The following is a 535,684-nucleotide window of genomic DNA, read 5'->3' on the forward strand; positions in this document are numbered from 1 at the left end:
TGTGGTTTGATGGGAAGCATGGCATGCTTTGTGTGGCGTCAGGCTGGCTCCCAGGGTGAAAAAGGACCAGCTGCAGAGCTCATTGCTTTGTGGGAAGGGAAAAGCAGTCTTGAATTTGTACATCCTCTGAAGGTATTTAACTTGCTGCAGAAGTGAAAGTGGTCAAGGGAAAAACAGCAGCACAGATATTTGGACCTGAAATTTGTGAACACTGAAGAAATACGTGAAGAATAAAGTGTGTTAACTCTGCACACACTGTGAGAATACCTGGAAGGTACTGGAAAGTATTATTTAACAGGAAGATATTGCACAGAACTGTTTACTGAAATACAGCTGAAGGGCTCACGTGACTGAAATGCTGACATGACTGGATAATGTGCCAAGGAGAAAGTGGCATTTGATTTTCAAGCAAAGGGAGCAGGGTTTACCACAATTGTGAAGTGATGTTTAAGCCAACGAGGAATGAACAGACAGACAGAGAGCGCCTGCAGTTGACCACCGAATAAGAACAGAAAGGATTTTTGCGTAGCAGGTAAAGGATGAGTGCAATGTTAGAGGATGTCATCCAACTGTCATTCAACTGCACTGATTTTATGGTAATGAGACATTCTGGGGATTTCTAGGGAAAGGAAAACTAAAAAGGAGATAGCTTGGCAGGAGGCTGTCTCTGACATAACTTTTATTAATAGGTCTGGTGCAATTCTCTGTTAGGCCTCTCATTTCAAAGGGAGGTTCTACCCGTGTCTGTTAGGCGCAAAGGAGAAATTCCTGAGCGCTGCTGGCAGGAAAGAAGAGGATTTGCAGAAGATAATTATGTATGTATCTTATTGAAACCTTATATGCGGACCATACAAAAAGCTTTGATAGGATCTCAGATGAAGTCTTCAAAAGGATTGGAAAAGATGTTCTTTATTAAACAGCCTCAGTGCACCTACATTACAGCGTTGTCTATAGTTACTTGATCATAAACTATTTCTTGCATTAGGTTTCCTTTTTTATTTTTTATTTTTTCCTTTTTACAAAAGATTTTGCAACTATCTTTTCCATGCCTTGCTGAGTACAGAGGAAGGATTTAGAGAGGCTTATTTAGCTTAATCCTCATTGTTCAATATATGGCTTTATTTATTTCCCCACATTAAGTCCCCAGCCTGAAAAATAAAGGTTATTTTCATAGCTTTTCTTAACATGGAACTTGAATGCTTCAGTGTCTCAGTGTTTCCCAAGCCTTTATTACTCCAACTTCACACCACGAAGCAAAAGCATCTCTGCTTTCGTGACAGAGAAGACTGCAACAAAGGTATTAAAATCCAAATTGCAATATTATTCAACAGACTAAATCTGAAGCACAGGTTTGGTTAGCTTAAATGGCAGCCAGCAATGCTCCAGACCTTTACAGTTTGAGCATAAGAACTGGAACTCACTTCTCATAGCATTATTTGAGTTGGAAGGCACCCCTTGAGGCCCTCTAGTCCAGCTCCCCTGCAGTGTTCAGGGTCACCTACAGCAGATGAGGGTGCTCAGAACCCCATCCTACCTGACCTTGAGTGTCTCCAGGGATAGGGCATCCACCAACTCTGAAGGAGTGATTCTACATGAAACAGCATTTGACAGACAGTCTTGGCACCTATTGCAGATCTAGTTAAGAACAGTGACATTCATTTTAGGATTGAAATGGTGATTAAAAATAATGTTATATAAAATCAGTGTGCCCTCTGCTCCTGTTGGGATCCTAGGAAGATCTGTTCTTAGTGTAACGATCATCAGTTTTCTGGAAGAAAATAACGTGCCATAAGTTTGCAGGTGACAAACTACAGGGCAGGCCACTTGCATGAACGGAGAGCACGCATTGTGATTTATTGCAAGGCAAGATCAGGCACACGGGAGAAAAAAGTGGCTCGCGTACTCAGGGAGAAAGCTTTGAAGACATAATGTGGATCGTTCCACAGGGAGGCAGCCTCTTGGGACAGCCTGGCTGCTTTGCCTCCAGGGGTTTGCTATTGCAGTGTGCACACATTAGCGTATGTGTGTGAGGGAATATCAGTAATGCCAGGAGTCCTTAATTTGATGTAGGCATGACAAGAATCACAGAATTACGGATCTACTTGGGTTGGAAAGAATCTCAAAGAGGTTCCAACCCCCTGCTGTGAACAGGGCTGTCCCCCACCAGCTCAGCTGCCCAGGGCCCCATCCAACCTGGCCTTCATCAACTCCGGGGATGGGGCACCACAATTTCTCTGGGCATCCTCACCAAAGGCTGGCAACCTGCAATGAGACAAATTTGTACTGAATCTGATTCACATCTTAGCAAACTCACTAATGACTGAATTAATTTATTGAGAAAGGTGATGACCCCTTCTAAACTGATGTCTTTAGGTCAGCTCTGTTGGATGTCATTCCACAGGAAGGGCTGCAAAGAAAGAAGAGTTACGGGGTGACAGGTTAAGGGCTTTTGGCCCAAGGTCACCTTATTATGATCTTAGAATTTATTAAACTATAAAGATTCTTCCTGATTTATGGCATAGACGCCACCGTTGTATATGGGATATATTAGGTTGGCCTTCATAGAATCATAAAGGTTGAAAAAGACCACTAAGATCATCCAGTCCAACCACCAACCCATGCCCGCTGACCACGTCCTTCAGTGCTACATCCACAGGGTTCCTGTATACCTCCAGGGACAGTAACTCCACCACTTCCCTGGGGTGTAGAAGAGAGAAGAAATTTTTTCCCTAATATTCAACCTGAATTGACCCCTGGTACAATCTGAGGCTGTTCCCTCTCATCCTATTGCTGTTACCTGCGAGAAGAGGCCTCCTTTCAGGCCGTTGTAGAGAGCAGTGAGGTGTCCCCTGAGCCTGCTGTTCTCCTACTAAACAATCCCAGTTTCTTCATCCGCTCCTCATCCCGGTTTTGTATCTATAGAATGGGAGATGCCCCGGGTCGGGTTTGGCAGGGCTGCCAGCGGGACGCACACCGGGTCTCTCCCGGCTCTACGGGGCTCCTCGCTGCGCAGGGGGGTCGTACTGTGATCGGGGCACGGCGCTGCCACTATGCGCTGCCGGGCTGCGGGAATCCTGCGGGGAGAGCAAAGGATAACCCAGAAATAATCTGGTTTTGCAGAACGCCGCGCTCCTGTGAGCGCGCTGCGGAGTTGCCATGGCCCAGGCTCCGTGTGTGTGTGTGTGTGTGTGTGTGTGTGTGTGTGTGTGTGCATTTGTGCGTGTGCGTGTGCGGTGGCGGAGGTGCCGAGCCGGCGTGGGCGCGTGTCTGCGTGCTGAGCTGGAGCGGGGGCGGGGGGGTACGCGCTCGCCGCGTGCCTTGCACCGTCCCCCGGCCCTTCCCGCATCGGAGCCGAAGGGCGGCACCTCCCTTCTCGCGGGGTTGCCCCGGCTATGAGAATGCGGCATTAGGGCTCTGCACCCCCGGCCCGCACCGTTCCCCCCCCACACACCAACCCCCCTCCTTCTTTCTTTTTTTTTTTCATTCTACCGGAGCATCCTATATATATATGTGTGTTTTCCTTTTGGAGGAAGAAGGAGGTGTTCAGTGAGGGCTTCTTCTCGCTCCCCCCTTCTCTCCCTCCCGCCCCCCCGTCCCCGCCCGAGAGGTGCCGTTCTTCCCCGAGCGGAGCGCAGCGGGGAGGCAGAGGCAGGTCCCGCTCCCTGCTCCGCCGCCGGGAGAGGAGGGGAGGAGAAGAGGAGGAAGAGGAGGAGGGTGCAGGGAAAGCGGAGGGGAGGGGGGGGGTGGGGGGGTTATTTATTTATTTATCGCTTCTGGTGGCTGCAGCTGGCAGACCTGGGAAGGAGTAGGCGCCATTGCCAGAAGGATTATTGCCAGGGGAGAGGAGAGAAAAGGGAGGGGGGGCGGAGGGGGGAGAGAGAGGAGACCCCGAGGCTCCCTTGGAAGCGGGAGGCGTTGCTTTCCCTCCCGCCGCCGGGGGATGTGCCCGGGCTGAGCGGGGCTCGGCTCCCTCCCGCCGCTCCGTCCGCCCCCCCTCCCCAGCTCTCCTCCTCCTCCTCCTCCTCCTCCTCCCCCCATCCAGCAGCATGCATCCCTCTGTGCGGAGCCCGGCCGCCGCCACCTCCAGCCCTGCCATGCTGCTGCTGCTCCTGTGCCTAGGCTGGGTGCCGCCGGGCTGGGGCTGGTCGCGGGGCAGCACCCGGGGGGCGGCCGGGATGCCCCCCAACGCCACCACGCCGATCTCCATCATGGGTTTGATGCCGCTCAGCCAGTCCGAGGAGGACCAGAAGAGCAGGATCGGTCGGGGGGTGCTGCCCGCCGTGCAGCTGGCCATGGATCAGATCCGCAACGAGTCCCTGCTCAACCCCTATTTCCTGGACCTGCGCCTCTACGACACGGAGGTAGGGGCCGCCGGGGACTCGCCGCCGCCCAGTCCCGGGGCGCTGCGGGACCGGGGCGCAAGGGCAGCGCGGACGCGGGGGCTGCGGCGCCGCCGGTAGATGCGCGGGGAGAAGCGGCTGAGGACGCGGAGCCGTTCCGGAGATGTTCTGCCCGCGGGGCCCCGACCAGAACCGGCCGCTCTCCGCTTCTAGCAACAGATGCGCGCCGGCCGCTCCGTCTCCATCCGGATGCCTCCCCTTCCTCGTGCAGGACGCGGGCTCCGGAGGGCGGCTCGCAGCGAGCCGGTGGAGACCTGCGGAAAGAGTTAAATCTGCGGTGCCTCTGCCCGCGGGATGCTTGAGGGCCGCCCTGTCCCGGTGCGGCCCGGTGCGGTTCGGGGTGCGGAAGGAATGCGGGCGGGAGGCGGAGGCGTGGGGAAGTTGGTACCCGGCTCTCCAACGCGCTCCGTTTGGGTCGCAACTTCGCCGAACGGAGGGAGATGCCGGCTCGATGCGGAGCCTGCCCTCAAGGTGGCAGCCGCCCCGCGTGAATCGAGCCGCGTTCCTTTCCACGACAGCCCCCGGTGCGGCGCGGGGATGGATGCTGAGAGCCCCCGTTGTGCTGCGGGAGCCCCTCTCCGGTTGCAGAGCGGCGATACCGGGCTGTGCTGGCTCTCCGTCCATAGGGTCGCCCCAGAAATCTCTCTCTGTGGGGCAGCTGCCCTTCACCGACACGCATTTGTCGTGGCGTTGTTTCGGACGGCTTGGGGTGGTAGCGCTGAGTGTGTCGTTTGAGTGCTGTTGGGTGCACAAGGCCGGAATGCTGCGCCAGGAGCGGCCCCGAGCTGCCGTTCGTCTCCTTAAAAAACGAACCTCTGCAATCAGAATGAAAAGAATTATGGGGGATTTTCGGAATGGCATTACTTGTTTCATAAAACGTGGTATTGGGGAGAAACAAGATCACGGTTCTCCCAGTCCTGTGTTCATTACATTATTCTGTTTAAATCCACCCCTCGGATGGGATCGTTGCGAAATAATGAGTACACAGGAAGTGGAGAAGCAGGAACCTTCCTTCTATGCACACATCCCAATCAATGAGGGGCTGCACCTGATTGCAATCAAAATATTTTGCAGTTGTTCATAGAGATTTTGGGTTCTGAGGAGGGTAGTCAGCGTTAAGATGAACAGAGCAACCAGAAGAATTGTCTGATTGGCTGTGGAATGTGCACCGGTTCCTTAAAAATTGCATTTTTACTGTTTGGTACTTCAGGGGGGTTTGAAGCATCAGGATCCTGCTGCCCGTGTGCTGTGTGCATCCGGAGGCTTTTAAGCAATTAATAAATGGATGGTTATGGAATGCTAAATCAGGCAAATGTATGTATTTGGAGAGCGGTCGGGTCATTATTGCACGCTTAATAGTGACAAGTAAATAAACGAGTGTTTGTGAGGAGTGTTAGATTGACTGCACCGTAATGGAACAGCCTAATGGTTGGAACAGCCTATAAATACGTAATGGCAGCACAAACTTTTTCGTTGTGCTCAGCCATTACCTTATGTCTTACGGTAAGCAGAAGGGCTGCTCCCTCCTGCTGCCCGCTCGGTGCTCAGCCTGTTCCCAGACTGCTGATAGATGGATGCACCCAGAGGGCCTGGATCCTTGTCCTTACGTAACCACAGACCTGCTTCCCCTCAGGACCTCGCGGGTGCTTTGACATTGGCTCCTCTTGGAGAGAGAATGTGGGTCCCTGAGCACCAGGGGTTTTTGAACAGAGGGAGAGGTGTTTGTTGTGTAGATATAGAGCCTGGTGAAATGCATGGCAGTGATTTAGGAAATGCATGGCAGTGATTTAGGCAATGTATGGCAGTGATTCAGAAACTCCCTCGTGGAGTTCCATAATCACCCTCTGCTACGAACCGATGTTTGTGTTGCAGCTTTACGTAACACTTCAATAAAAAGCTCACAAAAAATAATCATGAAAGTATTATGAAGACAAACAAATCGGATCTCTTTTCATTACCGAGGCAGCTTCCTGGTAAAGTTGAACTGCATATTGTTTGCTTGATGTTTCTGTACAGTGGAGCACGGGGATGCCCGTATTTCTGACCACCATCAGAACTGCAGTGGGCTTCCCAACTTAGGCTGCTCTCTGTCTCTAACCCTGGAGCACTGGAGTGGCATTCCTTGTGCTTATCAACACAGTTAAGCTGAAGGAAGCTCAGAGTTCACTACAGTCCTTAATCCGTTATCTCAAGCAGCTATGATTCTGTGAATGATATCTTCAGTGCAAAATAAGACCACAGGTTACAGCAAGTATATGCCAACATGGAGGCTTCTGACTTGAGTACTGTTGATGGTTGAATGTGTCTGGAGCACGACCTTGATGCAGTTCAGTGAACCCTGCTTTACTGGCCTGTGGGCACAGCTTTATTTACTTGGACATTCTTGTCTGGGTTTGGCGAATGAAACACAGCTCGGGTACAGATGTCTGCAGAACTCTGGTATAAGTTGTAGCGAATTCAGGTAGTCCTGCTCATCTCAGGCAGAGCAGGAGCAAAGCCGAGATGAGACTCTTCGACAAAGTGTCGTAATTAGGTTATTTTAGAAACAAGAGTGATTATTTGTAAGGAGTCTTATCCAAGCCTATTGAAATTAATGGCAGTAATTCAGTGATTCCAGCGGCCCTTGGACCAGGTCCTGGAAGTTAAGAGAGCTTGGTAGTTTATGGCTTTGGATCAATACTGTGATACAATATTTCTTCTTTTTCCAATTCCTGTGATTGTAACAATAGTTTGCTGAAAATGCAAAGGAATTTCTTGTAGAATAGTGAGCTCGGGTCTCTACGTGCTGCATGCAGTTCTTGACTTCATTTAAATCAGGAAGGGTGGTATCTACATAAGCATCCTGGCACTCATCTGTTGGAGGAGAAAAAAAAAAGCGGAATAATCCTAAAATAAGGAGCTGAGCATTCTAATAGAGAATGTTATGCATTTCAATAGTATTTAATTTGCATCATGCAAAAACTGACCTCGCTGAAACTAGAGGAAGAGGCACAGTGGGAGAAGACAAGGGCCTTAATGGAAGTTGGATATCTGCCCTTCTGCATCTGGACGTCTTCCCTCAAATATGGAATATATTTTCCGATTTCTTGTAGGATCAGTGCTGCAGGTGTTGCACGTTGAGACTGACATTTATAGCCAGGAAAATCATGTCTGCAGGTTAGGATTCTGTCACTTGTTTTTGGAGGGCAAAGGGAGTCTAGACCATGTGATAAAAAGAAAACCTTTCAGGACTAAGGGAGATATATTATCACAAAAACAGAAGAAAATTCATACTATGGCAGTGAGATTATTTAATTTCCTCTAATAACTACAAATAAATTGTAGTAATCCTGATGTAATCACATCTTTATGTAACAACATACTCTAATACCTTTAAAGAGCATAGAAGGGTGAGCTATGACGCATACACAAAACCTTTTAAGGAAAGTGGAAACTCCTTGATGTTTAATACATATTTGCCTTATGTTCTATTATTAAGGAGAAAATGCCTTACCTAATTTTTCTGACAAGAAGTTACAATACAGATAAGTTATAAAAAGGCCTTCTCTTTATTTTCCTTCTACTATGAAAATCTCTGTGTTTTACAACAAGACTTTCCTTCCAGGTTTAAAAAAGTCGTATAGGCTGTGCATGGGTCTGGCTCACTCCTACCAGCTACTCTATGCTGAAAGAGACCTTCACCCTCCAAGTAAAGGTGTCTTTTGCAGAAAAGCCCACTAAGGGCTGCTATCAACAAAGTTGACTCATGTCTTGCTCCAGTATGCCAGACTAAGAGTCACACACTTATTAAGGACAGGCAACATAGTCTAGGAACAGGAGAGGCATTTTCTGTCAGTGGTGCAAAATAAGGGATCCGTGAGGAGTGTGAAGCACAGAGTTCAATGTCTGGTCCTCAGAGGACTGTCAGCTTCTGGTTGCCACCTGAGCAGCTCTTCCCTGACAGAGTAGAGCGAAAGCATCCCCCTGAGAGACATGCACACGGTGTGCTGGTTAGGCTGGTTGTCTCAGGAGGCACAGGCTGGAGTCACTCTGACAGCTGCTGGATTTGTGTGGGGACGTGTGGTGAATCAGGATCTGGAGTGAGTCTAACACTCTCTGTACATGGATGGTGCACCCCAAGGTGAAACTTGAACTCCACCAGCACATGTTGGTAGGCCTGCCCTCCAATCTCCAGCTCCTCTGGGGTCAGCCCATCCTTCTGTCTGCAGCCATGGCAAGCATGGCATGAATGGGGCCCCAGATCCGAGTTGTGCAGTGGTGCTTCATCTCCCCCCATGACTTGGGCCTGCACACAGGGTGTATCAGCAGAAGGTCTGTGCTTCTTTGAGATAACAACATAAACACAGTCTTGCTTTCCCACGTCATTAGTGAGTGTTCTGAGTGCTGTATTTCCTGGAGCTTTATTTTCATTTTTAAGGCAGAACTCAAAATAGGACAGGTGAGGTGTTGTCCTAGTCATCTGTTCTAAGAGGAGCAGCCAGCTGAATACAAAGGAGATTAGGGCTAAAAGTCAGACTGAACTGACAGACTCTGGTATTATCATAAGCTTGTGTCTGGCATGTGTTGAGTCGTTGGGTAATTTCTTACTTTTAGTATCACCGAGTGCTTAATGCTTTCTGATATATGCAGATAGTTTAGACTGACAATATACATGTGTTGTCATGTTGTACAGGTGATGATCACAGGCTGCCCTGCTGGCAGCATTCTGCCTAGAATGAATGTATTTGTTAAAGCTGTCAATGTTCCCTTTGACTTTCATGCAATATGGCTCCACTTAAGGCATATAACCTCTTTTTGCATTTGAGTTTTGTAAACTTGCTGGGAGTCATCTAAAAGTTAAGCATTTATGTTAATTCCATGCTGGTTTTTCCACTGATGCTAAGATGTAGGTGTGGAGAGGAGAGAAATCATGTATTCACAGCACCCACTCTTCTGGGTGTGGATCTCAGACCTGCAGAATGTATATCCTCTAAATATCTTTGCAGAGAGATTAAAGCCAATGTATCATTTTTCTGGCATATGTCTTGCAATTTCATGTAGAACTTATCCAATGCATACTGCAAAACATACTGTTATGGATTCTTTTAATTCAAATGCCAAACACATTCTGTCAGCGCAGAATAAGTAATTTTTTGAGTAAATCCAGGAAGGAGTTTCCATTTACATTTGCAGAAATAGGGAAAGGCCCTGTCCTCTGAAACGGTTACCAACAACCGTAAATTACTCAGGTTTGTGGAAAAGATGGAGTGTAATATTTCTAGCGATAACTGTGAAGAAAATATTTTGTGATAGGGAAAGGGAGAGGAAGGAGCTAGAAGAGAGATTGGTGGCATTCACACAAAAAGTTTTCTGTGCAATATTTGTACTGTTTTAATTGAACACGTGCAGCTGTTTGAGATGGTGATGAACAGCACCACATCTCAAAGCTACAGATCAGCATCTCACGCAAATGACGTAATGAAGTAATGATGCATTTGTGGCTCAAGCTTTGTTCTCCACTTGGAATTTCATTGCTTTATGGGAATTTTCTTGGCATATCATGGAATAGCAATGCATGTGAGGAAGCTGCGGGAAGTGTGAACCAAACAGTTCCTTCACAAAACTCAGATGGAGGCCATTGCCACCACTGGACAGCAGATACTTCTTCTTAGCAAGGTTTGAACCTTGGAATAAAGAGTTCTGGCTCAGATGGTTGGGTGGTAGAAGTTAAGAAAGGAAATCCACCACAATCCATTTTGGTTCAGCTAAATTTGGAGCAGCTGGGGCAAGCAGACAAGCACACTGAGGTCAGTCAGTCAGCACTGGTGTGACATAGTCTTGTGGAGATGAGTGCGGGTACATTGGAGCCCCTTGCTGGAGCTCTATTTCAAACCGCAAGATTCCAAATTGAGAGGCCACAGATACATCACTTTTTTCTTTTCTTTTTTTTCTTTTTTCTTTTTTTTTTTTTTTTTCCTAGCTTATTTTTGTGCTAGGAGTCCTGAAACTAAAACAGTAACAGAGCCTTAAGCCTGTTACTAGGAGAGACTCTCTCTGTTGTCTTATTTGTGGGTCTAGCTGAGCTAGAAATAATATTTTCAGTTCTTTCTTTGTCCCCTAGCTCTGACATTCATATACCAGTTGCTGACTCCTGGAACAAACTGGTTCACCCACAGCATCACTCTGACTTGAATAAAGTGCCCCTGAGAATAGCTGAAATGTATCTTCAGTCATATGGTGTTTCCCCTTGCCGTGCTGCTTGTGCTCGAGGGATGACAGAGCCTTCTTTGCCAGCCACGGCTGCCTCTCTTTGCAGAGGATTTTGCTGTGGGTAACAGCTGCTGGATTTAGGGCTGGTTTGTGCTGCCTGCTGAGTGGAAACAGCAAACACTGACCGCCAAACACTGTTCTTTCAGATATTTTTTTCTTGTGTTGGAATAACCATGTAATTTCATTGCCAAGTCAGTGATTGATGTCCAATTTCCATGTCATTAGCTTTTCATTATCATAAGACTTTAGTACTGACAATTTCATCCATAGTATTTTCCAAATAAGTATTTCCAAATGTGAAAATTAAAGCTGAGAGATTAAAGGTAAATACCCACCTCCCCTCTGAAAGTGATAGTCACCGAAATCTTAGAATGTAAGGGATAATTTGGCAGGGCTGTTCAAACTATCTCACTGAGGCTCCTGAAAGATGAAGGCCCAGATAATGGACTAATTGCCTGAAAGCAAACAGCATGAGTTTGAGGGATAGGATTAGAAAACTTATGTTCCCTGCTAAGGCCATGGTACTTCTTTTAAATAATTAACATGTTCTAAGATCGGAGGACCATTAGGATTATTCAGCATCTACAGTATTGACCATATATTTCACTTGGGGTTTCTTGCCTGATCTACTAGGAACTATAGTAAGTGCTTGAGCAAGGCCTCCACTCTTGTCTTCAGAATCCCCCAAATCCTGAAATCCTCTGGAAAACTTTTCTCCGTCATTTGCATGGAAATGCTTTGAAGGTGTATTGTTATTTCCACTTTATGCCCTGTTGATGCTGTAACAGCTTTTCCTTTCTGTGGATGCTAAAAGCATTTTGCCACAGCTTCCATTGGAGGTTCTCAACCTGTTATCTTGGTCATTTTGAGAATTCTTGTTTGTTTTTTTTTTTAATTAAAGAATCACTATCACTTGTCTTTAAAAGAAGGTATTTCTTCAGTCTTCTGTTTCCTTCAAGTAGCTATGCATTTTGATTTTGATACTTCTTGCCCAAGGCAGGCCTCAGTTTCTTTGCTGGTCTCCAGAGTTACCTGAAGATATATATATATATATATATATATATATATATATGTAACAGGTGTATAAGAAAACATTTTACATCCAGTTCCTCCTGGGAAAAGTAGGAAGAGTCCCCTTTTGGGTTATTAATTAACTCTCTTTCCACTGTTTACTCCTCCTACTCTCACGGGGAATGTAATGTTTTTCTAGCAAAGAGCACATACCTTTCTTTACAATTTTTACTCTATGTAAAATGACAGCTTTTGACAGATTAACACTCTAGTACGGTACATGTTATTTTTCAATCGTATAATATTTTTCAAGCATTGTTACTTTCAGAAATTCATTCCTTTATTACTTAGCACCATCATATAGAGATATTTCAGTGTATGTGGCAGTATAAAAACGTTAAATTCTGCCTTTTACTTGGAAATTCTGTTAAGGACTTTGAGTTTTGCCTTCCCCCTGCCTATGTGAATTCTGAGACCTCTTAGTTTCAGTAATTTACAGGAGATTGATTGAGAGAGTGAGTGCCCCTTTCTTCTTTTGTCATTTTGTCATCCATTTCTAAAAATTGGAAGCAGGACTGGATTCCTTGTTGGTGGTGAGAATTTAGTCTGGAGGTACGCGCTAATGGCAGGAAGACTTCATGTAATGTAGTAAAACAAATTATATATTATTAGCTACTACTACACAGAGAAAGCAGTATAGAGGCGTTTTACATTTCAGATCTTCAAACTTAGTCAGGCTTCCTGCCTCTCATCATCTCTTGCTCTAAAGAATGCTAATGGTACCAGCCACAAATTGTTTTTTTTTTTTTCCTCTCTTTAAAGTTTCAGCTTAGGTTCCTGAATTGAGCTGAGGTTTTGCTTTCCAAAAGCGCTGAGTGATTTGCGGTGTTGTCAGCATCAGTGGGATGTTCAGCGCTTCAGCAAGCCAACTGACCTAAGAAAATGCCATGTGCTTCTTTGAGAAAGATTGATAGAACTGACACTTGAACGAAGACATTCATAGTTACTTGCTTTAAACTTTCAGAGAGCATGGTAGAATAAAATGTTTGTAGGTCTGTAGGGCTGGCATTATTCTGTCCCTCTTGGCACAGGGAGGAGTTGCTCCAGTGCCAGCCAAAGCCCTTGGTCTGGTCACAGCAACACTCGAAGAAATAATAGTGTGGCCAGCAAGAGCAGAGAGGTAATCACACCCCTGTACTCAACACTGGTGAGGCTGCACCTCAAGTGTTTTGTTCAGTTTGGGGCCCTCACTACAAGAAAGACACTGAGGCTCTGGAAAATGTCCAGAGAAGGGGTGAGGGGTCTGGAGCACAAGTCTTATGAGGAGCAGCTCAGGGAGCTGGGATTGTTTAGTCTGGAGAAGGGAAGGCACAAGGGAGACCTCATCACACTCTACAACTTCCTGAAGAGAGGTTGTGATGAGGAGGGGTTTGGCCTCTTCTCCCAGGCAACAATCAGGACCTGAGGAAATGGCCACAAGCTGTACCAGAGCAGGTTTAGATTAGACATAAGGAAAAACTTTTACTCACAGAGGGTGGTCAGGCTCTGGAATGGCTGCCCAGGGACGTGGCGCAGTCACTGTCCCTGGCAGTGTTCAAGAGGTGTCTGGATGACAAGCTATGAGAGAAGGTTTAGTAGCTTATGGTAGCAATGTTAATGGTAGGGTGGTTGGACTAGGTGATCTTGTAGGTCCTTTCCAAATTTGTGATTCTATGATTCTATAATAGCAGTGCCTCAGTACCTGTTGTTCTCTTCTGATGTAGCAGCTAGGAGCCCTAAACACCTATCAGGCCTTGAATGTAAGCTCTGCTGGTGATTTCTTCAATAAAGGTTATTTTATTTAAAGTTAACTGAAGAGTAGAAAACATACTTTCCCTGTCTAGTGAGTTCAAAAGTTTGGTATTACTACAAATCATTTTTTCATTCTAGATTGTTACAGAGCAAGTGACAGATTAAGGCACCTAAATAAGGCATTGAACTAGACAGAGTGAGCTGCTTCATTTTTTACTTTCGTGGCTTTCTTCTGGATCTTTTAGTTTGTCATCCTCATCCTCAAAGTGCTACCACTAGAACTTGATGAATTACTGCAGGAATAATCTCAATGATGCCATATATATATACTAGTAATATTATCTATCTACTTTTTTTGCAAGTCCGCTGTTCAGCACAAAGAAAACAAGTTTGATCTGTGTGCTGCAGTGCTGAGGAGGGGTGAAAGGAGCTGAGCTTAGATTTTCAGGCTACACAAGAGGAGCAAAACACTATGATTTGCGGCACCATTTTCATTTGTCTTCTTTAGGTGAATCTGGTTAGCTAAAAGCAAATCTGTTCAGGCCAGTGGAAGTAGGTAACCTGGTTGTTTGGGTAATGCTGTGGGAAGTGAATTGTTTTAGCTGAAAAGCTGGCTACCTGAAAAGCTGAGATATGTTAGGGCAGGTAATAGTTCTCAATATTGGAGCTACTCTTGGCACGGATGGAAGTTTGGTCTTGATATAAGAACAGGAACTGCCGTCCAAATAAATCGTAATGGATTCCAGTGCATTACTGAGGTTTCTGAGGATATGTGAGCACTCTGTACTCTAATTACATTGAGCGATTAAGCAGCAAGATCAGAGACACCCGGGACAAGAGGGGTGAATGATAACCTACTTTGAAAAAACTAACATTTGAGGTTGGGATTAGAATATCTTATAAATGTTAATGGGTATTTCTCAAGGGGGACAATGTTCTGTGTGGGAGGAATGAGGTGACATACAGCTTGAATATATAGCCACCCTTTAGCACAGTTAGCACAGACTATAGTCAACCTTTTACATGAACTAATAACTCTTGAAGTGAGTTATGGTTCAGAAAAATGCTAGAAAGACAGGTTAGTGCAATAAAGAAAATAACACAGAAAGGTTTCTCCTTTTGCCTTTGGAATATATTGGCTATAGGCGAGACATTTATACTAGGGGTTTTTTTGTTCCTTCTTAAGATCTTGGAGACTTTTTTTTTTTTTCGTCCCCTCTTAAGTTTTTGGGGACTGTGCTCCTACAAGGGAGCATGGTTTCCTCCTACAGTTTCCTACTCTGACAATTACTCAGCTTGTCTGTGTAGATCTCGAAATGGAGATGCCAACAATGAGTCATCTAGTCTTCTGGTCACCAGTTGTGTCCTAAGGCTTTAAGCTTGCAAAAATCTTGCAAAAAGTACAGTGATTTTTACTTTGCTGAAGAGCAAGGATCTACCTTGAGTAAAATCCCCCAAAGCAATGGAGAAAGCAGGATTTCAGATGAAATGGCTTCATTTTCTGAAATTGAAATCAAATTTCAAAATGATTGCTGTTTCAAATAATTGTGGAAATTCAGCTTCAGGTTTGAGCCCTGTATGCAAGATGCAGTTAATTGATCCAGTGGCTCAGCATTTCATAACTGTGATGTTTGGTAGCGAGTTCTGGGAGTTTCTCAGCTGAGTTTTCCTGAATGCGTGATAAGAACATAAAGGGTATTTTTTAGGAATTAAACCTCAATAAATGTCATTCTAACACTGAAAATGGTACCTGTACAATCAACTATACATATGGAGATATGGTTTGTTATTTCATCAAAATGAAATGTACAGACATGTTTTGTCATGCATTAAAGGATTAATTAGAAATACAAATAATGTAGGAGAAACAATCACATGGTTAGAGAGATTCTCAGGAAGCAAATTTTAAGGAAGCAAATGACATGAGGCTGCATTTATCCATTATCTTTTTGGTTCCTTTGCCAGCTATTGGTTAACTGTGACATTGCTGAGGAGACCCAGAGTAGCACAAGGAGAAAAAACACTCATTTAGACTGAAGCCACTTACATATCTATAGTGAGGTGATGCTTCTTAAAATGCTTGCCCTTAAAATTTATGTCCATCTATAGAGTGCTGAAATTGATTTCATAGCCTCCAGTACACCATTCTCTCATGAATTTAAACCCATTGGCTGGCACAAGAGGGGTTGAACAAGGTGAGACATGATATTCACATTTTGAGCACCTACGAGGATATTCAGACCATACTTTTTGTTGCCTAAATATGAGCCAAAGCTATGACTCATGCAGCCCTGTATTCCCTGCTGAGTTGGTGAAAAGCTTCAGACATGAGAGGAGAGCAGGTCAGAGCTCTTTAGCTGCCGAGGTTGGGCAGTGTGAGTGCCTCCTGCTTCCTTCCCCTCTTTTCCCCTAGTGTAGTCAATATTGAAATAACACTCAAAAGGAAGGCTGGTCCAAGGACTGTTCACCAGCAAAATCCTATTTAAGCCTCTAAGAGAGGCATTAAATGGGATTTAAATAGGATCTTGGCCTGCTTTGGCCCTCTGCTCGGGGAAAAATTTTATCTTGAGTGCAAAAAATGTTTAAAAGATATACTTTCAATAATCACATTATAGAATCATAAGAATAAGGAATAGAAAATGCCTATTAAGTATAATGTTAAATTGTTGCTGTGTAGGGCTGTGCTAATGGACTGTGCTTCATACTTAGTGTTGTGCCCATGTAGTGTCCTAAATTTCTCAGTTTGAGGGAATTGTCCCAGTGATTTCTGACCTTACTGCATTTGGTTTGGACATTGCCTTGTACAGGAATTAAAACAGGATTTCCTTTCCCACATGAAAGCCTTAGACAGTCTTGTAGCTACAGGCAATGTTGATGAAGGCAGGTGAGGGATGTATGTTGAGTATTCCTATTTCACCTTGTGTTTGTGCCTGAGAATGCATGGTGAGCAGTAATAATAACTGGCTGGGCTCTTCCCTACCCAGTTGCATGAGTGAACTGGCAGAAGAATCATTGTGGACAGTTAGCAATAAATTGAGCGTATCTTCTGCTTGGGGATAGTCCCTGGGCCCAAGGCAGAAGTTATTTGCTTCTCTAATCAGTATTATTTTGCCCTCTTTACTTTTACTTATCTGTTTATTTCCATGCCCTTATGTCACATAGTTTATAGATGGTAATTATAAATTAGAATGCTTATAATTAGGCTTCATTGGGAGGTTTTCTCCTGAAGCTTTTTAGTTGTGTGTCAGTTTCAATAGAATTTATTGACCTGAAAATGTTTTGTGAGACTGTGTTTTGAAAGTTTTAAATTTAAGAAAACCTTACTTTGAGCATCAAACTAATATTTTGTTTTGAAATGTCAACAATGCAGAAAATAAATTGCCAGGCTCCGAACATTATTTCAAATTTGACTTGTTTCAAATCAAACTTCTGCATGTGAGCCCCTCCATTTGTTTTTCTTTCAGATTATTGAATCACGAAAACCTTTTGAGATTTTGGGTTTCCATGCCAGCTTGGCAAAGGGCGTTTCTTTTGAAATCTTGCATTTCCACACGATAGCAAAACAATTTGCTATTCAGCTGTGTGCATAATGAGACCTCCCAGAAAGTTAGATCTTTCTGCTCCTTGGATTAATAAGTACCTCCCAGGCCAGATGTTCCTCCCTTCTCTCATCTGTGGGCCTGGTGCTTGCATTCCTCCCCTTGCCTATGCCAGCACCCCAATAGGTGTTGGGGCTGTCAGTGCCCAGGTGGGATGGGGAGAGGTGGTTGCTGTCTGAGAGTGCTGGAAAGCCGAGGTGCAGGTTGTTCTGTGGTACCGTGGTCCTTGATCTGTTTCCTTCTCCATGGGTAAGATTAGGTTTTCCTTCCACAAAGATTTTCTTTGGCAACACTATTTCCTTTGTGTTTCTGTGTGCACAGCACACTCTCCATTCCATGGAACAGAATTGCCTGGAAAGCTGCAAATTATATGATGAAAGTACTGAGGTAGCAAAGGCAATGTGTGAGATGCCTGTTCCAAAGTAGGTGACTATACACAGGAGTGACAGACTGAATTCTGTGCATGCTCAAAACTTGTGCTGATTCTAATAGAAGAAAGAGGGTTCTGAGGGAAGCAGAATAAGGCACGGGATATATAACTTTGAGCTAACACGGCTTTTGCACTGGAGATACATACAGCATCAACAATACACAGCACAGTGTATTCTGTTCAGGCTATATGAAACTGATTGAAAATGTGATTTGTGCAAGATGACACAAACCGAAGCAATCTTCCCAGTTGGTTGCATGTGGAATGCTGAAAGCGGTTCAGTGTACAACCACACCGATCAGTACCTCAAATATCCATTCTCAAAGGGATCGTACCAGTTTGTTTATGGATTTGTCACCTATGGATGAGTATTTCTGCTACAGAAATGTTTAAAATGACACATGTTTAAAATTAGATCTGGCAGAGCAATTTGCCTAGAGATTATTCTTGTGAAGTATTGATTCACAGCAGTGCTGTGAGCTGGATTACTGTCCAAATTGGAAAAGCCAGCCGTGGAGAGGTCTTTATCCTTTAATAACAATTAGCTCCCTTTCTTAGAGGGCCACAGCTGAGTGAAGCAGAGGAAAGCTGCAGAATGTCAGTTGACTGGAGGGCCTGAGGCCTGCTCCTCCGGGATGCAGAAGGGAAGGAAGGGACTGCAAGGGAAAAGGAAGAAAAAGGGAAAAGCACAGCATGATGGTCCTCTGGAACCAAAAGCTGGACGTCCTGGTGCTGCTTGTGTTAATGGCAGCCAGGGACTCCGAAGAGCTGAAACGCACTCGCCTCTCCCTGCTGGGGCTCCTTCCCAGCAGCTGCCTGATTGATGGCAGGAACGTGACAGAGGGCGTCCTGCCTGCCGTGCGCTTGGCCCTGCAGCACTTACGTAGGCATTCCTGGATTCTGAAGAACTACGAGCTCCAGGTTTCCTTTCACGACACACAGGTAAATGGGTACAGGTGTGTAGCTGAGTTCCCACCTGGTCAGCCTCTTACTGCTGGAACACAGTGTGTGAAGTGGTCAGAAAAAGTCCAGGCAGAGAGATGGGCACCACAGCAGGGAACTTGCGGTACCCTGTCGCTTTGCTGGCACTGGGAGTGTGAGTAAAGAGGAAGGAACCACATATTGATGTGACCTGGGGCTTCCAGCCTGTTCTTAAGGACAGCACTGATTTTGGCTTTTGTCTTCCACTCCTGAGGTGTGTGGAGCAGTGCCCTCAGACACAGGCACACTTGTATGCAGTTGTGCATCTGTGCTCCCTCTACAGTAGAAAATTGCTTGATAAGTTATGAAGCAGTGCATCAAAAATATTTGCCTATCTATATCCTTTAAACATGGACAATACTGCTACCATTAAGTTATTAAAATTGGACATAATTGCACTAATAACGGTTACGCTGCCTTATATAGAGGGGAGAGGGTATTGTATGTCTTCTTTGGAAGCTCTAGAAAATTGTTCAAGGGAGAAATTCTAATGTAATTTTAATTGTGCATTTGGTTCATAAGCACTTACGTATAATTTTTGAAGTGCTTCAACATATACCAAACACAGTCCCATATGCTATAAAGTTACTCAAAGATAGCTTCCATGTTTAATAATGTAATGCGAATGTATCAACTGTATATGCTCATTAAGAAAATTTCTGTATTGTAAATTGCATTTAATAGAACTGGTGGTTTTATTTATTTGTTTATAAGACCTTATGGGAAATGTAATTATAGTCCTGAAAAATATGTATGTCTTCATTTCTCTTGAAAAAATATGAAGTTATGCAGCAACATTTCAGCTTAAATACCTGGAAACTGTGGATATGAGAGTAGATGGGCAGCAATTAAAACCCACTGGTATTTGCTCATATACAGTGCTTCTGTTTCAGTGGGACTAGAGGGACATAGGAGGATGTTTGTTTATTGTATTGGCTTAGGTTTTAATTCTAGGAGTAACTGAACATGTTTTTTTTTCCCACATAAGCGTTCAATTGAATTGCAGAACTTCAGTTCTGTTGCACCAGTTTCTACAATTTGAATTGAAGATTGTTTGAATTGAATTGTTGCACTGGTTTCTACAATTTGAAATCTGTTATTTTATATTTTATATATTTTATATTTTATATTTAATCAACCCTTGGAAAAAGAAAGATGCATCATGATTGCTTGTGAGAGTTTAACAAAATGTGGGACATTAAGATTTCTGATTTTTCTTCCTGGATCTGAAAGCAGAGCATGGGGTTGGGAGTTTTAAGTACTGATTAGCGACAAGCTGCAGAGGTCCTTGGATTTAATCAACTTTCAGGGCCAGTATGGCTGCGAGACAGCTGATTCTGTTTATTAATGCTGTGAGCTCAGATCTGCTGTAAGAGCCCTTATACAACCTTTTCATTAACTTTCTTTTAAGTAGAAAACACAGGTACTTGGCTCTTTGGATGAATAATTGACTCTTTTTTTTTTTTTTTTTTTCTATCACACTTAACTAGGAATAGAAAAAAGTGAATTAAAAAATATTCACGTTATGTTGAAAAATAAAAGAGATATGTAGTGTTGCATAGGGCTTGAAAAGCACTGTCACTTCTTTCCTGAGTACAGAGGAGCAGGTTTACACTCCATAATGTGCTTCAGAGGCCTTCAATCCACCTTTTCTGCTTCCCATGAAAGAGCACTGTCCTGCTGCATAGAAGGGTGTCTAGAGGAGAGTTCTCAGTCTTTTGTTTAGCTACTGTTTTAATTTCAGCTAATTAGGCCTTTCACTGCTCCCACATGTGAATGGTAACTATGAGGCAATAGAAGGAATCTTGCAAGAACTGTCTGAATTCTCTGTATGAAGTGAAGCTATTTCAACAGGAGCCTCTGCAAAAACTTCTTCAGCAGAACACTTCATAGCTTGGTGGCTGAAAACTGAATGCATCCACTGACTGATTTCTTTTAGCTCCTGTAATTTAACATACAGTTCCAATTACAGTTTTGTCAATACCTTGTAAGTGGGAATCCCTTGAACACTCATGGTGAAGCTCTTCTATGTTAAACAAAAACAAAACCAAAAACTAAGAAACCTAACAAGCATAAAGAACTCACTGGGCTGCATTTCCACCTCTAACAGAAGTAGGGTTGAACCTGAATTTCACTGAGCCCAAGTCTTCATGCTGTTGGGTATGGGTGTGGGAAGACAGAAAAGCTGCATCTGCGGATTTATGAATTCAGCTTTTTCATGTCATAAGGGAAACTATTCCCTTGAGATTTTTAACTGTAGAGGTGGGCGGCCAGGTATAATTGAGCTGTCTGTGTATCACTTTATTTCTGTCTTTCACTCTGTGACTGACATCTGAAGGTTCTCCTTTTACATCTTCAGGGTGACCAACTTGGCAGATTCTTACAGGCTGAGACACTTCTAAAAATAATTTGACTGGTGTATAAAGAGCAACGTTTTGGTCTTTCAGAGTTGTTTTTCTATTCTTAACTGGATTTCTGAGAGTTCGTAGTCTGTATAAGGGCTGTGAAGTCAATGCATTGATTAGCAGTGGTGTTGATGGGAAACATTCACATTCTGTGGCAAGGATATGGCTTGAACATGCAACTAGGCTTGACTCTACCATTGGGATTTTCAGAAGAGTGATGATTTGTGCTCAGATTATTTTTTGGCATTTGGCTGAATCTGTCCTAATGTGTATTGTCTCTGACATAGATGATACAACAACATAGCCTAGTCTGACTTAAAAGTTGGTTATCTTTTCTTTGGTAATAAACTGATTCCTCTGTATTGTAATGACACAATAACATGATAGTTGTCTGTCTGCTTATCTGAGGTGTACCTTTATGTGCTTTTACAAACAAACAAACAAACAAAACAACAAAAACCCAATGACAACAACAACAAACACACCACAACAGCAATGGAACTGTCATAAAAGTGATACTGATAAGCAAATTGTTTCTACAGTGAAAATAGCAATGTGTGCTTGTTTTCACATCCAACCTAAATAAGGAAAAAAAAAATAATTCAGGCTTAAGATGCAGTAAACTGATCATCTGTACTAAGCCTGTACCTAGGAATCCTGGAAATATTTAAGAACTGCATGGATGTGGCACTTAGGACCATGGTCTAGTGATGGGTCTCAGTAGGTCTGGTTAATGGTGGGGCTTGATTATCTTATAGGTTTTTCCAATGTAGATGATTCCATGATTGCACATATACAGGTATTGTGGCTTAAAAGCAAGTAAAAGAAAAATAAAAAAGATATTTGGCAATGACATAATTATATAATTATCACTTATTAGAGCATTATTTCATAAACACGAAAAAGATAGCTAAAAAATTTCTTGTGTGCAGCTCATTGCATATGACCTGTAACTATATTGTACACACGTACGTCAACTGCAATGCTCTATGAAATCATCTTCCAGAACAAGAACAATAAAATACATGTCTTTGTTATTCAAAAAAATCTGTTTGGTGATACATTTCAGGTAGTAGGGTTATTATTTTTTTTTTTTATGGTGACAAAAAAAAAAAAGAAAAAAAGAAAAAAAAAAGAAAGAAAAGAAAAGAAAAGAAAAGAAAAGAAAAGAAAAGAAAAGAAAAGAAAAGAAAAGAAAAGAAAAGAAAAGAAAAGAAAAGAAAAAGAAAGAAAAAAGAAAAAAGAAAAAGTAAAAAAGATTGACATGACATTCTTGAAGCTTTTGTAAATAGATGTCCAGTGAGTGTTACTAAAGGACGGTGTATTTGCTAAGTCAGTTCTTGTCATCTAATATTCCCATGAGCGAGGTATTGTATTTTGCATTTAGAGATGACCATTTCATAATACCTTATCATAAGCATGAAAACTGTGAACCGTAAAATGCTTATCAAATGCTAATTTTAGCTTTCCTAAAGTGCTGTATCATTACCTCTATTATTAGAATGGCCTCGCTGAAAATAAGTAAAGGTGTTCTGTTATCTTTTTTTCTTTTTTTTTTTTTTTTTTCAAATGGGTATTATGATTCTTGATAATAGCTCTTTGTTTTCTTAATCATATATTTAAGACAAGGAATAAGTGAGTCTGGCTAAATTCCTTAATAGCTATTCTTGTGAACTGGAAGGTACCTAGTTTCATAGTATCATAGTCTCGTACGGGTTGGAAGGGACCTTAGAGATCATTGAGTCCAACCCCCGGGATTCGAGCCTCTGTGTAGCAGAGCGGCACTTCTACCACTTGCGCCACAGGGGGGATTCGAACCCTGGGCCCCAGTGTTGCAAGGCGGCATTCCTACCACTATTTTCTTTCTAATATTTTACTTTTCAGTGAAGCAGAAGTTCATAGATGTACAAAGGCTACACAACTGTTGGGTTAGGTTCACTCTTTTTAAAGGAGATCTTATACAGAGAAAGGATATATGCACGTTACTGAGTTTTGACCTTAAATGACTCAGTGTGTTTAGTCATTGATGTAATCCTATCTTTTTACTCTTATCACTGCAACTTCTTAGTGTCACCTTTCATTTATTTCAAGCCTTTGAAACTGACCTCTAAAATGAACCTGAATACATCAGTGGTATATATGTAGGCATCTGTTAAAAGGTAAACTATTAGGGATAAACATTTGTTGTACTCCCCTCAATACTTCCAAGTTGTAAGAAACTGGAGCAGAGATGGATGGATCCGGCAAGGGCTGACAGCCCAGTAGAGGGCTGGAGGTTTTTCTGGGCATAGAGAAGCAGAAGAGCTCTGCCAGGACTGGGGTTCATGTGACGTGGCATTTGAAGTCTGTGTTGTGGGTATCTCTCTTCAGCTAGCAAGGCAGAGTGCCCTGTGCTGTCAAGGAGTTGGCACTTTTATGTGGAAAAATTCATCTGACCTATTTTAGGTGACTATTTTAAGATAAAAAGAATTGTGTCCCAGAGAAAGCTTATCTCTCTCTGTAAAGTACAAAGGGAGCCTCAGATGGCTAGTATAGATGTAGATGTCTCCTATGTAGAGATCCGTGTTGCGTCAGCTACAGCCTACCCGGGATATCTGAGGAAATTTTTATGTAAAAAGCTGTAGTAACAATATGTTTCCATCACCTCCAGGTTTCAGTGGGATTTCAGCAGACGGTCCTGAGAACTCCATTCCCACCACTCCCACTGCATCTTTATTGGTTTCAAAAATTCCTTCTTTGGTCTCTCATGTCTAGCCAGCAAACCTGGAAACCAGACCATCAAAGCTGTTTGGTACGCTGATGATTCAGCAGTGAGTCCGGAGAGCTGCTCCATGCCACCTCTGTGGGTATATGGGCCAACCCTCACCTGAGCTGCCAAAGGCTTAACCACTACCTCATAGCTCAGGGACAGCCTCCCCACTCAGGGCAATTTTGGAAGTGGTATTTTGCGATCCTGAGGAAACATATCCTGCTTTCTGAAGTTGTTTTTAACTCTTGCATAAAAGGAGAGAATTGTGAGGAGAACCATTTGTATGCATATCACAATTTCCTTCAAAATCACGTGGATTGGGAAATCATACTGCTCAGACAGTTTTTATATCATTTTTGAAACTAGATGTGCTTATGTCAGTGAATCAAAGAATGGTTTGGATTGGAAGGGCCCTCAAACCTCACCCAGTCCCACCCTGTGCCATGGGCAGGGCTGCCCCCCACCAGCTCAGCTGCCCAGGGCCCCATCCATCCTGGCCTTGAGTACCTCCAGAGATGGGGCATCACAGCTTCTCTGGGCAGCTGTGCCAGCACCTCACTGCCCTCTGAGGAAAGAATTTCCTCCCAACATCTAACCTAAGTTTCCCCCCTTATAGTTTTAAAATATTACCCCTTGTTCTATCACTATCACACTGTAAGAAGTCAGTCCCCCTCCTGCTTGCAAGCTCTTTTCAAGTACTGGAAGGCTGCAGTGAGGTCTCCCTGTAGTCTTCTCTTCTCCAAGCTGAACAAGCCCAGCTCCCCCAGCCTTTCTTCATAGGAGAGGTGCTCCAGCCCTTTAATAATCTTTGTGGCCCTCTGGACCTGCTCCAACAGCTCCACATCCTTCTTACAAAAGGTTGAACTTTCAAAATGGATTTTGCTTTCAAAATGAATTTCAGCTGACATGGTAGGAAGTTTAAAACTGTATTAAAGATTGAAATTCAAAATTAGTAGTTAAAATAAAAATGTCTAACTTCACGAAGATTAAACATTTCTGTCAACAACACAAAATGTACTTTTCCCCCAGAATTCTTGTTCATGGAGAAATTCAGTGTTTGGGATTTTCTGTTCCTACTAACATGAAAACCCCTCCCAAGATTCTTCACAGTCTGCTTTCTACTGTTCTGCACCTCTCCATTCATGTCTCCTCACAGGAGTTTTGATCATATGATATTCTACATAGATGTATATTTTATAATTGTTATTGTAAAGTTTCTTAAAATTCTTCTTTTCTTATTCTAAAATGAAAATGGAGATTGGCAGAATAAATAGATTCTGGAAAGACTGCTGCATTTACCATACTTCATTTGGAGCAGTTTTAGTGGATGTTTTTATGCTGGTGTGTTCTGTTTGAATGAATCCAACTCTCTGGTGAATACCGCTTCTCTTGGAGCAATTTACATGCTTTTGATTTGTGACTTACTTCAGAATTGTCAGCCTCTTCAAGAAATATGACCAGTGATGTCTTCATTCTGCTGTCATTCTCAGGCACATCTTGCAATTTTCTTAGCTTTCACTGTAAAGCAGTGATAAACAATGCATGGATTTGTTTTGCTTCTAAAAGCAAGTTCCTTTAAAACAACAGTTCATTAAGTTCTGAATCATTTGCAGCTAGACTGAAGTGTGACATCCTAACAAACTGCTCTGAAAACAGTCCACTGCTAGCTAAGTATTCAACAGAAGGAAACCAGGACTTCTTTCAAAATAGATTGAGGCTGTCAAACTGCTTCACTGAAAGTGAAAAAAAAAAAAAAAAAAAAAAAGAATAGTTTAATGTAATAATTAAAGGTTATTCCGATTTCTTTGGCATAAATGTTCTTTTAAAATAGAAGTGCCTTCCAAGTTCAGATACTCTCTATCCATTTCTAGCTGATACTGTCTCACTAGAAGCATTTTCTTGTTTGACACAGAGTGGCAGTAAATATTTTAAAGATACAAAAGGGCTTCCAATATAAAAAAGGGAAGGAAGCACCATTCTGTGAGGTTCTTCATACTCAATTCTGCTTATTTTCCAAATATGCTATGTGAATTATAGGAAAGTACTCAGTCCCGTTGTCCATTCCTCAGCTTGCATCACTTATCTTTGATTCCCTCTGCGGGAGTTTTCTTGCTCATGGTTAGCATGTACATTATCTTGGTTCACATCATTACAGTTCCAGAGCTCATGACCCCTGACTCTGAGTGCCCTGTGATTTCTCATCTGCCCACAGTCAGCAGGAGAAGCAGGGATCCAACAGAGAGGAGTCATCAACAGCAGGCTGATGAAATGTCGCGAAGAAGTAGGTGTTTCACAGCGCTCTCTTTTTAAGAGAAGTAACAGGAGAAAGTACTTCCCTAACAGCTTATGTGTTATACCCAAGCACAGAACTCCTTTAGAAGCGCGTGGCTTTCTACCATCTAAAATACAAGTAATTCACAGACTCAAATGTTGTTAATAGAGTTCTGTGTTAAGTCTGAAGCTAGAGATGCTAACTCCAGAGACATTTAGCAACAGAACAGAGAATGGAGAAATGCATTTTTATTCCTGTTTTGAACTGGAGTGGGCTTGTTGCTAAGTGGATCCAGTGGAAAAAGATCTGAAAATGATGTCAAATACATTAAGGAAATTCATTAGGTTATTGTGATTTTTCTTAGTTTTGGTGTCCAATTAAATATGTGTTCATTTTTAGTATGAGGGAAGGTATGATGTATTGTATTCACCATATAGTCCCATGATGTTGCAGTTCCAAACCAGCACTAATAGAAATAAGAATTCCTCAGTACATTGTAAAATATATATAAAGATTTGACAGGTAGCTGGAATTGCATTATAATATTTATGTGATATCGGTTAAATTATTAAAACATTATTGATAAAAGCAATCATGTAGGTTCTTGTATTACCATAGGAAAAATGTTCTTGATCTGATTCTCATTTACACTAAGGACTCTCTTATTGATTTCTGATGAGGTAAATGTACCTTAAAAAGATCTGATCTGTAGGTCTGCATAACCAGAAACCACTACCACAGCCAGAATAATGAACCTCAGTGTAATTTTTTATATATATATTTTAACTTAACTCAAAACACAGTGTTAATAAAATACAACATATAACCTGTGGATTGGCCAGAAATGCAATGGTAAGATACATAAGTCAGGTGGTCATTCATCCTAGGTTTGTTCTTGGAGCTGCAGCCTAGTGGTGTTGTAACACAGGTGTACTTATGACACAGTGATGCCTTGGGTCTAAGACATTTTATGGAGGACTGCAGGAACACCTTCTTTATGGGAAAATACATGAGGAACTGACAGGAATATTGGAAAGTCTCTCTTTTGTGGTGTACCTGCATGCCAATCTGCAAGGAAAACTGGGTGAATGAATGAAAAACAAAAGAAAATATGTAGGACTTAAAAAGAAAGCCAGCATATAAATATTGGTATGTCAGTAGTTGTTTTAATATAATAGTCTTGGCAATAATAGGCGTGGTGGTTGAAGAGTTAGTAGGCTGAACGTGGTGTGCTTATAACAGGAATCACTAATTCTTTGCTTCCAGTTTTTGATGTTACTGTTGTCTGTCCTAAACTGGCCAAAATCTACCAGTAGATTAATTTGAAAAATGGGTATGTTTTGACTTGCTTAGCTCAAACCTGTGCACAACATTCACTTTGTCCATCCAGTGAGTTCTATGCCAGATTACACCAGCCTCCCTCAGAAGAGCAATATCTTCTCTCAAAAGACATTCAGTTTTTATTCAGGATCTTCCAAGGGTGAAGAATTTACTGCAAAGTTGTACCATTTGTGTCCTTTCTTATATTGTTTCTGGCTAAATGTCACTGATGCTGTTTTTCATTTGTTGTAATACATAATGCCATATCTTTGAGATTTAAGATCATACTGTCATCTCTGTACAGCTGATTGTGGATCTTGTTCAACTCACCCCTTTCTGTCAATTGTGATAACCAAATGAAGCCTGCTTATTTTGCTGCTGCAAGGCAGAATTTCCAGGAGTTACATCAATTACTGAATTACTTTCTGGAAAGAGCAGAAGAGTTTCACCATTCTCTGCTCACCTGCTTGACTCCTACTTCACCCTCATGCTGAAGAAGCATGGTTCCCATAGCAATTGCCTCTCTTATTCCTACTGGCATGCTGAGATCCAAAGAAGAGCAGGGATAGAAATTTGATATAGGAAGAGAGTCCTATTTGTTTTTAGGTAGTATGTGAAGGTAAAAATGCATCTAGAAACTTTGGCATGTCCTTGATTTGTCAGTATTATAGAGAGTACTTACTTTTCTGTCTTGGAATGATGCTGAGAGGCAGGTGATATTCATGAACTTCAAGGGGTTTAAACTGTTATTGTTTCAGCTTCGATTTCTTGGTAGATAGAACTGCAGTATGACCTTTCCTGCTTGAGAGAAATTTTAAACTCATCTCCCTGGTGACATAAAACTCATTAGCATGAGACACTGATGATATTTTAAGATTTGAGTGTTTCATGTGTCAGTGAAAGACTGTTAATCTTTATCTACTGAATACTGCATATATAAATATGCAGGGTTTTGTTTTTTTTTTTTTTCCAGTGGAAATGATACAACAGATGCAGTGCATACTTTGACTTTAAATTTACCTGAATAGTCTGTATATGTAAATGTGTATTCCTATGCAGTACTGTAGGAAAATTTGTGGGATTATGGCTAATTTTGAATCCAAAACCAAGCCTTCTGCTTTTGGTTTCTTCTCGTCTGTGTGAGACCTCTTATGCTTTAGAGTCATTTATTCAAACTTCTGGTAGATAATTACTTCTCATATTTATTAATTATTATTATTTTAATTGAAATGATGGCTTTTCTAAAGCATCCATTACTTTCTGTTTAAACAACCAGTTTCTAATACGCTTTACTTATCGGGTATCCTGCCTTGATAGTCATCCAGAATTATTCCATTCTCACTTTTACACCAGTACTGATAGTTCAGACTGATAAAATTCCTAAATGAAAAAAAAAAAAGAAAAGAAAAGAAAAGAAAAGAAAAGAAAAGAAAAGAAAAGAAAAGAAAAGAAAAGAAAAGAAAAGAAAAGAAAAGAAAAGAAAAGAAAAGAAAAGAAAAGAAAAGAAAAAGAAAAAAAGAAAAAGAAAAAAAGGTCATCTTCCTTTTTAAGACATGATCTATAACTTGGACCTAAATTTATAGGTAGGACCCAGCAAAACTGAATCAAACTATATGATGATGGATACAAAGGTGATATGCTGTCTGATTAATCACATCTATTTTTAGATATGTCTGTCTGAGCTAGTCAGTTTTTATAGTCAAGTTGGATACACATATGGATGTCTGCTTTAGGATGAGATAAATTCTATCCTAGAATAGGCTACTTCTTTCCACTGTCTATAGAAATGAAGTAGAATATTTAGCTTAACCATCTAACTCTGGTCAAATGAATCCACGTGGCATATTCGGTCAAACTGATGGAGATTTGTTATTTGTACAATTCAGATGCACAAAGACCATTAACCTTTTGACCAGTTGCTTTGCCAAGTTGTGCATTCATACTTTCCTTTCTTGTTCCCATTCATGAACTGTTCTTCCTTAATCCAAGGAATACCTTCATGTCTGTGTGTGGCAATGGAGTGCCTGGATACCATCTGTGCGTTGACATGAGACCAATTATTTAATGTCTGAGAATTAAACTCATTAGTGGATGTATATCTTTGCACATGAAGGACTGTTACCTCCATTTTGTGGGGTGCTAGGATAATTAATGATTTTGAAGCATTCAAAATTTAATCTCTTTTGCTATTTTCTAAATATTTCTAGTCTAAGTTCCTTGCTGTTAATTGTTGTTATTGCTGTTATTTTCTTGTCTTTGTTGGTATTCTCACTAGTACCCAGTTTAATAACATCAGCAAATTCCCATCAAATTAACTGGTTGTTTATTCCTTCCGTATAAAAATTAAAATGTTAAACAGGACTCTTCTGACACTGATACTTTGACAGCCTAATTATAATCACCTTTGCCAAATGTAGCAATTAGCTGTTTATCATCACTGTAGTACTTCAGCCACAGTTCAGACTGTCCTCTCACACATATGTAATCATATGTAATTAATTTGGTAAGAGAGTATAAAATGATATGCTAAATTTCACATATTCTAAGAGAGCTCAAGTTTAGTTTTCAATTAAAATTCCTTTTCCCTAAGCAGACATATCAGGAAAGCAAATACATTAAAATCAAAGTGAAATGCATAACAAATGAAATGGAAAATAGCGGGTACAGTATTATAAATTGACATTAGATAAAACAGTGATACATATCTTCATAAGAGCTGGGTTCTATTCCATCATAAATATGAATGCAGGAGTAATAGAAAGTACTCAGAGATGAGTGACAAGGCTGATTGGAGGCTTGTGGACATTTCTGTTGGAAGAAAGTCTAACACAACTGGGAAAGATGGGCACTCAGTTATCCTAAGCACTGTTTCCAGCCGTCTGATCAAATCCCTGTGATGCATGATTGGAAAAAAAAAAGGTAAATCCCAGGTATCAAGACAATCCAGGAGACTTACTCACTTAGATCCTCTAAAAAAAAACCCAAAACAATCCAAACCAATAGAAGAATGCAAATCCAACCCCTAAACTGTCTCTTTTTGATGGCCCAAACATCAGAAGTGGGACTCTATGACTATGGTTTCTGGCTGCACTTGATTAATACACATTTTTTATCAGAATCACCTGACTTGTTTGACTGCTAGTTCATCCACTTTTTGTGTTATCCACTACATAATGCAAAACAGTTACTTTAATTTGTTTGAGCATTTATATGTATCTGTTTCTTCCTCTGTCATCTTATGTAAAGGTTGCCCCAGTCAAACTTTCCTTCTTTGGACTTGAGACTGCCCCAGAAGGGCTTTTTGGGAGCATAAGGAAATATGGTAAAAGTTTAAGTCTTATAAGTGAAGTTATCTCACTTGGAGACTTTCTATCACATTTAAGAGAAAACAAAAACAACAACAACAACAATAAAACAAGAAGGAGAGATCTCTGAATTGAATGCTGGAAGCAGTGAGGAAGGTGGTGTGATGAATTATCAGTCAGGAAGCCTCTAATGCTTTCATTTAAAAATAGAAGTCTCTTGTGTGGTTGCAGGCTGAAACTTGAAAAGGTAATAGGATGCATTCAGAAATCAAAAGGCAAATAAAATAGGCAATAAAAATTTATCATGATTAGAAACAGTTTCTTGATATTTTGGAGCCTGACTCACGGGCTTTGAACACCTGGGATGGATGATACTAGAAAAATATGAAAGAGCCTTGTAATGTGTAGCCATCAAATAAGAAGCCAAGTGCCTGCAAGCCCTTTCACAGTGTCTTTTTAACCTGTGCAAAGTAGACATTTTCTTTGTATTACTCTATTTGAATATGAAGAAATATACCTTGCAAAAGCTTTCAGACTTATTGAATATAGTTTATTTATCTGAAACTTTTATTATTATTATTATTTATTCTTTGCAGTGGTGAGAGATTGAGAATATATTCCCTGAGAAGCATTTGCATTTACTTATGGCAACTAAGCAATTCATATGGATTTGACTGTATTTAAGCAAAAACAGGCACTGAAATATCATGTACAATAGAGTAATGTCACGGGTTACTTAGATTTACCTATGCCCGTGACAGGGGAAGCCACCCCACGCCCCCCCCCCGGGGCCCGGAAAGGAGGGGGAAAAGGGGAGTGGGATAAAACAGCGACAATCTAAGGAGGAAAAACTTATTTTACTAAATATGATATCGAAATACAAGATAACACAATATAATATAATTAAGGCTAACAAAATTGAACGAAACAGAGAGAGAGAGTCTCCGAAAACCGAGAGGCCTACTGTGAACTCTAGGCGACACGGCTGGAACGCTTCCCACTCTCCGAGAAGTTCGAGAGAAGAAGGAGGGCACTCCAGCCTGGGAACGAGATTATATAGAGTCCTGGTCCCGTGACTTATTGTTACTCCTGTTGTTCTCTGGGATATGTAGTCTTCTTCTGTGGACTGCACATTCAACAGAAGTATCCATACTTGACATGATGTTATGATGTGGAATACTGATAGCAAAATTACAAAATTACAAAACCATGACATTCCACCCCTTATTCTACATTATTACATCATGGTTAATATATACATATATATACATATATATACACGTATGTAAAATTGTGATAGCTAAATAGTAGAATTGCATGTAACATAACTAAATGTACAACTATAATAACTAAAATACACTACACATGCAAACATATATATATAAATACATAAAATTATTGACTGCACTCCCCCAGCATCAAATTCCCTTGTGGCACACATTGAACATCCCCATCCTTCTGCATTACCCACCAAGTGCACCCAGGTCCCTGGGCAAAGACAGTTCCACGGATAGGTTTGCCCTTTCCAGAAGCTGGAAGGACCCAAACAGCTTTTCCCAACATGTTCTTTACATGTATAACAGGGACCTTATCTCCTTCTACAGTGTGTAGGGGGCTAGATTGACTAGGACCATCACGATTGACAGATCCTCTAGTATTGACCAACCAAGTGGCTTCTGCCAGATTCTTCTCCCAGTGCTTAAATGTTCCACCACCCATTGCTTTCAACATAGTTTTCAACAACCCATTATATCGTTCAATTTTACCAGAAGCTGGTGCATGGTAGGGAATATGATAAATCCACTCAATGCCATGATCTTTGGCCCAAGTATTTATAAGAGAATTTTTGAAATGTGTCCCATTATCAGATTCAATTCTTTCTGGGGTGCCATGTCGCCACAGGACTTGTTTCTCAAGACCTAATATGGTGTTTTGAGCAGTAGCATGGGGTACTGCGTATGTTTCAAGCCACCCAGTGGTTGCCTCTACCATAGTGAGTACATAACACTTACCACTGCGAGATCGTGGCAAGGTGATATAATCAACCTGCCACGCCTCCCCATATTTATACTTTTGCCATCGCCCTTCCTCCCAGAGAGGTTTCATCCTTCTGGCTTGTTTAATTATGGCACATGTTTCACAATCATGAATAATCTGCGCAATAGCGTCCATGGTTAAGTCCACCCCTCGGTCTCTGGCCCACTTATATGTCGCGTCTCTTCCTTGATGACCTGAGGTCTCATGAGCCCATCGAGCTAGAAATAATTCACCCTTATTCTGCCAGTCCAAGTCAATTTGAGCCACCTCAATTTTGGCAGCTTTATCTACCTGATGGTTGTTTTGTTGTTCTTCAGTAGCCCGACTTTTGGGCACATGTGCATCCACATGACGCACCTTTACAACCATATTCTTTGTTCGGGAAGCAATGTCCTTCCATAGTTCAGCGGCCCAAACAGATTTTCCCCTCCGTTGCCAGTTATTTTGTTCCCACCGCTGTAACCACCCCCATAAGGCATTTGCCACCATCCATGAGTCAGTATAAAGATACAGCATTGGCCACCTCTCCCGTTCAGCAACATCTAAGGCCAGCTGGACAGCTTTTACCTCTGCAAACTGACTTGATTCTCCCTTACCTTCAGTGGCCTCTGCAACCTGTCATGTGGGGCTCCACACAGCAGCTTTCCATTTGCGATGCTTCCCTACAATGCGACATGATCCGTCTGTGAATAGGGCATATTTCTTTTCATTTTCTGGTAATTCGTTGTATGGTGGGGCCTCTTTAGCACGTGATACCTCTTCTGCTGGTGATGTTCCAAACTTTTTATCTTCAGGCCAGTCCATGATTACCTCTAGGATTCCTGGACGATTGAGGTTTCCCATTCGCGCTCGCTGTGTAATCAGCGTAATCCACTTGCTCCAGGTGACATCGGTAGCATGATGGGTGGAGGGAACCTGTCCTTTGAACATCCAGTTCAGCACTGGCAGTCGAGGTGCCAAAAGGAGCTGTGTTTCAGTCCCGACTACTTCGGAAGCAGCCCGAACCCCCTCATACGCGGCTAAGATCTCCTTCTCAGTTGGAGTGTAGCACTCTTCAGACCCCTTATATGATCGACTCCAGAATCCCAGGGGTCGGCCTCGGGTCTCTCCTGAGGCTCTTTGCCACAAACTCCAAGTGGGGCCTTTCTCTCCAGCAGCAGTATAGAGGATGTTCTTTACATCCTGTCCAGTCCGTACTGGCCCCAGGGCTACAGCACGGGCTATCTCTTGTTTAATCTGTTCAAAAGCCTGCTGCTGCTCAGGGCCCCATGCAAAATCATTCTTCTTCCGCGTTACCTGATAAAGGGGGCTTACAATGAGGCTGTAGTTTGGAATGTGCATCCTCCAAAAGCCCACTGCACCCAGGAAAGATTGTGTCTCTTTCTTGCTAGTTGGTGGAGACATGGCAGTGATTTTGTCGATCACATCTGCTGGGATGTGACGACGTCCATCCTGCCACTTTATACCTAAGAACTGAATTTCCTGGGCAGGTCCTTTTACTTTGCTTCGCTTAATAGCAAAGCCAGCTTGTAGAAGAATCCGGATTATCTGCTCTCCTTTTGTAAAAACTTCTTCTGCTGTATCGCCCCACACAACAATGTCATCAATGTACTGCAGGTGTTCAGGAGCACCACCCTGTTCCAGTACAGTTTGGACCAACCCATGGCAAATGGTTGGGCTGTGTTTCCACCCCTGGGGCAAACGGTTCCAAGTATACTGAATGCCCCTCCAGGTGAAGGCAAACTGTGGCTTGCATTCTGCGGCCAAAGGAATAGAGAAGAAGGCATTGGCAATGTCAATGGTGGCATACCATTTGGCTGCTTTTGACTCCAGCTCGTACTGGAGTTCCAACATGTCCGGCACAGCAGCGCTCAATGGGGGTGTGACCTCATTCAGGCCACGGTAGTCTACTGTCAGCCTCCATTCTCCACTGGCTTTACGCACTGGCCATATGGGACTGTTAAAAGGTGAGTGAGTTTTACTGATCACTCCCTGATTCTCCAACTGGCGAATCAAATCATGAATGGGGAGCAAGGAATCCCTGTTGGTGCGATACTGCCGTCTGTGCACTGTCTTTGTAGCAATCGGTACCTGCTGCTCTTTTACTCGTAGCAGCCCCACAACAGACGGGTCCTCTGACAGGCCAGGCAAAACAGACAGCTGCTTAATGTTGTCCATGTCTACAGCAGCTATCCCAAAGGCCCATCGATACCCCTTAGGATCCTTGAAATGCCCCCTTCTGAGGTAATCAATACCCAGTATACATGGAGCCCCTGGGCCAGTCACAATAGGATGTTTTTGCCAGTCTTTGCCAGTGAGGCTTATTTCAGCCTCCAGCACAGTCAATTCTTGAGAGCCCCCAGTCACTCCAGAAATATGGATTGATTCTGTCCCTTCATGACTGGAGGGCATTAGGGTGCACTGTGCACCGGTATCCACCAGTGCCTTATATTTCTGTGGTTCTGATGTGCCAGGCCATCGAATCCACACAGTCCAATAAACTCTATTATCCCTTTCCCTCCCCTGACTGAGGGCAGGGCCCCTCTATTGGTTACCTGTGATGACTGGAGCAACTCCACTGGTGGTTGGTATGTCTAGTAGTTCTTTCACCCGTGCTCGTAGTGCAGACGTGGGCTGATCATGCCACTTCCTCATGTCTTCTCCACGGTCACGTAGGTAGCGCCACATGGAAACACGCGGTGCAATCGTACTGTTGTTCTTTGCTCGAGCTGGGAAGCGTGTGCGTTTAACAGCTGAGACTTTTGATGATGCAGGTGGGGAGTAGGACTGGACTAGTTTGATCAGATCCTTCATTAGACCTGGTGGCCCGTACGAGGATTGACCTTCATCAGTTGTTTCTGATACTGTTACGGGATCATTACAATTAGTTGATGGAAACAATTTCTTGCACATTTCATCTACTCGGTTTTCTAGCCGTGAGATGGCAGAAACTGCGGCATGCAGTTGGGGGAGCTGCTGATCGGTGGTTTGAAGCATTATAATCAGCTCAACAACTCGGGGCCATCTGTCCACGAATCCTTTAGATCCTGATACCAATGACTGTGCAATTCTCTCTGGTGCTGTACTTGTGATTTTCTGCCACATGTCAGGATCGGCCCTCACTCTCTCTGGGTCAAGTTCGCTTGGATCAGGGCTGTATAACATTTTCGCCATGGCCAATTCCCTCAGGCGCTGAATACCTTTTTGGACGGTATTCCAACTATCAAATTTAGGCTTCAAAGCATCCTTATAGGGGTACCTTTCTCTCACGGCTTCTAACAGCCGCAACCAGAGAGTAGCAGCTCCATCCGAACATCTGCTAATCCCTCTGTCGATACCTGCATCTTGGGCAATGCTTCCTAGTTGGCGAGCTTCATTACCATCTAGAGACAAGCTGTTGGCCCCGTTGTCCCAGCAGCGAAGCAACCAAGCAAGGATACCTTCATCTTGACGCCGTGTGAACTCCTTTCTTGAGCCTTGGATTTCAGTCAGCTTCAGAGGTCGACAATAGGTGATTTCCTCCTCATCATCAGTCTCTTCTTCATGCCTCTTGGTTTTTGCCTTTGCTTTTTTCGGTACTGCTCCATGCCCGGCACCTGGGTCTTCTGCAGCCCCCCCCTGTGCTTCTCCTTCTTTTCGTTCTAGACGCGTGGACACCCGTTTCCATTTCTTGCCTTCCACAGGGGCAACTGATATTGCTACTGATGCCTCCTGTGACTGATCAGAATTAACTTGGGCTTGAATCTCAGATCGGAAACTCTCTCTCTCCAGAATAGTATGATACAAAGCACGGTATGCATAAGCCAAACCCCACATAAGGTTTACCTCCTTAGATCTCTGACCCAAATACTCACTTAATTTCTTAGGGTCCCTTAGGTGTTCAAGAGTGAAATCCCATGGTACTGCGGGTCCCCATGCTTCTAAGACTTTTCCTAAACCTTTCCATATTCCCTGCCAGTCATCATTCTCTGGTTCTGGAGGAGACTTCCGCATAGAACGAATGCATAGGAACATATATGCATGCATTGATAGTGATAACATGAATGCAAGTATGAACCCTATCTCAGTTATTGAAAAGCGTGTGGAAATCTGAGAGTACAACCTAAATAAAAAGGGTTTTTTTAGCCTGTACAATGAATTAAACATGGTGGTGTTTGTAAAATTGCCTGTTCCATCTGGGATGCAAGTATTTGTAAAATTGCCTGTTCCATCTGGGATGCAAGTGTTTGTAAGATTCACAATTCCATCTAGGGTGTAGATGCCAAAATTCTGACCATACCACATCTCGTAAAAGTACCAGGCAGGTGTCTCCATCAGTATCCACCTTATTAGGCTATATATCTGCACAATTCCACAACACCAAATTATGGTGTTAATAGTTGACCAATACTTTAAGAAGATCATAATTGCTTTCAATCCCTTAAACAGAGCAACTGGGATGAAGAGTGGATTCATAGCTGGCAGGCTCTGTAAAAGTCAGAGCTAGCTAGCTTTGCTCTAAGGGAGAAAGAAATCCCTTTGTTTTCTACACAAAAGTTAGATAGCAGTGCTGAGAATGTGCAGCAGCCCTTAATGTTGACAATTTGTCTGGTATTTCAAGGTCACGTTCTCTGTGAGCAGCTACGGAAAGATAACACTCCCAACACTCCCGTAACGAAGCTCTTTAAGAGCAAAGAGAGAGTTGTTCTAAAAGCTAAAAAGCTCTATGCCCGCATTCTCCACCAAAAAATCTGTCACGGGTTACTTAGATTTACCTATGCCCGTGACAGGGGAAGCCACCCCATGCCCCCCCCCCCCGGGCCCGGAAAGGAGGGGGAAAAGGGGAGTGGGATAAAACAGCGACAATCTAAGGAGGAAAAACTTATTTTACTAAATATGATATCGAAATACAAGATAACACAATATAATATAATTAAGGCTAACAAAATTGAACGAAACAGAGAGAGAGAGTCTCCGAAAACCGAGAGGCCTACTGTGAACTCTAGGCGACACGGCTGGAACGCTTCCCACTCTCCGAGAAGTTCGAGAGAAGAAGGAGGGCACTCCAGCCTGGGAACGAGATTATATAGAGTCCTGGTCCCGTGACTTATTGTTACTCCTGTTGTTCTCTGGGATATGTAGTCTTCTTCTGTGGACTGCACATTCAACAGAAGTATCCATACTTGACATGATGTTATGATGTGGAATACTGATAGCAAAATTACAAAATTACAAAACCATGACAAGTAAGTAATTCATAAGCAAAGAAAATGAACTTGATAAGAGTCTTTAAAATTTCTGAAAACAGAAATGTAGAATAATGATATTTTACATTGAATGGACTGAGAAGACAAGACAGTTGGAAGTGGTGTCCTTCAGAGGTCATCCAGCAGTGGAGCTGATTTTATTTAATGTCTGCATTATTGACCTGGAGGATGGGATGGAGTGTGCCCTTAGCAAGTTTATAGCTGACACCAGACTGGAGGAGTGATTGATGACTGGGGGCAGGGCTCTGTACAGAAGGAACACAAAATGATGTTAACAGGAACCAATTTTGGGTTCTTGCGTAAAAGACATTGACATACTGGTATGAGTCCAGCAGAAGGTTACCAAGGTAGTTAAGAGGTTTGGAAGACATGATGTGCAGAATTTAGATCAAATTTCAGTTTTAAAACACTGTTTGTAAGGGAAGGTGAAACAATGATATTTGATGAATCATTAGTAGGAAGGTAAAGTGGAACTACTGTGATGAGCTATCATCTCTTCTTCTCAAGGGTTACTTATGTTAGTCTCAAGTCTTTTGGATGGACAACAAAGGAGAGCACAAGCAGTGCAGGAAGATTCTGGAGAGCACTGATAATTTTCCAACAATGCAAAAGACGAAGGAGCTCATGAAATGATGAAGTATTGGCTACATAAGGCGACATCAAGGTAGACTGAAAGTTTTCTGAACTCAGATATCAACAGTGGGGTCAGTATCGCTCAATAATGATCTGGATGATGAGGACAGACAGTAGCGTTGGGAAGTTTACAGATGACTACAAAAATGGAGAAGAGACTGAAATACCAGATGGGTGTGCTAGTATTCAAAGGGACCTTGACAAGCTGCAGAAATGGGCAGACAGGAACCTTACAAAGTTCAGCAAAAGGAAATGGAAAGTCCTGCCTCTAAGGAGAAATATCATCAGGCATCAGTGCCCACTGAGTCTGACCAGGTGGGAAGCAGCTTTTACAGAAAAGATCATGGGGGTCCTGGTCCATTTTTATTATTTATTTTTTAGAATGAAGATGGATGAGTACTGGAATAGGTTGCTTAGAGAAGTTGTGCAGTCTCCATCCTTTGCTGTACTTGAAACCCAGCTGGACACAATCCTCATCAATTTTGTTTTGTTGACCCTGCTTTGAGCATAGGCATTAAACTAGATGATCCCCATAGGACATTTTCAATCTCATCCGTTCTCTGACTTGCCAGTTCTCTAGCATGATCAGCAACACTGAGCCTGTGTGGGACATACTGAAAGAATTTCAGGAATATCTGGACATTTGAAGTGTTGACAGACTAATAGTTTTCTGCCTTGTCCGAAGTGGAAACCGTTGTGCAGGAACAATGTATGAGAAGACCTAGGCTTACTGTATAATGCGAATCCTGAAAGATAACTTTGAATTTGTCACAACTGAATGTTTCATTTAACCATTTACTTTAAGTGGTCAGTTATACATGCTACCCAATTCCTTTTGTAGCAGATTTGCATAGTCTTAGTAACATCAAATAGTACAGCTTAAAAAAAGATCCTAGATAACTGACAAAGTGAAAGTACATAGTGAAATGGAAGCAGGAAGGGACATTACATTCTTATAGTCCATATATATCTTTAATTCTGAAGGAACAGCAGAAATGAAAATGTATTGATGTTGATTAATGTTAATTGATGCCTGACAAAACTGTATTTGGCCATAAGTGCTTTGGAAAAGCATAGCGAAGTAAATGAGTAGATTATTCACTACTCTTGCACTCTGCATTTCAACAGTCATCTGGCAGATAGACAAGTACTCCTAATAATGAACAGGCAGATGAAAAGATCTCCCCAACTAAGCAAACAGACTGAGAAAAAAAGTTCTGTGTTTCAGAGTGCTTCTAATTCCTCAGCCTGGAGGAGAAGTAATTATATTTTTGCAGCTCTTACAAGTCACTGAATGTCTTCAGATAGCTGGAGCCCACACCCATGGTTGCTTCTCCACAACTAAGAATTGGAGGAAACAGCAGATCCTTGGTTTGTTTATTGAAAACTCCATAAGTAATAGGTCTGATAAAACAGAATGATAATTTTTAATACAGTTTAAATTGATGACCTTAGGATTAGGATCCAGTTCATCCAGACGACTTGCAGTTATGTTCTGTAGCTTCAAGTTGCATTTGTGATATGACCTCCATTGCTACTGAAGGGAACTGGGTAGTTTTGGGCAATATATTTGAAAATCATTTGAAAGTTGGAAGCCACAAAATTCAGGGCCATAACCTGCAAACATTTCTTCTGGAATCTAAAAATAAAAATGTAACATGTTCTTCCTTGCTGACATCTGCACAGAATGTCAGGACACGATCTGCAGTTTTCTGCTGGCATTTTCTTTTTCCCCAGTGGTAGCTGGGGAATAGGGTTAAAATTTAATGTGATCTTGAACTGTAGAAAGAGACAGGGGGGAGTCCGGAGGCGGGGGGAAAGGATACAGTTCAAAATGGACAAGTACAGAGTTCCAGCCTTAGCAATAGACAAAGATACTAAATACCTTCCTTATCTGTTTTCAGATCTTTGATGCACATGTCTTAATTTGGCAGTTTCCCTTGTTTTAAATAAAAAGTTCTATCTTTGATCAATGCTGACAAGGGGTCATACCTTTTGACACACGATTCGAGGGGGTATTCACTTATAATTTAAAGTATGTTTGAGAAGTGATCCCATGATCCCATGAAGAAGGATCTACTTTATTTTCAAAAAGAAAAAAAAAAAAAAAAAAAAGAAAAAAAAATCTTTCAAAATTAATTTCTGAAGCTTTTTCTCAGTTTTCTATGCTATGCATCTCCTTCACATAAGATCTGCATTTCTTCCTGTCTTACTAAGCATGAATTCAGATGTGAACATCTGGCAAATTCTACCAGATGTTACTGAAATTGCTTCTTATATGCAGTGCTGGAGACATGGTCTCTGTCTCAGAGGCTCGGGAGGTTTGTGATGACAACGGTGGTCTGTCCTGCTGTTTCTGTATTCTCTAGATGTGGGGTGTTCTGAGGGGAGTTGCTGGTGGAAGGGAATATAAATGCACTCGCTGCATTATGCAGCACAGGCAACTCCCATTCCCTCACCTCTTTCATTGAGGATCAGTATAGACTACAGAACAGACACGTCAACTTGTGGAATGTAAATTATTGAATACGCTGTTTCTTTACTGTGCCAGGGGTAGTGGAACATGGAAAACCTCTCAGTTATTTCTCAGTCACTATTAATGAAGTATCTGCATTAGGCAGCTAGTCTTTTACGGTTCAGAGGGTGATCACCTTTTCTGCAGTCCCCTCCCTTTTCTTTCACAACCCTCAGCAATCACCCAGCATTCTTCCCTCTGTTCATGACCAGGTGTTCTTACTTCTCACTCTGAGTAATTGTTCTGTCACCTAGCTCTCACTTTCCCTCTTTACACTTTTTCCTTCACACACAGAACTATTTCTGCTTAATTTCTTAATTAGCCAAATGATTATCTATAATGTTTTGTATACTGTAGATAAATACAGTATCAGGAAATTAACTTGCTGCTTAAATGGCCCACTGCCCTGTAACAGCCCACTGAATCCATTACTTCAGATGTTACTGGAAGCATCGATTGCTCAACTATTCCTAAATGAAATACAAATTTACATGCTTTATTTTCTCAAGACAATGGCAGGCTTATATTGTACCTTTGAGCACACTTTATTTTACTGTAGTTTATTTTGGGTAAATGGCTTTCACACATAAATCATATGATTGTTCCTCCAGCCAGCCTAGCTGGGAGGCATAAACTAGATACTGTAAGGTGGAGCTGTAAATATTAGAAGACACGGTGTCACTGATTTTAGAGATGAAAGAAAACTGTTATGCTGCACAGCTATTGATCTCTGAGTTAAGGATATTCTAAAAACACATTTCTGTGGTTACCACTCAGGGATATGGTTATTCAGATCCTTACAGTTAATCACCTGATAAAATTTACAGGTACTATTTCACTTGGAACAGACTGCAGAATGTTAACTCTGCTGCTGAGAGAGTATCCAGAGATAACATTTGGCATAAAAATGCCAAAGGAAGTAGCTGATCTTCCAGTTAGGGGATGCAGATAGTTTTTGGCAGCAGGAGGGTGATTCTGCATGATCATGTATTAAATTATACCAGAGACTTGAAAATTAGAAGTGGGCCAAATAAGCAAATAAATAGAGAAGACAACATTATGAAATCATCTTCAGACACTTGACATAGATTTAATAAAATATAAGGTGGGGGAAAAAAGCAAGTTTATTGCGAAGGTTTACACATGGCTTTTTTTAAAGAAGAAAACTGAGAAGAAGCAGTGTGATACTAACAGAATATAAGAGTTAACACATTGTTTTAACCCTAGGAGTTACTGTGCACATTTTATTCATCATCGGTTCTGCAGGGATTTAAAGAAGGAAAAGTGGCATCATTGCTTTTATGTTAAGTTGAAGTAGCTTAATTCTTTAGAAAGTTACATGATCTTTGACTGGTACTACAGTAAAAAATGGTAGTCCAGCTTCTGTGCAGATCTGATAAAAGAAAAAGGTAAAGAGAATGGATACTCTGATGTATGAAATATGCTGTCAGAAAAGATATATGTAGATAACCCTAGACTTCATAACCTCTATGGCAGTCTTCTTGGGAGATTTGGAAGTCAGACAACATAAACCCTTATTATTTTGCTTATATCTCCCTGGTTTGTGTATATTTAATAGCACACTGTTATTATCAACAGGTTATCAAACCTAAATGTTGTAGTGTTTTTATTTTTTATTTTTTTATTTTTTATTTTTTCCCTTTCATTTGGACTCATAATTTGGGGATGGATGAAGGGAAAAGTAAGTGCATTGGTCTTTTCTGGTCTTTTCCACAATCTAAAAGCAAGTTGCTTGGAACTCTGCTAGTCAAAAATGTTTCACCACAAGACAGAATCTGAACTCTGTGGTTTATTGAGCAGAAAGATCCATCAAACAGTTCTTCTTTATTCAGTGGGACAGATGTTAAATATTTCGGATTTAAGTCTGTACTCTAAATATATATGCTAGCTCTGATATGCCTAGATTAGGTGTTTTCCATGTATAGATATATATATATTAGGTGTTTCCATGTGCTATATGCACAAAGCAGGCAACATAGCTTGTCAGTCACACTGATATGCATGTTAATCACTACTTTCCTAGATTCCTTGTCTTCCACAAGAACTGTCTTGATGGCATTGGGACCTGTGGCATCAACACCAGTACAACATCTACCTCAACATGCTGTCCAAAACCCTTCTCATCTTCCTGCAGCTCTTGCTTCAAACACTCCTTTCCCTTCCCCACACACAACAAGACCCTGATATGAGATCACAGGACAAGACCAGGCCTCGCACATCAGGTCAAGAGGAGATATAGGCAAGGCACCAGGTACGAACAATCCTTCTGCATCTTCCCTTTCTATAACTGACATTTTAATGTTCCACACTTGTCGTGAACAGATTAGCTGTTGTGACTGAACAGGATGTATCTGAGCTATGCCTGAGAGCTGGCTGGATCTACCAGGGAAGGGACTGCAACAGCACAGCTTGTACTCCACTACTCCCAGCAGAAACCAGACACAGTACTTACCATGATGGGACAGAGGTTGCCCTCCAATGCCAGCTGCACTGAGACAAATCACACAGAATCATAGAATCATAAGGGTTGGAAGGGACTTCCAGATATCATCGAGCCCAACCAAAGTGGAGACCACACTGCTGCCAGAGACTGATGTACTACAGTGGGCACAAAGTGAGGCTGCCTACTGCTCTTCCTCACTGTTGCTTTAAATGCTCTGGTAATCATCCCCTCCAGGATTCTTTCTCTTTACATGTAGATCACTACATTTTCTTGCCTTCTTTCTTTCTCCAGAATAAGCCTTCAAGTTAATCTTTAGGCTGGTGATAAGGGTATCACTTTTATCAGGGAAAAAAAAAAAGTCTAGAAAGTGTCACTTGAAAATTTTTCCTTATTTAATCAGATACAGTAATGTAACAGCTTTAACTGAGTGAAGCATAATTTAATAATAACTTGCATTCTGTGGTGGGTTTGATCCAGCTGTCTGAAAACACTTTAAAGCATTAATACATTCAATTTAACATTGTCCCTCTTGTGAAGTAGGTAGGCATTATAGCCTTAATTTTACAGATGAGAAAACACAGTCATGGAGAATTTAAATGCCTTGCCCAAGGTCAAATGAGAGATTTTTGCTAGCACTGAGAAACTGGAAAGAGGTACTACCAGCATGCTGTTAGCATCATTAGTGCTGCAGTAATCCACCCAGTGATTAGCATTTTAGGGAACAAAACCTGTGTACATCAGTGTAATCTATTAACTAGTACATTTTTTTATCTTTATTGATAAAACAAGACACTACTGTAAATGACATGAAGTCATGAAATCAACATGAAATCAAGAACATACTTTTAAATTAAGACAGTGCATCAGAGTGAGTGGTAGACCAAAGATGACATTTTGAACAGCAAGGTATTCACAACTTTTTGTTCCAGCATTGTATCCTAGTCATCTGTGTATTTTTTTTTTATTTTTTTTTTTTGTTTGTTTCTTCATATAGTCATAGTTTTTGAGAAATAGATGTACTAAATTAATGTGCAACTTTTGCAGTGGCTGACTCAGGTTAATTCCAATTTGGACTGAATCCTCTGGAGGTGAGCACAGATGACTAAGAGCAAGCAATAGGAAAGCACAAACTTGAAACAGAAATTTGATTGCAGTTTTCATGGCTTTGGCAGTTTCCCCTGAGAAAGAAGTCTGGAGTGTGATTAGGGGCTGCATTGCAAGGACAGGGATTTCTGAGACATGCCCGGGTAGATCTAGAAGTGCTAGCCATGATAAAGGATATCTAAAATAATATTTTTTCTTCAGAACTTTCCAGGAAGTTTCTGATTAAGCATGGTAATCAAGGAAGAGCCATATCATTAGTCTTATGACTTTAAGAGAGTCTAAAGAAGATTCCAACATAGTATTTAGAAGTAGTATTGATGGGTCTGTGTAGAGATATCTAAATTTTAGCAATAGTTTGACAGGAGCAATGTCAGAGTGTGTGGGCTGAGACATGACTTGCCTGAATGGCCAAATCACAGCACAGGCAGATTGCCACAAAAGAAGGCAGGACATGAACAAAAAAAATGAGTACGTCAGTCTCAATATAGTAGGTAATAAATCATCCTGGTCTCTTTGTTACCTGTTTCTAATCTTACAGCATCTCCCAGCTGTTCCTCTTGCAGCATGTTGGGATGGTACTTTTCTGTCTGTGGCTACAGATAGAAAAAGTTTCAAGCCACCTTGCTTTGTAAGCCTAAGCAATTAACTTCAGAAGAGTAGGCAAAGTCTTCATGCAAAGTAGGTCTCAAGATTTATTTAGCAGTTGTGAGGACTGAAAAACAAAAAAGTTCTGATTTTGGTGTATCTTAGTCTTATGTGTGAGAAATTGGCAGTTAAAAATAAAATAAAATAAAATAAAATAAAATAAAATAAAATAAAATAAAATAAAATAAAATAAAATAAAATAAAATAAAATAAAATAAAATAAAATAAAACAAAACCGAGGCTTATGTAGTCCAGAGCCAAAGTTAGTTTCTCTAGTGCTGTATTCTCCCCATTTCACAGGATAATCCATGCACGTGTCATCTAACTTCTGTTCTCCCTCAGGCCAAACAAGTGATGCTTTCCTAAGCAGTTTTTCTTTGTGGCTCTGGAAAATCACTTTCTTCACTTAGGCAGTTCTATCTTGTTACATGGATGCATATACCCTAGAAGCACTTGCAAATCTCTGACATTCCTCCCCTCCTTTTCCTGTAATCAGTTGCTGTCAGCCACTTCCATAAGCGTATATTGGCTTGCTGTCAATTTTCCCAGTTCAATCTATGTAAATACATATAAATGCTTTTATTTCTACTCTCTTTCCCTTCCCACTTAATTTCTTCTGGGATTCTCTGCATCTACCCTGATTTATGGTCCATGCAGCTCTGTTCCCGAGTTCTGTGTAGATACATGCATTTTTCCTGTACATATTTACTGCTACCTGATATCTACAAATACAGTGTCTTTCAAGAAGTCCCTGTTGGGCTCGTTTGTCCCTTTGTAGAGTTGTTAGATATTTTAAGAACTGGGGCAAAACCCTCTGTGATCATTTGTTTTCTGAGGAGAGTAGAACCAAAACATCATATTCACAAAGAAGTCTGTTCTGATTGTATAGTGACAATCACAGTTCTTGCTTTCCAACTATGATTAGTGAATTCCCAGCTCCTCAAGCCAAAAGGAAAAGGATTAGTTTCTGTCCAGAAAAGACCAAACCAAGGCCTTGAGAGTTAGCAGGGGTTGGAAAGGTAGAGAGGAGCAATGAATTCAAATTAGGACCCAGGATAAGCTTCTAGTGTTTACTCTTGCTTTTGTATGTGTGTCTCTGTTCCCATTTGTTAGTCTATCATATGATGCTCCACAAATGTTATTTGTCCATCATCTGTCTCATGTTGTCTCATCATCTTGGGCAGATTGTTATTTGTGCCCAAGTTTAGGCACCCAGGCCTAGAATGTCCTTTAAGAGTGAGAAACAGGCTGGTTATATTTGCATATGTTTTCATAGTGTCCTTGTGGAAAGTGGACTTTGGATGACTTAATCACAGTGAGATACAAGGATACATGGACAATATAGACACACCTGGGTCCAGAGCCTCCTTTCCCAAATTCCTCTGCCCAAAATTTGTAGCGGGATAAGAGAAATGGGAGACCTTATTTCTCTGTCCATTTAACTCATGAAGATTCTGACACAAAAAAACCCAAAAGGTTATTCAAAGGGTTACTTTGTGTCAATACTCCTGAACAGTACTTAATAGTGTGTTGGACACAGAGTAGCGTGCGTCCTTTCTTGGTGTCACTGGGAAATGGATAATGAAAAACATGGCTTAGAATAAAGAAAACAAAAAATCAGCTGAAACAAAAAAGAAATCACCTGTGCCTTGCCCCTTGCATCATTGAAAGATATGTGGTGGTCAAGTATTTCCCAGCAGAGACAAATGAAAATAGACCTGATGAAGGTGCTTAGGAAAGCATTTGCACAGCACTATGCAAGTGATGGACATGAGAGAGTGAGCTTTCGTTCCCTCTCCTAACTGGAAAACACAAGTGTTGCTACTGACTGCAGTGTTTGGTAATGCATTTCTATAGCAGGGTGTTCTCACTCTTACTGAGGTATGAGACTGATACTAAAAACAACTTTGAGTGTCTTCTCTCACCTAAAGAAGGTAGCTGGAGGTTTTCCTGCTCAAAGACTTGGCTACATTGATTCAGTTTTGATGCAAGTACACGTGGATAAATAAACCATGTTGAACTGGTGCATCCTATGAATATATGGTAAACTGATAAAAAGAGCTTTGAAAAGCCAGAATTATGGAAGTGTGTGTACGAAGGGGAATGATATATGCTAGTAGGCAAGGAGGTGGAACAAGACGCTCTATGTACCTGAGGAAAGAGAAGACAATTTGATGCCTGCTGAAATCTTACATTCTGTGTAGTCTGATACATGACATGAATGTGATGTGTGTGCTGTGTTAGTAGACAAAGAAGGAACCGAGGCCTAAGAATAATGCGCTGAGATTTTTTTTCTGTGAAATAGCTATGAAAATTGTTTTTTATTATCTGACCTGTGTTGGTTAGCCTAATCTGTGGGGTTTTTATACACAGATCTATAAAAGACACTACACTTCCTCAGGGACGGACTTAGCATGATGTTTTAGAAATCCTCCCTAGAAATGGATTTTATAATGGAGAGTGTTATGCAAATGAAAAATACAGAGGCTTTCCAAACAGCTGCACAGGAGGTCTCAGTGCCACTTCACCCATGAGAGTAAAGTGATGGGTAGAGGGGTGATAAGAGGCAGCCAGAGGTTTATAGAGAGGCATTGCTTTCATTAGTTAATAAATATTTTTCCCATCATTTATAATGCATTGATGATGCATTATCTTCTCACTAATATATTGATACTGTTAGTGAATATCGTAATGGTATGGTGTAACTATTTATAGTGTGCTATACTATAGTATCTACTACAAAAGAAAATAATAGTGTCAGAGATGCCTTCAGACCTTCAGGCATTTTTAAAGAACTTGTTTAGTATATCTTGTTCTGAGTGCGCACTTGAGCTGACACAAAAAGATGGCTCAGTTCATTACAATTTTATTTTTGATCAGAATTCGGTTTCCCTTTGTACACTTTTGTAATGCTGTATTTTGAAGCAGGTAGTGGCCCCAGAATGCTGTAATTTTAAAGACAGGTAGTGGGAAGGCAATATAGGAGTTCGTTGACCACCAGGGGAAACTTCTAACTAATTTCTCAGTTGCTTGGAGATGATCTGATTATTTTTAATTGATGCTTTAATGATAATTTCATTATACGTAACTAGATTCAAGCATAATTTTATGTTATCACAATCTGTTAAAGTCCATATATGCTTGTGCTATCAAGGTGGATGATTCAAAGTAAAACATTTAGTGTGTTTGTTCAGGCAATAAGAAATGCAAACTGACATGTAACGTTGGTCAAATAAGAGAATACTGTCACAAAATAATAGTCATTTCAAATTCCATCTGAAATGTGATGATCCAAAACATTCCCTTCTTCTTGCTGATCCTGGATAGGAAATCATGTAAAATAATTTTTGTATGAGGGAATTTGTTCCACATAACCACATTTTACTTTTCCCCTGACAAATTCTTTGAAGACGAATATTTTAATGGGTGTTGAGAATCTATTGAAGATCTGGAAGATAATCAGCATTACCCAACTAGTCTCCTTGGTACTTTTGTAGGATTGTCAAATGCTGTCTTCATTTTCCACAGGCATTGTGTGTTTATTAGAGGTGACATTTCTCCATTTTTCTTCAAGCAGATGGCTCAAATGTGCAAAGAAAACTGAGTTAGAAAAATAAGGCTGTATATAATGCCTTACTACTACTCAGTTGCAATATTTTGCAATTTTATTAAAGTGAAGACTTGAAGCAGAGTATTCCAAGTTCTACCTGTTTAGGCAAAACTTCTTAATTAAAGTATTTAAAGCCCCAAAGTACCTGCATATTTTGTTGGACAACTAATTTTTTTTTTTTTTGGTAGACCCCATCTCTGTGTGTATATGTGTTGGTGCATATCACAGAATCACAGAATTATCAAGGTTGGAAAAGACCTAGAAGTTCATCCAGTCCAACCATTACCAATACTTCCCAGCTAAATCATATCCCACAAAACAACATCCAAATGTTTCTTGAATACCCCCACGGTCGGCGACTCCACCATCTCTCTGGGCATATATATATATATATGTATATATATATATGATTACAAAGCTCACACATTTTTGACAATATATTTTCGCCAAAAGCCATGTTTGAATTAAGTATAGAAAAGGTTACATTTACCTTATAGTCCAATTCAGTCTTTAAATAATAAGACCAGTTGTAATGTATATTACACTTGATCATTTTATCCTGGACATGTGCTGTAAAAATTTAATTTAAATAGCCTTTTTGAGCTATACAATGTAAAGTCGTAGTACAAGAGGAATTAATGAGATTAGTGTCTGTGAGCACTCTGCAGGGGATTCAACATAGAACAATAATTTGGGCAGCAATTACTCACACAGTCAACAGTAGTAAGATCTTTTAGCATAACTTTAATCTTATGCATCATTCTAGAAGGCAAAAAACTTTTTGCACTTCTGACCCAGTGAGTATTGCCTGAAGATCACAAATATTTGGTTAACAGCTCCTACTGGAAAAATTCATCTGTCTAGGAAGAGCTTGCCAAATGTGCATATAGCTAGATGAGCCTCTTACATGGATGGCTAAGTGTAAACAAGGGACTAATGCTAGTGTGTAGACCACACATTGGAGCTAAGATGCTCAAATAAAGGATCTTGATTCATTTGCATCTTTCCTAATCTCACATTGTATTCACATCAGGTACATTCTGAGGAACATTAGAGATACTGATAGCAAAACTGATCAGAAATTTTAATTTATTTGTGAAACAGTGAGTAGCACATCAGTGCTTCGCAGAATCAAGAAATTCAGTTTTCATACATTCATTTCAAATGTTTTATTTGCTTTGAAAGGATTAATCTTAATAGCTTTAAAAATGAAAACCTAAAACTAGCAGGAAATGTTGGCTAAGGACCTACAACAGGGAATTAGTGGCTTCCCACTCACCACTAATGACTGGATTTTTTCAGCACTGGTTATTTATGAGCAATGTTGAATACAAACTCTTTTTAAACAAGTTATTTTAGGGAACTTACTTTGCTTGACTTTAAAAAATATTGAACAAATGTATTAACAAAATGCCCCTTGCCCGAATAGCAGCATAACTTAATCTTACAGTAGAAAATGCAACGCACTTAAAGAAGAAATGATCTAGATTATCAGTAACCATAAACTGCTGAAAATCTACCACCAAATTTACTCTTTTCTTGGCATCATATACATTTTGGGCAACCTATGATATATAAAAATAATAATTTTATTGTTTTATGTTGTTTTCTTTCCTTTTTGGAATTGAGCAGTAATATTTACTTTAAGATTTTCTTCCAGATTTCCTCACTTGAATACACAAAGTTTAAAAGAAAACTGTTCAACCAACCTTAAAAGATTTATTTTCTTTCTTCAGTGACCTCAGATTTTGTTTTAATATTTTACTTTTCATCACAGTTGCAAAATGAAATTTTCTTTCTCCTGCAGTGTTCTCAGCATTTCTGCTTCATGCTTTTCCATCATCTTGCTTTTCCGCTTTTATATTTGGAATTATAATGTTCCTTTCCACTCTTTGCATTCTTGTGCTGTACCGCTGGCCCAAGCTATTTCTGATATGCAGTTGTTCCTAAGGAAAAGCTCGCCCATATCTTCTTTCTTTATGTATCTAACAATTCTAAAAAACAAATTACTTTGCACTGAGAAGCAGAATTGCACAGCCCTGGCCATCTGCTACTGCTTAGCAGGGGAGTGATCTTAGTCCTGCAATAGCATACCAAAACGGTCAACAAGTTGCAGCTGTTATTCCATTGACAGGTTGACCTGTAATTGTCTTCTCCTGCTCTAACAAATTAAAACTCAGTTATGGCAGGTAATGGTTTGCTCTGTTATCTGTAAGATAGAAGTGGGATAATTTACTACATTCCTGTTCTGTGCTAGAATAGCCCAGCAGATTAATTTGGGGAAAAAAATTGCAGTGTGACAAAAATGCAGTGTTAAATGGATTGTACTCCAGCTCCTGCGTCACTCAAGTGGATATCTGATTTTGCATTTCTGAATGGATAATATTCAATAAAAATGCATTTACATTGCTGTTTTTACTAACACAGGCATACATATCTTGCTACCAGAAAACACCAAAAGGTGTTAGCACCTGAGAAGAAAGAGAATGTCAAGTTTGTCATTGAAATAACTTGGGTAAAAATTGCAAGAGTTGAAAATCAGGTATAGAAAAATGTATATAAAAGTAGTCATTTACAAGCATCATGCAATTGTGTGTCTGTGAATATAGCACTGATTTTTTTTCCCATGTTTGTCCCTTGGCAATTTCCAGCTGAACTGCTGTGCATCAGACTCCATCATTATGTTTGTCAGCTGCAGTGCAACATGGTTTTAGAACTTTCTGTGATTTCATCATTGCAGCATAGCAAGCTCTTTGCTGGCCAAAAAAAAAAAAAAAAAAAAAAAAAAAAAGGAAAAAAACTTGAATTGAGATATTTTCTGTATCTATGATGCCCTGCAAAGCAGGAAGCCTCCATTATGTCATCATTAATGACAGCTCACAGCAACCCACCCATTTCTAAGTTTCCTGTTGCAGGCAGGATCAGCTCTTTCTCCTAACACCACACTTTTCACCGTTCTTTTTTCTACCCTTGCTTCTTCCTCACCAGCTGCCTCCTTTTTTTCTGAATCTTAAATGTCAGGGTGTTGGAAAGCAAAAAAAGCCCATTCCATCAAATGTAGTTTTGGTATTCTTCAGATCCCACCAAATGGTGTGTAGCACAAGATGAACAGATTCCTCCTTCACCTCAAAAAAGTACTTTCATTTGTATTACCAATTAACCTTCAGAGGTACTGTGGCATGAAAATCCATGGATAACCCAGACTTTCATTTCACTCATTTGGAGGTTAGGAGATCTTGAAGAAGTAGGCTTAGGAGGAGTAGAGAGGTGATGATAGGTGTTAACCGGAGAAAGATCTGAAATATGCTTTCTTCAGCATTTGGTCCTGCTGGAATGATGCTTTCATTGTGCACTTATGCTTTGTTTTCTTCTAAGGGGTAACAATGTGGTTATTGATGTGAAAATGATGGACCTATTCCCATGTCTCTAGGGACAGTGTAGATGCTTCTTGTATTTTCTAGTCTATTTTACCAATAACGTGTATTCTGTTTGGTTTTTAGTGGGTTTATATTATTATTTTTTTTTAAATCTCAACTGCATATAGATGGAGAAGTCAGTCTGTGAATTGAAATGAATGTCATTCCTATCTCCCCCATATACACACCTGTAAGAAGAAGAATGAAAGTTAAATCCATTGAGGGTAGAAAACACAAATGAGAACAGGCTTCAAGTGTGTGAGTGGACCCACTTCTGTGAATCTCTGAATAAGTCTTCACAGAAAGTACTACTATTGAAAGCTATCAATGTGTTTTTATTCTTTTTGAATGAAGATCTACATGAAGGGGTGTATAACTCCAGCTCTAGTTCAGAACAATTTTATTCTGTTTTAATTTGAGGCAGTTATTAAAGTTGGATAGTGCTCATATTTCAAAGTACGTCTTTAGGGATGGTGTAACCACCATTCAACCTCTTTAGCACCGTTTATGGATTTAAATATTGTTCTTCCCTGTCCCTCCTTACTCGTGTCATCACATGGAAATTTCAAACAAGAGCTGAAATGACCATAGTAGAAATGTTAAGTGGACAAAATATATGTACAAAAAATACTAAAATATCTTTAAAGAAAAAATAGGCCAGAAAACAGTTTTAGAAGTTTTCTTAATGGATTCACAGTGCATGTGGACACCTATATATATAGGTGTTTGCAGCACATATAACTTTTAGATAAGAGTCTGTTTTCAAATATGACACTTATGGAATCTGCTTAGATTTGTGTGTAACTCATCAGAACCACTGAGGCATTGATTTGAGGGAATGCTAGTCTATTTTTCTCTCCTAGCAGCACTCTTGTCAACACGACAACAGGGCAGCCATGGCTCTGGTCAGACAAATCTCAAAAGCATCCAGGATGGAGACTCAGAAGCTTCCCCAGGCAACCAGACCACTATATTTAAGTACTGTTATGTAAACCACTGTGTGGTTCCTTCCCAGCATAAGCAAGAAGTCTTCCCAGCATAAGCCCTGTTACATAGACCTGACAAATCACTGTGTAAGTCTTCTTTACCATTGTGAAAAAAAAAAATGACATCAGGATGCATTGCATATCTATCTCAAACTGAAGCTGAAATTCATGCTCAGTTTAGTTGCAGAGGCTAACTGGAAGGTGATTTTGGTCTAGATTAATTTTTTCTTTCTGGTTTTGGATTCAGTCTTGACTATCAGCAACACATGCATCTCTTACTCACATTGCTGGTGACAGGATGACAGCAGAGGAGAGACTGGGTGTGCAAATTGCCTTTCAAGCAAGGAGACTTTGCTGGTCTCCACAAGATGTTGAAGACAATGTGTGGGATTTGCTTCTTTACTACTTTTAAAATCTGATTTTAGTTGCATAATTAAATGGTAATGTTGTTACGATATATCTTTTTAAGGCAGAGATCACTAATTACTCCAAAAATAGTAACTGCAGAACCCATTCTCATTCCATAAAGTACACACTTTTTTAAAGGATATTAAGAAAATAGTAAATACCACCAAACTCCTTTCTGTAAGTCATGTGTAAGCTTCTATGTAATTGAGCAGAATGTCACTGGCAGAGAATCATAGAATATCTCAGGTTGGAAAAGACTTCAAAAATCATTGAATCCAACCTCACCCAACCATACCACGCTAACTAACAACCCTCTGCTAAATCATATCCCTGAGCACCACACCCAAATGCTTTTAAACTCATCCAGGGATGGTGACTCAACCATCTCCCTGGGAAGCCTATTCTGCAACCCTTTCTGTAAAGAAGTTTTTCCTGATATCCAACCTAAACTCACCCTGGTGCAGCTTAAGGCCATTTCCCCTTGTCCTGTCACCTGAAACCAGTGAGAAGAGACCAGTCCCACTCTTGCAATAAGCACCTTTCAGATACTGGAAGAAGGCAATAAGTCTCCCCTCAGCCTCCTTTTCCGCAGACTAAACAGCCCCAGTTCCTTCAGTCTCTCCTCATAGGGTATATTCTCCAAGCCCTTGTTGCCCTTCTTTGGACCTGTTCCACCACCTCAATGTCCTTTCTGTACTGAGGTGCCTAAAACTGAACGTAGTACATGAGGTGGAGCCTCACCAGTGCTGAGTACAGAGGCAAGATGACTTCCCTAGTCCTGCTCACCACACCATTCCTGGTACAAGCCAGGATCCACTGGCCTTCTTGGCTGCCTGGTCACACTGATGGGTCAAATTCAGCTGACTGCCAATCAGTACACCAGGGTCCCTTTCCATCAAACAGCTTTCCAGCCACTCTTCCCCAAGCCTGTAGGGTTGCCTAGCGTTGTTGTGACCAAACTGCAGGACCCGGCACTTGGCCCTATTGAAACTCATATAGTTTATCTTGTCCCATCAATCTAGTATATCCAAGTCTTTCTGCAGTGCCTTTTTCTCCTCAGGCAGATCAACACTCCCTCCCAACTCGATGTTGTCTGCAGTCTTACAGAGGACACACTCAATCTCCTCATCAAGATCATTAATAAAGATGTTAAATAGAAGCAGCCCCAGTACTGAACCCTGAGGAACACTGCTCGTGACCGGCCTCCAACTGGATTTAACTCCATTGACCTCAACTCTTTGGGCCTCGCCATCCAGCCAGTGCTTCACCAAGCAGAGCATATGCCTATCCAAACCATGGGCAGACAGCTTCTCCATAAGAATGTTATGGGAGACTGTGTCAGAGGCCTTTACTGAAGTCCAGGTAGACCACATCAACAGCCTTATCCTCATCCACTAAGCAGGTCACCTTGTCATAGAAAGAAATTAGATTTGTCAGACAGTATCTACCATTCATAAACCCATGCTGACTGGGCCTGATCCCCTGGTTGACATTTAACAACTTCTCCTGTAACTGCTTTCTTTCTTTCAAGTGTCCAGTTTGACAATTAAGAAGCTTGGAATCTTGTTTCATGATATGTATCTTGAGTAACAACAATGTGTTTTTTTTTGACATAGTATAAAATATGCAGCTAACATGCAGTACTAAAAACAATTAGTACAAAAATAAAGAAAAGCTAAATAGATTGGCAGGAGCATAAGGATTTGTATGCATTCTTTTGGGGCAGACATAAAGGAAGTATTTGATGAATGTATTTTTGCGCACTGATCTTTTTTTGTAACATAATGCATAGAAGTATGAAGAGATGATGAACTAATGAGCATAATAAGCTGCTGCTGATGGGGAGGAGGTAAGAGTTGATGGATTAACTGTATATGAAATTAAAAAGTAACTACAAAAAACTATGTGGAAAAGCCCTGTATTTTAAGTAGTAAGTTAACATATGTAGCAGTTATAACAGGAGCCATAATAATAAAGAAAGAACTATGAAAAAAGATTCTTGGTGAAAAAAGACTAAAATTAGAAATTGCACCTCAGAATTTTTCTTCCTCTTGATTCAGAGCAAAAGGAAAAGCTGCCACTTTTACAGAGAAAAATCTCTCACTTCCTCCAATATACACAGAAAGCAAGAGGGGTACAAAGCAATAAGGGTTGTGGGGAGAAGCAGGGACCAGAATATGAATGACAGAAGTACATGGAAAAAAATATTCCTAGAGGTAGAGAGGACTGGACACAGTCTGTTGCAACTCAAAATCATTGAGCTGGCCAAGACCAAGCTGTGAAGCGCAGACCTGCCTGCATTTTCCATTGTGAGAACAAAAGTTGAAAACTGAAAAAGACCCAGAAGCCATTTCTCTGAAATATCCTGATGATGTCCAGTGGTTCTGAGCATCTGTACTAAGCCACTGTTTCTTTCCAGAATATAATTCTACAGCCAACATGTTGTATTAACACTTTTAATGCTCGTTATGAAAATAAAATCACTGTCATATGTAATCAAAAAATTGCATCTATATTGACTTTATCTGCTGCATGAAGTAAGCATGCTAAGTTTTTGAAAGCCTGATGTGGATTCTACCTGAAATGTAACAGTCCCCACATCTTTTCCCTTTCTGAGGCTCCAGAAGTCAGATTTAATTCAGCCCAGTATGATTAACTTTATTGAACTAGCCAAGTAATTTCTATGTTAAAAAAAAAAAAAAGCTTCAGATTCAAAATACTAATCAAAATACTCACACTAATAATTACATCAAAATACTAATGCTTCTGATGCAATAATAACTACTGATATTCAGAAATGCTTTCTTCTGAATTTTTAACTTGTTTTCTCAGTTTCATTGAGAAATAGCCACTGAAACTGCTGATTTCTAACTCCAGCTTCTGGAGAAAACAAGTTATTGGGGGAAAAAAGAAAGACAAAACCAATTTATATATATATAAACTTATATTCTTATTTATTGAAAGAAACAAAATCTTCATAGGAAGCTTGAGATGAGAAATGCTTTTGAATTAATAGTCACAACACTGATTTTGAGGCTCCTTTCAAGATAAGACACGATACCAACACTTCCTCCACCTCCTCAAATGTTTCTGTAGAATTTGTAATGCAGTAAGTGAGGGTAACACAGATTTTCAATTAGGAGACTACTCACATCTTTCAGCAAACACTGCTGATACAGTACCACACTCTCAGGCTGAGTTTGCTGCATGCTGTGAAGTACTGGCAATACTGTGATATGTGTGTAAAACCTGGAAAAGCATGCAGAGCACTCAGCTCTCTTTCCACGCAAAACAAGAGGACAAGAGGACCAAGGTGACAGCACACCTTGGACTTCATCCTACCACATGATGACTTGGATTGGATAGCAATGGAAGCATCTTCTAACTTTGGCTACTTAAAATTCTCCATTAACAAAGTTGAGAGTGGAAGGGAGGAAAGATTATACTTAAAAAGTTTTAAGTTCAGTCTAGTAAATCTGGGTTTTGGGACTCTCAGTATATTTTCTTCTCCTAGTTGGAAGCATACCAAAGTAAACATTAAGGTACATTCTCTTTGCAAAGTGACCTCTTTGTCCACTGCCTACCAGAGGCTACTGAGTCTTGGAGCTGACCCAGTTCTTATTGAACTGCTGGTCTGAGGGACATGGAGACATTCCTTTGTTGTTGTTGTTGTCTCCAAATAAAACCAGGTGTTTTTATAAATGTTTATCTTCTAGAGTGCAAAACACTATTAAACTGCACATTGTTTTCCTCCTTATTCTTGCTGTATCTTGTTGAAAGTGCATGAATGTTTGTAGCATATAGGGTTTTTAAAAAATGCATAATAGTCTTTGCATTACTGCAGATGCAAAATTTAAGATCAATTTAAAACCATTTAAAATAGCTTCATCAGCATCCCTCTTGAGCTTGTAAAAAAATAACTCATTTCTGGAAGGAATGACACTCACACAAACTGTTCTATTGTAAATAACCTGTTTTCAAAATATTAAATGCCTTTTGATACTTAGTGAGCTCTTTGCTTTCTGCACTGGGGTTAATTTGTGCAAATGCCAAATGAAAACTGCATGCTGGCAATCCTACCATTCATAAAACTAGCCACTGCATGACGTTTTTGTAACTGCTGATGCAGTGTCTGAATTAAACATTGATTTCCTTACAAGCAGAAGCAAATATGAAATGTATGTTACATGAGAAATAAATTCAACTAAGCTGAGCTTCTTACTTCTTGGAGTGGAGCTATAAGACAAAGAAGAAAAATTAATTGAACTAAAGAAGAGTTGGACATGTATTTCAAAATTAAGACATTAAAATCTGCCAAAATGTGTGGAGAGAAAGGAATTAATTGGATAATATTTTGGTATCAGTACTAGAGACATACCAAGTCTATGACTCAACAATGACAAATGTCTACAGTACATAGAAATGCAAAGAACCTCATGTTGTAATGCAAGTTGTCCTTTGAAAAAGACCAGCATTCATTAGGCAAAGGATTGAAGTGATTCTCTTGAAAATGTGGAGTACTGCGTCCTGGTCTGGAGCACCCAGTATAAGAAAGATGGGGAGCTCTTAGAATGAGTTCAGAGAAGAACCACTAAGATGATAAGAGGGCTGGAGCACCTCTCCTTGAAACAGAGGTTGAGGGAACTGGGCTTCTTTAGCTTGGAAAAGAGAAGGCTCTGGGGAGACCTCATCGTGGCTTTCCAGTACTTGAAGGGAGCATATAAACAGGAGGGGGATCACCTATTTACGAGGATGGATAGTGATAGGACAAGGGGGAATGGTTTTAAACTAAGACAGAAGAGATTTAGATTAGATATTAAAAGGACATTTTTCACACAGAGAGTGGTGAAGCACTGGAAAAGGTTGCCCAAGGAGGTTGTGGATGCCCCATCCCTGGAGGCATTCAAGGCCAGGCTGGAGGTGGCTCTGGGCAGCCTGGTCTGGTGGCTGGTGAATCTGAACACAGAAGGGGGATTGAGAGTAGATGATCATTATGTTTTTTTTCAACCCAGGCCATTCTATGATTCTATGAAAATATCATTAGAATACCAGTGTTACAGAAATATTACAACAGTGTCTTTGCAGGAAGAAATGAAACCAAATTGGTAGCTTGATGAAAATGGAAGCATTAAAATACAAACGTATGATCATCAGATGGAATCAACAGCATAGTAACTCTTGCAGAAACACAGATAAATTCACAGATAGTAACTCACTGATTTTTCACTCCTTATTAAATTATGCATAACTGAAAATTGTTAACAAGCTAGTATCTTGAACATCATGAATATAAGGGACTCGGTTTTTGGTGGTTCCATTATGAACACTTTCAAGCAACTGTTTGCAAAGAATTATTTTTGGCTGATCCACCTAGCTATGAAGGACATTCTGCACTTTTTCCCTTGTGCCACAGCAGTGCTGATGACATTAGTTTAGTTGAATAAGGCCCCAGGGGGTTAGATGCAAACACAGCTGACACTATAACATTTGGCTGAGGAAATTCTTGATTGTAACCTGATAGTATAATGAACAACAGAACACGTCAAGCATTATTATATTTAATGGGCCTCAGTTTTCTTGTCAGGAGCTTGAACATAGCTAATCCTCTTTGCAACTGAGCTTCCACGGTGACAAGGCAGAAGTACTGTCAGGACTGCCAAAACCTTGGGTTCTGGCATTTTTTTCCCTCTCCAGATGGAGCGAGATAGGTAAGTGGGAGCAGATCAGAATAACAAAGCCTGCAGAAAGAATCAGAACACTAGAGAAAAACACCAGCAGAAGGCAAAGGCAGCATTCCAGTACAGATCATGTCACAGCACACACGGACTATCTTGTTTACAGCAAAAAAACCTTTGAAGCCAGCAGTAGCTGAAAATGTGATTGTAAGCACCAAGCCACTGGTAGCAAATCAAGTAGTACTCAGAAAAGGTGGCCAGTTTCCAGAAACATTCAATATTCCAGCTGACCAAAAAAACAGCAGCATCTGAGAACACAGGTGAGAAATGAAGGGCAGAAGATAATGTCTGTGCAAACCTGTTTTTTAAGCAATGGAGAACAAGAAATAGATTCAAATGTATGGATGACTGGTTCAGTAGCTACCTAGCAATATGGGCTGAGACAAGATGACTAAGGGATAGCAGCATAAAAGCAATCCAGAAAGCTTACAAAAAAAGCCACCACCACCAAAAAAAAAACAAAAACAACCCAAAACAAACCAACCAAACAAAAAAATATCCCACAACAACAAAAACCCAAGAAATAATAATAATAAAAAAATGAGACCCTACAAAGTGCTCAGTAAGCCAACTGTAAACCTTCTAACTGAAGAAAATTGGTTGCATTCCATTAAAAGTATTGTAGGAAATAATAAGTCCTTCATGAAAGCAACTACTATGAGGGAAAGTAGTCCAGTACCAACAAATAATGCTTTGCTGTTCATTAATCTGAGCGTATTATGCATCTTATTTGTGGAATTCTGTAGTAACTAAATATGAATAAATAGACAATGATTAAAGTGATTGGCAATAGAATGGATAAACAGCATCATTTACTTTTATAAGCTCCATGAAGCTACTTTAAATGAAAAGAATTTCTCTGAAAATGTTACTTTCAGCACATTGCCAGAAGACCAATTCTGCTACTGTAATTCCTTGCTGTGGGTGGCCAGAGGCATTAACCATCACTTAATGACAGAGACAAGAGATTTATAGCAGAGACATAAATTCACAGAGTAGCAGCAAGGTTATATATGGTTGAAGTGCAAGGCATGTTCCTCTCCAACTATAATTTTGAAAGGATAAACACTAAGCTGTAGTCCTTGGGGTGCATTATGAATTATTTCTACAGATTGGTCATGAGGACAGCTTACCAGAAGACTAGAGCCTTGGCAAAAGCAATGCAAGAGAAATGAAAGCATGTGAGTGTCTTGAGGGCAAATATGGAAATGAAGAACATCAGCCAGAATAAAATCATGGGTTAATTATCCAATTGATATTCCTTGGAGGGATAGAGCCAGTACTGGACTGATTGTGAAGAGCTTACTGGGAATGACTAGCTCATCATTGTTGCATCTTAAGTGCAATTCCTGAAGCACTTGCATTCTTGAAGCTTGCAACTGTGATGTTGTCCAAGTATAGTTTTGGTGCCAAAGCAAAGACAGCCACCTGTGAGCTGGCACAAATCCCGCTGGGGGTGGTGTATCCCAGCTACAGTAGGCAAAGCTGGGATATCCAAGCTCCTGATCTTAGGCCCCTCCATGCTCAGAAGATGGCCTACACCAGCTGTGACCTGTGCTACCTTGCAAAGAGATAAAAATATATTTATAGACAAGGAAACACAAATTACTTCCATGGCTTTGAATTAAATCTTTGTACTATTTCCTCCTCAAAGAGAAGGACAGGCAGCAGGTAGGCCTTCGCCACAGAGCCAGCTAAAGCCTGGAACATGGGTCAGCACAAGGGCAGCAGGAACACTGCCCTGAGTATTCCACTCTGGGTTCGGGCTGCTTAAGGAAGTCTGCCTGAGCCTTCCCGCATACCAAGCTCTGTATTAACAGAACTCAGCCTCGGTTTGTAAATAGTTTACTATTTTCTTTAGGAATCAAAAGAAAACCTCTGCTAAACAAACAGCAATCTTGCCTTGCCTTAGTCATGGCTAAACAGCTGTGAAAAATCATTTCTGCTAATGCAGCACCAGCCACAGCACAGAAAGACAGCTTCTCACAGGTGGTGCTCATTTTCTGGCTTGATGACTTGAGACCCAAGTATTTGATTTGCAGAAGCACTGAGTACTTGCAGCTGCAACTAATGGGAGTTGGGCTTTGTGGGTAAGAGGAGACACACCTAGCAAGTGCCCTGGAAAAGGCTGTTTTCAGCACTTTCAGACTGAACACCTAGAAAGAGTAGTAAGTATACAATTTTTTTAATGCCTAAATTTATCTTTGATTTAATGTTGATAGTACTGCTTTAGCTTCAGAATTTTGATGGTGGTTGACAAGTAAGTGTGTGAAGTTGTTATCCCCAGTTTTTGTGGTGACAGATGTTTTTGCTTCATTAGCAAGAGGGTGTAAGAAAAGCTTAAAAGGATCAAAAATAGTGATGTGGCAGTATAATGAGGTCATCTCCTGTGATGTAAGGAGAAACCACCTGTGTATCTGCACTGCTGGGTTTTTGTTACTTGTTAAAGTGTTAGAGGGAAAATGTTTGATTCTCCATTGCCAGGTAACCTTACGGTTTAGCACTTCATGTTGCTTGCTGTGTCTGATATAAGAAGTGCTGTACCTGAGTCTGATTAGTGTCCCCGAATCTAATTGAATGATTTTTGGTGCCTAAGATTTTATTGTGGTTTTGTGTTGGAATTAGTTTAGGACTTTGAAGGTGTGTTTCAAGTGATCACAAGGAGATCCATTAAGGTTTTCCCTGGCTGTGGGACATTACCATCTTCATTACAGTCAGAAGAATGAGGCAAGTGGTTCCTTCCCACTTCTTAACCAACATTAAACTGAAAAGCTGATGAGAGTGGGTTTCTGGTAAGAAGCCAGGCTGTGAATTGGAGTTGTTACAGTGTCAGTTCATGTAGAACTGTAGTGTGCTTAGAGTTGGATGGGACCTCTGAAGGCCATCTAGTCCAATTCCCCTGTAATGAACAGGGACACCACAGCTATGTCAGGCTGCCTAGGGCCTGATCCAGTCTTGCCTTGAAAGTCTCTAGGTACATGGCATCAACCACATCTCTGGGCAAACCTATTCCAGTATCTCACTGCGCTCGGTGTGTGTAATTTTTTCTTTAAATCTAATCTAAATCTATCCTCCTTAAGCTTGAAATTGTTTCCCCTTGTTCTATCACCACAGGCTCTGCCAAAGATTCTGTCCCCTTATTTCCTGTAGGTCCCCTTTAGATACTGAAAGGCCACTATCAGGTCACTTCACAGCCTACCCTTCTCCAAGCTGAACAGACCCAGCTCTCTCAGTCAGTCCTGGGCAGAGGTGCTCCATTCTGTGGGTCATGTTGGAGCATGTCCAGAGGAGGTCCGCACCTCCCCTCCATTAAGAGCTTCACATCAGGAGGCAGTAATCCCAGGTGAGATCTCACCAGCACTCAGTAGAGGAGTAGGATCACCTCCCTTCACCTGCTGGCTGTACTTCTTTTGATGTGGCCCAGGATACAGTAGGTTTTCTGGATTATGAGGGTACAGTGCTGGCTCATGTCCAGCTTGCCATCCACCAGTAACCCCCCGGGTTTATTTTGTTTTGTTCTCTCTATTTTTGCTAAGGCTCAGCTGTGGCAGAGCAAATGTGTTTAGTGTTCATACTTATGACCAAGCTCCAATGATTCTTTAAGCTCTCACTTGTCCTTTTGCCCTTTCCCGTGGACAGTTTTCTTATTGCCCTTATACTAGGCCACAGTGTTAATGCAGTGATTATTTATATTAAGCTCAATCCGTTGCCAATACAATGTTTCATTACAAGTTCAGTGCTTGTTCTGAAATAAGCATATATGCTTGATAAGATATTATGTATAGATAAAGTTTTCTCATGATGAGTAATTATTCATACTACTGACCAAACAATTCAGTTGTTTAAAAGTAAAATAAACTTATAATCTACAAAGTCAAACATTATCTTTTATGTATGCGTACCTGTCAACCAGTGGGGAGGAAAAAAAAATCCCATGTTGGCATTATGTCACTGAAAATATAGTCAGATTTTTTTAATTAACAGATTTGAAGTGCTATGGAACAATATGAAACAGAGCATTCTTCAGTAGATATCTGCAGAAGTTCCTGTTATCCTGGATAACTATTCTGAGTTTCTCCCCCTGTATCTTTTTCCCCCCCTCAAAACCAAGTTTTTCTTTCCTTAAGTTTCAGCTTTGAAATGATTCCCCATTGCCCCATGCAGTGAGATAACAATACCTGGGAACTGGGACAGTGTAGTCACAAGAAAGATGGTGTGCCTTCAGTGAAGTGCAAGTGAGGGAGACATTCCAACTCCTAATAATGATACAACCTCAGATGGGAGATTAAAGTTTTGCCATCGTTTGTTAATGGTTTGCTACACTGTATTCTTTGCAATGAGTCACCATCAGTTCATCTGGTTTGACCTGATTCAAATGAAGATTGAGTTTTATTTGCCCTGATCTGATCAGAAGCTGCAGAGCTGAATGGTAGCCTTAATGGCTGTTGTTGTGAAGCTACATGTGATGAATAACAAAAATATTGTGTCACGCTTACAGCATTGCTTGGAAATACCCATAGCATCATGTCAGCATAGGTTCTTTTCACGTGGTTTTGTTTCGTTTTTTTCCCACGTAAAGAATCTTTGCACCTTCTCGATATAACATTTCCTTTAATTCTGCCTGCTTTTATTTCTTCTACTTTCTGTTGATGCTCCTCTCTGAGAGGCCTTCAAACTAGCAAAATTTGTCAAGTTTTGCAGGTCATTTCCTGATGAACTCAGCCTTTACATTCTCATTGATTTTCTCCACTTGTGGGCTGTACTTGAGGAGCCATTGCGGATGCCATAGTTTTGTATTAATGCTTCTGTACTTCTGTCTCTCAGTGTCATTGGCAAGCAGCTGGAGTTTGTGGGGGAGAAAAAACAGAGGCTTTTCATCACTTCTTTGCAGACATTAAACATTCTCCTTTGCATCTCAAATTTCTCACCATTTTTGATTTTCTTTTCTATAAGATAGATGAATACTAGGCATTAGCTCCCATTTACTAAAGGTCCCATTTATTTTCATTGAGCAAAGACATCATCAAAGAAAAAAAATGCAAGGAACCTTGAAATTTTTTGTCTATGACTTTTGTTAGTGTTACTGGTGATGATTTTGATATGTTATGTGAGGTTCTCAGATTTTTCTCATATTCATTGAAAACAAGTCTGGTGTTTCCAGTCAACTAATTTACCTTTTATGTAGAGAAACAATCATGCTCTGCATTTATGTTTATCTTTACAGCAATAACATTTTTTTATTCTCTTAACAAATAGTTGATGGCTCTATGTTAGCTCTTGGAGTGGGTCCAGAGGAGGGCCACTAAGATGATGTGAGGACTGGAACATCTCTCCTATGAAGATAGGTTGAGGGATCTGGGCTTCTTTAGCTTGGAAAAGAGAAGGCTCTGGGGAGACCTCAGTGTGGCCTTCCAGTACTTGAGTGGAGCTTATAAACAGGAGGGGGATTGCCTATTTATGAGGATGGATAGGACAAGGGGGAATGGTTTTAAACTGAGACAGAAGAGATTTAGATTAGATATTAAAAGGACATTTTTCACATACAGGGTGGTGACACAATGGAAAAGGTTGCCCAAGGTGGTTGTGGATGCCTTATTTCTGGAGTCATTCAAGGCCAGGCTGGAGGTGGCTCTGGGCAGCCTGGCCTGGTGGCTGATGACCCTGCACACAGCGGGGGATTGAAACCAGATAATTGTGGTCCTTTTTAAGCCAGGCCATTCTATGATTCTATGTCGTGGTGCTGACCTTTGAATAGTGTCTGAATAGGGCTCTGGGCAGCCTGATTTAGTGGGTGGCAACCCTACCTACAGCAGGGGGTTGGAACTAGGTGATCTTTAATGTCCCTTCCAACTCAAGCCATTTTATGTAATAAATTGCTTTACCAATGCTACTTTTGTCAATATCTCTGAGTACCATCTCCTTCCTTCCAGATTTCCACACCTTCTAGTATAATATTTACTATTAACTAATCAAGTTGAAGATAAATGAAGCAGGCTTTTTCTTATCAACTATGTACTTGACTTATCTGGGATGTAAGAAGCTACCTGAAACTGTGAACCAAACTGAGGAAAATAAAACAAAATATATGAAGCACTTAGCTGAAAACTGGGGAACATGGCCACTCTTTCAAACTTTCCTTGCCCAAGTTGGCTTGGTCAATCTAATGTGAAAACCCTAGGTGAATATTTGCACGTTCTGCAAGCTTTTTAGGTACATGCATATAGTGTTCTTTTCTAAATATGTTATACCCTTAATTAGAAAACCAACCTTGATAACAGGACTTAAAGTGGGAAAGTAGATGTACTGTCAGCTGAGAGACTTGTGTAAAATAATCCAGTAACTCAGGAGTAGAGCCAGGGTTTAAAATCTTGGTCTCTTGAGAATGACAATTCAGCTGTTAAATTATGCTGTGATGCAACGACATACTTAGAAAACAAACTAGCACTGATTCTGAAACAATAGTAGCTAATGTGATGGAAAAACGTTTGCAGAGATGCAGAGTGTTGCTCAGAATAAACTATATTTAGAAAGCTGGAAAGAAAAAAAATAAATGTTTGGGGTCACCTTGCAGATAGTAATTTATGGAAGACCAAATTAAGCCTATGCAATAAGGTTATGGGTAGAATGGAGCTGTATGGATCTTCCAGAGAAGTACAGTAATGCATGACTCTCATTTCTAGTGGTGACTTCTCTGTTTCAGAGACAAGTCTGCCCTTTCAGTCCTTTATTCATGGCTGCTTAACAATTGCATTAAGCCACCAAGAGGGACCTGCACTCTTTCACCATCACAGTTGTGTGCTCCACTCACTCGCCTCCAATCCTTTGCCCTGCCTGGAGCCCAGGCTATTGATGAAATCTCGCTCCTAGGTTGTGTAAATAAATGGTTCAGCATCACTCTGTGAATTCCAGCAACTGACCTTGTGCCTGTAAACACTGGAGATGCTTTTTCCTCACAAGATGTGAAGTAGCCTTTGAAATGAAATACGGAAGATGTCAGCAATAATGCATGTGCTTTTATATATCAAGAAATAAAAAAGGGAATTCTTACCTTAGATCTAATGTGATATGTGCTTGCAGTAATGCTTATAGATAGAAATGTGGCATAAATGGAAAGTTAGGAAACAAAAGATGCTGAACAGTCTTTTTTTTCTTTCCTTCCATCCTAATCCCTGACTAACCTTTTAATTTCCAATTTGCTTTATAATTGGATTAAGCAGAGTAAAGAAAATTTTGCTTAATGGGAATGAGTGGAAGCAATGAAGTGAAACATTAAAGCTTTTTGTACAAGCTATTTTTAAAAGTACACTGTGGAACATGGAGGCGGGGGTGGGGGTGGGGGAGGAGGGTTGTTAGTTTTGCCTTTCATTACAGACATAGCCTCACCTTGTGTTCCTTCAGGTACATATAGAATAAGGCTTATTGGATTTCTCTGTCAAATTTCTGTATTCGTGTAAATAGGTATCAAATTATGAATATACAGTGACTGGGGATTTAGCAGATAAGGGCATCTTATGAGGTCCTTTAGTTCTGTAATTCTAAAATAGATGAGGAATTCTAGAGTGCTATTTCTGTGTGTTTAAATAAATATATTTAGAACTTTAACATTTCAGTTGACTACAAAATGAATTTTAATATTTAAGTATTCTATAGTGAAGTGGAATTTGTGAATTTGGAGATTTGGAGATGCTTGGGTAGGATTGTTTTTTTGGGTTCACAGTGGTGGTAGTAAACGCAATGGTGATTTACTAATGAACTTGCATCTCTTGCAAGAAACTAACTGTAAGGCAAGCACCTGTGAAAACCACATGTTCCAAACTGTATTCAGCGACTGCGGGTGACAGTAATGGCTCTGCCTTTCAGTAACTTGCTTGGACCTCTGCTCAATTCCCAGCGGTTACGATAAGAGTATTACAAAGTGCTTTTTTAATTCTGTTTGTCAGAACAGTGAGAATGAAGGGAGTTGCATAGAAAAAACTCATGGATTGTAAACCTGACTGAGGCTCCAGTGTTTCAACAAGGCCATGGATTTTATATTTATATACTTATATAAAATACTGCTTGCCTCCAACAAGTTTTCAAATGCTTCTCTTTTCTTAATAATTTGTTAATTTTATTTCATATCCAGCAGTGAGCTGACTTGGATTTTACCATATTTTCCAAATATATGAACATGCACACAGCAAACCTTTTGTTTCTGAACAAGTTGTGTTTCCATCACATGCGTGAGATCTTGCTATAGAAATATACATGCTGGCACTTTGGGAAAAATAGTGTAACTCCTTTCTACAACCCAGACTGCAATTTTTATTTTGTGGTTGTGTTGTCTTCTATGTTTTTAAGAATCACTTCTGTGCATTCTCCCTTATTTCACTTTTACATAATTAATGCACACGTTTAGAGGTTAAAATCCTTTGAAATAAGTTGTTAAGCAAACTTTAGAGCCTAATTTCTCAACTTTTGAAAGAGAATTAGACAGAAATGGTTGACGTTTTTGAAAATGTTGCTTTGCTCCTTTTTCCTCTTGTAACTTTTATGGCTTCAATGTTTTAAATCACAAGTCTGCATTATCACTGGCAGAAACTGCACTGTATTTCCATAAGCATAGAGATATCTATCCCTAGAAGAATTCTCAAGGAATGCTTGTAAGATTGGTTGATGTAAAGATTCTCCTGAGGATCACGATGTCTGCAGAGGCATGGACAGCTCTGGGATTTCTAGCTTGGGGATCTGCACTGTAATTGAAATGCAATTTGTTTATTTATTTGTTAACAGATTGTTGCAACTGTTTCAGTAGATGCTGCTCCTGGGTAAAGTAGTAGAAACCTCTCTCTGGGAAGAAGTAGAGGGAGAATATAAAATAATGGAACTATAGAACATCCCGAGTTGAAAAGGACTTGCAGGGTTCACTGAGCCTGGCTCCATGCAGCTTCACTCCTCATTCGTTCCCTATGTCTGAGACTGGTGTCCAAACACTCCTTGAACTCAGGCCCTTGGTGCCATGCCGACCACCCTCTGGCGCAGACCATGTTCCTAGCCCCATCCTGACCTTCCCCTGAAGCAGCTCCATGCCGTTCCCTCAGGTCTTATCTTCCTTCGGGCCCATACATTTGGGGATGACTTGGTTTGTTGGTACCGATTAAAAACATGCCAGAGAAGTTTGTCAGCAAAAAAAAAACAGCAAACCAAAAACATTTGTTTATTCTCACCTGGTAGGAAATAAATGTGTATTTGAAGTGTGTGTGGGGGGGAAAGCATTCAAATGTAACTTAATACAGAGCTGCTTAGCCTGTTCATAGAGCCTTAATGTACATAGGTACAAAAGTAGTTTTAATATTAAAATCTCTCTCTGGTCAATTCCTAATCATACACCAAACTATTCTTTCTCATCCCTGCCTATTGCTTTCTCAGTATTAGTTGTGGTGTTGATTCATCATCTCCTGTGTCCGAAAATGAATTTAGTTATATGATGAGGCAGGAATTTATTAAAGAAGAGCATTCCTCCAGTGACTGCATTGGTAACAGTGTCTTCAAGCATGCTGCTGCTAAGTCTTCCTGTGTAGCATCTCAAATTCTGTTAATGCTTATTTACCTGAACTTGCTTGCAGACAGGGCCTTTAACTTTAATAGCTGTCAGGCTGAACTGCCATTTCTTCAAGATAGTTCCATAGACATCCCCGCTGGCTTGTTGTCTCATTTCTCTTTTTTCCTGTGCCAGTCCCATACTGATCTGTTCAATGCTGCTCTGCTCCTTACCAGTATCCCCAAATGCAGCATCATTTGTCCCACACACAGCTTCTTCACGGTGCTCTCTCCAGGTACAGTTTTGATTTACGGTAAAAGCTAATTTTGAGATGAAGTATTTAGCTACATTGATTTAATCCATATCCTGAAGATCTTTTTGTGAAACAAATAATTCCTCTCTGCAGTGATAGAAAAGTTTCACTGGAGAGTGAGTTTTTCTTATTTCAAATTGCAGGTAGAATTTCCAATCATAAACAATCCCATTGTGAATGATTTGGTTTCAGATCTTCATGTCAGCCCTACTGCAGTGAGGGAGTCGTAAGCTGTGTGTTGTCTGCTATGATTCTGTACAGTACATAAGGGAGCCCAGAAAAGCTCTGCGTTATTTCCAACCCACACAGAGCAGTGAGCCAAACTGATGAAGAGGAAGTGAATGTAGCTCAGCATACTGCAGTATAATAGACAACAGTTAACATATTCATACGTGTAAGCAACTTTACTGAAATTAATCAATTTTACAATACCTGATTGGTAGACATGACAGCAATTGATAAAGCAGTCAGGGATTTCTCCAGAATCTACATTTTGTGTGGAATGTTTCTGGCATTGTATACGGGGCCATTTTAGAACAGTGAGTGAGGTGCTGTTAGGCTAAAAAGAACATATAATTTGAGGCTGGAACAACACCCAGCAGTCAGTCATCTATCCCCATAAATTCTGGTAAAGGTAGGCTATATTTCTTCTGAAATCAACTATAAATGATGTTCGAACATATCTCTAAATCATTTGTATGGGTACTAATTTTGCTTTAAGACTTTTTTCCCTATCTTTTACTTCTATGTATAATGTGCAGCTATTAGACTTCATTAAACGGTGGCTGGTAGATAAACATTTAAAAACAGTCTCTTCTTTACTACAAATAGTTAAGCAGCATTTTGCCGTAATGTCTGACTTCATATTTGATAAAATAAACACACGGAACTTTAAACTTATAAAGCATAACCAACCTGCATAGGCTGTTTATAGGCTGAGTTAGTGAGGATGGACATAATTGTAGTATCCCATCCACAAAAACATGGCAATAAATAGCACTATCAACAAGTACACAGTGTGGGGGATGTGAGTGAGGGAAGTGGGATAAATAACACCATGGGAGGGCTGATCTTCCTATGAACAGTTTCCATCTGAAGGGCAGGATCTAAGCTCAGTGAGGGGACGTGCAGATCAATGATCTCTACTTCTGGTTCCTTAAACTGTGGTGCTCTCAAATGAATTGTTTTTGGAGGAAAAACATAACCTCTTATTGGGACTCACTTGGTTTCTTTCTGGTCTTAGTGTGTTCAAGAAAGACTTTTGTTTGTTTTGGAAGCCTATAGAGACTCAAATCACGCACAGACCCAACTCTGCTCATGTTTTATCTCTGTTCTCCCAAGACTACCTGTTTTGAGCATTTCATTCTTCTGAGGCTGGTAAAGAAGCACAGAACATCCATTGTGCTTGTTTATGTGAACAAAAGTGCTGCTCTGTGATACTAGAGCTCTCACTTATATTTCTGACCACTTATTTAAACAAAAGGATACAAAGCTAGCAACATCTTGGCAGAAAGATTTCAAACGTGCTTTTAATCCTTTTATTTTTCCCTTTCACTTCTCAGCTCTTCGCAGTTTGCATTGGCTTGTCTTCAGGGTAGATAGTTCTGGCGGTCAACTGATTTCTGGCTGTCTCACTGATATGAAAATCTAATAAATTTCAACTTTAATAAAATCAATTATGTTTTTGAAGTTGGAATCTAAAATCAACAAAGAGAATTTACTTAAATTCTTGATTAACAGTGTTCAGGAACCACAGCTAATTGTACTTATGCTGTGTATACAATATCAGGGTACCTTCCACTATATGAACTATTGTCTTGAGGCATGTTCTAAACAAAGGTATTCACCATGTTATTCATTGTTGTAGGTCTTCCAGCTTGTTAGTGGTGTGCATTTAAGGTAATACTTGTGGTGGATTTACTCTTTCTGAAAATATTTGTTACTGTATTGTGGGATGATTCTTATGACTGAATTATTTATACTGTTCCTTTGAGCGTCTTACTAAAGATTCATAAATCAACTATGTCTGTGTATCTCTCCAAGGTCCTGAGACAGAGAAACCCATCTTGGTCTGATTTGTGGCTTGAAATGAATGCAAGAGAACTGCATAATCATGATATTTTCAGTTTACATTTTCCAATCTGGAAAAAAACAAACAAAAAAAAACTTGCCGTCACTAATATATATCTCTTTTCCATGGTAGTCACTGTCTTAGTTTCATCTGATGGAACTGTTTTTCTTCAAGTGTCTTTTGGTTTTGGGAAATCATCTACATGTAGTTATACCCACTCTCATTTCTTCTCTGCTTTTTTTTTTTCTTTTTTTTTTTTTTCTCCTCTTGTAGATAAAACTATTTGCTAAAAGAAGAGCAAAATAGTTGTGACTATATATATGTGTGTGTACATATATATTAGTTTTGTAATGTGATCTGATAGTGTTAGGACTAGGGGAAATGGTCTTAAAATGAAAGGGGATAGATTTAAGATTAGATTTCAGGAGGAAACTTTTAACTCAAAGGGTAGTGAGGTGCTGGCACAGCTGCCCAGAGAAGCTGTGGTGCCTCATCCCTGGAGGTACTCAAGATGAGGTTGAATGGGGCCCTGGGCAGCTGAGCTGCTGGGGGGTAGCCCTTCCCATGGCATGGGGTTGGGCTGGGTGGGCTTTGTGGGCCCTTCCAACACAAACCATTCTGTGATTCTATTATATAAGCACTTTTCAATTCAAAAAATGATGTAAAAAATATCTGAGCGGTATGATTTCCCTATTTCCCTATTCAAAACATTCAGTGTTTATATGATTAAAAGGGGGGTGGTGGGGGGTGTGGGGGGGAGGAGGAAGGAGAAGCTGACAAAGTGGAAGGAATGAAATGATAAAGCAGAGGCTTATAAATATATGCATGAGTTCTAGGAAGGAAACTTGGCAGGTAAGATTAAGGGGGTAAAGCAAGATAGAGCAATAATGAAGAGATTTTGTAACATTAGTAAGAAAGTAAACAATGATTTAGGTCATCATACATTTTAAATGCAAGTAGTCCATCCAGATACAGACAGGCAGAATATTTTTTGAGGAGAAGCAACCTGATCTTATATTCTGTTTATACTGAGTAGGCTGTTTTCTGTTTTTTTGTTGTTTTTTTTTTTGTTGTTGTTTGTTTGTTTTTGTGTGTGTTTGTTTGTTGTTTGTTTTTTCCCTGAAAGAGAAATTGCAAAAAGCTGTAAGATTATCTCATCTCCAAGCTTTTTGTGCCTATTTGTATAGTTCAACTCCATTCATGTCTGTTTCATCCTAAGAGATAATGGGGGAGTTCTTTTTGGAGCGGAACTTGCTCCATAATTGGAAAACTCATGATGAGATACTTTTTACAAATACAAGCATGTGAGCTTGACATTAATTCCAGCCAGAACTGCAGAAAGTATGATATCAGACTGATCAGTAAAGAGCTGAAGATTGTTAAAAATGAACAAAATCTTGGTGTGAAGTAAGGAAAAGCTGTCTTGTCAAATGTGGCAAGAGTGCAGTTTGTGCTGACAAAGTTATGTGTCAACAAGTCTTTTGTCCTGACAGTACCTTGTACCCTAAGTTATTAAAACAGTTTCACAATCAAAGCAACAGACCTCAAAATGATAGGAGCTATGTCTCAGTATACCTAGCAGTTCCTGCCTAATGTCTATTTAATAATATGCAGGAGTTTGGTGTGGTGGTTGTTTTTGTTTTTCTTTTGAATATGAGTTATTTTCTCCAGGTCTGGGAATACATTCATGAGTAAAAGTTGTCACTGGTGAGAAGAAAGCCAAGTTGTTACTGGTAAAACTTTCAAATGAGCTGAGTCTTGTATGTGTGAGTAACGGATGCCAGGCCTGTGATAGAGCATGAAATCAATTGTATGATCCTGGGTTCGTTTATATTTAAAAATACAGAAATGTAAGGTCAAATATCAATGAGCTGAGGGTCTTGGCTGTACACATTTAATCAAGAGAGTTATAAACAAAAGTTGTAAGATATCTGGAGAAAAATAAAGTATTTTTAATTTATTGAAGGGATGATTAAGAAGTGTTCTAATGGTAGCCTGTGATGGGACTGTGATGGAGGTTGTCGTGCGTGTAGAGGTATCTGTGTGCAGGCAGATAAGGAACTGCTCTCCAAAACACCAGCTGCCCTCTCCTTGGGCTGTCCTTAATTTGCAGCAGGCTCTGGATTGGTAGGAAACTCCTAGCTATTACAAAATGTAAGAAAATCGTTTCAGTGTAGTGTTTTGTTGGGAATCAGAGCAATTTATAAGTTACAGGCAGCATAAGCTCATAATATGCATGTAACATTAAACAGTACATTTTCACCCACTGAGAGATAAAAACAGAGTTGCAAGCAATTCCTGAAATTAGGAGGCATCCTCTGAGATGTCTGTCTTCATAACTGAAGTGCTGTTGTGAAGACATTAGCTTCTTACAATTATGTAATCTGTTGAATACATGAAATGGGTACATTCATGTAGTGGTACCAAAAGTTGGGTTTTAGGATGTGTCTGTTTTCCTAATCTGCTTCTGGTAATGAGCAAAAAAACCCAAGACCTTAAAAAAAACCCTGTAAGGATAGCAACCCAAAGCAGACGTTATGTGTAATAGAGCATCTAGTTGGTATTGTCTGGAAAATCTGCAGAAACTTAATCTGTTGTTTAATTAATAGTTCGTTCTGCTTGTAATCTATCATCTCAACTTATTGCAGAGGAGGGAAGGAAAAAAAAATAGAAATGCTTTCTAGTCAGAGAGAAACAGTACAGCTTTGTGAACACATACTGAATTTTCACTTTATGTGTCAGGAAGTAAATTGTAAGTTCATGATCACCTATACCTGAATAAACATGGGTATGACTTCAACACTGACAAACATCCACAGGCAAGACCTTTCATGGCGATTGTTTGTTTCCAATTTAAGAAAAAAAAAAATCAAAAATCTTATACTGCAGTGAGTTTTCAAGGTTGAGTCCCAGAAAATCCGTTGTCTGTTAGTAAAAACTGAGCATGTACATCAGAGCTTAGATTCTATTAGGGTAGGTGGTCAGAATTCCCTTATTATACAGGCAGTGTTTTCTTTATCTGTTACTAAAATTTTCTGGTTGAAGATGAGGTGTTTTAGTAAGATCTGTCCGTGACTGATAGAAAACATTTGGGATGGGAAAGGATGCTTGTCACAGATCTCAAAAACAAAGGTTGGAAGCTTGGAGAGATAGTAGGTGGCTACACCCTGCAGGAATGTGAAGGAACAGGTATGCATCAGTTTGGGAGGTGGTTTTTTTTGTTTGTTTGTTGTTGGGTTTTTTGTTTGTTTGTTTGTTTTACTTTGTTGTTGTTTTAGTTCTCCTGTGGTTTTTTGTTTGTTTGTTTTTGTTTTTTTGTTTTTTTTGTTTTATTTTTTTGTTCTGTTTTTCTTGAGGGCATGTGAAGGTGGAGTAGGCTTGCCCTGTTCTACACCAGCAGCTGCAGGGTGTAGTGTCCTGGTGGCTGTGAGCCCACGCTGGTTGTGCGAGGGCCAGAAGTAGAAAAATCATGCAGATGGCTTTTATCTTCAGCAGTGAAAAACATCTGAAGTTTGTCCACTGTTTCCATGGTGACCATGCCAGCATATAGTCTCCATGGGTAACAGGCAGGAGGAGGAGAATGCTTAGTCTTGAAGTACACAAGCCTGCATATTCTTTTAAGAAATTACTTTGCTTTAATAGCAAATAGATAAGCATATTTTGGAGAACAGCATCTGTGCTTAGAATCATAGAATCATTTAGGTTGGAAATGACCATTAAGATCACCTAGTTCAAACTCCAATCCATCCCCACCATGCCCACTAACCACGGCCCTCGGTGCCACATCCACACAATTCTTGAACACCTCCAGAGATGGTGACTCCACCATCTCCCAGAGCAGACTGTGCTAATACCTCTCCTTCTACAATACCTTGTACAGTCCAACAATGGTACAGCCCTATTGATTGGACTGTCAACTATTCAGCCAACCATATATGAGAAGTGACCACCTTGCATCAGGTGAAGTTATTCAAAGCCTTGTGGTACCTAGATAAGACTTTCTGCACATTGCATCCTTTCCGGTTTTGGGTGTAGTCTATGCACATTCTGAAACTAGGTGATAATTAACTACCTGCATTTGGATTGTCTTTGTCTATAATAAAGTGTACTTAGAAAATACTTATACCTTTCTCTTGCCAATAAAAAATTCTGCAATTATATTTGATTTCAGTTTGTTTGTTAGAGGAATTCCTCCTACTAAAGGCAGTCTGCCTGCATCACTGCTTAAAGGGAACAGGTGCAGTTGGATTTAAAGCTGGGGTGCCTGGGGAGGAACAGAAATGTTCAGTAAACAAGGAGCTTTGCCCACAGGGGTAGACCAGCATAGGCCAATCTGAGGTTTTCACCTTGGGATCCCAAATGTGTGCTGTAGTTAAATCATCATGTGCCTCTTATCCCTCAGCTATTCATCAGAGTCACATCTGTTTGCTCCTCTCTTGTAGTTAGTTGCAGGACCTGGGAACAGGGGGTTTGCTGGAAGATTCTGGATGATCCTACGTTCTTATATTGTGTTTTCAGATTATTTTTTTTTCTTTTAACTTCAGCTTTGCCTCTGCCCTTAGCCTCCCCTTGCAGGTACCAGCTGTGGTGATCTGACTCAGTATAAGACGTGTCTGCTCAGCTGAGGGTTGGAAGGGTGCCCCATGAACATGTGAGAAGCTGATTTTCACAGAATTCTGGGATTTGGAAGGGGCATGTGGAGGTCATTTATCCAACCCCACCTGCTGGAGCCTTGCCTCATAGAATTGACTCATGCCCTTTAGATGTTTTTAAGCACTGATAAGATCTCCATTCAGCCTCCTCTCCACCAGGCTGAACAGTCCCTGATCTCTCAGCCTTTCCTCATAAGTGAGGTGCTCCAGGCCCTTGATGATCTTTGTGGCCTTCCACTGGACTCTGTTCCCAGTCGTTCTTCAACTGGAGCATTCAGTTTCCTTGTTTGTAATTTATATTATGTGTTCATAAACATACAATCTATAATTATCATTTGTATCAGCAAAATGCATGCTGTATGTAACAGATTCTGTACAAAAATTTTGGTAAAATTCTGTCTCATGGGAAGTTCTCCATTTGTATTTCCTACAAACCAATGGCATACAAAGATGGCCATGAGAATCCAGGAGCACAGCAGCTCAAATTGGAGTAGTATGTGCTGTACAAGTAAGTTGTTCTTTAAGTTATTACATGCATATCTTCATTTCTGCCCCTTTCCTGGCTTATAGTTTGCCTGTCCACTGCTCCTCTGGATCACAGGCTGGATCCTAAGGTTAGTGGTTTTATGCTGGTGTTGGCCATAAGACACAGGGTAATAAAGCAAGTTGTTGGCATCACAGCCCGTAGCTGGGAGGAATGTGTTCATCTTGATAGATTCATCTTCTTTGCTGCAGAATCCATTTTGGGTCATTTTTATGTTTGCTAATACTCGTTTCTACCTTTGTTCTGTAGTTGCAGGTTATGTTCTGTGTGTGATAGTATTTGCATGTTAGATACTGGGCTATCTTTTTAATTAATTTTATTTTTGCCTTTTGTTACCCCTAACACCAGTTTAGGTTACACTTAACACCTCCTCACACCTGCTTTTTGATTTTATTATTTTTTGAATGACCTGCCTATGACCACCACAGGGTGGGGTGTGATGCTACATGGTTGTACATCTTATGCTAAATCTTATGCTCTACATTTGGATGCAGTGCACTACTTGGTAAGTGAATGAAACTTATTTTTGTGTAGGATCCCAATATCTAATGCCATGTAATTGCAAATGAAATCACTGAAATAACCAAAAGGTGCACATGCTAATTCTTCTTCAGATCCCTACCTGCCAAAAAAATAATAATATTAAAAAGCAATAATTCTCCTGCCTCTCTGTAAATGTGATGTGTGTGTCTGGTTGGTTTGTAGGTGGATAGGCTGAGAGCATGGAGGAACTCCTTGCCATAAGCACCACTTAGTAGTGAGGAAATCAAGGTCTCTGAACTGTTACTGAGAGTGAAGCGATGTTCTACAAACCAGTAAAAACTGAAATCTTCACCAAGAAAAATAAAGGATATTTCCAAGGTGTTCTTGTAGTATGAGAATGGATAAATTCACAGACTTAACTTGAGTCACCAAAAAGTCTTGCTGAAAACCATTCCAAGAGGGTCGCAGCCACTAATCCTACAGGGATCTGGTGATTTTTGGAACTTTTTTATAGCTCTCTTTACTTTCTTCTGTGTCAGAGTCCTTTGTTAAAGTTGTGTATTTATAAAAATTAGCTTCAAGACAGAATGAATATAGAAAGTCTAAAACAATGATGCACTGCTTTTTATTATTTTTTGTTTTTCCTCCTGGAAGGGATTTTTGTGCTGCGGATTCTTCTTTTGCTCTGATTTGTGGAAACCTTTCTACTTCCCACCATGATTAATTTCATGTATGTATTTCTATTCCCATAGAACCAGTTAAGAGAAGTTGATCACACATTCCTGATTTGAAGTAAAATATATTTGCTTCAAAGTGGAAAAAAAAAAAACAAAAACAACAAAAACAACAACACCTGTGATTCTACTAATTTATTTTACAAAGCCAGATAAGGCCACCACAGCATTTTGATGCTAATAAGGTAGTTGTAGTACAAATAATGGAAAAAGCTCAATGACTACTCAGGTATCTTCTGTATCATTGGATTACCCTATTCTACCCCTTAGGAATCAATAATTATGGAGAAAAAGAGTAACTAAAGTGTAATTTTCACTAAATGTTCAGAATCTGCTTAGAAAGAGCAGTTTTGTGATAAATCCTGATAAATCCAAGAGCTATAACCTGGATCTGGTACTTGGTCATTTGCTTTCATCAAACTTAGAGTGCATCTTTGGCACTTTGGAAGGCGGAAGGGTTTGAATGGGGTGATGGACAGGGAGAGAGAATGAGTTTCTATAGGTGGGCTAAAAACAGCTGGTACATTTATGAATGCACACAAGAAATAGAAAAAAAGAGGTAAGAGAAAGGTATAGGGTTTCTTGCAGCTTTAGAATTCAATGCCTAGGGATTAAAAATAATTTTTTCCTCATTTTTCATTTTTGCTATTGGTAAGACAGAACCTCCCCATGTAAGATTTATTTGGTCTTGATGGCAATCTGCTAACACCTCTGCTAGGGTCTGCTCCTTAGGGCAATGTTCTGACCTTGTTGTTTCTGAGGTCACTTTGATCAATTCTGAATTTTACTTGTTTCAGTCACTGCAAAACTCGAATTTGTAAACAGTAACATAACTGAGGTGAAGGTGGGTGAACTGCTGGTAAAAGAGAAGTCGACTGTATTGAAATGGTGGGAAACTTTAAGTTCATTGTTTAGTAAAGTGAGAGGAATCATCACAGCCAGCAGCTCAGGGCAGTTCTTGAAAAGGAAAACCACCAAAAGCAGCAAATAGAGTAGAACACAGGAAAAACCATGGAACAATGCGTTTGTACTGTTTGGATCCCAAACAGTTAACAGCAGTGGTATAGATGCAGTTCTAAAAATACACATTTATTAAGAACGTCAGTGGAACTGCATGAGTTTTCACCAGGGCTGACTTCCTTTCATATTTATAAATCTTGCCTGCCTGCATGGTCTCTAAAGCAATTTGAAATTCCTTATTTGCATATTTATTTCTTAACCTTAATGTAGCAACAGAACGTAGAAGTGTCTCCATTTTATTATGTATCTCATGCTGGATTTTAAATTAAAGAAAACAAGAAGAAAAGAACCTATTCATTAAAACGTAAGCTATGACAACTGCTGGTATTTTTTTAATGATTTTTCCAGTGAGTGGAATTGTTTCTGTGACTTCAGTTGCAGCTATATTTTGACACTATCACAAAACATTGTAAGATATTCTTTTCTGTATGCGTAAGAAGCTGATATCAGGTTTATACCAGGTGATTCTGCATTGCAAATGGAATGTGCGTTTGCTTCTGCAACAACTGCCGTGTCAGTAATTCATTAATAAATGCTTCTGTGAAGCTGCTTTGTGATAGAAAGCTCATGTATATCATTCCCTAGGACAAAGGGTTAGGGAAAGGCTTCCTATATTTACAAATCCTCTGAAATCATTCATAAATATTAGCTCACTTTGTAGGAGTGATGTTTACTACATAACTACAGCATGTCTGTTCAGCCAACCAGTCCTCTGTGATTATAACTGATGTTATAAATGGAACGTTTCTAGAAGTAGACTATTAACCAGCACATGATAAGAGAAAGTCCCTACTTCAAGGCAATTGTACAGTGTCCCTAAGAACACATCTCAAGGAAACATTTGTATAGCAGCTGTAATTAGTGCATAATTAAATACATACTAATACTATGCCTTTGTAATTGATCTATATGACTTTTAAATGGAAAACACCCACTGAAATTCTCAGTAATACTGACACTTGAAAGGAAAGTGTGTGCCCCGGTGGCGCAATGGTAGGAATGCCGCTTTGCAACACTGAGGCCTGGGTTCGAATTCCCTGTGGTGCAAGTGGTAGAAGTGCCGCTCTGCTACACAGGAGGCTCGAATCCCGGGGGTTGGACTCGATGATCTCTAAGGTCCCTTCCAACCCGCACGAGACTATGATACTATGATACTATGATGAAAGCTGAGAGTATTGGGTAGGCTTGGTGTTTGCAGTATGCTTTGCTTCTCTTCTTTGAGAGGAAAGGCCACTGTGTTTAAATATTTATGCATTTGAATTGCACACATCATTTAAGTATGCAAATTGCTTTTTCAGGTAATGGATGCAGCTTTGTAATATCTGATGCTGTGAAGCCAGATTAATTAGTTAAAAATTTCTCCTTTATAGGCTGTGTTAGTGCTTTAAATCTAAAATTAGATTCCACTGTTATCTTCTCTGTCTCCAAATCTTCCATTTCATGCTATCTTCCTGTGCCATGAACATGGCTCTACCTGAATGTCTTTGACTTCAGGTTTCAACTTGCTAAAATTCAGAATTTTAGTCACCATGTCTGAAAGCTTTAAAAAAATGAAAAAAAAAAAAAAAAAAAAAAAAAAGAAACAGCAGCAGTGAGCTAAGGGGGGAAATTAACTCACTAAATAGTGGAATGCAAGATAAGGCAATATAATACAATAAAATTGGAGCTGAAGCTTATAGATAAAATGAGAGAGTGTCCAAAGCTGAAGGCATCCCTAGTATAATGTTGAAGGTGAACAGAAGTGGAATAGAAATGGAACACAGAAGTCTCCAGGGATTCGTAGTGCTTCTCCTCTGAGAAAGATATCCTGGAACCATCAGCAGTCCACAGAACTGGAGTGTTAACTCTTTAACTCCCAGTGCACTACATGATGTGATGATGTGGAATACTAACTATGTCATGGCTTAATAATTTTGTAATTTTGCTATCAGTATTCCACATCATAACATCATATAAAACATGAATAATTTTACTGAATCTGCAACTTACAGAAGAAGACTACATCTCCCAGAGAACAACACAGTCAGAGAGATGGGTCACGGGACCTGGACACTATATTAACTCTGTCGCAGGCTAGACTGACGTCTTTCGAGTTCTGGCATTCAGGGGAGTGTGTGGGAGCCTTCACCGTTTTGCCTAGATTCACAGGAGGCCTCTCAGTTTCGGGACTCATTCTCTCTCCTATTTTGCTTGATTCGTTAGCTCAATTACAATTATTTTGTAGTATATTGTGTTATTCTGTATTTCGATATAGTATTTTTAGTAAATAAGTGTGCCTCCTTAGATCGTTGCCGCTGTTTTCTTTTCCTAATTAACTTTTTTTTCCTTTCGGCCTAGGGCCTCTGCAGGGCCCACGGCCCCCTGTCACAGACGCAGGTGGATTTTTGTTTAAACCGTGACAAACAAAAACTGTAAAACTATGACACATCTTCCTAATTCAAAAAGAGTAAAAATTTAAAAATATAAAAATAACGTGGGAGGGGAACTTAACCTTAAATATTCAGAGTAACTGTACCAATAAATTCATAGAATTTCTACAGTAACACTGAAATTCTTAATTCAAGTTTTGAAATTGCCCCAAGCTATTTAATCACAGCACAGTTAGATCCAACCTGACAGATACTGTCACTGATGTAGCAGCCAGCCCGTGGCACTCCCTGTAGCTAAGTACTGTGGCCAGTTTTGTTTAATATTTTTATCAATGATCTGGGCGAGGGGAGTGAGCGTATCCTCATAATGTTTGCAAATGATACCAAGAGACTCCCTGGTCTGATTCACCCCTTTGATTATTATCCCTTACTGATAGTTCAAGCTGGCAACAATGAAGTCACAGAGAGAAGCCTGAGGGCTACCAAAAGGTATTGAGGTGGTTAGTGGATGGTGCAGGAGTACAGATGTTTTCTTCTCTCCCTTCAGTGGCAGGGTGGGACACAGAGGGGACCAGGAAAACTCATTTGATAACTACATGGCTGAGAGGCTGGTGCCACTACAGGAATTTTGGCTTTTTCTCCCTCCCTCCCTCCCTCCCTCCCTCCCTTCCTTTTCTTTTCTTTCTAACAATGAACAGAATCATACAGAATTACAGAATTGTAGTGGCTGGAAGGGACCTCTAGAGATCATCTAGTCCAACCCCCTTGCCAAAGCAGGCTTTCCAGACCAGGTTACACAGGTTGGTAGCTGCATGGTGTGGTCAACACACTGAAGAAATGGGGTGTCATGCAGAGAGACCTAGATAGACTTGATCAGTAGGCCCAGGGGAACCTCATGAGGTTCGAGAAATCCAAGTGCAAGGTCTTTGCACCTGGGTCATGGAAAAGCCTGCCATCAGTACAAACTGAGTAAGGAAGATGTAAGGACGGTACAACAGCCCTATGGAAAAGGACTTAGGGGTACCAGTGGATTGCAAGCTGGACGTGAGACAGGAATGTGATCTAGCAGCCCAGAAAATCAATTGCACTCAGGGCTGCATCTAAAGTGTGGTCAGCAGGTTGAGGGAGGTGTTTCTGCTCGTCTATGGTGAGTCCTTGCTTGTAGTACTGTGTCCAGATGTGGGGTCCTCAGTACAGGAGAGGTGTGGACCTGTTGGAGCATATCGAGAGGAGTGCCACAAAAATGATCCAAGGGACGGCACACCTCTCCTGTAAGGACAGGCTGAGGGAGCTGGGGCTGTTCAGCCTGGAGAATAGAAGGCTCCAGGGAGACCTGATAGCAGCCTTTTAGTATCTAATGGGATGCTATAAGAAAGAAGGAGACAGACTCTTAAGCAGGGTCTGTTGTGATACGATAGGGGGAAATATTTTCATGGTGAAATAGGGAAAATTTAGATTAAATATAATTTTATAGTAAGGGTAGTAAGGCCCTGGAACAAGTTGCCCAGTGTGGAGGTGGATGTTGCATCCCTGGAGACACTTGAGGTCAGGCAGGATAAGGCTCTGAGCAATCTATATGCAGGTATTCCTGTTCATTGCAGGGGAGTTGGACTAGGTGGCCTTTAAGTGTCCCTTCCAATCAAATAATTCCATGATTCTGTAAAGTTAGGTGGGATTTTTTATCTTCCTGAAGCCAGGAAGGCCCTTCAGAAGGATGCAGGTTGGCTATATCTACAACCAAGTCTTGTATGACTTGTTCAGTAACAAGGCTAAATGCCAGATCCTGCACTTGAGTCATAAACAACCCCAATCAGTGGTGTAGGCCTCAGGGAGAGTGGCTGTAAAGTTGCTTGACAGAAATAGACCTGGTGGTTTTTATTGCACATGCTCGTTTCTTATATTTTATAAGTATTCTGAGATTGTGCAATATATTTTCATAACATGTGGAAACTGCTGAAGGGAAGGGTCCTCTCATGTATCCCTAAGCAGAGATGTAAAGGTAACAAAAAATCTATAATACCTTCTGAAGATTTGAAATTGAGACTTAAACAAAAATCAGAATGAAAAGAGATTACAAAGGGTTTTTCCTGTTGTGAATGAGTAGTCTTACATATAACAGTGTAAGTAACTGACCCGGGTCTTTTTATATCTGCTCTGTTATAAACATCTAGTTGTTATAAATGACACTTGTGAGGAAGGCTGCATCAGATCTCAAACATACTGCTGTAACAGAATGACTCTTAATAATGTTCCAGCACGAGGAGGAGGGTTGTAATTAATAGACCAAAATGTGAACTAATAGGTGTTAATTATCTTGTCCCTTTGTACATTTGTCAGTTTTTAACTGGACGCCAGTTTTAATGTAGAAAAGATTTTTATCCTTTTTCCATTTTGTTAGCATTGGCATAGCTGTGTTCTTTTGCTACAGAGTAACCTCAGAATTGTTTTTTGTGAGCAAACTAAAGATCATTTTTTCAGCTTTGTAAATCAAGAAGTCTTAATCCAAATGAGTAATTAGATGATCTTAATCTTATCAGGAAGATGGAGGAGGATAAAATAAAATTACATCATCAACCATAATAAAGCTGTTTAATTGTGTTATCTTCTGTAATAACACAGAAAAAGATTAAAAACAATTAATAAAGTGACCTTTTTAAAAGAATCTAGTAATTATTATTATAAGTGAAAAGTATTTTTTATTTTTATTTTTTGCGGCAAACCACAAAAATGGGAGAAAACTTCCTCTCTTACTGAAGAAACTGTGATTCATCTTCAAGAAGCTTATTTCTGTTAGCTAGATATCGCTTAGTCTGTTGTTTCATTACCTAGTCTATTCTTTCTTTCATGATAGAAATAATAGTCTGGATTTATGTGACAGATGCTTGATGCTGTTATATGCTGCCATAAGCATATGTTCAAATCTTTTGGAGTGTAAACTTCATGGTAAAACTGAAAGTAATCTTCTGCCCCAGTATTTCCAAAACTGAAGTATCTATAATTCTATACATAAAAGGAAAATTAATAATCTGGTAAATAGAGGGTTTTCTGTGTGGAAAAATTGATAATTGAAATATTGATATGAATTACTAAGCTCATGATCACTTTTGTTGTACTGAAAGTACAGTAATGTAGCAGTGTGAACTGGGAAGAAATAAAAATCAGAAGTAGAAGGCATGACTCAGAGATGACAATGTTTTTCAGCTAAACAGTTCTGTGTTAACTCTAGATTGAGGGTAGCCTCTAGCAATGTGTTGGTTTCATGTGGCAAATGTTTGACATCCAGCTTATTTGCCATTCAGGTTTCCCGTCTGACCTCTAATGAAAGTATACCAAGGTCAGTTTTGAGCCTACTATGACATAAAACACTGAACTATGAACTTACATTCTTAAATATAATTTGAGCTTAAACTATAAGCTATAAGCTTTGACAGAGAAACATGGTGTCTGTTAAAGCACAGTTTCATGAGAATGCTGAAAAATGAATCATGGCAAAAGTTGTTAATCTTCTCTTCTTTGTTGTTTACTGTTCACACTACTAGCAGACATAACCATTGCTATAAACTCAAGGAGATGAGACACAGTTACGGCAAATTTTTAAATCAAGCAAGACAAACAAAAGAGATTTCGTTCATATCTTACCCCATTTTCCTTATCTTTAAAGTGGGCTAGCTCTACTTGTCTTTGAGGTGCTGAGTTTCATGCTGCTATTTATAAACAAAAATAATTAGTTTAGATAAATGCAGATAATGGCAATGCAGTTAAGATTCACATGAAGATATCAATTTCAGTGCCAGTGTAGCTTTTATTAGAGAAAAGGCTATCACTTGTTTGAAGAGCCTAGAACTTTCATTCAGGGATGTATTCAAGTGTTTGCCAGCAGGTCAGCTGAATAGGCATGCAGAGGTCAGCACATCAATTTGCTGCTTAAGTATTTCTCAGCAGTACTCTGAGAACTGACTCTGTGCTGTTAGCAGTGAGGCGTGCACACAATCTTAGTCATAGCATTGTTTCATTTCTTAATTTTAAGCATGATGGAGCTGATGTGTAGGCCTGTTCAAAAGATCAATGTATAATTACTGTGTGCCATATTTATCTGTATATTTTTCAAAGTGCTGACCATCAACTTCAGCATATTGTAGTATTGCATCCTTATTTTGAACAGAATCTACCATAAGCTAAAGGACTTAATGCATTGGATTTGTAAGATTAAATGACAAATACTGTGGTAAATAAATATATTATTAACTAATATAATTAATTAATTATTAATTATATTATTAGTATTATATATTAATAATCAATACAACAAATATAATTAATTAATTTTATAATTAATATAAGTAATATGATAATATTAATGAATATAAATATATACACATATTTAGATACTTTGATGGCAGTAAAGGGCTACATTTTCTTTGAAGAAATGTCTCATATGGAAAGTGAACAGTTCAGGCGGTCATCATCTTAAAAACACAAGGCGTGAATATTGGCTAAAAAAGCCAATTTATTTATTTATTTATTTATTTATTTTTGTGAAAGGTTTGGGAAGAGCAATTATTTTCTTCTCTGTTTTATTAGCAACAGTCAGTGTGGTGCGCTGTCCTACTTTAAGTAGATATTTTTCTAACTTGATCAAGAGAAGTAAGCAACATAAAATTCATATATAACTATAATATCTGAGTTATGCAGTTATGGTCTAGCTATAGAATGGACTGAGAAATATTAACATCAAGGAAGATATCTTCACAGTATTAGTGCCATTTATGAAGCATGATCTTTAAATGAATTAAAGAATGTTAGAATGACTGAAAGGGCAGACCAAGGTACAGGTGTGAGATTACTTTGTTGGGATGTAAGGGAGCTGATATTTGTTGAAGTTCAGTCCCTATAAGCTTGATTCCAGCAAATTATTTTTGTATTGATGCTTTGCTTATGTTTTGTGTAAGCAACAGCACCTGTGTTATGGAATATATGCTACACCTGGGCTTTGTATGAAACAGTGCTGCAGCATTTCTTTAGCTGATGAAAACTAAGCAGCATAGAAATATGTAAGAAAAGCAAAAAGAATGCCCCTACTGAAATGTCTAATCCTAACAAAATACTCTGCTAAAGCACAAATAGGCCTTTCTGTGGTGCCCCCATGGGTGCTATGTGATAGCAGATGAGAAACCAAATGATTGCTTGCTCCTCTGTGGGAGAAAAATTGACTTATATAGTGACTGAAGTGAGAGACTGAGTGCACTTGAAGAAATTATTCATTAAGATGTCATCCATGTTTAGTATTAAGCTAAAAAGTATAAAAACAAATGTAATTTGTTGTTGGAAAAGGATCAGCAGAAAACATGCTTTCACTATAGTCTGAGTAAGTTTGAAATCATCAGTTTGGAGCTACTCACAGAGATAATGATTTTTTTTTCTTACTGAGATTTTGTTATTTGATATATTTGGAAATCATAGTGAAGTCTCTGGGGACATTTAAATGTTGTACAGAAGGAAAAGTAATTAGACTATGTAAGAAATGTTGAATATCAAAATATGTGAGTAAATATAAGCTCACCAGTTGTAGAGTTTGCAGTTACTTGTCTATTTACATTTTCAATTAATATTATATATTATGGCCGCTGATAGAGTGTACATGCTATAAAATCATCCAAAGTGAAATACTGCTAATCATACACTGCACTGAGGAAGAGATCTACTTCTTAATAAATACGAATATTCTTAGTACACAAGGCTGGAATACACTAAATGTGCATATCAGTTGCATACAATTCAAAAAACATTTTATTGTGTTTTAATGTACAGTTCAGATGTGTTCTCCTCCAAATAAGGCATGTCAATGGCAATGGAAACATTAAGAGTAGCAAGTATGGACACAGCGTCTATCAGCTGCTTTCTTTCAAATAACTTGGTTTATATTGTAAGGGTTTACTCTAGGCAGTCATAAGATGTACCTCAGAATTTGCTGAGAAAATGATTTGGAACTTTGAATGGCCCAATTTATTCCAACGCCATTCAGAAAGCAGTGCTGATAAATGACCCCTTAAATTTTCTTATTGCTCAGTTGTGTTTTATTTTTCTGGATGCTGCAGTTGGCAGCGTAGTAAAGGGTTGTGAACATCAGAGAATCAGAAGAATATTTAGGGTTGTACAGAATTAATTTTTTTATGTATTCTACAAGCTGAACCTGGAGAGGATGATTACTCCAGCGGCTAAAGCTCTTTAGTTTGCAAGCACAATGTCTAAATAAGCACAAATCTTCTACTAAGGTTTTTAAAGCCACACATGTTTCATTTTGTTAGTCAGTATTGCAGTTTCTAATTCAGCTCATTATGTGTGCACCCATGTGAGAATCTCAGTGGTTGGTCTGACTCCATTTCAGCATGCTTACAGGATGTTTTGTACCTTTCTCTACACTGCAGCTGCTTCTTGTTGCTAGCAAAACACTGTCAGTCTGTCCAATATCCAAGCTCCATAGCAGTTTTGCAACATGACTTTCTCCTTCGTCTCATGCTACCATGCTCTCTCTTCCAAAGCAAAATATTATAGGACTGTCTACTGCCTGGACCACCTTGAGTCTAGAAATAAGTTTTTCCCTGGATCATTTCTCAGCTTATTCAGGTGTTGCAAAGGTTCTTCTAAATATGGTACCAGGTTCTCTATGATTAAAATAGTAAATTATAACATTAAGCTATCATGCTACCTAAGTTCGTATTTCTAGTTCCTCTTATTTTTTATGGAATAAACCTGGTGCTTTTCAGGACTTCAGTCTTGTACAGTTCTCAGTTTCAGACATAGTGTGGAGATAAATTCCAGATTCAGGGAGAGGAACAATTCATGGCATATTGGCTTAATTCCTTTTTTGTGTGTGTGTGACAGATGTGTGAATCAGAATAGAAACTGGACTGTTAGGCTAAGTAGTGTGGAAGTATATTTGTGGACTGAGCAGACGAGATGCGGTCAGAGAACCTTGTTAAAAACCTTTTATTTTATGGCACACTAAAGAATTTCATGGATGTTACTGTTGCATGTTTTGAAATCTGTTTATGCTTCTGATACACATTCTTGGGATGTGGTGGGGTAGTGCAACAAACTTAGTTAGGATCAATAGTTTGTAGACACAGCATTAAAAAAATATTTCATGTGGTCAGGATTTTGGTTTTGTATGAAATTCTTCTCTGAGTGGCTGGCTCAGTTTTTTAACTTACAACTTCCTTTTACCGCTGTCTGAGCAAGGCAAACATGATAAATTTTGTTAGGAGACTTCAACAGCTTCTGATGCACTCTAGCTGAACAATTTTCATCAGAACAAACAGTGCCCTGGTGTCAAAGGGCTGCTCCTCTGGCAAGGGAAAACATCTATTAATAGAAAACAGAGCTATTAGGGCTCTTTGCAAATAAAAAATAAAAATAAAATAAAAAATACAAAAAACCAAAACATCGGAAAGCTTCAGACATTGTTGTTTTGCCAGTGATGTGCCAGTAAAAAGACTTTAAAAATGGAGGATGGTAGCACGGCATAGCTGTTTGCTACAGAACTCTGTAAGCAAATGGAGCTTCATGTGCTCACGAGACCTTTTAGAAATGACTGAATCACTGTGGATGCCAAGGCCAGGAACCCAATAGTGGGTTTAATTCTTCTGCTTGATTTTACAACTGAGTGATATTATATATGATCTATCAGGCACAGAGATACTTTTTAAGTGTATCAGCAGTGTTTAACACCTTCACTTGTTTGAAAGTCTTTTCAGGATATGCTATTGTTTCCAAGGGAATCTACGGTTTTATTGACACAAAAATCATAGCTATTGAGGGCTAATTTTAACTCTGGCACATGGAAGTGCATTTGCCAGCAATTACAGTGGGCTTGTATCTGCTTTTTTCAGATTGGAAGTTACCACATTACCCTTGTTCCCTGTAATGTTCATCTTGTTTCGTTCCTTCTGTGTTGTAATGAAACAGATTGCTTTCTTTAAATCATTAATTCAGGATGAAACTTCAACTGAACTCTAAAGTCTTGGGAAATTTAGGCAGATGAATTAATGTATGAAAGCTCTAAAGGCAGAACTGCTTGACTGCCAAATCATTTCATTGAGATTAAAAGATGCTGTCATTTAATTGAAATAAATTATTGCTTAAAACCGCCAACCAAAGACCCAATAAAATGACTTTCTAGGATTTGCAATCTTTTGAAGATGACAATACACCCCAGAATAAAATCCATATTTATTTTATATGTCAAATTAAATGAAACTATTGAAGAGTTTATGCACTTTGCCCACACTTCATTCTGCTTCCATGGCCCACTTTTGAACTTACTAAAATTAACGTAGATAGAACCAAGTGCTGTGAAGATAGGGGAATTATTGTAGCAAACAACTGCTGTAAGGAAGAAGATCAGGCGAGTATGTGCAATATCAAAAGAATTCTTCATGAAACTGCCTTTGAAAAGAACTATTGAAAACCATAACATAAAAATCAGTCCACAAGGCAGTTTTTAGAAATTCTACCAGAAAGAAAAACTCCTATTACAGTTGGTCATGTTAATGGCTACCATTGGCTGCACACTTGATCTGTATGCAGTCATGGGTCTGGCTGAAACAACATGTTTAATCAATGGTCAGGCTAAATGGAAGGACAGTCAAATGCCCTTCTTCAGTACTACCTACAAGTGACAGGATGCTGGATGCTATCTGAATGCCTCATAAAGCCAGAGGATTGTGTTTTGAAAGGGAACATTTATTTTTAAACTGATTGCAGTTATAATATTGTAAGTAGAAGGCATAAATTGAAAGGCTGTACACGTGTGTAAGCACTGAAACAAAACAAAAAAAAATCAGCAAGTGCACAAGAGAAGAGGTGTGAGTAGGTGCAAAGGCATGCCCTTTGTTATAAAGCTCACTGGGGAGGCTTTGTACCTTTGAAATTATATCATCAAAAGCATGCTCATGGCATGGCCAGCCTGAGCTCCCAGTTTGCTGCTGCAGAATAGGAAATTCTTCTGCCTCCACTTTTTCCCTCCCTGTGGTGCATCAGTGGCATGAACCTCTCCTCACAGTTTTCCTTCGTTATATCAGGGTAAACTGACTTATCCTTCTGATCAGTGGGGGAAGCCTCTTCTCTGCTGTCATATAGTTGTAGCTGTGTCAGAACCAGATGTACAGGAAGGGTGGCAGGAGCAGAGAGCCAGGCCCTCTTGATCCCATCAGCAGCAAGCTGTTAGCTCAGCTGCAGCCATTTTGATAAGTTGTGCCCTCAGCTGCATCAAGGGCATGGGTGGAGGGAGAACAGGAGGGTTCTTGTAACACCTTAGCTTTTACACTTGTTCTGCTTGCTGTAATGATGTATTTTTCAGTATGTGCCAAGCCTTTTAAGTAATGGCTCAAAAAAGCATCAAAGCATCTATGGGATGACTTTCACCCTAAAAAAGCATGTTTCTCCTCGCTGCTGAGGATGAGAGTTTAGATTGCCCTCAGAGGAAATCTCAGTGACCTGACAAACTGCTTTTACTTTGCCCTTTTGAGGATAGGCTCACAGTGGCTTTGTAAAAGGTCTTGTGCTTGTGAGGGGAATATAACTAGACATAAGATACTGAAGTGACAGAAGAAGACATAGGAGAGCAGGAGCTCCACATGCCATTTCCAAGTGCTGGGGATTTAACCAAAAGCAGCAAAAGTGGCAGTATCACATTTCCAGTGGTGATGCTATCTGATTCTTGCCTAGCCTGGTCAGGCTCTTGCAGCTTTCATATGTGCAGAGATGGCAGTGGAATGGCTCTGAATGTGAAATTCAATCCTTTGAGTCTCTCAGGTTCCTCGGACTGCTCAGTCTGCCCCCATACTTATCTTTCTTAAAGATAACTAAATTGAATGAGGGCTGGTAGTAGTTCACCACACTCATGACTGTGTTCATCACTTAGACTTCAGATATCGTTTTTTGTGTCATTTCCCCTTGCATTCTCCCTTTTGTCTTACCTGAAAAGGTTTTGGAATAGTTTTTGAATAGAAGCAGTAGATTTATTGGCTTGGATGCATCTGACCTCCCTCGTGCTTGTTGACTGTTCATAAACAATGTTCTAAAATGGATTTTTCTTACCTTGAACAACTCAGAGTGCAGGCTCCTGGTGTTAGAGAGCATCATCTTTAGAAAAGAGAAACTTAACATTCACAGTAAAAATCTATATCTCCCAAATGCAAAGGATAGCAGGTAGAAATAAGCTATTTCCTTGTGGATGTGAACAGGGATTAACTTTGTCAGTGATTAACCACTACTTTTAACTAAAAATGCTAGGAACTTCAGAAATTCATCTTTTACTCTGGGATCAGAGAATATTTGTTCTAATATTTGCTGATGGCAATATTATGTGTAGAAACAAAACAAGATCCTATACATAACTTTATGAGACTTGAATACACTGTATTAGAAACCAAAGGTTGGATTTTAGCCAGCTTGCAGTCTATTAATTTGCTTAAAATTTTCTCACAGATTATTTTTTCTTGGTGGAATACATTGCTGCAGGGACTGCATAGAGCTGCTGAATAATCTTTTACTAATCATGCTTGTTTTAACCAGCAACCTGCAATCTGAGCACAGCTGAGGAAGCAGAGGCTGGATGAAAAGTTGCAGACCAGCAAGAATCTGGGAAAGATGAAGTGGAATCAAGGCATCTCTTGTGTGGTGCTGTGGCTGTGGCCAAAAAACACTGCTTCTATAGAATGGATTTGCCACTGCAGGAAGGAATCATTTGCAATAGAGGAAAAATGAAATGTATGACCTAATGTGAAACTACCGGTCAATAAAACAGTCAGGGATGCAATAATATCTCCTCCTCATGACCTTAAAGGTCTTTTCCAACCTGAGCAATTCTATGGCTCTATGAAAGAAATTGATACATTGCTGGCTGTAGGCTGGGTTATAATGTTAGGGTTGCAGAACTCATCTGCTGCCCAGCTTGTAGCTTGGCTGTACTCCTGGCTTGTATTTTAAATTAATTAGTTAATTTAAATTCTCATAGATCTTTAGTTTTTAACTTGCCCTGCGTGCATGAGACTGGTGATAGGTACCTGGCTATTCCTGACATACCAGAAAGTACCAGTTATTTTCTCTCTCTCTGGTCCTTTAGTTTGATCATTATGGGATATTGTATGGAGGCTGTTATGGCTGCTGCAGCAGTTTTTTTCTGTTGAAGAAACAGTCTGGTGACAGATGGAGAGACATTCTTTGCCTTAGTCTATTGAGGCAAGGGTTTATATCTCTCTTTTCATGGATAATGAAAATATGAGGAATAAGCAAGGGGAGTCATCTAGTATGAGATACTTTTTCAACTGAACTTCCTGAATTATCTACCATGGGTAACATCAGTCAAATCAGTATAGGTATGTTACATGCTTAAGAAAGCATGTTAATACCATGAATATTTGGGACTAACATCTTCATTCAAGTTACTGGAAAACAGGGAAAAGAAGAGTTCACACTGATAATAGGATATAAAGCATAGGGACAGCATATGTGGCTTTTCATCTCCTTATACTAGGAAAATTTCAAATGCAAATTTCCTTAAATACATTTTCTACGCTGTGTGTTGGATTGTTGGATCATTTCCTTCCTATTTGAATGCCAGCATTTGAGAATGCTAGTTCTGAAAATGGCTTGCATAAAATACACTGAATAACAGAGTATACAATAATGGGGTAACATACATGGTGTTCTCCCAAGTGAAAATGATACTATGTCTGGTAGACATCCAAATTAGAAATATGGCGAGGCTATTTTATAAAATAAGTATTTAATTGGTTCTCAATGTCCAGTACAGAAGTGGCTTCTCAGAGGATAATTGCTGTATGTACATCTGCTGCAGTAATATGCCCAGCCTCTGGTATGTTAAAAATCTTATTTGGGCTAAATGCAGTCCTCTTACTTAAACTCAAGTTGCCATATATCCTTTTTTAATTATATGTGCCCTTTGCTCCTCCATTCCTCATCTCATTATGGGGACATCTCAGGTTGCACCCCATGAAAAGGATTGCCAGTAGTCAGCGGGAATGCATGAGAGAAGTACTGATAAGGTGGGAGTTGGGTTTGACATAGGTCTGAGCTTAGGATTACTGGAGCTGAGAGATATGACTAAGGCACAGACTTATTTCTGTAACCCTCAAGAAGAAAGGATTATGATTACATTTATTTTTAATTGGGTTCCGTTAAGTAAGCCTGGCCCTGGGGTAAGAGAATGCAGAAGGCATGAATGGGGAAAGACTTTTTCAACAGAGTGTGACGGAAGATTGGAGTAAAAATAATTAGGAAGTCTCAGGACAGATGTGGTGCAAGGGCTATGAAGTACTCGGGGAAGAGATGGGAACTTTGCGTAATGGTACATCCGTGAGCACAGAACTGTCTTCTGCTATTTGCCTGCCTCTCTTAATCAGATGGTATAAAAGCAAAATCATTTTTCATTTGATTACTTAAAGGAAGTCATTCAAATGAGAGCTGTCCTTGAAGGACAAAGGGTCACAGTCACTATTTAGAGGAAGGATATTCTAGTGCAGGCTTGTTAGGTGTCATTCTTGTTGGCTGGCACAATTTCAGGTCTTCTTACCTTTTCTAACTTCACCATCTCTCTGTTCCCACCATTCTTTCTAAATAAACATCTTCCAAATAGGATAATCATAGAATGGCCTGGATTGAAAAGGACTATGATGATCATGTAGTTTCAATCCCCTGCTACATGCAGGGTTGCCAACCACCAGACCAGACTGCCAGTGGCACATCCAACCTGGCTCTGAATGCCTTCAGGGATGGGGCATCCATGACCACCCTGGGCAGCCTGTTCCAGTGTGTCACCACCCTCTGTGTGAAAAACTCCCTCCTAATATCTAACATAAACCTCCCCTCTCTCTGATTAAAACTACCTCCCCTTGTCCTATCACTATCCATACTCGTCAACAGCCATTTCTTTTCCTATTTCTCCGCCTCTTGAATCTGAATTTCCATGTTCTCACTGGAATGACAAGATCCTAATGCCAAAATACATTGATTGCCTCACTGTTCTCTCATAGCTGCAGGTTTCTGTGCATCATCTGACCAGTAGCAGCTCTGCTGTGCACCTACAATTGAGAATTGAATTGATGAGGAACAGGGGTTAGATTCCCAGCATGCAGCATATGTTGTCTGCTTCTGGGACTGCTCCCGGTTCAAGGAATGGTTCCTAGAAAAGCAATGAATGGATATTAAGAATGTTTAATCTCAATCAGATCCCACTTTTCTGATGTTTACCAAGATTAGCAGATGCCTTCTTTCCAGGAATACAGCCTAGACAATCTGGTGTTTTCTAGGGGAAGTGGTAATTACATTAAGTTATAAATACCTTACAAGATTATAGTATTCAAGTTTTTCATTTAAATGATTATAAGGAAAATTACTATCATTACTTTCTACTCAGCTTTTGCAAACCCTGACTCGAAAGAAATTATCCTGAGACTTCATCAAAAGGTTATGCTTCCAATATTTTTTGATCTAAATATTTTCACGTTGTATTTTTCCTTGCCTCTTAGGAACTGCTGTATGAGCTTAACTAAGTGCCTAGAAATGAAGAAACATGGACATAACTTGCTTAACTAAATGGTGTTTAAAGTAAAGAAAAGGTTTTCAGTGAGACAGTTTGAAACTTTTCTAGTTAATCGTCCATCTATCCATAGCAATTTATAAATAATGTTTTTTATGGTAGCCGAGAGCAAATCTTAATAGACATGCAGTTTAAAAAATCAAAACAAAAGAAGATTTCAAACAAAATCTCATAACAGCCAGAAATCATACTGTTATGTGAAAGTTACCAACGCCATTGTTTCTCAAGCATTTCATATATGTTTTTATTGTTGTCAAGTGATGCTAGCCAAAGCCGTCTACAGCTTTCCCAATTAAGACTGATTCTTCTTGGCAGTGGAGAAATGTGATAGTCTAGGATAACCTGCAGCCATGAACAGCGAAGCATCATCACAGAAACTGGGTGAAAACACTTTTTTCTGAGCTTGTAGGTACTATGTAAAATTGGGCAGGTCTTGTTACATCTATGCGGAGTTAATGCTGGACTAGCTAGAATGAGTACTGCACTGAAGGCTGCTGTAACAGCACATGGTGTTAGGAGGCTGATTTTGCCTTGTTTTCTTTGCTTCAGCTCTTGCGGCTAATTGCTACTGAAGTATAAAATAACTGTGATTGAATAGGACCTCTGGGGGTTATTTGGTCCAACAATCCTGCTTGAAGGTGTGGCCAATTCTGAAGATACATCAGATTAGCCCTGTTAAGTGTGAAAAATTTTAAAGGATGTAGATTTTCCAGGCTCTCTGAGTAAACTGTTCTAGTGCTTGATATTAGTTGTACACTTTTTCTTCTTAAATCTAAGCAGAACTTGTCTTGCTGCAACTTGGCGCTCCTCCTGTTTTTTTCACTGGTCACCTATGAGAAAAGCCTTGCTTCATCTGTATCCTCCCTTGCTTAGGGATTGTAAGATTGTTCCCCAAGGCCCCATTAGCCTTTTCTTCCTTCGTGAAGCTGCAGGAGTCCAGCTGTTCTTCATGCATCATGTGCTCCATGACCTTCTCTATGGCACTTCTTGGATTCTTCCCTAATTATCAGTTTTTGTTCTGTACCGGAAGGTTTAAAATTGTAAGTATGACTTGAAATGCAGCTTTAGTAATGACAACTAGAAGGTAACAATGGCTTCCCTCAAATCACTGGCTGTGCTATTGATAACAAATTTGAGCCTGCAGTTCCCACTCACTGCTGTATAGGCATACTGCTGACTCATTTCAAAGTTCTTGATCACCAGATTCTCACTTTCTTTTTCCTTATGAGTGCTACTTAGCCAGCTGCTTCTCACCTTGTACTGTTGCATGGAGTTATTTCTTCCTGCATGGAAGACTTTGGATTTGCCGTAATGAAGTTCATGAGGATCCTGTCAAGAAGCCTTCAGATTCTTGAGGCAAGCTGAATGGCAGCCCAGCTTCCAATATGTCAACATTACAGTTTGACTTGGCTGAGCTTAGGTAAATGAGTTATAAGCAGTGCACTTCAGTTTGCTGTTCCAACAACTTCCCTGAAGGAAAAAGTCTTTCGGAGATCTGGCAAGGTGCATTTTTGGCCTCTGCGCTTTTTCACTTGGCTCCACATTTTGCTGTTCACTTTTGCTCATTCAGTTTTTGCCTTTTTGAGTTTACTGAGTTCTTGAATCAAAACCACAACTTACTGAATTCCAACCTAATATTCTGTGCTTTGCTAGATTCTGAGGTAAAATCCTGTTCTGGTGTAATGGATTTATACCGCTTGTACATCACCAAACTCTTTTCAAGAATCAATTGCTTCAAAGAGTTACTGCATTTAGATTTGAGTCTGAAAAGGGTTATTCTGACAAGCATTGACTGGCAGAGGCTAGTCGAAGTATAAATGGAGTGTTAGCTGACTTTGACCTTTGTGTTTACAATGTTAGCAGATATTTAGAGCCTGATGTTTGGGTCTCTTCTCAGCCTGAAGTAATTCAGTCTTGTTTCTTGCAAGAATATTCTAACCTCCAGAGCCAAGGTGTGCTTGGACAAGGCATCCTTCTGCTTTTCTGTTGAAGGTGCCCTGAATTTCTTTCAGTTAGAAGGAACATTACTCTGTCTCAACATGCATGTTGAAGAATGATATCTTCTTCTCAGGACGTTGATATCTGATTTTAATATTTTAAATGAAAAAGAAACAACATAATCCTGCCTAGAAAATAAGTATTTTTCTTCACACAGAAAAAAAAAATCATTTTGAAGACATTATTCAATCTTAGATATTTTCTTGAAGTTTGAAGTAAATGACTGAGGAATGTTAATAGGAATGCTTACAGAAATCCTGTGACATTGTAAAATGGGGCTTGTTTGCAAATGACAGGCAATTAAATTGTTTATAATAGATTGAAGCTGTGCCAGTATCACTTCTGGTCTATTATTTCTAAATACAAGTAAGTGCCAACTGCATTCTGTTGCACAATCCAGTATTATCTGTGGGTTACATTTAACACAGTTACATTATAAAATGAGATTTCTTAAAAAAGGACTATTCCTATCCTAAACTAAAACTTCACATCAGATTAATGTACTTTGGTCTTTGATAAGATTGTCTTGGCTTTATGTATGTTTTTGTTGAAAGAACCTTAAGAATTACAGCATCCTTTTCACTGGACCCTAAAAACTAGCAATCAGTGTCTTACTAAACATTTGCTTAAAATGAGACAGCATAGGAACTAATGCTGCTAAATAGTTTTTGGGAAAAACTAAACTAGACTGCTAAATGATATTTCAAGGTGTGAGCAAATTCACTGTAAGTGACAGAGAATCACATTAGAATGCAAATTACTTCTACTCAGTAAGGAATATGGTGGTGACTATTATAAAGTTGCTTATAATACACCTGATGGATGCGATGCACAAGGAATTAAAGCAAACAATCAAAAGAGCTCTAAAGAGTCTCCTTTAAATAGTCAGGAGATACTCAAAAGAAGAACTAATACTTTGTTAGCTTTAAGCTTTTCACTGTTTTTAGTCTCTGTAATTCTCTATTCCACTTCACTCAACTGTTAATTATAAGTAGTCTGTATACCAAACCTTAAGTATTAAGAAGCTTTTTGTAAGTTTATTGAATATAAAAACAAAAACAACAACAAAAATCTTTTGAAATAATTTCTCAGAGGAGTAATACTGAAAATAACTCTTGTAGTCTAATTTTACTGAATCTTTTTTTTTTTTCCTATAGTGATCTCATTACTTTATTAATTTCTTCTTATTTGTTTCTAATGTTCATCATGAACACACACTGTGCATAATTTATGAATTAAAGTAAATTCACAGAAGCGATCACAGCACCATGAAAAATGCAGTGGACAAATTTTCACTTTTCCCTTACCTTAACAGAGTTTTGTTATCACAGTGAATTTAAAGCATGAGAAGTTCTGGAATCTGGAGGTGTAGTTGTTTTGTCATATCTGCTTCTAACTGATATCTGTTGAAAAAATTCTGGTAATCTCAGCTTAAAAAAGTGAATAAGCCTGTGTGGTTGAGGTGACATACAACACCTTTTTTTTTTTCCCCTGCTCAGGCACATGTTTGCGTGCCAGCACACCATATGCCACCCAAATCCACGTTAATATTGTGCATTTTATGATTAATAAAATCTTTGCCTGTCTCCTTTCTTCTTCAGTGTGGGTGTGAGTCTCCAATCTTATAACTCATGTAATAGCTGAAAGTAAATCTTGAGCACACTGGAAGGAAGCCCGTGTTCTGCTCAGTCTCCCTCTGGTTTACATCTAGCAGTGTAAGTAGAAGGCACTGGGGGAACCTCTCCCTCAGTTTTACTGGCTTTTTTGCTACTAGGGAATGCAGTCTCCACTTGGGCTGAGAAAGGAGCTGTCCCTATTCTCATAAACCAGTACATGAGATACTATTCATCAGCACTTACGCAACAGCTCAGCAAGTGAATTTTCTTCCAGCTCTGTTTCTTTGCAGATACTAGTGGATTTTTTTGGTTTCTTCTGGGTTTCTTAAAAACTGGATATAGAAAGTTTGATGGTAAATTATCATCTTCCTAAAGGCAAGACAAGAGGGAAATTGGAAAAAGCGTCTCCTTTTAACTGCTGTACTGTTGTTCACCCTTAATGCATAGCAATCAAATTAGCACTGCAGGAAGATCTATGTCAGCCATTAAAGCTGCTGTCCTTCTCCTACCCCTGCCCATGTGTGTACGTGCCATCACACACATGTATGTATATATGATTTGCCAAAATAGAAAGGATAATGTGAAATTTTCTCATCTGCCTCACTGCGGAGTTAGCAGACTTATATTTCAATTATCGATATCCTCTGTAATTAGTCAAACACACTTTGCCACTCACATAAGCTCTCCTCACATGGTTGCGGATGAGTAGCATTCAGGTCATATTTTCTAACCACGCTCTTTATAAAAACCTTTTCCTTGTAGCTATGGTGCCACGTCTGTTGCAGAACTATGGTGCATCTGCTGTCATACTTCCTCAAAACTTGCTTTCTGAAACCATCATACAAGCTTGCTTGTACAAGTGTACATTTTGCTACTGGTTTGGGAGTAGATGTTATCTGTCCCTCCTGCGCCACCACCATTTTCCACAGCAGTGATTCTTTATGGAAGTTCATATAGCCAATAGTAAACCTATTTAGGTCTCTTTTATTGCATGGTCTTTTTGTACCAGAAGAGTTAATGACAGTGACCTCTTATCTCCCCTTGGGGCATTTGGAGTGTCATATTTTAAGCAAAGCACTTGAAATCTATTAAGGTATTCAGAGCATAGTTTATTTTAAGGAATGTTTCCTTGGGCAGGGTCATTGTTGATTTAATATTTCACCTTCAGTTTGTCACCTAAAAAAAACCACCACAAAAAATTTGAGTCATTCACACTTTTCCCCCCTTATGATACCACAGCAAGAAATAAAATAGGTCTAAAGCTTTACAAAGTACTTCTTTCAGAACTTGACAGTGTAGTGTCAGCTGTGCTTGACAAAATGATTAAAATCGTCCTATTATCATTTGATACCATTTCAACCTGTTAGGATTCTGGGTGACAGTCGGTACATACTTGGAAAACGGATGTCAAGAATCTGCTCAGTTCCCCGTGCAATCTTAAAGCAATTTAGATCTGTTGGAGTACACAGTGTAACAGAAAGCAGGCTGTCCTCAAGTAGCTTGATATTTTTATGATTCCTTCTTCGTCTGGGTTAGTTAAGACTGAGTGTGTCTGGCAAAATCATTTTAAAGGCAGGGAGGTCTTATTAGTAGATAGAAAAAAACTGATCTGTTTGTCCATGCAGGTAATAAATTAGTCTGAGAATCTTTCACTATGATAATTTGGTAATGTTTCTCAATTTAGAGTTTAGTAGAGTTTAGTTAAGTCAAAAAGGCCAACTTACATAGCCACAAATTCTATTCAAGCACTTGCCTAGTGCTTGCAGTGTCTAGCAGAGAATTATGTGCCAAATGAATAGCAACAATCAGCGAGGTGCCAAATGTAGCCATATCCTGAAAGTAATTAAACAAGTGACAGAGGATTTACTGGTTAGGAAGTTCTTCCTGGTGCGTTTCAATGAGATTTGCTGTAGAAGTGAGTTATTAAAAAACAAACAAAAACCAGCAGGATTTACTAATACATATCTGAGGGAGATGATTTTGGGACTTGATAACAAATGATAGCACACTTAGACGTTAGACAAACTAGCAGGTCTTATTGTGGGTTGTTTGCAGTTTCCAGACTGGCACTGAACATATTTGCTTTGAGACAGCTGGTTGATTTGGGGGTGAATGCAGATTTGATCAATGTACTCTGGGTATTTCACCTGCACACTGCTCAGCTCTCTTTGACTTATCCATATCTTATTTTTTTCTGGAGCACACAGGGGAAAACCCCAAGAGCTGATGCATTAAAGTGAGTAATGCTGTGCGTTTAGCAAGCTTAATTAAAGTTCCCCATAGATACTCCAAAGGGGAAGAGCATTGGTCATTCTGCTTACAGAAATCACATATCACGCTGTTAAATGCAAATGCTCAGGATTTATTCGGCAATCTGCACACTTGTCTTGATCCTAGATAGGAACAGCTCTTTGCAGCAATTTGCAGCACCAAGACGATATCTTGTTTGCGTAGCTTTGATGTTAAAGGAATGCATCCATTTACGCTCCTGTTGCATTCACAATTAAGACAGACTTGATCATTCCTTGTTTTTGAGGTGATTCCTAATCTCAATTAATTTCCTGGCATATTAAGCCAAAGTAGAATCACAGAATATGCTGAACTGGGAGGGACCCATAACGATCACTGAGCCCGACTCCTGGCTCCACACAGCACCACCCAAAAATCAGAGCTCAGGGCCATGCCCACTGCCCTCTGGTGCAGACCCTTTCCCTCACCCCCAGCTGCCCCTCCCCTGGCACAGCTCCATGCCGTTCCCTCGGGTCCTGTTGCTGTCACACAGACCAGAGCTCCTTGTGAGGAGCTGCAGCTGCCATCAGGCCTCCCCTCAGCTCGTCTGCTCTGCACTGAGCCAACACAGGGACCTCAGCTGCCTTTCATACCTCTTGCACTTTAGACCCTTTACAGTAGATCAAGTTGAGCATTTAAAAGGGTAGCGCTCAAACCAATTTGGCAAGTTATTGAATTGAAGGCTTGATGACATACTTGTGATAACCCTGGCCATTGTGTGAAGTTTGAGTCGTTTTGAATTTTATTTCCATTCCAATATCTCCATGCCCTTCCAGGCCTACTCATTTGCTGGAGCTGAGTCCACAACACCTCAAGTTTGTGTTAATTTATTTGATCCCTTTGGGATGTCTCTGTTGCTCTCTGCCTTCATTCTGAACTCTGAAAAGGCTTATACAGGAAACAGATAATACACCATTATGGCACAACTTGGTCGCAATAATTTTAAACCAATAGCACGTTTTAGTCTCTCAGGTACTGGAGAACTTTTTGCTGCAGGATGTCTCTGCCTGACCGTGGATATGAGTACCATTTCTTACCCATTGATTTAAAGGTCCCAATTTTCCAAAACATTCCCAATAATCTTAAGTTCTCCTGTGAGTAATATAATTTGTAAAAATTTCCACTGCATAAAGATCCTCAGGTCACTAAGTTCTAGAGTACTGCAGCCACCACAGGAATTTTCCACCTACTAGAGATATTCAGTATGTTAAGCTAAATTAAGACAATCTTAAGCCACTATTCAGTGTTATTTATTTATCTCTTTTTCACCCAGGTAGAGAAAAAAGGTCACTGGGGAAAGGGAGCATGAACCTAGGAAATACCTATGTGCTCTGTCCATGTGCAGTTTAAGACTTCTATGAAATTGTAAGTTGGCATATTCTGATGCTGTAATTCAAATGAAAGCATATTATGAATTTCATTTGACCTTTATAAGCTAACTTAAGTGGTATCTTATCCAACTGAACACACGTTATTCCTCCTTAAATAAAATAGCTCAGCAGCATTTACTGCACTGTAGACAAAGTTCAGCTGTTTTACAGCATAAAATTATTTTAATTAAAACACAGAGATACAGTGAAGAATATCATATATGAATTTCTTAACCTTTGGGTCAAGAAATTTATTTTTACCATTCTTAATTCATTAACCCCTTTTAAAGTGTTTTCAAAATTCTTACTGTGGGAAAAAAGAAAAGAATTTCAAACAATGTGGCTTCAGAAATATCCATTCTGGGTGCTAATCTAATTTGTGCCACTTAACATCTTCATGAACAAGATTTTCCTCTAAAGGAAGGGAGTTCAGTCTTATTTATCAAAAATACCACATGCATTCAGAACTTCTTTAGAATTCAAATATATTCCCAAGGAAGTTGCAGATATTGTTGTGGTAGCTGAAGAGATCTCACATTTTCTAAGTAACCAACTGCTGTCAGAGCAGTTCTGAAGGCTCCCAGATTCATCTGTTCCTCTTGTCCTCCTCAGTGATTGTTTATTTAGAAACTTGTGTAATTGTGCACACTGAGACAGGCCCTTTTTCTGTATGATGAAGGCACATTTTATTTCAGCATAACACTTATAACCAGAAAGTAATTCAAGAGATCTTTTTCCACATCTTTACACAGCAATAATGTTTAATTTCATGTCATAAAATTATCTAGAATAAAGATTTATTTATTTTAACCCTTATAAAATCAGTCTTTTCCAGGAGTGAGTTGGTTATGAAAAAGACTTTGTTTATCAGACTTCCCTCACAACTGGTTCTTACTGATTGCTGAGGGTCAAGTGATTCTTCAGAACATCATTGTACTTCCATCTCAGTTTCAGTGCAGCTTATTACTCAAGAGTGGGAAGTCAGACATACTATAATGCATGTTGTTGTTACTTCAGATGGTTTATTCTAGTATGGTTCCATTTTTTTTCCATCTGCAAGAGCTTCCTGATTGTTATTCATAAATTTGGACTTCTATATTCTTTTCTCTTCTGTGTCCTCTTACGTACTGCAGAGAGCATAGCTGCATTTAAAAGTTGTGTCACTTTCAGTATATCAAACTCTGTAAAGTACAGTGTCTTTGTGAAATCATCAAAGCATGATTAAGGACAAGCATTTAACCTGTAGTCGATATCTTATTGAATTTAGTTTCATTCAGGTAGTATGTTGTTCAAGGCACTATACAGAAATGAACAAATTTTATCTTGTCAATTATAGGCATGAAAATGAGAACTTTGGGAAAAGCAAATTGTTTTGATTTTTTGGATTGTTTATATTGAAATCTTTATCTTTTACAGTGTTTATGCACCAGATATGGGAGGAAAAAGCACACATTCACATGTGCTGGTGCATCTTTTTACTTCTATTGCCTTTTTTTTTTCCCCCTAAATTCTAAAACGGCATCTTTCATGGAACAAAGGAAAAGTAACTGATATATTTTAGCTGATTGTGACTAAATCTGGAATGGTCTGTGAAAATAGAGTTTATTTTTAAAAGTGAGAAAATAAAGTGTACTGAATTAGGGGAAGAAGAAGAAACATGAAGGCACCAAATGAGGCAAATACCAAATTGTACAGTTGACATTAGTGACTCTGTGTTGAGCCTGACAAAACTATTTCCCTTAGCATTTCGCTTTGTACTTGAGCTGCAACTGGCAAATGCCCTGTAAATCTACTACTGCACATGTCTTTTTCTCAAAAATGTGAGGTAGCAAAATAGTAAGTAGTTTGCATCAATAAATTTAAGTGATAATGATCTTGGGGCTCAAGTGTTTGAAACAATTAGCACCTTCTGCGGTTGCTTAAATGCCAAAATACAACTGATTTCTTAAGGGAGTTTTAAAAAGCCTCTTGCTGCAAGTAAAGAACAGAGATATTTTTGTCTTGATGAATAATTAAAATTAATTCCCTACTTTATTAGAAATCACTGTGATATTGAACTTTGGTAAAAATTAGAAAAGCTGAAGAAAATTGAGCCACCTTATTCTCAAGAACAGGATGTGTTATTTGTTGTTGTTATTGTTGCTTTTAAAACATCTTTCATTATTTTCATTTCCTACACAATACCTCCAAACTTTTGTGCTTTTTTATAATTCCACTTATTTCCATAAAACGTAACAACAGAAGCTTAGATTATACAGGATGGAAAAAGGAGAAATGAGAAAAATATTCATTTCCCTGTTGATATTTGGCCACTTCTCCCAGGTAACTAAGGATAGAACAAGGGGTAATGGCTTTAACTTGTGCTGGGGAGGGTCAGGTTGGATATTAGGAAAATATTCTTCTCTGGAAGATTGGTGAGGCAGTGGCTTGGGATGCCCAGGGAGGTGGTGGGGTCACTATCCCTGGGGATGTTAAGAAAAACATGATGTGTCACTAAGGGATGGTGGTGATGGGCTAGGGGTTGGACTAAATGATCTTAGCTGTCTTTTTCAATTTGAATGATTCCATGGACAAAAATATCTGGTAATCATCTGAGCACTGGAATGTCGGGAAAAAGCTGGACAGTACTAATGCTTAGGTTTGCTTTTTTTGTATTTTTGTTATAAATATGTGAGTACAGGTGCCCATACACAGCTTGGAAGATACTGGGAAAAAAATTCTGAGCACTATGTATGTGTACACTTACCCTTTAAATCAATGCTGATATTTAGAAAACATCTACAAAAAATATTTTCTGTAGTATTATTGGATCAGTGCAGAAGGGAATGAGTTAAATAGAATGGACTAAATATTACAGGTGATCAGACATAGTGCAGATGCTATAAAAACCCTCTGGCCCAGGAATATTTCAATCAACACCAATTTCATTCTAGTTAGATGATGGGCCCAGCTGCAGAATAATCTAGGAGAACTCAATAAGTTATAGTGAGGGATCTGGCTAATTGAGCATGCTGAACAATAGGATCTCTCTAAGGCTTTGGCCCAAGTGTTAGATTTCCATTAGCAATTCAAAATGAGATGTTAATGAGACATTTAGAATGAGAAATCTTGGTCAGTGTTACCTGAATTTCAAAATTCATTTTGGCACAGACCTACTACTGCATTTGATTATTGTTACAGCTAGAGAAAGGAATGCAACGGGCCCTTTAGAATTACTCATAAGGGCTTATCCGTGCAGAGGAGAAGCATACTGGCATTTGAAAGTGGGGTCCTTGGGTTCAGTGAATTATCTGTGTTTATGAATGCATCTTGAGCCACCGAAGAAGGAGCCATCATCCTAAAAACAAAAGGCATTATTACAGTCAGTTGAAATTAAGCTGAAAATCCTGTTAGAGAGAAGTATAAAAGAAAGAAATTAAAATCCCCATTATTTGGAGGGAGGGTAAATCCTAGAAGGAAGTTGCTTCTCATTGTTGCTGTTGACGACATTGCCTTAAGACCATGAAGTGGTCCTGCAAGATATAGAGGTTGTGGGGTAATTATATATATACTGAAATCTCTTGACTTAGATGGTTTCTAGCTACCCAACATTTTATTTATTTATTTATTTACTTATTCTGTTCTTTTACATGTTCACAACTCAGCTCTGATCAGCATCGTTTCCTTTTTGGAGCCGGTTCTGATCTGACATAGGGCAGCAGTTAGGCTCTGCTCACAGAGTCCATTCCCACCTTAGAAAATCTTTTCATGCAAACACAATACAGTCACGTAATTGAAACAATATCTCTTCATATCATGCAAAATGTTTCTTGAAGGCCTTCTGAACATTTGTCTGTGTAACAGTTATAGATAAAAAAAGACTTCAACTTTCTTTGAGGAGAGGCTTCAACTTCCAAGCTGAACCAAAGTGCAAAAGGAGGAATTCAGATTCATCTCTAGTCTTACTGCCTGTTTAATCTTGGTGGAAACTTAGGCAGGGTTGGTTTTTATTGTGTAGGATTTATCTGTTTGTTTGTTTTTTACTCTTCTATTATATTTTGTGTTGGAGTACTTAAAGTGGAGTCATCCTGTGTAAATATTTTATTCTAGAGAAACTACTAAAAAGGCAGAAAATATAAGCTATATAAATGAAAACAGGTAACTTAAAAAGAGAGATGGAGAAAATATGAAGGCTCCTTCAAAAGCAGTGCCTCCCATTTTATGATGTTAGCCCACAACATTAGAGGCAGGTGTTGGTGGTATGGCAGTAGAGGTTGGACCTTTCCACCAGTATCCCATTACTTTTTGCTTCTGTGCGACAGATGGCAGCTAAGGGGCAGTCTGGCACCATGGTGTCTGACATGGAAGCGCATATGAAGTAAAGGTGTGACATTGAATTCCTCCATGTGGTAAAACTGGCACCCATTCACATTCAATGATGCATGCTGAACACTGGTGGAGACCAAACAGTGGATGTCAGAGCCTTGAGACAGTAGGTGGTGTGTTTCAGCAGTGGTGACAGCAACAGAATCTCACTTCCACTGGTGAAGAGTTTTATGAGTGCAGCATGCAGGCTCTTGCTCATCCCTGGTGAAGTGCATAGCTACCGTTGGAGACTGTTGAAAAATGGTGTTTTGTAGATGAGAATTTGCTTTATCAAACAGTGTCATTGTGCTTTTTGTATCTGTTCTAGTTACCATGGAAATAAATAGGAGATGTTACTTTCAGAGTGACCTACATACATATACTCCTTGTATAGGGAGAGGCAAGAAATTTTTATCTATTTTGCTGAATGGATTCAGGTCCCAGTAGTAGTGAACTAAGAAAAAGTAAATGACATTGGGCAAGAAGGTAAATCTTCAAAAGTTGTTCAGACTGTCTTTTAGAGAAAGTGCTGACAAAATAGTTACTTGTCAACACTGCAATGGAACCAGTGATTTATGAAGAGACAGGTGGTACCAGAGGCAAAATAGATGTTATTAAATGGGATGTTAAACAGCAGTCCCTTTCTGGTAGCACTGTGAACTGTTCCCTGTACAGCTAACAAGGTAATGGGGTATATAGAGAAAATTCCAAAGTATGACAAATAGAAAGATGTCAACTTGAGAGGATTGTTTTACTGGGAAATATTTCACTGAGTAAATTAAGTCCTTCTCTGCCAAATTCCTCTATCAGAATGAAGTCTGATTGCTAGTAATTAAAATGATAGAGAAATCGTGTAGAAGAGCCTGCAGTTTGGGATAAATTCAGTTTTGAGGTAAAGTCCGATATAACTGTGGGAAATGTTTCAAATAGGGAACACAGGAATAGTGGATCTGGTAGAGAGTACTGAAATCCACTGCATGTAAGGACAGGGCAAGCATTTAACCCTGTGTTCCCAGAACACTATTCTAGCCACCAGTGACTTGTGCTTCCTGTGAACATCACTGACTATATTTGGAAATTTGTGGGGCTATTTGGGTTTTGTTTGCTTTAATTATCTCTGAATGAATCCAATTTATTTTCATATACTTGTGAATTTTAAAAAATCTGATGACAAGATGTTTCACTGGTACTGTAGCATAGTGTGAAGAGTTTTAGAACAAATGTGAGGAAGCTATTTTTCCTTCAGTCAGTAATTACATTGTCATGGGATGCTGTGGATGTCAAAGTGGTGGTTTCAAGAGCCATTGAACAAACTTATGGAAGGAAAATCCAGCCAGAGCAATTAAAATAACAAATGGAATTTTGGGCTCTGAATGTTGCCTCAGAGAAGCATGTCCTGTCTGTAAGCCCAGACACAGGATGTTAATCTGGTTGACCTTTGGTATAGCTCAGAACAGTTTCCATGTATTCCTCACTGAATTGTTATTGTTGCTTGATGACTTTAATACTGAATGAAAACCAAATGAAAATCATTTTGGTGTTCTTCATCTCTTAGCTCCTTTCTCTTAGCTTAATGTGGAGTTAGTTCCTGAGCAAGATTTTGTGAAGGGTGGGAATAATGCTTTGTAACTGTTCAAAGAGGTCTCATCAGACATTTATGAACATTTGCTTCCCTTTGATGGTATTCAGTGCAGAATGTTGCTGAAAGCTCTCATATCATTTGAAATAGTCTGATATTTCAATATGCAGATGACAGCTGTGGGTTATTCTTTCTAACCATGAGGGATCTATAACCTAAGTATTCAGAAGCTTAATAAATACCAAAACAATTCTTCAGGTTTTGTTTTACTCTGACAAGTAGAGTTGTGCTAGAATATGGCTAACTGAGAAACACCTGGACATTCAGTAACTAGAAATCTGAATATAATCATGCATCAGTTCACGAGCATTTTCATGGCTATTTGTAAATCTAACTAAATCAAGTTGCAGGTACCAGTTCTCCTACTAATCCTTTAACTGTTCAGACCTGTCAATGCAGTAGGAGTCAGCAAACATGAAACATCAGACCCATGCAAATCCCTACTCTCCACACTGAGGATTAGCAGTGCGTCACTCTTGTGGTTCTGAGGCTTTGAAAGTATACCCTGATATCATTCTGTCTGCCAGGCAGCCCTCTTAGGAGACAGAGGACAATTCAGCTTCTTGTGGCTTCAGGGCTATGCACTTTTCTATGGTTCTGTGCAGCCATTACCCTTTGGACACATCCAAGAAGGTCTTTCACCCTTTGGACACATCCAAGAAGGTCTTTCTTTTGATCTCAGCTGCCATGCTGTACTCCCCAGAGAGGTTTCTTGTTCTTGTGCACCTATAACCCTTCAGGCAGGATGTTCTTCCTGTTTATTCTGATTCCTTTCTTGGTAGAAGATGATGGTCCTTATTTGCCAGATTCCTTCAAAGAAGGTTCAGGAAGGTTAACACTTCAGTCCCCAAACTCATTTAACTCTTCTCCTATGTAGCAGTTGATCTGTCTGTTTTTCTAATTGAAATATGTGATTCTGTTTCCTTGGAAATGGAAATTTTGTGAGGTGCCATCTGTGATAAGTCTTTGTCTTGGTGAGATGTAGAATTCCTCATATATCTTGCTTGTTGGTGTGCTTATGTTTCTCAGTGAGAACTGCCCATACAATCTGTACCACATCAGTGTGTTAAGGGATACATTTAATATAATTACTCATTAATATGTTTGTTTTCTATTTGTACACATCTTATTTCCAGCTCTTGACTGAAGCTAAGCAAAACAGTTAACATGTTTGGGACGAGTGGCTTCAAACCCGTTCTTCCAAAGAAAACTCTCTCATGCACTAAATCACGTGTACTTGAAGGTACAATTATAGTCATAAATGTCTCCAGCCAAATGCATTGCAACCATGCTGTTTTAATGTGCAGTCAAGTTCAACCATGCAGCACGTCTGTCTCTTATTATACATGAGTCAAAAGCGAGCTGGCTGCAGTTCAGCTCAGTAAAATAGAGACATTATTGTCAATTTAGGTGGAAGAGCAAAAACAGCACCATCTCCTTTGGGTGATATTTTTAATTGTTTCAATTTTTGACTTTTTATTAGGGATTCTTTCATCTTCATTGCTGTTAGTCACACTCAAATTAATAACACAGTCAGCTTCATGTCATATGCATGTGGCCAGGACTCTGTAGTCTCCATTTGCTATGAGTTTTGGTTCTTATGCATGCTTTTGTTGAATTGTAATTAGATTTCTACAAAGCGTTGCTCTTGAACCTAGTTGTAGTCACTTGATGAGAGCAATTCAGATTGGTTATAGGGTGGGCATCTCTGTGGTCTGATCTTGTTGCCTTTCAACAACATTGCCTACCTTTAGGCATATGTTAGAGCTTGGCAATAGATGATGGTGAGCAGTGACAGGGTTTGGGATCTCTGAAAAAGTTGTATTATAAAAGGTATGGGGATACATTCTTCAGACTAGAGACAGCGGGAAGCCTTTGTAACAGCTTGTCTCTCTGGCTCCTTAAAGCTATTAACTTTATCTGAATGTTTACTTTTTAATGCTTGTGACAGACTGTTCAGTTGCTTGCAAGGAAGAATGTTATATATGGTATGTGTTGTGAAATGTGACATTAAACAAATGTGAAAGTCTGTTTTCTCCCAACGTTACCTTTTTTTTTTTCTTTTTTTTTTTTCTTTTTTTTTTTCTTCTTTTTTTTTTTCTTTTTTTTTTTTTTTCCGTCCTCTTGCTTCCATCCAGTTGTGGCCAATTACAGTACTCGGTTCCTTTTCTTCATCTCTGAGGCATGTATTGAACTATTTTGGTAATTTTGATCAAGGAATAGACTAACTCCTGTAATTAATTGTGGTAGCCTAAGAGGCAGAGAGCGAAGACTAGCCAGGATGAATGTGCAAAGGTGACAGCACGGTAGGCTTGTGTAGTGGAAATGCTGAGTTATGAAGCAGTGATTGAGTACCTGGTGGAAAGGCAGGGCTAACCCAGGGGAGCTCAGGTGCAGGCAATGCTGCTGAGTGACCAGAAGGGGTGGAGCCAAGATCCTCCCCTCCCCAGACCTCATTTAAGAGTTGGCAGGGGAGGCAAGGGTATCTTTCTGGAGGTCTCAGGGCTTCCAACTGAGGGTAAGCAACTTCTTTTGTTTGTTCTGTGACTACAGCTGCTGCCTTTTTGCTTGTCTTCACTTGTAGCCAAAGATTTTGCTGCCCCACAATTATTGCTGTACTTTCCATCATGTTATAGCATTACAGCTTGTAACTGAATCTTAGGCAGCAGAACCTTGTGTGTTGTACATATTTTGGAGTGATTGGTAACATATCTCTGCTGTGTGACTCTTAACAGTTCGATAGAGGAAAAAAGAGTTTTTAAATGTCTTCCAGACAGAAATGCTTTGTGTCTGGGAAAGTGCTGTTTTCATGTAAGCATCTTTATAAATGTACAGAGAGGAAATAAATAAGAATGGAAAAAGTCTACATGACACAATTCCGAACCTTCCAGAAAATCGACCCACTGGCAGCCTTACAACTACATAAGATGGCTTTACTGCAGTGAGAAATATTTTGTAGACAAATAGAAGTTACAGAATGTCTCGATGTTCTGTAATGTAAAGGCAAATTTTAGTGTGAATTTTACTTCAGGTTGCAGATTGTAAGTCTTTGCCACTTAGAACGCGGAATTTTACATCTTTGTAACTTCTTACATGTAGCTTTTTTGTGGGCTACGGCTTCCAACTGTTATTTTGCTATCAACATTCTCCTTATTTCATATATGTATTTCTTAAAGTGATTATTGACAATGCAAACATGAATTATGTTGTCTGGTTTTAAGTTGATGCAAAACCAGTAATCTCACTGCAGTTTGAAATGGGTGGATGAGGGGAAAGGCTTCAGACAAGTTTATATTCTTGAAGCTCTAATGTCCTTGATTGCTTATAAAAGTAAAATAGCAGTACAGCAGTCTAGCTGCAGTTGGAATAAACTGATTTTTAAGTAGGAGATGGGGGAGTAAGGATGGAGGGCAGTGCCTGATCATAGCCTTGATTCTTTCATATTCTGGGCTTGCTAACAATCCATCAGACTGTCAAGGGAGCCTCTGCCATACCAAGTGTTGTTTGTTTTTCTGTAATAAGAAAAAAAAATTGCACTATATTATGCAATTTTGAAGCCTGTGCAGTAGTTATCTGTATCCTTCTGAATAGTAAGAGCAGTAATTCTATTCTTGCAAGTAACTCGCAAAGAGAATAATTTTTCTTTTAGTGTATCAATTCAGTAAGAAGATTAATATAAGCTTGCAAGAGTCTTATGCAAAATCTTTATTCTTTTAGCTGAATAGAAAACAATGAGTACTTGGATGTTGATAGCAAATGAGCTGTTTTATTGAATTGGTACAATGAAATATTGGAGGTTGGTGTACAATAATTTATGTAAAGATTCTGCAGGAGCGAAGAGAGGGCAGAGGATATTGTTTAAAATAAATAAATAAAACTACAGAAAAACAAACAACAGTGAAGGAGTGTGGCTACTGCTGGAACAAGGGCAGCTAACATTAAAACCTTTTTGGTAGACTGACTTCCAGAACAGTTTGGAATCAAATTCTGAACTTCCGTTACATGTTTTATTAATACGTTTCTGCAAGTTCATGAATGAAACTGAGTCTGTGTAAGTTATTATGAGTCCAGTCAAGGACTGAAATGCATATCTTTTTCAGATAGGTTAATTCCTGGCACTTTAGAAGTTTACTATTTTGACATTTTTGTTAAGGATTTTTTGTTGTCTTTCTGAATGACAGGCTGTCTAGTATACATGTATATATCACTGCAGAGTTGTACATATTTTGGACTGAATGGTAATATTATACATATAAAGTGTTGACTGGGGGCCATGAGGGGAGTGATTACTTAGATGGACTTTACAAGCTTTATAAGCAGTTACAGGAGGTGATGTCAAACTTTCCTTCATCTTCAGTAGTGTTCTACTGAAATCTACTGCTATATTCCAGGGTTGTTTTTTTGTTTTTTTGTTTTGTTTTGTTTTTTTTCGGGTTTTTTTTAAGTTTCAATAATATTTTCTTTGTTTTCTTGTTTAAATTATTTGTCAAAAGGTGATATCACAGTTCAGATATCCTGGCTTTGGTATAGAAAGAAAACATCGACATTTTGAGTGACATAAGGAGAGATTTTCTATTTTTTTTTCTTTTTGTTTGTTTTGTTTTTGTGTTGTTCTTTTTTTTTTAAGTGTTTGTGTGTGTGTGTATTTGTTTGTTTCAGGCTGCTAGCATTCCAGAGTGCTCAAGCTTTTCTTGTTTGGGCCAAAAGATTTTATAAATTATACAATTGAATTGCTACTCCTCAAATTTTTCCTTGCCCATTAGTTTATTTCTTACTAAATAATGTTATTTGTGGTAGTAAATATTGCCTCTCTTGTTTTGTTTTCCAGTGTGACAATGCAAAAGGACTCAAAGCCTTCTATGATGCAATAAAATATGGACCTAATCACCTGATGGTTTTTGGTGGTGTGTGTGCAACTGTTACCTCTATCATTGCCGAATCTCTAAAAGGATGGAATTTGGTTCAGGTAAGACATGGAATTGATTATATTGAAGTGCTGACTATTTTGTACCTCTGTCTTTTTTAAAAAAGAATCTTAGTACTTAATGTTTTTTAAACTTAACATCTTATGTGATTTACTCTACAACAGTTTTGAAGGTCAGTGTGTGAAGAGCAGCCACTTCTATGCAGCTTTAGATTTTTAAGGAATGACATTGAGCTCAAAAAATATGAGAATATGGGGTGAAAGTTGTGCATCTCAGCAGATTGGGTAAAATTAATTAGATCTATCTCAAAAAGTAAACTTATTTTAAGTTTTGTCATGCTAGGTGAGCAAATCTAGGCTTTAACTGAAGCTAGAGGAAACAACTCATCAGTCCTTAAAATATGATACACTAGGGTTTACACGGTTTCTACTCAATCATAATGCAATAATTCCTATTGACTTTGAAAGTGTTAGCAGTGCATAAATTGTAAGTAGTAACTGCATAAGTATCTCAGTACTTGACTTACAGAGCACATTTATTCCCAGCTGTTCTTTCTGACTTTCTCAAAGGTCAAGTTTGTGGAAAGGTTCTTCTGCTGAGGAGCCAGAATTTATTAATACTAATCTTTAAAATGCAGATGATAGCAGTGTGATTTTCTCCGTTTCTTCAGTCATCTGCCCAGTGATGATCTTTAGGTTGATATCTGTTCAGGCCGCAAGTTTTGCTTTTCAGCTGTGGCACAGCCCTGACTTCTTACTCCATATTACCCAAAGATAAAAATACATATATATTGTTAATTTTCTACACAGTAATAATTATCTGAGGTGTCTCTTGCAAACAGACACCTCTTTTCCACCTGGAATACTCACTGAGATGAGTGTAGAATGAACAAATGAAGCATAATTAAATTTGTGAAGATGATGATCTGAGTACAAATGGGAAAATCTTAGGAGGATAATTAAAGTAACTTGTTAACTGTGTTTGCAGTGCTTGTCACATCAGATTATTATTATTATTATTTTTCTTCTTTATGCTTCAGGATTTTATTTTTTTTCTGATGTGAAAAGCATAGCAGTTCTACTGTGGAAATAAAATAATAGCAGATCTCAGGGGAAAGCAGGGAAAGGAAAAGAAAGCCTGAAACTATCATTTGCCATTCTCTCTTAGAAGTGGCCTAGTCCATGGGCTATAATGAAAGCTTGAGCTCTGTTATTTGAAAATTTGTCACATAGAACCTCCAGATGATGTAGGATGTTTTAAGAAATGGGATTTCATTTTGTTAAATCCTTTTTCATTTTTACTCAAGTTCTGCCTGCTAGCGTCTGAAAATCAATTGTTTAATGCAGTTGTTCAGTCAATAAATAAAGGCAATTAGAAAGCTTCTAGTTGCTTTTAAATGGCTGAATTTGTCAATATATGTATTATGATATAAAGTATTGCTAGCAGACAGCATCTATTTCTCTGTATTTAACAGCTACAGCTGTGACTAGGTTCTAAACATTATTAATGGTATCAGTATATCAAGGCGTTCTCCTCCTTGAGCTTAGTGTCCTACAGGCACTGGATCAATCCTCACATGGCATAGTTCCACTTTATGGCAGGTTTTTGTATATTGATTGACTGAATGACAAAAGAATGCAGATGAGAGCATGGCAGGCTAGTGTGGTGAGGCTCAGTGGATGGTGCAGCTGCAATGGAATGATACTAGATGCGGTTTGTGGAAGTGATGTGTCATACAGAAACAGCAATACTTGTATATGCAAATCAGCAGAAATAGCATTTATAAGGTAGTGCATAGAAAGAGTTCAAATCCTTTCATTCCTTTGGATTTTCCAACATGAACACCTTTGATTAAAGATATAACTTGCACAGACAGACTAAGTAGAAATTTGTTGAAACCAGAGAAATAATACTCTCTGGTAAATCTTACCTCTTGGTAAGACGCAAGACTGTTCTCTCATCATTAAACTTGAATCATTACCTCAAGGAATCACAGCAAAATCACTTTAGTGAAATTGTTACCATGTTGATATCATGCTGCAGTCTAGGAGAAGTGTGTATATAGATTAAGGTCACATAGCATTTTGGATTAGAGAATTTGTATTTGGATTTCCCACTCCATAGTTCTGTTGCGCATGTGGTCACAAAAACTGAACTCTTAACCCTATCAGGAACATTTGAATTTATTTATGTAGTTGTCCTCTGATTGAGTAAAGTGGATCTTTCTTGTAAGAGAAATGCAGGATGATACTGAGAGTACTGGGACGAATGAGGAAGAAAAGAATAGCAGCATAACACCTGAAAAATTACTTTTGTTAGCAATTATGATACCAAACTGTACCTGGAAAACTTTTCTTTTAGACACAAATTCAAAAGTTTTTTGTATTTCTGCTTTTCCTCCTTGTGTTTTTTCTTTTTCTTTTTCTTTTTTTTTCCATATCTACTTTTTCCCCACTCAAGTAAAAAAGTCCTCAAAAACAAGCAACAAGAGGCAAAAGCACAAAAGTGCTGAAAGTGAAGGTGCATTTGCAACTCAAAGAATATTATAATAGTGACAAGAGAAAGGAAATGGAGATAAATTCTTGCAAGATAGCTTTGGTCTCTCCTTTCTGAACTCTCTTGATAAAGACTACATTTTTCTGACTTTTACTTCACCAATGATATTGAATTCACTGCAACAATGTGAAATAGATGAGACCATCAGAGCTTTGGTAGTCTCAGTCTGAAGGTGCCTTTTTGTCTTCTTTCCATGTTGCATTTAAACAGAAAGTAGTTTTCCTTGACAAATTTTGATTTACTTATGATCAGCAACAGAACAGGAGATTTTGTTCTCAATTGGCTGCCTTCAACTGCTGGCTGATTCAATTATCTTACTGTAACATAAGTAATGATTTTTTAATGAAGCTCTTTGTATCTGTGGAAAGTGCAAGTTGTTTTAGACAGCAGACACTTATCCTTAATGACTTTCACTGAGGTATGCAAGGTGATGCAACCTGCAAACTGTTGCTGTACACACCTTCTTAGAAGGAGAGGCACAGCCACACATTTCCTTAGCTTCTCAAATCTGGAAAATTGAAAGCCTCTTCACAAGCTGTACCTGTGTTCCTGTAAACAGTGCTCTGCTGAGCAATGGTCTGGATGCAGGCTGGAGACTGCTTGTACAGCTCTAGTCTGCAGCATGCAATTGATTTGAGCATTTGGTATTTTGATTTTAAAGTGTTAATAGTATTCTGTTCATCTGGCAGTGAATCATAAAGGCGTGGCAGTGTAAATGGAGCATTTGCTTTGTTGAAGGGTGAATACTTCAATATCAAAATTCTTCAGAACTCATCCCCATTCCCTTTCTGTGTGTACTTGAAGCCATTAAGCAGTGAGAAGAGGGATCATTAACTGGATCTGCAGCAAAATGAAAATGAGCAGTTATATATTTTTATTTTATATGCTGAAGCATGCACTCCTGATAGTGTCCAGGTTGTATGAAATGAAGAAGATTGTTCATAATTCAAGCTCTCTCCCCTTTCAACCTGTCTGCTGTTTATATTTCCATGTAAATTTCTTATTCTGTCAAAAGAGTCTGATTTGTATAGATTGTTTCACTTGTTTTTCCATTGCCTTCTGTCACTTTTCATTTCCCAATTGCCATCTTAGCATAAGCATTTAACTGGGATGAGGATTTTGACCAAATGGGTCATCTCTCAATTTATGGAACCCCTCAATTTTGGGGACTTTTCTTTTTCTTCTGTTGTGATAAATACTTTCCCTTACAGTTTACTATTTTTCTTATTTCTGTCAAGTCAGGAAATACACACTGTTTCTGGAAGAGACTTAACTGTTACTGCTTCCTGTAGATATCCTACAGGCTCAGTGGTTCGATCATAAGGACATTCACAAGACAAACCATGTTTTGGATTCAGCATTTCACACTGGAATGTTTTTAAAGAAAGCTGTAGGTATTCTAATCACAATGTATAGCTTGCTTTGTGCGCTAGACTTCTGGCGAATAAAAGTCTCCCATATTAATATGGCAGGTTTATATATTAGAAGAGGAAATTCCTTTAATTCTCTAACTGAATGTTGTGGTGTATTATAGAGCCTACCCTGAGATTTGTTTCATTATCCTGTAGATCTGTAAGCATTCGTGATCCTATGTCTGAATTACCAGAAAGACTACTGGCATTAAAGAAAATCTCTGATGCTTCTAATCCTTGGTTTCCTCCTGAAATAAGGCTTCTGTAATTTCGTTGTCATCTTAATTTCTGACTGCTGCCCAATTTCAACCAGGTTTTAATAAAAAATATCTGGAAGATTATTAGCCTCTCTATATTTCTGCCTAACCGAGCTGTTAGGGAGAGAGATCCAATTGAATGAAGGAGAGTCTATGACATGAGCATGGAAATAACTTGTAGCCAGCTATGACCTGCATTGTTTCTTGTCCAGCTGCTGTTATAGGGATGTGACTGATTACACTGAGAAGGCAGTTTAAAAAGCAGTGGAAAGACAATGCAGAGAAGTAAAGCACAGTAGGTTATGAAGCAGGATTTGGGCTGTGCTTGTGTGCATGTTGAAGTATAGGATGCATGTATCTATACAAAACTGCACTTTACTAGCTGTCTCTTTTCCTCATCAAAATACATGTTAATATGGGCTATAACCAGTATTTTTAACACCTTCATAACACAAGTCAGCCTAGAAGTGTCTTTACTGACCACTGGGTCAGATTTCATCTCGTTAATGTCTGGATTTTCTATCCTCATGCTAGTTGCTTGGAACTCTGGTATGGCCTCTAACTTTTGAAAAACAAACAAACCAAAAAAAACCCTGTTTTTTTGTTGTTGTTTTTTTTCTTCACGTTCCTTGGCACATTTGTTCCAGTGCAGTGAGTTTTTGCTACTTTTGCCTTCACTGCACAATTTCCATGTATTATTAGCCTGAGCAATGAAAAGGGCATTTAAAGTAGTCTTTGGCTAAGAAGATTAGCTCCTTCTATCTATGAGACACAGGCAGTACCATTTGAACAGGCCCGTCTCCCATTGGAATATGACCCAATGCACCACAACACTGGAGCTTTTGGCTTCACAGCTCACAATTTATTTGTGTTTTTTATTCTCTCCTTCCTTTGCTTTCTTATCCAATCTCCTGGGATTTAGGGATTTTTGTAGATTTTCTTTGCTGCTGTTGTACTTCTACCAAGCAAAGCATGCTAGGGAGAATACCTCCTGAGGTCTTATTATGTAAGGTGCTAACCTGATGACATTCTAGTCCCGCTTTTGGGATTTAGCTGTGTACACAGAAGTTTTGCTTTCTTCATCATAGATATGCCTGGGAGCTCCTGAACAAGTTGAAAACACAGCAGGACTGACCTTCAGGTAGTTTCATATGAAGTTTCTCCTCATTTGAGAAGGAATCTGCTGCGTTTGGAAGTAGAGAGACCTTTTAGTTCCGCAAATCCTCCCCTTGATACAAGCTGCAAGCAGGAACTTTGCTGTTATTGATGTGCCCCCCCCTGAAGCTGTGCTGTTGCTGCTGGGGTAGAAAACACATGGGGAGTTAAAACAGATCAGAGGTACTGTGCCTCCTAATTAGACTGTATCTCTGTGGGTATCACATATACAAGGTAGAACAGATTTAGCCTTAGAAAGTTAGTCGTGAATCAGAATTGCTTAGGTTGGAGGAATCTTTACAGATCATCTTGTTCCAACCCCTGCCATGGGCGGGGTTACTGCCCACTAGATCAGGTTTCCTAAGATCCCATCCAGCCTGGCCTTGAATCCCTTCAGGGATGAGGTATACATAGCTTCTCTGGGCAATGTGTTCCAGCACCTTGCTACACTCTGAGTAAGAAAATTTCCTCTCAATACCTAATCTAAATCTCCCCTCTTTATTTTAAAGCAGTCCCTAATTTTTCTTGTGATCTGCCCATGTAAAAAGTCAGTGTCCATACTCAATGTAGGCTTTCTTCAAGCATGGGAAGGCCACAATGAGATCTTTCTGGACCCTTCTCTCCCCTAGGCTGATCAAGCCCAGATGCCTCAGCCTTTCTTCATAGGAGAGGTGTTCCAGCTCTCTGATCACCTAAACGGCCCTCCTCTGGACCTTCTCCAACAGCTTTGCCTCATTCCTGTACTGAGGGCCCCAGGACACAGTATTCCACATGGGTCCTCATGAGGGCTGAGGGAAGACAGTAAGCACCCTCATCCTGCTGGCCATCTTTCTTTTGAGGCTAAAGTTGGCTTTCTGAGTTGCATGCGCACACTACACACACTGCAGCTTATGTCCTTTATTTTTATTTTTATTTTTATTTATTTATTTATTTATTTTTTTTAATTTTTTTTTTCTTTTGTGCACGTGGGCCCCCAAATCCTTCTCTGCGAGAAGGATTCTCATGTACAATTGTTGGCACTTGGCCCTGTTAAACCTCATGATGCTCATATGAGCCCACTTCTCAAGTCTGTCTAGGTCCCTGTGGATGGTATCCCTTCCTTCTATTGTATCAACTGTGCCACTCAGCTTGTTTTTTTCTGTGTACTTGCTGAGGGTGTGCTTGATCCCACTCGGTATCTGTCGTTTAACTTAGAGAAATGTTTCAGTGCAGCCCTGGAGCTGAGTGAAGAGCAGTAGAATTAACTTCGTGGTGAAAGTTCTGCCTTTGTGGTAAAATCACTGACCCTTATTCTTAGTGCTTCAGTTGTACTCCGGTGGAGATATCAGCATTAGATCTTTGGTAATTACAGAAATTTGATCCACACACTTTAAATTGAAAGTTCTGGAAATTTTCCAGGCTGAAGAATGGTAAAAAAAAAAAAAAAAAAAAAAAAAAAAAAAGCGTCCTCTATAGCACATGCGCCACCAGATCTGTCAGGACTTTCCTTCATCTACTTTTTGCCTTCTGCCTAAATGTATGAAAGTCATTCACAGCAAGATGAAGTGGCTTAAGCTGGCTTTCTTTGTTTGAGGTTGGCTTCCATCCAGTATTCGTTTAATTTAAATATGGTTAGCTGTTCTTTTTCATCTTGTTTGTCTTGTATTTCTGCTGTTGAATAAAGCAGCAAGTGGCAGTATATGCTCTGGATTTTGCCTTTGATCTGAAGTCAGCAAGATCAGTTTATTATATAAAATGTAAAATAAACTATTTCATGAAAGTTCTAGAGTTAGGTCAGAGCTATCAAGCAGTGAATCTGCATGTTTTGTCTATCTCTGATCTGCATGTTCTGAAGGGGAAAATATCTTTTCGATTATTTTTGTTCTTCTTAGATGTTTTTCCATATCAGTTCATTCCCTTTTGTTTAGCGTTGGATCAGTTATGTGAACTGAATGTGTGATGACCTAAAGAATAAAGTTTAAAAACTGCAAAGAATTCAATTATGGAGCATTAATATGTATTTTTAAAATCCGTTTCACTGAAATAATGTTAGAAGATAGTTATGTAAGATTTAAATTTGATGCTTGACAAATATTGCATTTTCATGCAGTCTAGAAGACTAGCATATTTTCCTGTACCAAAGTCTGGATAAAAAATGTTAGCTACTTATTTTTGCTGAGAAATCTGTTTCTGGAAAAACAAAATCAGTTAACTTACTTTTTGCTTTCTTTTAAGGTGATTTTTGGTTTAAGGCATTCACATTTAGCTTATTTCGTGAAGCCTGAACCAAGCACTATTTCTAAATAACATAGAATACATGCATCTTATATTACTATTTCATTTTGTTCACTTTATTTCTTTGTCACATTTTCACTTTTGAATTGGGCAGAAAAAACACAGAAGAAATCATGAGGAAAAGCATGGGCTGTCTTAAATGTCAATTCAATAAAAAATTTGGAACAGTTTTGTTATTCACATACTGCACAGCAGATACTTTAATAAAATAATTGAAGTACAGTAAAGTTGAAGTTTTTAGGGATATATAAATGAGAGATTATTTGCTTTCTTCAATGATTTCCCTGTTAAGATCAATAGATCCTGAAGTCTTTGACAGAGACAGCAGCTGAAATGCCTAACCCTTTGACAACCTGTGCCTAGAACTGCAGCAGCAAAACATTTCTAATGTGTTTCTCCCCAGATCTGGAAATGCTTCATCTTTGTTGCCAGTTTACCACAAAATCCTTACTGCCAGATGCTAGCAGCTGGGGAATAGTTACCCCTTTCCTTGAATCTATTCAGCCTCTTGAAGAAGAGGAAAAAAGCAACAAACACATACTCCCAACTTAACAAACAAACACTGATGTTTTTACGAACATTAAATCTTATGTTTTAGTGGTGTTCAATTAAACAATGAGGTAATATATTATAAACATTCAATGTAATCATATATTATTATAGAATATAATGTGTATATTTTTGTTTTTTTAATCCACTTAATTTTTATCAAAGTCTTGCCTCATCACTGGTCTTCTGTTTAGTTTTCTTTGTTTCCAGTTACAGTTGAAATCTTTTCTCCTTCAACTTCCACAGCCCTTCATCTAGTGTGGACTCACCGGGTAGTATCTTGCTCAATTACAGAAATATTTCAGTATTGTCCTTCACAGCTACTGCAGCAATTTCTTTCAGTTTCAACAAAAAGGTTTTCTTTCATGTCTCCTCAATCTTGGCTTATTACTGTGTGCTGCTTTTTTTTCTGGCGGTGGTTCTGACTAGATATTTGGTTTGGTTACATCTCTACTTCTTCCTGCCCTGATTCAATGGACAGACCTAATGTTTGCTTTTTGGGGAAATGGGTTTATATTTTGCCATCTTTACTGTAGTGATATATGCTGATTTATTGTTCAGATCTATTTTATTTTTATGGTGCTTTTTTAATTTATTGTCTAATTTCTGTTTCCTGTATCGTCCAACACGCTGGACAGTATTTCTGTTACATTTCCTTCTTGTTCATCACAATTCTCTTGCCGACTTCCTCTGGGAAATAATGTATGATTTGTGGGCACATGCCTGCGTGACAGTAGCATCCTATTAATGATAATCTTTAACTCTGTTTTCAGTTCGGTCAACCCTGTCACCTTTTGATTCTTTAATCCTATTTCCTTTATTACATTATGACCCACAAACCTGGCTTAGTCTCTCACTGTTGAGTGAGAGAATTATCATGGTTTTGTGGCAATGGCAACTTTTGAATTTTGAGCTCACCTTTGCATTTTTCTGTGTCTGGCTTTACATTAATCTTGTTTGTATATTTCTTATCTGAAAGCTAGTTTAGGAAGGTCAGATCGTAACTGTTGGTTGTTTATCTGTATGTGATTCTTCTGCTTTTCAGTGTATAATGATAATTTATCTATAAACTATCTCACTTAACTGAATATATAATAACTTTGACACTTCAGTTGTTTCTTGACCATCTATATTAATTTAATCCAAGAATTGTGTTATTCTCTAATTACTGCAACATTTCAAATATTCCAGAAACTTAGTTTCTAGCTTCTGTCACTGCTGATCACCTACTAAATATGGCCCTTCTGATAATTTTCACCAAACCTAGGTTTTTTGTAAAGCATGAGTTGATAACTTTGGTTATCAACCAAATGGCGCCAACTAGGCGCCATGCCTAGTGACTGCTTTGTTTCTGGAACGTAGCTTTGGGTGAGTTTTACAAGACTAGCTTGTTGATTTGCTTCTTAGTAGCCACCTGGGAAAGCCCATGGATTGCTTTCTATGCTTTTGCTATATCAAGTCAAAACTGGTGTGATAAAATTTGTTGCTTCATACTGACCCCCACTATGTTAAATACGTATCTCCATTTCATTCTCTTCATTTCTTTTTTTTTTCTTGTTACTATTCTATTTGAAGACAGGGAAAACTTTGTCATGTGGTAAATTAACCTACTTTCTCCTGAATGCTATTGCATGGCAGCAGTTACTTATTTATTTATTTTGAGGGATAGCATAATTCATAAAAACTCAGCAGCAGCAATTCCTGGGTATGGACTGAAGAACAAAGTCATAAACCAAGAAGTTCCACTAAAGAGTGGCTTCACATAATTTTGAAATTGAAATGAAATCTTTATTGGCCCTTAAAAACAGGAAAAGCTTAATTACGTTCCATTGAAGAAGTAATAAATTGCTTATATGTTTATAGAAAAGTAACATCTAAAGTACAAATCCTCTTACAATAGAAACTTTGAAAGGCTTGAATTCTCAAGTGCAGTGTAATGCTCCTAATGTATAATTCATCTGCATTACAACGAGTATGGCATCTGTTTTAATTCTTGGTATCCTCAGCGTTCCATACCTTTAGAGCACTTCCTGAGACATTTTACATCTTGCTGTCTGCTTTTGCCTGGCATCTGCTGCATTTTAACCCAACAAGCAGTAAATGAGGCCTATGAAGAAAAAGGGATAAAAAAAGTTTTAACTGAAACTATTGTGATTTGGAAATGCATTTATTTTCTTTAGCCTTAATTATCACAGAAACCAAAAATGGAATCATGTAATCAGGAAAAATAGATATGATCCTGGCATCTTAAAAGCCCCCCCCCAATCTCAGCATATGAAATTGCTACTTAAGTAACCCATAGTTGGAATATGAAGGTTTGGTCCCAGGATTACACTAGTAACAGGAATACATTACACAGCTCTTCAGCATGGACTTTTAATAAGGCATTTTCTTTTACCTTGTTATCAAATTCAGAACTCTCAACTGTAGATATTTTAAGTAACTGTTTGCAAGCATTTTGGTTTTTTCTCCCCTGAAGACTATATCTTTGTTAGCTATCTTTGAGTAGCTCCTCCTGACTATCTGTGTTGTAGTTCCTAACTGGAGTTCCAAATCCAGAGTTACTTGGATTTCTTGTCTTGCCTAAGTGTTATTCATTTTTATGAAATGAGTAGCCTGAGATTTCAGAGCCCTTTAAACTGTTCTGTTCTTAATTCTCAAAGACAAAGAAAAGCATTTATTCAGTGACTTGTCGTTCTCATCTTTCTGTATTTTGCTCAGGTTCATTAGACAATATGTTATCCAATGTACAGCATATCACAGGCTGATTAATAAGCTACAGAAGAATTGGCCTTATAACCACTAAGAGCTTTGTTTACTTTATGGTACAACCCTAAGCTAGAGCATTTCTCTGGCTACTTATAATTAAGCTGTTTTGAGGGCACAATGTGTATCAAGGCGTGGATTCATTATGTCAGCTTGCTTCCCAAAAGTAAGAAGATTAATGGCACAGTTTCTGAATTTGTTCTAATCCTTCAAAATTCAGATGATGAAACAAGAAAATATATGACTAGGGAGTGAAAGATCTCCAATTGGGTGGTCTAAATTATTGCATGAAGAAGTGCTTGAGAGCTGTATTTCTTATTAAACTTTGCCATGTTGACATAAAGAAAGATTTCATTTGTTCTTTAAAAGTTAGCAAGAAAGTTATTAGTCGTAACCATTTGGAAAAGAAGAGCTTGTAAAAGAGCTGTGACAGACTCAATTTAAAGCTGTTAACTATTAGAAACCAAATCTGGATGCTGGGCTTTTGCATTTGTAAACAAACTCCCAGAATGGATCCACTATTCTCTTTAAGAGTATCTGTAGTTATCAAGGAAAAGGTTAGTTCTCACAGTAGGATAGATTTGCATCATTCATAATATCTTCTTATCTATATTTGCTATACAGGTATAATCATGCTAAGTAAATTATTTTCCTAAATGCCTATTGTTTAATTTAAACAATCAATCCCAAGACTTGTTTAGGTAAGCAGTTTTTTATTGATTCTGATTTGAAGGCTCTAAATCCAACTGTGCAAATCAGAGTGACTGAGCAAGCAGTAGTGATTATCAGTATTATATTTAGCTCTTGTTAACAAAATGAAAAGCAAATAAAGAAAGGTAAGAAGACTAAGATTGGTGCTGATTCTCACAGCTGTGTGTATATATGTACACACATGTATTTAGAATTATCTAAAACTGTCTTCATTTCTTCTGATGGCTCAGCTTATTGCTGATTGGGCAGTTATGTTATGTTTCAGATAAATGTGGTTGCTTTTCTTGCACTGTATCAAAATTAACTCAGAAATGTGACTGAATTGCCTTTCTGGGTGCTTCATTTGCGGCTGCTTTGGATTTTTTTTTTCCCTGTGATTTTTGCTTTCCAGTTATTTTCATTCTTCACCTTCCCCTGTGTTATTCTACTTGCTTATGAGGAGAAAACAGAATCTGATTTGTAAATCAGAAAGAGAAGGACGGATCCAGTAGCTTGCTTTTATGTAATAAGCCTGTATGTTTATTTGTGGATATTGATGCTAGAGATCAGAATTCTTTGGAATCAAATTGCTTTGTAAGAAATTTGTCTATAAGCAAACTTAAAGAGATGAATTTTTTAACCAGTGACTTTCATGCATTCTTTTCAAATAGCTGCATCTTAGCTACTAAAATTCAGTAACGCTGCAGTTGTCAATCTGATAATGATTAACAATGATAACATTAACATCAGTGAAGAGTTATTTGGATTGACAATGTAAAAACTCTTCTGACCAATGTGATTTTGTCCCTGCTTTTGGACGTCTTCCTGACAATGTGATAAACTCCTGTCTTTGTTGTTTGTAGCTTGGGGAGAAAAGAGAAAATGCAGATGTTTTGTTTTTTTTCCCCTATTTTTAGAGGAAAGGACAGAAAGGTGCAACCATGAGACCCTGACTTTCCCTTTCTGACACATCCACCTTTACTGATCAAGACCTCAAGCTACTCTTCTTTTTACAACTGCAATTATCACAGAGTCATTCTTTTCAGAGATCGTACTCAAGGTTGCATGAGACATGCCTCCAATTATAGCATAAGTCTTCCATTACAACAAATGTGCTTTTGCTACTTTGACATGTCTCCTATTCACTTCCCTGGTGGTTAGACCGTAAGTGATTTATAGTTCTGCTACTTACATTTTTCTTAAAGGAAGGTTGTTTGGTTTTTGGTGTTTTTTGTTTGAATAATTAGAATGTAAGACAAACTCCCTAACAATCTTTACACAAATATTCAGCCGTTTGTTCTTGCTTTTAGCCTTATTCTTTTTAGTTTCCCCTTGCTACAGGCACTGCTAGGAGGACTTATAAAGCAAAGAGTTGCCAATTAGTCATGGCTTGCAGTCTGTTGCTTTGAACAGTAAGCATTTGCTTTTATTTCTAAAAGTTCATGTTTGTTCCTGCAGATGAACCGTCAGGGCATAATTTCATAGTTAGTTCAATGGCTCAACTGGTTATGTGAACCAGAAAAGGAAACTTTAAATGTTGTTGCTCAAACATATACCACTCTGCAGATGGTATTATAATATACATTTTGCCTTGCAAAGACACCTTGCATTTCCAACCTACAAATGAGTTCACATGTATTAGTATGTCCTTAATGTAGCTATAAGGGGGAAAAAGTACTATGTGGTAAATCTGGTGGTTCATGTTGACTGAGGATATTTGGACTGACAATGTTATTCTGGAAGTCTTAGCTGTATGTCCAAGGGACTGTGTAAATCCTGTCCAAATTTGTTGCTTAAAAGTCCAAGTTCCTGAGACATGTTCCCAGAAGGAAAACTTCACCCTCAAGTATAACATTATTGCCTCAGCTCCGTAGGTGAAAAATGAAATGTGGATCACAGAAATTCCACAGAGCATCAGACATGCCACATAGAACATTAGTTTTGCTGACTGCCAATATATATACACATCTTGAGGCACAGTTCAAGCATTCATCTCATAAACTTGTTGTCAGAGTTCACACATTTCTGAAGAGTGGAAGTGACCTACATGGCTTACTTGGCCCTGTCAGAAGGAATGCGATCCCAGCTAATACTGCTCAAGCCAGTATTTCAGGCCATAATTTCTACAGTCATTATTCAAATATTTCAAGTGAGATCCAAACAGATGTCACTTCTCTGAATTGTCATAATGATTATTGTTTTTTCACTTCCTTTGCTGTTGGACTTTGAGGGAGAAACTTTTGCCTTTTCAAAAATATCTGAAGTATGGAGTATTATCCTTAAATGTCCTACCTTAGCTCTTAGCTTGGTGGAAATAATGTCTGGTGATTGAAAATGGCACTTTGTTGGCTTCTTATTTGGTTTATTATTATTATATATTATTTGGTTTAGTTTATTGACAAAACTATGCTATGTGTGACTGTCAGTGTCAATGAAGAGAAGGGATGAATTTCCACTTCTCTTTGGGTGCTTTAACCAACATTAGAATGGAAAAACAAGTATAGCCACATTCCATGTTTACTCGAGAAGAGTGAAGTGCAGGCATTTTCAGAACACACTTGGGACCCTGAGAGAATGAAACTACAAAGTCTGTTGCCTGAGCCCTGAGGGTGGATTTCAGATGTATTCCTCTTGGAATGACTCATTGCTCTGGCCCTAAACACCTAACCCCAGCATGCCAGCTGTGTTTGAGGCCCATCCTAATGCACTTAACTCTCCCTGTATGTTGTACAATGAGCTGAAGTGCCTCACTATGTATTCCATAATTCTGAAGAAAAAAAAAAAAAAAGTGGTGCTCTCTGAGTATGAGTATTTGCCAGGTATTTTTGAAACCATGTCTTTCTTTCATCGTGCTGCAACTGCTTGTTCTGCTTAATCGCCATACATAAAATTCCAGTTCTAATTTTATAATCACAATTGGCTTCTGAAGAAGTGGCTGTAATGAACAAAATGAAAAGTTATTAGCCAAATCTTTATTTATTACTTTATTTATTTATTTATTTATTTCCTGCTCTGCAATCTAATAGCCATCTGGAGAAATTTCTTCAAAGATGTTTTGTCAGCTTTATAGGCTTAGTACAGTGTAAGATGTGTGCTTCTACAGAGGGTTTAAGCCAGGATTGCACATGGAAGACCAGAACACTGATTGTAAAAAAAAAAAGAAATCCCCTTCATGGAGTTTTTGCCTGCTTTTACAAATGCCTAAATACACAAGTCAGCTCCATTTTGTCTCAATTGGCTCCATTTGCTGGATATGTATAAATCTGCTTTTGTGAATGCTACTGAGACCAACTCTAGCCAATGCAGATTGCTATTACTTAATAAGGTCTTTTTCTGCTATTAGAAGGCATGGTATTTCTTTAAGGAATTTCCAGCAGATTAAATGGTAAGGAGATGCTGGTACTTTTGACTATTGGATTAATGCAGTCAGAGCACAGAAAATTGACATTTTACAGTTACTCCTATAAAATCTCACTTGAGTTGACTGCAGTCACTGTACTTTACAGACTCAGTTTTTCTGGTCACACAAAGCTTTTAGAAGTGTTGCTTGGCAGTGAGGTACGGATATGCACAGTTTAGCATATGGGTAAACACATACAAGAGCTGCTCTGAAAGCAGTGCCTCCTATTTTATTGTGTTGGCCTTACAACATCATGGGCAGATGGTGGTATAGCGGCAGAAGTTGAACCTTCCCACCAATATCCTGTTTCATTTTGTCACCATGTGACTGATAGCAGCAGAGGGGCAATCTGACAGAATGGCATCTGACGTGGAAATGTGGATAGAGCAAAGGTGTGACATTGAATTCCTCCACGTGGAAAAAATTGCACCTACTGACATGCATCAACATTTGTTGAATGCTCCTGGAGACCAAACAATGGTGTGAATGCACGGAATTGGTGGCAGAGGTTACAGCAATGTGAAAGTCAAGCTGTGTTCTGGATGACCATGCAGAGTTGTTACACCACTAAATACACCACTAAATATAGAGGCCTAGTTTGTTGCTGGTGAATATGCATAGTAAATGGTTAAGACTATGTTGAAAAATAGTGTTTTGTAGCTGAGAATTTGATTTATCAAATGGTGTTACTGTCCTCTTTGTTACAGTTTCCAAGGAAATAAGTAGGAGGTATTATTTCAGAGTGGCCTACATAGAACTCATTATTTTATGTGCTTTCCACCACCTCCTTTCCAGTTGATGATATAAGGAGTCTAAGGGCACGCTTCTGGGGCCTAGCTTCCACAAGTTGCATTTTGCTATATTTAATTTTTAGATATTGTGAAACATCATTTCATTTAGCATTGTCTCTTTACTCACCGTACTCCTTCAAATTAACTTGTACAATATAAACATGCAGTAAGGACAGAACAAAAAATACCTGCTTTCTTGATTATAGCTTAGGGCATATTTTTAGAGATTTTAGACAATATATGTAGGGATTAAGTATATCTACTGGAGATATGTATGTGACTGATCTTGTCAGCTTTAAGTTTTATTCAGTGTAAGATGAAAGATTTTATGTGCCTGAGCTTACGTCCATGTAGAAGATTGTGTATTCTTTTGAGTTGATTCAGGAGAAAGCAGTCAAATTATCTGCCTGAATGGAACAAGTGACTGGAGAATGTTTTCATTTAGCAAGGGAAACCTTCTTTTAAAAAGTGTTCAAAGCAGGAGGCTATTATGAAATTTAGGGATTAATTACAGACACTCTTCAGAACTTCAGAAAAATCTTTTACAAAATCAATAGAGTGATCCTTCACTACCTTAATTTTGTGATCACACTGTTCACTATTTTATTAAAACATGCAGCAGAAAGAGTCATGACGTCATAAGGGAGTACTCTACATGTACTAAAAATCTTCTAGCTATTATAGTTATGTACAGTCTAGAAATGCAAGCTCTGATATTTCATACAATAAAAATAATTGTAATGTTATCTAAGCTTTCTTTAAGCAAGTTTAGAGAAGGTATTTGGAAGACACCTTGGTGTGCCAATTTCTAGATCCTGTACTCTGAGTCTATATAACCAAACACTTAAAAAAAAACCAACAGATTTTGTTGTTGTTGTTGTTTGTTTGTTTGTTTGTTTTTGTTTTTTTAATGGCAGTATCTCTATTTACTTTGATGGTAACACATATAAAGTTTGACACTATAAAAGTGTGACACAACATGCAGATATTGAGGTGTTTATAAAATAGTTTTAAGTGGATGAAATTGAGCAAAATTAAAATACTGATGTTTGGCAATATTTATTAATTTCTGGGGTTATCTGTTAGTTTATATATTCATTCTCTTGAATAAGGATGTAGATTCTTAACAATTTATGGCATAAAAGTTTGAAAACATATTTCCTTCAGGGACAAATGCCTTAAGATTCTGGTTGGAGGTTACAAACTGTATACACCAATACCTTACATGTATCTAATGTTTTAGATAGAAATATACTTCAAATATCTAGAGCCATAAAAAATGGAACTATATTCACAGTGCACAAATGAGGTCCCTCTTCTCAGCCCCTGTGAAAGTCATTCCAGAGTGGTGTGTCCAGTTCTAGACTGCCTGGTAGAAGAAAGACAAAGGGCATATTGGTGTGAGTCTTGTGGAAGGCCAGACAGACAATGGAGGAAATAGAGCATCCCTCATATAAGGAGAAGCTAAGAAAACAAGGATTTTTTAGCCTGGAGAAGACTCAAGGGGATCACATCAATGTTACGAATACCTGCTGAGGGCAAGAAAAGAAGAGAATGGTGCCAGTGGCAGAATTGGAAGCTGTGGGAACTAACTGGAATGCAAAAAAATTGCATTTCACTGTAATTGTGTAATTTGGTCACACTGTACTTCTGACCAAACTAAGGAAACTGTAACTCCATTCTTCAAAATATGCGCAAATGCTACTGGATGGGACCCTAAGCGACCTGTTCATATTGATTCAGCTTTAATCAGTGAGGTTGGGCTTGACAGTCTGTGAAGTGTCATGCTATCTCAGATATACTATGACTCTCTGAATGTAACCCACAGTTGTAATTTTGGTTTTCCCTCAGTATGCTAAGAGAGTTGGAGTAGTAACAGTGAAATTGCACTGATGTGCTGAAGTAACTACAGATTTGCTCATCAACTAAAAATGATGAGCAGATTTTATTTTAATCCTGTATAATTCAGTACGCATTTATTATTACCATTTGCTTTCCAAATCCTTCTTCAGGCTTTAAGATCAATAACAATGAAACAGTGAGCTATAACCTCTGAGCTGAATTGAATGTGACTCCATGAGCAAATAAGTATTTCTGAACAACAAAGAATTTAATAATACAAATAACATTGATTTGACCCTCCTTTGAGCAGGAGGATGTACATAATATATGATCTCCTGAGCTTCCTGTTCTGTAATCTTGTGATTCTGGAACTGCTGAGCTATGGCAGTTCTTGTTACATTTAAAGCAGTAGAGATGGTTTTATTTTTCACACTTTAGAATTCTGAAGGCACTGCCATTATTGGCAAGTGAAACTTTTAATTTTAGATTCAAGTTATTTCTAAATGATAGAGTCTTTCCAAGGTGTTCTGTTTCATTTTTCTTCACTAACAAATAACTGATTTATTTCATCACAGTGCTGCAATTCGTATATGTATATTTCTTTTTTCCTGTGGAGAAGGTAGTGACTTTTATAACTACTGGAGAGAAAAGAGTGATCTCTAAACTAGGGGTAATGCAGTCTTTATATACAGGTTTAATGTAGCAGCTAATCTAATTTTATCTAATGCTAGTGCTGCTCCAAAAGAAACATCTCCTGTTTTATTATGTTGTCCCACAGTATGAGGGGCAGATGTTGGTGCTATGGCTTTAGAGGCTGAAACTTCCCACCAGTATTCCATTACACTTCCTTTTTATGCAACACAGGTGGCAGCAGAAGGGCAGTCTGATACAATGGTGTATAACATGGAAGTGCAGATGAAGCAAAGGTGTGCCACTAAAGTCCTCAGTGTGGAGAAAATGGCACCCATTGACATTCATCAACACTTACTGAACACTTATGGAGACCAGACAGTGAACATGAGCACGGTGAGGCAGTGAATGGTGCACTTCAGTAGTGGTGACAGTGGGTCACCTCCACTGGTGCAGGTGCTTATGGCGCAGCTTTAAGGCTCTTGTTCATCTCTGGTGCAAATGTGTAACTAATGGTGATGACTATGTTGAAAAGTAGTGTTTCATAGTGGAGAATTTGCTTTATCAATTTAGTGTAACTGTGCTGTGTCCATGGAAATCAATAGGAGGCATTATTTTTGGAACGACCAACATAGCTTATGTATCACTTTTGCATTGAGCTGCCAACCTCTTGTCTGTTGCCAATTTGTAGGCAAATTCTAAAGTAGGTCCAGCAGAAAAGTCCTGCGAAGTTGGTGACTTTCAAGAAAGGTAAGTCTTAATAATGAAGCCACTCCCAGTACTTTTCTTGAACTGTGGAAATGAGATTGCCTTAATTCTTAATTATTCATGTTGGGGTACGAAGTTGTCTTTGTGCATACAGTAGTTCTGAGTAGATAGAGTGTTCTAGAATAGCTAAGTTATGGCCTGTAGGTTAAGGAGTTAGTGGGCGGGGTTAGTGTTCTAGAATAGCTAAGATGCGGTCTGTAGGTTAAGGAGTTAGAGGGTGGGGGTTTATCTATTTCTAGGTCATATGGAAATAGCCGTTTGCCTCAGTTCTGCGTGATCGTTCTTGGATCAAAATGTGTCCTTCTGAGGCTGGTTATAGAGAGTATAACTTCTTGCTGAGCTTACTGACAAGAGAACTGAAAAGTTGTCAAAGTAAATGGATTTCAGAAAACTTGTGACAGGTAGACATTAATATTAAAAGGTGTGCAGCATGTGATATATGCTTATGTACCCTTAAAATTATTCTCAAAGAAGGAAAAATTGCTTTCCCTAGTCTGTGTATAGTACTGAAAACATATTGCTTCGAAGCTGATAATAAGCACTTTTCCAGAAAGTACAATGGCATTTATATTCAGGTAACTGGAACTTTCAGCATCTCTTGGCATGAGGGAATCTGGTGGTTACTGAAGTATTAAAGCTATTGTTCTAAAGCAGAATTCTCAGACCTATGCTTTTTCTCTGCTAATTATCAAACTCTTGTAACAATTAAATATAAATAAATGTGTTAGGCAGTAACATTTAATAGGTCTTTTAAAAAATCTTATCAAGTCTAAAAGCTAAATAAGAGAAAGTAGAAATGTGCAAAAATATTGAAACTGTCTACTATCTATTTGGAACACATTGACAGAAACTCTGGGACAGTTTGAGTACAATGGTGAAAAGATGAATGCTCTGTTATTATGAAGGAACATAAGGAATAGAGAATGTGTACCTGTTTGATGGAAGATCATGTTATTTTTGCACACTTGGTTAAGATGATTTTTCTCTTGGTTATACTGGAGTTCTACATAAGATGAAACATAACTGCTCATCTATAATTGTAAATTCAACCTTGTTATTGAATCTTCTTGGGAAGAATGGCATGACTGGAGTCTTGAATTCTACAGTTGCAGCCACTTTAAGAAAGATCAAGTGGGCAAAAGTCAAGAAGTCAAAAAGTCAAGAGTACTCAAAAATAGCATTTCTGTTGTTTCTGTTGGCGACCTCCTGAAAGAAAATGAATATTTAAGGAATTACTGTCAGATTAGAGAAATATAAAGCAAGTATTCAGTATGAAGTTATTTCCTGATGTTTGTAGATCATCAAATCACAATAGAAAAGAAGATGATGAGCTCAAGTTGTAGCAATGATATATACAGAAGAAAATGAGGATGTGCAATAGAGGACTTCAGTCTGGATGAAATGTGCTAAAGTCCTCCTGTAAGTACAAAAAGATTCTTAGCCTCTAAGTTCTATAAATTTTAGCTTCTTAAATGGCAGCAACAAAAACGGGGCCATTTGAACATGCATGTCAGTGTTTAAATTTACAAAATTTGGAATTTGGGATTATTTTTTGACAAGAATATGTAACCAGAACTCTAATCTTCCGTGATTAAAAAAGAAAACAAAAACATAACTGGTTTACTGTCTGCCATTTAATGAAACCAAGAAAACAAAAAGGTGAAAGTGATAACACCTGAAAGAAATCAGAAGGTAGGAAGAGTTGGAATGTAATGAGATCCTGGGCAATCTGATGTGATTCAGGCTGCTCTTAGCAGGAATTTGGTCCAAGCAAATTCTGGAGGTCCCTTCTCATCTGAATTTTTCTGTTATTCTGTGATCATAAGACAAAGGACGAGGATAGTAAAAAAGACTTGAGAATGAAAGGAAACCTAGCAATGATGATATTTCATTGTTAGGAATAAACTATTGTCAGTAACTATATAAACTGTAGAACTGTGGATTTAGTAATCAAGTACTTTCTGTCTGTGTTGAATGCACAAAGGACAAAGCAAATGCTGAAGGTTTTTCTGTGGTAAAGCTTTTCTGCATCTCAGGACCTGTTAACCTATGAGGCTGATAGATGGTTAGGTATTTTGGAACAAGTTATTCTAAATAAATTTGTACTTAAGTCTCCTGAGAAAATGGTCAAAGGTCCTTGTTACTGAGATAGTCCAAGACGTTAAATTCTACTGGAGAACTTCAGAAGACTATAAAGAATAGTCTGAGGTGGTATAGGCTGAAGTAAATCCTAAAGAACGGAATATATGGTGTATAGAATCATGCAATGACTCATAGAATGGTTTGAGTTGGAAGGGACCTTTAAGGTCATCTAGTTCCAAACTCTCTGCTATAGGCAGGGACACCTTCATCCAAACCAGGTTGCTCAGAGCCCCATCCAGCCTGACCTTCAATGCTTCCAGGGAGAGGTCATCCATAACCTTTCTGGACGACCTGTTTCAGTTTCTGACCACCCTCTCAGTTCTTTTCCCCAGGCTGAACAGACCCAGATTACCCAGTCTCCTTATCCCTCCCCAGCTTTCCCATAGACCCCCTTCAGGTACTGGAAGGTCACTATAAGGCTCCCTGTAGCTTTCTTCTGCTGCTCCTGTCTAGCAATGAGTTGACAGGGGAAAAGCAACCCATACAGATTAACAAAAATTATCTCCTGTCAAACTGGTAAAATGGAGGAAAACAAAACAAAACTGGTAAAACTATAAAATTATAATTTCTGTTCAAGAAAAAAATAATAATTTTTTAGTTAGTTTCTAAGTAATCACTCATAAGGCACTTGTCTTGCAGAAGTTAGAAAATTAAAAACAAGTCATTAGCACAGAGTGATCCTGAATAGTGAGAGAACAGCATGTCTTAATGGATATTGTACTCATCTCTCCTGGATAATACTTTTCTGGATAGCAGCATCTCCGAAGTGTCTGTAATCTTGGTAGGTAATTAGCCTGTCATCTCAGTAGAATGCTGCAATTCCCCCCACCTGCCCCCTTACCCCTTACCCCCACCCCCACCCCCAAAAAAACAAACAAACAAACAAACAAACAAACAAAAAACCTAACTCCACTCCAAAAAAAACAAAATTCCTGGATGAGTAGGTGAATTTTGAAGTCATTCTGTATCCAGCACCATTGCCCATAATTTCAGAAGAGAAGATCTATGCAAATAGCTAAAATGCAGCAAAACAGCTTCTTTATAAGGAAAGATTCCAATTGTTATGTCACAGAATCACAGGAATTGGAAGTGACCTCATGAGATCTTTGGAGTTCAACCCCCTGCTAAAGCAGGTACCCTTCAACTGGTTACACAGGTATGCATCCAGCCAATTCTTGAATATCTGGGTAGAAGGAAACTCCACAACCACTCTGAACAACATGTTCCAGTGCTCCATCACCCTTACCATAAAGAAGTTATTCTGCATGTTAGTACATAACTTTCTATGGCCAAGTTTTAGAACATTAGTCCTTATCCTATTGCTACACATCATTGACAAGAACCTTGCCTCATCTATTTGTCCCACTCCTCCCCCTTAGATATTTATAAGAATTTGTCAGATGCCCCTCTCAGTCTTTTCCCCAGGCTGAACAGACCCAGATTACTCAGTCTCCTCGTACAAAAAAGATGCTCTAGGCACTTTATCATTCTCATGGCACTCCACTGGACTTCTTCTAGGAGATCCCTATCTTCTTTGAATGGGGGAGACCTGAACTGGACACAGTAGTCTAAATGTGGTCTCACCAGGGCAAAGTAGAGGTAAAGGATCACCTCTCTCGACCTGCTGGCCATGCTCTTATTAATGCACCCATTGACATAAGACCTCAGGCAATGTTGAGATCCTCAGGCAGATGATGGTGACTTTTTGTCTCCTGAATCTTATAAAACATTTGATAACAGCTTCAGACTTCAGAGAGAAAAAAATAAAGACTGAATTATTCAAAGTGGAAACAAGATAAGGTTATAAGTGGGATACACTTTTCAGTAGCAGAGATATTCAGTAATTAGAACAACTAAATGTAGCTTTCTTTCAAGTCTACTTTCGGTTTTCTGAAGAAGATGCAATTAAGGGCAGTTATATGGCTCATACATATGGTGTTACAATAGATCCTTAAAATATTTGGTACAACCTTACCTGCTAGTCAACTGAATACAGCTATTTCCTGTAGAAAAATAGGAGTTTTATCAACTGCGTGAAAAGCATGGAAAATGCTAAAATGCTTTTGTGTGTGTGTGTTTTTTTAAAAAAAAAAAAAATCAGAAAACCTTCCTAGATAACAGAGAAAGCTACTTATTGTCTTAAATTGAGAAAAAAAAGTATTAGAAGGAAATTATTCATCTGGAAATTGTACAAAATGAAGTTCTAGCGGATATTAACAGTAGAGTGGATAAAGTAATTGCAAAAAAGAATAAAAGGAATAAGCATGATCAACTAAGTTCTTGGTTCAGATCTTTTAGTAATTCGATGGACTTGGCCTTGGACAGAAATCTACAATAAAAAATGAATCATTCTATCCTTATTTTGGAGGGTAGTCTAGGGACAGGCAAATTTCTTCCAGTAAAGATGATATTTGGCATTTTGAGGTAATGGCATATATTTAATTTTCAACTAGAAAACTTATTCTTGTGGGTTTGTCTTCTGGGGAAAGGCAGGGAGGAAACAGTGTTCCAAATCACGTTAGTTTAAGAGAGAGGAAGGAATTAATATCCTTTTGCACTTTTTTTTAGCTTTTAAATTAAAACTGAAGTCATCTTTTGAAATGTTCGAACATTTTCTCAAATGATGTGTTAAAGATAAAGACTCTTCTTATAGTAACTGGGTAGCTTTTGTATAAAAAAAATGTTTGCCTCTGTCCTCCATGACATCACAGAAACATAACAGACACTATTGCAAGGATGGAGACATGGAGAAAAAGGAAAATATGAGAAAAATTGTTCTTGTGCCTAACTACATCTGGGCCCAGCAGGCTAGGATTAGAAAGCAATTTCTATATGATCTTTCAGTTCAGGTATGAAGTGTGGTTTTGAAATATGTCTTGCTATTGTCCCCACTTTCTGTGATTAGAACAAAAGCATAATGAGGTATTGGGGTGTATGACCTCGATGTCTCACAGAAGAGTTGGGATGAATGTGTTTTGCAGGAACACAGCTCTTGTTAAACCAGAAATTATCGTTCACCCACAGGACCAGTTTAAGGTTAATTTATATGATGTGGTGAACACTGTGTCCTCAGTACCAACTGTTTTACTAAGGAACTCACTGCTCACTGATTTTCACACAGCCTGATAGAGCTGCAGGCACACTGCAGATCCTTGTTCCCTTCCACAGAAAGAGCAGTTAACTAATGAGAAGGAGGAAAGGTCTTCTTCTGTCATCTGTGCCTGGCAAATAGTACTACAGAGAAGCCATTGGTCTTCTCTGATTTTTTTTTCGTCAGGAGCTATAGAAGCCTGGAGAGTCATGCAGCTAGAGCCCCCAGTGTTTGTAGTGGTGGGAAATGAGATAATGTGAGCGTAGTTATCACACAGGACTTATCCCAACTGAGGTTTTTTACAATCTTATTCTGCTGTTTTGTAGAAGCTGAAAATAATTTATTTGCACAGTCTAAAATCTTCAGGCCAGAAAAAAGCAACTCTGACATTTAATTTGACATCCAATTAAAACACAGGTCAAATTTTTGTATCTAGTGTACATCTTTCTACAGCCTGGTAATTTATGGCTATGCTAGACCATATTGTTGTAAAAGACATTCAATTTTCATTTAAAATGTTCTGCAGAGAATCCAGCATACCCTTAAGTGAGGTGTTCCCGTGATTAATTGCACTCACTCTTAAAGTATTTTCAGTCAGGCTTTGCTTAGCTTCAGTCTCCAGTCATTCATCTTTGCACTTTAGTCTGTCTAGGAGTTGCTTGCTGCTGAAAAATCTTTTAATGCATAGGTACTTAGAAACTGAGACTTCATTGCTCATGGGGAAAACTATTTGATAAAAGTTACATGGGTTTTCAGAATCTTTTTTTTTTTTTTTTTAAATAAAAGGAAAGAAAAGAAAAGCAAAACATGAAAAGAAACAAAAAAACCCTCCACATTCTTTTCTATACTTCTCAAGAGTGGGATAGAATGGAAAGGAGTGATACCTTTTTCATTCTTTTTATGTTTTAGTGTAATTATACTGGTCAGGAGATCAAATGAAAAGAACGTGGAACAGTACCTGGTAGAAACTGTAGCAGAAGTCGAGGTAGGTTGAGATGCAGTGGATAGAGGCAGTTTCAACATGGGAAAGTTTATCTTATTTTTATTTTTATTTTATTTTACCTGTGTTAAATAAATAAATAAGTATCAGAATAATCAAACACTGGAACAGCTTTTCTGGAGCTTGTGTTCACAATGATGTTCAAAAATTGTATGTTGTACTGAACTGCTGAACTGGAAGGCCCTGCTTAGAGTGGGTAGTTGAACTGTAGAGCTCCCTTCTACCCTGAATTTGTCTTTAATTCTGTGAAGTAATACTGTAAGTGGTATTATGTAAGTGACTAATACTTTCATTGAGGGCTCCCTCCTCTGCCTGAGTATTTATGCTGGAATTTATTGGAAACTCTTGTCTTTGAGATTTGGAGAACACCACTATAAACAAATGGCCTGGACAGCTAAGCTTCATTTCTTTAGGCAAGTACTTCCAAAACAGATACTAGGTCACAATTTAACCATATTAGCAAGCACATGCTGCTCACAAAACAGTGCCCTGTTGTGCTCTGTTGGTGGCATCGTTGACATGCAACTAAATAGGAATTATAATTCAGGCTAGGATTTGAACCATCCACATGCTGTATTGCTGGTTACTAAGTTTCAATTTCACAACACCCACATTCTGATGTATAGTGATGTGTAAATCTTATTACAGTGTTGGGTTTTTTTGTTTTCTTAGTGAATAAATCAAGGTACAGTGTTTGCACTTATTGAAAATTATACAGAAAGAGGAGAATGATCAGGTAATACAACTCATTTCAATTCCATTGCGATTTCTCTCCCATTTCTCTAGCCATTACAAAATATTGCCTCTATCAGATAAGCCAGTGTACAAGCAGTGCAAATGAAAAACGAATCTCTTATTCTAGCCCAGTGTGTTGTGTCACAGAATTCTTAAAGGTATTATTCTATCCCTAATTCATTCCTTTTAATCAAATAAAGCATACGTCTATCTTTGTAATTTTTCCATTAATAAACCATGACATCTGGAAATTTTTAAGTCAGGGAAGCCAGGCTCTCTGTGAAGTCACGTGTTTAGCTTTCAAATTCAAGAATATCTCTACTATTATCCTCTTGTTATACATCTGATAAAAATAAACTTGTTACATAATATGTTGATTCAGCAGAAATTTAACTACATGCTTATCTTTTAGGCATGTATGTTTCCAGTAGTATTCACTAAGTACATGCATGTTTTAATAAATAAATGTTGTATGTGGAAAGTCATCATTAGGAACATTACTGCATTTTGGCTCTACTGATACTGTGTTTGGTGGATTGGTTGGTTTCATTGCTTCTTTTAGTGTGGTCAAATATTTCACTTGTAATGGGTCAATGGTAAACTCATTTCCAGCAAAATTTTAATTTCTTAGGTAGCAACAGTGATCAGATATGGAATGTATTTGTTCAAATATGATTCCCAAAAGCACCATACAATCATTTTTACTCTTTGTTCGCATTCAGTTCTGAATCATGTTTCAGGTTCAGAGAATCTGATTCAGAGAGAAGAAACCATATTCAGTTCAACTACTGCTGAACTCAGATCTGTTCTGTCTTCCTTCCATGATCTTCTCTAGATCACCAATAGTAGAACTAAGCTAATATTTTCGCCTAAATTCTCATCTTTGTCTCTTGCGTTATTAGTGCCATCATTAAAATATTATAGCCAGTAGTTGCTTATTTATATGTGGAACAAAGCAGAATTATATATATATATATATATATATATTAAGTACCTTTTCAGATTTTGGGTGCTTATAGTTCCAGCTAAAGATGATCTCCAGAATTGTAGTGCTTAGAGGTTTTTTGTCTCTTCTCTACATACTCTCAGGGAGCAGTTCTCCTTGTGGTGTGATTTTTTTGTATTAATGCACCTGATATATCACAAAAAGAAAAGTTGGAGACTGCATGCTTATTGTACACAGTTCATTCTGTGTGAGGGGAGTGTATTTTATTTTGTTTTTACATTAAACAATAATCCGTCTCTTAAACTATGTGATAACTTGTAGGAAGGTTGTTTTTTTCATAAGTAAGCTGCTGAGAACGTGGTAGTGCACATGTGGTTTGGATGTCTTGCAAGCAGATCAGCAGTTGAAGTTTTTAATACAAATAGTTTGAAATATAACTGAATTCCTTTGTGTTCTGCTGCACGGTAACATCAAATTCTCTGACAGCGATGTCTATGCTTCGCAGTAACAGACATAACATTCCATCGAAACATCAATTCATCTTATTTCTAAGTAATGCACTTCTTTTTCCTCAATTCTACCCATTGCAAAGACACAAACTATGACTCATAGCTGAAAATAATCAACAAATTTTACATTGGATTAATGTTTTCAACTTGTATGTTACTTTTATGAACTCTCCAGGCAGTGTGGCAAATTGTCTTTGGTTTTGATCTGTATGATCACAGAGAGGTTACCTTTCTGGACCCACTTTTTCCAGAGTGCTGGATAACATTAGAAACACATTAGCACAGCTTTTCATCTTCATTTCCACAAGACTGTGCTGCTGCTTTAGCTGTTAAGTTGCTCCAAGTCTGGATCCCAGCGCAGGAGGTTCTGATCAGTCTATGTTCTGGCCTAACAGTGAAATCAGAATTTACTAAGTCAGTAAAATAAGAAGTACAAAGAGGCAGAAAAAGATACCATTCAGAGCTGTCATTTTGGTAAACATGTGCGGAGTGTCCACATCAATTCACGTGACAACTGTTATTTAGCTTTCTTATTGCATGTTGTTTATAGTGTGTGATTACAAGGAGAGGAATGAAGACCCTGCTGAGCTGCAGTCCAGCACTCCGTAATGTAATTTTCAATAAAAGAAGAAATTCTGATGTATCATTCTGTAAAGATGAATACTGAAAGGAAATACTTCTAATTTTTTTATTCTTTTTCCTTTTATTTTTAATTTTTTTTTTTTTTTTTTTTTCCATTTTAGATGCAGTGTATTCTTACTGAAGGCCATGATACAGTGATACCAAGTTACAGTGGTTATTTTCTGCATTACTTTCCAATGGTTATATCAAAGAAGATATCTATATAGACTGTTGAATAGTGTATAAAGAAGGACTTCGCTTGTGGCGACTTATTTACTCCATAGGTGGAAGATTTTAAGAGCTTTCTGTCAGTTTTCATCATCTGCTGTTAAAACAACCATACATTAACTACAATAGGAGAGTTAGTGAGGTATTGTAGTTGTTTTTACAATGGAGATGCTAGCAAAAATAATGAATTAATTTCAAAGGCTTTCAAGTGCATTTTACTAAGTTGAATTATGACATATAACACTACTGCAAATAAAATCAAATCTGAAAAGTAATACTGTGCTTCCTCCTGGGTACCCAAGCAGATCAATAATATTTGTCATCTTCTTGCACTTTTAAAGCAGTCAACTTTATCCTTTTTATGTCGATTTTGCTTTTTCATGTTAGATTTTTTTCTTTTTTGAGGCAGATTGTTTAAATAAGGTGTTTAAGTTGTGTTTTTCACTGATTATTTTATTTTTATTTTTTCTCCAGAATAGATTAAAGAAAATGTGTCTGTTGTTCTGACTTGAGAAACACTTTGAATGCTATAAAAGTTGAACCTCCTCTGTGAAAGAGTCAGGAAAGATTACACATGACTTTTCCTCATTTTGCTATTTCAGTATTGGTTTATAGAAATCCAATTTAATATCAGTTATTTTACCAAAAATACTCTTACTGTTTCTGATTAGAGATTTAGCCAGATTAAATCTTGAAATTAAAGAGTCTGTTTAGGGTAAGATCTCAGTGAAGAAGGACATATTTACTGTTGTGTATATTTGAGAGTTTTGGAGTATTTATAGTTTCCCTTGTTTTGATTAGAAAAAGAAAAGCCCAATACATATACTGTGATTCTCAACAATGTTAAGGGTGTTTCAGATATGTCCTTAGAAATATTAGGTCTCTCTATGCATCTACAGCTTAATCTTCAATCATTTATTTTTTTAAATACACACATATACATATACATATACGTATACATATACGTATACATATACGTATACATATATAAATATATATACACACACACATATATATTAAAATTGAATTGATATTACCATAGAGGTCCTTCATAATCAGCTATTTCTGATGACCTTCATCTAATCCTAAACATTTAGAAAGATTTTAACCACTTCTTTTTAAGTGCTGTGTAAATACTACTTGTTTACAGACTGAGATGTTTATACATTTATATAAATTTTCAACGTATGACAATTTTAATATAAATTATGAATTTTTCTCTTTTCTGTTTCTGCCAATTTTCACCTTAATGCTGTATGTTTTCCATTTTTACCCAGCTGTGCATTCTGGTGAAAGATTATTTCACTCTAATTCAAACACCAGATTTGTTTGCTGTGCTGCAGTTTAATAATTTCAGTGGAAGGTTTTCAGTTCTGATATCAAAGGTACCAAGAGATATTCCTTTGACAATTACCACTCTCTGTCCATCTTTAAAAATGAGATGAACCTTATTTTTTCTGTCATTCATTTTAATAATCAGCAACACTTTGAAGTCAAGAATATTTTTAACTGAATGTGAAGTGAGAAATCTTTCATTTATCCTTGTTTCTCTGCAACATCTGGATAGGATTTGGTTGCTGGAATATGTTTAATTTCAGAATTGTTAAAAATATGTATCTTTTTATGTGTCTATCATTCAGTATTTTAGAACTGAAATCTGTCTGCAACTCCACAGCTTTCCTTAAAGATAACTTAATTTGACTGAAAGATGCCAGCTAGTCATCTATGTTAAAATACTTGGCTCAGTTTCTTCTTGTTGCTTAATGAACTATTGTCCATTATTAGACAGTGTTGACTATTCTCTGACTTGTGCTGTCAGCACAACAAGAATTCACTTGCAAATACTAAAAAATACTATTATTATTGAACCAATAACATGGCTGGAAGGAAAGATTTTGCAACAGATGCTGCAAAGCCACCCCTCCCCATTTAATAATAATAAAAGTAGTAATAATGGTGTAATATTAATAATATATAAATAGTAATAACATTGTTTTCTAATTTGTCCTGCATGCCTTCTCATCACAAATGAATGAACATTCTTTATTAACGCAGTTATCTTAACTTGCCCCTGAAGGACAGGCGTGTATTACATCTCTGCTCTTGCATGTTCCAGACAGGAAGGTACTTTTGTTGTGAAAAGCACTCGTTGCCTGACTTGGTGCCCAGAGCACTGTAAGCATAGTTGAAACTTGTTTTGCATGTAAATTAAAATGCCCTTCTGCATTAGGCCTTAGGACTGAACACATCTCGTGAGAAAGCTGACTTCTATCTTTGTAGGCAGCCACTGAACTATCCACCTCCTTTCTCTGCTACAGGATTTCCAGTGAACTGAGTAGAAATACTTAAGAAGATTAATAACTAATAACATCCATATGTACTACTGATACCTGTAGGAAACACCTTTGAATGTCACAAAGGACTGAAAAACAGTCAATTTTAGAACCACTGATTTTTGACTCTCTCTCTTGTTTATTATTATCTTTCCCTGGTGTTTCTATTATTTTCTTTCCATTTCATCCTTTGTTTCTCATTTACTTTTTTTCTTTTGTATTTTATGGCTTGTGAGAACTCCCAGTTGATCCTCCTGTGCTACTGTTCCACTTCCTCTCACAGCTTCTTTCCAAAATTGGATCATTGAACAGTTAATGCTGGCACTTAAAATGAGTGAACAACCCAATTAGAATAACCAAGAATAGGGGAATTCATACATCAGATTTTATTGTCTGCCAACTCAAGAAGACAAAAGAACATCAAACAGCTCCCACGTTCTTCAAGGCGTAGCCACGCAACGTATAATTGAGACCATAATGTCCATGCTAGGGATGATGTTGCATTTTTCTGCCTTTAGAGGATAAGGAGATTCACCGTCTGCTTGGTTAAAGGTAAATGGAAGAACTGAGAGAATTGAACACATCCAACCTTTTAGAAATTGAATGTGAGCAAATAATGACAATTATTTTACATATTGAATGTAAGCAAATAATGATAACTGTATAAGCATTGCTGGGAGCAAAACTCAGTAACCAACCCTGCTGATCTGCTTTGCTGGATGTTTATTAGTCTGTACCCAGAGCTACATTTTGGTGGATCAAGAAGTTGTATGCTTCCTCCTGAGGAGAGCAGGGCACGGGAGAGAGTGCAGAATCATGGTGTTCATTTGTGCACAGTTTTCATGGTTGCCTTCCAAAAGGGAAAAGTAAATGGAATGCTTTCAGTGTAGCCCAGTGGAAGTTTTTGTGCAACAGTTTGTAGAGAAAAATGTAAATTGCAAAAAAGGAAATGGTGATAAGACTGATTTTTCTCTCAGTGGAATGTTCGCTGCTTTCAGTCAAGAGATCAGAGGTCTGGAAAGATTTGTTAAAAATTAACATGACTGTTCTATTATTCAGACAGTGTGACTGATTCAGACGGAAGATGATTTTTCTGGCCAAGAAATATTTCCTTCCTTCTAGCCTTCCAGATCTAGCTTCCTATATTTCTGAAGTTGTTTTAGTTTTACAGCTTATGCTTAAAGTTTGTAGGTTTTTTTTAAAAAAAAAGCTTTAAGACAACATTATTGAAATACTGGAACAGTACATAGGACCAGGATTGAAGCAGGTTTGTTTCAGAGATCAGTCCCACAGCCACAGATCAGATGTCAATGCCATCACCTTTCTTGGATGCAAGTTTTTGACTTGGTTTCAGTTCACATCCATCCCACCCAATGATGCCAGCTGGGACATTTACATAAACTAATCTTCCAGAGGTTGGGCATGATTTGCTTTTGATGTTACTTCTCATCCTCAAATAGAGTTATGATCTGGAGCTTCTTAGATTAATTCCTACATCTGACCCTTGTTCTTTCTAATTTATTACTTCTTTTCTCCATCTTCCTTTATTTTCTCTCTTACTGAAGGAGATGGCACAAATAATTTCTGTTAGCAAGTTGTGCTACTTACAGCAGTCTCTAAAAAATGGCAAAATCATTTTATTAGTTAGTTTTTATTTAGATATCCTTTCTTTTCCCAGCAAGGCAGAAGGTCAGAGATGGTGGGGATATACAACCTCAGCACAGGCTGCTGACTTCATCTCTGCTGCTTAGGCCAATTCGTAAATAATCTTCTGTATGTTTAACTCACCTTTAGGTCAAGCAGCTCATCAGATGTTGACATAAATGCATTTTCTCTCATATAAATTTGCATAAATTTCAGAATAAGTGATTTGAGAAAAGTATTTCTGTTGGAATTTTTCAATGTTGTTATATGTACATATAGTTAAAAATAAATAGAAAGAAAGAAAGAAAGAAAGAAAGAAAGAAAGAAAGAAAGAAAGAAAGAAAGAAAGAAAGAAAGAAAGAAAGGAAGGAAGGAAGAAAGAAAAAAAGGAAGAAAGAAAAAGAAAGAAAGAGAAGAAAAGAGAAGAAAAAAGAAAAGAAAAGAAAAGAAAAGAAAAGAAAAGAAAAGAAAAGAAAAGAAAAGAAAAGAAAAGAAAAGAAAAGAAAAGAAAAGAAAAGAAAAGAAAAGAAAAGAAAAGAAAAGAAAAGAAAAGAAAAAAAGAAAAGAAAAGAAAATGATGGTATACAAGAAATTTACAATTTCTCTTCTTACACCTTAATTTCACTTTCAGGAGGTGTCACTGAAGGATTCTGCAGCAGTAATTTCTTACTGATGTAGTGTTTCATAAGGAGTTTTTCTGCAAGCTTGCATCTAGCACTTTGGTGCTAGAATTCCCATAAAGTGATTTCCTGTGCCTTCATTTGTAAGGCACTGTAATGTTGTACAAACCATGTGTAAGGTTTGTAATGCATTCAATAAATTGCAAATAAGTATTTTTCAAATATAAAGACAAAGTTTCTAATACTATTTCTCATTAAGAAAATAGTTGCACTGTCCTTTAGTCACCATTTGATGAAACTTGTCACTGGTTAATGATCTTGAGATCACTTAGTTGGAAGGCTTCTGTTGTATTAGCTGTTATCATGGGTTCTTTGTTAAACTTGAAATGTTTCAGTATAGCACTATACTTAGGACAGTATTGAATTCTTCGAAGTGATAGCTCTTGCCAGTCTTTCCATGTACCAGTTTAAAGTAGAATGAAGTTATTAGCAAATAGAAGCTGCTAGTTTTTTATCTTCCTTATTTTTGGCTGTGGTCAGCAGAGAAAGTGAGAGCAAGTCTGCCCTCTATAGAACGAGATTAGCTCCTGAGTTAAGCTTTGCCTTCAGAAAGAGTCTCGCTCATCCACGGAGGAAGTTTAGAGAAACTAAAATAGCATGCGTGACTAGTCTGAATTTCTAACTCATTAGGAATGCTTAATCATATCAGTATGCTGGAGGTTTTTCTGTTATACAAATTTGCCTTCCATCTGCACAACTTTTTCAGCCTTATTTTTTAGTATTTCACTTTCTAGTCAAAATATCTTCTCTAATACAGGAATGTCACGGAAAACTGTTTCTGAATTTGTATTTGAGAAAAATCTGGAGTTCATTTGCATGGGAGGCAATAAAGCACTACATAAACTCTTACAGCATGTTGTTCATTTTAAAATGTGTTTGCAAGGAGCTGGACAGTTTCTATGGCTTGCAATTCCAGTTAATAGTATTTATTTTAAAACAGCACCTGAAAGTGCCAGTCAAATGAAAGTTGCTTCACATGCAAACAGAAATCTTTGTAGAAACATCCTTAGTATTGATGAAAATCAGGCATCACTTGCACTCAAAACTTGAATTTTCTATAGTATGATGTATTCTCAATACATCTAGCTAGGCTACATAGTTGTTTTCGCTTGTCGTTCATACTTGTTATCAGTTGTTTGTATTACGGGTTTTAGTTTTGGAGCAAACATGGAATTTTCTGTTCTGTAGATTTCCCTGAAAGTCTTTAAAATATAAGCCAAACAATTTTATTTCTTGTCTCATACTTATTAAAAGTTTTATTTTACTAAACTGAATAAGCTACAATATCAGTTTTGACTTGCTGTTCTGTTGATTTCCCTTTTCAGAAATTACTCATGAAAAACATACTGCTTTTATATTTTGATATTGAAGAAAGCAAGGAAATGTGTTCTTGTATTTTCAGCATAATAATCTTTTTGTCATCTACAGACTGAATCTTAGATTTTAGTTGCACTTGTCAAAAAGGCTGGAATTTCTGGCTGGAAGTGTGGTTTTATAGAATAGCCACTCATTTTACTTGGATTGTTATGTTTTGTTTCCTTGTAAGTCTGTTCTGCTCTCTGGCATGCTGCGTTTCTTGCTATGGATGTTTTCACTCTTTCTATGTCTTTAACAGTTTTATTTTCATGTCTCTTTTAAACCTACACTTTTCCTGCCAAGACAAGTTCATTTATAAAAGTAACATTGCTGTGTTCAGGTTCAATTCTGTCATGAATAAATTTAATTTCCACCTAATCCACATTCATGCGATTTAGCTGCATTACTTAGTTGCTTACCATATCTCAGGGGCCTTATGGTGCAGCTGATTTCACATAAATAAAAGTGGGTTGCTTCCTGACTAGGAACTTCTAAATATCACTGAATGAATCACAGAATTTTCCAACCGGCCATCAGTTTTTTCAAGAGTAGATCAGAGGAACTTCATATCATTGGAACATGCAGTTGTGCTGAAATGAAATAAAGCTGGAGGTATGCTATAGAGTTTTGTATGATTTTTTGTTTGTTTGTTTTAAGTATTTCTTTAGAAAAACTTTCAAAGTCATTTGAGGGAGATCGAAATGATTGAACTGAAATTAGTAGCTTCAATGTCTTATTTATAAAAACCTTCTGTCATTTTGAAACTCATTTTGTGTTCATTCTTTTTGTGTTCATTCTTTTGTTCTATAACATTGAAATATAAGACATGGAAATTAAAATAAGACCTTTCAACTAGCAGCAAACAAGATGTTGTATGGAATTAAAAAGTTTTCTTGCTTCGCAGTGATCCAGAATAAGCTCATCTTTTATAATCCTTCCTCCAAGTTCTCTCATGCCACAGAGTTGTGTTGTTCTGTGTTCTATCAAATGACTGTTCCTCATGGTATAAATGAAGACCTGTCATCCTTACTGGGAGGGGGTGAAATGATGGCACCCCAGATACACTGGGAAAAAAATGGGATGAAGAAAAAATAGTGCCTTGTAGGTTGGAAGATGCAAATGGAAACATGCTATTTTGAAGTGCTCTATTTCTATCACCATATGATTATCACACAACACAAGTGAATATGGAAAAAATCCATGGACTCCATGTCTTGGTGCTAGTTATAGTGCAATTAAACCAACAAGTCACATTACTTTGGTCACGCAGTAAGCAGTTATTCACTGACCTTAATTACTCCAGTGGCCAAAACTAATACTGTTTTAGTAACTGAAGCACATGAAAGTGAATTATTTGATCTTCAGGCTGTTAGTTCAGTAAAGCAAATTGAGTAAGGGATATTTTGTTTGGGAACTTCTTTCATTTTAGAAGATTACTTGGAACTGGGAACTGTCATGGTTAGATACAACAGTTAGTCCCTCTGATGTGACTTATGAATCTCCAGGCAAATCTTGATAGATTCAAGTAATTCATAACACTCATTGAATTCATAACACTGCAGATTGTTGCCCAGCGTTGCATTGCAGTAACTTTACATAAAATCTGATATTTCATTTGGCTCTGTCCAAATGTTTCTCCATCTTAATTGTTTTTGTATAGAACCTACAGAATGCTGTGTTGCTTGTTTGTATGCACTTACCTGAGTTTCCTTACAAAACTGTTCTATTAAATCTCACCACACTTCAAGTCATCCCATTTTAATCTCTAAAATCTTGATGTGGATTGTATTTGGAGAATCTACTTCTACTGCTGAATGTCTTTATGGCGATATAAAGGAATCCTTGTATCAGGTTTTAACTTGTCCTTAAAGAAAATAGAGACATTCCTCAGATTTTTTTATTGTATATTTTTTAGGATCTACCTTCTTATAAATTAATGTCTTTACCTCCTGAAGCTATCCATCATAGACTGCGCTGCTGTATTTTCTTAAGAATTTGTTGAAATTACCCTTGCCTTCTCAATAATTTTCAGACATTTGTGTTTCCCCTTTTCTGAGCATGGAATTTGCTTTATGCTGGTATCAACTGATACTACGCTTTGACCTGCTTTTGCTTGGTTGGCTGTTCCAAACTTTTTCTACTTGCAGATTTTGATGAGTTTTAGTGTATTTTTAGTTCCAAATTATTTTGGTACTTTCTGATCAGTTCAGCTTCTTTGACAGAGTACCTCCGTTGAAAGTAATTGAGCCTGACAGGATAAAAATAATTTCAATGAGTGCATACTATGTTATGCATACTATTTGTATCAGCAGTTTAGTTTTGGCAATTTATAATTCCAAGTAATTAATTAATTTTTACAGTCTTTTAAAATATAATTTGTAATTCTGATGGCTTTTTTTTTCGGAATAAATACAAGCAGAACAAAAATTGACTCCCCAGAATCTAAGAGACCTGCTTAAAGTTATCTGAGCCAAGCTAGAGAATCTAAAGATAGGTTTTAGAAATCCACCTTTGAAAACAACAGCAAAAAATATGTGTGTTGATAGATTCTACTAAATGTTAACTGTCTATATGGTTAGGTCACTTTTATTGAAGTGCAAGTCAGAAAGTTGTTTGTTTCACAAGAAGAAGAGGAGTCTGATACATTCGTTGTGCTTAATTTTTCAGGGGGAAGTTTAAGCTATACATTTTGTCAGAGTACCATTATTTCTTTCATGTCAGAGATATCTTTTTTTACATCTTACGGGACAGGATATGGTAAACAGATAATATACTATGAAATATCAGATAAACATATCAGGCATTTGTGCTATCTATAGATGATGAAAAAAAGCTCATTGACAGCACTTCCGTTTTCTATTTCAGCTGTTTTTGAGGGTTCATTAATATGAATCTTTCTGTCCCATTTGGCTGACAAATACCATCATCTGAATCTTGATGCGATCGGCATCTTCTCCTTTTACTAAATCATTCATGAATGTTGCACTACTTTTAGTCTCTTTATTCTGTCAATGACTGTGGTAAAAATAGAAATAGAGCTTTTTGATTTCAGCAATTTGGTGCATTCACAGTTGATGCAGATCATTAGCTCTTTTACATGCATAACACATGGACGTTAATTTTACAGTCTTGGAGCTTTAAACCTTTTGTTAGTGTTTGCACTCTTATCTTAAAGAAATAACTTCCACATTACATCTTTGTACTGAATGGAATCAGTCTTCCTCCAATAGTAGATGCATACCTACAGAACAGTAATATTGAAATTGGAGAGGATCTCACAGAACAAAGAATTATTAGCCAAAACCATAATCAATTAATATATATTATTCCATTTACAGGAAAAATTCAATAGTGCGTGATAATTTTTTTAAACACGACAGGGAACACAAACTGACCCAATAACCATAGGGGAAACAGGAACTGTGTCCATCTCATTACTTGACCTTCAATTAAAAGAAAATGAATTTGTGTTTATATGTAGTACAAAGAACTTAATCCTTCAAGAGAGATAATGAGCTACTGAATTAAAAGTAGGGGAAAACATAAACCAGAATAAAATTCATTGCTGCAAGTAAATCTGTTGGAGTTCACAAATGTTTCTCCAGAACTAACAAAGGCAGACAAAGAACAAAACAAACAAACAAAAAACAAACAAACAAAAAAAACACCCAGAAATGTTATGGTAATACATGCCATTTAGAAGTATTATGGTAATGCATGCCACTTTATTTATTTAAAAATTAGAAGAAAAAAGATAACTAAAAGGAAAAGAGTTTGTTCTAGGAACAGTGAGTCTATATGAGCTTTACTAATTTCATTGGGATGAACAGCTGAAGAAAAAATACCTCAAAAATATTTGTTAACAGAGGTTTGGTAATTTCTGCATTACAGCAGCATTAGGAATAAAGCAAGCTGCACTACTGGGGTATTAGTGAGTTATGTATTAGTGTACCAGTGCATTACTAAATCTGCTCATGGGTTGCCCAAGTCTTAAAAAATTGCTCTACGATGTTTAAATGGAGATTTCATTAATGGTTATGTATGAAAAGAAACACATAGAGCCAAAAAGACTGGTGTCAATTCGCTTAAGAGTATAAAAAGGTGAAAAGTTTAGTTTAGAGTCAGTTAGCTTTTATATGACGACATTATTTTGTCTTACTCTGTTGTGTCAAAATTTAAAATGTTGGGTTTCTTTTTTAAATCCATGTTTAGTGCCAAATGAATTTAAAGAGAAAGTCAAGAAAGGGAAATGCTTATATAGCAAGAAAAATAGAATTAATAGTGCAGGTTTTTGCTCTTGAAGAACAGGCAGCTGCTCCTTAGTAATTTTTCTTTTTATAGAATTGAAAGAGAAGAGATGAGCAAACTCTGATAGAAAACCTTAATTTGAATGGTGTGAAAGCATCTTTCACATAAGAGGAAGCCAATTGTTTTGCAGAATGTGTTTTGTTTACTCCCCTTTCCTTTGATGAGAACTTGCCCTTCAATTGAAATTCTATAAAACATTAATGCAACAACTTATCTCCTGCAGAAAAGGCTGTAATAGTCTCATATTTCTGAACTCTAGAGGATCTGATCTAGTTAAGGCAACAGAGTGATTCTACTTAGTTTTAGAACCTGCACAGGAACGGAGAGTGGGAAGCCCATGTTATAAAGTGATTCTAAAATGAGCTTAGGTAACCACAAAATTATGGCAGAAAATAAAAGCACTGCTGTCTTGAATCTCCTTTCTAGTTTTCTTTGCTTAAAGGAGAGGGAGTGTTTCACAGCATTAATACTATCTTTTTTTGTATAAGCAATTATATTAAATGAAGGCATATTAAAAAAAAAAAGTGTAGTGGAAGGCCATGACATCTTGTCAATGTTTTAAGTATTTGATATTGGATTGCCTTGTATGATTTGTCTATTTTTTAATTATTATTTTTTTCATAAGGGAATGTAAGATCATGGATGAAGAGAAGTATAAGAAATATCTTTCTTGTTTTTTGTTGTTGTTGTTTTGTTTTGTTTTTGTTTATATGTATATCTTTATTATCTGCAACTTTGAAAGACTGGGTCTTTGAATGTATTTTGAAAGAGTTCACTTGAATTACACTGGTGAACCTGGAGAACTATTTTCCTTCCACATTACTTCCCCTTATCTTCCTCACTCAACCAATTCTCAGTTCTTATGTTTTTAAATTCAATTGTATCCATCTCTGGCTACTTTAGTTTCCCACTATTTGAATCATTCCATGATTTTGATCTTGGCACCCTTTTCTGTACCTGCTTTGTTTTGACCATCTCATTGTTGATATGGAATAGGCGAAAGAGAACTGGAAGCATATTTTAGTCTGGGAGACATCATGGATCTAGATATTGTGTTGTAAGGACATTGTATGCTCTCTGTTTCATTCTCTGGTGTTTTTCTAGAAATTCTTAATACTTGCTGAAGTGTTTGACTACCACTGAATGTCAGTAGGATGTTGCAAAGTCTAATTATCATAATTACAGTCTTTCCTGGTGCTTGGTGCTTAAGAGCACATCTTGGTATATACCTAATTAAAGCTGCCCACTTTCTTTGATTTTGCTGCACGGATGTTATTTCCCGCGTACAAATGCTATTGATGTGCATTGGATGTGTCAATCTTAAGCTTATTAAGGTGTCTGTAAAACACAAGAATATTTATGGTGCAATTTTATGTCTTGTTTGGACAGAGAAATCTGCAGGGATTATAGTTTTTACAGAGTCTAGAGATCTGAAAACATTGATGTGCGGGAATGAAAACATTTTTTATGTAGTTTATGACATTACATGAAATTCTGAATTTTTTTAGTTTTTATTTTTTTTTTAGTTGTTAGCAAATAAGTTAGGAAAAAAAAAAAACCAAAACACAACAACCACACAAACAACTGGTGTAGAAAATCTCTGCTATTAAAAGGCAGTTACTAGCAAAGATGTTCTCACCTACTGCAGTCTTGAAAGTGGTAGCTAAAAACTATGTATAGCTTTGAACTCAAGTGTTAATAACAACTGAGATGGTAAAATGTAATTACTGCATCTTGTTATACTATCACCTGTGCATCTGTGAGGTGTAGACTGAATATTTTGTCACGTTCAAGTAGAAGATAAAAGTAGCATTGCAGAACCAAGTCAGTAAAATGAAAATTTAAATCGCTGCAGTTGAAGTAGCAATTGTAAAATCATTCCATATTCTAGACAACAAATCATTTAATGATTATCAAACTTTTTTGATTTTTGATTTTTCTGTACATAGGTCACCAAAGCTGACAGTTGGGTGATATCGTCAGGGAGTTTTTAGCCTGCCAGACATATACGCAATTCCATAATGCTCCATAAGGAATGATAGTCACAGGAACAGAGTATTCCTGGAGAATGAATCAAAGGAAAACTTCCCATTCTGTTGCCACTGAAGCCCCTTTGCACTCTTCTTGGTGCTTGCAAAGCCTCTCAACTAGTCTCCGTCTAGTAAACAGCCAACAAGGGAAAATGTGTCTACTTTCTTTGCAAAAGGTTTCTAAGGGGATGCAGCACCTTCATTTTTGGAGATAAGTGGTAGGGGGTGACATGTTCTGTTGTTGTCTAAAGGAGAAATCAATTACGGTGATTGTAACTGAACTTCATGTAGTAAGAGTATATTTTTCACTATCTTACATAGACTGAACTTCTAAAGGCACCCACTTATTCTATGATTATTACCGAGAGAACGAACCTGTAAAGTTCATGGGAGTTTGAGATTTGCAAGTTCAGAAATGAAAACTTAAATTTTGCTTGGAACTCCAAAATTTTAGCCACATTTCATATGACATTTTCTCTATTTATTCTATGTTACTAAAATAGATTTCTGATAAAATGAAAAATTTAGGAATTTAGGAGAAGGAAAAAAGAAATCCATGTTTTTCTGTTATCATTATTTAGACCAGCCTCTTTTGTATCACAAGCTGCTTAATCCAGTAATCCTCAAAATACATATTTAGTTTCAGATTTAAGAACGTAGGTACTTCTCACATCATGATTTATAAACTGAAAGCGATTAAAAACTAAGCCTACTCTTCGATACGACCTGGTAAGTTTCTGACATTTCCAAAGATTTAACATCAGCATTTGCTGCAGTCACTTTCTTAATAGTCACAGACCAACTGAGGCTGGAAAACACATCCAGAGGTCACTCAAAACAGGTTTGTCTAAAGCCAGCTACCCATGTCCAGGTGGTTTTTAAGATTTCCAAGGAAGAGACTCTACAGCCTCACTAGGCGACTTGTGCCAGCACTCTGACACTTGCATAGCATAGAAGTGTTTCCCAGTGCTCAGATGGAATCTCATGAATTCTAGTTTGTGCCGTCTGCCCCTTGTGAGAGACGTTCCAGTCACTAGTTGTCTTTGCTGCTCTTTGCTAGACTCATTCTACAAAGCTCATATCATTCTTGTCTAACCTAGTTTCTTCACAAGTATTCTCTTCACTATCTTCTTTGACATTTAAATGGCATATTCTAATGAGTTCTCTTTCAAACTGTCATTTCTTTATTACAGTTGCAGTACTGCAACCTGTACTACTTTTTACTTTGGTACTGATTGATGCATATATTTGGATTCTCCTATGATTCTGCAAGTGCACATGAAGTAAAATCAAAAAGTATTGGCCTTGAAATTAGGGTAGGTCAGTTATGCTTCGTGTCAACCAAGCCACAGCAGTCCAGACTTGAAACTTAAAGTGTCTTTTATTTGCCATAAACAAATAAATTTGACAGTTCCACCTAATTAGTGTCATCCAAAAGAAAGTGATGTTGTCCTATATGAAACTAGGTTGTCAGAGACCAGCTTCCTTCAGAACTGCTTTCTGAATCCTCCCACTCTTACATACAAAAGAGCACCCATTCTCCAACAACACCACCAACAACCCCACTTCTGATTCCCAGTGTTACTGCTCATTTATATTACATAGCTGGGCATTGCTTCCTGAGTGTGAAGCACTCTCATTTTGAAGTTTTTATTTTGTGTTTTACTATAAAACTTACTGGCTTAAAATATCATTAAAAGCTATTGATTGAATTAAGAAATAATACATTCCTTTATTCAAAACCAGACTACAATTTTGCTTGCTTCAGAAAGTAGTAAATGTGGACTCTAAAAAAAGTAATGCAAACTCCAAATTTTAGTCCATAATATGCCACTATTTTGTATGAATAGAAAAATAAGAATGAGTGTCATGTCATGTATAGCCTGTATTTCTTTGGGTTTTTTTACCCCTCTTATAGTTAGCTTATTGGGTTTATGTATGGTACTAGCTGATGAATATAAAGTAAATACTGAAAAGAAAATCATATTTAGAAAATTTATGTCTCGCTCTTACATGGAATATTGAATACTGAAATATTATTTGAGGATTAGTTTTGGAACATGGAACAGCAATGAAAATTTGGTATTTTTATCTCATACACCTTATCCGCATTTTAGAAATTAAATAATATTGACCTTCAGGACAGAAAACTCCAAGTGCAGCAGACGTACTCTGAAGTATGTTTCCCAGTGATTTTCCTTGTATCAGCATGGAAAAAAAAAATAGTTTTAAACTACTCTCTTTAAACCACTTTATTATTGCCATTTTCAGGAACTTCCTTCTTTCAGTTAGTAAAGTTAGGCTTTTGCTTTGCTAATACGTCTAGCATTTACTTCTTATTTATTTTCTTTCTTTATTACTGTCACATCTTGGTGACAGTATCCTCCTGAGTGATTTATTCTGATCAACTGCCAGCAGGATGATGCTATGAACAGTGATTTAAAGTAAAATAGAAACAGGTTTCAGACACTGTGTTAGCTCAAGACATAAGTGCACATTAATCTCTTCTGTTTCTGCAAACTCATGACTAATGCTGTAACTGCTGCAGTACTTACAGTCATTTTCTCCAACACCTTCAACCAGAAGAGTGGAAACAACTCAGAAGACTTAGAGTTGGAAATCTACACAAATGGAAAGCGAATCTACAACAAAATTGCCTTCCCAGAAAAAGCTGTAACTTCTCTCAGTATCCCTTCAACATGTATAGTATGTCTGCAACAGCAATCAGGTGGAAAGGTCTTAAAACTCCTTTACATTTGGTATCAAATCTCTATGGAACTATAACCAATTAGTAAATTTGAAAACACTATAAGCATAATACAGATATTATATTGCTGTTTGAAATTCTCTTTTTACTTATTAAGCAACTTCATTCTGCATGACTATTTCAACAACTCTATGTTTCAAGACCTGGTTGGATGGGGCCCTGGGCAGCCTGGTCTAGTACTAGATCTGGAGGTTAGTGACCCTGTCTGCAGCAAGTGGGTTGGAACTTAAAGATTATCCTTTGGGTTGCTTCTAACCCAAGCCAGTCTATCATTCTGTGTATTACAAAAATTCCTATAGATAGCGGAAACAAAGGCTCAAGCAGTTGAACCATGACTACAACCTGAGAAAAGGGTCAGCATAGTGGTTTCACAATCAGCTACCTTTAAACTGAGACAGATAATGAAAATAAATAAATAAAATCTAGATTTACCTTAATGAGGCATAAAAGATAGAAGCAAAAATGATAAATTAAAAAAGGACATTATATTAAATTCACAGGTAGAGTTGATGACTATTCTGTTACTGTTGGTTTTGTCCCCTGAGAGAAGAGATAGAATCTGCCCAGAAGGACTTTACATTGCATAAATTTCCCTGCTGACTTTTCTCTAGAGACCCACTTGTTTTCTCTTCCTGAAGCCCCATCTTCTCTCCACAGCATTCTTGTCTTGAATTCATCTTTTTATATAAGGGGATTTCCCCCACCATGGACTCCAATAAGCCACAGTCTTTGCTATCTTCCTTAATGTTTTGGTTGTTTTTTGTTGTTGTTTTTTGTCTTGTACGTACAATGGTCTTTCTGTTCCTTCCCTTTTTTTTTGGGGGGGGGGGGGGGGGGGGGGAGGGGGTTAGAACAAGATGCAAAACTGAGTATGACTTCACCCTGCATCTTTCTTAATTCACATTTTTTTTTAAGGTACTTTCTAATCTCTCTATCTTAGATGCATATATTAAAAAAAAAAAAACTAAAAAAAGTAAGGTCCAAACATCGTAGGAATGCTGTGACTTAGATCACTGTGGGGCAGGGAATGCCACAGCTGTTTGATGACTGTGTCAGCATGCAGCTTTTTCCACACATCATTTCCTACTGAGAGGCAGGCTACATTAGCTCAGTCACCCTAGGATGGTTTTGGTGTGTTACAGATTTGAGCTGGAAGTGCTGTCTGGCACTGTACTACTATGTGTTGAAAATTAGTTTGTAGTTCTTACGCAGTTTGCCCATGCTTAACCTAATTAATACGCCTTATTACCCTATGCCTCACCTCCTTTTTTTTTTTTTTGTACGCGTTGAGTGTGGCTATTTTCTACAGAAATATACACAAGTCATTATGAATCAAACTAAAATCTTTCACATTTAAGTCTATTAAACAAATGTAAATCTATGTTAACAATTTTGTGGCATACACTGGAAATATGCCTGGTCTTTTTTTTTTCTTTTTCTTTTTTCTTTTTCTTTTTTTCTATTTTTCTTTTCTTTTGTAATCCAATATCATTATTTTCTACTGTCTTTTTTCAGTGTTAATGTTCATTTTGGCATAGTAGAAATTCCACAGTGGTGTCTTCAGTAAAATTGAAATATAATCTTGTTTCAAAGTTCCTAAGAAAAAAACAACCAACATATGATGCAAAAATTATAGCAAAGCTTTTATATTTTTTACAGTCGGCACACTATCATCTGTTATTTTCATTAATAGTAGAGCAAGGGTTTTCAAAGAAACTAGTTTTTTTCATATGAGCTAAAAGAAGTCTAGGCAGAAGAGAGGTTTGGTAACATTTGCAGTATGACAAATCTAGAGGACACATGATGATACTGTTATACTTTATATACATATGATCATTTGTTTTGTAGTTTCTCTATCTCTCTCTCTATATATATAAAAATTAAATCACAGAATCATAGAATGGCTTAGGTTGGAGGGGACCTTAACGATCATTTGGTTCCAACCCTCCTGGCATGGGTGGAGCATCCAACCACTAGATCAGGCTGCCCAAGATCCTATCCAATGTGGCCTTAAATGCCTCCAGAGACAAATGTGAGTTCTTACAGTTGCATAGAAGTTGGTGATTTAAATATTTTACCTCTCTTCTCACGTTGGTAGAAAGTACCTCTGTATGGACCGGAAACATTGAATATCACTAGTGAAAATAACTGTACTTCTCCCTCTCCTTATCTTCCAGAATTGTTTGATTAAGAATCTGCCTAGCTTCTCAAAATGCTTCCTTATTATAAACAGCATTTTTACTGCAACAAAGGAAAAGCAAGTAGCAATCATGTCTTAGGAGCAGATTTGAATTTCAAGATAAGACTGCCCCTGTTATCACATGCCATTTGCTTTGAAGAAAGCACAAAGCATGCTTCAGTGAAGAAAAGTTCTTCTAAGTTCACAGTTTTCTGTGGTGGATTTTTGAAATTTTGTTGAATTGTTTTTCAGAAAGCTCTTGTCATTACATTCAGTCCTATCCAGATATTTCTGAGTCCTTGTTTGAAAATACTAAATTTCATCACATCCTAAAGAATCTCCAGAATTCAAGTAACTTCAAGTCAGAATCACAACGGCACATATTGATTTAAAGGTCTATCCTTAGTATTCTTATCCAAACTTACTTGCTAGGGAAACTTCTTAATTCTGTTTATAACAGGATACGCTTTAGAATGATTTGCAATTATTTAGAAAAAAAGAATGTGAAGAAAGAAATTATGTGCTGAATGAAGTAATTTTAAGAACTGCAATTCTTTGAGTTGGTTTAGAAAACAATCCAACTGAAACTGAAAATTATTTGACTTCTGAATCTGTTGAGTTCACCTGGTCTGCAGCTCAGTGTCATTATGACTGTCACATCTTCTCAAAAGCTTTGAAAATTCTCTGTATTTTTTTCCTGTTTTTTCCTGTGGTCTTAGGTATGTATACACTAGTAAAAGTACATCATAATATATGCTTCATCAGTGTGCCTCTTAAAAGATGGAATTAAGCAGTGAGATTGGTTTAGGAACAGTGATTGCTATAGTCTGTATCATGATAAGTTTGGATAATTCAGGAATAGTGTTTGTACAGCAACAATGTTGCCCCCATCGTATCTCTGTTAACATATCAAAATCTATTGCAATGAGCAAAGCTGATCATGGATGGCCTTGGAAAATGAAGAGGAGCTTTGTAAAGAGACAGATTGGGTGGGGGAAGGGAGAGGGTAAAGTAAGATCTTCCAAACCAGTTCTTTACCACAAATGACAAAAGGGCTGTCAGTAAACAACAAACATAACAACATCTTTCAACTCCCATTTATTACCTTCCAGACATCTTTTTACCTATCAGCTACTGTTACAAATTAAAGACTAATGATTAATTCTGCTGCTCAGTGAAAACTTGGTGCCACAAGAAATATTGGTGTCTTCAAGAATATGTTTTATGGGTACAAAACAACATTTCTTTGAGACAAATGCAAAAGAAGGCTGTGAGTGAGAGCTTATATAATGCTTATGATTAAAAAGGAGTTAAAATCATTGTTGCAAAATGATCTGGTTGTCAGAAAGCTCCCAGGGAAAGGAAAAATGCAAATACTGAGGAAGGAAAATCTAAAAATAAATAAATAAATAGAAAAGGTGAAACAATCCTTATATCCTCAAAGCTCTTTATTGTTTCTGCAACTTGAAATTTCAGAGTTCTTAATGGTACTTTACTTATAGTTTGAAGGTACTGCACCATTGGTGATTACCAACCAGCTATGTCAGAATGTGCATGAAAAGGGATGAGGTTTGTACCAGAAGCTTGCCTAAATGCAACTGTTTGTTGCTTATTGACTCAGGTCCATAATTTCCATGTGGTCTGGCAACCTCAAACTGCTTAGTTTGTCTGCTCCTCAATTCTGAATGAAAGAAAAGATCTGCTTTATAATTTTCTCCTTATCAGACACTAGAAATAAAGAGGACATCAATATTAGTACATCATTTCACACATGCAAGTAACTGTAATCTGACTGGTTCAGTGCATTAAGAAAATGCATTGCAGCCCTGTGCATTAACCTTTTCAGATATATATAAATCCTACATTAAGAGGATGTAAGGAGAATGGAAGGAAGGAAGGAAGGAAGGAAGGAAGGAAGGAAGGAAGGAAGGAAGGAAGGAAGGAAGGAAGGAAGGAAGGAAGGAAGGAAGGAAGGAAGGAAGGAAGGAAGGAAGGAAGGAAGGAAGGAAGGAAGGAAGGAAGGAAGGAAGGAAGGAAGGAAGGAAGGAAGGAAGGAAGGAAGGAAGGAAGGAAGGAAGGAAGGAAGGAAGGAAGGAAGGAAGGAAGGAAGGAAGGAAGGAAGGAAGGAAGGAAGGAAGGAAGGAAGGAAGGAAGGAAGGAAGGGAGAAAGGGAGAAAGGGAGGAAGGGAGGGAGGGAGGGAGGGAGGGAGGAAGGGAAGGAGGAAGGGAGGGAGGGAGGGAGGGAGGGAGGAAGGGAAGGAGGAAGGGAGGAAGGGAGGAAGGGAGGGAGGGACAACACAGATAAGGATCTGTCTCTGATAAACATCAGGAGCAGTACATGCCCCACATGCATCACACTTCCAGGCTAAATCCAAGCCTTTAACATGTCTCTGACTGTCGCTTGTTGGCAGAAAAATTTCCCACATCATGAGATGCCTGAAAGTTAAATGTACTGTTCCTGTCGGAGTGTTTTATGCCAAAGAATATGAAGTCACAGGATACTGGGTATGTTGTGAAATAACATATATTTTGTTACACTTGTTGAAAATCTCAAGTATACTGTAGGCACTGAGGAAACAGAAGTTTCCCTGCTAAGAAGAATGGAGCTTGCAGTTTATGGACAGTGTATTGCCTCAGCCTTAGCTGATAGCCAATATTACTTTTGTCCACTGGTTTTAGTGAGAATTTATTTTAAAAGCAAACAAGAATGAGAAGGAGAATAGGGAGGATGAAAAAGCCTATTCTGCTGCCACATAAACACCAAAAAAGCACTGACTGTACTGGAACTTTGTGCATGTGTGTGTGCATTTTACACATGCTTATCATTTTTGGATTTCCTATTTTTTAATTAAAGATCTGGTTGTGTTTATTGTTGGCCTTATATGACATTATATCCTATGCAGGCCTGATGGCAGCTCAGTAGGCTGCCACTGACACTGCAGTAGAGCAAATGCCAACTCATGCCTGCAGGCAGATGGGAAAGTAAAACATGCACTGTAATTCCAAACCATTCAAATGAAAAACTTCTCCAGCAACATCATATAGAAACATATTTTAAAGAAATTGTCTTTTTTCCACATTTGGATAAATATATTCTGTGTGACCAATTACACTAGGTAATGTGTTTGAACAACTGTCCAGTAATTAGGGCATTTTGCTGAGGCTGTCTTCTGTGACTACCAATTGTATTTAAGCCATGTTGTTAGCAATCTTCTTCATTCGTTTTGTAGTGAAAAACTTCTGTGGTTTCTATTTTCTTTAATCTCATATATCTACAGTCAGAGCGAAACCAATTATTGTTCACTTGGTACTTTTAAAATGAGGGAAGTTAACATCTGTTCTTAGCGTTGTTCTTCTGTCATGTTTCATTTGGAATAGACTGACTTTTCCAATAGGTGAAAAAATACACACAAAAACAAAACTTGTTTTTCTGCTTCTGACCAAGGGGAATGTGCCTTTGATGAGATGCAGTAGTGCCTTCCATATATTTTTAACTGCAGTCTTCTGTTCACATCATTTTGGGTCTTCTACATTAAAACAATTTTTCAGACTTTTATGATGCTTCTTGTCTAAAACATGCTGCTTTTGTATATTTCCTGTGTATTTGTAAGCACACAGTAATTTTAAAGTAGGTTGACTTATGCAGCTATACAGAAAAAAAAACAACCTAGTAATGGAAAATTTGCTGAATTCTGGCAAAAGTTCAAGAAAGGTGTAGATAATTAGAACCAGAGATTGCCCAGGGTTGTAAATTGCGCATTCATTGTAGGCTTCCACTGTTGGAAGAAAACAAATTATAATTTTTCATATAAACTAACGAGGCTTGTAAATCTTGCTTCACATACTGCCAAAATGATTGTGCTTATAAATAGGAGTGATAAAAATACACATTTTTTAAACATGTCATCTAAATTTCATGATGCAATATTTGACATTTCACTGCTTATCTGCATACAGCTTGCATAACAAGAAAAATTGCAAAAAAATAGAAGTTAATATGCAAAAATGGAAAAGTAGAAAATTGAGGGGTTTTTTTTGTTGTTTGTTTTTTGTTCTTTTTCACAGAACTTCAGGTGTAGATTGGAATCAGTTGAAATGCCTTCTTATTCAACTTTCTGTTTCTGTTCATTTAACAGTTTTTCTCTCTCTTTTTGATTAATTTCTAAAGAAAGCTCAAGGTTTGCTTCTGAGACCAAAGAATGAGGTGATGGTAATCTGTATGGGATACTAAGTAGGGCATAAAGATAAAACAAATTTTCAGACTGGATTTCTTGTAAGAATCTAGAATCAGCTGCCTGAAAATTCAGGCATCTCATAATACACTCTCTTTGCTCTACAGCTTAATTGAAATGTAGTTCCCTAAACTGGACTAATGTTTTTTTCTGAAAAAATGCTCCTATCCCTCCTTCCTCATGCTCTATTTGTGTGACTATTTGTGCCTACAATTGTAACAGCTTGCCCACATTTTTATGGAATTCCTGATTTATTTTCATTTTTTTTGACTGTGAAGATTTTTCTTCTTCTAATTTTAACCTTTAATTTGCTCACAGTCCACCTCTATCTCTGTCTGCTGACTTAATGGGGTATATGTTCAAATTCTATTTAGTAATTAAATAAATAATTCTATATCCAGAAAAATGCAGTGGTGGATTAAAAAGACCAAACACAGTAGTAGCATGAAATAAAATAGAAATCTCCAGAAGAATCATTATCTCCTGATATTGCTGTGCTTGGAGGTACCACGTAACCCCTGAGTTAGGTTTACATACCAGTAAGTGCCATCTGGGAAATTTTCTTCAATTTGCTAGTTTCACTGACAAGAGCAAGTCAGGAATCTGAAACATTTAAAAGTGAGAATAAAAATGCCAGTGGGCAATGAGAAACACACTTACTTTTGAAGAAATGTAGGTGAATGTCCTTGAGGAGCCAAGAAAAAAAGCAAATTCATGTGCTTTATTGGATCTATTGTTGTATGTTCAGGTAGTTAGTACAACCTCAGCCATCAACAGCTGCCTGACTTTTGCCCCTCTCATTACTTTCCTGAAGGAAACAACATAATAAAACCTGCAGAATTAGATAAGCTCTGACCAGGAGAACAAGTCCAAGGCAAGGTAGAAGCAGGAAAAGGATAAGCACTCTACCTCTAGAAAGCCTTTGTCTGTAGTTGAGTATGACACTTGAAGGTTGTCTGTTCAGAGTTGAGTAGTGAGGATGTTTCTCAGTCCAAAAAACTTGATCTGCAAGGAAAGGCCAAAGGAATTAAAGTTATTCAAGGAGTATGAGAAGAAAGAATGATCTTAAGTTTCAAGCATGGAGTAGGTAATGCAAGGAGGAAGAAGACAGAGGCAGGACCTCACCTTTTCCTTCATCACATTGCAAAGATTCAGCTCATGGCTTTCAAAAAATCTTTCCTCCTTGAAAACATTTCACAGATTATCTAGTCAAATTGGGTACTCTGCCTACCAAAACTGATTAAATCCTTTCCAGCCCTCTGTAGGATTATCTGTCTTGGCTCCTGTTATACCACTCTCTCATACCTGACTTAATTCCCTCGATCATTTCTGTTGTTGTATGCTCATATGCCTTTCTTCAGCTTCTTTTTCTTCTGTATATACAATGATTTTTTTTCATCATGGAAAAATACTTTTTCTTGTCAAAACAATAAGGTATTTACTCCATCTTTATCCTTTTATAGCATCTGTAAAGATGCTTTCTATTCTTCTTACACTATTCTGCTTCTTGAATTAACATTTTATTGCTTCTTTCTAGGTCTCACTTAGTGGGTATAGTCCTATTCCTGCAGTGCATGAAAACTGTCTGATTCATCCATATTTTTCAGGTGATGTTATTTGGTTAATGGCTAAATTTCTCTCTTCTGTCAGCATAGGTAGTTAACTGATCAACTTAGCTCACCCAAAGCAACAGAAAACCATTTACAATATGAAACAAGTTATGTGAATTTTATGAGATAATGCAAGTATGGGATTGTGAATGCATCTATTGTCTGATATAGGAAGGCTTTGAATGCACAGAACTAAAGTCATGGAAACCAAATTGCCATGAGATCATTGGTGTGTGCCCGTTTAACTTGGTATGTTGTCTGGATGGAAACCTCTGTAGACATGTGTGCTTGAACTGTTGCAATATTAGAATCATAGAATTGTTTGAGTTGGAAGGGAGCTTTAGTCCAATTCCTCTGCAATGAACAGGGACACCTACAGCTAGATCAGATTGCTCACAGCCCTATCCAGCCTGACCTTGAGTGTCTCCAGGGATGGGGCTTCTACCACCTCTCCCTCACCACCGTTATTGTAAACAACTGCTTTCTTATATCTGGTCTAAATCATCTCCTCTCTCTTAGTTTGAAACCATTTCCCCTTGTGCTGTCACAACTGACTGTGCTAAAGACAGGGATAGACGTGACAGTCTATCACCTTCCTTCTTATCAGGTACCTTCAGGACAGGTGACTGAATTAAACCAAGAGTTATTCCTTACCATGTGACACAATGCAGAAAGCTATAAACCTGTGCAGAGTTGGCTGAGAGGCAGCTGCTGCTCAGAGTTTTCTGAACACAGGTTGTCAGGCAGTGTGACCTTATGACAATAACAGCCTGTTGGTTGGTGGACAGTTGTATTCTTAGCTTGGCATCAGTCAACAAGTGGCTAGTAATTGTGCTGCAGTTATATGTTGTTGTCAGTGTATTTTTTGTTTCTAGTTTCCTTTGCTGGCTTATTTCCAGTTCCCTCCCTCATGCCACTGGAGGGGGGAGTGAGTCAAAGTCTGTTTGGTGCTGTGCTATATGATGGGTTAAACTACAACAATTTGGATGCAGTACTCCAGGTGAGATCTCACCAAGTCAGAGCAGAGGGCTCACGTCTCTCAGCCTGCTGGCCATGCTTCTTTTGATCTTGTAACCAGTTCTTCAATCATCAAACAGTCCACTGTCAAATCCATATCTTTTCACTTTGGAGAGAAGGATGTTATGAGGCACCATGTCAAAGGCCTTTCTGGAGTTCATATAGATGACATCAATGGCTCTTCCCTTGTCCACTGGTGCAGCTACACCATCATAGAAGGCCACTAGGTTGGTGAAGCAAGACTTGCCCTTGGTGAAGCCATAATGGTTGTCTCATATAACATCCCTCTCTTCCATGTGCTTTAGAATTGCTTCCAGGAGGATCTGCTCCATGATATTCCCCAGCACAGAGATAAGGCTGACAGGTTGGTAGTTCCCATCCTTTCTACCATTCTTAAAAATACCTGTGAGAAAAAAACTCTTTCCAGTCACCAGGGACCTTTTCCTGCACTGTGAATGTAGATGGTAGCAATAATTTTGTGTTTTAATCAGCCAAGAGCTACTGACAGATCTGAGAGGTGGGGGAAGTGTGAATAAGTCCGGTTTCATTTGTAAGCCTTGCAGAATTGAACCTCTTGCTTTTTTGAGCTCACAAATTTGGGTGACCATCCACTGAGAGAGGACTTCTGATTTTAAGAAAAGTCTCCAAAATCTAGTTAAGTAATTTAGGAATATAAGAATTAACCTCAAATTGAATTAATATTATTTAAGGGAAAAATGCAAAGAAAAAAAAATGCTTTTTTAAAGACAGTTTTTTTATTCAGTAGTTAACATTAAGTTTGTAATTTGGTAACTGCTCTAAAACCATACAACTATATTCACGCTAACTTGTTAATTAGGGCCTTATTCTTAGTAAGCGATTAACAAACTTGAGTCATCACCCACAAGCTCGTCAGTGGGTATCATTTTTTACACAAACTCCCTCATTTTTAGCCCCAGCTTGTCAGCTGCCACTGCCCCTGGAGGCATGGACTGAACAGAGCTGTCAGCCCTCAATATTCACTTGCAACATGTGTGATATTTGGTGTTTTACTTAACGCTTCAGTTCCTGCATTGCAGTTGTTATTTAAGAAACTCCATTCTGCCTACAAAAATGAATTCTGAGTTGTGTATTGTTGGTTTCTAGGTTTTTTGTTTGTTTGTTGTTTGTTTGTTTGTTTGTTTCCAAATGTCAGGCTTGAAATATGGATCTTATATGATGGAAGGAAAACCAGAGAATATCACTGTGATTTCTTTTCACTCTTACTTTGTTGGAGGAGGTGAATAAATCTGTTTTTAAAATATTCAGTGTTGGTAGTACTGTAAATAGTATTGAGAGTTTGTTTTCTTGATCTGTTTATTTCCATCAACAAGGGCAGACAAAATTTAATAGGCTAACTACTAAAATGGGTTTCTTTAGATAACACATGTTAATGATAAATATCTGTTTCTTTAATGTAAGACAAGATTAATCACAGATAAACTACTGAGTAGAAACTTTATGCTATAGCCGTATAGCCATGGGGAGTTTGTGATCTGTTTCCAGCGGACAGAGTCTTTGTGTTTGAAAGCCCTTCTGAATTGTGTCTGGAAATGGTTTGGTGGTGTTACTCTGGATCGGTGCCACATCTCATCATGCCATTCAGGGGGAGTATAGCTATCTGTAAGGTTAGTTATGTTTCTCCAGCCAGAGGGTACCTAGGGAAATATTGACAGCCTTTAAATTATTTGAACTCACGGAACCATGGCCGTCTGGTTCTTAAACAGTAATGCAATAAAAAATTCTCAGAAGCATGTTTTGCACATGAAATATTATTAGAAGGATACTTCTACTAACCTTAAAGCCTTACAAGTTATTCAGCCATTGCTTCATTGTTATTATTGTTGTGCAGCTCTATGGTGGTTGTCATTAGCTTAAACTGCAAGATAATACAAGCCTGCTCTTTTACTGTACTATTACTATTTCCATTCCGGTGTCTCTGAATGTCTGCATCATTGTACTACATGAGTGCATTTGTCATACTTAAAAATAGAATCACTAACCATCTTCCTTCTCTTCCTTTCATTTTACAACTGCTGTAGCAGCTACATTTCCTGTCTCAATAGCACTTACAAAGCAATTAGGCAAAATCAGGACAGATCTTGCCACTGGATTCTAGACAGAATTCTCTTTATCCTCACCAGACTGTGTATGTCTGAAAGCTAACAAATAGCACTCTGAGGCCTGGCTCTACTTGAACCCATGTAAGAAGCACTCGTAGTTAACACGTGGACCATTTGATTTGGTGCCACAAAATGAAATAAATGGATACTCTAATTGGTTATTTGTAATTAATTAATATTTTTTAAAAAATGATTCATGTTTGTCTTTGTACCTTCTGTTCCCCTTAGTGACTACTGATGATGATTATACTATTGCAGGAAATTACTAGCACTCATGTTAGAAAGACTCAAAAGTAAAAAATAATAATAATAAAAAATAAAAAAGGAAGAAAAAAGCCCACTTCCAATGGTAAAAATGTTTTTATAAAACCACCATATTACTAACAAGTCAAGGGAGAAATATTTTTTATCTGATAAAATCAAATAATCTTTATTTGCATGATGTTTAAATGCATATTAGCAAATCTAAATACTTGTCAAATTTCTTGTAATTACTTATAAGAGATAGAAAAACACACCAGTCCATTGGAGCATTTATGGCCTGTAGTACATAATAAAAACAGGTCACTCAGAATATCCCAGAAAACAGAACATTATATAGACCATCTCTACAAATCATTCTTCCTCAAAATAGCAATGAGCATAATTCAGTTTATCCAGCACAACTTAATATTTCATGTTCTTATTCCTTCTCTGACATGCTATAAACAAGTCTCGTCTGCTTCAAAACTCACGGGAACCAAAAACATGCCATCTGCAGATTTATTGTTCTTCTTCTGACAAATTTCAAACCTGAAGGTACCACCTTCTCAGTAAGATTCCCCAGACCACAAGTGTGTTGGCTGTTCTACAGTATGGGGAAAGTTACATATTTGCTTGTCAAAGCTGACACATATTGTATAATGGAATTAAGGGCATATCCCACTGAGAAAAACATCAAAAATTATTTTGATGCAATGGTTATGTGCACCAGCATTTGTACTGGGTAAGAGCCATGAGTTGCCTTGAATTTCAAGCTAGTCACTTGCTTAAAATAATACATACATACATAAATAAATGACACCCTGCTTATTTTGTCCACTGACTGTGCAGTATGGAATAAAATACAGTCCTGAGGACTAAAACTTTAATCTTATTCCTCCAATGCAAACTAGAAGATTGAAGATTATCCTAATGACTATACTTTCCCCTGTTTGATCCAAAGCTAATTCATTCTTCATTGGGGTCCTAGGGCATGATCTTTGTGACCTAAGAGAAAGAACTGCCTATGTGTATGTAAAATTTGTAGGCAACACAAAATTGGGAGGTTTTGCCATCTTGGAGAGAACTTTATTACTTAACTGCAGATGAAAGATATGTACCTTCAAAAAGAGTGACAAATGATAAGGAGGGATTCATAGTGCAGTATCATGGTTCACAGGGAAGAGTGTCTTGGTATTGCCTAAGACTTGTTAAGGGATGCTTGAAGGAAGAGCCAGAGGCAACAACAAGTGAGAGATCAAGGCAATTTGGGGAAAAGGTGGTTGTGTGTGAATAGATTGCTGTTCAATACACTTCCCCGTCCATGTCCTGTGCTGGCCCACAACCCTCTGATTGATTTCAAACTACTTTTTCTGGGTGAGGGCTCTCTATTCTGTGCACAATTATGTGCACAGAGGTCTGAATGACAACAGCTTGAGCAGAGATGGTGATTCACTGGACCCACATGTCCGGGGAGCTAGAGGCTAGAGTGAAAGTATGCAGGTGAGTGTATGGTCTCCAGTGAGTATCCGGTTGATGAGAGGTAATGCAGCAACTAGAAGTCTGGGCTGGATGGCAGAGAGCCCCAGGGTCTGAAGGCTGGCTGTTAAGAAGACAAAACTAGCTGTGGAAGAGACTCTTGGGCATGGAGGCCAATTGAGGCACCCCTTGGCATGTGTGGGCCTGTGCCTGAGATGCCTGAACTGTTTTCAGTTTAACAAAGCGTGTTGGGAATACTTTGCAGTTTTGGGCTCCCTGGACTCTTCAGATTGCAGCTGGTGAAATAAGATTTGACAATGCAGATCTACTTTTATATTGCAGTAGGCAGATTATTTGGACTGTATGCCACCAACCTGTTGCTTTTTAAATCACAGTAGTTACATCACTCATCTCTTGGAACTTCTGAGTTGACCCAAAGAATAACCTTTGGAAATAAGCATGAAAGCAGTGACTGTTATCTTCTCCTTTGGTTCTCCCAGTAGCAAAATGCTGCTGAATCAACACATATCAGCAGTAGATGACAAACTTCATTCCCGTAGAAAGCACTCCTATTTGTCACAACAGCATGCCCTTTTTCCTGTAGCATGACATTACTGATTCACAAACTGTGAAATATTATATGATCTATAGCAGAGATTTAGATTAGACATCATGGGGAAATTTTTTACTCAGAGGGCAATGAGCCGCTGGTACAACTTTTCAGAGAAGCTGTGGTGCCCCATCCCTGGAAGCGCTCAATGCCAGGTTGGATGGGGCCCTGGGCAGCTGAGCTGGTGGGGGGCAGCCCTGCCCATGGAGCTGGGGCTTGATTTTTATAGTCCATTCCAATCCAAGCAATTCTATGATACGATATGGTGACTGCATCTCTTTTTGCCTGTACATTACTAACAGATTGCTTTTTAATCTTTCTTTTTTAATATACATTTGGTGAATTTAATTGTTCTTGAATACTATTAAGTTTTTTCATTTATTCTTCCTGAATTCCATTCTATTTTTTTTTCATGATTGTCTCTCTTATTTATCATTGTTCTGAATTCTATAATTATGTTTCTGCATCTTTGGTCCTTTCTGAACTATGGTGGGTAAATATAGTAGCTTACATATTATTCTAATGTTCTGTCTCTTAAGATAACAAAACCAGAGTGGTCCATATGAAACTGGAATAGATTGTATGGCAGCCTATGAAATTGTCATGACTAATATTCTGTTGCAGTTTTCCAATGGGTTATATTCCAATGAAATAGTGCTTCTGATACTTTTAAAAATCTTACTTAGAAAATGTCACGCAATAGCATCAAAAGTCTTGTTAAAAGCAAGTGGGGGTTCTTTGTTCCTCATTCAGGTACAATGATTTTTCCTTACTCTAAGAAAAAAAATCTAATTGGTCTAGCATGACTTGTCCTTCATGGTTATGAAGGTATCAATAGTGGCAGGAAGCAAAAGCTACTTTTAGCTCTCAGCTCTGCAGTATAATTGTGTATTTCAACATCTGACAACAGTTTTAAAAATGAATTTACCTTTTGAACGTGTTTTTGACAATATATCAGAGCATTAATGTTAATTTCACATTTTTAAAGGCGTAGCATATAAATTGCAAACCAAATTTAGCCAAAATAATGCAGGAGAGAATGTGTGTTTTCAATACAAAATAAGGGAATGAGAGATGATGCACCTTTTTCCTTTAGAAGAGTAGAAATAAGACATTATCAGATTTTCATTAATTTGGAGAAAAAATTCTCCTTTTAATGAAAGAAGAAAAATTTTCAAAAGTTCTCCCATGGAATTTGAGGAGAAGCTTGAGAATAATCAAGGATTTGGCAGGTTTTTTCCTGCTCTTTAGCGGAATGGTGCTAAAACATACTTCTGTGCTACAGGATTCAGAGACTGAACTGCTATATAGCTTTCGTATTTCTGAAATTATTTTACTTTAATGTCTCCTTTTTGAGATAAGATGTAATAGTTCCACATCTTACTGGTGTTGAGTGTTTCCCTTTTTGTTTTCAAATGAGATTTAAAATAAAATAATAGAAAAAAATCTATTTGTGTATTTGTGTGTAATGACAGTGATTTTTACGTTAAAATTGTTGACTGTCTCTCATCTGTGTTAATGACTTTTTTCAGTATTCAAAAGTAGAGCCTCTCTCTGTGATCCCAGCAGAGTAGCTTTCAATATTTCGGCATTGCTCAAAATCAGTGTTACTTTATTAGCACAGTGCTGAGTCTGGGCTGATATACCCTGCAGAGGGACTTAGCTGAAGCACAGGGCTCTGGCAGAATATCTCCTAATATTGTAAGAATTACTCATTAAACTCTATACTTGTTGTTGATGTAGCAGTAGTGTTTGAAGCACTGACTAATGCTTTCACAGCTGTAAGTAGTGGCAAGCACTTGGTTATTGTTAGGAAAGTTGCCAACATATTAGCAATGTTTGTATGCACAGTTACTATAGCCAAAGGTACTCTTTGTTGTTAGGCATTACCGTTAGAAATGTTCTTAAAATGTCTGAAATCTCCCATTACTGTAGCCCTAGCTGACTGTGAAAGCTAATAACCTTGGCAAAAAGCTCCTTAGAAATGATAAGCAATGCCCGTATGCCAGCATTTGTTGCAAAGTGAAATAAATTGGTACTAGCACTGCCAACTTGCTGAAGCTTCTGGCAACAGCTGTGCACCCCAAAGCAGGTGATTAATGTCAGCTTGGAGCATTGCTGGCTGCCTGACAGGCTGTGTAACACCCCTGAACTCTGAACTGTGGGGCTCCTGATGGCTGCAAGCAGTGCTGACTTTCAAGCAATATCTGTGACAGCTGCAGACCCTGACATGCAGAATTCGCAGCATCTTCGCTTCTGTCCATCTTTCCTTGGCTCTGGTGAAATCCTATTTCCAAGAAAAAGCATGAATAATTTTAGAAAGTCTCTGTAGTTATTTTAGCTGGTAAATCAGCTGATAAATTTCATTCCATTAAAAATATTACATTTGTCTTTATAACTTACAGTTGCCCTTGCGATGTCAAGAAGGAAGGTGGCTGGATCCCACTGTGGCCATACTCTGTTCACTGCCAGGATGTGCTTTAACAGAGCCACTTATAAAATTCTTATCCTGGGAGCAGTTCCATGCAATTTCCTATCTTGATATAATTGAAAGCAGCCCAAGGATTAGAAGATTTAGCTTCCAACTAAGAATTGCCAGAGTTGCAGTGTTATGCCAGCAGCTTCCACCGTCTGCTTGTTATCCGTGTAGGGAACTACAGTGAGCATCTGAAGAGTTAGCAATAGAACATAAACCTTTAAAGATGTCAGTTGGCCGGTTATCCTATAGTATTTAACTTGTCATGTTGCTGTTAATGTGTGAAGTTCTCAAGTGTGTAAATAATGATCACATTGCTAGTGTTACCAATGGGATACACGGAATTACCAATTAGTCTATAATGCAATAGGTCAAAAAGCAGTATTTATCTACAAATGTTGACTTTTGCAGTAATAAATAGATGATTTTCACTGTCTCTGCCACAACCATTTATAACAGTCTCTGGACTGGTAAGCAACTGTACTCAGACTTTGAAATCCTGTTTTTTTTTCAACAACTACAAGTATTGCTTATAATAACACATAATAAACATATTAATTTGCTAAAGAAGACAGTTCTCGTACCTGTTCTTGGTCATGAGCTCTTGTGAACTCTTACCAACTCAATAGGCACTCCATTCGCTGATATTTACCTATTTTTGTAAACAACCTGAATTTCAGTGTCATGTTGTTGTTGTTTTTTCCCCATTTATCCAATAGACTGTTGTCTTTCAGGCTTCATGAAGATGAGTGAGATGATAACAAATGCACCATTGGTTAAAAACCTAAAGCTGTTGTCTAATCTGCACTTATTAGATAGATGGTAGTTTCTGAGTTCAGAAGCAGTGACTGCATTTGTGAGTTTTGTGCATTCATATTCATGAAATTATGTGTTGGAATTGCGTGACTCAAATAATGCTGTGGTGTTTTTTTTCATTGGCAGCCATCTAAATAATGAGACAGTAAGCTGGATACCTGAGTCTGAAATACTTAACAGTAACAGCATATATAGAAACAATAAAAATGATTGAAGCTGAATGCTGTCAGTTTGGATTTTGTGAAGGTATTTTCTCTAAAACTGTGTATGAATAGTAGGGGTAGAGGACATCATTCTTACAAAGTAGTGCATTTGCTCTGTTATCAATTTGTTGCCTGTAAGCAAAATAGAGGGATATACCATACATATTATCCGGCTTTGGACCTCTAATTTTGATCTGCATCTTAATATATTTCAAAAGTCATATTTATGACTGTTTTATTTTACTAAGATTTATTTTTGTTTTATTTTTTTATTGAAAATATCTGACAAGGGGAAAAGTATAGAATTTAAGTACACGTGCAATATATAGAAAGATTATACAGGGGTTGATACTGAGGCCAGTACTACTTAATATCTTAATTAATAATCAAGATTATGGACAGGACAGGGCATATCCTCGGCAGATTTGCAGATGTTTGGCACTGCCATTCAGTGTGATGTCAAGCTGCTGGAGATTTGACTGAATCTGAACAAAATCTGAAGCTTAGCAAAAGAAAATACCAAGTCCTGCCCTTTGAGAGAAAGAAATCCAGGGCATCTACTACTATAGGCTGGGTAGTGTTTGGCTGGAAAGCAGCTTTGCAGAACAGGTTGTGGGGCTCCTGGTGGAAAACAAATGGAACATAAGCTAGCAATGTGCCCTTTGATGCAAAGCTGGCCAGCAGCACCTATGCTGCATTAGGAAGAGCTTCACCAGGCAGCTGAAGGTGATTCTTTTCTGCTTGACCCTGGCAAGAGCACAACTGGAGTGGTTTGTCAAGGTTTCAGCTCCCCAGAATAAGAGAGACAGGTACATATGACCCTTCTATGGGTCACTGTAACGAGGAAGACTGGGGTATCTGTCATATGAGGAGAAGCTGAGAGGGTTGAGATTGTTGGGTAAATTAGAAGACACAGAAGATTTTATATGTATGCAACTATGTGCATGTGTCTTAGAATGTATGAAATTTTTAGCTATTTCATTATAATTCCATTTTATAAAAGATAAAACCAATATTTAATGTTAGAAACAACAGTTTCTTTTCTGTGATTCAAAAATAGGCTTAGCTTATGCACTTGCAGCAGGCTGTGGTTATGTATCTTGTTCTTCTTCAATAGCAGCATCTTGAGTGTTAGTACTGAGTCTCAGGGGAACCAGTAAAGGGCAATGTTACTGTCGATGGCTGACCACCTCAGTTCTGTGTCTGGATGCAGGGATGCTTGCAGATACTTCTCACCCAGCTAGGGTGGCTAGGAAGAGGAGGCTAGGAAGATGTATCACTGTAGCTTTCTCCATCATTTGTAATTGCCTGGCATCTTGTTCAAAACTGAGCTTTCTACTCCACCTCTTCAAAGAACAACTCCCAATTCTTGTCTTTTTCTCTAAACAGTTCAAGAAGTGAGTTGAGGTTATGGAAGCAGTAGAAGTATGGCTGTTTGAAGGATGCAGTGGCAAATTGTGGGTCTCAAGGAGGCTAATGTGCTGCATGGCAGGAGAAAGGAGAGAGATGGGAAGGCATATGGATGAGGGGATGTACTTACACCTAACATCAGCTTCAACAAATTGCATAGGCCTCTCACTCTTCGACAGCTGTTGGGGAAACAGTCTTGTACCTTCTAGAAACAAACTCCCAGAAATAACTATATTCATTTTGGAGTCTTTCCCCTCTTCTTTCCCCTCCTGACCAATTCTCCTCCAGCCAAAATGCTGAATTGCGTCCTGCAAATTCACAGCTTGAATAGATGAGTAAGTTTGCTGGTAATGAGAGATGTAGGCTGCCAACACAGGAAAATTATGTGTATTGACCATTATGTATAGTTTATGAGTTCTCAGTAGCATCAGTAAGTACTGGTGTCCAAATTTCTGAATTATTATCTACTCTGTGAATACAAAAAAAAAAAAAAAAAAAAAAAAAAAAGTAAAAGAGAAAAAGAAAAGGAAAAAGAAACCCTTTCATCAGCAATATGATTATTCCATTTCCATTTGATCAGATCAGTAACTAACAGTAACAGTAAAGTAGGCATCACTTTAACACAAAATGACTTGAAGCAAGTATGATTTGAATGACATATTGACCGATCAACATATTATGTAGCCAAAGCAGGGAACAAGCGTGTAATATTTCCAAATTATTATTATTATTATTATTATTATTATTATTATTATTATTATTATTATTATTATTATTATTATTATGTACTACTTCACAGCAATTCAGTGGTCTGTGTTTGAGATTTTGTTCAGTTTTGTCTTTTTGGGTTTGTTTCTCACTATACCAAGGGAAATTCTATGCCTGTAATGCACCATTTTCTGCTAGGAATAGTGAGAATTACCTGTACCCATCTGCTTCACTTTCATCTGTCATAGCAGTTAATTGTGTCTGACTCCCCAAATGAAAAATGGACCCGGTCTGATTGTACTATTTGTTCAGTAACCTCTTCCCTGCAATTAAACCATACTGTGTGGAGAATATGAAGAAAGATGTGCAATAACATTGTATTACCTAGTCTTTTATTTAGTCCTTTAAAATGCATTTCCTGTTATATTTTATTTGTGTCGCATTTGTATTTTTGTAAATAAGAACTTGCAGAAAACCTATGGCAGTTCACAACAGCTAAACTGTCATGAAGTATTTACATGCTAATGGAAGCAGGAACCTATGTAAATGCCAGGAATGCCATCTCTCCCAAGAGAGGTGATTTCAGATGAAGCCTAACGCAGACTTTTGTTGGGTTTGTGTGTACCAGGGGTTTGCCTGCAGTCTTAGTCATGTGTATCTAAGTACAACTGCTTAAAAGGAGCAGATGCAGGTATACTGGCTTTTATTTGTTTGGCTGTTGCTTGAAGTTTAAGGTAAATGAGCTTGCTGGTCATAGAGCAAGGTTGTTTGAGGAGGTGAGGCCATGCTCTACAACATTACGAAAATCACTAGCTGAAATGGCATATCTCATTCAACAAAGTAAGCCATTGTACAATGAACTGCTTTGGGTTGTCTATGTCAAAGTGAAAATATTAAGCTCTTATGAAAGATGTACTAAGGACAGGGTTAAGACTATCCAGAGGCACTCAACCTGAATCTTCAGCTGCTTTTCAGACAGATAGAGTGAAAATTCAACTTTAGCACAATGACAAGATTTTTTTCTGGATAGTGAAGATATGAATCCACTTGAACATTTCATAACATCTGTATTTATCTTTTAATATGATTTTTGAAGAACTTAGGCACTTGTCAATGGTTTCACTTAGTTTTACAAAGTATTTAGTCAAAGAAATCAAATACCTACAAATCCTGTGGGGCTAAGAGGCTGAAATGCTTTATAGGTGTCTCACTGCTTCATCAAATGCTTAAATATCGATATAGATCTGACAGTTTGTACAGGATTCATTTGACCAAGTGCAGTGTGGGTGTGTGCATCTGATATAGTCACAGTTGTCTCCCATCAATGCCTACAGTGGTGAGAAGTAGATGCTTCTAGGGAGTGATTCATCTCACCTTAAAGTTTATCCCAGGCAAGTCAGTACAAGTTATGATACACCAATATAAATCACATCAAACTTGAAGCTTGACTCCGCTGTAAATGTGCTGGGAGGTAATATTCCTTTGGTAGACTTAAGAAAATCCTTAAAATGCACATGCTAGCCTCAGCATACTTTGGTTCAACAAAGGGGCATGTAATCATGAAGCTGCTTAGATGCCAGTCTTTACATATAACATCTCAACTACTTGCAAAGCCTGGCTTTCAGCATATTATAAATGCTGAAAGTCCTATTGGAAACATTAGTGTTAGTATGTTCATTGCATTTGTTCACCATTGTTTGCATTGTTCATCTCTCTCTCTTTTTTTTTTTTTTTTTTTTTTTTTTTTTCCCTTCAGTATGCCTTTATTTTGCTGTGCTCTGAATAACTTCTCTCTAGTTCTATCTCATCTTTGTCCATCTATCTCACAATCTCTTATCCTGCTCTTTCACTGCTGCTTATTTCCTGGCTGGATTTCCTGCCTGCTTTTTCTTATCTTCAGAGTCCTGTTTTGGAATGGATCAGGAGGCAGTCTTCAAGCTGGCCACTTCTGAGCACTCCTTATCTGTGCTCTGGGAAGTACTTTCCTGCTCAGTCTAATTAAAATTTGTCTACAAGGGGAAAATCAGGACTCAAGCTAGACAATGAGTAATCTATTAGTACAGTAGAAATGAAAACTGGCAATTCCAGTCGTTTATGGATATTGAGCAGCGTGAATATGATTACCAGATTAACGGAAGCAAAGCAAAGAATGCTATATTATTTTTTAGGGTTTCCAGTGAACTTGCTGCAGAGATACCATATGTATATTAAAATAAGCACAACTGCTCTATTGAACAGACAGGTGGTCCTACTGTCACTTGTCACTTTCACTTTTGTTACTAGTTAAGTGATCAAATACAACAAGAGTCTCAAATCTAAAAGGCACAGTTCTCTTTTGTAGCTAACTGTTGCTGTTCAGTTAAGACTTTACACAATTTCAGAGGATTTCTGAATAACTTCCTTGTAAAAAAAAAAGCAGAAAACGCAACAAAACCACAATGAATATAGTAAATCTTACTTTATTCTTCACCCACAAGTACAATACATTAGTACATGTTGTTAGTGCATCTCTTGTGTTCTTGGTAAAGCTGACAGTATTTTAATGGATGTGTGGAGTAAAGTCCAGTTCTTTAGGAAAAGCCATTTGGAATATCCATTTAATTTCTGAAATCTTGAGTTGAATGCTTATGATTTATATTTTCTGATCTGGAATTGCAATAATAAGCTCTGTTAGAAATGCTTTCTATTCGCCCAGTCTGTCTTATCAAGTGCTTGCTCCATCATAGGACATGCCTGTCCTATGTACAGGGCAATAAAGGCATTAAATAAGTTCACACTTTGCAAGAATATGTCCAACAGTGATGTCTGAAAAAGAAACACAAAAGTACTGAGTGGTAGCCAACATTACGAAAGTAAAAATCAGTAAACTGTTAAGATCAAATAGAAAAAGTAATAAAATAAGATACATAGTAAATAATATATGTGCCCCGGTGGCGCAAGTGGTAGGAATGCCGCTTTGCAACACCAGGGCCCGGGGTTCGAATCCCCCCTGTGGTGCAAGTGGTAGAAGTGCCGCTCTGCTACACAGAGGCTCGAATCCCGGGAGTTGGACTCGATGATCTCTAAGGTCCCTTCCAACCCGCATGAGACTATTACTACTACTACTACTACTACTACTACTAATAATAATAATAATAATAATAATAATAATAAAATTAAAATAAAAGTGCAAAGTAAAAATGTAAAACAATTTTGTAAAATATGTAGTATAGAAACAAGCAGCAATTGAGAAAACTCTGCATGACAGAAAGAGGGTTGAGAAGAGGCAACTGACTTTAAAAATTACAGCTTAATCACCACACATGATAAATGAGTAATAAATTATGAATTATATGAGATTAAATCAGGGGAGATATGTAAGTTGGCCTTCCAAAACTTATAAGCACTACCAAACTCTAATGCACGTACTGAGTTTTTGTATCTGAGAACCTTCTGTCAAATCAATATAGCTCTTGAAATATTTAAAATTAAATGCTATTCTTAAGCACTTTCCTGACTCCTTGCCAGAGATCAAACACAGAGATATTCCTTGTGTGTGAAAAAAATCAAGGCTATGTGAGGTTTAGTATTAACTATGGCTGTAGAGTGGTCTAGTTCAGTTTTTATCTGACCTGGATGGATGAATGGAAGTTGTGGAAAATAACTGGTAAAAAGAGCAGATCAGTAATGGCTGTTTTCAGGAATATCTGGGATTGTACTGAATGGTGAATGAAATGACACAGTGTTATGAAGTGACAAAGAAAGCAGAGAAAACATTCAGTTGTCAGCCTGTAGGAACAGGGATGATGGCAAGAATGAAGGAAAAATGTTTAAGAGATCTAATTGAAGTGTACATAATCTTAAATGGTGTAGATAATGTTACTGGATTCTACCCAGAATGCATTCTAAGACCAGGGGCAAGTACTGTACTTAAACTCAAATGCAGATATAAAGAAACACTTATTAAATTAGTAGTAACTGCTGAAGTGACCTTCAAGGCATAGGTATTGAGAGAAACACATTGAGGATTACTCAGGCAACAATTAGCTGATGTCCAGGAGGCAGCGGTACAGGGAGGAAATGCATATGCTTTGTTCCACTTTGTCAGTGACATTCAGAAGAGATTTTTGTTTTGTAACTGTACTTGAACCAAGATGGTTTGCCATTTTTTGTTTTATAGAAATTGAATATAATTCCTCATGAAAAATTATTATGCCTATTTGTATTTCAGGATTAGAAACCATGACATAGGGCTGTGGTTTTGTGATTTAGATTGTCTGAAAAGATCTGAATGAACTTTTCCTAGGTGTACGTGTTTATTGGTGTTGCATGTTTGTCTTTCTGTCGAAAATATCTTGATGAAATCTCCATGTGCTGCAAATAAAGAAAACTGTCAAGTGTATGTGATCTTAGTTATTATTTAGAACAGGACTGAATATACATTTGATGTTTTTTTATACCAAATACAGTATAATCATAATTGTGATTGGCATTTCTGCAGAAGGCTTGTATTGACAATGTAAACCAGGATGACTTTGCTGTTGGGCATGGAAAAAACATTTTCCTTGGAAACAGTGCTTATTTTATTGGCAGAATCTGTTGGCAGAGAAAGTTCCCAGATTTTTTTTGCCAGTCTCTATTTCAACATCTCCAGCAAGCCCTTTGAGTTCTTTAGTGTAACTCTTCTTCATCCATGATTAGAGAAGGTACATTTACAGGAAAATGATGTTGGACTTTTCTCTGAGTACTTCTAGTGGGTTGTGACTATACCATGCAGTGCTGAGACATTAGAAAAGTTACAGATCTGAAAGAAAAAGCAAATTAGTCCAAGCAGAGTGCAGTATTAGTGCTGTGCTATCACTCTCGGGACCTGATGAGGCATCTACGAGCTGTGCTGCTCCATGCAAAGCAAATAGCATCTTTATCCCTAATTTGCACAGTGAGAAAGTTGCCTGTTTGGGCTTGAAAAACATGGCATTTCTTGCTTAGATTTGGAAGCAGAGAAAGAATGAATAAACAAGCTACTAATTCATGACTTAAGGCTGTACAAAAAGGATAATTGTAAGGATTTCAGTAAATTCTGAATTGACATTGTGTTGTCTTTTTCTTCAGATGCTGTGCTTGCAGCAACAGAAATGAAAAATAGAAAAGACCTAGGGCAATGTTAGGGAAACTGGAAATTTTAGTTCTTCATCTTAGTTCTCACCAGTGGTGCTTCTCCCTGATCCTAATAGAGTGCTGATTTGTTCACAAGAAATGACAACCCATATTCCATAGTTACCTTTGTACTGGGGAAGCCTTTCCCTACTTTTCATCACTTAGAGGGAGAAAAATAATAAAATAAGTATCTTATTTAAAGTCTAAATGTAAAGAGAACAGCTATGGTTTTAATATGTGTTATTTGGATGAAATCTGCCAAACAAACAATGCTAACAGAATGATAGATAGCTCCAAAAGTAATGCCTCCTATTTACTTTCATGGAAACCAGAACATAGAGCACAATTATACCAAATTCTCAGCTACAAAACACTGTTTGACATAGGCACCACCATTACCTATGCACCAATGATGAACCTAGGATGCTGCACTCCTAGGTATCTGCGCCAGAGGAGCTGACCTGCTTTCACTGTTGCCTCTGCTGAATTGCACCCCCCACCTCCTCACTGTTCTCACATTCACAGAAGTTCTCCATAAATGTATCTCCATAAATGTGTCTCCAAAAAATGCCCAGCAAGCACTTATAAATGTTAATGAAAGCTATTTATTTTTCCTCATGAGGGAATTCAGTTCCACACCTTTTCTTCATATGCACATCCATATAAGATGCCATTGTGTCAGACTGCACTTCTGCCATTTGAAACATGACAACAAAATGTTACAGAATATTGGTGGGAAAGTTCAATGTCCACTGCCATACCATTGGCATCCACTTCTGACATTATAGGCCAATGTAATAAAATAGGAGGCATTACTTTCAGAGCAGTCTTTGTCGTTTGGGGCAGTCAGCCAGGAGTATACTGTTGTGAGTAGGTGAATAGGTCTGGATCTAATTTTTTTTTTTTTTTTCTTGCTTGTTTGTTTTATTTTTATGGCTTATTGTAACATAGCCTGTTTTGCCAAAGGTGAAGTACTTACAAACTTATTGGTTTGCACTAAATTTCTGGAATTATCTCTTACACACCAGAGACCAGAAAAGCTAGGTAGATAGACTAGGGGGGTAGACAGAGTAGGGGCTGCATAATTTGGGATAAATAATAATGCTGTCATAGAAGCATAACAGGAATTTGAAGCTGTATTCTTGTATAATCCAGGCCAGTAGCCAAATGCTAAGCAACTGAGTGTGACAGACAGAGATATACAATGCACTTTCACAATGCAGTTCCATTTATTAAAATGCTTGAAAGATTTAGTCTATTATCCTGTTTAGAAATGAAAACAAATTTTGCAGCAACCTCTGCAGACCTGACATTTGATTTCAGTGCTCTGATAAACCTCCAGCAATAAGTAAAACACCTGTTTTAGGTGTAAATGATTTGTTTCTCATATTATAGATCTGAAAATTCTGTCTGGAGAGCAGAAAAAGCAGTCCATGATTACAAGATTTATTCAAGCCATACTAGACTTTTTCAAATGAATGGTCAGAAGAAATATGCAATGAAAAGAGGATAAAAGTTATTTTCCATAAATAGTGCAAGATGTGGTATGATTTGAGATGGTTATTCTGCCTCATATTCAGCTGACTATCTACATTAACACTATATAAATGGCAAAGTCACTTCCAACTTCACTGCTTGCACTGTTAACCATTGAACTGCTGGACATGCTCCTCCATGATATACTTCCTTAGCATATCTCAGAAATAAGATGAATTCATTAGCTTTTTTAGGCAGTAATTATTTTAAATCAAAATCCCATTATTTAAACTTGGATTTGATCTTTATTCTGCTTCAAACACTAATATCTCTACTTACTATTCACTTGAAATGTTCTTCTAGGAATCCCTTTAGCTTGCTTTTTCTATGAAGTTCTTAAACTTTGACTCTGGCAGGTATGAACAATGAAGTTTTAAAATTCCTAAGAAGCAGGTGAAGTAAAATGTCTAGTAAGTCTAGACTGTTTTTTTCCTTCCTCCCCTTTTTCCTTCCCTCTTTCCCTTCTTCCCTCCCTCCCTCTCTTCCTTTTTCCCTTCCTCCCTCCCTCTCTCTCTCCCATCCTTCATGGCAGTTTTCTCTGTTCAGCCTCTCCCTTACTTGAAGACCAGTAAAACAAGCAAACAAGTGAAAAAAACAACAAAAGTTCCTCTTGTCAAGTTCAGTTCTATCACTATTTTTAAACATAACCTATAAACTATATGGGTGCGGGAAATCTTAACACTGAAAGACAAAACTTTATCATCTGGCTTCATTTCCTGCTTTCAGACATTTGCAGTTCCTACCATGTCGTTTATATCAGGCTGTCTTATCTGGAAGCAAACATGATCGAATGGTTCTTTCCCATAAATCTATAGATACAAGTTTTTCAGCTTTATTCTTCAAAAATATTGATTCATTCAGTAGTCAGAATTGCTTCCTGAAATATCTCCAGAGCAGCATGCAACTGAATGTCAGTTTTACTGTGATTGGATTAGTTCACTGGAATGCCACCAGAATTCAGGCAAGTGCCTTCCAAGCTGAGACCAGCTGAAAGTTATTTTTTCTACAAACTCCCAGGTGCCAAGAGGAAGGCAGTGGAAGCAATTTCAGCCACCAAATTAATGAAGGTAACAGCAGATGATATCGAGCAAGAGTATTTGGCAAAAAATCTGATTTTAAAAGAAAGAGGAGCTGTAATCAGATGGGTAGTATGTTATGGGTGATGAAAGGGATGTTCATCCATGAGATCAGTTCACATCCAGTGTGTTTAATCCTATGTGGGTTTTTATATTCCCACCTGGATGAGGCATCCTTCCTTTTTACTTGCTAGTGAACCATCATATGGCTTCTTCCAGACTTTTATTTTGCTTTTCTAAATGTCACAGTGGAAGCCCTTACAATAGACTTAACAGCAGATTTTTTTTATTTATTTATTTTTTATGTTCATTAGTTGCATCTCTTATACCACTGTAGTTTGCATTATAACAATCTCACAAAACCTGCATGATGGAGTCATGATGGAACAGTATTTATGGCAGATAAAATTGTAGCTGCTGGAAAGCACCACTTCTTATCACAAATTCTTTTTAGTTCTCCTTCTTTCTTCTTTCTGCTTCTGTTAGTACATCACTAACATAATGGGAATCAGGCTTGCAGTACAGCTAGTAAAGAAGACTGGCAATTTGACTCCTAGGTCCACTTAAGAACCACCTCTTAAATAAAATACAGAACTCTCTGTATTTAGACACATATCACCAGGCGAATTGATAAGAAATGTTACCTTTGTTTCTTGATCATTACTACTATGTGTTGCTTTTACCAGCTTTGAAGATCTGTGCAATTCCTCTGTTAATGAAGTCACTGTGCGTATCTTCGTATTGCTGGAGTTTTTTCCAAATACATGGGTTTTTGTGACCATCTTTGCAAAGTCATTTCCACATATCTTTCATCCGTATCACTCCTTAAAATAGATTGGATGGTGAGTTTGTGCATGGTATCATGTAGTTTTTAAGGCTCTCTTTTGACTACATCTCTCTGTTTTCTTATTCAAAGTACCATTATTATATTAAACCTTTCATTCATAACTTGTATAGTGGTGAGGTAATTCAATAATAGTGAAACATCAATTCAAGGCAAGGTGGTATTTAACCTAAATCTTTACATTCTACGTCTTTCAACATTTATTATAAAATATAACTATTTATCAGTTACTGTTCAATCAACAATACAATGTAATGGTTAGGCTTCAATCTATTTCCCGTCTCTGAATCACATGTTCAATTCAAGCGTTACTGTTGGCGTAGGTTTGTCAAAGCTGTAGAGCTCCTGGCAAGGTATGCAGGGGAGTGGTGTGTGGTGCTGCAGTTATTCTTTTTTGCAAACTATATTTTGTCTTTATTATATTCCTATGACAATATTCTGTATTTGCAAGCCCATCATTGAGTATTTTCTGTGGAGCATTCTGACATTCTGCATACTTTTTGGAAATAATTGTTTGCATTTTCAATGTTCACAGAGAGTGTTTCATCTTAACACAGCAAATATGGCATGCAGTTTTTAGGTATGATGATAATAAATGCTACTACTGACCAATTGAATCAGCAGCGCTTATCTTATTTAGCAGTGTTGATTTATCAGCATAATAAAGGCATTATCTGTAATTTATATGTGATATATATATATACTACACTCTCTATCAAGTCTTGTTTCACAGCAACGGGGCAGATTTAAATTTCTAGGGATCATTAATAAAACACTTGTCCAAGCCACAGTGCAGAATCCTAAGGAAATTAAGCTAATCCCTTTGGTGATCAATAACCCAATTTTACCATTTGGAAATATGAATAAGTTGTTTTAGCAGATGTGTTTTATTAAAGGGAGATCATGCTATCACCTAAGACATTCTTCTTTATTTAAGTATTTTTCATTGTATAATACTCTGTGTACATAGTGACTAGCTTTGTTTCAAAGCCCTTGTCCACTGTAGAGTTACAGCTCCTTCTCAGTTTGGGATTATGAAGATCAGACTTTCTGGCTTCTCTTGCCAGAAGGCAAGGGTCTCTTGAGCTTCTGGAGTACTTGCAATCTGAGATGATGTGTTCCTTTAGCCACTCTGCTCACTGGCCCCTCTTGTTCTTCAGGAGAATGCATTTTCCTGCCGTATTGGTTTTATGTACCTGTAGTAACTTTGCTGATTCCTTTTTTTGCTATTCATTTTATTTAGCTAATACAGCCCTTGTAAATAACTGTGTCCCTTAACAGACCTGTTGCCTTAAGTTAAGGTGACTTCTTACCCTTGGGTTTGTTTTGTACTCTTATTTTTCTTAGAAATCTGTGTATTAAAACAGTGACAAAATTTTAATATGAACACTTTCTTACAATAGCAAAACAGCCAATCATCAGAAAACAGCTTCCCTTTTCTGGGGCTTCCTGTCCCTCTGGAATTCTTTGCAATCTAAAATTGCTTCAGTCCTCCAGTTTCCAACCTTTGGATTTCTATATATCATGCACACACTCTCTATATAGTTCTGTTTTCCTTTCTGACTTTATCACAGCTCTCTAATAACCCTCCTCTGTTACATAACCCCTAGTCAGTCATTAGTGTTGCATCCCATTTTCTTAAATGAAGAGTTTATTCTTTTACCATTCCTGCTTATGTACTGGCTTTCCTTAAGGGAATGCACTCTTACTTCCCCAAAATAGGAACATGCTTGTTTCAACTTGATAGCACTTTAGATTGATATTAATCTACCATACTTCATTTCAGACTGATATAGGGTTACAAAGCTAGCTTGTGTACTCGTCTTTTACAGATCAGTTCTTTTCTACACTTCGTTTTTTTCTCTCATCTTCTGTATCTAGTGTTTGCCAATACCCTTCTGTAAAGCTGTATGGATTTTCGTATAAAGTAATGCTTTCCTTTTTCAGAAAGTATCATCTTCCTGGAGAAAAAATAATTTATCAAAATGCATGCCTAACTCCAATGCCTTCTTCATAAAATACCTTTCAGCAAAATTCCTCAGATCAAATTCCTCAACCTGGCCATCTGTCATATTAGGCTGAAACATTTGTGATAATTTTGTACAGCATAGTATCCTTTCTTGTCCTCATCATTATCAAATTCTACTTTCATTTGCAGCATGAAGCCAAGGAAACTTCCTCAAGTTCTGTGATGTAATCCTTGATTATATACATATTTTCTGCAGAATTCATCTCATTGATTTTTTTGGTTTTGGATGGTTTCCAAACTTTTTTTTTTTTTTTTTTAAACAAATGTCTTACATTATGGCATCAAAACTGCCTATAAATCATGTTAAAAGTAAGAAATAGTGTTTTGTAACCATTAAATAAAGTCTTTCATTTATGAATTTGATCAGATTTCATTGTGACAGTAAAAATTCTTCTGCCTTAATAAATGATGAGTTTTTATGAAGATACAAATATTTATTTTTCAAAATCTTTGTCTACTTGATTCTCAGTTTGAACTCTAGTTAACACTCTTAGTTGAATGGTAAATGTTATCTTCTTTTCCATTTAACAGTTTTAAATGGTTTCATTTCTGAAATCTCTACCAGAGCCATAGCTTGTATGTTTTCTTCAATACACTCATGTTAAATTCTCAAGCAGTTGCTCGCAAATCGTATCAAACTGTAAACAGGTTTTGTAAAGAAAGATTTCCCAAGGATGACCTGAAAGTAGCTTCAGTTTTTCTGACAATTGCAAAGAATATCTGTTAAGTTCTTCCATGATATTTTTTCTATATATATTCATACATATATGCACAGAGACTTACTGTATATATATCAATTATGATATATAACCCAAGGCTGATGTATGACTAGTTCCAACACTTTGAGAAATTTAGCAAACCATCTATCCTCACCAAACCCTTACTCTCCACCTCTTGGCCTTAGTTCTACCTGCTACAGGAAAGTCAGCCCAATCTGGCCTTCATGCTTAATTGCCTTCAGCAATAAGCTTCAATATGGTTTCCACTGCTGGCAGTGGTTTTAGAAGCCCACAGACAGTGCCATTTTGTTGAAAACCCCAAGAGGGTTGACTTTACAGGCTTGCACCAAGGGATTCTTCACAAGAGCAAAAAAAACCAAACCAAACCAAACTAAACCAAACCAAACCAAACCAAACCAAACCAAACCAAACCAAAACAAAACAAAACAAAACAAAACAAAAACAAACAAACAAACAAAAAAACTGTGGAAAAACTGGGAAAAGAGCACAAAAAGAGGTGCAGGGAGAGTGAGGGAACCCCTCAGCCCCTCTGGAAGCAGGAAGAGCAGCAGAGGTTCTGATGCAGCATAGGCAGAGCCATAAGGTGATGGCATCCAATCCTTGTACATATAAAGCCTGTTTCCAGGGACCATAGCTCCCGGGAGCATGGTGAACAGAATGCTGAACATCAGAAGAACATGGCACAGCAGTTGGCACAGGCAGGGTGAGCAGGGAGGGATTATCCCCCCACTGAGGAGGCCAGCTCACCTATTGTCTGGCTCCCAGACAACAAATCTAGCCACGATCCTAGTAAGCAGAAAGCCCTTGCCAAAAAGAATGTGGCTATCCAGGCCGAGTGTCTGTCCTCTCAGCCCAGAAAGCCAACTGTACCCTGAGCTGTATCAAAAGAAGCATGGGCAGCAGATCAAGGGAGGTAACACTGCTCTTCTGCTTTGCACTGGTGAGGCCTCACTTAGAGTACTGTGTCCAAATGTGGAGTCTTCTGTACAGGAGAGATGTGGACTTATTGGAACACATCCAAAGGAGGGTCAGAAAAATGATCCAAGTGATGGCACACCTCTCATTTGAGGACAGACTGGGAGAGCTGGAGCTGTTCAGCCTGGAAAAGGGAATACTGCAGTGAGACCTGAGAGTGGCCCTTCAGTATCTAAAGTGGGGCTGTAAGAAGGAAAGGGACAGACTCTAGCAGGGTCTGTTGTGACAGGACAAGGGGAAATATTTTCACAGTCATAGAGGGGAGATTTAGAAGAAATGTGAGCAAGCAGATTTTTATAGTAGGGGTAGTCAGGCCCTGGAACAGGTTGTCCAGTGTGGTGGTGGACATTGCATCTGTGGAAGCATTCAAGGTCAGTCTGGATGGGGCTCTGAGCAACCTAATCTAGCTGTAGGTGTCCCTGTTCATTGCAGGGGAGTTGGACTATATGACCTCTAAATGTTCCTTCTCCAACTTGAATGATTCTATGATTCTATGACTGCATTGTGAATGTATTTTATCACTTATAAATTTTTATTGATATTTCTGTATAACCACGCTGCATCACATACTTTTCCAGTAAGTCTTCTTTGTGTCCATATTAATATGATCTTTTTGTTACAGTTCTTTAAAACATTCAATGTTTCTTTCTTTTTCATTTTCCTTCTTTGTCCTTTCCAATGTAGAATATGATGATAGGACAAGGGGGAATGGTTTTAATCTCAAGGACAGAAAGTTCAGATAAGATGTCAGGGGTAGTTCATTACCAAGAGTGGTGAGGTGCTGAAGCAGGCTGCCCAGAGAGGTTGTGGATGCTCTGTCCTTGGAGTTGTTCAAGACCAGGTTGGATGGGGTGCTGGGCAGACTGGTCTAGTACCAGATCTGGAGGCTTGAGGCAACGGGGTTGCAACTGGATGATCCTTGGGGTCCCCAAGTACCCAAACCATTCTATGATTTTTTTCTGTGTACTTGAAACTGTTAGATTAAGTTCATTGTGTGTTCCCAAACTCTCAGCATGATGATTTTGTGAGAAGTTAGATATTTTTACTTACTTATTTATGTGAAAGAAAAATGAAGATGAACTGACATTACTATTTCATGTTATTTTTCCATCTCTTTTGAGTGTCTTATTAAAATGGCAAAGGGATGCAGAGTGTGACCAACCATGATATTTGTAATGTGGGAAAAAGAAGCCTATATTGGAACTTATCTAATGTTCCAAATCTTGTATACGCATAAAATTTTTCTATTTTCTATTTAGATCTGTCTTAAAAAAAAAAAATAAATAAATAAAAAAATTAGTAATTTAGTATTACATGTATATCTGGATTCATCTCCCATCACTACATAGCTGAGAAATCTAAGTTACAAGTCTTCATCTTCCATTGGTTAATGAAGAGATGTAAGGTTTCACATCATTGTTTCCTAAAGTACTTTGGGCAATTACAATCCTAATGTAAGCACTTATTTAAGTCACTAGGATTTCAAAGGATAGCTCAAATTTTATTTGTCTCTATTACAGATATTCCTCCGAAGGCCATCTCACTAAGGCTTTCTATATTTTTCTTCTGAAAATTTCCTGTTCCATATGTGAACCTGAATGAGATGAGCCTTGTCTATGTTGCTTATCACCACTGTGACCTCAGCCTTGCTCTTTACTTCTTCTTCTTAAGGATCAAACAAATTATGTTCGATCCCAAACCATAATAACTTGAAAAGCAAGTCATTTGCTGGGACCAAATTGCAAGCAGCCACACTGCTGAGAGGCATTTCTGTTCATGCTGTATTTCTGAAGTCAATTTCTCCTTTCATTGTGCAGGGTATAAATGATGTTCAGCACTTCAAGGCCAGACAGAAAAGCTATGTGCTTCCACCTTGAAGACCTACATTCTTTTTCTCTTGAAATTAGCTCTTCACAAACTTAGTGCTAATAACTAGATATTACAAAATGCTGAGTGAACCAACCAGTATGGTTCCGAAAAATCAAGATCACAATATGGCGGTATCTCATATTGTACTTTCTTCATGAAATTTAACAGAACAGCAGTTTCTATACTGAAAATACATAAGACTTACATGGAAGTAGAAGGTCTAGCTACTGTCAGGTGAAGAAGGAGCATCTTTTCTTTGTAAAGTATAGACTGTCCAATTATGCACACTTTAAGCTGTTTGGATTTTAGGGTTTTTAATTAAGACAGTCATGAGAGGTCTTATGCAATGCATATGTTCTTTGTGAGTGTAAAATCAAGGAATGGAGTCTTATCTCTGCCAGTCTAACTCCAGATTTTATAAACATGAATCAAGAGAGCTGTTATTTCAGATCAAATCTGTCTATTATGAATTTCAAAACAAAGTTTCTAGCAAAAATATACTGGAAGCTTGTCTGAAGAAAATTTAAACTTAACAGTCAAATGCACGTTCTTACGTAGGCTTGAATTCACCTTCACTTTTTGATTCTGTTGAATTTGAGAGATTGAATATATCTGTATAAGAAGCATATCTTTTGGTAGTCAAATTTTCTGTTAGATTGGTTCTTTTAAAAACCCTCAACTGCTGTGCAGGGTCATTAAAAAAAAAGAAAAAATCAACTTGAAAAATTCATTCCTAGTAGCTTTAAAAATACGGGAGAAAATAACTGCAAATATAATAGGAATATGAGCATTTTCAGAAAGTCAGTCTGCAGGTATTGTGTTAATAACACTACCTGAAAATCATTGACTTAAAAATATGCTGCCTATAATTTGGATAGAAAAATTCAGTAAAGTTTTTTTATTTGTGTTGACAAATTTCCTGTTTTATTAACTATGAGCATTCAACCTTGTACCAGTTCTGGTGTTTTCAGATGTATGGAGTTAGCCACTCAGACTAATGTAGTAACTGAGATCACAGGGGACATTTTCAGTGAAAGAGACAGGGAGCCAGTCAAGTTCCAATGCTGCAGGCTTGTCTGCCATAATTATTCACTCTCTTTCTGGTACCTGACAGTAAGGAAAGGTACTACTAGAGGATTGTGTCTTGTTACACTGAGAAGAACAAAGTTTTTTCTTCTGGCTGCCAGATGACTCATTGTGACTTTCCTTTTATTGTTGTTTGTTTGTTTGTTTTGTTTTATCTTGTTTTTCAGCTTTCATTTGCAGCAACAACCCCAGAGCTGGCTGACAAGAAAAAATATCCTTATTTCTTCCGGACAGTGCCATCTGATAATGCAGTGAATCCAGCAATTTTGAAGTTACTCAAGTATTACCAGTGGAAGAGAGTGGGAACTTTAACCCAGGATGTACAAAGATTCTCTGAGGTAAGCTTTGCATAATTTTTTTCAAGAGCTAGTTCTTCCATTAATAGCAATTAAGTAAAATCTAAGAGATGTGCTGTTTCAGTCTTTTTTCTCTTTCTTATTCTTATTATCTCTCTCTCTTTCTGGGTGGTATTTGCCATACTGAGTAAACTTATTTCCATTCTAGGGTTTCTGGGACTAGCTATAGTTAAAAACTACCCATAATTTCTTTTGTCTTCTTTACACCAAAATCATTGCTACCCAAGTGCAAAAAACCAAACAAACAACAAAAAAAAAAAAACAACAAAAAAAACAAAAACGAAACCACAAAATGTCGCATTAGTTTTCTAGTAAAGGGTCCCTTTCTACTCTTTGACTTGACAAAATGTATGATTTTGAAGGAAGCTTGTATCTTGACATTGGTTCAGCTAAAAGAGAGAATAAATCTAATTTTATCTTGTTCCTCTCTTGCTCTGATTTATTTTAAGCATCAGTCTGAACACTGAGGAAGAAAATCTGTTAAATGTATGGTTGAAAGAGTTGTAGGAGCTTACTGAGACAAAAATGACTACAGCCTCCAGAACTGATAAAATGAAGTATTGTGCACCCCCAAATCCTCTGACTTTCACACTGAGCAACATTTTGCTCACAGAAATTGAAAGAGACTATGGGGCAAGGGCCTTAAGCATGACATTAACAATAAAGCAGTGAAAAGAAAGCATCGTATAAGTAATTAATTAGCGCAAGGCAAGGGAATGAGTTGGCCAATTAATTGAGAGGCCAAACTAATAGAGGAGTGTCATTTTCATAGCTGTTTTATTTTTTCCTTCCTCATCACTCATTAAAAAAGGCTGACTGTGATCTGAGGACTAATATAATTAAAACTAGTGAAGAGGGGCAGGAACAGGTTAGAATCTGCTTAGGTGAGTCAGACATTTTCAAATTCTGTCACAATTAATTCACTCTGAAGTACTTAAGAAATCTTAGATTCTTCCCTTATGAGCTCTGAGAATTCAAGGATAATAAGCAGGGGGAGGGAAGAGACCTTTTTGTCTGTCTTTCCAAAATGCACATAAAGATAAAGGGAATTATAGACCAGTCAATCTAAAATAAATTCCTGGAAAGATATTTGAACAGATAATTGACTAAGAATTTCACAGAAGAAAAAAAGATGCTAAACAATGTCCACAATGGATTTGTCAAGAATAAATCATGTGAAGCAAACTAATTTAATTCTATGACAAAATAACTGGTCTCCAGGAGATGGAGTAAGTGATAAATGTGATATTTTATGACTGTTACTAAAGAAAACTGGGGAAACTTGATCATGAGAAAGATACTGTCTCTGTCCAATATTCCTGCCACCAAGGTTAATCATCATCAGACCTGTTGAATGTTTTGAAAATGAGTGCTGAGGTAAAAAGCAGCCAAAAACTGTGTATGCTTTATCCTCCTCTGTCTTGAAATTATAATTTCAAAGAGCTGCTATCAGTGGTTCACTGTCAAACAAGAAGGATGGGAATCTGTCAAGAGGTTTTCTAGACAGTGGGAGAGATAAAATGTTTACTGAATGATCAATCGGTATCTATTTGAGAAGAGCTGGAAGCACTTTTGCAGAGGCAGAATTGGGATTTAAAGTAGTCTTGACAAGTAGAAAAAAAAAATTTAAATAAATAGTATGTAAATGAAAAAGTGCAAAATGTTAGACAACACTAATTCAGCCTAGAGAAGAAAAGATTCCAGGGACACCTGATAGCGGCCTTCCAGTACCTGAGGGGGGCCTACAGAAATTTTATAAGGGTAGATAGCAACAGGATGAGGAGAAATGGCTTTAAACTGGAAGAGGGTACATTTAGATTAGATATCAGGAAGAAATTCTTTACTGTGAGGGTGGTGAGACCCTGGAACAGGTTGCCCAGAGAGGTTGTGGCTGCCCCCTCCGTGGAAGCATTAAAGGCCAGGCTGGATGGGGTTTTGAGCAACCTGGTCTTGAGAGGTGTCCTGCTGTAGCATTGGGGTTGGAAGCAGGTGATCTCAAAGTTCCCTTCCAACCCAAACCATTCCATGATTCTATGATCTGTATATCTGATACAGGTAGAGTGACTTGGGCCTCCCTCACTTGGCATTACTCAAATCCTTTTGATAATGATTTTTGAAGTGATCTGAATTCTATGGTTGTCAGTAGCACAACCCACTATTAGTATCCTCTACAAATTCTTTACATATGTTTGTACAGTTAAAGCTGTCCCTTCCATTGGATTAATGCTTCAGTTGCTTAAGTCCTCTTGGTATAAGGATATAAACAAACTCCATCAGTTCCGTTTATTAAGTAGGGCAAGTTCATATCCATTGTGCTTCTGTGACCTAGATTTATTGGATTGCTGCCCTATTCTCATCCTCTGGGAGAAGAGCCTGTTTCAAAAGTTAATGGTTCTATGGCAAAGGTTTATAAATGAGGTTGTAAAATGTTGTGGGTTTTTTTTGTTTGGTAGTGTTTTGTTGTTTTTTTGTTTTGTTTTGTTTTGTTTTAGTTGTTTGTTTCACAATTTTTAGTTATAAGTGTTTGCTATGACAAAGAATCATAGGATAATTTAGGTTGGAAGAGACCTCAGGAGATTGTCTGTTTTAACCTGCTTCTCAAAGAATGGCTAGCTTTATTACTTATGATCCCTGAAGAATTATGGGTGTTGCATACACAGTTTTCAGAAAAGTCATGACTACATTCAGTTTTCAGTTCCCAGGTGAGCTTTCAGCTGACTGGAGATTCTGCAAGAACTGATGCCTCTAGTTCTGCTACTCTATAGCACTACCTGTTTAGGATTGTGTTTTGAATACAAACCAAGTGATGGTCTTGTGGTTTGTGTTTTCTCTATTACATGGTTTGGTGTGAAATGTCGTGTGAATGAAGTCATGCTTAGCTATCAATAACTGAAAACTGTTGGGAGCCACCAGTGTTGCATATGTAAAGGTTTCAGAATATGACCATGAAACAGAAAGGTGAAATCATGTTATGATTTTCAAGTAATGCTGTATTTGCTAATCAGTAATTCTAATTTGTCTTAGTTTTCTATTGTTCCTTCCTACATATTGCTCATTTTGTTCATATAAGTTCAAAGCATGTTTCAAACTGAAAGCTGTCACTTTTTTGCACTTATACGCTAAGGAGGATTCAAACTTTAGTGTGTTATTGTTAGACACTGCTAATCTGCCTTCTGTTGTATCTGTTTGCTCCTCTGTCATGTTCAAATTCAGTTAAATTGCATTTAGCCTTCCACTTGGTTTTATATTCATGATATTTCCAGATTTTTTAAATATATATTTCCCTCCCACTGAGAATAATGTCTAGGATTGTTTTTAAAACAGTTTAAATTCTGTTCATCGTAAATGACTCTTTATTTTTCTGTACTTCGTAATAGTCATCTCTTTATGTGATTTCTCTGCTTTTTTTCCTGGAAATACTGAGAACTCCTAATGTTATTTTATCAGTGTAGGTGGCATTTCAAAAAGACAGAAAAAAATGAGAAGTGTTCTGTAAGTTAATGAAACAGATTAAAATATATATAAAATGGAAGATAAAATATTGCCTCATGGTCCTATCACCATCTATACTGAATTTACAGATCTAAAAATACACAAAAAAATAAAACTAAATTTCCTTTGTAAGTGGACAAAATGCTACTTTTTTGAATGACCTGATTAACATTCCTAAGATTTCTTGCTGTTCTGTATTTTGTATAGTGAAATCTACTTTAAAATCTATGGCTCATCGGAATCCATTTTACCTAAATTGAAATAATTTAGCACTTACTAATATCGATTTTCCCAAAAATATAATACTAGGAAAAACTGTCTGGAAGAAAAGCTGCTCATGAATAACAAGCCTTCTCCAAGTAGTATGTCTCTTTCTGCAGAGAAAGCAGGACAGAAGTCTAGAATTTTACCCATAAGCTAATCTAGAAGTTTGCTGAAGAACTGCTGCTGTCTCACTATGGTGTCTGCAAACTAGGATCTGCATTAGTAGTCACTTCCTATAAGAATTAATTGGATAGGTAGATGAGATAGTTACAGAGGAGCATAGAAGGATTAAGCAGAGGAAAGAAATTAGGTATCTGGTGAACTTTCAAACTTTAGCCAAAAAAAAAAAAACAAACCTGAGCACCTGTGTTTGGTGGCTGTGGTTACAGGCCGTGGAGACTTCAAGGTGTAATTGTGTTGTTTGACTTCTCAGGCTTCTGAAGAAAGGCAAGAGCAGAGACTTCCAGCCCTCATCACATTTTCAAGAGGTGGTGGAGCAGCAAGAAATTATTACTTTTTCTCCAAGGATGAGCTTGAAAGCATAAAATTTACCAGATACTAGGAATGCTGAAGTTCGGAGCTCTAACAATATCTAGTAATTTAATCCTTGGAGGACCCCTGTACCCACATAGAGTGTAGTAATGTAGAAAGACAGATGGAATACAAGAGATGTGAGACAGAAGGCAGTCAAGAATGTGGGAAAAGGCATAGAGAGAAGAATGTGAAAGCAGGCAAAATAACATTAAGAGATGTTATTGTTTAAATGCTGAACTTTTTCACAACATCTCTTTGTAGTGCTTCTTTGTTTCTTATTTTCACCAAACTAGGCTGCATACCTTAAAAGCTATGAACTGTTGATGTGAAAGTGCTAGTAAAACAAAATCTGTATTTAATCTGCCTTAGTGCATTTTAGTTTCTTAGTTCATTTTTTTTTTTCCTTTACATAATCTTACGAGTTCCTGTTCTCAAAAGCCCAAATCATCTCCCCAAAATAGTTCCAGTGAGTTTAATAGAAAGAAAATATGGAGATAATCCTCTTAGTGGAGGCACAAATGTGTCTGAGATTGTCCATCATATCACTCAGTTCCAGATTCTTGCTTGGTTGCTAGGATAATCTTAGGGACAGCTTACTTCAAGTTTTCCTGAGTTTGTGAAGAAGAATATCTTTCCCTTTTCTGTCTGGTAATTATGGTTTTCTATAATTCAATACATTAAGATCTTCATAGGCAGCCTATAAAAGTGGTTTCTTCTAGTACTTCAGGATGCTATCCATATCTATGAGAAATTAAATATTTGCTAGTTTGTTTTTAAGCGACAGAAATCATTGCAGGAATTTAAAATGACAAAAATTGTTATAAACAAGCTTAGAATCTGTAAATAAGACATTTGGGCTTATAAAATACAAGTTATCATTTGCTGGAATTTTTGGTAGTGCAAAGGTATTTCTGTCCTTTTATGGAATTATCATCCATGCTAAGAAACTTTTTTTTTTTTTCTTATGGCAGTAGTATTTTAACCAATAATTTTCACTTTTTATTCTGTTTCCCATTATCCATTTTTGTTAGCTTCCAAAAACAGAACAAACAAACAAACAAAAAGAGGCTACAGCATCACCTGGTAAAGAATTACAGCCACAAGCAGTGCTGTTTAAAGGGAATTCATTGTTTTATCTGTGTTATTTTGCACTGAAGTCAGACTCAGCTATCCTGGCCCCAGGATTTCCATGAGCTGACAACATCCTTGTTAAACTTCATGTGTATTGAACAAAATGAAATCAAACTTAAGTTTATGTTTTATTTTAAGAGTAGTGCTCACCACTCTTATCTTTAATCCTGTTGCTGTGCATATGAGACAGACTGGTATTTCCAATATCAGATAAAGCAATGGAATGAACAGTACTGAGTTTGCAAACCTCTAATGTATGTGGCTGAGAGATTCCATTTCATTGAATTTGTTAATGTATACAATATAACAGTCATCACTTTATCTGAAAATAAGACAAATCTGAACTCAAATAAAATTGCTTTTAGCTTATACTGAAGAAATGATCCAAAACAATGCTTGTTGTGATAGACATTAGACTTGTATATTACTAATATGACTGCGTCATCATATTTCCTTTTTAGATTTTGCCATGCTTTGATGTTTGGGGGATTTAAAATGTTTTCATTTGTTTGTTTTTGTTATTTTTTATAATATGAGAATACAAGGATTAAATAAGATTGTGAACAGTTGTGTAACTATTTAACTTGCAAGCATTTCCCCTCCCTCCAACCCCAATATTTTGATTGGAGTTCTAATTATCTTCCATTAATCAGACAATTGCAGGTTATTTTCAAATTAAAATCAGTAGTGCAGTGATAAATTTTAAAATTTGTGCACATACATTGATAATATAATATTGCCTAATTCAGAGAAGAGGATAAGTTCACTTCAGTAAAAGAAATGTTTTTAAAACAGTGTATTAATATTCAAGGTTTGGGTTGCTCAGAGGTTACGGTTAAATCCATGGAATGCCTTTTGGAATGATGAACCTTCCTGGAAGAGTGTGTAAAGTTAACAGAATCCATTCCCTTTGAAAGCTAATCTGGAGTCAAGAAGAAAATGCATCTCTTAAACTGCTTTAAGTTAAGCATGTGCTGTACTGGTGCTGTACTGTTCCTTAAGCCAAAGTTACTTAGTGACTTCTAAAAATTCTGAACACTGATAAAATATTAGACTTCTCATAGTTCTCTGGGTTTTTGGCAAATATTCAGAAGTCAAATATTCAAATATTCAGAAGTTCAAATATTCAGAAGAAGAAATTATGGGAAAGTCTCAGGTTTACAACATAGCAGGGTGAAATCTGAGAGACAGAATCTTATCCTATGTTTGTCTCGATTTTTAGAAAACATTCTGTGAACTCAGCTAAAGAAAAAAGGCATTTTAAGGTGAGAAGTATCCTACAGTGTTAAATTGAATGTCTTGGCTGAATGAGAGTGTGCTTTTGAGAGATGTGACTCAATGCATTTAATGGCATTCTTCATTCCTACCATTTTTCTTAAGAATTTTTTGTCAGTGGCATATTCTGAGCTTCTCTCTCTCTCTCTCTCTCTTTTTTTTTTTTTTTCCCCTCAGTGATGGGCACTAGACTAATGTTTTTTATAATAATTACTTTCTAATCACTTTCATATCTTGTAATAGTGTTCCAAATTGTGTCTGATGAAATCATCCTAGTTGCAGATCAGCAGGATAGTTTGAGCAACTCACCTGTGTCAAAACACTTAGAAATGCAGGAACCACTATCTGAGTTTCCTGTTTCCAAATCTCATGGCTTAGCTCTACAGCATCTTCAGGACGTCTTCTGTAAAGCTGCTTCCAGATAGGCAGTCCCCAGACACTTCCCAGAATTTGTTGTTCTCTCACCTTCTCAGGGACTGAGGTGAGGCTGACCTATATGTAGTTCCCGTGTCTTCTTTTTTCTGCTTTTTGGAAACAGGGACTTTTATAATCTTCCAGTACTCAAGCACCTCTCCCAGTTGTAGTGGTCATCCAGAAAGTGGTAGAACAGGATACATGGTAAGCTTCCTTGATTTTCCTGTTTTTTTCATAGATTCCAGCTGTTTTAGGAACCCAAGATATGGGCGATGTTTTCAGATTCACTCCCTTCTAAAACTCCTTCATTCGTAATATTATAGCTGAAGCTTGTAACATTTTAATATCAATTTAAGCTTTGCATTTTTAAGATGTTTTATGGCCTGTTGACCGCTAGAATTTGTATACAATCTTGCAACCAGTTCCTCATCCACTGAACAGTCCACCCATTAAGTCCATGTCTTTCCTATTTGGAGAGAATGATGTTATGGGGAACCATGCCAAGACCTTACTGGAGTCCAGATAGATGACATCAATGTCTCTTCCCTTGTCCACTGACAAAAATCAGTCCAGATCAAACAAGCTACTTGGACATTATGTTAGTATTCCCTGGTTGAATTAGTGCATGAACATTTCTAGCACACATGTTTCTAAACTACACCTGCAGTCAATACAGTTTAAGAGGACTTGAGACAACTCTTTCTGTAAATGTCAAAAAGTAAATTATATACTTGTTGAAACAAATAGAGGAAAGCTGTAAATAGGAATTAAATTCATTAGAAATGTTTTGGCACTGTCTTTCATCTTAGTTTCCAGATATTTCTGCAATGCTTTGACACTAGATAATCTTTGAAGTTGGCTGATAAAGATAGTTCAGTAAGAAAGTTTAGACTCCCCAGATCCAAGAACTGCAAAGTTTATTTGTTCTTCTTTCTTACATGATTCGTGGAGTGATGTTTGTATCTCTTTTGGATGCATTCACAATGTCAGAATCAGAGATGACAAAAACATAGGACAAGGATCTGGGAAAGTTATCCAAGAGATGATACTGAGATTCCTGTGTATTTTAAATCCAGCTCTTTTAGTGCCTGATTTAGTGGTTGGCAACACTTCTATGGCAGGGTATTTGGAACTAGATGATCTTTGAAGTTCCTTCCAGCCCAAGATGTTCTATGATTCTGTATATTCAGGAGTCATCTAAACCAGATTGCTGTGGGTGCTGGAGGCCAGTCCTTTCTCTAGCAGCCCTGCTTCTGCAGATGATAAAATTTTCAACTTATCTTCTTTTTCAAGAACTCACCAAGGATGTGTAAGTTATGTATTCTGTTCCCTTCTGAGTCTTCTCAGAGTAATTCACACCACATCAGCCAGCCACAAGGACTGATTCCCAATCAGTAAAGCCTCAGAGTCTGCATTGTTTTTTTGTCAGTAACTCCAAATACTTTTCCTACTGCAATAAATGGGAGCACAGCCCATTCCAGAAGAGTACAGTGTGGGTGGAAAACAAGATACTCTGAAACAAATCCACAACAAGAAATGCTTGTATTTGCTCTGTATTGCTCTGAGGGAGTGGGTGGGTTGTGAATTCCTGTACTTCACTCTTCAAATAACACATATACTAGAGGGAGAAGGATTAGGTAGCATTATATCTCTATAAATAAATGAGTACATTTCACTCATTTCGCTTTCAAATTTTTTTTTTTTTTTTTTTTTTTTTTAAGGTGGATGTTCAGCTGGCAGTTGTTGAGAGTGATGAAAATGAGCAGATATTGGTTTTCCTCTAGTCACAGTTAGTAACATCTCTCAAGCAGGAGTTTCTTTACTGTGACTTTGTTTATAGCAGGTAGACACAGTGAAAATTTGATCTGATGCATTTTGCATCCCTAAATAGAGGTCTAGAGAAGATAAAATTACACCACGAGAGACAAGAAGATATGGTGTTAGTTGGTTCTGCTAGACAGGGCAAATCTCCCTTAACAGTTCTTTGTGACTGAGTACAACTTGATCACAGACAGAAAAAACACCAGACAGAAAAACAGGTGTCAGCACTAGGGGAAACTGTTGTGTCATCTCAGATGCATATCCCAGGATGCAGTCTCCCTTCCTAAAAAGTAAATAAAAAGCATATAGGAAAATATCATGCTTAAATTATATGTGTGGGAAAGAGGAAGCTCTACAGTTATCAGGAGAGGTGCCTTGCATGGTGATTGCTTAAACCATGGCTTTCAATTGAATCAAGGTTTCTTCTATAAAACATACCTGCTGTTGAATTTGGAACTCTTCTCATCCACAGTTGCACAGAGCAAAATAAGTCTCGTCTGTAGTCCTAAAGAAGGAAGTGGTAATGTTTTTACCAGATCTAACTTGGCCAAATTTTCTCCTTTAATTTGTGCTTAATTTTGAATCTTGTCACGACTTCAATGTGAAAATTTCCATTCTTTGATTCTTCTGCCTGCTGCTACAATTGGACAATCAACTGTACTCTTAATTTACCAACGGTGATCTTTGATATGAGGTATTAAATATTTTTTTAAAGGGAGAGATTGCAGAATCCAGCTGCAGAGACTTTATCAATGAAAAGTGTATTGTCATTTCCTCCAAGCCATTTTTATAGAAACATTCTGCCTGCTGGCATTGCCCAGTTTCATCAAGAAGAAGCCTGTGTCTTTTCAAGACATAGGCTCTAGGACTGTAAAAGAACAATATGCATTACTATCAAATTCACTAATACAGAGATGGAATATAGAAAAGTCTATTTCAAAATGTATAGAACAAATTGTAAATATCTGCTTTTTTAAAATAGCATTTGCCATTCAGTCCTGACAGTCATAGTAAAAATTCACAAGTGTTCAGAGACCCCTAGGCTAGCAGAGATCCAAATTCCTTAGGTAGTGTATTGCTTGCAAAGTTCCCAGCTCTGATATTGTTCTTTGGCTATACTGGAAAATTGTACTCCTTGCAGTTCAGGAGACTTCAGGGCTGCCTGCAACACACTGAAATGGTATACCCTGCAGAAGAAGAGGAATGAATATATGATTTATTGTTTGATTATGATACACTGCAGTATAGTGTGTAGCCTTCAGCTCGTCTTTTGCTTTCCACTCGTTTTCCTCACTTCAGCTTTATTTGTTTAATTTGAGCCCATGATGTTCTGATGGACGAGCAAACTAATTTGCCTACAGCTTAGTAAAATCTCATTTTCTTTTTTTTTAAAATCATTTTTATTTTTTTGCTTCTGTCAGGTCTAATGATTGCAAAAGTGTTTGCTCTTGTACTGGCGGAACAGACAAGTGCTCTGCATTACCCTTGTCAGCCTTCTACAATTTGTCCTGAGGCCTGTCCTTAAAGCAGCTTTGCTTCGCTTGTCCAGTATGCTGAAATGAAAAACCACATTATTTGCTCTCTAGATTTCTGTAATGGATTCTATCACTCATAGTTTCACTAATGTTTTCTTTTGTATGAATATTAAGTTCTTTAATACAAATACTTGTCTAGGATAAAACCCAAAAGTTTGTCAACACCCTTTCAACTGGAAACTTGTTTTCAACATTTCTTTTCTCTTTGGAATTACTTTTCCTTTGTGAAGTTCTACAGCTACAATACTAAAGAAATCCCCGCAGACCCAACTGCCTTGTTTAGCATCAACATTGTGTCCTTTAAATATTTTGCCTAACTTGCACTGGTGTTTTTTTGTGTGTTTGTTTATTTGGTTTTCCATAGTAAATATTTCCCATCAATTTCTTGAATTACAAGTGATTGAGGGTTTTTTTCCTCAGGTAAGATTCCTGTATATTGTTGACTCAAAACTTTAGGCAAATTTTAACAGCAAAACTGCATAAAGATTGATTCTGGGTAGATTTGTTAAAACAGATTTTTTTTTCCCATCATTTGGAGAAGACTGGATGTAGATTTGTCTCTCTTAAATATTCACTGTTCTAAAAGTGTGTGAACTATATAATTATGTGCTTCATCCTTAGTGATGAGCTGAGATCCTGCAAGCAGAATTCTCTCCCAGAGGCCAGAATGTGCACCCTTTGCTAGCAGAAATTGCTGTTCACGATTAGTTTTGTGTAGTATTGGCCACATAAACAGTAGTGTCTAGTCTGAGCTGATCATTTAGGTTCCCATTATAGCCAGTAAATGCCTAAGGTGAGGGGTCTCAATAGGAAAAAAATAAAAATAAAAAATGGTATCTTGAAGATTCCTTTCCATGGACTAGTTTTAAATTAAGAACCATATGGATCTCCCTCCCAGATTAAGACCCTCTGTTAAGAGATAGAGTAGTAGAGGTTTTTTTTTTTTATTTTTTATTTTTTTAGAGGTTTAACAAATGCACAGGCTGCAGGATGATGAGAAAAAAGAAGGCTTTGGAAACTCTGAGCTGGAGCTGTTTCTTACCTTGGCAATTTCTGGGCTTTTTTCACAGAGGCCACTTCTGCAGTTTTTTAGAATTGGCTAGTTCTAGTCTTAGGAGATGACTACAAAGGGACTCTAGGCACTTTTTAAGTGTATATCTTGAAGAGTATATGTTTTAGTAAGTGGGCACAAATTGTCTTTGGTCCATGTTGCAATCCGGACAGATGCCGGTGAGTTCAAGTATGCCTGACAAGCTGTGAGTAGGGCTAAGGAGACCACTGAATAGTTGTATCCAAAGTGAGATGTGCACATCCCATGGGATGTGCAAGACATTCTATTGGGAGGTGGAAAGAAAATATTTGAACTTCCATTTACAGTTAATTTTCACTAAAATAAATAAATAAATAAATAAATAAATAAGATGCTAAGCTTTGCTAGTATTCAACATATTGTGCCCTTACTTTGCTGCTATGTAAGGCAGTTACATATAGTTCACATAGTACACTTAGGAAAGTCATGCAGGGTTTGACAGTGGCACCCTCAGCTCGTTTGTGTGTTTTGCAACAGGTTGCAGTTTAGTTCTTTTCTGCATCTTGTTCTGGTTCTATATGCTCATGTTCCTGCTGGCTGTGTAAAAGAATTGGCAAAGTCTATTTGTCCTCATCTGAAAAATATCTTAGAAATGCCCTCAGTCCAGAAAATCCAACACAGTGCTTTACATCTGTCATATATGTGGGGCTATTGCTGCCACTTTACTTTCCTTCAGTGGTCTCTAGTAATAAATTGAAAATGAATTAACCTTTCTTGTCAGAGCCCTGACATAAGCAACTATGTTTGTGCACCATGAATTTTACAGAGGCTAATAGTAAGGGCTCAACCTTTTACATTAGCCAAGCACCCATTCTATCCAGCATAGCTTCTGGGTTGTTCAGCTTCTGCATATTGCCATTTTGACTGAGATAAATAGCATAAGTAAATAGCTCCACTCAGTTACTGTTAGTGTAGGCTCCTTTCCCACCACAACACAGACTGTGTGAATACACTTAAATGTCACTTCCTGTGAAAAGCAGACAATCTATTAACCTTTATTATATAAAAATTTGGGGAAAAGATAGGAAACTAAGAGTAGCACAATGTTGTGAGATATTCTCACTTTCTTGGTATTTCTTCTCTTTCAGGATAAACATAGGAGAAATGCAGATGGTGACCTAGGGAATTGCTGAGGGTGTGTGTTGGGGGGAAGTTCCTCTCCTTTCCTTTCTCTATTATACCTTTTTAGATCAAAGTGTCAGTAATGACTTTTCTGTCCCCTTAATTTGATGTGCTCATATAGAATCCGATTCCATGTCAGTGGATTGATATTCCTATAAATTAGTGATGTGTGGTCAGTAGGAGTGAAATGTCTGTAGTAGAAATGTCATGGCGATTTCCTGTCATATCATCTATACGTCTGATATTTTGGAATGCCATTATTTGTATGGAAATGAGCTTCTCCAGACATTATTCAACGAAGTCTCTGAGCTCTAAAATTAATAAATAGGTAAAGCATTACAGAACTCTTCTGGCTGCAGCTTCAAAAATTCTAAATTTAAATGTCTACAAAGCTTTGATGTTTAAAAAAAAAAAAAAAAAAAAAAAAAAGGTAAGAAAAAAAAAAGAACCTTTCCTAAACAATCCACATGCCTTGCTCGTGACTCCCAGTACATGATCATTGTATCAGATGAGGTTTAGACTGGACATAAGAAAGAACTTTTTCTCTCAGAGAGCGGTCAGGTACTGGAATGGCCTGCCCAGAGAGGTTGTGGAGTCACCATCCCTGGCAGTGTTCAGGAAGTGTCTGGATAGGGAGCTAGGAGATATGGTTTAGTGGTTTGCTGTAGCAATGGTAAAGGGAGGATGTTTGGACTAGATGATCTTGTAGGTCCTTTCCAATGTTGTGATTCTGTGATTCTATGATTGCTTCTTCTTGGCAGGGCTGTGTTTGTTTTGATGGGCTAATGGGTTTCTTTTCTATTCTTCTTGGTCTCATTCATGTGTAAATGAGAAATGTGCATCCTGAGTTAGTGCAGAATGTATACTGTTGATGAGTTAGAATAGACACTGGAAGACTGAAGTTGTAGTGCATTTTGGTAGATATCTGACAACATTTTATATGGCTAGTTTTAGGTTACCATAATGCAACCATATCTGCATCAGTTTACATGCAACTAACGGGGAAGATGATATTTTCATTATCCTCTTAATTTTAATTATTGTAGTTGTTGGAATGATTTTTTAAGAACTTTAAATGTTCTTGATATATGAAGATAGGAAAATGATGAGGCAATATTATATTACGGATGTTTTTGTTATACTTACTGTGCTGACTAGATGGAAGAGCTGGATGATTTCAAAAGGATTTTGTCTGACTCCATTCTAGTATGCTCCTTTGAAGTTTTTCTCAATTGTTCATGTCATTGAAATAGGCTGGCAGTTAACTTCAGAACAGAAATTACAGATATATATATTTTATGCATACATATATATATTTCTAGGTGAACCAAAAACATGTAATAAATGATCTGAAATTTATCTCAAGCAAACAGAAAAGTTATTTCTAAGAGGATTACTAAATTCTCATTGAGATAAATCCATAAACCTTAATGATGTCATGTGTATTCTCTCCTTCCTATTTTCAGAGAGGTAAAATGAAGCACTATATATAACTAAAAGGTACAGAACATTTTTTTTTCATGCCAGATTGTTGTTACCTCTGTGGGGATGCCAAAAGGTGAAGTCTGATTCCACGTGATCTGTGAATTCCAAGCGTAATCCTTAATGCTGAAACAGAAAGGGCTGTGAACAACACATAGCACACGTGAACAACAAGGTGATTGCCAGTTCATAACAAATACCCATAACTTCTACCACCTCAAGATACAAGTTACACTAAGACAAAGAAGGGAACTTCTTGCTTAATTATAGCATAAAACTAATCAAGTAATGCTCAGGCAGCCTTGAAGATTTTGTCCTCTGGTTTCCATATGGTATTAGGGATTTCATCTCAGACAGTCCTGATGAATTTCTTGTATTTTTGCATCATTTGCATTTAACACATTCCTTGTTTCACAAAGAAAGAAAAGGAAAGAAAACTTCTTCCATTAAAGTAATGGATAAGCTTGGCTTTACTTTCTTAAACCAAATTGCTTATATTAATATGACTCTGGGGGATTCTTCTGTAGGAAAAGAGACTGTGAAGCCAATGAAGTGAAAAGAAGCCACTGTGGTATTTTTAACTGAATTGCTGTAAAAGACCCACCAAAGTAAGGCTATTTAAGACAGTATGCTAAGATGCAACATAATACCCGCTTAGAATCCCAGAATCAGAATAATATAAAATGCTCTGTAGAATTTATTTATAAAGAACCCGATTATAATATATACCAAGAATTGTTGTGATTTGAAGAACTCAAGAAAAAAGATGCTAGAAGGAAAAAAAAATCAGAACCTTGAGATTGCCAGAGAAGAAGAGATGAGAGCAATTAATGAAAGCACTATAGTGATCAGAAAGATGTGTACAAAAGCCAGGGGAAAATTTCTTGTCAAAAAGAACTTTTCACAGGTAACTGGAGCCCATCTTTAGCTGACAGTTGAAATCTCAGTGGAGGAAGTACATGAACCAAACTGAGAACCTCAAGTGCAGAAAATTATCACCACCATATGGCATCCTTCTGAGGATTGTGAAGTAAATAAAGTGTGAAATAGCAGCCATACGACACTGTGGGAAATGTTGGTGCAAGTTTTCTTCAATATTCAAAAAACTGTTTACTAAAGCTTCTGTATTTTCTTTAAAGTTGGAGGACTAAGGGATAATCTCCAAACTCTGAAATAATGTTAAATCTTGTCATTGTCACAGACAATATGATGAAAATGGTCTAGCTGAGCTGTTATTTGTCTTGCTTTGGCTTACTTTTACTTAGATTGCAAATTGTTGTTAGCATGGCATGGATTATCTGAGCTATTAACTAGCTTGCTTATCTAAATAACTTTCCAAAAAGAATGTGACTGTGGCTTCTGTCTAAGTTGCATGAGTTTTTTGAGAGAAGTGATGGCTTTACAAAGCCTGCAGCACAGAACAGTTGTGTCTCATGTTGAATCTGGGAGAATCAGCAGTGTAACAGTTAGTGCCATTATCAGTTCTTGAGCAGCAGAGGAGGGGGGAATAAAAAAAAGAGATTGGGAGCAAAGATAGTTTCATCCATAACTTGCTTCACCAAAGGTGACAGCAATCACTGTATCTCTCCTTCTGCCATGGAGTGCCATTTAAACATTAAGTATTTTTTTTTCTGTTGCAGACTTACAGTGACATTCTCTCTCACTCCTTTAAGCATCCTTCAGCTCTGGCACTATATATAAGGGACAGGAGGAGAACCTCTTGAGCTTCCTGAAAAGCACAATTGGATTTTTTCTCAAGTGCATGACTCTTTTTGAAAATACTTTTCAGTAGTAAAGAACTGGTATGATATGGTTGGGTTTCTTTTATTAGTCTTGAAATTCTCAGCTTTATTTTTCATGTTATCCTTTTTCCTCAGGCAGTGGATGGCATTATGATGCTAATTAAATGTTAGATGTCATTAATTTTGCACATGTAATCCAATTCCACTTCATGTGCCTTTCTGACATTTTCTAGAATTGCTTCTCCTCTTTTTGGGTTGGAAACAGAACAGTAATATTGAGACATATTTTCAGAAAATGTTCACTGATAGAAAAATTCAGGTGAGGTATCCAAAAGGATTTGTAATCCACCAGAATGATCTTGGCCACTGCTCTCTTTATCCAGTGACAGCAATAGTCAAAGATGAGTGTGTAGTTTCCATATAGTACAACTCCAGCATGGTTGCTGCTTCTTTCTGCCTGGATGCCTGTTTCAGAAATTGGTGCTTCCGTTCTTTTAAGGTTTTAGTCTCTTCCTCAAACAGGTGACTGACAGCTTTCTATTGAACAAGTCAAAAAACTCTGGACTTTAATTCATGGATAAAATGGAGAAAAAAAAAATGTTGAATTTTTTTTAATACCTTAATTGATATTGATGGATGCACTGATGGCCCCCCAAAAAATGTCAGCATGACATGAGTCATGCTGGTTTCTTTTATACTAGTTAGATCGAATTCTATTTGGATCTTTATCCCTTATTTAGGAGAAATCCTACATTACAGTGTGTTTGAAGCCTGTATGAAGTGCAATAATAATGCACCATCTATTTTCCTGGCCTACTTCTTCTAGCATAGAAAACTTTATATATGACTATTCTGCCTTAAGTTGTAGAAGATTTGAAGGTGTTGAAAGTGATTGAATATCTGTAGTCCTGTTTTATTTCACCATTAGAAATAATTTTGGATCGTTTACTAGTTTTCTGCATATTTTATGCTACAAAATAGCAATACATTATTTAGAAGCCACTATGATTACTGTCTGGGTAATGAATTTACATTTACACAGAAGTACCCATAACAGCACTCTTAGAGGACAAGCTCAAGAATTAAAGTACCTTACCCCACTGAATGCCTTGCAAATCTTCCCAAAAGGGTGATGGAGATGCAGATATTTCTGTTGACAAGTACAAAATACAGTGAAACTCTTCATGATAATTCTTTTTCTCCCCCTAATGCAATTTGTGCTTAGTACTCTGTAGTTTACTACCAGCTTCTTGATATGTATTAAGCACAACCTGGTAGACAGCTTCAGTTTCTTAACAAATCTGTGTTTTTACCCAAGAATCACCTTCAAAGAAGTATAGTAGTCTTGAGTGGGACTGTGTAGTCCATTGGTAGGATCAAGTCATTGAAGACCTATTTTCATATGCAGTGTTCTCAATATTGTCTGTTCCACAACTGATTGAAAAGAATTATAAGGGGATTTATGCTTCATACAAGTAAAGCAGGACTAACTCTAACTGTACTGTACAAAGTTTTTAATTGTTCACTCTAGCATTAAGCTCTTAATACAGGGTCTTTTCAGGATTTTACTTTAGTGCATAGTGCATACTGGTAGAGTTTCCATGAATGTTAATGACATTATACTCTGGAGTAATGTTTTATCACAGCTTACTTCACTGAGTAATTAACTTCCATAATAATAATAAACAGTAGTTGTAGTTGTTTGTATTTGTACCGTTTTTTACAATACAATATAATTTAGCTTATAAGGTTTTATCAGATATTTTACAGCACGTTGTACAAAGTAGTGTAAAACTTAAAGAACAGAATATATGGGTGAGTGCTACTATGGATGAAATATAAATGATTTCTTTTCTGAGGAGCACAGGATGGGATTTACAGATTGTATTTGTACAAGTCATTTGTGTAGCGTGTCTGGGGAAGATATTTTTTTTCCTCACATTCCCCGGTTTGTGTAGCAATTCAGCTAGCTTGGAAGATATTATTTGTGTTAATTACAATATGAGGTATAGTGTGAGATCTAAAGGGAGGGATGTAGTCCCCATTGTGAGTACTTGCTACTGAAACTGGATTTCAGCCTCCTGGATTGTGGGCTTGAAAGTGAGAAGGAAAGCAATTGTTGTGTAATGTTGACAGTATCTCGGTTCTTCATGGTCTCTTAACTGTGCTAACTGCAGTGCAGATGAATGAGTACAAACTCTTGATGCCAATAATTATAACCAGATTCACACTCCTTCTTTGGAAAGAATTTGAGTTGCTGCTGATCTTCAGCAGCAGTACAGAGGGGGTACAAAAGGAGATTGTGCTTCAAAAATACGTGTAAAAATATTTTGTTTCTCTGCTTTATAAAAAGGAATAAAGTGAAGATATCTGTCACAGAGAGTGGATGCTGAAGGATTTTGACAGAATAATCAGATCAGTAGTTCTTACAAGTGTAAAAAAGAGGCATTTGGGTAAGTTAGGTTTTCTTCAGAAAGTAATCCCAGTGACAAAAGAAAGTCAATTGTTATGTTATGCTTCTTCCATTAAAAATTCCAAGAGGCTTATAAATTATTTTTTATAATGAAACATTCATATGAAAATTCAATAAATAAGAGTATAAGAAATGTGCTACTATTTTAGAGTAATTTATCTTCAGTTAGATTTCTTATAACCTTATTTCCAAATGGATTAAGCTTACAGGCTTAGGTAACATGCACTTATGAACTCTTACGAAAACAAAAAGGAAAGGTGCAACTGAATAGGCAGGTGCAGATGAGAAAAAAAGTACTTTATATGTAAATAATTCACAATGGAGCAAAAAAGGAAACTTATTTTTGAACCTCCTAATTGTTTCTCATTTCACAGTAACATTAGTTATCATCTGACTCAGTTCTTTAAAGTAGCAGAATCTGATTCAGAAGAGAAAGAAGTGAACCTCTACTTGTTTTCTAGCTGGGAAGAACTTGGGGAGGTAACATAGTTCATATGACAAAATGTTCATGATTTCTAGTTATGATTAGGATTTATACCAGCACTGTCATTTGATTCAGTGTTGTCCTGTGAAGATCTTACAGCCCTTAAGTAGTGTCTGTATTGCCCTTTTCACCTGAAAGAAAAATATAGATAGATAAACTTATGAAGTTTAGACACTGACCAAAAATATATATATTTTTTACTATGTTATACAAACCTGTTTGGAGCAGTATGTTGCAAAGGGGGAAGTCAGTTACTTCAGTAATATTTCAATGCTGTATTAAACTCTTCTCAAATCTCATCCAAGCCTGTTCTTCTACCCCCAAAAAAGCTTAATGCCCAAACACTCCAGTGTATTGCAATAAGGACAAAGATTCTCACAGTTCATGCAGAGTACAGAATTAAATTTTAGCATGATATTGCTGAACTTTCTGCATTTAGGAAGTCTGAAAAATGTGGTTTGCTATTTTGAAGGATGATTGAAATAATAATAATATCTTATTGTCTGTATTCTCACAGGTATGTTTTCTATAATCTCCCCTTTCATCAAAATGACAGTGAATTTTTAGGTAAACGTTTCTTTTTTTAATTCCCTATTGCAGGTTCTATTTATAGTTTTCAGTTGATAATAGATTGACTCCTGGATACTGAACTTTTCATAAATACTAACATAGTCCCCCAGGTTTGATGCAATTAAACCATTAGCAAATGTGATGGTATCACTCCCATCGGTAGCTCAGCACCACAACTCCACTCTCTCACTTCCCCTCATCAACAGAAAAGGGAGAAAAAGCGCAATGGAAGAAAATGTCAAGGTTTGAGATAAGGACGCCGAAATTATTCAACAATCACTATAATGGCCAAAACAGACTCAGTATAAGGCATATTATTGTAGTTTATTGCCTATTGCAAACCAAAAACACCTCCCTGACTTTCACTCTTTTCTATCCTCCTTGCCCCAAGCACTGTAGGAGAACAGGAATGAGTGCTGTGGTCAGTCCATAATGCTTCATCTCTGTTGCTTTTTCATGGTCACACTGTTCCCTTGTTCCATGTGGGGTCCCTCCCACAGGATGCCATCCTTCTCACACTGATCCCTTGTGGATTTCACAAAGCTTCTCCAGAACTTTCTCCAACACAAATCAGTACCGTGGAGTCCATCCTTCAGGAGTGGACTGACACCACAGAGGCCACTCCTGCAGCCACCCCACTGCAAATCCCTGCCACATAAGCACAGTACAGTAAGTAGCTAAAGCAACAGAGCAGATAGTAAACTTTCAAACTTGACCCACGTTATTTGAAACAACCAAATAAATGATAAATTTCCCAGCTTGATAAAGACTTCCAAACTTTTCAGAAGACTCATAGTTTGTACAAATCTCTCCTACAAGCCAAGAAGTAGATTTACAGCCTGTGTGTTCTCCCTCAGTGGATGCGTGGCTGGACTGAGAAAGGATGCAAATAACACACTCTTCTGAACTTTTCCTAATAACAGTTTCTGAAGGTAAGGGATCTTTAGGGTTTCTAAGTTTGAGTGAGTACTACAGGTAATAGAACAACATTTTAAGCAAGGTTAGATTTTGAGAACTGGGATTCAGCTGCAGATTAGCTGTCAGTGTCTATTTCTGCAAGAGCCATCTAAGCATCAGATATAGTTAACGAAAAAAAAGAGGGAGATATTTCCAAGGTGCCAGTTCATCTCACCCATTTCAGACATTTGTTTGTGGATGATGTTCCTCATTCCTTAGAAACACCCATTTTTCTTTGGCAATTTCTAGGTAACACCTTTCCTACATAATGTTGAAATAATTATCTATCACAGACTGAGAAACTGAATGCATAAGTGTTATTGTTACTTTCAATCAATGAGAATTTTACATAAGAACACTTTATTTTATATTTATACATCATAGGCCTTTTGATAATTATAACATTTTCTTAAACAATAACTATTGTTCGATTTTCTCTGTTTGAATTCCCTGTAAGTAATTCTGAGTAGTAAATATGTTTGAAATGTGTGCGTGTGTGAACAATCCTGAACAATAAGGATTTAGCTTACAGTACTTACATGCAGCTTCAGTGAACCACAAGATTATTGAAAATAGCCTTTAAAAACAAAGTATTATGAGGATTTAATGAGCGAGCTATACCTTTAAATGTCTAATGTGAAACCTAGTTTGAAATAATCAGTGGAGACACTTGAATCTAAACTATCACCACTAAATTGACAATTTATTTGGAATATCTCCTTTGCTATTTTGTGGGAAAAGGGGATAAAATTGTCATGATAAAAATGAGGTAATGTGGCAAAATGTTTACTAGCTACATATTACTGGTAAGAATATGCTTGTGCAAATAATCCCACTGAAATCAGTAATATCTGTTCACTTGAAATATAGTAAGTATGTATGTCACTGTTGTATCATACAGGAAGTCATACAGTTGAAATGTAGTGTTAGGGATCTGAAAGCCCTTTTCTGCACCTGACCACTAACCCAGGACTCTCACAACTCCGTCTCCCCACAGTGGCCCAGGGCTGTCAGTCCCTGCCCCATTTATGCTATAGGAGTGCTCATGTTTGTCTCCATCACATTTGTGCCTGACACATACACACAGATTAATTTTCAAGCTTGTCCTCAGACCTGTCTTCTCAGTATGGAACTGCCCAGCTAACACCAACTGTATACAACCCAGATTTCTCTCCCCAGACCCAATCCTGTCTCTGACTTGTGGATTGCTTCCAGTATTACGGTGGACTCTGAATTTGTCTGATGGTCTAGACTCATAGTAGAAAGTGATGGCTATCCCCAAACCTGTCCTACTCCTCTCACTATGGCACTGAGAGACATAGCTCTGGCAGGGGAGTCCATTAGTGCAGTTGCTGTGTAATGGCACTTGCTTTCCTCTTTTTTAGGGAGCAGCCTACCCATATGGTTTCCAACATTTGTTTTCTTTCCTTAAACATAAACCCACACTTCCTGATACAGGCCATAGTAACGTTATAGTTTGGTCTCATCTAGACTCATTGCATTTGCAGCCCATTTAGTCATTCTGTCTACTCTCTCAATTTTCTAGAGATGAAAGAAATTCATTTCTTCCTTTTCAGTGTGAATTCTTGGCTCCTCAAAACCCCTGTATTTCTTCCTTCACAGGTGCAGGGTCAGGGACTTTGTTGTTTGCCTCTCAAACATCACTGAATTTGATACAGCAGCTATGAGGTAGGCAAGTATTGCTACCATCCACATTGCAGAAAAGAAATACAGCCAAAGTTGGTAGCAAACTTTAAAACCTTATTTAGGTCATGAGCTGTACCATGTGGAACAACTCTGGCAGACTGAGGAATAGAAACAAGTTCCCTTGTGTCTCATCCATTGCTTCAAGCTCAAGGGCCATCTTTTTTTCCTCCAACTGTGTTCCTTACCTGCATTTAAAAAATGGTGGGTTTTTTTTTTTTGGGTGTTTTTTTTTTTTGAGCTTGTTTCTGTGTAAGAGTATTCCTTAAAATTTTTGAAGATGATTATGCCTATTACAAATGTAGTAGAGTGAAATACAAATTCATCCAGCTTTGCATCAAGAACAGTATATTTGCAGTCTATTTTTACAGTGAGTGAGGGACTAGGGTCTGCTGGCAGCTTTTTTTTTTTTTTGACTAGCAGGTTTGATATTCCCTTCTTTGGGAAAATGTAATATTGTTTTCTTTAAAAAGTATAAAGTTATAAACAGACGAAGAGGTACAGCCTTCATTAAATTGTTAACAATGGACAGAAGTAACGTGGAACTATCATACTTCTGTTTTTTAAGTCAGTGTAAGGTTTAATTACAAATGTCAGATCCCCACCAGAATTTAATGCATAGCTTTATACAACAGTTTCCTCCAGATACAGTTACACCATACCACTCAATACTTAAGTAGAAATGTGTTTATTCATTTATTTGTTTATTTAATATTTCTTTTGCTACAAGTTGGTAGAATTAAACAATTACTGCTGAGCTCTCAAACTGCTTATACTGCTGATTGTGCACATTCCAGGACCAGAATCATCTGCTTAAGAAAAGTGCATAGCATTTTGAATTCTCAGTTTCGCAATTGTAGTCCAAAATTGCAGCATTTTCTAAAAGGATTAGTAGCCGCAGAATTGGCACCAGGCTTTTTGAATTCAAATGGCAGACTCATACTCAAATCAGTAGAATCCACAGTTAGATTATTTGGAAGGATTAAAGAACTTCTTTAAGAAAACAAGCTCTTGTAGTGTGTCAACTGATATTTGGAATATTTAGGAAGTAAAGAACGTGAACATAATAAGTAGAAAGCAAAAATACCCTGAGATGAAAGCACTAGATTAGATTTGTCAGATGAGTGGTCACAGTATTGAAAGAGGGAAAAATAAAATTAAAAAAAAAAAAATAAAATAAAAATAAAAAAAGCATTAAGTTCTCTAGAAAAACAGTTATTAATCTGTTTCAGAAAGACAGTTTTACTTTGTATCAAGCATGATGTATGGTACTTACAACTGTATGGTAAGAACTTTTCTCCTATAAAGAAAGGTTGAGGGAATTGGGCTTCTTTAGCTTGGAGGTTTCAGGGAAACCTCATTGTGACCTTCCAGTACTTGATGGGAGCTTATAATCAGGAGGGTGTGTGACATTTTGCATAGTCAGATAGTGACAGGACAAAAAGAATGGCTTTAAACTAAAAAAAATATGCTGGAAGTTGGGCACAAATTCTTTACTCAGAGGATGGTGAGGCCCTGGCACAGGCTGCCCAGAGAACCTGTGGGTGTCCAATCCCTAGGGGTGTTCAAGGCCAGATTGGATTGGGCCCTGGGCAGCCTGAGCTGGTGGGGAGCAACCCTGCCCCTTGGCAGAGAATTGGGACTGGTGAACTTTAATGTCCCTTGCAACCCAAGCCTGTTCTGTGATTCTGTGATAAGGAGCAGCCAATAGGATCACTGAAATGAAAACATCACTCATTTAACAGTATTCTAGGAGAAAAACTATTTATTTCAGTCTGTGAGTACTCTTTCACAGGATGTGCTTGAAAACTAACTATAACATCACAAAATGATGAAGGATATAGTTCAAATCTCGATGGTCACATTCTGACTGTTACTTCTGTAAAACTGATTGTTAATAAAGTATTCTCTGTATGTCCACTTCTGTTCCTCATGAAAAAAACTGACAATTATATAACAACATGGCTCAGTAATTTGGAAGCATGGCTAAAAGTGTTATGATGAAACTGTGGCTGGGAAAGAAGTAATAGAATCAATCATACAACCATTTGAGTTGGAAGGAGATCTCACAGGTCATCTTATCCAGCTCTCCTTCAGTGAACAGGGATACCTACAGCTAGATGAGGTTGCTCAGAGCAGGCTGATTTTGAGTGTCTCCAAGGATGGGGCTTCCGCCACAATTTCAGGCAACCTATTTCTCACCACCCTATTTGTATGAATTTTTTTTTTTCCATGTATACAGTCTAAGTCTCCCCTCTTTTAGTTCAAAACCATAAAGAGAATAAAAACAGTCATTCTATTAATGTTATTTAGGAAGTACTTCATTTGTCATCCAAGAAACTCAGCGCAACCATCTTAAAAGGAAATTTTCAGCAAATATGAAATGTCCTCCTTTTAACCAACATCTGTACCATGATCTAATAGTAAATCATGAAAAATAGTTACATTGTTCTTTCTCAATTGTACAAAAGCATAAAATAAGCCCAACAGAACCGCTTACATGCATAGACTTGTGAAGTAGTGATAAATTATAAAGAAAAGCAGAAGGATTGTCAAGAGATGAGTCTGTAAAGCTCCCAGTTGAGATGAGATGTCTCACCTGTCAAAAATCATGTCCCATTACACCCTCTGGATTTTACTGTATCCTGAGTTTGACAGGCTTTCAGCAGAGGAAATGCAACAAAACTTGGGTCTTGTTTTCGGATGGCCAAAGTGTCTTCTCACAGTATAAATTTTACATTCATCTATATTCTAATTGAGAAGTTAAGTTGCTACTGCTGAAGTACAGATACCATTTCCTTTTTTTTTTTTTTTTTTTTTTTTTTCTTGTCCATGGAAATATTTTTGTTTTCTGATTGTTCAGTGTAAATGTGCTTATCTTTCAAAGGAGGTTAAGGAAATGGACTGTTAAGAGATTGATTTAAAAGATATAATTCTACAGATCCATACAGAGGGTTACTGGGAAGTATCAGCATACAAGTTATAGAATTCTGTGTTTTCCAATACAATGTCATTTATCTCCTCCAAGCATTGTATTTCCTGTGTTTTTATGTGATACTTGTTCTTTATTTCTCCTACACTCTGATTTGCTTTTCCTGTTTCTGATATTATTACAAACAAAAAAGACGATCAGTGAAACAAATATGGTGATAATTTTATTAAATTAATACCAGAGCACCTCTTTCTTCACTTCAGTCTGTAACCATATTATCTCCAGCTAAAATTATGTTTGCTCATGTATTAGGAATAGTAATGTGAAGCTCTGTCTTTGGAGTCATCTGGATAGAAGAAAATCATCAGTTATTAAGATAGAAAACTTTGAAGCAGTTAAATGAAAAAAAAAAAAAAAAAAAAGGAAAAAAGAGAAGAAAATAAGAGAAGCCCACAAAATCTGTAACCATATTGTTTTGCGTTTTCTGGCTTCTTTGTGCTCTTAGGAAGCTCAGAGAGGACAAAGACTTGCCGCCATAAAAGTAGATGAGAAAATACATTCATAACATGATTGCTTGTGTCACCTTTAAGCAAAGCATGCTGTCCCATGAAAACATGCATGTTATAGGAAAGGAGAAAGACTCAGAGGAATTCATTAGGCTTTATCAACTTCTAGGCAACATGCACTAAGCTCTGCTGCTTCATGCTAGGGCCAGCAGCAGATGTTTTCAAGTTAGTCCACAGAATCAACAATATGCAAGAGTTTTCTTGATGAGTCTTTCCCCTTTACATGGCTTTGGCTACATGAAAACTTTCAGTGTTAGAACTACTGATAATTCACAAGAATTGTCCTCTCCCACATTGCAAAGTGGAAACCCACTGCGCATTTTTCATCATATGTAATGAAAGCTTTTGATCCAGTAGTCTGATTGATAGTAAATTATAATGGTAAAAGAACAGGAGCTTTGTCAGTGTTCAAATAAAATTCAAATGAATTGGAGCAAGTATATCATTGCTGAAACCACTGCTTAATAAATGTAGTCCATCTCCTTCCTTCTCACTGAGTCTCAGTTTACTAGTTTGCCTTTTTCTCAATTTCTGACAGGTAAGGAATGATCTGACTGGTGTCCTGTATGGTGAAGATATCGAAATTTCAGATACTGAGAGTTTCTCCAATGACCCTTGCACGAGCGTAAAGAAGCTAAAGGTATGTGCTGCTGCTTGAGAAATAAAGATCTTTTGTGTTGCAGCATTTGATTTTTTGTTTGTTTTTTTTTTTTCTCTGAAGAGGAATAATTAACCAAAATTTGCATAAGAATGATGTACTGTAGCATGTAGTTAATAAGGTTAACAAATGGCATTTTGAGATCCTACTCATGCTTAATTCAATGAATGTCCATGTGATAAAGGTTTTTATAGATCCAGATAAGGACAGAAAGTAAAACAAGTTTATTCTGTCTCACTATTTGTACCTAAAGCATCAGTCTTAGTCATATATGTATGAAAGCTCTTGAGTTTTAGACTCAGGACCTTTTTAAGGTGAATTATATGTAGAAAAAGCAATGAGCATCTTTGCATTAGCTTCATTACACTCTGGATTGAATTATTGCGTATAATCATTTGCATTATTGCATATGGATTGTAGGAAAGAAATGAAAGTTAAATTTGAGAGCAGAATAACTTAACAAGTTACTCTTATTGTAATGATTTATTTTTTATTTTTTTTAGATTCTTGGCATCTGCTGAAATTAAAACGATATTTTAGCAATATTATGAAGTGCAGCCAATCATGAATTAGACATTGGAGATGTGAATCTAACATTGAGTGTGAGCATAAAAAAATATTCAAGCTGCAAGTGCAAGCATTTTTAAATACTGAAAATCAAATCATAGCTTGCATCTGGTATATAAAGTATGGAATTAAAGCCTCAACCCTGCAGATATTTAAATATGTGTAAAAGGGGAAGAAAAAAGACCTAATTAATTGAATGCTATTTAAATAGTAAAATTTAAACAAATCTTCTATATTTTCCACGGCAACATGGCTAAGTTTTACTACATATTGTCTCCAGTCTTTTTAAATCACAGTTAGAGAGTAAATTTACACTAAAGGATATTGTTAAGGCTCATTTTTTGTAGCTCAGAGAAGGGGATGTTGAAGGATATGCATTTGTACGTCATCTGAAATATGCCGTGAAGTTCTAAGCATGCATCTTGTTGAATGATCAACAACACTTCTGTTTCCAACTTCCCTGTGTCTTACACATAAGACAAAAACATTTCAGTATATAAAGTCAAACTGGGTGACATAGTTTGCTTTTTTGAATGCTGACCAAATGTGATCTCAATTTAACAGTCAAGTTAATGAATTTTTTATTATTATTATTTTTTTAATTTAAGCTAAGGATACGTTTGGATGCAGCCTCAGTCTAACTGAGTAACATGCATGCTTACATAGATATCAAGTTTTTTCAGCGTGTTGCGTTGGTGGGATCTGGAATCCCCTAGTTTACCTTCTCTACTAGTAATTCCATAGCTTAAATTAGAGGCTCACCTGTAGTTATGCACATGGACATCCAGGCATTTAGAAGGCAGGACATATGGATACTTGTATTGACAGTTACCCAGATATGAGTAGATTTATTGATAACATCTCGACTGTCAGTTATATGGTAGAGAATGTGACAGAGTATCTGGGCAGAGCAATTTAGACATTTCTTAAAGAGCCTGCCAAAGTGTTGACTCCTCCTGACAGATGATATATTGTAGCAGTCCTTCACTGGAAAGCTGTGTATTACAACAGTGTGGTTTTATTCATTAGAAATGAGACAGATTAGAATCTTATCACAGGAGGGAAGCTTTGCAAACTGATAAAACAAAACAAAACAAAACAAAAAAACTGCCTATTCCAACATAACATGCTGTCCTCAAAAGCTGAAGACACTGAAGAGTGCCTCATAACTGGAGTATTAAAAGCTGCAGTAGAGTAGGCAGTGTTTTCTTCATCTCTTAGATATCTTGACCCTCACTGTCTTCAGGGTTCACTATACCAGCTGTCAGTAGTATCAAAGACACTTTATATTTAGTGGATGAATAATATCCTCATCGGTAAGAAAGAAGGGAAAAAGAGAGAGATTTAAGGCTGTGCAGTTCTCTTTATTATAAAATATGGTGAGTCCTACACAACTTTGGGTAAATTAAATCTTATTGTTCTTCTTTTTTTTTTTTTGTTTGTTTTTTTTTGTTTGTTTTGTTTTGTTTTTTTGTTTTGTTTTTTGTTTTTTTGTTTCCACTTTAGTTCAAAGTGTGGAAACATCTGTATTTCATACTGAGGGGCAAAGCTTAAATGCTGATGTTGTGGCTCTGATCTCTAAAAAGAGTAACTATGACAGCTCACCATATGGCAAATGGCCTAAACTCTTGCCTTCTGAAGTAAGCAAAGTTTTTTGAGTTGCCTTCCCTCCAGGATGTTTTTAATCATCTAATTGATCACCTGCCTAGTTCCATGACTTAAAACATCCTGTCAGGTATGCTTTAGTTCTATACAGCCAATGTAGAACTCCATGAGATAAAGAATTCTTGGCACTTGCTATGCTCCTCTGAGTGATCATTTTGAACCTCACATGAGAGTTGTTCTGTATTAACTCACATAAGTTCTAGAGGGATTGATGTAAAGAAATAGTGCAAATATGCAAGGAAATTATACTAGTTGATTTAACAGTGTGGGCAAGGGAAGGAAAAAATTATGCCCCAGTGTCTGATGTTTATCTTTACGTAAGGTTGTAATATGGACATACGTCCTGAGCCATGACCACTGAAATGAACCTACTTCTGATAAATTGCTTTGCAGCCTTCCTTATCCATACAGGGAAAAGAAAATAATAATAAAATAATTAAATTATTATTATTATTTTTTAAACGTACTTGATTTATTAATGAGTTATGTGCAGCCACAGGAATTTGAAGCTTCAGGACCTCTACAGGACAGAGTCAGCAGACCAGACCCAATCCTTGCTTTACATGGATCTGGATTTAATTATCATACTGAATGTTCTTCATCTTCCATGCACAAAGGAAAAATGTTATGCATGGAAGATGAAAAAGCTATTGCGCAGACTTTCCTAAATGATTTCCTTTTACATATGTTCTGTCATACAATCTTTTAGTTAAATGGTTGCATGCCACTCTTAACTAATCTATAAAACCCCATATATGGCAGCTCATGGCATTGCAGTGATGTCTGCATGGTTTGTAAAAAAGGGGAATCTCTTATCTTTTCCCTTAATTGTCTAAGCAGCAAAAATTATGGATTATAAGGCTGTAGAAAAGAAAAAAGGGTATTAAGCCAGATACTTCCAGACAGCTTGACTCTGCAATCTTGTACTCTCCATTTAACACAGCAGTATCCCTGACTTATGCTGAAAATCCAGCTCAGAATTCCTTACTTACCCTGTGCTACATTCAGTTTCCCTGATTTCTTGTCTCACTCTAGGCACCTTTGTCTAGACTCTTCTTCCATTTTCTCCTGAAAAAAAAGCTTGCTTTCTGAACTTGCAGTTTTTCCAACTATTCTAGAAACAATTTAACAAGATTACAATTTGCTGTAGTGTTGAAAATCCTAATTGTTGTTACCTCCCCAGCTTTTTGCTCCCCCTTTACCTAATCCACATATGTACTCAGTGCCCAGTTTCCTTATCTGATATCTCTTCTTTCCCTGTGCCTTTTTTCTTTCTCTCTTTCTTTCTTTTTCTTTTTCTTTTTCTTTTTCTTTTTCTTTTTCTTTTTCTTTTTCTTTTTCTTTTTCTTTTTCTTTTTCTTTTTCTTTTTCTTTTTCTTTTTCTTTTTCTTTTTCTTTTTTTCTCTTTCTGTTTCTCTTTCTGTTTCTCTTTCTCTTTCTTTTCCTCTTTCTTTTTCTTTTTCTTTTTCTTTCTCTTTTTCTTTTTCTTTTTCTTTTTCTTTTTCTTTTTCTTTTTCTTTTTCTTTTTCTTTTTCTTTTTCTTTTTCTTTTTCTTTTTCTTTTCCTTTTCCTTTTCTTTTTCTTTTTCTTTTTCTTTTTCTTTTTCTTTTTCTGTTTCCTTTTCCTTTTCTTTTTCTTTTTCTGTTTCCTTTTCCTTTTTCTTTTTCTTTTTCTTTTTCTTTTTCTTTTTCTTTTTCTTTTTCTTTTTCTTTTTCTTTTTCTTTTTCTTTTTCTTTTTCTTTTTCTTTTTCTTTTTCTTTTTCTTTTTCCTTTTCCTTTTCTTTTTCTTTTTCTTTTTTCCCTCACTGGATTGTACTCCAGCCTTTTTATTTATTGAGCATCATCATTACATTTCCAGATCCATTTATGGCCAGTACTGAGTATTGTGTTCTCAGTTTCTTCCGCTGCTCCAAATAGTTATTATCAAGGTTGAGTGAGAGGAGACCTCATGATGTCCTACAGCTCCTCATGAGGGGAATGGAGGAGGAGAGCTGAGCTCTGCTCTCTGGTGACAGTGACAGGACCTGAGAGATCAACACAGAGCTATATCAGGGGAGTATCAGGTTAGGAATTAGAAAATGGTTCTGCACCAGGAGGGTGGTGAGCATGGAACAGGCTGCCCAGTGCAGTAGTAATGGCACCAAGCTTCCAAAGTTCAAGGAGCACATAGACATGGCTCTCAGACATAGTTTTTGAATTTGAGTGGTGCTGTGTGGAGCCTGGAGATGGAATTAGTGACTCTTGTAGGTCCCTTCCAACTCGGGATATTCTGTAATTTTATAGTTCTGTGAGTCTGAACGTACAAGATTTGGGCCTGAGTTCTATTGCCAAACTGATTGCATGATGTCATTAACATAGGAAAATCCCTGCAGCCAGCAGGTATATTGAAATAGGATAGGATATTTCTAGGAAAAACACTGGATGGACTGTACACTTCTTGCAGCACTTTATAATAATAGAATAGTCCCTGGGGGAAAATGTACTCTGGCTTATGTGGTAATCAAGTGGAAGTAATGCCTTCCTCTGGGGCATGTTACCAGTTTGAGTGCTGTACAGCCAGTGAGAAGTGGTGATGCAGAAGCGCTCCTCACTCTACACCCAGCCTGTTCTCTCTGGTGCATATGAGGCAGTGCATATAATGTTTCTTTAAAATTAATTATCATGATAATGAAAAAATGGCAAGTAATTTGTTCAATTTTAATAATTCAGTACAGTGTCACTTGTTTGTTTTTTTTTTAACCAACTTTTCCTATTCATATTAAATATGTGGTTTTATGTTCAGGGAGGTCAAGCAATTTGGAGACAGAGTTCCAAAAGTGACTGAAATGATTGCTACAATGTGAATATTAGAAAATGTGGATGTGTGCCTTTTTTCCACATAAGTTCTAAATCTATCATTTGTCCTTACAAAAAAAAAAAAAAAGAAAGAAAAAAAAAAAGTAGTACTCCTGCTGTCAGTGAGCATAATTCCTGTGATTTTCTTGCTTAGTTTCACATGACCTCACTAGATTTGTATTAAAGGAATCTAATCTATTTCAATAAGATTTATATTGCTTAATCAATCTGTGGCTGGGTATAAAACTAAAGTAAGTATACTTATATAAAATGCATAGGTTCAGAATGAACAAAACATGTTATGTATTTTATTACTTTATGACCATGCTAGGATTAATATACAAGGGGTGCTACTAAAGTAATGCCTTCTATTTTATTGCTTTGGCCCACAACATCAGAGCTGGTTTTTGGTGGTATGGCAGTAGAGGTTGAACCTTCCCACCAATATCCCGTTATATGTTGTTACCATGAGGCAGATGGCAGCAGAGGGGCAGTCTGGCAGAATGACATCTGGCGTCGAAGTGTTGATGAAGCAAAGGTGTGTCACTGAATTCCTTCATGTAGAAAAAAATGGCAGGCTGTTACTTATTACCGGTGAAAATTCCTAACTAATGATGGTGATTGTTGAAAAGTATTGGTTTGTAGATAAATATTTGCTTTCTCAGACAGCATTTTTGTACTGTCTGTGTCTCTTGTAGTTTCCATGGAAATAAATAAGAGGCATTACTTTTGGAACAACCTACATAGATTTTATGCACTGAATTGCAGAGGGATTATAGCATTTTTTTCTGTATTGTTCATCATAATATTTCATGCTGACCAGGAAATAAAAATACAGTTTACCTAAATTGAAAATCTTTGATAAACTGATTTAATTAAAGCTGAAGTGTTTTCACCACTGAAAGACACAGTGAATCATCTGTTTCATTTGTTCCTTAGAGGGGGAAAGATCAAGTATTTTATCAAATAAATGACAAAACACATTTGCTCAACCTATTACTGAGAACCCAGGTAATTTTTTTGTGTTGTGTTTTATAGAAGTTACCCCTTAATTTTTCACATGTGAAAGAATAGCAGCCTAATTCCCAAAGGAATATTTTCTGCATATGTTTTTGAATAAGGGAATATTATGTTAATGGACTTTGAAGTATGAAAGGAAAATGGTATCTTTTGGCTTTAGTCATAGATTCACAAGGTGTGATGACTGTGGATGTGGAGGGACTTGGGAAAAGGGGGATTGACAATGTTTTATAGTGAGTGTGGAGAAAATGTTGAATGAATAGAACCTTTAAAAATTTCTGAAGAAGACATTAAGTGAACACATCTAATTTATGAATCCCAGTTCTCTCATCTTCACATTATTAGTCTGTTTTAACAGCAAAAAGTATATATTTTGAACTGTTTTTAATATGCAAAATTAATAACAAAAGAAGAAATCTAGCAAGGCATTAAAATAATATTGGTTAATTTAGTGGTTTTGAATAGTAATATTTGACAAGATAAATGTTACAGATGTTTTTCTCGTTAGCGCTATTACTTAATTGTTTTTTCAGAAACCTCAGCTGCCCTCTTCTTTCAGTTTCAAGATCTTGAACTTGTAGAAAATGTGATAATTCTGAATGAATTTTGCTGTCTGCAGCTGTAATCTGTTCCAACTCTGTATATGATTTCAATGGCCAGCTGAAGTTGTTTCTGGAAAGGCTGCATCTGTATTTAACTTCCCTGCATCTTTTTAAATCTACAGGGTAATGACGTTCGGATAATCCTTGGCCAGTTTGATGAGGAAATGGCTGTGAAAGTTTTCTGCTGTGTAAGTAAATATATTTAATTTCATAACAGAATGAAAATGTAGTGCATTTGTATAAAAAATATGTGAGTATAACTGTGGCCTCATGTGGTTCAGATTTGCTAAGAATTTTAGCCTCAAGGGAAGTTACATATGCTTAGCTCCATTTCTGTTTCAATAAAGTACTTTGCACTTGACTTCAGGGGAATTTAGGCATGGCCTTCATGGCTAGACTCTCATTATTGCTTTGCTGTAGTTGAATTAAATGCCATATTGAACTTCAGCAGTTCTCTTCATATCACCATATACATCTTCACGGTTTATTGGTGTGTATTTCAATGTACTGCAAACATGCACAAGCAGTAGTGAAATGTGGATCTTTTTTGGATCTGCTCGGTAAATAAATGAATCACAAATATATTTTTGTGGTTTTGTATTTGTATTGAATTCCATGTCTAAATAACCAGATTCATCCAGTATGAGACAAGAACAGAAAGAATATAATGGAAAAGCAATAGTGATCCCATCTAAATTTCAGGGTTTTCTTTTGATGTTCACTTAGACAAAGTTACCTATCCAAGCAAAGGAAGGAAAGGCAAATGTTCAGAATCTGAGTTCTTCATGTGCCTCATGTATTGGCTGTTATTCAGCAGTTATAGTTGCTGGCAAAATTTGGAAGGGAGATATTGCAGAGTGTATTTGGAAGGAACAATATCTGTTTGCATCCAAAAGGAAATAGAAAACATTATCTCTTTCATTTTTCTCATCTCTGATCAGTCTTGGTTTATAGGTCTTTTTGTTCCAGCATTTGAATGGATTGACAAAGATAACCTCCTATTTTTCCATTCCAGCTAGAAAAAGACTCCTTCTGTGGCTCATATCCTCCACAGAACTTTGATAGCTGGGCTTCATTTGCCCATTGGAGGTATCCTAGTCATAGCCATCTGCCAGCCAAGTACTAGACAAGATTTTGACCTCACTAAGGCCACTGCACTTAGTATGCTGCTGCCTTTCTTTGTGGTTCTGTTGCATGTTTGTGTACCTAAGAGGATGCTGAAGAAATCCTAGAAACCTCCTTGGGTAGGGTGTTCTCTTGTCTGTACTGTTCTAGTCTGAAGGATATATGGTATCTAACTCTTGCACACAAAAGCCTTGTCACAGCAGCTGTTAGGTACTATCTGGAGAAGCCTATGTAATTCAAGTTCCAGGAGTGAAGGTTTCTTCTAAAGTACATTAATGTCAGAAATAATAAGGTGGGTTTTTCCGTAGCCTGCAGAAATACAAGAGATTATGTATTTATGGTTGTATAAATGTGTTAATATGAGACTTCCAGCAGGAGAGGACAGTTCAAAGTAGGTCATTTATATATTAGTGCACTACAATATGTCAGTAAGCATGCTATTAGTGATAAAATATATTGTTGACTCATACACTCCTACAACCATGTGTCTAAGGGAACAATAACTTAGATATGTCAAATTTCTTAACCCCCTTCCCCATGTGTAACTTCAGACAGGTTTGTGATTCTCTTTTATATTTTGCAGAGTAGTTGATGTCAGTCAGAGCAAGACTTTAGGTTTATTAAAGGTAGCTTCTGTTGTGTCAGAGGAAAAATATGTATTTATTTCTGGTTGTGCTTCTGACATGAATACTGTTTGGTAATATTTCTGTAAATGAGAAAGTCTTTAATGTCTGTATTGGTTTTCTGGCTGTATCCTAAAATTATATGCTGTGGAATTTCCTCAGGACCTCCATATGCTCATTTTCATTTTACCTGGTTATTCCCTGTGCACACATGCATACACACACAGAAGATGCATAGCACATAACTCAAAGATAAATGGACTAAAAGACAGTCTCATTCAGAGGGGAACTTTAAAAACATGACAGCACTAATTCAAGCCTAAGTGAATGTTAGCAGGTGTTTCCTATGATGTTTTAAATAAACTTAGCTATTCATTTAACACCAGCATCAAAAGCAGTTAGCAATTTAAAATCTATGGGAAATCTTAGCTTTCTAATGCTGTTTTCACCTCAGTGGGTTGAATGTGATATTTTTTGAGGAATAAAAATTAGGGAATTTTGCTCAAAACTGAACAATTCAAAAACCAAATGTTCAGCTGTGTTGGACAGATGTCATCTGATTATCATTTGAAATTGGAGTGAAATATAACTACACTGCCTACCCAATGAAAACTTCAAATTCCGCATTAAAAAATAAAAAAATGAAAAAGTTTTTTAAAAAGTTGTTAATGGGAATTTTTCCAAAACATCACCTTTAAGCCATAATCAAACTAGACTGACGCCTCACTATTCTAATAATCTGTCTGAAGACGATTAAAGGAAATGAATATTATGTATAGGTCACTGCCTGAGATTTAGATGACTCGTCTAGCAAACAATAATGTAGGCAAGGCTTAATCAGCTCTTGTGATATAGAAAAACTGGACTCTAGTCTCCTTTAACTGATAGAGATTTATTGCTGAGTCTCTGTTTTGGAATTAAAGGCACCACTAATTTGTAATGAGAAACAGAGGGAGGTTCATTGCAGTTCAGAAGTTTATAGGCATTCTTGTAGAGGTGGGATGTATAATGCGTCCGTGCTGACGTGACAGATGCACAACGGAAAGAAAAGAGTGAGGCTTTGCAGCCAATTTTGCACAGTATATCAGAATTTATTGTCTGCACACAGAAAGATTTCTTACAGAAGCTGAGGTAATTCAGCTCTTTGATTTCCACTTGATTCCAGATCTCAGATCTGCTGTGTTGAAAGGCATGCTGCTTTTCTCTGTCTAATTAGAGGCATTGCTATTTTTCACAATTTTTTGGCTTGCTTATTACACATTTCCTTCCGCTCCATCTCTAATAGCGTTCTGTACACTTCTTGAAAAGCAGTATTTTAAATGACCACTGAATATGCAATGCTCTGTTTTAGATATCAGGAAATTTGAAATGAGACAATACCCAAAAATTAGCTCACCAATAAAACCCTAATGATATTCAGTGTAATTGTTCCATAAGCAGAGATTAAAGCTTGAGTAAGAGCAGTCATGTTCTGAAGTGTGTAAAAAGGGTTCCTTACAGATTGAAGTGTGTTTTTTTGTTGCTTCTCTTCTCTTTTAAGTAACTGAAGCAGATTTTCATTTGCGTATGAATGCAGAATCAGTACCAGAAATGATAACCTTTAGCTTTTTATGAGTATGTTCGTCTTCTTTTGAGTAATGCCAGCCTGTAGCATGCAACAATCAAAGACATGAATTGGCATCACTGCTGACACACTGAAAACAGTTAAAACCAAAATTCTCTGTTGTTCACTAAGAACTAATAGTGTATCATCTCCAACCTTGCATTCTTTACATTCTGTTTAATAAATCAGTCATTTCATAAACTATAAGTAATTCTAATAATTGGTTTATGCTAAAACTAATAATGAAGGTCTCTTTAAGATGTATATGGTGCCTATTTGTCTTCTGATCTGATTTCCTTATGTCCTAAACAGAACAAAACAATTTCTTTAAATTTATTGTATATTAAAAATTAATCAAAATCTTAAACATAATGCACTTTTTAGAATCAGATTTCACTTTGTCAAATTATTAAAAGCTGTCTTATCAAATTCCTATAAGGCTCAGTTAAAACATGAATTTTAAAACTTGGTTCAATAATCAACTAATCTGTAAGTAAGCCCATTATAAGTGCAGAAATGTTTCATCATTGATCCCACCTTGTACTTGGCTACTTTCTGGACAGCTGCTCTGTTTGTTACTGTGAGCTTTTGACAGTGACAAAGTACGTGTGCAAAGTCCTGAGCCAGAACTTCCACCCCACCAAGCATTTTGCATTTAAAGGGTTATTTCTTGTCCTAAGTAAGCATCTCTTAATAGGTTCAAACAAGAATGAAAAGTTTTCTAAAATATCAAAATCATTCTCAAAATGAGAAAAAAAATATATATGTCCAGGATAGCCTGCCTAGCACATGCAGGAGATTTTGGGAAAGACACCAAAACTACTTTTTATTCTGATGGTACAAAGTGCATGGAAATGTCCTTTGCCCTGTTCTTGCATAGAAATCTTCTTTTTAGAAGCTAAAACCTGTGAGTGGTAATTGGTGTGCATGCAAATAGCTCAAGAAAGATTCACATATTTTGAGTCAATGAAATATATCTTTTAAGCATCAAAATCATATCCATGCAGCAGAATCAGCAGGGAGGAAATGGTGGCAACATATATACACATATATATTTTGCAATGAACACTAAGTATTCCAGAACAACATACTGAAATGCCTGAACACTAACTGTGCTGTCCCTGAGAATGTGACTGCATAGTTGTGGTGCTCAGCTTTGGCAGTAGCTGATTTTTTTCCTCTTCTGTTTGGTGACCCAAGACTATCTCATCCTTCTGACCCTACTAATTCATCAGATCTCAAAGGAAGAGTTTCCAGCTCTTTCTTCATTAACGTTATCTAGACATTTAACCAAATTCTTGCAGGCATGTGAAAGTTTCACAACAGTCTTATTGGGAATCATTCCATGTTTCCAGGATGGAATTTTTGGAAGTTTGAAAACTTGTAATTTTCAGTCAGTATCCCAAGGCATTCACAGATTATACAGAAAAGAGGCTCAAGTACTCTTGCAAACAGAATAACTCAAACAGCTCAGATTTCAGTATAGTTCAGAGCTTGCAATGTTTAGCTTGATACCGTAATCTGTATTAAGCAGAGGAAATTGTGGAATGTTGCCCTTCTCAAACAGTGCCATTCTGTGTTAAATTGTATTCTTAGTGATTTGAAAAGCGGTAAGTGAAAGGCACAGTATCGCTGAAAGCCTTTGAATCATCTTGTTTAAAAATGGTGTCTAGCTCCAATTTATAGGAGGGAGGCAAATGATAACTCTTTTGGACCTTTAAAGGAATCACGGGATGACAAAAAAAAAAAAAAAAAAAAAAAAAAAGAAATTTATTTCTGGCAGGATTAAATTAATGAATTATGGAATAAGTATGATACAACATGGCAGACAGAGTGTTTCAGACTGTAGCACCTTTGAGCAGCACTATGTAGAAATGCATGAAATTTGCTTTTGGCTGAACAGAAGCTCCTGCAACCAGGGGCCAAAGAGAACTGCTTTGCGCACAATAAATTTCTAAACTGTAGTCAGAAATGCAACAGTTTCAACAGATTTAAAGCCCATTTTTATTTTAGGTATTTAGGAGGGTCTCCCATCATTTAATTTTTACTGTTCATATTTGTATATCTGATGACTCTTGGAATTACCCTTTTAAAACAATTATGTTCAGTATGGCGAATATTTCCTCATTTTAGTCTCATTGTTTTCTCCTGCTGTAAAGACTGTATAACAAGTTAGAGGTTTACCAGTTATGAGCTATAATGTTGCACCACATGCTTCGAAAAAGCTGGATTTTTTTTATTTCAAAAGTATGTGTTACATCTCCAACATTGCTTATGCTAAGAAACAAAGAAGCACAAAAACAGCTGTTTTGACACTGAGTCTGACTGAAATGTCAAAAGAAAAACATCTAGTTACAAAACTGTGAGAAAAACATCTGAGATAAAATTTTCTAACTTCATCCTAGTACATCCTAGCACAAAGTAGATATTCTACACAGTATCTACTTTGAATAGATCCGATTTTAGGTACATCTGCAGACGTGCTTATTGAGTATTTCTGTTTCTTGATCTGCTACGTATTTAAAGGAGATGACCATCAGCTCAGTAACTCAAAGTACAGCAGGTGGTATTTAGCATTTAAACAGTATAGAATACATTTCTTACTGGAAAATAAATAAAATAAAATAAATGAAATAAAATGAAAAAGTAACTGATGGTTGCTTGCTTTATAAGTTTACCATTGATTCTTGCTCCTCAGAAGAAAGTACTACTTAATGTTGTTATGGTCTCTATTTTATCTCAGTCATATCACTCAAATTTGCAACACTGAGACTTGATCTTGTCTCAGATCCATTTTTTTTGTTTGATAATACCCTGGTTTATATGCCGGTGAAATTTAGCTTAAATGTGGCCCTACCACACATGTAATAGCTGTGTTATGTAAAATTTATGATGGAAACAAGGTACCTTCTGCCAGTCTTCCTCTTTCTCTCTCTTGGTCTTAGAATTCAATATTCTGTTCTGCTTTTGGGTGAAGGACCTATTGAGAACAAACCAGATTTTATTTAATTCCTTCCTCAGGAACTTAGTTTTGAAGTCAGAAATATTCAAAAAAGGAGTCATCATTGTTAGAAAGAAACCATTCTAAAAACCTTTGTGTCTTTCAGTAAGGACATTATTTTGTTATGAAAGGGAAAAACAAATAAAAACCATGAAAAGAAACTTTTTTTTTTTTTTTAATGTTTAATATGTCTATTAAAATGCTTTTTTTTTTTTTTTTTTTTTTTTTCATTATAGGCATATGTTGAAGAAATGTATGGCAGCAAGTATCAGTGGATTATTCCAGGGTGGTATGAAAACCTTTGGTGGGAATCCTGGATTAATGCATCACAGTGTCTCAGCAAAAATCTTCTTGCAGCCATGGAAGGTTATATTGGAGTGGATTTTGAGCCTCTCAGTTCAAAAATGAATAAGACCATATCAGGAAGGGTTAGTATATTTCCTCCTACTAATTTCTTATGATCTTCAAGCATCTTGGCACAGTAAAGCACAGAGGAAGAAGGCCAAACTACATGGTGTTTCTGCAGAGAGTTGGCAGTCGTTATTTTCATTCTTCCAGTTATTCACAATTCTTAAATATTTAGAAATCCATTCAAATTCTCTACAAGGAGAATCTCCTTAAAAGCTCTAAAGTCCCCTGCCTAAGTATTGCTGTCTTTACCCTGTATGGACCTTACAGATAAATACACAATAAAGCTTGAATTAGTCTTCAGTATCACACGTTGCATTATGGCAAATTAATATTTTTGTGTACAGAATAAGAAACATTTATGTTTATCCCTAGTCCTGAAAATGTGTGATATCATTGGCAATTTGTGCCTCTCAAAACTAGAGGGTGTTCCTTTAAACATATAAATATGTAGTATTTCCATAAAGTACCTAGCATTTTATCATAGAATAAATGCCTGCAAATGCTCGTCAATGAATAAACATGCCTGTTTTTGCTATTTTTCATCCTTTTTACGTCTGTTGTTTTTATGCTTTGCTGAGGGAGCAGGAAAGGCAACTTTACAAAAAGGCAACTCATCATAAGAGAGCACATTGTAAAGAGTATAGTAAACCTGTAAAATATAGTCAAATTGCCACTCAAATAATTGCACATTAAGCAAGTAGTTATTTAAGTAAAGGCCATTTGATTTGAATTATTCTATAGAGTATAATCAGAGCACTTATTTTCAGGGATACATACTCTATGTTCTAGTATTATGGCTCACCAGTATTATGGCTCACCAGTATGCTCACATAATACTAGAGCCATAATACTAGAACATACCTTATGTATCCCTGATAGAATAGTTTTGGTTTTGAACTAAAACTTTCTGTATGAAAGCAAAATAAAGCTGTCCTTCATACAGAGAAGCAGAGCAACTACTTTTCAGTCTCTCTGTCTAAATCCTAAATTCCCCTCTTGGCCTCACCATCAATTTTGTAACACAGACAGCACACAATTTGGGAATTACTGTTTCTTTTTTAATTCTTGCTTTGGTCGTCTTTTCCATGTTAGTGATACATTCAACTAAATCAGTATGCACTTTATGGTTAAGGTTTCATAGAATCATAGCATGGCTTGGATTGTAAGGGACCTGAGTTCTTCAAGACCACTGAGTTCCAGGGTGGCAAAGCTGCCATTCATTAACTCAGCTGACAACTTGGCCTTGAACTCCTCAAAGGATGGGGAATCCACAGCTTCTCTGTGCAGTGGTGCCAGGGCCTCACCACCCTCTGAGTAAAGAATTTCCTCTTAATGTTTAATATAAATCTTCCCTCGTTTAGATTAAAAACATTCCCCCTTGTCACAAATCTTTGAAATGTTAAGTATTGAAGTAAAAGTGAAATTTTGTTCCTCTGCAGACTCCACAACAATATGAAAGGGAATACAATGCTAAGCGTGGTGATGGACAATCCAGCAAATTTCATGGTTATGCCTATGATGGAATATGGGTGATTGCCAAGACCCTGCAGCGGGCAATGAAGTATCTCAATGCCACCAACAAGCACCAAAAAATTGAAGATTTTAATTATACAAATCACAAACTTGGCAAAATTTTTCTGGATGCTATGAATGAAACAAACTTCTTTGGAGTAACGGTAAGTCCTAAACAGCAATTTGTGGGGAGGAGAGAGCTCATGATTTTAAGCCAGAAGCTCAAGTAAGCACCACATTTAAAACACTCCTGAAAAAGAAAGATATTTTCAGAGCTTCCTAATTTTTCTTTGCAATTAATGTGGATGCTTTGCTTCTCATTTGTCTTCTGGTGCCAAGAGATGACACTGTTTAATTACTCAGTTACTAGATTTTTAAGCATTGATGTGATCTGAATTAACAATTCAGAATGGTCTTAAGGGAACCATGAGTGCTCTAAGATGCAGTGCCCTTTTAATGACTTTTTTTGTAGTTAAGATGTACGGGATGCAATGTATGGGATGCAATCTGAAAGCCCCTATTTCCCCCAACTCTCCCACATCTCTTATTTTCAATAAAATATACATAGTTATAGTACACTATATAGTTAACTAATGTCTCCAACTCCAGCGCTGTACATCTTAAAACATCCACCAATATATTTCAGGAGACATTTACATCTATTCAAAATTTCTAATTTCTCACAGGCAAGTACAAAACCGTAGCAATTATGACTGAACACACATAGTCACATAAAATACTAATCTAACTCCATTTTCTGTGACACTGTTGCAAATTCATGGTATTTTTTTCTTTGACACTGCTCCCATTTTTTTGTTGGTTATTTTTTTGTTTTGTTTTGTTTTTTGGTTTTTTTTTTGCAGAGTAAAACAGGCACTAAGGAATGTAGCCCTGAAATTGCTTATATGTCTATGAGATGTCAGAATTTAAAGGAGCTTACATGTTCAAGAGTGTGCAGATCCATTCTCCTTCATCAAGAGAGCTGAGCAGGCTCCATTTCAGGGAGGATGATCTCCACAGTGACCAGTAATGATAGCAAATGAGAAAAGCTTCTGGTGTCCTTATCAGTATATTGGCCTGCTACATGTCTAGATAAGGAAATCAGAGTTTTAAAGAACTTGTAATTCAGTGGTGAATGCAAACAGTGCTTGTAGGAATATCTCTGTGGCAAAAGCATGCAGAAAGTTGGCAACATTTCTGCCACTGTGCTGTAGCTTGTCACATTCTGTCCCTGAGTTAATTTAAATTGTCTTGGAAATCAGTTAACCTCAAAACATTTTGAAGCAGCAGAACTAAGGTTGTCATATATGTCACAGATTGTTTCAAGGAGGAAATGTCAAAATGTACATATAAAAAATGAGTGCAGGCTCAAGTTTTTGGTGTCCTTGTTAACTGCTGAGGAAATCTGCTTTGTATCACAATGCAGCTGAAACTAAGTTAGGATTTGTAATTAATGAGCAATTGTGTGGCAAGGCACTACTGGAATCTAGTTGCAAGAACAATACAAATTTTGCTTTCTTTTTACATTTGGTTTAGCTGAAGGCTTTAGTAAAAGTATTTTGCATCTAAAACAAAACCACAATGTTGATAAATCAGTCAGTTGATAATTCAGCCTTCTCTTCTCCAGGCTGAACAAGCCCAGCTTCCTCAGCCTGTCTTTGTAGAGGAGGTGCTCCAGCCCTCTGATCATCTTAGTGGTCCTCCTCTGGACCCAATCCAGCAGCTTCACATCTTTCCTGCACTGGGGGCCACAGACCTGTCCTCAGTACTCCAGATAGGACCTCACAAGGGCAGAGTAGAGCAGGACATTTTAGCTATTCCTTAAACACTGCTGAAGGTTTCGCTCTTTCTCCAGACTTTTCTTTTTTTTCCTTAGACAAATGGAATGGTTCCCTATCTTATTATATTCTCACTGAGGTTATCAAACTGAAAAGTGTGTATTTGGAATACAGAGGAAGGAAACAAGTAGTTATCTGCTACTCCTTTTTTTTTCTTTTTTTTCTTTTTTTTCTTTTCATTTTTAATAAAGGTAAGTTAGACACTACTGTACAAATACAAAAGACTTTTGTTGATGAGAAATGTCATACAAATAGACAAAAGAGCTGCAGGGGTTGTTCCTACAATATTATTAATCTGAATGTTCTAATTCTGCCGCTGGATCCATTGAAGCTGAATGAGTTTGTGGTTGGAATGTTCAGACTGCAACTACCAGTGTACTAGATGGGAGTTCTTTTGATCTGGAACTAAGTTTAAATTTTTCCTAATTTTGTGCCTACCAAAACATTCACTTATTAATAAGAAAGTTACTATAACAAAGATCTTTTAAAGGATTTTGGACATTTCTTCCTCAGTTTTCTTAATCAAGATTAAACCAGTTTCATAAATGGGATGCAGCCTTATCACCTGCATGATTTATAAACCATCGTATACCTGTTTCCTGGCTAAATATGTCTCTATCTTTTTGTCAAATAAAGCTCTCTTTCTGATAACCAAAGTGTCAGAAAATGAAAGATAAGAATTGCCCACAATATATTTTAACCCACTTTAAATGTATGAGATATCCCTTTGTATAACTGATAGATCCACTGGAAGTATTTTAGAGGTGGAGTATCTGTACAGGTCTCTGTTGAAATGTTACTGCTTTGTTAGTGCTGAGTGATGAAGTGACGAGAAACAAAATTTATCTGTGAGATCTATCTATCTTTTTATCTATCTGTTTTTCTATCTTTCTATCATACAGCAGTAAATAGGATATTACCAATAAGATGCCCACCAAGTATGTGTGAAAAATAAAGAGTATTTTCCACAAGGCTGGAATAATTATCCTAAGCAAGATTGTTTTCCTAAAGGATGAAGGAAAGAAAAACTACATGTATTTAATGTAATACTAGCATATTATAACATGAAAGCTTGATTATTTTTAAAGAATTAGAGCTGTCTTTCAGGAGGCTTTTCAGGAAACAGTCATATTTAGTGCTTATTGAATTAAACCCTACTAAAAGATTGTGGGAAAATAAGTCGTTTACCCCTGCACCCCCCTCCCGGCCCCCCCCCCCCCGCCTTTTTTTTTTTTTTCCTTTTTAATGACTATGGAATATTACAGAGTAAACTTAGAGCTGCAAAAATGCTGTTAGGAAAAAAATGTTGTCTATGCTTGGAAAGATATATTGAATATTGCATTTGCTCTCAGTATCTTGTTTGTAGGTGTTGCATAGGATAGGCAGGTGGTGGTAAAAATACAGTGTGCGCAAAAGATAAGTGTTAATAATTGTTTATAATTGCTACTGGATAATGCAGCACTATTCTAAAAAATACTTTTAAAAGCATTCTTATTATTTTATAATCTCTTTCTCCTTTGACATTTTTGCCCTGTTCCCGTAGAGTAATCTGTTGCTTGAGTTTATTGCTGTTGTCTGTGATCTGGAATTGATAATGTATTTCTCATCCTTATTGGTGTCTATTATTTGTGTGTAGCTTAAAAATAATTGCAGTGGAGTAGAAAGAAAATGAAATACAATGTTGTATTTCCTCTTATGTCAGCCAGAGACTGTAGTACAGTATGATAAATTTCCATCACAGTAGCTGCTGAGCAATTGAAAGTACTGCCATGAAATAGCTTTCATGCCTGTCCCTTGCATTCTGCATTCAAACAGATCCACTCATGTTTCAGAACTGGAAATGCCTATAGATAAAAAGTTCATATTGAGTGTTGATGTTGATTATTTCTGAAGATTGATTGTCACAGTCTGCATCCATTTTCCAGGCTTCGGCAGCCTCTGTGCTGTTGAAAGTGTCTCAGAAATATTGGTGGTATTAGCATCAGAATAGCATCAGCAAGGAAGTATTTGTTTCATGGCCTAGAAAATTTATTTCACTGGGAAAAACAACATTCCTTAGACTTGTCAAATTGAGAAATACCTGGTTCTGTGGCAGAGAATCAGACTGAATCAATTAGGACTTTAGCCAAGAGAACTTATGCCTAATAGGTGGGTCTGACAAGCATTTCTGTAATGGCATTGATCACTGTAATCAATTTTGCATTAATAGTTCCATATCAGAGCTCAAGTGTTATTTATACCTGGAGTCTAGTTTTCTCTCCTCCTCTCCTCTCCTCTCCTCTCCTCTCCTCTCCTCTCCTCTCCTCTCCTCTCCTCTCCTCTCCTCTCCTCTCCTCTCCTCTCCTCTCCTCTCCTCTCCTCTCCTCTCCTCTCCTCTCCTCTCCTCTCCTCTCCTCTCCTCTCCTCTCCTCTCCTCTCCTCTCCTCTCCTCTCCTCTCCTCTCCTCTCCTCTCCTCTCCTCTCCTCTCCTCTCCTCTCCTCTCCTCCCTCCCAAAATAAAAGGAAGGAGGAGAGGGCCTAGTGTGAAGTGTAATGCCTAACACTTTAAAAAGTGGTCATTATTTGTAATTGGGTGTTGTGGAGAATTTCAATAAGCTAGAAAAAAGCAATCAAGAAGCTCCATACACATATATATGTATACACATGTTTATGCTCATAACCCTGCCCAGCTGCTACCAGATCTCATTTTTTTTTTTCCACACCTGACAGCATGGGTTATGAGCATGAACCAGTCATAACTTAGTGCCTTGTTTCCTTTTCCTTTTTCAGAACTTTCTTCCTGTTACAGGATTTCTTGTGTAGCACAAGAACTTAAGGTCTGACTGTATGAAAGACTTCCTACATGAACCCTGAATCTTAACTTCCCCTGATGGAGATAAATGTGGTGAATCTTACTTTCCTACTCCCTTCTGATTTTCACTACATTATCCAACTCAGATGAGCAACTGAGAGTGTTACAGTGGACTGGGGGATTATTTGCTCTTAATAGAGCCAGTGTGGTCTGCCAGAATGGAGAGCTGATAAACAAGTTAGCATAGGATCATAAATAATGTTTGTTCATTAGGAAACTGCATAGAGAAGGAAACACAAACTTTCCAAAATGAAAGCTGAGATTAACAGTGCCAGTTCAAGATTAGCCCTCAAGCTAATCAACAGTTGATGATTTAATAGATATTGTAGGTGGCAATAAAAAAGACTTTAGTCTGAAGTTGTAGAACACTTATCACTGCATCTGACATTCTACTAGGCGGATGTTTGATGAAAATAAATGAATAACATGAATTTACAGCAGAGCTAATAAAACCTTTTCTAAGCTCTGGATAATATCTCCCAGTTTCCTCGGTCCTGAACTGAAGAAATAGAAAAATCTATCAAAAGAAATCAGGAAAGCAAAGCTGGTAAATTCAAATTTCATGCTTTGGTGATAGATGAAAGTAGTGATGCTACAGATTTGGCTATACTTACCATCTCTATTAGAGGTATTGGTAATGAATATAATGTTACTGAAGAAATAGTGTCTTTACTGTCATTATAAAAACAAAAAAAAAACCACTACTAAATCTCTTGACCTGTTTGAAGTAGTAAAAATTACATTAAAGTAATTTTCTTTAACCCATGTCAACATATCTGGTACAGTTACTGATAGTGCCCAGGTGACAGCTGGTAAAAAAGAGGGATTTGTATAATTAATAGATGATGATGCAACTTCTGCCAGCAACTGCCATTCGATGAAGTATTGCTTCATCTCAACATAAAAAATAAATTATGTGCAAAAGCATTAAAAATGGATAATGTTGTGCAAATCACCATCAAAGCTGTGAATTTCATAAAGTCCAAGGGCTTGAATCACTGCCAATTCCAGGAATTCCTTAGAAGTATGGATGCTGATTAGGGGGACGTCATTTACTTTTCTGAAGTATCTAAGTCAGGGTAAAAAGACTTTATGATTTGCAAAATGAAATCCAGTCATTAATGGACTCAAGAGGAAAGTTTGTGCCTGAACTTTTAAATGAAAAATGGCTCGCAGAGTTAGCATTTTTTGTGGATTTGGTTGTTCATGTAAATGAATTAAACTTGTCTCAGAGTTAAAATCAACTTACCTGTGCTGTTTTAAATCATAACACTGTTCAAAATGAAACTTAAATTACAGCAAGCTCAAATTACGGCAAATAATTTTATGCATTTTATGATTACATAGCACAGGTTAAAAAAATTATTTCAAGCCTCTTTCCAGTATTATCACCTGCAAAGGCAATACTGAACCTCAGGAGGAATTGGAAACTTCCTGCCATCCATGGAAGAACTATTCATCTTGAGGTGGAGTACGCTGAGTGGATATTGCAAGCTGTGTAAAGGTGGCTATGAGCCTAGGCAGCAGGGAGAAGCAAAGCCAGGTAGCTGTACTAGAGAGGAGAGTAAGACTGTGTCTTCACCAAAAGCTATTCAGTGGAGGCTGTAGAGGGAGTCAGCAGAGGATGGAATCTGGATGGGGTCGTCCTGAGAGATGGATCAAATCCATAGCTATGCTCCTTACCTTTCCTTTTTATTTTATTTTATTTTATTAACATCAGTAAGTATGGAATTGAAGACTGTACAAAGAAGTGTATTTAAGAAAATATAATGGGAAAGGAAGAGATTTCCTAGAAGGCTTTTATACAATCTACATCACCTAGCAGTTCTGAATTTCAGTTCTGCAGTGTACCTTCTTCTGATTTATTTAATAGTGCATAGCGTTTAAAGAACACCAACTCACCTCTCTGTGCTTTTCTTGAAGCTGATGTTACTGTCCTTGTTGAAGAGTAGAGCGCTAACAGATTATATTCATTCCATAGAAATATGTCTGATATAGACACATCTGTATGGGCCATTTGTTTACTAGATGGGCCATTTAAGTGTTCACTAGATGGATCATGATTGTCCTGAAGAGCTAAAAAAGCTTTTTTATCGTTAGCTTGCAGATGGTCTATGAATCAAATAGAGTCTGGTATGGGCACAGCTCAATTGTCTCCAGGTGAGATTTTTGCAGTTGATGCAATCACGTATGGGCAAAAATCTACGAATTAAGTACCTTCCGTAGTAACTGTGATTTCCAGTAGTATGGTGACTCCTGCATTCAGTGTTGCTAAGAGAAGAAATGGAACTGTATGGTGAATTTACAGATGCTGCTCCTTCTATCTGCTATGGGTCTATTTGAAATTATAACCAAAGATATCCTCCATGGGTATGCCCAAATCCTCAGCTGCCTGCTGGCTTGGGGATAAAATTTACCAGATATACCACAGCCTTCAGTTGCAGCTTTTGCTCTCAGCATGCTCAGTGGTTGGAGAAGCAATATTAATTATCTTGCACCAGCCTCCGACTGCAAATTCCTTCCTCAACCTGCCTTCTTGTTCCTCTCCTAGAAGTGAATGCTGCAGAAGTGCCTAAGTTAGCTTGAGATATAGATACTTTGCATCTATGAATCTAGAGTTTAAAAACACTATGATTGTAGTGAGAACGTAATTTTGAGGTGGTGTAAAACTGAATTCCTGAGTATTTGAGGAATTTGCAGATCTTGTTTTATTTTCCACTGGAACAGATGTTAGCCCTGCTGCCTTGGGATTGTTCCAGCTCCAGTAATTCCATTCTGTATACCTACAACTCTCCCTGAGATTTCACATAGATAAGGAAGATGTTATTTACTAGCTTCTCACCAGGACTCTTTTGGGACCATAAATGCTATATAGATGCAAAATGGAGCCTTAGTATTATTACTGTAACTTTTATTAGACATTATATTTTATCATTATTTCTCTGTAAAGGCAAAATACAGTAAGATTTTGCTGGTTTTATCCCATTCCTGTTGCAGTCAGTGGCAAGTCTCTTTTAGCTTCATTGTGAGCAGGAGGTCCTTTACCTAGCAAACTGCTTTAATAGCTAACTTTTGGATATATCTCAAAATGTTATTCTAAAATCCTTTTCACTCTCTGAAAATTTAAAAAAGAAATGTTTCTGAAATGCTTTCTAGAATTAATGAATACATCCTAAGAGCACTGATCAGTTGTAGTGCTGTAAGTTAGCAATGAATGATTAGACATGAGTATTTTCAAGCACATTTGGAGAATGGCGCTAGATAGAGTACTGTGTGGAATTACATGACTCAGATATCAAATAACTATGAGCAATTGAAATAATGTGGTGGAGTACAGCAATTTGCAGTGTAACATCTACTGATGCCTATAAAAGGCTGTAACTTCTAGTGCAGATTTTTTAAATTACAAAAATGCTGAATATTTTAGTGATCCACTGTGCTGGTTATACATATTCTTTTGGCACAAAAGTATGATTCTTAACTGGGCATCAGATACTTGGAAATACAAAATAGTAATATTGGAAGAAGATAAAAGAGGAAGCTCAGAGTGAGTACAGATTGTATTATGGAGGTTGAAGCAATAAGAAGAATATTCATAAACCACTTCATGCAAATCTTCAGAATAAGTTTTTTGGTATTTGTGGAGTTGTTATCATACTACTCTAAAATCACAACATCTGTTTGGCTTTATAGTAAGTATTACAGTAGCTATTAAATAGTATTAAGTATTATAGTAACTATTAATCCACTGCTTAATAGTTGCATGACATTCTTTTAATTTATGTTCTTTTCTCATCTAGGTTACCCCATCAATGGCAATTAAAAAGAGCTTATCAAATGGACTCTTTTTTTGTCATCAGTGAAAGTGACCCACATTAACCTTATAAAAATTGGAACTTAGCTTGATGGGAATTTTTCTGTCCATCAAGGAGATAAATTTTCCCTTAAGAAATATTTTGCAATGTACTTGTTCACTTTTTGCAAAAAGTTAAAAATAAAATAAAGATTTAATACTTTATTTTAATTCTCTGTTCATACTTCAGTACTTCTGAGATTTTGGCTTCACCAGCTAACATACACTCTGCTGTTAAACTTTATGACAGCTTAAGGCAAAAATATTCCTGAACTTGAATATAGAATTTTGCTGAGTATTATGAATTTAGCTGAAATATTAAAAAATGGTGTTATTAGCTGACTTAGCCTGGAGATGCTCTGAGGTTGTCAGGTCTGATGTTCAGTGGGTTACACTTTCATACATCACTGCTCCTCTTTTCTGGCAGTTGTGATTTTTATGATGAACTAGTTTTCTTCCTTGGAGAGGTGCTCTAGTTGCAAATAGAATTCTTGGAGCATGCAATTATTTTAGTGAAATGCAGAAAAGTTAAAGTGTTGTAATTGCATTTATTCTAGACAGATATACAGTAGGTTTAAAAACCATTTTCTAGTATTTTTCATATTAACTTTTAAGACTTCTTTATTTGTTACCACCTCCTCTCCACCACTGTCTCATGGCAGGTGTTTTCTGGCATTGCAGAAGACCAGATTAAGCTTTTCCTCTGCTTTAGTGTATTCCCAAAACTCGTCTGTTAAATCCCAAGGGACAGAGCAACAACCATTTATTCGCTTTGAGGTGATCCATGTCTGTGAAGGAAGGGATGCCACCTGGTCCAGAGCACTTCTAATGTGAATTTGAGCTGCTTCTGGGCTACAGGTAAAGGTTTATGAGAGTAAATAGAAATCCCTGTAGATGTGGGTCAGAAAACATGTGAAAAAGTAAGTGTTGTAGATAATGAATAGTAATGACACTTTCCTCTAAAACCCAAGTAGTGGCATCTGAGTAACTAGGCTCATAAATTTCTGTAGCTGTAGAAACTGGAAGTAGAATATACGTGGAAGGAATAAAGGAAGGAAAACCTAACTACCTCTTCAATTATTTCTTTTTTTATTATTGTTGTTTGCTTGTTTTTTAATATTGGGGCATTTGGGGCATTTAAGATCTTGTCATATTAGGTTGAAATATATGTGTAATGCATCAGTGAGTAAATGTCAGGTGTTAAAAATGTTCAGGCAAGTAAAGATGCAGATAAGCACCTAAAATGTTGATCTTGGACAACTTCTAGTGTGCATCTAAATATATATTTATATATTGTACTGTATTTATAATTGAAATAATCTGCAGAGTTTCCACAGGAAGGGAGATAGGATACTCTGGTAATCAGATCATCTGCTTCATACACTTAGGGTATTTTGACTAACCATTTTGACAAATTAGTACATTGATCAAACATTCACCTGCTGAGTGACCCTTCCTATTGCCTATTTACAAATGTAAAACAGCTTTTTATTTTTTTCTCCATTGTAAATTGAGAGAAGATGAGGCATGTAAAAAGCTGTTTAAAAACTGTAGAATATCCTTTCTCTACTTCTTAATAGAGATTCTTTAAAATATTGAGGGTAGAGTAGTTGAATTATACTATCTTATATTATAATATAACATATTTTCCCCAAGGCTTTCAGACTGTTTATACTGCTCTTTCTCTTAGGCTGTGATTAAGTGAAGTGCTTAAGAACGCGCTGAATATTAAGCATGTGTATTCCAAATGGGCTGGTAAATGGCAGTATTGAATCAAGTCTTAAAGGAGTATATCCTTTGTTTTGTAAGATAGTCTGTGTCCAAGTGATAGAAACACTTCCCACAGAGAGTTAATGCTTGAAACCTCTCTTTGTGGAGCTGTTTTGCAATGCCACAAAGGCTAACACTAAGAAGAATAAACTTGCTATATAAAATGTGAGTATTATACAATTTTTAATGTGCCTCTCACTGAAATTAAAGGCACGTCAGACTTGGGCTTTTCAATAAAGGCATGCCACAGCCTGGGGGGCTTGTCACAGATGAAAATCTAGCTTATGACATGCTATTCACTTCTCTGAATGACACGCGATGCAGTGCTACAACCCAAACGACGATGTTAGCAGAGATACAGTGTGTTATGCTTTTGCAGACTGCATGTATTTTTTGATCTTAGCAGTTATAAAAGTAGTATCAAGTGGAAATGACAGAATTGCAATAAAAGCTGCAGTGTTTGGTTGACTTTATTGTTCTCCAAATGCTTTTTAAGATACACAAATCATGGAAACAGACAATAAAAGTGTATTCATATTTGATGCAACGAAAATACAATGCTACAGGATTATTTTCTCTTCCAACCTTCATATAAGTACATCTCACACTACTTTCCAGAATGTTCAGTGATGCCTGGCATTACATAGGAAGTAGTAGCTGGGAATGAACTTGGTCCAGTGCCCTGTGAGCCACCACTGTAATCCATTCAGTGGTGAATTGCATATGGAAAGGGGAACAAGTTAAAAAAAATCAGAAACACAGTAATTCCCTCATTCTTTAATGGGAATTTAGGAGGTGAAGAAAAAAGAGGGGTGGTGATCATTTTCTACCAAAGTACTTTTCCTAAAGTACTAAAATTCAAACAAAAAATTTTTCTTAACATTGTGAACTATTTAATCTGTTACATTCACACAGTTCTATTTTTCTTGTTTCAATTGTTCATCAGTTCTAGCAATGAGAAAAGTTCCATGCAGTAACTACAACCTTTTAGGGAAATACAGCTCTAATTTCAGCTCCCTTTAAAGTTTGATATTTATTTCACAGACAAAACAAGGCACAGTTAACATTCGGAACATATGATATCTGTTTTATTTAAACACCTATTCAAATGTGCATGGTTTGCTTTGCAGACACTGTGCTGCACTTCTTTGAAGACCTGTGTGTATGTTTTGTTCTTTACCACCATCTGTATTCTACTCCACTGTCTTTTTCTCTTTCTTCTGTACTTGCAAAAGAATCGTAGTGGTCATGACCAAAGTTTGAAGTCTTTATTAGAGAAATGTTTTTATTTCCTAGCCTTCTTTGTGCTGTAGATCTAATCTTCTCCTTCTATAGTCCTCCTTTAGCTATCTTTGCAGCAGCTTAAAGAAAAGGCATTTTTTCTTTATTGCTTTTTTCAAATATTTGTGGCAATATCTCCTTTTATTTCTTATTCAGCATTCTGTGTAGATGGAAAGATCTTAATCCTTGACAGGAAATTAATCCCTATGTCTTTAATTAGATTTAAATTCTTTTACCAATGCATACATTAAGAGGAGGCAATGAGCAGAACCTTGATTTAAATGTGTGCTCTGAGAGAGGAAGTAGTACTTGACATGCATGATGTTGGCAATAGCTGCTTTTATACTGTGGCTTCCTGAATTTCATTAATTCACATCTTACTGGAATGGCAGTGTTTGTGAGTGAGAGAAATTTTCTCAGTACAAGGCATCCCAAAGACACCTTCCAACAGACACAGGCACTTTCACTTCCCCACCTTAGCATTTTTTCCTTTTTGTTCCTCTAGACAGCTCGCTAGTTTAACTCTACCTTATATCACTGTAAACACTGACTTCTTTTGCTGTCCATGTTCCTGAAGGCTGGAGTTTTTGTTTGTTTAATTTTATAAATAGCTTTAGAAGAGTAGAACTAATGCAGACAGCAAGAGCAGGCATCATCTCTTGCATAATTCTATGTGGTCTCTTGGTAAAGAAGGTTACAAACTCCTTGTTACCTTTTCTGATGAAGTTCATTCGGTACATCTGTAACATTAACAAGGCATCTGAGCAATTCTGATAATTGCTATGCAGCACTTCTAAAACATGCAGTAACTACTATGTGTTTGTACTCACTAATTGCAGACATTTAAGATTAAATAAAAACTGATTTTTTTTTCTCAAGTTTGAATATGTCCAAATATCCCCCCCCAAACCACTGATAATCCTGTTGTTTATATTAATATATTCTAATTGGGTCAGCCAAAACAAACTGTAAGAAATTTTTAGTTGGTGTCTGAGTAAACTGGAAAACACACTCCAAACTGAAAAATGCAGCAGATGAAACAGAGAAGCTTGTTCCTGCAGTTTCTGTAGGAAATCTGTGTATTGAATGCTATTGTGGAAGTTGTTGGGAAATACTGTTTTTATAATCTCCCTACTTAAAAAATTGAAATACAGTCTGACCGGATTTCTCATTTTAAAGATGACTTAATTTTCAAACCATCTTTTTTTTTTTTTCAAACGGCGTATGTCCCCAAATGGCCTACTAAAAAAAAAAAACCTGAAAATAAAATAACCTGCTTAGAGACCAAATGGCATTGTTTGCTTGAATAGAAGAGGTCAAAATTCTCTTCAGGTTAGTGATCCAGAATATGAAAGGAAAAGGTCATTTATCTTTAAAAAAAAAAAAAAAAGTATGCTATGTTTCTCTTTCAGGCCTGTTCTTTATTTCTCTCCATTTTGTCTCATGGGTTCTTTTTCAGTCTTGTGATATTAGCAAACCCTCTGTGCTGGACAGTAAGCTGGGTGCTGGTGGGAATGGGGAGCCTGCAATAAGTGTCTTCTTGAGGATCTGTTGCTCAGTGTGAGAGTAAAATAACCCAGCAGCTGTAACCTTAGTCTGTCCTATATGAATCGTGGTACTGAGCCCTGTGCAGGCTTTCTCTGACTTAAATCCCACTTCTGGATCTGTGTGAAGGGATGTACTATGAGAGGCTGTGTTAATTTACCTGTTGAATGGTGGGATGGCTTGATTTTTGGGGTCAACATCAGCACCCAGTGCTGTGGACTCTGTTAGAAATGCAACCAATAGCCAACGAAGTTTAGACTTCAGTGCACATCCTTATAACAGCTATTTGCATGATCTTTCTCTTTAATACATATTTTTTCATGCAATTTGTCTTTCTTGCATTCATGGCACATTTGAATGAGCAACCAGATTTGGAAAAATCTGAAATTCTTACTGGTTCTTGTGCTTGCTAAATATTTTCATTCATTGTGAGTGAGATCGGGAAAGCAGTAGAGAACTATTCATTTTGACAGGAAAGGTAAAATGAAACCTATCTTGAAACAAAATTTTATATCAATTAGACTTCAGTGATATCAGTAGAAGACTTCAGATATTTCATATGCTACTGTTGATCAAATACAGATTAGAACTGCAGGAGACATGAATGTTTTCCCCTCATGTACCCTTTAAATGGGATTTTAATAATTTCTTGGGAGTTATATATGAAAAAGTTTGCAACTAGTTGCAACTTCATCAATAGTTACACTACTACCTATGTGAACATCTAGGGAACCTGCTCTAGCAGGGGTTTTGGACTTGATGATCCCCAGAAGCTTCCTAAATTCCTCTCTCTAGTTGGAGAGTAATATAGCCCAACAGTACAACCTGCAACCTGGATCTATACTGGATCTTCCAAATAATGTCCTATTAGTTCATGTCCATGGATATTTTTTAATTGAGCAGGAGACACAATGAAGTGGGCTTCCAAGGAAGTTGACTTGCTCTAATAACTCCAGAAAAACAATCTGTTATGAGGTATACTTCTCATAAGTTATTCTGAGCTCTTCAAAACAAGATAATTTATGTGCTAATAAGATTTCCATTATTTCAATGATTTCTTTCTTGTCCATTAATAATGTACACTTTGATTAGTCAGCATTAGTGCCGGGCATAAATAGCTTTACAAATATTTAATTGAAAGGTTTGTATTATTAGTGTTTTGAAGATGGTTTCTGCTGTAAATTAAGAAGCTCTTTTTTCGGCTTAAAATGTGAAGATAAAATATGATCTAATTTGAGAAAAATTTTTTTGGATTGGCTGATTTACAATTATTAATTACTTTTATGAGTGATAGAAAGAGAGTAGAATCTCCTTTTAAATGCTGTATCCTAGCTGGAATTGTCAGATCACTGCAATATAGTGTGAAAACATCATTAATATTCATTGAATGCCAGTGAGGGAGAAATATTTTTTAATTCTAATACCACTTTCACTTTAGACAGATGAATTAAAAGACTTCTCATTAGTTATTTTGGAAAAATTCATACATTACAGGAATGCCATACAGTTGGTCATTTAGCATATGGGATTAAGGATGAGTATTAAAAAAAAGTAACTGATTTTTAGGATCAGCTTTTGATAGTAGTTCTGCTGCCACTGTACAGATTGTGCACTTTGTCAAAGTATTAAAAAGAAATTTAGCTCTATTTGATTCAGTGCGAGTGTGTTGACCAAAAGAAGGAAAAGGTTATGATACAAAAGATAGCTATAGAAAGTAATGGAATCTGTCCTTTATCTTCCTTCAAACTGTCTAGGTATTATTGCTGTATTTCTCCATGTAGTCCTTTCTGGGAAGCCAGGAGCATCATGCAGGTGTGCTGTAATTAAAAAGTTGTCAGTGTGAGCTTCAACTTATTGTACCTATTTAGGACTTGTACTATCGGATGTTTTCTAAAAAGATCAAAAATACTTTATCTATCAACTATTTTTTTCCTACTGCATTTTATTCAAAGTAAAGTAGTTCTTGGACCTTGAAGATCTGATCTTTGATACAAGGCTGAAGAAAGCAGCCACACTTTTAAGGTAACTGGTTTCTATATTGCCATTGGCCCAGAAGAGTTTTGACTATAAGGCAGTCTCCTCTTTTGTGGAGAAGAGGAAAATGTGCTTACTGAGGGCCATGCCACCAAATTAGCCCTCAAAGGTCATACCCTACGATTCTGTTTAGTAAGTTCTGCACAAGAGAACTTCAAGGACTTCCTTCACCAAGAGCTGAAGCTCTGCTAATAGTGGCATCAGCTTGTTCAACTGCACTGTGCTGGGGCTCTCACAGCAATTCAGCCAAGCTCAGCATGATGTAGGGGTACTGGCAGGGGCACTGCTGTTAGGATACTAATCAAGGGGGAGCAGGAAACAAACATGAACTGTTATTCAAATAAATACAGACCTTTTTTGAATAAATGGTAGGAAAGTGGATAGGCAATTTTACAATTGTACATTTTATGCTCTAAGAAGTGCAATTATGAGTCAATCAAAATTATTTGTGCTTTTGAGTGATATTCTCAAGATAGTACCACCATGAATCAGCCTTCTGATTCACACAAATCAGATAGACAAATAAACTTTTTTTCAGATACTTAAATATCTTATGAAATGTTTTCCAAATCATACAGATAATTGTTCTTGCAGTTTTAGAAGAAATCAATGTTCCTTTTCTAAGGAAATAGTTTTAAAACATGAAAGTGGATTTTAAGTCCTTATCCAGTGTGAGAAAAATTTTGTTTTCCTTTTGTTTTCCAATATCCTTTTTTTTTTTCTTATTGTACTTCTTTTAAATTTTTTTATTTATTTATTTATGCATTTTTCCCACTATGTAAAAGAAAGGGGCACTCCTAGTGTCAAATAGCCTCTTAGTTATTAATTAACAGAAGCATATCTTTCTGACAAATTGTCAAATGTCAGCTTTCATCACATGATGAGCAGGTGACAAGATACAAACTTGCAGAAACAAATCTGTATTTTGTTGTTGATTCTTTGTTGTTGTGGTTGAGTTGTTTGATGTTGTTTGTTTTGTTTTGTGGTGGAAAGACAATTCAGCTATTTTTAACTTTCCCTTGGATGTCTCAGTGTGTATCTCGTATGCTGAGAGAACTACAACTTCTCTATGTAAATATCAACTGTGAAACATAGGGGGAAGCACTGTTTGGTCCCAGTTGTAATGTAAATCTAAAAGTAAATATGCGGTCAAAAATAATTGGAACCTAAAAACTGGGGGGAAAAATGACTAGAAATTCAGATTCAAATACATTCTCTTGATGGGAACAATGAAAGCAGAGAACTCACCTTACTCAGTTTTATAATTCCAAGGTCTTGAATGTGAAAAGAGCATCTTACAAAGGCTGAGATGGGTAGTAAATTCACTTCTGTGCAAATTTGCAGACTGCCTGTGCTCCTCTTGAAACTGGGAGCAGTACTTTAAAGATCCACATATGTCCCTTTGTTTCCAGCAGTCATTTAATTATGCCTGAGCTGAGAAGGGGATTCACTAGACTATGCCTGTTATGCTGAGAATATGAGTTTATTTTCAGATACTATTTTCCTATGTGATTTACCAGTTAACTTGTATCTGAATTTAGTCTACATTATATACTGTATTTACCATGTTGGCTATGAGAACACTGAAGGTAAAGAAAGATGTCTAGCCTTTAGCTGTTCCATGTGATTCATTAGACTAGAGTTAGAAGAAATTCAGAAGGTGGGCTCATTTTGACAACCCTGCACACAGCAGGGGAACTGAAACTAGATGATCATTATGGTCCTTTTAAACCCCCAGGCAATTTTATGATTCTATAATTTTACTAATAACTGAATAAATATCTTTATACTTATATCTGCAAATTATATAGTGTTATTTAGGAGGTGACAACAAAATATCAAGTGTTGTGCCTGTGTATATATATATATATATATATATACATGCATACTCATATATATATGTAAATATATATAACCAACATATATATGTAAAATATAACCAACATAAGAGTATGTTGGTCAGACTTCCTTCATCTCACTGCAAAACTTGTTCAAATCTCTCTGTCTAGCCAGTGTTGTCAGTGCTCTGTTCTAGCACCTCACCACTATCTGAGTAAACAAAATTTCTTCATAACATCTAAAGTGAATCTCCTCTCTTTTAGTTAAAAACAATTCCCTTTTGTCCTGTCCTTCCCCTGTCTGCTCATGTTTCTGTCTACAGAGGAATTTCCCATGTAGAGTGGCCATAGAAGACTGGGAATGAGTCTCCTACCGTAGTCTTTTTTCTGACCAGTAACACGAATCAACCAAGACTTACAGATATTTGTACCTAAAGTCAGTGTTGTAAAACTGACTGGTCTGTATGGTGGCTTTTGTTTGTTTGTTTGTTTGTTTCCTCTCATTAATGCAATTTTGAATGAAAGTTGGTCACTTAGAAGGATAGTGGCCAGAAGATTTCTGTTTTCAGTACTTGCACATGAATGGTGCCTGTGAGCTCTGCTATGGATGAAAAGACCTTGCTAATAATATAAGTCAGCTTCTCATTAGAAAAAGCATAGTAAACAAAGCAATGTACTGTGCTCAGCTGATGTGACAGGCTGGGCAGGAAAATGCACGCAGAGGGTAGGTAGTGACTCCTACACGCTGTTGGGTCATTGTCAGAGCAAATGAGATACAGCCTGTGCTGTTGTTCTCTTCACTGGGATTAATGGAGTTTGAAGAAAATGAAAGAAATTACTTCAGAACATCTTCTGAAATTACACTGTTGAACAGAAAACACTGCTCTTTAGCATGGTGTCCTTAGAAGTCTTTATGCTGTCTCTGATTCATTCTTTCAAAAACAGAAGAAAAAGAAAAAAACAACCAAAACATTGGTGGCAGAATATAATATGCTGTCATGATGTTTCTACATATACACAGAGCTAGAAACTGAAATCATCAGGGATCAACCTCAAAAAAAAAAAACAAAAAAACAGTTCCAAACATCACCTCTGCAGTTCAAATTTAATGCCTGCTGAAAGGGATTTGAATTCCTAGTCGCAATGCTACAGAGTAATTCTTTTCCCTCTTCTGTTGCCACCCTAAAAGACAGGTTGTTTACATTAGTGTTTTTACACATATCTCACAGAGATTGCGTAAAGAGCGAAGGCATTATTTTGCTTGTGCCTCACAGCCCTTTCATAGATCTGGAAACTGGCTAAATGTCGATAGTCAGCACTCAGTTATACCACCAGATATGAAAGCATTTGTTACCAACAACTTCAGGGCTAGTTTGTTTCCAAAGCATTAAAATCAAACAAACAAACAATAACAACTTGTGAAAAATTTTTATTTATTTGTTGTCCTGCTTTTAAACATAGGACAGTTGTGATCACATTTTGCGAAATGCTAATCATAAACAAATGAGTGTGTTAAAGCACACTCCAATATGAGTGACAAAGCATAAAGGTGCTTGCTTTATTCTTTCTTCCTGTGCACTGGCCAGCGATTGCAGTACTGTTTGATTTCCTGTGTGATTTTTATGTGAGTGTACTCTTTTTTCCCCTCCCCACCAGATTATGCAAGATCAGTATTCCCTTAGACTTGCCACTGTATGTGAAACAGAATGCTCAGATATTCACTGCTTGTGCTTGCTATGCTGGAAAAAAAAACAATAACCTATGAATGTGGTGTCTCACTTAAACACAGCTGTATAAAATTGTGTGTAACTTGTAGTGGAAGTGCTAAGTCATGGCTTGAACCAGTGATTGAGCACCTGGTGGGAAGGCAAGGCCAACCCAGGGGAGCTCGTATGTATGCAAAGCAGCCCAGTGACCAGAAGGGGTGGAGCCAGAATCCACCTCTTTCCAGACCTCACTTAAGGGTTAGCAAGGGAGGCAAGGGTATCTTTCTGGAGATCCCTGCCTACCTGAGGCTTTTTGAAGGTAAGCTGCTTCTTCATTTTTGTGTCTATAGCTGTTGCATTCTAGCAAATCCTCACTTGCTGCAGCTTAGGACCTTGCAGCTCTGATGTCATTGCTGTGCTTTCCGTTGTGTTATAAACTTAAGCATGGCTGATGTGTGCATCTTTATGTTCATCTAGTGGAACAGCTTAGTCTGGGAGTATATGTCAGTGTGCTGACTGCAGCAGACTTTTGTCCAAGGATAGCTAATAACAGAAGATCCTCCTTACGGAGGGGAAAGAAACACCATCCAAATAAGTTCTATCATCTGTCTGATTCCTGCACATCCCTGAAGATAGAGATGAATGACTGCCACAAATATGGTAAAGTTCAGGTAGCAATGTACTAGAAAGAAATAGTGGCACCCTTCCATGTGGTTAACAGCGTTCTTTCAGAAGGTACAGATGTTTTGTTTATGGAAGCCTTCCTCAGGAAATCAATGAGAAAATTGAAGAAAAGGGTTTAAGAACTAGGATAAGAAAAAAATAAAATAAAATCCTAGAAGTAGGAGTGACCAAAGTAACTGAAACTCATTCATTTAGAAATGAGATAAGTGGCAGCGTGATGAAATCATAGTAGAGCTTACAGTGCTTCTTGGGTTTTGTTCTTTTTACATAATCCTAAATTCAGAATGCATGACACATGCAAAGTTTTTACACATGATTGGTTTTTCCATAGGGGAAACATAAAGTTTCAGGCCTTAAATTTGAGGCGTAAGGTGCTGGTCTTAATTTGTCCTTTCGTCCAACTTAATCATTCTATCATGATTAGGAGTGATACTAGGAGATGTAAAGTATAGTGCATGTAATTTAAGATGGCTCACACTAAGGGAATTATTTCTGTTTTACTGCGTTGTGTCACTCTCTGGCTTCATCACAGATACAAAATTTGGCCCACTGAGTATATATTACATATAATCACATAAAGGCTTGGGTTGGAAGGGACCTTGAAGGTCTTCAAGTTCCAGTGACTCTGGTGTGGGAAGAGTTGCTAACCACTAGATCAGGTTGTCAAGGGTCCCATTTTTTAGTCAACTTAATTATTATTTTTAATGATTATTTCACTTTTTATATAATCTGTTATTTATTCAGTAGGCCTTTACAGGAGTACAACTGGCCAGTGTCATATCAGATGTTGTTAATAAATTGTTGGTAAATACAAGGTACTAAGGCTATTTTATTTTATTTTAATGGAAATTGTAGGCTCATTTCACCCGTAACAACTTTGAGGAGGTGGGAAAAATGTGACACTTCTGTGCATCTCTCTCTAATGTTCTTTATTTCCAGGTGGCCTCCTATTAGAACTCATATATCTGTTAATCTTGTACTTTACTCGTGTTGAGTCAGTTCTTGTTATCTATTTAAATGCTTGTGAATGTCTCCCAAATTCTGGAATAAAGCTAATTTCTCATTTATCTTTGTCTGCAAAAAGATCACAGAAGAGGCTAGATTAGACCACATTTGTTTTCTCTCATATATGCCTCACTCCTTGCAAGTTTTAGGAGTTTACCACCTGCTGTGCATGCAAAGGAACAAAATGAACAGTGCCACTGACTTTTCTGTGTTCAGCCAATATCCTAATAACTTCAGTGAGTGCTTCTTAGTTGTAATGTTTTTGAATTTTATGACCACTGTCTCCATTCTTATTTTCTATCACCATCATGATTATTGTATTTTTATTTCTGGCTGTTGTCTTTGTCTCTTAACATTTGCACATTTAAATGATTCCATTCATTTATCTTCCCTCCTTTCTATCATGTTTCTCCAAAACCCATGCATTCATGTTCAGGAATCTTACTTATTTGCAAATATTTCCTTTTCAAGCATAATTTCTGTTGAAAAGACAAATACTTAAGGCTTAGAAGTAAACACACTCATTTTTCCTGCTATTTTATGCCTTCTCTTTCATAGCTAGAACACGAGTATGCATTTAGATGAGAGATAGTAATGCTTCACTTACAAAACATTAGCTAAGACCAGATTTTTAGCTGCGCTTCACACCTGCTCTTTAAGCTGCATTGCTACTGCTGCTCTCCAGATGCCAATGTTCAGTTATCCAAATCTTTTAGAAAATGTCATATGAGAGAAAATAGGAAAGAAAAAAAATCCCAGTAGATCATAAAGTATTTCAAATTTAAATGTTTAATCATGAAAATTTTGACAGAAACATCTCTCCTGAAAATAGCCTTCGGGCTTGAAAAGCTGCAGTCCCTGGACCTGCTTTATTAATTATATTCCAGAAAAATTTTACCTTCAGCAGACTGAGGATCTAAAATCATGGATTCTGGAGTACTGTTAGTGTTAGGGACCATTATAATTTTATTCACCTCTCACTGTTCCAGAGGTAAGAATTACCCCTTTTCCCTGCAGAAGATGTCAGTGTAGTTGCTGTCTGGCTTGTAACCTCCTTCCACCCATGCTCAAGGAACATTTGTCTCTGGCTAAATAGGTGACATGAAAAGGGTTGCATGCAGGCTGCCCTCATCTGGAGGATATTTATTTCAGAAGTGAGATTAGACATGCACTGCTAAAAGCTTGATGGGCTACTGTGACTTAAAAGTCATAAATGGAAGATTAACGAGGTTATGAATTACGGTGTTTAGCTCTTCACCACGTAGCCAAGATCAAGCTTGTTCAGTGCATGGCCAGGAAGACATGGCTAGGGATAAGGAGTCCTGCATGCATAAATTTATGCTGGCGTGTATGATGTGAATACTGGGCTGAGTGGATTGCCAAAATCACCAGAAAACATCTGGGACCAATGAAGAGACATGATTCTTGCTCCTAGCTGCTCCTTTGTGCTGGTTCTAGTTCTGGGCACTGCAAAAGTCATCCAGAAACAGCATTTCCCTTCTCAACACAAACTGTAAAATCATGAAATACATCTTGCTTGTTTAATTGGTCACAGTAGCTCATTCAGGGGCCTGATGAATGTTGTACTTCTACTAGGAATGCATAGGACTGTACAGTTGGGAGCAGCATGGCAGGGCAGTACCTGACCTTTGGATGTTGGCAAGCTCTCAAATTTGATGCCCTGGAATGCTTCACCCTCCTTGGCTCTTAGTGAATTTAGTCCACTAAGGACACTACAGGATCAGAAGAGTGCTTTCATTTCAGTAGATGTCACAAAGCTTAAAAGGACAATTTAATAACAGATCTGCTGATATGTTCTTTCACACTAATGTACTATGTTTATATAAGAATTACAGCTTCAACTGCCTTAGTCATACTACTGCTATTGAGGTATTTCTGTGGGCACTTACTTAAATACTGTAGCACATATCACATATATAACTAAATCCTCAAAGTGACTGAGTTATTTAATTTCTGGAAAAAGTATTGGCATTCAGTTTGGAACTGATGTGACTATGTAGGCTATGGGCATTTATAAACAACTACTGTACATGGAGATGACCTCTATATAGAATAGAGTGGCCAAGATTACTCTCCAGTGGAGAAAAACTGAAACAGGGTCCAAGTTTTGGCACAACAGAAAAAGCATGAGCTAAAGCAATTTCTTTTGTAGGTATGATATGGAAAATCATGAAATAAATTCTGTTTATTTACTTCTCTGCTTACCATAATTGAGATGCTTTGCAAAGATAAATCTTCAGTAAGTGAAGGGATGGTTTTTGTGTAGACCTGTCCCTGACTGAGAGCAGTTCCAAATGTTCTGAACTCTTGTTTTGTGAAGTGATGAAGGAAGTTAAAGATATGAATGAAACATGTATTGGCTGTGGATTTCAATGCATGAGGAATGGAAGAATTTCATTATCAGCATGGGCCTATATCCAGAGCAGAATAATGAAACTGTCAGTGATAAAATAAAGAAAATTTGAATAAATACTAGTGCTCCCTAGCTAGAAAGGAACTTAATATGTTCATAATATAGCAAAGATAACTACTTGATATTATCCAAGAAAAAAAGAAAATGCACTTTACAGCTCCTCTTGAGGGTAGACAAATGAATTCCAGTGCTACAATGACAGGGAAAGTCCAGCGTGTTTAAAAGCAAAGCTAATGTTGAATAATATTTTATGATTATAAAAGAATGATTGTTGTGGACCTCTTATTCTGACCACAAATAAAGGACTGATGGCTGAAAAAGTCATCAACTCCAGGAATTTAAAAAAAAAAAAAAATTGTCATTTTAGTAATGAGATGAATGAAATGCAGTTATGTTGTATAACCAAGTGTGCACACGTAGGAAAGAAATCAATGCTAGGCTTTTAAAAATGAAGCACAGAGAAGAAGGCAGCATGCAGAAGGAACAAGGATGGTGTTCTGGTATGTGGCAATTGTGAAACTAATGCCAATGAAATATCTGTTCTGGTTCTGTTTTTCATCATTTGAAATGCACATTAAAACACTGTGGCTTTTTAGGAAAAAAAAAAAAAAAAGAAAGAAAGAAGGAAAGAAGGAAAGGAAAGGAAAGGAAGAAAGAAAGAAAGAAAGAAAGAAAGAAAGAAAGAAAGAAAGAAAGAAAGAAAGAAAGAAAGAAAGAAAGAAAGAAAGAAAGAAAGAAAGAAAGAAAGAAAGAAAGAAAGAAAGAAAGAAAGAAAGAAAGAAAGAAAGAAAGAAAGAAAGAAAGAAAGAAAGAAAGAAAGAAAGAAAGAAAGAAAGAAAGAAAGAAAGAAAGAAAAGAAAGAAAAGAAAAGAAAAAGAAAGTCAGGTATTAGGAAAAAAGTAGCTGGATTCAATGATGTTGCAAAGTTGCAAAAAAAAAACAAAAACAAAGGAAAAAGAAAATTAACACAAACTTGCACAACTTTTAGCAATATTGAAATGTATTTTAAATACTCTGTGCTTCGCTGACCTAGTTCAGCTCCTTTTCTACCCTCTGTTCTCATTATTGTTTATCAGACTTCAAGCCATACACTTCCTATTCCCTTCCCACCAGCTTTTCAGGGATAATTCCTGTTGCAGAGATGCTTGTCCATAGCTCATAGCTGGGTGGAATTGTTTTACAACTAGTGTTTACTCAAGCATCACATTTAGAGTTGGTGGAGGAAGTTACTTCAAAAGAAATATTTTACTCCAGTCTTTTTTTGTAAAATAAGTATGTGGTTTGATTTCAGTGAGCGTTATTTGCTTTCTTGTTGACTGAAATGGTGGTAAAGGACAGAGCATATTTTGCATCTCTTGAAGTAAAACAATTGTTTGAACCTGAGAATCATGTTCTGGAGAAATCAGTTCTTTTAGAAAGAACACCTCATCCATGCAACCGCGGATCCCTTTTTAATCAGCATCTAACAATGCACATCGCAATGTCACAAAAACATGATGGAAGGTAAAGTTTGGCTGATTGCTCACTCAGGTTTCACGAGATCTTGTTTTTATGGTGGGTAACACCATAAGCTTCAGTTTGTGCTGGCACATGTAGGGAGCATGTGATGAAATAAAAAGTTAGAAGGAATACTACAATCTACTTTGGTAAAGGAAGAGCTTTAAGTTTACATTAGGAAAAGCTGCTATTCAAACAGTTGGTATTTTCAGTGGGCATCAAGTATGAAGAAGCTAATTGTCTAGTTAACTCTCATGGCATGTTATCTTGTTGGCAAAGAAAAGACTTGATGCTGTCCATAGAAGGCCATCAGATTGTAGCTAGCTTATCATGCCATAAATCAGGCTGTCATTTCTACAAAACAGATTTCTGAAAGACTGGTTGATTTATGGTATTGGTATCAGTTTAACAAATAGAATAATAAAACATTTTATCTGATATTTATTTACCCTTTTTAACCCTAAATGTAACTGTTTTTTAATTTAAAAAAATAACAAACAAACAAAAAAAGAAAATAATGACTAAAACTAATGACTCAGTGGATGCATCTTTTATATACGTTCCTGTTTTAAGCTCACATTTGTAAAAGTGAAATAAAAGTATTGGTGCTTGTATAATTTTTCAGTGTTCATCAGGAGTATTCCTTTCTGCCACATTGCAGAACTGAATAGTGCAATAGAGACAATATTTCAGTGTCTTCTGGGGCTACCTAAAGCCCCACTAAAAACCTAGGAGAGTTTTCTTTCTAAGCTCACTGCAATTTTAAAGTCTTGAGGGGTTTAAGCTACTTGAGATGCTGTCAGTTCTTGTCACATGTTGTTATGAAGCACTGTGTTGCTCGGGAGCCAAGAACCAAGCACTAAGTGTGGCTGTGGTTGCAGTTTTGATGCGTGGGTAATAAATAGGTGCTGTCATTGTCATGGGTTGCACTAGGGATTTCTTAGAAGATTCTTACTGATATGTTTATTGTTGATTCTGTCTCTGAGAATGGGTTTATTTGTTGGATAGCAGGTGAAATAAATACTAAATTTCAATGTTTTTTTTTGTTTTGTCTTGTTTTTGTACTTGTATGTTCAATGTACGTCTTGAGTTTATGAACAGTAAACAGGACAATGCAGGACATATTTTTTTATTTAGAAAGTTTTATTCCTTTTAATAACACATTTGACTTTTTAACATAAATTTTAACGTTCAGTAAACTTTAGTGAGGGTGATTGAATAGTATTGCAGATAGCTAAGAATTTCTTATGAATTGTTCTATGTCTCTGTCATCATTATCATCTATATCTTTATTTTTCATCATTCAATTTTATATAAATATAATTTCTTCTTCATTTGTATTCTACACAAATTTTTGAATTTATTCAAAACATTCAGATCTTATCTTCCTTGATATTTTCAAAATAAGTCAGTGAGGATCTACATATTTTTCTCCAGTCAGTAGATACATATGGAATATGGCTCTCCTTCTTAATAATGACAGTGTGGGTGATATTACAAGAAGTGAGGATGACACAGCAAACCAGCTGCACTAAGAATCCAGAAACATCCACGAGCTGGTATATCATATTGTAAATAATAGATGGCAGTCTTAGTTAATAGTCATCAAGGATTATAGCATTAATTCCTGCTGGATGCTATCTAGGAATAGCAATCAGTAGTGTAGAGTAAAAGGCAGGAAAGTTAATCAAACAATAATTTATCCACACAGTAAAATTTTACTATATAATCCTCTATTAAAGGCTACAGAACCAAAAATTTAGCGAGTGTAAGACTGGGCTGACCACAGATGTCTGCAATAAGTGATACTCACACAGCACATTTTACAAGACTTTTCTTTAATATTTTCTACTGTTGCATACTTAAATCAAGTAGATGATTGTATTTTGATTATGTTCAAACAAATCCAGGGATATTAAATATTACTTCTCCAAACTAAGGGAGGTCTGGATGAAGACTGCTGAAGTGCACACACAAACGGCCTGCTAATATTTTATGTTGCCTCCCTGAGCTGTGTTAATAGCCTCTGGATAAACCTTATTTTTTGCCAGACTTCAGTATGAGCAGTTCCTGTGCCCTTCTGTAGCTGTTAAGAGAATCTGTATCACCAGTGTTCATTTGTCTTGCTCTCCTTTTGTCATAGACTGTGCTTTTTTGGTTTTTAACTCTTAGCACAGGGTAGATTACACTTCCTGAAGGATATCTTCTTGTATTTACCAAAGGGGAATGGTGTTCTGTGGTTTGCAGAGAACGTGGGATCTAACTTCTGTACATCCAAGAGCACCATGCATCCAGGCGTAGTTCCTTGCAGGGGACCGAACAATATTTCTGCTATTAAAATTCCAGCTGAGTTCATATCAGCAGGATGATACAATCACTTTGTATAAGACCAGATTTTATACCAAGGGTTAAAACAAACAGGTTTCTTTTTTGCTGCATTCTTCTTTAAACTGGAGATGATTGTAGTGATCAGAAGTAGTTATATCTACTATTTATTGCACAGATAGTAACCTCTGATGCTTATCATTCAGTTACTTTTATCCATGTCTGCTTAAATAATAATAATAATGGAGATTATAATAATTATCCAAACTGAGGGTTGATTAAAACACTAGTCTACACTGACCATACTCAGCACTCCACTGCAAGTTCAAAATATTAAAAATATTTCTTAAATGAATGAAAAATTGTTCTTTCCATACTCCATCACAAAATAGCCAAAGTACAGACAAAAATTTAAAAGACATTTTGTCATAAAGATGGGGTGAAGGATGAGAGTAATTTGCTAGGGATATGTGAGGAGGCTTCAGCATTGTGTGACCATTCACTATTATTTTGCAGTGTATCAATACGTAGCATAATGAAGGGTAGCATGTAATGTCTTACACACATTACATTTATAAAGAGTACTTGGACATGAAATTTGGTATAGTACAGAATGCTTTTAGTATCCATAATCATTGATGTAAATACATTATAGAGCCTTTTGGAGATCCATATAATGAGTGAAATGTAGAACATTTTTTGGCATGATTTCTGATAATTCTTATGTATCCTAGATAAAAGCAGTCATCAGTTACTGGCTCTATTTCTGACTTTGAACAGTGAGTGATAAAAATGGTCAACTTTGTAATGCTATTTGGAATTTGTGGAGGAAAGCTTTAAGCTGTCAATTCATTTCTTCAGCCTGGGTTGATTTTGCTGTTCTCAATGTTTAACCTTTGCATGGGTAATTTTATTAGTGAATAGAAAATGATTGCAGTTCTAATTAAACTATATATTTTTTTAAGATTTATAAAATATTTAAGTCATTTATTTATTTTTTTTTAGGGTCAAGTTGTTTTCAGGAATGGAGAGAGGATGGGAACCATCAAATTTACGCAGTTCCAAGGTAGGTTATAAACAGTTTTATTCTCATTAGTTATGTATGCAGTTTCAGGCTTACTCTATCAATTGCATTTATTGTAGAACAATTTAAATATGTACAATTATTTTTAAAATAAACTGCTTTGAATGTGTCAATGTAATTAGTAAATATGAGTTTTATTACCTTCTTGAAATGCTTTATTTTGAAACCTTAGTGATCTATTTCCAAGTACCTTCCTAGAAGAAAATCCCCACATATACAGAAACCATTGATGTATAACAGCCAGATACTGGAAAAACTGTACTGATCCACTAAGCACCTGGTCATTAATGCAGTTGTTTTTGGAAACTGAATCTAAAGAGGCTTTTTGCTATTAGTGAAGTATATTTTGGGAGGATTTTTGCTATTAAGCTCTTTGAAGTTAGACTATGTGATTTCTGAAGGCTTGCTTTTGAAATTCTGCAACTGGTTGCCAAAAGTTATTTCCAGAGGCACTCCTTCAGCAAGTAAGGGACAGAAACCACCAGTCTGAACCCTTGGAGGCAACACTCCCTGCAGTATGACACACCAAGTCTGCTGTGTCCCCTCAGCCTGAGCTGTTCTGCAGGGAGCGGTCTCAGCAGTAGAGACCCCAAATGCAGACCCTCATTGCAGACACCAGCAGTTGTCAAGTGCTGTTTGCAGCTGGGAGGAACTGCTTGCTTCATCAAGTTTTCAGTCAAAATAGTGATTCATAGAAGACATGTCATAGCTGTTTATGCAGTTTATAGAATGCAATTAATGTTTTTGTTCCTAGTCTGATCCAGAGATGAAACTGGAGAAGAGTGCATTTGTGTGGTCTCATGAGATCAGGAGTGCGGGGGAGTTGGCAGATAGCTTTCAGTGTACGAGAAAGAGGCATGCACTCTTTCTTCAGGAGATCACTTTAAACATAATTCTGCTGACCAAATTGCAAAGGCTCATCCTTTGAGTAGAAATTGTCAGCTGTATGGGCATTATTATTAATGAACAGCAATGCACTTGAGGGGATTTGTTACTCAATCTAATTTACAGCAGCAATCTTATGGGTTGCTTTTGTCTTCACATCTACAACTGATGCTATTAACTCATTTTCCCTGGAGCATTTCTATCCACTAAAATTTTGCAGACCTCATCTCATGATAATATAATCTAGAAATTATTGCTCAACACTAACAATAAATATTTATTGCTTCCTCTTCCCCCACTTCCTCCCATTATTTTGTAGTAGTAGCATTTACAGCAACATGAAAGAATCATGTAAATATTGCAAGGAGATTTTACAAGAGGTGTTTATTCCTCAGAAGTCTGAAGGAGGCCCTGTGCGTACTGCCTAAGGCAACTCTGTTAGTGCATTCGAGGGGGGTGGTGTTTGGCACCTGCTGTCTGTGCATTAATGATGTTATGTGGAATCATGGAATGGTGAGGCAAGCACCTTTGGAAGTAACCTGCAAGAGCAATTGAAGCCCTGGATAGCTAATTTTAAACAGATTTTTACTGCCATTCTTTCAAATGTGAGTTTATAGTGTTTCTCAGTCTTGCAAGAGCTGCCATTTAACACCAACCATTTTACAACCAGTTGAGATACTGTTTGGTCAATAAGAACAGAGGAGACAGCTGCCCATTTTATACTTCCTTGCTGTTACATAATGGTTGTTTCAAGACTGATTCAGGCCCATGCCCAGGGTTTTGATCATCAACCAACTGTTTCCCATCAACCTGCAGTAAAAAGCCTGTTTGTTTTCATTATAACTTGCAAATCCTATGGAGAAGTTTAGGTGAAGGACTAGATTATTTCTTATGCAAGCTATAGCCCAAAGACACATCTGAAGTCTGTCTTTTGTTCTTACTAATTCTGGAAAAGCAAAGACTATACCAAAAAAAAGTAAGAAATTGAAGTAAGGATTAATAGTTGAAAGTAACCTTTTTAGTTTTTAAATATAAATGATCTTCTAGCTGTTAAAAGATTTTTCTCTCCTTATTCCGTGATTAATATGGCATTGCTGTAAAATAAATATATAAATAAATTACTCATTTCCTTAAAAAAAAAAAAGATCTTTAAAACATCGGTCAGAAAGCTTTCCAAAACATTCACATTAACTTTTCATAAATCATGGGCTAATGGGGAAGTTCCAAATAGTGGAAATAAACTAATTAAGTCCAATACTTAGATTGGTAAATGGGCTTTTCCTTTGTAATTATAGCTGTTAGGTGCTATCAGGCTTGAGACAGATATGTATCTCAGTCATTAATGTTTTTTATGAACTGTGATACAAATCTTTGTGTTTTCTAGGGAAAAAAAAAAAAGAAAAAAAGAAAAAAAGAAAAAAAGAAAAAAGACTGCATCAATGATGTAATACAATTTCTTTTAATGATATTCATGGTAATTATGAGCATCACATATATTAAGTGCATTAATAGCTTATTACCCTAACATAGATGGAAATCATCAGTATTAGTTTTCTATACCTCAGCAGTCATTTCTTCATCTACAGGAGTTCATAGTTTTATGAATGCTTTGATGCAAATATCACCAACAAATCATTCTAGAGAAAGAAAATGGGTGAATAGGAAATCATACATGAGAAGTAAGATTCCTTGCCCAAAAATTTTGTTTAGCAGGTCAGAAGAACAGCTCTCAGTCTATATTGGACTTAAGGGTTTCATTTCCTGTTTCCTACAGGATCAGACAGGCCATGCCTAACAATTCTGGTGAGAACGGAAAAGGCAGAATAGTACAAAACTGAGAAAGCAGGCAGTGAGCAACACACTTTCCACAGTTTCAAAGGGCAGTGCTCCAAGTGAATCTACTTGGATGCTTTACTGGAAAATGAAAACCCTTCAAGTTGCAAACTGCTTAACAAACTATTGGAAAGGGCAAGTTGTCCAAGTCTCCTTCTTGCAAAATCTTTGTTGGGAACCTTTGTGCTAATGAGATTATTTGGAAATGTTTTGGATATGGGAAAGCAGACGATGATGCAAGGCAAAACCAGCACATGATAGCTCAGTGTGTAACTGCAGTATGTATGACACACTGTGATAAGATTTTGAATCATTGCCTTAATTTTGAAGGTAGCTGTAGCTTTTCCCAAATTCACACTAGACGTGTCCCATTTTCAGCCTCTGTTAGGTCTGCAAGCAGTCAAAGGGATTGTACCAAGGATAGATGGGACCAAACTACTTATTAATGCATAGATTGTGACTGTCACCCAGAAATGTTATATTGTGCCACAGAGGACACAAAGCACATGTAACTGCATTTTATTCGCCTACCATACTGGCAAATAAAGAGCAGTCTGCCAGTCTAGCTCAAATGTCCAAGTAATGTTTGAAGTTGGCATGTTTCCAAATGAAGAGGTTTTGTCTACTGATGCCATTAAAGCAATATTCTCATTGTCAAACATGTAGCTGAAGAAGATGGCCAAGATCTTTTGGCTGGTGTAAGCAGAAAAAGGATTCTGGCAACTGTTGATGTGGACAGATCATGGAAACCTAAAAGACTTGTATGATAGAATAGATTGAAAAGGAAAAATAATAAAGCTGAATTTTAAACAAGTGGTATTGGAATGTGTGTAGATTATGCCCATATAGTTTCCTTCTATTATTTTAAATTCTGCCTGGCAGACTTGGACTACTTTTTGTTCTTGCTTAAATAACAATTCATATAAGTAATGTACTTAACTGTCCTTCAATATTTTTATATTTATCAATTCTCCCATATATTTCCTTCAGAATTAGTCTGTAGGTTTTCTTTCTGTGAACAGTGCTGAAAGAATATAATTCAACAGTCACCACATATTTAGTTACAATGTTGAAAAATCAGATTTGAAATGTTATGTGAAATATCCTTAATCTGTGGTGTCAAATATCCAGAATCAGGGGATTACCATTTCTCTGCCTCAGGAGCATACCACCAAAGTGAAAGTAACATCTTATGAGTATTATTATTTTTTCCAGATTTGAAGTTCACTTTTGAATAGTCAGGTATAAACATTTTATGGAAGAGTAAATAAAGAGAGACACTATTCCATTTGCTAACCGAATGTGAATATACTGTGTATTCAGGATGTGAAATATAAATACTTGCTAGTTTCATTTAACAAACAGTAAGGTTGTGTAATAATTTTTTCTGGTTTTCCTGGGCAGCAAATATAGATGGATTCATCAGGAGTTGATAACTCTTGTCACTGATGATTCCAGCACATAGTTTGTTCAGCTCTAGGCTAGAGGTAAAGTTATAGTGCCTGACAGGATATCCAAGTTAATGGAATTTTATAATGAAGAATTTTTGATCAAGATTTCCCTTATGGACCTAGTTCCAGGATGGTAGGCAATATTATCATAGTGCTAGAAGAAAATGAAGATTACCATGTGAATTAAACCTATCAAAGATAAATGGCATGAACAAGAAACACTTTAAAACGACACAATGAAGATGGGTTTGTTCACTGTGTAAGAGATCAACTGCAGTTGTGAATCATATTCTGCAGACACTGATACTAAACCTTGTATGGGAGCACTGTTAATCCAGAGGTCCACATAAAGTCAGTGAAAGAACTAAATTGCATTTTAGATTTACTACTCCTCTTTTTTTGTGTGTGTTTTAATCATGGTCCTATTTTGTTCTGTCATCATATCTGCTAGTTTAATTCCAAGTCATAACTGGTCATACTGGCACTGTATTGGCCCCTAGTTCTCTATGATGACATTTTGTGCTTTCTATAGAAAGACATTTTTCATACATCATTGCTGGAATCTGGTGAGAAATTAATGAAGAATAATTCTTCATTATGTGTAAATGTGATAATTGAAAATGAGCTTATGTAATTAACAGATTTGTGTTTGGTTTGTTTGTTTTTACAATTTTGTTTTTGAATGTCTGATCTTAAGTAACACTGCAACAGCACAGTGTTGGTTTTTGACTTGAATTGAGTTATTTAAGAACTGGTTGGTTGGTCTCCGCCAAGGGGTTGTGATCAACAGTTCTGTGCCAGGTTGAAGACCGGTCACAAGCAGTGTCCCTCAGGGGGCTGTCTTGGGACCAGTGCTCTTCAATATCTTTATCAGTGACATAGATGGTGGCACTGAGTGTAGTCTCTGCAAGCTTGGAGGTGGCACCAAGCTGAGCACTGCAGTCAGTACATTAGAGAGAATGAAAGCCATCCAGAGGGACCTTGATGGGCTGAAGAAGTGGGCCCGTGTAAACCTAATGAGGGTTTACAGGGTCAAGTGCAGGGTGTTGCAGTTGGGCTGGGGCAATCCCAGGTGTTCATTCAGAAAGGGGAGCAGCCTCATGGAAGAGGATTTAGGGGTTCTGGTGGGCGAAAAGCTGGACATGAACCATCAGAGTGTGCTTGCAGCCCAGAAGGCCAACTGTGTTTGGGGCTGCATTTATAAAAAGGGGTGGCCAGCAGGGAGAGGGAGATGATTGTCCCCCTCTACTTGTCCCTTGTGAGGCCCCATCTGGAGTACTGTGTCCAGGCCTGGAGCCCTCAGCACTAGAAAAATATGGAACTCTTGGAGTCAGCCCAGATCAGAGGGCTGGAGCACCTCTCTTATGAGAAAAGGTTGAGGGAACTGGGCTCATTTAGCTTGGAGAAGAGAAGGCTCCAGGGAGACCTAATTGTAGCCTTTCTGTACTTGAAAGAAGCATATAAACAGGAAGGGGAATGGCTGTTTACAAGATAGAACAAGGGGGAATGGTTTTAAACTGAGACGGGAGATTTAGGTTAGAGATTAGGAGGAAGTTTTTCACATAGCGGGTGGTGACACACTGGAACAGGTTGCCCAGGGAGGTTGTGGATGCCCCATCCTTGGAGGCATTCAAGGCCAGGCTGGATGTAGCTCTGGGCAGCCTGATCTGGTGGTTGGTGACCTTGCCCTTGGCAGGAGGGTTGAAAGTAGATGATCATTGTGGTCCTTTTCAATCCAGGTCATTCTACAATACTTCCCCAATAAGCATTTGTCCTTATTTTCGGTGAATTTTGCTAACTTGTTTGAACAGAAATTTATTGCCCCCGTTCCAAAAGAAACTAAGATACTAGTTCAGGAAATAGCAGCTTTCAGTTTCTTTATTCCCACTGGCAATTATAGACCCTTTGTCATAACTGTTAGCTGACAGAGTTAGCTTATATTTCAGAATTCCCTTGAAGACTCTGTGAGTAAAATAATAACAGATAGTTTTGGATTTAGAAAAAAAAAAAAAATCCAAAAAAAAGCCTAATGTGGACTCTAATTTCTCTTTGCTCCTTGGGAAAAAGGGGCTGAGTCATACTTATTTTGCTCTTGAGTTACTGGCTAAAAAACTGAGATGCAAGGGAGATCATGAGTATGAGTTGTTGAGAAAAATGCTTTCTTATATTTGCTGTCTTCATCTGGAGTGCATGTGTATTTTTTTCCTTAAATGGTTATAGAGTGAAGGGGGTAAACGTGTAAAGATATGATTTCACCACAGGTGATTTAATGTGTGGAGTTCTAAACTACTGCCAGAATCAAAAACGCATCAAATTAACTTATGTGTCATAAATAAATTGCTCAAGCAAAGGACTTGGGTGCTGTGATTTAGAACTAAATGGTAACTGTATATGATCCCTGACTACTAACACAAAGCTGTCTGTTACCTCTGTCTCGTTAGCATAATCCTCCTGATTTTCTCTAATGCTCGTGCAATATACAAATTTTTCCTCTTTGAGCTGTTTTCTGCACATCCAGTTCAGGCACTTTTTTGGCCTTGAAGAACCACATTCAATCCTTGCTGATAAATCTCTTGTGTAGGAACATATATATACGTAATAAACAATTTCCTTGTATTGATCCAGAATTGGATCTTTTCTGGTGTTAGTAGGTAGGCTCAAAATGCCACACTGACATAAGAAGCACTGTCACAATCTTCCTGTCAATGACTATTGCAGCTTGAGGCCAGTTGATGATGTACTGTGAGGCTAAAATTACTGGTGCAGGTAACTTAGACTGTGGGTTGGCTGTGAAATCAGTGGGGCTTATGGAAATGAGTGTTCTGAGAAGGAAACCCAGGTTGCAGTTACAAATATGTACGTGTGCCCTATGGATACAGAGTTCTTTGCTCATGCCTTGGATCAAAGAATCATTGAGTCATAAAATCAAAGAATCATTGAGTCATAAAATCAAAGAGTGGTTTGGGTTGAAGGGCCTTCAAAGCCCACCCATTCCCACGCCATGCCATGGACAGGGCTGCCTCCCAGCAGCTCAGCTACCCACGGCCCATCCAACCTGGCCTTGAGTGCTGGCAGGGATGGGGCACCACAGCTTCTCTGGGAAGCTGTGCCAGCACCTCACTGCTCTCTCAGCAAAGATTTCTTTTCCTAACATCTCACCTGAATTTCTTCTCTTTCAAATTAAAATCATTTTACTTTGTCTTATCCCTATTAGATCATATAAAAAATTGGTCCCCGTCCTGCTTGTAAGCTCCCTTCCTATACTGGATCGGCAGATTAGAAGAATATTCCATCCCTCCTCTGTGCTTAAATTATACTTTTGCTCTTATTTTCCCTCCTTGATTCATATTTCAGTAATATTTGTAACCAATGTATTTTTTTTAACTGTTTCAGACCTATATACTGTTTGACTAAACACAAGAAATACACAAAATAAAATTTGAAGGGAAAACCAACTGAGTCACAAGACTTAAATTTCTTAGTCAGTTAGATATTTTGAAAATGTCTACAATAGGGATTCTCCCTCAATGGAGCTAATCCTACTGCTTATTGTTTTGTAAAATGAAACAGGAGCAAAATGGTCTCCCTCAGCTTTGTGACTAAAGACTGGTGTCTAAGCAGTTCTCTGAGCTGTTCTCACCTTAGCCATTTGCTGTGGCCATCAAGGGAGATTATCTAGACAGAATAATAGGAATGTTTTGGGGTTTTTGCTCTTTTACTAAATTAAAAAATTAGTCTAGGTGGGAGCAGTGCAAGGTTCCCCATGTCTGCCTAGTGAAATTTTGCATTGATGCTTCCTTAATGTGAGATTCTAAGAGGAAGAAAAAATTATCTTCAGAGATCTGTCAGGTTCAATTTATTTGCTGTAATTGACCCTGGGCTCTCTGATTTAGCATAATCTTGGCTGCTTTCCATGGACAGAGAAGGGGAAAAAGAAAAGATAATAAATCTCTTTTTGCTGCCCACAGACGTACCTATACAGAGCAGTTCAAGCTGTATTCCCGGTAGGAAAATCATATTCCACAAGGGGCATGGGCAGAGTATTGGAAGGATAACTTCAGATTTCACAATCCACATGTGTTCTTCTCTCTGCCAGGAAGCAGATAATTTGCAGAAATGTATGCTGCCCCTTTCCAGCTTCTGCCACCTATGTGCCCTTGGCATGCATTAAAATTAAACTTGTTTGAGCTCCTGAATGTGCAGTGCTTTTTCTGAGCTCCAAATTACTGTGGATTGCTGATCCAAAGAATGGAGAGAGTTGATTTCTAAGCCCTAGCAGTACCTCTTTCTTCTTGCTTTTTACTCACTGATGTGAAGACTAAGAGAACAGGTGTCAAAGTGGCTCGGCAGCATCCTTTATTGCAGTATAATTAATTTCACGACTATCTGTGATTTACAGTCATTCAGGCAGTATTCATTTCAGGTGGCATTTATTCTCATCATTTGGAATGAATTTAGGATGGAATATTATAAAATGCTTTATTTAAGACTAGATGTGTTCCATTTGTTTGCTTTCTTTTCATCTTCTTGGCTTTGCAACTGGTATTAAAAACAAGCAAAAAAGAAAGAAATGGGAGTCAGAGAGAGAAAAGTGACATTTACGTGCTAGAAACTGAGCACTTGGAAGTCAACAGTTATAGGATTAAAGGTTAAATCTCTCTCACACACACAAAAGTTTCCCTTTAGTTCTTAAAAGTTTAAGGTAACTAATGCTGAAAATCTCTGGCGGTTTAAAAGTTGTAATTAGCTGATGTAATTTCATTCAGGATCCAGATGAGAAGACTGGAATATTCGATGCTGACAGAGTCCTGGTTTTAACTAACTAGGTGAAAGATTAGGTCATGAGAGTGACTTTGAGTCACCTGGTATTAAGGAAGCGAACTTCTGTTCCTGAGCTGCACTGCCCATGATGGAGACAGAAATGCGGAGCTGAAATATTTCTTAATATTACACCAATTCAGTCAAATGGTTTGCCTAACAGCATTCGCAAGTAGTTTCCTAACTAATATAAATACAGGAAGGCTGAACAGAATTGGTGGTCTAGAAATACAAACTACAGATTTGTCAGAGAGGAAACTCAAAATATTCTTTCATATTCAATTTTCTTGTTATCCTCCCACAGCAGACCCCTGTTGGGCTGCAAGAATACCAGGCCTTATAAACCAGGTTCAGATCTCTCTTTGGTAAAAATTATTAATTTAGCACTAACTTTGCAATTGGCCAAATTTGTTTTAGAGCAGCAATGTATGTACACTGTTGTCACAAACAACACAGAGCATGCTGTCACCATTGTGCATGTTTTACAGTCTCTGTAGAAGGCCAGTAGCAATGACAGTGCCTGATAAATTGTAAAACTCCTTCCTGCTTTGATGAGAATTTTTTCCCATCTGTTCCCTTTTCTCAGATGATACAAGTGTGCTGGGAGTTACCCATATCTCACACTTATGTACTGTTGAAGAAATTGCAATTGGTTGCCTAAACAAAAAGAAGTGGGTAATTCACAGAGGTCTAAAATAAGAGGAAAGATTCCTGCTTTGTGTATGTGGTAGATACCTCTTCCTGTACAATAGTTTAGCAGCCATTCTCAAGGCTAGAATTCTTACTTCTAGCCCATAGTGATGAGCCTAGATAAGAATATTTAGATTAAATATCAGCAAAATAATTGGGTAACAATATGTGCTAGTCAGTAAGTATAACAAGCTACCAGGAAAGTTATTTCCCCTACACTGCTTGTTTTCAGGGCAAGCAACCTTTTGTGTACCAAATATGATCTCAGATAATTAATCCTATTGGGGTGGCCAAGGACACAGGAAGGTGAACAATAGATGTTTTCTCTTTTCATCTGGAGTGATTCTGTAAATTGTGCAGTTGTGTGGAAATCAATAGCTGATCTGTTGGATGGATAAATCCCAATCAACAGACAAACTATAATTGGAGCTACATCACATGGAATTGGGTCAAATTGCATTGGAAGTGGGTCAAGCCTTTAGGAATCCTACTGTTGATTTTAATGAGTGTGCAAGGTTTTAAGACCAGCTTACTGGTTTTAATCAGCAGTAGCTTATAGTATGATGAATTACTGCTGTGTGCATAAATACTTTAATTAAGTAGTGCTTTATGAATGCTGTCTAGTTGTACTGTTGTAAACACTGAGCCCGACCCTGTGAAGTTCTGAGTAGGTTCTGAAATGCTACACTGATCAGGTATTCAGGACTGACTCCCAGCACCTCAAACAATCAACCCTATAGTCTGACAGATAATGTGAAAGACCTAATTTTGCACATCTTAGATATTCACCTGAGGCTATTTCTATTTTTAATTTTTAAGATATTGTCTTAAAGCCTACTTTGATCTCATTGTATGCAGCCAAAACCCTGAGCTATTTTTAGCAATAACTATCCATTATAAGAAAATATGCTCTTGAGGCATATGAAATACAAATCTTTATTTCCTTGAAGAGATACTGAGCTATTCCAAGCATGTCAAAGCCTGCTGCATTGCACGTTCCCTGAGATACAAATAAAAAAATATGTTTGGAGTTTAGTGCTTGCAGAGGTGCCTGCACAGTATGTCCAGTGAATCACAACTCAGTTTCAATTTCTTTTTTTTTTTTTTTCAGACTGTCTGTATTTACCAGGCAAAAAAGATATTCTAAGTTTGGACCAAAAAAAAAAAAAAAAAAAAAAAAAAGTTTTATTCAATAACTGAATATTATGGAGTCCACTGAAAAATACCTGAATTGTTTTATCCTTTATGTGAGTTTTAGGATGTAGATCCTCAGGGCCATTTCACAGAGGCTTACCTGATCCTAAATTCACAGTGTGTTCGTATTTACACCTGGAGCTTTTCTGTTATGTGTAAATAACTAAATAATTCATTTACCACAAAGGAATCACAAAATGACAGTCCAGAAGCTGGAGTATTCATCTACAGTGGGTGAAAGGTGTATTCAGATCTCTCACCCACATTGTTCTAAAGGATTGAAATGCTTTTTGCTGTATCTTGGAGGAGTGATGCTGTGACATTCAGTCCAAGGCTGAATGGGGATGGCAACAATTCCTCTTACTAGTCAACAAAAAGTACTGGGTAGGTTCTAAGGTGTATTTGCACTGTTAATTATGCTCATGTTTGTGTCTGATTTTGGTACACAGGTTTTTCATGAGCCACATTATTTCTTGGTCAACAAAACTAGAAAAAGAGGTGGAAAATCTTTAGCTTGAATTTCAGCAGTCATTGGTCTTTTAGGTGCTTCACTACCAGGAGAAGATAAGCAACTAAACTAGTTAAAGTAGTAAGAAATTTCAGGAAATAGCTTAAGCCCAAACTTCTCCCTGTAACCTCAGTAATCTTTGACTAAACTCTTGTTTGTTGGCTCAGATCAATTGATATAGATTTAACAGAGAGTGTGTTTGTTTGGTTGGTTGGTTTTTTTTGCAAGCAATTGTTATTTTTAGATTTTTTTTTTATGAACACTTCTACCAAATATTTGTTCTTTAACTCTTTCAAAGATACACTGGTATCTTTGGTAATGGCATGGTAATTTAGAGTGTAAGAAGGAAATAATGTACTAGATCTATATTTATTTATTTTCACTCACTTTTCTTTTGAAAGATGGTTATCTCAGAAGGTGACCATCTCACCTCTGATACCTATCAAGTCAAATACCTTACAGGAGAGAAAAGGTGACAATATATGAGTTCCATTTGTCCTAGTTCAGATATTTACATCTAAGCATGTTTTTGTGGTCCACCATAAAGAGGGATACAGATTCTTCTGTAATGAAACTTAGACTTATTGTTGGGTACGTACCTACAGTTGAGCAAGAAAATTATGCTCTAAATATGCCTGTTTTCCTAAATATCTTATAAATAAGCTTGGACAACTTAATTGAAAGGTAAAAGTCTGCACTGTACTCATATGAGTTTGAAAAGCTGAATCCCTTCAAACCTTTTTCTAAGAAACTATGCAGTAGCTGTGAAAGAGAGAGATTAACCACAAAAATAACATAAGCTCAACAATGTATAGGTCAGTTTGCTGTTGTGTGTATTTGAATTTGGCAGTGATTTCTCACAGAGTAAAGTTTAAGTCACTAATTTCAGCTACTTATTGGCTTTTTGATTGGCCTTAGATTTCACAAAATACTTTGCTAAAAAATACTTTGCTAAAGATAAAGAATAAATTAAATAAAATGGAATCTGTCAATCTGAGAACCAGATATCCTTGCTAAGAAGAACTCACAGTGTTTAGTGAGGACATCTAAGATTAAGATTTTAGAGTTCCGCATTGGCACAGTACTCCAAACAATAATATCATCCACAAACCATGAGGCTTTCAGCTTAGATTGTTAATCACAGTGCCAGCCTCTTGTATTTCTTCACTTCTCAGTGCACTATGAATTGGAAAGTTCATCCACAGGTGAAAATAACTTCTGTTAAGTTTGATCTTTGATCTTTAGACTGACATTATGGATGGGGGCAAATAACTTGAAAGAAAGAAAGAAAGAAAGAAAGAAAGAAAGAAAGAAAGAAAGAAAGAAAGAAAGAAAGAAAGAAAGAAAGAAAGAAAGAAAGAAAGAAAGAAAGAAAGAAAGAAAGAAAGAAAGAAAGAAAGAAAGAAAGAAAGAAAGAGAGAAAGAAAGAGAGAAAGAAAGAGAGAAAGAAAGAGAGAAAGAAAGAGAGAAAGAAAGAGAGAAAGAGAGAAAGAAAGAGAGAAAGAAAGAGAGAAAGAGAGAAAGAAAGAGAGAAAGAAAGAGAGAAAGAAAGAGAGAAAGAGAGAAAGAGAGAAAGAGAGAAAGAGAGAAAGAGAGAAAGAGAGAAAGAGAGAAAGAAAGAAAGAAAGAAAGAAAGAAAGAAAGAAAGAAAGAAAGAAAGAAAGAAAGAAAGAAAGAGAGAAAGAGAGAAAGAGAGAAAGAGAGAAAGAAAGAGAGAAAGAGAGAAAGAGAGAAAGAAAGAAAGAAAGAAAGAAAGAAAGAAAGAAAGAAAGAAAGAAAGAAAGAAAGAAAGAAAGAAAGAAAGAAAGAAAGAAAGAAAGAAAGAAAGAAAGAAAGAAAGAAAGAAAAAAGAGAGCATTAGTTTTGTAACAGATAATGATATGAGAAAATATTTTGAATATCTCTTTATGACTTCAAACCTCAGCTGTGCTGGAACACTATTGCTAGGGTAGGGACTTCCCAAGCTGCAGAAAAGTGAGGCCTTATTCTGTGCAGTGGCTTATGTGCCTTCAGCAGAAGACTGTTGTATCTGAGCAGTCTTGTAGGACATATCATCTCAGACAAGATCCATTTAGCACCGTAATGAACTTCATACAGAAATAATTAGTGTGATACCTGGCTTTTGGAAACTTTTCAGGCTCCTTAAAGCACTTCTGTGATTGATAAATGCCTTAGACAGACAGCTGTGACTAACTTGATCCTCTTGTGATGCTTGCTGTTCAATGTGCTAAGCCAAATATTTTGCTATTTACAGCCTACCGGTCTAAGTACAGACATCTAAACTCTCGTGCATTTCTCTAATCAGATTTGTTATAAACACAAAATATTCCATCATCTCTCTCATCAGATTCATTATCAACACAAAATATTCCATCAATTAGTGAAATGCATTACACTGTTCGCCTATAAGAATATAATTAAAGTCCTTCTCTTCTGCAGAATCATTTCTTTCTAATACTTGAATATTTACTAAATTTTACTAAATGTGAGAATCCTGTCTAATACCCGAGAAAGAGCTCTCACTATGTAAGAAGTTGTTCGATGTTTGTTCTTGCATTTGCTTGGAAATCAAACAAAGTTGCAAGAGTATTTATCAATGAAAGAAAAAAATAATTTATATAATAATTAAAACTTTAACTTGATTTCAGTGATTCATGACTTATTTCCACCCAAAACCAAATATAATGAGAAAATTATAACTTGATTTGGAAATGGTTCTTTTGTAACTGGATATAAACCTCTTTTGTTATTGCTATAGTATATCATTTCAGATTGCTGCAGTAATATCCTTTTAGGAAAAATATCATCTAAACTGACATGCTCATAGCAAAAATTAGTTATGACAACTCTGCACATCTTGATCTTCAAGAGGTCTGTTTTCTTTCCAATGTGGAAATGAATTAGTCATACACAGATACCTCTAAGAAAAAGTCTCATGAAAGAAGCAAAGAAATTCAAGATTCTTCAAATGGATTTTTCACCAAATTATGTGTATAGTGCTCTCCTGATTATTAAATTACACTGTGTGCTGGGTCAAGGTATAGAATAAATGATTATCGTTTGTTTGAAGTGAATGAGAATTAGATAATTAAGAAGCATATTATTGGGTTTCAGATAGCAGGTAATTTGGTGTTTAAATTCAATGAAAGGTTTGCATGGAGTGCAAAGAGGAAAGCTTCTTTTATAACCTACAGGATAGGTTATAAAATAAATGTAGAAGTGTTGTTGGTTTTGGTTTCTTTTCAGTTGAATGCAGATATAATTAGGTAGTATAGGCTTTACAGCATTTCCAGTAAAATCTTTCTAAGGTCTGGAAAACTCCATGAAGGAAACAGAAATCTGGGGATATCATGTTTGCTCAGGGAAGCAATCAACTTTTCACTTGGGTAGAAGGGACAAGGGGGACATGGTTTTAAGCTCAAGAAGGGAAGGTTTAGATTGGATGTCAGGGGGAAGTTCTTTACAGAGAGTGGTGAGGTGCTGGCACAGGCTGCCCAGAGTGGTTGTGGATGCCCTGTCCCTGGAGGTGTTTAAGGCCAGATTGGACGGGGCCCCAGGCAACCTGTACTAGTACCAGATCTGGATGTTGGTGACCCTGCCTGTGGCAAGGGGGTTGGAACTTGACGACTCTTGAGGTCCCTTTCAACTGAAGCTGCTCTATGATTCTATGGGCTTTGGAAACAGTCAGACTCTGTCTTACCATTCTAAAGTTGCCTTGAGTCCTGGCATTTTTATTATCTCTTCTCTCCTTGTCCTGGTCCCAGTTCCCACTCCTCCAGGAAAGTCAGAAGGTGCTAGATGCAGAACAGTTAGCGCTGTGGAGATGAGGAGAGTGTCAAGAGTGAAAAAAGACTGTAAATGGAATCTGAGGGCCCCTGATTTTCAAACATGCAAGTAAGAGTCCAAACATAGATGTCATAAAAGGACTTTGACTGATTCTCTAAGCTGCATTTCGTGTTTCTGGATAGCAAAAGTATATTATTTCCATTGGAAGCTCATATTTTTTTTAATAAAGGCTCTTACATAAGAAGCAAATGTTTACTAAAAAGTGAAGAGACAAAATCTGTATATGAATTTAATTAACTGCCTTCTAATAAAGTTTTGCACGGAACATCATAAAATTTGGGGTTAAGGTTTCCTGGGCAAACAGCTGCAGTACTTGTATTTTTAAATTCTGATAAATATATAAAACAAGTGGCATGGATTACAATTTTCTTCAGTTCATTTTTTCTTCCTGAAACATTCTATAATTTAATTTTCCATTGAATGCTGTGACTAGCATGGGGTTGGCTGCAATTTCTTAGATATGCATGCACTGAGATATGTATTTACTTGATTACAGATTTAAATCCTCTTCTCACAGTTTAATGGTTTTGATTTCCAAGCATGTCGCTATTAAAGTTTGTAGGACAACAGACTTTGGTAGTTAGCTTATGGTATTACCTTACCAACTGTTCCAGGGAGTTTTTGAAATATTTTCTTCCTGGAAGTAATTTTGAAATTTTCATTTTCCATATTTCCTCTTGTTCTCATGCTCCAAACAAACCTCAGCTTTCTTACTCATCACACACCTACACCTTTGATTATATCTGTCAATGGTTTACAGGCTGGTTCAGCCCGGTTCTGTGACTAGCAGGGTGGAAGGATTTTGCAAAATCCATGCCTCAGAAAGGGGAAATGGGGAACCCCGCAATAATTAAAAGCAGTGGCAACGACCTGAGGAGAAACAAAGTAGTTTACTAAATATGGAACTGGAATGCAAGATAACACAGTATAATACAGTGCAATTAGAACTGAAGCTAATAAATCAAATATAATGAGAGAGAGTATCTGAAAGCTGTAGGCCTTACAGCAGTGCTGAGGCAATGTGTGTGGTTGGGACAAACAGGGAGGTGAGGCTGAAGACAAAAAGGGACATTAGGTGACCTTGCCAGGGGTTATATTTCCCCCCTGACCGCAAAGCCCCCCAGGGTATGTAGTTCTTCTTCTCTCCTGGGACAGGTAGCTGGAACTGGACTAATAACACTTTAAGTCCCAGTGCGCTACATGATTTTATGATGTGGAATACCAATAACCAAAAATCATAAAACCATGACATTTCTACATCATGCTTAATATATATATACAAACAAGCCATAATTAACAAGCATTAAAAATGCACTCACACAAACCTATATACATACACATGGAATTACTCACTGCACTCCCCTAACATCAAATTCCCTTGTGGTACACATTGAACATTCCCATTTTTCTGCAACACCCACCAAGTGCACCCAGGTCTTTGGACAAAAGCAGTTCCATGAAGAGGCTTGTCCTTTCCAGAAGCTGAAAAGACCCAAACTGTTTTTCCCAGCATGCTCTTTATGCGCACTACAGGGACATTATTTCCCTTGACAGTATGAATGGAGCTGGCAGGACCATCGCGATTGAAAGATCCTGGGGTGTTGACCAACCAAGTGGCTTCTGCCAAATGCTTCTCCCAATTCTTACAAATTCTACCACCTATTGCTTTCAACATGATTTTTAAGAACCTATTATAGGGTTCAGTTTTACTGGAAGCTGGAGCATGGTAAGGATTATGATAAATCCAGTCAATGCCATGATCTTTGGCCCAAGTATTTACAGGAGAATTTTTGAAATGAGTCCCATTGTCTGGTTCAATTCTTTCTGGGGTGCCATGTCACCACAGGACTTGGTTCTCAAGACCCAATATGATGTCTCAGGTGGTAGTATGGGGTACTGCGTATGATTCAAGCCACTCAGTGGTTGCCTCCACCATGGTAAGTACATAATGCTTACCATTGCAAGATCGTGGCAAGGTGATATAATCAACCTTCGGTGCCTCCCCATATTTATACTTTTGCCATCGCCCTTCCCCCCAAAGAGGTTTCATCCTCTTGGCTTGTTTAATTATGGCACATGTTTCACAGTTATGAATAACCTGTGCAAAAGCATCCATAGTTAACTCCAACCCTCAGTCTCGAGCCCATTTGTATGTTGCATCTCTTCCCTGATGGCCCAAAGTCTCATAAGCCCACAGAGCTATAAATAATTCACTCTTATGTTGCCAATCCAAGTCTATTTGAGCCACCTTAATTCTGGCAGCTTGGTCTATCTGATGGTTGTTTTGTTGTTCTTCAGTAGCCTGACTCTTGGGCATATGAGCATCTACATGGCACACTTTTACAATCATATTCTTTGTTTGGGCAGCAATGTCTTTCCACAGTTCAGCAGCCCAAATAGGTTTACCCCTTCTTTGCCAGTTACTTTGTTCCCACTGCTGTAACCACCCCCATAAGGCATTTACCATCATCCATGAGTCAGTATAAAGCATTGGCTACCTCTCCCGTTCAGCATCATCTAAGGCCAGTTGGACAGCCTGGAGCACTAGAACTTTAACTCTGAGTGCACTACATGATCTTATGATGTGGAATACCAGTAAACAAAAATCATAAAACCATGACAATATCTCAAGAAAAAAAAAGGTAAAAGAGGGACATCTATATACCTCACTTTCAAAAGAGTAGACGTTTTCAAGTTTTTATTCTAGCTGCAATGAAAAATTGATGACACAACTCTTGTGCACCAGATTTATGTTCTACTCAATTTTGTGCATCTGCAGGGGCTGTTTAATACAGTCTTTTATGCCCAGCCAATTGTAAAGACTCTGCTGTTCTTCACTGTCATACTGCAAATACAGTGATAAGTAAGAAAAATGCATACTTCTGCTTTTCTAGTTTTAATCAGCTTTTCAAGGATTTTTTTCCTTATATTATTTTTCATTGCTACAGGCATAAATCCTATACTCTTGAAACAAGCAAATGTTCAGAGTAAAATCGTCATTGCTTTATGCTATCAATTTTCTGGGCAGAACAGAGTCTTTGAAATTACACATTTTGTCAAATTGTTTTCACTCAGTACCTACAACATCAACTCTGCCTGGAAACTCTTCCATGTGCATACTTAATATTATGCACAAAAATGAAGTTATGCTTATGCAGAAGTGCCCATGTGATCCCGCTGTGCTTTGCCAGGCAGCTTCATTCCAGAGCTGTCAGTCAGGTGTATTACATAATTACTCTATATTAATTATTAAAGCATTTATTATTTAGAGCAATTAGAATTTAATATCTGTAGCTTTCCATGGGAGAAATTTCTCTTAATGCAAGCCTGTTTTCTGTAGCTCCTATAGAAAAAGTAGAAAATAAGTAAGGATTTGAAATTAAGAAGCCTGACAATGAGGCTTATTATTCTAGGAAAACACTGAAATGATCATTAGAGATAAAATCAGGAACTATCACTTAAAAACATTTACTTGTTTATAACCTTATCAGTCTTCTAAACCACTTCCTTCTGTTCTTGGTAAAATGTATATTGTACCAAATTAGTGCTAGGAAGCAATTACTGTAGGCTCCTTATCCCCCTTTCTGTTTTATTCAGCACTGCAAAGGGGTTGCTAGAAAAAGAAGTTAAAGCAAGTGGAGGTTCACTGAAATGGAAGGAAAATTTCTTTCTTTTTTTTTTTTTTTTGTAACTCTGACATTTAACAAGCTTCAGCTGGAGTTTTTCACTCCACTGGAATATAAAATCAACTTAAATTTAAAATATATATTATTTAAACAATATCATTTCCTGAATGAGAATGTTTTTGCAAATAGTGAGTTTGTTTCCTCCTGTGGATTTTAGCACCAGTAGAGTTTAAAAAGAAAGTTAAAGAAATAGTAACAGTGATAAATTTTGAAGTTCAAGACTAGAATGCATCCCACTAAAATGTACTTCTAGTAACTGAAGGAAGGCAAAGAGTTCTAACAACATGAGGAGCATGCATCAGTGTGAATTCATTCCAGTACGGCTGTTTCTAACATCTTACACTTAAAAACAGTTTGGGATTTGTCTTAACATAAAGGTTACACATGCTTAGGTCCAAAACAAAAGGATGTCAAATTCATGAGCTGAGAAAAATCAGTGCAGAGGGCTGTGGCACTGGGCTGTACACAGATTTCAAACACTGTTTGTTTGTTTTTTATCAAACCCACAATTTCTTTTTTAGATTAGCAGTCTCCCATGTCTGGATCCAGCATCTGGATCCATCTCTTAAAGCTTGTGACAATTGAGCATGGTCATTTTTTCTAGCTGACAATACTTCACACAAAGATTTTATGGGTGACAGTACCGTGGTGCATGAGGCATGATGTTCCTCTACGTGTGTACTTGTGACCTTCCAGCACTCCTCCACCTGGAGGATTCCCCAAACTTCTGAAACTTCTATTAGCATCTTAGCAATCATAAGGATGTTTATGAAATACAGAATTTGAAGTGGAAATATCTAGCAGTCACTTCTGCTTGTAAAAATACTCGAAGCAGTGCCCCTTGAACACACCTTCCTCACCCAATGAATCATGCAATTCTTGGGTTTTATGGGGCTTTGTAACATTATCCTCACTTACAAGTGAGCTGACCAACCCCAATTTTATTAGTGATAAGCCCATTTCACATGGAGAGCATTGCTCTCTAATGGTGGGGAAATTCAGCCCATGATCCCATTTTTCTCCAAGCCCTGAGGAAGACTTTTTCTCATGGGAGGCCCGGAGATTGAAAGACTTGATATTTATGGCATTTGATAGGTCTTTTATTGGTGTCTCCCATGTTCATTTATGCACTGGAAGTTTAATGAGTGTTCTCCAGGAATATGGCTACTTGTGTACCTCTATAGTCTTCCCTATATCTCAGCAGGCAGTCATTCACATATGCAAGACATTATGTACATGGACTCTTTGGTGCTCTACGTTTTTTCCTGAAAATCTTCCCCTGCTCTTTCTGAATCGAGTTACTAGAATAAACCAGCCTGTCTGAATCAAAAATGCCTTATAGGGGAAAAAATAACACTGCAGTTGCCCTAAAAATTACAAGACAGAAAATAGCATAGGTTTCACAGCTTTGAAGATATGTATTCAGCTCTGCCTCAACAATCTTATGTTTAATCTTAGGAGACGGTAGAGGGAATCCTGCCTTTGGGTTTGACCCCAAATGGCAAAGACATTCAAAGATCTTTATGTGCTGCAGTGTTTTCACAGGCCACCTGGTCTAAGGGCAAGTGGATAAGCAAGGACATACGGAGTCATTCAGATCCTGCAACAGTAAGACACACACCAGCTGCTGCTCTCCTCCCATCTGAGGCGTGTTAGCTGTGCAACTCAAATCTCTATATTATGAAAAACTTTTAAGGATGCACTATGAAGAAAAGAAGCCACAGCAACTCCTTTTTTGACCTCTCAGCTGGAGTAGACATGCTACAGCTGCACACATGGCCCACTGTGAGGTTGCTCAGCATGAGCTGAGCACAGTGGGGGAATCGTTGCAGTGACAGATGGTGAGGGAATGCCCTGCTCATATAATCAGAGGTGTGCATCCAAATGCTTGACTTGGGATAACAGAGCCTTTGTTTCCTCCTTGCTTGGTTACCAGAAAGTGGAAATGTTTTTCTGCATGGAGGGAAAATGACCTTGTTCCAAGACACTCAGTGACTTGTCACATGTATGCAATATAAGGGTGATGTTATGCATATGTGTATGGTTATCATCTAAATAAGAAAGGACCCCAAACCCTTGAAAGGAGGACTGTTCAGTAGATCTGAGCAGCCTCTGAAAACACGGTGGCAGAGATTTGTCTGTGTTGTTTAGGACAGCTTAATCTGTACCCAGGCTGGGCCACTGTCAGTGGTTATGCTGTGCATCACTGGAATGACAAGAAAAGCAGCTCTGAGGAAAGAAACCACCATCCAGGGCTTTCTAAGAAACTGTTGTTGTTATGGTTCTTATTATCATTATTATTAATTTATCTTCTCAACTGTAAAATAAGCATTACTTCATAGTGAATTGAAATTAGAATTACAGTTTGATGAGTAATGTTTTTAGATAAGTGTGAAAAAACCCTTCTTCTGGACTTCCAGGAGAAAAATCAAACAAAATGCTAGACTATCAAATGTTCAGGAGGACAAAAAGGTCACTCTGATCTTTCATCTGAGTTAACCAGAGTATGTTTCTGGGGCTGGGTGCACTCTGAGGTTCCCTCCAGCCCAAGCTATTCTGTGATGCAGTGATACTTTCTTTTGCCAAACTCTCCTTACGTTGTGTGACTTACATACTGAGACCTTTTCCAGAGAACCAAAGAGAGAATAATTGCAATTATTCCTTTTGGATAACTGGAAATACTACTGGTCTGTCACCTTGAGTTCCTCTGGAAGTCTCATACGCTTGTCAAAATTGATACAGTGCTTTCCTATGGTCTACTGACTGTTATCTTGGAATCAGTATATGTGGAATTGTGCCTTACAGCATCCAATGCTTCAGTGCTCTGAAATCAAACTGAAGAGACAACAAAATGTAGCCACAGCCTCCCTCACCAGCACCTCCTGCCTCCCATGCAGACTTGGCACCAGTTTGTCCCTCTCCTGGAGAGACTCTGACAGACAGGACTGCTGATGGTGACTGGGCTGCTGCCAGAGGGGACTTCTCTTCATATCAGTGGTGTCCAAATCCAAACCTGTCACTGCCTGGAGGGGCCGTCAATCTGTGCAGCCCCCTGAGACATTTTACAGGACACCAGCCCCAGAGTGTACATGTGAGCAATTTGGTTTCATAGCGCACCTGCTCTATAAAATGGGCTGCTGTGTGTGAGCAAAGGTGCATAAATACACAACAATTAATAAAATGGTGTTATAATTTAATACTTGAGTAACTCTACCATTAGTTTAACTACAAGCCTGTAGTTTTACACATTTCCCACTGTAAATTTTTAAGCATGGACAAACACAATAATTTGGGACTGTGCTAGGAGGAAGCTGATTCCAGCTGATACATGAAATAAACATGTTGAGAGAGATCAACTTTTGTTTGTAGACCACATTACTCTCAGATAAATAGCAACATTAAAAAACACAGCTACATTTCCTGTATTACTTCATAGATCGTTAATTTTAGCAAACAGAATGGTAAGTTATGAAGTCTACAAGAAGTTAATCAAATCATTAAAGAGAATGTACGAGAGAGGAGAAGAGTCCTGCCTGGATTGAGAAGTTGCAGCATTTAAGTAACTAAATTAAGTACTAAAACCAAAATTGTGATGTCAAGTACAGGCTCATTTCAAATTATCAGCAAATAACACCCTAAGAAACAGCAATTTCTTTTGAGAATAGCCACTGTAGGCTTTGTATACTTTGTTCACTACACCAACCATTATACTTCATCGATTATCTGCCTTCCTTATTGTGAATTTGTTAATAACTTCCCCAATGTCCTGAACGAAATGTATTGTGATGGTCTTACCAATTCATATTTTACTATGTAATTATTTAAAACTCAAAGTCATTATTTTGTTATATAGCACTTTGATATGTAATATATAAATACCTAAGATAAATTTAAATCCACGTGAACTACATTACTAAATTGCTAAGCAAAGCTAGAAGTCAGTTTAACAAGTAAAACAGGAGACAAATATAAAATATGAAAGATAAAAACAGAAGTTAGAAATATAATGAGCAAATTTAATTTTGATAAGCTATTTAGGATGCCGATGGATGAACTTTTTATGGAAAAATCTTTTTGAGCTATTAAACTGGATGAGATTTTTGATGAGTTCAGAGCTCTTAATGTCATTTTATGAACTTGCTTGCTTACATACTTTTAGTTTCCTGTTGGCTAAATACCATGCTAATGTAGTGAAACAAACCCACAGTTAAGACTTCTTAGCTTTTATTCTGACTTTATGGTTGACGTACACAATTTGGCCTTTGGCTAGTTTAACCTTTCTGTCCATTTTACTTTATAGATGAATACAAGATAGGACTTGAGAAGTGGCAAAGAATAATAATTATCATATAGTGTGTATACTGTTTTCTAACAGCATTCCATGTGCTGTATGAACTGGAATCCAGGAATTCATAAAACAAAAAGCACACTAGACAAGAACATCACATGAGGGAAATTTGGAAAAATCCCTCGTACAACGATACAAACCAATAGAAATCTAGATTCCATTAGGTATAAGTAATATTTTCTTACTGCTTTGTTGAAGTTGAGAACATCGTAACATAAGTAAGTGACCTCTAATGGTGGAACCTGTGACCCCCCATTTGGAAAGTTTTTCATATTTAATTTATAAAGTTTACTTTAAAAATTAATTTATAGTTGTTGGAAAGTGAATGCTAATCACTTATGCATTCGCATTTGCAGTTTACATGGACTTCTAACTTTATAAAATGCCACAGTGATGGAAGTAAGTACAAATAATGTTAATTTGATGGTAAACTTTGAGGTTCTTAATTACCTTTTAGAGTAACACCGTTTGGAAGCCAGCAGTAATGCTAGTGCAGACCTGTCAATCCATCTTTGCTCTGCTGGACTAGACACACTTTTTACATTGACTGGACCAACTAGACATGAAAATGCATAAAATCATGCACAAAGCAACGTACATCCTTCTTTGACCCCATAGGAAACTGAACATCACATGAGGGAAATTTGGAAAAATCCCTCGTACAACGATACAAACCAATAGAAATCTAGATTCCATCAGGTGTAAGTAATATTTTCTTACTGCTTTGTTGAAGTTGAGAACATCGTAACATAAGTAAGTGACCTCTAAAGGTGGAACCTGTGACCCATGTGATTTCAGAGTGTCCTTCTTACGATATGCATAAGTTATAGTGGTGATTATGTAGATGAACATTTGGGTATATTTAACTACATCACAAGAGTTACTTGTACCCTTTCACACAAAGCACCATACTGAAAGGTGCATAGATACACACAGTATTTGCATTGTTAGGAGTTAGCCAGTGTTGTCTACATGGAGGATAATAAAGTAAGCATATCTGTCCAACCTCTTTTGCATTGCAAGAAATGAAGAAAGTTCCTCATGTTTTCTCTCTCCCCTTAAATACCTCTCAGTAAAAGCTATTTTCATCAGATTTCAATAAATGCGTAAGAAAATATAACAGAAATTGAAATTATGATATATAGAAGAAAGAACTGCAACTTTACATAGGCTCATCTAGAAATTCTCCATGTAAGTGGTTATCAGTCATATTGGCAGTCACAATACTCTTGTGCATTTTGATAAGTTTATTCACTTGAAGTCCATCGCAGGAATATTTGTGCTTTCATTTGACAAGAACGTTTAATGATCTGTTATGTAATTAAATATCAGTTGTATTACCTTTATGAAATGTGGCCCAGTTAATTAAGTGGTAGTGGGTCAATTTTTCCACAGTTGCCTAAAATGGGATATAAAATTCCATAATAATACATGTCAAAGAAAGAATTCTAATTGACTTTTAAGAGTAGTTCAATTTTTAGTTGGCAGAAGGCTTTCATGTTGGTAATAAATGTAATCTATTCTGTAACAATTATTTAACAGCAAGGATTAGTTGCTAATAATTCTTTTAGACATAGCTTTCAGTTACATATTTCTGGGCCAATTTTCTTTGAGCTGGTTATTTGCTAATGTTTTCTCCTGTTCTTGTGTGAAAGAACAGCTGCAGATTCAAATTCTAAAATGAATTTGCCATTGTAGTATTGACAAACATCTCACAAAACGTATATATTCTCCTTCATTTTTTGTTCACCATTTTATTCTGAGCAGGAGGGATTCAATGTGATCTCTTTATTTTGTGTATGGAAAAAAAAACCACAACAACCAACTTTAAAATAATGTAAATACTAAAGAATAAGTACATGGATTCTGGATATTGTGTAAAAGCACTTACTTGGTGTATTTATTTAGGCTGTCATTTGTGTATTTCTCCCTACCTACTATGTGCGTCTTTCATGTATACATATCCTAGTAACTACCTCATATAAAAATGGATGCGGAGCAATTGCTCTCCTCTCCTCACGGTTCATCAGAACTTTCTGACTTTTAGCCTGTTGCTATAAGGTTGTGGCTAGATTGGCACTAAGGTGCATGTTCTCTTCATCTCATATTAGTAGATGCTGTGGACTATCACCTGGCATCAAATGTGCAAATTGTCTCTCTCTAATTCTAATTCCTAACTTTTGTTTGGGGTTTTTTGAATTTTGAGATACATGGATTGTAACTGTAGTGCTACTAATAAAGCCAATAGTGAATTTATTCAGGTTTTAGCTGTAACAATTTTTATATTCAGATGACAACTGTGCAGGTTATATTCTTTGAGACTATCAAAGATTTATATATATATGTCTATCACTCAAAGGATTTTCAGGCAGTGTCAAGAAATATCAACTGTTTTTTACTCTATACATAATTCTGCATGCAAAAGAAGCTGTTTTTATGGGCAGGCCTTTGGAAACTGCTGCTAAAAACCAGGATATTGCACTTGAATGTCAAACTAGTCTTAGGACCTCTCTAAAAATGTCCAGTGCTCATGTGAAAGGTGTATCAGTTTCCAGCAACCTCTAGCTTTTATGGAAATATAGCAAACGCCTGTGTTTCTCTGCTGGATTTGCAACTCACTGTCCAATTGTGTATAAACAATTTTAACAATACATAGTACAGTTTATGTACGGAAAATTTTTGCTTCCTGTGAGCTTTCAAATTAACATTAATCAGCCAGCAGATTTTGCTGAAATGGAGCTAGCTGTTCCATTCAGCAGAGCTGAAGAGCACACAATTGCTTTGAGCGAGAACTGAGGAAAGGTTAATACGGAGCTGTTGGGTAAAATACAGTCTTTTCAAATTGGGCATCCAGTTCAAGATCATCAGCTCCCCAAATCAGTGTCACAAATAGGGTCATGGGCTCAGAATTTACATGCAAATAGAATTGTGCATGCCCAGAAATACAGCTCCAAAAGGAATTTTTTGGCTCTACAGAGAACAAAAACAAAGAACACTGTAACCAATGTGCCTGTTTTGTTGTTTTTTGTTTTTCTTTTTGTTTTTTTGTCTCACATCAAAAGTTAAATGTTTTTGGGTTTTTTTTTCTGTGAAAGTGACAATTTAATAAGTTTCTGCCCTTCTCTATAATACAAAAAGAATCTGACAGAAATAGCAGAAATTAATTGGCGCCAGATGTCATCAAAGGCTGGGACTGTTTGCCTGAGTTCCAGCAACAGTAGCCAAGGCAGTATCTGAACATACCAAGTTGCTGTATCTATGTTAGGTTCAAGAAAATAAAATATATGATAATTAATCATAAAATGCACATGAAAGTAAAGTAAATATTTTAGCTCAGATGCAATTGATTAAATAATGCAGTACTTTTTGCAGTCATTGTGCTGATGAGTCGCAAACTCCCAGTCAGAGATTAGATTCCCAGTTACCTATTAACTAGCCAGTCTACTCCATGCAGACTGGAGCCTTCCACTGTAACTTGCCTGGGAAATGCTTCACTAAAGCAAGATAAGCTAGCTGTTTAAATGAGAGCAGAACATGTGATTTAGCTATATCTGATCTCTCAACTAAGTGTCCTACTCAGTGTGTGCCAGTAAGTAAGCATGTGATCTTAAAGCTGAAGATGTCTGTGCCTAGTGACAACAATTTCCTGATTATGTAAATGAGTTCTTTAAAATCCCTTGCATTTCTTTAAAAAAAAAAAATTAAAAAAAAAAAAAGAAGAAGAAGAAAAAGAAAAATCAGAAATATTTCTTTTAATGATGTTAGCTGACTGGCATTCTGCTTTAATAATTCATGCACTTCAAGTATATTTCTCTTCATTTTGACACGTCAAAAAGAAGGCAAAATCGGTTAAATAATTGAGAGCATGGGAACTGCCATAAACAGGTGCTCTTGTTTGTTTCTCTGCAGAAAGAAAGGAAGTGAAGGTGGGAGAGTATAATGCTGTAGCTGACACACTGGAAATAATCAACAACAGCATCAGGTTCCAAGGTAAGATGGGAAACTGGGAAGTGGTAGAGGGGTGACGTGGACTTAGCTTGCTGTCTAGAGATCTGTTGTAGCTGTTTGATATTAAAAACCCTATGAAAATTTACAGTGAGAAAAGGAGCTAAGCTGTTCTTAAAAGTAGGAGAAACCTGACCTAAATAAATAAATAAATAAATTCAATTAAAATTCAATCTGTCCTTCAGCACTTCTAGGGATGGGGAACTCATGGCTTCTCTGAGTAGCCTGTTCCAGAACCTCACCGTCCTTTGAGTGAAAAAAAATTGCTTCTGAATATCTAATCTAAATTTACCCTTTATTAGTTTTAAAACATTCCCCTTGTCCTGTCACTATTAAGTCTCCCTCCTGATTATAAGCTCCCTTTAAGTACTAAAGGCCACAATGAGGTCTCCTTGGGGTCTTCTCTTCTCTAGGCTGAAGAAGCCCAGCTTTGTCAGCCTTCCTTTGTAAGAGGGGTGTGCCAGCCCTCTGATCACCTTCATGACCCTCCACTGGACCCACTCCAATGGCTCCACACCTTTCCTGTGTGGAGGACTCCAGGTGGAAATGTGTGAAGGCAGAGAAGAATACAAATCACCTCCCTTGCTCTGCTGGTCACCACTCTTTTGTCCAGAATACTGTTGTCCTTACAGGCTGCAAGAGCACACTGCTGGCTCATACCCAGCTTTTCACCCACCAGAACCTACAAGTCCTTCACAGGGCTGCTTTCAATGAGTTATTCTTCCATTCTTTACACAAATCTGGAATTGCCCCAACCCTAGTGCAACACTTTGCAATTTGCATCCTTGAACTTCATTAGGTTCATGTGGGCCCACTTCTCAAGCCTGTCCAGGTACTTATGGATGTCATCCCTTTCTTTTGTCCTGTCAGCTGAACCACTCAGCTTAGTGCTGTCTGCAAATATGCTGAGAGTGCACTCAATATCACTTTCTACGTCACTGATAAAGACATTAAAGAGCACCAGTCCCAAAACAGACTTCTGAGCAGCATCACTCATCACCAGTCGCTACCTGTCAGCACTGTTCCTCCACTGCCTGCGAGGAGCTGCAACAGCTATGAGGCCTCCCCTCAGCCTTCTCTGCACTGGGCTGAACCAACCCAGGGGGGTCAGCTGCTTCTCATATGTTTCTCTGCAAGCCCATCGTCTTTATTGACCTCTTTTGACATTCTCTAATAGTTTTATGTTTTCCTTGTATTGTGTCACCCAAATCTGCACCTTGTGCACAAGGTGAGGCTGTACAGTGCAAAGCAGGGCTGGAATCCCTTCTCTCACACAGCTGACAGTGCTGGGGATGATGCACTCCAGAGTATGGTTGACTCTTGGTTGCCAGAACACACTGTAGACTCAGGATCAACTTGCCATCAACCAGAAGCCCCATTTTCACAGGACTGCCCTCCAGCCTCTCATCACCCATTCCATATGTATATCTAGGACCATCCCTATTTTGAAGGTGACCATTCTCATCAAGTAATGGATGAGTATTGTCTCTGATCCTCCTTTTACTGTTAACATATGTAAAAATGCCCTTTTTGTTGTCTCACAAATACTGGCCAGGTTCAACTATAACTGAGCTTTGACCACATGAGTGTTCTTCCTGAAGTGGCAAACAGCATCTCTGTAGTCTTCCCATGTCACAAAACATCATTTCTAGTTTTCCACATAGTTCTAGAAAATCCCTGCTCAGCTAAGTTGACCTCACCCTGCCTGTTTGACTTCTGACATTTAGGAATTGCCTGTTCCTTTGCCTCAGCTTCCCACAGCCCTGTGTTAGCTTTAGCCTTCTCTGCATTGGTTGCAGGTATGGTGGGTTTCTGGATAGATCATCTGAATTTGCCCCATTGGTAATGAAAATATGCTGAGAAACAACATACTCTGTTTTCCACTCACGTTTCTGTCACTTGTTTCAGAAAAGCATAACCTCCTAGCAAACTTTACAGTTAGTTCAGGGTTATTTACATTTTAAAATGAAAGCAGGCATATGTTTTACAAGGTTCTGCATTAGGGTTTTGTTGTGATTTTTTTTTCCCAAAGACCATGTTCACCTGCTCCAGAAATACCAGTCTTCATGTCAATCAATGTGACTAAGATGCCTATCAAAGTCAGTATTTTCATCAGCTTGGAATGTGGTTTACATTTGTTAAATATGCTATATCTAGGTAATGTATTGAGGAGAGGCACATTTTCTTACAGAAATTCTGCATTTGATTGAACTCTAGCTTTTTTTTCCTTCTTATAATTCTAGGACTTGAACCTCCAAAGGACAAAACAATTATACAAGAGGAGCTACGCAAGATCTCTCTACCACTCTACAGCATCCTTTCAGCCCTCACAATCCTAGGAATGATAATGGCCAGTGCTTTCCTATTTTTCAACATCAAAAACAGGAATCAGAAGTAAGGCATTCATGTTACTTCTGTCTCAACTTATTCTGTAATTAAATGCCAAGTTTGTGGAGTTTGCCATTTGTATTTACATAAGGAAAAAAATTTAACTGCAGAAGAATTAGAAATTAGAATTATTTAGTTAGAATTACTATTATATGCACACAAATTGAAACAAATGCCTCTTAGGACAACTTTTTTATATGGTTCATAAAGTGTGATTTTTTTTTTAAATTTATGTTTGACTATGTGCTATTAACATTACTCTAGCTAATTAACCCATCGGTAAAAAAGGATACCATTTCTACTGAATATTCAAAAACCTGAAACAATAGTAGAGTTTATAAAAAAGCAAATGTGCATGCTTATAGACTTTATGGAGTTCTACAGGAGGTTAGATAAGAAGGTTGGGAGGAATTCTTCTTTACTGCTCTAAAAGAATCTTCTCTTTAATGCACTATCACCTTTTGTCCATAGATTAATAAAGATGTCCAGTCCGTACATGAACAACCTTATTATCCTTGGAGGAATGCTTTCTTATGCATCTATTTTTCTTTTTGGTCTTGATGGATCCTTTGTCTCTGAAAAGACATTTGAAACACTTTGCACAGTAAGTAATTCCTTGTATTTGAGTTTACGATTGTTTTGCAGAAAGCACTGCAATATGTATGAGTGGAAGATCTTGGTATCTGGATGCCTTGTTCCTTTAATAACTTATTCTCTTAGTTCTTCCCAGGTTGTTTTATTTTGGTTTTTTTTTGTTTTTTTTTCTAGAGCCAAATTCTGACACAAGCATAAAGCGATATTATTATTAGCGAAAGTTTCAGATGCATTAGGAACTTACCTCAGACTGAAAATCTCAATGTGTCTTCCTGTTTTGAAATTATACATGTGGTTTTTGCATTCAGTGCTGTGCCTGTGAAATTAGAGCTAGTAAAATCTTCAAGGTTACTATGTTTTCTTTATAGATTCCATATTATTTCATACTTCATGATAGCTGCTTGTGCAAACCTTTTTCCTCAGTCGTTTTTCTGAATTTTCAAAGGCTTCTACTGGTAATTCCAGGTTAGACTTGAAATTCACACAAGCCAAGCAGTTCTGCAACTAGAGCACAAATTCTCTATATAGCTAATAGAAAGAGGTTCCTCAAGGTCTTCAAAAGGAAAATCCTGTTCACCTCCTGTTCCACAAAGTGGAAGATATGAGCACTCATTTGTTATCTAGTGATTACCTTTAGAAGACCTCAGGTAGGCAAGGATTTTATTTTATTTATTTATTTTTTAGCCATCTTCTAATGATGAGAAGTGCTCATTTAGAAATCAGTTATTGATATCATCTCCCATTCTTTTCTCATCCTTTGAGAAAAGACACCCAGGTCACTACAACTTCCCGTCAGGAAGTTATAGAGAGCAATAAGATCTCCCCTGAGCTTCCTCCTCTCCAGTCTGCTCCAAAACCTTCCCTGGCACCAAGGTCAGGCTAACAGGCCTGTAATTCCCCAGGTCCTCCTTACAACCCTTCTAGTAGGTGAGAGTCACATTGACAAGCCTCCAGTCTTCTGGGTCCTCATCAGTGAACAAGGAGTGCTGATAAATGATGGAGAGTGGCTTGGCTATCACCTCCACCAGTTCCCTCAGCACTCTCAGATGAATCTCATCTGGACTCATGGACTTGTGGCAGTCCAGTTGGAGCAGTAGCTCTCTGACTGTTTCCTCTGGAATCACAGGGGGTTTAGTTTGCTCCCCAGCCAAGACTGCCAGGTAGAGAATGGAGTACCTTAAGGATAACTGATCTGATATTTAATTATGGACTTACTGCCAGGATGTAGACCATTCTACGAATAGGCTGATCACCATTTTCCTCTTGATGAAGCCAAGCATTGCAGAACAGAAGGAAAGAAAGAAGGAATCAGAGGTGCTGATCAGAACGGAGCTGTTCCAGGGAGCAGGTTTCCATCCAGAATTAGCTATGTAAAACTAAATTTAAATCACTTCTTTAAATGTGAAACAGCTTAGTCTAAGCACAGAAAAATGAGCAAACATTTCCAAAATCCTATGAACCAGAATGTTTCAGGTATCTGATTTTATCACTGATTTTCTTCTCAAAATGTAACCACTACTCTCATACTCTGTAAGCAACAAACTTTAAATAAGAGCTGCTTTGTTCTGTCTCATTTGTCTTTCTTTTAAAAATAATGAATGTAAATTTTTATATGTCACATTATCTTAATTAAAGACATTTTTATTTATTGTAGAAGGTAATTAACAGAACCAAAGTCTGTCATTGAGAAGATCTGTACAGTCTCTTGAATAACTTTCATCAATAAGATAGGAGACAGAGCAGAATACTGCATTCTCAAAACCAAATTTTCATTAGAAAATATTCTCATATACCTTAAGCAGAGATTTTATGTAAACAAAGCTGAAAATTTGGGATTTCACCTCAGTCTTGGCTTTCCTGTTTTTCAGTTCCATATGGAGTCTTTCCTGATTGTGCTTTCACATACATGGGATGCTGGTTTATCTTATGTATCCCACTTCTGTCAGTGACTAGTATCAGAATCACAGATGCAAAAAATACCTCAAGAATCAAGTTATCAGGATTTTTTTTCAAACCTCCTGCTCATTAAAACAAATATTTAAATTTTTTTCCTCCTGTTTTTTTGGTTTTTTTTTTTTTTCAGTAGAATAGCTGGTAACTGATAGCTTTCAATGACCAATTTTCTTTCTACAAGCAATCTTTCCATGGCCACCATTCAACATGGCAAAACACTTTCCCAGTATCTCGAAAACACTGAATTAATGCTGGTGCATTCATAAGTATGGTAGACAAACTCACTTTTCTGTTCAGTAACTATTCTGTCTCTCCTGTCTCCCAAAAAACTCCCACTGAGTGCTGAGTACAGAGTGTTCATTTGGCAACATGTAATGAACATCCATCTCTCCATATGGGTAACAAGCTTACTGGTTTCATAAGGAGTACTTTGAGCTACTAGTTCTTATAGGATTAGACCAGTACAAATCTCTTTTGATCATTCATTTCCCTGGCAAGGCATGATTTTTAATACACGTTTTAACCATACTTCCCATTTTATGAAAGACTGTTATTTAGTCTTTAAAAGAACTAGCTAGAGTGGAAAACGATCATAAAAAGCTGTTGAGCCAAAAATATGTGGGTACAAATGGAACAACTTAGGTGCAAAGAAGAACCACATTGAAAGAGGCAGATCTTTATTTCTTCTGTAGGAAAATTAAAATTTTGATTCAGCCATTGTAAGTACATGCAAAACTTTATTTTTTATATGGTTAGGTATGGTAAACACAGTGACTGTGAACCTTCTGTCTTAGTGTCATTTTTGATAACTTTCTGATAACACTTATAGAAGGTCCTAAAATATGCCTGAATCTATGTTTTATTCCATAGTATTCCAAGGACACTGAAACACAATATAAAATTACACCAGTAACACTTGAAAATTTGAAAGAATTCCTTTGGTAAATTGTATCACCTTTCCTTTGAAGGAGGAGTTCTAGAAATGAAACTGCTGAAATACATAACCAAATATTAAATGTTTTGAGAGTCAGCAAAGCACTTTAATCATACGGTTAAATAATTTGATGAATAGGGCTGTTATATGCCTTTTAATTCTGTATTGTTGACTATGCACTTGTGTAGGTAATTCCTTTCAAAATAACATATTTTAATTTTGATGCTATCTTCCATTTTCTATGGAAAACTAATCAAGTATATCAAAATGCATAGTAATTTGAGTACTGATGATAGGAATTCATGATACCAAACACAGTATTATCTAGTTCCGTATCTGAACTGCAGATCAGATGTCAAATTTAAGATTTCAATTGCATAGAACTGAAACTATCCAGTATAGAAAGTTTTGAGAAAGTGGTCATTGCAGTATGTAACAGTTACATCTTGCGGTACTCAATAGAAATATAACTGAAGAAAAGCAATATACTATTTAATTAATTTTGTACATATCTGAACTATAAATTGCTTCAGACATGAGGTGGGGAGAGAGAATGAGGATGATCTGTCTTTGTTTTTAATCTCAGAAGTACCATGGTGTCAAAAAAAAAGAGAAGATTGAAGTAAGGGTGTGAAACAAGAGTGATGCCAACTGGAAAAAATGCAAGCAAGTGGAAAATAATTGAAAGTATTAATTATATGGAAGAGAGAGATTCAAAATTAACAATGCCAGTGACATATCCTATGAATAGAGTTTAAACTGACATATGAAATAGGGATACTTAAAATAGAGTATTAAACATGATCATAATGTTTAGACTTCTGTAATACATTCTACTGAGGATTTCATGTTTTCATTTAAGACTAGTAATGTCTTTGCAAGATCAATCTAATGGGGGGTGAAAAACTACTAAGAGGCAGTGGGCAAAATTTGAACACAGGGGTTTCTCTCTTTACATAAAAAAAATAAATAAATAAAGCATTTCTGTACTGTGCAAATGACAAAGTACTGGCACAGATTGCCCAGAGAAGTGGTGGAGATCTTCAAAAGACGATGGACATTCTGTTCTGGGTCTGAGCAGGGAATTGGACTAGATAGAGCCAGAGGTCTCTTCAAACCCCTCTCATTCTGTGATTCTCTGACCCTCTGGAGTAGCATAGTCTCTTCTTTGTTATACATCTATTTCAAATAAATGAAGTAGTTGTTAATACATATCATTTTTTATAAAACTGATTAAAATGGGTCTGAAGTTTTCTTGAGTACTTCAGGTTGCTGTAAAATGCCCATAGCCACTATACAGAAAGATATTTTATGCTAGATAGTAGTGGACTGAATATCTCTGCTTCTCAGTCTTGGTGGTCACAAGGTATGGCAGCACTTTTTCCAAGAGTGCGCTGCATAAGTGACTGGAACAAGTATAGGATTCATACCGTTCCAGGAGATATCTGTTCAGGAGACACTGGCTGTCTTTCAATCTCCTGAGCACTTCAGAGTTCTGCAGACATGTTCCATAAAGGTAAAGGGATCTTGCAGATTTTACTGTTACTAAATTAAGCGTGCATTCTCATTCAGACATCTTGAGAATAGGCACATTCATAAAGACAATAGAAGTTAGAAATCTTCAGTTCTCAGACGTGAACTTTACATTTTGATCATTAACCTTCAAATGTTTCTATATCTTCAGAAGCACATAGGGTTTGTCTGCTAACATTATTCTTAATTGTGGGTAATGAACACTTAAAATCTAACTCCATTGTTTTGCAATGTGAAAGACAAATTTTTGTCCTTTTTCACTAATTTTCCATAGTAACATCTACATCTCACTGAGAGAACAGCTATACAAGATGGAATGATCCACCACACTGAACTTTTTCTTGGGAAATCCTGAACATTTGCAAGGTCAGGGTTGCAGGGTGGTATTAGGTGGGCAAAACATCTTGAAAACCTGCACATCAAGCAGAGATTCAGGGATTGCAGTCAGGTGCAGAGGGGAAAATTTGAGTGCAAGAAGTTGTAGAATGAGCTCCTAGGGAAAAGAGGAAGCTGTAGTGTGAGGGGAATGCTGGACTATTTACTTGAACTCTGAAAGTCATGCATTTGGCTGAGAGAAGCTCTGGGAGCAGGAACTTTATAAAAAACAGGTAGAGGGAGAGAAGGTCATATCAACTTTTTTCTCTTTGTTTATTCTTTATGTATCCTTGTCTCTTTGAGGTTTACTTACCCATTTTTTTTGTGGTAACTGACTAGAAGGAAAATATTTTGGCAGGAGCACTTCAAAATTGGGGCTGTCTTGGTGTACTCTGGGCAATATCTATCTGGACTTGACCCTGGGTAACCAAATGACGTGTATCCCTGTATTCAGTTAGCAAGTGATGACAGAATCATAGAATCATAGAATGGTTTGGGTTGTACTCTTTATTCTTATTCCATGTACTCTTCAGACATTGCTATATGGGTTCTTGGGTTCCCCCACCCCTCCTTTTGGACTTAAGACTTGACTAATTATTTTCATCAAATTGTTTAAGCTTGGCTAGAAATTATATTTAAAAACAACAACAACAACAACAACACAAGACAATAGACTCTCAATTCATTCTCAATTCATGCTGTACTGCAAAGGGATTTGGACACCTAATCCTTTTCTTTGTCTTTAGAAATCAGAGGCTTTTTTTTTTTTCTTCTTTTTTTTTTTGTACTTTAGACTGGCCTTTTTCATTTTGCATGTATTCTTTAGTTTATTTCCTTTTTAATTGTGTAATTGTGTAGCTGTTAATTTTAATCTCTCTTTTCTGTATGATCGATTCCATAATTGTCCTAACTGTGGTTCAATCTGCAACTGATCTCACTGCTATTAAATTCAAAGGCAATTCTATTACTGCATTTAACACTAGCCTGATCAGCTTCTATTTTAGTAATTGACATTTTCTTGGGGCAGTGTAGAGGGAAAAGTTACAAAGCTGAATAAATACTTGAAACGAAATTATTTCATATTTTGAAACAAATACACAACAACCTTGCCAGCAATTTATTAAGGGAATATTTTTAGAACATTTTGCCTCTCTTTCAATGGGACAATAATGGATTGTAAAGACCTGTCATTGAATCATAGGCAATTATGATATCTTTTACACTACCCTTGGATAATTCTCAAAAATGGTCTGAAATATATTAAGAAATCACTACAGGAGATCTCACAGCATGTGAAGAGCCAGTACACTTAATTTATGTGGAAACAGCAGGATTCAATACTCTAATGTTATTGTCACTTACTTGTAAAATTGTGCCAGTACCACACAAATTCTAAAGAATGAGTTAAAAGACCAAACACGTCATAAAGTGTTTGAGATTAAATGAAAAAAGTATAAAAATCAACTCAATGAATCCATTCTTTGGGGCCTGCCTTTACTCATAATGTGAATTCTGCCTTTGCTAATAGAAGCAGGATCAAGCCCCAGGGAAAACTTGTTGAGATGTCACACTTTTGTTCATCATAATTATCCTTTATGTCTCCAGTCTGCCAGCAATAGAAGGTGCTTAATTTTAAGCCCACGAATAGTCCACAGAAATCAACAGAATTGCCTACTTAAAGATAATTGTGCTCTCTGAGGCTAAACCCACTGTGTGGCTTATTCTCATGTTTGTCACTTTTAAGTGCCTAAATCTAATACCAAGATGCTACCAGTCTGCACAGCTGCAGCTGAGCAGTATTCAGCTGGACCCTGCTGTTACTGCAATTTCCAGCCCAATGCATGTGCAAAACTGGCTAATAATTGCCAAAATCAATCAGATTGAAACTAGAGGGTGTTGGGAATGTCAAGTCTTACGGAAAATAATAATAATAATAAATAAATAAATTTTTAAAAATGATAAGGTTTTTATTTAAAAGGAATTATTACTATTATGGTCTCGAGATAATAAGAACAATAATTTCAAAAACCTGAATGATTCATCTGCAGCAATACAAGCTACAATTTTGCTAACTGGAAAAGTTGTTTGTTGTGTAGTGTTTTCAAAAAATGGATCCTAAAATAATGGAATGAATGCTTTTTGAATGTATCTTTGACTGACATAAAACAAAAGATTAGTAGGTTATATTCAATTAGTCAAAAGATCTCATTCAGAAAAAAAAAAAAAAGTAACCAAGAAATATTAGCAAATATTTGAAGGCATATACTAAATATAATTTGGTGAAGGCATGAAGAATGTTTTAATGAACTAATTTTTGAAGAAAAAGATAACAGCATTTATTTTTTGCAAGTTAACACTATAGGAGTAGAGGAATATCTTCAGTCAGGTCTGGTGTCCAGTTTGGAGAGGGGATTTGAATGCAAGGCGACCCTGCCCACAGCAGCGGTTTTGTCACTAGGTGGTCTTAAAGATCCATTCCAACCCAAGCCGTTCTATGATTCCTATTTTCTATATCCTGCTTAATGAGAGACTACTGGGGAGAGGGTGATCTTTCTGTCTCTGCTGTTGAGATGCATAATTAAAACCTTTCAACATGACAGAATTGCAGATCAGTTCTCTAACATCACGGTGATGGCATTAGTGTAGGCTGAACTCATCCAATTATTATTACTGTCAGTTTTACTTCCTTTAAGGTGAATGGTAATTGTAAATATGATACATTTCAGAATATAATGTTTTCATGCGCTTCTTCTGTGCATGACCTATAAGTTTCTTTTAAATGCAGGTAAATATTAGGGCAGATGTACGTGTCAGTGTTATTTTTAATGAATTCTAGCAGACATATTCAAGGTTACTTTCTTCAGATTTAAAAAATTATTTTACTCTGATATAAACCACCTCATTCTTAGCAACAGTGATCTCATTTTGATAAATTTCCTGATACCTTTAAGTCACAGTCTTTCCAGTGTAGCCAATAGTTCTATTGTTCTAATTTGCATAATTCAAATCAGGAATATGAAAAACTTTTTTAATTGAACATGATATAAATAACATTTTTTTTATTTTTTTTTTTTTTATTTTCTGAATACCCACTTGGAAACATCATGAGCATAATTGAATTTATTGCTATTCCCTTAAGGAATTCTTTCAGCAAGAACAAATCAGAATCAGAGACATGAAAATATCATGTATCTGTTTTCCAAATATATCACTAAACTGTACACAAAATAGATGAATACTTATTAATAGCAGCAAAAATACTGAATGCTAAGCATGATTTTCACAGCTCAGTAGATGTGAAGTTAAAAAAGAAAAAGAAGAAAAAAAAAAAAAAAAGATGTAGCTAGCTAATATGAGTATGTTGGTATGAAAGGTGTTTTTAAGTCTGTTGACATTGATCTGATTGTGGCTTTGGTGGAGTTATTGCCAGCCTAAATATGTTTTGGGTTTTTTGTCTTTTGTTTCAGATGTCTGTTTTAGCACTGTATTTAGGAATGTCAGTGGGTGGCAAAACTCATATGGCTTGGATCTAATTGGTATTGGTTTACTGACTTTGGTAATGCCAGGATTAACCAGTTATCAGCTAGCTTCAGGATCAGTAGCAGCTATGTAGCTGAAAAACCACAATGTCCATACATACATATACAAATATCTAAACAGTCTTTTACAAATAAATACAATGTTTTCATAACATATATATGTTTTCAACATAGCGCTGTACCACCTACTATGGTGGCATATGCCATCTTCAGACAGTTTTGAGTGTTCATTCACATATATTCCTCTTTCCCAAGAGTCACGGTACCTGTTCTGTCTATACTTTCACTAATTCACAATTATTGACTACGTGCATTTATGTATTTACTTATTTATTTGTTTTAAGGAACTGTAGTCATCTTATGACTCTGCCATTGTACTTTTTTAATGGGCCCCAACCTTTTTTGTCTTGTTCACCTTGATATCTGATCACCACTGTTTACTAAAAACCAGAATTTTTATACTGCAAAAAATTTGAGGGGGAAAAAAGAAACAGATTTTGAATATAAAAATGAAAGTGCTGAACATCTCTGGAAAGGCAAACACTCGATGGTGTGTACTCAGCAGTGAAACAATTGAATTCTTTCTAATATTCATCATAGACACCAAGTTCTGAATCTTACTTCAGTGCATACTTTGTCATCTATCTGCATGTCCTAAAAATCTCAAACTCTTCAGGAGTCAGATTTGAAATTTTTCAAATAAAAAATATGCTTCCAATTCATCCAAACATTATATAGATATATTTCCTTTTTTTTCAAATGTACTGGTTTCAACAAATCAGATTTTTTAAATCAAAAAGCTTTTCTAGTGGCCAAAGGTGTGTGATTAATATGGCCAAAACACAGCTTTTGCTTTCCTGTTGCCTTCCTTTAGCCGTTGTTTCTCCCTCAGTTTTTCCATCAGCAGTGTACAGTACATTTTATTTTTTTACTTCTTTGTTCATATTTGTGCAGTGCTTTCTTGTGACAGCTGGCTCAGGTGTAATCTCCAGAGGAAGAAGGAAACTGCACCCTCCTCTAGTGATATTTTAGGTGCCCAGGATTAGGCTTCCAGCTTACTGTTGTGTCTCTTGTGTGGTCTTCCACTTGCTACAATCTGGTTTCTGGTCCCTCTTTGGGAAAGAAAAGTCTTATCAGGGCAGAAAAGTTTTCAAATAGCCACATCTCCAGGGTAATGAAAAGAGAATCTTCAAGGGATTAGAGTGGGCTGTGCAGATCTTGCTGTAACTCTGAAAGTCACTGGCTTAGCTGAAGCCAAGTCAGAAAGTGAGGACCTGCATACACAAATGCTGAAGGCAGGAGGGGTGTTGCATTAAAACTGTTTGTGATCTGTCCTCCCTGACCAGTTTGGCTTTTCTTTATTTAAAGAACAAGTCATTTTAATTTTTATCTTTTAATAAAAATGTTGTCTTTTTCTTGTAAAAATCTTTTGGTTTTCCTTAGGAAGTGAGCTATAAGGATAATATCCAGGTAGGTGTATCTGAAATCTGCTGGCAGTCTAGGATTAGGATCTGTCATTCTCTGTGAGCTAAACATATTCTTTTCCTTAGACCCATGTTACAGATAATCTCTTTGATTCAGACCTTGGCCCTGAGATCTGCCTGCCTAGGATATGTCTCTGTCTTTCCATTTTTACGTACCTAATAATTTTAAGGTCATCTTTTCATTATGCTCAGGGTCTGCATTAAGTGTTGTATACCTCACATACTACAGTTTCCTCCTTTTTTAGTCTGAATAATATCACTACTTCTCTGTTCCCTTTTGTTTTAAATGTTGTTGTTAATATTAGCTCCCCAAGTAGTTTTTGTAGTCTCAATCTCCTTTTTTCCTCTACTAGTTTCTTCCTCTGGCAGCACAGAATACAATAAAATTTGGGCGGGGGGGGGAGAAGACTATTTTATTGCTCATATATTTGAGAAGGAGATGGAGGAAGGAGAATAAAATTGAGATGACAGTAAATGAGATAATTTTGAAATGCAAACATTTTTCTGAAGTCCTCTGCATATTTCTTAACTACTGAGGGGGAAAAAAAAAAAAAAAAAAAAAAAAAACAATGGCTGGAATGATGATATCCACATTATCTACTGAAAATTAAATGGCTTTGTCTTTTTTTTTATATATATGTACATATTTAGGTCCGAACATGGATTCTTACAGTGGGATATACAACTGCATTTGGAGCAATGTTTGCAAAAACGTGGAGAGTTCATGCCATTTTCAAAAATGTAAAAATGAAGAAAAAGGTGAGGGGAAATTCTCATTTCTCTGTTAATACCGTTATCTAACTGTTTTGTTACATATCCTGGTTTGCTGGGTTTGCTGACTCTGTTCACATGTCACGTCCAAGTATCCTGACTAGTTTGATATTTGGGCTTTTTTGATCTCCTTTATAATGTGAGCTGGAACCAAGCAGCAGCTATAGTAGCCATAACCTAAGTGCATTCTATCCTCACTCTTGTCTGATATACAGATTTATATACTCAGAAGACTTATGAATTCAGAACCGTTAGGAAGTGTTTCCCATATAATAATAACATTTAAATGCTTGTTTATGAAATCCTAAATATTAATCAATATATAAAATAAAGAAGAATAAATAACTAATATCTTAAAATTAATTACAAGTAGTGTCTGAACCAAAACAGGAAGCCCTGCGTGGATGAAGCTGGAGACCATCCTTTGTGCTCCTCTTCAGAGCCCTCTGTAATGTATCTATTTATGCTCCCCAAGTCCAACATGTATTTTCTAAGTCTTAGACTTCCTGTGTTAAAGACTTTTCACCCAGGCCTGAGCTAGTAACTCACTCTCCTGAAAAGCAAAATTTTGTATAGTAACTATGCTTTTAGCTATATGGATACAAATCACTGTAAATTAGTGGTTATGCAAAATACTGACAATGCAGCACATAAAATCACTTAATGAATTTAATTATATTGAGAATTTTATCATTTCTACAGTATGTGCTATTCCAGACAGGAGTGAACAGTACTTCAATGGACTATTATAAATTGTTTGCTTTATGTTGTCGTTTTTTTAAGAAAACATTTAATCTTAGAGCTACAAGTTGCAACTCAATAATACTCAATGGCTGTTAATTAAATATCATCTTCAAGTTCTGCACAGTGCCTGTTCCTCAACAAGCCCATCAAAAGTGGCAGATTGCAATTGTTTATTTGCAACTGAAAGGTGGAAGGTGAAAGGTGAAAGGTTTTAACGTTAGTAGTGGTGTAAGGAGGATGAACTTCCAGTCATTTGGATGCTGACCAATGAGTTCTTTTTTTTGAGTGATTCTGGAAGAGTCAAGGGTATCAGGATTATTAAATGTATTGAGATTAAGTAAAGAATACTTTTGGTTCTGTGAACTGTAATTATTATCCACAGAATAACCGTGATTTACATTGTTGGATATCTTGTCCAGAGCACAGGCATGCATCTTCCAAAATAGCTTTCTTGAAAGAAAATGTGAAACAAAGTAGCTATCTACAGTAAATGTTTACTAATCATGCATTTTCTGTCTTTAATTTCCCAAGACAGATAAAACTGTATTTAAGAGATGATTCAAAACCATTACATTCTTTACTTATGTATCGTAAGACATTTCCATTTTCAGTAGTTGTAGTTTACAGACAAAGCATTTTGTGTCTATTAATGCACAGACAATACAAATTTTCACAGTCTCATCAGAACAGATCAGGATGCCCTCCATCTGCAAAGCTCTGTTACCATCTTTGATCTTGCCAGGGCCCAATGGAAGCAAATTAAAAACATTTTAATTTTACCCAGATCTGAAACAGGGGTGCAACGAAATTGATTTTCGTTAAAAGAAAATGACAAAATCAGTAGGGGAAATTTTTTTTTTTTTGTTTAGTTTTAAAGATGTTTGGTTTTGGTTTTTTTTAAGGTGTTAGAAAGTAGGATGGAACTTACATTAAAAATAAGTGTAACACTTATAAATAAGCAGTGGTTCTGTTTTTGGTAGGACCCCTTACTGTTGGTTTAGATCGCATCTGCTTAATGTGTGGTGGGGACTGCTTTTGTGTTTTCCTGACCAGCAGAGGAGGACTGTCTGCAGGCAAGAGGAAAGAGAACAGCAGTAATGGGAAAGCATGTGGTGTGCTGGTGAAGCTTGCTGAACCGTTTGCAGATGCCAGTCCTGGTGAAATTTAGAAGGTTGTGAAGCTGTCTTTTTTTCTGGGTGCTTTGCTGTCCCTAGAGGTGCAGGTCTCAAGGGGCTTTCAAGAGGTCCTGCATGGGTGACAAACAATGCCAGTGCACAAAGCAGACAGTTCACTTCTGATGAAGACCAGATAGGTTTTAAAGGCACCATAAACTTCATATATTCTGCTCCTACAAAGACAAGTATTTGTCCATTTGAAGGTGAATGCAATAAAGCATTATTATCTAGGCCACAATGCTGCACAATGTGCAGTTCATATTTGAAAGCATAATACTTCACTGCTGGTACTGCTTTTGGTAATCTTGTCCTACCTATAACACATTTCATTTTAGCAATGTCTATTTGCTCTTCATCCTTTAAGTAAGAAATCCAGGGAGGGATATTCTACATTTCTTTTTCATTGAAAATTCTGTAAATGTACACAGTTATTACCACCACTGTAGAATTCTGGCGGTATATAACTTCACACTGCATTGTTACCAGATGAATACAGAATATAGTTGCAAAAGGAGATCTTGCTTAAGCAAAGATCTTAAAAGAATTGAATTAAAAGCATCCTTGCTTAAGACTTGTGCTGCTGTAGTTTTGCCAATGCTATCCTGTTATTTGGTTATACATTGTAAGCTTTTCTCTGTTCTTAAACTTACTCTGTGATTATACCTTTCTCACAGGTGAGAAAGGCTTAAAGAACATAATAAATGGGGATGAGATATGGTTGCTAGTTCAGTGTTAGAAAACTACAACCAACCATGAGAGAAAAGTGGCTTGCAGGTTTGACTTCTTCACTTAGCTATACCTGGCAGTGCTGTTAGGCTGTGGCAGACTTATTTTCTTATGTTGAGTATAATTTTAGTCCTTAAAGACTTCTGAAGAGGATAGTGGTGTTCATGCATCAACAAGACAGGGGCTAGTACGAGCTGCTGTATCAATGCTAGCATGGCAAGGGAAGCCTAGCACTTGAACTGTGGGGCCAAAAGATATAGAGGGGGAAGGGGCTGAGCAGAGAGAATCAGATTCTCTATGAAGGGCTTTTGAATGAACTAGGTCCAATGTGGATAGAAAGAATAGGGGAATTCTTGGGATTATAAACTAGTACAATAGTTAACAAGCAAATGAAGGAAGAATGAGTTTAGATAAGAATTCCCTAAGAGTTAAAATACAATTGAGAGACAGCAAAGAGTTGAAATGGGGGAGTAGGGGCAGCTCTGTAAGAAGTGGTCAGGAAAACTGAGTGTGGTACAATGTAGCGCCAGAGTCTGGGATTCAGGAGGCTAGCTGTAGCTGATAGACCAGGCCTGGTTTAGAATTAAATTACCATCGAAATTCAGAGACAGACAGGGGCAGATAGGTATATAATAGAAAGGAAAATCAGCATAGGAGGCAGAAAAGAATAAGAGGGAAGAAAAAAAATGAAATTAGAACTCACTACAGTGGATGCACAGAAGTGTGGGCTTCTTCTCACAGCATAAAAGTTGAATGAGATTTTACAGTTTTGCCACACTTTTTCTATTACTATATATCTGTGAAACCTATGAGCAAAATATATGCCACTTGCAGTAGCTTCTAGTTATTCTTTTAGCACAAAGCTGATGAGGTGTGAGAAGATCTAAGGGTTCCTTTTGCCGATGCATGCACTTCTCTATATAATTGAGTTCTCTTTCTTTTCAGTTTCTTTAAGAGGAATGGACTCATGAAAATGTCAAAAGGCTGGTACTGTGGCTAAGAACTAGATCACTGAAAACCTACAGCTTGCTAATAATGAGATTTCTACAATGTACATTTGTTCCCCACGTGCACTATAGGACACAAACACAGCCTAAATGTTCTGCAGGATGCCAGTGTTACTGAGCACACACAGTGAGTTTGCTATGGGCATGCACATGTATAATAAAAGAGGGAGCTTTCTGCTGGAATCTTTCTCACTTAACCAGAAAAGAAATACATAATTAAAAAGGCAATAACAGTTTTCAGATAGGTGGTCTCATATACACAACAGTTAAATAACACTGTGAAAATAATTAATTCCTGGCTTTGGTAGAATTTGATGGGGAGACCCCATTGCAGTGTTCCAATACCATCTTAGGTGAGGGAGAAACTTTCTAACATGGTCTGATAGTGATGGTGCAAGCAGGAATGGCTTTAGGTTAGATTTTAGATTTAGGTTAGATATCAGGAAGAAATTTTTTTACATAGGAGGTAATGAAGCACTAAAACAGGCTGTCCAGAGAAGCTGTGGTGCCCCATCCCTGGAGTCACTCAAGGCCAGGTTGGATGGGGTGCTGGACAGATGAGCTGCTGAGGGATTGGGACTGGATGATCTTTAAGATCCTCTCCAACCCAAGCCATTCTATGATGTCTTATGCTTTAGCAATCTCTGTGAGACAGTTTTCAGACAAAGATAGCATTTGTAGGATTTCTCATATTTCAGGGGCAAATTTATTACCTAAGTGTAGTAGAGAAGGAATTTTCAAACGTTTTAGCTCATTGACTTCTCCACCTCACTATTAACGTAACTTTGGTCAGCCCTCTTCCTCAATTCTTACACTTAATGGTCCATAAGTAGAGAAGCATGGAATAGTAGATGAGACAAGCAACCATCTGTATCCTTTGTGCAGAGCAGATCACGTGGGTTGCTCTGAACATCCCCTCCAGCCAGAGTGGGCAGCAGCTGGCTGTGTGCTGTCACCCCATGGTGCCAGCTATGTGGAAACTATGAAACTATGAGGAGCTGCAGCTGCAATGAGTGTCTCTGGGGAAAAACAAAAAAAAAACAAACCACAGAAGAGAGCAGCTGGAGGCCACACACTTGTAAGCTTTCTCTTTACAACTTGTTTCAGTTTATTGCTGACTTATTCCCTCATTTGAAAAATTTTGCAAGAAAGATGGAAATTCCCATTACTGGAGGTGTTCAAGGCCAGACCATAGGGGGCTGTAGGCAGCCTGGTCTAGTAAAGGCACATGTGAGGTGAGGGAGTGATCTGAGACAGCCAGCGCAGCATGGCCTATCTGGTCATGTTCTGTGAGGAAGTAACAGAATTGGCGGACAAAGGAAGGGCAGCTGATTGTCATCTACTGAGACTTATGCAAGGCCTTTGACATGGTCCTCCACATCCTTATCTCTAAATTGAAGAGATTTGGATTTGAAAGGTAAATTGTTTGGTGGATGAAGAATTGGTTGAATGGTCACTTCGAGAAGGTTTGCTTCATCCTCACTCCATGTCAAATGCTATTGTGTCAGAATACCCCTCTGCTGCCATCTATCACAAGGCAACAGTGTGTAACAGGATATTGGTGGGAAGGTTCAGTGTCTACTGCTATACCACCACCATCTGCCCCGATGTAGTGGGCTGACATAATAAAATAGAGGGCACTGCTTTCAGAGCAGGCCTCATACGATTCTATGACTGTGATTCTGGGAGAACATTTTTTTCAATCTAGCTAGAGCCTTTTGTGCCTCTAACAAAAAGCTATGCCTTGGGTTTCCCTTAGGGTAGACATGTATTTCACTAAATATAAATGTGAGAGATCCTAAGAAGTCTGAAAAGATGATGAGATGTATCAGGAGCCAAAAAGTTGCCTTGGGTAGCCATAGCAAAAGAACAACAAGTTATTAGAAGCCATCTTCAGTAAATGAACAAGCACATGGGTAACTAAAGAAATTTTCAGTGTTATCAGTCTTTCTTTGAGGCTAAGAAAGATGTCACCAGTTTGAAATTTGCTTATGTATGGGATTTTTATTTTTTTTTTTTCCATTATGAATATATGCCACTGGACCAAATAATCTGTGATACATACAGTGCAGTGTAAATTATTCAGGTAGACCTTCATGGGTTATTCATACAGAGACATAGTGCTTTCTGAAGTGATATAAAGGGAAACCAAATTATTTCATTACTTTTCCTCCCACAAATAGCTCCCACTATAAATTTTAATTCCAAAGCTTCCAAATACTAGTATCCGTATATAGATATAAAATAAACATCCTGATTTTATGAAGAACTGATTAGCCAAAATGCCAGCCAGGGAACAATAGGAATCACATTTCTAAAATTTACATTCATATCAACATGGATTGGGGAGCTAAATCTCAAGCTTTTGGGGGTAATTTATATATGTAAATTACTGCATGGTACAGTTTTATAGGGCTAGATCTCAGTGGCAACGAAAACAGTGAAAACTGTGTGAAACATAACTACTCATAAATGGTACTACAACCATAATTTCTAAGTATTATGAGAGTAAGAGATGACAGAGAAATAGAGAGCATGTCATTATATAGTATGAGGCTGTTTATTCCTGAATAGCTTGAAATTGGATTGTAAATGTAATCAAGTGCATTGATGTCCCCAGCTATTTGGTAATGATGTAGTATGCTTTCCCACAGAATTGTTCATTAAGGAAAATATTAAAGTCTAGATATTTTAGTGTTATCTCAGACAAAATCAGAACATTTCTTTCAGACCATTCAAATCCTTAGTGCACTTTTTTCCTAAAGGTTGGAATCCCTTTTAGCACTGCAGTGAGAATTCATGTCCCTGGTAGAAATTCCTCCATACTAAGGGTTCACACAATCTTGGACTCAGCAGATGTATTTCTTTCAAAGATGATTTTGACCTTCTGAGTTAATGGAAAATGAAGGTCTCTGAAGACAGCCTATCTAGCTCTATGTATAATGTACAGAATTTAACTCAATGATAATGTCCATTTCTATGGCTCTATGCCAAAACTGTACATATCAAGAGTGATTTGTTTCCAGTAGTGGCAAGTTGCATTTCTTTAATGTGGTTTTGGTTTTTAAAATACTGCAATATTTTTTTCTTTTTTTTCTTCTTTTCTTTTTTTTTTTTTTCCATCTAAAGAGAGTTTTGTGAAATAAGCTGTATTATATAATTCTGCATGCCCCCAATGGTTAAATTAGTGATGTTAGTATTATAATCATCTCTTGGATTCTCCAGTGCATTATTGCATTATCTGAGGTTCAAAGACAAGGAAATTTATAACTTTTCTAAACTCTTATTGAATCTTTCCTCTTCTCTAACTTCTCTAAAAATCGTACCTTCTTCTCCCTATGCTTGCTTTTGCTGTCTTTTGTATGAGATAGAAAACCAGTAAGGCATCTTCTAACTGAATACTTTCATCTAGCAGCAAAGAGTGGAGTCAAAGCATGTATATTTGTAAAAGCCGTGACTGAGGAAGTGAATCTACCCAAATGCTTCGCAGTTATTCTGAGCACGACTCAGCAAGGAGGAAATAAGGCTTTAAAATGCTGGTGGCTGTCTCTTCTAAATTCTCAGTATCTAGTTGTCCATTATTATCAGTAGTACCATGCTCTCCATTATCCTGGAAAACAGAAAAACTCATAAAGTTCAGACTGCTAGTCATCTCAGAAGGCAACTGAAAAACATATGTATAATCAGATACACAGATCTTTCGTTAGATTAATTAAGGTATTTCTAAGAAAGTAAAATGTCTTAAGCTTTGCTTTTTACTACCAGAAATACTGGTATGTTGTTGGTCAAAAAGCTTGCTTGTACGGAGTATGTTCTTTAAAATTTTAGCATTCACTCATTAAAACTATAATTGCATTGTGGAAAGTGTTCCCGATACTAATCATAGAAGCTATTATAGGAAATACTCATAATAGCTGTTGAAAAAACACTGTGGAGTTATTGGAAACAAGTGCATAATGTGTTTTCAATAGCCCTTTTTTTCTCATTCCATTACACAATAGAAATTAAGAATGTATTTCAGAATAGTTCTCTAAAATATTAATGGCATTAATAAGTGGGAGATAGATGGCCCTTTGCCCACATATGAGAAAGCTCTCTTATCTACCATTGACTCTGCATCATTCCTTTCATGGCACCATTCCACCTGTACTGACCCACTTAATGAAGGAAGCCACCGTAAGGCATCCATTAATCATACTGGGAGAAATGAAAGGGCAGTTTGTGTAATACAGAGACTATCTTAAAGGCCAGATCCATTTTTCCAACACTGTAGTCTTTATCATTTTTTTTATTTTTTTTTTTCTAGACAAACTCTGTTATCTTTTTTTCCTTCCACACTGGATGTAGAATGGCTACAAGTGTGACAGCTGCTCAGTTTGCATGCAAGACAGAGAGGAACACTGGGTTTTAGACTTGCAAAGACTTAATTCATTGCTGTCAATACTATTAATTTCATGCAGTAAGATCTAGCAATGTTTGCAAACAGATCCTTTAAAGAGGTTCTCTCTCTCAGATTCCTTCTAGGGAGGGAGCAGCTCAAAAGTAGTTACTGCATGTGTTCATCCAAATAAATGCCACAAGGTTAGGAACATATCTGTCAGCTAAACTAGAAAAGGTTGAACTACATAATAGAAACCAGAACTAACTTCTAAGTAGGCAAAGATCAAGTAACTTGAATAAAAAGAAAATATATGTTTATCTCTTAATTTGTAAATAGATACAGAAATACTCCCAGCCTTATTATATTTATATGTATTCAACAGAGAGAAAAAACAAAAACAAACAAAAAAAAATTAAACTCAGGAGTTACCTAATAGATCTTCCCTTAAATTCAAATATACCTTAAATTCAAATATACTTGATTCTGACAAAAGGGAGGTGACGTTCCTGGTAACAGGCAAAGTAAACCTTAAAGGCAGGAGGAAATGAACTATTGAATCCATGCTGGAAAGCTATTCATGAAAAACTGTTGCATCCTGGAGAAGAGAGTAAGTCTTCATATATAAGTCTTTGATGTTGGTTTAAAATAGTGAGCTTGGCTTTAAGGTACATGTCATATATGAAAAGACAACATTTGCAAAGTCATTTGCTGATAAGGTAAGATAGGAGGGAATGGCTTCAAGCTGTGCCAGGGAAGGTTCAGGCTGGACATTAGGAAATACTACTTCTCTGAAAGAGTGGTCAGGCAGTGGAATGGGCTGCCCAAGGAGGTGGTGGAGTCACCAACCCTGAAGGTATTCAAGGAACATTTGGACACTGTGTTGAGGGATGTGGTCTAGTGAGAACGATTGGTAATGGGCGGATGGTTGGACTGGATGATCTTGTAGGACTTGGTGATTCTGTGATTCTGTGATTTGGTGATGACAAATAAAGCCTGCCTTAGCCTTAACCACAAGAAGCAATTCTAATGATTTCTTGCTGTTTTACCGAATTATCTGTTGATATCATACACTGGTTGAGGATAGGGTCCTACAGAGCACAATGGCTGTGCTTTAGAAAACCATCAAAACAAGTAACAAAAATTCCATGGGGAAATAAATAAATAAATAGTCATTTGGACATTTAAAGTTACTGTGCAAGTAGAACAGCCTGTGATATTTTGATAAAATCCCCAAGATTTTCATGAACAGAAACTTCTTCCCAGGGCTCTAGACAGATTTCCTGTGATCAGATTGCATAGTTCAGGGAAGGTAAGGACTTCAGTCTTGAACTTATTTTACTGGTCACTAAGCCACTAGTTTGCAGATGAGTTTGATGTGCTCATATAGCAGTGTTGCTGAAGAGAAAGTGGCTTACCAGTTGCTGTTCTGAAGAAATTTGTTTGGAAGACAGATAGCTTCATATCCAGTTATATAGTCCAGTCTGGTTGCAATGGCATTTATAATAGTGGGTTGATCTGCCAGGATGAGACAGATTCACCTATCCAACCGCAGATGGTAGAAAATATTATTCACAGATGCTGCTGTATGAGATCTTGGCTTCAACAAAGGCTCAGGAGCACTCCTAAAAATGGATTTTATTAGTTACTGTGCAATTCTTCCAAGATTGATTTACTGTATGCTAGATGGAGGGTGAAAAGGGGAAGAGGAATCAGAACGTTCCTCTGAAAGAAGAATGATATATTTGATGGTAAGGAGTGAGTTACTCATGACTTTCTTTTGTCAGTCAGAGAAATTCTGTTGGATTCACAAGATCTGAGTCAAGACTCCTTCGGTACATCTGGTGTTTCCCAAGGAGTGGATGTACTGAACTTAAAAGTGCTGGTGGGTTGGCGTAATGGCTGGAGAGAAGGAAAGCTGGGCTTCCTACGGGTGGAGTGAGGGAGATCAGCAAGCCTTTCAGAATTGCTGCAAGTGGTATGCCAGTGCCACTGGCAGAGTAAATGCATGTTAGGACAAAAGTGCTAATCACAAACTGAAGAAAAGCTCTTTAAATAGCTAGGGGAAAGGAAGCACCAACATAGGTTAGCATCTGTATTTTCTTCCCAGCAGTGCTCTTATACAAAGCTGTTTTTTTCTGCAGTCTAAAATAGTTTCACTGAGATAGATGTGAAGCATCAAAAAAAAAAAAGCTGTCTGTTTTATTTAATTTAATCTTAGGGTAATCCTCACATAATAAGAGACAAATTGAATTACTGCAATTCTCCCAGTAAAGGTAACATTATTAGAATTCAGCACTGTCAACACCACTAAGTACCCATAGATATGGCCTCCCATTTAAACAAATAATTAAATCTCTGAAAATCTAGTGTTTTGATGAGGAGTTCTGCTCAATAACTGTTTAACCGCAATAGTTTTGCAAAGTAGAGAGCAGGATGAGATTGCATATGTGCAGCAGTCTGCTTACAGACCATTCAAAGTGTACCCGGCATCAGGTTTCACAAAGCTCATTGCAGTAGCTCTGACCACATCCTCAGGTTATCTTATGGACTTTCTTTTCCTTGCCTTCATCCTGGCAGTTTGCTCACTGGCATAAGTAAGGGATTAATAATACCTGCTGCCAGGGACAGTAGTATCCAAGAGAAAGCTTTTCTGTTTTTTCTGTTTCCTCTAATAAGTAAAAAAATACTTGCAAAGAAAAAAAGAAAAAAGAAAAAAAGAAAAAAAAAGGCTAAGAATTAGCATGTACAATAGTGCAAGGTCAGCTACAAGCGAAAGTTGAACATGAGCAAGGAAGGGCAATTAGCAGTGTGCTCATAAGTAGGAATTGATAATATCAGATATGGCAATTTCTTTTGACCCAGTAATGAGTGGATTATCAGTATTACTGATTTTAATTGTCTCCTTTCACTCTTCTGCTTCTGGAATTGCTGTACTGCTATTTGCAGGTCTTGGTAAATCTGCATCTGATGCAACTCTAATTTCAGTATCAATACAGTTGGTATAAATTGGGTTGTATTTCTCTTGTTTTACTTGTCCTAGGAGTCACAGTAGAAATACTCACTATTTTCACTGGAAAAAATATATATACTGGAAAAGTATGACAACTGATGTTTTGAGTTTGGTTTTTTTTTTAATAAGGATATTTTATGATTCAGTACAGCAGAGGGAAACATTTCTGACAGATTCTCTTCACATAGCTCAAGTTACTTGAATGCATTTCTTTGGCTAAAATTAATGGCCCTCACACACTCATGGCAGGGGGTGGGAAGAAAGTTAGGAGCACACTTCAGAAAACTCATTTCTCTGGTCCTACTGAGATGGGTAGGCTAGATTCCCTCTTCTCAGCTCTTGTGAGGCCCCATCTGGAGTACTGCATCCAGGCCTGGGGCCCCCAGCACAAGGATGTGGAACTTTTGAAGTGGGTCCAGTGGAGGGCAACTAAGATGATCAGAGGGCTGGAGCACCTCTCCTTGAGGAAAAGTTTAGGGAACTGGGCTTGTTTAGCTTGGAGGAGAGAAGGCTCTGGGGAGAGCTCATTGCAGCCTTCCAGTGCTTGAAGAAAGCATATAAACAGGAAGGGGAATGGCTGTTTACAAGGGTGGCTAGTGATAGGACAAGAGGGAATGGTTTTAAACTGAGACAGGGGAGATTTAGGTTAGAGATTAGGAGGAAGTTTTTCACATAGTGGGTGGTTACGCACTGGAACAGGTTGCCCATAGAGGCTGAGGATGGATCCCTGGAGGCATTCAAGGCCAGGCTGGATGTAGCTCTGGGCAGCCTGGTCTGGTGGTTGGTGACCCTGCACACAGCAGGGATTGAAACTACATGATCATTGTGGTCCTTTTCAACCCAGGCCATTCTGTGATTCTCTTTTGAAGTTTTCTCTCTCTGCCCACTGACAATTGAAAGAGCCTAGTCATGTAATGGCTCAACAGCCTACTTCAATACAACAAACCTCATTAATTAAAAAGGCAGACCAACCAAAGAAATGTCAGTAAAAATAACTGGCTAGCCATCTAAGAGGGACGAAAAGCAAATTGTAAATCTGATACTTCAGAAACACTGTAGAGCAAGAATTCCCGGGTGCAATTTTTCAGATGCTTCAGAAACAGATACTGTAAGTTCTTGGAAGGAGTCTACCTTTGCCTTACAATAAAAATAAGCATTATCTTAAAGTAAGAAATTACTTAAAACAGTAATTATTGAAGAGTAATGTTTCTAATAATGGTGAAATTCTTACATATACATATATACACAGTCTTATTGGTGTGTATACTTTCTGAACAAACTCTCAGCGAGAGCAAGATTCTAGAAAAAAAAAATATATATAAGCTTCCGTAAAACAGGTAAATTCTGCATGGATTCAGTACAGACCAAGGGAGTTGCTATGGTAGGTAACTTCTAGTTTAGGCAGTCTGGCCCTTGGAGTGCAGCTACAAATGAGTTTACAAGCTTATCGTCATCTCACATTTCTCACAAGAGTATGTAAGTTTAACTTAGCTTGTTGAGTTAGCAGGTGGAGTGTAAGGTTTTAAATGTGATGAATGATTGCTCCTTCACACGATATGTTCATCCTTACAAAGAAGGTGTTGTCTGTCCCAGAGTGGGAAATAGACTGCCTCTCCCTCTGCCTGTATTTTATGCATGAGGATTGAGGGACCCTGACTGAACAGTGGCTGAGGGAAGAATGGTTTCTCCTGCTCGTAAGCCTTCTGTGGTGCTTTCTGGTGAACAGCTTTGGTGAAAACACTTCTAACTTTATCATGAGGGAGCTGTTTTCAGGATCACAGATTTAGACCTAAGTGGGCAGATTTCATCTAATCCAAGTTCCATTTGGACTTGACTGCCCATGTTTTTTCTCACTTAGTCTCCGCTTAAATCTGGAGCAGCATTTAGGTGTGGTTCACCTATGTCCTGTTTAGAGCTATTGAATAAAGATGAACAATGCATAGACATTTGTTTCAGAGGGTAATTTCAGGGATTAGCAACCTTTATTTCATCTTTGGCTGCAACTTTATTAAGAACTGAATGGTCAGGCACAGTTGTATTTTCCTAAAATAGACTAAAGACAGAGAATCTTAATACCTGCTCTCCTTTTCCCAGACTGAGAACATACATTGCAGTATTCACCACTTCCCTGCCAAGCCGCCTTTTCCTGCAAAATTCTCATTTCCAGACTGTTCAGCAGTGATACAAAATTGAATGAAAAGGAGCATCTTTATATTCACCCTCCTTTCCTAGCACACCTTTGCTATCTCTGATGAGATGGACTTCTTGCCTCATACATACATGAAAAATGTCACTTTCTGGTCATAATGATGGTAGCTACATGGATGTAAATAACTGGTCACAGGAAATGAAAATAATGCCTCAAGTCCTTAAAGTAATTCTGATTGCTAACCTTATTTCTATGTTTAATTTACTCAAAATGGTTTGGTAGCATAACCCAGTAGCTTAGTAGAGTGGTGTACAATACTGAAGAAACTTCTTTCTAAATGAAGAATGTATTGCACCAGATCATATGAAAAACAAACTTTCTAAGGTTCGTTTTACATTATTTCAAGTTGCATTTATTTCTATCCTTTTCTCAAGTTTAGTAGGAATTCAATGCAAATATTCTAAGCAGGAGTGCTAGCCTTGCCTGTATTAAGGTTATGGCTTTATTTCAAAATCCTACAGTGTTTATCAAATTGAACTGAAATTATTAAGGCTTAATATTTTTGAATATTTCATTTGAATGAAACCAACTATGGAAAACTGCATGAGTTTGTCCATATTAAAACAATCTGGCAATATCTTTTGAATATTGAATGAGGATTCATTAGTAATAAAAGTATACATTCATTAAAAAAAAAAACAAAAAACAACCAAACAAAAAAAACACAGAAACGTAGGCACAAGAAAACTTACATAAAATTAATTTAAGCCAGAATTTTGGAATTTGCTGACCACTTAGCAACTGAAATAATGCACTTATAATGTATTTTATTTATGTAGCGGTGTGTCTAAAAGTAATAGAAATAATATAGGGATAGCATGCAACTATACAAGACTGTAATACATAGTTTGAACTGTTCTTGTTATTAATTTTTTTTTTTCTCTTTTTCATGTGGAATTAAAAAATGTTTAATTAGCATATGCTTAACTGCCCTTCACTATTGCAGTGTAGAAAAAATATGTCATCCCTATCTACTACCTGGGTAACTGAGGGAACTTATATATAGATATATAAAGATATATATATATACACACACATACACAGAAAAACATGAAACATCTTGAACTTACCTTTCAGTGCCTTGCAAACATATTTTCCAGATCGAACAAAGTTGTGAGAAGGTCTGCACTGTAGATCATAATGAAAACTCTATCCCAGTTTGATTCCTTCTGTTCTGAGACATGTTGCAAACATTTTTCCACGCTTGCATACATAAACACAATAGCAGATCTCTAAAATAGACATTTTTTAATTTCTCAGGTGTAAATTTTAATGCTGGGCTTCAGTATTAATAATTAAGAAATCTCCCATTTTCTCTTTAGAATTCTGAATGCACTTTTGATACTTCTAATAACCACAAAATGAACTAAAATAATTTGTGTCTTCTTGCTTTCATCTTTTAGTATTTCTGAAACTTTTCCCCATTCATTGTTAAAATACCCTTTAATTGGCAACCTGTGTTTCTCTTGCTGCATAGAACTAAAGCTGTACAGGTATCTATCCATGGCTCATGGGAATTTCCCTTTTCTTTCTTTTTTTTTTTTTTTTTGTCTCTCCAGATCATTAAAGACCAGAAGCTAATGGTGATAGTTGGAGGGATGCTACTGATTGATCTTTGCATCTTGATTTGCTGGCAGGTTGTGGACCCTTTAAGAAGGACAGTGGAAAAGTATAACATGGAGGTATGTCCTCGAGCCCAAGTAGTACTTGTGGTTGTGTATCTACAGCATTCTATAGGAACCTCCTATATGCTTTAGTTTATATGAAAGCAAATCGTGCATCTTGGGGAAATAAACATTCTGTATTTAAAAGCAAATAGAAATGAAACAACTGCAACCAAAAGAAAACCTATCTGTGGTTGAAGGTGCTACTTTCCTATCACTTCTGAGAGTTTTTAGATGAAAGTGTTGTAAACACTGGAGACTTCTCTGCTAAGGCTCACTATTAGAGTCTGTTGCAATAAATAATAGATTATCAGAACCCATTAGCAGATTTCAGTAAGCACTGATACAAGATAAATGCAAAAGTCACTGCTTACAATGCAGTTACTGCATTCTTTGTTAAGGTGCTCAGGAATTATGTTAGTTACTGCTATTTTTATTTTCAGTAATATCATGTGCAAACATACATGCTGATTATTCCTATTATAATTCAATTCTCAGAAAGGTCATGCTACAGATTTCAGTAGAGAGGAAGTAATAGCTTATTGCCACATGTGCAAATTTTCCAGCATTTTGGTAGCTTTCTAGTGGAGAATGGAAAGGAATGGAATGGAACAATGAAGAACAGAATAGGGTTTCTGGACATGGAGGGCGTGGCAAAAAGAACCAAGGAGAAAACAAAAACAAAAACAATTCTATCTGTGCGTAGATTAGCTGTGTTTGTTCATTTATAAACCCCAACATGGAAAATAGTAAGATCTGAAAAGTAGATCATGAGGATAATATGGAACTGATAATCCATTCTTCAGTACTTGGAAATTGGTGAGATAAAGAACAATATTTTTCTCTTGTGTTGTTAGTATTTGCAAGAAAATACATGATGCTTTGTTCCATTGTTTTTACTTTGCTCCTACTTTTCTGTGTGGTTCTGAAGCTTTATCAGAAGATTTTACTTTGTATTTGAATATAACTTCTGAAAGATACCTTAGAATGATGTACCCTAGGCTGCCATTGAAGCCTTTCAAGAAATCATTTTGTAGTCTGATCTGGTCTAAAATCATTCCCTAGAGTTTGAACTTGATTTTGAAGAGTCTCTCCAGTCATTGTGAACGTCAATAAAAATGGAAAACACAACTAAAATGTGTCTTGTACAGACATATTTGCAGAGCTTGAAACAACAGCAGTATGTTGATAGACCTGTTTATTTCATTATCTTCCAACTACATTCCAACTGAGGGTATTTTAGTTATCACTGTTTCTAACTGTTTCACTGTGCATGTAAAACCAAACATGCTATTACGAGTAATTACAAAATTAATGTAAATAGTGCTCATTTCAGAATTTGATTAAATTAGATGGGCCGAACCAGCCCATAACCCATAGACAATGAACTATTTTTTTTTACCCTGATCAAAGGGAAAACAAAACTGAAGGTCCTGATATCTAACCTTAGCAGAATCACAAGAGTGATTTCTTTTATAGACAGCCGCAATAACTGTGAAACTATCAAATCTTAAATGCAATATATTTGAAAAGTAATTGTAATTGCAGTTCTAAAAGTTTTCAGTTTACATATGGGTAATGTGTGCCACTGTAATCTTTGTGAGTTTTCTCCATACTTGGCATTATGATCATGGGGATGAGCCCCAATGGTCTGAACTGTTTTAAAGCTGGACTTCTCTGGGAACTGGGTAAGCCCATGCAAAATCTTGAAAATTCACATCAAAATGGATAATACATGCATGAACCTATGTCATGTTTTAAATACTCAGGATAGAATTGACCAAGGTTCTCTGTTAGAAATATCTGTTGTGACTGCAAACTGATCAGAATGCTTTCTTAAGCTGATTGGCTTGGTGGGGAAGGGAGGGGGCGGGAATAAAAGTAATATGCAAGTAAATGTTGTCATTCAACTCTTTTACTTATTTAAACTATTGTACATATTTAAGCAATGAGGTAAACGGCAGTTTATTTTCCTGAGGCAAGCCTCTTCAGGTCCCTGAGACCCCTTATTAAAAGAAAATGGCAATTGTATTTGCATTTGTCATTTTCATTTTAGGGATTTTTTAATGCATTCTGCGATGGTGAACTCTTTAGTTGAGCTTACCTGAGTAGTAATTGTTTGTTGTGTGTTTGGAAAATACTTATCACATAGTAAACACTACTGCAGGCAATTTGGAGTATGAAGATTTAATGTTTTCAAGTGGTCTTCATTAATTGTGTTTTCATAGATGCTTCTTAAAGCTCCAAATTCCTTTCTCTGAATTTGTGAAGTCAATCTATCCATGTCTTAAAGTAGAAGATGAGCAGCGTATATCTAAAAGGGTAAAGGGAAGTGAAAGGGTTTCTGTTGGAATGAATGCCCCTGGCAGAAGCAAGAAACAAACTGGAATGTTTGTCTGTCAGTTTTTGGATTGTCTCTGCAATCCAGACCCTAGACATCAGCTTTCCTTGTGAAACACATCTACAAACGCTATAAGAGATTAAGTAAAAAGTCACAAGGGCTGAGACCCAAAGCATCCAGATCCTCCAGCCATCAGTAGGGCAGCTACTGGTATTTGATATACAGGCAAGAAAACTTTTTGCTAAAAACAGACTACAGGGGGATGGCTTTGAAAGTTCTATAGCTGTATTCCAGTTTCCTACAAAAGAATGGTAAGGTTCCTCCTACATAATCTTTGTATAGAGTACTGTAGGCTTGGTTCACAGCTTCAAACAGCAGTGTGAAAAGGTGGTTTTTAATCCATAATGTTTCCTCTTTTCATCTGTTTTTTTCTTGTTACATCCTCTGCAATGTTTTTGATTTGCTAATGTTTCAGACCAGTGAAGAGAACCAGTTGCTGATTTTCTTGTTAGTTTCTTCCTAAGCTGTACTTGGAATTTGTGTTTATTTAACTGTCCCTCTGCAGAACCCTACTTTCTTTTTCAAATCATCTTGGATTTTTCCTGGTTTCTTAAGAAATATTTATGTGCAAAAGTGTTATATGTGTGCCTATTTGTTCCTACTGCCTAATAAATTTAGAGACAGTCTAAGGGAAACTGTTGATCACAGCCTGAACCTCTGATTAACCATCTGAGGCAAGTGACGAGTCACCTGTAGGAGCACAGGTGAAGGTAATTCAGCTGTGTACCTGGAAATCCTAAATCCTATTTAAGGGCGGACCAGCACTAAGGTAATTTTTCTTTTTGGAGATTATGCCTTTTTGGAATTCTGGTGGTGAGTCTCAACGTTATCCATGTTGACTGAAGGCCTCTTCATTGGTGAGTCTTTTTGAGTCTTTTTCTTAGATACCCTCTGGCTATCTATTTACAGCTATACTTGTATTATTCCAACTATGCAGTTACATTCAGATAATTTTGACAAAGTAGTTGCAGCTCTTGAGGACTTAGCATTGCTACAGATTTTCGTGGAAACAGTCACCTGTTGCTGTCACTGTGTTGCACAGTGTGAGTTTACTCCTCTTTGTAAAGACAAACATAATAAATGCTCTGCTACTGAGGTGTCTTACTGTCAATTAGGCCCAAAGAATCCAACCATAAGGCAAAAAAAAATAAAGGAAACCAGTCTCATTTCATCTTCTCACTGATGCACCTGCTTTGGAATGAAACCATTGTCTGAAACAGCAAAGCCTTTTATGAAGTGGAATCACTTCTCCCTGAGCACCAGGCATGTTATAATTCAATTGTATACTTACTACAGTTCAGTAAGTCTTCATGTAGACATGTAGTCATGCACACCTCTTGCTCAGATAACAAATTTCTGATATGTGGGCAAAGATTGAATCACCGTGGCTTTAGAAAGTAATCAATAATAATGTTAAGCAAATAAGAACTAGGGGAGATAGGCTAGATTTTATAGTTCCTGAAAGTAAAGTGGTCTTACATTAGTGTTAGACAAGTGAAAAAACAATTATTTGTATGCCAAGTGCCAGTATTTCTTGCAACATTTTAAGATCTGTTTGTCTGGGATAGTAATGTGTTTGTTCCTTGATGCCTTAGTATTAGATATACAGTTGTCACTGTGATATTTCCTTCTATTCAACCATGTCATAACATTACCAGTATTTTAATATTCTGGAATCATATGGAATGTTTCTAATACTTTAAGTTTCACCTTGAATTTTCCTGAGATAGAAGTACAGAAGCAATGGAGAAAAACAAACAAACACAAAAACAAAGAAACACAAAAAACCCACAAAATACCGAACAGAACAAAGTGCATTTTTAGAAGATACAGAAGAGGAAAAGAGATCACTGAGACACATTTGACTTGGACCTCTATGGTTAATATAGAAATAAATGTGGAAAATGAGAAGTGTAGCTTTCTATGGTGGTGTTACTGTAGTAAAAATACATCAGTATACAGGAAGGGTGGAGCAGGCCATACCAGTAGTGGAATAGCATTGACTACTAAAGAAAACTTGAAGTAAAATTAGGTTATCAAATTAATCAGTTCTGTGAGTGAATTGGAATTCCCATATATTTGAAGCACATGACAGTGTTATCAGCTACACATTACTAACCAACAAGTTAGAAGATCAGCTTTGGCTGATATACCGAGGGAGTCATAAGTATTGCAAAAGCAAAAATATGCATATGTAAACTGGACAAGTGCCACATCAGAATATGCTGCACAGTGAACTTATTTCATGGCAGTGACTGCTTCACACTTCACCAGCTTGGAGTACCCAGCAAGAGGAATTAACCCTTGATTTCATTCTGAATTGAATAAGGAGTCTGTTGCAAAGTATTGATATTTGAAGGGCTATTCTGTGGCTACAAATAAAATTTTCTTCAATGGCTTTGAAGAAGCAACAAGAGCCAAAAAAATATGGGTAGAGTGGTACTCAACTGCAGAAAGGGAAACAACATGACACTGAGGGAGCCTCTTAAAGAGACGCTATAGAGGACACCCTAGAGAGTTAAATCTTTACAGGTGGCCAAGAGAGAATTAAAATACACATATTATAGATGCAAAGTGCATGCCACACATCAAATAGGACTTGAAAAGGGAGAAACTCAGCATGGTTGAACAGCAGGAAGATATCCTTACAAAGAGGGGGGGGAGGGGGAAGTATCCAAAAGAGGAAAATAAAATAAAAAGGGTCATAAACTCTGTTAGGTTATATGTAGAACACAATAAAGAAAGGTTAAAACAAATGGCAAAAGGCACAGAAAAGAATAATAAACCTTTTATCTACATATAGGGAGGAAGCTTGCCGTGTAGTCTGAAGAAGTAATATTTGATCAGGAAACTATGGCATTACTTGCAGAAAGAGGGGTCAAGTGGAATTATTAGATGACCATTTTGCTGCTTTTTTCAGCAAAAGTTTTTGTTGAAAAGCTCATGGAGATTTCTATGCTTGAACCCTTGTGATGAACTCACTGGAGAGTGACGAGCTGCTGGTAGGAACAAACTGTTTACAAATAAGGCACTAGATTGTTTTCTAAAGCAGTTCAGAGGAGTACTAGGACTACTGACAGCAGTACATAATCATAAGCTCAGAGCTACTTTGATATCTGAGAGAAAAGTTGTAAATGTCTTGCTGTGTTTTCAAGGCAGAGGGAAAACCTCATGGCTTTGAGCTACTGCCTGTAACAGGCCAACTGATAAAAATTATAGTCAAGAGTGGAATTAGAGACAAATATACAACACTGAAGAAGAGTTGATATGACACTTGTAGAGGAACATATGACTCAAAAACTGTGAAATCCTTTGAAGAAGCCAGCAAGCATGTGAACAGAAGCTGACACAGCCTGCTAGGTCTCCAGAAAGGACATGACAATTTGTTTCACGAAAGGCTGTTATGGAAATTAACTAGCCATAGAAAAAGAGGGAAGCCTTCAAACAAGCATCAAATATTTTAGAACAAGGAAACAGAATTCAGTAATACCTAAAACTTATCATTAGAGAAGGAGGAATGTAGTTCCTTCAGGGATCTGTGCTGGGTCCTGTGTTCTTCAGTGGAAGAGGAAGTGAATAAATGACACAATTTTAGCTGTTATTGTAAAGCATTCCAGGTAGTAAGATGGGCTGATTGTAAAGAACTCTGGAGGGACATTGCAAAACTGCTTTTGAACATTAAAATGTCTGGAAAAAAGAAACTTATATAATGAGCTTTTAAGTGTTGTACAGGGAATAAAATAGTCCTAAGTTTCCATAAACAGTGGTAGATATTGATTACTTCAGTGCTGTGTTGGAGTGAGGAACTGGTGTTAGTACATTCCATGAAAATTTACTGAGTAGCAATCAAAACCTGTAGTGCTAGGACTTGCTAGGGAGTATTTAGGGGGGGAAGGGGTCAGTCATATAACAAAGCAGAGAAAATCTTCTCTGTATTAAGATCTTATTAACTGGGTCTGTCTGGGACAGAGTTAAAATTCTTCCTAACAGTTCATATGGTGCTGTGTTTTGGATTTGTGTCTAAAAATGTTGATAACGCAGGAGAGTTTGGGCTAATGCTCAACAGCATTCACATAACCTCTTTTTACTATTTTGCACACACAGTGAATAGGATGGACAAGAGACTAGGAAGGGATAGTCAACACAGTTGATCCTAACTGTCCAGAGAGATATTCCTAACCATATGTGCAACAGCATGCTAAGCAAGTCATGCTCAGCAGTAAAAACTGGGGTGGAGGAAGGAATGCAGGAGTTGTCTTCCAGAGACTGGCTGTGTATTCATGTGGGAGGTGGTGAGACATTGCCTCTGTATCACCATTTGTGTGTGTGTGTGATTTAGTTGTTGGGTTTTTTGTTTGTTTGTTTGATAGAAATTTTCCACTTGTTTGTTTCTTCCTCTTTTCCTCACTTATTGAACTGCCTTTATTTTGATTGATGAGCTTTCTTGCTATTGCTCTTTCTATTTTCTCTCCTGTCTCCTGAGTGAGCAAGTGGCTATGTGGGTGTTTGTCTGCTGGCTGGAGCCAATTCACCACACCTTTTGAAGGTGGCCTTTTGAAGAGCCTTAAACTAGCAGCATTGGTTTGTCAGGAGTCAGTCATTCATTATCTGGAGTAAGTAGATGCTGTACATCCTTTTGACTGCAATCACTTTGCTAATACTTCAAGAGAGAGGGTACCAGCTCCCAGACCTGTGCTTCTGAGACTTAAGCTCAATGTAATGTGAAATGGCCTTTTCTGATTACAGCCTCAGCAGCAATTTTAGAGATTCTCTTTTTCTATGCAAAGTTTTAGTGATGTAGTGGTAGGTGGGATTTCAGATTTTGATTTTAAGCTCAGCTAGAGGAAACACACATGGACAAGGTAAATTCAGTTCATTCTACATCTCTTTGATTAAGACAGAATTATCCTGGCTTAAAGCAACTAAGTTGCCTGAAAATTTCTTTCAAAGGACTGTTCATAAGTTAGCTGAATTGAAATAACTCTACAGGTACACAAAGTTGTTGAGGATTTTCTCAGTAAATGGGTATCACTGCAACGAGATTGAAAGTGTAAATATTGTGCCTGAGTATCTAGTAGTCTTTACTGTGTGCCTGCTCCAAGTCTAGTACATAAAGAAGTGAAAATTCTAGGGATATTATTTGGACTGTAGGTGAATTCTAGAAGTAATTCAAGGTAGTAATGCCAGGCCACTGCTCAGTGGGAGTTGTGAGGATCTAGCTTAGATATGATGTAAATAAAACTCAAAAAGGAGTTTAATATTAGGTTTGGAAGAAAAGCTAAAGGCATGTGCAAGGAGAGCATGATGTTCTATCCTGATATTTAGGCCAGTTAACTAAAAGCAGAGGCCACAACATAAAAAGCCTTTCTTTCAGACAGCCTTTTATTTTCCCCGTGTAGAATTGTTTTGTTTGTGTGCTTTTAAGCAAAAAAAACCAAAAAAACAAAAAAAAAACCCAAACAAACAAAAAAAAACTGGGATTCAACTACATGGATGTAGATCAAGTAATGTTTTCATATGAAATTGTACTTAAGTCCTCGATTAGTTACCTGAGTGATTCTCTAATGTTTTGTTTAATATATTTACTTCATATTTCTACCATTTATTTCCCTTTTTAATTCTTGTCTTCAGTCATGACAACTGTTACAGAACTGGAAAATACACTGCCATGAAAGTATATACAGAGGAGAGTATGTGTGTGCATCTGTGTGTACCTGAGTAAAATGTGAGAGGATTGGTAAAGATGTCTGGTTCTAATTCACATGCTTGAGTAGAATTATGCAGATTCTTCACTGAATCAGATCATGTTCTCTTTCTACACATGTACATATGCATAAACAGATGTGTTTAGAAGTATTGTTTACATTGTGCTCTTGGGCTATTCAGTCAGCTAACAGCTGGATTAGTAAGAACTTTGTCAAAACTAGATTATGAAATGAAGTATATAATTGGCTGAAGTAGTTTCTGGGGGTGTTCAGCCTAATGCCAGTCAGAGCTCCTTAGTCATTCTCTCAATATCATTATACCCATCTGTTTCCCCTACTATTTCTTAAATAATTTTTTTCTTTTTTCTTTCCAATCTGAAGTATTACAGGCGTTGGGAGCCAAGTCTCTCCTAAAATATGTAGCCTGCTTTCAAGCCCTGTAGCTCACAGCGGGCAGCCCACCAGCAGTTGCTGAAACTGAGAACACTCACTTGCATCTGCTGGAGCCCACCGGTAGCTGGCAGCCATGCCAGCGAGGATGAAATGAATGGCCATGGAAGTCCGCTGGCACAAATGATCTGAAGGAGGTCCAAAGAAAGACTAAATATTAAAGAGCAAATGCTAGTTTACTTGTCTTTCTGATGTGACATCAGTTTCCAAGGGAACAGAACAAAACGTGAGGACTGGGAGCCAGCAACTGAGATTGACTCAGCTGGTGGCTAGTTTTACTTATGTTTCCATGGAAACAGATATCAAATTGGCAAAAATAAAGAAATAAGAGAAGGGTCAGTTCCAAAATGACAGGGCGAATGGCTGCTGCTTCAGCTACTTAATAAAATGAGGCATGCTGTTTATTATTCTTCAGTAAGCAATTTTAGTTCTGGCTCTGCTATTTACCAAGAAATGCTGCTTATACCAATCTTAGGAATGTAAGTTCTACTATCATACACCAGGCTTGTAGTTCACATGTTACAGCAGTTTGCCTGCAACATTTGCTGGCACAAATACTTTAAGATGTGGACCCTAGAAGCATATAGTGCACAGTAGAGAGTTCATCTGTCCCACTTAAAATTTTCACCTATGGTTCCTATCAGGTAGTGGCTTCAACTATGTGGTTATAAATACCTCATGATACTGTTTTGCACTTTTACTGCTTAAATGCTTCTGTTTATCCAGTAAATCTCTGTTGTTCTTGACTGTTGCTAACTTGCAGTTCATTGTAATTGCTAATTATATGCTGCCTGAAGAACTTTTTCCAGTTTTGAAAAAGTTGCTATGTAGCCCATTGAATATCATAGTATCATAGTATCATAGTCTCGTGTGGGTTGGAAGGGACCTTAGAGATCCATCGAGTCCAACCCCTGGGATTCGAGCCTCTGTGTAGCAGAGCGGCACTTCTACCACTTGTGCCACAGGAGGGATTCGAACTCTGGGCCCCAGTGTTGCAAGGCGGCATTCCTACCACTGCGCCACCAGGGCACACAAATATACCTTATTTTTCTTTTAGGGAAGAAAAAGAATTGAGTTTTTCCCATCTGCTTTTGTAGTACCATTCATTATTTCATATGTGCTCACTGTAGATCCTTATTTTCCTTTTCTCTGTTTGGTAGCCTACTTCACTTTCATCTAGCTTCCTTTCCTACGACATAGAAATTCTAAAGCACCATTTTGGTAGAATGATTAATACTGTGTATTTCAGAAGATCTGTGTGATAGTGTTCTCTGTTATTCATCCTATTGTACATGATGTTCTGTGTACTGTTTTTCACTATTATACATTATTGAACAAAATTTTAGATTTTTCTGTCAAGATGATTCCCAGATCATTTTCTATGCATTTATTCACACTCCCTAGAAAATGTGTAAGTAGTTCCATTGTTTTAAAGTGAAAATGACTTTACAGTTAGTTCAGTTGAAATCTATTTGCTGTGATATTTCCCACTCGCCTTAGTCACCTTCCTCACAGATCTTTGTAGTCAATCTCAACAGTTTTGTCTGCATGTTTTCCTGCTAGTGCTGTTGAGCAGTACTGACTTCAGAATGAGAGTATGGCTCTTAGGATGGAAGTGTTACTCTGGAATATGGAAGCATGGCACTGGGTTCATTTGTGTATAGTTACTGTTACTCATGTTGTAATGCTTGTGGTGTATCCCCACTTCAGGACCACTTTGTTCTTACTCTTCTTCTGTGGGCTCAACTACCAAAGGTACTCAGTAGATCCTGTTCTTTCCACTGTATTTGGCAATCCAGGCTATGGTTCTTCTCTTGGTATTTCAAGATATAATGTTGATTCCTGAGAGGAAAGAGTACCTGAGGATAGGAAATCAGGTGGCACTATCTAACACCAATATAGTCACTAGACTATCGGTAAATGATTCATAGCCTAATCAGCTTTAAAAGCACCAGACATACCATGTGTCAGTGACACCTGAGTAGTTTATACAGAAGTCACTGTGATAATTTTTTTTATTCTCTGAGGGTGATTAGTTTGTAGTATATGCAGTGGCATCTCTTCACTTTAAATACTGAGTACATTGTATAGATTCATTCAGATGTATCGGTCTGTAGATTAAGCACATAGCCAAAGATTGTACTGGTTTTACACTCCTTTAAAGGCTGCAAACTACTACAGAGTTACTTTCCACTGATTCTTTGTTATTCAGCTCTTGACTACCAAATAGCAGCAATGCAGCTTTAGGATATTCAGCATTCATTCAGCAGTGCCACATTTGCAATAGCTTAGAAGCTCATCCGCTCACATGCTTTCCTCATTCTTTCAGAGGTAATTCTCTCAGTGATCTCTGGACACAGTGTTACTTCAACTGCATATTAAGTGTCAAAATTTAAAGGCATTCTAATCCAGACAGGAACATGTTTTGCTATTTTGTCAGTGGTTTGAATTGCTCTTAATATCAGAAGCAAGGAAGACGGGGAAACGTCTAAAACTCCAAAGCTTGATCAAGAAAAAAATTCAGATATCTGCCTCAAGAACTGATTGATCTTACTCATTGCATTCTGTCCTGAGCAGTCAATGTTCATCCCCTTCTAACCCTATAACATCTCTCTAGCTTTTGTGGGGATTCTTTTGGTTGCTTATGTCAGAAAACAGATGCTGACACAGATGAAATGAAGTATAATGAACTACTCCAAGAGTATGCTGAGAGTATCCAAGAGTATGCAATAGAGGCCAATAAAATCCTTCTGCCAGTCTCCTCTGCAGAGATCAAGGCCTACCCCAAAATGGCTATTTAGGAGAACAAGTTATCAAGTTATCCAATGTAATTAATGATTCTTTGGGGGAAGAATATTCTTTTCTTCCTTCAGGTGTTTAATAGGCTGACACTGAAAAGACACATCCTGAATATTCTGGTACTCCTTCAAAACTATACCTTTAGTCACTGAGCTAATTGATGGAGAAGGCCAATCTCCAGCATCTCTGACTGTAGTTAGTGTCTTTCACCCAGGATGTCCTGACCGTGTCCAGAAATACATTACTGTCAGTGATGAGTGAGTCCTGCTGTCAGTAGTGAGAGTTAGGCCATCACAAGACCTTTATGAAATGCTAGACCATGAAGTAATGCTCTCTCACCTAAAATAGATGTTCTGTCTTTGAACTGAAATCACCTCAGTACTTCTAAAACCCGATAGGTAGTGTTGTAGTTTTTAGAATAGAGGCAAAGTTCCATGTGGAGCACTTCTGTGTAGAGCTCTACAGACACTTGGTGAACCAGTCAGACAACATGGGCAAATGCACAGGCAATAAGCAGGTGATGTAGTGGGTTGGAAACTTAACCTGTGCAAAACAGATTTGATGCTTGTGGGGTGAGAGAACCTAAAGAAACACTCCCAAGCACAAAGCTATCTTCTTTACATCTACACCCTGTAAAGCATCTCACTTCTGTGTTTACTTCTCCCAGATTCTTCCCTGTTGCTGAGCATTCTTACAGAGCAGCATCCACGAGTCACCCTACACTGTATCTGTACTCAAAGCTCAAAGACCTCATCTCCGGAAAAGCAATGCAGTTTTTAGTTATCTATATAATCTATAAAACACAAATATGTGTTTGGCTGTGAAAATATGGACATTTTGAAAACAAAGAAAACTTAAACAAAATAAAAAAAACAACCCACTAGTGTCATCACAGAATACATATTGCAGTTCCTTTTGGCCATTCTATGCATAGATTTCCCATACAGTGTTAAAGGAAGGCCTTTGACTGCCTTTGTTCTATGTGTAAAAACTCTTTACAGTTTCAGAAGGAACAGTTGTTTCCTCTCTGATGAACATACTCTCAAAAAATCAAATATATTCTTCATATGTAAGTGTGGAACAGCTTTTTGGGGGGTTCTGCCAAACAGTAGAATGAACACTTCTACAAAAATTGCATATTATCACAAATCTACTCACTCTTACAAAAACATGTTTGCTTTTGAATTAGTCTTCTCCAGCATAACTGTCCAACAAAATATGTTTACACTTGTATTACTACTTAGAACATCCCACTGTATTATCTTCTCTTGCTGGAGAAAAGGGAACGCACAATAAAATTCCTCATAATATTATTTCTTCTTGTATGTATGTATGTGTATGTATACATATCAATTTAATGCATTACCTTCTGTATTATGACTATATTAAGAGGGATCTGTGGTTTTCCCAAATGAAATTTTGGATTTAGGTTTCTTTTTGTACTAATGTCTTTAGTATTGCTTTTTTATTTGAGTTTCCATTCCATCCAAAATATTTTTATGCTTTCTCATGCAGCATCTGTGACCCAAGTCAGAATCTTAGAGAATGGAGAATGTGAAGCAGTTGAGTTTCTTTATTATTATTACTATATCGTTTCAGGGTTTATAAGGCTAGAATCATCATCCTACAGAAATACCCTTCTTGTACATTAAAACCATTATGCCAGCCTTTGCCATAATTCCTCATTAATAAATAAAATATCATGTAATTCTTAGCAGTTTAGAAGAATTTCTTCTGATGTTCACTATGGAAATAGATACTACAGAAGTCAGAAAATTATGGGGAAAACTATAGAGGCTTCACTAAATATTTAGGTTTGTTGTTTGTATTTTTTTTTTTTTTTTTCCCAACAGATTCAGAGTGAGGAGTCTCCCTTGGTTTCAGCAGTGTTGAACATGTGAGCAACTGGCTCATGTGAATTTTAAGAATAGTTTATGGAATGATATAGAATCCAAACATTATTGAAGCAACCTGTGGTTCTGATAGTGATATTATTCCGGGATTTTCACCCTTTTACATAACAGGATTTTATACCTGCTACCCACCCTGTGTGCTGTTTACTTCTTTACGGAAAAGGAATTTTCATCTAACTGCTTTGATTAGTCCCTTCTCATTTTGGGGTACTGTTACAAATAAAAGTGGAGCAGAACACCTACATAAAAAATTTATAGAACTAATTATAGAAAGTAATTTACTATGCAATTTTTATTTGAAATAATGCCAGTGATCCAGCACATAACTTTATGCAGTAGATAAAAGCAAAATGAAAATTTTCTGCTGCCAATCTGTAGGTGTTCTTCAGCAATTGTTATAAAGGTTGAAGGCACATACATATTTTCTATATTTTCCTTTGGGTCTACTCTTACATTGCGAGCAAAGATTTAAAGCAAAGTATTTTTTTCATAGTCTTAATTTGTATATGCTAATATAAAGAACAGCCTGTTAAAACTCTATGGAGATACATTCAAGATGGAAAGTTCTGCATGATGCATCAAGCAACAAGAGAGGAAATGACATTACAAAGGAGTTAGGCTGGAGCAAGAAAATGACTGCTGATAGGGAAGGAGTGTGAGAGTTGGAATATTTTTTTCAATTTTGTCAGTATGTTCCTTTTTTAAATATAAGAATTCATATCAATTTAATTAATCTGAAAAGGTGGAGTCATATCAGAAACGGTCAAAATAATTATTTAAGCTGTTAAAATGAATATCCTTGACAAGTCATTTCCTTAAGTTACTCACCTGTCTGAGACAGGTACTGGGCTAGATAGAACTGTGTCAGCAAGTGCTACTGCTGTTACATGCCAGGGTGGGAGATACGTTAGTAATTTTCTAGTTCTCTTTTCATTTAATTTTATTTCTATTCTTTATAATGTTTTCACAGAATAGAGAGAGATGTTTTGACATACTCTACATAGCACTTTTGAATACTGATTGAGGAATGTTTAGAAAGTAATTCTCAACATGCAGCTCGTATTCTTTCCCTAGAATGTCATGAATATCGTATTTTTATAGTACTTGTTAAATGTGTTACAGAGGGAAAATATATTCATCTAATATGTTGTAAAGAGAAAGAGGCCTACCATTGTTTGCATTAATTTTTATTTAATTAACAGAAACTCAGAGTAAAGATCCTAAATACAGAATTATGGAAGTGCTGGATGGGAAAGACTTAAAAGTTTTCTGATCTAAGACCTTTGCTTATAGCAGGTAGTCCTAGGATATGTTGTTCAAGACCATCTCTGGATGTGTCCTGAATATTTTCAAAGATGGACACTTCACATCCTCACTGAGTAGTCTGTTACAATGCTTGCCTATCCTCATTATGAAAAGGAGCTGATGTTTAATTTCTACTGCTTAAGTGGCATTTCCTGTCTTTCCGTGAGTGCCCTTTTATTCCAGCCAAGCACCCTCTGGTACAAGTGATTGCCTGGGGTTTCTTCTTCCTCAAGAAGGGCTTGGCATTTCCCTTTGCTCAGCTTTAGATCTCTGTCAGAACAGTTGTCCAACCTCTTGACAACCCACTGAGTAGCAGCAAAACCATCTGGTGTATCAGCACCTCCTCCTACTGTTGTATAATTTGCAGACTTATTGTGGATGTGCTCTGTCCCGTCATGCGCATAGTTAGGATGATAAACAGTATTTGCCCTAGTACTGATCCCTTGAATAAAACACTCTTGACTGGCCTCCAGTTGAACATCGTGCTGCTGGTTATCAAAATGCTTAGAATCTGTTATTTTAGTCATTTTTCAGTCCCCCTCACAGTCCACTTGTTTAGTCTATTCTAGACAAACAGATGTTTGTCTATAATGATGTTTTGTTGAAACTTTTACAGTGAAGATAATCAGTACCGAAAGCACTCTTCACACCCAATCCACAAAGATAGTCTGCTGCTGTTGATTTCCTCTAATGGGGGAATGGACCATTACTCCTCTTAGAGGAGGTTATCCTTAAAAAACATATATCTTACAGTCTCCTCTAGTCTCCATGAACATTTTCTACGGGATACTTTGAAGCAAATCTCACAACAGGCCAAAGCCTACTAGCAGGATTGTTACCATGCTACTTGCCTTGTATTCTTCTCTCGGGATCATGAAATCTACTGTCTCTTGCTCACAGCAGTCAAGGTTACTGCTAGACTTCATCTCCCCCAGAACTTTTTCCCTGTTTCTAAATATCCTGTCCAGAGGAGTGCCTCCTCTCATGGAATCATCAGTCACCTGTGTCAGGAATGTTTCATCAGTGTGTTTCACAGTTCTCCACCAGGATTGTTAGTGCTCTCCTGTGTTGTTTGTGCAGCCCATATAAGGGTGATTAAGGTCATGAAGGTGACCCCGGGCCTGCAAGCATGAGGATTTTTCCTATTTTCTATATATGATCTCATCAACTTATCTCTGATCAAACAGACTGTAGTAGATGCCTACCACAACGTACTCCACATGGTTTTGCTCTCTAACTTTAACCTGTAGGCTCTGGACAGTCTCATTGTCCAGCTCAAAGCAGATCCCAATGTACTGTCATTGGTATCTCCTGTAACAGGCAACTTCTCCATTTTCCCTCTTCCATCCATCTTGTTCTGCCCTGTTTATCTATTGTAGCATTCCAGTCACGGGAGGTTTTCTATTTCTGCAACACCAATGATAATTTAGCCCCACAGTTGCAGCACACCTCCAATTCCTCCTGTCTGTTACAGGTCTGGGACAGTATTTCATATGTACATTGGCATACAAGCCCTTTGGAGAGGTGTTACATCATTGTGACTTCCCAGAAAAAGTGTCATCACTTTCCCCGCCATCCTGTTCGCTCACGTCCTCCTGACATTTGGAGGCATATACTTCATATGGGCTTCCTTGTCATTGTGTTTTGTTATCTTTGAGTTCTGTCTTGTCTTTGTCACCCTGCCAAGTCTTTTGCTGTTCAAGAATAAATCAGTGAGCTACTGCCTGCATCTGATGAAATTATCTGATAGTTTTATTTCTGGAGTATTTTTGTTGAATGTTCTTCTTTGATTTACAGAAAAAGAATAGCTGTTTCAGAAGATTTTAAGAGTTTGCACAAATATGTAAAATCAATAGAGAAAAAATAATCTAATTTTCACAAGATTTGTTCAGAAATTTTAAGTAGTGGTAGTATTTTGTTTAAAGCTGGTCACCACTGATTAAATAAGTAAAAGAAGTCATAAAGAAACAGGCACATGCAAAAACATGGTTTAATCAGAAAGATAAAAGACCTCTCCTACTAAAGAAGTCTAAAAAAAAGTTCAGTTTGTGTTAACTTTGCAGAGTGAGTACTAGGATGTGGTATGATTACTGACTGAGTTTCATGGTAGAATAAAGAACAGGAGTGGGAAAGGAGCATGAAAAGTGTCTGTCACAGCTGACACATGCAAAAGCAGTTAAATATCAATCATGAGCAATTGGAAACTAGAAGACACTAGGTTAGCTAAGAATCTAGAATTGTCTTCTTGTAGGGGGTGATAATGGGGCTGTGAACTGTAGAAAATCAGGATTTAGTAAGTATGTAAAGGAAATTATATAACGTGGGGGCTAGACCCATATTTCTGTGTTTATGAACTAGGCAGTGGATTATCATGAAGATCTTGTGAAAACTGTTTGAATTTCTGCTATTGTCCAGATAAAGACTGACTAGCTTCATCTGGATTTTTGGGATGTTTTTCAGCTGAAAATGGCTAACATAAGAGACAGAATACCACAGCTATCACTGCATCTCCTTTAAAATGGTTCATTTGCCTCAGGCTTTAGGATTTAGCTGTAATGAAGATGAAAGATTGATGGCTGACTACTGACCTACTTTGAGGAAATGAAAGAGCAGGTGCTGCTGACTAGGAAAGCAAAGGGCAAAAATGCAGAAAATAAAAGCTTGGCAAAATAAAATCTCTTTTAGAACACAGCTACATTTCCATAGCCCAGCACAGACTGGTGCACACCTGGAAACCTCAAAATCTCTATATATTCTGTAAATATATTTAAGCTATTTTAAGTAATTATTTTTATTTTATATACAAAGGCTTGAGTTACTGCAAAGGCTCTGAATCTATCAAACTGTCACAGCATGTCGTTGAAACTAATAGGAAAAGCTAGACAAGACAAATTACAAAATACATGGCTTAAAGTGTGACTGACTTGTGTCAATGCTTGCAACAAACTGTTCCTCAAGTTTTGTTTAACCTTTGATGAAAGAGGAACATGTTCCTTAAAACTCAGAATTAAGGTGTTTCAGACTATGTGACAGAAGTGTTCAATGGTTTGTGTCAACCAGCCCTTCCACAAAGAGCTGCTACTTTTTAACCAGTTTGTGTCATAAATTTTATCCATGAATCGTGCAAAGGGCATGAAGGAAAACATTTTTTGTTCTCATTAGCCGTCATGTTTAAAGCAAACTAGTAAGTACGTTGGCAAATGAACCCAATGTTGACCACCAAATATTGCTTTGGCTTTTCACAATTATCAAATTCATAGAAAATGGCATCATTTTTCAGGTAATTGCTTCCAGAGCAATTATCTTCCATGTTTTGTAATAGGTAGAGCCACACTGCCTACCTTAAGATCTAATGGGAAGTGGGCTGAGCTTCAAGCCAAGAAACTGACTTCTAAGTGAACATTCTCCCCTTACATCTTGCATTTCTGCACTTACAACAGTCCTTATTGTTAACCACATGCAGTTTAAGTAGGCACCTTTGTATTCAGCTTTGTTGGAGATTAGAACCCTATTAAGTCATTTAAGACATCCAGTTCTCAGTCATCTTGGAGAAGAATCAAAGTTGTGCCTTTTTTTAAGTGTTTCAGTTTGTGTCTATTGCTTCTGAAAAGACTGAAAAGAGTCTGGTTCCTTTCTCTTGACTCCCACCCATCAGATATCAATAAGCATTGATAAGATCCTGTCTCAGTCTTCTCTTCTCCAGGCTAAACAATCCCAAGTTTCTCAGCTTTTCAGCCAACAGTGATGCTTCATGCTCCTCATCATCTTTGTAGCCCTCGCTTTAGCACCTCCATCTTTCTGTTGTACTGGGGAGCCTAGAACTATACGCAGAATTCCAGATGTGGCCTTAGGAGAGCAGAGGGGGAGGAGAAACTCCCTCGACCTGCTAGCCAAACTTTTTATTAATGAAGGCCAGGATACCATAGGCCTTTTTGGCCACAAGAACACATTGGTAGCACATCATAGAATTATACACAAACATCAAAATGGTAATGGAATGAATTACTTCTAAAAGATTAAAGGAGTCTAACCATTAAAATTACATTTTGGGAAGTGTTTTTTTGGAACTTAGGACTATTTTATCACAACTGGCAAATATTAATTAAAAAAAGAGTCTTGACTTAAAAGATGTATCACAAAAACTACAAGGTGACCTGTTGTCAACATTCTCCTTGCCTATATGAGAAATCTTCTTCACCTACATGAACTATTTTTATACAGTTTAGATCCCATGAATATTTTACTTCTGTACTGAAAGATTTAAAATGTCTCTGTTTCCTGAGATGCATTTTACATGTGAACTTGTGACAGTTTAAGTAGAAGTGTATTCTAAAGTGGACATGTTTTGGGACTTTTCTGTGTTGATTCTGACCTGATTCATAGACATTTAATCCATATCAAAACTCTTTACAGAGTACAGTCGTTAATGTAAAATCTCTTTCTAATTCTGCATTTTCTGGTTTAATTTTTTTTTTTTTAAAGGAAATTAAGAATTTCCAAACTGTCAAGTTGCATGTCACAAACATGATCATTCAAGGTGAAATAAGCTGAAGGTTTGAAAACACATTCTTTTATCCAACTCTGTGTCTGGAAATATTAGACATTTGAATACTTGGATATGGGGCAATTACTGATCTGTGTTCTAAGTGTGAGTTGCGAATATCAAGTGAAAATTCAGTTTGCTTTGGGATTTGTTTTTTCTTGATATTGTCAACTGAATTATTCATCATAAACAATTTGTGGGATTTATGATAGGAGTGGTCTGTAAAAAAAAAAAAAAAGTTTCAATAGTGTTTAATTCTGCTTTTGCCCACATTTTCGGTCACTGCCTTCCTTTTTCTGTTTTCCTGTATTTGCCCAAGTCTTTCAATGAACAGCACTGTAGATTTTTCTCTTTGATGTATGTCCCTTTTGATTAGGAGGTCATCAATTATTTAGATTGTTTCAAACCTTGCAGCCTAATACTTTGAACATAAGACTGTAAGTAGAGCATTTTGAAGATCAGCGTTTAAAAATAGGTCATGTTTTTCAAGAGACCAGCCAATTCAGTGCTTGCAAATCTGGAAAACCTCCTGATTAGCATTCAGTATTTGTTAATCTAATATGGAGTAATTTGGATAACATTAGCCATATTATTTTCTCTATTTAGAAAAGTCACCTAGCTTAGGCATAATATTTAATGCCAGCTGCATTAAAAAAGAAATATTAAAACCAAAGAATGATTATATTTAAGTGGTTTTGTTGAAAGAAATGAAGGTATTTCCCTGACTTCTCATTAACATGCCTTTCATACAGTTTGTGAATCTTACGAAACTATCAGTGCTGTTTTGCTATGATAATTATTTGGTGGATGTTCTTTAGTATTATTAATAGTAATAATAATATTTTGCATTTCTGAAGCACTTTTCATCTGCCTTTTCAGGCCTCAGTTCTCTTTGCAAACAGCTAATTAGACTTCAAAACACAGTAAGTGATGTTATACCCACTTTTCTGCAGGGCAGTGCTGGAGGGCAGAGCATGCTGCCTCTCAGTAGGCAGTTTGGGATGCTTGAGAGGATGAGAAGGAACCCCCATGAATATGCGGTGTGAATTAATATGCCATGAGGGAAGTCCTCTTATTTATTCCAACTAATTAGCTCTTGGCCTGATAAATGAAAAGGACAGAAATTTTAGACTGCTCTCTGCAACCACATGCTTAAAAGTTTCTATCTTATTTTCTCTCATGGCAATGACAGTTATGATGATGCCAGAACTTTTCAGTGTCTTCATATGCCAGGCAGAGGGACAAACAAAACTACTTCAAGATATTTTTGCATTAAAATGTATTTTCCATGAGGTAGAGTACTATTTCTTCCAGCCTTGCTTCTTTAGTTTTGTTTTTGTTTTTCAAATGAGGACTGTCCAACTGCTTTCAATTATTACTGAAGCTGTAGCTCTTGATACCCTGATGGTTGGTGGGTCTCTGAGGATGGCAGTGTTTTAAGGGCTGTCTGTTACACCCAGGTATACTAGAAATTTTCACTCCTCATAAATCCTAATCCAGAACTCATCAAGCCGCACATTTGATTTAACATCTTCCTTTATAAATAAAAGGCGATTTTCCTAAGATTCTGTCTCAGGGCTGTTTGGGATTTCCTCTCTGCTACTAATTTTACCTTGGTTGCTATGGAGCCAAAGGCAGGGAAGCAGAAGAAATCAAGTAATGAAGCCTACAAGTAGTTTCTCAAAGGAATGGAGAACTGAATAAGGTAGATTGATGATAATGAAAACTATGGCTCAATTCATTGAAGATGTGAGAAAATGGCAATGTTGGGTCTTTAAATGCAAAACTGTTTGAGTTGGTATTTTGCATCTTTTTTGAATATCTGTAATTTCTTTCTATTACCTTAGATTTATCACATATCTTTTTTATACAATACAATGTAATGTTTTCTGAAATTTGTTGTGTACATGCAAGGTATAAGTAAGGCCTATAAAACTTTCCACTGTTTAGGTCTTGCTTTCATAGAATCATAGAATCGCTCAGGTTGGAAAAGATCTTAAAGATCATCAAGTCCAACCACACCCTAACCATACTACCCTAATTAACAACCCTCCACTAAATCATGTCCCTGTGCACCACATCCACATGGTTTTTAAAAACATCCAAGGATGGTGACTCAACCATCTCCCTGGGAAGCCTATTCCAGTGCTTAACAACCCTTTCTGTAAAGAAGTTTTTCCTGATATCCAACCTAAACTTACCTTGGAGCAACTTGGGGCCATTTCCCCTCATCCTGTCACCTGTCACCAGTGAGAAGAGACTTGCCCCACTCTCTCTGTAAGCACCTTTCAGATATTGGAAGAGAGCAATAAGGTCTCCCCTCAGCCACCTTTTCCACAGACTAAACAGCCCCAGTTCCTTCAGTCTCTCCTCACAGGGCATGTTCTCCAAGCCTTGTTGCCTTTCTTCGGACCTGCTCCAGCACCACTATGTCCTTTCTGTACTGAGGTGCCCAGAACTGAACACAGTGCTTGAGGTGAGGCCTCACCGGTGCTGAGTACAAGGGGCAGGATGACTTCCCTAGTCCTGCTCACCACACCATTCCTGTTACAAGCCAGAACCATATCAACCATATTGACCATAATAATAAGGCCATATTGAGGTGCAGATGGCTGTCTTTTATGTTGGTTAACTTCTGTGTCGTTTTTTGCTTATGTTTTAAGAAGTAAGCATTTGTAGTTTGCAAGTGTTTTCCCTGGGACTAAGAAGGAGTTTCATTGTGAAACTGAATATGTAGGTTGCTCTGAAATAATACCTCCTATTTCTTTATGTGAAAAGTGTAACAGATAAAAGGAGAACAATAATATGATTTGATAGAGCAAAGTCTTAATTACAGAACACTGTTTTTCAACAAAGTTATCACCATTAACTACACTTGTTCACCTTTGATGAACTATTCGATTGCACACCTTTGCTTCATATACACTTTCATGTCAGATAGCATTTTATCAATTGCAGTCTGTTTTATGGCAACAAAATGTAACAAGGTATTGGCGGGAGGGTTCAACCTCTGCTGCCAGACATCCATCTCTGATGATGTTGTGGACCCACGTAATAAAACAGGAGGTATTACTTTCAGAGAGCCTTCATACATTAATGTGGCCAGAGCAACCTGTGAAGCTTATTGTACATATTGTTTAGTATGTAAAATAAAATAAAAAGTAGGGTAAGACTTAATTACTGATAGAAATTTCTTTCCTTAACACCCAGAGCACAGAATGGCATTTAGTGGTTTGCGACTCATAAAGCAGATCCTCGGGAACATATGCTGTAGGTTTTTGGTTTCTATCTTTTTTATTCCCAGTTATACTGTTAATTCAAGCCCTGGCTCTGCATGCTATTCTGTACAGCTGCTAGCACGCACGCACTCAGCGGCTATACTGTGGCTTTTTTGAACACATGGATTCCTGCAGTATTCCTTTTACACTAGACTGCATTAAGAAATTGAAGATGACTCAGGGAAAGTGTTTTGTTATGGGCGGGTTTTTGTTTGTTTGTTTTAATTACTTGCTTAATTACTTTAAGGAAAATAAATATTCACTTGAGACAGTCAGGAGGAAGGTAAAGGCTTTAGTTCTCAAAGGATGAAGTACAGTTACAGAAGGCAAAAATGTGAAGGTGGCACGTTGTTAATTTGGTAACCACTGAGAAAACTCCAACAGAAGCTTTTGATCAACAATTGTACTGTGTTACAAGGAAAAGTGATGGAAAACTGGCAAGAAGTCTGAGGTATTTTCTACTATTCTTTTTTTCTAACTAATTTTTAATAAACAGAAAGTGTTAGTAACTCAGAAACTACTAAGAACTACAGTCACTGGAAATTAAATGGATCATCAAGTATAGATTATAGACTCTGTGAAAGCCAATCTTCTGCTGAATCACTGTAGACCTCTATAAAATTTGAATGAAAAGAGATTACTTTATAACACCAGTGAGAGTGTATTAACCCAAAAATAATGTCTCTAGGGTCTTCAAGCTACAGAATAGTGGTAGTCCCTCATGTGACGAGTTGGACTCGATGATCCATGTGGGTCCCTTCCAATTCAGGGTATTCTATAATTCTATGACCTATTTTCTCAGTTTTGGCTGGTTCAGCTGAACAGCTGTAGATGCTCTGACTGATCTCCTTCCTCGTTAGTTTTGCAGATTAAAGCCATTCAACGTGCTGGAATCACCAATTACTGGGCTATCCATAGGCTGCTGTATTTGCCTCCAGGGTAATTCTAATAGAATAAGGCCTGTGGAAACAAGTTATATTACTTGTTAAAAGAAAGAGCTGTGGGTAATGGAAATGAATAGAGAGTTTTATTTAGTCAAACTACATAAACATCTTTGTTTTTTTCTTCCATTTAAATGGAATATAACAGATGTCTATTATCAGGACTTCTTTCCAAAATCCATCAATACTGAAAACAGAGACACACTTATGTTTATTTTGACTTTTTGAAATTCTGCAAAGTGTTTGCATATTCAACTTTCTGCAAGAAAAAAGAAAAAATAATAATGCTTATTTTTCCATTTGATTTATCAGTTTATCATTATGACAATACCTGTGGGTGTGGGACACTAAAACGATTGATATACAAAGTTTTGCTAACTTAATACAGTTATCACATATTTTCTAGCCCTAAAATATACTGGGCATTTGGAGAGCATGCCTTCTGCTTCAAAATTTCTCTGATTACAGAAGTGTCTGATGAATTGTTTCCTTTAACACAGAGCAAACACAATGACACTAAATGCAGTGGCTCAGTCTTGTCAGAGCTCTTTCCAGCAGTCCCCAGGCTGTGCTCTATAGCTCCCCCAATGCCAGAATAAGTGAGGTGACTTGTAAAAAATCAATATTGCTTTGCATAATGCTATTAATATGCTACAGCTCTTGATTTTCCAGTGAGTGTTATTATAAGAAGTCTAGCCTGCTTCAGCTCTTCCCACGCTCTTTTTTGATTCACCAGTCCAGTAATAAATTATGCACTCTGGCAACTTCTAGATCAGATGTCTCCTGTGAAGCCTACCATCTCTTTCCTCTGCTTTCCTCCTACACATCTTCTACTCAGGCTTGTTGCACAAATAGAAAGAGGACAGGAGGAAAAGATCCATTGTCAGTAGTTGAATGTGGGGAGAAGCAGCCCTGCAGGCTGCTGGGAAGTGTCACTCTGTCACTGTCACTGTCACTGTCAGCTACATCTGCTCCCCTGTTAGGTTTTCTACAGTTGTGGCCTTTGGTGAGTCAATATAATGTGCCTCCTCACTTCTACTGAGAAAAAGGAATCTGGCGTTTTTGGCAAATCATTTGATTTGCAAGAAGGAACCAAACCAAATAAACTGTGGATTTTCTGTACTTACATCCTGAAGAGGGGTTAGTAGCCTGGTCCTGTTTCACTTTATAATATCTATGGAATGCATTTGCATCTCAACAGAAATGTGCTTCTTTCAAGTTGCAGATATCTGACATTCATTTTACCAGAGCTGTCTTCCATTTCTTGCATCCCTCCCAAGTAAAACTTGTCATAAATGTACTTGTGTTCCAAAAAACCCACAGCCACCAGAGGAGTAGAGGTATATTCACCACATGTGCACAGTCCTTCCTACTGAACCCATCTGAAACAGACATAAACCTGGAAAAAGCTCTGAGGCATTTTGTTGCTTATTTGGGCAGGATTATTTTCCTAGGGACTTGTCAGCCCAGCATTCCTGTTTATCTTGAAACAACCAGATCCTGAAAATTCTCTTCCATTCACTGCACACAATTGCAAGTCTAATAGAAAAATGAACTGAAATTATAACCCTTCCTGAGTCAAATCCTGCTGAAATTGGTGTGAAAGTATTACATAAATTATTGGGTTTGAACCAATTCAAACATGTACTGAAATGCTCCTCTTGCCTCCTCCTCATTCCTTGGTTTCCTCTCCTCTGTGTTTCTGTCTCTTCCAGTGTATATTTTACATTTTCTCTTTTCATTTTTTCATCTGCCTCCTTTCCAGATTACTGCCTTCTTCTTTATCTATTCACTTTTAACCTGCTACATCTCTTTTTCCTTGCTGCTGCTTCTCCTTCAAGGGCAAATGTTTGTCTTTCTTTCCTCTGTTAAGGACATACCTGTGTTTGTTTAAGCGGAGTATTTCCTTTTCTGCTGCCTTAAGTCTGTATCTACAGAGACATTCAGAGATTTTGTCCAGCTGGTTGTTTCATAGTGTGATTCTAATTGCAAAAAATATTAGGGTCTCTGCTACAGTCAGCTTCTTTCATCTGTCAGCATCCTGTTTTGTTTAGTTTCAGTTTGTTTTTCTACAGTTTTGAAGTTGACCACATTGCTGTAAAACTAGCTGTTTCTACATGAAACATCTAAATCCAGTGGAGTACAGATCTTAACATATGGAACTCATTTTTTCTTTTTCCCTCAGAGGCCTGCCTTTCATACGTCTGTACATGTAGTTAACAATGAGACATATAGATGTGATCCTTCTTCTGGAAAGACCCCGACCCTCTCATGAAACTCCAAGTCTTAACAACAAAATAATTGTGGACTCATAGAAACATAGAATCATAGAATTGCTCAGGTTGGAAAAGATCTTAAAGATCATCAATTCCAACCTTACCCAACTATACTACCCTAACAACCCTCCACTAAATATTGTCCCTGAGCACCACATCCAAATAGTTTTTAAATGCATCCAGGAATGGTGACTCAACCACACCTCCCTGGGGAGCCTATTCCAGTGCTTAACAACCCTTTCTGTAAAGAAGTTTTTCCTCATATCCAACCTAAACTTATCCTGGCACAACTTGAGGCCATTTCCCCTCATCCTGTCACCTGTGAGAAGAGACCAACCCTGTTCTCTCAGTAAGCACCTTTCAGATACTGGAAGAGAACAATAAGATCTCCCCTCAGCCTCTTTTCCCCCAGACTAAACAGCCCCAGTTCCTTCAGTCTCTCCTCGCAGGGCATATTCTCCAAGCCCTTCACATTTCCATACATCGTAGGAATACTGCTTGTTTGGATAAAATTCTAATAAGGCCTTTTTGCTGTAGATAAACTTGTTGAGGCAAACAAGGTCCCTGTTTTTCCAAACTGTTCTGCTCAGCAAACTGGTTCATTGAGATTCAACCATGAGTATTAGCCTTCTCTAAGGCACTTTGTGTGGAAATGTTTACTGCCACTGACAGACATCTGACCCAATCTTCACTTCCACTTAAACTTTTGTACAAGCTTAACACCTTCCAGAGACTTTGATTCATGTGTCAGCCTTCAGATATGTCTTCTTGTGCTGAAAAAAAATAAAAATCAAAATGAACAAAGTACTTCATCTCCTTCTAACTGAGAACCCCAAAATAAACAGCAGAAAGAAAGGTTTCATATGACAGCCTGTCTTCTACAGAAAACAGAGCTGTGAAGTGCATAGACAGATGGCTGCTGCAGGCAAAGCATATTCTCAATGTGCTATAAATCAGATTTTTTTCCTAAATATTCTTGTCTTATTAATTGCTGTTGTATAAAGATTATTATTAACAGTGAACATTGGTGTATCAATTTCATCCTCACTGCTGAATGGGGGAACATAATTCACTTGAGACTCTTCACTCTCTTGTATCTCTGAGAATAGAAAACTAGTGTGTGATCCAAGAAACATTCTGGTTCTAGAGGTGATGCCCAGGTTATAGATAAATTGAAGATAAAACTACCTTTAACAATTTTAGCTATGTTTACTCTATTAACCTATCCACACTTTAATTAGAATCCAAGCAGCACCCATTTAAAAAAAATAATCCTAGGCCTGTTTATCCTTTCTTGCAAGATGGAATTTATGCTTCTTGCTGTTGCCAGCTCATCCCAACAGCACTGAGGTTTCTGAAACAATGATATTTTTAAAGTATGATATTTTACAGCATTTTTCCTTTTCCTCTTACTCAGGCGTCCCCCTGACCCCTGTATATTTTCCATGTGTCAACCAACCTTAAGCACCAACAATATCAAATCAATACATTCACTCTCTTTAGTATGAAATTTTGTGAAATCATATAGAGAAATGTGTAGATAATATGGTTAAATAAAACGTACATTTTGGAAAGCCAAAATTCCTGAATGATGGCTCTGTTTAAATGTGAATACAAGAAAACCTACATTTCTGTTTTCCTGTGGAGAGCTTGCTTTTCTGTTTGGTCTCCCCAACTTAGGATACAAATCATTTTGTCCTACACAACACACTTAGAAAGTAGGACCCAGTGGGCTTATTTTGATTCTTATTTTTATGTCTTTAATAGTCTTTTTGGCAGTCTAATATGTTTTGAAAGAACCCTGTCTGTTTCTCAAGCTTGGGGAAACTGACAGACCTGACAGACTGCTGAGCTTATTCCCATTAGCCATGCAAGTCAGGTCATGGATATTAAAAATAATAATAATAACCAAAAAAAAAGCAAATACACTTGGGAAAGCTTGACACTGAAGCTTCATCCTGGCAAAGAGGAGGCCTGAGCCAAGCCAGAGTAAGATGCCAGGAAGAAATGGGTCAGAGAGAGCAGCTTAAAGCAGAAGTGCTGGTAGCAAACAGAGTCAGTGACCAGAATTAGTCAGAGGAAAGATCAGAACTTGCCAACACTGGGTAGTAGCCTAAGGTGAAAAGCCTCTCACCAAAGACAGTGACAGTTACTGACCTAGCAGTCTAACTTGATAGGGAAGTAGCCTGTCACCTATTGCTGCAAATGTCATTGGACTTGCTGACAGTCCTCTCATTTATTCTTCTGGAGTATTTGTTTAGTCCCTTCCACCTGCAAATATATTGTTTGTAGTTGTTAATTTTTAAGCATCTTCCAGATTTCAGTACTAGAGCTGTGAGTAATGCTTGGAGAAACACCAGAAGGTTTGCTACGATATTCAAGCTGTTGTAGGAGTACAAATCACACCTGTAATGTAACCTTTCACAAAAATAATGATTCTATCTTAAAAATACTAATTTTCAACTGTACTGATAATTTGTATTGCAGGGGATGGGTTTTTATACATTAGAAGCGCATAGAATTATCTAAAGTAGAATCTGCTAAATATCCTCTTCATCGTTTTGCCTGTAAGCTGAATTCCTTTTCTCAGCTTTTTATTTCTATTTTGTTGTCAAGTTTCTGCAATATTATGAGAAGGGCCATGTCTTCTGTGTTGTCAGTGAACGTGTAAGAAGAAAAGCAGTCAGGAGCGTGCAAGTAGGAATTAGGAAGAATAGATATAAAGAAATGCAGCAGAGGTTGGCTGTAGTAACTTGCAAAGGTGAATGAATGAGATCTGCAACTCACAAATTCTTATATTAAAAACAGTAATTTACAACTTTGAGTTTTTGGTAGGCTTGCAAACTCCTGAAAAAGCATTTAGAAAGCAAGACTGATATGCTATCTATTTTTGGAATACTCTTCACATGGCATATAGTTCCATGTCAGTTTCCAAAGTGGTATCGTAACTAAAATGATTGTCTTTTTTTAATCTGTTATTCATATTATGCATTTACATTCAATTTTTTTTTTTTCTTTCCTTGTTGTATATTCCTTTTGATGCTATTTTATTTGCTTTCCAGCCTTTTAGGACAGGCTATGGTGTTCCATATGTACTTTGTGCGATTATTATGCTTGACTAATTCAGTCTTCATGTATAAGCTACTCCATAGTTTGTACCCGTACTGGGGTTTGTACCAGCCCCAAACTGGAAGCTGGGGGTGTAAGACACACCTCTGTCATTAGGTTTTTACTTGGAGTGGTGTTTGTGGCTCAGTGCTCACCGTGCTGCTGCTTTGAATCTCATTTCAAAGAGCACTGGAGAGAGTTTAGACAGCTGTGGGTTGCACTTCAGAAGCAGAAGCCAACCAGTTCAAAGCTGAGCAGCGTGATGCTGGGTCTCACACCGTGTCTGCATCTTTTTGCAAAACTCACCTTTACAATTTTCATCTGAGACACACACAAGCTGAACACTGGAAAACTTCACTTGAGTCATCTCTTTCATCTATTTTAAGTGGCAGGATTGCTCTCCACACTGAATGCCTTCATTCTTCCCATTTCAGTGTGTAGTGACTTAAGGCAGACTCACAGAGTTATAGGTTCAGGACACGGTAAGAGGCATCAGACCAATAGTTTTAGGGATGATAATAAATACACTGTAACATTTGGAAACCAGCACTACAATTATGTAGCTCAAAATGACAGGAAAACCAGAAATTCACTAATAAGGGGCTCAACTTCAGCTATCTGAACACATTTATTCATCACATAACTACACTAGTCTAATTTATTCTAAATTAAGTAGTGCAGTCCTATCATTCTTATGGTCATTCCCCTTCCTATTATTCTACTCCTATTTCATCAGCTGCTTTGGTTGCTGATTATCTCTTCACAGCCCTTTTAGAAAGCTGTGTTGTTCTCATTACAACAGAATAGAGGGATGAAAATTTTGTTATATTCCACTAAAAAATTTGATCCACTTAGTTCACTCCCTCCATAGTTTCTCTCTTAATATTATAAATTTCTGGCCTGCAGACTTTTTATTGGAATCAGTAGCACAGACAACCTGAGGATAGTTTCACTTTTTTATCTCCTTGTATTTCATGCTCCTAATCACCTCTGCAAGCATCTCAAGTCTGCTTTCTCTGCCTTTATGGGTAGAACAACACTTCAAAATTTTGTATTGCCTTATATACATCATAGCATCATAAAATCATAGAATGGTTTGGGTTGAAAGGAACCTTTAAGACCATCTAGTTCCAACCCCCTGCTATAGGCCGGGACACCTCCCTCTAGACCAGGTTGCTCAGAGCCCCATCCAGCCTAGCCTTCAGCACTTCCAGGGAGGGGGCATTCACAACCTCACTGGGCAACCTGTTCCAGTGTCTCACCACCCTCACAGTAAAGAATTTCTTCCTAATATCTAATCTAAATCTACCCTCTTCTAGTTTAAAGCCACTTCCCATTTGCCACAGTGGTGTGTGGTTGATTGACAGATGTATTATGTTCTGTAATATGTCCAGTTGAACTTTAGCAATTGAGATGCCCAAGTGTTTAGTTCCCAGGTCTTTGAAGTCTCAGTCATTTGAGAATCCTTTTTTGGTACATTTGTAGATTTTTTTTCCGGCCCCAAGACTGTGAAACTGTACGCATCATTGTATGGTTTCCATCTGGGGCTGCACTTCTCTGCAGAAATGTTGTCATTTTGAAAATGCAGTATCTGGGTTCTGAATGAAGATACAAGGAATTACCGGGAAACCTAGTGAAACTCTTCACTCTTTGCATGGAACTCTACTAACTGCACAGTAACAAAAGTTAAAACACTCCTCTGAACCATTTCAGCTGTATTTCAACTCAAGAAGATAAATGAAGGAGATTAAGTACCAACATCCACTTTTTCCTAGGAGTGAGAAGCTACCAGTATTGATGGTTTCTTGTCTAAGGGAGTGCTAGATGAAGAAAACGTCTGGTAGACAAGTTTTTTGCATCTGATCTATAGATCACAGATAGACTACAAATACAGTAACATTTTTTGTTCTAAATCCAGCAACTCAAGTTTTCAAATTGGCAGTATGTATTCTACTAAAGAAAGAGTTGTCAGTTTTAGGGTAAGGGAGATAAACCTCAGATACTGTGAATATTAGCTGTTACCCATGAATGCAGCCTTTTCTGTTATGCTTTGAACTAAAGCACCTCCCCTGTGAAGACAGGCTGAGGGAGCTGGGCTTGTTCAGCCTGGAGAAAAGAAGGCTGCAGGGTGACCTCATTGCAGCCTTTCAGTACCTGAAGGGAACCAATATCCAGGAGGGGAGCAAACTCTTCAAAAGGGCTGACAATAACAGGACTAGGGGAAATGGGTTTAAGTTGAAAGAGGGTAGATTTAGGTTGGATGTTAGGGGGAAGTTCTTTACTAGGAGAGCGGTGACATCCCAGAACAGGCTGCCCAGGGAGGTTGTGGATGCCCCGTCCTTGGAGGTGTTCAAGGCCAGGTTGGATGGGGTCCTGGGCAACCTGATCTAGTAAATGTGTATGTTTGGTGGCCCTGCCAGGCAGGGGGTTTGGAACTACATGATCCTTGAGGCCTTCCAACCCAGGTCATTCTATGATTCTATGTTTCTAAGACTTATGCTTTCATTTTAATTTCCCTAGGTTTAAGATTTGGAATTTTCTTCAAAATGGTGAAAAACAGGAAACAAGATTTTACAATTCTAACATTATTTATAAACATTCTGTTCAGATGGGAAGTGCACATCACATCTGTGGGTTTTGGGGTTTTTTTTTCTTTTTTTTTTTTTTTTTTTTTTGAGTGCTAATGAAAAATGTGAATAATTACAATTATGATTCCAGATATGCTAAGGATAAAAATTTATTCCCAGTGCTGACTCTTGATTCTTAAAAAGACCTAAGATTAAAGCAGAAAACTGTGAACCAAACTCAGCCACTGGAATATGCAAGCTAGGAAAATGTTATTTCATGTAACAGCTAAAGATGTTTCCATACCAGAAACAGATTGAGTAAGACTTAAAAGGACATGAGACTAAATTCTGATAATGTTTGTGTACTGATAGTGAGATGTCTGTACAGTGACAATAATGAAAAGATGATAGTAAATATCCGAAAGGTTATTTACAGGAAAAATTCACCTGTATGGAAGCCTTTGGTCTGCTGAGAAACACTGAGGCAATCTCCACCAAGGAGCAATCTCCAAGAGATGCTGCCTTAGTAGTGGTCAGCCCTTAAACGAGGTTTAGATGAGGTGGAGTCAAGCTCCACCCCTTCTGGGAGCGCAGCTAAATTACTCTCACCTGTGCTCTCACAGCTGACCTGACATTTGTTGCAGAAAGGAACCAGGTCGAGACTCAAACTCGTGGGTACTCCAGGGTTGATTTTATTAACAAGCTCAGTGCTCAGTGCAACATGCATACAGAGCTTGGGTCATTCCTAGTGAATGACAATCAGGCTTTACAGAGGTCCTACATTTATATGATTAGGTAAACATTACATCACTTATGTTATTCATTCTCGTGATTAATCAATATATCTTCAGTCCTTCTTTCCCACTGTGTTTTCATCCTAGGCCCAGGCTTCATGCTTCACGTGTTACTCTTCTTTTGAACTTGTCCAAAAATTCATTATCTTCTTTCATCCGAGCTAGACCAGTCCATTCCATCTGTCTTATGGTTAAACTATACATTTTAACTTATTAACTACTAAATTGCAACGTCAGCACTATTATTGTCTACCTCTGCTGTTTTATAACTTGGTCTAACACCCCTACGTGGGTCATGGTTCAGGGCTATACAGGGGATACATGAGTAGCATATTGGTTGAGAGATTTACCATTTTCCCTGTCACTTCAGCTGATTAATCACAGGTTCAGGCTGTGATTACCAGTTTCCCATACAGACGTCTTTGCAAGCAACAATCTATGACAATAACAGCAATTTCTTCCAATGGAAATCGGCAAGGCTGCGCCTAATGGTGAAGTGAATAGTCCTTCACACAACCCTGCTGGACTCACCACTTGCCATCCAGTTAATCTGCTGCTTTCTCTGTGGATTACATTCCTTCTCACCAACTAGAAATACGGTACTTGCAGGCAGTCTTAAGCAGGGGCAGACATGTAGGCAGTGGTGACAAGTAACTGTCCACTCTGAGCTGTACCATCAGAGTTTTCAAGTAGTATGGATAAGGTAAGAGTACACAAAGTTAAATTGCTAAACAGTTAAGCAGGTGTTTTCCCAGGTTTCATAGCTTTCATGTAGATTATTGTACAGATAACTGATTATATTTTCTAGCAGCTTTGCAGAAGATAAAAAATTAAAAAATATATTAAAAACAAAAGCCAAAAATATGAGACTTGCTGCCAGAGCTACTGGCTACGATCTCTGCAATATATCACTAGCAACCTAAGCTATGTGCATCGTAGCTTTCTCTCCTATTGCTCCTATTGAACCCTGTTGTTTCAGTAACTGTTCTTTTATGCTGAAATGTAATTTAACATCTAGACAGTACTCGTCACCAAAATGTTTTATGAATGTTATCTACTAAGTTCTGACAGAGCCTACGGAGGAAGATGATTTATTGTCTCCAGAAGAGTATATTTGGAGGCAGAGATGTTTAATTATTTCTCTCAGGCCTTAATAAAATAAATGTCCAGCCCTCTAGCTCTTTAGCATGGGGTGGGTTATTTTGCTGTGGAAATCCAGTACCCTATCAGTTGCATGCTCCAACTTTTGTTCTTCTGTCAAAGATTTTTGGGCAGATCCTGACTGATGCCCACCTAAAAATGTCCCTAACTGGCTAAGGAGGGTAAGGTTTTGGTATTTACCTGATGTGCAAAATACCCACAATCATCTGGATACCATGCTTTGCCCTGAGTTAGAAACCTCCAAAAAGTGAGATCTGAAATAAAACCGGTGACATAGCCTTAGCTACAGCAGAACGCAAAGACATTTCTGTTACAGCACGAAGCAGGAACATGTTTTTGGTTGGTTTTTTTTTTTTGCAGCATTGTGGAATACTTGGACTGAGTCATTTCTTTGATGTGTTAATGCACCTTAAGAAGGACATTAAATATTTCAAGTAATTGGTATGAACATGAAATCTCTCATTAGTGTCTGCTAGATGGCTGCAAAGTGCAGATAAGAAAATGCATGTGGTAGTAAAGAAAATATTCAGAATTTCTTGAAGAAAGCTTCTGCTAGAAATGCTTCTTGCTTTTCCAGTCTGTGTTGATGCAGCCCCTGTCTACTGCAAAAATTCTGGTTAAGTGGAAAATTAAAGCCCTGTGTATGTTAATCTCTTTGCCGCAGAGGCTTTTCCTTTTAGTGACATGACATCCAGGATCTTACTGCAGACCAAAACTATTTTCCCAACTACTCGCAGGATAATATTTGAATGATTTCTTGTTTAAAGCACTTTTGATGTCACATGTTTGATTTTGAAATGCATTTTCAATAACACCCACTGAAGTCCATTCTGAAACTGATTCGACTGTCTAAAATGAAACGACAACAGTAATTAGCATTCCATTTCATGGTTAATTAAAATCGATATACTGAGAAAACACAAACTTCATATCATATAACTAGTTAATTAGTCTTCTCAAAGCTGCTTTTGTCAGGTCTATTGCTTCCATAAGTAAGATTTTGGATTTTGGCTTTTTTTTTTTGTTTGTTTTTGTTTTTGTTTTTCATATATATATATAGTTGTATGGATTTAAGGATATCATCAGGAATGCTTCCAATAAAGTAGAAATTTTACTTCCCCACACATACTTATGGCAATTTCTCAGTAAGTCTAGACATATAAATTCAACCTTCTTGAGATTGTGCAAGTTTTCATCAGGTGTTAGGGAGGAACCTAAGAAAGGAAAGGAATTTCATAATAGTCTGATATTGTCATCATCGTTGTTACTGTGCTGAGGTGATAAGGGCAATCAAGTTTGTAATGCCACTGTAACTGCATTGAATCACAGAATCACAAAATTGTAGAATAATCTAGTTTAGTGGGTGAACCAGAGATGAAGGCTGGCAACTTAAGTCTTTCAGATATTAGGGTGTTTCCAAATACGTGACATAACATTGTTGCTCTAGTGAAAATCTGAACACTTTTTAGTGATCTGAAAGGATAGGAGGGAAAGAATGAGCTCCTTTGTTTTGCAGAACTCTAAGGTGATGCAAGCAGCTGTTCCTATTATCCTCAGTGGTGAACTGCATTATGCATTACATATTTTTAAAAGATATGTACATTTCCCTATATATTCTTTCATATGGATATAGTACTGATGAAATAGTACTTGGTAGTTTTGGTGAATGAATCTTTATATATCTACAGATTTGGGGTTATGGCAACAACTTCTACAGGTAACAAGCATTTGAATCACAGTGATTAGTTCAGCTTTAGTTTTCCAGTAAGTGTGCAGACTGTGCTGCTGGATAGAGAAGCTGAATCTGCTAGCCAACTCATTGACCTTTTGAGTATTTTAAGCAAGAACGTCTCTTAAACCATACTGAAATGGGCTGCTGTACTGTAGATAATGTACTATTGATAAAGTTCTGTAGCCAACAAGGCCAAAATAGAAAATGCTAGTTGATTATTATGTATTTTTAAAAAAATGTATTTAAAAAAACAGAACAAAACAAAAAACAAAAAACACCCACAAAACTATGAGAGAAAACATAAGCTAATCAAAATCTAAAGAAATGCTACAGCTAAAATACTCCTTAGATCAATCATACTGCATTTATGTGTCCAATGGCTAGGATCATAACCCTTTGTTTCACTTGTAGATCTCTCTGATCTTCAGAACAAACATTTTCTTTTTGTACTACAAGAAGAACTATAGCTCAATCCTTAGTAAGATGTATGACCATAAAAAATACTGAGATTGTAAATTAGATATTTGGTGCTTGGCTTGTATTCCTCAGTCCAGTTATCCATGAGTACTAACCATCCATTTATCTCAGACTGTCCTTGGAACGTAAAATAATTAAGTTCAACTGAGAACATTTTTTTCCTCCTTCATTGATTTGAAATTTTTGCCTCCTTTTCAGAACTGATGGAGGGTTGATAAACCCATAGGTTTCTCTGCTTTTTTTTTTTCTGGTAGTGTCAATCTAACAAAACATATCACCTTCTCCTATAAAACCTGTTTTTCTAGAGTAATTAAATACTAAACTAGTACACTAATGTTACATATCTTTTAGAAAACTTGTTCTGCAGTGCAGTATTGCAACAGAAGATAGAAGTAGTTGTTTCATTAAAAACCTGTGGGTTTTAGTTCTTCCTAAAATATCCTTAAATAACCTCACGAGTAAAATGTGTGGTGCATACATACTCCTCAGCAATAACACTAAGAGGCCTTGACTGGTGCTCAGGAGTTTGAATGTTCAGAAATATTAGCATTAATAAATGGGAGATCTGGAAATTCACAGCTCAGTGAATATTCCCCTAAGATATAAATTGCTTTTGGAAAAGGTATCAAATACAATTTTCAAATGTCTGGATCCATAGAATTAATGGATCCAACTGACTTAACACTATAATGCATGTTAATTATCAAAATCATTTAGTATGAGACATTATTTTGTAATACCTTATATATAATATTTTTAATATCTGCTAAGTTTGCGGACTGCTTCATCACCAATGAGAGTTCACAGTAATATATTTAATCCAATATGTCTCCTTGATCTTAGAATTCGTTAGAAATGAAACCTTCTACTGTTAACATCCTTGCACTATAATTCATTACTGCTGTGAACTTGTACTGGGATTCAGTTATATACCCCCAAAAGGACTTTTCATCCCAAATGACCGGTGTGAGAACTGAAGTAGCACTCCAGATATTATCTGACATGTCTTAACTTTTGCTTGTTATTTTTCAAACTGCATGATACTAATTTAACTGAAGGCAGTGGCTGTAGGTTTGGAGTTGGTGAGTTTTGGTATTCATTAGGAATTAACTCTGAGGACACTGTTATAGGCTTCTACTTGTGTGACTGTCAGCCAAAAACATTCACTGTGGTGAATATACAGACACAGAATTCTTTATGAAGGGCAAAAGGTAAAGAATTTGAAGTTAGAATGCTCTTTAGCATTCAAACCACAGAAGACACCATGATCCAATTTTGTATTGCTGTTAATTAATATCCTTCTTCTTCTTACCCCAAACTGTATGATCTTTTGTAATTTTTAAAACCCATCTTCTTTGTTTCCAATTATGCTGACAATTATTTTTTATTTTTCATTTATCCTGATTCAGACTTCAAATTTTTCACATTGTGAACTTCATCAAATTTCAGGTCTCTAGAAGACTGTATCTTGTTTCTGACTATGGTTCCAAAACACGTAAGTGTTAAGTATGCTGTGTGCTTTCAGCATATGGATAGTCACACTGGATTCAACAGGTGATTCATGCTTAAAATGAAGAGTATGATTAAAAGTTTTTTGTGGTTTTTTTTTTCAGAATTGGGTCTAAAATCAAGACCCAAACTTGCTGTTATTCCAGTGTGTGGAAGACTAGGATACTTGATGTGTTTCCACAGTTTCTGCATTTGTGCCCTGAAGCGTTACTTTGCAGGATTTCTTTCTATATGTGCACATGAGATTAGAGGAAAAGCTGATTATAAAGAAATTATATCATCTTTTCTACATGACTGGGATGGTGGATGAGTAGTTGCAATAATGCTTTTGCACAGGTAATCTATTTGTATTCAGTGAAGACCAACAGAGAAATGTCAGTTTTTTGGTACAGGAACAAAAGTTTTGTTGCATAGATATTAAACAAGATAGTGTCCAACCCTGTATTCCTGATTTGGGATATTGTACATCTTTGTAAACAGTTCCAGTTCGGGTCAGAAAATAGCAATGGGCTTTTTGATGTTTATTTGAGTCATTGACTTTGAAGGGCCTACTTTGAATTGGTTGTCTGCTGCTTTCATGTGTGTTCTTCATATGCAACTGTAGCAGATTAATGAAGCAGGATTATCTATTTGGCACAATTCATCAATGAAATTAGATTTGTTTATATTTTATATCACCTGTTTGTGTATGGAGAGAAGAGATACCCCTGGCAGCAAGGTCAAAATCTCTCCTTCTTGGATTTTAGTTAACCAGGGGATTTTTGCTCTGTTTGGCATTTTTATGGAGACAGGTCCACATCTAAATGAAGAATACTAGGAATTTCTTCTTGTGAGTTTGCTATTACTCAGTCTTCCAACTGTTATAAAGGAGTGGCATGTAGCTGCAGAAGACTTTCTTAGCTCTCTGGATCTGAGAAGACCAAAGTGCTGACTGTGAAGCCTTCATTCACTGGGTGAATGAAGGGTGAAACACCTGGGAAGTCTCAGTGCCAAGACACAGCTGGCACTCCTTGCAGGATAGCTTCCACAGTGCACCTCATTCAGCTTCAGTCAAACTGTGGGAGCTTCACTTGGGCAATTGATTGCCACCAGACATTCACACCTTTTCCCTACTGGGGCTCTCCAGCTCTCTGACAGAAGTGACTGAATGACATTCTGGCTGCCACAGTGTGCCACAAAAGTCATTAAGCTGAAAGGAAGTCAGCAGTGATTTTAAGTTAAGATATGAGTGTGGAATTGCAGCAAGTATATCATCCATTCTGCCAGGTCTTCTACAGTGGCAATAACCTGTGTCAGTGGTAAGCAGCTGGGATTGGTAACCTCTTAAATCATCTCTGCATGAATTCCCAGGGATCACAGAGAGAGTGTAAATCCCTCTCTGACTGCACGTTGAATTTCAATGTCTAGCTTAGATACTTTGATACTTAAGCATTGTGAATCATTCTGTCTTTGAACTTACTGAAAACAAAAATTCAAACCATACATATAATGGGCTTCTAAAGTAGATAATTGGAATCAGCCCCTCGTGTCATGTACATATTGCTATTAACTTTATTCAGTTCATTTGTTTTGCATGTATTTTTGCCCATCACTTCATGGCTCTGCAGTAACCTCTTCCGTAGAAACTTGAATTTTTAAATGAAATATATTAACTTATTCTCCCATAGCTGCTATTTTATTTACAGTCAAAGATAATTCTTTTTCAGAATCCATGCCAATTAGATCATGCCAGCAAGTCTGGTCTCTCAGGTCTCTTTTGATTCTGCTTAATTTATCATTTCAAACTATTTGCCAGGCTTAGATGTGAGATTTATTGGCCTAGAATTGCCAAGATCAAGCTCCAGACTTTTTAAAAATACAGTCATAACTGTGGTTGTGCTTAAGTGGGACTTAATTTTTAAGACTAATTTGTAAATACGTTTCTTTCCAAAATAGACTTATTTCTCCATCAGACAACAGTATTTAAGGGATGCAGAGGAAACGTAGCACCAGTAGAACTACTTAATAGCTAAGGAAATCAGACATTAATATATCTCAGACTCCTTTTACCTATACAGTGAAATTCCTGCAGGACAAAGCCTTCATACTAGGGTATAAATCATTATATTGAGGGTGACTATGAAAACTGTGATCTGCATTTTTAACAGGTGTTTCCCAAAATGTGACTGATTACAAAACATGAATGCTGAGCACCCAGATTCTCTGCAGGAATGCACCATTTTTTAGTCTCTGTGATGTTTGCTGTGTCACCTCCTGCCATAAGGTTTTCACAGTTGCTGAAAGTCCTACCATACCTGGAAGTTCAGCTGGGGAGAAGTGTGTTGTTCTCAATGATTCATGTGTGGGTTTCAATTGCTACATCAACAGCTGAAGATCTGTTGAACTCAATAGAAATGGTAAAAACAGAGTTCAAGGCAAGTTTTATGATTTATGAAAAAATTGCTGTTGGGAATGAGTGCAAATTACATCATTTTGGATTTCAAAATATGATAAGAAAAAGGTTTTTATAGTTAGTCATATTATTCCATTATAATTGTAAGTGATCCATGACTAGCTATCTAAGTGTTGTCAATTTTGAAAAAGGAATGTGAAAAATATGTCACTCATGTTGACCAACAAAATCTCACTGCAAAATTTTAGTGCAAGACTTGACCCATCCAAGTTAACACAACACTTCAGAACTGAGGCTACCCACCAGTCTTAATTAAAGAATTCTACCACAGTAACAAATGAATTTAAAGCAAATTACTGAGGCAGTGGTTTAATTCAGGCATTAGATACTGTTTCACTCATCTTGTGCACAAGATGTATATTGGCTGTTTGGTCCCAGCAAATTCTAAATCCACCTCATCCCTAAACTCAAGCAAAGTTTTAGGGAGGTAGTCAGCTTCTAAGGGAAGGCTCTGGTGGCTATGGCACAAACTCATGCAATATATGATATTAGTAGTTATTAACATTGTAGTTACACCTAGCTGATTAAATTAAGGACTAAAAATAATTCAACATTCTCTTGCATGTTGGTTTTAGTGCAGTCATGTAGACATGTCTGATGAATTTAGCCAGAAATGTCATATTGCTTTTGTAACTTTAGTCTTCTCGCATTAGGTAGCCCCCTAACACTTTAGCATAGCTCACGCTGGGATGCCTTAAAAATTCATGGTATAGTTTACTATTATGGTGTCAGCATTAGATCATTGTTTAACAACTTCACCACAAAGAAATGCAAGAGAATCTTTCAATATCGATAGCAAATATTTCACACGTGCAGTCCACAAATGCTGCAAATTTCTGTCAATAGCATTCCTATATATATAGTTAATAACAACAAAAAATGTTTTGTTTATATCTCTTAAATGTGTAGGAAAATCTTGGTCTCTGTCACGGCTTGAAATAAGGCAGAATATCAGTGAGCCTTAGGACTACTTACCTCAATCTATTTTGATTAGAGAATGTGAAAAAAAATAAATTGTGATGGAGGGCTACGTTCTATTAGCTAATTTAGTGTCATCCCTCTATTTGAGATTGCTTGTGGACCAATATACCCAGCGGTGTAATTGTTATTTACTTAGAACTATGTCAGTCATATATTTCTCTTGACCAGTTAGCCTATTTAAAGCAAACAGGAAATAGATATTTATTGTTTGCCAGCCCTTTTTTCTGTCTTATTTCACGGCATATGTTCTGGAACCCAGTTTTCTAGGCAAGCTGACTGCATTCATTCCATTTGCCATTCTGCCATCTGTGAAGTAATTAACTTTTGATTTATTGGAAAAAAAATTAAAAAATCAAGAAGAATTATGATAATTTTATTTGTTTCCCAGTGCCCTGATAGATAAGCAGTAATACTGTCTCTCTTTAAGCCAGGAGCACACATGAACATCCAAACCTGGAATTTACTCAAGTTCATTAACAGTGTCCATTTTGATTTCATTGTGGCTGAAATTCCACTCTTGTTACTACAGTGACTGCTGCAGTGAGTTGTATTTCTGTACCTGGGTTGAATGTTGTCTTGAACTTTAATGTTGAGACTAGATTAAATAGTTTCCCTGCCATCTCTTGGTCCAAGCTTTTCAGAATTATTTAGTTTACAGTGTTTAATGTACTTTGGGTTAGGAGAGAAGAACACTACCAGTTTTTGGTTCTAAGTTAAATCTAGAAGATTTATATTACTGTATACTTAAAGAAGATGCTGCAAATCATCTGTACAGGGCATTACTTTTCAGTTAATAATAAAAACACTATGCAGTGTTAATCACAAGCGACACCCTATTGTGCAGAAGAACTGGCAAAATATAATGTACCTACTGTGCCTGTACCAATTCTTAGTCTGATGAACTAGCCTGAAGCATGCAGGCTCATGCAATGGAGATGCCATATGTAGGTACTTGTCCAGGTTGGTACACTGATTGCCTTTCTCTGCTGCTGCTCTGTTCCAATTGAGCTGACACAGCTTGGATTAATAAGTATGATAGAAATGCTCCCTACCTGCAGAGGCTTTCCCATCCTAAGCCCAAGGTGTTACCCCTTCCAAAGTAGGTGTGGCTGAACAATATAGGAAGTTTATGAGTAAGAAGATGGCAGTCACTGTCTGGGTATTTTTGGCAGCACTTTAGCAATTGCTTCAGGTGTGGTTAAGCCATCATTTGGCATAGGTATATAACAGTTCCAAGCATCCTACACTGATCTTCACTGTGAGTCAATAATATCAAAACCTTCATTTCAGCAACCATACTCTAGTAAGATTACAGCCTTTCCTTTAGAGCTACTAATGCTGTAGAAAATGCTCCCTGGGAATGCAATTTCAGGGCCTTTTTCTTACTTTTTTTTTTTTTTTTTTTTTGGTGTGTGTGTGTGTGTGTGTGTGTGGAATTGTCTCTTTTCTCAAGAACAGCTCTTTCAAATAGCTCTGTCTAATCCAGCTGCTGATGATATTTGTTTGGTCTAGTGAGTGGCTGAACAAATGCTGTGGACGATATATAGTATCAGACCAGTGGTGACAGCAGTCTTACCTGAAAGAGGGTTATAGTGTAGCAAAGGACCTATACTCTTTTCCCAATTAACCATTAAAGCACAGGAGTATCCCAGTTCTGTAGCCCTAGTAGTGAATGTCTCAAAAAAGTAAACGTACTGAATTTTGAATAGATTCTTCTAAATGCTCTAAAAATTGTTCAGCTATATTCAGCATTTCTTTCTGAGGGGCCAGGAAGCATTTTCAATAGAAAATAATTAGTACGCAATCTTCAATTTGACTTCAAGCTTTAAATGCCTGTTAAACTATACATTGCCCTAAATGTATCAAAGTTTTATTTCTTCTTGAACTGATTTAGCTCTCATTAATAAAATGCAGACTCGTTTATATGTGTTCCCTTACATTATCCAGTTTGTAGGTCTTGAAAATTAGAAAAATCTGAATATAGGTAGTGTTGTTGAGGCACATGGATGGGTGCCTTGAAACTGCTGGAATCAAAAAGCTGGCATAGTATTAGCTGTTTTAAGCTTCTGTCTCACTTTTCCCACCTGTGTCAGAGAAGTTATTTATTTACTCATACTTCACACTACCCAAGCCTAAGTAAGTTTTTTTCCAGAGATTTAGTTAGCATTGGCATAGTGATTTCAGAAGGCAAAGAGCTCATTTCTGTAACATCTGGTATAGTACAGTCCAATCCTCCCAATTTGTGTAAATCCTTCTACAGTTTAAGTCCTCCATAGTATTTTAGTGCCTGAAACATTTATTACAATTAGCAAACTCTAGTAATGTGCTGTCTGGTTCTTTATATGAACATGAGTATTGTTTTTATTGAGCCTGAACTATATAACCATCTGAGCCATTCACTGCTGAATAGTATGAAAGTGGCGGAGTTTTGTGCCACTGAGCTAGACTCACTGCCACACTGATTTGTCAGCCATAATTTGGGCACTCAGCAATGGGATTATTTTTTTGGTAGATACTGTTGGGAGTTACTACAGAGAAGTTCCACAGAAGAAAAATCCCTTAGGTACTGTCAACCTTGATGGATGATGATCTGAAGCTTGTAGGTTTTGTGGTTTTGTTTGACATATCGCATGTTAAATTTAATCATCTCAAAATCTATCAGTGTTTTACTAATCTATCAACTAGATTTTCAGACAGTTTGCCTATCTTTCATTCCAAGACTCTTTTTAGGAACAGCTTTGCTATCTTTAGAAACAGGTTTTGTTTTTTAGAATAGCTTACATAATCAGTAGGTTTAACTGCATTGGATTACTCCAAGTGTTTCCTGGATGTACAGTAGAGCTGGCTACATGCAGAAATGCCCCTAAACGAAGAAAGAAAATGCATTTTCTATCTGTTAAGTATTAGGCTTTGTTTTCATCTTCAATATTTTATCAGTTATTATTAGCTGGCCTAGCAAGCTTGAAGTATGTTTAAAATCCTGTATCTTCTACCTACTGAAAACGCAAAGAAAAAGAAAATGCACAAAACTAAACCAAACTTCCAGGCTGTATGAGACTAAGTTCTCTATGATCAACAACCATAAAACACTTGACCAATCAGAGAGAGATTCGGGGACAATTCACAGGGAAGTAGCTTTAGCTCAGAAGAATCGCGTGACTTACTTGAGAATGGAGCAAAATTCCTTTGAACAATCCTGTGTCATACCATTGCCATGAATGTTGCATTGCACCTGTTTACTTATTACACATTGGCTACAGTTTGGCCCTTTGCAATGGTACATCTTGTTCTAGCCAGAGTTTTATTTTTACTTCATAGATACTGATCCATCTTGAACCAGATGGCTTATCTATTTCAGGAAGGAACAGATTCAATACTTTCTTCATTTCTATTAACTTCCCTATCTGAGGTTGTGGTAAACTTGGTGAATTTCATCTTAATTTCTTGGAACCTCTTCACTCAGTAGTAATAATTGAGTGTGAACGTCAAATTTCCCCCAGAGTCCAAATGTGGTGACTTTAGAAGTTACAGTGTAAGATTAATTCCTTTATTCATGGAGTAGCAAGGACCCAGAGACCAAAGCTCTTGCTTCTGTCATCAGAGACTCGGTGGACAACTGTCAGTGACTGTTCAGCACACTGTGCTAAGAGAGTGATGCCTGCAGCTCTGTAAGCTGCAGAATAAATATCCTCTTCAGTACATTCTTTCACAATATTCCTTTCAGTCCTTGAATGAAATACCATCTGGTTCTGATGATTTACTGTAATTGCGTCTCTAATTGCTCTAACTTCCTCCTTAGAGAGTTCAATCTCTTTGAAAGACATATTCTGATTTACCACTAAAATTGCCTTCAGTGTAGGAATTCAGTTATCAGGACTTCACTCTTTCTACATCTCACTGTATCCAGAATGTGTAGAAAAATAATGGCTGCCACAACTAAGCCTTTTTTCTGGCCTACAAGAATCCTGTTTTGAGTAAATAAAGATGTTTCCTGTGGAAAATGCCTTACATGTTCATGGAAAATGTTCAGCTCAGACAAGCAAAGTAATAAAATAGATTTAACATTCTAAAATATTATGTTTATATTCCATTTTGTTTCTCCTATCTCTCTGGACACAGGATTGACATTTTCCACATAACTTTTAATATGAAATACTTTCCTGTATTTAATATCTCTGTCCCTGCTAGTATTTTATTATCAAATCACTCAAAGTCACACTAACTCCCCCCACATTTTTAAGAAATCTTGAAGTACTGAAAATGATGGGGGTGGGGTGAGGTGGGGTGGGGGGTGGGAATTACATACACATGTATTTCCTGCTTTGTGCATGCAGTACATGTTTCTGGCCCTGTAGCCGTGGTGTAATGAATCATTACTCATATACAGTTGTTGAACATTTCAGTTAATGACAGAAGATCCCACTGAAAGTTTAAAGCTCTTCATGAAAGCTACATACCTATTCTCTGATAGACTTCAAGCCCATAGGTTTTCTGTTCTTTTGTTCCATTTCTATATACAAACCAATAATGAGTGCTGTAGAACAAGAGTATCCTGCTAACCAAGCGAAAAACAAGACATCTCTTCATGAGAAAAAGCAGTACATTTACCTAGGTTAGTAAGAGCTCTACCTCATGCTTTCCACATTTTGAAGCTGCATTTCTCATTCTTACAGTATTTGAATTGATTTGCAAATAAGTTTTTTAACCACTGCCTAATAAAGAAGCAGCATGTCTTATTTGGATCTTAGTGTTACAGAACTTCCTTTTGCTAGCTGCTACTGAACATCCAAGAGAAAATAGGATATAACAAACAGACATCTAGTTTCTTTGTCAGTTCGGGCTGGTGTTTTCAGTTCAGGCTGGTGTTTTCAGCCTTACTCATGCTTATTAGGGTCACAGGATTTTTATCTATTTATTTATTTATTTGTTATGGCTCTTCAATTCAGTTCTTGGTGCCGTAGGAGCAGCTTCCACAACTTGTTAGTTTGATATTGTTGTCAGCATAAATGTGGTCAGCATAAATCCTTGTATCAAAATGTTTATAATAATTATCCACATGACTTCACTTGCAATATTTCACCTGAGGCTACTTCAGTGCTGGCTGCCAGTCTAAAGTACCATATGGACACTGGTAGTATCACTTCTCTAGCACTCCTTTCATACGGGAATGGTGAACACAAATACACAGTCTCGGTGTCGTATCTCCTTGACTTCAAATACATGATCTTCACAGATGCCTCAGCACATGCAAATATAAGGCATATGGGCCTTCAGTAGTCCACTCTTCCTGTAAATGTATTGAAACTCAGATAATTCAGTTTGTCAGCAACTATTTTTTTTTTTTTTTCTAAAGACCCAGACTTAACACACTTACAGGCTGCAAAGTGTTTGTCAGATGGGTCATATTCACTGTGTAGAGGAGTGGTTTTCAATTTTATACATTCAGCATGAAGAGCTTGTACAGTACAGCAGTTACCAGGTGTAAACAACCACCCACCAGTGTATTTAAATGGTCAACAATCCCCATGCTGACCAGTAATGTGAAAGGTTAACCCAGCCAGTAAAAGAAAGAGGGTGAGTAATGAGTTGAAAACATAACATTTTGTGCCATTAGAGGCCATGTTGCAGGTCCTCTGTGGGCTGCCCTCTGGCATTCTTATAAAAAAATATACTTATTATTTGAGTCCAAATTTATTTACCTTTAAAAATGTCAGTCATTCAAAATGTTTTGTCCAGGTGGACTTTATTATCTGTTTTTCTATCTCTACCATCACCTTGCTGTGCTTTCAGAGTGACTTAAAGTGAGAGAGAAAGACATTGTTAGGAACTTCATCTTGAAGATGGGACATTTGAAGTCCTTAGATGTACTCATTCAACCAGAGTTCTGTATGAGGACTGAACAGAGACAGATATTTCAGAAAACTGTTGTTACAGTAAATTAAGTGAAAAAAAATGAATATATCATTGACTTTGATTGGTGGGAGGAGGGGTTACATAGGTAAGTCACTCCAAAACTAATGCGTTCTATTTATTTCCATGGTAACTACAACAGATACAAAGAGTACAGTAACTCTGTTTAGCAGAGCAAATTCTTGGCTACAAAGCACTATTTTTCAACATAGTCATCACCGTTAGCTAATTCACATGGATGAGATGATTGAGATGCTCTTCATTTCATGGAATGACAAATACTGTCTCAGCTTTAAGCTATACCACTACTACAGAGACATTTATATTGTTGTCATTATTATAATCAGAATGTTGTTGACATTGTTGTAATCATTATAATAAGTTAGCTATTGTATTAGTTAAGAAATCCTTCCCAGGCAAGATGAATGCAGTTCTGTGATTTATGAAGGTCTTATTTTTTCTGGATTTAAATTTTAAATACACGGGAAAATTATTCTCACATCCAAAATCACTGTGATTTTTATGGGAAATCAATACCCATTAATGAAGCAAAAATCATTATTATTTTTTCAATACAGTGACTATTCACTATTTGCTCTCATTTTTTAAAAATATTAGTGACAGGAAATTCAGACTGTACTCATGATAGATGATAAATCGGAAAATACTATTTATATGTTGTCGTATCTTGGTACTTTGTGTATGTGTCTTCAGAAAGGTAACAGCATTTATCTGTATTTTTTTCAGCAAATGTAGGCACGGAATATTTTACACTGAATGGCTTAACATTGTGACAGATTAAAACCTATGAAATTTATAAATAATTCACACTTAATAAAGAGAAGAATACATGCTGGCAGAAATCTAAGACTTATGGGCCCCCCCTCTTAAGATACAGAGGCAAATCGTGATTTGTCTTCAGGCAAGAATAATTGAAATGTCATCCAAGATCCATGCACCTTGACCTCTTTTACTAAGTACCAGACCAATTGTATGACAGGTGCATTTGAAATATTAAATTTCGATGAGACTGGCAAGTATGAGTAGAGCAAGATGCACATGTCAGCAGAAATGAGAGACACGGCTAATCTACCAGGAATAAAAACTGTTACACTTGCTTCAGATGGAGCCGCAGACCAGACAGTGTATCACTGAAATGGTGATGGTTATAAACAGCTTCTCTGATAGTGATGAATTCTGTCAGTTTTTCTGCAAGCAAATGGAACACACTCACTGGACTTATATTTGAGGAGTAAAGTGGATTTAATCCAGGAGTAACTGACAGCATGAAAGATTGGAGGGGTCGGGGGTGGGGGTGGGGATGGGGGGGAAGCAGAAAGTGCTGTCTTAGAAAAGTAATATTTTATTCAACATAACTAAACCAATCTAAATGAGCCTTCCCAAGAGTCGGAGTAGATAAAATATTCAGAGAGGCTATTTTAATCTGGTCTCTGTCTATTCTGTATAAATCTGTTTTTAATCTGTGTTCCCTTCCCCAATATAAATAATATAGGAGAAAGATTGTATAGCTGAGATGAAAATACAGGGCCATAATTCCTTGATGGTCTCAAATTCAGCCTAAAAATTGAATGCCAAAATTCTGAAACCACTTTTTAAAACTGTTGTTCATTCTCCATCTAACATCTCCTGTGCAGAAATGGAGAGGAGGAGTTCCTTGCCATGTGAAGAAAAACATTTTGCTGGATTTTGAGGCACTAAAGGGGATTTTATCTGAAAACTCAGAATGATATATTGTGATATATTCATCACATAGCTAAAGGCAAGAATTTAACCACCCCACTGCTATTTAAAAGAACAATATGTACAGCAATATACATTCAGTGAGGTGAAGCAGCTCTGCAGAAATGGAGTCAGTATTGATTCTGGTCTTAGAAACACATTGCCAGTTGACTTATTGAAAGTTTGTTGCACACTAGCAGTACTGACCTCTTCTACATCGTCTGAAGTCAGTCATCAGTGTAACAGAACTTGACAAGCAATTTGAAAACTAACGAGAATGAATTCTGCAGGTACATTTGTTAGAAGACAAAGGTTGAGGAAAATGTACCCCTCTTCGATAAGAGAGAAGGAATAACTGGCAACAACAGATGTGGAGAAGGCTGAGGTATTCATGGAGTTCTTTGTCTCAGTCTTCACTGGCAGTCAGGCTTTTCATGTCTCTCACATTCCTGAACTTCTAGGTGGGAGTCAGAAGAGCAGAATCTCCTCCATAAGAGAAGTTCAGATCTGAGACTGTCTTGTGAGAATGAATGCATAGAGGTCTATGGGAATGGATGACATGCATGCCATGGTCCTGAAGGAACTGGCTGATGTGGTTGCCAAGCCATTCTCCATCATACTTGAAAAGTTGTGGCTGTCAGGCGAAGACCCTATAGACTGGAAAAAATGGAAATGTCACTCCCATTTTTAAGGTAGGGAGAAAGGAAGACCAAGGGAACTACAAGCTAGTGAGCATCACATGTGTGCCTGAAGAGATCATGGAGCAGAAACTCTTGGAAGCTATGCTAAGGCACATGTGAGACAAGGAGGTGTTCTGAGACGGCCAATATGGGCAAGGGATGGTCATGCTGATCTTTTCCAGCCTGAGCAATTCTATGCCTGACCATTCTGGTGGCGTTCTGTGATGGAGTAATGGCATAAGGTTGGGCCTACAGAATAGTACTGTGGATTGCAGTCTCTAGTAGTCTGTTCTGCACTTCTTAGCTGATTTGCAATATAAAAATGTAAAAAAAAAAAAAGACAATAAGGTCAACAGACTAATTAACAACTTGAATTAAAGAGCAAATTCAAGCACCTCAACTGGGTTTTCAGCAGAATTATGTAATTAGATCAAAAATTGTTGAAGACTCCTGGGTAGCTGTCATCTAAGCCAGTAGTATTTCATTTGTTGCTTTTAAATCTTCCAGAACAGTAACACACACGATGAATTGTCTCAGTCTTGACAGAATGGTACAAACTTTTACCTTTTTTTACCCTGGTACTTAGTAAGGAAGTGTTGTTCCTCTTATTAATTTGACCAGCTTAGTCCAAACATCAGTAGGTTTAACTCACTCTGGTAAACCTAGACTTGCAAAAAAATCTTTGTGACAGCTGCCCCTTTCTTGTAAAACATAACCTTTTATATAGTACGAGATGATGCTGAATTGGGACACCAGCTTCAATTCCCTCCTCATCATTTAAACTCCGCATTCGAAGATCAATGCCCTAATCACCAGGCATTGACTCTTTGTTGTAAGAACATTTCTCTGTCTCCTGGAAAATTATGTCACTTTGCATTATTGGATTGGAAACGCAAGCTGTCTTAGTGGATGATTGATCACTGAATTCAAGGTTATTTTTTTCATTTTACTCATTGAATTAGGAGACAGTTCCTCTCTTGCCCTGGTCAGAGCTCAAAGATACCAATTTTTATGTGAAAATGGAGGACCATTTCTTTCTTTAGTTTGGTTTTTAATGAAAAATTCAAGAGGTGTATTTGAGAAGTGGCTTTCAGGGGGGAACATATGGGGTGGTCGCATACCTGTGCAACCTGGTGTAGGGAACCTGCTTTGGCAGGGGGGTTGGACCTGGTGATCTCTGGAGGTCCCTTCCAACCCCTATGATTCTGTGATTCTGTGGTTCCCATTTGAGGATGTTAGGATTCCTTTCAACAACTATATAACTAATTTAGCCACCAAACCTGTGAAGTCAGATGTCCCATATCAGCCCTGACTTTTGGGATCATCTTTTATTTGATCCATCCATGGAAGTGCATTGCTGTTAGTCAAATTAACTTCATGAAATGAAGGGTTTTTTATTCCTTCTTATCTGTCTAATATGTTGCAGTCTTAAAAAAGAGTGAGAGTCTGGCCCAGAGAGTTAAATTTATCATGACATTAATCTGACTATGTTTTTACTCTACTTAAAGTTTAATTTGATTCTTTCTCTGTAATAAATCTCATTTTAATTAAGACAGCCCAAAATGAATTGTAGGGACTGTTACTGGATGCTCATGGTTGGATATTTCAGAGATAAAAGAAGCTGACTCCTGCCCTCAAGTGAAGTAGAAACAGCATAAGGACATAAATATCAATGGGTATTACACTACATATTCAAACATGAGATGGAACTATGAAGCTCCTACCAATAGGTCATGCATAGTAGACTTTGTACTGGTCATGGAAAAAAGCTTGTAATTTCTGTAGGAAGTAGGTAAGGTGTGCTGTCAGTACCATTTAGAATTTTTTTGCAGTGGCCAGCCATGCAACTACCATGTGACAATACAGCAAAGTTGGAATAGTACGTACAAATTCATGTACAGATGTGAAAGTACTGCATTACAGCTATGTCAGTGAATTTCTACATTTATCTGTAACAATCTGGCCATTCCAGTCAAGCACTTTTCCTCTTCTTAGAAGAAGGCTCTCAGTGATGCCAAACTATACAAACAGCAGTCAGTTATGCTTACTAATTTGCATTAGCTTAAGATGGAGTTGTTCAGATATACTTGAAGGCAGAATTGAGTCCATAAGGGCCCCATTCTTGCAGAATGTGATATGCATATAAAAAACTCCTTTTACAAAGATTCTCACTGACAGGATTAATTTTCTGTCCAGATGTAAAGTTTTGCAAAATTTGACAGGAGGAAAGTTTTTGAACGTGAGTTGCATGGCTCTTCACAGGTACTAAAAATGTGTATTCAGTAAAAATACCTGTATTTGTATTTCAGAAATCATACACAAACAAAAAAGCATGATATTTCTTCTTCATGAAATATGGCTGGGTACATACCTTTTGAGTTTACCAATAGGGATTGCCAGATACAAACCAAGAAATTCCTGTTAACTGCATGTGCTTTCATGCTCTTGAAGTATTACACTCTATGAACTATATAGATGAGAAAAAAAAGAGATTTCTATTCCAGCATTGCACAGCCAGTGCTGTATATTGCGGTATAATTAAAACCAGTTACTGAAGTGGTGATAGGGTTAGAGTTAGTATCTCTGTTAGGATAATAACTTAGTGTTAACTTTTCCCTAAAGGGATAGGCTCACAGGACTGGAATTTTAGACAAAGGGTACACATTGTATGGAGCAGTTACAAATGGTTTAATAATCAGTAGAACTGTAAAAAGATAAAAAGCAGAAGCAACTGATTGTGTTATAAGTTGATGCCATCCAGTGGTTCAGAAGAGCATCCAGGAACAGGTTCTGAGTAGCATTTGTTTACAGATTTGGCTACAGAATTGCTCTTTATTGATATTAGAATTCTAACTGAACTTGATTAATTTAATAATAATCAGTTTACTTCTGTTCAAACCTAATGTTGTGCAGTACTCTTCATGAATGCTTTGGCTTTATATATATATATTTTTTTATGCACATGCATATATTGTCCCACATGTGTTTCGTGTTTGCATGCACGTACAGACGATAGAGCTGCTGTATAGTGTAGTTTCCACATGAAAAGGCACTCCTCAGAGGGTTACTGAAGAAAAAGCAGAATGATTTTGCTGAGGTGAATCAGGTTGAAAATATGTGCTCTAGAAGTGAAGCACTTGTTTAGTTTCAGAGCTCTATGCATCAATAAATTCCTCATCTTATCAGATGGAAAAAGGAAAGATGTGCTAAACTAGCTGAATGTAAGTTTGAATGCTGTTTAAGTAACCTAACACACCATTAAAATCCTTCTGCAAATCATAATATTTCTATTTATATATGTGGCCTCTAGTTACAAAATATGGGAATATCAAAGGACTTTATATAACATGAGTTTCAGACTGATGCATTGCATTGCCCAGATGCAGGGAAAACAAACAAACAAAAAAAAAACAACAAAAAACAAAACAAAACAAAACAACAAAAAAACATTCTTTAGATGTTAAATTTATAGTAATCGGTAAGCAGAACTGATATTCTGATTCGCTTCAAGTTAGAAAATCAGTGCAAAGTAATAAAAATTGAACTCAAGTCCTGGCAAGTAGTCTACATGTCAATGTTTCATAATGTACAATCATAATATCCTCCAAAATATTATTCTCTTTTAACAACTTGAATTCTTTAGTTTAAGTTTATGCTAACAAGACTGTTGATTTCGAACAGGAATAAAATCTTCATTATATCCTCACTGTAACAAAACACATCTGAAGGAAGGTACTAGTTGCAGGGAAATCCATTGTTAATCATCAAATGAATAACAAAGCATGGTATAAATAGCAAGATACTTAGGGGAAAGTGAGAAGACAGGATTATATCTTGAGGTTGTGCTGACTTGCAATGAATGTCATACCTGCATGTCCACCCGTTGAGTTTCCTTATCCATAAGGAGTCTGGAAGGGAGTATCTGAAATCTGTGCTCCTAATCCAGGTGTTTCAATTGCTTCAATTAAGTGGAATTTCTTCATCAACAATGTTTATTTGTAAGAGCAGTGATGTAATCTTGGGAATCCTGGGGAGATCTGAGGCTCCATTCAGAAACACTGACACTACCATCCCTGCCTTACGTTGGCCCTGCTCTCACTTCTTCACCTAAAAGTAATAGAACAAGAATGTAAAGTTTTCTTCTACAGACATTCAAATTTTCATCTCTTACAAAAATTTTAATGGGACAAGCTTCCTACTTCTACACCCTCAAGCTCCCATCTTCCTCTTCTCCATTGGACAATCAGTGTCTTCCTTTCTGAAAAGGTATTCAGAAAGGTAACTTTCTGAAATGGTAAAGCATCCTCAGATGCTCTAATTAAAAAAAAAAAAAAAAAAAAAAAAAAAAAAAAAAAAAGCATTTTGAACACAATTACTGCAGCTTTTCTTTCACCTTTACTGCAGCTTTTCTTTCACCTTATGTACCAAGCAGTGCACAGTTAATTTAAGGTGAGCCTTCTCCCAGCTTGTCCATAGCATTTTACATACAGACCTAAAGTTTGTATGTGTCTGCTAATAGGGAAGCTCCTCTCATCTAGCAATTATTACATTTTTCTCCCTAATCTCAGCCACAGGCATTTAAATTTTACTTTGATCAACTGTCTTGTCTTTATATCACTTGTCTGAGATCTGAAGCCAAAGAAACATGACTGAGGAAACGCTTGTGAGCTGGAATTAATATGAGTTAACTTGTTAGAATACATTTTGATTGAATTTGGCACTTTGTTATCTGGAAATGTAGACAGATAGTTTTCATTGGAATAGGAAAACAATTACGTATGGATTCATGAGAATAGTTGTAGGTGCCTACATATGTCTATACCTTGGTTGTGTGAATTGTAATGTGTAAGTCTTTGCTCCATTGTATATTTACATACATGTTTCTCCATCTTGTCTAACTTTGACTTTCATTTCTATCTGAAATACGAGAAGAATATTGGTTGCTACAGCATACTAAAAGTTAGCAAATGTCATGGATGAGCAGAGGAAAAGTAAAGAACTTTTGGGGCAAAAAGCTAACTGCCTATCACCTCTTCTGTTGTAGATACTCTGCTTCAGTCATACCCTTAGAGATTACATCAAGGAATAATGATTTTGGTAACAGAATATTGTGTTTTGGTGAGGGTTTTTTCAGATTCTTTCAAGATTTTGGGGAGGCTCTATAATTTGTAATTGTATCTTTTCTTCCATTCAGAAGCTCACTGGAGAATGGTGCAATGCTGAGGGCCAATGGCCTTAGCTCCTATTCTTCCTGCCTTTTAACCAGGTTTCAATATCTCAGGCATCAAAAGCAGGATCTTACTGAAAAGTGTTTTATAGCAACCTTATTTTGGCAAATCCTGTAATGGTGAGGAAGTAGCATGGCAGGGGTAGAGCGGTGTGGAATGGTCTTTGCTTTGGAGTGTGGGAGTAGCCTGGACAACTGAAAAAAGACTATGTGTTACAAGGAGGAGTTACTTCTTAAAATAAATTACTGGCATAAATTGGAGCAATATTTTCTCTGACTCATCTAACTCTGTAGCACCTGAGTGCTAAGAACTTGGATACTGAACAGGTATAGGATGAACATTCTACCAGTTCAGCAGCTTCAAACATGATGTGTGTCATTTGCAAGACATTTAACAAGACCAAATGCCACGTCCTGCACTTGAGTCATAACAATCTCAAGCAGTGATATAGAAGTGGGGAAGACTGGCTGGAAAGTAGCCTGGCAGAAAAGGATCAGGTGGTACTGGTCAACAGCCAGCTGAATGTGAACCAACCATGTACCCAGGTGGCCAAGACACCTGGTCTATGTCAGAATCGGTGTGACCAGCAAGACCAGGGAAGTGGTTGTTGTCTTGTACAATAATGTGAGACCACTCCTCAAGCACCGTGTTCACTTTGGGCTCATTGCTGCAAGAAGGATATTGTGTTGCTCAAACCTATGCAAACAAGAGCAGTGAAATTGGTGAATGGACTTGGAAACAAGAGTTACAAGTAGTGACTGAGGGAGATGGAGTTGTTTAGTCTAGAGGAGTCTGAGGGGAGATCTCAATGCTCTCTACCTAAAAGGAGGCTGCAGTGAGGAGTGTCATTCCCTCTTGTCAGATGACAAATTGATGGGATGAGAGGAAATGATTTCTGGTTACACCAAAGGAGCTGCATATGGGATTTCAGGAGGAATTTCTTCAGAGAGGGTGATCAAGAATTGGAATGGGCTGTCTGGGGAAACAGAAGTCTCAATCACTGGAGTTATATAAGAGCTGTGCAGAGGTGGCACTAAGATACTCAGTTTAGCAATGGGACTTTAGTAGGTCAGGCTGATGATCTGGAAGGTCTTTTTCAACTCTGATTTTATGATGAAGTTGTAGGACTGTGTACCACAGGAAGCTGTTTGCCTTCCCTAATCTTTCCAGAGTAGCAATGGGAGTCAAGGCAAGCCATTCTGAATAATGGTTAACAGCAAACATTCTACAACACAATACATTCACAGCATTCAGATTTTTTTGGGGGGGTGACATTAAATGTTTCTTTACTGAAATTTTTGTGGTTTTTTTTTAATTGTTATTGTTGCTTTGTTAATTAGTTGGTTTTGGTTGTTTTTTATCTTTTTTGAGAATGGCACTTGTAAACAATTTTGTCTTGAGGCTGAAGCACTTTCTAGTTTATTACCTCTCAAAACTCTTTGCTGCACTGTATTGTGAATGAGCTAATTAAAACTGCTTATTTACAGAAGTTATAGATTCTTCCCTCTACTTTTATGTAGTCAGGCTGAACATGAGAAACGTTTGGAGGTAACAACTGATCTATAATTGGGATTGCTGCAGCAAGATCCCACTGGATTTCTTGTTCAGTCATGTCAGACTGCATTGTCCAAACAGTGAGAGGGTTTAAATTCCTAAACACTCACAATGTGAGAAGACAATTGGCAAATGAAGGCTAAAACATACAATCAGTGTTTTTGTTTTGCTAATCGCTGTTGGATGTTTGCAGACAAGCCCACAGCAAACTACTTTTGTTTTGCTAATTCTGTTTAAGGAGATTACGAAGACGGATCTTCCTGAAGAGGACTTTGAAGGAGAATAAGAAAAGGAATTTGTGATTTAATTCAGAGGAAATCAGAACTGTCTGTCCACAGTCCTCAATGCTTTCTCTTACAGAACAAAGAAACAAGGCAGGCTTGGAGTGCAATTGTAATAGTAGAAGGAAAGAAAAAACAAAAACCCAAACACAAGAGCAGACATGGGGAACACAAGTTCTTGTCATAATATGAAAAACTTGTAGTTCAGCTAAAACATAGCAAGTTATTTACATTATAAATTGCTGACTTTGAAATTTGGCATTCAGGAATGCTTTGACTATGATAGAAATCATCAATATTTTGTAAAATATTTTCAATCACAAAATATAAGTTGCAGAACAGTCACCCTGCCTTCAATAGCCAAAAAGTTACTGAAATAAATTTGTTAAATAACGTTGTAAGCACACAGCTAATAACAAAGTGATATGAAACAGCTAACATCAATTTGTCAGTATCAAATCAAATCTGGTTTCGTTCTTGACTGCATAGCTGGCCTAGTGGAAGCAAAAGAAGCAGTGAATGTGTTATAGTTGGTCTTTAGTGAGGCTTTTGATGTGGTATTAGGATACATTCTCATAAGCAAGTTAGGGAAATGTTATGGATGAAATTGCCATCTGGTGGGTGCACACACTTGTTGCAGTACAAGAAAAATTACTTATGGGTAGTTAATTGACAAATTGGTAAAATCTTTAATATACTGTGCTTTGCAGACTATTCCTGTGATTTGTTCTAGTTTCATTATTGAGCACATGATTTTTATTTTCCTGCAAAAGAGAAGATAATTAAATTCAGAAGTCGTGGTCATTGGAAGAAGTGGTTTGAAATCAATAGAATAGCATTTAATAAACATGAAAAAATTATTACAATTATAAAGAAAGAATAAAATATTGAAACAGAAAATTTGTAATAAATATAACAATATGTACCAAAAAAAAAAAAAAAAAAAAAAAAAAGATAGCAGATTGTGGTGGATCACAAGCAAAACATGAATTTTGTAGAAAGAATTGCAATACTTGTATGTGAAAGATGGCAGGTAGGAGGTGTTTTATTTTGCATGTGACATTTTAACTAGAGAATTATGTCTGCTTGAATTCAGGAAAAGCAAAACAAACTGCTTAGAGTCAGGGTGAAAGTAAGAAGGGGTGCAGAGTTTAGAAAGTAGCCATTAAGGGACATTTGAGGATTTGCTAATTTGCTGCAGCATCTTTGTTCTAAACTAAATGAATGAGAACGAACATCATGTAAAGAACAATGAAATATTGAAAGATTGTTGTAATGATAAGAAATCAGAATTTCCTCCTGTCTTCTGCACACAGGACAATAATTAGCTGAATTTACCTGACAGACAGTGAAGATAGATCCCAGTGTAGAGACAGACTGCACTGGGATGTTTTGACTGTGCTGTCTCCTTCACTGGAGATTTATGAGGCTGCATTAATAGCATAAGCAATCTATGGCTAGTTTGGTTTACTTCATCCTGTCTCAGAGGTTTCTTTCAGCCTAGCTTTATGTGATTTCTACTTAGTAATGAAAATGTTTAAAATTAGTACTTAGGTGGATTCTAGAAAATAGTGTTTATGTGTATTCTGAGAATAGCATCTCTTTCTGATGGCACTTTGCTGATCAGACTTCTAGACTAAAAATGAGCTGGGGTGGGGAAATGGCCTGGCCCAGTATTGTGGAAGTGGTGGGCTGCGTTGGCAAGAAAGTATGATGTGTGTAATGGACAAGGCAGATCCTGGCAATGACAAAACTGTGTGGAGGAGACTCTCATCAAGTGTTACAGGGAAAGTGCTCATACCTCTTATGAAGTCAGCATTTTGGAGCACCTCACTGAAACATATTTGCACTAATGAACACATACAGCATGGGACAAAAACTGGCAGAATCAGAAGTGGTTGTGTGCGATTGCAGGGCTGCAACCTCACCAGAGAGATGTGGTATCACTTTACGAAGAACAGCTGAGGAGAGTTGTATGGGAACTCTTAGGTCACAGCCTGAACCAATGATTGAGCACCTTGGTGGAGAGGCATGGCCAGCCCTAGGAACATAGATACAAGCTATTCACCTGTGCAACTCAGGGTCTACTCTTCCCTGACCTCACTTAAGGGCTGTCAGCTGAGAGAAAAGCATCTCTATTTGGAGACTGCTTCCTCTGGGGGAGTTTTCCAGAAAGCTTTTGTCTTCGGAGAGGTAAACTCTTTCTTTCTTATTACTGGATTGTGACTAATACTTTTCTTGTGTTATCCAAAAACTGGTCAGAGTCAACTATTTACCTCTATTTCATAGCATAAAAAGGGATTTCCCCGCTTCCCACCCCATCTCCCCTCAGCAAAAGCAGCAGCACCCAGACTGCATTAGGAGAAGTGTTGCTGCTAGGTTGAGGGAGGTGTTTCTTCTCTTCTACTTGGCCCTGGTTAAAGCAAGTCTGCAGTGGTATGCTCAGTATGAAAGGGATGTGAACATACTGGAGCGAGTCTGGCAAAAACATTGAAGAAAACATCTCTGATCTACAAGGATATGTTTACAAAGCAGTTGATGTTTTGCTTTGTAATGGGAAAGTTTGGGGCAGATCTTATCCTTATGTGTAAATGCATGATGGGCAGAAGTAAAGAATGCAGAAACGGTCTTCTCATTGATGCCCAGAGGATGGCAAAGAGACAATGGGCTCAAACTGAGATACAGGAAATTCCATTTAAAAATCAGAAGAACCTGTCTTAAAGGTGAAGGTTGTCAAACACAGGACAAATTGTGAAGTCTCCATCCTTGGAGATATTCAAAACTCTCCTGGAAAAGGCCATGAACAGCTCTTGTACAGTCTGCTTGTTATAGACTTAAAACATCTCCTGAATGCTGGTGAGGCCCCACGCAGCCAGATGTTAATTTCCCTAAAGTATGTTGCTACTTTGCAGTAGGGATCTGATTTCCCCCAAAAGATGCCCACTAAGTGTGAACTGTCCTGTTTCAGCTTGGCCATCCTAATCTAATCGCTGGGCATAATAAAATCTGAATCTAGTAGATATTTGTGGGAGAAAGTGAAGATGAGGTGATCTGGGTGTAGACAGGTTATAGTTGCAGAAGTATCAAATTAATATTTAAGAGAACAGTTTTCAGGAAGTTTAATTTGCTCAATGAAAGCGTCAGTTGAGAGCATGGCTAATTTTCATCCTTCCATCCAGCAAGGAGGGAAAACTAAAGGGAAGTGGTGAATATAATCTGAATGACAGGAAAAGGTAACAGTCACTCATAATTGTTCTGGGTGTCAGCATAATTTTTTCAAGAGTATTCTCAGAGATGTCTGACAGTGACTTGCAATTGCACTGAAAAAGTGATTACCAATCTACCGTTTATTATGATCATAACTGCTATACAATTAAGTCAGACACTAGGAGATCCATGTTCCCAAGTTTAGTTCTATGTTAAATCAATAATTAAGTAACATACAGATGAGGCACTTCCCAAAATTCTGCATCTATGCGTAAGCTATATGTTATAAACAAAAAAGTGCACTCATTCTTTGTAATGTAAGGGTAGGAATTAAACGTCATTATTAAGCAAGGCATGGCTGTGGCTGTTTGTTAAAGCTGCAGGGGTAAAAAAAACTGTCTTGGAATAAAAAAAAAAAAAGACATTTTAACACTTGTATTTGTTCTGCATTAGCATAAAAAGAAAACCATCTAATTTTAATGGCTTTTTGAAACAATCCTGTTTTCAAATTCATGATGATCATGGCTCAGACTGGTTCCTCATTCTTGGGCTGGTTCTGCATCAGTTATAGCAGTAGCAGAATTTAGTGCTATTCTGAAGGCTGCTAATTAGCAACTGCCTAAAGGAGTTGTTTGCCAAGCTAAGCAAAGTGCAGGAAAGCTACAGCCAACGTATTTCCTTTGCTGGGAATAGTGGGATACCACTGTATTTGTGATGATAATGAGCTGTTATGTACCAAAAGAATCCCAAAATGCCAAAATGGGTCTTGTCCTTAAATCCTTGCTACTGGCTGAATTGTGAAATGTAAGTGAAGCAGACCTGATAATCTGGCTCACATGACTCCTTTACAAAGCAAACATTATCAATGAGCACTTGATTTCCTGTATCCTCAAGGAAAATTGCTTTGGAAGAAAGGATTGCTCATGAGAGGCTTTCAATAGCCTCTTTTTGAATGTTTATCTTTCCGGATCAGCAGGCAAATCTTGTCTGTTAGGAGGGGTCTGCTCTGTATCTCCTTCTTTGGGATGCAAAAGGTAATTTGCACACATCTGTATCTCTGTTTTCATCATGTTTCCTTCTGCTGTAAACATCAGTTTTATTGACAGCTATCAGCCTCTCTGATACTTCTTTGTTGGCTGGAGATATGAAATTCTCCAGCTGTCTTCTTTGTAAGAGCATCTCCCAGAGACACAATGAGTGGAAGCGGTTGAAGGGCAACACTTGATCAGAGCTCAAAACCCCACTTTGATAATTTTTTGGTGGTAATTTGCTATAGCGTTTGCTGCCTAATACTGATTACGTTACAAAACTGTGCTTACTACAGGATTAACCTCTCCCACTACTAAAATATTGCATTCTTTGTGTTTGACCTGATTGTAAAAGGAATCAGACTGCTGCTGGAATTGTTTCATGTGAAGAAAAAAAACAACAACAAAACAGGGGGTGTGTTTTGGGCCCTCTAGAGTCCCTACAAAATTAAATAAATACTCTGTCACTGTCAAAGATGGAAAATAAGTGCAGTCATGAAAAAGATGCCAAATTTAAGGTATCTGTGTAATCTGCATCACGGCACGATTGTTATGCAAATTGTAAGCTTTCAGTGTTTAAGGAAAAAAGAAAAAACAACTGTCTTTAACGACCAAAAAAAATCTATGTCAGTGTCATGTTGTGTGCTTCTGCCCTATGGAATTCGCCTTCTAGAGAAATGCCTCCAGGCAGAAACCTGCATCCAGAGTTTTTTGGGAACATGAACCCCATGGGCCGTTGGGTTGGTAACCATTAGAACTGCAGAAAGTTTTTTTCTGTTTTTCCTCATGGCAAAGCAACAAGAAATAAAAAAAATAAAATGTGGAAGTTTGTTAATATATCTATATCACAAGTTTTAAAGCACTTAAGAAAAGAAAATCATAGATTCATATAATTACAAAATCATAGGATGGTCTGGATTGGAAGGAACCTCAAAGCCCACCCTGTGCCATGGGCAGGGCTGCCCCCCACCAGCTCAGCAGCCCAGGGCCCCATCCAACATGGCCTTGAGTGCCTCCAGGGATGGGGCACCACAGCTTCTCTAGGAAATGTGTTGGCAAATAATATTCTGGCATCAGAAATAGAGACATGTATTATATAAATGGGCAAATGCAAGTCCAACTGGATGTTTGTTGTAGAAAATAAGGAAGGTCAGCCTCTTACTTGAGGTTTTCATTATTTTATCATAAACTTTGAATTTTCCATGCTTTTCAGGGTTTTCTTGGCTCTCATCTCCATTCCTGAAAAATTTTGCCTTTTTTCATGATGGCTTCATTGTCCTATTAATTTCAACATTGTATATCTTATTATTAAATTATTTGTAATGGCTGAAATCAGCAGTGAACTCATTCCTTACACTGCAGTCTGCTCTGCATTTCATATATTAAAAAATATGGGACTGATGCTATTTTCTCCATCTCCTTAGGTAGCCTTATCTCAGAATAAATAAAAAACGTTTAAACATTTGAGCGCCTGTGAAGTCAATACCATATAAGTTTTACATATACATAAATAAGTCTAAAGTAGAGATAAACCAGTGACATAAATGAAGTTAGATTACTGCATTTTCCTTGACCTCTGTACTTCAAGGTAGTATTGAGAGAGAATCTTCCTGTTTCTTTAAAACGCTGCCAGATGTAACTCCATGGAGTGGGCTTGGGTGAATGTGTGGAAACACACTTGCTGCTGGCAGAAAGCATTCTTGGGTCGCCCATGCTACCACCATCTGTGACATATGCGCTATTTGGCAAAGGGAGTTCTCTGTATTTCCTAGGAGGCCGGCCCCATCCCTGTGCTGTTGCCATGGCCACATTCTCTCTCAGAGCATCCTTGAGTGGAGAAGAGTGCTATCATGTTGCTTCCCCAGGAGATTGTCTGTGCACTTTCCACTTCCTTGAGTGAAGTATCAACGTGCCAGAAACATGGTTCTTGGTGGTGCACCCGCTACAACACTGCACTTAATGAGTCTTCAGCAGTAGAAGCCAGCAAACCTGAGCATGCTCCTCAGCTGCAGCCAGTTTTTGCTCCTCTTTTAAACACTGGATTTGGAAGCCTTCTTACTTTAAAAATAATATGATGATAATATAGAAATGCATTTCTAAATTTATGTACTCTATATATGGCAACATCGTGTATCACTTCATACTGAAGATTCAGGTTACCCTGGGTTATGAAAGTTGGGTTCAAATTTTAGGAGAAAACAACAGCACCTCTGGTCTGATTCCAGGTTTATCTCTTTATATTCTCACCACTTCAGTTTATTTCACAGCAATCCCACAATGTCAGTAGATATTCCTATTTTTGTAGTAATAGCTTTGGTTTCTCAGTAAATTAATCTCTTTGTTAACTTGTTTGGTGATAACATTTTCTATCACAAGCAGCTGCTCTGTTTAAGATTGAAATGAGGAAAATGTGATAACCTCACAAAGGAACAATGCCAGTCTCGGAAGTCCTCGCTCTTTGTCCAGGTTCCAACGCTATAAATAATCAATAGAAAAAGAAAAGTGAAGATGAGAAAGAAAATAAACCTAGCTATGTCCAAATGCTGTAGCTCTCAAAGATTCTCTCAGTGCTAAAGCCTGGTTAAACAGATAGAGGAGAAAAGGTGATGTAATGCTCTGAGGTAGGAAAACATCGACCACTCAGAGTTAAAGACAGTCCTGCTCCAAAACATCAAAAAAAACAATGGTCATTTGAGGTTGATGCCACATGAGGCATTTTCCTCTGTACTTCATTGTACTGCATGATTTGCACTCACATAATGATAGTTTTCTCTGCTACACTGTTTTCAGATTTGGTTAACCAAATGACTTTGATAATCATTGTTATCTTAAAAGTGGGATGATGGGGAAGAGAACAACACCCTGCAAATGCCTGACACCACAATGAAGTGACAGTGTATTCTGTGACGGAGGACCAGGAGCATCCTGTCAGAGCAGTCATAGAAACAGTTTCAGTAGCTATGAGGAGAGAGAGAGAAACAATTTTAATCACAGGGCCTGGGTTGAAAAAGACTTTCAACCCCTCTGCTATGTGCAGTGTTACCAACCACCAGGCCAGGCTGCCTAGAACCTCAAGAGAAATACAAGTTCAGATAGTAGGTGCACAGCTTAAAGGTTAGATAACGTTATCCTTTAACTGGAATATCATCAAATATCACAAGACCTCAGTATTATATCCTGTGGTACACAAGCATATGGCAAACTCAGACATACGTCCCTTTCCTGGCTACAGAGGGGAATGGAGTTTGGTAAACACGGGGTTACAGTCCCTCCAGATCCAGAACAATAATTCAGAAATTACAGCCTCAAAATAAACAGAACTGAGTATGAGGCTTTTGCACTCTCTCCTCAGCTGAGCATCTGTTCAGCAGCTGAGGTGGATATTTAGATTCAAAAGAAAATCTGAGTAATTTTGGTTATGCACAAGGCACTTTCTCTTCTGAAAAGGGTTTTTTGCAGTCTGCAATGCTCCAGCATGGAGAGCCATCTGGTGGGTGTCAGCTGCACTGCTTTCTTATGTTCATGTACAGAATCCTAAAGACTACATTTGCAGCGTCCCTTTTGCTATTATCCTTAGGAGTTCTGTTTGTGAAATCTTCATTGCCTCCTGATTATTATTTTTTCTGGTTTTTCTTTGTGTTTATGTTCAGTTTTCTTGGCATGCATTTGCAGTTGTTCTTTGCCAAACAGTATTCACTGATGATGCTTGCTGTTATGACAGAGATGGACAAAGTGTTTGAGGGAGAAAAGGGAATCACTTTGAAGAGCAATTTCACTTGCTCTGAAATAACTCAGATGTATCACCAACACTCTCATGCAGAGGAAAAAGAAAAGGAAAGAAAGAAAAGAAAAAAGAAAGAAAAAGATCAGCCAGATGCACCTGAGAGATAGCAAGGGGAAATCAGTGTCTCTCTGCCTGCTGCTCAGAGCTTGGAGGTTTGGCAGATTAGAAGGGACTCATCTCAGTTCTGTGAAAACTCACCCTCTGCAAGATTGAAGGGTGGATGTACACTGAGGAGGAGGTACCTGCAGTCAGATTATACAACGCCCTAAACAAAGGCGTCTTCACTCCTCCCTCTCGAGGCTGTTTCATTATATATTAAATGACAGTTACTAAAAAAGAGAGCTGAGTCTGAGCCTTGTGGCTGGGGACATGTGCTGGGTAGGCAGACAGCACACACCTCAGAGCTCACATGAGTTAATGACACTGTTATTATACTTATTATGTATTAACATGGTGAAGGACTATCAACAGATGAAGTGCAAAGCGCTGCTCAATATGACAGCAGGGTAGGATACTTTCTAGAGTGGTAGGAGTTGGGAATTCTGATCCCCCTGAAACAAAGGAGAGATTTGAGCCCCGGGCTTCTGAGCTGTAAATGCCTGAATGGTTGAATGAAGCCATCCTTTCTTCTTGGTTTGGTGAGTTCAGGCTTTCTTTAGTGCTGATCTTTTAGCAAGCTTCTGAACCAATGTTTTCTCTAAGGGCAACTGAAATGTGTTATTTAACAGAAAATAACTATTTAGTCATGGTAGGAGGAAAAAGTGGGGAAAATCTATTTGATCCAGATCGAATTTGGATGTTTGATGCAAATGTTCTTTGAATTAGATAAGGTTAAAAAAATCTCACAGACTAATTCCAAGTAAGGAATACTTAACAAAGTACCCATATACCTTCTAAAAGCATTCAGAAAGTGTTTCACCTGTGTTCTGTACTAGCATACAAAGAAAGAGTGTTAGAAATTCAGGCAGAGAGCCATCAAGTCTTGAAAACAAACAGAAGCTTCTGTCAGAATTTTGAGTATGCTGTAGTCTGTGGAAGTTTTGTCTCTTTGCAGCAAGCAGTGATAAGTAAAGCTATATTGTTATCTTGTCTAGTTGACTCAAATTCAACACCTGTATGTCAATAACAAACTGAACAGTTCTGTTAGGAGAGGTTTGAGTGCGGTTGCTATTATAGCTGTTTTCTTGGAGGAGAGATTGGAAAACCACTTATTCCTATCCTTCTGCAGGACATCTATATTTATTGCAGTGCTGGGGAGAGCTACTCACTGCATCCTCTCCCATGTCCTGGTCTTTACAGCACAGTCTCCATCACACACCCACTTCTTTTCTGTAGTGTCTGATGGACTGTATCTCCTCAGATCAATTGTGTTGCACACATCTAGCCGACCTGAAATTACAGCTTGTTCACCATAAAGATCTAAAGCACATTTTCTGCCTGTGGTCCATTTCTTCATTGGTCTCAGGAACATGCGGTGAGGGTAGACTGTGGGCTGAGCGTCCTGGCAGGATGCATAGAGACTTAGTAGGACAGGCTAAACACACATATTTCAGAACCAAAATTGGTCTGGAGTTAATAACATCCACCCTCTCCAAGTTCCTCCTCTTTAAAAATACTGATCATTTAACACTTTTTTTTTTTTTTTTTTTTGTACTTTTGGTCCTCTTTTATTTATTTATTTATTTTAAAATGCATTCTCAGGTTATTGTACTTCATGTCAGAGGCATTTTCAGTCCGTCAGAGTAACAAGGACTGTAGTATTTCTGCTTAGAACAGGGGGTAGTGTCTTGTCTACAGTGCCTTTCAGAAAGACATCTCATCACAGTGAGAAAGAAATTGGTGGAGAATGCATGCCCTTTGGGGAACAGTTCACTAACTTTGTTGGTAACAGTTTTCATTGTACTTCTCAAATGAATTCCCGAATTTAATTTTAAAAAGTGATTGGGTTTACCAGCATAAAATAGATCATTGACATCAGCTTTTAAAATCTGGATCTCGGATGAAGTATAAAACATAGTAGATGCTTCAGAATAGACCTTAACTGCTTTGCAGTTTTCACCAGGATTGTTGCATGTGTAAGCCCTTCACAGCAGGTCTGTCCTATGGAATTAGCTAGTTGCTGCCAGCATGCAAACATACACATCTGTCAAAACCATAACTCATATTAAATGGAGATTTTAAAATTAGCATTCCTTAGCGAGCTAGGTCACACATAATCTTAAATCCACTGAAAATAAATAAATAAATAAAGACTGAGCCAGCTTGTGGTCCTAAAATTCCTACTGTTTATATATGGAGAATGCATGCAACTCCTGTGTCAGCAGCGATTTAATCAAATTGTAATTACATTTGGAGTATGATTGTCTTCTCATATGGAGAACTGTGTGGTAGAGGAAATGAAGCAAAGAATTATCATCCATTATGTTACATGTCACTGGAGCAAGTATGGCTTTGGGATGTCTTAACATCAGCCTTCCAGTACCTACAAGGAGGTTAGTGATGGGTGAAATTCTCAGTGGTGTGCAGTGGTATTTCGTGGCTTAAATGGAAATGAGAGGCTCAGGCTTTATGTTAAAATAGTTTTCTCATGTTGAGGACAGTCCTACATTGAAGCAGGTTGCTAGATGGGCTGTGCAGTCCATTGTAAGGTCAGATTGGGTGAGTAACCTTGTCTGATTTCATAGTTGACCCCAGTAAGAGCATAGAGTAAAACTAGAGACTTCTTGATCTTTTTCAGTGAGGATTTTCCTGTGAACACACAATGCATGGTATAAAGGAAAACTGCATTGAAACATTCAAGACTACATTTAAACCCAATGTTAACACAGTAAGAGTTAGATGAGAAAATTTCCAAGGTCTAAGCCATCTCAAGAGAGCTCCAACAATCTCACATTAAACTGGATTTGTTCTGATAAATGAGCTTTTCTATGATTATAACTAATGTTCCTTAAAGCAGCAGGAAAAGTTTGTTTCCTTTCCTTGACATAAGCATGGAAATGTCTACAGAAGGTTTCACATGGAGAAGGAAGAATTACAATCACAAGAAGTTCTGACTCAAGGGACTGTGCATCATCTCACCCTTGTGGAACCATGTACTACAATGTACTGCTTCTGCTTCCACCCTTGTGTTTAAAGCCTTTGCTTATAAACCTGCTAAGCTTTTCTAACATTCCTATTATATTATTCTAAGATTTGCATACCTTTTAATGGATCTACGTACATTTTGTTTAGATGTAAGCTTCTTATTGTGAGTAGTTATTTGAGCTCAGTCTGGAAGGGCTCAAGGCAATACACTGTGGATGTAGAGTTTTTGCTTCTTTCCCAGCCAGTAGTGTAAAATGAGATATTCTTACAGATTTCATTTACTGTCAAGTTACATATCTAAAATGCAGGTTATTTGTGATGACTGCAGAACAGGATCAGAAATTGTCTTTTCTCTATGCTTGAACAACCCAGTGTACAGGAATTCATTTCAACAGAGTGATTCCTGAAGGTTTCACTTTTGCTTTAAGGTAGGAAATCTGCCCTTTTGTAAGGGATGAACTTGATCCTGGATTTATCATATCATTAATTTAGCACCTAGAATCAAAATTACTAACTGAAGTACTCAATGACATATAACACCGGCACAGATTTGAGCCAATTGTCCAGTGATGGGTTTCTACAAAGATAGATGATCTTCTCAGGCATACAAGAAATAGTTAACTGACAACCTCAATATATGAAACTTAACGGGAATAACTACTTTGAAAATGTAACGAACAACCACAAAGTGTGAGTCATCACATCCAGTTGTGAAAAACAGAAACTAAATATATCCCACATGCTCTAATAGGCATACATGAAGAACACAGAAAGTTTCAAACATTTCCGTAGGACAAACCTCCTCCTTTCAAACACGAAGCCTGGAGAGAGAGAGAGGTGACTCTAATACATGGTGTGGTGCTCCATGAAGCATTGGAGCTTCACATATCAAGTGGAGCAGAAAGTGAAATGCCTTTGTACACCTTTTAGGTATCTTGAAAGAATTGCAGATTATAACTTCTTTCAGGCATCACAAAACCAGCAAAATTTTCCTAGCTCTGTGTTTTCTTTAAAGCATTTGGTACATCATCTTGGAGTATTCTCCTCTAAAGAATAACTGAGGAAATAAATACAAATAGCAGCAAAATTTGAATGTCTACAGACTCAAGCAATTGCTTATATTTTCAAAAGGTGATCTCTCTCTCTACCCACAAGACATAAGTGATAGACATATCACAATTAGGAAAGAACTTACATGTATTATACAAACCAGTGACCCAGTCTATCATTAGCATGTTACCAAAGATGCATTTACACTTTATAAATAGAATTCAGAGGATTATGCTTTTGTTTGCTACTAAAGTTCACAAAGCAACTAAGACCTCATAAACCTATTGGTTAGAAAGAAATAGAACAAATCTGTAGTTCTTTTCTAGCAATGGAATGTCTTAAAATCAATATGAGGATCACAGTTATATAAGAAGTTTAAGTAAAAGTAGTTGTGACTAAAAAACACATCGTTGACTATGAGTAAATTAGCTGAGTTAAACTTGGGAGAATGTGAGAAAATTTGGAAGGACTGTAGAAAGAGCAGGAAATAAAAGTGATTATTTGGGAGTTTTCGTTTTGAAGAGTAATTTTACAACTAGTAGCAATGGTAGATTTCAGTGGTATGCAGTGATGAAAGTGAAAAATATAGTAAGGCAGGAACCCACAGAGAGATGAAAGAAAAATTTAAAATAAGAGAAGGACAAAAAAAAATTCATCAAGGACTTTGGTTTAGATGCTTTCCAACAAGCTCAGAAAAAAAAAAAAAATATGAGTAATATGACAGTCGGATATAAAATAATTAATGGCCAGAAAGCCTGACCAGCGTATTTACTCTTTTTATGTGACAAAAGAAAACTGACACAGAAGCCCTTGTTTCAGCAACGCATTTTAGAAAGATAAAAGGATGCACTTTGCAGACTATGTGTAATCAAATTGTTGAACTCACTTCTGTAAGAAATTTACAGGAAAAAAAAAAAAAAATAGGTAAATAATAAAAAAGTAAAATAATAGTAAATAATAAAGGCACTAGCCTTTATAAAAGTAATAAAGATTTTTCCACTACTTCATAGCAAAATAATATTTCCAGCTAATGGAAAGGATTGTTTCTCTTTCTTTCTGGAAATACAGTTATACAGCAAGTTCTCGTATGATTTGTGAAGTGCCTGTGGAAGCCAGATGTCAGCTAACTAGGTTTTGGACTTTATCTACTGTGACAGTTCTATGTCCTTGGTGTGGTGCAATGGAGACATATTAATTACTTTAAAAATAACTAAATAAATAAAAATAAAAGAAGATAAATTATATCTTTGAGTGCAGATTCACACCTGTCTTTGTGAGATCTGAGCGCTACTTCAAAATAGCAATAGTAATATAGAAGACCTGACTTTTTCTATAATTCTTTTTAAAGTCCATTTAAGTGAAATGAAATACTCGTTATTTGTAGCTGTAAGTCAATTCTTTATGTAAATGAAACAACTGCTTTCACAGCAGAAGTTTATGCTGCTTCTGTGTTGTCATTACACTTTAGGTTAGTCATTCCTTTTCTTTCCAACCAGCTCTGAAAAGCACTTTAGATATTGAGTCTGAAGATTTATTTCCTACCAGACTTTTCCTTGATATAAATTCAATAATTGTCATTTCTAACATGAAAAACATTTTGAAACAAGTTACAGATGGGTTATTGTTATTCTTTGTACAAAGACCAGTTAAAGCTCTTTGTGGTAGATTAGCATAATGGTCTGACAATATGGACAATCCATTTAATTTCTCGCTTCCTTAGATCTCTGTCCTGTAAATGCAACAATACAATTATTCTTCAACATACATTGGAGATTCCCCGCTGTTTGGTTTGTGAGTGGAAACATTTGAGTACATAAGTGATGTCCTAAATTAGGTAAAACATTTATTTGCCATCTAGAGCTGTGTGTGTTAAGAGGTATAATTTTTAGTTTATAACAAGACGAATGCTAAAATGTCTTTGTGACCAGTATTTTCATGCTTAGAAAATTTCTATCAAAAGTATGTGGGTTTCCTCTTTTTTTTTTTTTTTAATTATTGCCTCCCCCCCAGTTCGTTGAATAATGGCATAGATAATTGTGTGGTTTCATATTGTACAAAATGCTACTTACTTCTGATCAAGTGTTGTCCATGGATGAGAAGGATTAGAATATTAAGGACTTTGAGTGAAGATTAGCTGAAGAAGTCGTGTCTTCATCCTCAGGAAACAATGACACTGACTGTTGGTTGAAAGAAAGATGTCAGAAAGTCAGAATAGATAATACATATCCTCTTTCTATTTTTTCAAAAAGTGATTAGCAAAGGAATGTATGACAGCATTGCTACTATCCAGATGAAATTGTTTCCTATGGACAAGCAGGCACAGAAGATAATTTTATTTTAAAAGAATGTAGAGATCTATTGATCTATTGTTCAAAGTGTTGATGACTGTGATGCCTCTTTATCTTATTACCTTCTAGGTTATTTGAGTAATACAACAACTGACTTCTACCACACTCAGCGCTGCATGTAAAAAAGTGCTAGACCAAAAGTAGAAAAAGAGGAGTGGAGACAGACTATGGCCATTCCTTTCTGTATTCAAGTACAGCACCTCAACACTTCTTCCTTCCTAATCTGTATTCTCTGTCACTGGCTAGCCCTCTTTCCTCACATTTCATTCACCTGTGCTCAGGCCACATAAAGATCTAGGTCCATTTTAAAATGCACACACCAGTTAATAGAATTGACGCCTCTGAAACAATCTCTTCTCCATCTGACAGCTGTGCATCACATTGTAGAGAATGTATGGAGGTGGCAGTTTCTCTCACACTTTCTTTCGCCTGTTCCAGCAGTCTTAGGGTACTCAGCTGAAAAATGTTGGTTCAAGTTTGATGAGGTGGAAGAGAATTGGGAGCCCACCTCTGCCAAGACCTGAGAGATGAGTTAAAATGGGGAGAGGAAAGAGGAAAAGGATTCCTCACCCTCTTACCCACAAGATTTGTTGTAGAGAGGGAAACGCACTGCCTAAGCAGTGTTACCAAGTCATGCCCAACAAGTGAGCTGATTGGGAATCATTCTGTAGTGAGGTTTGATTATAGGACAGACTGCAGGTTAATGAATGTCCTGAGGTGCTGTACATACACCCAGCTGCAGAAATAGAAGTGCATACTGGAAATTTTTGCAGGAGGGAGCTGAGGAATCACGGAGAGCTGATGCCTAGAGACAGATACCAATAGCAAAATGATGGATGTGCATCCCTGTAACCCATCACTCCTGTCCTCTTTGTAATTGCAGCCTTAAGCGTCTTTGTGACAGTTTTCTCCGCCCTAATTGTTCCATTTTGTTGTCTTTGGTCCTGGTGAGAATAGTCTCATAGAATGCCCTCTATCTAACGCATTTAAAAGAATTGCCTGCTATTTATTCCCGTGTCCATGTACCCATTTTCTCTTCATTTTCTAATGGCTGTGTTTGAGATGGGATTGAGTTTTCATGATAGATATAAATAGGATTTGCTTTGTATCCTTATCTATTCTCCTCCAAGAAAATTGCTTTTAATTATTATTTAAAGTTCAACTCCAGTTACTGCTGAAACGAACTTCTGATTTTAGCTTTAGGACTGAAAACTGAGCCGCAAATAAACATGAACTGCAATATTAAAACAATTACTTCCTTTGGTTATTTTACTGTTAAGCTGTGCAGTCATTATGGTTTCAGAATATCAATGTTGAAATTTTTCTTAGCTAAAGTCATTTTTTTTTCAGCTGAGATCCATGCCTTTTTCTCAGTGCTCAGAACTAACTCTTGCTTGAGGCAGTCACTGAATTTCTAAAGAAATTTCTTTCTTAAACTTTATCCTCATGTGACGTTTGACTAGCATATGGGTGGGTAGCTAAAGTATTATATTATTAACAGTTTATTAGCTTCAGTTAGCATGTATCTCCTTACATATTATACTCTCATCTGTCTTTTTATGATAAACCTGTGTTTCATATGGGTTGAACACATGCGTCATTTAGGGAACTGTGGAGTTAAACAGTCTTAACTTGGTAGGCCTGGGGATCCCGAGGTGCTTGTAGACAATTATTACCAGGTTTCTGAAGTCTTACTGTTACAATCTCCTCCCAGCTATTTATTTACCTTTTTCTATACACTATAAGCAATGTCTTCCCATAGGCTGAGCCACCCCATGCTGCACAGATGATGTTGCTGCAATCTGTGTTTTCTCAGCACTGCAGTTACCTGGATGTTCAGTTTTCACCCCTGCAACCAGAAAGGACAGCAGTCATAAAAAGGAAATGTACCTGATGGGCAAAATCCAGGGATGCAAGGAATTAAATAGATCAGCTACCTGTGAAGAGTTAAGAGCTGTAGGAGGGGGCTGGATCTCCCTCAGACAGAAGACAGAAAGTGGCCAGGGGAACCAGAATGGGAGATAGTGACAGCTGCACATTGGTTTGTTGGTTAGCAGTATGTGTTGTGCAGCAGTTGGTTGCTCATGGAAGGCCAGCAATAACCTAAGTGTATTTTGTGAATTAGAGGACTCTAAAGAGATCACAGCAGTAGAAGTCTCCTTACTGTAATATTCTGTGAGTGTGTAGGATGTGTTTCTATAAAACTTGCTTCTGCCTTGTATCTCAGTTATTAGAAGTATACCCTGGTCTTTCCATGTGTGTAAACAGGAACTGAAAATACTATATCCTGGAATGCCCTTTAACCAAGAGGTCAATTTCCATGAATATCTGGCACTGTTCTCCCTAACTCCACTATTTATGGAGAAAGTAAGCACCAAATATTTACATTGTGGAGTCTCTTTCTCTGGAGATATTCAGTTCTGGATGGTTTTCTGTGTGACCTGCTGGAGGGAACTTGCTATAGCACAGCGCTGGACTCAGTGATCTCTAGAGGTCCCTTCCAAGCCCAGTGATTCTGTGATTCTGGAATATCACATACGATCCCTCCTCCCAAGGATGTTTCAGTTTACTATAGATTGAGAATGGAAACCACAGGATTTGTCTTTGCTTTTGAATCTGTTACTGACATTTCTATCCATAAACTGAGTATAGTTTCAGTGCTACAGACATGTAGTCGTCCTAGGTCCCACAACATTTTAATTGTAATGGTAGAATTTCATTTTTAATACTGATTTTTATTTTTATTTTTTTTAATTGCACATCAAATTCTCGCTGCCTGAATGAAGGTATAGCAGCTCCACTCAAGCCGCTGGAGTTGTATCAGGACAGTTGAGAACAGTATCATCTTTAAAACAACATAAACTTAGTAGGACAACTTTTTGAACTTATAAATGAATTCAGTCAGCTAAAATCACCTTTCATCTAAAGCAGATTAGGGTTAAATGAATTGATTTATTTATGGTCAGTTCCTAGAGCCTGCCAGGATCCTGCTAGGACCCTGGGAGTAACTCTCATTACTGCCTCACTTGCTTCCTAGGATGAAAGCAATGGGGTTGAAAGAAACATACAAGTTGCAAATGCAAATGTGCTGCCACCCACTTCTCTGTTATTTATTGCTGTTTACATTGCAGCTCAGGTTTGTGTGACATATTAGGCAAGTAAAGCGTCAGGTTGCTGCCTGACAGGATAGGAAGCCTGAATGTTTACCACCTGGCTGAGGCACTGCTGCTTGCACAAAATGAAGGTAATGCATGTGCAAGTTGATGGCAAATTTGAATTCTTCATTCACCTACTCTCCATTGGATTTTATGCTGTCTGTTTGTGGAGGTACACCAGTATAAAAGGTGTATGCTGTACCAACTGCGCTCCTGGAACAGGAGCCAAAAGTGAGGAAAGTCTGCTTTTGTAACTACAAAATAGCTTGCCATTCCAGTATCTTTTACAGGGGTGGCATTTAGAAAGCCAAATGCAGTTGAGAAAGGAATGAGAATTTCCAAGGAAGATCATCCTTCTGTACCTTCACAGTCATCCTTTATCTGTTTACGTATTTCTTTTTTTAACTGCTTTGCCATTTCTATTCCTTCTTGAATTACTTATATTTTTAGAACTTATTCAAGGATGCCCTTGTTTCTGGCATAACAGCCGTATGGGTCATCAATTCATAACTGCTTGGTGCACCATATGTCTACTCGAGTCCCTTTAATTTTTTATTCTAGACTTCTGCATACAGACCAAACAGTCTTATATCTACTTTACCTGTTTTCCTGTCATTATGAACACTGGTTACATATTAGTTTTCATCTAACTTTGTTCATTCTTTAGACTTAGCGTTTGAGTAAAACAGAGGAAGAAGGAAAAAAAAAATATAAGGATAGAGGGAGGTGCATCTTTGATCTGTTCCAAAAGTAAAGAACATCAGAATGCTGAAGAAAATTGAAGAACACCTGGGACTTGAACTTTAACAAACCCCTATATCAATCAAAAACTCTGTTTCTAAGTACTCAGGCTTCATTAGCTCCATTTGGTACAGAACTAGTTATTTAAACAGTGAGATGAAAGTTGTTAAAGTCCATCTGTTTTTTAAAACTCTTCATTCTTATAAATGATATGGCAATTTTCATTGAAAATTGAATTGTAGCAAGTCATACGAATGTGGCTAAACACAGCGTGGGAAATTGTTCTGGGAAGAATAATTCGGTATCTTGGGAGGAAAGTAAAACATCCCAAAATCTAACAGTTGCTATGGAAATACTTAAGTTAAATGTAAAGCATGCATAAATTTTCAGTACATCCAGCAATTGAGGAATTTTGACATATGTTAGAGGAAAAGCCAAATACATGAACACCAAATGGAAGACATGGCATTTTTGGTGTAAATCTGTGCATAAAATATTCCACTGGCATATCTACAATTCATGTTGAATGTAGACCAAACCCATGCTTGAAAACGAAAGTATTTTTTTGTAAACTTGGCCCCGAGAAAATCATGCTATCAGCTATTCTGTCTTCCCTTGCAGCTGTAGAGTTTGGCCAACTTTGTGCAAAAAGCTATCTTTAGAGTCCCTTTCAGAAAAACTCTGCACACCACTAAATAAAAGTGGTATGTGGTAACCTTAGTTGACCCTAGGATGGGAGGAAATGGTTTTGAACTGGAAGAGAGTAGATTTAGATTAGCTATTAGGGAGAAATTCTTTACTGTGAGGGTAATGGACGCTGGAGCAGGTTGCCCAGTGAGGTTGTGGATGCCCCCTCCCTGGAAGGGTTCAAGGCCAGGTTGGTTGGAGCTTCAAGCAACCTTACAGTCCAAACTATTTTATGATTCTGTGACCACACATGGAGCACAGGGTGCAAAATGACCTCTAGAAGTGTCTTTCAACCTCAGTTATTCCATGATTTGCTGACGATGGGTTATCTTTAAATCGGAATGTCCTGATGTCCTGTTGCCCTCCCAACAGTCTGTTGACTGAGCAACAGTTCTCCTATAGAAGATGCAGATATAGTGAAAAAGACACTAAAGTACAATGGATGTTATTCTACTTCCTTATTCTCTGTGCACTATAGTTTTGACATAGATCCACTGTTTGAAGGTATGTATTTTGCATCTTATTCCTAAAATTGCAACTTACCTCACAAGAGACTCTGTTATCCATAAGAAATCATGGGGACTCACAATTTTTACTATGTGCACTAATTGTTTGATGTGTAAACTCTGGGCTTTCAAAGTAGATGTCACACTTTGTCTTCACTGCTGGCCATCTTCAGTAAGTCTTGGACTTGCTGTGCATGTATAGATGTACCTCTGTATGCTACAGCATCATAAGCATAGTTGAATGCAAGACCTGCCAAAAATAGTGGCCACTTTGTATTGTGGTATAAAGGAGCTCCCCTCAACAAGTCAGACAAGTGCAAGATTTTATGCTGTCATTATATGACATAATCTTAACAATGTGGCTGTAGATGCCAGCCAATCCTCCCAACTTTGTACCATCAGCAAACTTGCCACTGTCCCCACGTCAAGATCATAGATGTTGAACATGTTGAACAAGACCAGACCCAGCACTGACCCCTGGGGACCACTGCTAGTTGCAGGTCTCCAGCACTAGTTACAAGTCTCCAATCGGATTCTGCAACACCAATGACGACCCTCTGTGCTCTGCCAGTCAGCCAATTCTCAGCCACCTCACTGTCTACTCATATATCCCACACTTCCTCAGCTTTGTTGTAAGGATGTCCTGGGAGACAATATCAAATGCCTTGCTGAAATCAAGGCAGACTACAACATTTGGTATAGTACTTGAAAGCAGAGTGTATAAATACGCTATATTGTAAATTAAAACCTTTGATTTAGCCATTAATTAGAAGATATAAAAATTGAGATCCCACAGACTTTATTCTTTGGGGCAAAAGAACAATAAGAATATGCCTCCATAAAAATTTAAATGCACAGGGACACGTTGTGACAGTTTGTTCATATAGCACTAAGCTATTAATTAACATGCAAACTATCTATTAATTAACATGCAAAAGCAGACTATCTGCTTTTGAAGAACCAGCTTCATGTATTCTTATTAATTTTTTACTATACTTGATTCCACATGGTGCCCTATGACTACACTGAGAATTATTTGTAGAAAATGGTCCTGTTGAATCAAGAATCGAGGAAGGCTATCACAGATTGTAAGGAACGTGTTTGTGTAATGTTTAAATCCAGGTAGAAACATGAAAACATATAATAATCCAGAAATTTAAAGTAAGGATCCAGTTGTTTTTCACCTTGAAAATAATAATGTAAGTATTTGGATCAACTTTACTTTGGTAATGATTTAAATGTTTTTCGCAAACAGCTGTTCTAATCCAAAAATGGTATGCACTGGAACCGCACCAGTTTTTCACTCTGTGCAATATGAAATTCTCGGAGTTTTAACAAAATGAAAATCTACTCAAACATTTACATTTCTTTGTTACACTGATATCCTAGCACTACTCAGTAGAAGACAAATGCATCTATGAATAGCGATCATTCTTCCTTGGATTGCAGAAGTAGACAGATTCTTTATTTTAAGGGTAATTTTTTTCTCAGCTGATGCCATTTTTGTTAAGTCAAGATCAAAACAACGTGCATGTATTTTGCCTAGATAGGAACTCCTGTTTCTAAAAGATGAATCTAGTTTCTGATTACTATAGAGCTGAATTTCATAGCCATCAATCACCTTCTGAGAATGTGGCTTTTTTCATTTCCAACTAGTAATTGCTATTGTTTAATTTGTTGTATTGAATGCCTGATGTGTTCATAAAATAATGTCAAGGTGATTGTGGGAACATCAGAGCTTGTTGCCATGGAAGTACACATTTACTTACACAAACATTTCAGAAAGAAAAATTACTTCTATAAATGTTCATCGAAAGATATAAAAGGATGTGCTGATGCAAATGGAATAAATTCCTGCTCCACAGATAGAAAAATAATGTTCATGTGGCAGAAGAATTATTTTCTATTTGTTGATTACATATGTAAGATGTTAGACCATGTATGGGACTGTTCTGAGTCAGTTTGTACCCCACTGGCAGCTGCAGAGCATAGCAGATGCTCCTGAGGAGCAGGTGAACTTGCCCACTTCCTTCTTTATGTCCTCCCCCCTCTCTGCTCAGTTATGCCAGGGAAGAGGAAATATTCTCACTACCATTTCCCTTTTCCTCCATTGTTTTCTTGAGCCAAAATGATGTAGTGCTTCAGATTTCTGAAGGTTTCAGTCCTTTTTGTACTTGTAAAAACTTCAGATCCTAATGATCTGTCAAATCTCAGCATTTCTCCCAATATTTATTTCCATCCTTGATATCTCTGTTAGGGTCCTGTTTCATTTTCTGATCAATTTACCAAATGTTTCCTTTGCTGCACAGTGGACCAAGAGATTACAAATCGTTACCACTGACTCTTCAAGCCTCAAATGACTTAATATAAATTAACAAGTTGAAGCTTCAGTTTCTCTTTGAAGAAATCTTCCAGCAGAAGAGCGAACATGTCTGACTTTGCCAAGTGTGATCATTTTGCTGTTGCTGTAGCTGCTCAGTAGATACTTCATGTAAGTTTAGCTTGGGGAAGATCAGCTAAGAGCCTTGTAGCACAACGTTCTACATTTTCCTAAGCTTCACAAGCACACCAGCAAAATTGAGATTTCCCAGGGCCGTGCAGGTACTGCTTAATCTTAGTAGGACAGTCCGACTTCTCCTGCTCCAAGGGAGTACAAAGCACCAGGAGGTCACATCTCTGCCTCTCCTAAAGCCCTGTCACAGTGCTCGCTTAGAGGCAATGTGGTGACAGCATAATAATTGCTTGGCTGGCTCAGATGGAATGGATTTTTCCTGAAGCTTGCAACAGGCTACTGGCAGTAGGTGGAATCTGCAGAGGAGGTGAATGCTGCTCAGATAAACCCAGCTGACACCAGCTGTCACCCTTCAGAAATGTGCTGTTTTCTCTGAACAGAGGCCTTTCTGCCCTAGTGCTGATATTGCCTATCTGTCTCTGCTTATCTAGTCCTCTGCCTGTCTTTTGGTGAGCAGGAAGAAACTGTATGGAAGAACAAAGGCACTGATCCACTCACTGCTTCTTTTCAGTGCCTTGATCTCAAAAATGAAAACTTTGGTGCAAATGTAACCTGTCAGGAGCTGTGCTGAGCAAAAGTTTTTGAGTGCTTTGATGTCAGCTCTAGAGGGGTTCCAGAAGAATTACATGTGTTCTAAAATAAAATTATATAATATGCATCCCTTAAAAAAAAAAAAAAAAAGAAGAAGAAGGGGGTGGGGTGGGGGGTGGGGTGGAGGGGGAGAAATCACCAAGTACAACCAGTTAAAAAAAGAACTGGAGGAATCAGAGGATGGTGGAAGGACTGCAAGACATCCAGGAGACTCCTGGAGGCCATTAGTGACAACTTTCTGGTTTGGGTATTGGACAGATGCACCAGAGGTGAAGTGTTCCTGGGCCTGGTTCTCACCAACATGAAAGAGGTTAAGACTGGAGGCAGCCTGGGCTGCCATGACCATGCCCAGGTCAAGTTCATGATACCCAGACATATGGGCCTGGCAAAAAGTGTATTCAGGACCCTGACCTTGAGGAAAGCAAAATTCAGGCTGCTTGAGGAATTACTGCATGAGATCCTCTGGGAAGCTGTCCTTAGGGACAAAGGAACAGAACAAAGCTGTCAGTACTTTAAGAATGCCTTTCTAATAAGTAGTACGAGAGTTCTCCAGTCCTCAGAATAAGAAATGAGGCAGATAAGGCAGGAAAACAGCATGGCTGAGCCAAGGACCTGCCAGTCAGGCTGAGGGGAAAAATGAGGAAAAGTATAAGCAATGGGAATGGGGAGGAGTGGCCTGGAAAGAATATAGAGCTGCTGCTTGGATGTGCAGGAAAGCCAAGGCACAGGTGAAATTGAGCTTGATGAGGGATGTGAAAAACAATAAGAAGGAAATCTTTAGATGCACTGGGGAGAACAGGCAAAGGAAAGTATACCCATTATGATAAATGAAAATGAAGAACAGGCCTTCTCAGATACAGAGAAGGCTGATGTACTTAACAAGTTATTTACATCAGTCCTCAAGGCTAGACAGTTTTCCCACACCTCTTGTGTCCCAAAAATTCAAGTAGGGGTCAAAGGGGCAAAATCCCTCCCAATGTAAGGGCAAAGCAAGTCCAAAATCACCTTTTAAGTCTGAATGTGTACAAGTCTTTGGGGTCAAATGACATGCAACCAAGGGTCCTGAAGAAACTGGATGGTGTAAAAGGAAGGAAGACCCATGCAACTACAGACTGATGTCCTACAGCCTAAGCCATTCTATGATTCTATGACTTCACTGCAGAAGCAACCATCTCAATTAATGCTTTGAGGCCTGGCAGGACCTCAGGATTGTGTGCTCATATTGGATACTGAAGCAGTCTTTTTTTAATTGATTCCTGGCATTGGAAGATGCATAGGTTAAATACTCTGTATCTACCAAGACAACTTGAAGTTCATATGACAGGAGGTACAATATACATCTATAGATATGCACTGATATACGACTATTGGAAAAGAATTATGAAAACACATCAGGGAAAGGTTACAGATCTATGCTCTCTATAATTCTTTAGTTTGAAAATAATACATTTTTTCTTGGCTGGATTTTTTAATACAGGAAGTCAGTGAAGCATAATCTTATAAATAAGCAGATGAACTACTTTTGTCAAGAAGATATAGGATTACACTCTATAATACAGTCAGTTCTGAGTTATCTGCTTGTACTAGATATACATCAAAGATGCTTCAAAAGCTAGAGAAAATCTACTGCATGATATGGAGGCTAACAAAAAAAAACAATTCTATGGAAATATAAAATGTATTTTATGGTTGCAGGGCTTTGTTTCAGATTGTTTTGCTTCCTCATCAACTGAAATTTTAGTGCTGTATACCAGAGCTATGGACCTGCAACATTTAAAGTCTTTGGTAGACTTGTGTTAAATGAAATCTGTTTTGACAGCTACTGAAAGAAGATAAATAATTTAAGAGAAATGTTGCATAAAAGTTTTACTGAACTGAGAAAAAAAATTCCCAGGACTACCTTCTTTGCTCTGGATAACGTCAACAGAAGTGGCAACACTAAAATCACTATTTGTAGAAGATGTAATGGAAAAATCAAAAATCTCTGCAACTGCTATTCTTTTTTGCATTTTGGGAACGTGTAACTTTCAACTATTATTGGTTCTTAACCATGTCAAGTACCACTTTAAAATCAGGAGAAATACTTGATAAATAAGACTTGAGAATTGTCTGTTGTCTTTTTTATCTATGGCTTTTTAATTATCTTTACTTCTCTGTTAAAGAAGTTTTCAAAAATAAAGAAAGAAATATGGCAATTTTGGTGTAATGGTAGTATTAATCCTTGTTACGGCACCAGGGCAAAGACAACCAGTTCAGTTTTCTCCATCTTACTCTTCAGAATTGAGGAAGCATACTGGAAATGGTCCAAAGAGGAGACATAGGACTTCTTAAGGAATGATTAAATATGTGTCTAACAAAAAAAAAAAAAAAAAAAAAAAAAAAAAGGTTAAGGGCTAAAATCTGTAAATACCTGAACAGGATCAACATTTTGTTACATCCCACTTCAATTCAGTAGACAAAATATGCAAAGGGCTCAGGGAACCTGACATTAAATTCATTTTAGAAAAGGGGGACAAAATGAGGGGCAATTTTTTTTTCCAGTCAACAGAAATGACATTAGGGCAACATAGAAAGAGGTATATGGGTGCACCGCCACTGAATTTTTTTATTTTTTTTTACTAAAAGAGGTGTTTTACTTCAAACTGAAATTAATGCAAGGGAAATCTACGTTCTGTGTTTTGGTGAAAATGGGAAAGCTGTCAAAGTGTTCTCATTTAACTGCAATGCCGATGCAAGTGAGGGATCCTTTAGAACTCCCTTCAGATTCCTTTCTTAAGGCAGGAAAGGTATCTGTTTAAGTAAGATTCCAGGGGTAATTTTACGTTGCACAGGGCTACATCATTCACTGTTGAAATAGGTTCCCACCTAACATCAAGGTACACTTTGTGTGCTTTTGTTCTGTACTTACCTCTAGTTTGTAGATTTTCCTGGCATAATTGTTGAAAATGTCTGTGGTTCTTCACTGCTGTCATCTTGATCTAATACAAGATTTGTTGAGCTCTTAAGTTTGAATCTTTGGAAATCCTCTGTTAAGACACTAATTAAGCATTCCAAAACTGGAAGAATTAAGTATAAGACGATTCTCACATCTTAAACAGACTTTCCAGAATTAGCTTCTTCCAGCAGAAGATTCTAGGCACAGAATGGAGCTGAACAAGGAACGTGCTCTGTCTGCAGTTGCAGAAAAGCTCTGCCAGAAAAAGTGGAAACTAGATTTACTTTTTTAAAATGAATCAATGAAGTTATCGGTAGTAATAATAATTTAGATACTGATGCTTTTTTTTTTTTTTCTCAGAAAACACTGGTCTGTCTTAAGATTTATATACATGTAAGAAATGGGTGGTCTCAATGATTTTCTCCATACAGAATTATATTGGTAGAAGTATTCCTGCTGACCTTTGTTAACTGCAGTAAATCTCCTTTTAATTCAAAATAACCTTTTATTTCAAGGTTATGTTACCCTAAGTAAGGTTAACAGTTTTAAAAGGTCAAAAGTAACTAAATCTTTGGGGATAATCAAAAGATTTAAGTTGGCCTGACCTTTTTTTATTTATTCGTCTATTCAGTCTTTGAACTGTGGTGTGTAGCAATGTTTATACCTGAGTTAGTTAGCAAACTGAAGAAGAAAAAGAAGTCTTCGTAATTCTTATAAGATATAAAAAGGTTTTTATGTACTTGTGTATTCTGAGATGCACATTATGTTTTGCTGTCAACAAGAAATTGAGAGTTGTTTTTAGATAGAACAACTTTTATGACAGGGAAGTTACATCAATTCTAGAAAAACTTTGGAGGAGATCTGAATGCGTCTGCTACAATTGCTGTGATATAATTATGAGAAGATCCTCATTAAGCTAGCCTTAGTGTCTATTAATTAAAGTTTTACTTAAAATTTAGACAAAGGAAAGACCTATGCCTAATGCAACAGCTTATTAATTACTGTACTCATAGGAATAGCAGCAAAATCCTCCATCCTGATGATGGACCATCATCAAAGCATTTTGAAAAGTATAAAAGAATAGGTAAATGAATGAAATGCTCTCTCATGATGAGAAATAATAATTTGCATTTGTGAAAGCCCAGAAACTAAATATTTATCAGTGCTTGCAGAGAGGAACGGCAGTGTAAACTGATATTTGCCTCTGAAAATGTCACACAACTGGGCTTTATCTCTTCTTGCATTTTTTTAAGATGTCTCAGTAAAGGAATTTTCACTTCCTGGAGGAAGACAGCATCCATTTGCTGTTACTGGAACCACAGTGAAAATAGGCATGGTAATAAATATTGTCAGAATCTGCACATCATAGAAATTATAGCAATACAAATAAAATACGGTATGGTTATAGAAGTGCTGTTGTTGCCGTCCTCAGCCTAAATAGCTGGGCACAGTTGAGGACCTGAGAGTTGTCCTTGCTGGGAGCAGATTGATGGGTCCTGGATGCAGGTATTTTTATTAAAAGTGCTAAGTGTTGTTTCTCCAAGCACTAAGAACTGTAAGTCACAACCCTGTGTACAACTCAAGCATATCTGCCAGCAAATCCTCAGCAGAGAAAGGCTCTACCAGCTCTATTGAATTACCCCAGTGGCTCCTATGGTCTCAGGGGAGCAGGAAAGTTAGTTAGGAAAGCAATATTTGTAAAAGAATACAGATCCAATTTGTTACCTTGAGTACTGGGCAGCTTGGCAGAAGGGGAAGGAAGATTATTACTCAGTTTGCAGAGCTGATATCACAAAGTGCACATCTCTGGAGGAATCTATGCAGCTCAGAAGACTCTAGGTGTTAACAAAGGTCTTCCTTTCTCTAACCTTCTTTTCTTCCAAATCTTGGCCCTTTGCCCTCCCTTCAAAGAAAAACATATGTTCTGCTGCTGAGAGTCCTTTATTAAGTCTTTGTAATGCTCGTCCCACTGCTTCCATGCACCCAGTCAGACACATTTCATTACCCAGTCCCTAGATGTATAATTGGGGCAACATTCTCTGAGGAAATAATACAATGTACAATTTCTGCTGAACAGATCACTGAGTGCAGAGAAGGAAGACAGTCACAGGTTTTTTGGAACACACCACAAAGAATGAGAATTTTGCCTTTTCCCATACATTGACAGTCTGCATTTCTTTGCAGAGATCGTAGTGGGTTTTGTTGTTGTTGTTGTGACTTTTTTAATTTAGTTTACTTTGTTGTTTTGAATTTTAACTTTAATGAAACTGCATTTTGAGAACCAAAAAGTTCCTTAATATTTTTATTAATATAATCCCCTAATCCAAGCAGTTTTATTTATGAAGCACCACCACGCTAAAATAAAAGTCATTAGGTAAAGTGATGTTATAAATAATGCTACAGAGGGATTTTTCTTTACAATACAGGCACATTTCCAGTATGAGGGCTTATAAATAGCTCTTCTGTTATCAACTTTCAATCACACTAACATACAAAATGTATTATTACTCTTTTGTGGAGTTATTTGTAGAATAGGCAGATGGGGAAGTAGAAAGTAAATTTGTTTTAAAGATAGTACAGTGTGGCTATCATTGCGACTCTATTACAAAACCTTAGTGTTTTGTGGTAGTAGGAATTTCAGGGGTTATCTCTAACGTGTTTTACTTTTTCTGTCTGTCTATCTTTCTTTGCTACCATCACTTTTAAGGTTAGGCCTGGGTTCATATTTGTGAAAAATGAAGTAAAATAAATTCTATTATTTAATCAATGTCCTTCAGACAGCAAAATGTGTTAGCGCTTCTTTTCCTTTGCTTAAATGGTACATTTTTTTATGCTTTACATGATATTAAGAAAAAAGAAAAAAAAAGAAAAAAAAAAAAAGTGGCTTGATTAAAAAAAAAAAATGGAATTTACATGTTGGTATTCCAGCAAATATCTTTTCAAGATGGACAGACTTGAAAAGTGGGCTCATGAGATCCTAATGAGGTTCAACAAGCCCAAGTGTTGCACCTGGGCTGGGGCAATCACAAATATGTATGAGTGCAGACTGAGAGCGGAACTCCTTGAGAGTAGCCCTGCAGTTCGTTGATGGAAAGAGATGAATTTTGCTATAACAGGAAAATGATTAAAGCAGAAACTGCCCTGTAATCATCCTAGACAACCAAAAGATCTTTTAATCCCATGGTGTTCAGATAGATGTGGGAAACCTTGAATCTTGAAACATGCTTCACACCACCATTCTACAGAGCTCACTTGTGGCTTGTAAACCTTTCACAAACTACAGAGGCAGTTTGTTGTTGTTTTTGACTGACTTGAAATGGCTGTAATTTTTTTAAGTTGTATATCTAGTATAAATAGTACTGTCTTAAAGGTTAATCTCAACCAAAAATGTCACACATTTTCATTTTAAATAACTTTGTAGAGGGACATATATTGAAGAATTACAGAATTTTTCACAAATATAATTTCAAGTCATTTTTTTCAAAAAATATTTTTTAAAAAGGACTGAAAATGAGAAAGATTCTTTCAAAAATTTTACCCAGTAAATTTCTAATTAGTATTTCTAATTATAATTTCTAATTAGAAATTTAATGAAGATAGCATCTACCTCCAGAAGAGTAAAAATTGAGGTCAGAATTTTTATACTGATCATAGTTATCAGAAAGAAAGATCGTTTCTTTAAGTCAAAAATGTAAGGCTCATTAGACTGAGTTCTTTTCAGTTTTCCTTGGCAAATTGCTTAACCTTTATAACATTTTCTGTCTTCAGCTACAGAAATGCAGTAATATCTCCATTTCTGATAGCTCTGAGGTTATTATTATTATGATAAGAATGTGTTGGAGGCTGGAGTCATTGTAACTATTTCATGAAATGAGTTTTTTTCTAGCTCATATAATGGAAAAATAAATGTAACATTCCTAAACTTGTGCTTCTTATGAGAACTGTTGCTATTCTAAAAAGAAAAAGAAAGCCTTTACTACATCAGTTAGTTCTTTGTTCCTCTATTAATAGCTGATTTTCTATTCTGTGTTCAAATTGTCCAATGACTCCCAAAAAAAAAAAAAAGAAAAGAAGTGGAAAAAAAAAGTATTTAAATTTGTCTGTGTCTTGAATCATTAGGTTACTACAGATTTGACTGCCCTTCCCTGTTAATCTTGAGTGGATCTCTGTTGTCAGTTCACTGCAAGTATCTAATGAGTTTTGTAGTCAGTTGAGCTACTCGTTAACATACAATGTGTTTCATAGTGTATATGAACCCAAGCCCAGCTATGCACAAAGATAAGTATACTTCTATGCTAGGTTTCTTACCAAATATTTGACTGGAAGATATTCTAGGTGAGCTACCCTAGCACAGTACTGCATGTGCTATTTTGCATTCAAAGAAGCTATGACTTCACAAAGTAAAAAACACTCAAAACAAAAAGATCTATCCTCACAAATCACTTTTTCATATCACAGTTGTTTTACTCTAAAAATATCCCCAAATCATTAAGTAACTGGGAAGTAGACAGCCTCTGTTTCTTTTTTTTTCATCAGTAATTGTGAGCCTGGCCACAATACACTGCATATAAAACCTGCTTAAATCTTTCATGGTTCACCTTACATATGGATATGTAGTTTAGCACAGAGGAAGGTCTGTTACAACCTGCACATGCAGCATTTTCAGTAAAAACTAACTACAATTATCTTTGCAAAAAATACTAATTTTAAAAAGTAGTAAAGGTGATCTTCTAATTTAGCATAGTCTGGGTTTTCAGATAAGGAATCATATTTGGTCTCCATATGACTGTTATGTGTGCCAAATTTAAAATGCCCAAGATGTCTAATTCATGCTGCAGAACAGTGATAGTATACAGTCATTATGCCAGTTAGATGGAAGCCATTCAAAGGGAAGATAAAACAGAGAGTAGGATGGCATATGAAGATCATTGTAATTATGTGATGAAAGAATATCATCCCATTTTTTCCTATATGATGGGAACTGCACAGTTCATTTTAAACCTAGTAAACAGAAGCTGCAACAGTTTACCTTATTTTCCATATCAATCTTTGGAAAAGCTGAGGTCTAATATTCTGATTTTCTTACTGGTGAAGCTGCAGCTGCAGAAATAACAAAATCTTCTGGAAATCTGCAATGTATTTTCTTAGAAAGCTTACTGAGATCCTCTACCTGTTAGCTGTTCTTTGAAGCAGCACCAGATCTCTTTCAACAAGGATTATCCACAGTCCTTGCAACAGGATCCTGAGAGATGACCATGGAGAAGTGCTCAAAGAAGGCTGAGACCTTTTGGAAACAAACAAAAAACCTTTTGCTGGATGAAATATTTTGAGGAGCATAGACCTCTTCTCCCTTTAAGGCCTATGTGTATAACTATAGCGATGAACTGGGATGAGGCCAGGCTCTTCTCAGTGGTATGTAGTGGTAGAACAAGGAGCAAAGGCCTAAAACGTGGATGTTAGAAGTCCCATACAAAAACACTGAAAGACTTCTTTATGGTAAGGGTGACAGAGCACTGGAACCGGCTGTCCAGAGAGGTCATGGAAATATTTAAGACACATCTGGGTGCTTACCTGTGTGACCTGCTCTAGAGTACCTACTTTAACAGGGGGTTAGACTTGGGGATCTCTTGAGGTCCCTTCCAACCCCTGCAATTCTGTGAAAACCAGTTGATATATTTGCCATCACAGAAATTTCTTCCCACAGCGCAGGATCTTTTCCAAATGGATTTTGGTTATTTAAATAGACACAGAGAAAAAGAAATTGTAGTTCTAGATGAAGAAGGGAGACTTGAACATTATTTATATGGACCAAACAACATCTTTCCCAGATGGCACAAGTGCCTCAGGGTGCCCTATATTTGCACACCTCAGCGTGAGACAAGAAGAGCTGGCCACCACACTGTGCGTATTTTTTTCCACTGAAACTACACTTCTTATTTGATTCCTGTTGTGTCTGGGCTACTCTGACATTGTGCAGGAATTTACAAGGCACTCAGCAATCTCTGTCATTGCCCCTGCCCTGATTTTTCTTGCAAATTTCCCTGCTGTTGCCAGATGGTTTTAAGCTTTCCACTTCCATCTGGCAGTACCCACCTAAGCCATTTCTCACCTACAATGAAGAGAATCTGCCAGCCCACCAGCAGACTGAAGAGCAAAGAAAATTAAAAAGCAACCAAACTACAGAAGTAACAAGTTTGAAAGTGCATGAAAAAGAGAAATAATCATTTTGTAGTGTTATCTGTTTACTGACTTGAGTTGCTTCCTAAACCATAAAGATCTGACGTAAAACAAAGCATGGAGATGGCACACAACTCAGGTATGAAGTGATGGATGGATTAAACTGTTTATATTCAACTGCAGAAAACACTCCAGAAACTGATGTCAGTGTCAGAAACTTTATTAGGTTTCGGAAGAGGTAGGAAAGCTTCAGCCTAATCACAAGATTAGGTCTTCAGGCTTTGAGAATGTCATCTGAAGGGCATTTATATTGTTTTCCATAAAAGGAAAGGGCAAATTTCCAGTACATATATAATCACTGGTAGCATTTATGTTGTCATCCTCTCTAAAGCAGTAACAAAGTGCACAAATGGTGGATGATTAGGGAGGTCAGTGAAGTGCGCCATTCAGCTGTAATTGTAGAGTTTTTAAAAATTCTTTTGACATCAGAAAATATCATATGTTTTTTTAACCCAGCTTTATGCTATGATTAGTTAATTCATGCAAAATCAGTGAAGAAACAGAATGGCAAATTAAAAGCAGTGCGCTGGGAATGTCATTCTGCAGCAGCGACAAGTAATCAGCAGAATCGGCGCACTGTAAAATTACTCCTACCTGCCGCATCTTAGATCCAAATGCACAAGTACTCCACAAAATTTGGTTTAATGTGTTCCCACCTTGTGGTTCTGGAAAGTGCTCTGGGAGAAGTGCCATCCCGTGTACAATTTGGCTGATGCTGCAGTCAGTATTCTCCCTTTTCTTGATCCCTCTGGAGCACTTCACAGGATTTACTTATCTCACATGGAATATTTGATACACTGTATTATTTAATTAGCATATTTTTAAAATTATCATAGACTTATAAAATCTGGCAATCTTCCTATTAAGGAAATTGAGTGAGTCTGTTCTCTCTAATAGAATTTCAAAACAAGTTGTGTTTTCCATTTCATCATTTTCCTGACTGGGACTTTCAGTTTTGAATAATGAATAACAGATGCCTTCCAATTTTGAAGCAAATTTGCATTAGAGTAGCCACATAGTGAAAATAAAAAGGCTATCCACTGCTGACCCAACAGGAGAAATTCAGATTACTTGGAGGTGGTTAAAAATGGTTGAACACAGCAGGTTGTTAACTATGACATGAAAGTGTTCTTTCCCTTCCATGCACATAAATTTTTCGGGGAGAAATAGGTAGTTCTACTGGTCCCCAGACAAACATTTGTAGTATCTTAAATGTTGTAATGCTTCTTCATGTTTTCACCTATTTGAGTTCTGTGGTCAGTGGTTGTTCGCTACCCATCAGCAGCTGTTTAGGATGGAATCATGGACTCAGGGAAAGTTACTACTATTGCCTTCCTAGTTTCTATTTTATCTTGTTCAATTTTTTATTTTTCTTTTTAAAGATCTTTGCTCTCCAGCTGAAGGTATCCAGGATAAAAAGAGATTTTAAATGCTGTTATGCTGCCTGCTGCAGGATTTTCAAGGGAAGATGTGAATCCTGTCACCATGCAGCACATGACACAAGGTTGTTTGCTGAGTTTTCCTCCCATGTCTATCCCATTACTTGCAAACTTTTTTAAGCTATATGAGGTCAGGGACAATGTCTCCTATCAAAAGAGTCTACTGAAGAAAACAGAGCTGGGTATTAATGCTGTAACCTCTGAAGTCTATAGAAAAATTCACACTTAACAGCAAGAATGAGCTCTAGAATAAATTCAGATCTATCTAAAGTCCTTCTACACACAATTCTGTGTTTCAGTTGGTGAAAATGTGTTTTTTTCCTTAGTTTATGATACAATCACTACTCTACTGTGTGAGACACTTTATGTGTGTTGTTCTTCACAAAGGGAAACTGCAGAGCCTATAGGGAGAGCCAGGTACAGAAAGCTGCATCTGCACTGATCTCACTTGAGCTGGAGATCAGATCCGGTGTTTCAAAGCAGGAACCAAAAATAGCTGTCAGGATTTTGATGTGTTCTGAAAGCAACATGGAAGGTAACTGTGCACAGCTCTGAATAGCTAGAAGGGGCATTCTCTGGTACCTAATGAAAAGAGTATCTCTTAAAATCACATGTAAGAAGTATTTTGTGTTCGTATACAAAGCACACCATTAAGAAGCAGTTTCACACTAAACTAGTCCATATCCTAATTATAGGCGGCATGGGAGCTGTACCTGTCCACTCTTTGTGTTGAATGTTACTTTTATTCTTGCAGGATTCTCTGAGCATTAATTATAACTTCTCCCTCATACAAACAGTCCTGGCAGTCTGCAGGTCCTTTTGATTCTGCTCTTTTATACAATCTCCTTTCCAGAATTAATGGAAAGCTACAAAACTTCTAGCCATATTAAATTCTGCACAGACACTCACTTGCTCCACATTTTTGATGATTTATGCTATCTACTGCAGTTTCCATGGTAGATAGTCTTTGATTTGGCTCGTGGTTATCACTGAATGAACATCTGAAACACAGCAGTATTTCATACATTGTTTATCAGCCACTTGCCAGTGACACAAGTGCAGGTGAGAGGAAGGATGACTTCAAGTACATTTATTTTCATGGCTGCACGTTCAAGCTGTTCACCTTGTAAAAAAATAGGTGTCCTAATGCTGATAAATGTGACTGACACAGTTAAAGACAGAGTGACTTCAGATGTTTTCCCTCTGTTTTGCAGTAGGGGTGACCTCATCTACTGGTAATTATCATGCAGCTGTTTCCTCAGATCTTTACTTTTTTAATCCATTCCTTTGCAGGTTGATGGGACTGCAGACATCACAAGTTTTTATTTCATGTTACCCATTGAATATTCTACACATCCTCAAGCTACTGAGAGTAGATTTAACTACCTCTGAGGGATGAATACAGATAAAACCTAAATCCAAATATTTCACCCTTTATTTTTGTAGCCGGACCCTGCAGGCAGAGACATCTCCATCCGACCTATCCTGGAGCACTGCGAGAACACTCACATGACAATTTGGCTTGGGATTGTCTACGCATATAAAGGGCTCCTGATGGTAAGCACAGTTTGCTCTGCAAAAACTGCTTTCAAGCTACTTGCTGATAGGCTTGAACTGAATTGTATTTGTTTTCCTGATGGCTGGGAGTGAATTAAAGCTTTATTGAATACATCTTTTGTAAAGTTTATCAAGTAGTGATATGTGCATATAAGAATACATAAATGTATAAAATAAATAGAACACTAATAGTACTAAAGCTGAAAACTGGAGACAGATATTCTACCAACCAAAAAATTTAAAAGTGAAAAGATAGGTCTATTAATGAGAAAGCTTTATAAACTCAGACCGCTGAGGTTCGCTGAAAGGGTGGGCCTACCGTTGTTCTAAATGTTTGACTCCACATTGGAAACGTCCATCAGGATTAGCTGCAGGAGATGTAAGATGGGGCTCTGAGTACCCTCATCAATCTGTAGGTGTCCATGTTCATTGCAGGGGGGTTGGACTAGATGACCATTAAGGGTCCCTTCCAACTCAAATGATTCTATGATCCTATGATTCAGTGCAAGATTAATTTGGAGCCCGAGTTAAAATCATCCTTGTTTTTCACTATGGCTTGTCTACAGAAAAGGTTTTGCTAATGCAGTGAAATTCAGGAAACAGCAATATGAAACCTGGATAGTTTAACAAAAAAAAAGAAAAAAGAAAAAGAAAAAAAAAAAAGAAAAGAAAAAGTGACCATTGGTGATTAAAAGCTCCTCATACCCTAAGCCTCAAGGTTCTAAAAATATCTGATTTTTGACAGCACTGACCAGATGAACACCTACCTTGAGCTAAGCCCCATCTGGATTCTAAAACCAGATAAACATTTGCCTGAAGGGTTCAATCTGTTCCATGCATTTGTAGCATGCCTGTTCAGAGGGACACCCGTCAAAGACTGGGTCAGCCCTCCTATTTGGCATGGCAGGTGCTGCTGCTGTGGGGAATCTGGGCAGGGTGAGATGCTGGTGCCTGGAGAATGTCTTCTGCTGTACAGAGAAGGGCTGCTACCAGGCTGCAGAGCCCTGCTTGTTTTCACTCTGCTTTTAGCAGGTTAAAAGATCTTTAGGTATGCAATACAACGCTCAATAGGAAGGGATGAGAGCTCTGTTAATTTATTCTATACAGTCAATTGCTTTGTGGTGCCTTCAGGCAGAGAAGGGAGTTGCACTGAGCCACTCGATCTCCTGACTGTCAGCTCTGACCACAAGGATCATTCCCTCCTTCCCAATAGACAATCATTTTTAGGAGAATGTCCAACAAGGCTGTGAGACCAAGTACAAGAACATACCTGATCACACCACTGGGATCAGAATTTAGGAGACATTCTGCATCTTAGCATTTATTACTGAGTAGCTCAAGTGGCTGTGGGTTCATTGACGTGTAACACCTATAGGCATTTCAGTTCTGAGGGCAAGCACTGGGGATGCAGTCTGACAGTAAAATAGATAGCAAATATGCGACCTTTAGTACAGTTGTTGACAAGGCATTTGACTTCATTGTCTCTTTCCTAGTATATTCCTTGGTTGTTGCTTTGATGTATTTATCAGTAAATTCCTGCTCTTCAGTTAGGAGTGTTTTTTCCTTTGAATACAAGATTTTCTCTAGACAATAAGTTAAAAAGAATTACTAGTTTACTATATTTTTGTTATTTTCTGATCTCATTGTATAGAAATTTTGAACTTCTCCATTCTCCCATTTAGAAGTTATCAGTGTTTACTGTCAACTAAAAAAAAAAAAAAAAAAAAAAAGCATTACCAGGTAATGGTAATATTTGAAATGTTTCCTTTTTGTTTATGTTGTTCTGGACAGTAGTTGAATGACATCGGCTCTCATTAATTCATTGCCCTAGATTGGTTTGTTGTCATGTATGTTGTACTGCTTTCTACAAGGTATGTGACTCAGTTTGTTTAAGTTTGCAAATGCCATTTGGCATTACTCATCATAATTATTTCAGGCATACAGTGTTTCATAACTATCAGGAAAATATATACTTTTATTGTTCCAGTGCCCCTTTATCACACAAATTTCTATATAGGGACGAGACTTTTGAATCAGTCAGGTAATTGCTGCACTGTCCTACTCTCCTGGAACACATATACCTGTGTGTTATGAGGGCAACAGGACTGATGTTTGCAATCTTATCACCAAATGAGTTTCAGATTTCTGTCCCCCAGACAACTTGTCTTTCAAACAACAAAATAAAATCCTGGAATCTCTCATTTCACTGTATCATTTTATACCGGTTAATCTAATGTGAAACTCTGCACTTTGTAACAATTATTATTATTATTACTACTGTAATTCACATCCTGTATGCTAAGAGCTAATATTGCTAACTACAGAACCATATTTAAGGCAAAATGTTTCAGTGATTTACTTGAACTCCTTGTTTTCTCTAACTGAGAATACAAAAACTGGGTTAGCTTTAAAAGTACTGTCCAGTCTCATGACTTAAATGCCCTGATGGAGTGAATTAATCATTTAGGTTAGGGCAGAGCATGGAAGGGCAGATGGGGCAGGGAAGGAGAGGGAAACCCTTGGTTGCCAGGACATACAAGTTTCTTCTATATTAAAGTAAGTAAACATTAAAACAAAGCAAACCTTTAAATTCAGACTCATAGTTCTACACTTTCCTTTGGAGTGATATGAGGAAATGCATCTTAACTGCATGAAGGCTCTTAAATCACTGTCTCTAAATTCCTTAGGACTGATGATAGAGGACTGATAGAGGACTGATAACCAGAGGACAACAGGAAGATTGACATTCTGAATCTTGCCTTTGTCTTCACATTTGTCTTCTTGGTGATTTTGGCCAATTCCAATTATATATACTGAATTTAGTTTTTCCCCATCTGAGGTTTAGTTCCTAAAAGGCTACATACAAGTGTAAGTCCCCTCTGTGCATATACGTGGTGGCCATCAGCTGTGGTATGTCTGATTTTGATTTCTGACAGCATCAATGAAGTTGAAAAGTACCTTTACTTTGTATATTACAAAGATGGGTAGAAATCATAGGATTGTAAACTTACCAGTGCTGCATTATTAGCATCTTTCTGAGCAGTGTGAGCTTTTTTTTCCAAAGAACAATCCCAGGTGAAGGATGGACTGGACTCCTAGGGCCTTTTGTTTCTTAACCACAGTGGACTTGCCTACAGTTTGATTCCCATCTTTCTCCCAGTGCGTTTAATTAACATTAGTCTCAAATTGTTTATGTGCTTGAGGTTTTTTTCATTCTGTTGCTGATGTAATATCACTATTACATACTATTTAGTTACCAAAAAACAGGCTTTTAAGGTCAAGGTATATTTTCCACTTGGCTGTTGCTATGTATGTTAAATCCTACTTTTACCATGTAATCATTAATAGAATTTGGGTGGGTTTTTTTTAGCTATTAACTCTTATTACTAAGCAATTCTGATACATAATTTTTAATGTGATGTCCTTAGTTACCTTGCTAAAGACAAAATATCGTGGTGGTGAAATGAAAAATGGATAAGAAAAAGAATGTCAACTTCCTTCTCACTATTTGTATTCCAACATTTTGTTTCATACATTGACAGTATTTTAGCATCCAAAGCATAAGTTACTATATGGTTTTGTAGGATCTTTTTTTCCATCCTATATCCATAAGTAATTTTAAAATGTTTTACTGAAATACTAGAGACATTGCAGTAAGGGGTTAATTACCCTTACATGCCTTTTAGCATCACTTTTATAGGACAGAAATATATCTTAGCTGGAACACATGTTTTTGCCAGAGATGTTTGATCATTTTATAGTACTGTGATTATCTGTGGTGATCTTTTGCTGTAGACAGTATAAAGCTATCCCAAATGGGTACTTGTAGATGTTACAGTAAAGTATTTCATGACTAAGCAGAGTTTGCATGTGAGGAAGTCAAATGCTGTACAGAAAGCAGGTAAAAGATGTTATTAACTGATTTGAAAGGCTGAAGTATAAAGAGACAGTTTTTCTCTGGATGTGTGTTAGCACCCATAGCTTCCTGCAGGTGCCAATCCAGCTCAGTCTGTGCAGGGCCATACTTTGCCACCACATTAAAAAAAAAAAAAAAAAAAAAAGTAATAATAATAAAAAATAAAAAGTCATTTGGTTGAATAGCTGGATGTCACCTCTTGCTACTCAAAGAATATTTAGCTGTTGTCATAATGCTCAATAGAAATATGAAGCTTCCCTTTAGTACTTTGTATCTAGGGCGGATCTGTGAAAACAAGTTAAACACACGGCTGACTCATCCCTCATTAAGGGAGGGAGCAATGGTTTGATGTCAGACTGCAATGACTGTGAAGGCAGGAGACCTGCAAGGGGATCATGCGCCCTTCTGTTGGCTAAGTTGACTTAGAAAAAAATAAAATCACTTTTCTATTATAAATTTTCCTGAAAACCGCACGGTGTTTTTCTCTGCTCAGTGAACACCTGAAAAATCAACACGCTTCTTTTGCAGGCTGGAAAACTCCCACTGAAAAAAGTACAGCGTCCAGCCATTTTGCTGATGCTTATATCTGGGATGATATGAAGGTAGTGAATAAACATGAATATGGAAACACACCGCTTCAATTTTATGATTGCTTCAGAGTGAGAAACGTTAGCAGGGCAGAGTCCAGAACTGCCTTTATATAAGGGGCAGCAGGAGGGGATATCTTCCAGTACCAAAGCCAGAAAAAGACAAAAAAGCTTCAAGGACTTGGAAGTAAATGTTTGTTTTTATGCAGCACAGCAGGGCTGTATTCCACAACTGAGCTCAGTAAGTGCTACTATGATACAGTAATTAGCTGTAAAGCTGCAGGCTGATCCAGAACATGTTCTTTACAAAACTGTAACTTCTCATTATTGACAACTATGACTGTGGCAAGACTTCCAGCAAGATTTATTTATTTTCTCTGATATTTCCCTGCTATCATCTGATGTTCTCACTAAAATTTTCCTTCTTCGTCTTCATTAATGTTTCATATCCCATGATCAGAGTATAAGCAGGTGTGACTTTGAAATGAAACATACAGACAAATAGTTTTATGGCAAGCAAAGGGAAGGAAGGAAGACAGGAGAAGGAATCCCCTGCCTGTCATCTGCCAGTCTTTGTAGTCCAATAGCAAACCAGATGCTTGATTGTATTAATACATGCTGTGGGTCAGTAAGCAATCATCACAGTATTTAACAGTAATTCTGCTGAACAAGATGAAAAGCAGTGCTGAATATTTTCCTATACTTCAGCTACAGATGGTTTTTGTCCATTCTCAGCTTTCACAATTTAGATGGTAAAAAGCTTTTAAAACTTAGATTGCCCATTAAACTCTGTGAACACAAACAATATATTGTCCAGTTATTCCTCTAAGACTATATTTTATTTAGGGACCAAAATTCCATCATTAGTTGCAGTGATTACTCCATTGTCTTCAGACACTGTTTTCCCCAAATTTACACAGCAGCCTTCTCATAGCCCTGTTAGATACACTGACAACACAGCCAAAATCACCTTACCAACTACTGCAAAGGTAACGATCCAGACCAACATGGTGCCAAACAGAAGCTGCATACCCTCAAACACAAATAAAACAAACGGATCTTTCCTACGCAGCCTATACCTTCCTATAATGCACAGAACAATATTTATGGTGCCCTCTACATTAAAAAGATATGTATTTAGTAGATCTGTATGGGAAAAGGCACTTTTTATTTTTAACCATGTAAGAAGTCTTCCTAGTTGCATTTTCAAAGTGTCTTTGGCTGAGACCCCCAAAGGGACCTGAATTAGACCATTAGGCTTAGTAGAAAATTGTGCTGCCTAACTTTTAGATAACTGCTTTGTATAAGAGAATGCATAGCCCTGAGTTGTTCAAACTCCTTCTGTGACACATGGGACCATCAGGAACCTCAAGAGAGGGGAACTGTAGTTGTCAGTGATCTGGAATAAAGCGTTAGGGACAGATGTGTCCTATCCCTCTCTGAAGTTAGCGCATTTAGCACTGCTAGTAGCTGGCTCCCTCCATCCATTCCAGTGTGTTTATGCAAGCCTTCTCTAAAGACTGTTTAATCAAAATTCTCAGCAGAGATTAGAGCTAACATCCCACACGAATGCCCAAGTAATTAAGACAGCCAGTCTCTCATTACATAAAAACTGACAGCTGTGAAAAAAAATAAATTTGAGAGCTCCTTCTGAAAACAACCTTGAGTTGGGGGGTAGGTGAAATTAAGAATTGTGCCACATTGTCCAAACAATGCAATGATCACCACCAGTATCGTTGTCTTGCAATACGGAAGATGGCTGATGCTGTGCTTTGTATGGATGCACTCAGAGAAGCCATATCATTTTGAGCCCTCCAGGAGCACTGAGAGAAGAAACAGCAGCTTTGCTAATCCCAGTAGGCTTTAAACATCAAATAGTCCTTAAACTGCTCAGCAGCCTCAAGACTTAGGTGCCCCCAAGCACAATGGGAAGGTTGATTTATGTAGCTGGGGAAGATTAATGCTTAAAGTTTAGGTACCAGGTGTAGTTAGCAGCTGAAATCAGCTACTGAGAGAGCCAAACATTTCAGGCTGCAAGATCTGAGCTGTTCAGCCTGGAGAAGAGAAGGCCCTGGGGTGAACTGAGAGCGGCCTTTAAGTATCTAAAGGGAGGCTGTAAGAAGAAAGGGGACAGAGTATTTAGCACAGTCTACTGTAATAGGACAAGGAGAAATGGTTTCAAACTAAAAGATTTAGATTGGATACTAGGAAGAAGATTTTTACAGTAAGGGTGGTGAGGCACTGGCACAGATTGCCCAGAGAGGTGGTGGTAGATCCGTCTCTGGAGACACTCAAGGTCAGGTTGGATGGGGCTGTGAGCAACCTGATGTATCTGTAGGTGTCTCTGTTCATTGCAGGGCAGTTGTACCAGATGACCTGTAAGAGTCTTTCCAGCTCAAATGATTATATGGTTCTATGATATAGAAAACTTGCCAGAAAGCTACAGAACTCTGGACCTGTCACTAACAATGTCCACATCCCATTCCTTAGCCAAACCATTTCAGGGAGCTTCAGACTTTTTTCAGTCAAAAAAAGAGACTAATTTCTGCAGATTGGCTGAGCCTCAGGAACAGAGAAGAACATGAAAAGGGCAGGTGGAGAGAAAGTGAAGCATCATGTTCTCTCTGGAAAGCTCTGTCTTAAAACGGCAATTTCGTCAGCTCAGTGAAGCTCTGCAAACACTCTTAAAAGGCAAGCAAGAAGCACATCTGTGATAACCACTGTCCTGGCAGCAGGCTGTGGAAACTCTCTGTTTTATCCATGTTTAAGTTTCAAAGATGAACTGTGAGTTTTAGAAAAGGAAAGCTCTGTTTCTGAGGCAAACACTTTACCCCAAATGCCAATAACGTTTAAAAAACAATGCTCTCAAATTTGTAGTCCTTCATTCAGAGGAAACCCATTTGCCACAAGAGCATCTCTCTCTTTCGTTATCATATAAATAAGTATCTTCCTTTCAGCTGGAAGATACTCAACCATTTTCCATGCTGTTTTCAATTATAAATGAGAAAGGGTCAGAATGTAACCCCCACAACACTGTTCAAATGATCTTTTTCCATTATAACTGATATTTTAAATTGCTTTATAAATGCCTTAGCTATAAATTCATGCCCATTATTTGTAATAAGTGCTGGCCTCATTTAGGCTTGCTGGCTATATTCCCAGAATAATGCTTTTGGAGGGGGGGGTGTTCATGTTGAAGAAATGGGGGAGAGCAAGGGATGATCCACAACCCTAAAATTCTCATTAATAATTATAATAGAAGTCAAATTACACCAAGAATGCACTATCCAGTAAATATAGTCACTATGGTTAGAGGCCCCTGGGTTAAAACTAAAATAGTTAATCATGGTCTCCTCTCTTTTTAAATATAGTATAGATGCACACATGCAGGTATGCTTTCTACTCCTTGAAGAGCTCAGACTAGTTGTCAGTTCAGGCACTGCCGAAGTGTGAATCTGCAACGCATCTAATCTGCTCTGCAGCAAAAGAGCAGGGAATGCAGAAGAGGAAACTGGTGATTTGTGGAAGTGTTTGGAAGAGATATGCTTGTCTGAGAAAAGACCTTGCCAGAGTTGGACTCCAGTGAAGTCAGGTCAACACAGATTACAGTTTGCCTCTGTAAAGCCTGTAGAGGAGGCTGTACATTCTCTGCTTCATTTGTGCATGGTGCCAGACTCAAAAACAGAGAAATGGTGTCTGCATCATTCCTCATTGAAAGCAGCACTTTAGTTATCTGAGGGGATCTGGAAAATGCATTGGTGGATTAGCTGCTTCTTTGGCACAAGACTACCCAGTTCAGAAAGCAGCTTCGCCACCTAGGTCCTACCAGGGAAACTCTGAGACCCCTCTAACCTGCATCCCTCAAGAGCAGGTGAGGATTTTGGTCCTACAAGAGGAAATGGGTAGAGCAGAAGAGGGGGAATCACAGAATATCCTGAATTGGAAGGACCCCATAGGGATCATCAAGTCCCACACCTGGCTCCACACAGAATCACCCAAAAATCAGACTATACATCTGAAAATGTTGTCTAAGTGTTTCTTGAACTCCAACAAGCTTGGTGCCATAACAAGACCTATGACAAGGAGCAAAAGGAAGGCAGCGGAAATGACTACATCCTATAGGAGCATTAGGAATACATGGAGAGGAGAAAGGTGGGAATGGGGCCCAGGAAGGATTCCTTAAGTATTACAAAGGCAAGTGCTGCTTCTGTTTTTAGGAAGGGCCACCTCTGCCTACATGTATTTGCAATCTGTCACACTCCATAAGCTGAGAGTAAATGCCTAATCTTCCAAAGCCTTTCAACCAGGACTGCTCATGAACATGTGGCATGGTAACATATGTGCTGTAGGCAAGAGAATTAAATAAGCTAGCAGAAAAGCTCAGCAATGGGAGGGCAAGGCTGGCAGTTCAGCATTCAGTCCAGGAATGAAGTGTCTGGTTAAGGAAGTAGGTGGCTGCAGCCTGCTAGTTTCTGTGTAAGTGCTAGGCACATGAGTCACAAATGATTGGGTTTGTTACTGTTGTTAGTTGAGGTAAAAAATGTAAACAAATCATCAAGGAAACATACAATAATTAATGTCTGATCATTATTATAGTTGGAGGAACATAAAGGCAAAACTGAGTTCATGCAGCAGACATAAATCTGTCAGTTCCTAACTCTGTTCTGCTTGACTTTGCAACCAGAAAATGGTCTTCTACTCCGGGCTGTATGCCTTTAACATTTTTCAAGTGTTTTGTTTTGTTTTGTTTTGTTTTCCCAACAGGTAAGAAGCAGGAGATAAGTTTTTACTGGGCAAATGTAATTAATCCCCAGCTGCCGTCATGAGAGGCCTTAACTTCTCTGGATTATCATGAGGGTTGCTGTTGTTTAAGATAGATTTTCACTGTGAATTGGCAGTAGATAAATGTGATGGTTTGGAAGAAAATGTAGTAAGTTCAATGGAAATGCAGGGGGTTGTGTTTTTGTTTGTTTGTTTGTTTGTTTTCTCTTATTTCCTGTCTTTCCTGTCAGCGTGTTCAGAAAAAGCTAGATAGCGCAGGCACCATTACTTGGGTCTTGGTGTTCATTCCTCAATCTGTCCTTCCTTTTTCTGATACTATCATCATCTCCTCTCTACCTTTCCACACAGGACATCGTACATGCTTACTGAGCTTTGCCTAGACCATAGGTTTGGCTATCTGTTTACGGTGCCTTGAGTTCTTTCATTGTTTTCCTTTGTTGCAAGATTCTCCCTGGGGAATACAGGGAGACAGAGAAACAGAACAATTTTTTGCAGTTGCTCATGTTGTAGAAAAGTTGAATTATATTTCAAGGAATGGAGAAGGCTTCCTTACCCTAAAGACTGTCCCCTGATGAATTTCAAAGGCATGAAAGTAGCAAAAGAAAAACTACCACAAGAATATTTTATGCTAGAAATCATTAGAGAATTGCACTTGAAAGGCCATTACCAACTCTTACTATTATTAAAGACACTGTAATTTCACTTTGAACAACTAGGGTGACCCTTTCTACATTGGATATTTGTCTTTCATGGGACACATCTTGGCACTTCTGCTTATTAATGTATGTGGTAATCATACAATGAATGACTAGATTGATAAGAGTATATTGAGAACAGCTGCTAACAGAAGCTAAATGAACCACTTATCATATCTTTACTGGAATGCTTGAAAATAAAGAGGAATGTCTGTGTCCAGAAATATCAACAAGTATAAAATAAAGATGTCCATAGCATTTAGAAAAAGTTGTTCCCAGTATTACTGCCAGTTCTTCCAAGTTTCGTATTTTTCTTGTGGAAGATAGAATCTGTTCTACTGAGCAAAAAAAATAAAAAGGTTTATTAGATGTCATTAAAAAGGTGTATGTGTACATCTCTAAGTTGTAATGCTACCTAAATTTATGAAGTTAGAAAGCACACCAGTCTTATAATTCTTATAATTACTGTATTTTTTCTTTTTTTTTTCTTACCATTTCAGTTATTTGGTTGTTTCTTAGCCTGGGAGACACGAAATGTCAGCATTCCTGCTTTGAACGATAGCAAATACATCGGAATGAGTGTATACAATGTCGGGATAATGTGCATTATTGGTGCTGCTGTTTCATTTCTTACTCGGGACCAACCCAACGTTCAGTTCTGCATTGTTGCTCTAGTCATAATTTTCTGCAGTACCATTACTCTCTGCCTCGTCTTTGTACCTAAGGTAAGTGAATTTGTTTAGCACAGATGCAGATTTTCTTTTGTTCCATTTTGTAATGGTGATTTCATATGCAAAAGTTTGTTGCCTTTTCAAGCTCAGGGAAAATTCTAAAAGCAAGCCTGTCAATATCTGGAACAGAACAAAGTTTCTTGAGAAACTTTCTTAGCATTCCTAATGCCTACATTTTACTGAATGTGTGAATGGTGACAAAAAGGTTGTTCTCTAGTTTCAGTGGAATAGGAACTTTTTGGAGTGGGAGACGTGTGGGCATTAAAGAGGGACAGGTCCAGTTGTCAGCTCTACCACGTGTCTCTTATATTGAAACCTGTAAGATACTCAAGTATGGTGGTAAAATAGGACTTATTAGTAGCTCTTCAGAAGAAAGAGAAAAAAACAACTGTATGTAAACTGCAGATGCTGACAATGAAGATGCTTTTAATAACTGATATATTATAGGTCTAAATAAGGCACGGACTGTGAAGCATATGCCTTCATTTCTTTTTGCTCTTTTGGACTCTGAGGATGAATGTATTGTATGTTGATGGAAGAAATGAGAAGATACTGAATCACAGGGGGCTGGCACTTTAATTCTTTTACTTGCAGAGTTAAGCTTTAGGCATGAGTGTTGATAGACCTTAAATGACAACAAAGTGATTTCTATGTAAGTTTACTTTAGCTAAACCACAAATTCTGGAGAATGCATTTGATACTTTGTGGTAAAATGTGCAATTGTGGTCGTTTTAAATGATTTGTACAAACCTAGCATAACACCCCAAGCCAGATGTATATATAGTTGGATGACTGGAACATTTGCAAAGCGAGATTTAAGATGTTTGTCTTACCTCTGGCATTTTTGCCTTTTCAATTAAGTCGTGGTAAAATGTTTGTGGCAGAATTGAACAAATTATAGTGAACGTGTTGGTGCTAACTGGCCTCCGAAGGGGAATTTACCTCAGTTGTTCCCTCTGAGGCAAAGGATAGGCAAAGAAAAACAAAAGAAGACAACTTCTGATCTGCAGCAAAGTAGAACGATTCGTTTTCCAGGTCTGACCAACCTGGATACTTTTACAAGTTCTGCAGTTCAATACTTAAAAATTATATACCTACAAATACATAGTCATATTCTTGTTCTGGATCTTACGAAAAATCACAACTTCATTCTAAATTGAGGAAAATTCCCAAACACAGCAAAGAAGAGTACTTTAAAATACTGCAAGATTTACGTTTGTAAGCTGTATGAAAATGCATATTAAAGCTCTGCTGCCAAAAATACCTCCACAAAATTTCAAAAGTCTCTTCAAAGAGAAAATATTATTAATGCTGTGACATGCTTTTCTGCCCCTTTGCTTTCATGCTCCTTTACCCATCCTTTTCTGCTGCTGCAGGATCTGAAATGATTTTCCTGTTTCCTCTCTTAACCCTTTCATCTGACCTTCTTTTAACCCCTAACTTCCATGCCATCATTTTTACTCCTGGTTCATTTTGCTTGAAATTGCAAACATGAACCATAGCCTCTGAGCATAATGTACTTATCCCATCCTATGTATTGCCAGGTTCTTATACGCTTAGCTGCTTTGCATTACAAATGAGCACTGGGCAAAGCACAGAAAAAAAGAGAACCTGAAGCAGGAGTTGGAATGTCCTTCCAACAGATGCGAGCGCTCTCACAGTTGGACAGTTTTTCTTCTTGCATTTGTATGTTGTGCCCTACATTTCTTCTTATCATGCTTTGCCACAGTTGCAGCAGGACTGCTGGCAAGCACTCTTCCCTGGAATGTGCTTCATCTTAGATTTCATGATGCACAGGCCCCACAGAATATTGTAACCAAGAACACTCAAGTTATTTACAGCTAGATAGGACTTCAATGTGAGACAGGCACCAAATCTCTCCTCTTAACAATTACGTAATCCATTAGTACAGTTTTGGTGACATAGGCAGATTGTTGGTGAAATGCTAAAGCCTGAGGCTTGTCAAGCGTAGAAGATACTTCAAACCTGGAAGCTTGCACTTCTTCATTTATTAAACCATTGTCAGACAGATGCAAACAGTAACGTGCTTTTGAGCCACTTGAGTACTTATATTTTTCTTCAATTCAAAGTATAAAACATTTCCTTAAGCAGTCTCAAGATCTTACAGTGCTAGAATTCAATTTTTCCCCCATAGCCCTTTTATGGATCCAAATAAGCAGCTGTTAAATTATGTAGGGAAACTAGAGAAAGAAACATTTTTCCATTACTTCTCCATTGTACTAATCCTATTTACATATACTGTGGCAATTACTGTGCTTCTCCAGGCCTACCTCATGCACTGCTGTTTTGTTAGCACAAGTGACTCTGAAAAATCTCATAGCAGAATTAGACCAGGGACAAATTCTTCACTGTTCTCTTCATTCGAAGATATGCTACATTACCTTCCATGGACTGAGGTGAAGGTAGGTGGCCAGTAGTTCCCTAGATCCTCATTTTCAACTTTCTTGAACATGTCTGTGACATTTCCTCTCTCTCAGTGCTCAGGAGCCTCTCCTGATCAGCATCAGCTTCCAAAGACAATTGAGAGTAGCCTTGCAGTGGCATCATCCAGCTCCCTCAGTTCTTGGGGATGCACTTCATCAGGCTGCATGAACTGATGTTCAATTGGCTTGGGGGTTCCAGAGGGATGGGATTCCTGAAAGCAATTATTACAAGCAAAGGCTAATGTGAAGTGGTCACTTAAGATCTGAACCTTCTGTGTGTCTTTAATGACTTAAAGAAATGCAGTTTATTGTCTTCAAACGTAACACATAATCTCCATGTACGGACTTGGTCTATAAACTCATGTCAGGGATGAACTGCTTCCATTTCACATCAGTTCTGTCTCTGTCAGAATTTAGGCCTTCATGCCACCACAACTGCAGAGTAGTCATGCTTGCAAAAACAAGGTGAACAAATTACGAGTCGTGGCTATTCCACAAAATATGGCTGTACAAGATTCCTTCTCCTTTTGACTTTTCAGACAACTCAGCAGCACTGGATTTATGAAATCATATCCATGTTCTCAAAGCAGGGAGCTCCTTCAGCTCTATCTGTGTACAAATACATATGTATGATGCTTGGCGAGTAATCATAAGTTCTGTATTCTTTAGAGTTCTCTGAAAATATCTTACCTCCTTGCTGAACTGCTAGTAGGTTCTCTCTTTGTATCAAGGTGATATTTTCACATTGTCACCAAATGTTAAATCTTCCTTATATTTTTTTAAATTAGATATGTTTAAGGTTAACATTTTTAATTTTAAGTGGCTTATTGAATTTATTTCCACAGGTTTGTTTTATCTTGGTCCCTAAAACCTAATTAAGTTTCTGTTATCTCCAGAATGCAATCTCCCTGTGGTTTTTCTGTTAATACTCCTACCTCGTGCTTCTCTGCTTGAATGTTACTTCTAACAGTAGGAAAGAAAGTTCATGCAAAGCTGTGTTTGGGGAGTGAAGGGCTTGGGTTTGTTGGCTTTTGTTTGTTTGTTTGTTTGTTTTTTCCTGAGGAAAGAATATATTCTTTGAAAGTATAAAGATGTCAATGAAGGATAAAGAGATTTTTGACAAAATACTGAAATATATCTTTAATTAAGTCCAGGCTAATATGTTTTATATGAGTTTTTCCAAGTTGGTGGATGAAAAACTTAACACGACCCAGCAGCACGCTCTTGCAGCTCAGAAAGCAAATGGTATCCTGGGTTCCACAAGAAGAGGGGTGGCCAGCAGGGTCAGGGAGGTGATTGTCCCTCTTTCCTCTGCCCTTGTGAGACCCCATCTGGATTACTGTGTCCAGGTCTGGAGACCCCAATACAGAGGGAGTCCAGAAAGATGATCAGAGGGCTGGAGCACCTCCCTTATGAAGACAGGTTGAGGGAGCTGGGGTTGTTCAGTCTGGAGAAAAGAAGGCTGCAGTGTGACCTAATTGCAACCTTCCAGTACCTAAAGGGAGCTTAAAAACAGGAGTCAACTCTTTGAAAGGGTGGATAACAGTAGGACAAGGGGAAATGGTTTTAAGTTGAAGGAGGGAAGATTTAGGTTGAATATCAGGGGGAAGTTCTTTACTATGAGAGTGGTGAGGTGCTGGCACAGGATGCCCAGAGTGATTGAGGATGCCCCACTCCTGGAGGTGTTCAAGGCCAGTTTGGATGGGGCCCTGGGCAACCTGGTCTAGTATTAAATGTGGAGGTTGGTAGCCCTGCCTGTGGCAGGGGATTGGAAATTCATGATCCTTGAGGTCCCTTCCAACCTGGGCCATTCTCTGATTCTGAGAATTTTTTTAACTCTTCCCTCTGCAAAATCATTATAATCCAACCTATTCTGTGAATTTATTCAGAAATTGCCTTAAGATCTGCTCACCTTCCAGTATTTTGTACTTGAAAGTCAGAAAGGAGCACCTTTGAATATTTGCAACACAAAAGAACTAGCTGCAAAAATAAAACCATCTACAGGATTTCTTAAGGCTTGTAAACCTTTCAGCTCATCACACTGAGGACAAATCCAGATGCAGCCACACAGAACAGACGATTTCAGTTCACTCAAAATCAAAAGAAAGAAGACTCAAAAACATCAACGTCAGTCACCAGCGTCAATCAGGCCAGCACATCTCGGCTAGAAGGTCTGCAGTCAGAGAACCACCGCTTGAGAATGAAAATTACAGAGGTATTGCTTATTTGATGCATATTGCCTATGCTATTTCTTTGCAGCTTTTTTGTGATCTGCTTAAATGTTGTCTACTTGTTATAGGAAAAAAATTTTTTAAGTTGTCTTTGCCCGTTAGCAAAATACTGAAATAATAGGAAACATTATTTGTATGAATAGCTAATTATTACATTCAATACTTAGCAGATGTGATAAATTAAGTTATGCCTTAGCAAATTAAAATGAAACTTCCTGTAGTCCTTTATGACAGGTGCCTCATATGGACACGCTGTACAAAATACAGCCGTAGCAGTAGAAGGACAATCTTTACATGCCAATGTAAAAGAGACCTGCAGCCCCAAGGGCACAAAAGGTCTTTGTTTCTATTTATGATCAAGTTCAGAGACTGCCATTGCTGGCAGTCTAAGAGTTCACATATGAAATACATGAATCCCCTTTAAGCTATGAAATGGGTATTCTTTATTATGTCCCCCCTTGCTCAGGAGACTTCAAACAGTGTCAAATTAGCACTGAAGCCTGTCCATTCTGTGTAACAAGATATCCATAGTTTCTCTAACTATTATTAAAAATATATTTTCTTTTTGCCTGTATTTTGAAGTATTCTTATACCTTGAAGAAAAGGTATCCTATTTCAACCATAACTTCTTTATCCATATCTTAAGGACAATTGCCTAGGTAACAAAAAGATGTTTACTCAAGCTATCAAAGACTTCAAAAGCAAAAGCTGTCCCTGTTTGAAAAAATGTAGTTCTTCAGTTTGGTTAGGTGCCTTTCATGTGACAACCTTGCAATATTGGATGAAGGCCCTGCTGGTTACTGGCTATCTTAGAATCTATATCCTGCTGTAGCTTTTTAACAAAGCCTCCTAACTCACAAAATGCCACCTGTACCTTGTAAGGCTTATGACAGTGATCACAGGTAAGGCTGGTGAGGGTAATTGAGCTGCATTAATGTAAACAGGGCCCTAATACCCTTGTTAGACTTTACTTAAATAGATTAAATTAAATACTTAAACACTGTAGGTCCAAATAGGAATTTCATTGTTACAGCAGCATGAAACATTTCTTACCATAGCCAGTAGCTACATCTCTGGATTATTTACCTTGAGTTGCTACAGCCAAGTTCTATAAGGAAGCAGTGTAAATTTAAATCCAACACTTCTAAAGCTTATTTAAGCCGGTAGTAAGATGGACACTGCATCCTGGACAACTGTTCACAGAGAGCTTCCCAAACCCTAATTTATTTGGCTCATTGAAGTAGTTACAGTGCTGCATGCCCATTGTATGAATAAATAATAATCAGTTTAGAGGTTTTCAGACTGGGCATTCCAATACTCATTTCTTCTGCAGTACACCTGGAATTACTTAAACCATCAGCTATGGAAGCATGCTTATCTTGTATGCCCTTTGTGCTTTGACAGTGCTACCTGTAGGCAGATTTTTAGAGATAGTGTTGTAATGCTATAGGAAAGCTGTATTTGGTACTATGTGCTCATTGCATGACCACCTGCTCCTAGTCTAATTATAGAAGGCTGTGCAGTTACTGCAGATACCTGAAACAATGGTCCTTGGCAATTCATACTCTTTCTGTTTTGCAGCTGGACAAAGACCTAGAAGAGGTCACAATGCAGCTTCAGGACACACCTGAGAAAACAACATACATTAAGCAGAACCACTATCAGGATCTCAATGACATTCTCAGTATACGGAACTTTACAGACAGCAAAGGTGAGAGTGAAATCTATTAGCAGCTTAACCCAGAAAGGTTTTGAATACCAGAATGCCTATCTTGTTGGATTGGTTCCAGAGCGCTCATATCTTAGGAAGATACACTTCAAATGTTTTGGTTGTGTAATGAAAAGCATGCAGAGTCACACAATAAGTTGTATGATACTCACTGAGTAGATATTTTTCTGTACTTATCTCTTCTACTGTATGCCTTAAGTGTATAATACACAAGGTAAAGTAGCACACTTTAAAAAACAAACTTGTGTTCAGAAGTCAAGTTTTCTGTATGTCATGACAATACTTCAGATGTTTAAGAGTTAATTGTGCCAGCTATCAACAGCAGGAAGCCCGATTTAATATGTGCTTATCTGAATAGATGATCAAATCTTGCTTTTGGACATTGCTATAAAGTACATTGAAGAGAAGCATGTAAATATTTCAGTGCTGATTTGGACTCTAAATGTAGAATTGAAGGCACTCGTGTATGAAAATTCTTCCCTAGGAACTGATAAAAAAAGGATTTCATGACAACTGAAATATTCCTAAGTTGTTTCTACCATGTCTGCTGCATAGGTCCCCAAAGAAATATATGTGAAAGAATTACTTCCATTAAAGCTATTTCACTTTTGGGAAGCAATAAGATCTGGTGTATAGTGCAATAAAGTGGAAGCCAGGACACCCAGTTTCCATTTCTGACTGTAGAATTGATCTACTTTGTGAATTTTGGCAAATGACTTTGTACAGCTGAATATTATTATATTAGATGAAGAAACTAATTGCCCTGCGTAGGGAAGTTGTGCAGTTGCAAAGCTGTGCTCAGGTGTCCTATTGGTGAAGTGAGACTAAAGCTACTCGTGTAAATGTAGATGTTGAAGAAGTATTTTAAAACAACAGCAACACTTCATACATGTCTTTGAAGTATATTGAAAGCGTAGTTGGAAAAGGTTACGTTCTCATGAGGTTCTTAGTTTTAGCCTGGGTGTATATTTGGTTGTGTAACTTTTCTGGGGGTGGGGCAGGGAGAGGGAAATTAATAAATACATAAAGGAAGAGTTTTTCAGAGTTCCCAATGTCCTATTTAAAATTAAAAAACAGAAGGGGGGAAAGGAAGACAAGGAGGAAAAGGGAAACGTAAATAGCTGCTGGAGGCGTGTGATTATTGGGCTGAGATCAGCAACAAGAACTAACATCAGCGAGTGGGATGAGGCAGTTTTACCGAGTGTTCAAAAGGAGCACATAGAATGTTCCACTCATGTCAGATGCTCCAGGAAAAAAAAAAAAAAAAAAAAAAAAGATAAATCATGAATAATATTTCAAGTGGAAAAGATACATTGCATCATGCCAACTGGCCATCTAAGTTTGGGTATGGGAGACAAAAATGATTCTCAAGAGATATGTTGGATATAAATTTAGGACTGTATGCTTCCCACAGCAGGTTGCACTCCATTAGCAGTAGGATGCTGGCAAAGAAATCAAGAAGAAAATATAACCTTTATGCACTTACTTGTGACTATATATCTACAGAAAACAATGATGTTTACTGCTGCTTTAAGTACTAGCATCCAAGATTGTCTGCATTCCCAAGTTGACCCCTGTTTGTTACCTTAACTTCTTCTTTTCTACTTCTGGAAACATTTTTAAGAATGCCTTTATGTAATGAGTCTTCATGTACTTAGTAGCTTGGAATTACATTCAATTGGGATTTACAGGGTAGATATTCTCCTGCAGACTGTAGTTGCTGGACATAGTTTTCTGAATACTATGTATTAATAATATATGAATTTACTGCATAAAGCTCAAGGAAGAGAAGGGAAAGAAAGATGATTTTCGTTGCTCATGTTTGTATTGAGCATGTTAGAGCATTGATGTGGGGGGATGAGGACAACCTGGATCTCAGTTTCCGGCAGTTTCCAAAGTTTAGTCTCACATTTGAGGGCAAATGCCACAAATATGAGCATTACACAGTACTCTGATATTCAAACCTCCAACCTTTGAGTTGCCACATTGAATAAATCATGATAGGCTCTTTTTCCCCTCAATTCCTGTGTCTTCTGCTTTTTGGTTTCTCTCTTTGCCATTTTTCCCTTCCCTTGTTACATCTGAGTCTTCTTTCTCTGTATTTCTCACTGCATCGTATCTCAACATATATGCTTAATTTAAATTTGCTATTGCAATCAAAATAATAAACCTTTGGAGTATTCATGCCGCTGAGTCACTGCTGCTTCTGTGCAGATGCATACAGACATCACTTAAATGTTACTTAAAGAAATTCTAGTCCTTATTGCTATGGGAAAGCTAACTCTGTCTGACATAACTATGTTTTCTGTAGCCATGCATTTCATATTGCTTTCTGTAAATGAAAGTGCGGGACCTTGAAATTACACATCCCTGATGGTACTTTGCCAAGCTTCAAAAGATGTTAATATTTTATTATCATGACCTAGAAGGGGCCACATGTGTCGCTTCCATCTGCATAGTTTTCATCTGGGAAAGACCATCCAATGTGGCTTTAAAGGTAATGACAAGGTTCTTGCCTAGCTTGGACCTCGTAAAAAGTGTGAGCTGAGAAAGAGGTAGTAATGCAGTAAAGAGAGATGCTAAAGGTAACAGCTGACTTCTTAGAGCTAAAGATTGTAGCATATCATGTCTAGTGGATACGACTGAATCCTGTGTCAATCCTTGAAAAACTCCTTGCTGTTCTGAAAAAGTTCACACAGAGCATTCAATGCAGCATACCCCGATTGCTATTGTTTACACAAACCCACTTCAGAGGACAAATAATAATGTAGGATTTATGCAGTGCATCTCTAACAAGTCCTAATGAAACTTTAATGTCATAGCACACTTCAGTAGATTTCTGAACTGTAAAAATTGCCCAGAATCAAAATTTCCAGCCTACAGCTGAGTGCCAACAGAGGTTATCTGATTCTTCCCATCCCTTCCCACTCCTGCTAATTACCTCAAATACGGATTTAGGATCCTAACTCTACATGGCTTAAACCAGAGCATGCAGACCCAGATGTGCACTCCTGTAACTGCCTGAGCTCAGGCAAAGCTTCATAACTTTGGGGGCCCTCATTAGCTGTTGCTAGTAACAGCTCCTAGTGTAGCTCACTCTTTGCTGGCATGGGAACTCCTTCTTTACAGCACATTTTGATTCAATAGTTCTCATTTAAGAAGAGAGATTATCTAGGATGCTCATCTCTTATTCACAAATCCATTAAGTTCCCAAGATATCTATAGCAACTGGCCATATAAGAAAAGCAATTAAGAAAATGTGGATTGCAGTTTATGGTTTGATCACTTTTTATTTTGTTCTGTTTTCTTTTTTAATGCAGGCTTTTATCTTTGGCTGTATTAGCTTTGTGCAGTCAGGCAATTCTCAGCATGCTCCACGGAATGTGACCTCAGATGGCTTCCCCAGTTGCATATAAATTGTTTGTGTGGGGCATTCCCTGAACTTCAACAGGACCTGAGGGAACAGCGTGGAGCTGCGTCAGGGGAGGGTCAGATTGGGCATTAGGGATAGGTTCTTCATGAGAGAGCGGTGGGCATGGAACAGGATCCCCAGGGCAATGGGCATGGCCCCAGGCTGCCAGTGTTTGAGCATCATAAGTAAGGAATGCCCTAGGAAGGCTGAAGTTATTTCTACCATGAGAGCTATGCACAGATAAAATTTACTGAGGTTTTCACCACTCTCCCAAGAAGTTGCCATAAGCTAGAACACTGAGGCTTTTACCATGGCTCCCTGGATGTGATACCATAATTAGCATATTCCAGACACCATAAGAAAGAATATTCCAGGATTTATGCCTGGAGCCTTCTCAGAGCCAGAGCAACTTGGGCTGTGTTTCCCGGGGTTTTCCGTACTGATGCTTCAGCACAGGGTATCAGCCACCATGTTTCCAGAGCCCCTGTGTGCCGTAACAGGGAGCTCAACCATGTGATTTTAAGAATAGCTTTTCACAACACTTAACAGCAGGTGTTGTCAGTGAATTAATGGAAGAAATCACTGTAAGAGGTTCCTTTTTAGCTTTTCTACCCATTTTTATCAGTTTCTGAACTTCTTCCTTTCTCTTCTCCAAGGGACAAATTCTGTTCTCTGATAGCTATAAGTAAGTGGAAAGTGCATGCACATCAGGATTAAATTTGATTCTGTAAGAAAAATGCCGTGGTAAGATACTGTGTGGTTTTTTGGGTTGGCTAATTTTGTTACCCTTAGAATCCTACAGTCGTATTCTATTTGACTTCCATCTGACATTTCCTTAAATGAAATTATTTCTACATGAATGATTCATATACAGTGAGAGTTTCTCATAAAGTCAAACTGATAAAATATCCTCCAGTCAAATCTCCATTTACTGCAACTTTTGCCAGTGTTTTAGAGCAGTGTATTACAAAAATTAATGAATGACAACCCTACTATGGGAAGTACAGAAGGAAGCAAAGTGCAGACATGCAGTAAACCCCACTTGTGCAAGTTCTCTCGCTGCAGGCACCCCAGCTTGCTCAGAAAGTCTTTTCTGTTTGGAGACGGAGAAGGTTTTTACTCATTGCTGTAAATGGACTGGGAGCATTCATTGGCATGTCAGCTATGCCTACATACTGTCAATTGTAACCTCACTGGTGTTTCTTAGTGTTAGTTTCTCCCCAAGTAAAAGTAGCTCAAAAAAACCAGTTTTCAAAGGAGCGTTGCTAGCAAATGCAAAGCAAAACAGAGTTCATCTGTGGCAGAGGGAAAAACATTACTTCTGTGAAGCTGATTTTATTCAAGCGTTAAGCTTGAGATTAAAAACACAGATTCAAAGGAAGGCTTTTCAAACACTGATGCACAAGGCTTTGAGGAATGTGTTCTTTTAAAGAAAAGATGTAGTTCTTTATTTCCTTATGTAGAGTCTGAGATACCAGTTTCCATGAAGCCTAGCGAATGAATTTCAATCCCGAAGTAAGGGGTTGTTTCTATTTCTATGGGGAGGCCAATCTGCCAGATGTTCAGTTCCTGCTTTTCCTTGCACAGAAATGAATGTGTAGTAAAGGGAGTTTCTTCTGATTCACAGCAGTAAAAATCAGAAAAGAATCCTATTGGCTGTCTATTAAAAAAAAATTCCTAACATAACTATGAGAAGTGATGACTTAGACTTCCTGAACGCTTGAGAGCATTGTTAAGGAGAATCTTTTTGGGCGTACCCAGCAGATGGTGTGAGCATTTTGATTTGTCTTTTGGTTTTACTTTCTTTCCATCCTGTTTGTGTAAAAAGCAGAAAGTGACTGGTCTAGTTTCCCAATAACAGGAGCATGGAAAAAAATGCAGTAGATTTTAAAAGTCTGCCTTTAGCGTTATAGTTTTCAGTATTCTTTAGTAAATTGACTAAGTTATCTCTGCCAGACCTCGTGAGTCATTGTTAAACCCCGTTTACATCTTTGTGGAGCATAAAATGTGTTTCCTAGCCAAGATGAAACAGTGGTGGAACTGAAAAATGTGGGGTGAGCTGCAGTCCTGACAACAAGTTGTAAGACAATGGCGTACTGCTGCTAAAAGTATAATAATGAAGGTGTTCTATAAAACTGCACTGTACAAATGCCAACCAAAAAATCTCTTAGGTAAAGAACCAGAGTTTCCAAAATGCCAGAAGAAATGCCAGTGATCCCTTTGTTAGGCCTCTCCACAGCAGCAATGCTGTGCTCCTGCAGCTCAGAGCTTGGCAGTTGGAAGTCATTTTTCTGCTGGAGGAGGGCAAAAGTCCCAAGTTAAAGCCTCCTGACAACCGGGTAGAAGGTTTTGTTTTCTAATGAACCAATCATAGAGTAATGTGTGAAGCACTTGAGATCTATTTGTCTTTTTTCCCCTATTGTTTTTTGAATGGAAAGTACTAGGGCATCACTTATTCAGACTTCTGAGTTCCTGTTTGAGGTCTAAGAAGGTGAAAATTACTTAGAAACTGCTTCTGGCTAATGTAAATTCAATTTTGAAAGCATTTAGATCATCTGGGTGCAACTTACTCAGTAGCATCTGCAATGGCAGACAGTACTCTGAGAATGAAGGGCATTTTTCAAGTGGCATGCTTAATGAACAGTGGAAGAAAAGATGGGAAGCACTAACAGCAGTGCTAAACTTCAGAGAAATCAGGAGAACCAAATATTTGCCATTACCTTTAATTCATTTTCTTTCAGTTGTTCATCTATACAAAATCAGTTTCTTCCATCCTTAAGTTGTTTAAGTGCATGTGGTGATAGATAGCGGGTTTTCTTTCAGCTCCAGCTCCTGGAGTGAGAATCTTGATCTTCATTATTGACATGAAAGGCAAATGGGAAAAATAAATAAATAAAGATTTTAGTTTCCATAGCTGCATAATAAAAATCTAACAGCTCCTTTTCCAAATAGCTCAAAGCTCTAGACAACAAATAAGAATTACACAACTGTTTTGTATTTTGAAAGGAGAAATAAGGAATAGAGAAAAAAGAAAAAAAAAAAAGTCTTAATATTGTGGCAGTCTGTGTATTCTACCTGTATTCTTTAACACAGAATATTAAAACTTGTGTATGTATGGAAATACACACAGTGTATGAAAGGAGAGTCATCTACAAGAGTGTTAGGAAAGGGTTTATTAAGAATAATACACAGCATGGTATATAGGCAGTTAGTGTAAAGGATGAGTAGGCATAGAATATGTAATTTCTGCTCTACTTTAAACTAGAATCCCCACCTTTTTAACAGGGACCACCCCCATCCCTTTCTTTCCCCCCTTCTCCCCCCTTTTCTCTCCCCCCACCCCCTCTCACATAGCACAACTGAAAGCATAATAAATCCCTCCAGGGCATACAACACAGATCAATCCCTGAAGTTATGTACTTCCAAAGCCTGACACTTGTATATCCCAGTCATTTGGTGAAGGGTTGCACCTTCAGTGGCTTTGCAAATTATTTATCTTGGCCAAAAGGCTTGGGGCCCTGGAACAGTTAAATAATAGGCCTTTTCCACCCCTAATTGCAGGGATTATTTGAATTTTAACTTTGGTGTTTGTCATCAAGTCAGCATTTTTCATTGTCAGCTTGGATCAACTCAGCGTCGGACGTTGTTTTTAATCATGGAAATAAGAGGTTTTTTCTAGTTGTCTGTTTATAGACATCACAAGGCTCTTATGCAAATGTCAAGCTCAATATACATAGAAATGTGATATATGGAAAACAAAAACTGAGCTCTTGTGACAGCAAGTGCCACACCAGCAAACTTCAGGCTGTCCTGAGATGATAGGTTTCACTTCTTCTTATCTTAGCCGCTGTCAGATTTGAATCCTTGTTGTCCTCCCTTCACATCACTGAATCCTGTCACATCTCCTCTTAAAGCACCTCCCTTCTTGCTACACACAAATCCCTTAGCTCTTTCCCTGACATTTTGTTGACTTAACCGAAGCAGCTTTGTGTGCCCTGGTTGTCTCCTGTCTCAACCAGCACCTTGCCTTCCATGCAACATAAGTGAAGAATCGTTGCTTTTCTGAGCTGTAGCAGTCCTCAGTCTGTACATTGGTGGAGTAATGGAATCTGAATTTTATCATAGAATTATTTTAGTTGGAAGAGACCCTTAAAGGCCACCTAATCCTCTGCAATGAATAGGGACACCTCCAGCTACATAAGGTTGCTCAGAGCCCCATCCAGCCTGATCTTGAGTGTCTCCAGGGATGGGGCTTCCACTTCCTCTCAGTGCATCCTATCCCAGTGTTTCCTAGGACACGATGCCCAGAGAGGTGGTGGGTGTCCTGATACCTGGGGCTTCTTGGTGTTAGTAGAGCAGAAATTCAGCTTAAGCCTTCAGTATGGACTGGGCTTTCCATACTGTTGTTGCTGTTTTCCAGATATTTTCCTACTTTTCCCTCTCATGCCCATTTTTGCATTCAGATCCTCTAGGGTCCTTTTCTAGTGTCTACCTCTGAGTCCTCCTCCATGCTGCCTTAAGGCCTGCAGCAACCACTGCTTCTATGCGTGTAGCAAACAACTGCCTGTGATGGATTTGGAGCAGCTCTGTAATTATTTATGAAAACTCTGCACTGTCCTCATTACTCAGATGTTTTTCTTGTGACTTTCCTTGGCTTAACACCGCAGGAAGCATTGGAAAATCAGGCAGGAACAGAAGGGATCTCCAGTTAAGACAGCCTTTTTAAAATGGCTGTGTTCTTCTCCTCTTGCAGAGGGATGGTATATGCCACAGACCTCAGCACAGCTAGCCTCGGCCTCCTGGGACTCCCATGGGAATTAAGTGATGCTACCTGCAGGGAAAATGATGATCTTCTGTTACCACTCTGCAGTAAAAAAGGACTGCAGAAGAAAGCTTAATGAAATCATTAGCTGTCCTTCCTGCAGACAACCTATGGGCCAGTGCAGCTGATATGAATGATTTTTCTGTGCTAAATCATAGCAGATAGCAGAAAGTTGAATGAGCACACTTAATTGCTTATGTGATATCAAGCTTACCAGGGTTTCATAAATCAATGAAATTACAGTTTTTCTGGGTAAATATTTAAAGAGTGTTTTTTAATATAGAAAGGTAACAGTGTTTGAATGAAAGATAGTATGATGATGCAGCTGTTGTATTTTTTTCACAGTATAAACTAGGGGAAGGAGCGTGATAGGGCTATACAGAGGCAAGGAACAATATTTAATAGAGAAAGTTGGGGGGGGGGGGGGAGGTAGAAAGCAAAGAACAGAAGAGAATTTTTTCACTTGTCTGTTTCTTCATGATAGTTCCCATGAAGGGCACATTTCCAAAGTTAAGAGCATCAAAGAATCACATGAAAACCTGAGAACATATTGCAATATAGGCAGAATGAGTTTATTTTGTGGCAGAATGTACATCTGGGATACTTTATAATGAAGCAATTTTACAAAGGTCACTTGGTCACAGTAAAATAAAATTGAATGTGTTGTCCATCTAGATGGAGAGAAAGCAATCTTGAAAAATCATCTTGATCAAAATCCACCAGCACAATGGGGCACATCAGACCCTTCCAGAACAAGCAAAGATCCTATAGAAGACATCAACTCTCCAGATCAGTAAGTATCAAGCCATTATGTATTGGTGGAGAAAGGGGCACTCTGCATGCTCTCATGTATACGTGTGCTTGTGTACTCACACTTTTTGAAGTTTTTGAAACATAAATTTCATCATGGACATCACCCACTCTGCAGATAAAATATTAAGGCGACTATATTGTATCAAAAGCTGTGTCTCTCCTTCAAGTGTTTTTATGGGAACACCTTCACTGAAAACATTTCCAGCCAGCCCCACCTACAGGCCCAGCTGAAACATCAGCATAGGAGGTGTAAATGGCAACCTCCTGAAGAACCAGCAGGCAGAATTGTTGTCCTGTGATGCCCCCTTGCCTCCAGCTCACCATCTCCACCAAAATCAGATGTTAGAGTCACTAGGTCCTTCAGTGCACCAAACCAATCTAATGTACATTTTTCTCATGTTGGAAACACTCGTAGTGCAAGGTCTAACCACCAGCATACAGGACAGATGAGGATGAATATGGGTACACACCCACTTTATGACCATTGTCAGTAGTGCACGTCTTTCCATAGTGGAGCCATAGTGGTTCATGGTGTGCATGGTCTTTTGTTTGTTGTTCTGGTCTTAAGCTAACTGAGAAATAAAAGCAGTCTTTGAGCTTTTCAGTGTTACCATAGCAGCTGAAGCTGAGTGGGGCATGGAAAGCTTTTCATTAGAAACAATGGTGTGTCTGGAATCAGAGTATGGTGCAAAGCACCAGTTGGAGTCATAGAGGAGAGAAAGTCCTGTGGTGTCAGCTTTACTTTCCAGAAACCTGTATAATAAATTCATATACTACCCTTTGCTTCAAAAGAGAGAGGGAGGTGATTGTCCCCCTTTACCCTGCCCTCACGAGGCCCCATCTGAAGAACTGTGTCCAGGCCTGGGGCCTCCAACGCAGGAAGACTGTGGAGCTGTTGGAGTGGGTACAGAGAAAGGCATTGAAGATGATCAGAGGACTGGAGCACCTCTCCTTATATAGAGAGTTGGGCTCTTTTAGACTGAATAGAACGCTCCAGGGAGACCTCACTGTAACTATCCAGTACTTGAAGGGAGCCTTATAAGCAGGAAGTGGACAGTCTGATGGCGATAGGATAAGGTGGAATGGTTTAAACTAGAAGAAGGGCAACTTATGTTAGATATTAGGAATAAATTCTTTACTCAAAGGGCAGTGAAGCACTAGCACAGGCTGCCCAGAGAAGCTGTGGGTACCCCAGCCCTGGACAGACTGGATGGGGCCCTGGGAAGCCTGAGCTGGTGGTGGACAGTCCTGCTCATGGCAGGGGGCTGGAGCTCAGTAATCTTTAGGGTCTCTTCCAATCCAACACATTCTGTGATTCTATGATTCCATGATATGATTTTATATGATTCTCTAACATCTCAACAAGTCTTGCTGCAGGACAGAAATGAGGGAAGCACCATGCTTGTTTGGACCTAGAATAAGCTTTTTCCCTAAGGTATCCTAGTTACACTGGCAGCACATTATTGGAGCTGAGATCTGTCAGACTCCTGTTTGGTACCTGGGCAACTTAAAAGCTTGTTAAACAGAATAAATTAAAGAAATTACCAGTCTGAGTCATGTGTTAAATCAGTGTCAGCAAACCTGATTTCCGATAGCAGTTATTGCCTCGTATTACCTGGTTCACAAAAACACATGGAGTTCTAACTGTGTTCTGGCACTGCACAAAAATAAGCAATCTAGAGCTGTAGAGAAGCTAACCTTCACACATGTGTGCATGTGCATGCGCACACAAAAGCCCCTATTTGCTAAAATATCTTGTTATTTCACCAAAACAGAGCCCTCACTGAGTAAGCTCTTGAGACTTTAGGAGGTCATTAGAGTGCCTTGATGCTTAGCATCTTTTTCCAGCACCATTTGTAAGAAATAATGTAGTTTGAATAGATGAATGCACTGATCTACATGTGACTGAAGAGAGATAAACTAAGAAAAATTCCTATACTTGGATAATCTAGTTCTCCTGATTCAGATTTAAAAAGAAAAAGAAAAAAAAAAAGACCTTTTGCTTTTTGGTGAAGACAGTTCCTTTAGGCTAGCAATGACTGATGAGAAGACTGAGATTTCCTAAAGGTCTTAAGAAACAGGTCAGCACAAATCTGAGCAGTCACTGACATTTCTGGAAAGCAATTAGTGAAGTCCTGATAAATCAGAGCAGCATCGTTCAGCACTTGCACGGCTGTGTCTGTGTCAAGTCCGAGGGTCAGGGTCTTCCCTGAGGATGCATTAGCACTTTGGTTTATCAGAGCTGCACAGTTCAGGCTCAATAGACCCACCCAAGCGAAGCACAGAAATCCTAAAGATAAGCTATGGTTTGTGCTTTTTCATTTCCCTGTGTACGCAGAGTGTGTGACAAAGAAGTAGTTACATAGCCTGTAACTTTAGTTGAACCTGTCTCTTGCTTAAGAATAGAGCTGGAGGTTGCAACGGAGTAAACTATTTCCTTTATGCCACAAACTTAGGAAAGGAGCACGTTAACAGTATGTTTTACCTGCAGAAGTGTGAATTCTTCATACTCCTCCACAAAACAAAAAGCGCCCTATCTTTGTCTTATTGACAACACCCTGGAGATCTGATATCTTTCAGTATGGGGAGGGGAGTTTGATTTGGGATTTTTTGGTCTTTTTACCACTAGTGCTTCATTTGAGTATGATCCCTTACTTTACAGCTGTGTCTAATGTGAAGACACATCCAAGGGCAGTTTTTTTCAGGCTCAGTAGTGCAAGGATATGCAGTGCATATTTGTCTGCAGGATGTTGTTTGTTTTCTATTGATCATGTCATGAAAAACATTGGGTTTGCATGTGGCTAAGATCCATTTAGATCCAAGCACCCATGGAAAATTAAGACTGTATGATTAGAGTGAAGGCTTATATAGGTGCTTAACAACTCCTTTTCCCTCTCACTCCCTCTCCTGCTGGTTGGTTATTCACAGTGCCATGTAAAATTTGCTGTTTCTTCCATTCTTTTTCCCTGGGTATGTGATCCGTTCAGATATATAGGTGCACCTTAAGTGCAGCTGGCACTTTGGTCCCTGTGTTATCACTACAGCATGCTATAAGGTATATTATATGTATTCCAGCTTGATAGCACTTTATTATCTAAAGATCTCATCTTATCTGTACTGTGGCCATACATTCAGTGGGAAATCTGTAACCTCTAAGAGTATTTTTCTGTGCATCCTCATTCCTGCATTTTGTCCTATCACATCACTCATAAATTACATGAATTAATTTTTGGCAAGAGTGAAAATGATAGATTTCTGCCAGACTCCACTAAAACCTGACACTTTGGTAGACCATTTCCTATATATGCTCATTTTGTAACCTCCAAAGCAGCTGGTCACTGTATAACCCATGTAATAGAGTAATAGAATGGCTCAGGTTGGAAGGGATCTAAAAGATCATCCTATTCCAACCCCGCTGCCATGGACTGGGTTGCCACCCACTAAATCAGGCACCAGATCAGACTGCCCAGGATCCCATCCATCTTGATCTTGAACACTTTCAAGAATAGAGCAACCATCTACACCTTCTCTGGGCAACATCTTCCAGCACTTCACCACTTTCTCTGTGAAAAATTTCCCCTGACATCTAATCTAAATCTCCCCTCTTTTAGTTTAAAATCATCCCCCTTTGCATTGTCACTGTCTACCAATGTAAAAAGTTGATTTCCCTCCTGTTTATAAGCTCCTGGGAAGTACTGGAAGGTCTCTCCAGTGCCTTCTCATTTCCAAGCACAGCTCCCTTGGCCTGTTTTAATAGGAGAGGTACCTTGATATTTTTTTTAGCTAAAATTCTGCTTTTATCAGCATTTAAAAGACAGACATATCCCACTGGGGCCAGTTACGTCAATGTTAGTAACCAAAAATCCTTATTAAAAATGTTAATTGTGGTTGGATAATTGCATTACAGCTACATGCCTTGGAATTCAAGTGCCTCCTTTGTGAAGTTTCCCTGTTGATGGTACTTCGTATGATCCTACCCTACTTGAATTCTTTGTAAAAATACAGTGGCTTGAGACTGGTTAGTTTACTTGCTAATACAGTATCTTGCTCTACTGTAGAGCTTCAGAACTTTTCCTGCTTCCCAGCAGCTGCAAAGAAATCAACATTAATGGGCTGGAGAATCAATTCAAATTATCTCTGTACACTTGGACAGTTTATACGCTCCCGCAGATCTTAAGAGCTTTGACTGCAGCTGCAGTTGTTTCACCTTCCTCTCTTACCAAATAGTGGTTTTGTATAGCAGAACCAAAAGATTTTTCATATGCCACTGCTGCCTTTGAAGCATCATGCACAGCATTCCTGTCTGATTGCCCAGAGAAGTGGTGGATGCCCAATCCCTGGAGACACTCAAGCTCAGTTTGGAGGAGGCTCTGAGCAACCTGGTGTAGCTGTAGGTGTCCCTACAGTTCATTGCAGGGCGTTGGGCTAGATGACCTTTAAAGGTCCCTTCCTACTCATACAATTCTATGATTCTGTGATTCTATAATCTGCACTGCATTGTGCTCCTATGTGCACTGGCAGGCAAGCTTTTGCTTGAATCTATTTATTCTTAATAAATGGCGATTTATATATAGCTGTATATAGCTGGGGATGTGTGCTATTCTAACACCCTGATTGCCCTGTGTGTGGAACCTTTCCTTTCAGCCTCCTGAGGTGATTTTAGGAAGGCACCAGTACTTACCACTCCTGTCCCCATCTACCTGATCATCCACTCTGACATTTCTGTGTTGTACAGTGAATCTTAAACAAAGTGCATTCCACTGGGAAAGGATTGACAAATGTAGCAGAGTGGAGGAGGAGGGGAAGTATCAATACTGGGGAAAAGAAAGAAAACGTGAAAGTGAGGCAAGGTTAAAGATTTCCTTTCACTTGAGGAGAAAATAGCACTTTTTGTTTGTTTGTTTGTTTGTTACTTCTGATCGTTGGGTATTTATTATTATGAATCTCTACCCAAGTTCTTAATTGTGTTCTAGCCTCCAGGCTACCCTCCTCTGCCTCAATTCCAGGAACCAAGTTTTCAAGTGAAAGTAAACTCAAAGTACAGTTAAAGCAAAATTTGCCACCCACTGCAGCCACCGTGCGCACAGCCAAATAAACATGCTTTGTCCATGCTATGGCTAACACTTAAATGGGTGGAAGAAAGCTATTCACTTGATAATTATGCAACTAGATTCTTTTAGAATAGCTTTAAAAAGCTCTTTATTGAAAAGTCTGTAGCAGTCAAACAAAGTAAGTGTTTCCACCGGTGGGAAAAATAAGTACGGGCAATTCTGTGCCTGACCCTGCAATGAGAGGCAGAATTACAATCTGCAGCCATGGGCTAATAAGGATTCAGTGCATGGCAGCAGCGAGCTGTACCTCTTCTGCACTCCTTGGGAACGGGCCTGAGTTCATTGATACCACCAAAAAGAGTTGGGAATGGTGGCAAAATAACGAGTGGATTTTGGTTTATCCGAAAGATATGTGGGCAGCAGTACAATCACTGGGGTTTAATATTGCTGTAAACTTTTAAAAAGAGTTTGTGAGGGAAAAGATCCTGAGGAAGAGTCTCCTGCCCAGGCAGACCACAGCCTCTTCTTCCCCATGTATGTATATAACGAGCCCTAGTGCTGCAGTGGAGAGGCTAAAGAGAAGTATTGTTACATCTCCTTCTCTTTGAATTGGATAACTTTACTGCTTGGTCCCTGAGAAGTGGATGCTGTGGTAACTGCTTCCTGTTCCTAATGCAAGGCAAAAAGAAAGGAAGTGTTTGAATCAGACAGGCTGTCCAAAGGCAAGCTTCCAAACATATACTTCTCATAAGGGTCTGCCTGTGCAGCGATTATGGAAGCTTACAGGGAGATGTGTATTTAAAACTCTGTTGAACTGATCCTATGCCTTGTATGGGCATTTTTCTTCTGGAAATAAGAATCTGACCTTCTGTCAGTTGTCACTTTGACAGCTGTCTTCTCTTAAAGAAAATCCCTCTTTATTTCAAGAGCAAATGCCTCCAAATGTAGAAACAGCCCTGGTATGATAACATCTCAGTGAATAAAACCATCTGTTGCACTGACAAACCTCAAGTGTGTCTTGGTTTTGTGGGACCCCAGAGCATGGGGTAAGCAGAGTCTTGTCATGGCTCTGCATAGAGAGGGGTTGGTTGGGATGGCCACAATCATGGCTTGGTGCCCCCTTAGAAAAAAACAGCACCCTAACAGTTATGATGATGTCAATCTTCTAGGAAAATTGAATTCTTAAATGCTGAATTTCACTGTAGGTGGTGGAACAGACTGCTTTTCTAGCGCTCACTCTGCAGCCCCACAGCACTGTGTGGGAACTTGAGAGCAGTCAGCTCCTTAAAAGCCCAAACCTAAACTGCACAGACAAGCCACTTGGAACAACCCAGCAATCTGAACTCACTCCCTCTGTGCACCTGTATTTGCTTTAGCTGGAGCTGCAAAAATGCCATCTTTAATTCTGACATCCTTGTGCTAAGTGATGCATGGCTTAAAGATCCATCTGTGACCTCATGCGTGTCTGTGCAGTTAGGCAGTGCTGTGCATGCAATAGATCACTTTGCAAGGAGCGGAGGATTGCTAAACCACATGCCCGCCCTACAATTTAAGGCTTTCCCTTTTTCTAGTATCAGCAATCAAACAATTAATCTGAAAGTGCCTGGGAATTTCAGAAGGCTGTGGGACGCTGAGAAGGCTCCGTTAGATTCTTGTGTCATGTCTAGCCTGTCAGAAAGATTCCCGAGGGAAATAATGTGGTGGTGGCATCACTCAACAGCAGCATGTGTTGCGCTCCTGGCATTAACCCTCTCTATCCCAGCAGCAGGAAATATCCTTGCAGCAACCTGCAAACATTTAAAGCACACAATAAATGGCATTCTGGAGAAAAGGAGGCTCAGGGGAGACCTTATCACTCTCTACAACTCCCTGAAAGGAGGTGGTAGTGAGGTGAGGGTCGTCCTCTTCTCCTATGTCATAGCGATAGAATGAGAGGAAATGGCCTCAGTTTCACCAGGGGAGGTTCAGGTTGGATACTAGGAAAAACTGCTCCAAAAGAGTGGTGAGGCAGTGACACAAGCTGCCCATGGGGGTTGGTGGAGTCATCTCCCTGGATGTGTTTAAGAACCTGAGTGGCACCGAGGGACATGGTTAGTGTGCGTGGTGAGAATGGGCTGACGGTTGGACTAGATGATTTTAATGGTCTCTTCCAACCTTTGTGATTCTCTGATTTTCCCTTGGCTAACACTTCTCTTCCTCTTTCTCTCCCAGCATACAGCGTCGGCTGTCCTTGCAGCTGCCCATCCTCCACCACGCCTACCTGCCCTCCATAGGAGGAGTTGACGCAAGCTGTGCCAGCCCCTGCGTAAGCCCCAGTGCCAGTCCTCGGCACAGGCACGTGCCACCCTCCTTCCGAGTGATGGTGTCTGGGCTGTAGGAAGGGGAGATCAGTGCTTCCTGAACTGCTTTTAAGTACTCAAAGACTGGTCTAAACATCCAACATAGAACTCTGCTACAAGCATGTGACATTGGCTCTGAGCACAGAGAAACTACTGCTGAGGCCACCGCCACAGGAGTGCCAGGGTAGCTCATGTGGGAAGGAGGAGGAGGAGGACGCAAGGAGTTTGATCTGTAGCCTTATTCATGGAATTTTTATTTCTTCACCTAGAAGTCACTGAAAACATTTCTTCCCAAATTTCTACTAGCAACAAGGAGGCTGGGAAATACGAATCTTGCAAAAAAGACTCCAGGAAAAACACTCAAATGTCACTGAGCTTTACGTGGCTGCTGAGAACATGCAATTCTATACTGTATCCATGTAAGGAAAAATACAGCGATTGAGCTATAACGTATTTATTGAAATAGATACACTCATTTTTACAAGAGTTGTGTCAAATTGCTGGAAACATTCTGCACTGGTTAGTCTTGCTCGTTTTCATTTCAGGGATGATGTTCTGTAGGAAAGAAGGAATGTGAGAAATGGTTCCTCGGGTGCCATTGAGACTGCAGGGTCACCTCTAACTAACAACGGTACAGGAAGCCCGAGCAGGGGCTGAAGTTACAACAGGAGGGAGCTGCTGATGGATTCACAGCACTTTGCCCTTCTCCAGGGATGGTGGCAGCCACTGCTGGCCATCAGCAGCTTCGGTTTAGCAAGCACCACCAACTGCAATGTACTAACCTGCCTGGAGAAGTCCTCAGGCTGAGGACAGCTGGGTAGTAAAGTCTTAATGTCACAGGATGGATTGTTTTTCATAGTTTGTTTAAATTATGTCACAAATAATTACAATAAAAATAATTTAGCGGACTGGGGGTGGGGGGATTAGGGCACAGCACTTTGCAGCTGCAGGCAATGCCTGCAGAGCACATAGATGTGGCCATACACTATGTTTGCTTCGTACCTGCGTGTGTGACAGTCGTGGTGGACAACAGAGTAGACAGATCAAATTTACCAATTGAATATTTTATTCGAATCTTCAAAGGCCGGGGGGGGAGGGAGGGGGGAGGCAGGGAAGGGAAGGGACGGAAAAAAAGAATAAAAATCAAATACAACTCAGAAGCGTGGTTTTTACTCTTTAGCTCCATCCCCTGAACTGAAGTAATTGGGAGGAATAATAGTGGCGCACCATCTGGACCAGCTCTGGAGCTGAGCCTTCAGGCACAGGTGAGGTCCACATGCAGCTTCTTTTTCCAAGGAACTGGAAATGTGGCATCTCCCTGCTGGGGCTGCTTGCTAGGAGCAGGAGGGTAATACCCGAAGCACCCACTGGGCTCTCAGTCCTCTTTGACCAATGCCTGTGCACCTCAGACCAGACCTTGGGAATGACATTTCTACAAAGGTTTACAAATTAACTATGGCTAAAGCACAGCTGAAAAGGTCCATTAGCTGAGGGACTTAACTGCAGCTCAAAAGAGCTGGCATAAATCTCCATTGAAAATAGAATGCACCTCATAGTGGCCAAAACCGATGTGAATATATATCCGAATCTTACAATCAGGAGCATCACAAAATGTTTCACTTGGCACATACAGTAAGAGAGGTTATGGAAATATCTGTAGCTTTTAGAACAAAAACATGTAAGTATAAACACAGATAAAATAGAACTCATTACTCTGTTCAAGCACTAAACACTGACGTTGTCACTCAATGTGTGTTGACAGTATTCTCTTGCTTTATTAATATCATCAGGGCCTGGTTTATTTTAAAAGGAATGTTAATTTTTAAAAAGAGGAAAAAAAATACAATACTGTATATAATGTATACACAAAGATCTCTGTAGAAATATTATTCCAACTTAGCAGGAAAAAAAAAATCAGAAGTATCGGACCATTGGAGGTGAGTGTGTGTGTGTGTCTGTAACTTCGTGAATACTGACTGTGTGACGTTTATTAGGTTTAAACCATGCGGTACATTCTTTGTCTCAATGATACTGTAGTTTCTCCCATAACATTTTGGTTTTATTTTATTTTATTTTTTTTACTTTACTGCAGATAACAAGACCAACCAAGTGAATATAGCTATTTAATGTTTCTGTTCTTTTATACTGCAGCAAAAATGTACTGTAAATTTATGAAGAGGCTGTGCCCCAATGGCATTTTCCAATGATGTTAGTGCACAAATGCTTTAAACTAGACTGGAACTGCCAGAATAAAATGTAAATGAAGAATTTCTTGTATAACCTTATACTGCATGAGATCAATTTTTAATAAATTGTTGCAAATCTGTTTTTATGAATAAAATATAGAAAACCTAGCTTTTTGGACTCGGTGTCCTCTTGCCCTACAGCAGCAGTATCTTATAGATGCATATATATATGTATACCTGTATATCGAAGCCTTCCCTGGAGAAAGACAAATCTTGTTATAACACCACACTGTAATAAAAGCCACAGTACAAATCCAACTAGTTGAAGGGTTCAAATCTAGAGAAAACAAACAGATGTGTTTCTGTCCTGAAATGCAATCATGGTATTGTTCAGGAGTGATGTCTAAGCCCTTTTTCAAATGGGAAAATAACATACATTAAATACATTCCAAATATTTACCCCCATGCCTTACTAAATATATACACTATTCTCTCTTGCACCATCGAAAGTGTGAGTACAGGAGAAGGAAGAAAATTTGAACTTTTTAGGTAAGTTATTGAAGCTGAGGCAACCTTCTAGTTATATACATTAGTCACACTGAAAATAATGCCTCCTGTTATTTTCTATGGAAACGACAACAGATACAAAGAGCACAACTGAACTGTTTGATAGACCAAATTCTCAGCTACAAAACACTATTTTTCAACAGTCACCAATGTTAGCTATGCATTTTCACCAGCAGTTAACAGCCTGTATTTTGCATTCATATACATCTCTGTATATGTGACTCACCGCCACTGCCCTGCAGCTGAAACACAGCACCCACTGCCTCACTGTGCTCATATCCACTGTTTGGTCTCCATTAACACGCAGCATGCATCCATGAGTGAAAATGGGTATCATTTTTTCCACACGGAGGAAATCAATGACACAACTTTACTGGACTCCATTGTGTCAGACTGCCTCTCTGCTGCCGTCTGTCACAATGTAGCAAAATGTGGTGGAATACTGATGGAAAGGTTCAACCTCTACTTCCATACTACCACCATCTGTCTTTGATGTCGTGGGCCAACATAATCAAGGCGTTACTCTTGGAGCAGCCCTTGTACAAAGATCTCTGCTCTAGAGAATGAGGAGGCTATGAGAATTATCACCAAATGCTTCACAAAGCAAACACGAAACCTCTTCATTTAGTTTTGCACAGATTTTGAGTCCTAAACCCATCTCTCCTCATGGCAGCACATGAGGAAGGTGAGTGCATTGAGTGAGGTGGAGGAAGGAGCATTTTAATTTTCTTGCTTGTTTTTCAATAGGAGAACTCTCAAACCAGCACATGCAAGAAGTATGAGGGAACTGAGAGCCGTGACAAATGTGTTTCCTGTAGATTTCTGATGCAAACGAGGAGTGCTGCAGAACACATGCTAAGGAGAAAATATGAGTGTGAAACCAGCAGCATGGATCATGGATCTCAGTGCACAGTACCAGATGGCAGGAGAAACTCACACAGATACATCAAAGCTCATTCAAAAAGGGAAAAAAAAAAAAAAAAAAAAAAAAAAAAAAGCATAGAACAACTCTATTGTGAAACCTATATTCATCCAGAAAAGGTGGGAGGATGTGAGCAACTTAGAGTGGCTCAGGAATAATAGGAAATAAGAACAAAATAAGTCGTTGCTCTGAGAGGTCGAGAAAATAAGAGGAAGATGTAAAAGAAGTAAGTTTACTCAAACCATTGAGTTTCCACAGCAACTACACTTTCCATAAAATCAGAACAGTGCCATTAAATTCATGAAAAATTAGCAATTTTGCAGAACTACTTTCAAAAATAATTGATGGCACTGAGGATGATGAGGGAAAAGCAAGAAAGACTCTTCTGTTTTTTCTTTCAAAGAGCATAACATATTTTTATAATCAGATCTCTTTTCAGAACATGCTTGTTTATAACAAATGCCAATACAGCATAGCGTTCTCCCCAAGGATGGGATTAATGTTCCTGGTCCTTTCTGCTCAGGTACTCCAGCACCTGTCCCCTCCCTTCCACAGCTCCCTGCTGCTAGCAGCCCAAAGGGTAGGCCAATTCTGCCTCTTGGTGGCCTCACTCTCACTGCCACTGTCTTATTTAATTGAGATTTGCTTCTTGCTTTCTGAGAAGACTGACAGGTTTATTACAGTGCTTTAAATATCGTGATTTTTATCTGAGTTCATTTCTCATATTTACTGACTGCCTCTTCCATCAGTAGAGATGGTGAATGGCACTTATATCCATTACTTTAATATACATGAATACTATTCACAAATGCAATTCCAAGAGCACTCTGCCTCGTAAGCCCATTGGGATCCCACTGGTGCTTAGCTACACTTATCTCTGCTCTGTGCTTACTAAAGGACATTGCTGGACTAGAACTGCAATTGAAGAGATGGGGAGAAGACTGCTGGAGCCTTGTGCTGGGTTGCTGGCACTGGCACCCGGGTTGCCAGTACACTACATCAGTAACCTCTCTTAACTGTGCACAGATGTTTTGAGCCACTAGCTTTGCTAACTGCAACTAGTTTACTCTATCCCCTGGCAATGAGGTGCTGAAATGAAATGACTGAAGGGAAAGAGCAATGTGTAGGAAAGAGGAGAAAGGAGAAAGGGACCTCTCTATGCATGTCCTTTACCACCACCAGGAAGGTGGCCAACATTGACTTCATCAGAGCCAAGCATATCACATGCATTTAAACAAAATACTGGATTTCAGAGCCTAATTGGCTTTCACTTGCTTGTTTATGCAGCAGTAGCCCTGTACCCTCTTGCAGTGGGTGCAGATTAAGCCAAGAAAAGGATCAACATTTACAACTTACAGCAGCAACCACTTCAGTGACCACATCACCCACAAACCCAGTGCTGCCGTCATCAGTGTGGGAGTACTGCTTGGACAGGGGAACTGTCACTATTAGCAATCCACACCCACAGATACGAAGTTGCCCATTCTGGCAAGTCAGTTTGAATGGAAAATAGCATGTATGTTGCAGCAGAGTGCCAATGAGATGCTCAGCAAGTGAGAGCAGCCCAGTACTAATGGCATGGAAAACGTTTCAAGGGCCAATGTAGGGATTCAAATGATCCATGATAATTTTTGCTTGGGGGTTTTGTCAAGAGCCTAAATGCAAAACTCATCCTAAGAACACACATATGTAAAATATGCCCTGTTCAGTAACAGACCTTGGCCCTGTCCCACTCTGCCACACAGTGCAAAAACATGAGCCAGAGCAGTTGAACATCCCACATTTGTTGCCAGGCCTATGGAAAAAGGAATAAGAAGCAGAAATGAAAGTCTGTGAAAAAGAGCTGGCAGGAAATCTGTATGTGGTTTTGTAATCATAAAGTAAGTGCTCTGCTGCACTGCAAACCAAACTGGCAGAGATGAACATCAAGCCTTGAGCAGTTCAGGAGGTAAAGCAATGTGAGACTGCAGTGCTAGGACCGTGGATCTATCATGCTCTTAGGGGCACCTGGAAATGAAGGTGCCGCTTAAATACCTGTTGTATAAAAGATAACTGTTGACCATCGATCAGCTTCTCCTCAAGAAATGTAAATGGAAGCAAGAGGGGGTGAAATAAATACAAGAAAATGGAATGACATTTACAGAGATGCAAATGAACAAGGGGAGTAGCTGCAGTCACTTCTGAGAAAGGAACATCAGTGTCAGCACCAGATACAGGGACCTCTAGCAGAAGATGGTCACTGTCACCCTACAAAGCTACTTGTACAGGGGAAGCTGTTAAAATTGTCAGGACTGAGGCCTGTAACATCACTAACTGCCTTGGTGTTGCTAGAAACTGAAATAGGAGAAATCCTCCCTCCAATTGTTCCAGCATTATCCATGTGTACAAATAAGTGTAGCACTTGCTACCAAACTTTCACAGGTATTTTACTTAGACAAATGTAAATAATAAAAAAATTAAAAAATCACAGGTTTAATTGACTATGCAGCTGTGGAACAAAGCCAGGGCTGGGTTACCTTGGGATGTTGGTTTGGGCTGCCTTAGGCTATGGCCAGCACAGGTTGGTCTTCTTGCTGGGGCCATTTGTTCACAGCACATTGCTGCTGCCCTCATCCCCATATTATGAATGGCAAACTGATGAATCTGAAGAGATCTACCATGGTTTAGTTGGCTTATTTGTTGGGTTACTAGATAGGAGCAGTGATCCCAGGGCAGCCAGGCTCATAAAATCATTAATGTTGGAAAGACCACCAAGATCATCTAGTCCAGTCATCAACCCACTCCTGTGATCACAACCTCCCTGGATGGCCTCGATGTCTTCTTTCTACTTATAGGCTTGAATGAATTGTCCTGCATTTCCCCCCATCTTTTTCAGCTCAACTCCACGTCCCACTTCTGTTGTTCTTTGGGTAGATTTTACCAGTGTTTGAATATCAGATATGCTCCAATCCTGAAAAAGTTGTCAGAACTTACTTGAGAAGTCAGAAGGAGCACTCTCCTCAGGAGACCCAAATGTGACCAAAATAGCTTCAAGCATTAAAAAATGCCTATTTTAATACAACCTCTCTTAAATAAGCTTTCTATTTTTTCCCAGCCTATGTCAGCAGTCAGTAATCGCTCATTGTTTTCTAAAAAGAAAAAATGCACACCCATCTCTGTCGCAGACCTAGCAGGCATGCTTGCATCAGTTTTTCATATGCCTTATTTGCTGCTATTTTTTATGGTCTCGTTGCTGATATATTGTTTGTTTGTTTTCAAGCAAGACAGAAACAAAATGAACTTTCCCATATGGAGAACACCAACCACAGAGCACTCACGTCTGTGCTGTGCAAATGCTCGAATAAAAACTGCCTTTCCTCATCCAACATGCAAAGTGCGTATCCCAGGCCTTGCGGGTAGGAGCTTAGAGCTGCAGACAGATAAAAGATAATAAAATGAGCTTGGGCCTCATTAACTTACCCTGCTGATGGGAACATTAACACAGATTAAAATCCGCATTCTAAAGAGAAAACTCAGTCTCAGACCTTGTCACAGGGAAACTTCAAGTAATAATGAATTCCTTGTATTAATTTGGTTCATCATATTTTGATGCTGCAGTAGGATGCTCCACATAAAGAAAGCCCTCTCCACATGGCTCTCAAAATTGTGTAACCAAATGCAATTCTGAGAATTAAATCTTTGGTTATGTACTTCGCCAATGGCTTTGATGATCATTCTGCTGCTTTGGCTGCATATATAGAAAGAGGCCAGAAAGACACTTCTTTTATCAGGCTCTACTTCAGCTTGGCATTTATAAAAGCATTTATGAATATATCAGAATTTAGACAACCTTACTCAAATTAATTCAGCAGGGTTTGTTCAAAATGATGAAAAGATTCTTCTCATCAATTTCTCTCTCTTTTGGAATAAGTTTCACTGATATTCAATTCTTTTTATCTATTCTATATAGAAGTTGTATTAACTTCATTATGTCAGCATCACATTGCTGGCACTATACCGGTGATGCAAATAATGACTTTTCATCTTATTCTTCCCCTTTTCTATTCCTATAGGGAAATGGTGTTTACAACACACTACTTTGCAATTCTGCATGTAAAAACTAAGGAAAGGAGTTGGATTTTTATTTTACAGGGCAAGCACAATGTTTATAAGTGAAAGTTCACAAAAGAATGATTTGTGGAGTCCACGGGTTCATCCAAAAGTCCATCCCAGCCTTGATCTGTCCCTTTGGAAAACATCACCCTCCCTCTGTGCTGGGAAGTTCATCACATCATCATAGTCTTCATCAGTGATCCTCATCCCAAAGCTTGAGACCAACTTTTAGCTTTGCTAATCCCAGTCACCAGTTTATTATTTGAAATGTACTTTCCTCTTACTCTATCATCTCATTTGACTCTGCTACACCAGATGAGCTCTCTCTCTTCTTCCCTGGCATAGCTGTCATGGTGAGATGCTGCAGTCATGTTTTCTTTCAGGATCCCCTTTCTGAATGGACACTCTTGGCCAGAAGAATGCTATTTATTGTCAGCTTTCCCCCACTCTTTGGAATATGCTTGCATATTGTATGGGAAACTGGTAATCACAGCCTGAACCTCTGATTAATCAGCTGAGGCAAGTGTCAGGTCAGCTGTGGGAGCACAGGTGATGGTAATTCAGCTGTGCACCTGGAAGGGCTGGAGCTTGACTCTACCTCTTCTAGACTTCATTTAAGGGCTGACCACCACTAAGGCAGTGTCTCTTGGAGATTGCTCTTCTGTGGATATTGTCTCAGTGTTTTCCAGCCAGACTGAAGGTGTCTATACTGGTGAGTTTTTCCTATAGATAATCTTTTGGATATTTATTACCATCCTTCTTGTATTATTACCATCTTTCACATATTTTCTTCACTAATATGTGATGCTTTAAGCTGCACCATGTAAACAATGATCGTCTAAGGCAGGTGTTTTGGTCCTGTGTCAGTGACAGAGAAATTTTATGTCTGTACGTCACTGAAAGGTCTCCTAATTCCATAAGACGAGGAGGATGACCTATCACATGCCTTTCAGGGATGTGTTTACGCATTTGGCAAAGATTTATTTTGACGTCTGTGGTACATCATGCAACACACTGCTCCGTGCATCGTAGTTTGCTTTATATTTAACACACAGATCACTGGCTCAATGTGCCGTGGATCCCTTCTTGCTGAAGACAGTTTTGCATCTCAGATGCCTCCTTTCTGGCATGGCTCCAGGCTCAGTCAGTGTGTGCAGAACTGCTCTTCATCAACGACAAACCTTTCTGCATAAAAACATCCCACACTTTGCTAACTTGCTTTTGCACCTGTCAGGCAGTTATTTGGCTACCCATAAATTACAATATTCTTTCTTGTCCTACCTGGTTCCCTCCTATTTTTCAGTTCAGACCTGTTTCTGAGAGTTTCTGGCTTCAAGCCCTAAGAATTTTCCTCTGCATCTCTTATGACTACTCACTTTCAGCACTTTTTGTTTCTTTAGTGGCCAGAACTGTTCCTCACAAACACCAAATACATCTGTCTACCTCATTGTTTGTCAGATTTCTGCCTGAGTACTTCCTTGCCAGGGTAAATGGTATGAATCCCCAGGAACAAAATCTGTTGAAGATATAAAGCAGGAGATGCAGCGTTGCTGTTGTTAGATGTGGGCTACATTATGTGACTTAACTGCATGATGACTGATCTTGGAACTTACTGGGTTGTGTTTTGGGCAGACATGAACTACTGAAGTCACTAACAAGGTGGGAACAAGTGCTTTTAAAGCTGATTCTGAAATAGCAAGCTTCTGCCCCATGTGGCAAAGGTCTAAATATGAAAGGATGGTTGTATAACTTGCTAGCTCACCAATACAAGAGAGTGGTGAGATTGTTCAGGAGCACAGCAAGATAAACCTCAGGTAACCCAGGACTAGATGGAGGGGTGTCTGCTCCCAGCACAGAAGTCTTCCTAGTGAAGAATCTGGGTCACTGCAAACCCTTTCTTCTAAACTTATTGCTGACCTTAGTGTTCTGAAGGCTCAAGAAAAGTAAGCGTAGTACCACAAAAAGAGGCAAAAACAATGAGGGATGCTCCAAAAGCAATGCCTTCTATTTGATGTTGTTGGCCTACAATGTGAGAGGGAGTTGGTATGGCAGTAGAGGTTGAACTTTCCTACCAATATTCCTTATATATTTTGTTGTTTTGTGACAGATGGCACCAGAAGGACAATCTGACGCAATGGCATCTGACATGGAAATGCTGGTGAAGCAAAAGGTTGTAACTGAATTCCTCTGTACAGATGAACTGGCACCCACTGACATTCATCAAAGCTTGCTGAATGTTTAAGGAGACTAAACAGTGGACAAGATCATGGTGAGGCAGTGGGTGGTCTGTTTCAGAGGAGGCAACAGCAACAACGGCTTACCACAATTGGTGCAGAAGTTTACAAGGGCATTGCTGGTGAAAATGCATAGCTAATGGTGGTGACTATGTTAAAAAATACTAGTTTGGGGGTGAAAATGTGCTCTATCAAACAGTGCTATTGTGATCCTAGTATCTGTTGTAGCTTCCATGGAAATAAATATGAGGCATTATTTTCAGAGCAAACTATATAGAAAATCTGTGCATGGTGGTTGTAACAGTGTAGGAATTAACAATATATAGGTAATTTGGACTGTACGTGTTAGTGTCATTTAAACTGCATTAAATATATGCCTTTCTTGTATTGTGATTACACTAAGAAACTAATAGCAGTGATGTTAAATTCTTGTTTTAAAAGTGTTTTCTAAGCTTAAAGAAATTGCAGGCAATATAATGCAACAAAGAAACAGCAATGGTTCTTTCATCCTAAATCTGACAAGTGCAGGTCTGCTGCTCCTCTCCATCCCCCAGCATCAGGACCAGAAAGCAACAGAGCTCACTTGGACAGGTCATGATCTAAGTGAGATATTCTTTGTAAACTAGCCTTTGTCTTCTGTTTCATAAACAGAGTAATTCAGAGCTCCCTGAAATCTTCATTAAAAATGCTAAACACAGTGAAAAGTACTTTCTTGTTTCTGCCTCAGAAGCCAATATTATTCCTTGTATTTTTTATATTTATATATATATATATATATATATATATATTTTATATATATTTATATATCTGCTCTGTGTGAAAGCAAAAGGGTCCAAGGGAGAGGCATGGAGCTGTGCCAAGGGAGGGGCAGTGGGGGTCAGAGAAAGGGTTGCACCAGAGGGTGGTGGGCATGGAATGGGCTGCACAGGGTAGTGGGCTTGGCCTGGAGTGCTGGAGTTCAAGGAGCAATTGGACACCACTCCCAGACATAGGGTTTCGGGTGGTCCAGTGTGGGGCCAGGAGCTGGGTTCAACGATCCCAGATGGAAAACCATAAAATGGGGCAATGGCATATTGTAAAACAAAACAGAGTCTGGAGAAGGGAGGAAACATATGTATGGCTGTATGTGTTAAAAGCAGTTTTAGAAAACAGTTAGTCTTTTAGAAAATGATTAAGTATAGAATAAAATTCCACTTTTTTCCAGCCAAAGCTTTATATCAGAAACCGTTGTCCAGATGTATTGACAAGTTGCATAGGTTTAAGCACATTGATTTTATACTGTGGAATTAAACCTCCGTGCTGCCAAATTTGGAACATCAGAGTCCTACATTCAGGGTTAAAACTATTGCACACTCACAAGCTGATGAGAAATATTACATAAATACTACGTAGATTTATCATTTAACAAGGAATTTTTGACAGGATAATCGAGGCTCATACATTTTCTTTTAATAAATTGTTGCTATTTTCGCAGATGAGAAATGCAGTGTGAATAATACCAGTATTTACAATTTAGATTTATAGCTAACTTCATCAATAGCTTTCAATGCCCTTCTTTTATACATATCTCTCATTCTGTGTTTTGTTGTTGGGTTGTTTGTTTTTTTTTCTTTTAATCATTAAATTCAAATTGACATCCTTGGGCCAATTTGTTTTTAATTTAAGAGTGTGAAACAAAAATAGCTTCACTAGTAAAGAATTAAACAAATGAGAAATGAGCATACGGTTAAAAACAAGGCCTTATAGCTGTTCTTGGAGCATACTAAAATTTATAACAGTGAGGTTATGTGGTGGAGCGTAGAGTACAAAACTTACTAAATAATGAATGCAGTACTTCCATGCCATTTTGCTAGCAATAACCCTGAGCAATTTTAATTAGCTTCACCTCCCTTTAGTTGCAAGGACAGCTGGGGATGTTCAGCCTTCCTACAAAAGCAGAGTTCTGCAAGTCATTTTATTTAGATTTATTTAATTAATTAATTAATTTTGCTACCAAGACTCAGCTGGTTTACCGAATTTCTGTGTGATGTCTTTTAGATTATGCACCTAAAAAGCCATCTCCGTGATGACTGGCAGGGAAACCCCAATAATGCAGTGAGAGATACAGAGCACCCTGACATCACCACTGCCTGGTCATTGTAGGAAAGCAATTAACTTGTGAGGATCCATCTCCAGCAACACAAAGGTGGCAAGCAGCTGAACCCCAGAAACTTAATCAAAGAGGAGCATCCTGATCTGTCTCCTTCCAGACCCCTCACTGACGGATGCTTCAGTCTACAGTCTCAGGATGAGGTTCAGCAGGGAAGGGTCTCCAGATCATCTTACAGGAAGGAATCACTGCAACTGATATACTTCTGTGTGACCACCAGGGAACATCAGGCTGGACTCACTGATAAGAGGTACTGCAGCAGCTAGAAAACTGGACTGGATAGCAGAGCCCAGGTGAGGGCTGGCTGCTGGAAGGACCAGGAAGCCATAACAGCTGTGGATGTTACTGTGGGACCTGGAGTCCAGCTGAGGCACACCTTGGCATGAGCAGACAAGGCACCTGGAGACTAGATGGTCCCAGGCCAGCTACTGGGCAGGGTGGGGGAACCAAGGCCTGTATCTGGAGAGCCTACAGTGTACATGTGCGTGTCTGAACATCAGCAACTGGTATGTAGGCTTGTGGGCCTCAGGAGCTCTTATGCTGAAGATCTTAGCAGCTAGGGAGCTCTGGGTGATCAGGGATGGCTGCATGCCCACAGCCAGTTACTGGAGGGATCCATATTGTGTACGTATGTGTATTTTCCACTAATGCGCTTGCATCGTTACACAGAACAGGAAAACATTTCCAGAAGGAGGGATTAACAGGGCATTTTGCTTTTACTGTGAGGTCATAATCCCCCAAGAGACCAACTGCTAGTCCAGCAGGCAGGTTATTCTGTTACTTGCAGAGAAAGACATATGTCAGTTAATCTCTGCCCTTTGAAGCCTGGGTTTCACCTAGGTCATTAGTCTCAGCTGCTGCCCTCAAAAGGTACCTCTTAAGCAGCCAGCCATGGTTCAGTACTCTTGGCCCTCAACAACTTAGCTTCTACTGCATGGAGAATATGCTTAATTTAAATTCTTCTTCTCTTTATCTCTTCTACGCTTGCCATGTTGATAGCTGGGGAGCAGACCTCCTCAGCTCCGTGATGAAGAACCGACTCCCTCCTTGTTCCCAGCATCAGTAAAATTCTGGGGAGACAGTAGAGGTGACCTCAAGACAAGAAACCAGGTGATAATATGGTGACTATAGCTAGATTTGCCAAAAAAAGTTTTAAATGTGCCTTTCCTTTCCAGTCCCAAAACCTGCCAAATACATGCTTCTTTGTTAAACATGGATGAACAAGCAAGGTAACTGGTCTCACCATGTCAGAAGTTTCTTCCTTGCCTGCCTCAATTTTCTCTTACATTAAAGGAAAATGAAACAGATATTTTTTGTTGCTGATGTTTTATTAAAATTTAATGCGTTGTCTTTATTATTGCCTGAGGCATATCATAAGAAACATTAATCTCAGCTCACAGTTCTCCTTATCTTCCATAGTATGGTAGCCATTTTTCTGTTTTTTCTTCTCCAGTCATTGAGGGATTGAGAAAAATTGACCCAGCCTGTTTCAGTGCACCAATTTGCTGCAAAAAGTTGATATTCTTAGACAGCAGATGCTTGGTGTATTGCCAAATGGGAGAAGAAAATTGACATTGGTTTTCTGTTGTTCTTACAAGAGTATTTATAGGTCCATAACATATCCTCACCTCCCTAACAGCCTGTCAGACAGCTGGAAGACTTCTAAATTACATGAAAATACCAGTTTTAGGTTCTGTCACTACAGATACTAAGAGCAGCCAAATCCAGAGAACGGAGCAGAAGTCGGCACCACATGATGACGTTTACTAGGGTATGTGAACCCAGATGTTTTCTTCTACTGTATTTTAAAGATGTTGTACCATAATGTATATAACAGAATATACATGTAATTCGTTCAACGGCTGGTGAACAGTACACTGATTCCAGCTAGTTCATTAGGGATGGTGAGGAACAGACAGTGAAACTAATGAAAAAGAAACACCAAATGGAGAGGACTTAAAGGGCAATTAGTGCCTCATACACTTTGCTTTTCAGAACATTTCTCCCCAGCCTAAATCACCTCTAAATCAAGAAGTGCAAGATAGCAGGAGGTGCTCTGGTGATGTCTTTGCAGACAGAGCTTTCTCTGTTTAACCACAATGCCACTGTAGCACACATGCATTAGGTGGCTCTGATAGCGCTCAGCATCCTCCAACCAAGAAGTTCCACCAGCAGAAGGACACGCAGACAGGTCTTACAGTTCCTAACACTGTTATTTGTGTCTGTGCTGTTAACCCTTGACTCTAAGAATAGTAGGTCTCCTTCTCAAGAAAGGATGTACTTTCTCCAGACAGCTTTCAAATTTAGGAAAATAAGCTCTGCTTATGCAAAGATGTTGGCAGTCCTAGCTAGCTCTTATCTACTCTGTTTAGACTCTCTAACAAGACACCACATGGCAAATTAGGCAGTTAAAGGAAGTTTTCAGCTAAATAGATTACTGACAAATTTGTCTGCTGTTTAAACTACACCTAAAATAAGTATTTTAAAAGTTATCCGATCTTCTGGACTCAGGGTAAAATGTATTTTTCTTGTGGCAAGATATAAAAGAATAAAATCACAATACGTACACCAAGCTCAGCAATCATTAGCAATTCTCAGCCCCCCTCTAAATGTTACCCATCATCCTCTCCTGATCTATCGACTCTTCATACCTTGGAAATTTGCATAGGTGAAGTCCCTTGAAAATAAGTATAAAAACTGTTAGAAAGTCAAGGTCTCTTCTGTCAAAAGCATGGTGTGTAGCAGCTTGCTTCAGCTAAGCTGTAAGGTGTCTGCTTTTGTGCTTCAGGCAATTGCAGTTGTCACAAAATGACTCAAGACGATGTTGGCCTTTAAGATATTGGAGAACTTTAACCGCCTTCTGTAGCGCTTCAATTTGTGACAAGAAATGAACTCAAGGTCAATTTGTAATGCGGAACACAGGGTTAATCGCTGTTTAACTGTCTGACTGGTTCACATAAGAAAAACAGCCTACTTGAAGAAACAAGGTAACTAATGACTTCTAGAAAGGCAACTTCTCCTGTTGGGTACTGATTGGCAGAAATAAGGCTGGTTCAATTCTGAGAGGGCACTAAAAGCTTCCACCTAGAAATTAGGAAGTTGAATTGTATTTTCTGCGGGCTCAAGTACAAGCTGGAGGCAGAAGATCTATAAATGAGCTTTAAATAATCAGAAAGGGAAAACAAGGCAGACAACATCTTGGAGGTCTTGGGGGTCCTGGTGAATGAGAAGCTGGACATGAGCCAGAAGTGCATGCTTGCAGTCCTGAAGGCCAACTGAATTCCAGGCTGCATTAAAAAATAGGTTGACAGCAGAGAGAGGGAAGTGATTGTCCCTCTCTACTCAGCTCCTCTGAGGCCCCATCTGGAGTGCTGCATCCAGGCATGGGGCCCCCAGTACAGGAAGGACATGCAGCTCTTGCAGTGGGTCCAGAGGTGGGCCACTAAGATGATCAGAGGGCTGGAGCACATCTCTTAAGAGGAAAGGTTGAGGGAACTGGGCTTGCTTAGCTCGGAAAAGAGAAGGCTCCAGGGAGACCTCACTTCCAGTACTTGAAGGGAGCATATAAGCAGGAGGGGAATAGCTGTTTACAAGGGTGGATAGTGACAGTACAAGGGGGAATGGTTTAAAACTGAGACAGGGGAGGTTTAGGTTAGATATTAGGATGAACTTTTTCACTCAGACGGTGGTGACACACTGGAACAGGTTGCCCAAGGAGGCTGTGGATACCCCATCCCTGGAGGCATTCAAGGCCAGGCTGGATGTGGCTCTGGGCTGCCTGCTCTGGTGGTTGGCAACCCTGCACACAGCAGGGGGTTGAAACCAGATGATCATTGTGGTCCTTTTCAACCCAGGCCACTCTATGATTCTAGATGTCAGCATGGAAAAGATTAGTCAGTCCTAAAAAACAGACCATCTTAAAGAAAAGTAGGAAACTTGCCCACGTCTTTTTCCAGACCTGCTCTTGATTGTAGTACTCTGGTGCCTAAGCACAAAGAAATCCACGTAAGGCACAAATCAATCTGTTGTCCCAGAGGAAGTACTGCCTTTTCCACCCAGATAGGGAAGACTTATCAGAATTGATGCTCCAGGTTGCTAATCTTGATTACCTGACTCATCTGTCCATCACGAGCTAGGCCTACATTTGCCATAAATACTCTTGTTATTAACTGCTTGTGCCACAAATCTTCCACCCCAGCTAGTTGTGCTGCTCTGTTTTGCCATGCCACCATTGACAGGTGGTCCCAGCTGGTTCCTTGGGTGGATGGTACTATACCACACTGAGAGCCACTCAGACTCTGCAGGCCAACCCTCTTCTGCTGCTTCTTCTACCAGGCAAGTAGGTTGCTGTCATTGATTAAAACAGCCCTGAACTTTTTCATTAGTTATTATTAAACCTCAGGCATAGTAAAGCAAAGGGATCCATGCACCTTACCTGTGAAATTTGTTCACATCTGCAGAGTCCATTGCTGCCCCTTGATTTCTCTGTCCTACCCTTGAAAAAAGGACATCAACAGAAGCAGAAGTAGGTTCATTTGCTTGCCATTCCTATCCTCTTCCCATTGCTCCTCCACAACAAGATAATAATCCAATCCTGCTCTTCACAGAACAGCTGAGGTCAGAAGGGAACTCTGAAGGTTGTCTGATTCAACATCCCACATCAAGCAGGGCCACTCCAAGTAAGTTGCCCAGTACCACACTCAGACATCTTTTGAAGATCTCCAAAGACTCCAGAACCTCTCTGAGCAGCCTGTTCCTGTGTTTAACCACCTTCACCATAAAAAGGTTTTTCTTATCTGTAAATCAAATTTCATGTGTTTCAGCTTGTGTCCTTTGCTTCTTGTCCTGCCCCTAGGAATCATCTTCCTCTTCAGGGAGCTCACTTTGAATCAAGACTCTGCTGTGCCAAGGGCACTTGCTTGAGTAGCTGTGGGGGACTGTGTCCTGAAGTGTGTCACCTGCACATGGCCTTCAGCAGAATCTCTTGACTTACCTCTTAAAGCCCACATGCATTTTGGCTTCTCTCTGACAGTGATTCTAGCTCCTGGTGATCTGACAATATTCATCTATTCCTTCCCTAGTCTATTCTTCAGTCACTGAAGCCAGGACAACCAAATGTATGGTTTTCCTGTGATTTACTAATCCAAGATGAACTCTGCTGTCAGGATGTTTTCCCCTGAAATGTTCACCCTTTACCAGATGGTGGGAACAGGAACACACACGCAGCTCTCTCACACACCCACTCCCTGCCTACTGGAAACACATCTTTCATTCCCAGCCTCCAGAGAAAGAAATAGAAGTGTGGCAACCTCACTATACTCATTTTTGTTGTGAATTTATGCAGCCCGCTTGCTTTTGACTTCTCCCACCCCAAGAGCTCAAGCAGGCAAACTGCAGAGGTGGCCAGGGGCTGGATCCTGCATTACTTCAGTGCTGTAACCAGGCTGCAGGAAGGTGGTTCTGCCAAACAGTGCTGCTTAGCCATAACTTACTGTAGAGTAGGAAAGAATACATGGTGGTATAACTGATAGCCAAAGGCTATCTATAGGAGAAACTCACCAATTCTGAGGCCTTCAATCTAGATGGAAAATGCTGAGGCTGGTCACCCAAACACCACAAAGAAGCAATCTCCAAAAACAGATGCTGTTGTTGTGGTGGTCACAAAGCTGAATCACCTTCACCTGTGCTCCCACAGCTGACCCGACACTTGCCTCAGCTGGTTAATCAGAGGTTCAGGCTGTGATTACCAATTTCCTACACACTCACCAATCTGAAACTTCCTCTGCAGTGCAAGACAAGCCTTTGATTACTCCTCTTTCTTAGAGGGATGTTGTGGCTTTGACTAAACCTCACTCCAGCTCCAGGCTTAGGCAGGAGAAGGTGGCTCCCTGCCTGGGCCTGATGCTTACAGAAAAGCCCATCCAGGCCGTTTAAATATGTATCATTTGGTTGTTTTTTCTAAGGGAAGACTGCTGTGGGTTTCCACTGCTTCATTATGCAAAAAATATATAATCAAATATTCTGCTGCGAAAATGAAATGTTACCAGTGACCCAAATAAAATGCACCGGGTGCATCTCTCACTCACTCACAGCAAAGGCACAACCACCACCAGCCCCAATCCCTGACTACGCATAAAAGAACAATAATTTGATGTCAAATGATTCCAATAAAGGATACTAATCTGCATTTCTACAATCTTCCAGGAAACTACTTGTTTCGGCCTAAATAGACATAGGTTTCCTGCCTGCATGATGAACTGATGCAGTTTCACACTGATATCAAGACCATTCACTGTGACATAGCTGCTTGGAGGAGAAGCGGGCTTAAAGGTGAACTTGGAGCTGTCTAGCAGGTCTGTAAAAGCATCTGACTTCCTCAATTTTTCATTTTTAATATTATCCAGAACTGCTACTAGCAGTGCAGCAACACAGAATGGTGAAGAATATTAAATTAGTTTATGTAGTGTAAGCGGCAATGTGGCGTTGAGACCCCAGAGGAGGCTGCTGATCAATTTTGTTGTCGCAGAGCAAGACAATTTCACTGCCAAGAAGCACTGCTGAGCAGGGAGAAACTGCTAATAGCACAGCAGCTCCACACAGCATCCAGGATGCTGCTGGGCCACGTGCTTGGGCAATAGGATGTGCAGCAGAGCGGAGAGATGCTGCCATCGTCCCTAGCATCAGCCAGCAGTAAAACAAAGCATTGTTTAATCCTCCAAATTGAAACATTTTTGTACTTTCCTACAAGAGCATCAGTTTTTTTCCCAGCTGCAATTTTCAGCCTCTATCTTCTGTTAGCTAACAGTGTATCTGGAGACACTCATTTATCTGTTGTGTTTGACTTAAATATTTGCACAGCAGCATCAACGTTTAAGGAAAAAGCAGGATGCTCTCCTAGCAGTAAACTTTTTTGTTACTGAGTTTTGAGCTTACATTGATTATTTTAAACAGCTCAGGTTACTGTTTGCATGAAAGATGCTTTAGAAAGGTGCTCAGCATCGGTTTTCAAGTTATTTACTAGAGTATGCAGACGCTGTTACCTGTTATCTTTGCTGTCTGTTCCCTATATTAGGAAGCGACTTTAAGCAATTATCCTAATTCCAGAACAAATAAAGCAGCAATATTGACATGTGTTTATTATGTCATCCCATATAGCTTTATCAAGAGTAAGAACTCAGTGCCTCTCTGCTTGCTCGTCAAGGCTGTGGAGTCTCCTTGGAGGTCTCCAGACTCCACCTGGCCGTGGGCCTGGATGCCCTGCTCAGGGTGGCCCTGTTGGGGCAGGGATGGTGCCTGATGGGCCCAGAGGGCTCTGCCTGCCTCAGCCTGCCTCAGCCTTTCTGTGACTCTGTGAAATTTGCTTTTCCCCTTCGGTTCTGCATTTCAACATCTGACACAGTGTGTGTACACTGACCTCGGGGCACTGAATTGCCCAAATTCCTCGCCATAATTCTCCACAAAATCACATTACAAAGTATCCGTTGGGTTTCTCAAAGGCTTGAGTGACTCTCCAGGCAACACTTGGGCACAGAAAAGCATAAGCAAGAGCACCTGCACACGTCCTTTGCCCTGACAAACACAGAGCTTCCTAGTTTCTCTCTGGCAGCTTTACCTGAAACACAAACATGGCCTTTCAACTTCCACACCCCACAGCAGCCTCCCCAGGAAAACAACACCCCCGCAGCCACCCTGCAGCCCGGTAACCCGGCTCTGCGGAAAAATGCAGGATAATTACAGCTTCATTTCAGCAGCAGGTGCAGCTCATTAACCTGCAGCCGCCTGCCATCTCCCAAAGAGCAGAGACAGCTCAGCTCTGCTGGAGAGAGAGGCCTGCAGGGAAAATTCACTGAGCAGCGGGGCCTGGGGAGATGTTTCAGCCACGGTGTTAGGTTTTGCTGCAGTGACATCTGCTCTCCTCTCTGCAAGGTCTGCCTTTTGCACAGGCAGGTATATCTCTGACCTGCCAGCCTGGCTTCAGCTCGCTGCCAGGCTCAGCCTTCTTTTAGGTAAGATGGTGGACATTCCGTCACACTCTGGTAATGAAATGTGGCATCCTGGCAGAGAGAATCCCGACCACCCCAGCCACAACTTATATTATGTACCTTCTGCATTTCAGCTTCTGTAGAGGCTCAGGGGGATCTCATTGATGTCCATATATTTCTGAAGTAAGGGTGCTACGAAGGTGCAGCCAGTCAGTTGTGCCCAGTGCCAGGAGCAGAGGCAGTGGGCACAAACTGGAACACAGGAGGTTCCATCCAATACACCAGGAGAACTTGTGTGCTGTGTGGATGACCAAGCACTGGTACAGGCTGCCCAGAGGCTGTAGGGTCTCTTCCTTAGAGATCCCCCAACTCTATCTGGCCATGGGCCTGGGCACCCTGCTCTGGATGGTCCTGCAAGAGCTGGGCTGGGACCTGATGGACCCAGATGGTTCTGCCTACCTCAGCCATGCTGGGTCTCCATGATTTTTGCTTTTTCCAACTAGTTTGGTTCTGCATTTCAGTATGTGACACAGTGAACATACATTTGGCATGTGCACCTGGCTGCTTCTGGAGTTATCCACGCTTCAAGCCACCCATCAGCAAAAGACATCCTGCCTATAGCAAGCCATGCTGCCAGGTGAACTGTGCTCCCTTTGTTTTTGTTAATCTGCTGCCATTAGCATTAATTGGCCTATGACAGGAGCATGGTGCTGTTGCATATGTTTTTATGATCACTCCTAGATTGCTGTTACTAAGAAAGCCAAATCAAACTGGAAAAACTCTTCTTCCCACAGCTGAGATTTGAATGGAGATCAATTGCTTAACCTGCAAGGAAGGAATTTTATTATTTCAGGTGCTTTTTCTCCAGAGTAATTGCTGTGGTCTGTTTTACATTTTAATTAATGTTGCTTGGTTTGTTCAGGCAGCTTTAGCTTGCTTGTTCATCACTCTGTGGTAGGAGGTATGCTTTGTAATTAAAAACAAGTCTGCTTGTAAGATCATCAGTAAGGAAGTCATAGTTTTTACATAAAGCACTTTGTAGTCACCTTTAGAAAATAAATGTGTAAACTGCAATCAATTAGTCTCACTGTTGAGGTACAAATTGGATGAAGGAGCAGGGATATTGTTGGAGGGAAACTGAGGAACAGACACTTAGTGGTGTGCTGAAATTTACTGATGGAAAAGAAAACCAACACAGAGAAGCTACGGACAGTACAGTAGGTGTGCATATTGTTTCCCACCACATCTCCTCCCTTTGCTAATTATCTCACAGCCTCTCTGGCACTTGGGGTCACCAAAGTCACTTGTTAGCAAGCTGACTGCCAGCAACAACAAAAGGCACAGAATTGCATGTTTTAATTATGGTTTCATTGTCATGCAATTCACAGCCAGTCCATAGCGAGAAGGGCTTCTTACTGTTTGCTTGACAGTCTGAAAATTCACACTGGAGAATGAGAATTGCTGCCACAAAGTAAGGAACACAAACCCAAAGCTCCTGGTCATTTGAGGACCCCTAATGCACTCCGAAGTGCATGTCACAGTTGTGCCTGTATTCCTCAGCCCCTCTTCTGCCACCCTTAGCAGATATTTCAGCTTCCACTGGTAAAGCTGCCTGAAAAATATGTGCTGTGCAGAGATCAACAAGCAGCAACAATTAAGGCTGAGCAAGAGCGTTGCTGCAATGGAAAGGAGGGATGCTGGAAGATATTCAGAGAGAGAAATGTAAAGATGATGAGCATGTCACTTTGCAGCACTGGGGCTCTTTCTGATGTGTGATTTCACATGGCCGTATCTAGTGGAAAAATTTCAGGAGACCTTTTCAAAATGAAGGAAGTTTCAGAAATACTCCAAACTTCCTTAGACACAGCCAAACCAGCCTCAAGTGGGGAGATGAGAGAGGGGAGATGAAAAGAAATAAAAAAGGAACAGAAGTGTGTACACCTTCCTTTGCTTTCTAACATGTCAGATGCTGGGGAAGCAGGGCTGGCTGCTATTGCAGTTTTCTCCAGCCCTATGTAGCTGTAGCACAGAGCCTGCAGAGGAACAACCCAAGACCTGGGGCAAAAGGTAGGTCTGGCAGCATCCCATTTGTCTTCTTCACACAAGAGCTTTACTGCAGCCACTTCCAAGGCCACTGGAAGAAGGGCAGTGAGAGAGAAAGAGGAAGGTTTTGTTAGCTGGTCATTGCCTAATGTTGCTGCTGAAATATTCAGGGGCAGAAGAAGGTGTATTCCTACATCCATCTCTCCTCCTTAATTTCCTAAAAGTCAGCCTCAGCATTTTTTGTCTGTGAAAACTATGAGCTACCTTGTGATGCATTTTAAATATTTAAGGTGGCATCCTCACGGCATATATGGAGGTAAGGTTTGGCAGCCCAAAGGTACTGAAGAGAGTGAGGCAAAGGGGATAGCCGCACAGAAACTATAATGAGCTCATTCACAAGAAACAATGATGGCCAGGGAGATGTCTCTTTTTTGTGGATAAAAAGCCCAACGAAATGTACTACCGACAACTATCTGCAGCACATTGCCAAAGATGCTCTCAGAGCAGCTCTTAAATAATTGAACAAGGAGTTTAGATGCTGTTGAATGGCGGTGCTCTGCTTTCCGCCTGGTTTCTGGAGTTTACTATGAACTCAGAAGACTGAGTGCATTCGAGCTTAAAAACAGAGCTGAGTGAGCATTTGGCTGCACTGGGATCAAAGTTTGTTAATATTTTAATGTTTCCAACATGAGGCAGAATGCATGAAAGGTCTTGGGGAGCACATTGATTAATATATGAATTGAGTCACAGCTGAAAAGCAAGAATGCAGTTCTGCTTTCCGTGACGGCAGATCAAATTCTGGCTATTCTCAGTAGTCCAATATTGATCACTAAAATGGCCTCTGCTTCTCCTCCCGCATTTTTTAAACAGAGAAAATAGAAAATGAATCTGGTTCAGGACAATAACAGGCAAACACAAAGAGGTGTTAGAGTTGACTTTTGTCAGCTACACTAGTATGGGGGCTATTATAGAAATAAATTAGATTAGCATTTGGTAAAAAAGCAGGCATGCAGGTTCTGGAGTAATTGCACGTACTGTCAGAAATGCCAGTGAAGGCCCTTCCAGTGGGTATCTTAAGTAAGTTAGCTCATCTACTTAAAATAGAAGTCCATGGAACAAACACGATCTCACCAACAGCAGGAAACACAGGTGGATTAAAGCAGAGGCCATCCAGTCAGGGCTCTCTCTTGCTCATAGCAATCCCATGCAGATACCAAGTCTGCCAGTTCCATGTTTACCAGTATGACTGGCCTTCATCTCATTATAAAATGCCATTTGCAGTGACACTGTAGTTTGAAAAGACCCAAGAATCCGATGACTTCGTTGCTGCTTTGCTCATCCCTTCACAACACAATTCCCTGGAAGGTTTCACCAAGAATGATACATTATTCTGTTTGCATCCTGAAAGACTTCCACCTCTCAGAGATGTCACAACATGACATTAGTTCAGTGTCTGAGTAGTGTTATAGCAGTTAGACAGGCTGGGAGCTTTAGGCAACAGCATGACACCATGCAGGGGCCAGTTGATCCTGTCACACCCAGGGGAGTGCCACTGCCTGATGCTTTGAAAGAAGCACAAGACATTGATCCGGGCCCACAGTGGATCTCCCAAAATAGCCTGGTTCTGACTATCCTCCTAGAAATGAGAACAGCACAGCCAAAACCCTGCAAGCATCTGGCATCAACGTGTTTCCACATGTCGCAAATGCCTGCTAGCAAAGCTTCATATGGCCATTAGCCTATGAAAGGTTGATTTGCATATCTGTGCCACTTGGGAAGTGAATATTGTTTGTATTAGCCAACAGCTGACGACAAAAAAAACAGAAAAAGAGTATGTCTGGCTGTGACATAGTATGCTTTCTGGAGCCAAGGAAAGTGGTTGTCTGCAGACATGCTGCCACAAGACATGTCCAACAACTTCTGGATTCAAGCATGGGGATGGTGTCATAGTCAGTAGCTCCGGCCAGTTTCAAATATCTGTGAGCACCTGCAGTATAGGATGGGGAGATGTCTGTAAAGAAATGACTCCAAGCCCATATCTAGATGACCAGACTAGCAAGACTTCGTCAGGCTCACCTCCCCAGAAGAGCAACACTTTCTCTGCAGCACCTAAAAAGAAAGCAAAGTCTCCAGAGCATTTCAGATAAGGTTTTGTATAAGCACAAAAATCTACCTGTGCAAGGGCAGCCTTGTGCAGGATGCATCAGGATATTATAAGGGAAGTGCTTCCCTCATCCCAGAGACTCAGAAAGTGCATATGGCGCTGCTGGAACAGAAAATGGACACAAGAGCTTCCTCAAAAACATCTACTCACCTTTCTCCCACATCTACACAGAAACACAAGGTTCCTGTCACAGCCCTACAGCGAGCGTCCTGCTTCACAGGACCTTGTTGTGCTACTGTGGAACTTTCTAGCCCAGCCCCAAATTCCAAGAGATTTCATTTGCTGTGGTTCTGTCACACCCTTGGGCTGAAATTGGGTACTTCTTTCCCAGTTAGGCTGGCTCTTCATCTGGCCCACCAGCTCTTACCATCAATCAGTCAACCATGCTTTTCCAACACTTGTTCCTTCTTAGACAAAAAAGAAAGCCACACTTTCAGTTGAGACACATAGAGACAAGCGTATAGTATATTTTTACATGACTTTCCTTAACAGTGAGTAGACTGCAGCTTGATGTCTTATAGCTGACCAGGCCATTCCAGCACCGCAGGAGAAGAACAGCTCTCCAAGACCAACAAGCCTTTACTTGCTTTCAGAGGACCTCTTTAGACACAGTATGGTGAGTGAGCTGCAGAGGAGCAAGGCAGTGTTTCACACTTCATTTGCCTTATGAAAGGTCTTCCTGGTTAACATGGAAAAAAACACAAGTCACTGTACTGCTCACAAACTCAGGAGGTCCAGCAATTCCCTTCTATGTTGAGCGAGTGTGACAGTATTACACTCACACTGTGTGCCTTAACTAACTGCTTCACATAAAGTTCTGTTTTAAAACAAAAACAAGAAAAAAAAAAAAAAAAAGTAGGCACTTCCAGGCAAATATTAATAAATGAAAAGGCTGAGAGTAATAAATTCTTTCGAATTGCTATAAATATTGTAGTGCTAGAGAAGAGGCAATAAGACTGATGAAAGGAACTGGGTAGAGAGACTCGGCTACAGTAGGTATTTTCAGCCTGAAAAAGAAATCCGCGGGTAGAGACTCACATCAGAAACAACATGAAGGCAGTGGAAAATGCTCTGGTTTAAGATATCATTGAGTCATTTGAGATGGCCTTTGTAGGTCACCTAGTCCAACTCCCCTGCAATGATCAGGGACGCCTCCAGCTACATCAGGTTGCTCACAGACCCATCCAGCCTGACCTTGATTGTTTCCAGGGATGGTGCATCCACCACAGGCAGCCTGAATTGCCTGTGCCTCACCACCCTCAGTGTAAAGGAATTCTTTATATTCAACCTAAATCTCTCCTCTCTTAGTTCAAAACTATTTCATTGAATCATAAAATCCTTAGGGTTGGAAGGGACCTTTAAGATCATCTGCTCCACCTTCCCTGCTATGAAAAGGATTGTCTACAGCAAGATCAGGTTGCTCAGAGCCTGATGTCCAACCTAAATCCCCCCTCTTTTAGTTTTAAACCCTTTCCACTTGTCTTGTCACAGAATATCCTGCTAAAGAGACAGCCCATTTCTGACTCTTCTTTCTTATAGCTGCCCTTTAGATACCAAAAGGCTGCTATCAGGTCTTCCCAGAGCCTTCTCCAGCCTCAAACCTCACGCCTGAACTGGAGGCTGAGAGATCTCCATCATGTGAATCCATATGGCTGCTATTCAATTCAAATTGCCACTGCCTCCAGAAGGTGTGTGAGGCTTCACCAGCTGATGAAGCCTTTTCTGGGACATCAGGGTGGTTAGGCAACCTTTCCAAAAGAAAACAAGGCATGCTGCAGTGAGGCAGCAAAATAGATGCAGGAAAGCAAGTCCCTTCTTACACTTCTGTAAATCAAAGTAAGAAAATTATAGTATCTTACATCCTCTTCAAATTGAGATGTTGGGATGAGGAAGAATGCCTATAGGAGATGATAGGACACTGTGATTAGGAGGTGCACATCGTTTTCTGAAGTTGCATGGATGTTTTCCCATCTTCAGGACAAAACCAGTAAAAACTGCTTTGAGAATCAGCATTTTGTGATGAGAAATGCTGATCGCTGAAACGCTGCATTTAAACAACTCAGAGCAGACCAAATACCTGTCTCTGAATATATCTGAAATTTGGTTTGATTTTTCCACATAGACGCGGCAGGTTCTGGAGATGTGCTTTATCCTTTTCCTTATATTGCCACCTGGTGGCCCGAGGCGTATTAAAATAATACATCACAAATTTTTCAGTGAAATGACCATTTTAAAGCATTTTACATAGTACCCATTTATTTTCTTCCGGGACAGAAGTTTATTTTTCATACAGAACTTGTGAGGGGCTGCTTGGCTTTACCACCAAAATGTCATTTCCGCTGTATAGTGCAGTCAGCCCCTGACTGAGCCTAAATAAATGGCCAGGCTAGAAACCCCACGTTATAGAGAGATGGTTAACAGGGCTTGCAACTGGCTCTTCCTTCTGCTCAGTGGAAGGATGGAAGGTTGGTTCAAGGACTCTGGTCTGGAGGGAGGGAGGTCTTTTGCATCCAGATGAGCATTACCACAGTGTAGAGAGCACATCTTAGTACAGAAGAATCATAGCTTGAGGGAAAGGGAACTGTTCAGTGCGGAGGGAAGGAGGCTCAGGGGAGGTATTACTTCTCTCTACAAAGACCCAAAAGGAGGCTGGAGGAGGCTGTGGCGAACTAGGGATGGCCTCTTCTCCCACGTAACGGCAATAGGATGAGAGAGAATGGCCTCAAGTTGCTCCAATGAAAGTTCAGGCTGGATATTAGGGACAAATTCTTCTCCAAAAGAGCAGTGAGGCGGTGGCACAGGCTGCCCAGGGAAGCGGTGGGATCACCATCCTTGAAGGCATTCAAGAACCGTGTGGATGTGGCACTGGGAGACGTGGTTAGTAGTTGTGGTGGGGATGGGCTGATGGTTGGAACTGATGATCTCAGAGGTCTTTTCCAACATTAATGATTCTAAGATAGACATGCACTTCATAGGACTGGCCTCTTAGGTGTAGAAATTGCATAGCATAACCTGGAACTGCCTCTTTAAGCAAGGTCATGTATAGATCACTGTGTCCAGTTCTGGGACCCCCAATATAGGAAAGATTTTCTAAGTTGGAGCAGTTGATAGCAGAATTCTAAGAGAAAACCATGAGGAAAACAGAGCCCAGATCTTCACATTAGTACACTGCAGGGAGAGACAGTGGGAGTAAACAAAACCAAGAGAGATTCAGAGCAGATATAAGAAGAACCAACTTCAGCATGAGGACAGCCAGCTCTGAAACAGATTGTCCAGGGAAGCTGTGTAATGTCCACCTTTTGAGATTTTCAGATTGGACTGGATGAAGACCTGAGCAGCCTGGTCTGACCACACAGCTGACCCTTGCTTGGAACAGACATTAGGGCAATAAAGCTTGTGAAGGGCTTGGAAAATCAACCCTATGAGGAGAGGCTAAGGAAGCTGGGACTGTTTACTCTGGGGAAAAGGAGGCTGAGGGGAGACCTTATCGCTTTCTTCCAGTATCTGAAAGGTGCTTACAGTGAGAGCGGGGCTGGTCTCTTCTCACTGGTGACAGGACGAGGGGAAATGACCCCAAGTTGTGCCAAGGTAAGTTTAGGTTGGACGTTAGGAAACACTTCTTTACAGAAACGGTAGTTAAGTACTGGAATAGGCTCCCCAGGGAGGTGGTTGAGTCACCTTCCCTGGATGTGTTTAAGAGCCATTTGGATGTGGTACTGAGGGACATGATTTAGCAGAAGGTTGTTATGTAGGATACTATGGTTAGGCTGCGGTTGGACTTGATGATTTTCAAGGTCTTTTCCAAGCTGGGTAATTCTATTATTTAGATAGACATGGGGAGTGCCTTTCTTTCCTTTTCCTTGTATTAACAAAAACTTCATGCTAGCAGTTTTCAGTGCTGCTCATTCATGGAAATGCATTTTTGAGTACTTAATGAGAATCGCAGAATTTCACATCCCAGGTGTAACTCCTATTATGAGCTACTTCTCAGACAATCAAACATACTCATATTCTTTTTGAAGTGTAGAAACAGTTGAAACTGAACTTTTCATAGCAGCAGCAAACCGAAAACATCACTTGCACCTTTTTATTGGCCTTACACGCTTCCCAGATTACATTTCTCGTGCTCTTCTGCTGTAGAGCTGTAACCACAGAGGCAGTGTATCTGTCCGAACCAACACCTAGCAGTCAAAGAGAAGCTTCTCAAACACTGGGTTTAGTGAACAGGAATTAGAGGCACAGCCATGTCTGAGACACAGAGATATTGGTGTGAACACAAGAAAGCAAACATTTGACCAATATACCCATGGTAAATTCCCACCAACAGTAACATCACACCTTCAGCCCCTGTCTGTATGAGAGAGTCACCCTGAACACCAGTGCAGCTATGCAGAGGAGTCTTAGGCTCTTCCCTGCACTACAGCTCTTTCAAAGATCCTGCTCAGTCCCCTCTGCAGAGAGAAACCTGCAACACATCTCCATGTTCTCTGCACACAGCAGTGATGACTTCTAGCATCTGGAGAACTGATATGTGACAACCCCATGTAGGACCGCCTGCCACATCAAAACAAAGGGCCTGACTGGAAGGAGGCTCCCTAAGCTCTAATAAGGGTTCCTGCAGAGTGCTGATATTCTCTCAAAGATGTACATCTTTATATGAAAACACCTAGGATAGAGACTATCTGAGATTATGAAATGGAAAGGCAAACATAACAATTGTTTTATCTTGAAAAGTACTCTGAGAGCTTCCCTTGGAGACTGCAGTCAATTCGCTTTTTGCAGAGGAAAAAGATTCTCCCCAATGGCAGGTAGAAAGCGTATGCTTTAGGAAGAGAGGAAGGTATGCTGCTCACACATATGCTGCTACCAATTTGCTGTCAGAGAAAAAGGAGGTAATGAGACCGGACAGCCTGGGTAAACACCAAAACCCAAAACCCAGTGAAGGAGGAATCATACGCAGAGATACAGAAGGCAGAAGATAAAGTACTAAAAGTATGTTATACATTTTATGTATACGCTCCCTTAGGATCATGTACTAAAAAGAATAGGATTATCTTACAAGAACAACAGGAATAGAGAAGAGAACGTAGAACAAAGAAGGATGAATTGGATGGGGATTTAGGAGCCTGCAAGAATGGAGAAGTGACTGAAAAGGTAAAACAACCTCCTAAAAGAACAGGTGAGTAAAGAGGAAAAGCTTAGGAAAAAAAAACCCACACACACATAAAATTGAGAATCCTTGTTTGCACACTCAAAGGGAAACAGCTACTCTGCAATGAAAACTCTGTTTACTACATCTCCAGCTGGGATCAGCTAGAATCTGTATACAGGTGATGCTATTGTAACATGGCAGTTACCTCAGGCACAGCACCCCTTTTCCTTGCAATGGTACAGTAGGAAGGTTGGCTGAATCGTGCATGCATCAATTACATGGAGCAGATTTTTAAAGCACTTCACATCCAGGGCATGCCTGTTTGGTGTCCCTGTGGTACTGGGTGGGCCCTGTCATTATGCTAAGTGATTTGCCATCTGATCTACTCTAAATTCCTTGCATAAAGAATGAGAGATCATTTTCAGTCTCATCACTGCATTACAGCACAGATGAATTACTGCAGAAAATAAAATGATGATGCTAGCAAAGTTTGAAAATGCCACTGAACACAAATACACAGGGTAAGAGAGGGAGCTATACTCATATGAGCACCAGGGACCTACGTAGGGAGCCCAGAGCTCTCTGCCATGGGAACTGGCCCCATCCTCTCCTGGAGGCAGCACCACAAGGTAGACCACTCTCAGGACAAAGAATTGGCTGAATGGCCACTGTCAGAGAGTAGCAGTCAATAACCAAGTGGAGACTGGTGACAAGAGGTGTTCCTCAGGTATCAGTGCTGAGACAGGTGCTGTTTAACATCTTTTTAGGTGATACAGACAATGGGATTGAGTGCACCCTCTGCAGGTTTGTAGATAACACCAAGCTGAGTGGTGCAGTTGACATGCTAGAGGATAGGGATGCCATTCAGGGAGACCTGGACAGGCTTGAGAGGTGGGCCCATACCAACCTCATGACATTCAACAAGACCAAGTGCAAAGTCTTGCACATGGGTCAGGTCAATCCCAAGTAGAGATACAGGTTGGGTAGAGAATAGCTTGAGAGCAGCCCTGAAGAGAAGGATTTTACAGTGTCAATTAACTCGGTATGAGTTGGCAATGCAGACTTGCAGCCCAGAAGGCCAACTGCATCCTAGGTCACATCAAGAGAAGCATGGCCAGCAGGTTGAAGGAAGTGATTTTTCCCTTCCACTCTGCTCTCATGAGAACCCTCCTGTATCTATTCTGTGGCCTCTCAACATAAGGACATTGAACTGTTGGAGCAGATCCAGAGGAGGGCCACAAAGATGATCAGAGGGCTGGAGCACCTCCCCTGTGAGGGCAGGCTGAGACAACCTGGGCTTTTCACCTGGAGAAGAGAAGGCTCTGGGTGGACCTCATTGCAGTCTTTCAGTACCTGAAGGGAACCCATAGGAAAGCTGGGTAGGGACTTCTGTTTTTTTTAAGGGCACATAGCAATAGAATGAGGTGAAATTGTTTTAAACTGGAATAGTTTTAGACTAGATATTAGGAATAAATGCTTTACTATGAGGGTGGTGAGACACTGGAACAGGTTGCCCAGTGAGGCTGTGGATGCTCCCTCCCTGGAAGCACTGAAGGCCAGGCTGGATGGGACTCTGAGCAACGTGGCCTAGTGGGAGATGTCCCTGCCTATAGCAGAGGGTTGGAACTAGGTGATCTTAAAGGTCCTTTCCAACACCAACCATTCTGTGATTCAATGACTCCTTGAACTTCCTCATCCCAGAGATACTCAAAGCCTAATACTAACAGAAACACCTTTTCTCCTCTACAGAATAAGGACATTTCCAACAGATATATCCTTTTCTGACAGATTTTAGAAAAATTTCACAGGAATATCAATACTTATACCAGAAATAAAAAGGTCTCTCTTAGGTATCACTCTTTACCCTTGCAAAAATATGGTTTTCTTACCAAAATAATGTTTTTCATCTCTACAAACAGCATGTTCTAAACATAAAGGTGGTTTTCATCACCAAAAGAAATCGATTTCTCTTCAAAATTAGCGTTTGTAGCCAAATATGACACATTGTTTCCAGAATAACTCTTTTCATCTAAAAAAGAATGACATTTCCAACAGAAATATCCATTTCTGACAAATTTTAGAAGTAGGTCACATGAATATCAATACTTATCAGAAATTACCATATAGAAATAAGGTTAGAAATGCAGAATGTACCTTTAGGTGCAGAAGAAATTTTGTTAAGAGATGAATCTCCCAGAGTCGTAAATGGGAATCAGTGTAATGGTTGTGCAGTTACTGGGGGAACAGATGGGAAGGTAGCAGAAATGGGAAGATTCACAAATTACTGGTCAGCTCAGACTTCTGGAAGAGACCTCTAGAGATCATGTAGTCCAACTCCCCTGCCAAAGCAGGCTCTCTAGAGCAGACTGCACAAGTAGACATCGAGGTGGGTCTTCAGTGTTTCCAGAGGAGGAGATTCCATAGCCTCTGTGGGCAGCCTGTTCCAATGCTCTGTCACCCTTACCAAGAAGTTTTTCTTAGACACATTTGTGTGGAACTTCCTATGCTTTGGTTTGTGGCCATTTCCCCTTGTCCTTTTGCCATGCACTGCTGAAAAGACTCTGGCCTCATCCCTTTGCCTCCCACAACATAGATATTTACAGACATTGATCAGATCCCCTCCAAGTCTTCTTTTCTCCAGGCTGATCAGACCCAGGTTGTACAAACTTTCCTCATTAGAGAGGTGCTCCAGGCCCTTTATCATCTTTGTGGCTGTCCACTGAACTCTTTCCAGGATATCCCTGTCCTTTTTATACCAGTGAGCCCAGAATTGGACACAGGGCTCCAGGTGAGGCCACACGTGGGTAGAGTACAGGGGGAAATGATTGATATGCCTTGAATCAAACATTAAAACTTTCACAGTAGGGAATTACATAGACAGAGACATGTTATTTATATAAAATTGTACATACACTTGGAAAACAAAACAAAAAAAAAAAAAAAAAAAGGGAAGAAAGTGGTAATAAACAGCAGAAAGAAGGAGCTGGCTCATGAAGACAGATCTTGCAAAACCTGTTACTACCCTAAGAAATTTCTGTAGTACATATAAGGGGACATCAAAAAGGAAATTCTTTGTTAGCACAGGAAAATAGAGTTGCTGATGAGAAAGTGAAGGAGGTTGCTTTTCTCTTAGAAAAAGTGATGAAACCATCATCGTGGTATTGTGTATTCCTTCCCAACTCATAGCAGTGAAGAGCCAACAGAGACAAAACCACTGGAGGTCCAGGATGTTCACAACATATTCACGACATATTCTGGAAGCTAGCTTCTGAAAAATGCTTGAGCTAGGTTAGGATTATTATTTCTGGCATTCAGGATCCTCCATAAAATCCTGATCCAGAGTATGAAGTCCATCTTGGAAAGTAACTAGTTGAAAAGCAGAAGTCAGAGATAGAGATTATCATGGTTAAAGGACCCATGAGGGGACTACGATTCAGATTCCTTTCCTACAGATTCTAACCACCTTGCCATTCCTTAGACTGCCACCTACCTGTTGAGCAATCCCCTTTGAGTCTTCTCCCTGGAGAGAAGTTTAACTCTCCAGGGAGTTAAACACTAGATAGTCAAGCACTGAATGAAAACAGTTTCATGGAGCAGACACCACATTATTTGCACCTATGGAGTTTACTTCTTTTGCTCTCCTTCCAGACCACTTACAACCCTGGCTATATGATGTCCAAAAGCAATCTAGAGGTTAGAGCAGTCTTTTAGGATCTGTGGGATGTAAGACTAAATCCCTTTGCCCTGAGAAAGGATGAGATACAGATATAGCTCAGTTCCTAAGTAAAATGAAGGAAACAGAGTCCCCAGTTCTTCTTGTAGGATACTATTTGTGGCTGGGTTAATTTCTGCCTGCATACACATTAAGTGCATCCAAAGACTTCAGATTTCTAAACTGCAAGCCTCTCTCTCAGTTCTGAACTGCAGTTGTGATACATAAACTGAATAGCAGGCTGTTGTTCCATCCATCATGGAAGAAAAGCATTAGTTTGTGAAGAAAACGATAGTTTTGCAAGGATAAAGTGTGATACCTAAGAGAGATCATTTTATTTCTGGGGTAACTATGGATATTCATGTTACATTCGATTAAAAATTGTTAGAAATCGATATTCCTGTTGGAAATGTCCTTATTTTGTAGAGCAGAAAAGTTACTCTGGAAACAATGTTTCATATTTTGCTAGAAAGCATCATTTTGAAGAGAAAATTTCTTCTTTTGGGGATGAAAACCAGTAATTTAGGGAGAAATTGCTATTTGTAGGGATGAAAAGCATTAGTTTGGGAAGAAAAACATAGTTTTGCTAGGATCAAGAGTGATACCTAAGAGTGTACTTTTCATTTTAACCACCCCCACCCATTATTGGTTCCCCCCCAGTTTAAGGACTACCCCCCATTTTATGGACCGCCACCCCATTTAAGGACCCCCCGCATTTTAGGCAACACCCCCATTTTAGGAACCCCTCACACCGCACCCCCTTTATGTCCCTCTCCAAGTCCTTTATGGCCATGGAACCCCCATTTAAAGGACCCCACACATTTAAAGCTTCCCCCGCATTTAACGACCCACTGCATTTAACTACCCCCCCCCTTTTAAGGACCTGCCTCCTGCAGCTCCTGACGCTGATGCACCTCCAGATCATTTATGGCCAATCAACCCCATTTAAGTCCCCCCATTTTAAGGACCCCCCCCAATTAAAGAACCCCCATTTTAACACCCCCCCCATTATAGCCCCCCCCCCCCCCCCATTTAAGGACCACCCACAAATTAATGACAACCCGCATTTAAAGGACCATAATATTTTAACCCCCCACACACATTATAGGGTCCCCCCCATTTAAGGACATCCCCCCCCCCCCATTTAAAAGACTCCTCCAATTTTAAACCCCCCCCTTTTAAGACCCCCCAATTTTATGGTCCCCCCCATATGAATGGACTCCTACCCATTTATATGGATCCCCCCCCGAATATAAAGGACTCCTCACATTTTAAATACCCCCCACATTTCAATGTCCCCCTCCATTTAAGAAACCTCCCATTTAAATGCCCCCCACTTTTAAAGGGCCCCCCCATTTTACCCCCCTCCCCCCACCCATTATTGGTTCCTCCTCAATTTAAGGACTACCCCCATTTTATGGACCGCCCACACATTTAAGGACCCCCCCGTTATTTAAAGACCTCCCTCCCCAACCTGCCTCCTCCAGGTCCTTTATGGCCATTGACTCCCCATTTACAGGCCACCCCCAATTTAAGGACTACCCCCATTTTATGGACCGCCCCCACATTTAAGGACCCCCCTGTTATTTAAAGACCTCCCTCCCCAACCTGCCTCCTCCAGGTCCTTTATGGCCATTGACTCCCCATTTACAGGCCACCCCCAATTTAAGGACCCCCCACATTTTATGGACCCCCCCATTTTAACAATCCTCTCCTTTATAGTGTTCCCCCATTTAAACCCCCCCCCCTTATTTAAGGACCCTCACCCCCATTTATGACCCCTCCCCATTTTAAAGACCCCCACCCCCATTTTTAGGAACCACCGGCTACTGTGGTTGAAAGGGGATCTCTCAGCACAAACAACATACCCATTATTTTATTTTTGTTATTGACAATAAATCTTTTTCTTGCATTCACCTTAGTTACTGACACACTTGGCCTCATACATTCAACCTTGAAGGTTACCTACTGTCTCATTTCTTAGTACGCTTAGCATTGCAGCTTTTATTTCAAAACAAAAAGTCAAAGCATTGCTACTAATAATCTATTCAAAGAAAGAAGTATTTCACCCTCTCGCTATATATCTGCTCAAGAGATGGGTACTTTTAGTATTAAAGAAAAGAAAAAACATCTATCTTATGATTCCAGACCAACTACAGAAAAGGTAGCCTTTCTTCTTTATCACCTTCTGTGTTTCAGGTTTTGCTCCTGCTGAGAAAACAGAGCCCCTCAAAAATAAAGTGTATTTTGCCTACTGCCCAGCTCTCTTTCTGCTTAGGAGTTGAGGAGAGTTGCCTTTCCTGTCATAGTCAGTTTTGCCTGTCTCATACTTCTGCTCATAACTAAGTGCCACTCAACGAAACTGCTGAGGGGTCTGGAGCGCAAGTCTTGTGAGGAGCAGCTGAGGGAGCTGGGATTGTTTAGCCTGGAGAAGAGGAGGCTCAGGGGAGACCTCATTGCACTCTACAGCTTCCTGAAAGCAGGCTGTAATGAGGAGGGGCTTGGCCTGTTCTCCCAGGCAAAAAACAGGACCCGAGGAAATGGCCACAAGTTGTACCAGATGAGGTTTAGATTTAGACATAAGGAAAAACTTTTTCTCTCAGAGAGTGGTCAGGCACTGGAATGGCTGCCCAGGTGGTGGAGTCACCATCCCTGGCAGTGTTCAAGAGGCATCAAGATAGGGAGCTATGTATGAGATATGGTTTAGTGGCTTGTGGTAGCAATGGTAATGGGAGGATGGTTGGACTCGGTGATCTTGTAGGTCCTTTCCAACCTTATGACTCTATGAATCTATGTTTTGTTTTGTTTTGTTTTTAATATACTATTTTTATTTATTTATTTTTAAATGAGTTTTTCTGGACTTATACTGCATTTATTTTCAAGTTATTTTCCATGGAGGACCACTAGAGGATTTTTAACAAGAAAAATAACATTTACAGTCAAAAAAACCCCACATAAACTACATTGCATTTATATGATCCAGGAAGCCATTTTTGTGGAAAAACTGCCCTGCTTGGATTAAAATTTGCCAGAGTTGATATTGCGAATAAAAAGGTCAAGTGAGAAAGGGTAACGAGAAACGAAGAGCGGCTGCACCCCCCCCGCCGCCAACCCGAGCAAAAAGACAGCGGAAAGCGCGGTAGGGCAGCTCTAGATTTGCATACTGGCTTCCCAGAGTGCAGCGCGGCAGCGGACAGCCCGGAATGGAGGGGTTTTTCTCCTGTGCTTACAAGAAATCGCGGATTTTATTCGAACTAAGGGATTAGAAACATGGTTATTGCTAGTGAAGGAGCGGTGGAAAACAGGATGTATATTTATCAATAGCAAGGTAGCACCACCATTACATAAAAGTAGTAAAATGTATGAGCTACAAATACAAATGTGGTGAAGAGAGCCGTTTGGCTGGTCCGAAAGTAGTGGGGTCTCTCAATTGATTGTTCACAGTCAGTTACAGATTGATCTCCTTGTTCTCTCTTTCCCCCCTTCCCCCTACTACATTTGACTAGTCTTTTAGCCTCAGGTTGTAGTTTGATTGTTGTGCGTGTTGCAGGCGCTCTTGGTGCTTGCTAAAAAGCCCGCATCGCCAATGCAGACTCTTTAAATCTGTATTTAATGCGCCCATTACCTGCTTTCACTGTTTTGTGCGCTAGAAGAGTGTGTGCAGCACAGCCCGTTTGCCCCCGTGTGCAGGCAGGTTCTCCGTGACTGCTCATCCAGCATTTCCTGCACACTCCGTAGCACAGACAGCAAAGTGATAAGCAGGTGCTGCAGCTTTAAACGTGTCTGTCCTGCTGCCGGTGGCTGACACGGCCTCTGGGGCAAGACAGAAAGGGGGTCGTGAGTTTGACCCCACGGGGGTAGAAGATCCCACCTCAGAAGCACAGTAGGTCTGCAGATGTCAGGACTTTTGTGGTGAGATGAAAAAAGAATGGATAAAGTGTCTTTGCAAACTAAAACCTGAGAGGAAGAAGTGGTTAAATAAATTATCTTATAGAAATGTGTCAGGAGATGCTGGCTTGCCAATTATTTCTAATTCTGCTTTCTTGACAGGACAAAGAGCTCTATCCACTACTTGCAAATCTTGCTTGCTTGACAGAACAGATGGGGGATAACTCTGGTTGGACAAAGCAACAAACTGAATCTGGATTACAAAGATCATATAAATGAAGGAAACAAACGTGGGTACCTACTAGGAGGGGGGAGTTCATGATAAGCAACTAAGAAGAATGCGAACCCTGAGTACCTTTGATATCATAAGATGGTCAATCAGGAACTTTAAGACTGAAGCTGGAGTGTTAGAAAGTACACATTCTTTGCTAGAGCTGGATGCATGGGAGCAATCCTCCTATCACGGATACCTGACACAAAAGTTCTTTAGTTCATACACATGTTATATATGCAGAAGCTTTCCAAGAGGTCTGTTACATATGCAGAAGTTTCCCAGAAGTATGTTACAGATTCAGTGACAGATTCTGAACCGGATCTCCTATTTCCTTGGTACAAAGACTCAACAGAGCTTCCTTATCTCTTTGGTTCAGAAGCACAGCTCTTTCTGTTATATAAACACAAATTGCAGGGCAGGGGGATCCAGCAATGAACACTAGCAAGCTTAACAATATTATTGTAACTTGTATCACCTTAGCCAATGAGAAAGGGGAAAGAGCTCACTAGCTTTGGGGTGCAGGGGTTCTGTCTATGAATACTTTGAGAGACCCCACAGGGGCATGTGCCAGTGGACTCTCTCTTTATTCAAATAAAGACCCAAACTCCTTTGTTTGATCATTTGAGTAAAATTTTCACAACAACTTGAGAGCTCCTTCAAAGTTTCCCCTTGTCCTGTCTCCACACACTGCTGAAAAGAGTCTGGCCTTACGTCTCTGCCCCACACACCTCAGATATTTATAGACATGAATCAGGTCCCCTCTCAGCCTTCTTTTCTCAAAGCTAAACAGACCCAGTTCACTTAGACTTTCTTCATAGGGTTAATACTCCAGGCCCTTCACCATCTTTGTGACCCTCCGCTGGACTCTTTCCAAGAGGTCCCTGTCCTTTGTGTACTGGGGAGCCCAGAACTGGACACAGTATTCCAGATGAGGCCTTACCAGGGCAGAGTAGAGGGGAAGGATCGCCTCCCTCAACCTGCTGGACATGCTCTTTTTAATGCACCCCAGAATGCCATTGGCCTTTTTGGCCACGAGGGCACACTGCTGGCTCATGGCCAACCTGTTGTCCACCAGGACACACAGGTCCTTCTCTGCAGAGCTTCTCTCCAGCAGATCTTCCCCCAGCCTGTACTGGTGCATGCAATTATTCCTCTCTGGGTGCAAGACTCTACACTTGCTTTTGTTAAACCTCATCTGGTTCCTTACTGCCCAGCTCTCCAGCCTGTCCAGGTCTCGCTGAATGGCAGCACAGCATTCAGGCGTGTCAGCCAATCCTCCCAACTTCATATCACCAGCAAACTTGCTGAGGGTGGCCATTTTCCCCTCATCAAGATTATGATTATGAAGTTGAACAAGACTGGACCCAGCACCAACCCCTGTTGAACATCACTATTTACAGGTCTCCAACCAGACTGCACCACCAGTGACAACCCTGTGTGCTCTGCCAGTCATCCAGTTCTCAGCCCACATCACTGTCCAGTCATCTATCCCATGCTTCCTCAGCTTTGTTATAAGGATGTCGTGGGAGACAGTATCAAATGTCTTGCTGAAATCAAGGTAGACAACATCCATCATCCTCCCCCCCACCCTCCCAGCCAGTGACAAGATCATAGAGGGCTACCAGGTTGGTCGAGCATGACCTCCCCCTGGTGAGCACATGCTGAGTACTCCTGATAACCTCCTTTTCTCCTAGTTGTCTGGAGATGGCATCCAGCACAAGCTGTTCCATCACCTTTCCAGGGACAGAGGTGAGGCTGACTGGCCTGTAATTGCCCAGATCTTCCTTCTTGCCCTTTTTCAAGACTGAAGTGACATTGGCTATCCTCCGGTCTTCAGGCACCTCCCCCATTCTCCAAGACCTCCCAGAGATGATAGAGAGTGGCTCAGCAATCACCTCTGCCAGCTCCCTCAGCACCCATGGATGCACCCCATCGGGTCCCATGGATTTATGAACATTGGTGTTGCCTAGTCGGTCACAGACCACCTCTTCCCTGACTAAAGGGAAGTCTTCCATTCCCCAGACCCTCTCACTAACCTCTGGGGTCTGGGATTCCTGAGGGAGAGCTTTTCCACTGAAGACAGAAGCAAAGAAAATGTTCAGTATCTCTGCCTTCTTAGCATCCCCTGTTACCAGAACCCCCCACCAATTAGTAGGGGACCCACATTCTTCCAAGTCTTCCTTTTACTGTTAACATACTTTTAAAAAGCCTTTTTTATTATCTTTTATCACTTTTGCCAGATTCAATTCCAGGTGGGCTTTAGCATTCCTCATTGCATCTCTGCAGGCCCTGACTACATTTCTATATTCTTCCCAAGTGGTCAGACCTTTTTTCCACTTTTCATGGACCTTCTTCTTCCATTTGAATTTGCGCATGAGCTCCTTGCTCAACCACACAGGTGCCTGCTACCCTTTCCCAATTTCTTGCTCACAGGGACGCACTGATCCTGAACTTGGAAGAAGAGCTGTTTAAATGCTGACCAGCTCTCACAGGTCCCCTTACCTTCTAACGCCCTGGCCCACGGGATAGCTCCAAGTAGGTCCCAGAAGAGATCAAATTTGGCTGTCCTAAAGTCCAAGGTAGCAATCCTACTTTTTGCTTTGCTTATTCCACTCAAGACCTTGAAGTTCACCATCTCGTGGTCACTACAATCCAAGCTGCCCCTGACGTTAAGGAAGTAAAGAAGAGTTAAGAGTTAAGATAAGAGTTTTCTTTGTGTTAAATGAAGCTGTATGTCCTCCACTTCTTTTTAATTTTTAATATCAAGGACATACAGGTTGGGATTTGAATGAACAGCAAAGTGATTCTCCCACCTTGCTTATGCACAGATTTGTGGTAATTCATAGACAGACTCCTTCTCCCTACCCGCAGGACTGAAACTGGAATGGCTGCATCCTTCCCAACCCATGTACTTCCCAACATGGGCAGTCCTACCCCAGCTCCCACCAAGAAGTTTGCCCCAGAAGCCACGCTAGGATGGCCATGTATATCAGCTGCTCATGGCACACTTAACTATTGATGTTGAAGTGACAGTAGTCTGTGGCTCTGGCCTCTGAAATTAGGCACAGCAGTGTCTACAGCAGTTGCTTCTGAGCCAAATGACCTCTTTAGTTGAACAAGCTGCCTTGCATGCTCTATGAGATCCTGGACACTGACAACAAGCAAGATTTTGCACGCCTGGTTTTTTCCTGCTTGTGTCTTTCTGCAGCCTACTACAGATTCAAGCAGCAGAGGGCACCAGGGAAACTCACTGATGTAAGGACCACTGAGATGTGCAGCAATTCATGCAACAGCCCACACGTCATGCTTATGTCCCAGAAATACCTGGTAGCTAGGGTAAGGTACTATAGCATTACAGTGCCAGCTAAGGTTGCTCACAGATCACTGCTCTGCACCAGAAAGGGAGATAAGGAGAAACTCACAATGGCTTCTGTCCTTTCCTGTGAGCTAGGGCTGAAATCAAACCTCTAGGCTAATGCTACTTTTTGAAGAGCCTTTGACCCTTTATCATACACATTAATTACACACTAATTCACATTCCACTTTTCAGGAGCCTGCTGCCTGAACACAGTCATATAAGAACAAAGACAGAGTTTGTGGACCAGTTTCCTGCTTTGCTCAGATTACTATAATGAACAGTTTAAAGTAACAAAATTATTTGAAATAGAAACCATATAACAACTTACTACAGAGACATATCCTACTGTAGTTCTCAGTACAAAAAAAGCTAGTATTTAACACATCAATATCCCAGGCCAGCATTTACTGTGGCCTTGACTGCTTTGCAGTTAGTATAGATACTAATACCTTATAAAGCACAGGCTATGCTGATGTTGCTGCCTACCCTTGTCCTTGTTCTTGCTCTGAATGCACAGCTCTACCTAAACTGTACTAGGTTATGGGTCAATTTCTATTTTCTCTAAGCTGACACTAGAATCACACACTAGAAGAGATTTATACAAGGCCAAGATCCTTGGAGCCCATCTGAGAACTGACTACTACTTGCTACTGAAGGATGAGAGAAGTAAAAGACTCCACAGTAAAAGAGAAAGGGATTTCACAGAAAGTAGGACAGGGGTAGTGAAGATAGTTTATGTAAAAGCTGTTAGAAGAATAGGGATTGAAGACACTGGACCTGGATTAACAAGGGGGATGGAGGCCATAAAGACAAGGATTTGAAAGACAGCTCTAGGTGCAAAAACAGTGTGGTGATTAGATGTCCACAGGGCAAACTGGAACTGGTTTGGGGGGTACCCCTCCCACAGGGCTGAAAGTTTACAGTGAGGAAGACTACGAGCCTTCAGGAGGATGATGATAAGCCTTCATCCCATGACCACACCCACAACTCACTATGTACATGCAAAGGGGGAGGGACTGCATACTATTGAGTCTCAGGAAAGTAATGAATTTGTATCCAAATTCCTGCAAACTATTGATTATGTATTAGTTCAGCCTTTATCTATAGCACGCTTTCTCCTAACGGTGTGCAAGTTAAGTGGAGCTATCACCCTTGCACCAGGGTATATGCGTATTGCTAATAATACATACCTGCTCTATATCCTTACAGGGTATGGGGTTTGATTTCCACACATTACTACAAAAACCTGTGCTGAGGCCTAAACAGTTGTTTGTAGCTCCACTTCTAACTACAAGCCAAGATGGCACAGCATGGTCATGTTGTCATGGGTAAGAGCAAATGAGCCCTGTTGACAGTCCCTCTTCCTTTTATTCACTGCTTTCATTTTTTCCCCCATTCTGTAGAACGGGAATGGTATGTAGGTAATACCTTACTGTAGGTAAGGAAACCATCCTAATGCACTAGAAAATTAAAAGCAGACAAGCATGACACATTTGATAAAAACTCCAAAAGATGGTATGACTTGCACTCCTTAAAAGACATGAAGCACATTAAATTATTATTATTAAAAAAACACCCTTCACAAAGATAGTTCTATGCAGCGGGGATCTGATAATGAAGCATCCCAGTGGGACCACTGGCACAGGACTGAGTATCACAAAGTCTGTTATTGACAGCAGAGGACACAATACTGGACTTGAGGAAATCAGTTTGCTTTCCAGTGTGGCTGTTCTCAAAGTCAAGGGCCAACACTATTCTCTAATTTAGTGAAAAGCACTCAAGATAAATATAACAGTTATGGGATGCAGATGCCAAGTTAGCACAGATAAACAGTTGTAGAAAATACAGCCAAATGATGCTAAAACAAGGAAAAGAATCCCTCATTCTCCCTGATACTTACAACCCGTAACCCACTCATGGTAACAGTGCCTGCTCTTCCAGCTCACAGATGTGAAGAAATTAAATTAGTAATGTTATAAGCAGGTTTACTCCTCTGAGACACAGAGTTAAGTTCTGCCACCCCAGAAAAAAAATTCAGGCCCTGAAGAAACTGTGACCCTCGACATTTCCACACGCAGAAGTTAGGGAAAGCATGAAGGAGCTCTGTGCCAGCACACTTTGTATTGCTGCAAAGACTTTCCGCAGGTTGGTGAACTTTGTTTCAACATATGGTGGCTTCTGCCCACACCACCTCCTGTGGGATGCAAAGATCTACAGCAGTAACATAGCACCAGCAGTACGTCCGCAGCTGAAAGAAGAGGTGGGAATTCGTCTGCTTTGACACAGCCCCAAGAAATCTGCATCAGCCCTAGCGGTAGTACTCATTACCAGTAAGGGACTTTTTCCCCTCCCTTCTGTATGTTCTTCATTTATCCATGCTCTTCTATTGGTCAGGTATCTATTTTGGAATAAATCTCTGCAAGCCTGTAACTAATCTATGGCAAGAACAAGTGCAATTTAGCTTCCTAAAGGCAAGGTATCTACTTCAAGACAAAAACTGAACCATGCTTCAAAAAGGTCTGTTTTTACTTCTTTGAAATATTGATAGCAACAAGTAGACATAGGACAGAACGTGTTATTTTACTTACAAATGTTCTTTGAAGCTGAAAAAATTGTCCCTAACATAAGTCAATGTTCAGCTAAGTCTGATCTCAGTCCTGTTGCCAACGCAAAAGAGACACTAATCAAAGATCATAGCTTTTGAAGGTTCTGCAGAAAAGCTGTAAACAGAAACAGCTGATCTTCAAAGAACCCTTCCAGATCTTAAGGATTCTGTGATTCCATGGACCAAGATAAATGACTACACCACTTTAACACAGAGCAGTAATGAGGCCTAATCCTGAATAGGTGCTCAATGCTTCTCAGCTGCTAATAAAGAACATAAGTCTAATAGCAATCTAACTGCAGCACTGTACAGAGACTTGATACCATCTCCTTCATTCATTATGTGTCAGTGAGCTGGAGTTTTAGTTTAGTTTTTAAGGAAGAGAAAGCCTTCAAGCAGTCCCAAACACCTCTGCAAGAACCACCCAGTCATGCTTTGCTGAGAAGTTTGTTAACAAGCAGTGAGAATGCAGCAAGCAGAGGATCTTCAATAGGGATGCAGAGTGAACCAGAACAAGACAAAGATTACAAGTTGCCTTGCCAGCCTCCTTGAACTTTCAGGCCATATGTTAATGGCTACATTCAGGAAATGTGTTTAGTCTTCCTACAGAGAAGATATCATCTCACCAAATGAAAAAAGACTGTGGTGTAGTATTTGATTTGCACATCCTCTGAGATGTTGGAAACTAATGGAAAAAGGACACAGTGAAGGAAGACTGATTATATTGGTCTTCTGTAAGACAGAAAAGAATGATGCTAGGAGAAGAGAATTATCTCTGTATAATTGTGAAGTTAAATCTACAGCAAATTTGTTGCAGCTACACTCAAGTGGCACACACTTAGGTATCAGAGCACTGGGAAACAATGGTCTGCCTCTGGGATGCAAGTCTGCCACCCCAATGTGACCTATAAACTCTTATGGACATATGTAGATGAGATATTTAACATCAAAATCCACTTTTAAATACATATGCCAAATTAAGTACGAAGTAGATGCTTCTATCCTTCATACATACAGTAGCTGTGACAGGAATAAAATATACAAAAAGGTCCCAGCCTGTTTTCTTTTTAAGAATCAGCAGTGAACACTTTCCTCCCTGAAAAAGGAGGCATCGATGCATAGAGATAGTAAAATCCAAGCACTATTTCTACTAGACATTATTTTGAGAAGACTACATTGGTTAATGTGAACTTGAAATTAGAATTCAATTAGGAAAAAAAATGGTATTATAGCATCATCCTCTCTTCAGAGATGCACAAAAGTAGTCAAGGCCTAGAATGTATTTAGTTAGCAACTCACTTTGTCTTATCTAAGTAACATTTAATAGTTTATCCAGTATTAAAAAAAAACCAAAAAAAAAAAACCAACCAACCAGCACCTTTTCTTAATCTCAGCACCTTATACAATAATAGGCACCTGAACAGATACACAAATACAGCAAAAGAACTCATCTGACTCGCACCCCTGCGAAGCCCACCAAAATAACCAGACCAAAATAAGACATCCATTCGGCAGAAGGACTTGGTTCTCTTTTTGGCAGTTTCTTTTAACTTCAAAACAAACAAACAAAAGAGGAAGAGCTGTATGGGAATCAAAGAATCAAGCTCAAGATAGTCACAAAAAATAAATGATGTATTTTTCCTCCATAGATCAAAACCATAACAAAAGCAAGACAATTGTATCAAAGTTCAGTGTCCAGACTTTTTTTTCTGTAATACAAAAAGAGATATTGCAACTACTTTACTGCTCAAGAACTTCCTTGTTCAAGCTGCTGAATTCTTCTCTCACTGAAGTTTTGTCAGTAACTTTCTTTAAACCACAACGTACAAAGAATTCTTTATCACCCTCCTCTTATCTAAAGCTCTTCTTTTGTTCTAGAACGTTTTGTTGCATGCTCCTCTATAAATTCACTCAAATGCTCTAAATCTCTATCACCGCCTTCAAATTTAATAGGATTGTTCTTCTTGTCCCTTGGAGCGAAGTAGATGGTAGGGAATCCTTCCACTTTGTAGTGATCATTTGTCACATCGTTGGCAGTAGCATCCATCTTGGCTATGACTAGATTTTTCTCATTCTTGTATTTTTTGCCTAGCTCAGTATACACTGGTTCTAGTTTCTTGCAGTGTCCACACCACGGGGCATAGAACTCTATGAGAACATCATTCTTTGGATCCATTACTATGGTATCAAAAGTTTTACCCACTACCACCTTCACAGGCCCTTTGTTATTTTTTGGCACTGGCTGTGACTTCACAATATGCTTCAGTTTTCCTAGGAGAAAGGATAACACACACCATTGTTAACTACAGTAAGAGCAATCCTTGTGTTTTCACTAAGAAAAAAAAAAGGTAGAAATACATCCTCACAACAAAGAAAAGCACTGCATTAGTAATCAATCTCAGCTCTGCAGGAAACACTGGCTAGCTTGCTGATGACATTTGATACCATAATCTTCTGAAAAAGGGTTAAGTTGCTTCACATTACCCTAGAAGCTTTCTCCCTCTGCTCATGAGTATCCAGCCATAATGTGATCAACAGTGATTTATGTATTACACTAGCCATGAATACAAACAATCACCTGACACTTCAAAGGTGAAAGAATGTTTTAGGCTTGCCACACACATTTGGTGTTAAAATACTGCTAAATGCCACAGCGCTGTTTAAACAGCAAACTTAATGAAGGTAAAGAAAAAAAAAAAGGAGGGGAGATGAGTGGAGGAAAAGAACATCCAGGAAGATTCAAGCCATAGAGCATTATAAGATTTCACATCAGCCGTAACATCAGAAGAATATGCACTGAAGGAAGAAGCAAAGCAAATGGTTTTTAGAAAAAGAAAATAAAAAAAATCCTTTACCTTTTTTGAATGCCAGCACAAACTGCCTGAGGACATCAGAGTCAAACTCTTCTGGCTCCATGGCATATTTCTTGCCACCTTCATCCAGAATGGCAACATTTACATCCTCTCCACTCTCAAGCAGACCTAGATCTTTTATTTCAGAAGAATAATCTTCCTCATCAGAAACAGCAAACACATATTCAGGGAAGTCCTTGGCTACTTCTAGGACTTTGCCTCTCCAGTACTGGGTAGCTGAAGAACCATAATGCAGCAGGATTAGTAAATTCTAGTTACTTATTTCTTGTTTCCTTCTAAAACAGAGGAACAGTAAACTTAACTTACCAACACGATAGTCAAAACTAAAGTCAACAGTATAATAGACCACCACTAGAGGACGCTTAGCATATCTTCTAGCATCATTGGAAGGCTTGCGATGACCAACTAGAGGTAAAGCATGTTTCACTACATGCTCTTTGATCTCCGATTCATCTGTAGAATGCTTTAAAACAACAGAAAACAAAAAAAGTGGGGACATCATGTAAGCAGTAATTCTGTTACACAGTACTGGAAACTACTATCGGTACATACATGAATAAGTAAGGGACAATAAGCAATGCCTGCATGATATTCTTACTCACTTTAATATCCAAAACATGCATCTTGGGCTCGTGCTTTGATTGAAACTTTTCCGGCTGCATGACAACCAGTTTTCCAGGAGATACTTTTAATAGTTTTGCAATCTCATTACTGAAGGTGTGATGGAACTTGTAATCTTCTCTTAGACTGTGAGCTAAAAGATTAAAATTAAGGAGAATTAAAAGTCACTAAGAACTGAATTGATGGCTTTCAACCAAAACCTTGGTGCTGCAAGGACAGTCACTTATGCAGGCACAGAACAATTCAGGGTCTTAGAGAACAGCTCTTGCCCCCAAACAGGGTGAGAAAACATAGTTTGAGAAACACTATTTGAATGCTACTCAACTGTGTACCTACTTAATGATTTAGAATTATTTAAATATTTATGTATATTATCTACTGTGACTTCAGTTACACATGCAAGATCTAGTAGAAGGGTATTTCCCCCCTGAGTAGAAATGGAAGATCACCCTTCAGTCTCTTTCTCTCTTTTCCCTTTTTAAAGCCTCCTTGCTGAATTCCGAGAATAAATAAAGGAACTTTCCATGCCCAAAGCTTTGAATAACAAGGCTCAACAAAACACACTTCTAATTTTAAACCACGCATTACCTGCTTCCTGATAGAGCTGATAAGCTTCATCAGTTTCTCCACTAAAAACACCAATGATAATGACATCATCTCCATCCTTCAGAAATTCCTGTACCTGTTTCGTAGCCTGAATCTGTTTAGATGGAGGACCAGCCTGTTCAATCATGTAGTCAACAATACCTGTTAGACAGAACAACACCCAAGAAGTTACTTAAATAATTATTGAACTGAAAGGTTTAGGCACTTCCTCTATAGAGAAGCTTAACAGTATTTTTCACATTGACACCTTCATTTTTGTGTAATCTTTTCAAAATAACCAACAAAGTTAACAAGAAAGTGGCCATAGTCTTCAAATGCTCCAGTTCTGGGTATTCTCTTTTAGGCTGGTTTCAAGAATTCTACATCTGTCAGCTGACCTTTCAAGTAACCCACCTTTCTGAAGTTTTAGACCCTTCACTGTCTCATAACCCTGCTATGAGACAGCATTCCACTTGGTTATTCATTATTTTTCTCTTATATTGCAAGCTAGTATTGAGCAATTCATCAATCCTTATGAGGCATTCAAGTGCAACTAACGAATGCCCATTTACTCACACTGCCTGATTGCATATTTAAATTATTTTTATACTAAAGGGGCATAGGGTGATATTACAAAAATGAGAACTTTATACTGATGGCATATGTATACTCTATACAACTGTACATTTGAAATCAAGCCTTTAAAAAGATCAGGAGTCACAATACCGTATTTCTCTCGTGGACCACTGTAGTCGTAAGGTTTGCCTTTGCGAAAGATTTTCAGAGTTGGATAGCCAGTAACATCAAACTTCTTTGCAAGCTCAGTTTCAGCAGTGGCATCGACTTTAGCCAGAGGAATGGGAGGTGTGCGCTTGCTGAGCTCCTGGGCAGCCTTCTCATATTCTGGAGCAAGTCTTTTGCAGTGTCCACACCTAAGGAAGTAGGAGGGTGGAGGGCAGTTTTAGTAAGCCAGGTCCTGCTAGCTACCTTCTACCCCTGCAGTGGATGAGCTGCAAGTCTCTTCTGAAGATTCAGAAGAGGCATAATAGCAAAAAAGCTTCATCAATTGTATTCAGAACAGGTGCACTAGGAAAGCAGAGGCAACTGCCTTCTTGCTTACCATGGAGCATAGAATTCCACCAGAATTATGTCAGCATTATTCACAACATCATCAAAATTATCCTGGGTCAATACCAGAGTAGCTTCTGGTGGAGGGGTCCAATTGGGGTCAGAAATCTCCTTGACTTTGGCTACAATTGCTGAAAAACAGTTCAATAGCTCAGTTATGAAGTTTGATATACTACAGAAATGATAGTGCAAACACAACAATTTATATCAAATTATTAAACAAATTATTAGCAAATTACTACACAAATTCCATTCTAAGCAGACAGAAAAGGGAGTCTTTCTCACTGAAATGAAGCTGGACATATTCATTAAGTGAAAAATATGTGCTTTTATGTCCACTGACAATTTATAGATGTGGTGTTTCCAACAGTTCAATCCCTCAACAAGCACAATACCACCTCCTCTAATCAGGCCATTGTTCAGGAAGTCTTCCATGACTAAGAGCTACTTAGCTCTACTACCAACAAAACTGTGTCCTCTAGCACACAGGCTTTAGATGATCAGGCAAAATTTTAGCCTTCATAATATTATTCTACTTAAGATAACAGAACTTGAAGACGTAGCCCTTGATAATAATTTCCTCAAGCAGGAAGACCAGACATTTCCTTGCTTTGTAACAATGAACTGCAAAGCACCAGTGCTTACCGTCTTCTGTTCGAGAACCATCATAGTCAACAGGCTGGCCTTTTTTCAGGATTTTAATGGTTGGGTAACCACTGACATCAAAACGACTTGCTAGTGCAGTGGCCGCAGTAGCATCAATTTTGGCAACTGGAATAGGAGGGTCATTTTCCTTCAGGGTTTTGGCTATCTTTTCATACTCGGGAGCAAACTGCTTGCAATGCCCGCACCTGTCAAAGGAATACATACATAGAAATACAAATGCAAGACAGGCATGGAGGAATATTTTGCTACTCTGCATTTCCAGAAGGCCTTCTGCCAGATGTTCACATCAACAACCTGACACTATTTGTCCTGCTTTATTTTCAGATCTGGGAAGAAGTGGGGGCGGGAGGAAGAGGGGAAGGTCAGGGAGGGACAATGCTGGGCAAGAGAAACTATAGCCAGGTACTGTTTGCACAAATCCCAACCTTTTCTTTTTCCACTCCCCATTCAAAAGATTCTAAGTTTCAAAGCCAAAGTAAAAAAGTTTAGTAATTACTTTTACAAAGTTGCAAACCTTGTACTGTGCTTCTCCTCCCTTCCCCCAGATACCATGTCACTCACTTCAGCTTCTCCCTAGTCTGGGTTCATCTTCTCTACATGGTATCCTAAATTCAAACTAGAGAGAAAAGTGAACCAGAAGTTAATTGGGCCTTATTGAATTTCACCTCAAACCCATATTTGTATCAGAGGACCTGCTCTACTCAGAATTCTCTGGGAAGAACAGAAGCTACTGCTGAAGAAGCTGGCACAACAGGGGTATCAGCATACAAAAAAAAATGAGTACAGTATGATAAACTAAAGACAAAGGAAAACAAAGATAGAAACTAGCATGTAGCAGCCTGTATTCTTTAGTCTCTCAACTGGGAGGAGGGAGCATAGAAGAAGAAAAAAAAAGGTGCTAGTCTGTGGTGGTTACACATTCTTATGCTAAGTTTCACATTCAGTTTTCATGCTAGCAAACTACAACTACCAAACAGGGACAGTTTTAATTAATACCAGTCTCATCACTCAAAGCCTACTTCAAGCAACAACATATTCCTCCCCTCTTCCATTCCAACACTAGCACAAACTAATCACCTTGATTGCAAACATTTACTCTTGCTTTTCCCTTTAATACTCCTATTACTTTTGCCCATAAGAACACAAGAGAAAATGCATTCTGCCTAAAGGACTTTGTATCCATGATAGCACCCCATAGTACTCTGGTGTTATTCAGTGTACATCAGTACCACAGCAATACACAAGGCATTATTCAAACTAGTAATATGAAAGAGTGATGTCCTCACATCATAACATCCTTCGAACAAGGACACAGACACCAACTTCTGAAGGACAACTTCTAGCCAGGGAAGTTTTCTCCATTTATGCGAGCACAAGTTCTTGGTAGGCCAACAGGTCAAGATAGAACGCTGCCAACCCACATCATATGACCTTTCTGGGGCTGACTGAGATCATCTCTGCTCTCCAACAGGTGCAGAGCAGAGATAGAGCCAGGATAGTGCTGCCCTTGGCACAGGAGCCCTCAGCACAAGTGATGCAAGTCTTTTCCAGCCTTGGTGATTCTATGACTCTGAATGATCTCTGTGACTTGTGACAGATGTGTGCTCTTATGCTACAAAAGCAAAGGGACCTCCAGAACCATTTCCTGCCCTGGAAAACAGCACAGTACAGCACTATCCCCATAGTTTAAAACCAGTCACGATCCAAATACCTGCTTTTAACACAGCAGTTGACTTGTGAAAAAATGCCATCAAGTCTTTCTCACTCCTAAGAACCATTCCAATAAAGACAGCTGGGAAAAAAAAAATTAAAAAAAATAGAAACAAACAAGCAACTACTTCTACCTCAAAATCAACAACCTCCCAAGCTCACTTTCTAGGATTGCATATTGACAAAGAAGCTCCTAGCACCCATCTCACTCTGCACTTAAGGAGGTATTGTGATACCTCCATGCAAACCCACCATGGTGCGTAGAACTCCAGGAGCACAGTGTCCTTGTCTGCAGTAAAGATGTCAAAGTTTGCATCATTCAAGACTAACACACCATTTTCTTCTTTAACTTCAGAATTATCGTCATCATCATCATCTTCTTCTTCATCATCATCATCATCATCATCTTCTTGTATAACAGATTCTAGAAAAGTAAAATGTAAAAAAAAAAATAAATCAGTATTGATTAGGTTGTGTTAAGTTTAATGTTAAAATAAGTCTATCAATTTAATAACAGATTAAGTACACCTTACCACTTGAAGTATAAAAACAGGTTAATTCATTCCTCCTTTACATAGGAGAGCTGCCCAAGTTTACAAAGTAACTGGACTCAGGTGTTTGACCTGCTCCATTCCATTTCCACAAAGGCTGTGTCAGCATTACCCAAGTCTCAGTACATACTTTGCTCTTCAAAGCAAGTTAGAAGAGACACAGGGAGAATTAACACATTCCAACCTATGCATCAACTGCTAATAAAGCATGTTGGTATTTTGCTGATACATAGGGAAGCAGGACACCAGATATGCTTCCTTGAGCAAGACTGCCACAGAGTTGATATCCAATTTCAGACTTGTTGAGTGAGTGCAAGATAACAACATCATCACAGAGCATCCTCAGAACTCCAACCCATCATGTGTGGAGATGTGAGGCACCCTCCTGAAATAAATGGAGTCAGAACTGCCTTCAAGAAATTCAGGGGAGGCCTCTGGCTTAGGACCTCCAATTCAAAACAGGTCTTTGGAGAAGACACTTGCTAAATTAGAAAAGCAGGGTTTACACATGAAATCTGGAGCCAAGACACATCAACCAGTTCAGTCTGCCTTGACTTGGAAGTTGAGACTGCTTCTCTAACATTTGATCGTTCACATCTTCTAAAGATTTTTGTCAAAACTGCTATAATTCTAGTCAAATCTTACTGAGTGGCTTAAAGGAATTTCAGTCAGAGCAAAACTGATGAAAATACCTTATCCCTCATATAAATCACATGCCATTGAAACTAAGACCTTCTTACCACTGGAAGCTCCAGCAATCAAAAAAAAAAAAAAAAAAAAAAACAATGAAAATTGAAGTTTCGTTGTTCAAAACAGCATACTATGTACATAAGTTTAGCTGGCTTTTGACTAAGTTGACTGCAGTAGGCAGTAGACAATGTACATGCAGTTCACTTGTTCAGGACAAGAATGCTGAAAATACTCCTCAGTTCACCTGGAATTTGAAATAAAAGAATTAGAAGTGTGTAATATCCAGTGGGAGGATACAAGCAATAAAAAGGAAGAATTCCCAGCCTATTCTTAGGACAAGTGCAAACCATAGACATTAAACATCTATATGGGAAACTGTTGATCACAGCCTGAACCTCTGATTAACCACCTGATGCAAGCAATGAGTCAGCTGCAGCGACACAGCTGAATTACCTTTTCAGCTGTGCTACCAGAAGGAGTGGAGCCTGGCTGCACCTCTCCTAGACCCCATTTAAGGGCTGACTACCACTAAGGTGGGATCTCTTTCTCTGGAGATTGCTCCTTTGTGAAGTTTACTGTGAACCTTCAACATCAGTGAGCATTTTCCATTTATCATAGATTATCTTTCTATCACAACAATCTTCTATATGAAACATATGTTTAACATCTGTTTACCTATTGACTATACAATTGTACAATTGTATAACTGTACAACATCACATGCCATTAAACAGCAGCAATCATTTTTCCATGAGGAAAAAAAAAAAGAAGTGCATAAGCTCTCACAAAACAATACACTCCTGCTAAAGATATGCTTAATTGGAATGCAACTTTGTATGATACTAAAATATTCAAGCCTGATGAGGTGAGAGATCACAGGAGATAATTTACCACACAACAAAAGTCACTTGGGATCAAGTTTCTCAGCAACTACTATTGCTTTATCTGATTGAAGCTAAACTTTACAACTGGACAACAGCTTCAGTGTTGCTGCCAGAACAGTTGCAGGGAAGTACTAAACTTCCAGAGAGAACTACCAGGGCATTCATTTACACTAGGGAACACTATAGTGGGAAAGCCAGTTTTTCACAGAGCTCAGCAGTCAGAACTTCTAACAGTGCTCCGTAGTTCTGAGGGACATTTCACCACAGGATGTCCAAGGTTGGTCTGTGCCTGAACTCTCTCGCAGTGAGCTGTACCGTGCCTGTTGCTTTTCAAAGGAAAGCATGTCAGACTTGATTTGTACTGACAAAAAAATCTTAGCAAAATTTGTTAGTCAATTCTGCTCATGCAGCTCTGAACCTAACTATCAGGCTGCTACTCTTGCTTCTGCTCACAATGCTAACCTTCCTTCCTCAGTGAGAAGGCCTGGGCTGCCCTAACAGCAACACACTCAAGAGTCTGGAAAAGCAACAAAGATTCTGTACAAGTGAAGCACTAAACCACAAGATCAAACATATACCACTGAAGTAATTTTTCTATCTTTCACTGGAAGTAGCTGCATGCACGCCAACATGAAGCTTTTCTGACACGAATGTATTTAGGTCACTACACACAATACACACAAGCACTTCATCCTCCCAAAGGGGGGAAGACATGAAACAGCTGGACTGCTGTCTGCCTCTTGCTGAAGCAGAGCACACATTTCTGGGAAGCCTACAAACTCATCCCCCTGGAATCCACAGCTTCACCAACACCTACCTACCTCTAATGCCAGTGCCAGGACTGAAGCTCTGCTTGAACTACTTGTCGTAAGGGGCACTGAGACACCATTAAGAAATTTTACTCAGCATTAATGATATTTTAGGAGAACACTCATTGAATGAGGAACTGACACCTGATATGGCAGAAGTAGTAGTGCGCTAACACTCATTTTAAAACTTCACATATGTGGTGCTGACTGTCAGGCCTTTTTCAGAATGACAGGTTACTCTGAAACTAACCCACATGCTGGGCTTCACTGAACATGTGTATGCAAAGGGAGTAGCAGTCATGACCAGTCCACCATCAGCTCCAGCCTAGTCGTTCTGTAAGCAGGTTACTGCACTGCCCTAGTCAAAGTTCACACCCCAAGATTACAATGTAACAAGCTTGGCTGCATCTGAATTTTCAAACTCCTGAGAAATCAGTTCACATAAAGTTACTGCTTCACACAAAGTAAACGCGTTGTTGTCTCACATAAACCTGTGTTCCAAATGCAAACATCGGAACTGATAACCACGTGTTTTAACATCAAGACATTTAAAGTCCAGCTCAGGATTTGTACGCAACTGATACACAGCACAGAAATACAAAAACGACTCCAGTCGTGCAATGATTTGCGATCAGATTGAGCAAAGGAACGAATCCTCGCGCCTGCAATCCCTGGGGAGGGATTGTAGCCGGCTGGCAGCACGCAGGACAGCCCTGTCCGAGGAGCGGTGGCACTGGCCAGCGGCCCACTCTAACTACGTAGGGCACAAAGGGACAGAAGAGCGGTGCAGCTTACAGGGAAGAAACAAGCACACAATTGATTCCGGAGAATAGCTTTTCTTGCTATAGTCCCAAGCCAGAAAGCTCAGCGCGCTGCTGCGGATGCAGTACCATGGACAAGCTTTTAGCCCTCGTATACCAGGCTAGGCCTGGAAGCGCACCGCACAGGAGAGAAACCCGATACGAACGTTCTCCTGCAGGCTCCTGGCTGCCCGCTGACAACCGGCAGGAGAGCACAGCCCGGCCTTCCTACTGTGCTCACACTACGGCCGGCGCGGGAAGCACAGCGGAAATAAGCCCCTCACAGCTCATGGGAGGGATGCTTCATGTAAAAACCCTCCTCCAAGTACGTCTCTTCCGCACACTGGCACTCAGCTAAAGCCGGAGGAGCTTCCTTTCAGCTAGTTTTGGGCAAGAAGAAACAAACCTCGGCGAAATCCAAAGACAACACGGAGAAACATAAAAACATCACTACCACACACCGACAGAAGAGCAATGCCTTCTAGAGTGGCACAGAGCCGCTCTGCAAGGGGGTGAGACAGACGCTACTTCAGACGAGGCAACATGGACTAGCAGCCTGAACGTCCTGCACTCAGAGATGTGCAGGGCAGGCTGTGCGGCAAGGCCAGGCCGCACCCCGCCAGCATTAGCTCTTCCAAGGAAGGCAGCCAAGCGCTGGGCTACACCGAGTGATAGCGGCTCCGGCGCGCACGGCGGCCTCCGCCCTACGCAGCTCCCGGCTGGACCCCAGCGCCGCTCCCGCTGCTCGCTCACCTCCGCCGTCCTCCTGAGCCGCCAGCACAGCCAGCTGGGCTAACCCCAACAGCAGCAGCAGCCACAGTCCCTGCCGCCTCATATCGCCACACACAAAACAACACGACTCGGCTCCGCTCCGACCCTCCACAACTTTACGCACGCCGATTCACGGCAGGCTCCGCATAAAGACAAGCGCCTGCTCTGAGGTGCCTTCTCCTCATTGGCTGCCCGCGGACCTCCAACCACTGTCCGCCACGAGCAGCGGGCGCAGCCGCGCTCCAAGAGGCGACCGGGGAGGGGAGGGACTTCGCGGGGCCGGGACACAGCACCGATGCTCGGGATTGGCGAGTACTGCAAGGGGGTGGAAGCAAAGGGACAGGGGAGTGGAGAAGAGGAGAGTCAGCCAGTGAGGGTCCGCGGCGTGGGTGCCGCCTAAGGGAAGAAGGGTGGTGGAGCAGCTGGGTGATGGGTCGGTCTTTTTAGCAACGTGCTTGGACAAATCAGTGCTGTTTTGGAGTTATTATTATTATTTTCATTATCATAGCTTCTGATCCTTGAGCAGGTGGCGTAGGCTAAATTTGGTATGCAGCAGTTGTATTGTGAAGTAGTAATAGAATATTGTGGTAAGTAATTGTCTTCAACAGCTCAAAGTGCAGGCTTGTAAAATGAATGCTGTGATGTTAAGGATTGAGCAGATGTTGTGTTACTCTGAAGGATTACTGATGCATCTAGGTTGTCATTCAGCGTTTGTCTGTAGCAAACAGTTTGAGAAAAGACACTAATACCCTACTTTGTTCTCCATTAATTAGTTACAGTACAGGGGTCAGTTTTGACCCTCAACCCAGCGGCCAAACAAGTTTCTTCAGAAATACTGTAACTGATGCAAAAGCAACTTTTCAAATTATCAGTGAATTGCTACAGTCAGGAGGGGATCTTCTGTGAAACCTGGTCTGAAGAACTTGTTGATTTTATTTATTTAATTTAATATAGACATGCAGTGATATGATAGTCAGATTGGGCAATGTTTTGTTTAGGAAAAACTAAGATAATGGGAAGCCATTATTTAGAGGATGCTTACTGTTTGGTTAATGCAACCATTGAACTGAATGTTGTGTCTGTGTGTGAAATATTTATTGCCTTCTTCATCTGGGTTTGTAGGAAAAAGAGTGGCTATTGTAATCTGTTTATCCCAATGCAGTGGATGTTATCCACTGGGACAGTTGACCTGAGGTGTTCTGTCAGGCCTGATGTTGTTTAGACAGTCAGGAGACAAGTAAAAAAAGCTTGCAGAAAAGATGTGTGAACTGGAGAAGTGGTGATACTATCTCTTTAGACTGTTAGTATGTGAAATACAGGATTATAAAATATTTTAATTAGTTATAAATTGTTAAAAATAGTTTAACTTAAATAGCTAATAGTTATATTTCTTCTGTGATGGCTGAGTTTTACGGTGATTGCATTTTATCTCTATGCTTGTTAAACGAGTTGAAATATGAAATCAGTAAGTTTGCTGGACACTCAAGATGTGAAACACCATCATCCAGCTAGACAGTGAAAAAGGCAGTGCAGATAGTACAGATGTGGTGTTGGGGTTTGTTTGAACTGTATCTGCAAGACAGAAACCCTGTAACCCTTGTTCACATGAGGGCAGCCTGATTATCTGAGAGATTTGTGAAGATGTGGGTTAGTGTGTTACGGAAACTGGGATCTTGGGCAAGTCCTGTTAGATGAACAGGACCTTGGCAAAAAAGCACAATCTGATTGGTCTTCTAGGCTGGGGCAACAGAATTACACAGTGGGTCATAAGTAAGACACCAAGCAGAAACTTAATTATTCAGAGACCATCTGTGGTCTAGCTTGATGAAACTGTAAACTTTGTATAAGTGTACAGTACACTGAGCACTTGGAAAGAGTGTACTGGCTGTGTAGTTTTTCCAAAGGATACTTTTCTGTTCCCTAAAGGCTTGCATGCATGTAGGGGTGAGCAGAGGAGGCCAAAAATCCTGGACTAACTTGTACTGATCACAGCTCTGTGGCCTTTTGACAAGTACTTGTTCTTTGTCTGAATTAGCCACAAAACACAAACAAACAAACAAACAAACAAACCCCAAACCCTCTTGTCAAGAGGGTCTCCAGGTGGAACAGATCCTTTAACAAGTGGGTAAGTACAAGGGGATCTATAGGTTAGGTGTGTGGATCATTGAATGGCATATGTCCACAGCATCATATCTGATGTGAGAAAATGGCCAAACTTGCAGGTCACTTCTGCTTCATACATCACTAGGGAACAAAGCACTGAAAATGTATGATCTCAGAATACCTATGGAGCAGTTCTGGATAAAATATATTTTTTTCTGATATAGTTGCTGTGCTGCAGAAAACTCCACATGTTAGCACACTTTGGCTATTTGAAAATGGACTACATTTTGTGATTATGTGTTTCTTAGTTTCTACCATTGCCAGACCAAGGTGATTCAGGATGAGACTGAATACTTCTAATCAATAATCTAAATTGTGTTAGCCTTCTTTTAGCCATTAGGGTTCAGAATAATCTGTATATCTGCCCCTAGCAAATAGCATTATAGATAGAGTTTACAGCAATGACATACTGAAGGGAGATACTTTGTTAATGCAAAACAGAAAAATATTATCTTGCAAGTTCATTGCAAGGCAATGTTGAAAATCATAAGCAGGATCACTTTTGCATATGCTGTCAAGTTCCACAGAAATATGAGTTATTTCTGGATGTTTGGATGTTTTTCTCTTTCATTAACTGGAATAAATCAGTCTGCGTAGATTTGTATCCTCAGAAACAAGCAGTCAGTCATACTCCTTAAACATATTTTCTTTAGGAATGTCTAGAGAGTGTCTTTCCTGTTGTTTTAAGTTGTCAATGTCTACCTTAAAATCTTCACAGAAGGTATCAGTGTTTTCCAGCACTAGTCAGTGGTGTACTGGCTTTATGCTGTACTGAAATTTTCCCCTTCAAAAGGCGATCTTGGAGCAAGTCACTGTGTGTACATTGTTCTGCAAATTCCATGGGGTGCTGTCATTGATATTTGTGGAAGAGATGTGCAGCAGTAAGTGACAAAGAAGTAAATGCCAGTATTCTTCTCCAGAAGTCATGAAAATTGACAAACTAATCTACATCAATCTAGCTTTTGCTATTAAACTCTATTACAATCTCAAAAATGGATTTGTACCTACTTGGCTTTTCACAGCCTAATAAATAAGAGTGGTGACTTACAAGGATACTGAGTAGTTACAGCAGTCCCATTTATGTGATAGCTGCTTTAAGTCATAATTCTTAATATCACAAGGTGATACTGATTGATACTGGCCTGAGTAGAGGTGCAAGAAATTAAGTTACTGTTTTCAAATATGAAGGCTGCTCTGAAGGTATTGCCTTCTATTTTATTATGTTGAACTACTACATCAGGGTGGAAGTTAGAGGCATGTCAGTAGAGGTTAAACCTTCCCACCAATATTCTGTTACATTTTGTTGCAGTGTGATAGATGACAGTAGAGAATCATTCTAACAAAATGATGTCTGATATGGAAGCATGTATGAAGCAAAAATGCTTGTGTTTCTTATTGTGGAAAAATGTCACACAGTGATATTTGTGGATGCTTTCTGAACATTTCTGGAGACCAGACTGTGAATATTAGCACAGTGAGGTAGTGGATGATGCATTTCAGCAGTAGCAAGAGTGGGTCACCTTTGCTGGTTCGCAAAGCACAGCATGCAGGCTCTTATTCGTTGCTGCTGAAAATGCATAGCTAATGGTGGTGACTTTGCTGAAAATAGTATTTTGTAAGCAAAAATTTGCTCTATCAAATATTGTTATTGTGCTCTTTGTATCTGTTATAGTTTCCATGTAAATAAATAGGAGGCATTACTTTTGGAGAGGCCTACATACAAATGTTATACTTTGGTGCTATAGTAAATATCTGATCATTCTTAAAGGATTGGAAAAATCCTTGTAATACAATATGTGCAACTGAAGTACTGTGTTGGACCGTGATGCACAGCATTTTCAGTAGGACTGGGGAAGTCCAGTTATTCTTCCTGTGCTTTATTTGAATAAAGTGTTTGTTCCTTACAGTGTGAGCTGAAGGTGCTGTTAATCCCACCCACTGGAAGTCTAAACTAGGGATCAAAATGCTACAAATGCACACCTGACATTGCAATATATGTATATTTCTGAATCATTTGAAGAGAATGCTCTTAAAACTTGTTTAAAACACACACACACACACAAAGCAGGTTGAGTTGTGAAATCTCACTTATTTGATCATAGAATCATCGAATGGCTTGGGTTAGAAGGCACCTCAGAGGCTGTCTTGTTCCAAAGTGTGAGCAGGGTTGCCAGCTGACAGATCATGTTGCCCTGGGCATCATTCAACTTGGCCTGGCATGTTTCCAGGAATGGGGCATCACAGCCTCTTTGCACAGCCGGTTCCAGCAATTAACCATGCTCTTAATGAAAAATTTCCCCCAACATCTAATCTAAATCTCCTCTCCTTTAGTTTAAAACCATTCCCCCTTGTCCTATCACTATCTACCCATGTAACAAGTCGATTTCTTTCCTGTTTATAAGCTCCCAGCTTGTCTTTGTAGGAGAGATGCTCCAGTCCTGTGATAATCTTCATAGCCTTCCTCTGGACCCATTCTAGAAGCTTCTCATCTTGTGTTGGGGCCCCTTGACCTGGACGCAGTATTCCAAGGGGGTCTCACAAGGTTAGAATAGAGAGGGACAATCACCTCCCTTTCTCTGCTAGTCTCCCCTCTTTTAATGCAGCCTAGCAATACTGTTAGCCTTCTGGGCTGTAAGTGTGCAATGTTGGCTCATGTCACATTTTGCATCTAGCAGGACCCCTAAGTTCTTTTCTGCAGGGCTGCTCTCAATGACTTCTCCCAGTCTGTGCATGTATGTGGGATTGCCCTGACCCAAGTACAGCACCTTGCTCTTGGTCTTATTGAACCTTATGTTCTTGTGGACTTGCTTGTCAGGTCTGTCCAGCCCCCTGTGGATGGCACACTTTCTATGATATCAACTGTACCACCCAGCTCGGTGTCATCCACAAACTGGCTGAGGCTGCAGTCAGTCCCTTGGTCTATGTCACTAATAAAGAAGCTCAAGAGTTCCCAAAGCCAACCCCTGAAGGACAGCACTGATCACTGGCTTCCACCTGAACAAAGAGAAATTGACAACATCCAACCAATTCCTTATCCACTAAATAGTCCCTCTTACAAAGTCATATCTCTCCAATTTAGAGATGAGGAGGTGTTGTGATACCACGTCAAAGGCCTTGCAGAAGTCCAGGTTCCCCTTTTTTTCTATTCTCCATCATAGAAGACCACCAGACTGGTCAGGTATGACCTTCCCTTGATGAAGCCAAGCCAGCTATCTCAGAGCACTTTCTTGTCCCTCAGGTACCTGATATACAATTGTAATCTCAAGTTGGAACAATAAATACTCTTCTGTTCCCTGCCCCTGAGAACTTCAAACCTGGAACCCAGAACATAATATGGCTATGGGAAGTATAAGTGAGGCCAAAATGGTGCAGCCTACTTGAACCATGGGGGATGATTATTAGAAGGGTGACAGATTGTAAACTATAAGCAATTGGAGCATAGTCATCAGAAGTTGTAATACGCACCCTAACTTTCAATGTGAAGGAACTATAATAATATCTCTATGGCAGGTCAGAACCTCCCCTTTGGTGCCTGATAGAGTTACTCAAACTAACTGGGCCAAAGAGCATGGTATAAAATGCCTGGACGTGGCCCCACCCAAAGCAGAAATTTTGATGCAGAACAGGAATATGGCATGTATTTATCATGGAGGACAGACCTGCCTCTCTTAGTTCCAGTTGAACATCTATTCTACTCCCCTGAGACTTGTGACTCACCAGGATGATCAACAGAGGCAGAAGCAGAAAGAATTCCAGTGTTACTGAAGAATTACCATAGTATCTTGTTCTTCAGTGATATTTAATGACAGCCTTCTTGAACACCTCTTGCAAAATAAGCCAGAAGAATATATAATAGAAAACTATGAACTCTCTAGGTTGTGTACAATTTACACAAATGTTTAGTAAAAAAAATTATCACAACAGAAGAATAAATGGAAAATGCTCACCAATGTTGAAGGTTCACAGTAAACTCTACAAAAGAACAACCTCCAGAGAAAGAAAGCCTGCCCTAGAGGTGGACAGCCCTTAAATGAGTTCTGGGAAAGGTTCTCACCCCTTCTGGTAGCACAGCTGAATTATCTTCACTGGTGCTCCCGCAGCTGACTCATTGCTTGCCTCAGATGGTTAATCAGAGGTGATCAACGATTTCCTATACAGGTTGCAAAGTGAAAAGTTGTATCAACATCACATCAGAAAATAACATCAGCACAGCAGCAAATTTTATCTCCTTGCAACTGCAATTGTGAACAGACTGTAACAAATAGCTTGACTCCAATATTCTCAATCATTGGTTTACACTGTGAAGGGGTGGAGCATATGAGAACTGTTAGGTCATGGCCTGAATCTGTGATTGAGGATGTGGTGGCATGTAGCCAGGCCAGGGAGCACAGGTGGAAGCAATTCACTATGTGACTGGAAGGGAGAGGAGCTAGCTAAGGTCCCCTAACTTTATTTAAGGGCTGACAGCTACCTCCTCTGGAGTGTTTGGTTAGTCCTGATCCTGAGGAAGGGGTAAGCTATTCCTTCTTTCTTACAGGACTGTGACCTGCTTATCTTGAGTGATCTAAACTGGTTTAAAGCAGATGTATCCGCTTTCTCCTGTCTGCATATGCTAGTTTACTGTAGACTAGACTGAGGTAAGGAAGACAGATTATTTGTGATTTTCTTACTGAATTTAATAATCTCTAAATTTATAATCTCTTCTCTTTGTAAAGTCAATCTTTGAGGTGTTTTTATCATTCTTATATCTGACTTTTGTTCTCCTACTTTATTCTATGTTAATCCTATATTTTTCTACACTGTTTGGTGTAAACATAATTTTCAGTTAAAAGGGTTGATAACAGAGCTTTTTAAAAAATTCAGTACAGTTCTAGATCATATGAGTAACAGTAATGCAGTTATTAAGATATTACTGGAAGTAAATCACATTTAAAACTAAGGAATAGTTCTGTCTGATTAGACACCATATGATTATAACTTGTCTTCTAGAAGAACTGTCTAAAAAAGAAAAGTATATTATTTAGGCTTCAGAAACATGCCTCAGCAGTATTTATTTTCAGTCTGTTACTTCAATAACTGAAATAACAGAATTCATTGCATTTAAAGGTGCTGCCACACTTTCTGCCAATGGAATTTGTTAACTGGTTTGGAGTAGTCAAGTTTTACAGTTAGACCTGTTTCTAAGAGCTCAGTCGTTGAATTCATTAAATGAAATGATTGAGTATAGATAAACTGAATTTGATGAAGTGTATTTGGATGGTCTAGTTGTAATGGAAACTAATAGAATGGCTTGCAAAATCAAGTATTTAAGAGAGCATAAATGGGAAGACATGAGAAAAAATTATTTTTTTCCCCTTTAGGAAGATAAAGTGGATTATCTGTATGAGCTGGACCTGTGTGTCATACAACACACAATTACATGAGGTAATGTTTTATATTCTGGCAGCTATGCAGGTTTTTATATCTAATGACTTAACTATTTAAAGTCAGGACCATTTTGAAAGTCCCTGTGCATAGAGATAGGAAGTTCTTGCCATAGCATTTATGTGATCACATGGGCGAAATTTGAATTTACAAAATCAATGTTGACAGAGACTCCTCCCTTGCGAAGAGTTTTTTTTAAGGAAAATCTAATTGTAAGATGCTATTTGCATTTGCAAGCCCAAGACTGTAAGGAATTGGGTTAAGAAAAATGAAGTTTCTGTGGCATTTGGCTAAATCAAATTATTTTAGAAGCTCTATACGCTCTCATTCCTATATGTCAAAAGCAAATCAACCATAAGGGTACAAACTGTTGCTGTTTTCAATCTGAGAGTCCTCTACCTGATGCTCTAACATCAGGAGCTTAAGCACAACTTCAAATAATCTTTAAGACTCTTAACTCGGTTTGCCTTAATTTCTATTTTCTTTCCTTAAGCTGATATACGACTTGGTGTTCCTATGAGTACTTAATAACATTAGCCAGAGCTACAAGATTCTGAGTGTGTCACCTAGATATTTGGGTTGAGTTGATGAATAAATATAAGGCCAGGTATTCTGTCCTTTTGCAAAGTCTCCAGGCTTGGAGTAATAGGGAGCTACAACAAAGGTCTGCTGCTTTGCTAGTCTATTTCCTGAAGACTTCAAATATCATAGTAGCGCTCTGAATGGCTATTAGTTCTTATTTCCTACTATTTTCAGGAGAACGTTGGGCTTACTGATGTAGTCTGTGGTGATATATATTTTTTAACCAATCTTAAGTATGCTCTGACTTCTGGGTTCATGTGAATTAGACTTTCCAAGAGAAGTGGAAGGATTCTGAACTGCAGGAAACACTGATAATCAATAGTAAGTTTAAAAATCCACTAAAATGTTATGTCTTTTTATTTACAGTTAACAAATCTTTACTTACACTAAGAATTGGGCAGTATGAAAAAGGTTAAGATGCTGCTTTTTTTTTCTCCTAGTCTGCTCTGTTTATTTGATAGAAAGTACCACCTGAGGCTTCTATTGAGAGAGCAAATAAACCACTTTTGGTAACTATTATAATATCCTTCCCACAAATCTTAACTATTTTACTTCTGAGAATGGGCTAAACTCAGCAATGAGATAACACTGACTGTCATGGGGTTATCCCTTGATATAGGTCAGTGATAGGGGGCACAGGCCCTGGGGAAAAAAAGGAGGGGGGGGGGGGGAAGAGGGAAGGTTTGTCACGTGACCCAGCCGACCCCAGGCCAAGCACTTTGGGAGAAGGTGAAGGGCAGAGAGTGAGCAGATCGTTTTAATGAAGAGCAAACACAGTGGCAACAATCTGAGGAGGAACGGGAGCTGACTAAGTGTAACCAAATCAAACACTTAACAATAGCACATTGTGGAATTCCAGACCTCAAACCTTCAGATAAGAAATGGGACCAATCAGCACAAAGGAAATCTTACTCAGAGTTGACTATACACTGTGTATGTCCAAGGAGTGAAAAAGGAGGAAGCATTCAAGGGATTAGTTAGCATAGGACAACTCACTGTCTAGAGTGAGTCAGCAATACCTGCTTTGTGGAATCATGTGAGTGCATTTTGTGTGGTGTAAATATGACTGCCTGAGACACACCAGTTGTGCAGTTGGGGCAGCGCAAGCCCCCCAGTGTGCTGGTGTATACACCTTAAATAAACTACCTTACGTTCTGACTCTTGTGTGCTATTCCACAGGTCAAGTGAGATGAGTACCCAAAGTAGGAGTCAAACCATGGCAGTGTGAGGGGAGCACGTGTTTTTTTTCCACAGCAAGCTGAGACAGCCAGAGGCAGAGAGTGGCTGGGGTCTGGTCCAGCATCCCACCCCACTTCCTCTTTGCACCAAGTCCTCCAGGGATGACATCCCTCTCCTTTGGGAACCCAAAATGCACAAAAGGGTGGTGATATGAAACCAGAACATGAACTCTTTAACTGCCCACTGTTATGCATAATGTTCTGATGTGGGATGCTGACAACAAAAATCACAAAAACATGATGCAGGCCTTTCATTTCTCTTTGGGACTATCACTCCTTTCTAGCGACTCACAAACTGGTATGTGAACAGAGGCAATAGCAAAGGATGAAGTACTTATTTCTTTTGAATGAAAACAATACATATGGTGTTATCAGAATGACAAATACAACTTTGGTGAATCTGTGTTCTGACATTAACAGGCAAAAAAAGTGTGTGTGGGGGATTCAAGGTTTTTGTGTAATATAAAATTACCACCGGATGGTGTGGCTGACGTAAAAGTACTGGTTCCTTCTGTAACTGCCTTCAGACAATGGGAAATATATGGACATACATACCAAAAAGATTGCTGTGCATTTCCTTCCCAAGTCATCGTCTTATCAATAATGAATAGATTTGAATCTTGGGAGAGTGAAGAGAATATTATTTAACCCAGAATGTGCAAATGCAAATACACAAGATGTATTTTAAATCTATAGTACTTAGAATGGATATCTCTTTTTTCTCATATCTTTCATGGTGTGAATGTTTTTGGTACCTTCCTCCTTTTTGCTCCCATGGAGGCTGCCCAATCATCCTGTGGGAAGGGGCTCTCTGAATACCACAGTTGGTGATATGGGCAGGTGTACTGTGGCTAGGTTTGAGTCCTGTTCTCTGAGCCTGTGTTTAAAGTTAGCTCAGGTGGGGGATTTTACTTACTAACTAGCCAGTGACTAGGCAAAGGAAATGTGCAAGTTGTATTTATTTAAGAGAGTGCAAAGAGTTTTATATAGTTATATATAACTAGGCCTATTCAAACACAACCAACTACTCATTGCTGAAAATTAGATTACTCTGGATTATGCATGCATACTTTTCTTCTTGGGCATCACCTTATTCCAGCCTTTTCAGATGTATGTAACCAATCTGCAGCTCACAGAATCATGGAATCATGTAATTGCTTGAATTGGAGGAGACCACTGAGGTTTTGTTCAGTTTTTATTGTTTTTTTGCAGTTCAGTGCTGTATAATTTGGCTTCCAGAAGATATAGTATCAGCTTTCATTTTTTTTCCCCAACTATTCCCTAATGGCTATAACTGTAGAACAACTGGGCTGCAAGCCTGTCGTCATCCCATGACACTGAAAAATCTTTTAAATGCTCCTTGATAGTTGTGCTGAAATACTTCATTTAATAGTGTGTATTATTTGTCACCTTACCCTCTGGTTCACAGCACTTAAGGTCAAAATTATTTGTTTCCATAGGGAAATAAGTACAGAAGGGTTAAGGATGAAACAGATTTTTCCAGTTCCATATTAAATAAAATAAAAATCATAATTCCTACTTGTAGACAGTTGGATTTTCTGTCACTGATTAACTCTTAAAACAAATGGAATTGCTAATTGGGCTGAGGCCGAAAGACTTGTCACAGAAAGTCTTGGGTTGGAAGGGAGCTCAAGGATCATGAAGCTCCAACCCCCTTGCCTGGCAGGGCCACCAAACCACCAAACTTTCACATTTACTAGATCAGGTTGCCCAGGGGCCCCATCCAACCTGGCCTTGAACACCTCCATGGACAGGGCATCCACAACCTCCCTGTGCAGCCTGTTCCAGGACCTCACTGCTCTCCTAGTAAAGAACTTCCCCCTAACATCCAATCTAAATCTTCCCTCTTTCAACTTAAAACCATTTCCCTTTGTCCTGCTATTAACAGCCCTTTCAAAGAGTTTACTCCCTTCCTGATTATAGGTTCCCTTCAGCTACTGAAAGGCTGCAATGAGATCTCCCTGCAGCCTTCTTTTCTCCAGGCTGAACAAGCCCAGCTCCCTTGGCCTGTCTTCATAGGGGAGGTGCTCCAGCCCCCTAATCAACTTTGTGGCCCTCCTCTGGACCCTTTCCAACAACTCTCTGTCTTTCTTGTACTTAGGGCTCCATACTTGGGCTCAGTACTCCAGATGGGGCCTCACAAGAGCAGAGTAGAGAGGGACGATCACCTCCCTATCCCTGCTGGCCACCCCTCCCCTGATGGAGCCCAGGATCCCATTTGCTTTCTGAGCTGCAAGAGCACGCTGCTGGCTCATGTTAAGTTTCTCAACCACCAGGACCCCCAGGTCCTTCTCTGCTGATCTGCTCTCAAGGACTGCTCCTCCCAGTCTGTACAGGAGCCTGGGGTTCTTCCAGCCCAAGTCCAAAAGCTTGCACTTTGCCATGTTGAATCTCATTAGGTTCATCTGGGCCCATCTTTCAAGTCCGTCAAGGTCCCTCTGAATGGCTTCCCTTCCTTCCTCCATGTCAACTGCACCACTCAGCTTGGTGTCATCAGCAAACTTGCTGAGGGTGCACTTTATTCCCTCATTGATGTCATTGGTAAAGATGTTAAAGAGCACCAGTCCCAAGACTGATCCCTGGGGGACACTGCTCTTTACCGGCCTCCACCTGGACATAGAGCTATTGATCACTACCCTCTGTCTGCGGCCTTTCAACCAATTTCTTATTCATTGAGTGGTCCTCCCATCAAATCCACATCCCTCCAATTTGGAGATGAGGATGTGGTGGGGGACAATGTCAAAGGCCTTACTTGAATCCAGGTAAATGACCTCAGTCGCCTTCCCTTTGTCAACCAGTGCCATCACTCCATCACAGAAGGCAATCATAACAAGATTGGTTAAGCATGACCTTCCCCTGGTGAAGCTGTGCTGGCTGTCTTGGATTGCATGCTCATTCCTCATGTGATCGAGCGTGTTGTCCAGTTATCCATTTTGTTTCTCTAGACGCTTCTTAAGCAAAGGAATCTCTGACATAAGCTAGAATGTCTTCCTTCTTAAAAGGTAGGACTTGGAACAGGTTCATTTCTGATACTGAGTGGGCCCCGGTGGCACAAGTGGTAGGAATGCCGCCTTGCAACACTGGAGGCCCAGGTTCGAATCCCCCCCTGTCGCGCAAGTGGTAGAAGTGCCGCTCTGCTACACAGGAGGCTCGAATCCCGGGGGTTGGACTCGATGATCTCTAAGGTCCCATCCAACCTGCAGGAGACTGTGATACTGTGTGTGATACTTTGTTTGTTTTTTTTTGTTGTTGTTTTTTTTTCTGCTTTTCTGCTATATTTTGTTCCTGTGTTTCCAGTGTTTGATCACTTCCAAAAAAGTTTATCCTACAATTCTGAACAATTGAGATTTGTTTCTAAGGATCATAAAATATTATAACTATTATCATAGACATTTAAGTTTGCCTTTCTCCTGCACTGAAATAAGTACTTTAGTGAGAGAATAGCATAAATCAGGGTTGTAAAGACTTATCTGTGGAACTGCATTGTCTCACAGTTGTGTTTTTCCCCTCCAAAACTGCTATGAAAATATTTCATCAAGATTTCATAATATTGGCTCTGTTCTGAGCCTATGCATCTCACGTGCAAGTGCTCTTGTTATAGCAAGTTCTCTGTATATAAATGTTTCAGCTTCCTCTGAATGTGACAAAGCTATTTTTATTTTCCATATTTGAATTATTAGTTTAAATTTTACTGTTATATTCCTTTTTCAAAAATCTGTTTATTGTAGATGAAAGATGGAAGTCAATCAGTCATATTTGAACTTCATTAAGTGCTGATGCATCAAATTAGCAAGAAAGAGGTCATTGTATTTATGTTAGAATTTGAAAGTGAGGATATTTGAGCATACTGCTACATTCTGTAGCTTGAATTTGTAAATACTCAGTACTATTCCTGTGAGCAACTGGTGTAGCAACTGACCTGAGCATCCTTTTCATGCTGTGGAGCCCAGAACTGCATGCAACATTCAAGGTGAGGCTGCACCAACACTAAGTATAGCAGGACAGTCTCCTTCTTTGACTGTCTGACTGTGCTGAGCTTAGTGCACCCCACAATGCAGTTTGCCCTCTTGCTTGACAGGGTGCACTGATGGCTCATGCTGAGCCTGTTGTCACCAGCAGCTCCAGACCTCTTGCTGCAGGGCAGTGCTCCAGTTATTTATCTCCCAGTTTGTACTGTGACTGGCATTATTCTGTCCCAGGTGCAGCACCCAGCCTTTACACTTCTGTTGAATTGTTCAGTGTTCCAATCTATCCATATCCCTCTACAAGGCCTCTTGTAGTTTCAGGGAGTCAACAGTACTTCCTGCTTTAGTGTCACATGGCAAACTTGCTGAGGATGCATTCAACTCCTGCATCCAGATTACTAATAAAAATGCTGAACTTATCTGGCCCTAGAATTGAGCCTTTAGTGACTGCCAGATGGCCATATGTAATGCCACTCAATGGTAGGCCTTTTGAGGCCTATCATTCAGCTGGTTCATCACACAGTCAATGTGAACCTATTTTATCTCCCAGTTGGATGATTTATCTGAAAAAGGATGCTGTAAAGGATAGTATCAATGAAAGTACTGTAATCCGGAAAGATAAAATCCACCTCCTCTTAATCCATCAAGCAGGTTACTTTATTATAGAAGGGTATCTTCCCACCCAAGGTATTCAGCTGCTTTATAAATACTTAGAAAGATTATTTTAGTGGTGTCTAATGATGTCTGTGAGACTGTGCAATTGTGATTGCCCAATATTCCTATGCATCTATATCTCTCTGCAAGGTCTCTAATCTCTACAGGGTGTCAACAGCACCTCCCAGTTTAAGGTCATCAGGAAACTACAGAGGATGTGCTCCACTCCTGCATCCAGACCATTGATAAAAAATATTGAACAGAACTGCCCTAGAATTGAGTCCTGGGGAGCATTGCTGCTGACTGGCCAGTAGAACCCTGCTGCTGAGGAGGGCTCTGCTATTGAACTTGTTCATTACCCAGCACAGCATGAGCCATTTTTTTTCTCCCAGTTGGACAATTTGGCCAGAAAGATACTGTGAAGGATGATATGAAAGGCTTTACTGAAATAAAAAAAATTACACCAACCACTTTCATGTACCGAGTGGATGACCTTATCGTGGAAGGAGATCAAATTATGAAGCCTTCACAAGCCTGTGTTAGCTATGCCTGATGGTTTCTTTGTTCTTTAAGTGCCATTTTGTATCCTCTAAGACAATATTCTCTGTAACTTTTCCAGGGCCTGAGTTTATTATACTGTACTTTCCTGGATCTTCTCTCATGCCCTTTTTGTTGGTAACTATGATGCTGGCTAGCTTCCAGTCAGCCATGGTCTTCTCCAGACTCCCAAGAGCTTTGGTAAATTACTGAATAGGTCCACCTATAGTGTCCACTAAATCCTTCAGCACAAGAGTCTGAATCCTTCCTGGCCCCATGGATTTAGGAACAGTCAGTTGATACAACTATTCCCGTATGATTTTGGTGACTGAAGATGGAAAGTCTGACTTACTTGTGGCAGAACCTGGGACTGCCTGCTACTGGGCTTTTAAAAGATGGTTCTTGAAAAATGAAGGGCTTTAACGGACCTTTACACATTCTAGAGCAGTTTTTCAGAGGACACCACTTTTAAGGTCCCTGAGAAGCTTAAAATTTGCTTTCTTCAAACCCAGACTTAGTAGGAAAGAGCATGGATTCATGAAAAGAAGGTTGTGCTTGACCAGCCTCATCTCCTTCTATGACTGGGTGACCAGACTGGTATATGAGGTAAAGGCTGTTGATGTAGTCTACTTAGACTTCAGCAAAGCCTTTGTCATGGTCTCTTACAGTATTCTCCTGGGGAAACTGGCTGCCTGTGGCCTGGACAGGTATACCCTCCTTTGGGTAAGGAACTGGCTAGAGGGCTGCACCCAGCAGGCAGTGATTAATGGAGTTAAGTCCAGCTGGTGACCTGTTACAAGTGGTGTCCACCAGGGGTCGGTGCTGGGGCTTGTCCGCTTCAATATCTTCATTGATGACCTAAATGAGGGAATTGAGTGTACCCTCAGTAAGTTTGCAGATGACACCAAGCTGGGAGGTGGTGTCGATCTGCCTGAGGGTAGGGAGGCCCTTCAGAGGGATCTAGATAAGCTGGATCGCTTGGCTGAGGTGAATGGGATGAGTTCACCAAGGCCAAATGCTGGGTTCTGCACTTTGGTCACAATAACCCCATGCAGCACTATAGGCTTGGGGCTGAGTGGCTGGAGGACTATGAAGAATACAAGGGACATGGGGGTGTTGGTCAATGCTCGGCTGAATGTGTTCCAACGGTGTACCCAGGTGGCCAAGAGGGTCAATGGCATCCTTGCTTGCATTAGAAATAATGTGGCCAGCAGGAGCAGGGAGGTAATCATCCCCCTGTAGTCAGCCCTCGTGAGGCTGCATCTTGAGTACTGTGTTTAGTTTTGGGCCCTTCACTACAATTAAGACACTGAGGTCCTGGAATGTGTCCAGAGAAGGGAAGAAGAGAAGGAGAAGGGAGGTTGTGATGAGGAGGGGCTTGGCCTCTTCTCTCCCAGGCAACAAGCAGGACCTGAGCAAGTTGTACCAGGAGAGATTTAGACTGTACATAAGAAGAAACTTTTTCTCTCAGAGAGTGGTCAGGCACTGGAATGGCTGACCAGGGAAGTGGTGGAGTCGCTGTCCCTGGCAATGTTCAAGAGGCATCTGGATGAGGAGCTATGAGATGTGGTTTAGTGGCTTGTGGCAGCAACGGTAATGGGAGGATGATTGGACTAGATGATCTTGTAGGTCTTTCCAACCTTGTGATTCCATGATTCTAGCCTTCCCATCCACGTCAACTGTGTACTCCACAAACACTCCACTACTGTGCGTGCAGGTGCTTATCCAATTGGAGCCATGAGCTGTTCCTTTTGCTTTTCCTCTTTTTCTAGAGGTGTTTTTATTTTTTGCTTCACAGATGCTTCTCTGAATAATCTTTCTTGTATTCCCATAATTCCCCCTTTTTTGTTTGTTAGCAAACTATTGCCACACTATAGCATAATAATACTAATCATATTAATAATCATTGTAACTCAATCAAGGCCTCAGTTGATAACATGTTAAATGTAAGAAAAGAGACAAGGCAAACATAGCATAATAACAAGAAATGCTGTTAAACTCATTAAAAAGAACACACGTTTGCCTCATGATCCAAGTTTCTGCAACCTGGAAATGAATCCCTGAGGGTCCCATTCTGTGTTTACCTGTTACTGGTTAGGAGGAATCTTCAACTTTCATATACTCTGATATGTTGATTTTGAATGATTGAATGATCACTAAAATTCACGCAACGCATGCTTTTAGAGTGCTCACAACCATGCCTTTGAACTAATAGAAAATCAAAGATCACACAACTTTGTAAAGTTGCACATCGGATAGAATCAGTATAGCGGAGCATCACTTTCCTCAGCTGGCTAACATCCTAACTTGGTGGGTGTGGCTAAAGCTGAGCTGTACTGTTTCAATATACATTTGGATCTGAGAAACAGGCTGTTACAGGAGTAGAGAAGCAAGAAAACTATGCATTCAGAGTAGCACAGAGGGTTATGAGTTTTAGTCAACATATGCACACTCACACACACACATAGGCATCTGTTTTAGACTATTACATAAGCCAGAAGCAGAAACTCCCTAAGCCAGTGCACTATTATTTATTGACCCTTGAGAGGTGGCAATCTGCCAAAAGGAGAAGGAAGAAACATGCTGGCCATGGATGCGATAGGTGGTGCCAGCAGGGCATCCCCTGCTTCAGAGTGCACTTTTCCTCTCTCACCCATCACAGATTCTCTTCTGCTGTTATTCTTCTCAGGGTCAGCAGGGTTTTTTTCCATTTGAATGCTGTGTCCCTGTGGCCAGTGTGTGATACAGAGCCCAAGTGGAACACCTGCTTATAAAACAAAATAAACTATTGAGGTTAGCTCTCTCTATAAAGCAAAGTATTAGTAGCTATAGTCACAAATACCAGTTCCCTTAAAACTGTCAGAATACACACAGTTGTTCTGCTGTGAGAAGCCTTTAGGTCCCTAATGTTGTTGAGTGTATTGGTGAACTGAAAAATCTGCTGGGCAGTATATCAGAATAGCAGGATCATATGCTGAATCAAAGTAAGATGGCATGTGCCTTTGTCTCTAGTGATGCATGGTCATATTTTTAAAATCCTGATTAGTGGGATGAAAGAGAGCCAATCATTTTACAGTACAGGGTCATCCCTCTGCCTGGGATTCCTTTCCAGGTTTTGTCTTCACAGATTAAGAAAAGGCTAATTGATAGGCAAATAGATTCATAACTGAGCATAAACTGAGTTATTCCCATAGATACCAGCACTGGTAACACCTAATCCTGTTCAATTCACATTTGATCTACTACTAAAATACAAGAATCACATAGCAACCAAGATAATACCTAGTAATTCTAATTCTCGAGACTGCATTGGTAGCACAGGAAAATCAGCTATTCTTTCATACCATTACTAGTGTTTTTATTTATGATACAAATTATAAAACAATACCAGGAATAAAGAAGCACACAATCCCAATGTGTGATCGAATACACATAATAAAATAGAGTACCGTGAAAGACAATACAAAGCTTGCTTGAGCTGTGCAAACAAAGCAGGGTTCTTCCTTAACTTCCTTAAGGTCCTTCAATTTGCTGAATATACCTGTAACATACAGAGCCAGTTATTATATTCAGCCTTTGTTCTGAAAAATTTGAAAAGCTCGGGCTACCGCAGAGTGTTCTGCAACTTGAGGTGATCCATCGACAACATATACATCTGAATGCCTGTAAGAGACTATTCTTTTATACCATTGACTCAAAGCTTGCTGAAGGACACAGATGAACAAGTCCAAGCAAGTCCTGGTCAAGGGTTGAGAAATCCTTTGTCTGAGGGACACGGATGGACTAGGCCAGGGGCAATGAGAAAAAGATATATCCGTTATACCTGTTGGAATGAGTCACGGTGCTGTCAGTCAGTATCACTGACTGACTGGGTGGTGACCAAAGCCATTCCTGTACTGCCGGCAGTGGCTGGTCTGTGTGATGGCCAGGCACTGGCCAGCCAATTCAGGAATGTATTTGTTGTCAAAGTGTGTGGTCTCATGCCCTTCTTGTTTCCTGGCAGATCGAAAGGCTGTGCAGCAACACGCAGTTTAGACTGGCATTCTCTTGACCAGTGTAGCCCTCTCCCACACCAGGGACAGGGTCGAGCTGGAATAGCACAATCATTTTTATTTACTCGTTAAGGCTTTTTGCAGTCCCTTTGTACATGACTGGGTTCCCAACAATTGTAAAACTTCATTTTTTGAGCTGCCCCTGCATCAAACTGGGCTGCCAATGTGTCTGCTAGCAAGTACATTTTATGACTTTCCATGCCTGCATCTTGACAGGCTTTAATCATGTCTGTAATGTTTGGATCTGCATTCTTTAAGGCTTGTCAAATCTTTCAATAATCCGCATTTGCATTTTCTCCTGCCAACTCCTTATGCAAAATATCCCAGGCAGCTTGATTTTCCACTTCTCTCTAGTGTGTTTTGTAAATGGTCAGGAAATTTAATGTAGGGCTCAGCAGCCTTAATTGATGTACATGAGGCACTACACGAATTAGTATCAGGTATCCGAAGGATAGCATGTAACACTAAAGTCTTGTTCAAAGCATTACCTATATCCATCTGTGCCCAGGTCTGAGGTGTTGCCCAGACCCCCCTTTCCCCCATGAATTCCTCCATGCCAGTAGTAATATTGCTTCTTTTCTGCACTGCTCTAAAGCACTGTAGTACACCATAGAAAAATGCTTCCTCCCCGGCCCCTTCAAATTATTATCAGGAGGGAAAAGGTTCGGTTCGTCCTCCGGATCTACTGGACCAGGATCAAAAAGATCCTCTGGTTCCGGACCATCCCTGTCTTTACCCAGGTTACAAGCAGAGACCGAGCAGCAAGCGACACAGGCAGGGCTGAGGGCGCCAGCATCACAGAGAGGGACACGGGGCGGAGCGGAGCAGTGCGGGAGGGGATTGCTTTTTTTCTTCCCCCCCAGCCGGGGGTGGGGTTGGAGCCGCGGGTTGGGTGAGGGCGTGGTGTCAGCAAGCACGAAACAGTCTCTCGGTAGATCCGTCGGGTGGCGCTGCTGAGCCGGGCTTGTTCAGCCTCGGCTTGATTTGTTCCACAAGTCGGCGCTATTTACAGCATCTGATGTACGGACTCAGATGTGAAGGATTCAAATCGTTTATTACAAGTTCTCACATCACTTACATGCATTCACAAGTTTCCTTTTCTAGCTTTCCCATCCAGTCTTACAATTTTTCTATCCACCTTTACATGTCAGCAGAGCATTCTACAAACCCTCCATTGCTGTGCATGCAGGCATTTATCCCATCAGAGCCATGAGCCATTCCTTTTACTTTTTTTCTAGAGATGTCCTTGGTTTTCAGTGTTGCTTATCTTTCCTTACAGCTGCTGCTCTGAGTCTTTCTTGTATTCTGACATACACTGAATGCCCCTCCAGGTAAAAGCAAACTGTGGCCTACATTCTATGGCCAAAGGAAAGGAGAAAAAGGCATTAGCAATGTTAGTGTTGGCATACCATTTGACATTTGAGCAATCACCTTTTTGGAGGAATTTGCCTTGCAGTCAATCTGTTTTGCTATTCTCTTACTCATGCTTGTAGTGCAGGAGTGGGTTTTTTATGCCACTTCTTCATATCTTCTCCGTGTTCACCAACATACTTTTCTGTTGCAGTTCTTGTCACTTTCTGACATGTTGCATACACCTGACTCAGGATCATGCTTTTGGTGTGGATCATCAGGAGTGAACACTGGTTCATGTAAAATTTCCACCACTCTAAACTGTCTCAAATAATGGATGCCTTTTTTTCATAGTAGTCTATTTCTTAATTTTAGCCATCAAATTGTCCTTGAAGGGGTATTTTTCCTTTATATGGCTAATAGCATGCACTTCCAGAGGATGAAGGCCCATCCAGACATCTAATACCTCTGTCAATAGCTGAGTCCTTAGTGATTCTACCCAGTTGACAAGCTTCTCTGCTATCCAGCGACATACTGTTGGCCCCACTGTCCCATCACTGAAGTAACTAGATGACACCAAATTCATTTGGGTGCCATGCAAAATCTTTTCTCAAACCTTGAATTTCAGTCATCTTCAGAGGTCAAGTAGTGACTGTGACAATGTCTTCTCTTCTACTTTTTTCTGTTGCTTTCTTTGGTGTCGGTGACAGTGGTCTTGCTGAGAGCCCCTCCCCTGGGTTCTCTTCCTTTTCTTCCTTCTCATCTTCCTTCCATTCTAACTGATGTAACATCCTTACAGGGGCAACTGACATTGCCTCCTGTGATTGATCAGGTTGCACAGTTTCAATGCTCTTTCTCTCTAGTTTGACTTGGAGTCTGTCTCATTAAGACTGGAGTCAGTCTCATTCATGGGTTCCTCTGCCTGATTAGTCATGGAATCAGGCAAAACCAGGCCTGAACTGCTGACAATTTTTGATGCATTGGCTGGAAAAGGGCATACTTTTTAAAAGCGAACCACTGTGTATTCTCAGAAAGCTCAGGGACTTGGTAGAGACTTTAGAGAGATGGGCATCACTGGTTTAATGGAACATGGAACAGGTTAGGCAGATCTGAAGTGGCACAAACTATTTGGGGACAGGCTTATGCCAACAGGGCCTTACTCAGTACTAATTCACAGGGGGTAGAGATTGTCTCCGAGCCAAAAGGGACAGTCTCCAGGAGAGAGTATGAACTGAACGTTTCCAAGCTGAGAGGGAGAGTCTGGGAGAGAGTATGAACCAGACCAGAACCATGACATAACTGGATCAGGAAGACCGTACACTGCTCTGCATCCTTGGCCACCCCAGGTCAACCAGCAAATGTTGATAATCCTGCAGCCTTCTGCTGGGCTCCCTGAGTTTAAGAGCAACCACTGCACTTCTGTGCATTCCAGTGTCAATTAATTTAACTTACAGTAGGATTACAAATACTAGAGGAGTGATTGTAGAGAGAGAGACTACTGTACTTGTTAAGTGCAGCCATTCTGCTGTGCATTTATATTGAATTATGCTTCACTGTGTTTGCTTAAAAGGTAATTATTAAGATTGTTTTAAAAAAATGGAATGAATAAGACAGCTGTAAACTATAACAGCTGTTTGTGCTTGTGCTTTTACATGTTGGAGACTATGATTTGCAGAATATTTACTTTTTTTTATAAAAGCAGGAAATTAAATGTAAGTCTTCACCATGATAGTTGTTCCAGAATCAAATAGAATTTGTTGCAGTCTTGAAATGCTGATTGTTCTTACACAGAACGTGAAATGTATGACATTGCTTTTGTTTATGATAGACTGCATTTTTATGAAAAAGACATATAATAAGCCAATGTGGTGTCACATTTGCAAGTATTTTCATTGTGTCCATCAACAGTAAAAAATACCATCCTAGTAAAAACAGTTAAGAAAATAGGTGGTTTCTTCAATAAAATATACACAAGGTTTTTTCATTTGAAAATAATGTAATTGGAATAAGGAATGTAATGTATATTTTTTCCTTGTTAAATTAAAGGTACACTAGGAAATGTGAAATTTCTTAAGTGCTTTCCCTGGTAGAGGAGAGGATGAGTGCAAGCAGGACAGGACAATCTCCTGGGCGAACTATTTCAGCATTTCTTCAAATAATTGGCCAGAAGGCCTACCTTTGGCTAAGGCTGAGACTTACAGAGTTATTTTTCTTAGTGTAGCAGGTGTCTTATCTTCTCCTGAGTTTTAAATGCTCTGGGCTTCTGATTCTATTTTTACTGTTTTGAGCCATCTTTTTTTGTGTGTGTGTTTTGTTTTGTTTTGTTTTGTTTTGTTTCCTAATTCTATCGAAATTCATGCTGTCTTTTACTTTGGAACCTTGGATTATTGGATGATACCACTATCACACTATGTGTGATGACTTGAAAGCAGAAGGGTGTGCCAGGTGTGCTCAGTTCAACTGCAAATATTGGTTTGGCATAGAAGTGTTCATTAAGTGAACAAGCAGATGGAATAAGATACTGGTTCTTAGAGATAACAAGCCTGCTGGATGATTGAAGGTGCAGGGTTTGACAAGTATTCTGCTCTGTCTGAGCCTATGCCAACTGACTGGGTTACCTTAAGCAGCTGAAATAAGTATTTTCTATCTCAATTGTTTTTGGTTGCTTCTATAGAAGTTTTTTGTTGTTGTTGTTACTTGTTTGTTTGTTTTTTAGTCTAGACTTTTGAAGTGAATCTCCTGATTTTGTCTTCTAACTGGTCTTTAGTCCCCTCTGTGAAGCAATCACAGTGTGTGTGAATTGGACTGCGCTGGGAAGAACCAAAACTGAAAGATATGTTCCAGATGCATACCTCAGGAATTCAGGAAGACAGTCATCATTCTGTCCATGGAATCAGGCTACCACTAAGTGAAACTTCTGAAATGTGCATAGCCTGAGACATTATCGACTAACTACTTCATCCATTGGGCTGCATTACCTAATAACGCAGGCTTAATTTTGGAAGTATATGTATTTGGGAGAGCTTCAGCCTGCAGAGGTAGTTGAATGGTTGGTAATATCTACTGGGAAAAGAGAAGAACAGTTTATTTATGTTTATATAAGTGGGAATAAAGTACTTGCATAAGTTTTAAGCTTATAAGCAAAGGAATAATCTGCTTCATGTGCTTGGAGAGGCAGGATTTTATGTACAAAACAACAGTAGAATTTCAAATTCATTTGTTTTCACATAAATTGCTATGACTATTGGATAACTCTTCCACATAACTGTGATGCCAGTCCTTCACTGGTGTGATGAATTTCCAATGACCCAAAAGCTCACCAGTATGCTTAGACTGGGGCTGCTTTATCCACTGCCAGGCAGCACCGGGAGACTACAACATGGGTGAGCTCCCCATTTGGCTGCTATCCACACAGGATCCAGGAGAAACTCCAGCAGCTGTCTGAGTAGCTTACTTTTCAGAAGCACCATTGTACTCAGATGTGGACAGAGTGAAAACTTAAGTCTTTAATGCCCTTCCTAGATAACACTTTTTCTAGTTCATTTGAAGGGTGATACTGAAATTTTAGACTTGTCTAACTGTTAGTTGCTTCTTGCCAAATTACAATCATTTGCTGCATTTAGATTTCACTATTCCTAAGAAACTGTTACTTTAAAAAGGTGGAAATGAATGCAAATATGGCCTTAGAGTTGCTTATGTATGTGTATTCAGTTTAATTATCTTTGCATTTATGTCTGCTCATACTTCAGTGTGAAAAATTATTTTTCTTTTTCTTCTGGGTGGGGCGAGCAGAGACTGCCATTGTTTATTAAGTGTTGTCCAGTGTTTATTTTCATTTCATGTTCTTAACTTCCTCTGGCAAAGCCTACGACAAAAGTCATGAGAAAGGTCATGTATATGCCTCCTTGGCCTCAAAAAATCTGTCTGTGAGTGCCAAAGGGGACTGACTATATGTCAGTGCGAGTGCTTTTTTCAGCCAGCGCTACAGTTAAAATCTGAATTGCTTGTATTCTTTCTGACTCATGGAAACTGTTTCTGCAGCTCTGCTCTTCCTTACATGAGAATTACTCCGGACACATCAGCCAAGCAGATGAGAGTCACTTATTGTTCAACTTTGTGTGTGTGTATGTGTGTGTGTGCCTTCTCATTACTGTCACTACATCAATTTGTAATATTATGCTGTATTAATGTGTATGTAAACCTAATGCCAATTAGTGATAACTGAACATACCGTGATGTTAGGTTTCATTTTAATTAGGTACATATTAGGCTACTCTTTACAAATCTTGTATCTGAATATATAATGAGTATGGCAGCCTACTCTAACTTCACTCTTCTCATCTAACTGAAGCTAAAACCTGAGCTAGAAACTACTATTACTTCTGTGGGTTAAACTTAAGAATGTGTAGGTGGACATTTTTCAGAATCTCTCCTGCAGAGGTATAACACGTTTCTCTGAGGATTTCTGATGAAGTGCCAACTCCTGAACCCCAGGCACTGTAGAAGACAAAGCTTTTGGTTCTTTGTTCTATAATTGGTTAGGTCCAGTTAGGAACTGGAGCCTCTCTAGGAAGAGAAGCTAAAGGGCCTGTTCAGTCTGGAGAAGAGGTGAATTCAGGGGGTTTTACTAAAATCTATGGATAACTAGATGTATTTATGGTATGTGCAACCCCTGGCTCACACCGCAGCCCATTCACTGCTGCACAGCATCAGGGCAGCAGCTCTTCCCCACTGAGCAATCTATCCCAGACCCAGCACGTTGTTATCATTCAGGAACAACCAAACCACTAACACGCTTTTAATACTGTCTCAGCTGAAACTAGGATACAGGAAGGGTACAGAGTGGTGCTAACTCAAGTTATGACAAATAATTCAGTGCATTTTGGTACACTGACTTTACACAGTCCTCTTAACAGCAAAAAGTAGACAGCTTTGCTTTCTCTTTTGATACTAGAAATTGAGAATGGGTTTCAAAGTGGTAGGAATGCCACGTTGCAATACTGGAGGCCCTGGGTTCGAATCCCCCCTGTGGCGCAAGTGGTAGAAGTGCCGCTCTGCTACACAAAGGCTGGAATCCCGGGGGGTTGGACTCGATGATCTCTAAGGTTCCAACCCGCACGAGACTATGATACTATGATACTATGAATTTTTTAATTTTTTTGTGTGTGTGTGTGTGTAATCACAACACTACTTTAGTCAACATAATGCACTATCTGCAAATTTTCAAATGGAATTTACAGTTCTACAATTAGATATTCAACCAAAAATTTTGATTGTGTCTCTTTACCAGACTTTTGTAAGTCTTTTATAATATCTTATGAGAGAAAAATATCCTTTACTTCACAATCATGCCTTCTTCATGTCATCACTTTTTGGCAATACTTACATTTGTGAGCAAATATTTCCAAGCGTGAAGTATAGGAAGAGTAAAATTTTGTTAAAAGTCACTGATGAGCATCTTGAGAACCCACTGGAAATTGCAACCACTTCCATTGAACCAGACATTGATGCCTTTTTTATGATCTCCTTTTTTATGTTTTAATAAAAATATTTTAAAATATTTTATCATTTATATGTATTAACTGTATTGCATACAAGAGGCAGTGTGCACAAATTAGAATACAAGAGGTTCTTCTTAAACACCAGGAAGCACTTCTGTGCCATACAGGCTGCCCAGAGAGGCTGCAGATTCTCTTCCCTGGAGATCACTAGGACATGGGTGCAGGCACTGTGATCTGTGTGTCTCCGCTTGAGCAGGGTTTGAACCAAATGGAGCCAGAGATTCTTGGCATTCTCAGCTATGCTGTGAAATAAAACCCTCTCTCCAAGCTTCTTTTTAGAACCAAGAGTCCTTCACTAAGGCTGTCTCTTTTTACCTTCTGCCTCTTCTTCTCTGCTATTTTTTTTTTCCTTTGCACACTTAACTCAAAATGATACAAAGCAGTAGCCATGGCAGAACATCATGAAAAAACTGCTGGGACTTTCAGCCACTCCTATTATGTAAAATAAGTGGAGGAAATAACTTCACTGATCCATGGCTCTGCTCTGTAGGTAAACACTGACAAACTGGATTATAAGCTTTTGTTGAATTGTGTTTATATTTTATAGCATAATTTTTATGTCTAGAAAGCCCAGTGTCCACATAAAGAGATTTCACTATTTCTTAAGAAACCTGAAAACCTTTCTCTGATTTCAAGAGTTCTTTCAAGGTTAAGATAAACTTTTCATATACATCATCTGAAAAAGAATTGGAAGTTCCATGGCTTTTCTAACAGTTTTCAACCATTTGTAGTGGCAGTAGATTACAGCAAGTTATCCTGCACTCTGTTTTCCCACAGGAAATTTTTGTATTATATCTGAATCCAGAAACAAAAATGAGCATTTTTAATTTTCAGCATGCAAAGAATTGGGAATGGTGACATATTCTATGAAGAATGTTTACAGTCTTAGTGAGTGAGACTTCAGTTTCCTATACACACCTATTTCTAACCACTAACATTTTCAGTTACTTTTTTCTTTATTCTTTTTTTTTTTTTTTTTTTTTTTGCAGTTACATTTCAGTCTTCTGTCAGATTTGTGCCAGTCTTTCAAAAGATTCAGTATTCTTAATTTTGTCTCTCTTTACAGTAAATAAGTACAACAGTGTGAAAGCAAGAGGAAAACCTGTCTTAAGCTATAAGAGGATCACCCTCTGGCACCAAAACGTTGCACAGCCTTAGGTTCCTTCCTACAGGTTTTCACTAGTAGAATTTGCTTTCTAGTGAAAATAAAGTTAAAAGGCAGGATACTGATGAACAGAAGAAGAGAATGATGAACAGAAGAAGGGAAAGGAGAAAACAACAAGGGTAAAACCTAAGGAGAGGGGTTAAAAGATGCTGTAGAGATGGGGAACCTTAGCAGGGAGGAGGAATGTGATGTCTACAAGGGTCTACAGGTGAGGAGCTATTCACAGACCTTAATACCAAAGTGGGAGAAATTTTAATGGGCTTTTCTGTGAGACAGATGCTTAAAGAGGGTGCACTGTTTAATACATCACTCTATTAAATCCAAAATTATTCCTCTGCCAGATATGTTGTTTTCTTGTTTGCTTGATTTAAACTCATCTCTATTGTATTTCCATCTCAATTCTAGTGAAAATCTAGTTTCTATAAACTCTAAATGTTAAACTACTCTTAAGTATACTCATGCCTATGAGTATATACTTCAACTGTACTATTCATATATAGCCTGACATTTTCATTTTTAAAATAATACCTTATTATCTTGCAAAGGTATAATAATGTTATTAACAATGCAGTTCACAGATGATTGCTGTCTGTTGTTAGATTGTCTGGCTGTTACCTACTAACTTGTGCTGCACTATAACAATACAATGACGATTTTTTCCCCCCTGTTTACAGTACTTTTATTACTTGTAACAAACCCATATTTTACCACAGCTAATGGTGTGTAGATGGATGTAATCTCACTACTTTCCTATTTAAATCAGAAACAATAGATAAAAAAATAATTATGCTGATAGATGAGCAGCTGAGAATCAGTTTTCAGTTATACTTCCACAGGTTCACAGAACGTGTTTATTTTTCTGTCTTATGACAAACTTTTCTGCAAAATATCAAGCATGTATAATTTCCTCATTCTCATAACAATTGTTCCAGTAACTTCAGTACTTTTTAAACCAACACTTCTGCAGTGCTTCATCCCATGTCTTGTGTTGCGAAGCCACTTTGAAAGGGAGCCAAGGGACTGTAGCTTCCTTAAGCAAGTTCATTGCCCTTGACTCTTTGGTTAAATGTCATAGTTCTAGGCAGATTACCTTGGAATACAGGCAGGGCAAACTCATGTCTGCCTGCAAGAAACTTATGTAGGCTTGGAGACTGACATGTTGGATCAAACCTCCCACAAAACAAAACATGGAATTTCTGAGAGTACTAGCTTTCAACCCAGACTTAAGTGCCCAACTCAGTTTCTGGAAAAGTACTTCGTAAAATAATGTATTACAACTACACCTTGGTGCCTCTTCTGTTACTTTTTAATCTTCCTATGCTTAAGGTAGTATTTCCTCCATCTTCTGAAAAGCTGGTCATTTCCAGGACTCCAAAATATCCAACAGTGCTGTTAAGTTCAAGATATACAATCAAATAATGGATTAAATGTAGTTTTCAGAGCTGACAGATTGACCTACTAGCATATAGCTTCACATAAACAGTCAGATCTTCGTAAGGTCTTCCAACAGACTATTAATAATTTGAAGGAATAGATGCAGCTCCAGCTTCTGTTTTTCAATGAATTCCCCTTATCAACAATGGACAGCCTACAAAGTGATGAACTTAGATTGCAACAAAGTAAAATTCAGGTTAGATTTTGGGAAATTAACATTGTGAAGAATTGAAACAGATTGAGAAAGTTTTCCAGCTTTTCATTTAGGAGGGTTTTTGAGATATGTTAAGAAGAAAAACAGTCTGACTTTCCTTTTTCTTTCTTTTTTTCTTATCAGCTACTGTTTTTACAGAAGGAGGAAGGAAAGTGGTAAGATGGTGATAAGATGATATTTATTAGAAACAGATTAGTACTGTGAGTGATGCAGAAGAGTCTGGTAACTGCCCTGTTCTTACTGGAATTCAGACTGTGTTTAAGCAAATGACTTTCAAGAAATAGCTTAGAAAGAGGTGAGAGTTAACTACTGTACTGGTCACTGTTGACATACCACAGCTTCTTAAAACAGTCTCTATGACTGCCTTGGGATGCAGAATTACTTGCCATCTGATCAGAGATGAGTTCTTCCATGGTTTTTGTTGTTGTTGTTGTTGTTTGTACAGTGGGTGTATCTGTCAAAAAGCTCTGCAGCAATTTTCACCTCAGGTGGAAAGTCTGAATTCTTGGCAGGTAACCTAGAAATGCAGTGCTCCACTTGGTTTTCTTCCACAACAATAGAACTGGTCAGGACTAATAATTCTAAAGGGGAAATAATGATAACTTTAATTATGCCAGAGTTTAGTTTACACATTATTGGTGGCAAGTTTGAAATATATTATAAAACATTTGATATGTAGGATGAGAATAAAACCCCCCAAAAAGGGAAGGATAAGTTCTCTCTGGAGAGAGAACAACAACAAAAAGCAGAGAAATTATTTGTATCAGATTCTACATTTATGTGTAATATTAATGTATGTTGTCAGTAAAGGCATCACTTTTGAATATATGCTTGTATTTCTATATGGAGTTATGTCCTGATCTGTTCATTCATAATACTGTGAACAAACCTTTCTCACTTGGAATAAACAAGCTGTGTATAAAACTCTGGTGTTTCACGTGCAAGCCTCTGGTGAGTTACCCAAGATCTACAAATAAATCTTGACTTTTAGCCTTTGTTTTCTTTTGGCAAACCCTAGAAATCCCTTGGCATTGTGCCTTTTCCCTACCTGCTGGCTTATTTGTTTGGTTATTCAAACCATTCAAAGCACAGATCCAGGACTAGACTCCATTGTAACCCATGTTTCCAGAGATATAGAAAATATTTTCACAGAATCACAGAATCACCAAAGTTGGAACAGACCTACAAGATCACACAGCCCAACCACCCTCCTATCACCAACAGTTCTCACTAAACCATGTCCTTCAACACAACATCCATCCTTGAACACCTTGAGGGTTGGTGACTCCATCACGTCCCTGGGCAGCCTGCCCAGTCTTTCAGAGAAGTGCTATTTTCTAACATCCAGCCTGAACCTCCCCTGGCGCAGCATATGACATTGTTTCCTATTCATTACTTTTCAGTGCTATGTCTGTCTTGAAATATCGAAAGATAAAAAGGTGGTAATTCTTTTCTTTAGGGAATTATATTGGAATTTCATAGGTAGCCTGTCTTTATGACACGCCACTATTTCTTTCTGACATGGAAACTGCTTGCATACAGTATTTCTAAATATGTAAGAGTTGGAAAAAATCCTTTGCTAGTAAATTTTAAAATGCTCTTTCTTGACCTTTACAGTACAGTGTATGGGAAATTGGTAATCACAGCCTGAACCTCTGATTAATCAGCTGAGGCAAGTGTTGGGTCAGCTGCGGGAGCACAGGTGAGAGTAATTTAGCTGTGCTCCTGGAAGGGATGGAGCTTGACTCCACCTCCTCTAAGACCTCATTTAAGGGCTGACCCCCACCGAGTCAGCATTTCTCAGAGATTCCTCCCTGGTGGAGATTGCCACAGCTTTTCCAGCTAAGGCATTGCTATTGGTGTCTTTTCCTTTACAAATAACCTTTTGAATTATCTTTGCTACCATCTTCATATTATTCAACCTTACACATAGCTATGATTTTATGGTCGCACCTAAGGCATACAATGGATTCTTTGTAGGTTTGTCAGTATTTAGTGTTCTGCTTCAGTTTCTGATCTAAATTAATTGTGTTGTTGTTCATTACAGCTGATGTTCTACTCCACTGTGGAGGAAAGTGGATTTTGGGTTACAGCACATTATCATCAAACTGAACTGACGTCATGAGAGCAAAAACCAAAAGTATACTAATTGTGCTATGTTTTGAGGTCTGTGACAGTCTGCAAGAAAATGCAAAAGTGCAGAGAAGATCCATTTATCCGGGGAGAAAAACCCCAGGAAGGAGAAAAAAACTTCACTCTGTATGCAATTTCTTCTCTAGTGTTTTCTCTAACATCAGAATTCTAGTCTCTAGAATTTATGAAACTGGCTGGATTCATCTCTGTCTTGAAAAATACCGTGCTCACAGCTGTCCTGGGGCTTTGCTTGCAGAATAACGTCACAGTGTAAGAAGTCCCCTTTCTGGGACACTGTGCACCCTTTAGTTGGATGAAGAAATGGAAGAATTGAAATGGAACAAAACAGGAAAAAAGTTTTGGCAAACTCTTGATTTTTTTATTAGGTAAACTATTAGTTTTCCTACCTTTTAAATGCTTTCTTTATCATTGTTATGCTTCAATCAGTCAAACAACAGAACACAGATGTTTAGCTTTTCACCTCTAACGCAATGATAGTCACTAACAGGGATCCTGAAATACTTTTATCTCTGTAGTACTACCTCAGTTTGAAAAGTTAATTTGCTACAGTAGTAAGCTGATTCTGCTTCTTCCCTCTGTCTTATTTTTTTAGTAATTTTTTAACAGTGTACTAACGATTTTAAAAGAAAAGTGCACTGAGGTACATTAAATATAGTTTGTTGTCTGGGATACAACTGTATTGATACCAATTTGTTTTATCCAAGGAAACACATGCTTTGGAAATTCTACAAAAACAAAACAAAACAAAACAAACTTACTAAAAATAATTCTTATTTCCAAATAAGATGTGGGGCCCTTATGCAATAATATCACAAGACTGTAAGTGGAGCACCATTGCTTATCTAGAACAAAAACTAATTATTTCTCTTTGGTTTAAAGATCCAAATCTCCACCTTGTTCCCAACTTTAAAATATTCTGGAACAGACTATATTTGTTTGCACATCTAGAACTACTGTTGTTTCTGAATCATTTTTAGATTAAATACTTTAGAACAGAAATTGTCTCTTTCTCCTAATGCCTCTGCTGTGGACTGTGGTAAATCATTTATTGAGCTACTGTCTTTTTCTCGTGTCGTCTTTGTTGGACTTTTGGGGCCTAAGACTGAGGTTCCAAATGTAACCCTTCTGAGCTCTTTGTAGGAATTTTTAAAACAGACTGAAAGAAAACCTAATCTATGCTTCTAGTATTTTTTTTTTAAGTATCAGATAACCTGCACCTCCTGAAGTAATGTTCCATTAATGTTTGTTGAATGGATGTATTTGATTTATTTGTTTATTTATTTATTTGCAGAGGTTTGTACTTCATGATAATATCTATAGATATAGCTGTCCTCAACATGCTTATTGAAGCAAACTAATAATTATTTGCCTGAATGTTTTTCATAATATTTCCATAATGTTTCAAGATCTGTATGCTTAAAGTTTATGTTTTAGTTCTTTCTTTTTGCAGAAGGATACAGGCAAAGGAAATTCTGGTATCCCAACATCTCATCAGCTTGAAAGACAAAAGCAACAAATGTTAACAAAAATGTGATAATTTATTATAATTTAATACAATATCTTCGTATTCCAGTGTACGGTATCAGCACAGCAAAGATGTTGGCAGAAGCTACTACAGAGCAGAACAGAAGTGGTTTATGTGGTCAGGAAATTAGGGGATACCTATATAAAAAAAAAAAAAAAAAGAAAAATCCGAAGTTCCAGCCTATTTTGCAGAAATGCCTTTGAGTCCCTACTTTTGATATTTTCAGCTTGAGTTTGCATATTACAGTGATTCCTCATGGTGTATTATAAGGTTTCATGTATGTTCTTTAAAATGATTGTTGATAGTTGGGCTGAAATTAGAGCCCATTAGTGGTCATTCTAGCCAGTGCTAAAGGATACCAGTTTTTAATCTGTCAGACTCTGTACTGCACTTTCCTGATCTTGCAGTGCATTTCTCTAACACAGAAAGTGAAGTGCATTCCATCTCCTCTTTTGCTGTGTGGCCTGGCTCTTCTCCTAGCTAGACAAGTCACTATTTCTTAATCTTTTACTTCTGGAATCCACACTTCCTTTTTGATACCAATGTGGGACACTGATTGATCAGCTATTAACCTTTATTGCACAGCATCTTTTGTTTCCTGTATTTGTGTATTAACATGTCTTACAACAATATTGCTTCTGCAGCCTCTTCCAGTTTGTCTCCCTTTATCCTGTCTGCAGGTATGCTGTTTCTAAGAGATGACTGTTTTTGCTTTGTACTATGAGTAGGCAGAAGTGATACTTGTATTTAATGTGAAAAATGATGTTTTCCCTAAAAGTACAGTTTGTTCAGACAAACACTAAATAATTCTTGTTTCAGATAGCAACCCAGCTGAAGCTATCTTCTCCAGCCTGCATAGCACCACAAGGAAAAACTCAGTAAGTTTCCTTTTTCCCCTTTTACACAACTCAACAAATAAAGTTTATGGAAGAAAGACCAGCAGTCTCTGCATTTCAAGGCTATGAACAAACTTGTTGGGGTGTTTTATTGCTAAGTATATATTCTGCCTCTGTCAGTTAATTGAATCTCTATCTTTTCTTTAAGTGATATTTAGCTGAGCTTTTAAAAATTATTCTACACTACTGAGTCATTTACTTGTTTTTCTCTGAGGGTTGCAGTGAAAATGTTCTCAGATCAGGATCAAAGCACTTCAGTGATCTGTCAGCAACAAAAAATTAAGCAGCAATTGGTGAACTATTGCACTTCTTTTCAATATTAGTAATACAATAGAAAAATCCCCAAACTAGACACTGATTAATGTTAATAATTCTGATGAATTTCTAAACATCCTCTATTAAAAATGCAAAATAGGTTTTGTAAAAGCTACAGGCCTTCCTAATCCCATGCTGGGGGAGATCTAGTGTCTGTTGCCCTTCATTCTGCTGTGCTGAGACCTCTAAGGTTCCCAGTGACTGTTTGTACTCCGTGTTCTTTGTGTCTGAGATAGATTGTTCCTTTACTCGCTGTTTGCCGATAGCAGATATTGATGCTCAAGATGACAAACAAACAAAAAAAAAGAGATGACAGGGCTGTTCAAGACTGGTTGTGTTCTGGTGGTGACTTACATCCTGCATTTGTCTTCATGATGTCTGTGTGTACATCTTTCTCCACTGTGAACTGGCAACCATTGTATTATATGTAAACATTGTATTATATGTAAACTGTATTTTTTTTCTGAATGACTGTCTCTTGCCTTGAAGTCTTTTCAGTGAGGAAAAGAAAAGCTGCACTGACATTTCTTTTTGCAGTGGATGCCTTACAGTATGCTAAGTATTGTAGGCAAAGCATATTCATTTAAAAAACTACAGTTGTCCAATGTAATTCACTTTGCTCTTACTTTTTCTTTGTTTTTTTTTTTTTTATTTTTTTAAATTTTTTTTAATTTTCTTTTAAATTTTGTAACTGTTTAAAAAATGGCTGATATCATGCTTATGAGGTGCTGTATATCCTACAAGAGTATCCCATGAAGTGTTTTCTGGCTTTTGAATGCTTTTCTGTTAATGCCATATAAATGCCACTGTTAGTACTGTTAAATAAATTTATTAGAGACTCAATATATGTGAAATTATGCTTTTTCTTTGCAGTTATTTGAAGAACACTCCTACTCAGAATTTATCACCTACAATGAAGAGTGCTCCAGAAGTAACACATCCTATTTTATTATATTGGCCCATGACATCAAAGGCAGATGCTTGTTGTAAGGCATTAGAGGATGAACCTTTCCACCATTTTTCCATTACATTGTGTTGCAGTGTGGCAGATGGCAGCAGAGAAGCAGTCTAACAAACTGGCATCTGACGTGGAATTGCATATGAAGCAATGGTGCGGAACTGAATGCCTCCGAGCTGAAAAAATTGCATGAATTGACATTCATGGATGCTTGCTGAATGTTTCTGGAGACCTAACTGTATGTTAGCACAGTGAGGCAGTGGGTGGTATGTTTCAGCAGTGGTGACAGCGACAGATTGCAGATTTTTCCAAGCGCAGCATGCAGATTTTTGTTCATTAGTAATGAAAATGCATAGCTAATGGTGGTGTTGAAAAATAGTGTTTTGTAGCTGAGAATGTGCTCTATCAAATAGTATTATTGTATTCTCTGTATCTGTTGTAGTTTCCATGGAAATAAATAGAAGGCATTACTTTCAGGGTGACGTACACCTGTTAAGAAAATGCAAACCTTTGTCCTTATTGGCTTGCTAATCTGGCTCACAAAAGTGACTGCATCATAGTGTGATATCAGCATCCAGTTTCTATATTCTGATCTGCATTATATTTGACTGTGCCACTTCAGGAGTATTCAGAGGCCATTGTGAGGCTTGAGTGGTTCATTTATTGGAATAGAACAAGTTATGAGTTTACTCATTGAACTCAAGGGAAAATGTGAAAGTAACTGGGTATTTTCATACTGTTGGTGTTCACATATTTGCTTAAAGAATCAAGCTGATCCTTTAATGAGACTTGTATATAAGTGGTCTGTTTTCTATTTTTTGCTTTTTTATGTTTTGAAGATTAAATAACCTTTTTAGTTTCTTTACATTTTTCTTCATCTGTGTATTTTAATTGCTGTCAGACTGGTTTCTGTGCAATCTGAGATTGGGTCCATCAGAACTGCTGGTATAAAGGCAAGTGTACTTGCTCCTGAGCCTGTGTCTGTGAAAATCATCAAGACTAACCCATCATTCTCCCACATTTGTAGGATTAAACTATTTATGCCAAGCCTATTTTGATAAAACCAGCCAAGAGAGAAGCTGATGTTTAGTTCTACTGCTAGAACTGAAAGTATAAACAACTCTTATCTCTTATTTTCCCAGAGCTACAGACACCATGTATGTTCTAATAAATGTTCCTCAAGCAATGTTTATTTACAAGACATGCAGGAATGATCAGGAAGCTGTCAAAAGAATGAAAACCCAATTTTCTTCACTGTTGTTTCTGAGGAGCCTCTAAACATGCAGAGGAGTGCAGGGAGACATGCCTGCTCTGCAGAGGACGGAATTTCCTTCAGTTAGCTTGGCTGGATTTCCACTTCTTTCCTAATTGCAGTGAGAGGCCAGCTTAATCTGATGTTTCTTGGGTGTGTGGGATGGGTTGGCAGAGCAGGTTGAGGACAGTCCTTGCAACACAGGTTAGGTGTGCTGTACTGCATCTGACAAAAGCCAATGACTGCCATGGGTATGAGGGCCTGTGGCACTCTCTGAGGAATGTTGATTTCCTTTTGTCTTCTCTTTGAGGATTAGAGAAGTGTATGGGAATTGTGAGTGTATAAATGTGTCATCAAAAGATGGGGGGGGGGGGGGGGGGCACTTTGAAGAATCTTTGAAATGAAAACAAGTTTTTAACATTGATTTAAGCTGCAGGATTTTCTTAACATGATGAGCTGGTGGCAGTGTTTGAACTCATGATTGAAGTTATTTTACACTGAACTAGTAGGAGTTATGATAGAACAAGGTCTTTAGTAGGAGTTATGATAGAACCTAGTAGGAGTTACGATAGAACAAGGGCTTTAGCAGCATGAACAGACTGATCTCAGGTAATAGTAGAGAAAAGCATGAAAGAAAATCCAAAACTTTGATCTATGAACTTAAATTAGAGTATGGAGTCAAATGTATCAATGACTGGAGTATATGAAAGATGGAAAGGATGACGGTGCTCACCTAGGTGCCTTAGGGGACAAATGCCATGCTAGAGCAGCTCTGAGAAGATACGTCTTGACCAAGTCTGCTCTGAGCTGGCAGAGAAATGTCTCAAAAGAGACTTCAGCGTGATAGTGGAAGAGCAACATTGGACAGGGAGAGAGGGGGAGGGTTAAGAGTGAAGCTAACCATTGTAGATGGAATTGTCCTAAGACTTTGGGAAACAAAGGGATCCAAGAATAATGAGGACAGCGAAAAGGCCACTTAGAAGATAACAAAGTGCCACCTGAGAAACAGAAAAAGCACTGGACAATAGTCACAAACAGAGTTGTAAGGATCCCAGTCTCACTAACAGGCCTTAGTGACTCTGAGCAGCTTAACCAAGCAGGTTCCTCTGGGCATGTATGCACCCCAGGCTCAACTGGGTGCTTTGTCCTGCCCTGTGCCTGGCAGATGGTGGGTACAACCCAGCTTGACTTTAACCACTGACCCACTGACCTGGGTCTTTTGTCAGAGTCATGTGTGGGGAGTCATGCTATTTGGACAGTGAGGTGTGGCAGGGATAGCAGTGACAGAATGAGGAGTGACTGACAAAATAGTGGCAGCAACATTTTGGAAACATAAGCGATTGCTTTGCTATCAGATACTTGTTTTTTGGTTTTTTTTTGTTATGTGTATTTTTAGAACAGATCAATGTATCATCTATAGTAAAAATGCTAAGTCATGGAAGTGATTGAGCACCTGGTGGGAAGACAGGGACAACCCAGGGGAGCTCTGGTGCAAGCAATGCAACTGAGTGACCAGAAGGTGTGGAGCAAGGATCCACAACTTCCCAGGCTTCATTTAAGATTTTGCAGTGGAAGCAGAAGTATCTTATCTAGAAATCCTTATCTACCTGGGGACCTTACAGGCCTTCCAAAGGTAAGCAGCTTCTTTTAGTTATTTCTGTGCTTTCTGCTGTTCTATCTGAGTGAATTCTTGTTTGCTCAAGTCCGGGATCTTGCTATTTTGCTGTCTTGTTGCACTTTCCATTATGTTATGCTATCTATTATGCAATCATCACAAGCAAATCTGCTGTTTCTTTATAAGTGACTGTGAGAGTGGTGACATTTTCACTGTTAGTGCAGAATCTCTCAGTGGTGGTTTTTGATATCCTGTCTCGTGTGATCCATATTATCTCTGGTCTGATAATTACTTTCTCTTATTAGTCAAGATAATTCCCTTTGAAGGATTTTTCTGATTAAGCAAATCCATTAATATTATCTCTGAAAAATTAGACGTGCTTCTTTGCCTAAGTCATCTCAGTTACTTTTTGGGCAACACAATTTTCTGTGGCCTACTAAGGAAGATAAGCAACTTTAGGCTATTGAGGGGAAGCCTTTCTACTGACTAGTACTTGATAGATTAAAGAAAGAATTAGTTGGAGGGAAAAAAAGGAAAATCTGTGGTATTACTGCTGGAAACATTCGTGCCTATCTCCTAACAGACTGACAATTTAAATGCATGAAACTGCTCACCTGAGGAACAACCTCACTTTTGGTCTTTTTTTAACTCATCTCACAGACTATCACAATGTTACCCAAAATGTTGATTTTGTACTTAACAAAGTATGTAAGAAGTAGTTTTCAGGAAGTTCTTAACTTTTTTTTTCTTTTTTCTTTTTTCTTTTTTTCTTTTTAACATATTAATCACTTCGTCCAGGAAAGGAAGAGGTTTAAAACGAAATTCCATCCCCTAAGAGATGGAATGGCTCTTACAGTCTGTGAAAACAACTTTCCTTTTAAGATCAGTTGTAGATGTTTATTCATAGTTTGATTACCAGTGTTATGAAGAGTAGATGATAAACAGGGATGGTCTCAGTAGAGAAGAATTTAAGGTGTGTGCAGAAGATGGAATGACTTAAAATATTTAAGAGTAATACTACCTTAAAAATGAGTTGGTTAAAATATGGTGAGTACTGGCATATGTCATCTTCATCAATGATGTATTCAGTGAGATTATGCGAACCCTCAAGTTTGTGTATTACACTGAGTTGTGTGGTGCAGCTAATATGACAGATAGGATGCTATCCAAAGGAATCTTCACAAGTTTGAGAAGTAGGCCAGAGTGGACCTAATGAGGTTCAACAAGGTGTTGCATTTGGGTCAGGGCAATCCCAGATACAGAGTATTGTGTTCAGATCTGGGGCCTGTGGCACAAAAAGACACATTACTGTTGGAGCAGGTCCAGAGGAAGGCTGCAAAGATGATCAGAGGGCTGAAGTATCCCTCCTATGGGGGAAAAAAATAAAGGTACAACTGCCTTAGCCTGTTCAGCCTGAAGAGAAGGCATGGAGGAGGCCTCCTTGTGGCCTTCTACTACCTGAGAAGAGCTGAAAAAAAGGAGGGAGACTGAGTTTTTATGCAGTCTGATAATGATAAGACAAAGGTGACTGGTATTAAGCTAAAAGAGGGAAGAGTTAACTTAGATGTTAGGAAGAAATTTTTTCCAAGAGTGGTGAGGTGTTGGAATAGGTTGCTCAAAGAACATATGAATGCCCCTAAAATTATTCAAAGCCAGATCTAATGGGGGCTGGGGCAGTCTGATATAATGGGTGGCGATTCTGCACATGGTGGGGATTGGACCTAGATGTTCTTTAAGATCATCAGACAGTAAAAAAAAAGGACTAGGGATAATGCAGGGTCCCTGCAGAAAGAGGAAGGTGTCCTGGTCTATAATCAACAAATATACAATGGTATGATTAGAGTGGTATCTACAGATTGTACAGCTAGAAAGATTATTATATTGGAAAGGGCTAATTGAAAATAAATGTGGCAGTTCATGGGCAGCTCACCTGTGCCCTAGGCTCACAGAAAAAAAGAGGAGCAATTTCCAGAAAGAGATCCTTCCTCAATGGCAGTCAGCCCTTAAATGGGGTCTAGGAGAGGTGCAGCCAAGCTCCACCCCTTCTGGTCACACTTCAAAAAGGGCAAGAAGGAGGATCCAGGGAACTATAGGCCAGTCAGTCTTACTGCTGACCCTGGAAGGTGATGGAACAGTTTGTTGTGGATGCCATCTCCAAGCAGTTGGAAGACAATGAGATTGTCAGGAGTAGTCAGCATGGATTCACCAAGGGGAAATCATGCTTGACTAACCTCATAACTTTCTATGATTTCATTGCTGGTGGGATAGATGTCATCTACCTTGATTCCAGCAAGTTTTTCAATACTGTCTGCCATGACATCTTTAAAATGAATCTGAGAAAATATGGGATAGATCAGTGGATGGTGATGTCAGTTGAGAACTGGCTGATTGACTGAACTCAGAGGGTGGTGATCAGTGGTGCAGAGTCCAGTTGAAGGCCTGTAACTAGCAGAATTCCCCAGGGGTTGGTACTGTGTCTGGTCTCATTCAATATCTTCATTGATGACCTTGATGAAGGTATGGTGTCCACACTCAGCAAGTACACCAATGATACCAAACTGGGAGGAGTGGCTTACACACCACAAAGCTATTCATCAGGACCTGGACAGGCTGAAGAGTTGGGCAGAGAAGAACCAGGTGAGATTTAACAAAAGCAAGTGTAGAGTCTTGCACTTTGGGAGTAATAACTGTATACACCAGTACAGGTTGGAAGGATGACCTGCTGGAGAGGAGCTATGCAGAGAGGGATCTAGGGGTCTTTGTGCATGACAGATTGGCCATGAGCCAGCAGTGTGTGCTGGCGTCCAAGAAGGCCAATGGGATCCTGGGGTAGGCTAAAAAGAGTGTGGCCAGCAGGTCAAGGGAGCTGATCTTTCCCTGCTACTCTGCCCTGGTCATGCCTTACCTGGAGTACTGTATCCACTTCTGGGCACCCTGGTACAAAGAAGACAGGGATCCCCTAGAAAGAGCCCAGTGGAGGGCCACAAAGATGATAAAGGGCTTGGAGCATCCCCTATGAGCAAAGGGTGGGTGACCTCACTGGTGACAGGACGAGGGGGAATGGCCTCAAATTGTGCCAGGGTAAGTCTAGGCTGGATATCAAGAAAAACTTCTTTACAGAAAATGTTGTTATGTACTGGAATAGGCTCCCAAGGGAGGTGATTGAGTCACCATCACTGGATGTGTTTAAAAACTGTTTGGATGTGGTGCTCAGGGACATGA

General features: G+C 38.5%; 2 protein-coding genes and 2 long non-coding RNA genes across 6 annotated transcripts; 2 read left to right on the forward strand and 2 right to left on the reverse strand.

Moving 5' to 3' along the window:
* Positions 1–3,771: 3,771 nt before the first annotated feature.
* GABBR2 (gamma-aminobutyric acid type B receptor subunit 2) lies at positions 3,772–442,325 on the forward strand. 2 transcript variants are annotated; one of them, XM_015854241.3, is made up of 19 exons: positions 3,772–4,361; positions 112,723–112,860; positions 190,879–191,049; positions 217,194–217,295; positions 224,125–224,190; positions 230,591–230,782; positions 232,205–232,441; positions 259,944–260,004; positions 287,191–287,271; positions 289,530–289,680; positions 290,146–290,278; positions 300,738–300,845; positions 315,669–315,791; positions 406,309–406,419; positions 416,900–417,124; positions 421,607–421,789; positions 423,387–423,516; positions 432,444–432,561; positions 439,844–442,325. In XM_015854241.3, exons 1-19 carry the CDS (start codon positions 4,047–4,049, stop codon positions 440,007–440,009), a joined length of 2,811 nt encoding a protein of 936 aa, XP_015709727.1. In that variant the 5' UTR covers positions 3,772–4,046; the 3' UTR covers positions 440,010–442,325. The 2 variants fall into 2 exon arrangements, with proteins under 2 accessions (XP_015709727.1, XP_085394232.1); XM_085538106.1 differs by lacking the exon at positions 315,669–315,791.
* On the reverse strand, positions 361,203–377,452 carry LOC107309433 (uncharacterized). Its single transcript, XR_001553177.3, has 3 exons — positions 377,368–377,452; positions 368,364–368,602; positions 361,203–361,452 (listed from the first exon to the last, which is right to left on the reverse strand). It is a non-coding gene; the product is annotated as an uncharacterized LOC107309433 (long non-coding RNA).
* A 42,481-nt stretch (positions 442,326–484,806) lies between the features above and the next one.
* PDIA4 (protein disulfide isomerase family A member 4) lies at positions 484,807–495,535 on the reverse strand. Its single transcript, XM_015854211.3, has 10 exons — positions 495,370–495,535; positions 491,135–491,306; positions 489,152–489,357; positions 488,499–488,637; positions 488,105–488,310; positions 487,382–487,540; positions 486,775–486,926; positions 486,479–486,635; positions 486,155–486,388; positions 484,807–485,570 (listed from the first exon to the last, which is right to left on the reverse strand). The coding sequence occupies exons 1-10, from the start codon at positions 495,449–495,451 to the stop codon at positions 485,155–485,157; spliced, it is 1,923 nt and encodes a 640-aa protein (XP_015709697.2). The 5' UTR covers positions 495,452–495,535; the 3' UTR covers positions 484,807–485,154.
* A 201-nt stretch (positions 495,536–495,736) lies between these two features.
* Positions 495,737–530,460, forward strand: LOC107309419 (uncharacterized). Of its 2 annotated transcripts, XR_014942901.1 has the most exons (4): positions 495,779–495,974; positions 525,795–526,266; positions 528,246–528,304; positions 529,511–530,460. It is a non-coding gene; the product is annotated as an uncharacterized LOC107309419 (long non-coding RNA). The 2 variants fall into 2 exon arrangements; XR_001553174.3 differs by lacking the exon at positions 525,795–526,266 and having other exon boundaries at positions 495,737–495,974.
* Positions 530,461–535,684: the final 5,224 nt, after the last annotated feature.

This window comes from Coturnix japonica, chromosome 2 (assembly GCF_054131305.1).
Source record: "Coturnix japonica strain WE chromosome 2, WE-NBRP24, whole genome shotgun sequence".
Lineage (NCBI taxonomy): Eukaryota > Metazoa > Chordata > Aves > Galliformes > Phasianidae > Coturnix > Coturnix japonica.

Excerpts from the sequence above, each read along its gene's own strand:
- GABBR2 (XM_015854241.3), top strand. The coding sequence starts at position 4,047 with ATGCATCCCTCTGTGCGGAGCCCGGCCGCCGCCACCTCCAGCCCTGCC. Across the intron at positions 191,050-217,193 it reads ATGTACAAAGATTCTCTGAG|GTAAGGAATGATCTGACTGG; the intron begins GTAAGCTTTGCA and ends AATTTCTGACAG. Across the intron at positions 423,517-432,443 it reads GAACTTTACAGACAGCAAAG|ATGGAGAGAAAGCAATCTTG; the intron begins GTGAGAGTGAAA and ends TTGTCCATCTAG.
- PDIA4 (XM_015854211.3), bottom strand. The coding sequence starts at position 495,451 with ATGAGGCGGCAGGGACTGTGGCTGCTGCTGCTGTTGGGGTTAGCCCAG. Across the intron at positions 488,638-489,151 it reads TGGTTCTCGAACAGAAGACG|CAATTGTAGCCAAAGTCAAG; the intron begins GTAAGCACTGGT and ends ACTGTTTTTCAG. Across the intron at positions 485,571-486,154 it reads TGTGCTGGCATTCAAAAAAG|GAAAACTGAAGCATATTGTG; the intron begins GTAAAGGATTTT and ends CCTTTCTCCTAG.